The 576716-nt window shown below is 39.5% G+C and overlaps 3 protein-coding genes and 2 long non-coding RNA genes across 18 annotated transcripts; 4 read left to right on the top strand and 1 right to left on the bottom strand.

Annotated features, from left to right (window-relative positions):
• Nucleotides 1-104895: 104895 nt before the first annotated feature.
• Nucleotides 104896-218498, bottom strand: PXYLP1 (2-phosphoxylose phosphatase 1). Of its 6 annotated transcripts, XM_075760982.1 has the most exons (8): nt 218336-218498; nt 218106-218183; nt 216694-216783; nt 144797-144928; nt 120980-121141; nt 119898-120024; nt 109787-109926; nt 104896-107229 (listed from the first exon to the last, which is right to left on the bottom strand). In XM_075760982.1, the coding sequence occupies exons 4-8, from the start codon at nt 144873-144875 to the stop codon at nt 106298-106300; spliced, it is 1440 nt and encodes a 479-aa protein (XP_075617097.1). In that variant the 5' UTR covers nt 144876-144928; nt 216694-216783; nt 218106-218183; nt 218336-218498; the 3' UTR covers nt 104896-106297. The 6 variants fall into 6 exon arrangements, with proteins under 6 accessions (XP_075617097.1, XP_075617096.1, XP_075617099.1 ...); XM_075760981.1 differs by lacking the exons at nt 216694-216783; nt 218106-218183; nt 218336-218498 and adding exons at nt 151396-151443; nt 162049-162157; XM_075760984.1 differs by lacking the exons at nt 216694-216783; nt 218106-218183; nt 218336-218498 and adding an exon at nt 162049-162167.
• Nucleotides 218499-218671: 173 nt separating this feature from the next.
• On the top strand, nt 218672-250761 carry SLC25A36 (solute carrier family 25 member 36). The gene is made up of 7 exons (XM_075760967.1): nt 218672-218847; nt 228626-228796; nt 232449-232526; nt 235240-235340; nt 242864-242930; nt 245506-245795; nt 246537-250761. Exons 1-7 carry the CDS (start codon nt 218807-218809, stop codon nt 246728-246730), a joined length of 942 nt encoding a protein of 313 aa, XP_075617082.1. The 5' UTR covers nt 218672-218806; the 3' UTR covers nt 246731-250761.
• A 4519-nt stretch (nt 250762-255280) lies between these two features.
• LOC142602906 (uncharacterized) lies at nt 255281-283417 on the top strand. The gene is made up of 5 exons (XR_012836733.1): nt 255281-255757; nt 259725-259937; nt 261414-261543; nt 278972-279192; nt 279791-283417. It is a non-coding gene; the product is annotated as an uncharacterized LOC142602906 (long non-coding RNA).
• A 1101-nt stretch (nt 283418-284518) lies between these two features.
• On the top strand, nt 284519-291020 carry LOC142602907 (uncharacterized). The gene is made up of 3 exons (XR_012836734.1): nt 284519-285527; nt 286195-286264; nt 289159-291020. It is a non-coding gene; the product is annotated as an uncharacterized LOC142602907 (long non-coding RNA).
• Nucleotides 291021-293581: 2561 nt separating this feature from the next.
• On the top strand, nt 293582-464831 carry SPSB4 (splA/ryanodine receptor domain and SOCS box containing 4). Of its 9 annotated transcripts, none has more exons than XM_075760972.1 (5): nt 293582-293704; nt 320675-320710; nt 331595-331674; nt 402269-403124; nt 463512-464831. In XM_075760972.1, exons 4-5 carry the CDS (start codon nt 402431-402433, stop codon nt 463637-463639), a joined length of 822 nt encoding a protein of 273 aa, XP_075617087.1. In that variant the 5' UTR covers nt 293582-293704; nt 320675-320710; nt 331595-331674; nt 402269-402430; the 3' UTR covers nt 463640-464831. The 9 variants fall into 9 exon arrangements, with proteins under 9 accessions (XP_075617087.1, XP_075617086.1, XP_075617091.1 ...); XM_075760971.1 differs by lacking the exon at nt 320675-320710 and adding an exon at nt 312555-312688 and having other exon boundaries at nt 293583-293704; XM_075760976.1 differs by lacking the exons at nt 293582-293704; nt 320675-320710 and adding an exon at nt 312555-312688 and having other exon boundaries at nt 402269-402341; nt 402424-403124.
• The last annotated feature ends 111885 nt before the right edge of the window (nt 464832-576716 follow it).

Raw genomic sequence — 576716 nt, 5'->3', positions numbered from 1 at the left:
CTTGAAATCTGATTGAAGTGATAATATTGCAGTGACAGTTGGAATGCTTTTATCTCCTTTTCTAATTGTGTTTCTACATAACTTTACTACATTACCTAAGTGAAAAATGACTGACCATCCTATAGTGCTGTAATAAAAAAGTAATTTTTACACAATTGTTTTACTTCCATTGTAAATCTCTTTAATGTATCTTTTCAAACTCCTCAAGTGGACCTCTTTTTTCAAATTGATGTTTAAAGGTCTTTTATTACTTAGCACTCTGAGACACTGAAAGAAGGCCTTATTTTTAGATTGTGGACTTGACTGACAGTAAATACATGAAAATACAGATAAACCCAAAAAACTAGCAAGATCTGTTCCATCTTTAGGTAATGTTGCCCTTTAAAGAATGCTGTACTATCCTTAATTTAGTCTCTTAAGACCAAAACTTTGAAGACATGTGCTTGTATGTGTATATATATTTATTGCCCCAAACAGCAAAGAAACTACGCATCCAGTATAAAAACATTCAACATTAACAGAGCATTGAATGATAAAGAAAAATGTAGGTTGATCTACTATGCTTATGTTAACTTTAGATGCTTCTGATTAGAGTTATCTGTTTATGTTTTCATAGAAAAGCTTATCTGGAATATGAGTCTCAAGTCTCAAATGCCACTTAATAATTGTAATTATGATGAATAATCAATCAAAAAACACAGTAGTTTGACTTTCATGAAGAACCATGCATTTTGGTTGAAAAAGTGCTATTTCTTCTAATCTCCTAATTTCTAGAAATCTTTTTCAGTTTGTGCATGTTTTGTGTTCTCCTTTATTATGCTTTTTAAGATCACATAATTAGCTTTTCTCTCTCTTCAAAAGTTGATTTTTTTAACATAAAAGTTCTATTCTGCCTACCCAGTAACAACAGTGCTTTGAATCTATGACCTTCAAAAAAAACCTGGCACAAATTAAACCACAAAGCTCTCCCTGATAAAGGTAATAAAAGATAGGGACCTATATGCTCAAAGGAATTCAGTCCCTAAACTACCACCAAAACTAAAGGGATTTAAAAAAAAAAACAAAAAAAACAGGTAGGAGTTAGCAATTTGGGACCTACTTAACCTTTTAATCACTGATGAATGAAGACAAGAGAAATGAAGTCATTTACGTGCGCATTTAAGTCAGCCAGTGCTAGAATTACAAGCCAGGTCTCCTGACGTTCCTTCCAAACACATTTCAATACTACTTTTTTCCTCTCCATTTCTAAAAAATACATACAGATTAAAATAGTTGAAACTTGCAGCCACGTTCTGCTCAATAAATGAAGATCTCCAAAAAGATAAATTATGAGAAGGTCTACATATTATATGAAATTGTACAAGGCTGCAAAAGTTTTTTAAAGCACGTGTTAGCAGGGAGGTACAGCTTGGCTAGGTCCTGTAAGAGCTACTACAATCTATTAGACCAATAAAAATCTAAGTCTCAACCATAATTCCTTGTTGCCTCAGCAGCCCCCAGGTTCATTTACAATCAGGTCTGGCCACAGGTTCCACTTACTCAGATTTTACTGAGCAATCTGCTTGGGTTTGGTACTGAGAAATGGCAGACAGGAGATCATGGGGGGCAGAGGTTAGTAATTGTTATTTTTTTAAAAGAAAAACCATAACTACTCCTAACAACTTTAAAGGGCGCATGCTCTAAAAGAAAAAAGCAACCAAGCAGCTTCAAACATTCTTTACATTGCTTGTAAAACTATCATCAATATTCTAATGACGTGGAAAACAAAACTTTTACTAATATGGATATTTCTAACATCAGCAAAACCAAGACTAGGATCTAGGTTTGCGAAAAGCAAGCTAGTACCACACCAGGCTCTGTTTCCCACAACACACAAGATTATGAGTTCCACATGTTATGCCATTTCACATACATTTGGAACGCACCATATGGTAGAAGCAGCTTATTTGTGGAGTTGGACTGCCCTTTTCTTCTTCTCTCACACACAGACGCATTTTTCTCCTTTTTCAACTGTTATTTGTGGAAAGACATTACAATCTTCACACTACTGCATTCTTCACAGCAAGAACCCTGTCTGCTTACAAATGTCAACTGGTCTGTTAGCACAAAGAGGAAAAATGCAATACCATCTGACTGGTTAAATAAATAAATGCCTTTTCCACAATTCTAAGTCATCCATCCCCTATGAAACTACAGAGCCATCCTTCTGCTTGATTTATGATACCCTGTTAGCCACAGAATTACTTAGGAAAATCAGTTTGGCTTGATGTAAAATTCTCTCTCTTCACCAGGAGAGGAAAAAAAAAAAAAAGTAAGCCCCACAAAAAGAAGACATTAATTTAGGAATAGTTGAGCTATCATTGACTTATCAAAATAAAGCTGGAGACATAAATCAATTCTACTGCCTGGACAAAGATAAATCAATAAAGCTCAGAAAGACATTATTGATTCTGTAGCCATCACTCAAAGGCTCTTCCTTTGATTCCTCAGCCATCTGTTTAATTGAAATGATAATTCTGATAACTTCTGGTAGGCCCCGTGCATGTTGACTTTGATACAACGTTATTCAATCAAATACAGATGGCGTATGACCTCCTGTCAGTGAGAATCCTAAATGTGTTATCCACATGGATTAGTTTGGATAGATACATTTTGTATTAAACAAGATGCTTCTGTCTAAACTTCTTCTTACATGACCTTCAGCAGGTGAGTCTTTTGTTCAAATCATCCTTTAGTTCCAGCTAATTTCCTCTCTTCAACTCACCAGTAGCTGAAGAGTAAACTAAATAGTTAAAAAGAGTATTTGACATTCATCCTTCAAACACCCTTCCTGTCTTAATTTCTGTACAGGGATTGAATCATTTCCTTGTATTTGCTCCTTATGCTGTATCTATTAAGCATAAAGACAAAAGCAGAGAAGCTGTGAAATGTGTCTTTGGTACAGACATTTTAGTGTGTTTATGGATTTGTTAATCAAAATCTAATGGAATGAAAAACAGTATTCATCTGTAAGCTAAGACGGTAGTGCGTGAGGATATGTACACTAATTCTATCAACTTGCAGCTAGGAAAAACGCTATGCAAGATTATGCAGCAACTCTATAGTGAGAAGCTATAACCACAATTTGTTTCCTGTCAAGTATTAAAATAAAGACTCAGATTCTTTTCTATGACAACATACAATGGAAATATTTTCTGTTTTACTCAAAAAGCAAGACAGAGCTCTTAGTGCTCTATAGTATCCTCCTCCTCCATCATCAAGCTACTGTGGCAAAACACACTACTGTACTGCAGGAAGATAGCATACAACATATTGTACACTCTTCTTCCAGTGCTATAATTAGACAGCAGAACAAAAATGCACATCAGAATGTGAGGACATCAACTGAAAATTATTAAGCTGTCAAGCACATTTGGCACAAACATTCCCCACCACAGTTAACTTCCTCCCTAACTAGAAGAGCTCACAGACATGAAACAATATACATCATAATTAGGGCATAAAGGTAAAAATCTGCAATCCTGCTACTTTGTTTTTATCATACTTCAGGTACACAAGAAAAATCACAGCTACGCTAGCCTGAATACCATAGAAAATAAATATATAATAATTGTAAAGGAGTTCATAAAATAATAGTTATGTTGCTTTCCCTGCTGGAACCATAATGAATCCATGTATGGCATAAGCACTGGGAAATACAGAATGACATGAAGCAACATTAAGTTCTAGATAAATGGAATAGGATATAAAAACAGAGTCTTTGATAGTATGAATGATGTTCTAATTCCAAGTAACGAATCTTACGTAGGTAAAAAAAAAAAAAAAAGATATTGAATATTCATCTATAAACTACTCTGTAACCTTACAACTGTACCACTAAATCGTACCCTGGCAGTGTTCTCCTAATATGATTGGAAATTGTGCTTTCCATATTATGGTGCAGCAGAACAAAGTAGGGAAAAGTTTCCAAAAATAATAGTTTGCTTCAAGAACTCACCGCTGTGCATCAGGAGAGACACAGTGGTGAGTTCTGGAAGCAGTTACCTTTCCTTCACCAAGACGACTCATCTCAGGAAGCGCCTAGCCCTGCCTGCAGTGGGCAAATGCCTGCCTGAGCAGGCCATTATTTCCTTGTAGAGAACATCCTGGAATTCTCCTATGCTTCAGATTCTCTGTGAAGCATGCAAACAGCCGCTGTCTGTCAAACAGTAACTTCCTTGGATCTGGACTGAGCAACCCAGAAAACTGTGAAGCATACAGCCGTATGGAGCTAGAGGAATTGTGGATATAGCAGGATCACCCTTCAGAGTGTAAGACAACCTTTCTGACCAAAAGTCAACTTCACACTTTTATTCGGTCGCAGGCTTGTCATCCCTGCTCAGGAGGAAGTTATAGTGAAATTACAGTTCTGCCCTCTCCAAAATCATTGCAATGGACAATATATTCCTTCTGGGAAATATGGAGGTAAGAATTCATGTACACCTTAGGATTTTCACTTCTGTCAGAACAGTAAATTAGCTACAAGATGATGAGATCTTTACATACTTTCTCCCCTTCTATAGCCATGAAAAAGCCAGAAGGAACCAAACTTTCATGATATTCTTTAGAATGGGTTTCTTCTGTAGCAAAAGGGCTCTAGCACACTGGCAGGATTTTTAGCCTGCACTGGAGCCAGCTGTTAGATACTGTTGAACTAATCTTACTTTCTTATGACACTGTCCACTGTAGAGCACAATGTCAGCATAAATGGCAAATTATACTTTCTGCAAGGATCCTACATTTTAAGAGCTGGTAGTGTTAAATATAGTCAGAGAAAAATTTTGCTTAGAGAAGCAGGGAAAGGAAAAAACTGCACACTTTTTCATCCTCATTTTCAGTGTCTGTAGTTGAACTAACAACTAATATTTGAGTGTATAACACTGGCCCAGCACACCAATACAGTTTGTAGCTGGAGGGTAACTTAGTACCATAAGGCAAACTGTTTGCAATACAGTTACTTCCCATTAACATCAATTAATATGCTATTTACGACAAACAATACACTTTAGTTATAGTGCTAAAAAAACTAAGCCAAGTCATATAAGGAGGCATTTTTAAAAAAGAAAATATCCCTGAGGGTTTTTAATTTCAATCCTAATTTCTGTGTCTATCATGTTGAAAGAACTTGAAAGAAGGTATTTTTCCATATATGAAGCCTATCAGCTGTCTATTACTGACACAGTTTATGATTGTTATTACTGGTATAGTTTGTAAGGGAACTAAGTGTCTCAAAAAGGGGAGGGGGCAGAGAATGCTATATAATCAGTATTCTGAATAAATATCATTGTGTTACTAGCCTCCTCACTCTCTTTGGTATAGAAAATTGAATTTGAAAAGCAAATACAGAGGCAGATAGTAGCAAAAAAAAACATTCTGCCTAGCATGCAGTACGCAATCATATCCAATTAAAGCCAATAAATATCATTTGGTGATGTAAGCCTAGGAAAGAACAGTTTGTACAACAAACGTTTTGATAAATAATTTTTCATATAAATTTATCTTTAGCTATCGATTACCATTACAGAGCAGAGAATATTGACATGTGCATGAAACCATAACAAGTCAAAATCAAGTTTCTGATAGAGTATCTCTGGCTCGTCTCTGTGTTTAGAATTAAAAAGAAATGCTCAAGTTCTGCAATAGATTCTGTAACCAGCTCTCCCACAGACCTGTCAAGGTTGACTAACCATCCAAAACGTTATTCTCCTGTAATCTCACTGAGAAGCAGTGACAGTGCAGACGCCAGTCCTTGAAGGGGATTTACCTCCCAGCCAGGTTCTGCTGCTTCTGCGCCACCCTTGCTTCGCATACAAGAAAAAAATCAGAGTAGAAACTTTAATCACACCACCTGATTGGCAGAGGTTGAGGAGTGGAGTAGAAAGATTTCTGAAGTAAATGACATTATCAAGTTTAAAACAAACACACGCCCATCAGGGATCAAGTTTTCTTATTGCCAAAGTCTTGAGCTTTACTTCAGTTTCCCCATCTGCAGCAGCGCACAGGAGCTGTTCATCCTTCACAGGATAAAGTGCCTTACAATTCAAAATTAAGTCAATAATGTCCCATTTAAGATTATATCCCTTGTACACAGAATCCAGACTCTCTGCCAATTCATCTGGGGAAAAGTAGGCATGTTTTCATTTGTTAATAATAGTAAGTTTACTCAAAAGGACTTTGACATCCCTAAACATTGAGTAAATTGGTGCAAATTCTAAGAATTTAAAAAAAATTTTTTTTTTAGATCTGACAATTCAACAAGAATGATTTCACAACAAACCTTGGAGCTTTTGTTTCAAAATGGTGTTTCATTTACAGATTAATCTAAATTAAAAATGATGATAAAAGAAAGAAATATTATGTTTTAAATCAAGGGAATTATTCTAGTTTAATCAGGGGATTGTAATTACAATATTTTACATGGTAAATAAAAACCATAAAGGGTGAATCCACTCAGTAACTAAATATGTTTTTTGTAGCTCTTCTATAAAAGATATCATATGGTATTTCTCATATGAACAAGCAAATTATTTAATCCCCACAAAAGGGGTTTGTTTTCCTTCCACAATTCCTAAAACAAATTCATAGACAGGCAAACTTTGGTCTGAAATACAATGTCTTAAATTAGATGGGCTAACCAAGCCCACCAAAAATTTATCCTCAGGTCAAGATTAAAAATTACAATCAAATTAGTGCCTAAATTGTACATCATCTCCATCTTTGGCTAGACAAATGATACCACATGGAAAACAAATTAAGGAAAAGATAAGCCCTTATCCAATTGTAAATATGCGCATTTGAAATATACATCCCTAAAAAGCAACATTCCCTCTGCCTCTGAGATGTCTCCCAGTAATGATGCAAAAGTGTATTATCACCATCAAAAAATAGATATTGTTCATTTTCTTCTAAATATTTTTCAATGAAAACTGATGCGTTGAGAAGAAATCTTTATGAAGATCTCAACCATCAAAAAACTATCCTTAAATGTCTGTTTGTATAAACATTTTAAGAAGCATTATCAAAATCCCTCCAAGAATGTTTCAAAACAAAGTAATATTCTAACTGAAGAAAAAAAAACAACTTTAAAATTCATGTGACCAGATGAACAAGTAAAAAGTATAACATCACACTAGTCTTTACAGATTTTTGTGTCATTTTAACAACAATACAAAAAAAAAAAAGGGGGAAAACAAAAGGCACTACACAACTAGCAACTGTTAGAGGGGCATAGCAGTATGCTGTTTAAGGAAAATGTGGTCAAAACTTGGCTTACAGAAGACATTCTGATGAGTTAGCTAGATGCAGCTTAGATAATAATTTTTTTCACGAGCAAATTCCTCCAGTAATTCCAAAATGAGTTCTCCACCCCATAGTCTGTACTTACTAACTGCTCTTGCCTGAGTGTTTAGAAGAAACAAGAGGAGGCTGCATTTCAACTGCAAAGTGCCTGTGGTGTGAAGATGACACCCGCCGCAGAGGCAGCCTGCTGTGGTACCTTCCCAGAAGCAAGCTGAAACCTATCCAAGATTTTGTCAGCCTGGCCCCTTCTATGAAGAAAAATATTCTCCAGCCCTATGTATGGGTGCGTCTCCTCTTTCCAGCTCTACTGTTCAGCAGGTCTGACGAACGAATTGGTGAAGGATCTTTGGAACCCTTTGGAAAGGGTGCTAGCAAAACAGAGGCTTGCAATTACTTTCATGAAGGAACTGAACTGCAACATACTCTCATCCTACATCTCTCCAAAGAAACCTCTCACCCCAACAATCATTTTGACTGAGACAGATAATATTCCTCCTTGATTATACATCCTGCTTTTACAGTAACAGAGGAAGCTGAGGTATTACGCTGCTAACAGTAATCACATCAGAGAAGTGTACCTAGAAGGAGAATTGGAAATGATCTGCATATGACCCATTTCTGTTTGAAAACACAAATTCTGAGGTCCCACATCTATCACACCAGTAAAGAATCTCTATGCAGATTTGCACTGTGTTTCTAAGCAGAAGCTAAAGACATCTAAATCTATCCCTCCAGCTGCCTGATGAGTCTATCTGGCAGGCCATAACATTTAAATAAATACTTGCTAGTTTAATCTGTGCTTCACAGTGAAATTTCAGAGATGTAGTAAGCAACGGATAACCCCAGGCATACACAAAACTCCTGGATAGTTTACCATTCTACTTAAATTAAATATTCATTTATTCAAGTCTTAGGATATAGGAAGGTTTCTTATTCAAAAGAGCAAACAACGAAAGTACAAATTGTACGGAGAAGTATTGATAAGATGGGGGCATTTTAAGCCCTGTCTCCCATTTAAATATGACTGTTTCGTGACTGAAGTCTGGAGTCTAGTTTTGTTCTGGAGAATAGGTTCAGTACTATACACAGGTAATGTAAATGTCTACCAATACAAAAATGTATTATGAGTTTTCAGGAACACATTAATTTCACTGATGTGCATGGAATTATCAGTTCTACAAAAACGTTTGGATTTTATGCTGATATACTTACAGGGGGGGAAAAATCTTGTAACAACTGTAAAAACAATCATTCTTAATTTAGAAGTTTTACTTACTAATTCATAAAATATGGACAACACTCTACAACTTACACGATCAGACACACCACATGGTACGGTGAAAAACAAACGGGAACAAAGGAGGAATTGCTGTGGGCTTAATACTCTGCTCTGTCACACAGAACCTGGCTCGGTTCCTGCCTGTACAACAGACCTTTGACAAGTTACTGAATCTCTCAGCAGGAGAGTAATTGGGAATTGGCTGGCTAGGAAACAACAATTCCATTGGCAGGGGAGGCAGGGGGAATAATGACAATTTAGCACTTCCTTTGCTCTATCAAGATAGATCTGAGATCATTGCAAAATCTTATAAAGGCCAGAAAGACACACTCCTATGTCCCATAACAGCCTAGTGGTTATGGCACTCAGGCAGCATATGGAAGATGGAAGTTCAAGTAACATCTGATTTGAGCCTTGAAACTTTAGCTTAGTTTATGCCACATCTCCAGTGAGTATCTTAATAATTGGATTCTGGGTTATTCTGACTCTCCCTTTCCCAGCACAAGCATCCCATTTTGATATTGAGAAATAGTTTTGTTTCAGCAAAGCAGCACTACTCAACATGAAAACACTAAAATGAACCTTTTTTAATTGACTCATTTATTATGTGTTTGCCTAGTGTCTTTCCAAGGGCCCTCAGATGCTACCAGAGTACAAATACAAAAAGATGCCCAACTTCTTGGTAGCATTTTTAAAAATTCATTCTAAGGAACACTGAAAATGTGGACATGGTAGCTGTAATTACGATGAGCCTAAGTAGGATTTTCAAACTGAGCAAGTCAAAATCCTTAGGATATTGCACAAATTATATGCAATTTATGCTGGACCACACTAATTATCAGAGGGTACAAAACATGATACATGACTACTACGTGATTTTTAAGCCTCAGTATCTAAGACTTCCTAAAAACAAAAGGCCTCGCATCAGGTTCTTTCACAACTCTTTATATAACAGCAACAGGTTTTGGATTCAAAAACGGGTTTTAAATTTTTGGGTCCTTTTCCCATACTTTACAAGACTATTTCCCACTATTATATTTCATATCTCAGAATGACAGTTCTCAATAAGGAATTCAAAATTAAACTCAGAGTTTATGTTGTCTAATTCTTTGAAAAATACTGATTGAAGTCTTCTTAGTCCTCATAACTCTCAGAATACTTAGAGTTATGCTTTCCTTATCCATAAATAAGACAGAAGTTGACCAAATCATGCTTTCTGCATAGTCCTGTTCAAAAAGAAAGATGTGTCACCATCTTGTCACAAGACAGGTCAGCCACAGGTGGCAGGGACTTTTGCTTTAGAAGCACAGGACTTCCTGAGGGAATACACAGGTTCCTAAGTGCCGAGGTTTTCAATTACTAGCTGCTCAACATCAAGCACATTTTTTGTAAACAGTGAATAAGCAGCATAAAATAATACTAATCAAATATACCTTATGCTACAATATGCCTTCAAAGCCAAGCCTAGCAAAGGACATAAATAGAAACTCTTGTCCTGTTTCAGAAAAATGTGATATCTGACAATACCTCCAGAAAGAAACATCCTGGAAGCAGAAAACTGCACAACAAGCTGTCGTGGGGTTCATTTTTGGTTTGGGGTTGGTGGGTTGTTTCTTGTTTTGAAAACTTGTAAGCTATGCAGTACTGAACATGCTGGAAAGCCCGCCTTATAGGGGAGGTTTGCCTATTTTTCTCTTCTTTAAAAAAAACCCCCAAAACCCAGAAAATTGGATCATCCTTTTGAAGAAGCCTCACAATTTCCTAAGTAAAGAATTTATGCTCTGAGAATCCCAAATAATTTCTCAGAAAACAAGGGCTAAGCACGTACATGTGACACTGTCTCATCTGTTCTAACGTTTTCTTTATTTCCATAATTACACACCATTTTTCAAATAAAACAACATGGCCTGTGCCTTTAGATAAAAGCATAGTGTCTACTGCTGGGTACTATGCTACTTATTCCAGACAAACAGAATTCATTAGAGTTGTTTAAACAAAAAGAACAGAGAGATCTGTTTTTACCTAGAGCTTAAACAAAACAAAAAGGGTGAAAATGTGCAGCCTTTGGTCATCCTTGGTCAGCCACCTAATTTTGAAGCTAACGTAACTCCAAATTTTAAATGAAGGTGGCTCTGCTGCTAGTTGAAAATAATTTTACCACATGACTGCTGATTAAATTATTAAAATAAATACCTTGGAGGAAAGAGGTCTTATCATATAAAATGTTTAACTTAATAAAAACATTCTGGACTATTATGATAATGTAAGTGATATAAAAATACAGGATTTGGAGAAAAATTACAAGATGTGGTATCTTAATTTCTATAAAATGCATATTATCTTTTGTTTAATTTTGCCATGTCATAATGTTTGACAATGTAATATACTAACTTAATATTTTTACAGCAAGAGAAATTTGTGGAATTTTCCATTTCTTGATTTGAGGTGAGGCCTGATACCTGTGCACTAGAAGGCTTACAGGGAGCAGGCAACAGCACAGAACGGCACTGCTGAGAACAGCCTAGGGATAACACAGACAGAACGAACAGGCTGTACAAGTCAGGGACGTCTGGCAGGGCTGCCCATAATTCCTTTGTCATTATGTTCTGCAACCAGACCCACAGCATGCACCTTTCGCCTGCAGCCCTGTTTATTAAACAAAGTTTCTGAAGGGATACTTAGAACAGATGGTAACTATGATTCTCTAAATTTCTCATTCCAGGAACACTCTCAGCTGCAGAGTTAAAGAGCCTTACTTAATACCTGCCCAAGCCCTTTCACTTCAGCATCCTTGCATCTGTGCAAGGCCTGGTTTTTCTATCCCTCTCTCCATCGCCATACCTGCTTCTAATGCTGCAAAACTCCCCAGCAGCCCAGGGCGGATATTGCTACTCCCACATTCCACACCAGAAGAGCTAATGGTCCCCTTTCCCCGTGCAGCTCCTGGAAGGTTTCATCTTCAGACTCAGCCCCACCTCTTGTTTTATCCACATGAGCCTCACAAAGAGCAGAGCCTTCAAGGGCATCTGCCCACCTCTATGGAAGGACAGGGTATAAGGAAAAATGTCATGTTTAATATAACATTCAAACCTACTTTTTGTAACTGCTTCTATGTTATTCTCGTTTCAACACATTTCCAGTTGATATATTTGAAATACTTAAATCAAGACATTTATGGAAACAAATACCAAAACAAGCTCTTTCCAAAATACAGAAATGAGTGCGAGAGGAATTTCTGCAAATAAACTTACCATGTGGCCTCCTCACATTACAACATCTGGAAAAAAACTCTTTTCCAAGCTCTTCTGAATTTCCTGATCTTTATTAAATATCCCCCTTCCTCCCTCCCCTGCTCCCCAGTCCTTAAAAATTCTATTTGCTAAATTTTCCTTTTCTTTGCTCTGACAAACATTAGTCAAGGTGGATTATAGACTACTTTTTTCCCCTTCTTTTTTAAGAGACTTTCCTGCTGGCTGACTGTTGTAATAATATTGTTGGTCTTAAAGCTTTAAGTCTTAGAAAATACTGTAGAAAAGAAACATCAACTTTCAAAAAGTTGTATTTAATAATTAAAAAAAAAGGAAAGAAAGAACCCATCTGAAGGGCTAAATTGAGTGCTTAGATACAATCTATATTCTGAGAAGCTACAAAGCTGGTGTCAATCAAACAAGAGTAGGTAGAATGGAAAAAAATAATCTAGAATGTTAATGAAAACATACCTACTGCAATGAGAAAATATGGTAACCACCATTACAGCTTAACTATAGACTGAACAAGTTTTCTCATGCTCACACTCTATGGAGGATTAAGGTGATAATGGGCATATCCCTTAAGTGAAGTCATTGCTGTAATGTACCATGCTAAAGTGTGCAATGCCTTTCACTTTGATTTGCAGTTATTATCATTTAGTAGTAAATGGACCTTAGTAACCAGGTGGTTAATCTTTCCCTTTCATTACAATCTGTGTGATGTGACAAGAAGGAATGTTATCATAACTTAAAGACAACAAGGATTATGTGAATGACAGTTGTTTGAAGGGCCTTGAGAAACTTCTTTATTCCCCCCCTCCAAAAAATGCCCAAAGGTTCCTAAAAGCTGCTACATCTATATATCCATCACTCAACATAGTAAAATATGCCATACAGTACTTATAAGGAGCCTTACATGAGTTATAAGTAACAGAAAACAATTAAGTTGATTATACTTTGCTTCAGTTTATATGTTATCAAGGATGATTTTGTGAGTCAGTCCAAGAACTTCAGCTAGCTGTTAGACACAGTGAAATCTGAAACTTTAGTTCTCACAGTTTATAGTTTTAAACTCTGTTAAAAATACACATAAGGTGATCAGGAACTCACTTAAATTTAGAATTTTTCAAGCCATTCATTGTCATGTGACATTCATTTGAATTGGGCTCAATTTTGAGTTCATTTTGCTGTTTTATGCTGGAACAATGTTATTGTCAGTGGTGTTAGCTCTGGTCTTCAAGTTTGGAAATCAACAGTCACTTATGTGATCACACACTGGAATGACTTGCAAAAGTTACCCTGGTTTTCTGTATTAGTGCTCTTCCTCATTATCACTGATAGCCCTCAAAAGTGCTGATCTGATATTGGTACAGGAAAACCAAACTGATCAAGAAAAGGCAAATCTTTCTGGCAGTATAAGGGCAAATCCAAGGCAATATACTCCCACTTTATGGCTAAGCATTGTTTTCTGTTTTGCTGGTGAAGATGCTTAGAAGTAACTCAGTGTTCTTAACTCTACAGAATCAGACAATTTCCCCTCAGGAAAAAAAAAAAAAAAAGAATAACCTGTGGAAGTCTAAAGCAGTATTGTTAAGGTTGGTAATTTTTGGAACATGAGAAATTCCAGAGAACAGGGAAGAAAAGGTAAGGAGAGGAAGAAAGCAACCCAAAATGTTTTGGAATGGGGAACAAATGGAGAAGGAACAAATAATAATTTGATGCAGGTTGACACGATTGCGGTTGAAGCTGTATTTAACTGTTCTGTACAGCTTTAATGAGACTTCTGAATGCTCGGTTCTTCCATTCGGGGTTTTATTTTCTAAATTTGCTTTACTCTTTTCAGCACATCATTCAGAGATTATTCAAATAAGGTTGATAGAAGGCAGCAGCTTTTCGCTACTGCTTAGTATGAACTTCCGTATGACACATTTACAACTTGCACATCCTAAACTCACTACAAAATACAGGTCCACAAGACCTGTGCAGACTCTGCAGGACGAGACCTTTCAAGAAAATATTATGTCCATTCTAGTATTCATTTAATAAACACGATAGTATAAAAATAAGAAGGTCTTATCTCACAGTGAGAAATTTGACAAATTCCATGAATCTCATTGATCAGGAGACAGTTAAGAGCATGTAATAACAGGAAAAAAGCCTGATACCAGGTGGTTCCTTAACCACAAAAACTAGAAAAAATGAAAGCTGAGAGCTGAAGTGAGACAGGTTTCCATAAAAGTAAAACATTTTTCTTTTTAAATTAGCAGTTGGGAAAACTAGGCATTGGAACCATTTTCCTAGTAATGAGGGGGAATCTTTACCATTTCAAGTCCATACAAAGGAGGAGAAGAAGCCCAGCAGGCTCTCACTCTGTTACCCTCAGTCATCACAACTCTACCACATGCTTATCCATTAAATGTAAGGGATGTCTAGCGATGACTTTATGGAATGCTATTCTCTATCAGTTTCAAGGTGGAATCTTGAGACCCAAGATTTACAGATAACTCTAAAATATCAAGACACATACAGTTTGATAGGCAGACTAAGGTTGCAGACAGGTACTGTTACAAGCTCCTTAACCAAAATTCTGTCTATATGGGGAAGGAAAAATAAGAAAAAACACCAAATATTTTTTCTTTTCTTTTCTAAATGACTACAAATTGATTTGGGGCCCAGATCAGGATTATTATTGCTCTAATGCTGTTGAATATGTGCAGAATTGATTTTAAACGTTCCAAATGAACACCGGGATGGTAGGAGAAAATAGGGCAGAAGAAAAGAAACCGATTTTGCAGGCAAGTTCCTCTTGCTTTCAGGGTGATGAAACAATCCTCTGGATGACAGATATGTGCACATGTGCCATTATTGCCCTACAATAGGTCGGGCTCTTCAGTTGCTCCTATTATTGTCATCCTTGTGCCTGATCCACATAAAATTACTTTGGAATACAAAAGAATCCAGATGAAAATGATGCTCCTGGTTTTTTACATCAGCGGTAGGAGTGATCCTTTCGTAAAGCTTTTTTTGTAATGAAAATTTGATTATTCTTTATCATACAATAAAATCAGCTACAGTGGCTTTCTTCTAGTGCCACTATGTCAGACCTAAAGTTCTGTCATGATTTCCACTGTAAAAGCAATCACTAGGGGTTTATAACTCAGCTCTTTTTCGGTCACACAGGGTTACAGTTGAAGTAAAACTTGTCAGCCCGTATGCATGTTCCATACTAAAAAAAAAGAAAGAAAAAAAGGGGTGTGGGGGGGGGTGGTGGTGTAGAATTAAACAGTCAAAATATTTTCTTACTGTAGACTCCTGAAAAGCATTTTCAGGTAGTTGCAATTATCTGAGTCATGGCAAAACTAATGTTTAGCAGTTCTCTAAGTTCAGCAGAGATGCATCTTCTGCACTTAATAAACTAGCAAACATTAAACAGCAACAGATTTGAAACAGAACTCTGGGCCTAACATTCCTGATGTGCAGATGCGTGTGGCTCAAATCTTGCAGCCAAAATCTGCAACACCACCATAACTTTAACAGGGCAAATCTGGAAGTAAGAATCCAAATGACTGAAAATGTGGGGAAAACACAGATCTAAGCTCATTGCTAGGATAAATGTTTGTCTTTATATAGATATGCAGCAGAACACCCTTATCATTAAATCTGTTATTCTATCACACAACAAATTTATCCTAATTCAGAATTCCTTTGATACTAGGAATTGTTCTATATGGAAACAATTAAGCTACTAGCTGGAACAATTTAAGGCAGTTTTGAGACTATGCTCAGCAGCATCAAGGGCTACAAGACTGTTCTTGCTCAAAAGTATATTAAGTCTACCTGACATATTTAAAAATCGTCCCACAGTCCACTTTTATACACACAAAGAATCTCAAGGAAGGTAGAGAGTTAATTATTTGTGCACAAGCTGCTATACTGATAACTGCGTCTTATTAGTAGTAATAGAGCATGATCATTTGTGGCCTGTATAAATAGTTTAACTGAAAGAAGGAACGTTAGACGGAACACAAAGCTGCCCTATAGGCTTCTGAATCTTCAGTTTCCCCATACAACTTCCAGAAATGGATAGAAGCAGCATGGAATGAGCCAGTTAAAAAGACCATTGTAAAGAGCACCACATTTAATTATTCTCCCCCCCGAATTCTAAGTGCCTTACCCGTATGAGAGTCAATGTTTCTTATATTTTATTCAGACAAAAGAGAGTTCAGTATGAGTCAAAATATAGTTTGGAATTAGTTAAGCCTTTTACTGACTTTAAAAATTGCCTAAATAATTAGATACCATCTACTGAGTAAATAATGGATTAAAAGGACTGCTTATCTCCATATTTTACAAAAGCAATTACGATAGATTCACCTCTATCCTTAATACTCAAATATTTATTATGCCAGACCAAATTTTCAAAAGCATAGTTCCCTCCAGAATGTCTCAGATGCTTAAAAGTAAACTCTCTCTTTAGGAGAAGGTAGCAATAAGCAGCTCCAGCTGAGAATAGCAGTGCGGTTAATTCTCACAATGCTGCGTAAAACTACCCTCTCTGCCTTGATGCCTAAATGGTTGGATGAACTCTTTGGCCTGCAAATGTCTTGGCATCTCAAGATACAAGTGGACCTTACTCCAAAAATAACATCCTTCTCTGAGCATTTGGACAATAATGTCTGTGAAGTCAGGTTACTATCTCCTAAATAAATATATTGGCAATCGAAAGTTACCAAGAGAAAAAAAAAAAAAAGAAAAACATTTCAATCTTGAAGAGGGTGCTAGGCTCTAATGGCCACACAGCTATTAAGTGATCTTGCTGCCAGATCTTATGGTGTCCATATGTTTTCCCACTATCAAGACAGTACAGTAATGCCAAACTGCTTTATAAAAAGTACTTAGAGAACTATTGATGAAAAAGGCAATATAAAACAAAAATTATTATTATTATTATTAGAAAGTAAATACAGTCCCTTAAGATATACTTGTTCTCTGTTCAGGAATTTTAAATTCTTGCCAAATCTATGGGACCTGCTGGTTTTTTGCTTGTTTATTAAGGAGGAACAGGTATAAGAGGATTTAAAATGAGACCTTTTCCACAGTAACTGACAGACAGAGTATAGTGCCTGATTTATACATACCTAAACTTCTGATACTTCTAGATGCAGGAAACACAGGAGATTTGGCACAAGAAGGAACTACTTTTAAAAAAACAGAAACTGCTGGTCAGAAATCAGACTGCTTTAGTTGCTGGAAGTCAGACTCACAGCAGTCTTTCAGCTGAAGGCCTATTGCAGCAGAACATGCTTTCCCAAAACATCAACGCTCCACTGGAGTGCGGACATGTCTTTGCAATGGGCACCCAATAAGGCAGCCAGCAATATACTTCTACGAGTTAAGCAGTGAGTGGGTTTTAGAGGGTGAAGTAACCCTCTTGTGTAAGATGGTGCTGATAATTGGTGCAAGAACTCCATTATACAACCTTCTGCCTCTCTTAGAGGGCTGCCAAAACCAAGCACTGAATCTAGGTCCCTAAATCAGGATGGGAGGGGCCTAGTTTTCAAATGTGTTCAAAGTGTCCAAAACAAAGTTTGCTTATTTGATGGTAATTCTTTATAGATCTTGACCATGGGTGAAGGTTTTGGCAAAAAAAGAGAACTGTTTCAAATACATGCAACCAGCCAGGTTCTTTACCTTAACTGATACACCACAGCTGTAGTTTAACAGAATTTGGTTTGGGAGCCTAGTTCCAATCACCTTTGTTAAATTAGAAACAATTACACCGAAGTCAAAAGTGCTATACAGATTTAAAAAGGCTATAAGATGAGAATCCAGACATTTTGTCCATTTCTGTAAGATCAAAGAGGAAGAGATGGACACAACTTCAGCATGAAAATGTAGAGAAAGTCTGGAAGGAAATAAGCATCAAAGAAACAGATGATTCTGATTCCTGACTTCAGGAAATAAAATATAAGGACTGAACAGAATCTAAAAGCTGGAGTGAAGAAAAACAACAGCTCTGTCCTATAACACTATGTGAAATGCCCATTTCACTATGTGAAATGCACAGCTGGATTGTTTATACAGCAAATCTATTGTTCAACCTTAAGTTCAGTGTAATTTGACCCCCAAACCAGAACCTGATTCTATAATAGCAACATATGCATTTCAATTAACTCATTAATTTCCCCTGCTGAATCATTGTTCATAGGAAAATGAAGATGCTGGTATCAGCCCTGCCCATCCCCCCTGTTTCACAAAGTGAAGAAAGTGATTCTTTATAGACGACACTCAGAGTGCTCATGTCTTATAGGCAATGCTCATGTCTGCAAAACCTCCTAATTCCTTAAATTATGATTACTTAAAATATAGCAAAAAGCATAGCCACTAATTTGAGATATTCTTAAATCACATAAGCATATACAGCTGTAAAGCTGAAAGTTTTAATTTAAACTTCTCAGCAGGAAAATTATCACAATTCCAAATGAGATTCCAAAAGATATTTCATTCATTGTCACAAGTATCTTTTTGCTAAGGGAAGAGAGTGTTCCTGGAGAATTTTCATTTAAATGGTTCCCTCCTTAGCTTTATTTTCCTGCAGAGTACCTTCTCCTCATAGTTCAATAGTTATTAAAAAGGAACAAAAAATTGGGGCATTTAACAAAACAGCAATTAATGCTGCCCTCACAAAGCAAGGCCACATATATCATAACAAGTGACAGAACTATGAGGTGACATAAGAGACATGGAGATACTGCCTGGAGACAATAGGATGACTATTCCATTTTGAGTCAAATCTTAAGGTTTCCATTATGCATTGAAACTTTTGTCAAAACAAGAATGTGTGTGGCCTTGTGAATATGTAAGGCTACAAGTCTGCTCTGCGCAATTCTTGGCAAAGTCTCTATGCGTATGACGTGCAGTGATATCACTCCGACTGTCCCACATCCCTAACTAACAAACTGTAAAGTATGAGTCAGTCTCTCCTTATAAAATACATTTCAAAGGGAACTTAACCGAAATGGAAACATCTCCACAAGATTTTCTCTGCTGCAAATGCCTGGACCAGATCTTAGTACTTCACGCAGAAGACAAAGAAACATCTATATTATTTTACATACAAAACCCCCCATGTTAAATGGCACCAGACTCAAAATGTTCCAGAGGTTTATGTATTCACTTGGGATTGGTAAAACATTAACAGTTTGAAAGGGAAGAACACACAAGGTGTGATGTCCTCAGGGATCAGTGATTATACCATGTAACATGAACATAACATCTTGCTCATGCACAAAGGCTGCAGTGAATTAAGCAGCAGTTTATTTTTCACATATTTTTAAGTGAAGTCTTCAGCTCTGCCTCAGCCATGCCTTACGTGTATGTTTCTGTCTTGGAAGGAGGAGGGACGACAAGAGAAGGAATAAGCAAGCATAGAGATGAGAGTCAGGCAACAAAATATTTCTACCTGCATTTCTGTACTCATGCCATTTTTCAAGGGTTAATCTTAGCAGCTAGCAGGCTACTGCCTTATTTGTATGGTCTAAATAACTCTCTTGATACCTCATTTATTGTAGTCTATTGATTATGACAGCAAAAACGAGGGACCAGATACTGCATCTGTAAAATGGGTAATTATATAGGCAATTTTAGGGGAACTGTCAAATAAATGCTCTTATAATCACTGCAGGCAAATATTTGTAATTATTTGTAACATTATCTCTATGTGGATCCCTCATCTCTATAAAGACAGTACTACCTGTGGCTGTTGCATCTTCAGCTTCCTCCAAAGTACATCCCAAAACTTTCAAAGTCAGAGCACAATTAAATGTGATTCCGGCTAAGACCTAGTGATCCATGTCAGGGTGGACAGGAAGGAGCCTCGATATCAACTTCCTCACTCCACACAATGGGATTTCTCGGTGGGTGATTCTTTCATGTGCTGCTAAGACTGCACAGCCCCCAGAATAACTTGGGCTGGAGAGGCGGCCACGGCTTCACCTTCCAGCCACACTGACCTGTGAAGTAGGTCCAGTACATCAAGATAATTTCCCTGCATCATTCTCCTGCACAAAATGCATAAAAGACATCTCATCTTAAGAGCAAGAGTTGCCATAAGCAAGAGTTTTGCACAGGTACACACTCTCTCCACTCACAAAATTATGACTGAAGGAATAATACCTAGGCTCCTACTACTTCCTCTCACCTTTTCTAACAGTAGACCTCAGCTGACATTTTCTAGGCAAAGCTATAGCAAGTATGGCCTTTGGACCACAGGCACCACCCCTCAACGACAGTAAAACTGGCCATTTTAGTCCCACTTCCAGTAAAGAAGTATGTGTTCATTTCATAGGTGGTACTTTGCACTCCACAGTCATCCTTCGTCATTCCTTTGATGACTACAGACAGAACTATAGCTCTCCCTACCAGCTGCCTGTTTATATGTCCCATCTCTTAGGAATACTTTTGATTTCATTAAACTTCAAAGAATTCAGCAAGTCTTTGAACTCTTCCCACTGCTTTTCCACCCCTTGAGCAGAATAGAAACAACACTCCACTCCCCAAGTTATAAATGGATTTATAAGAAATAAAACTGTTGACTTGATGTGGTAAAAGTGCTCAGAGTTAGTAGCAGTCTTTTCCTTGCAGGGGAAACACACTCTTTCCTAAGCTGTCACACTGACAGTCTGCCCAACATACAAGTATTCTTTAGAAAGAAAATGGTGTGTTTTCATTTAAAATGTTACCTTACGGGCTTTGCCTGATTTCTTAGCTTCCGAGTTGCAAACACGTCACTTCTTTCACAGCAGAAGCTTCTCAGAGCTGGTTTTTGACGATTTCTTTGTGAGAAATCAACAGCACACCACGTTGCTGTAAATCTGGGACGAGAGCTTTGAGTCCATCTAAAATTACAAATAAAACAGAATTAGAGGATACAGCAATAACAAAATCCTCAGACATGATTACCACATGTTTCCAGTTTGTAGGACAGACAGAGGAAGATATAGAACACAGCATGAATACAGAGTACAGCTGTGGCTGTGTCTATCCCATAGCTGTGTTCTCTTCCCATGCTAAAGCCTTGCTTATGCTCACAGAAATGAAAGGCCAAGTCTGTGTTCCATATGGCTAAAGTCTCCATATCTAAGGATTAAGACTAGTTATGGCACAATCTACTATTGCATTTCAGCTGAGGAGAAACAATACCATTGTTGTAGCAGAAACCACACCTCAGTCCTGTAACCTGAAAATATGCATTCCAAAGCTTGTATGACACTTGAAGAAATGGTGAGGAGTATAGATGGAACAGTGTAAATGGAAATATGCTGCTGCTGCTGCTGCTTTCTGTATGAAAAGCTGGATACCAGCCACAGTACTTAATGAATGTTTGTCCTACTGAAAGGACTTTTTTTTTTATTGTTGTTAGTTTTGGGTTGGGGCTCTTGTTGTTGTTTGTGTTTCTTTAGAAAAGTTGTTTCATATTTTCTCATGGTTGTTTCATATTCTGTTTTCTGGGTAATAATCTAATAAAAACATGCTGAATATCTGGTTAAAACACTGCACTCAGCCATTTGCAAACACAGATCATTGCTGAAAAAGTCCTGGTGCACATTCGAGTATTATTAATGGCACCAACATGCATCAGAGTTCCCATTTCTCCAATGATTAGAGGTAGATCTGAATTGTAGATGTGGAGGCTTTTGTTCTCTGAATAGAAATACAGGTTTTTCCTAACCAATGTAGAATTAAATGAAACCTAAAGAGATGAAGTGCTGAATTCTACAGAGTAGTAACTCTAGCTTTAGTCACTGACTTGTGAATAGGAATCACAGCAGTTATTGGGAGTAAAGCTATATTTTTTTGATTCAAATGTTTTCCAATCATGTTGTAGCTATGTTGTCCCCTGTAGAAAGGGACGTGTGAGCGCATGGGAAAGAAGAGTCACAATTCTTTGCTTCTTAAGGCAGCTGCCTTGTAAATCAGAATGGCTTTTGAAGTGCTATATGAAAGCATATAAAAATTACATTTGTGTGAAAACAATGACACATTCTTATTAGTGGGGAAACACTAGCACAGAAAGAAAGAAGCAAAATCACAGAAAAAAATAACCTTTTTTTTTTTGCATTTGTCTAAGGCTTTAATTGAGAAACTGGAGTAGATTTTATTAAGTGTTTTGCCATAATCTTTTGCTTCTAGCACTTCTTCCCTTTCTAAGCTCTAAATGGAAACAAAGGACCTAAAATAGAAGAATATTCTCACCCCATTTAAAAGCATCCCCATTCTGAAAAACAAAGTGATTTGTAAAACTAACAGAAAGGGTGGCTAATGCTAAACATGGAAAGTTGGTGCCTAAGGGAACCGTCCATCTCTAATTGCTACCAAAACACATCTACCACGGGGTAAGGGTATGAGAAACAGCAGCAATTCACTTCCAGTGAAGCAGTGTAGGAACAGAGCACAGCTATATTCATGACACATTTGGAACAAACAAAAACAACAACAACAAAGCACACTACTCTGTATTATGTGTTTTAGACTGTAAAAAGGTTACTCGGAAATAAATCTTGTGGCTTGTATTTGCAACAAGTAACAATTCTAGAGCAGACATTAGTTGATGGTTTTAAAAGTAGCTAAAAGTCAAGTTTCAAAGACTATGGATAGATGCTAATGCCTAATGATACCAATAGATGTCCTGAAGGAGTTCAAAAAGACTCAAGTTAGATACCTATGGTCAGGAGTGTGAAACATAGAACTTCTGAGAAGCCTGTTTGTATTTTTTTTCAGGTGACCACATATTTTGAAAATCCAGACCCAAATTACTGAGAAACTCCAGGTCCATTTAGAAACAAATGGAGCATAATTTGTAAGGAAGCTAAGTAGGCTTCTCATTCATTTTTTTAAACCAAGACTGTAACTGCAGAGTTATTCATGCTCTTCCAAACCTGTATGCATTTATGCACTATTTCTTCATGGACATGCTTCTACAGTACAAGCATTTTGAAGTATGAGCAGTCTTTCATATGTAAACATTTAAAATCTCATACAGTATTAAATAACTTAAAATCTGCATTTAAACAATATAGTAATTGCAGTATTTATTTTTCAAGTCATTATTTTTAAAAAACCCACATCTTTAAGTAAGTGTTATTTAGCCCCTTTTACTAGAAGTTCAAGTATAAATCTAGAACAATTCACTAGTATAGACTAATTTTGCATCTATAGCTGCATAACAGCATATTTTGACGATGAACTTGAATTACTAATCAAGTGCAGTAAACCGTTTCTTTCAATACTGACAATCCGAAGTATTATTTAGTTGTAATCTTAGTACACGCTTACATTCACCTTCCATAGCTTATTTTTTTAAAAGTGGATGATAAACAGAAAAATATAACTTATATTTCACACCATTCAAAATGGAGGAGGGAGGGAAGGAGAGGTGGGCAATAGCACAGAAATTGTTCTACCTCTGGATAACTACTTTGAAAACACTGAAATCCTGAATGTGTAAGTCTTCCTCCTGTCACTCAGCAATTTGGTTTACAAGAGGACACCAAATGATTCTCTCCTCCATCCCATCGCGGGGGAGCAAGCAAGCGGCTGTGTGGTGCTTAGTTGTCGGCCAGGGTTAAATCGCGACAGCAACATACCTCCCTCAGTAAATCCACCATATGACTAGGACTCCAAGCTTGCTGATCTCTGGTAAAGGTCATTCTTGGCTATGTGGCTACCACAAGGCTACACATCATAGCATTAAGCTTTTTAATACAATTTCTGGCAACAGGACTCCAGGAGATCAATAGTGCTGTTTCCTATCCTCTAAACTGCTTTTAGTGATATACTGTATCATCAATGCCCAATAAAACAATATGCTGAAGTGTCATCTCTTCCACATAAGATTTGTCACTATGTTTTTCTTCTACCATGTTAAGAAAAAACTTTATGAATGGAAAACATGCATTGTAAGTAATTCAACCTGACAATCTCAAAGCAGATGACAAACACAAAGGAGACTAAGTCTGGGCAGAGAACAGGTTGAGAGCAGCCCTGAGAAGGAGGATTTGGGGGTGTTGGTGGATGACAAGCTCAACATGACACAGCAATGTGCACTTGCAGCCCAGAAAGCCAACCATGTCCTGGGCTGCATCAAAAGCAGGTCGAGGGAGGTGATCCTGTCCTTCTACTCGGCTCTTGTGAGACCCCTCCTGGAGTACTGCGTCCAGCTCTGGGGGCCCCAGTACAGGAGAGACATGGAGCTGTTGGAGCGAGTCCAGAGGAGGCCACGAAGCTGACTGGAGGGCTGGAGCACCTCTGCTATGAGGACAGGCTGAGAGAGTTGGGGCTGTTCAGCCTGGAGAAAAGGCGGCTCCGGGGAGATCTAATTGCAGCTGACCAGTACCTGAAGGGGCCTCCAGGAAAGCTGGTGAGGGACTGTTTATCAGGGAGTGTAGTGACAGGACAAGGGGGAATGGGTTTAAGCTGAAGGAGGGTCGATTTAGATTAGATGTTAGAAAGAAATTCTTCACTGTGAGAGTGGTGAGGCACTGGAACAGGTTGCCCAGAGAGGTTGTGGATGCCCCATCCCTGGAAATGTTTAAGGTCAGGTTGGATGGGGCTTTGGGTAACCTGGTCTAGTGGAGGGTGTCCCTGCCCGCAGCAGGGGGTTGGAACTAAATGATCGTTAAGGTTCCTTCCAACCTAAACCATTCTATGATCCTATGTTTCTACATTAAGAACTTAAACACTTACAGGCAAGCATGTAACACAAATGAGATATCCCACTGTTCATCAAATTAGTCCCACCATCAATTCAGGCCAGTTGTGACTGGGTGGAGATCATGGTCCATACTGGCAAGTCTATACAAGGATGAAAAATAAAATAAAAATCCCAAATAATACAAAAAAGACATAAGCTCATTGGCTTAGAATTCAGTCTCATTTTTGCATTTGCACCATAGCATAAAAAGAGAAAGATAATATTTTTTAAATACTAATTTATGGAAGCTCAAAAGATCACAAGATACATTTCTTTTGTTAAAAAAAAAGAAAATATTCTTTCTATGTAGTCATACACTACAAAACAATTTTAGAAGAACTGAACTGACAGAATGTAAAACTTGTATGATGTGAAAATACTTTTGGAAAATAAAGCTCCCTGCAGAATTCAACCTAATCTGCTAACCAGACAGCCCAAGAGTCTGACAAACAGGTTTGCTTTTGAAAAGCAATGATGAGAAGTGAGGAAAAATGTCAATTTCTACCATCCCTGTTCTATCTGCAGTGCTCTTCTGCAGAATGGTGGGAGTGACAGCAAGTATGATAACACTTTACATGACAGCACTCAAATTCAGTCAAGTCCATCATTCAGAACCTCTGTACAACCTACTTTGTCTTTACAATCCAATAGTAGATGCCTAGTTTTTAACAACCATGTGGTAAGAACATACTCACTTTTCCTAATGAGGATGCACTTTGTTAATACAGGACAGCTGCTACAGGCAACTTAAAAAAGCTTTAAAGTTGATACCTGTCTGAGCAATCTTTCAGTGTGGCTTATTTTGACTATCTCAGAATCACTTTGGGAAAGGTTCATGTGTAACTAAAAAAATCCCAACATGAAAACGAGCATTCCTGCAGAAACATGAATGGGTATAATTGAATCACTTCAGGTTCACAAGGTAGATGAGGTCCATTTTTCTTTTATTGTTTTCATAAGGCCCCAGTTTTGTTTGGATAAATTACACAGGGAAGGAGGGAGGGAAAACAGAATATCACACTGAAGGACAATAAAAGGAACTCCAATGTCCTGACCATAGCCCATGGCTTCTAGAGGACCTTATTTGCCCACAGAAGCTGACACGCACATTGTCTTGCCAAGCCTGCACCAGTTTGCTTTGTTTCTGCTGAAAATGATTTTTCATTCCTACAGAACATTCCTGCCTTTCTCTTCCCTAGAAAAAGATTCTTCTGCAGAGACTGCAAAAATAAGGAATGTTCCCCCAAGTTTTTTTTTTAAAGGGGAAGTTACTTCCTCCCTGCTTATACACTAAGTTAAGCACTTTTCCTTAATCTTTTACAAAAACTAAGGATTGCATTTTTCCACAGTGGTAAACTCTGGCTTAATTCTGCTCCCACTGGAGAATTTTATTTCATTGTATTTACACAAGGCTCAGTATAAATAAATACCTTTAAAATCCACCTCCCTGATTAGTAGAGACATGAAAAGAAATGTGGAAAATGGAAGTAATCTACGGAAGCAATACATGTGAATCAATAATGCCAACCAGTATTTATGGATCTCATTATCTCAACATGTGCTTTTTAGGATCATTTTAAATTACTATTAAAAATAGCCATAGGTACATTTGAAATTAATATTTTAGAGTTCAAATGGTCTGCATTTGCCAGTGCAGATATGCATTTGTTATATAGCTCTATTAACTAAAGGAACAAAAGGTATTGCAGAATATAATAGTGTTCTGCGGAAGAAGAGATTTCTACAGGAAAATGATTCAATTATTCTAAATCAATTATAACAGGAATAGCTACATAGCTCTACATCAATCTCCTTATGTGTTCCTAATTCTTTTGTCTATTGCCTGTGGATAGTTTAATAGGAATTAACATATAAAAGTATATCCCACTGGGAACAAGATTCAAATAGTTTAGACCATTTTTATTATTCTAAGTTCTCTGTGAGAGATCATAGAATCATAGAATGGTTTGGGTTGGAAGGGACCTTAAAGATCATCTAGTTCCAACCCCCCTGCCGCGGAGGAAGAAGTCAACCCCACCACTTTCTGCAAGCAACAACAGTCAGTAATAAGCTCGAAACGCAGTTTCAGGCATCTCTGTATGGGACAGTTAGGCCATGTACATCGTTGCTATGTGGGAGAAACCTGCATCAAGTGCAGCATCAGAGCTTTGTGGCCAACCCTACATTTGATAGTCACTATTTGACCAAGAGACTTCGCAAAGGACAGCAAAATCCTTTCCAAAAGGAACACAGACTGTTCAACCCTGTCAGCAAAAGCAATAAAGGCATTTTTCTTAAGCAGAATAGATGCAGACCATATGATAAAGAGGCGTAAGAGACACCTCAGCCATTAGAGTACTCCTGCCTCTGAAGCCAGCTTTGCAAGCTTCTACCAGACTTACCAGCCACAGGGAAATAACATGTTAATACAAAGTCCTGTGCTCAGAGAAATTAAGAAAGCAGAGTGTATCTGATAAGCATCTGCTAACAGACCAGCCCCTTGGCCCAGCCCTTGAAGAGCACAACAACGAGCACTTCCTCTTTCTTTTATCAAAAGGGAATGTCTCCATGCCTCTCACAGACTCTCCACTCCTTCTGTGGAAGCATCAAAGGAGTTATGAAATGAATTACAGAGCCAGCTGCTTCTTGGCTGAGGAAATACGGAGGTCCTGCTCTACCTACCAGCCACGTATGACTTGTAGAGGAAACAAAAAGAAATAAAGAGAAAAAAGTTTCATACAGCAACAGTTCATCCACTTCCATTTCTCTAAAGAGATCAAATTTTATTCCTGTTGGTCCTTCTGTCTGTCTCAAGGGGTGAAAAAGAGGCCTTGATACATCTCTGGTAGACCTCATGATGTAAAGGCTCTGTCAAATCACACTCAAACTCAGGGGCATTCCCAGAAGGTTGTACAGTACCAATTACAAGTGGTTAAGAAAAGAAACAGCAAAAAGAAAGAGGAAAAGGAAGATGAGGGAAAGGAAGTGCTGAGGAGACAAAGGAACAAATAGGAACCAAGAAATACTATTTATTTCCATGCTCCGCTGGAAAGTCTCAATCTTACTGTCCCAAGGTAAGAACAAAATAGGTCTTATACGTGTGTTGCATCATTAACACAACTGATAGCACTGAGAAAAAAAGCTTGTGAGGAAGAGGAGGACTGGAGACCAATATGTCTGAGTCAAGCTGCTAATGCAAAGAGATAATAGAAGCAACTAGTTGCCTCTAACAGAGCATTTCAAGTGGCCTCATTTGCCTTCTAAATGGACAGTTAACACTTAAAACCTAGCATCACCAATGGCATCGACGGGGTTGTAATGGAAAGACAGGCTTTGGATGATAAAAGGAGAGACTGGCATTTCTAATAATCAGTAGAACCTGGATATTCTACAGCTTTCAGACCCAGGTGCCCTGGTGAGCTGAACACTGAGCCATAGCCAGATGTACTGCTGGTTACTGGCACAGTTATGGCTACATCTAGAAAATACACTTTCAGTCTATTTCTTTTAATTTATGCTACAACACTCATTCTCAGTAAAACAAACTTAACTTCATTTGCAACCACACTGGAGGAGTGCAAACTTTCATGAATCAAAAAGATACCATGCTGGTGTTCCTGTTAATGAAGTTATGAAATATTTGATCAGAACATCTCGGAGTATGAATAATTTCTCACAGAATTTCACTCAGCAGCTTCCTCCCCGATGTGGCCCATCAAGATAGTACATTATCTTTCAACTTCTAGAAAACATGACCTCCAAGGGATGATTGAAAGACCAGAGTTGTTTATCCTAGAGGAGAGAGTGAAGGAGCTTTGTGACGATAACCTCAGAGTACGCAAAAGGGCTCTTGAACAGAAGGGAATACGCTACTTTCAATGTGTTTTGTGTATAAAACAGTTAAGTAAAAGGATTAGACATAAGGCAAAGATTTCTAAGCACAGGGACAGAACAGCACATTGTTTCAAAAGTTTACAAAGGTAATCTTTAAAGATAGGTTAGACAAACAACTGAAGCAGTACACAGTTCAATGGACACCTCCTTGGACTGTGTTATTTCCTAAGGTCCCATCTTTTCATCAATATTCCTGTAAAATTCATACAACTTTGTCAGATGCAGCAAAAAGTAGCCCTAATCGACTTACATTTAATGGATTACATAGCACAAAGAACTTGAAAATGCAGCTATGTAAAACAAAAGATACAGAACCTCTCTTTCTGCAAACAAAAAGTTCAGGGGCTGCATTTCTGTGTACACAAACACACTCTTCAATGTGAAAGACTGTAACCCTGTTCTGCCCTTCTGAGCCATTACTAACACAGCAGTTCCAGTCACTTCTTTTCCAGGCCAGGTCTATACATGTGTATCACACATTTATCACCAACATCTACACCAGCTTATCATGGCCTGATTCGGGCAGTAGACACAATGCAGTCGAAGGACCTTTAGTGTTATTCTACTGATACTCAACACGTGACACTGCACAGGATGGTGATAGTAAGGCTCATTTTTCTTTAAAATGAGAACAAAACTATTAGTTACATGTGCATAACCATAGTCTCTACTTCCCTTTTAAAACAATCTAGGTTTACATTCATTATCCTAAAAAACTTCATTTGAGAAGGAAGGGGGGAAAAAAAAAAGAGAAAAAAGATAGAAAAAAGAAGAGCAAATTCAAAGGTTTCTAAGAAGACTTTCTTCTCTTCAGCACAAGGAGGAGTGGAAAATCCAGTCAGTTCCAGCCCACATCTTTATTTGACCTTACTCTCTTGTGTAACCTGAATGAAAAGGAATCCAAATCAGAGCATAAAGGCTAACCATGGATGTTTTCATAATCTCACAACTGAACTAATCAACAAAACAACATAAATAATTTAAAATGGTACCACATATCCTGCCCATTAGAAGTAGAAAGATGATCTTCAAACTCTTTGGAGTCCATAATAAAGCCAAATACCGGAAGCTTGCAGCATCCAGCGGGACAGATAGGCATCCTGCTCTGTCCTTCCTTCTCTCCTCTGGCTATGAAGTTATAACGTGTAACCTCCATTTAATCATCACCTTTGCCTCCTCTGCATAAGGGAATGTCAAGAACAGCTTTTATTACTGCAAATTTATTTCCCTCTTGATAAGGTCTCAGCCAAGAGGCAAATCAACAATCCGAGTTTGATTTCCCTTCTCCACCCCAGACTAATAGTACTATAACTACAGCCAGGTCCAAACCTCTATTAAAATTAAATCTACCCCTGTGCCCAATAAGTGCCTCCAGCAGGACAAAATAAATCTGGGTAACTATGAGTAATGAAATCATGCTGCAAAAAATTGGAAATACCTGTCAGTCCACAAGAACAAGTGATCTCTCTTTTGAACTCAATTCATATACAGTCTATAGCCACAGGGATTTTTTTTGGCTCCCCTCCAAACATACTTCAGCAGCAAAACAGACTATAATATTTCTGCACCCAGGAAGGCATTTTAAAGTCTTTTCTAACCTTCAAACCACAGTTCAGAGATGTTGGCTGACCTAATTCATTTCCTACAGCTTGGCAAGAGTGAAATGCCCCATGTGCTGCGACCAACAAACACTCAGAGCTGCTGTGTCTATGGCATACATACATCCACCTTCCTTGCCAGCAGAAGCAGCACCTCCTTGTATAGGCAGAGAAAGAAACATCTCAGTTGCACGGGAAAATGACTATCAGTGAGAGGAAAAAAAAATATTGAGCCTGATAGCCCCATCCAACGGCTCCTGAATCAAATGAGATCTTTTCTGCTGCTACAAAGGAGTCAACATAAAACAGTGCAAATATCTCCTGTAATTATGAATTTCATGCTAACTAGAAAACTCACTATACACCTATTTGTGACTTATAGATATTATATGTCATACCATTGTAATAATTTTACTACAGTACTCATATGAATATACACAGATAGAAAACTTAGCTCATTTTTTACATTTAAAATGTGCCTTACTATTAAGTTTTTCACCCCAAGATGTGGGGTGCTTATTTCACTGGAAAATACGAGGCCAATCCAGCTCCAGATCAGAACTCAAAAGAAGAGGAGAAAACAGAACAGGAAAACAGCCCTCTGCGACATGCAACTATGTTGTGTGAATAAGTGAGATCTGGGTTACTTAAAACAGCATAGTACTGCCAGCTTGACACATTCACAAATCATGAGCCAGATCCCTAGGAATTCTAAACATGGCTTAAGAACCATGAATTTTACAAAATTAAAATAGTATGGATTTCCTGTTATTTCCCTATGTGTCCTTAAGCCTCTCGGATCACATTTCAAGCTATGTTTCCCCTCTGGCAGTATCAGCTAAAAAGATTTTTCCTTTATTTCACTTTTTCATTGAAAGTTGAGATTCTCCTGCAGTCACATGCTCTAAGGGCTGGGACCATGGCACAGATGCTAATTGCCAGTGTCCAAAAAGCAGAGGCCTGGGAGAGGCGAGCTCTGCTTAGGCTTTGACCTGGTGCTCATCTCTGCTGTTTGAAAAAACAAAATGAACGGACCAAGATATGAGTGTTGAGGGAGTATATCCTTACAGAAATAATCAAGCTTCTTGTTCCTCTGCCTGTCAGTGTATTTCAGCACAAGTTTTAATTGTGTAAAATTACTGCATCACTATGGATGGAAATGATGAACTTATCACCTAACTCTGCCAGAGATGGAAGCAGAGATTTTGTAGAGTCCTCAGATGATTGGTGTTACCAGTTGAGTCCTATAAAATTGACTCTACCTTGGATCACAATATATTTCCTGGGAAAGATGTTAAAAAGACCCCAAGATGAAACAGCGTGTGTGTCTGATCTGCTGATATTTTTTTTGTTCCAAGCAGGCACGCACAAGTAGTTAAATGGCAAAGAAGAGGTTAAGAAACAGCATAACTAAAACCCCAAAATTACTTCCATGAAACTCAATTTTTCTTAGTTAGTAAGAAAATAAACTCTTTTCAGCTCCCTTAATCAAAAACAGCGTGCTTGTGCTTTTAATTATATCCCCTAACTGTGAGAAGAGTAATTTGGCATCATGCAATACAATATTAGACTGACCTCCAGAATAAGGCAATCAAAATTACATTAAAATGTTATCAATTTTCAAAGACTAATTAAGGACCACAGAGAAACTAACCTGTTGCTAAATCACTGACAACCAATTTATTGTCTAAGGTTTTATATCTCACTCATGATTTCTTTACCTTCAGAGCTGTTTTTTTCTCTGAAGATTTTTGTTAACTTTTTCAAAAGGCTTAACTCAAAAACCCCCAAACAACCCCCCCAAAAAAAACCCAACAAAAAACAAAAAATCCCACCCAAAGAAACAGTGGGTTCACAATTTTCAATGTAACATAAGAATGCATGGGCCAAATAAATTTAAGTTCTTGCAATTTAAATTTTATCACTTCTTTAAAGTATTCCATAGTTTTTTAAATATTTCACATACTTAATACTGAGAAAACCACTAAAACTGTTAGCACCACAAAACATTTGTGTGGGGGAGAAAAGCAACTAATGCCTAAACTAAAGTACCAGGATGATTAAAGGGGACAAAAGGTAGAGTGTGCCTCTGACTCTGTGAAGTTACCAGAAGTATAAGAGGAGTTTGCAGATTTGCTTGCACTTTTCCATTAAAGCAGCTACATCAGAAATGCCCTACAGTTTTTCCAGTATCAAAAGTTCTGTTTTACTCAGATGCAAATTAAGGTAAAGACATTTTCAAAATAGAAAATACTGTTCTGCTGTCAGATAAAAGGTTTGCAAATAAATTCCAGTGTTACCTCTCATAGGCTGGCAATTCTCAAGGCACACAAACTCTACACTATCCCCTCCCTCTGCTTCACTCACCTCTGAGTCTCTGCATCTGTCCCCTGCTCTACTCTTGACCATGCCTGTTCCACGCCCATCAATGGGTCCCTGCTCCCCAGTTTGTGCTCCAGCAGGTTCCTTTGCCTACAAGGACAACACAGTCTTTCCTCCTCTCTCCCCAAACAGGTCCACATAAACCCAAAGCGCATCACCAGACAGGCAGAGGAACAGACATACATCCACAGAAAATAAGCTGCAAGCAACCAAAACACATGTATCCCTTGTCACTTTTATCAATATATGTCACAGATGGAATATGCAAAGTTGTTGTGGGAATTTGGACACCTATTTCATAGCAGCTCTGCTTGTTTCTTGGGTATAGGGAACTGTGTAACCCTGCCTACTTAGAACATCAGGCACACTCTGAGATACTTAGTGGTCACAAGCACAGGACAGTACATCTAACTGCCATAAAGGAAGAAAGCGGTATTGGCCCTTTATTATAGAGGACAACACAATGCAAAAGAGCTAAATTAGGGACTCTACATGTTTCATGTGCCTAAAGCTCACCAGTGACATTTGAAGTCATACAAGAAACATCTTAAAAAAGAATCAGTGCTGATACTTGCACCAGGAGTTCCAGCCCAGTTCTGAATTTGTTTCTAACATCTCCTAAATACTGTCACCAGCTGTGTGGGACATTACTTATGCTTTTTCCAACATCTTGAAATTATCAAGAAAGGACATACCTACTGAAATAGTGGCAGCTCCATCAGCAAAGTGCTGATTAGAATTTTGAGTTGAGTATTTACATGCAGTTGACTGTTGTTCCTCAATCCAGCCTTCAGAGATGATACTTTGTCAAATCAAACATATTATATATACTTTCAAAAATATAGACAGGCATAATGTATGCCCTGGTGCTGACAACTCAAAAGAAAAATTCAGTGTCGTGGTTTTACCCCAGTCAGCAGCTGAGCACCACGCAGCTGCTTGCTCACTCCCCCGCCATCGGGATGGGGGAGAGAATCAAAAGGGTAAAAGTGAGAAAACTTGTGAGTTGAGATAAAGACAGTTTAATAGGTAAAGCAAAAGCTGCACACACAAGCAAAGCAAAGCAAGGAATTCATTCACCACTTCCCATGGACAGGCAGGTGTTCAGCCATCTCCAGGAAAGCAGGGCTCTGTCACGCGTAATAGTTACTTGGGAAGGTAAACGCCATCACTCCGAACGCTGATGCCGCCCCCCCCAAGCTCCTTATAAACTGAGCATGACGTCATATGGTATGGAATATCCCTTTGGTCAGTTGGGGTCACCTGTCCTGTCTGTGTCTCCTCCCAACTCCTTGTGCACTCCCAGCCATCCCGCTGGCAGGGCAGTGCAAGAAGCAGAAAAGGCCTTGGCCCCGTGTAAGCACTGCTCAACAACAGGTCCATATAACAAAAACATCTCTATATGATCAATGCTGTCTCCAGCACAAATCCAAAACATAGCCCCATACTAGCTATGAAGAAAATCAACTCTCTCAGCTGAAACCAGGACATTCAGTCACTAAGTAATGGCTGTAACAGACAAGTAGCTAACATATTTTGTGATGGAGAAGACTGCTAGATTTCTCCAGGGCAATTCTGTCCCCTGAGGTCATTATCACATATGGACATTCTTGCTACATTGAGTACCCAGCATTTTCATATTCTGTGAGGACTTTATTTAACTGATACCTACAAAAATAAACTATATTACCATTAACCTAAATAAATGGCTTTGAATTCTGTGTTTCCTTTTCCCAGTCATCTTACAAGAAAGTCTGAGTTGAGGAATCAACAAGTATAATAACTTCTAAGGTGGCTTCAATGACCTGATGATATGGTATAGCTCACAGGAAGTACCTCTTGAAGAGGTGATGGTATTTACACTGTCACAGACCATGCCAAATTAAACCCATCATCACTTAGAACCTGTGCCCTGAGGAGCAGGCACTATGCCATTCAGGCAGATGGGCCAGGAGTACACACAGCCAAGAGACACTGTTATGTGTATTAAATATGTCTGTTGAGGGCAAGGTTCCCAATCTGGAATAATGAATTAGCTATCAAGGATCCTCTGTCCATATGCAAAAGGTGTCATCTAGGCCTGTAACAGCTTAGATTTTTTAAAAAATAAAACTTCACAGCATCTATAAGAAGCAAAGGAGAAGCTAAATGCAACATGGCAACAAAGCCCTGTGAAGACACATTTCTAATAATATCTTCACCCCCCTTAAACTTGGCTTCTGGCAGAAATGCTTATTTGAGGAGCACAGGGCAAGTCCCAAAGCCAAATTCACTGAGAGCAGAGGACAGCACCATACAAACACTATGTTAGTAAATTCAGAATCACCTGAGAAATAAATATAAGCAAAGTATAATTACTTTCTTTTTTGCTCAAGCAGCTTATTTTCACTTCATGTAAATACTTAGCGTTGAACAAAAAAACCTTCCTTTAATTAGTGATTTCAGTCCATTTGCCAGAAGACATTCTAAAACAGGCAGATAAAATTACACAGCTAAAGTGTGAGGAGTAAGTTTCAGGGAAAATGCAATTCTCCCATCTGCTGCTTGGAAGTTAAGGTAAAACAGCACAACAAAGCTTGCCTGCATTTGCACCCAGCCAAAACCAATAGCTCTAACCCATGTAAACTCCTTCATTTATGCCACATGAACCAGGGAAATCTGACACTTCCCCATTTCCCATCTCAATAAGAAATCAAGGGGTTTTTTGTTTAGGGAGGCCTGAAGGTATTTTATTTTCCTCTTCTTTGAATTTCCACTTTTTTAATTCCTCTAATTTCTCCAGTTGGATTATAGTAAATATACTGTGTTTAGAGAATCCAAGTGCAAGACTCGTAAGACCATTCTTTTTGTATGGCCTTGCTGTCTGAAGACACAAACTTTTCCTGTTGGCAAAGTTGGACAAAAGCCTATCTGAAGGCTCTCCAGCTACTGAATTGTTCAAAGGGTTTGCAACAGTAGGTGGCATACATGCATACAACCATTAGGAAAGAAAATCAATAGGTTATTTAGGAATAAAGTATCCATGTTTCTCCTCAGAATTATGAGAATTCTTCTAATGAAAGTGCTTAGGATGACTAAATTAGTGCAATTTATCAACTGGCAACGCTACAAACATGAAGGCTCTCCAAGCACCATATTTAGGTTTAACAAGCATCAGATTGCTATTAGCAAAAACTTGCACAGTGGAAACATTGATTGTACTCTACTCCAGATGTTATTAATGTTATCTGGAAGCCTGCTGCTGCCAGTCAAGCCAAAGCTATTCTGCTCTTCAGTGACTCAATCAGCTGACATGGTATGGCTGCAGGTGTTCCAAAACAGCTGTTATTTTAAAAAGAACTAACTTGGTGAAAACTATAGATGTGTTTTCTGCCTTACTTTTAAAAAAAACTCTTGAATAGAGAGTCATACATAGCAACTTCCTCTGTGTGTGTGTGCATGTTTGTGGTTAGTGATCAGTTATGCTGCATAAGAAATTCACAAAAAAAAAAAAAAATATAGGCTTTGCAGCAAGCAAAACAAATTTTAGGTAGTCACAAATCTACTCATCCAGCCTGTTCCACCCACAGATATCACAGCAAAAGGGATGGCCAATGACTCAGAAAATATATTTGCTGAAACTTTGGTATCCTTGAATAGCAGTGAAGCAGACCTCAAGGCAGCCCTCTTTACTGTATGATTACTTACTGAAATCTGTGCTCAGACTTTACTGTTTCTCTCCACAAAATATCCCATGGCTTTCAAGTGGCAGGGTTGGAAATGCTTGTTTTGACTCACAGAACATGCAATGATGACCCGGTCGCTCTAAACCTCTGACTCCTTTTTGGCTTGCTCTGAACACTTCTGCTCAGAAACAGACCATGGCTCAGACTTTCCAGAGAGGTCTCCAGTCTCACAGGGTTTATGCTCAGCAACTGTGATCAGATCATCCTGCCTTCCCCATATTGTGGAGGAAATCATGGAACAATCCAGATGTGGAAAAGATGACTTACAAAAAAATGAGAACATGCAACAGAGTCACATCCTTAGCTGGTACGAACTAATGTAAAGCAATTTAACTTTACCCTCTATGAGATCTAGAACTCCAAAGAATTTCACCAAGCAGTACGTCACCACAGACAGTTATGCTGTTCATAGATAACTGTCAGGACTATCAATAAGAAGGTAGTAAAAAAGCAGAAGAGCTGGCATTTTATGGGGATGAACATGACGGAGATTGGTTGTTTTTTTTGGTTGGTGGGTTGTTTTTTTTTAATCAATGAAAAAGATTGAACTCTCACTTCAAAAAAATCTTTTTATTGCTAAAAGTTGGGAGATGGGATATAGGCTGATCTTTATCGCAACCCTATCACTATGTGGGATAGTGGTACTCGCCTAGGTGGTTTCAGGCATATGATTTAGGAATCCAAGTTAGGCAGCCTGCTTCACTGTGCACTCAAGGGGAAAAGGCACATTTTTCTGGAGGCCAAGTCAGAACATCTAAATTATCTTCTTAGCTCTGAAGTGCATTCTGGAAGCTCTTCCTTTGCTTTGTTCAGTATACTGAGAGCCTATTCTTACAACTTACATGTGTAAGGAGTAAATAGCACCTGTCCTCTAGTCCTTATTATAAGACTCCTGAAGAAAGGAAAATAACTGACTGGCCAGCACCAATCCCCGCACCACTTTCAAGTACTTTAACTAGTCTCACATGGGCTGCAGATGCTGGGATATTGAAAAGTACTCACTGAAATTAGAACAGGCTTGAAAAATAGCCATATTTATCTATCTCTACTGCAATTTTTGCTAAGTCTCATCTGATGTAATATTTGCCTATCTTTTGCAGATGTGCTTTGAAATCAATAACAGAGATAAACCACAAAATGTTATCACTAATTATTACCAATTATTGCTTACTTATTATAGGCAGTAATTTGAGAAGAGTTGCTAACATGCAAGTATTACATGTATTTTTTTTACACTTTAGTACAGAATCGTAGCTCAACCTCAGAGTTTAATTCATAAAAGATAACAGGATCCAGGGAGGGAGAACTTATATCAGAAGTCACAGTCTACAAAAGATGAAAGAAACAAGGTGTCAACATACCCTTTTCACCTCAGACACAATAGACAGACATATTCCCTCACCACTTTGGCAGTGCACAATGGAAGAATAGAAACATAAAATGAAACTGAGCTTATTGGTAAGGCTAAAGGTACAAAAATTTATGAATGCAGTATTTTAACTTTGATGGTGAAAGAGAGGTTGGCTGAAAGGGAATCACATGCTTCAAAAAACGCTCCCAATAATTAAGATTGCTGGCCATCCATCTATAGCCCACTTTAGACTAATCACACTGCTCTCAATCCTTTTGGTCATGTTGGTCAGGCAGAACAGGTTTGAATACTGACAATTTTTTCCTCTCCTCTTTTACTCTCCATTGCTTACAGGTCTGTTCTTTCAGGGTACTCGTGAGGCAATGTTCTGGGGTTTAACACTGGAAGACAAGGAATCAGTCATATTTGGAACTAAGGTCTGCAGCCAGGATCGTCTCCTGACTGCCAGGTCTCTGACAGGATTCTGCCTAAAAAGCACCCAGAAAGATCAGTTGGCCACAAAGAATCAGTTTCTGTCAGTCTGGCTATCATTTAAGTCTTGACAGCGATCATGCTTTAACTGCGCAAGCCAAAGCAAAGGGCCTGGGATGCACCAAATTCTTGGAAATGCCAAGTACAGAGAGCACAGATCAGAATAGAAATACTACCTAGAGCAATGAAGACACAGCAGAATTCACATTGGATGGCAGCCAGAGAAATTACCAGGGTGAGATATTAGTCTTTTAGGAAAAGAAGACAAGAGGTGTCTTTTATTTCCCTCCAAGACTATTCCATATTAGTCTGAAAACAGTGCAGGAAAAAATTAGGGCTTTGCAGTAAAGCAATCCAAATGAAACACATGATGCAGCTGTTTTTGTGATTACACTTCTTGGCCAGAAGGTATTTTGCAAAATCAGCCATTTCTTGATAATTAAAAATCTTCAACCAGTCATAGAAACAGATTAGATAATCCAGGTGCTTGACCTTCCTGAAGGACTACTTCTAAAAACTTAGCAAAATACCATACACTCACACTTTTTTTCTACCAGAATCCATGATAGATCTGTCTTCCAAAAGCAACTTACTATTACTACAGCTTAGTTTTGCCACCAGTTGCATATTAAAAAATGCCTCTGGTAGAGATAAACTGTTTTCCATTTCCTATTCCCATCTGCAATGAAACTGGAGGCTCTGCCAATGAAGTATAAGTCAGTGACTGGATGTGGCCTCCCCAGTCTTCGTGACTAGACCAGTGGAATGCACAAGCTTTTCCTAGAATTTACATGCTGGAAGAAGGATTTAGCTTCTATATATTTATATTTTATTTGCAGAGGGAGGTGACAGCTAATGGGCTGTCCTATCTTTCCAATATCTTTCTGATTTAAGCTTTTCACATGAAGGAACCAAAGTATGTGTTATACATGTTCACTGTCTTTGTTCATATCAAGTAGAAAGATTAGCTGTGAACCAAAATTAATTTTCTTGAAAAATAAATAAAAGCATCATTTTGTTTTCTAGGAACCTGCAGGTTCCATGGTCCTGTCTATATCTGTCTTTTTTTCACTCCTCTTTTTCTCTTCCCTTTTTCCTTTTGCTAGCATGAAAAGGCATGAGAAGAAAGAGTGAGTTCACATCCTTAGAGCAAACCAGCTGTAACTGGATACTGTCATAATAGCGACATAAATCCTCAAAAGCCAAAATGAGTACAGTGCAGCCACTGACAGCACACTCACCAAAACCACAGGCGAATAAAGATCTACAGCATTTGCAGCACTTGACCAGCCAGCAGATCTGAGGTACAAGGGATGCAACAGCACTCCCACAAGAAGAAAGGGTTACCATGCTCATCCTGGTAACGCTAGCCCTTGCCAGTCCTTCACCTTTTCCACTCCCACACCCTCAGTTTGCTCCCAGGAGCACTTCTGCCAAAACACTCCCAAGTACTTACACTCTGCACCTCTTTCTGTCACAAATTTGCTCTTAAAACGAAATGGCTTGAATTCCAAAAATTAGATTAGACACCTAAGCCCTACTTCAAGAATTAAAACCCTTCTAGTGGGGTTCCTCAAGGGTTTTTTGCCTTTATACCACCATGCTCACTTCTAGGTTGTCTGCAATGTAATAAGGAATAATTAATGCTAAATAGGCTGTCAAGATCTCACATCTTTAACAGAAAATGTGTATTGTTCAAAGCAAAAGAGAGCTGGGGGGCAGGATGGGGGGAAAAAACTGACATACTTGGTCTGAATAATCCTTTGCCTCCTTTACTTACCTGCCAGAGCTGAACTATAAAGACTCTGTGCTCCCTATTGTACTTGATGACTTCCCTAAAACCTAAAGCACTCAGAGGAATGCAGCTCAGGGCTGTTTCAGGTGTTATTTATGTCACCAGCTATTCTAGGGAAATCAGAGGAGTGTGAGGCCCTGAACTCAGGTCTTGCAAGGTAAGAAATTTTCAGTTCTCTCTTAAATAACAGTAATTTCAAAGGACTTAGAACTGTATTGTTCAAGTCAGTGGGAGTTTTGACATTGAATTTTTTAAGAACAAGCCAGGGTCCTAGGAAGTAGTTAATCAATATCTCTTCAAGAACTCTGAACATTTCCTTTCTCATCAAAATTACAGAAGTATATTGAGTGATTCTCAGATTTGCATGTCTGCATAGGGGGTATTCTCCAGGCTTTGGCAAGCTCAGATCTCTATTGCCATTACTTTTTTTTTTTTTTTTTGGTCAGACATTTGTCTTTGTAAGCCTAGGAGAACTACATTTGGGAGAAAATATTGTGACACTAGCAAATCCTCTGAGTAGAAAGGTTCTTTGAATAAATAGAAACATCATTTTCTATTGTTCCTTTGTTTGGTTTTGATGAATTAAGAATTAGAGTTTGGGAAACAGAATAGGAAGTGTTCAAACTCCAATTTTCCCGCGCCTCTCTTTCAGCGCTGGGCAATACTCTTGCTTATTTTATGCTTTCTTTGGGTAAAACATTGGCCCCACTGAACTCTGTGGGAGCACTATTTATTTGAGCAAGGCCAGCACTTCCATTCCAGTCTCTTGGAAGCTTTTGTGGGGTACGTGCAGGTTAGCTTGCAAACAGTAATTAACTGTACTTCTCTCTGTAAATCATTGTGTCTTCCCAGGAGTATAGAAACTAGAAACGTTTCTGCTTTGTTTCCTTCTCTTTAAGCTGTGTGAAGACCTTTAATAGATAACCAACTGATACAGCCCTAACTCTTATGAACTTCCACTGAAAAGGAAGATATGCCTTAAACTAGCACTACCCAAACCATCGGGTTCTTCCAAGAGTCACACCAACTTGGAAACAGTGTTTTTTCAAAACTTCCTGAAAAATAAAGGCAATCCCTTTCCACCTATGACCAGCTACTCTCTGTCTTTCACAGGGCAAAGCTTTTAAAGAGAGCACCTGGGTCAGAGGCTCTGAGACCGCTAAGCACATGCAGCCACACTGGACACTTATAGCCCAGTGCAGCCTGTGGAATCTCTTTTCCACAATCCCTCATATACCATGAAACATTCCCCAGTACCCTCCATCAAGCTGAGAAAAAGTTTTAACCTCAAGGCATCCCAAACCATGAAGTGAACTTGTTCTCTTCCTGTGATGTCTTCTGTGCGCTACAACCTTTGCAGGGGGGCTCAACATACACAGCCTTAGTTTAACCAACCTCCACTTCAAGTTATCTTAACTAAAAGCCTATTTTACTGGTAGAACCCAGAAAACAGAAAAGCATGAAATTGAAATGGATTAAGTTATAAACATGGCTTGTTCAGCACAGCTAACCAGGCACAAAGTTTAGTTGTTACAATCTACCACAAAGGTAACTCATAACAGATAATCCTTGCTCTATCCAAGTATCCAAAGCATCAGGATAGTTGTGTCACATCTCACAGCAAATACCTGTCAGAGTGTGATACCTGAGAGATTCCTTGTCTCACAGGTCTGAGGGGGAACTAAGCTCTGTTTTCTTTCAGATAAAAGGGTATTTATTTAGGTAGTGAAAAAATATCTACAGTGACTGTTGTTGAGTTCTGGTATCTCACTGTGTCATCATCCAAAAACATCTTTATCAGAAGTCATCCTTCAACGCAGTCGCCCCAAAAACGGCGTAAAAACTGATCCTCTGATTTCATTTGCCTAGTGCTCAGTGACAGTGAACATCTATTCACGCTTTCAAATTGTAGTATTTTTGTAACAAGTGATCTCTCCCCAGAGAAAAGAGGAATACACAAGCCCTTACCTATACAAGCAATTAGCTTATTCAATGGCATTTTCACAGAGCTCAGTGCATCCAATGAGCAAAAATACAGCATTTTTAAAAAGGCACAGAAATAAAACAGTATGATTCTGAAAACTCCTCTCTCTCTCCACATTGTTCACCAGGCCTGATGCTTAAGTCATAAAATTTACAATTTGGGGTGATCTCAGAACCCATATGGACTGTATATGTTCACGGTCAGGCTCAGTTTAATTCCTGCTTCTTGAAAGGAGAGTAGATACATGAGATCTAAGAGGATGCTGCTGTCACTTTTGAGAGCTTCTCCTCTCCAAACTGGAGCTTACTGAATCCAAGGAAACTATCAGGTCTACAAAATACAACTCGTGTTTTACTTCTAACTCCATGCAAAGGATTTGAGTCTTGGGTAAAATGACCCTATAGTATGGAGAGACTGGCGGGAATTTTGCCTCAGTGATTTACTTTATGAACATCCCATAGTGTGAGCAAGCTGGCACGTAATTAAGGGTGGAGACAACAAATTTCTTTCACATGATGAAGCTCAATACGAGCTTATTCCTTCCCTACTCAAAAAGAGTATATTTGGATGCCTTCGCAGGAATAAATGCTGCCCCAGGACATATCATGCCCAGCGATAATCCTGCATGCTCCCAGGCCACGACAGACACCCGAGAGACTGCAAAGCAAATTCCACCTCTCCTAAAAATTATTGCAAGCCCTTTTCATGACATCTTTTCTCTCTTCTATGTCTTGGGATTTCTAGAGGTCAGTGAAACTGCTGAAGTAGGTTTCTCCTTTTAGGTCAGGAACTTAGTGTGCTTATCGAGGCTTTCACGTTTTCTTTCTGCTCCTGGCCTCTTCAGTTCAGGACTTCCCTAAACTATAAAAACTCCTACCAATTCTCCTCTCCAGGGTCACGGTTCTCAAGTGTTCACTTGCCTTGGGAGTTCAAGTTTGCTTGTCCTCCTTGAATTTTCCCAAAGGGCTAGGTACTAACCTCTTCCTAGGAATAACATGCAAGAACCTAATCACTACATTAATCCCTCTTAAGTCAGCCTAAATCAGAAAAGAGACTGAGTGAATCAAGAGTACAGTAACTATTTAGCAACATTTCCTGTCTCAAAGTCCTCAAAAAATGACTTTTCTTACCTAGTCACTAACTGTTCCCTAGAGCCATCCTTTCCTCTTCTAAATAATTTTTGAAATATTTGAGACATGGAACAATATAACCAATCTTGTGAATCTTAAAGGAACAGGCTCCGCATAGTTATTTTTGGGTCTGCTTTTGAATGTGTGGCAGTCAATAGCAAGAGTCAAAAGCAGCATGAGCAAATCATGCTGTCACTGCAAGAAATACCCGAAATAGCCTGTCAAGTCTCATTGTCTTTGATTTACTTTTATGCAGTCCTATATAGCATGAGGTTGTACATGTATTATTCCAGATATTTAATACATGACACTTTTTCTACCAAATTCATTCACTGAGACATTCACAAACTGAAGCTTCCTTAGAAATGCCAGACTTCCATTGAAATACCTACTGATTCAATAAAAATATGTCTGGCATATATTGTAAGTCTAGTTGAAACCACAGAAGTCAGTAATTCACGTATTCCACAGTCCAATGCAGAAATATGATGCTTATTTTGTGGGAATGTGACCTTACTAATAATACCTGATTAAATATTTGGGTTAAGCTATGTGTATTCGTCTAGCCATTAGCCAACTAAAATCTAGTGGAAGACAATGGAATTTAAGGAGTTAAGACTGAATTTCATATTTATTTAATCATTCCATGTACAGCACCTGCATCTTCTAGCATTTTCTATAATAACTGAACAGCTAGAGAGGCAAGACAACCCATGTGAAACAGGAGCTCATAACAATCTGGCATATGAAAAAGATTTGAGCACTGACATTTGATTTTAGAAGAGGAGAGAATTAAAAAGTGTTTTCTACTACTTTGCAAAATGTTTTACCTGCTAAGATGAGTTCTACTGTAACAAGACAAGTTGAAGTCTGAAACTCACTCATAAAGTTTAAAATCAGAATTTTAACACTTTTGTGAATAACTCAACAGACAAGAAAAGGAATACATATATTCCAGAAAAAAAGTTGCAGCTCCTCTTTTGATGGTAGAAGAACAATATTCTCTAGGCGAAGGAAGTTCTTAGTCTTTGTACCAAAAGCAAGACTAGCGAATTTGACACTATCAACTTCAGAACCATCAATGACAAAGAATATTAAATCCAAGTTACTTTTAGGCATACAAAACTTGCAGAGATAGATGGGGTTCAAACAGAACTACAGTTGCAAGAGTATTCCCCTGAAATTTTATTCCTACTTCCAAACAGTATCCTTCATAAAACATCCACTTCTACAATACTACATCCACGTCTACCGCCCAGGCAAAGGCTATGGAACAAGAGGTAGCCCAGATCTCTCTCTCTGTCTCCCCCCCCCTCCCCCGCCATGAATTTTCTGTGAGCTCCTGGTTCTTAAGTTTGCAGTAAATTGTGAAAGAGAAAAGGTTAGCTGCTCACAATCTCAGATTCTGAAATACAGACTTTAAACTACTCTATGAAAATGATCATTTGAGTATTAATAGATTCCAAGGCTCTCAGTTTCAAATATCATTTAACTTCCACAGCCTACAACTGGTGCCTGGGAGAAGCTCATTAGTATCAAAAAGTGCTTATTTTTTCTGAAGAGCCATGAAAAATGGCTCATCTATATGATAAATATATGTGTTATGTGAATATATGCTTTTTCACAAGTTTCAAGAAGCATACACTTAAGTGTCAAGGAATACAATACGTCCCTAGCACTGACTGTGAACATCATATAACAGCTTTTCAAAATATGTCTGGACGAAACACTGGAGAATTAACTACACAAAACAATCCTGCTTTGGCATGTATATTCGAATGATACTTCATAGTCCCTTTCCATCCGTAATTTCTAGGATTCTGTAACTGTTCAGGGATTCCGTAACTGTTCAGGGATTCCAGATTCATAAATTCCTTGGCCAAATTGGCAACAGGCTGCAACAATTTCCCACCCTTAAATCAACTACAGACCACTGACCTCCCTGGGAAAAGTACAGGGGAATTAGTGTACCTGAGAACTAAAATTACAAGAGGACAATTTGCTGAGTCCAAGTCCTCAGATACATCCCATATACCTCCAGTGACGTGAACACATGTATGCAGGGTGTAACAGCACAGTTTGGGTTATGTCGGTCAATGCTTCAACATGAAAGTTCCAACTTTCAAAGAAGGAAGCATTTTACCAAGAAGGGAAGTGGTGTTTCTTTGACGTAAAATCAGATAACAGTTATTGTGCTCCACTGATACATTAACTGTCCATTATTAATTAAATACTTATCTAACTTCACTCAAGGATTCAACTTGTATTATGACAACTTTTATGCTGATAAAAGCTGTGTTTTCAGAGGTGCAAAGGAAAGCAAGACATTTAACAGGATTCATTATGGAACTGTGATCACCCTTAAGGAGAACTCTTTGCTGTGTAGACTTTTGCACATCTGAGGAAAGGGGCATTAGAAAGTCAAGTTCTGCCCCTTTATGCAGAAGGCTACCCACAGCCCTAATGCATAAGAGGAGGTAGTTTAACATAGCTTACAGGCTTTTAAGATGCTGTTGGTTACAGGGTTTTGTTAGGTTCCTTATTTGCGCTATTCTCCCTCCAAAATAACCCCTCCACAACAAACTCCACGTTAATACACACTGTATGTTGGGGGAAGAAGAGAGCATCCATAGGGTCCAGAGTTGAAGCAAACCTTCCCAGAATCCCTTGCTTGGGAGTTTGTACATAATATTCCCTTAATACTACTTCACAAGCAGAAACTCCACCCCCAGGTACTTTGCTTAATCATCTCCTCAGGGCTTCATTATTAAGGTCTACAGCTTATGTCATCAATTACATTAGTGCAAGTGAGCACAGACCACAACAATCTTTATACTTGCCTACATAGTCGTGTACATGTAAGCAAAGCCTGTACCAGGTTTTAGAGGGCCTTTGAACTGGGAAGGGGAGGAACTATCAGTTTCATTAGTCTGCAGCAGTAAGTTCGGTTCATTTTGGCTTAAATACATTTCACACATTCTCCCTCTTCAGTCTAGCTACATTATAAAAACTGTAAGACCATACAAGCTGACAGAGCGGATCAGTCCAAAACACAATAGATGCCTGCAAAACAGTACAGAAAAAGGGAAAACATGTTTTCAAACATCCTCTATTACTCACATGATTTGTGCAGCAAGGACTCTCCAGTCTGAGGCACTTCCTTTGCATTTGGCTGTTATTCAGAGATTTTTCTTCCATGAATGTAGTCAGTCCCCCTTTTAAACCATGTAAGTTTTTCATAGCCACTGAATCTTTCAGTAGGGAGTGCCACAGTTTAACATCATATTATGGGAATAACTCACACGGTTTGTTTTGAACTTATCACTTCAGTTATGTAAGTTCCTGTCAGTATCAGCTACTAGATTCAAGTCACAGCACAGGAAGTGATCTATTTGGGCATACTAATGTTAAGTAATAAAAGCAACTTCTGCTCCTTAATTTAAAAACAAACAAACAAACAAAAAACCCACCAAAACACCACACACTCAAATTAGTGTTCCTACACAAAACCAAACAGAAGGGCACGCCCACTCATGATATGGAAAAATCACTGTATGGAAATAAAATTAAATGACATGACACATTCAGTACGTGTCCTTGCCACATCGGTGCGGGCAGTAAAACACTACAATGTAAAGGGTGCAGACATGTTATTTCCTTTGCCTACTACATTTTAATGCCATAAAATAAAATGAAAGGTATTTTGTCATTACTATAAATATCAAGGAGAGAAACAAGCAATAGGATTAGCATAAGAATTATCTTTGGAACCAATGTATCACTTAAACACATCTGTAGCATGCTGTATGTCAAACAGTAACAGCAAACAGAATTTGAATCAAACCTAAACTGAGCAAGATGATAAAAGAAACTGTCTCAAGAGAACCCACAGCTTATTGCTTAAAACTGTGACATTAAAGTATCTCACACATTTACCCATCATATTTTAGGGAGTTTTTCCTGGAACTTAAATAAAAGAGTCTGAGACAGTGAGCAAAATTAAAGATCATAACTAAAACAACATGCAAATGCAGGATCTCTTAGCTAGCCCACCGTACAATGCAGCCCACCTCATAAATTATAGTTTAATAATACTTTTGTATATGATGATATGGGTTATTGGTCATGGGGTATTAACACAACGATGGCTGGAAATGAGAACTTTACGATCTCTTAAAATGCACTTGTCACTTCACTTGGTCCAATTCATTGTTCCTTGCTGTTATGGGTAATTATTGGTGCTGTCCTAAATTATGCAAAATTACAATTGATGTGAGCAGGTATTTTGGTCAAAGGGAGCCTGTGGTTTCATGTCCTGTTTTACATCATATAAATTGATGCCAGAATTATTTAACAGGAAAAAACAAACAAACAAAAAAAACCCAACACTTGCTCCCATTCCTGATCCCAAGGAATTCACATCAGCAGCAAGGTTTTCAATCCGTTTCAGTGAGTTTTGGGCTGAGCCCTTATACATGCACCTTCTATTAAGCAATGCCAATGGATACAAGTAAAGAAGCTAATTTTACTTCAAAGTTGTTCTCCTGAAATCTGAGGTCATTACTTCAAGTTTGAAAGAGATTTACAGTGTTATCTACATGGACAAAATGGGAGGGGGGGAACAGTGAAAATAAAGATTATGGACCCATTTTATGTGGGAAGCTGCTTTGACTGTCCAGCATTTTGGTTTAAGATGGTCAAATTATTGAATCAGTTGGAAAAAAAGGAATGAGAGAATCGCAAAACAAGTTGGGGGCAGGAGGGGGAAGGGGAGGAGATCCAACTGTGGCCTTCAATTCTCAATTCAGATGGGGTGTGCTTAAAGAAGCTCTTGGCCCTAACTATTGCCCAACCCATCTGCTTTCAATTACCACCATTGCTGAAAAAGTGACAGACAGCAAAATGTGTCAGCATCCTCATTTACTGAAATTCACTGTTTAGCATATCAACTGAAATCAGCATCATTTCAGCTCATCTTAATACAGGCAGTGAAGTGTACTTGCTGAACAAAGACCATATCCTTACTACCGCCTTTCTTGTAGGGAGAGCAAAGTTCATGAAAGGGGAAGGATGTACAGCCATGAACAGTAACCTCTTATATTCCTGCAAGGTGACCCTCTAGAAATGACGCATCAGAGCCTTACACACTCCATACAGTCCACTGATGAGGCTTTAATCCTTCCTGCATTTAATCATTTTTGGACTTCGAATACCTATAGGTATGCAGTCACCACACAAACATTGTGAGATTGCAACAGTTTATACCAGCATGAGCTTGAGACTAGGTGTTCTAATATTTAACAATGTTCAGTTTGTACAGCTTTGATTTGTCCTAATCTGCTGTTATATTTGACTCTGGAGTCAAGAGTACTTCCCCACTCAGCTTTTTTAAACAAAGCAACATTTGCTGGAGTTAACACATGCACTGCATGTGGCTCAAGCTGCTAGCAAGCAGAAGGATGAATGTATTTACTTACACTCCCTCAAAAGTTGATCTTCTAGAATGGATTTTTATGTGGCTTGGTAGCCTTCCAAGTGCAAAGGATTAAATCACCAGGAAGTGCTATCTTTCCGTTTTCAATTCCCTTTTAAAATGTGTTATTTTGTGATGCCATCGGATATCAGTAGTGATGCTTGGCAACATTACATACTGCTGTTTAATTGCCTTAAAAACTATTTCCCTAGTAGTATCATTAATAATACCAAGCCTAAATTGGATTAAGCACTACACCACTATAAAGTTAATTCACTGTGATACTAATGAAATGTCATGTGAAGCTTCCTGTAAATCCAGCTAAACAGTCACTGCCAAGGATCATTAAATCAATGGCATGTTCAGCTATTCTGCTTAGAAAGTATTGTTTTAATTGCTACCAGGTGATTTTCAGTAATGTAAGCATCTTCCATTTTACTGACTTTTTAAGTCTGATGGCATATAGAGCCTTTTACAGTTCAATAATGACAATACTTTGCCATTGCTGGGAAAGGAATGAAGCTCACTTGAGAAGGTGGTTGAACTGGAATGGCAAAACGTCAATCAAATTATTCCACTGCGCATTTATAAAGTATCCAAGTAAAGACCTGCTCTAATGCTCAAGCAAGTTAGCAGTTCTTGGCTTGAACATCATCTGAGCAACCTGAGATGTTAAGTATCTACAGCTCCCACGGGAGATTTCCCATTGGACACCCAAGTTTGAAAAGCCTCAGCCTTCACCTGTCTGTATCAGCTTACTCAGGCAGAAAATAGGAATAACACTTCCCTGCTTTTGTGAAATATTTTTAAATTCACTGAGGGAAAGACTGCAACTGACATTATAAGTGCTAGGCTCAAACACTGGCTAAAAATGTTTGTTAAGTGGCTAAAAGTTTGCCATGATCTTGACCTGCACATCTCAACTGCTTTAAGTGTATTATTCATATTCTCATAGGGAGTGTCTTTGGTTTTGGTTTTGTCCTGAATCCCATTGGTTTTGTTCTGCTTTTCTCTTACTTTTCAAAAAATACAAGCACGTAAAAAACAGCCCTTCCAAGCACAGAGTATCCTTTGTCCCTGAGGTTTGTGCATAGCAACAATTCAGAATCTGAAGATCTTGGCTACGATCTTAAACAAAGTTCTCAGATTGCAAACAATTGGAATGAAAAAGAAAAAAAACAAAACCAAACCACAAAGAAGGAAAACTACTTACTACTTAAACAGAGAGGAAAGGTCAACAGGAATGCCCAGAGGAGCTCAGGACATGTACACCAGCTGATACACTTTTCAGATACATAAGGTAAGAGATACAGGTCAATTTACTGCCCAGAAGATAAGTGGGAAAAGGTAGCTTTAGAAGACAAAGGTGAAGTCGTTTCACCCATTTCTAAGCATACCAGAAGTTACGCAGTGCTATTGCACTAAATCTCTCACTAATAAAGCTACCTCTCAGCAGTCTCTCTTATTAGCTTAATATCAGGCCCAGGTTGATGCAGTTAAATGGCTTCCTGGCAGAGTAAGCTTGCATCTGCCTGGAGAAGATTGCGCAGACATATACTCTAGCATTGGCTGTTGGTTGATCCAGAAGCTGGAGAGACTCTGGCAACCCTGAGTTACAGCAGCCACTTTTGGATGTCCAGGAAAGGAGGATTTCCCAGAATCTCAGCATTACTTACTACTGTGAAAGCCACATCTTCTGAAGCACAGTCTTTCTCTCCCCACACATGCACACTGAGCAAGGCAAGGCAGCTCTTAGAACGCAGCTACACTATCTTATGCAGTGTCTCCAGGAGTGCTTAAGCAGGTCTGAGGTTTAGAGAGCCCTTCTTTCCCACCAGCTGTGACAAAAAGACCCAAAATTTGGGTGATGATTCTCCTTGTTCCACACAATTTACTACTTACAAAAATCTTTGACTTGTGATCTGTGTTCAAACATGTATACCTTCAGATCTAGAGTAACATTCCATAAATATTCCAGCGTAGAATTTAAGAATGCATTTATCACCACTTATTTTGGTCTATGTATTCTGTATTTTTAGTCCTCAGACTTCAATGGTAGTTCTACTCTAGATAAAAGGATATAGTTAATTCTGAATGTCTTAGTATTTTTGGAAGAAAGCAGGATTTCACCCTACTGATATTGCACAAACAATGCAATTAAATCCATGACTTGCTAAAGGGGAGGCTAACAGGGCAGAAATAAACAGCTTCAGTTGCAAATGCTCCTTTCTCCTTAACAGCTCTTCTATATAATAATTATCATCCAACTCAAGGCAATGATAAAACCTCATTTCAAAGAAACCACATCCAGGGTCACTTTTGGTAATGACACTGCTTTAAATCTAGCTAATCTGACACATAAATAATTGCTAAAAATCTACCTTTTCTCTCAAGAGATATTCTTCAGCAATACTTACACTGAATGGCAGCCTTCTTTCTCTTCTCTTATGACCCTGCCTGCCCAAAGCATTGTTAATGTGGACACACTGTAAATCAGAAAGCACGACCAGACAGATCTCATTCCATGTCTCTGCTTTATAGACAGATTTCCCAGTGAGGGGTCACAGCCATTTGGTACTGCCTAGTAGTGGGGAAAGGCATCTCTGAACCACCTGTGGAGGGTTTACAATTAAGAACTAATATCTTTATCAGTGAAAATCTAACTCTTCCCTTAAACAACAGAAGGACACAGACCTGGCTTTCTATCCTCACATCAATTTGTCAGCTTTCAGGGATATTTTAATTTTACAGGTGATATTTGATCTTTAAGTAATATTTTTAGGAATCCCCCTACAAAACTGAAGAATGGCCTAGAACACCATATAGTCTGAAATCTTCTCATAGTACTTCTTTGATAGTAAAAGTCCTTCTGGTTAAACAGCTGCCCTCTGAACATATCAAGCAACTGATGAAAGTCTCAGGTTTCATACAGATGAAGTCCAGTTTGTGTCAAGTATAGCAAAAGGGTCTCAGGGACTGCTGTGGCTGTAGTTACAATTACCACAAGACCTTTGCTGGCTTGTGGATGTTTAGTTGTCTCCTGAGCAGTCAGCATAGCCTCTTGCTATAAAGGGGACAAACTGAATAACAAGAAAGTCAAGGACACTATAAAGGAGGCTGAAAACAAGTTGTTTTTGACATCAGTACTCCTGGGACAGGAACATGGCCTTAGTGTAAATGAGGAGCAGACATTTAACATCTTTACTTTAGTATTCCCTTTATGAAGCTATTAGATTAAGTTCATGTTTGTAATATACTACACAAATGCTGATTATTGATTTATATAAACACATATATGCCAGCTCACCCTAGGAAAGCTAATTCATAGGATAATACTCTAAGTATTCAATTTCAGGATATTGCTTTTCCCTAAAAGTCCAGAAAAGCTGTTTCCTTTTGATAGACCCCTATACAGTGGCAGTGACATTTCTATTTTTCTCATTCTTTTCACCATGTACCTAAAAAACAGAGCACTCAGAATAAACACAACATCTATTTGTGTCCTGTGTTGCTACCTCTTCAGCGCCATTTCTTTGTAGCAGCTATTCTTTTATCATCAATGGCTTAATCAAACATCAGCTCCATGTCTCTCCAGACAATTAAAGGCTGTAGATCATATAATAAGCTACTCTACTGTCAGTTGGCATCATAAACCACAAGGAGACAGTTGCTCAGGATGTGATCCAGCCTCTGACCAGAGGTGAGGATGAAAGCTGAACTGTGACCTGAGTGACTGAGAATATACTGGTTGTCTCTGTCTATAGGAAATGTGAACTGCCTGTACTGGCATCCAGACTTTCTAAACTGAGATCTATGCTAAAATCTTGCAAGTAGTGAAACCTTTCAAAGAGGAGATGATAATGCTTTGTGTTTTATCCCAGGACAAAGTTTAATCATATTCCTTCCCAGGGGACCTTACAGCACATTTCTGAAATAATACAATTCTGGATGTGTAAATTTGGACAGGAGACAATCATTCAGATTTTATACTCATGTAAATGGGATCAGTAACCTAGGCTTGTCAGTTCAGGAATTCAGTCTACTTAAAACACTCCATCACAATATCTGGCAGTTTATCTTCAGATAATTATGGTGCTCTCTGTATATGTTTTCAAATGCTAGCCTTCCATGCATAGATTTTACACATTTCTTATAACTGGGGAAGAGCTGCAGTTATGAAAACATTTGAGTCAGAACTGAAAGCTTGGTGGTGGTGCTGTTGCAAGTTACTGTCAATACCTGTCAATCTTTGCTGGGCTTTGACATAATTTCTGAATGCCCTACCGAAAGGATGAAAAGGCAGTATCTCCTCTAAAACAGCAATTCTCAGCAGTCTCTCTTCTCTCACGTTCTTCATTTTACCTCCCCAGCACATGCATCGGGAATCAGGTGGCGTGGTGCTCTCAGCCCTACAATTTGCTACCTTTTCAGAGGGTAGCCTGCAGTCATTCCGCATCAGAATTTGTCCTCTGAGCACCTATCTCTGGCCGATTTCTCATACCTCCCTTCTCTGAAATAACTGGTGTAGCTTTTAGCTTGGGATCCACTGCTGTAAAATCTGAAGCTCATCAAGTCAGAGATGTCAGTTTAGTGTTGTACCATTTCCTCCGCACAGACAGGTCTACAAGATGTAAGTTAAAGGTGAAACAGCAAGACTAGGATCCAGGAGCTTGACATTGTTTCATCTGCACCAGGAGCTATCCCAGCTTGCATATAGGGCTTCAGCCCTCCTCACAAAGTAATAGGAAGACTGAACTGTTTTCAAAAATCCCAGATCAGACACACGGATATAAAAGGTATCTTCTCTGTGAAGCAGTCTCTGTGAAGTCTTCCAAAGCTGATAAAAGGAATTTTGATGAATTTTTGTCTTGCAAATTGAGTCCAATGTTTTTGAGTTCAACCCAGAAACTATAAAACACACATGATGCATGCATGTATGTGTATATATAATAGATTTTTAATTATGCAAATTTTAGGACATTGAACCTATAACTCAGTATTAATGCTTTTTCCCCCTTCTCTGTGATGCTGTTTGCTTATTTGACTGCCCACTGCTAAAACTGTAATATAGACATGGGTAGCACTGACTCATAGCAGTTTGTCACACCGTAAGAAACACTACTTTCTGCACATTTATAACATGAGGACTGACGCCTGTGGGGCCCTGTGTGACTGCAGGAGTCAGTCAATATGTATAAACTTGAAGGAGTAGTCTCCAAGTGCCTAATTTCATGCACCCAAGGAAGTGGCCCAAGGTCAGAGAGAAAGTCACTGTCTGTCACTCTGAAACAGAGACTAAAGAGTCCTGACTCAGTCCTTTGAGCTAACCACGCAACCGTGCTTCATTTCACATCCTTCTCAAGAGCCATTAAATGTATCTCCAAGTGCAGCATAAAATTTGCTGCATTCAGTGCCTAGTTTTTATCCTCATACCAGAATTATCAAGTCTGATGTTTTATTAGCATCCTCCCCCCCCAACAAAACAAAACATAAAAAAAATTACCAAAAGGAGAGTCACTTATTTCCCCTTTTTAGTGGAGAAAAGGATACCATCTCCCCCCATAACATATTCGCTAATTATATGTACTACTAATTGAAAACATAGAAAGAAACATTCTTTGTAATCACAGCAATAAAAGATGACCTTGCCAGATTTAAGTTTGTATTTGGAACTCCAAAATTGGTTTGGTGAACTCTCAAAAGATATCTCTGGTTTAAAAAAAAACCCAAAAAACTATTAAAGAGATGTAACACTATGTATGAAACTACTATGTTGCCTAGCAATTCCCAGCTGCTCCACCATTAAGGTTTTAAATGCCATTTCTTTCTGTTTGACAAGCTCAGCAAAATTCACGAGCAACAAATACTGAGTCAGTTTAAAGTAACTTAAATTGTGAAATGTTATAGCTTTTCTAGTTTTCCACATATTTGCAAAAAATACAATATTTTGCTTTCTATCTGTGCAGTTTTAATTACAGCACCAAGCTGTTCTACCAAAAAACCAACCAAACAAAAAATAAATTACGTGCTTCACAACTTGTAATGCAGCTGCACCTAGGTGACAGAGACTGAGATTCCCTCTGCTACTTACTATTTAACCATAACATGTAAAGAATATGTGTATATTTACTAATTTAGAGTCTACTGACTAGATCAGACCCACACTGCTGATCAGGCACCAGTTTGCTAATTCCTGGCTTCAGCACTGAGACCCCCTACTTTGCATACCACAGCTAAAACATCAACTGTCTGCTCTGTAAGGCAATAGCGTCTAAAAAACTGAGGTACTAAACCTTACTGATTACAGCACATGCCTTCTGTGCAAGATCAAAAGACCACCAATCCCTTCCGATCTTCCTATTTTCACTCTGATGTCCTATTCATCATACCACCACCATTCTATTATTTTGTGACCCAGCATGTATCCAGTGTGAATTCCATATCCACCATTCATCATTTCCCCTGTGGAGCTTAAAGGAGCAGTAGATGTTGCATACAGCTACCAGGGAAAAGAAAAAGAAAAAAAAAGAAAAAAGGAAGAAAAAATTAAAAAAGATAGCAGGGGTTTGGAATCCAAGTTGCTGCTTCCCTGTCAATAAAATAACACCATTTGCAGTTAACTTTTTTTTACCTTGTTTCCCATTGTTGAATGAGTGGCAGTATTGTACTAGAATGTAATGTGCAGATTATTGAATAAAGGAATAAGAATAATTTTATCTTGTAATGAGAAGTAAGCAGAGCTAACTGGCCAGAAATGACATGCCTTAAACCGCATCCTGCTGAAGGCTACAGCCCCCAGGTTCAAACAGTATGTTCAGTTACAAATGTGTATAAAGTTTGCAAAAAATTCACTAATGGGAGTTACATGCTCAGTGAAAGAAGGCTAGAGTAGGGCAAACATTCTCAGTGAACAATTTAGCTGACATTTTTAGCCACTTCTGTGCAAGCAGTCTCTCTTCTTAGAGACAGATTGACCCACTTCATTTTAAAACGGCATTTTAGTTTTTTGAACTCTCATGCATGGGTTGCTGTATTGCCACATATATTGCTTATTTGTACATGTCGCATGCAGTTGGTTAGATAAGTTATTCTCCAGGTTTTCATGACACCTGTACGAACATTTCCAACATGAATAGGCCAGACCTATTTTCCTTCTTTTATGCTAGTTACTTCACCTCTCAACAAACATTGTGCATGTCTGTTCCCACAGACAAGAAATAAAATGGGACAAAATTATCATCCAAGGAAAGAAATGATCCTCATGCAAATACATATTTGCAAATACGTCTCTGAAGAAAGCACACACTTGTGCATCAAACAGGTGGCTGCACCTGATAAGGTAATTGTCTTCCTCTTACCTACCTATTGCAGAAGAAACCATTGTTCTGGGGCCACAGATGAACATCACAAATGCTCTACAGCTGCAATGACAGTAACTGAAAGACTGTCTGGGCAGCGCCTAAACCCAAATCTGTAATTTCTGCAAGCAGCAACCAAAACCTACACAGTAATCAAGTAGGTAGTATTCCTCTGAAACAGGTCTTTTTCATGCCATTGAGGCATCAAGTGGGAGGTGCGTTGAAATGCAAACCAGCTCAATCTACTTCTGAAATCCCTTAAAATGGATTCTTCTTTCTCTGCCCAGTTAAAATCCTTCCCTCACCTTTGAATTCCCATTCCCTTCTAAAAAGTTAACTAACCCAAATGGTGGAAATCAAAGTTATATTGGCATCAAGGATTCATTCAGAAAAGACGTATTTTGAATTCAGAGGAAGTCACTTCCAGACAAAATGAAGGCTTGAAAGAACTCAGCAGGGGAAGTGACAAGAGGAGAGGAGGAAAAGAAGGGGCAGAATGAGGAAAATGCCCTCATATCTTTCCTGTATTAAGAACCTATATCCTCATGAAATGATTTCCTGCCCTTTAAGGAAGAGCTCTTTGATTCATCTAATCAGTAACAAAATATCAACAAGACCACAATATTTTCACTCCTATGCCTCTCTGCCATAATTACAAACCGACTAGCTTTACTGACCTTAGCATGAAGGATGTTGAAAGGATGGAAAGAAGCCTTCATATTTTATTACTGTCACTCCGGTACATTATACTTAATTACAGCTAGTTACTATTCATAAAAACTTAACAGCAGAAACCAGGAGTATCAGTTGACACCTGAATTAATTTATCTTTCTACCAATTAAACAATTTCTATTTAGGATGATGCTGTGCATTCCAATGGTCACAGTTTTTGTCTTAGGCATCATATCACATACAGGTCTGCTATTAAGTTCCTGACATTTTTGTGTCAGTGTCCAACAATGCTACTAAACCTACAAATCTCTAATGCTTAGCTGTACTATGTGCAACTTTTAAAGAAAGGAAGGATTGACTTTGTGGAATCAGGACAGCAAACAAAAGTCTGTTTTTAACTGCAGAGAAAATAAGAAAGCCAATAAAAAGCATTCAGGCTCCACATCTGCTGTTCAATGTGCAAGGCAATGAACTGTCTTCACCTATCTTGTAACTTACTGGTTTGTGGGCTACTGCCCTCTTTAGAGGCCAGTGGCTGGTCTACAAGGCATATTTGAGCCCTGAGAGTGTGAGCTGTTCTTGACCTTTCCATAGCTGACATAGGAGAGCAGAACTCACTCTCTTCCATTAGTCACACACAAACTATCCAGAATTCATGAAATGAGAAGACCATTCCTCCAGAAGCATACACATATATCATAACTCTCTCCTCAGCAAGAAAACATTTGTAAGAACTAATTATCTTACCCTAGCATAGTAAGCATTCCACAATTTGCTAACAAAACCTTGACTACCACAAATTTCACAGAGATAGGCTTCTGTGACAGTAATGAGACCTGCCATACCTCTGTGTCCTTCACTACAATTGTTTATGCTGTAAACCAGATTTATGCCACTGCTGTATCTTATGCCAACAGCAACACTCTGTGGTCTACAATATCCACAAACATTCTGGCTTAGTCTTTAGCCTATTGAGAATAGCTGTTATGGAACTAGAAAAATACTGCAAGTCACCTAAAACACACTTCAAGAAGGCTTCACTGCTGAGTCACTTTAAGAAAACAGAGAAATACCACTGAATAATATGAAAAAGAAACAGTCGAGATTTCTCTTGCTTCTGGCATATTACAAATTCTTTTGTCACACCAAACTGTGCTTAAGAGCAGCAGGTCACAGTGAGAGGTTCATTCATTGCTACTCACAGTAGCAGGCACAAGCTCCAGCCACAACGCAAGACCCTTTTTTCTGGCCTCTGGGAGAGGGCAAGGAGGTACTCAGTATTGGGAACCTGCTCTACCAGCATGCAACTGCATCATAGAGAAACAAACTCATCATAATATTTTCTGTACATTTATTCCAGATAAACATTGGACTTGAACTTCCCACTCACTGTGGTGGCTTTGCATTCCCACAACATCCTGCGGGCAGCAGGAAGGAGGTAGCATAAAAGTGTGGAGAGGGCAAGAATCAGCCTCATGAGATGTAAAACCCACAGTAGAAATAATAAAGCACAAAATAGCTGTAGTTAGTGATTATATTAAGCACCATGTTTCTACCATTGCTGTTTCTTTAGCCACAACCACCTCCTGTGGGGAGAATTAAGAACAAATAGCTCTGGGGCTAGGATTGGGGATTTAACCCTAAGGCCAGTAAGGCAAATGATATAAGAGTCTTAGAGTCCTCTTCCCTCATATTTGTAGAAAACAATAACCAAATGATCTATTTACTGATAAAATCAGACACAGATGTGGGCAGGCCCCTGGCGGCCAGAAACCCGCTGCTTGGCTTTGCAGAGATTCCAGGGACACCTCACAGCCTCCTTAAGAACTAACTTTTGTTCCAGCTGCTTCCTTAAGGCAGGTCCTCAGCAGGCATAAATCATTCCAAGCTCCAGTGAATCCCTCATAAACCACCCTGATTTACATCAATAGAAAAACCAGCCCTTTTTGCCTCTCCTTGCAATTCCAAGTGTTTGTTTCCTTTTTATCCAGCAGTTGTGCTGCTGAATGCTAATGAGATGAGAGGTGATTCATTCCCAATCAACCATTTCCAGAGTAATTAGCCTGAGCATCTAACCTTCACTCCCCCTGCTTTTTCAGGTACTACACAGCATCTACTATCCACAGATACTGGGATACTGCATGGAGTATTTTAGCTGTAGCCCAGCTGTAATTATTTCCTCAAGTATTGAAGACATTTTGAAGAATCACAACCACCCCTTAGTGTTCTGATGGAAATGAAGTTGTTATTTTTCTATGTAATTATTTCATCATATTTATTACTTAAACCATCTCTGAGAACAAAAGCTACACAGCTAAAGCAAGGCTTCATTTCACCAGGTGCTCTCCTGACAGTTTGAGGAAAGCTATTTAGGGAAAAAACCACAACCCACAACAAAAAAAAAAAACCAAAAAAAACCCCCAAAAAAACCCCTTTTCTTTTAACATCACTGCTCTGACAACCACAAAGGCTGCCTGACAATCTTGATAGCTCTATTTATGATGTTACATTATCCTGCAACTGTGAGGAATGCTATTTCTATTAACCAGGCTTAGGTCTAAATAGAGCTGTGAGGCAAACTCTCTTTCTCTCTTTCCAACTGTGTGACCTCCTGGAGAGTGAACAGAAAGGGAATCGGAAACTACTGAAGGGTTGCAAAGATGGAAATAGTCAGTGTCCCACTTCCTTCCCCACCTGGAGGCCAGTGTGTCTAAGTGAGTCTTAGACTGTGAAGTTTCCCTGGTGGGGAAACAGCAAATCTATCACCAAAGCTGTGAACAACTGCAATGTATAAGATGATGAAGAAAGCCATTTCAGCAGCTTGTATTCTTTCTTTTATATGACTTCAAGTAGAAGAGGTCTTGGACATCAGTGATGGATTGTGGCCTTTTGGAACTTTAAGACAGAGAAAGTAAGGCAGTCGATTCCTGACCCAGCCAAAACAAGAGATTTGGAGCCGGTAAACACCAGGTGGCCAGCTGTCTCCATTTACCAGATTCGCTCTCTCTTAGGCTTTTTTATTTTTTCCTTTTTTTTTTTTTTTTCCATCAAATTACAAAATCACACACAAAGTTTAGAAGGAGCTTCAGGATTTTCTCAGTGCCCACATTCATACAATATGTATCTTAACCTTTCAAAAACTATAGATACTGCTGGATGGGAGCTCCATAGCCTTGTCTATGAGCAACACAATAATATTTTATGCTTATAAAGGACTTTTCATAAATAAAATATTTACAAAGGACATCCCAACCATTATCACCATTTTACAAATGGAGAAAATGAGGTAAAGTGACTTCTAAATAGCAGAGGGGAACTGGAGCCAGATATTCTGTGTTCCTGCTAGATCATGTTGTCAAATACATCCTAGCAAAGATAACATTTTGTTAATCTCTAGGGCAAGATACAAGGAAGTTCTGTTAGGAAAAAAGCTGGATAAATAGAACAAGTGAAAAGAATTAAGATTTTAACTCCTTTAACTTTAAAGCCTATAAACTCTTTTTTTGGTTACATCCTTAAACTGGTCTAAGTTAATTTGCTAGCTTTTTGAGCCTGATTTCTTAATAAAATAGGACTTGTGATTGTGCTGTCTATTCCTGCTAATAGTCTTTGAATCTGCTAGCTAATTTAAACTAAATACAGAAAAGGTGTGGAAGTTTCAAAGGTAATTACATTGCCATAGATCTTAAGACTGGTCTCAGATAGGGCAGAGCTGGAAACAGATTAGTCCTGTCACTCAAATAAAGACCCTGCCAGATACAGCAGCAGACAGAACTTACAGAAGAAAGATGACAAAAATATATATTAAAAAAAAAATCCATCTCTTAGTGTTCATTAATCTTCAATTTCCAGTTGTTCACTGTATGTGTGAATTTGTATTTCAGTGTACTGAGCATTTAGAATAGTGACAGCCTATCTAAAAGTGCAGCAGATTCTCAGTTTGGAACTGGTATTTCATAGCATGCTGAAATCCATGTAGGTGCATAGCAGTGAAAATAATGGCTATTAGTTGGATTTTGGGTTGATTATTTTATTATCATAAAACAACTAATTCATCAAATTAAAATAATTAATTGATCATATTAGAAATTTATAAAGAAATAAAGTTCTAAAGCTTTTACTTTTTGGTAGCTACAACTTACTACCAACATTTCACATTTCACAAATTTTATTCCATTTACCTTCAGAACTGCTATGCTCTATCAGGGATTAGGCCTTCAGTATGTTATACAAATCTGGTCTTAATTTGACCAAGAGTTTCCCAAATTATTTCTTCTTTTAAAAATTACAGATATTAATATGTCAGATCTCTATTGTCATTTCCATAAACCAGATTCAACAAAAAATGTCCATTGCTAAATTTATGGAACAATATCTGAACTCCCCTGTGTGTTAAAAAGTAGCCCCTGTTGAAGCTGAGGGAGCAGAAACATTCATAGGCCTATGGACAAAAATAAACTACTTCTAAATGGCCATTTAACCTAATACAGTCTCACATAATGGCACATTTTGTAATAAATACTCTATATAGTTTCTCCTATAGCTCCTGTCAATTACTGTACAGCAAAATTGTTCCCACCACAGCACTGGAGCTATTTTTAGTACTTCTGACTGTTTTCTAATAACTCTGTTAAAAATTGCTCATTCCCATTGAAGCTACATATCTAAATAAATGGAGTCACTTGCTGAAACATGCCTAGTCCTAAACATCAAATATGTCATTCTGACATATTTATCAATAAACAGTAATATTACAAACATCCATGAAAATACTGCAAAAAGAAGATGACAGTACAGTTATATAATTATTCACAAATTAAAGCAAGGGTGTGTTAAGCATTATTTTCTATTAGAAATGGTACAGAACAGTCTCCTGTCAAAGATGAAGTTATTGGAACACTTTTCAGAGCCACAGACACAAAGGAAATAGAAGCAACTGGTGATTTTGCATAGAAATAATAGCTACTCATACAGAGTCAATATTCTGAACTCAAATTCTGACTTCGACTTAGCCATTTGACTACAAATAAATATGAAGTCCATGTTGAAATGAGAATTTCTCATTTCAATCTGTGACACACTTTTCTTAGGCCATTAAGCCTGTGGCTTAAGTACAATCTTGGTATTTAAAATACAAATGGGACATGCAAAGTTTTCACTTCAGAAGTGTTCTAGTTTTCTTTTTCTGCTTCAAGTCCTCTACATGTCTATTGCTTGCATTGGCAACAAATTTTACACTCATTTGCTTTGCAGGAGAGCAGGCATGCTAAAATCCCACCACCCCATTTGTACGCCCAACACAACAGACTACTAGGAAGATTACAAATCTCTCCCCAGCTCAACAGCAAGCTACCTGTCTAAACTCAGGGCTGGATTGCCATTGCCTCATCAAAATCTCTCACACGACTAACAAAACATTTTTTCCACTCACAGAGCCAGATTATTCTGGGGCATTTATGACTTTTGCAGTGTTTTCTACATGCATTTGATATCCAAATAAAAATTGTAGCTATGGCTAGCCATAAGTGTTGAGGACTTTCCTGCCATGACAATTATCGTGACCACCCCTGGGTGGGTGTGTGGTGTGTCACAGGTGCTTTGTCTTTACTTCAGGGTGTCATTCAGCTCCACTCATTCACTTTTTTCTAAAGTGATAAAAAACCTGAGTTTCCAACTTTTAAACAGAAGTATCTTTTCAGAGGTTACAACCTATAAAATAGATCTGCACCAATGGCTAGACTTCCTCTAGTAGACTAGCAGGTTTTCAAGGAGGACATCCATGAATTAGTAAAATGGAAAAGGCTATTTTAGCCAGTGGAAGAAAGAAGCTACATTTGTCAGCCCTCAGTACAATGCTGCTGGTAGCTTGGTCCTTCAGGAATTCCAATCAGACAGGTTGAACTAGAAGAACAGTTACAAGCCAGTTTGGAGGAAAATGTCTCTGACAATATTTACTTCAATTGTTATTTTAAAATCACCTTGTTCTTTCAGAATATAGAATCTTTTTCTTTGAGCTGCTTGCTTTCCTACCTATGGTCTAAATCTTAGTCTACATGTGGCCCAGAAGAATTGAGTGTATTATGAAAAAATAGCAATTTATATGCAAATCTCCTGCTTTTTCTATGTAAATTATGTGGCAGTATTAGTGTATGAAGACAAAGGAGATTTTCACAAAAAGAACGGTGTTCTATAGCTATATGTAGATAAAGCCTACTTGGAAATTGTGATTTTTTTCCCCTTTCTTTCCATATTGTTTACTTGTGAAAAAATAAATAAATCCAAACCATAAATATCACACTTCCAGCTCAAATAGGGTGAAACTCAACATTATAAGCAACTTGTAAAAGAATAGTGATACCTGACTTCCTTTTCATTTTTGCAGGAATCAAGAATTCAAATCTCCTATGCAGCTTCACAAATTCTACCTTATACACAGATGTTCCAGGAACACAAAAGCTACTGAATGTAGGTTATTGGCCCAAGGCTTCACAGTACATAAAAGCTATACATAGGTATAGCTTCATATCTTGCTGTTTTTTAAACTGGTGTCTTTTCTATCTCAGTCATACTACTTTTAAGACTTTTTACAAGAGAAAATCCTCTCTAATTTTCTACCCATTTTTCTTATCTGGAATCAGACTGGACTGCAGCAGATCACAGACTGCAGAATAAAACATATTCAAGATTTCTGTGGAAATTTAATTTTTCAATTTCAAAAAGCGAAATACACTCCAAGTCTCATATAATCATCTGAGCCTGGGGTTGTGTGCTCTGGTATGTTTGACCAGGACTGCACTTGGGAGGATATCATCATGGAAATCTCAGGAGGGGAAAAAGAAGAAGAGAAGGAAACCCTTCATTCCAGACTGTTAACTGATACAGTTAAGCTATTTGCTGTTTAGACAGTTGCACTCCTCTCAGCAGTTCTGATAACAAGGTGAAGAGCAGGATACAGATGCAACGGTATGTTCATGGACTGAGAGGAAAAAATACGTTTTGTAGAAAGTACATTTTACTGGTGCTTTATCCTGAAGTCACATATGTCACAGGCATTTTCTTTGTCTGTAGACTAGTCTTCCAGAGGAAGTGCCAGAAAGCAAGTTGTTTAGTGACACTTAAAGCTATGCTGGACAAATGGCTAGAAAATTCACCATGGGAAATGATCCTCTATTGACAAGGGAACAAACTGTATTACATAATGGGGTAGATTCTCCTCACACTTACTTTGGATTAACACTAGTGTTGCCGAGATAAAAATATAATCCCAAGGGCCATTTCCATCTCTCTCTCTCTCATGAGCCTTTTTCTTGCAACAGAGCTTTAAGGTTATGAATACAGTGAGTTATCTGAAAGAGAAGCTGCTAGAGACAATGAAAAAAGTTCTTATTCAAACACATGGGTCTTCACTAAAAACAGACAAGGAGAAATTACTGTCAAGCTATTTGCTTTATAATGTGCTCCATTGTCTCTCAGAAATAAAGACTCCACTTTTCCACACTCTGGCATCTGCAATTTAGCCATTACTGTATTGTACTTGTTGGAATGGCAGTTTAAGAATTTAAATTTGGGGGTTTGGGTGGTTTGTTTTTTTTTTACCAAGGGGAAACAAACTTTGTCTCTTTTTCAGTTTCTTATTTGCTTTATCCCAAATTGTTCAATTTCACTCCATTTTTGTTTAAATCCCTATAAATTACCCTATTCCCTTACTGCCTAGCTGAGCAAGGTTATCTTGTTCTGCCATCTAGTGAATCATGCGCAGAATAACATGCTTCTTACCAAACAGCTAGAGACATCTGCAGAGCTAGTAACCAGTGTGATCTCTTTAAAATCTTTCTCCTATACATTTGTTCTTTCATAAAACCTACAAATAAAAGGTTCCATAATGTTGTAGATTAATGTATCTTTTCCCTAAACAGCTAAACCTATTATTGTAATTTACCATTTGATTTACAAGAGGTTTAACAGGTTTCATCTTGTGACAGGTAATAATTTAAGCGTTACCCATCAATGTATTATAGCAAATGGTTTGACGCAGGCACAAGTGTCTCCTTTCAATAGGTATATTCCTGTGATGAGTACTTGTGGATAAAGGTTCTGTTGTGCCAGGGTAATTAAACTGCCAATGTGATGTTTCGATATTTACCAGGCTACGTTGATGTTAACAAGAAAAGCTTTCTCTGTTTGAGGGTATACCACAAAAGCAAAAACATTTCCTGCAGCCAACTAAGCTTCCCTTTGGTTAGTAATGCAGATTTTGGTCTCATTTGGACTAGGTGTCCACTGCTTTTATTATGTTAGATGACTGTGCTATACATACAACTTACTAATAAATATTTCTTAATACACTTACAGTCTGATCCAAAGCCCACTGCAGTCAATGAAATGACTTTCAATGGCTTTCAACTGGCTTTAGTCCAGGTCCTTATTCTCTAAAGAATTCTTAAGTGAAAATTAAAAGATGCAAGTAAAAAAACAATCAGGTGGAAGAAGGGGGATCAGATTTTACCCAAAGAAGTTCTACTCTCCATATGTTAGGATTAGATTGGAATTAAAACCCTATGAATAAGATTATCACTCACTGAAAACACAGTCAGCATGCAGATTAAAGCAAATACTAACACAGTGAAACACGGTTTCTGTTACTATTGCAGAAACCTTCTTTAAACAATCCTTGAAAACAACACAAAGGATCTAAGACATCACCACAGAAAAAAGAAAACCATACCAAAAGGACGTCACGTTTTCTCCCTCCTAGAACTGTGTTAACTTGCGTAGAATGTACATCTTCTTGGCCAATATTAGCAATTTCATTTTGCTGCTTGCGTGGGAATTTCAGTAACATACCAGGCAATGTTTGAATGCACACACACCCCAAAAAAAAAAAAAAAAAAAAAAAAAAAAAAAGGAAACTGATCACTTCAGTCTTTCATTATTACTATTTGTTTGGACAATGGGGGGAAAATAAACAATGTGCTCAAATCAAAAGTCGTGGTCATTTTAGAGCTGCATTGCCATATTAGCATAATTCCTTTGGGATCTGCCATGAGCTTTTGTTCACAGATAAAATTAGTTCATGTGAAGGTGTTTTCTGCCATGAAATAGGTTTTATAAGCAAAATTAGCTTTTCATTTGCTGTGAATGGCATAAAAAAGGGGTTTATCTACGTGTATATACATAAGTATATATTTCCCCAAGTCTAAAGAGACAGCACAAACACAGGGGTAAAAAAGTATGCTTGAAAATGTACTTCTAAGTTACTTCCAGAAATTTAATACCCTTAAACTGATTGCCACAGTTCGGTCCCCTGCAAAAACATAAACCAAACCCAGAAGCAAGCATCCATATATCCTGCAGAAAAGTGCCCTCCATTATGCCTTACTTGCAGGCAATTCAGAAAAGCAAGTTTAGTCTCAAATCACCTTCCATGTAATTGTGGTCTTTGTAATAATGTAATATACAACCATGAGTAAAAATTACCGACTTTGTGAAACTGATGGCTGTAGCTGGCAATGTATGGGACTCTCCTCCATTTTAAGTTTATGTACTTCTACCTCCTCCTGACACATTCATTCATAATGATATCCAAGGCAGATCCCATTGCAAATTTTCATCAAACAGTTCTGGTTCATTCAAAGCACAAATGATTCTTAGCCCAATTTCCTAAAAAATTAAGGTTTCTATGATCATATTCTAGATATACTTGTCTACCTGTCTCTCCATTAATAAGTACTGAATTTATTGGCCAGTTTACAATTTGACAAAAAGGTAAGAATCCAAATAATGTTAATTTCTTAAAATTATATCAAAAAACCAGCAAGCATGAGGAGAGATAGATCTAGCGTTCTGGGGAGAAAAAGACTACAAAAAGGACTGTAAGCCCACTATTAGATATCAGGTACCCTACCCCAGTGATTCCGTGCAAGACATAAATCTTGAGAAAATCATGTTTCATCAGCTCTGCAGTTCACAGTAGCTGTTTTGCCTGCACTCTTGCTTGTGTTAACAACTCTCTCACGCTTTGGGCATGCCAGTTTATTCCATAGCAACACTTGGGATCCAGCTGTCTGGGCCAGGCGCAGGCAGGCACAACAGCACTCTGAGATGTGCCTGCAGGCTCGGACATGTGAACCAGAATGCTGCATGCAAATACCAGCCTGAATTAAGCAGTAAGTACTGAATTAAGCAGTAAGTACTACTTCAGTACCAGTTACTTTTAGTAATTCTCAGGAGAAAATCTCTGAGCACAGATAGCCAGTAACCCAAGACACTCCACTTGACTCTAGGAGCCTGGTAAACGGAGCATAATGGTATCAGATGCACACAGGCTCTTTCCAGAAATGAATGCCGGCTTGCTTCAAAGACAAAATGTTAAACACAGAACTTTGCAACAAAACTAAAGTAAGACTCTCCTGAACTTTCAGATCACAAGGGTTTTTCCTCAAAGTTTTATTAACTGTTAGAGATGTTGGACATCAGTATCAAAGAGAGCACCTCAAACACAGATGCAGACAGCTTCTACTGTCCTCTGGTTTGCAGAGGCAGTGTGGACAGGAGCAGAAGAGACATCGTGATTCTGCAGGGAGGAAGCGACAGAAACCACGTGCCTTGTCTCACACATACCACAAAGTTAACAGCCAGTCTGTCAAAATAGGCTGCATAATGCATTGTCTATCATTGGTTATTTAAAATGTGGAATTGCATAACCTTAATAAATAGGTTTATTATTCAGGTATTTATTAATGCACTGGGGATTTGCTTTGTTTCCATACAATTTCCTGAAGAGTCTCAGATCTGGTCAGAGATACATATATTTTCAAGGTGTTTAATTTCTAGAATTTAGCTGTTTATTTCTTCTATTTTATAGAACTCAAGGGAAATCCTGGGTTTACAGAATTCACTGAGAAAACTCCCTCATACTTCAAACAATCAAATAAACAAAGAAGAAAAGCATCTTGATGGGACAAATAAATATAGCTGAAAAAGATTTTGCATATATGGAAATTTTCAAACACATTTTATATACAGGAAATCAATAAATGTAGATAAGTCTATCCTCTTCTAGAATTCTTTCATCAAGTAGAAATAAAGACATACTCATTTTACCACTCTCCCTTCACTTTCAGCAGATGTGGTACTGCCAAAAAACATGTTCTCACCTTTCAAGAATATAAATTGTCTGATAATACTAGAGCAGAAACTGGAATTTAAGCTTAAGTATTACAATTCATTCCCAAATTCTGGCCAGAATCCAATCTACCAAACTCTCAATCTGGAACTGGAAAAAGAAGAAGAAAAAAAAATGAGGGACAGAAGGAAACACGGATAGTGGGTAAGAGAGAAACATTTGTCTTCTGGGTTCAAAGTTTAATATCATGTAATGTCAGCACATGCCAAGCTGAAATTTGGCATAAATAGCGCAACATATCAACCACTTCCTAAAAATCACAATACATTTTCTCTATTTCAGTATTCATAAAGTCAAAATACCGGGCGGCTTAAGGGCCCTGTCACATAAGTTCTGTTACACACGTTATATTTTTATTGCTTTTTACTTCCTTATATTGTAATTCTTTCAAATAAGTTAGAAAATATTCAGTAAATTTGTAGTTTGGACCAGAATACTGTGATTACATAGGCTTACAAATTCAACTGCAACTTCTGAGTTTGTTTTCTGCCACTGTCATCATTATCAGCAACAACAAAATAACTTCTGAAAATGTCTGGTCCACACTCATTTCCTCACACCTGTCTACTGACAAGTAGCACAGAGCATACAAAACTTAGTCAGGTATTCTTGGCAGATAATGTCCTACAAGAAGCATCCCAGGTTGATTTCAGGACAACATGACACAAATCAAGGCATGTACAGAGATATCAGAAATTAGTATGTCTGGTATACCTGGTGAAAGGTAAATCAGTGTTAATCGTACTATATTTATGATAGGGGGAACAGGGAGAAGAAAATCATCTAAATTTTAATTGAGCACAAACGCTGGGATCTATTTCTTCCCAGACACATGCAGAACACAAACCTCATCAGAGCTGATACCAGTGAGCAAAGAAGAAATCTTATTCCTTACATCCCCTGTAGCAAGAGGGCATAACTGCAGTCCTGGTATACTTCTGAAAGAGGTGCTAGAAACCCCACACTGACTCAGCCAAAGGCTGTGTATCCCAATCACTGAATGTGATTGTAGCCTTCAGATAAAAGCCAGACTTATATTGAATAAAATGTTATCCTGGGGATTCCATTGTGGTTTCTCAACATGCCCCAAAGATGAGGAGACACTTCTAAAAGATATTTGGATGTTTTGCTACCAGACTGTTCAGATAAAAGTACTCTTTTGTGCAGTGCTGGAGCTGCTGTAGGTATTACAGGTTTCTGGAAACACTGTTGTAATTATTCCGACTTGCTGGGACCAAGACCCTCTGCCTTGTAGAGACCAAGGCACTGCTGATTAGCTGACTGGTGATACTACGTCACTACAGACAACCCACTTCAGGGATTTCAGAATCAACTAGGCAGTTCCAGTTCTACACTTTAGATATGGAGTACTGTACACCTTGCCTCTGGCAATTTTTTGAAACTTTTTAGTGCCAAAAGCTTAAAACCACCCCACAAAACCACCAACAAAAAAAAGCACACAACACACAAAAACCCCTGTACATTTAAATCCAATAAGTGACTGAAATATTCTGCATCACCTGACAAATGTACAAGACGCAGAGTCTGGAATGCATTGAAGCAGCAAGAGCTGCTGACACATCACATGAAGTCATTGCCACCTGAGGACACCCTGGTGCAGACTCCCACTCAGAAGCAGAGAGGGCTCCAGTTTCATTCTGATTGCTTGTAGTGGGAATCAAGATGGTCCCAGAAAGGTGAATGAAGTCACCTGCATATCAGACCAGCGTAGGAGATCACACTCAACACTTGCTTTCTTGTCCTCACCCAATGCTGTGAAACACTTCCCAATACTGTGTTCTCAGCGTACCTAGTGGCTACACTTCCTCCCAGGCAGCCAATTCTACAATACAGTGTGAACTTTAGGTATTTAAATAAGGAGCAACTCTACTGTAAATCTAGTAAAAACGCAGAATGGAACTGAGTCTGTAGTTCCACTAGCATTGCATTAGTTCAGTGCATTTGCAGGTGTTTCAATATACTATCATAGCAATGCAAAAGAGAAGAGAATTAGGTGGGAAAGGAGTGGCATGAATTGCAAAATAATTTTTTGCAGATCAAAATATCCATACTTCAAATCAAGGGCTTCCATGAAGTGGCACATTTCACTTCAGAGCAACAAAACCCAACTAGCTGCACATTTCAGGAAAGCTGAACATTGAGCACTCATCCCTTCTACACCACCAATGCATTATAGCTTCTGGGTGCCCTTACTGTCCATTCCTGAAAATACAGTCTAAATCATGAGCTATCCCAGCAGCATTGCTTCCTAAGGCATCTTGTAATAGATTCACTGCATACAAGAGTGACCAGCAGGAAGAGGGAGGTGATTCTTTCCCTCTACTCCACTCTCCTGTGACCCCACCTGGAGTACTGTGTCCAGCTCTGAGGTCCCCAGTACAAAAACAGACATAGAGCTGTCGGAGCAAGTCCCTCTCCTACGAGGGCAGGCTGAGTGAGTTGGGGCTATTTAGCCTGGGGAAGAGAGGGCTCCAGGGAGACTTTATTGTGGCCTTTCCGTACTTAAAGGGGGCTTATAAGAAAGATGGGGACAGACTTCTATAGTAGGGCTTGTTGCAATAGGACAAGATGTAATGGTTTAAAACTAAAAGACGGTAGATTCAGACTAGATATAAGGAAGACATTTTTAAGATGAGGGTAGTGAAACACTGGGACAGGTTGTTCAGAGAGGCTGTGGATGCCCCATCCCTGTAGACATTCAAGGTCAGCTTGGACGGGGCTCTGAGCAACCTGGTCTAGTTGAAGATGTCCCTGCTCATTGCAGGGGCATTGGACTAGATGACTTGTAAAGGTCCCTTCCAACCCAAACCATTCTATGATTCTATTCCATGATTCTATGATTTAAGAGGCTTTTAGTGCTCCACATGTGCTTGATTATTCTCTCATGTCTAAACCACAAAAAAATAAAAATAAAATAATGGAATGCTAGCAAGGAGACACGAAAAATGTCCCTCTGGTTGAGATACAGCGGGTCTAAGAGTGGGCAGAAGCAAACAGCATGAGTCTTCATAAAATATCTACTTACTAAGAAGATGGCATAAAACAGATGACTGTGGTGAAGTCATTTATTTCTTAAACAAAAAACCCCACCTCTTTCAGAGTGGTCTCACATGTGAGAAAAAAAAAAAATCATATAAGGTGCAGATGTCCATACTTCTTTCCTTTTTCTTTTCCCTTTTCTTGTGGTCAAAAGTAAAACTTAACAGAGCAAAACCCCTTTGACTTCACAATAAAACGTAGAAAAGTGCAGCAGAACTCAAAATGTGGGAAGCAGACTGGTATATGCTGCTGTTAAAACAAGTAGCAGAAGCTTCTCCTAAAATGCAATCTACAAAGTCTCCACTGGCCCATAAAGCGATTAGATAGGTGACTTCCTGAACCATGTCCACATTCAAATGCTTTTTTAAAATGTTGTGAGCTTGCACCTACTACTTCAGGACAATGCCTCCTGAAGCAACAGTCACATGTTCAAAATTCAGGTAGCAGTTTGATCAGCAACTTGCAAGAACAATAGAGGGAGAACCCTGCACAGCCATGCCTCTCCACGCAGGGAAATTGATGGGGTTTAGGCTAAACCAAACAGCTGGAAACTTCTCCACTAAACATTTTGGCTTCAGGGAAAACAATCAAAACCAGAGCCTCAAAAGAAAACAGAATGGTGCAAGTTCTACTTTAGTGTATTATTTCAGAAGCCAACAGAAATAATTTTAGTGCTTTTGAAGAAAGAGAGAAGGAGTAAGCTTAAAGTTGTAAAATCTATGACATTTCTCATGTTTGTTGCATAGCAACACCTGCTTGAAGGACATGTTATTTGCTAAAAAGTTTTTTAAAAGACAGGGACATCAGGCCCTTCTGATCTCAGCAGTTGCAAGCCACTATCCACACTGTACATTCTCCACTGATTGTATCTTTAGCTTTGTTTTGTTTTAAATCCTTATGTAACCACATTAACTATAGCTTTAGACAGCTTCTTGGCCCAGGCTCTGAGACTTTTGTAGGGTAAGGGAAAGGCAGTAGAGCTCTTCATGATTTCATGACAGACCACAAAAAACACTGTATAGCTACCCACTGGTTCTGTTTACACATTCTTTTAAAAATGCATAACAGCTCCAGTCTGCTCTGCTGGCTGTGCTGCTGAAGGTGTGGCTGCTATCCTGCAGAGGCCATGAAACCCAACAGAGATCTCTGAAGTGCTCTTTCTCATACTAGCAGAGAGGACTGTCAGGACTAGAACATCAGCAGTACAATGCAGGAGTGCAAAATACGTGTTTTGTGAACTCTTATTCTAATATTATATAATTCTAAATAAAAAAAAACAAGGTGATAGCCTGGATCCACTGATATCAGCACAGGGTTTTGCACTGACTTCAAAAAAGCCACACTTTTATGGACAGCATTACTGTAGTTCATCAATGTAAAAAGATATAATATAGGAAATCATACCATGGAAGATTTAAAAAAGCAGTAGATTTAGAAAACATAGTATAACAATATATCATGTCCTTCCTGGTCTGAAAACATATTGCTAGGTTTGCTTATTGGAGTAACTATACTTTTTAGGTTAGGACTGGTCTCCTCAGAGCATGTCACACAACTCAGAATGGCTAATGGCAGCAGAAACAGCCCCTTCACCCCTAATGAAAAGAAAACAACAAAATGCCACAGAAACACTGTAACAGAAAAATATCCCTGCAGCACGGAGGGGAAACAGTAAATGTCATTCAGAAGACCAACAGGAATGAGAAATAAATTCGTATCTGAGAATGCTCATCAGGTATGCTGGTATAGTAACTCTGCTATGAGTAACCTGAATGGACCAAGTTTGCTCCATGCTGTGCTGATGGGTGGGCATTTCTCAAAGCATGGTGGGTTTCCAGTGTCCCCCATCCTACGCAGCCAGCAAGGCTTTCTACTAGGCCAGTTCTAGCAGTGGGTTGTTTTAATCTAGCCACTTGTCCAACAGGGACCAGAGCAAGGAGGATGAATCACATCCTCAATATTTCAGAAGGAAGAACTGGGGAAAACATGATTAGAAATTAGCTGCTGGAAGAGAGTGCTGCAGTGAGACAAAACTAGATGAAAGGCATGCATTGGTTAAAAAGCATCTGAAGGTTTGCCTCTACCAGAAAGGACTCTCAGACAGCCTGTAACAGAACACTACCAGTAACTAGGAAACCAACAAGAAACAAGCTACTTCTATTGTAACACTAAGCAATCTTCTACTTACTATGAAAAGTTTATTTGAAAATTCATAGATACACATTGCAGCTCAGTTATTATCACACAGGTTTGCATTTCTAGCACCACCACAGTTAAAGACAGAGCTAACCAAAAGATTAAATAAATCATTATTGTGACATGTTTTGATGCTTTAAACTTTTGTGAAATTCAATTGTAACAAAATGCCCATTTAAACATTTAAACTTGGCTGTTTGATTTGGCAAAAAAACAGGGGTATAGCATGCATGTCTTATTGCAAGGGTGAAATCTGAAAGAGAACAAAATTCAACCATTTCTACGCTGACAGTAATCTTTTATGGAAGATCAGGCCTTGAAAAGCTCCTAATATTGACTTGAGGGGGCGGGGGGAAATCAATGCAACTGGGATGTTATTACTGGAATGAAAGTGCATCTAGAGATCCCCAAAGTAAGAGGGAGCCCATTCTGTCGGGTCAACATACTAACAAATACAAACACCAGGTGAAAGAGTCCCTGCACAACTTATGGTGAGGGAGAAAAGAAAAATTAAAGCCTGGAGCAGAGACAAGGAAATAGGATTTGCTTGAAGTTGTGGAAGTAAGCAAACGGAAAATAACGTTGCCTTTCTATTCCCATTCCCTATTCTCTGTTTCATGGACATGCTTTTGGGAAGATGGCTGACAGTACATGGAATTAACTTTTAATAACAACAAAAAAGGTAATTGCTATTTTTTCACCTTTGAGCCTTCATAGAGACACAAAAAAAAGGCAACATGTTAAATATTCTCAGATACTGTTACACCACCTCTCCACTCTTTGAAACAACATACTAAAACATTTCACAATTTTTAATGGCACTTCGGTTGTTTAAATTCTAACAGCTTTCTGTAAGAGGCCACATTAAATTAAAGACTGAAGAGCATGGAAGATTTACTTCTTACTGCCGTTCTTTATGTTCTGAGAATGAATTGGGTGGGGGAGTCTTGCCAATTTTCAAATGTTCCTTTTTGGTTTATGCTGTTTGCTTCCCTCATTTCAGGGGATCATTTGAATTTGGAATCTCATCAACTTTGTGTGTGCAAAGCTGTAATTCTAATTAAACTTTTGCAAAGGTGGATGTTAACTTTTACAATAGCTATGAACTAGAATATGAAAAAAAACCCATCAAAAAATAAAAGAAAGCAAGTAGATGACACAAAAAGAAGAAAGAGCCCCTCAAGCCTTTCTGGAGGACATGCCCATTTGCACACTTTGCTTCTCTTCACTTGACACCCTTTTTTTATGCAGTAAGCACAACTGGTTATTGCAGTCAGTTTGCCCCTTGTGTGGTTTCCTCAAAGTGGTTACAAGGTGATAGCTACCCAGCACTGGATGGCTCCTCCATTTGACCGTTTGTTTTCCCTACGCACTTGGAGCTGATTTCTGTTTTTTCCTTTTGACTTTTTTGTGGCTGACAGCTCAGAATTCAAAAGCTGAGCCATTTCTGGGAGATAGAGAAAAGTGACTAGGAACTCAAACATGCAAAGGAAGAATCACCAGAAGATTACAACATGCTCAAGCAGTGGAGCTATCAGAAATCCTCTGCACAATGCCAAAAGATACTTACAGACCACACATAGCTCATTATAAAAAACCAACCAACCAACCAACCAGCTGCTTCTTCAAAATAGAGTAAAAGGTGAAAACACAGAGAAAGGTATTCTTAGTCGTTTTGTGTTCTGAAGTAATATTGTCATCTGCAAATCTGGTAATTTCATTTATGAAAAGTAATCAGGTTTTGGCTTTGAATTTTCTTTTTTTGGTCTTTGTTACCAGAAATGGTATCGATAACTACTGTTAGGTCCTCCTCCTACTTCCTATATTTCTATTTCATTTGCACATCAATTTCTGAATCTGATCTCAGGCTAAAAAAATTTCTGCCCTTGTTCTGACACATTTCCTTTGTTTGTTTTAAATACCCAGAATTAATTTAGTGCTTGCTGTATCATTTTAAGGCTCATCCCTGTAGGCCAACAGAGGACATTGACTTGCTTTTGCACTCCTCTCATCCAGGGAGTGATATCCTAGTTTATATCTAAGGCCTGTGATTCTTGCCCTTCAGAAGCTTTTTCCCCAAGCTTGAAAAAGATGGAAAGAAAAGAAACACACTTATGGAAGAGTCTCACTTCTTTTTTAGAGCTTATTTAAAGCACAAGAATTACATGCATCACCCTCAAGTCTCACTCTAGAATCAAAGTACATTTTTCAGCTCCTTTCTTTCCAACAAGATATGCATATTAGTATATGATGAAGTTACTTTTATATGTGAGATCCAACAGGCAAACAGAAATTGCCTTCACATTCTTCAAGAACATTCATTTTCTGCCAAATGTCTACTGTTTCACACAAGTCTCACAAAAGAACTCCATTAAATATTGTCTACAGATGTGTCAGAAACTCCCCAAAACAGTAATTAATCCACTGCATTAATCAGAGATGGAATTCTTCCAAAAGGTCCAATTTTAACTCGTACAATTCAGCCTCCCAACACTGCAGAAACCCATGCATACTCTTACCTGTTTGTGAATGCTTCCTTAAAGGTAGTTATTTATAGCATTTCCCATGACGAGACATAGCTGAAAGAAAACCTTTGATAGGCATGTAAATAGTCACACAAAATATTACTTTGTTTTGTTGTTTGGTTATTACTATTTTATCTCAGCAAGACCAAGACATCACCCTTTACTATACAGCTCAGACACAGAGTACATTTGATCTTGCAAACTATTACAGTATGTTTAGGATCAAGATATAAAAGCCTATTAGTAGCAGGAATGAGAAACAATGAGATAACACTGTTAACAAAAGAATATTTGAGACACTAAGCTAGAATAAAGATAACAATTATACAACAAAAGAACTTACAAGTGAATTTGCCAGTTTTGGAATGTCATCCAAAAAAACTATTAGAACCAAGGAAGTTTGGAGGACCCAGATTTACACAAAAATTTGTTCTATTGTATACTGCAACACCTTACATTGCTCAGACTTACTGTTATTTAGACTGTTAAAGGTAACAAAAATACGAAGACTGTAGTCACTGCCTTCTTTGGCCTGTAAGGACAGAGTGCCAGAAGATGAGTATTTGACTTAAGCACTCCGCCGCCATGAGGAGATGGCAAACAACATTCTAGCATGAAAGCCAAACTGAAGCCATTACAGTGATGTAGAGTGCAGGGCACTTAAAATGCACTTTGATTCTACAGAGGTTACTGTTGCAAGCAACAGTCTCCAATACAGATTGTAATACTTATTTTGAATATCTGAGAAAATAGTATTAATTACTTCCATGTACCCCCCATCACAGCAATTTGTGATTTTTCAACAAGTGTAATCAGGGAATATAATGGACAGCTGTGATGGGAACGAAATCATTCAACACAGACAAGAGGTGGATGTGCTTTGTGTTGGTAGCTGCAATTTTAAATGGAAGAGAAACTAGAGAGCAAGTCAGTCTATTTCTGTGTTTTGATGAAAGGTAGGTGGTAATCAAAGACTCTCATTTAATTTGTGTTTTTAAATGCCATGCCTGTGAGAATGATTAGCTTCTAACATTATCTCTTTTAACAAAAAAAGGCAAATAAAACTTTTCTCTACTTATTGATTCCCTCATTTTAGATATTAGTAGTTAATGAGAAGATTTGTTCTCCCTTGATGGAATTCTGCATGGGAAACACTGTCATCAGTGCACTAGTATGTGTGAGAGGAAAAGTTACAGGTTCTTGCTTTGTCTCATAGATAATACTGTTTCACTATAAGTCTTCCATTGAAAATCATTAGAAATTAATAAGCTATTCTTTTGGTTGCCAAGTTCAGTGTGACTGCTTAGGCTGCTGTAAAATACAGTGAATAAATGACTAGATGAGCCAAGCCGGCCATGAATAATTTTGTTTTTCAGCCCACTTGATGGCACTGAACCTACTATGTTTGTGTCAGGTCTTGTCTATAGTAATGTATGGGCTTTACACAGAACAAACTGAAACACTGGGAGAAGACTTCACTAATCAATTACATGTGTTCTTCTATCTGACCAACAGCTGAAAGACACCAGAATTTGGTCATAAAGAAAAAAAAAAAAAACCCACAATCAAAAAAGTTAGAAAAGCCTTGAAAGGAAATAATGAAACATCAACATCCGTAATTTCTTTTTTTTTTCATTTGAAAGCAAGTCTGTATGAAGTCTATCTCCCCAATACGCAAGAATCAGTAGGCCTAAAGATAAGAAAGGGGAAAAATTAATTCTATTGTATACTGAGGCATTGAGGCAGTGCTTCCACTTATGATGACAAGTCATCTGCTCTCTAGGTGACTATGCATATCCCATTGTGCTGATAATTTTAATCAGAAAGTTTTGTGTTTTAATAATATTTGCATTATTTTTTAGCAATTATTCATCATCTTTTCTGTAATTCTCTATTGAAAGTGTTACCAGGCATGATGTACCTGTGTTTAGATATGACCAGCCACCCTCTTTTTTATGGCCAAGGGGAGCTGATTACATCTGTGGGAGAATCCTGTTTTCCCTTACAATCTGCAGGTGCCTCTGCAGAAAGTCCACTGGCAACTGAGATGCATCAGACAGACTTGCAACATCTGTAGTCACCAACTTCCAGTTTAGTCTCCAGAAACAGTGTCAAGTCAGTAGGGAGCAGAGCTAGAACGACTAGCCCATGCTCCTCACATAAATCTCCAGGCGCCTCTAACGCCTGTGGTACTACACCCAGCTTTTCAAGTTCTTTTCCCCAAGAGAAGAGCAGGAAAGAAGTAAAATATTTTTGTCCAGCTATCCATTTGCAGAGGCAAGAGAAGTGAATACAGCTCAACTTTCCTGGCTTATATTCAGGTGTAGTTGAGCACTCAGTAGGAACTGGCTACAGAATCCTGCAAACACTCTACCAAATGGGAGCAACACAGAGAGAAACAAGGGGAGGGGGCGGGGAAGCTTTATACATACTACCTTTTCCCGAACCACAGAGGTTTGTAATAAGGCAGATCTACCAGCCCACTTCAACCATGCTACCCCACAGGCAGGCTACAACTGAAGAGCAGTATCAAGTCTGGCAGCTTGACTAATAACCAGTTGTGTTTAGTGTCTAATTTAGCAAGGAAAAAAATGGTAACTTAGTCTTCTAAACCATGAAAGAAAGATTTCAGATGTAAAAGACATTTTTTTCCTGAGGGAGACCTAGTAAAAAAATTGCTCTTATAGTAGAAAAACTTTATATTTCAGCTTCAAAATGGTTCTTGGGTCCATAATTATTCTAAATCCCTTCTAGGGATGCACATTTACAGAGTAGAAAGGATTGGATATAATTAGGGCTGATATAACACCTCAGTTATTAAAGGATCCAGCAGTTGACCTGTGCTGTGTAGTCACTGTTATTTCCTGACAGGTATGGATTAACTGGAGCACACAGCATTTTGCCCCCAATCTCATACATGCATTTTAGATCCCCACAAGGTATGTCTGAAGTTCTGGAATAATCCATCATGTAATACATCCATCAGATATATATTATTGCTCATCTCCAATAAAAAAAAATTGCTTTCAAACAAGCACTTTCTTTTTTGCACACATCAGTCTTTGTGCAGTTATACACACAAAAGAAAATATGAGAGTAATAGCAAGCCTTGAAAGATCAAACAGTAAGGTATTTTACAGTAACCTCCAGAACAGATAAGCTTTTTATGGAACAAAGAATCAGCCTAGGGCCTGTATAAAAGATACAAGCCAAGTCATGATTGTCCCCCCACTATACTCATGAAGTCAAATTTATTAGCTGAAGGTTAGAACTTTAAAGGCTGTAAAAGAAGTACCTTACCATGACCCTCAAGGTAACCAGAAATCAGATGCACTGAAGCTTTTGAAAAATCTTACTGGCAGTCTAACATCAAGCGATTTTCAAGCTTCCTCTTTTGACAGACAGTACAAGTGGGTCAGGATAAGACACCATTGTCCACTAGAGAAAAAACAGCTTGAATGAATTAATTTCAGTAGGATTAGGATCACTGGAGGGGTTTTTTTGTTTTTATTTTTCTTTCTTTTTAAATATCCCCACAGACAACTATCAGTTGTTTCAATCTTTATGGGAATGTGCATATAAAGAGTAGTTGACCCAACCCTTTCACTAGTCCTTAAGAAAATCAGCTCAGTAATCTTAAGGAGCAGTTTTCATTTCATCAGGGGAACAGGGGAGACAAAAAAAAAAAAAAACAAACCAACCACCACCCAACCAAAAAACACACACAAACCAACAAACTACCTATAAACTTTCCGCACATTAGAAAATACTCTAAGAAATCATTTTTTATTTCCTTCCGCAATCTTCCCAGCAGACATCCAAATCTTTTTTAGAAATTACTTTGCTCTGGTGTATCAGCAGGCACACCTTTCAGATGGGTTCCATTCCTCCTCTTTTTTAATGACTCATTAGCAAAATGCATTCCTACACAACAGCTTGTCCCTATAGCCAATAAGCCAAAATGTAAATGTTAAGGTCGGTCATATTTACATGTCACCACCTATGCTAATAGCAATTCCAGTACCGTACTCTTTAAGGAATGTTATCAATCATCTTGAATATGATTAAGCAATAAAGGGAGCAAACAGCTCACAAGGTGATCTCCCCTACTTCTCTGTCAATTAATGGTATATTGTAGTCCATCTGTTTGGAGAAATGCTTCATGTTGAGTATTCCTTACCTCCCCCCAACATACAAAGAAGTAAACACGAATACCATCATTTTATCATTATTCTTGATAGCACAGACATGCACCTCCAGCGAGCTGCAGTTCCCTGAGCGTGTGCTTTCCCAGATGTAGTCCAGATGCCTCCTAAATGCATATGGCAGGAAATTCTTTGCAATCTTTTCTGTTTCCCGTATATTATTGGTTTATAATTGCTGCTATCCATCATAATTTTTTTAGCTACTGACTACTGCCCTGCTTTGCAGGTGTGTAGAAGAAACACAGACCTATCAAATGAGCTAGTTTTACATCTGTCTTTGTGGGGAGCAGTATAGCTGGTCTTTAGTGTTAGCTTAAAGGAAGTCTTATTGGCAAAAGCTAACATAAGCAAGATTAACATAGTATTGCACAGAGTCCATTAGATAAATACATAGTTCCGAACAGACAATCAGGCTGTTTGCACAATAACTGACTTTGACTGTTGCCCTGGCTGGAATTATGCTGATCCAAAGGTTAAGCACAGTGCCTGGTAGGGTATAATGGCACGGCATAATGCTACTCCACAGATACACGCTCTAGCTCTCTGAGAGCTCATGTGCCTGTAGTGCAATGCACAGATTTCATTTTTGGTCCCAGCGGCAGTCTGTCTGTGTCTGACTAATTAACCTGCCTCCAGAGCTGACTCAAGGATTCTCAGCACATAGAGGAAAATTATATCTGCCCCCAGAGTACAAGGCTGGGCTGTTCTGATGGCTGCAGAAGGCAGGAGGGAAGAAAGGACAGAGGTACTAAACAGGTACAGAACTGTACTACAGTACAGTCCTGCACGTGGAGTCCTGGTGAGCAAGGCTAGATACCGCTGGAGGTGGAAGACATAGAGGTAAAGTTTATTGATGAGCCTAACGCAGCTTCTGAAAGGAGGGATGTCTGCTGAGTTTGCTGTTCCCAGCAGTACCATACTCTAAGTGATGTCCTAATTTACCTGGAGCCCATCTGCTTCTCAGTGACTTTGCCCTGAAATAGTAGCATCAGTGCATTTCTTGCGCTCAGAACCTGGAAAGAGCTTCTCAACAACAATTATATTGTGGTCTTCTCTGGAACACTTCACTAAATACTCCACTAACCATTAAAACTTGTATCTATGGATTAAGGGGCAGCTTACTCAGTTTTAAGTGATCAGAAAAGGGGTGAAAGTCTCACCAGGTCATTCTAAAGTTCTCAGTAAGCAACACTGCTAAACAAAAAAGGCCAGCCCCAGTAAAAGCATGACAGAGAAATATTCAGAAAAGAATTAACAGGAATGAACAATAAGATATCCATCTCTCTCTGCCACTTTATTTTGTATAAAATCCTAAACTAGGTTCAACAGATAGTGCTAGCTTCCTCTCTTTGAGAAAAGAAATAGGTAATAAGGGTTTGGAGTGCTTGAGTTCATGCTGCTTTTTCCCCATCACTTAACTCTAAAGTTCAGCACTGTATTGACTTGCAATTGTGTCAGTGTACCACTTACAAATCCTTCTCAGTCAACAGATTGGATAAAATCTGAGTGAGGACCTGGGACTATTATTAACCTTGCCAGGACCTTTAATCTTTCATGACCATAGAGGTTTGCATGACTAGTGAAGATGTACAGATTATTAATCTGAGTGCCTCTAACACGTTTTCTGTCCCGTCCCTCCCCCCATCAGATCAGCAAGGACAACTACTCAGCATTGATTTTATGTAATCTATTTCAGATATTTTACAGACACTTTTCAGAAGTCACAGAAAGTGTGACAATACCAGTCCTTTTATAAGTCGGAAAGAAGCATTAGAGTTTATTAAAATAAAATTTCTATAATTCCTACTTAGAAGTGAACTTAGTATTAAGAACTGTATCAAAACAAATCACTTGTACTAACATATCTCACATGTGACCTCTACACCACTTCCATAATTCAAGTCATGCATCTCCCTGGAGCACAGTTTGTTCACCATGCTTACTCTGAATCAAGATCATACACATGTTGATGGCCAACTTCAGGTCCCAGGTGAAATGATCAAAGTCTATTCAACATCCTGACAGTGAGCCAAGTTTAATGAACTAGCATGGAGCTTCATTTGTGACTCTTTTTTACATGGATTCTTTGGAAGACTATTAAGCCAGGAAAATTAAAATAGACTAAAATATCATCTCACCTCATAGAAAAATCAAGCTCAGAAAGCTTCACAGAGTCCTCAATAGAGCCATTCAACAGCTTAGTCTGTCTCCTAGTAGTGCATATGCGGATGTGTGTACTCATGCACAAGTGAAGAGGAAGTAGTTCTTTTTCACAAAGCTCTTAGCAGACCATGTAGATAATAAGTACGTATAATAGGGATGAACAGAATTTTTAGAAGTACATTTCAAAAAACATTTTCTTAGAAGGTAACTCTTGTAGTAGGGTTTGAATTTATTACTGCTTTAATATTCACTCTCTAAAGTTTGCTTTAAAAAATGCAACAACCTTTACAGGTCTGCTGCCTACCAGAACAATACCTGCAGGAAACAGGCCTTTATGAATGATCACTGTCATATCTTCATATTTTTAGTGATATTGATTAGTTTCAGCAATCAACAGGATGGCTTCAAAACTCAAAAAAGTTTTACTCTGGCAAAACAATGGTCATGAATTATAAAGAGAAATAAACGTGCATTGATTGCAATTCTTAATGCATTGTGGATGCATAGTGTTACAATGAATTTGGTCCATGTTGAGTTAATACAGTAACATTCTCCCTTTGGGGATCAAATAGTAAGAATGAGTTACATCCTGTACCTACCATGCAGTAAAAGATAAAGAAGCCAGCCAGTAGTCACTCACCAGTATATATACCTTGTCCTTGCTGTTTTATACTGTCACATAGGACATGCTGCATGACATCAGTCCAAGAAGAGTCCACCCTCCTCCTTCCTTCAGTGGTGAACTCTGTTACATCAGTTAAAAAAAAAAATTTAAAAATCACTATAAGTAAGGAGAGTCTTTAGATTCACACACACTTTAAAAGTAGCACTGCCTTCACAAAAAGCAGTCTTACTCGACAGCTGCTTCTTCCTGTCCTTCACCACCCCATTTCTCATCCCAGCAAGAGCATTTGTACAGCACCATGGCAAAACAGACTGGCTAACAGATGGAGAATAAAAACTGACCCGTCAAAAATAGCACTTAATTTTAACCCAGACTAGTTTCCACTAGTAAATTGCAGCTAAGAGTACATATGAAATGACAGCCTTAGTCTTCTCCTAGCCAAAACATAGAAAGAAGACATAGACAGTTCTTACAAGCATTTTTCATGAGCTAAGGCTTTTTAAGGGAAGGAAGTAGACAAGGAATAGAGAAAAAACTATGCTGATTCTCACTGTTTATTAGAGTGGTCCCAGTCCCCTGTACTGAATCTAAGCAATCTCCCTGAAGTTGTACAGAAGAGATCACTTCCAGCTCCATGCTCTGAGGATGCTGCATCTCATGACCTGGGGAGTTTACACTGTCTAATCTAAGGTAACTGATTTCAGTGCCAGAATTAAGAGCTTAAACCCCCCCAAGCTGTTCATTAAGCCTCTAAAGTTGTTTCAGGGAACATGAATACATGAGTATACAACAAGCTCTGGAGATTCTGCACCTATATAGAATAAGCAGGCTCCCAACTCAGGCCCCAAAGAGAGAGTTAAAAGGAATATGCATGTACATGCATAGAACAGAGATGATATATGGCCTGAAAAAACACCCTGGACAATCCTAGAAGAAAAGCTAGCTTCTCTAGAGGATGATTCAAAGCTCTATTAGGAGATTTGCCCTTCCACAATGGTGTCCCTTAGAAGGTTCCTTCAAGCTTTTTTGTATAAGCCATTGCTGTCTGTCTCCTTTCCCTTAATTGCTCTGTAACATTCTCCTGGAAAGGGTCATCTCACTGTAATGTTTACCAGTCTAGCTGTGAACGCCTTTGTCTTTTGAGCCCTTTAATCTTTATATCCCCTCACTCTCTTTCCTTCTTTATAGCATTTTGGAACATTTATTAATACCCTAAATGCACTTGGTTCTGCTGTTTGTTTGCCCAATCTCCCTTCTATCAGCTCACACATTCTTTAATTCAGCTGCACATTCTCTCATCATTCATCAGTCCATTTACACATTCTTCTATCCGTCCTCACGTTCTCTCTCTTCTTCTCGCCGTTCTGTCACCTCTCTCATTTTTACAGAGCTCTACTGCCTGTCTCCTGTGGGCTCTGCAACTCTCCCAGAGTATCAAACAGTGTGTCATTGTATACAATCTTGCACTCAAAATTACCATGAAACATTTCACAGCTAATCATACCTGCAAATCTAAGTATGTTTTATACATTCAGTGGTCCTGATTCTGATTTCATTCACTTCACAGTAAATTAAAGCAATGCTAGTGGGAATATACAGGTGTAAAATTAGTTTAAGTAAGATGAAAAAGACTCGTATTTTCTACTAGTAACATCAGTATTAAAGGGCTAAAAAGGAAGTTGCATAAGCCAAAATCCAGCAACTGATCTTTTGAAGAGAATGAAAGACCGTGGAAAATTGGCGGATTGTCTTTTTTTTTTTTTTTTTAGCAGAAGTGTCATAAAGAAACAGCCCCTGAGCTCATGTGACTTCGTCCTAGAGACTGTAATACAATGGAATATGTCTCACTGAGTACAAAAGACATGAGAAAAACACATTAAAAATTTGTACAAAATCCAGTACAAATACAATTGACTCCACAGAGATTCCTCTCAAGGTTTACTCACGAGCACCCTAACTAATGAAATTAACAGGCAGAAACAGTGCTCATAACAAACATGAGAATCCATGGAAACAATGAAAAAACAGAAGCAACTTCAGTTGTCTGCACAGGCCTTGCTCTGTTATCAGTCAGGCAAGACATGAAATGGTGAGGCAGATTCTCCCCACATACCACAGCTCTTGAAACTGAGTTGATGAACTAGCCATCCACAAGATCTAAGAAACCAGATGATTTAATTTGGACCCAAGGAGTCAGATCTGAAATGGGCCGATCTAATGGTCTTCAGCATATAGTCACTGAATGCCATTTGTACCAAAAAAAAATTAACCAGGGACAAGATTATCCACTGAAAAGGAGCAAAGACAAGATAGGGTTCTGTGTACCACCCTCAGACAGAAAGGAGGAAGAAAGATCTTTTGAAGAGGCAGCTAGAGATGTAGCTGGAGAGCAAGAAATAGACAGTCATCAGACAATATGGCACAAAATGGGACCAATGGCAAATGAAAATCCAAGGAGGAACAGAATGCAATATCCACACCCAGAGAGTAACAACACACAGGAGGAAGACTGAGATGAAAAACACAACACAGTCTTACTCTAAGAACGACTAAGGAACAATGTGACAGAAAGAGATTGAGAACTCATTTGCTTCCAATTCCCAAACACAGAACAAAAGAAAAACCCTCAAACTACCAGGAAACAAACATTTCTCATTAAAAAAACATGGAAAATATCACATCATCATGGAAAAAAGGAGATAGATCTACAGGTACATCAAAACTACATAATCACATATCATCAGGTTAAGAAAAGAGTACGATGAATGGGCATTGCACATCAAACTCCAAACACTGACCATAACATCATGCAGAAGTTCTGTCTTTCCTCTTCTGTTTCACTCATGTCAATAGTTTCCCTGAATTGAACAGAATTTGGTGAGACAGAAGAATGAGATTAACGTTGTGCTTTCATGTAAAGAATAGAAAAAAGAAACCCATCAATATCAGGAAAACTGAATGAGGAAAATCAAGATCACAGACAGACTAAAAACCCTGTCAGAAAACACTCAAAAAGCCAGCCATTGCCACAAAAGAAAAAATAGCATGATTTTGCTTCCACACACAGCTACCACATCTTGGAAAGCTTGAAATGCATTCAGGTGGAACCCAATGGACGCCACAGAGATGAAGAGAGGGCAGTGGAGGTTATTTGAATTCAAGAATATGCGTCTTAACCGAGATACAGTCATGTTGAACAAATGTTTTGGAGGTAATGGAATGCAGATTTAAAGACCATGGAAGAAGTAATAAGGGGCAAATGAGTTCAAAGAGACCTCATTGACTCTGCCATTCATTCTTGACCTCTGAAATACTTGCAGCATATGATGAAAGCAGTGACACAGGCTTTGCTGTAGCCTTGTTAATTAACTAATCATCTAAGGCCATAATCATAATGAGAGCTACACAAACAGCATTCTGAACATATTGTCATTCACCAGATCAAGTTACAGCCAAGGAAAATTATTTTTGTGGTTTATTTTCTCCCTTTCAGACTACTACAGAATGATGATGATGTGTTAATGGCTTAAAAGTACCTTTAGCAAGTTGGTACAAGGCTCAGCTTTCACTAATAATGTGCAGTTCGAATGAGCCCATACTGATGCTTTACACTCAGTTCTGAGTGGCTGAGTGCCCTTCCCCTCTCCAGAGCATTCATATGGTTTTGATCTTGTTGCCTTCTCCAGAGAAGACTACCAATAGTTTGCAGGGATGGGGGAGAAGGGGTTTAAGAGTGTCATTTACATTTCAAGGGGGTAGTGTTCCGGACTGAATATTTCAGAAGCCTGCACTTGACAAATGCAGTTCAACATGTGAACAACAGAACTGTCTGGGTTTTAAAGTAACTGTAACAACTTGTCGTGGTTTAACCCCAGCCAGCAGCTGAACACCACACAGCACTCACTCATTCCTACCCCAGGTGGGATGAGGGACAGAATCAGAAGAGTGAAAGTGAGAAAATTCATGGATTGAGATAAAGACAGTTTAATAACTAAAGCAAGAGCTGTGCACGCAAGCAAGCAAAACAAGGAATTCATTCACCACTTCCCATTGGAAAGCAGGGCTCCATCACACATAACCGTTACTTGGGAAGACAAATGCCATCACTCTGAATGTCCCCCCTCTTCCTTCTTCTTCCCCCAGCTTTATCAGCTGAGCATGACATCATATGGTATGGAATATCCCTTTGGTCAGCTGGGGTCATCTGTCTCCGCTGTGCCTCCTCCCAGCTTCTTGTGCACCCCCCAACCTACCCCTTGGTGGGGTGAGAAGTACAAGTCCTTGTCTCTGTGTAAGCACTGCTCAGCAGTAACAAAAACACTTCTATATTATCAACACTGTTTTCAGCACAAATTCAAAACATAACTCCATACTAGTTACAATGAAAAAAACCTAACTCTATCCCAGCCAAAACCAGCACATCACTCAGGAAGGAGGAAGAAAAAAAAAAACACCACGCAGCACAACAGCCACTTAGCCATGTCCTTGTAGACTTCTGAGTGACAGAGTCACAGAATAGAGCTGCAAAGTTTAAACTCAAACTGGAAGCAAACAAATGCATGCTGAAAGAAATGGAGAAATAATTACTAAACCTTCTGAGAGACCAAGAGGAACTCGTAGAGGTTTTTTGCAGACCACAAAATGCTGAAATGAGTTAAACAAAGCATAGAAGCAAGGATCTACCTCCCACTACCATGGCAAAAGTGGGAAGGGTAGAGGAGTAAGGAACACGACTGTTTATTTAAACTCCTTTATTTACATCCTGGCTGACTTGGACATTATGAATTTTGTTTATTTAAAAAGTTAAGTATCCTAGCTTATGTTGTAATAGAACTTGTTTGTTGTTAGCTTAAAGCCTTTGTTTTTCTTTGGGAAGAGGAGATTACGAGAGAAAGCCCTAGCATGTTTCTCTCACAGCTTTTGCCAACTTGAGGTCTTGCCACTTCCATTTACAATAGTAACAGATGTCTGCAAGCCCATGCCATAAGGTCTATGACATTTCAATTTTTTGCACATATTCTATAATTGATGTCTCATTTAAAGTGTTCTTTTGTGCTGTATTTCATGGCAGAGGCTAAAGGGGGGGACGCTTTCCTAGAATTATGTTTGAAAACCAGTCTCAGATTTCTATTGCTGCACATGACAGATAGAATAATGGAGATGAAAGGAGGCCATGGAAATTTTTACTAACGAGGAGAATATAAAATGTAGTTAGCCTTTGGAAATACCTTAAAGCAGCAAGTCTATATATTACCCTGTGTTCTTTCCTAGTTACACATACAGTTTTTATATAGGGTTTACCACTGCATTACCGAAACATTTCAAATACATCATTTCCACAGCATTTTCCTGGGGCACACCTCACTTTATTTGTCCACGCACACTGTGGACATGGAAGTGTTCTAGAAACAGAGTTTGGCCAGTGTTTCTGTAAAGAAGCCCACAACTGTTCCATTGGTTCCCACTGCAACAGCATCAGGGAGTTGGCATGGCTCACAATATCTCTCTCGAAGAGACCCAGGTACTCACTCTGGGACACACAGCAACTACAAAGCAATGCTAGAAATAAAACTCCAACAGATTTAATTAGACGTTGATGTTTTAACACTCCTTTTTCCTATCATCTTTCCTGACCAAAGGCTGAAATCAAGCATTGACAAAAAAAGCTTGAAATTGGTTCCAGGAGACAATTAACAAACTATCACACTGCTATCTCTCTACATGGCTAAGCAGGCATATCAGCAACACAAAATCTACCCAGATCTCAGGCTCTGTTTTTCAAGCAACTTGTTCAAAGCTACTCAAATCACCTTGGGAAGAAGGCATGTTTTTTTAAGAAAAAAGAAAAAGAAAGCACAGGTATTTTCTGAGAGCTGCATCTTCTGTGGATGATCAAAAGAACTTGGTCTCTTACAAGTTGTCAATACAGCATTTTAAAATAAATATTTATCTTATTTAATTCACATATTGGGCTAAAACTGCTGGAATGGGATCCTAATTTTAAACTTGAAGTGGTACATATACTGTTCACTGTACTTCTGATGTCTTATTTTCAGTGGTTGTTAACAAACTCATTTTTTGTTCTCCCTGAAAGTCAGGCCTCTCAGAAGTGCCAGAACATCTTGGCCAGTCAAAATCCTATGTTGCTTTCTACAGTCTACATGCAAGGGCATTAATACTAAATTTCACATTTCTTCTCACACAGGCCACTGCTTAAATGACTATCAGCATGACAAATAAAACAAAGAGTAATTTAACGGACCCCGCACGCTTCTGAAAAAAAGCAAAACTGTCATCAGTTTTTCCTCACACTGCTGGTAGAGACTTAATGGAATAGCTAGAATTTTCTCTCCAAGATGGAAACTCCTTCAGGATAATCGCCAAAAAAAATGGGCTGTTTGAGAGGAACAAGTAGTTTCTCACTCTATTGCTTTACTCTTCTAAATGATTTCCAGAATCTATCTCTTGGTGATCACTCTTCTAGGTTACCAAAAGGTGCCTTTCACCTCTGTCACATGCTTCTTTCACTTTTGAAAGAGAACAATGTACGTTCACTCTGTTCTGCCATGATTACACACGAATCTTTCACATCTGGACACCTGTCCTATAATATTGAATCCTTGCCACACCAGCTGAGAATACAGAGCCACAATTATACAAAAATACCAAGCATGCAGACAATGACAGAGAACAGTCACGATGTGGGTATAATACAATACCAGCTGGTCTTTATGAACTCTTTTTTTTCCCCCTCCATTTGTTCTGTTGTGAAATTGGCGTTTCTGTCACTCAATTTCTTTTACAGACTTGGGGACTGCATGTCAGTTGTACTGAATTTAGAGCTGCCACAGCTTAACCCAGGGCTGCCGTATGTCAGAGTTTAGAATTAAACATGCAGAATGCAGAGAACAGTTATAATACACCCCTTATGATGAGAATGAAAACATAAATAAGGAAATTAAAAAGCCTATGTCTAAAGTAAAAATAGCAGTCACCACCATAGAGACTGTATGAGGCAAAATGAGAATTACATTTCAGCAAAACTGCACACACTCCTGTAGCCAGACAAGAAAAACGTTCTCCTTTGCTCAGTGGGATATTAAAGTTTATAGCTGTACTTTTTTTTTAGATAGTTCTTTGAACGCATAGCTTCTGGCTTCCTTAATTTATTTTTTTAATGTAATATGTTTTGATTTTTTTCTTTTTTTCTTTCTCTTTTTATTTAAAGAGCTGAACAGCCATAAATCAGTCCAGGCTGTGGAGGTCTTAAAAAAAAAAAAAAAGTAACAGTTGAAAATGTAACATTCATAAATACTTTTATTATCCTTTCTAGGCTTGTGGAATGGCTTGTCATTCATGTCTCTAATTTGGCACGATAACCAGCATAATTTTGGACATGAGCAAGCACAGTAACACCATCTCATTTCAGACCATTTAAGCAAGTAGAAGAGCCCATGCACACTCCTTATGTGCAGCAAGTGTTGTTAGTGCTATAAAGTGTGCATGACATAAAGCAGTAAAGGAATCTTACACTCATTTTTCACAAAGAAGAATCACAATTGTTAAAGACCGGTTCATGCACATGACAGAAACATACTACACACCTACATGCAATCTGGTGGCTACTTCCAAAGAGTACAGGCATGCTGGGGAACCTTGCTGAGTGAGTGCTAATGAACCCCTGGAAGAGACATCATCACAGTTCTCATAATGAGTGGGCCGATGTTCTTTCAGTTCCACCAATCAAATCAATTACAACGAGTCCACGTACAGGAGCTGTGATCCGTATCCAAAGAGTCAAGCAGGGGCAGAGGGAATAACCAGTTTTCTTAGGATGTAGCATTATAATTGATGGGTCTCTTAAGCTGTGAACGAAGATCTGAATCACTGTAATATATAGGATTTGCAAGTCATTCTCAGAAAACTGGTACAAAGCCCCATTAGGAAATTTCAGTGAACACAGCCAAGCATTGGTTCTCCTCAAATGTCATCTTTTCCACTGGACACATGTAAGCATAGGAATGTGTTTGATACCACAGCAAGGTGAGTTTTTCACCCATGCATTCTATTACATGTTAAGCTTCAGATGTAAAACAGGTTCATGCCCAACAACTACATTTAGTTCTAATCCTTATTTTAGGTTAGACAACTACCCTTTTATTGTTTCTAAACTAAACATCTCCCTAGTTATCAATCATGTTAACTTGGTTCAAATGAATGCAGTTATGGGAAACATCTGAAAGAATTAGTGGCTCTTTTGTAGGAAACCTCAGAAGAAACATTCCGCATGTGGTCCTTTGAGACTGTCACAGAGCAAAGGCTGGCAGGGGGGAGAGGGGGAACCCCACAAAAAACCCAACCAAGCAAACACAAAAGTCCATGAGGAGCTACGTTCATGTTCACACGTGATTCAAGGTGTGTTGGCTATTTCAAGACACAGGGAGGGCAAGGACCAGGTCTAGCACACAGAGCTAGAATTAGCTGGGAAAAACCCCAAACACTACATAGAACATTTGGAGAAAACAACTGAAACACCACTGCCAAGTACACAATGTAGAAATTGAACACAACATATACACTGCCATCAGCTATCCCTTTAAATCAAAAGAGTTGAAGATCTGAGTCTGGATTTGATTGCAGCTACAATTCATAAGCTAAGTCAGGGCTAGTGCTTTGATTCAGTTCTAATTATACCAACTTAAGTTACTTCCACGAATTCTGAGCACTAAAGAAGTCTTGAGATTATCTATTCTTATGAGGTGACTCAATCAAGTACAGAAGACTTCCTTGATTTAGAACTTATGCAGATTCCCCCCAAATTAACATTTACTACTGCAAAAAATAATTGCAAATGCCAGTGAGGAGGCATGAGACTATCTTGAGAATGGTTTTGCAACATAATATCGATTATATTAAGGCCCCTATGACACAAATGGTGTTAGTACATATAAGACATTCTTATAAAAGAATGATATAGAATCAGGAAAAAAAAAAAATCAGATTACGGTTCCCAGTCTTTGCTGCATTTGCAATTCATGCCAAATATGTTCACTGTCAAGCTGTCATTTTATATTAGAAGTTAATTTTCCTGTTATCGATCCTCTCTCTGCTTATTCTTTTTCTCATTCTTCAGCTGCCAGGATTTTGGAAGAGCAATAACAACCGAAACTGTAACAAAGAGTTCAAAGTCCCAAATAATTTTGCACGCATTCATTCCATAACCATCAGCCAGACTGACTTCTAGAACCTCATGCAAATTTTCATTAAAGCTGCCATCCATTTGAAAATGAGTCACTATTTAAAGAGAAAAGAGTAAAAAGGCATCTTGCTTTCATGGTGAAGAGAAAGCTAAAATCAAATAAAGGTACTTCACAGCATAGGCGTATTTAATATAGTAGGTGCTATACAGAACACACCTTGTTTCTGAAAACAAAATCAGACAAGGACAGAAACATGGCCCACCAATCAGGTGTTAGATTTCAGTAAGGAATTAATGAAATACACCATATAGGATAGATTGTTACATAAACAGAAAAGGAAAAAGAATTGTGATAAGTACAATTGCCCCCAGTGCATTCAAGCTACATTCTATGCTCATTAACAGGTCACATCAGTATGGACATTCCTAAAAATTAAGTGCCATATATACAGTCTTTCCATTGACCTTTGCAAACACATTGTTCTTTCGCTAAGATTTACTGGTTTTGCACTTCTCCAATCTGTTTTTTGACTGCGAGATGGCATGGGGAAAAGTAGACCAAAGTATGTGTAAGCCTTGAGCATGTACAATCTTTCTGGCTGGCAGTGATGGGACACCCTCTCCTGGAGAAACAGAAACACTTTCCCTGCTCCTTCAATTTAAGAATAGGAAACTAGTGAGATTCCTGGGATCTGGAGCCAAACAGCCACAACAAAACTTGATACAAGGACAATAACTAGGAATGTTTCCCCTTGATATACGCAAGATTCTTGCCAGCACTGGCAAAGAGACTGTTAGATACAGTGGTCTCCAGAAAAATCACTCACATTTAAACAATTAACAATGTTAGGCTATATTAGAATCACACTAGAAGAAAAGAATCTGTAGATGAAATCACTCATGAAATGAATTGACTCAGATTCAGATCTTTCACAAGAGGGATCCCATTGGTTGACCAACTCCCTACATTTCAAACTATGTCACTTTGAACCCGACAGTAGCCAGGTTCAGCTGGCTAGCTCCTAACGCTAAAAATTAAAATAGCTTAGACTGAAACACAGGATCATTTTGTTTGGCTAGAAGTCCGAGTCCTAGACATTTTTTCTTGCCACTTCTTTAATATGACATGGTTTCATATCCTTACAGTTTATGGTAATTCTCACTGATCCTTTCATATTTGCTTAGAATGTCATCTGCAAAATTTATAAAAGTTAAGGCTGTGGAACTTCTTAAAGGGATGCCTGCAAGAGGAGACCTGAAAATAATAATCAATATGCTACTGCCTGGAGATGGATTGCCTTTTAATAGAAGGCAAATAGGGCAGGGATTTGTGGTGCCAGTAACCAGAACTAAGTGTGACAGAACACAAGTTCCTGACTGACTGTAGCCTTTGAAAATGAAAAAACTCTGTAAGTACAGGGGTCCCAGATGAGCAGCCTGGCCTCCAACATGGCATATTTCCATTGGCAACAATATCTTATATGATACTGTGGAACAAACACCTAGGGTTTTCATTTTTACACCCTGAGGTGTAAAACACAGCTGCCATGCTGTATGCAAAAAGTGGAACAGCTCTCTTAGTGAAGTTTCTGACCTGGACACTGCTGATTTATATATTAATTAGATGCAAAAAAAGAATGGGAGGAGGAAGACAAGAAGTCACAGCTCAGTGTGGTCACTGATGTGAATTTTGAATTTTATTTGACATTGGTAACATATTTCTCTCATTTGGAGAGCTTCTAAACACAGCCTGCTGTGCTATGACAAGTTTTTAACGAAATAATACAAATGATTAAGCTCCAGGTACAGCCCAATTTAGAAACAGTCAGCAGAGGAACAGAGGTGCTCAGGCTATACCTGATCAAAGGGGAATTATTCCTCATGGCTTAAGGTACATTCAGTCACTGTTTACTTCATGGCAGGAATGAATAGCAAAGGGAATGCGCTGCAGCCCCTAGGAAGTCCTTGCAGCCCTTAGAAAGTCTGCAGAGAAAAATTTTAAGATGCATTAAGCACAAAGGTTGTCAGTGCCCAAGGCAAACTGGAAAATATTCCCTCCCTCAAGTTACTTGAACACTAAATCGTCACCTGCAGGCTGGAATTGTCATTTTACGCTGTCATCTTACAGTGTCAAGAATTCTACTCAAATCATTTACTCTCCCCCTCCCCACCTCAACACACACAGTGGTTTCTTACACAAACATTAACAGAATACTGAATTACTTTGAGGAAGGAGTGAAATTTACATTAATATATAACATACATTAAAGTCCTGATTAAATTCAGCAGTTGCCTTCCAATCACTTCAAACAGTTCTACATTCAATTACAGTTTGAGGGTTATTTAAAAAAAAAAAAGTTCTCAGCATTTCCTTGTGTAAGTGCTAGCCTAAGAATGAGTGGTTTGCTCTATAAACAGTAAGAATGGACCTTAATGACATGATAACTGCTGGTGCAAGAATCAGAGAGGCAAGATGCAAATTAAATACCACCACTTCAAAGATGCTCCTGTACTGTAGTCTTTATAGCATCAAACCGGCATTAGGGGAAATAGCTGAGGTTCTGGTGAGGATCAGAGAACAAGACTTTTTTCTTTCAATGCCTAGTCAAAGCACTTTGTCCAGTTCACTTTGGTGAAAAGGTCATTCATCTCCCTGAGTATACACATGGCATTATGGCAGTGGGATCTAATCTCACCTGGCAGTCTCATGACTAAAAATACAAATACTTATTAAAAAAGGCAATCATAAGTAGGGAACTCAAATTATCATTCTTATCATCATGCAAGTTGGATTAATGGAGAAGAACCAACAGAGTAAATCACTGTCAGTCTAGGGCAACGGGGGAAATTTTTTTGAGTTACACAGAAGAATTTAATGCAGTCTGTAATGTTTCACATCCATTATAAAGCCAAAACTCAGGCTATAGATGTTGGAAGTCCTGTGCATTGTTGTGTTAGTGTTGAATTTGTAAATCCCTATCCACAGAACAGTGAACACTTACTTTAAAAGAAAGTAGTGCAAATCTCAACTCTGTTGCACCATAAATTACAAACTGCCTCCTTGAAAAAAAATCCTCCAAAAACCTGTAAAATTCTGGTAAAACCAAACAGCCTGACAGCAATCCACGCTAAAGACCAGCCCGCTTACACCATGACCTACAGAATGACAGATACTGGGTAATGTCTGCGTTTACTAAAATACCGAGAGATGGCACACGCTTGACATTATCCAACTGCAGATTACCTCTTTTTTCACTGCATTTTCTCAAAATAGAGGATTAAAGCCTTTCTACTCCAGATAATTGTGCAATGGGAGTGCATTCTTTCAGAGCTCATACACACCTGGCCAAACAGAACTCAGCAGTCACTCCTAAATAAGTAGCAGGGATTCTCTATTCAATCAATAATGCTTTTTTGCCGATCTGCTTCTACAAGGAGAGTTGACCTAAGTTCCAGGACACTGGATTGATGTGTCTATATACCAATCATATGTATAGTGTATTTATGTTTTAAGTTTTAGCAAAACACATAATTCAGTATAAAAATTAGCATCCTCAAAAGGTTAACTCAACCAGGTTGATAAAAAGTCTCTCTTCAAATAGTATCTAATTTCTGCTGTGTATTGTATTCCAAGGAATCCAGAAGGGGCTTTGAAAAATGCAACAAAGCACCGTATAAGTTATATACATTATATTGCCATTTACCTCTCAGATGAACTCTAGCACCTGTTTGACACAGAGCAGCATATCTGCACAGCAGGCTACAGCTTGAAGCAGAGCACCTTTTTATATTAAAACTGCAGGTGGAGTTCAGAGCCAATATAATTACAGAGTCTGGAATTTCATCAGAATGCTAGGGTTAAAATTCCTTTCACTACGTCTTGTAAAATCTGTAGAACTTGAATTAATAAAAAGGTTTCCCTCTAGCCACTCTTATTTTGAATTGATATGTCTTCACTCAACCGGCAACTTCAGCGGTCAGTAAAATCACAGAGGAATCTTATTCTCAGTTAGAGCTTCCCAACAGACACTGCATATTAGAGCGAGTTCAGGATTTTCAGTCGGGGTGCAGGTGAGCCTTTTCAAAGTTTGGTTCACAGCTGCGAAGGGGCCATGCTCATTTGCCTACACTGTTAGCATCCATCAGGTGGATGGCATGTGTTTTCATTACAAAACCTACTTTCCCTATGGGGAACATTGCTGGAAAATCGCATAAAGAAATTTTGAAAATTCACATTTAGGAGAGCCTGAGGAAAGAGAAGAGTACACACAAAGTGCCCCATTCTGACTTGACAGATTTGAGAGCTGGAGATAAAGCTTTTTTCCCCACGAATATTTATGTATGAGAATGCCCTATAAAAATTTATATTCATATGCAGATACACAAACAAGCGTACATGAACTTACAGGCACCATCTGGATTCTGGAAAAGCCAAACTTTGCAGCAAATTTAAATAAGAAGTTTAAAGTAAGAAATTTTAAAAATTCTAAAAATAGTCGATCAGATGTAATAAGCCCTTCTAAACTCTGGGTCTGGAAAAGAAGCCCCCATACACATGCCAATATTTTGAAGTCACCTGAGCTGTCACTGATTTAACAGAAAAATATGTCTACTTCTTTAGAAAGAGAGAAAAATGGGAGGAAAAAGTAAGTAATGAAAGGTAACAGGTTAAGACAGTACAGATTTTTCCCTGAGGAGGTTTTTGGCAGGAACCCAGGAATGAAATCCACATTTGCGCACTCCAGTGGGAACCAAGAGAAACCCCAGCCCTGCCAAATTCTGTGGCTTCATTCCGATGGATGAGAAGTCATCATATAGGTAGCTGTACATGACTTGAAGACTTTGAAGAAGTGTACAACTTCCAAATTTGCGAGTAGTTTGCCAGACTACCATGAATACATACCAGCAGTATTCTATGTGATGGACATTGGGAACATATTTCCATAGAATCAAAGAAAAATAAAGGATGAAAGAGACTTGGAATTCACTTGCCTATTAAAAAAAAATAAAAATAATCAACCAATGTACCCAGGGAGATGTTTGTATCTCCTGTTCCTAAATACACTGAAGGCCTATGACTTCAGTTCCCCTCCCACCAGTTCATTCCACCATTCTACTAGGCTTACTCCTGCAAATTTTTTCTTAAATGCCCAATTTCAGTCATCTTTACTACAATTACTTCTTGTCCTAACCATAAGGAAGAAGAAATTATTTCCTTCTTTTTCACAGTAGTCATATTTGCATTTGATTAAATCCTTCTCCCCTTTCAATTTTCTCTTCGGGAGTCTATCTCATTCCAGGTTGTTCAACTGTATTTTTGAGTTTTCTCTCATTGTTCTTGAGGTTCTGTTCCAAAAGTGAACGTGTCACTTGAGGTAAGTGTTTTACCAGTAATAAGAAAAGTGAAAGGATTACTCCATACATTTTGTAGGCCATACTACTTCTTCAGAATACCATCCTTTTCTCCCTCTGACTCTCTCTCATGCAGTCGACAGACAATAACATCATTTGGCTCTAGTTCTCTCTCTCTCACGGTCCTCAAGAGCACAGCGTCATCCCTGCTCCACTGAAGACCCTCTGTATTCCCAAACTCGCCTTCCTGGTCAATTTTATTGCTAAATATTTATATTTTATTTATTTATATTTTGTCTTACTTGGTATCATCTGCCTAACCTTTAAGTTATCCTTAGAATTATTTTTAATAAACATAGATGACAGAAATCTTCAAAGATTGCACAATTATTTTGATTTCCTCTTTTAACACCATTTCATGCTGATAAAATATTACACTTAAATGTGCTCAAGAGCTTGAAGAGGAAGAGAAATTGTGACTATTTCCATGATAAATTGAAAGCTTAACAAAACAAGGATAAAACTACAGCCATATTTCATCCTATCTATATTCATTACTTAAAAGCACATAGGGCTGAGAAAACACAACCTGGATTCTGTACTGATGAAACAGAATGTCATTTTAAAAAGAAAATAAAGCAAGACTGCAGCTCCCATTCCACAGCAGTAAGTAAATTGCTGGTAGTATATTTAGAACTGGAAGTATTCACAATGAACCATTTATTAATTCATCATCTTTCCATCCCCAAATTAACCACAAACCAATTTCACATTTTAATTTGATGTGCAACATCCAGAAGTATTCAAACGGATTCCATGACAGGTTTCAGTTTTGAGCTCTCACACAAATTGTTCCCCATACCTGCTGCTTCCAGTTATCAATATTTCACATTTGGTAGCTGTTTCATCTCATGCACATGCTGTTCCTATTTCTGTTCCCTGATCATACAGTTTCCAAGTCCTTCATAGAACTATCAAAATACCTTCATGATGGCCAAAGCTGGATAAAATCTATACTCCTATTTACAGGGAAATACACATTCATACAAAAGCTGATGACTTTCTGTCAAAGTGTGCCAGTGCTGGTTTACTCCCTCAATAGATACAGCATAAATACTCTCAAGTAGTAAAAAAAAAAAAAATAAAAAAATTTTGAAGTTGGGGTACAACATCAACACAGGACATGAACTCAACCTGCATCCAGATTTTCTGATGAAGCAAAAGGTTGATTGGGGTGGCATTCAAGTTACTTGAAAGAAATACGTCCTGGGGATTCGCTGTCAGGGAGAAGAGATCGTCTCTCTCCAGACAAATCCCTGGTTTGTGCATTTCATCAGAAATTATTGCTACTGAGATTTTGCTCACACAGGAAGTGAGCAAACACAAATACACAGGACTGCAAATAGACTGAAAAGAACATGCACCTTAGTCCGTCATTCACTCACAGAATTCACATTCCATGCGGCATCACATTCCATGATTTCCTTACTGTCACAGCTTAAATGCCAGCAACTCTCTAATGTGCTTACACCACCATTTTACTACCATTTTCATACCTAAGAACTAAACTCTGGTTGACTTTAGCTTTTTTGCTGATGATGTTTTTTGACAAAGCAGCGGGACTCAAAGCCCCGTGCCCATCTCGGAGCGACGCTCCGAGCCGGGGCGGAGAGCTGTGAGCAGACAGGGCTCTCACAGCCCGCGCTCGCCCACGGCGGCTGGCAGCAGCGCTGCGGGCCCAGCTCCCACTTCGCGTTCTCACATTTTGGCAACTCCTTCGCCGTGGCTTCGCCTGTTGGGTGGCCGTGACGCTATTACGGCGCGCCCTTACCGAAGCCGCAGCCGGAGGAGGGCCCCCTTTGGCGCACACCGCTACGTTCTCCACACCCACGCACCGCCGTCGCCCCGCGGGCTGCGCCGCTCCCTCAGCGCGGGGCAGGGCACGCGCCGGCGGCCGTTGGCGAGCGGGAGCGGCGCGTGCCCGCCCCGCGCGGCTGAGGAGGGGTCGCCGCCTGCCCCTCTCCCCCTCAGGACGTTCCGGCCGGCAGCCGCGGGGACCGGCCCGGAGAGGCGGTGAGAGTCAGCGGCCGGACCGGGCAGCGCTTGTCAGGGCCCCGCATCCAAACGGCCTCGCTTCCCTGCCCTGCCCCGGAGGCGCCCACCATCCTCCCCTCACAGCACTGTCGGTAACCTGTCCCGTGAGGCAAAAATCCGTCTCCCTTGCCAGCGGAAGGGGCACAGGGCAAAGCCTGGCAACCAAACAGCTCTGGGGCTGCCTTTGCTTGAAAGGAAAACCGCAGTTTTAAAGGACAGGAGGAGTCAGAGTGTGCTGCAATTACAAGGTCCATAGGTAGCATTTTTCAAGCGCCCACACAAACATCAGAGAGTGACAGAAATGGAGAACAGCTACAAAAATACACAGGAGCAAATAAGCTGGATTTTAACTGCGTCACCAGCAGGAGGATGGCAACAGGAACACAGTGATGCAGCTGGTGAAGATGCAGGGCTAGATCCCCAGCAGCTGCTGCAAATTACCGTAACTGCAATGGCTACAGCAGAAGGTCGGACCTGCGGCATGGAAAACCACCCTGCCAAGGAGTTATTAAAGACAGAGAAATGCTGCTTTTCTTCCTGCCACGTACTTCCAGGATTTGCAATAATTTTTCCCCCTAATGGGCTGCTGGCCCAACAGACAGAAATTAAGGTCTGCATCCCGACGGAATGCTTTACAGAAATTAAGGATGGCAAGCAGTTAGTCCTTCATGAGAAGGCAAGATGCAATCAAATCCTGCAGTTTCACTCAGACATCAGGACACATGGACACTGCTGTGACAATTAACTCCCATTCTGTGCCAGTCAGAATAAGCACTGTCAGAAGTAGCACAGATGCACATCAGGCCCTTACAGTTAATGAGACCCTGTCTATGTGTTTAAGCTGGCTCCCTTCCTTCTTATAACCACCACTTCAAAGCATGACTGGCTGGTTCCAGTCCCCTGTTAAAAGCAAAAATACTTTTAGCACTCTTCTGCAAGGTGATGCATTTCAGTGTTCTTTCCTACCAAAAACCCAATTACTTCATCACAAACTGAAGGAGAAGTTAATGATTAACAGGTAAAACTTTCCACAAACCTACTTAACTGCAGGTTCACATCTAAAGGGTTGGGAACACAGGTGAGAGCACAGTAATTGCTGACAAATGTCATCTTACCCCAGCTCTATTACATAGTAATGGACTTAATTTAAAGCCCTATGGAAGAGGTTTAAGCAAAAAGATAACCTCTGGCACTTGCAATACAAATAAGAACACACTCATGACATTATTGTTGCCCACTTGACAGCCAGTAATGTCAGTAGCCATTAATTTTCCTTCTGATATCTCAACTGTGCATGTATGATGGTAGCAAAAAAGCTCTGTAGCCTGTTACTTACAAAGGTGTCAGGGGTTTTTTAAATGAAAGAGGCACTGAATTGGTCAAAACCCTTTCTAACTAGCATTGTCAAAGGAGAACATTAAGCATGTGACCGGTTCAAAAAGGAGAATGAAATTAGCAACCAGTGGGCCAATATCAGTTCATCAGAAACTAGGCTTGATTCCCTCTCTGTTGCTCACTGCTTTTGGGGCAGACAGACTGTTTTAATGAAGAAACGGTTTTATCATTACAGTCATCCCTCCCATCATCCAAATCTGCAGAATCCTTTTTTAGATCATTCTGATAACAAAACTGTTCACAGTTGCTAAGTCCAGTAACCCTACAGAAGCAAGACTGCTGCAGCGCTGCGTACCCAGGTCCAGCCAGTAGCAAGACAGCACTGAATCTATCCAGGAGCCAGCCCTGGATGCTTTCATCTTCCAGTTACCTCACAGCCCCACGCATACATGCCAGCACTCACACATATGCACTACGGATACCCCCGTAACTGGCCTTAGACATTCATTCTATTCCGCAGCTAGTCTGGATCCTCAGTCTGCTGGCTGGTACATTTAAAACAGCTGCCTGTTTGTACCTGCTCCAGGGAAGATGCATGCAAGAATTTGCAACAGAGGTGACATTTTCTATTTCTGTTATCTATTTTTCTTCTTTTATCTTGTGTATCCTGTTTTGCAAGGGCCTTCAACATCAACAACTTCAGCTGAAAATTTTCCTTCCCACATTCTCCAATGACCATTTTTCAATGGCATCTTAAAGACTGAAAAACATATATCTTTTTTTTCCTCTATCATAAAGACTATTCTTAGAATGAGATCCGGACTGCTTTACGTTTCAAATGCCATCACACTTTTTTCACCCTTCTTTTTTACTTTCAACAGGAAAAAAAAAAAAACTTTTAGTGATGATTTTTGTCAATGGATCCTAAAGGAATAGCTTAAGAGTAGTTCTAAATCACTTTTGAAAACGGCTGTCCAGGACTTTTGGAAACAAAAGGCTTAATGGTATTTGTTTTCAGTTTGAGGGAACTTTGCAAAGTTCAGAGCCTGTCATATCTCAACTACTTGAATAACAATATCGTACACATGTGGCAAAGCTCCTTTCATGTGGAAAAGGGGAAGAAACCAAACCACAAGGCAAGCAAACTACCTGAGACCAAACCACCAAACTGACAGGGAAATAAACAACAATTCCATGTACTATAGGCTTTACCAACTTCAAAATTTGCTCTGCTGAAAAGAGTAGGACTGAATTTGGTACAGAAGATAACAAAGGTGTGGTGACCTGGAGAATAAACCTGTGTTCAGCAATATGAATGACTTGCTTCAAAATAACCATCACAGTTGTCATCGTTACTTCTACTGCACCCCACAAGGTTTTGAGCATTGTCTATAAATAACCATTCACTTAAACCATGGAGAAGGCGGCCTCTTTTTCAGACTGCAGGATGAAATCCATGTACAACTTACCTGGTTTTAACTGTAGTTTTCCACAGTGTTACAATTTCAGAGCAAAGGCAATTTTTTTCCAGTTTAATTCACACAAACCCATTTTTGCACAAATGAAAAAAAAAAGAAAACCGCCACGAGAGGGCATCCTATTTCCTTCTTTCTTCAAATCTCTTACTCGGCCAGCATTTTCAGAGAGAACCTTCTTTCTGTACTATTTTACACCCCAATATTTTGCATTTAGATGCCTTCTCAACCACTCCCAAATACAAAAATAGAATATGGTAGCTCAAACTAAGCCATTTGGCATTCATAATGTTCAAGGAGCATTTGAAACTAAAGCTATTATTTATATCTATCGGAACCGACACAAATCGGGGGACGGGGGGAGGAGACTGCACATCAGCACTGCACTGAATTTTGTGAGGAAACACTACACACATTTCACTTACAGTATTTAGAAATTAATATTTAAACATATTGAGTACTTGTAACGTATTTAGCACACAAACAAAACATACCACTCCGACATCAAGGCAACAAGATCTCAAACAGCATTCCTTAAAACAGCAGCTTTTATTTCTGCTCTATCATTTGATTAAACTGTGCAACTGCACATGTCAGTGTTTCCCAGTTGGTAGGTCTAATTCATCAATGAATCCCTATAGAAAAAGTAATCAATCAATTCCAGGATAAATAAATTCCCACTAATTCCTCTTCCCATTGTTCAGGCAGTTAAATTTATGGCCTTAGTCCAAATATAAATCTACTTGTAATTGCAAATTGAATCATAATTTAAGTCAAACTTTAAAACCTAATAATTAATCAAGTTTGATAATGCAGTTTGCTTATCATTTTGTCTCCATAGCCAAGTCAGAGGTTTGAGAGAAGGATCTCAGCCCTGCAGCTCTTTCTTTTAACTCTTCCAGTGGCACTGGAGATTTATCAAATCTATCATTGCTGCAGATCCTGAGTATGTGGCTTCAAAGAGATGAGCATATCTTAATGAACTATGCAGGTGCAGAATAATAATTAGCTTTTTTTTTTTTTTTTTACCTTAGAGATTTGGTAATTCCAATCCACTGACTGACAGACATACAGGTAAGCAGGTGCTAGCAACACGGTAAGTTAGTTCTTGTTCACACTGACTGCTATAGAAAAAAAGGAAAATTATTCATGACATCACAAAAATATGAAAAGACAGGAAAAGATACCTTTTGCTGTAACGGATCCACATTTTCAGCCATCTAAATGTTATGAAGAATCTGACCCTTCTGTACCTTTGAAAATTTTGCTCCAGATTTTGCTTAAATTCCTCAGCACAGGTCTCTTAGCACAGCCCTGACTATAGTGGAAGGCCATTTTGCCTGAAACTGCTATCATGCTCTTTATCATGCCCAGAACAAGAGAGACGGAGCTACAAGAGAGGAGAGTCCCCACTGAAGGGCCATGATGATTAAGGGACTGGAGTGTCTCTCATAGGAGGGAAGGCTGAGAGAACTGGGACTGTTTAGTCTGGAGAACAGAAAGCCCAGGGGGAATCTCATAAATGCATTTGAATATCTGAAGGGAGGGTGTAAAGAAGAGGGATCTTCTCAGTGGTGCCCAGCAACAGGACAAGAGGTAGTAGACACAAACTGAAACACAGGAGGTTCCACGTGAACATAAGGGAACTCTTTTTTCCTTTGTTTTATTTTTCTTTTTTTTTTCCTTTTTTCTTTTTCCTTTTTTCTTTTTATTTTTTTTTTCCATTTTTTTTTCTTTTTTTCTTTTCCCATGAGGGTGACTGAGTACTGGCACAGGTTGCCCAGGGAGTTTCTAGGGCCTCTACCCTTAGAGATACTCAAAAGCTGTCTAAACAACAGAGATACTGCAATATTATAAATGAAACAATTCTTGTTGGAGTTCTGGAGAAGTTTCACTAACAGCAAAGTATACATACATTTAAAGTAAGCAAACCATAAGAATACAATGCAATGACCTGCATTTTCCCTAGAAACAGGAAAAGTTACTTACCTTGTTTCTTCTTCAAAGAAAGGAAAAAGGCATGCAGGAAAAGCAACAACTGGAAAAAGTCAAAATAACATTAAGCGCCTTTTCACTGTACTGCATGCACATGGCCCTGATCATACAAACTGTTACAGACTAGATGCCAGAAGAAAAACTGACAAAGACATCAACAACTATTAAGTGCACTGCTTCTTTCACCTTGCTACATTCCATTATGGCCACACACCCCTTTTCTTACACATTTCTCTATGCAAAAGGGTTACAGTCAGCCTGTGCTCCTCCATTTATATAGTATATACTTGTTCTTTATAAGTCACGCAGCACCACACTGACTTTCTTAAAAACATTATATTAAGGACCATTGTATTATTCAGGGACCGTACAGTAAGGAGTGACAACAGGGAGGGCTGCTTAGGATGAACAATACTGGAAAGAGCATGAATTATTCCCACACCCACTTTTCCACCTTCCTTAAACACAACAGAAGTTTACAGGTAACAGTGAAGCAAAGGCTGAGGAAGAGAGAAGGGAAATGAGGAATGAAATCCCAGTTCCCATACCTCTAAGCATAAAGAGAACTCTGGCTAGAGGTTAACAATACTTCATATTCAGCCTTATCACCATTATTAGGGATGCCCTTCAACACAGCAGCATTGACTGAGATTAGACATCCAGAAAGGACAAACATTTGACATCTGGGGCAATCTGAGGAACTGCAGCTAATACAATCTGATCTTTCTGCATCTGTCTCACTTTCTTCTTGATGTATGACTATGCAGATGAACACATTTCCTGGCACCCAACTTAACTGATTTAACTAGGGGAATTAACCCAAGGTGTGCTTCACGCTTCAAGTTGAATGCTTATTCTATTTCAGAATTCATGAAACGTTTATCTGCCCCTTCTCAAACTGGGAACCAGAACATATTAAGTGCAGAAGTTACTAATGCAACAAGCAGCTTAACAATATACTTACCTTGTTACTGCAAACAGCTCAGGAAGTCAGAATAAATATAACACACAAGTATACAAAGAGTCCTAAAAATTTTATTTAAAGAAACATGTTCAAATGCAGCATTGAAAACAGAGAGAGTGGAATGCCAAGAGTCAGAGAACTTATGCTTATTTTCTTTGATAAACTAGCACCATTGAATCACAAGTTACAGACTAAATTATTTCTAGAGGTGTAAAAAACTCCACCATTATAAAATTTCTATGAGTTCTCTTAAAAATTGGTTCTCAATTTACTACTCCTAAAGAGATGAAAGCAGTTGGAAGTACAAGATTTCATATCTACTCATTGTTCAAGTAACCCATAAAAGACAGTTTATTCTTAAGTCTAAACATCCTGATCAAGGGGAAAAAACGTCTAGAAGTCAGCTCCACAAGTCTTTACGAACTAACAAGTAAGAAAGATCTACTGTGTTATAAATATACACAGTACAATATGTACAAGTCTTACAAAATAATAGCTTCCTAGTCCATAAAAATACTAACGCAACTACAAAATTTTCTTAGTGTTTAGTCAAGCTGTCTCAGGCAGTCACTACATCAAATTCCTAAAACACCTATTTGTTCCATAGCACAGCAGCTTGAACATGTTCACAATAAGAAAGAGCCCAACACTTCACCATAAGACTCATTTCTAATCCTAATTTTCCACTCAGGTTTAGCAGTAATGTTAGTGTTTGCTATTTCTTTTAATGTCACAAGACCTTTACGTATTTCTAGACTGTGTTTGAACTATTCAAAGTGCTGAAAGTGCGATCAAAGAATAGAGTTTTGAATCCATTTTCCAGTACACTCTTCTCTGGCACTGGCAACAATAGCCAAGTATTTATAGGTTTGTGAGGTCAAAAAGGCACATGCTCATTCGTACGTGCTCACGTAAGTATGCACAGATACACACATGCACTTTAGTTTAAAGACCTGCCCCTAAACATTAGAATGCTTCCTTTTGAGTAGGAAGCTTCAAGAATTCCTTCGAAAGGGTTTAATGCAGATGCCTGGAATTCATAAAGACCTTGATACAAATTGCCTAAAATTAGTCTAAGATGGTGGTGAAAAAAAGAATGGTTTTGGTTTTAAATTTATGGTATCCAAGTATTGCTCTGGAATACAGAGAAACAAAGTCTATGCTCTCTCTTTATCAAGCAACATCCAGGTTACAGTAGCCCATTTGATCTATCATTTCATTACAGTTAACACAGCATACGTGAGCATACACATATACATAAACACACTCTCAGTATTTGTTCTTCTACTGGAGAACATCTGCAGTCTGAATTAAAACTATTCAAAGAATGTTTCAACCAATATCTTTTTGTACTTACACATACAAGAAATAACAAAACTGAACTGCACCTCAACCGGAATACAGACTTTCGCTGATACACAAGTTAACGTTGCTTCCTTTTCACTTTCCTTCCCTACAGTGGTCTTCTACGACACGCATCATAATAACTAGTGCTGTTAAAAACTAAGAACATATCCCTCTTGACAAAGTTGACAAATTTTTCTAGTGGGCACATTGGCTTGCTGGAACGTTTATAATAATCCTTGCAAAATGAGGTCTGGAATGTCACATCAGCGCCATTATACAGGATGCGGATAAAGTGTTCTTTGGGTCTCTTCCCATCCTGCCACAGCTCAAAAACTAACCTGGCAGCAAATCTAGGAAATCTGGCCTCTGTAATGCCCAAGGCACTAAGAACAGGTGACAATGTGACATCATGTGCAGAGTAAAGAACAAATACTTCTTCTTTCTTGCCTTCTGCAATACGCTGCAGCCGATTAACAGTCTGATTGAGGAGAGGATGAGTAGCCAATAGTGCATACAAGAAATAAAGTTTCTTTTCCTGTCTTTCTCTCTCATCCTCCAACTGATGTCTTTTAATGACTTTGAAGTGTTCCATACCAATGCAGCCAGTTTTGGTACATGGAAAACTGACATTGTGGCAAAAATAGCACAAGAGAGAATCTATTGGGTTAGAAGCTCTCAACTGCCTGGTGGGAATGCCTACAATCTTTGCCATATCCACATATATTTTCTCCAAATCATTGTTTTTCACCCGTAAACTGTACTGTCTGCGCTGTTCCTCTTCCAGATAGTGGTTTCGCATGGGACAGTCGCAGCTTCCAGAGCAAAAAATGGTGCTCCACTGATGCCTCATGTTAATTTTCTTCCAGTCAAAATCTGGCAAAAACGTGTAGAGCAGCGCCAACGCACTCTGCAGGGTTCGACTTTTTCCTGTTGTCTCCAAGTAGAGCTGTTTTGCTGTCCAGTCACTCAGAAGCAGTTTATGTTTGTTTATATAAATTTCTCGTAATAGTTGTCCATTTCGCAAGTGTTGTACAACCCCTGAAAAATAATGTTTTAGGAAATTACAACACATGATTAGAATCTTCTTAGTTTTGGAGAAAGAAACAAAAATACAGCTTGCAGTCTTACTGATAAAAGACCAATTATTCAAAAGGTTATGAACTTCAAAACTGAACTTCACCTATGCTTGACTATTAGGAAAATCATGTGAAATACAAGATACCTGCTATTCTTCAGAATCTCTCAGATTCTAGGAGTTAAACTGAGATATAAATAGGAAAAGCCAGTTCCATAACATTTGTTTAAAACCTTAGTGCTTTAATATTTGTTCTTTGAACTAGAGACACAGACGGAGTGAGTCTAACATGACTTTAAAAGATGGTTATGAAGATGGATCCAGACTGCACCTTAGTCAGGTTTTCAGATAGGCAGTGAATGCTGTGCTCCCTGCAAATTTATGGCAGCCAGTAAAAGTACCAGCAGTCAGGAAACGAATACACAGAACGTAAACTAGTGTGTAGACTCACAAAACAGAGTGATGAGGTGTGGCAATCGCATCAAACTTTCTTCTCCATCCTCTTTCAGGAAGTACTCAAACTGCTTGATAATTCTTATGCTAATGCTCTGCCTTTATCCAGCTGGAAAAGAAGAGGGTGCGTATCCTTCTCACACACCAAAACCTCCACTCCAGAATCCACCTTGCTTGTGTTATCCTCTCACAGCAGCAAAGCGAGAGGCATGAACCCTTTATGCACTAGAACTTCTATATAACTTGCTACAGGCAATAGGAGTCCCAAATGCTAGCTCAGTTACAAGCTGCGTGCAATGACAAAGCGAGTTTCACGCAAACCATGCTGCATTAGGAAGAGTTCCTTGGTAACCTGACTAGATTTCTCCTGATGTCATTTTGCAAGACTTGACGCTGGCATAACACAAATATTTCTTCTGATGGGATCCCAAAACATATGAGGATTTCACAGGCAAGTTTTGGACTAAAAAAATACAGATTCTTTGGAAGACAGTTGGCAAGAGGAAAGTGTGCTAACTCCCCAAAACTTCAACACTCTTTTCCTTCTCTCTGGTCAGTCTCCAAATCCTTCGACTACCTAGATCCACTGATAGGCTCATTCAGTCATTGGTATTTAAGATAAAAATGGCACCACAGTTAAAAGCAAGGTGTGGGAATAAAATGAAATGGATCAATGTTAAAATTTGAAAAGACATAGGAGAACAGCAAAGTATTATTACTGTGAATTTTCAAATTAAATTAGTGAACATTGAAAAAAAATCCACGTGACTAACCCTTTTCACAATTACATTTCTACCCAGTTGTGGAACAGTGTTTCCACATGTTTGTGGTAAAGGACTTCTGTATTTTCGGGTTTGATTTTCGGCACTGATATGAATACATGCAGAAAAGTAAGTGCAAACAAACACATGGACTTCAGTTATACCAGTCCAGCTGGTTATTCTGGGTATAGAACACAATTCCAAGAGCTGTGGAACCTGTAAAAATCCGGTTCTTACAAGTTGGCAACTTGTTTCTATACTTTTTACCTTTTGTTCCCCTCACATTTCCTATCACCTAGTGACAGCAGTCTCATATCTTTTCCAAATGGCCCTTTTATCTCTGCTCTGATCCAGCACTACCTCCAGTTTTCTGCTCCAATCCCAAACCCTTGGTCTTTTCCTAACATTCCCAATGCCCCCAGCACCATAATACTCCCAGCTCTCCACATACTTTCTTCTACATAGCGAAATCCCTGCCTGCAGCACTCCAGTTACCCCCATCTCCCCCGCTCTTTTGGTACTAGTAAACTAAACAACATGTTCACTAGCTGAATTCAACAGCCTTTCTCTCAGTGATAGTATTGATGAAGTCTCAAAACTTTGCTTTTTAAAAAAGTTGTTTGGGATTTAATTGCTGATATTTCCACCTTCTCTCTCAATAACTATCTCAGCTGAACTGATAGATGGAATAAGAAAATAAGCTTCATTTTCCTGCGGTGAAAATACACATAAATATGCCAGAAAGCACACTCTTGCAACTTCACTACAAAGCTTGGGGGTGGAGGGGGAAAGGGAACAGCCACTAGACGTATACAGTTTTTCTATGTCCATAATATCAAACGTGCCCGTTAGATCAGTAGTTACACAACAGTGAAAACTTGCAACTAGGTGTCTTGGAGTTCTAGGGCCATTCTGAATTACAAACCAATCGGTAATAGACTACCGATTTTCCTCAGGAGGGGTTCAGCAATGCCACTTTTTACAAGGGTACCAAAGCAATTTTGTGGTGTGGAGCAACATCAAGGAAAACGTGCTCTGACTTGTTACAAACCAAGTTAAAAGAGATGCCAAGCATGATCAATCTGTAACAGAATTGACAAGCATGGTTTCTAGAACTGTTGCCACTTTTATGCTAGAGAGTCTAATACTTCATTCATATTGCAGCATAACCTAGGCTATGACCAACATTATAAGCTTCCTATAAAAAAAGCATTTATTTCAGTATAAAGAAAAATAGAAGATCCCTTTTCATGCAGGCTGTATTTAAGAGAATAGAACAAAAGATAAAGCTGCTATGGAAACTTACCTGTCTGTGTTAACTCTCCCATTTCACACAAAGAATGACTGGGGTAACGAGGCAGGCTGCTTAGGGAACCATCCATTTGGGCTGCAGACCCCTTGGACATATGTTTAATGAAAGCTTCAAGCTGAGGATGAGAAGGTTTCCTAGAGAAGTAAACCAAAATGTGAAAACTTCCAAAAGCAGATGGGAAAACAGCTCAAGAGAGTCAAGTATTCTAAGGCTGTTAGCTCAGAAATTTCACAGTGTGAGGTTATTTCCCACTGAGACAACATCTGCTCTTACTCAGGACTTTTGCAAGTATGCAAAAGAAATCAAACTACTTACTAATTACCAAAGAGCTATAAGGAAACCAATGTCTTCTCATGTTAAAATTATGATACCTTTCGGTAAGTAATTAATTTTTTTTTTTTTTTTTTTTTGCTTTGTGAACACAGTCACTAATACTGTGTACCAAAAAAAAAATACTCTCTCCAGTTTCTGAAGTACCATTGCACTTTAACACCACAGCTAAAGGCACTAGCACTCTAAAGGGATTCAAATAACCAATATTTTAAGTAGATGATCTTGAAGGAATTCTCAAGTTTTGTAATGTACAGTCTCAGCCTTTATTTCTAATTGCTTCAGGCTTCAAATCAAACAGCACATGGAGCCTCAATTAAGTGGTACCCAGAAAGGAGTATCCAGTGGCCCCATTAAATGTGGAAGTCATTGTTTTGGGTATTGTACTATTACCTAATAAGAAAGAGTTCAGCACTACTGGACACTTAAACAGAATATACACAAAAAAGTCTAGGTTAACTCACTGAAACAGAGTACAAGTCAGTGACAGAATGCTTAGATCTCCTAAACTGTACTGCAAATTTCAAACACACTATAGACTCAGCTCACTGTTACACTGCTGTGCTGAAAACTACATATGCAAAAAAGTTCACAAACAATGTAATTGAAAGGGATTAAAACCTTTTAAAAAAAATATGATCACACTTCTACAACAGAAATACATTACATAAGTAGGGATTTCTTTGTTAAATGTCAAAGTTCAACAAATGTCACACAATCACCTCTCTACTTTTGTGCAGACTTAAATCAGAAACTGGCAACCCAACTCTGCCCCAGATGGTTCTCATTTTAAAAGGACTTTCCGTCTGAATACGGTAAGTATTTTTCTATGTCTCACAAATATATATAGCCTCAGACTTCTGTAAAACTTCTCTGACTAAATTTATTGTTCATATTTACACTTTGCTAGAATGATAAACTGTTTTGATACAAAAACCTCGCGTCTAAAAAAAACCTTCCATAACTGCAGGAACCACAAGAGGGAGCAATAACACTACTAAGTATGAATAAGTGTCTGGAATCAAAGTTTACTAGGACAAAGCCCTTCATGCTGACATAGAAGAGCCAACTGCGAAACTCTCTTCAATGAGAGCGCACCTCTTGCAGAGCTATGCTCACTGCACACATATACAGGAGTTCTCATACGAATCAGTGCCTCTGTCAACAGAAAAGGAGCTCATTACCATATTTTATAAAATTTGAATTTTCTGGTATTTAATTTAAAAAAATATCAGGAAAACATTACAATAAATTATGGTACAACTGCCAGTAAAACATGCAAAATGAGACAAAAAGAAAAATGAGAGAAAAAAATATTTTTTTCATTTTTAAATTTTTCATTTTTTTTCATTTTCAAATTGAAAGGAAAACCGGCCAATTTATAACATTCTAAATCTACTGCTTCTATATATTACAATTTCAACAATGCAACTGAAGATCAATATTTGAGAAGCAGAAGTACATAAAATAGGCTTTGTTCCTTTCTAAAGCAGTGGAGGCTTCCTGTTGTACTAAGCATACATTAGAAAGCTTAATCCAGCTCCAGATGTGAATTTCAAACAGAGCTTTTTGTACACTATTTTCACAGCCCAGCAGTGCAATCCAAAAGTGGAAGAATTATTTGAGAAAATTAAATTAAATCCATTAGCAAATAGCTTTTTAAGCTTATTACAGATGTAGCATGCTGAACTACCAATTTTCTAAACTTTGCACTTCAAAAAACTCTAAATACGAATAAACTGGCAATCATTATTTTCCTTAAACCCTATTTACTTAACTAGCAATTTCTGCAAATACATGTGCAAGAAAACTTAAAGAACTGCATTATCTGTTCTGCTTCTTTTGCTGCTTTGCTTACAAAAACCTGAACTCTAATAGAATCAAACCTGCACTGATAAAACTGTCAGCAATCACTTGTGGGAAGGAAGAAAGGAAAAAAGAAAGTAAAGCATTTATCAATGCTTTGCAAAAAGATTTATCAGCCAAGATAAACTAACATCCAAGGTAAAATAATAAAATGTATGATAATTTATAAAATTATGTTCCAGTATCTTAATATAGCTTTTCATATACATATGTAGATGCAAGTTACTTAACTTTGGATTACGTTACTTTTAAAGTGAGCACAAATTAAGCACATGCTTGCAGAAGTGAATTATCAAATGTGACTGTAAGACATATTTCTGAATATAAATTCAAAGCTTACTACTTGTTAAATATATTCCAGGGGAAGAAAAAAAATAAATAATCAAACAATAGAAATGAAAGCCATTCTGCCGGAAGGGGACAGCCATCTCAGGCTACAATGTACTTCTATTCTGCATGTAATCCTCACATATGTAATGAAATTCTGAACATACTGGCAACTCTCCTGGTTAACCCCATATAACTGAGGAAATGAAACCTTATTTTTCTCAACAGCAAAATTTACAGCATCACTTAGGCTACTAGCTAACAAATGATTCCCCCTCTCTGCCCCAAGATTTCTCTTTTACTTAGAATATGAACCCTCCTGTTGAATTGGCTGATTTACAGATGCCGCAGGAGATGGAGTATCTAGGCAACACAGCTAAGACTGCTGGGACTGTGTGAGCAGGAAGCAAAGAAAATTACTCAGTTGTATAGTTGAAAAGACTGAAATAGCCTTAAAATTTTATTTCCATAAAAGTAATCAGAAAATAAAAAATGGGCTAAAGAGATATCCTTCTGTAATTTGCTGGACATTACAATGGTATGCTACCACTTTTGGGAAATGTATTAATACAATAAATATTTCAAATTTTGTCAGAACATGGAATGGCTTTTCACCTAACACCACTAGTAACAATCACACTTTTTCCTAATTTTGAACATTTATTTCCCATTTTTAATGTCTGTTAATTTGCCTTTTAAAGATTTTAGTTTTGTAAAATAAAACAAATTTTATCTAACAAAACTGAGGATGCTTCTTTTCCCTCAAATAATGAATTCAGCTTGTCTTTTTGTTATTTACAAACTAAACACTGGAATAATAGATCCCAGATTTAATAGTGTAATTTTCATGCACTAGCATTAAAATGGAGCAACATTTAAATCCTTATTCAACATTTAAATATCTTATTTGTAAGGGTCTTAAAAACTTTAATACTGAAATGTCATCTCTTTATTGCTACACTGTAACCAGTGTACATGGAAATAAATCATACTGTGCAACTATCTGAACTACACGTGTATTTCTGCCAGCAACTGAGCCGATATCCTTCAGTATAAATTTCCCTTTTCCTTGAGGAGTTTAGATACAAAAATGTAGAGGTGTGGTGATTTTTTTTTTTTTTTATGAGAAGCAAACACTAACTTGCTAGTTGTTCTGAAATACCGCAGCAGTGTGAGAAACCAGTACCAGAGTGAGCATATGCACATGACATGTCAGAAAACCTGCTGATAGATTTTTGGATGGCTTAGTTATAACGGCACAAAATACAGTGTCAGAAACATGCATGACAATACATTTATTGCATCTATTATATATGTGCAGAGGCATGAAATAGAACTCACATAGCTCAATGTTAAGTTCAAGCATATTATACAGCAAAGCCTCAATTCTTGCATAGCAGCACAGAAACTATTCTAGGACATTTTTGCACTGCACCCCCATGAGACTAACTGAATTCAAGACTTGGAAGGTCAGTACTTAGGAACTGCTATGGTAGACAGTGGGGCTTTCTGCCCCTGCATAAAGCGATGCTCAAACTGAGTGCAAGAAAGCCTCTTTGAGCTAACTGCCTTTGTTTTAAAAAAAATAAAGTATAATAATTAATAATGATATAGAATCACAGCATTAAGACCATTGCTAGACTTGATAGTTAATTAACAGTGCAAGAAGAAAGTCGTCCTTGCTTCTAAGGACTACTTGTCTCAGGACAACTCAGGAAAATATTGCTATTGATTTATGTTGCCTACTTGTGGAATATTTTCTTCCCTAGTGATCCTTGTGAGCAGAAACTGGTTTTATTAAAGAATTAAGACATAAATAGAAATCAGATCTAAAGCAGAATTTGTTTCTCCTTTAGACCTAAGCTGCAAATCAAACCAAAGTCAATTTTGGTAAAAATTCTCCACTCTTCAATCCTTACATTTATTAATTTTAGGGCTAATTTTGATCAAAATTAATTCCTCAATAGGAACAGGTTGAGATTCCTTTAACATTCTTTCCTATCAAAGCTATTGGACCACTGAACTATTGCCTTATTTCTACTACGTATACTGTAACATGAAGTACAGTGTAAGCCGTGTTTCTTCAACAAATCTGATGGTCAAACCACAGCATACGATCTGTCCTCCAACACATTAAAGTGAATACTCTTTTGAGCCACCTACAAATTCGAGACTACATATCTATAAAAATTGCAAAGTTCATCTCATTAAGGTGAAGTACAATACTTAAGAAACAGAAGTGAAAAAACATTATCTTGAACAAGACTACATGCAACTACAGTTTATTTAATAATTTACATGTTCATAAAAACTGAAAAGTGGCATAAATAATGTACCTTCATCACCATATAAGATGCTACAGACAAAAAAATATGCTGGTCAAGGTTAGGATTAAAAGAGAAACTGCAATAAAAGAAATACACTCATTACTGAGATCAATTACTAAGAGTCATTTATTTAAAAGCTAAAACTGAATAGTTTATCAAGCAAAAAACTACCACTACATTACAGATGCTTCACAGAATTGAGGAGGGGTGAACTTTTTATTCACCTTACCTCTGATACAGCACAGTGCTGTCCTCTCACAGCACTATACTTAAGTTCTGCAGGAGATTTATATGCCTCAGGAAAGGACTCGTGGAGGTGGACGGTAATACAAATGAGGTATTGATTTTTTTTTTTTGTCCTCCCAAACAGCACTTATCTATGCAAATGTCACTTTCCTTAGTAAATCCAGAATTTGCAAAAGCCAAAACTGCAGAGACCTCAGTGCAGAAACCTCTGCAGAAGCTGCAGAAACCTCAGCGCGTCACTTGGTGAGTAAACGTGAGCACACCAGGTGCACACCAAGCTTCTGACAAATGAACATTACCTTTTTGTAATTGTATCATACCAGATTCTGTCTGCTAACTGTACCAAAAGCATGTCCCTTTTCTCTTAAAATGCAAAAAATAATTTTATAACTCCAAGCAAAAATAACGTGTTTTCAGTGAAGTTCAAGTAGACAAAAAAGTGCTCGATCAAAAGACTACACTGTTTCCTTTTCAGAAGGCAAATGAATGGAAAGAGTCACTAAGAACGACAACAGATTACTGTAGTCTACAAAAGAGATCCTTAAAACAGCATTAGTACTGTTGGGATCTATTTATTCATAAAGCTCTTACAGCTTTTACATTTTTATAACAAACTCTACAGGGATCCAGTCTATTTCACTGCTCTTCTGAGTCTTTAAGAGAAGTCAGAAGAGGCCTCAGGAGACCTTTCTTCACCTAATTCTGGTCTGGATCATGCTTTGACCTCGCTCCAAGTCTAATCCACACCTCCGTTAGCTCACAGTATGATACTTGCCTCTCCCACACTTTTCTCTCTCATTTTTCTGGCAGTTTCAAGATACGTGCATATTGAACTTAAAATTCAAATATTTGTTACTAAGCTTCTTACGATTAACATCAACACCTCTCAAAACACCTTAAAGCATATGCCAATTAACCCAGCATACTATCAAATTATAGCAGTCTTCTGAAATCATTGTAGCATCTTCTAAAAAGCATTTCTTCTTTCTCTTGCATACAAACTCAATGAAGAGACATTGCATATTTGTTTACTTTTGGCACTATAAGTCTAAGACACAAAGGGAAAAAGCAGGGAGAGATTAATTTATCCACCCCCCTCCCATAAGCAAACACTACAATGAAACGATTTTCATAACATCATTCAATTACATTTCTTGAGGAAGAAAGTGTATATTATTCAGTTCCTGTTGGAAATTTGCATCCAGAACAACGATGATGATGATAATAATTGAAGTTTTAGATGGAAGAAATCTCCTAAGCATTTAATCCATTTGCTTATATTCATTCCACACTTATATGTCACAATCCATAATTCACAAAACCGAAGCGTGACCTCAAGGCTACTCTGCATACCCATTAGAAGTCCATGGGGCTGGAGCATAATCTGCTTAATTAATGAATTCCATCAGCTGAATGCCAAGTCAAATAAAGAACAGACTGCATATGAGCAGCCCGCTTATCTGAAACCAAAGTCCAGAAAGCTTAAACAAGCCAGACTTTCAATCAGACATCTCAACTTAATTATATAGCATCAAGAAACCTTCAGTTCAAAGGTAGCAATTATATACCTTGTAATACTCTCAATATAAATACATTTACAATTGAGCACCAAATTTACATCACAAAAGGATATAAGCTTGACAGCCAAATGTGGCAAATAGCTTCCTGATGTTAAAGTAATGAATGTTCCATTCAAAACAATGGTGGAAGCAGTAACAATTCTAGCTTTATTCAGAACAGTCAGCTTTAACACATCTGGACAGAATGGTACAGAGCCAACTCCTTTAATCTTTCTGCTGCCCTTTCAAAGTTGGCCAGGAGATTCTATTTTACATAAACTGTGTTCTCAAGGAGACAAGGTCTTTTTGGTTCTCCACTCATTTTTAGTGGCTGTGAATGGTAGTGGATCGATCTACCATCTATATATTGATATTCTAATGCTTCGTAAATCAGTAACAGCCAAGGGTATCTACACTGCCAGCCTCCTCACATCCCAACACTACACCCTCTTAACTGCTTGACGTGGTCATTCTGTTGGCAGTGTCAAAAGCTGCACTACTTGCTTGCCTTTTATGGATAGTTTTCCTGACTCCAGGGCTTTCACATTGTATTCTGTGCCTGAAACTGAAGTGGAAATAGCTGTAAAAGCTTCTCTGACAAATAAAAAACTGAGGTCTTGCGTGGCACTGTAATTTTGAGAAATACAGCTACTCATCAAACTTCGTCACTTGCAGTTAACATCTCTGCAATAAAGTTCTCTCACATACATTCTAACATGACAGATACTGAGCAAGATCAGAGCCTTTAAGAACTCCAAAAGGAATCTAGATCATATTTCTTTACTTAGTATTTCATGCTGAAAATAATCTCACCCCTTAAAGGCAGGTCATTAAAAATGTTATCATAGCTATTAGCAAATGACTCATTTTTCGTCTTGTTAGAGAAATTAATTGCCCACTCAATTCTATGGTAGAGATAATGAGTTTGGTCTCCTGTCTGCAATCTCAGGCTGCATGTCTAATTTCACAAAGCCAGTCAGCTTGCAGTGGGCACAGGACACTGTTGGGGTTGGGCACATCTCAGAGAAATCAAATTTCTCCTGAAGGATGTTAGATAAGATCACTGACTGCCACTTCTTGACAAAACAAGCATTTTGGAGGAAGTTGAAGTATGATTACAGAAAAGAAGCAGCCAACATGATAGGAAACTTTTTTTAAAAAGAACTGCACTATTTGAAAGGTCCAAAACCATGACCACTTATAAAACTTGTTCAGTCAGAAAATCGGATCTTTTGGTTTGTATTCATAGACAGGCATGCCAAAGGAATAGTCTCCTTCCAGAAAAGGAGGATATGGTTTTGCTTGATTTCTGATTTTGATACTTGTACCAAGCAGCTAAGAAAGATGTAAGTACATATATATACTCTAAAACCAGTGAAACTGGAAGCCATTTGAATCTTCTGAATTCCAATGATGTGTTTTCTATAAAAAGCAGATTCCTCATGTCTATTTTTCTTTCCATTTTTCTCTTAAAAATGTATGTGGACATTTTTGTATCTATACTTGCATATATTGTAGACAAAAGTGTATATATATTGAATATTGTATTTTTCCTCTGTTTAGAGGAAAAAGTTACAAGTTTTCCTGTTTAGATCTTCATACAAAACATAGGCAGATAGATAGGGCAGCCTGAATATAACTTCAGAGCTCCTAAGTCTGTTTCCTACAAACAGGTAGACAGACAGATGGGCTAAAACTGATGATGGTTTCAGTCACAGGGTTACCCTGACCACCATAACAGTAGCTTGATTCAGCAGTGGCAATTACTTTTCAATTACTCAGGCCAAATAACATTACAACACTGACTACCACTGAAGACAGCATTGCAAGCCTTGCAAATTTCAGGACATCTACTAATAACAAGGGCGATTTCTTTTATACAGCCAGACATCTGAAAAGCAATGTATGTCAGGTTTCCTCAGAGAAAGATCTAATTTGCTGATCATTTTCTGCCAGCCTTTGTGTCCACTACTGTGTCTATCTAGTTGGTAAGCCTCTAATCGAGCTTCCCATCACCTTTACAAATATATTGGGTTTGCGTGGCAAGGCTTTGGTAGCGGGGGAGCTACAGGGGTGGCTGCTGTGAGAAGCTACCAGAAGCTTCCCCCATGTCCAGCAGAGCCACTGCCAGCCGGCTCCAAGACAGACCCCGCCACTGGCCAAGGCCAAGCCCATCAGCGACAGTGGTAGCACCTCTGGGATAATGGATTTAAGAAAAGGAGAAAAAAAAAAAAAAAACAAACCAAAAAACAACCACAACTGTGGGGCAGCAGCAGCCAGAGAAAGGAGTGAGAATACGTAAGAGGAACAACTCTGCAGACACCAAGGTCAGTGGCCATACTGTGCAATATTACTACTGCATTTGGTTTTTAATATACTTGAACCTGAAACTGAAGCAGGACCAGATAAGAAAATCAGTTCATTTTTTCAAATGGAACTGCCACAGACTAGCTAATCACAAACCTAAAAGTGTACCATAATCCATCTTCTCCTTCAGAGATTCTTTTGTTAAAAGCCCACTGAGGAAAAGCTGAAAGGACATGCTATTTCAGGTATAAAAGATAAAATCCTAAATGCTTCTGATGACTGGAAGCTACTAAAATTTTAAGGAACAGGGCCCATGAATCTGTCAAAACAAGAAACAATTATTTGGTATATCTAAGTCAGAAACGCACTTTCAGTGTGCTGTTAACATTTTCAGCATGACAGAGTAAAGCTACTTCTGAATAATTCCACACCAGAAAAGCAAGAACATCATTTCTTTAAAGACAGAGGAGATTCCATGCTATTCTGGAAAAATGTATTTATGGTATATCTACACTTCTTTATGTACCAGTAGATCAGGAGACATACCATGCCTCTTTTCCCAAGTAATGTATGCAAGTACACAAAGGAGATGCAGCCCCAGCCACTGAGATCTCCACATCTGACACTGCTAAGTGGGCAGCACCATAAAAGTGCAGATTTGCCTAGAGGTTTTGCTAACACATCTGATAGTTTTTCTTGATATTTTTCTTTTAACTGTAAGAATTCAGTTGGTTCACTAGAAAGTCCTCTGTTGGAAAAAAAAAAAAAAATCACACAAAATGAAGCATGCTTAGCTGAAATGGAAGAGACATTCTCAAACACTGCACTTATATTTTCAAAACATGTAGAAGCTTATCTAAGAGGAACAGTAACTTAAATATTCAATTAAATAGGTTTTGCTTTTTACATAAATACCAAGCATTTCTTCTGGTTTGAACTGGTAGCAACTAATAGTTCCTGGTTCAAAGGAAATACTGTAAACCACTGATACAGGGCTTTTTTTTTTTTGTTTGAATCCATGACAATACACAAACCTCAGATGTCACAGCGTACTTCAAGCTGCAGAAATTGTTTCCTGAAGAGGAACAAAATAATTATCAAGCAAAACACAAGCTTAGTCATGATAAAAGCCAAGAATTTTACCTGCCAGGCAGCAACATACAGTCAATGTCAGGTCTCTTTGTCTTGGGAATGGCATATAGCGGATACCTATCGCCATGTCGAATCAAAACTTGAACTGACACTAGTTTAAAATAATGAGGTGCATGACCTAAAGCAGAGGAGGGGGAAGAAGGGAAGAAAAAAAAAACAAACAAAAAACCACACACAAGAGAAAAAAAAAAGTAAAAATTAAGTGAATGTTACCTAAATCATTCCCTTGCACACTTTAAGAAAAAAAACAAGTATAATTGGCTTGATAGCTTTGGTGTTACAATGAAAGAAAGCCCCCATAAGAAATGATAACTTACTGTCCCAAGAAAGATTTCACTTTAAATTGCAAAACAATTTATACAAGATTCAGGTTCTCAGCACATTTTCCACAGTACACCTAGAGTCCAAAAAGCATACAAGACATGATTCAAACACTGAGTTCTGCCAACATGATATGGCTACCCTACTCTTAAGAAGCCTCTCTTCCAGACCACTATCAAAATGACTGATTTTGCAGCATGCATTAGTTGGAGCTTTTTGATATACTAGTTTGTGATTTATTTTATATGCATTACTGGGATATGCTAACGAGACAATTCATTCAGACTAACTTGCTGCTGCAGCCACTACAGAGTGAAGAATGCAAACGTGCCTCCTAGCTCACTAAGTCAAATGGTTTGGAGCTCCAAAATTAATTAATTCTGAGTGTTTTTTTTTCCAGAATTCCATCTCAACTGTTTTTCAGATATTAATAATATAATTTGCAATGCAGCCCACTTGTAATAAGCATTATAATTCAAATATTAAGTATCTATATCACTCCCACTCCCCAATTTTAGGCGTCCAGTTGACCATTGACTAGAAGCAAAACCACTTCCAAAAAAATCAAGACAGAGAGGATACATAGAGAAGGAAAGAAGAACAGAATATTTGGAATGATTTAACATAATTCAGCGGGCATTTGCTGTACCTTCTCCAAGCACCAAAGAACTGACAATGCACAAAGTTATCGTTTCCAATGACAGCACGTAGAAACAAGCAACTAAACTGTCATTTCCATTCACAAAGCTTACCTTCCATGCTGCGTTCCGCAATGGTGGGAATATTGCAGTAAACGTGAGCTTCATAAACAGGATCTATTGCAGGAGGCTCAGTCAGCAAATCAGGCATTATTCTCTTCCGGCTTTTAGGATTCAAACCATCCTCCCTGATGGGGTTTACTGGGATTAAATGCACTGAAAGATACAAAACATACAGCATATACCTTTAGGAAAGTTTAAGGTCATATAGGACTGACCTTTTTTTTTTTTTTTTTTTTTAAGTAATTATGCACGAAGACTGTGATTTCCATGAAAGGATCCCACTTGACAGTTCAGATCTTTGTTGTGAATTTTTTATGAATTTTTTATGATTTACATAGTCAAGAAGACAAGCCCAGAGAGCTGTTTAGCAAAGTCAGTCCTTGGCTAAAACTGCAGAAATACATCTGGATGTAGAATAACTCTAACTTTTGCACTCTTCTTGAAGGTGCTTTTTCTCTCAGCCTCTTATGAAGCTCTACTAGCATGAACAGGAAGAAAAGGGCCATTAACAGGCCCAGCTGTTTCTCATCATTTTAACTTAGTAACTGACATTGCAAGACATCAGCAAAAGATACAGCACAGTCACAATGACAGTGCTACAAATCACTGGAAAAACACAGTAGTCAAGATTGAAGGGGCTGGATTTGGATTGTCCATTATTTTCCTAACTAATCCCCGCCCTTACATGGCTACCTTGCCAGCCTTAAATAGTCTGACTTACCTAAAGACAATGCACATGAAATATATTTGTTGAAATGTAACTGAGACTACCACAAAAAATGTTAAATACAAAGAAATGTAGTTTATGCTTTCACACAGCAGGGAAATTAACAGAAATAACACCACCAGTCTTCCGACATGTAGAAGCATGCTGAAGCATATCTGAGTTGCACTGACAATGTCTTTTTACCTTGTCTTGAGCTTTGAAAGCACTAGTTAATTTATGAACCTTACAAGACTACACCTGTAATAACAAATGCCCACTTTTTTTTCTGTTAGTAACTGCTGGTATTTGACAGGGGTAGATTTAGAGGTGAAAATGAGGAGGAAAAGTGTTCATATTTTTACCCCTATTAGTCTTCTGTGGTTAGAGGAAAAAAAGACGAGAGAATAAATTTCAAAGCAGAATTTTACTTATTCTTCTGGTTCAGTTCCTCAGTTGCATCTTGACTCCCAATCCTAATTTTAGGGGTGAATTTGTTTGGCAATAGAGAGTTGTGCGGACAAAGAAAACGAATGAAGACAGCAAACTGAAGTGAAACACACAAAGATTTAGGAGCACGTAGCCATTCATATAAGACAGACTCTTCATTCTTACACTACAATGCACTAGTCTAAATATTTTTATGTGGTTTCTCTTTGCCTGCCAAAACCAGAATTCAAGCATGTTCCATACCCTGGCTAACACCCACAAAGTGCAGCCACTTTAAAATTTTCCTGAAGCTGTTTCAGATTTTGCATATGACTGCCCACAGGACTGTGCTTGGCGAGAATATTAAACTGTAATTTTTACTTTGGCCACTTAAACTGCAGAGCTCAGCTGCCATTCCAGCATTCATCTATCAGATTCATTTTTCAGCTCCTTCCATGTGCAGACTCAGATTACTGTGAGACACTGCAAACCACTGACCAGAAAACACTAGCAGTAACACAGAGTCTTGGCCGTATCTCTCAGAAGTTGATAACTCTGGGTTGAAGGGGGCTTGCAGCAAATTTGCATTTGGGCTATAAATCCCAAACCTAAGAATGGGTTACAACAGTTGCTGGATTCTGCAAATAATCAGCATTGCCAGACAGTAGTTGCCTAAAAAGTATAAATAGGAAATTACAGCAGTTGTTATATTGGTCAAGTTTCCTGGCCAGAAAAGGTTAGGAGCAACAATTTTCAGCTTTCTGTTAACAAATTTTCTCTAGAGCAACCCACAACATTACTACTGCTCACTTAATGTCATAAAAACATACAGAGTTTGCTTAAGTACTCATAGAGGTCTTGTAACTCAATTTGGCTTTGACCCAGGAGCATTTCAGAAGACAGGGAAAGCCGTACCCCAATAGCAACAGCTACGAACTACAGTGCTAAAATTTAGTTGTGAGATTTAAAAGCAAAATAAGGAACCTAATTTTTTATTCAAGGCAGTTTTAACTACAAAAGACTGAACAGATCACATTTTTGCACTGAGACTGTTAACTACAGCAGTCGATGTGTACATTACCTTATTAACATCAAGTACCTACAATTCATGGGACTAAATATTTCATTTGCAGATAGCAAGTCTCATTTCTAATCAAACCAGTTGAATAAATATTTTAACACTGTCAGACAAATTTAAGAATAAGGAAAAGCACTAAATCTTAAAGAGAAGAATCTACTCTATTTAAAATATTAAAAATAAAATTCAATGTTAAAAATAGGACCTACAGGATTATCAGATTATATGTTTGAAGTTTAAAAAGCCACTGACAGAACACCCTTAAAGGAGACTCTTAACACAGCAGTTATGGGTGTAACATAAGACTATTCTGTGAACTGGAAATGGACTCAGAGACTGGGAATAACAATAGTTCATGTCATTATTTTTTTAAAAAATTAAAAGTTTCTTAAATCTATCCTATTCTAAGTGCTGCTGCTAAATACATTTATTAATTACTTAGTAATAGCTGGTAAATATTGCCCTTACTGTATAGTACATGAGCTTGGCTTATGGCAGAGAAGAAGGGGGACAGCACTTCCCCAGTAAACTCCTACCACCCTGTCCACGTCCAAGCATCTCAGATGGGGACTGGGCTAAAGGAGCTCCTAACTTTGAACCCACCTGGGGCAAAGCCATGCTGTCTGGATTTCTGAACATGTCTGAGCAACCTAATCAAGTGAAAAATGTCTCTGCCCATGGCAGGGGAGTTGGACTAGATTATCTTTAAAAGGTCCTTTCCAACAGAAACCATTCTGTAATTCAACTTATATGATTCAAATTGTTTGTAGGTTTGACACAGAAAATTATCAAGAAAATAATCAAGAAAATTATTGCCTAAATAAGCACTGTCATAACAAGTAGTGCTTACTTTTAGAACGCTTGAAATAGTACACATTGGAGGAAAAAATAATTAAAAAAAATTCAAACAAACTACCTATGCAAATACCTGGGTCTTCTATTTAACTATGTTAAACAGAAAAAGGAAAAAAATCGTATGATCTGGGCACCAGTCTAGGCAATCTACTGGAAATTTCCACCCAACATACACACATAAAAATAGCAAGTATTTCAGAAGAGGAGGGAAACAAGACCAAGGAGAGACAAATTCCAGTTGGAAAGCTGCCCTCTGTTTGCTCAGCCTTATCAGCACGGTGATGCTGAAGAGCCACCCAGCAAGGCTGCTCCCCTCTCCCCTCGCTGAAGTTCCTCACAAGCTGTGACAATCCTGCAGTTTCCATGTGTTGGGATGAGGACCCCAAGTAATGCAGCCCCTCATCGTATCTCTGCACAGTCCAAATGACGACAGAGGTATTTTCCATACTACAGCTGAAGTCTCAGTTGTCTCTCCATTGTTTTTTCATCTTCCGCCATTCCCTGGACATCATTAGTGCCTCACATATTTAAGACCTTTTCTCCTTTCTCCCTCCCTTTTCATTTTAAGTCCTTGGGCTTCATGGTCCCTTGCTGTCTCCTTCATTTATCCTGCTCCCTAGCTGCCGAGTCCTTCTCTGCATGCATCCTTATCCTCTCCAGCTCCATACTGCATGGAAGGCTCAATTTGTTCCCCCATGTTGGCACCCCTTATACCACACAGAGCAGTTATTTAAAGCTCTTTGAAGAGCTGACTGTTTCTCTGTATCCAAGTATTTCACTACTGAAAGTCCTCTGCTGCAGTGTCAATCCTGCCTCTGTCTCCCAAGTAGGGTTTCTGCTCCATATGTAACCAGCAGCTCAGAGAAATAAAGGGGGGGGGGGGGGGGGAAGAGAAAGAAAAAAAAGGAAAAATGTAAAAGAAATCCCTCATATGAAGTTGACATTCCTCTCTTTTTTTTTCCAAACTCTGTTCTGCTCTTTCAGCTGTAAATCATTATAAGATCAGAATTCTATTATGTAGTTTTCACACAACTTTTTAAGGCTTAGCACTATTTTATATGACTTGTTCTATTAGATCACAGTAACATGCACTTGCCCAAAACAGAAGTCTGCCAGCGCATATACAGTCATACTTAATCTTTAAGGGTGTTTCTGAACAGGACTTTTACACTGCAGTGCCTTTCAAAGCTCCTGTTTTACTATGACAGGAGTACAACAACGTAAACCAGAAATGAAACAGATGATTTTGATGTGCATTTCCCACAGCCAAGACAGTTAATCAAATATATCTGAAACATATTCGGGGATCTAACTGGAAACTTTGCCAACACTAAAACTAACAAGAATAGATACATATTATTATAGAAGTAGTTTGACAACAAAAAGGGAAAGAAAATATAATTTCCCAATATTCATAAACTTACTTTTAAAATTAAAGAAGCTACATAGAAACTACTTTGTCCCATTCATTTTGAAAAAGTTATATCTAGGGAAAAAAGTAGAAAGCTTATAGAAACAATAAAAGGAAAGAGACATCAAGGCAACTCTGCTCAGTGTCCCACCAAGTTAAAATTGTTTGAAACACAAAGTAAAACTAAACACATGGGCTGGTATCAGACAAAGGGAAGACAAACAGCAAACACAGTCCTGTGAGAGACAGAGGGGCACTGGTCACACTGTGGAATACTGAAATACTGCTGTGGGATGACTCCAGGAATTTTTGCAGCTCCAAGTGAGACACAATTAAGTCGATGAAATTCAGATGAAATAAAATCCAAACTCTGACACTAAGTTTAATTAAACAAAAGCCCTCCAGTAATTTTTAATTTAAAATCAAACCACGGAACCCGAAGACGAAATTTTAAAACAAAGTTAACAGTTTGACTAAGAAATGTCTTTATGAACAAAACCAATGGTGTCTGAAACATTATGACTTACCGTTTTATTCTCAGTGTACATTAAGTATGACCTATTTAAAGAGCAAGAAACTAATTTGTCTGACTTCCATACACTTCAAATGCCACAAAATGTACCAAAAAGACAAATATTAGACAAGTTGTTTCTAAGTGAGAGAGACGATCATTCAGAAGTGCTTTCAGTATAATGACTGCAACAATTACTACATAGCAACTAATGCCCTCTGGAAGAACGTCAAGTTTATCAAATCAACTATTGTACTCAGAAGCCCAAGCAGAGAACCAGTCTGATATGAATTACAGCTACAAAACTGACATGAATGTGACAGAATTCAGTTAAGCAGAAAAACAAACACAAAGCAAAGTGCAGTTCATGTAGAAGAAACACCAAATTAAATGTGAAATCACTCCATTACCAGTTCCTCTCCCTCCTGCAGTCCTAGTTTCAGCTTGGAAAACAAAAGTTATCACCATTCTTTACCAAGAAGAAAAAGATTTATCCATTAATAAAATCACTAATGTTTACCTGAAACCAGAAAGACAGGCAACAAAACCATTTTCCATTTCTGTCTTCCCTGGTAGTTCCAACCAGTCTGAGCAGCAGCAGCACAAGTAGCCATGTTAGTCTAATTTTCTGATTAAACAGGGACCTGAAGTTTTCATCTTTTATAAAACAGAAGGTTCTTTCAGCCCCATGCAAACATGCTATTTAAAATGGTCACATGGAAATGAAGCCACACAGCAAAAATGCAGAAAAAAAAAAACCCCAAACCACTGTAGGTAACCTTATGCTAGCGGGTAAAGAAAAGCAAATGCGCATGTCAGAGAGCACAAAAAGTTATTTATTCCTCTTCCACCTTTTTTTTTACCCCCCTTCCCTTTCTGCTCCTAGCAGTGCATTAACAAGGCTGCCTAGCACAGAGGAGAACACTCAGGCTTCTGAAATTCTGATGACGAATGTAGACTTCTACTTGCTCTCTCTCTGAAAAAAATGGAAGCTGGAAAAGGAGAAGCATAGGGAAGAACCAGAAGGAGGCGGGAATGCTTCAAAACAAATGAGATGGGGGAAAAAGGTGAAGATGTGTGCAGAAAGAAAAACAGTCTGGAAAAAGTAGATAAGGTGCATGTGGGCTGAAGAGCACACAGTGCAACACCGAAGGTGGACGCTGTCCATTTGGAAGAGAGGCAGCCTGGGCACAGCGCTGAGGAGCTCTGACATCCTGCTGCCCCGGGGTTCCAGCCCTGCCACCCCGGGCTCCCGTTGGAGCAGCACATCCCTAGGGTCACTTTAGGAGCTCTGCCTGGGATTACAAACGCGTATTTGGACATCAATGAAGTTCAAAGAAAGACGCCTGTGTGACACACAATCCACCTTTCTCATTTTATTCTTTTGTACAGCTAAATAAAGGCTTTGCAAGTCTCAAAGGTAAGAGCTCTATGAAGCGAGGGCCTTCATCCATAATGCACAATTGCCACAATCGCTAACATGCTGTATTTGAATGCTGAGTAATCACACAAACAAAAAGGCTTATTAGTCTCACACTGGTCAAACTAATAAGTGCTATTAAGAAAAACAACCATACATATCTTTTAAAAGGCTTTCTAAGCCTGTGAACATAAGCTTCTAAGCTTCAGATTTTATATTTATATAAAATATCAATGGAGATAAACTTTAACATAAGTTTGTCTTAAACTTTCAGTCTTTTACTTTACTAAGAATGTGCAGTTTAATTAAACAAAAAGTCCCCAGTAATTTTTATTTTAAATCAAACCACTTGCCCTACAGAACCTGATGACAAATTTTATATTTATATAAAATCTGTCCACACTGAACTGATGAAGAAGGACAGTCCTCAGTATCTCTACAGCCTCCACCCCTTAACCATCCACATCTGAACCTACTTCTCTCACCACATCCTTGCTTCGCCAGGCATCTGCCCTTCCATTTTCCCCACTCCTGCTGTGTCTTCTGCCTGTCCAGGAGCAAGAGGAGCAGAGCCCCTGAAGCAGGGATGTGTTCCCTACAGAATGCTCCCCATGCCACTGCCGCCCTTTCTACTGCAGGGCAGGCTCCAAGGTTTTCTTCCCATATTGCTGCTAACTTCTCTGCACACCTCTCCAAAGCACAAAGAGTGAAGGGAGCTATGGGGGAGGTGGGTAACAGAAAGAACAACGAGGTCTGAGGGGACACACACCTAAATTTAACCTAGGATAGCAACAACAGAAAGTTCTGCCTTGACAAATCCCCGAGAAGCTAAAGAAGGTTCCTTGGAGTGTAATTTCTCCACAACACTTCAACCTAGCGAGAGTATGTTTCCAGGTCATGTAGGTACAGCTTTCAGATTGGAACTGTAGCTGGAGCAGAAGCAAACACTTCCCTCCTTGTACACTTAAAACCTCTATCAAACCAAAGGGCTGAAAATGGATGACCCAAAGTACAGATTCATCGACCTCATTACAGAAGCCGTCAGGAATTTCCAACCTCGTGGTGTCCACTGAGCAGGCAAATGGAGCAAACAGTGACCAGAGGCTACAGATCCCTTCCTCAGAGTTTCCAAGAATCTGCAAATGTTCAGCACTAGTGGTGATGTACGGACTGTGATGTGCCCAGACACATACACCTATTTGACATACATTCAGTTTCTGGATTGCTGCTGCTGTTCTTACTTCTCTAAGAGAGATCATAGTAACTTAGAGAATTTTCAATGAGTCTGCTGACTTAAAGTACAATCCTTTTGCCAGAACTCTATGTTTCAAGTTTTGAAACAGATTTTAAAAACTATTCAGGAAAAGTATTTTTAAGTGTAGTAACCAAGCAACAGATATCATTGAATAAACATTCTTTTCAAGCTTTTCAAGTGCTTCTAATCAAAAATGCTGAAAAATTATTGCTATGGCAGCCTTGAATACATGCACTTCATACTGCAGAACCAAGATTTCTGTAATAGCCTTTGTTACAATATATTTTGACACCATAAGTTAAATCCAACTAGAATAGTTCTATTGATCCGATTGGGTAAAACTAGACATCTCCCTTCCTACAGCAAAAATATCAATTACTTTTGAAGACAACAAGGAATGCTGCAGCAGAGTTGTAGAACAGAACATGATATTTTGAATTCTTACATGTAAACATTAACCTTCCAAGAGAAACAGATTAAATTCACAAAGTTGCGGTTCTTTTTTTTCCATCTTGATGCACCGATCCTTGTAGGGTACATTTCTGCATTACTCGGGTCAATATTAGAAAAGGGCTGCTTTTAGAAGTCTGTTCTTTAGTGCTATGTTTGTATTTCCTCATGTTCCTTAAACTACATCTTCTGTTTCAAAGTGACACCACAGAAGTTATAGTCCCATTTCCTTCCCAAATTATTTCTTGTGATTTAATAAAGAGGCGGATTTCCCTTTTCTTTTGTTCTTGCAGGTCCAATCATTACAGAGCCCAAAACACCAGTTCCCTCGTGCCCTCCCTCCACCTGGAGCCACAGTCAGTCTTCAACCCCAAACACGGTGGGGATGGGAGCAGGAAGGGCACCATGGGAACCACTCACCTCCAGCTGGAAAAATACTCATGGGAAATTGGAATTAAGATTTAGGATATAGAGATATTGTTTTGTCATGGCCGAAGAGAGAACTACAGCATTGCCTCAACTGCTCTTCAGCCAAAAAGCTTTCTGCAGCCCCTGGCATGGAAGCTCAGCCCACTGTCACTCATGCTGCATGAAACCATTTTTACAACCATCATATACCAGTATAACATTTTATCTGTGAGAGGAGCACTGTCATTCAAATTAGGGTACATAGGTAATGACTGTTCACCAAAACCACATCTGAAGCCTGGCTTCTTGTTTTAATTACCCACGCCTCAAGCAGCAGTCAATGACAGTCCTCGTTTGGGCAGAGCCTCGCTAACCAAGCACAGCACGCACCCCAGAACAGCAAAACCTAGACGGCAGCTTGCACGATTCTGCATTGCCCACCAGAGTGAGCACGTTATTACTGCGCTGACGTTACTCAATTTCAGCATTAAGTTATCATCGTCAAGTTGACCACTACAAAACATCACCCCAAGCCACATTTGCTGTCAATAAATACTTAAAGGCATTTCAGCTATCTTTCAGAGATTGTAAATGACATCATTAGAGGAAAAATTGCAGCAGACAATAAAACTAACAAGACCAGCAGCTATAGCAACTCACTATTATTCAGGTCACAGTGAAAATAAAACAAACATTCTTTTTGGTTTGCTTGCTACATTTTCTCTGATACTCTTTGTAAACTGAGGAAAATCACCTGTCCAAGGCTGAGATGGACATATCTACTGGAAATAAGAAATTTAAAGAAATGCTACCTAAAGTTTTTTCTTTTCCATTATTTTTTCCAGTTCCTTATGCTTTGATTAATTTTTTTTTTTTTTTGCAGTGACTTCTCTGTACTACAGGGCAATTTTCCCCCTAGAAGTCCGAGCCACTTTTGATTATGTAACTAAGAAAAATGCTGTTTCTCTGTTTAAAGTGTAGGAAAAATAAGTTTTCAGGAGCACCCTGTATGTCACAGGTTTACTGACAGAAAATGGAAACTCAGGAGGGCTAGGAGGTTGCAGATGTACCTCAGCTAAGCTGGCAGAAGCCAGATCTGATTGAGGGAGAACGTATGTGAGCTCTAAAGTGTGTTGTTTTTTTAATGTGACTGGTTTTAAGAAAACCTTGTTTATAGTACTCTATAGAGAGAAAAAAAACCTAAAGACTTCACAGTGGTCTCCTGCCATGTGCAAGCTCAAATACAAGATAAGCCAAATTTCATTTGAACAAAACAGAGGTTTATAGATATGTCCCAGTATGAGCTTTCCCAACAGAATCCCTTCTTTCTCCCCAGAACAACCATAATGTGATTGCAGCTGCAAATTGTACGTGCATCTTTACTAATCAATATAGGTGTCATTTTATTGCATAAATGCAACCAAAGGCTTATTCTTCAGTCTAACACTAGCTGAGTTTTCAGCCGCCTTGGTTTTCAGATGCCTAAAGTTCTCCACTGGAGATGCAAATCTCCGTATAGACAATTGAGAACTACTGTAAACTGGCTGCTTTTTTTAGCTGTTTTTCACAGACTTGGTCAGAAATAGCCAAATCCCCTACTGCTTTCCTGGAGTGGATCAAACCCTATTTTCTGGATCACAAGTTGGGAACTTCTTTAAAGCTTTTCCTCATCTCGGGACAAGCCTTTTGCCCACGGAGCCATGACTAGCAGGTATTGACCCAGGGCCTTATTCCTTATCAGACACAGGGGAAAGGCCAGATTGCCTCGTCTGTGTGTTCATGTTCAAAAATAAGTAGAAGAACTACACATGACCACCATGCATGGTAGCTGTACCAGCATTAAACAACTCACACAGGGATTTCTGAAAACAAGTTTCTTATTTCCAGTTGCATTAGCTGCATGCTTTGCTGATTTTTTACGGGGTCCCAAGCTGACTTACACAAGGAAAATAAATATATTAAGAAAATCTTTTTTGCACCAAAGCACAACATGGCAGGCCTCATAGTGTTATGTTTTTGAGACCAAATTTAACCAGACACATTAAATTACACAATGGGTGTTTGCATTTATTGAGTCCAGATGTGGCTCTAAAGAGAGCTTTATAGTTTTAGGAGTCCCCCCCCGCAATTGTTTTTCAGTTGACAATTCAGAAGGGCATATGGCACTGATTAAATAGCTTCCAGGACTTTCAGCCTGACAGCAGTAACACAGCAATGCTAACTGCAAGTCTGAGCCTTTTCAAGTTCCAGAGGAGACAGTCATTTTCCACTTCTGCTCCTGAAGTGGAAAATTACTCTCTATACATTATTCTACACTACATTGTTTAACATGGAAAAGATTTCTATTTCCATCAATTAAATGCATTCCTGTGCTGGTTTTGGCTGTGGACAACTCCAAGACAGAGCAGGGGCCAGGGGAGGAGACCTGGTGGTTTGGTTCAAAGGGACCAGGGATGGAGATTGTACTGGAAATACCTTTAAATTGTTGAAACCCAGGGTTTGATTTGCATGTTATAGGAATTACTATAGCAGGAACCACCTGAGCCAAGGGAGGACAAGCCTTACAAGAAGCAGTGCAAGTGCAGCAGTGACCCAACCTGAGCTGGCTTTGGTGCCCAGTAGCTCCACACAACACGCCACCACCCTGTCCCGAATTTAAGATAAGATAAAAAAAAAGCCCCATCACTGCTTAAGATGACGCAATTATGCTGGTCCCTTGCCTACCACAGGCTCGTTAGGATTCAAAATGAGGAGTGTTACACGAACTGCACCATGATGCTATAAATGAAGTCATTCCTACCGATGTATCTGCATAGCTGCCACGTCTCATCAGGCTGTGAGATGACTTTGACGATACCAAATCAGTGCCCTGAAGGCTACCTAACAAGGCTTAACTATACAAAGACTACGTGTGGGGGGGGTTTATGGCCTGATGGCATAACTTTTATAAATACAGTAGATCCAGCCATTGTTACTTATCTAACAAGATCTGTGAGCACTACAGTAAGATTTTAAAGCTCTGTCCTGCTTCGATCTACAGAACTCAGCAACTGGTAGATGAACTAATCCAGCTGAATTGTCCTGGAACAGATTTTCAAAACAGCTTTTATCGGCTGTGTTCAGAAACTGTTGGCAACTCTTCCCATTTCCATAGTATTGTCTCAAAATAAAGGTCAGCATGAAAAAGGTAGCTGCAGGACAAAATATACCGAATGCTACTGCCATAATTTGCCTGTGGGTGATGACCTTTGTTTTTTCTTTTTGTCCTGCATATTTTTTGGATCTCACAAATACTGGAGTGGAAAGCTGTGCAGCAGTGATTACATCATGACTGAAAAAAAAAGACACTTGGCAGATTTCACATGTGAACTGAACACAAACGTAGAGGCCAACTACACTAAGTGTTCAACATAGTTCAAACAGTATTTTCTTAGGAACATGGACTGCAAATCCCCTGGCTTCAGTGAACTTTTCATCTACAGCAGCTGAGAATGATACAGACATATGCCCCATACAGTACAGTTCAAGGCAGTTCAACAGTTGCCCCTGTGTTGTTATCTAGCAATCTGGCAGTAACACTTCACATCTTTGACAAGGGCTCCCTGCTGCTGAAATGTGCATGCTCCCCTGCGCTTGTTCTTTAAGGAATTCACTAACTCTTGCTACTAAGCTCTGGCTCCTCAAATGGATATGAAGAGGAAGTGTGCACAACTGTTTTCGATCATCCTAGATAAAATGTTTTCCCCCCCCTTTCAAAGACCAAATGAAAGGAGCACATAGTCATCTAGAGCTTCAAGTGCATGTCCTTGCCTCTTTCCCTTAGGGCTCTCCTCAGACAGCAGCCCAAAATACTCAGGATGGCTTCTGAAATTCAAGTCAACTTTTATTAGGGCATGTACTAGAACATCCAGCTGTTGAAACAAAAATCACAAAATACATAGATAAACCCAAAGAAATAGAAGGAACTTAAAAGCACACCTTTGCCCTGCCCATTACACCTCTGCAAGCGTTTCCCCCCTGGTTTCAGAACACCAAGTCAGCAGCTGTCTGGGCTGCAACAACTCCTGTACATCTGCTCCGTGGTAAAAACACCTTTCTGTCACCTCTCAACAGCGCTGCTCTCTGCACTTCTCAGCAGTACCTGTGTCTGCACACCTGGTCGCACACAGTAATCTCCCCTTCTCTCAAAGGACTACAGCCCTAAAGGCAGGAAAACCCACAGATCAGCCAGAGGCTCTACAAAGGCACAGGACGGACACAAACTGTTTAATATGTTAATGTCGGCAGTCGAACGCAATCCACAGACAGCTGGCACTTCTCTACACCAGTGTCCTTCCAAGATAAAGCGCCTTACAAATTCAAATCAATATTTTAACTACTGCATTAAATTAGCACCTTTCTGTTTCACATCTAATCCCGACTGTTTCCCATCCACGAACTGACCTGCTCAGGGAAGTGATCTCAACACCATATGCCACTGCTTACCCAAGCCAAGCCAGCTCACTTGTTTGTCCTTGTCACCAGGGCACAGAAAGCTGCCATGGATTTGCTTGCAGCAAACCCCAAAACAACATATTTAACACAGCAGAGCCTGACAGATTCTTGTGCTGGGGAAGCCTGCAATGACAGACGTAGTCATTAATCTCAGAAATTCAGAACAGTGTTCTCTGGATCAAAAAATTATTGATATCTTTAGGACACTTGCCATAAACCAGCTTAGAGGAAGATGGTGAATCTTGTTTCTTGTCTTCATCCAGTATTAATGTGCACAGTTGGTAAACCCAAAATTACACCACGTACCTAGGGTTTCCAGCTCTTTTAATCCAACCATCGCACACAAAAAAAATCATAAAGGGAGATCACTTCCACTTTCCAAGACTTCTTATTTCACTGCAGCAAGTCCACAAAAGCCTCAGTCTTTTAAATACACACTGCTTAGACTCATTAACAAATAAACCACAATGCCATTTAGCATGTGCAAGCACTGCCTATCTCTCAGTGAGTTTTGAAAATTTACAAGGGAAGTAACTTCAGGAAGGGGGATTACTCTTATTTAAAAAAAAAAAAAGGCAAGCAATAAAAAACTGCCTGCAGGCGTTAAAATCTTCAAAATCAGTACAGCTTAAGAAACCTTAATAATCACACAAGCCCAAGAACGCACAATAAATGTTTCAAAAACCTTCACAGTCAAATGAGGAGACACTCTATTGTTTCAGCAATGAAAGCCCAGCAAAAGCACAGATAAAAGAACAAAACTGCCTGGAAGATAAATTGCAAGAGGAAAATTAAGAGGACTAAGAAAAAACAGGAACACCAGCTATCTGAAGAATATTAGGTATATCTGAAACAGATACATACAGGAGAACTAGCACATCCATAAAACCGAGGGTTTTCAACTCATTTTGCAGCAGGACAGTGGGGATTAAGGCAGGCACACAACACAGCTCAGAAAAACAAACCTATCATCAAATCGAAAGTTTAAGTAGTCGTCCACACTTTCCTGAAGACTGTACATGGCCTGTTTACGGGGGGGGAGTGGAACACAACTGCATCACACCCACTGATATTAAGATAGCTTTCCTGGTGCTTTCCAGCTGAGACTCCGTGTTTGCTCTCTGAACAAGGAGGGAAGGGAGATTTGGGTCAGAAAATTTCTCTGATAAAGATGCAGAACACAAATCTCAACCAAAGGACAGCAAACAACTAATGTACGAGGAACCCATTTGCAATTAACAGATAGCATTGTCCTAGAAGCTCTGATAAAAGTAAAGTAAGAGGGATAAAGCTAGTACAGTGTGAATTGATTGTGAATTCTCAGGAAACTGGCCTAATGACAGAGTGGTCAGCAAAAGATTAACAAAGGGCTCGTACTAAAACAAAGCAGGCTGACAAGGCTGTCTTTACCTTCTTAGCTTAAGACACACAGGTTTTGGTTTGATGCTATCATCTCTGCAGTGAAACATGAAAAAAGCAAAAAGTCCAAAGGAAGGCAGCCTATAGCAAGGGGACAAGCAGCTGAGAAATTGCACATGGAAAAGAAAGAAAACCTTTCAGGGATGAGAATGACTTCCCACGGCCCAGTCAGCCAGGAGAGGAAAGCTCAGCAGCAGGGCAGCAGAGCACGACAGAATCAGACACGGGCAATCTCTGCCTCCCCCGGCTCGCCCACCGCTCAGCAAAGCCCAAAGCTGCCCAGCGCTGCCCAAAGCACATCTCCCAGGCAGCCCTGACAGCCGGGGGCTGGGGGGACGGGATCCACACAGCTGCCACTACAACACTGAAATCTGTTATCCTGAAACTCCCAAGCAGAGCCACTATGCAAACCCCACGCAGAGCAGCCGTATTCTTGTGAGAATTGAGGGCTTATACTGTGTCAACTTCACCTGCTTGAACTAACCCTGAATCACCAAACCAAATTTAACATTTACAAAGAATGTAACAGCTGTACATTAGGAATAAAACTCTCTCTCTTGACTATTTCTACAAACAAATTAAGGTGAATTTCAGAATTTAAAAACAATGTTAGAGGTATTAAAACACAGTTCAGGTCAGTATACAACTAACTTAGGGAAAAACCCTAGGAACAATTTTTTAGGCTTTAAAAGATGAACATGCCAATACAAACACGTCTGCAGTTACCTGTAAAGCAGCCTGACTCAGTGTTAGAGAGCTATGAAAAAAGGAATGGCAGAGAACTGGATCAGTGAGCTTTTGTGGAGTTGGTAAAGGTAGCACTCCTGAAACATCAAACAATAAAAAAAGAATTTGCTAATAATTCACCTGATCTACTGCTACAGAATAAACTATTTAGGTTGGAAGGGACCTCTGCAGGTCATCTCCTTCAACCCAGCACAAACTCAAATCAAGGCATTGTCCAGTCAACTATAAACAGTTTAAAAAGTTACACACGTTGGCTACAACCACCTACAACTTAGAATGACAGTAGTCAGACTAAAGCTTGGTTATGACTAAGCAGCTCTTAAAAGAAGAAAACAAAGTCCAAACTTCTTCACTGTCCCATGTCTTAACTGAAATCGGCCATCATCAAGTTGACACACATTAAAGTACAAACTACCCTTTTCTGAGAAGGGATTCTATTGACATGTAAAGGCAAGCAACTACTGGCTCGTCGAAGGAAAAAAAAGAAGGAAGAAAAAGTGGCATAGGAATATATTAAGAAAAAAAAAGCATTTCTTAAAGCTCTACAGAAAAGCTGAGCTACTTATTCTATGTACTGTCTCTTAAATTGTTTGCAACTGCAATGCCAGACAGTCCCAAGCAATGGTTCCAAAAAATCCCACTGTTGAATGCATAATAGACTAATACAACATAAACAAGCCCACAGGACTGTAAAATAACTGCAATATCTGAAGAGGTAGGAAAAAAACTACAAAAAATTGTGAGTCACCAGAAGAAAACACTGCGCAATCACCTTCTATTAGCTCCCCCAAAAGTCTACTACACTTCCACAGACTTTCATGCCAGGAAACGAGCTATGCATGTGGTTATAAGAGTTTACCAGCAATAGACCTTCCAGCAGTTACACTGGCAAATCACTGATTTGCAAAAACCCGAGCAGTCCAGGTCACTAAGGAACACACCCCCTCCTCGGGGAGCCTCTTGGTGAAGAGATAATTCCACCTTTTGGGCCTCCAGAAGAACAAGACGCAAGAGGAGGGCCATTGTCTGAAGAGGGCTTTAGGAGAAGCAGAGGCCCAACTCACTTCTTCACAGAACAAACCTATAGGTCTCTCACAGTCACAATGAACAAAATTTATCTCCTTTCTCATTTCATATTTACCCTCATTTACTTCTACAGCCCCGTTCTGGTGATAAACCCAAGTATCTCAAGACAGCAGGACTCCATGGTACGTACCCACGTCCTTGAAAGAAACGTAGATCAAATTTGGTTAAATAACATACAACTGCATAAAACATACAAGTCATCTTCTGGTGCAACCTATCTGTGGCATTATTTGCAATTAGTGCAAGAGCCCAGTTTGGCAGGAAGCAGGGACAGGAAAGATTTAACTACAGCACAGGTATTCCAACAAAGACAGCTTCACTGCTAGCAGCAAACCAGAGTTCACTCCCAGTATAAATATACAGAGAGGGAATTAAGATCAATGCATTAGTCTATTTAAAGACTGACAGAAATATTACTGACAGAAGCATAACATTTTTTCTCCAACTGAGAATATTCATTTTCCTTTGCGGTTTACTACCCATTCAAAACTCAAACAATCAAGGACAGATACATACCTATGAAACTGTCCCCACAAAAAGTTGCTGACCCTTTCACATGTTAAAGATAATTGCAATATGTATCACTACAATTATTAAAAGACTGAAGCACAAATGTCAATACTTTCAAACTTTCTTGCAGGACTAAGATTTAAGTTGGATTTTGAGAGAATTCATGTTAAAATGCTTATTATTTTCCAGTCTTGTTTCCTTCCATCTAGAATTTAACCCAACACTGAAGTAAGGATTTGCAGAAGCCTAACTAGCAACTTGCTGTTAGTTTTTGTGAAGTATTAGCCTTTATTTACAGTAGCCTTCAACCATATGTTTTAACAGCTCATATTAATCTCTGCTTAAATACAGTTCAACTAACCATCATGGATGAAGCCCAAATATATATTTAAAGAAGATTTATGGAGTTCTGTAGTCTGCCAAGTAACATCTACTGGTCAAATCCTGTAACTTAACCTGACCTATATTTAAAGCAGATATTTTAAAATGATTGCTCTATTTTTGTGGGAGAAAATAAGACTGTCTTGCAGTATAGTTTTCAAGTATTCATCGTGTCTCCTCCTCCTTCAACGGTTAATTTCTTGACTGGGACATTATGCCACCACTTTTGAAAAGCACAAAAGTTATTCAAATCTCCAGTTACAATATAAAAAGCATCTTTAACAAAAATCTGTATATTTACAGTTAGTTTTCTTCATTCACTACTAAAACGTGCACAGCCTTGGATATATTATTTGTGGGTTGTTTTTCCCTTTCATCTTAAATTCAGATTAAATTAGTACTTTCAAAAAACCCAGAGAGACTTCTCATTAGTGGAAAATCTGCCATGCTTATGAGCTTGAAGGCAAAACTCAGGGAGGGAGATATCTGGTCTCCTTTTAATTTCCTATGCTGGTAACACATGACAAAAACAAGTTCTCCACACCAAAAATTCTAAGGTTGCAGCTTTTTTAATACAGTTAGTTGTACAAAGCAGCAAAATGCAATACTTTTTTTTTTTTTAATTCCACTAAAGAAATCATATTCAAATACGAAACATGAGTAGTTATCGTTTGTAGGTAAGAAGTAAGAGATGGTAAGGAATTCACCTTAGAGACATGGTAAGGATACATATTCTGTCCAGAAACGGCCAGAAGCTTATACTATCTTTTTACTGAATATCTTGGGGGGGTTTTCCCCCTGCCTTCTCCTACTGAAATTAAGTTCTGGAAAAAAACAGCTCACCCATTTTTCCCCACAGACTTCGCATATCCCAGCTCCTCTTGGCATCCCACTGGCAGTCTCTGGGCAAGGGGCTGTGGGGGCAGCTCACAACCCTCTTCTGGTTCGGGGTGGGGAGAGGGGGACCTGCAGTGAGGGAGCACATCCTGCTTTGCAAACAGAAAGGCAACATCCTGGCAGGATTGCATATGGTGCTTTCGCTGTCCTTGTAAAGTAAGAGCCGCCCACAGCACTCAAGCCAATAAAACAAAACTCTACTACTTTTCCTTGTGGAGAACCCTGATTTCTGTTTCCTATGACTCATCTGTAAAACGAAAACCTCTAGAGCAAAACAAGATGACAGAAAGTAGAGGGAAATTATTACTGGAAAAGCAAAATGTCATCTCCAGACAAGATGAAACACCAGCATCCAAGCCTGGACCATCAAGGCAGACAAAGTACTTAAAAGAAAAAACACTCCCCACACTGTACGCAGGAACCAGCACCCTGCCAGAGCAACTGCCGATATCCTAAAAAGTAGTGGCAGATACCAAAATTCTTTTTATTGAAAGACGGGCCTGAGGCACTGAATAATATATGAAAGTATTTAGGGAAACAAACTTCAAACAAGAAGAGAAGGTCCACATGCAGGATCTGTTTTTGCGATTCTGCAAGTGTCTGAAGTGGGCAGGCTCACAAGCAGAATCCGTAATTTATGTTTGCCACAGGGTTAAACAGCTCGTAGAAAGAGATGCTTTCCCACTATAGTTTTAGTCCTTTTCCTGTTGACTGTTTCTTTCCTTCAGCTTTCAGTAAATGGAAACAAAAATAAAAGACAATGTAAACAAAGATATTTACTTTGTTGGAAAAAAAATTTATTTACGTGCATTCAATTGAAAAATAAAAATCCATAGACACTGTCAAGTAAACTTTACAGACATTACATATGGCATCTTAACAGCTAGCTTTTAAATTTCCTTTCAGTTTGGTTTATTCAAGGTAATTTCAAAGATAAATAGTTGAGACACCCTGAGGAGACCCACCTTCAGGCTTCTGCAGTCAGCCACAGATGTTCTAATATACTGGAAGGTCTGCACTTGCCCAGTAATCGAGTTCTCATGTGCTACACCAATCTTAAAGGGGAAAAAAGAAAGCAGCTCTTCAAGCATACTTGCAACCTCCTGTTCCTGAGCTGACCTAAGGGCTAACCAACATAATTAACATTGACAGGGTCCTAAATTATGCCTTTTCCCCTCAGTGTGAGGCAGCAGGACCACAGCCAGATTCCGACACATCCCTTACAACACACACGAATCCAGCTGCGCCGCAGTGCTCCATCTCTGCACTGCAGGAACTCCCCCAACCCCTGCATTTACAATTACAAATTACAATTTACTGCTCTGGGTGTTTTACACAGCACAGAGTAGGAAGGAAGACCTCAACAACTGCAACCTTTTCCTCTGGCAAAAAGGAATAAAGTATCCCAACCTGCATTCGCTCTCTACCCAAGTAAACTGCCCAGTTTAGTCAACAGCATTACAGATAATATTTACAGAGACAAAACTACAGCCCACAATCTAGCACAGGTCATTTTTCCATTCTGCAGTTTTTCTGACAATGCAAAGCACTGAAGTCTTTTAAGAGGAAAAACCATGTAATTCCACTTTAGAACAGTCTAACTGAAAAGTCTATCAAAACCAGTTCTCCTTTTTTCTCTAGTACTGAAGTTTTAAATCATTTTAGAACCATGACCGTTTGTATAAACAAAGAAGGGAAAAATAAAAACACGTGTGGAGTGATAAATACTACAAGGAAAATACTTCTCAACTCTTTTTCATAGATTCAGTCCCAAACATAAAACAAGAGGGAAACAATGACAATTCCCAATAAAACTTTAAGCTGCCAGTCATTTTTGGTTTGGACGTCAACCAGTCACCCCATGCAATGGGTTTCCCAAACAAAAACTCTCATCACCATAATTATCCACCAGAGACATCATGGCAAGCTTTCAGTCAGCAGTGGAACATTTTTTGAGTTTTAACTTTTAAACACTGTCATTTTTCTATACTATTTAAAAATTAAATCACGTACAAAATTTAGAGTCATTTGTCACTGAAGAGTTTCCCTCTGTTGCTGATCCGGTCCAGGTTTCACACTGTACAACTTATTAATAGCCAAACCCAATTTGAGAACACATCTGGCTCCCAGTCTTTTGCTTCAAAGTCCAGGCCACACAATAATATAAACTATGCCTAGAATCATTAAGACTTGTACTTTTTCATCAAGTATAAACTTATTTTTAAAAGTCTGCTACATGCCTACTAGAAATGGTAAACAACCCTGGCAAAACTATGAATAGATTCTGGAATATTCTAATAAGTTTTCATATTCTAACATGTCTCAAGTCTCATTCTCCTGTCACTCACCACCAGATATGTTCAGAATCAAAAACTGCAGCTGTTGGTGGGACAGAACACTTTCGGCACTCAGAGCTGTTGGTTGCCGTCAAGTGAGATTTTCGGGAAAACTCTCAATGATGTGCCCTGCAAGTTAAGCAGTATTAGTGTCTATGTAGAGCACTAGTCTTGGGGAAAAAAAAACAACCCAGGAGAGCAGACTAGTTTAGATCAGAACTCAGAAACCACAGTAGAAGAGAGAGAGGCCAGGAAGAAACATCAAAACAGGGCACAAAGTTTTCCATTGATCCTGGGTCCATCCCCACCTGCCAACACTGACGACTCAGGACCGACACCAGCTGTTCTCCCCAGCATTTCCCTCCTTGTGTCTAAACTCGAGCTGTGACACCATTAGCTTGGAAACAATTGCCTTGGGACTTTGTCTTACAGGGAAGGACAGACTTGCATTAGGACTGCTGACACGACATCCATCACCTCCGCTTCATCGTGGCTGCAGAAATCACCGCTCATAAAGCGGTTCCAGGCCCCTCACGGCACAGTCTGTTAAGGTAAACCAGCATCAATTTCTGCCTGGCTGGGCTGCAAACTGCTGCAAGCAATTCCTGAGCCCTCACAGCCCAAAAGAACAGGACAGACTGTAATCTTGTCAGCCATCCCACTGTGGGCCATATGTAATAGTGAGTCAGAACCTGCAGAAACCCCACTGAACTTGGCCTTCACCACGCCCTTCGCTTCAGAGCCAGGTACGACTCACAAACCTGGCTTCAAATCGCTGCAGTTCCAGGTGTGGACAAGAGGGGATACAATACCAAGCACTTACAGGCGTGATGCTCTGCCCTAAAGCACAAGTTTAATAAAAGGAAGATATGTACCATTTCTATAATTATGCATTTAATGCTACTGTTTCACTTTTCTAAACAAATTTAGCCTGGAAAGGAAGAGACATTTTCAACAGTCACTGCTTAGAGAAGCAGTAGTACGTTTTAAGATGACCAGCCCTCCTCCACAAAGCTGCGTCATGCTTGCTAACAGGGAATCGATCTCACAACAGCGTAAAACATCCATTTCCACTCCAAATGCTCAAATGTTTCAGGAGATAACTCCATTAAAAAAAAATTAATCAATGGCTTGGGCATTTTCCTGGGTCTAAATGTATAAACTCTCTTTTTCATTCCATGATTGAGCACAAATTATAAAGCTGTATAACCAAATTTTTTCTCCAGGCAGCTCGGAAGGGATCGAAATTTGGCAATCAAGTTTTACAGTCTGATGAAAAAGAAAAGCAGCACACTGCTTTCAGAAAAAAAGTTTTATACATGAAACAAAACTACATTACTACCACTTTGTGCAACAGCGAGAATCAAACCATGAGAGATGCACGCCTCTGAACCGTGGCATGTCTTAGGAGTAACAGACTCAGTGCAAGGAAGGACCTTCACATAGCCATAGGAAACAAATAGTAAATACAGGTCTAAGTACACAGTGCTACAACAGAGCCTGTATTTAAATCCACAGTTAAAGAAAGCTCATCCCTAAAAATACATATAGTAATTGGAATTTTGCTGTTTTTCTAAAAACCAAAAAACTCTAACATACTGGCAGACCCTTCTCTACGTCCCATGGAGCTGGACACTTCAGTTTTCTGCCCTTCAATGCTTCTATCACAGTAACGTGCTCCATATCATGCAGTATCAGAGGGGCTGACAGATGTTTGCTAAAGGATGTTCTGGAATTTCTCAGGTGGGGGGTACTGCCTTGGTGAGTCAGTGTGCAGGTCACCATGTCCTAGTACTTGGTCCACTTTTATCAAAACAGAAATTTCATGTACTTCTATTAGTCGTGGAGACTGACCAAAAATTCTGCTCTAAGACAGTACTGAAGCTATACTTCCATTAACAACGTATTACAAGTATTTCCTGAACTATTTGCATGCCCCTTTCATTAAAAGCTCAAGTTCAGAATCAAGTAATGTTAAGCTAGTCAGGAAGTATAATTTGGAGACGACTAAAAATTTGCAACTATGTTTAATGTGAAAGCAGCTCACCAAGCACTTGTAGACTCTAATATAATTTTGCAGGTAGTGGGATGTTTTGGGATTGAAGAAGAAAAATTGGTTTGAGCTTTAAGACTTCGGTTTGGTTTCCTAAACTCTCCAAACTCTATCCGGTTTCCAAACCAGTGTTACATGGTGATAGAAGCAGCGAGTTTTTGGATATGGTCCTTGTTCCAAGTTTGAACTAACTACCAATCTGAAGCTGGAAGAAGTTAGAATATCAGGCTACCTGTATGTCATAAACTACCGTGGTTCCCGCTAGCCCGTATTGCAGTTCTCATTATTTAAAAGTTTCTACGTGTATTTTGGTTTTGGCACTAACCTTCACAGTGGCTGCCTGCTGTAGCTTAAGGGCTTTTCAAAGCACCCCTCAAACAACTCTACCTCCTAAAATTCCTCTTGCATAAATGTTATCTTCTAGTTAAGTGGAAAATAACTTCCTCTTCTGATGAAATGCTATTCACTCACCTACATGCCTACCTCCTCATCTCTAAATAAAGCACATTTTTGTTAACAATTCAGTTTCGTATTTCAGCCGAAGTTCCTCTAGGACCTTCACTCTCTACACAATTCTTAACCAACCATACAACATCAAGGGCAGAGCCACGACGAACCTAACAGGCAAAAGAAGCTGCAATCAGACCCACCGGCAACCTTGCCTTCTAACAGCAACTAATTACAGTGGCATGTCTTAGTACGTATTACATTTACACCCACCATCACTTTACCTAGCAAACATTACCAGTCACGACCCGGGTGACAAGCAGTGATATGGCACACTGCTCAGCTGCCGACACACGCTAACCCGCATCCAGCACCACCTCCCTGCTCTGTCATCAGTACACGACGGCCCTCCAGAATGACCCACGATTAGATGATCTGAAGCACAACAGAATTTATCTGTTCTTAAACAAACTGGCCACTTGTGATGAGCCAATTCAACTGTTTAAAATTTCCTAATGCGAGGGCACAAATAAGAAGTTCCTACACTCAACCCTCTCACAGCAGGTTTCTCAATCCCGTCTGGTCTGATGCAATGTAAAATAGGAATTGCAGCAGCGTTTTGTCTACTTTTGTGGAAGGATTCAATCACATTCAATTACTTAATTGCACTAAAAAATTAAGAATTTTTGCTGAGATAGACCCATTTGAAAAGTCTCTAGATTGTAGAGATTCCTACATGGCACCCAAACCTATTTTTATTCTCACATTTATTTTCCTATTGGCGAGGGGGGAGGCACGGGAACAAAAGCCAACAAATATTTAAATACAGAAAGAATGCTTAAACAACATTAAGCAGGGTCATTTTTAAACACGCCTATAGACCACTATATATATAAAACAAAAGGGGAGGACACTTACAGAATTGTAGACTGAGGCTCAAAAAGGCTAATAAGGCTGCCAAAGCCAGCAAGAACAGAAAACGGTTTCGGAAAAGCATTATTATTCGTTCTGCTTTCTCTTCATGGTTTCATCTTCATATATCAATGGTTCCTGCAAACAACAAAACATCAGCAATTATATTTTAGATGTGGAAGCACCAGCTATGGCAAAGAATATTCAAATATCCTTTTGACAGTGTCAGGTTGTTTCTTAAAGGCAAGCATGTGAGGCAATTCAACTTGGCAACAACGGTATCAAAGAATCATCTTCACCCTAGTTATGAGACTACCTCTATCTCCACAAGACAGAACTTACAAGTAAATAAAAAAAAATTGCCATTTCCCATAAAATTAAGTTTTCTCCTGCTAACACAGGGTCAATGCTCATGTCATAACATTGTCAAAAGTTATTTAACAAAGTCTTTTGCCCCTGTGCAAAGCAAATCACAACAAGAATATTATTACTTAAGGGCTCAAGAGCAATTTCGTAAATCATCGCCAGAAATAAAATAATATGTTAAAAAAGTACACACACTTTTAAACACAGGTCTAAAAATAGTTTCTAACTGGTAGCCCTTTTACTGATACAACGTTCACAATCCTTATTCAAGAGAATAAAGAGTAAGAAAAATTACCAATACCACTACACAGAGAATAGAAAAGTATATTGACTTAAGATTAACACCTGGAATAATTCTCTGTGTAACAAGATTTTTAAACTGTTTTGACAAGGATTAGAACAATATATTGCAAATCAATAGTATTTAATAAAACTTCAAAACTCAAACAACTCATCGCAAAAGTTTAAAAAAAAAAAAGATAAAAAAACCCCAGCCCTCTCCTGAAAATACCGTAACAAGAAGTATGCACTGTTAGTAAAAACCACAGTTTTCCTTGCAAAATGACATCCCGAAAGTGCACAGAATTTGCTGAAGTGCTCTGTTGTCACAGATGTCCATTTTCCATCGGAAAATGGCTCTATAGAAGGGATGGGGGTGGGGGGGTGTTCTCATATACTTTTTTTTTTTTTTAAACAACCAGCTGTTCGTGTGCAAGAGGTGCCTTTTCCTAGCACTGACAGTGTGTCGCAGGAAATTGGTTAGTCTTGAAAGAAACCTTCTGAGATTCCCAGATCCTTTGAACTGAGCTCTGTTATGACAGCACATCCAAACATGTTGACAGAAAATAACTTTTTCCCCCAACAGTGGGGGTTTTTTTGCCCCAGCACTTATTTGCTCACAGAACGAGATCTCTCTCGCTTCTTTCCTGCTTTTGAGAATGAGGTTTAGAGTTACATGTAATTAATACATACCTGTTTATCAAAACTCTTCTGTGCTCCAAAACTAACCATCTTCGCAAGATTTTAATCTCTGAGCACTGATAAACCAAGTAAAACCACAGTTTCAAAATTCAGATTTTTATTTTCTCATTAGTATTTTAAAATCTCTCATGAATCACCGAATTTCTTATTTTCTCTATTGCGGTTAGTCTTAAGAGGAGTTTTGGGATCTACAAATTGGCCTGAGGTGACTTCCAGCTTCCATGGGACCCAGAGCATAAGTGTGATCTTCCAGAAACAAAGGCAGTGGGGCTTGCAGTAAGTGAAATATATTCTGCATGTACATTTTGCAGGATTGAGGTCTTTCCATCTCATTTTACTTGGAGAGCTACCTTTACAGCATTTGGAAACTGTGGAAAAATGAAAGAACTAGGGATTCTGAGAAGCAAGAAACTGGAGCTATTACAGTATTTTTCCAAAATGCCAACAGCACCATACATGGCATGTGCAAGCAGTAATAAAAATAAAGTTTTTTATTAAAAAAGAGACAGGAGGAACGATTTTAACAGTCTCGGTTTCACAAAACCATAGCTCATCTTGGAACATCTTAGTGAAAGGTATGCTGAAACAAAACTGAACTAAACCACTGAAACTAAACAAAGCTGCGGAGGGTAGAAGGCATAAGGATTAGTGTATACAAAACACCAGGAGAGAATAAAGCAGTTAAACCAAACAGATGGAAGAACAGAAGGGGAACCACAGGAAAAAGCAAAATTAGACTTAGCAAGGAGGAGAAGGTAAAAATCTATTAAAAAGCTCTCAGGAACAAGAGGTCTTGCACACACTCTACACTCATTAATACCGTTGCTGCACAAAAAAAAGTTGCCACAAAAAAGTTAAAATGACAAGACTGGAAAAAGGGATATCATACACACTTCAGATTATAAAAATGTTGTAGAGGAAAAGCTTAACTAACCTTAAATTAAAAAAAAAAAAACCCCACAACCAAAAACTTAATTGCAAGATCAGAAGTATTAAAACATTTAGTTTTAAGTGCAACATTCAAGATATTATAAACAAGATGGAAAGATTTTTCTTTTAAATATACTTTGGCCTGCTAACAAATCAGAAGTCGCCGTGTTCCAGCTTACGAGGAATAAGAACAGCTCGTGTTGAGTAGCTGTTAAATAAGAGCTTGTCAATACAAGTTGTCATCAGCTCCTACTTGGTCTCAAGCTGCCGGGAACCAGGTGCACGTACGTACGTACGACTGAGTACTGAAGCCTCTGCTCCTCCGCGCTGGCGCAGGAGGTACTCCCAGGGAAAAGCAGCGCTTAGCCAGCAGGCATTAAGTGAAGACGGTACAATCAGCATTGTGAGCACTCACTGAAGCGAGCATTTGTAAGCTAAAAACAATAAAACTGAGCTGGGGGGGGGTATAAAAAGCTAACCAACCTTATCTCCCCACAAAACTATTTTTATATGCAGACGGATCAAAAACCAAACCGCATGGCAACACACATTTTGAGTCTTTAGAACATACTACCACATAGCAAGAGGGTGCAGCGCTGCAGAGCATCTGCTGTTAATGTGACATTTAGAGAATATTGATCTTTATCTATTTACTCTGCGTACAGGCCAGAGAGCAGGTCATGCCCCAGCCTCGCCATCTCCGCACTGTAAGCTCTCAGTACTCAAAGGTCAGTTCTATCAACAACTGACAACACCGCCTTGCTAGTCTCCAGGTTTGGGCCTGGCTTCTCTGCTTCACAGATAAGTAAGTAGTTACTGTTTTTAAAGGTGAAGAAACACCACCCTGCTGCAGAAGAGGTGGAACTCAGCACAGGGAGCAGCAGTGTTCCGGCTGCAGCTTCTGACGCGTGCCAGAAAAGCGGTGATTTATGCTCAGCCCTGAGAACAGGTCTTTTGCTTAAGACCGTAACGGCCTCAAGTTGCATCGGGGAGGTTTAGATTGGATATTAGGAAAAAATTCTTCACTGAAGGGCTGTCAATCATTGGAACAGGCTGCCCAGGGAAGGGGTTGAGTCACCATCCCTGGAGGTATTTGAAAGATATGTAGATGTGGCGCTTAGGGACATGGTTTAGTGGTGGACTTGGCTGTGCTAGGTTAATGGTTGGACTTGATGATCTTACAGGTCTTTTCCAACCTAAATGATTCTATGAATGCAAGACTTGAAGATGATGACCTACGGAACCCCAAACTTATTTTGGCAGCACTAAGTATAAGTGTGACACGCATAAGTGGTCTAGATATTCTGAAGGATAGTTGTTAATAAAGCATCCTATATCAAAATGCAGATAATTAAAAGGCTACTTCACTGGAAAAGTTACTAACTACGTAGAGAGGCTGGGAGAGCAGCATGTCTGCTAGGAGCCTAAACTAAGCAGGCAGCTCCCAGCAGACCAGCTGGCATGACTAACCTACTTTTTGTTCAGCACTAGCCGAGTATTGCTAGCGAGTGCTCCACATGCAACCTCCCCCTCGGCATCCCCTCCTCCTGTGCAAAACAGAAAGCAAGCATTTTTTGCAGGGATGACTAGCTAAACTATTTCTTTGGATTATTTGATGTCAGTCCCTGCAAATAACGTGACATCAATGCTTTCAAAGCACTTGTGAGGTTAGATGTGACACTAAATCACCACTGCCAAACTTCTGTGCCAATTGACTGATACCGTTACATCCTCTAAATCACCCGTATCCATCTACAATACAAACCTCCTATCTAGCATGAAGCGTAAGCACATTACTACACTGACTCACCATGACAGTTTAAATGAATTTACTTGATTAAAATAGCATGTCTCCATAAATAATCAATAGTACTCTTCAAAGTCTGCCTCAATAAAATTACTGTATTTACCTGATGTGGTACATCAAAATGACATTGTCTACTGAACTACAAGCGACCAAAAGAGGTCACAAGGAAACAGCAGAGAGAAATGGTGACTTTGCCCAAAAAGGCAGGCAGCACTGAGTCTACCTAACTATAATCCAAAGACAGATAGAGATGTATTTTGTAGCAAGCTTCTAGAGCCTAGGAGGGAGAGCAAAAGGCTTACAGACAACATAAGGCTGATTTGTAGTAAGAGTCAGATGGCTTTAGAAAAAGCCACAGAAGAACACAGGGACCCACTTAGTAGTCTGATGTCTCCACACTGCAGGAGAGAGTTTTTAATTGTAATTGCTTTTTGATGCATCTTTTATCTTTCATCTTCATCTGCAGGCTTATTTTCTGACAAAACCTGTTTTGAAGACATCTGAAATGAAGGTAACAGTTTCTGATATAATTATAATGAAGACTTCTGCCTTTACTTTCACTTTAACTCATGACGCTCCATCAATTATTCCCCAGCCATTTGGTAGCAGACTACCAGGCAGTACATTTTTCATCTAGTAAAACCCACACCTCCAGCATCCAGACACATTCCCAGCCAGCTGAAGAACTTCATATACTTAAATTGGAAAGTGCAGAAAATAGCTGTGTCAGCAAGTGGCACAAGTCAAACCTTTTCTTTGGTGCTTCAAAGGATTTCCTTTTGTTTCCTGCAGGAATGAGAAATAGGGGCTGGGATCTTGTGGTTATGACCAAATCGACCGGTGTTACAAATATCTATGGCACCAGAACAAAGAGGAAACTGGAACACTCAGGAGAACCAATTCTCCGGTCAGTACGACCTGCTTAGTTACTCATGCTTGTAATCGTCACGTTGAGGAAACCCTCACAAAACCCCTGCAGCTGACTGTAACGTCAGCAATTTAAATTGGACATATAATTCCTGCAGCACTGAAGTTGCGTTTCACATAGCAACATGAGGTAACCAAGTTAGCATCGGTGACATTGTTAATCATAATTCTTCATTTTCCCCATCAGAAGGAAACAAGCGTTCCATTTTCTTTAAAAAACATTTATGAGAAATAGGTCACATAACTTGGCGTAAAAAACTGCATTTCTAAAAAAGTAAAACCAGCTCATCATTGAACAAATTAAATAAAAACTGCTCAGTAATGTTACTCATGCCCACTCCATGACTTAAGCTGGAAGTTAGTAACTACAGGAAACACAGAACTGGACTGAAAGTACAAACAGGTCAGCAGCCTCATAAAAAAAAGAAAAAGTAAGTGAAGATAAGGAAAACCATGGTAAAAAAACCTAACATGTACCACTCCATGGGAATCCTGCACGGAAACAGCAGGAAGCAGCACCTAGCTAATAAAGCATAGCTACATGTTGATACATAGAGACTAATAGCTACTTATAAAATAATTTTATTTTCAGATTAATTAACATTTTAGCAGCAAGCATCTGATTAAAAAAAAGACAGCTAAGTTGCTAAAGTTTAATGTATTTTAGTGTTTAGAATATTAAAACATCTACACCTAAATTTCTCTTTTCTCCTCTTCCAAGTTTTGTTCCAAAATCTTCATACTGGCACAGCTGGTCTTGAGATGTGCAACAGCAATTGAAAAGAGCACAGCAGTGTTGCACAGTCTGTCAAAGCAACCAACACAAACTCTCTCTTTATTAAAGCTAAGGCATCAAACAGAGCTCTGAAACAATTTTGTCCCTCTCTACAGCACTCATTGTTTTCACCACGCAGCAAATTTACCGCTGGATTTAATAAGTAAAGGCGAAGAGTTGCTTAGCATTCAGAAGCGATGAAGGGACCATTAGCCGTACTGAAATTTGACCACACCTTGAAGGTAATCCGTTGTTCTCAAAATAAAAGGTTCACTTGACTTCGAGATCTTAGCTTTTAAATCTCAAGGTGCGCAAGCAGATAACACGGTGAACACTTTCAATATCTTCCTCTTAACCAGCTTTTGGGTTTGAGCAGAACTGTCACAGTTTTATGCTGGAAATTGTGGGAAAGCAGTCTTCAGCTTACATCCTTCAAAGGACAGGTTCCAGCTTTGCAATTCTGTCCTACTCAAATCACTATTATGAGTTGCCTTCTTTCAGAGATCAGCAGCTAAGAGACACAAGCAGAACAAGTTTTTACATAGTTTAGGTTTGCATTTGATTTTTATCAGTCCAAGTTCTTTAGAATATATTTCTTTTATTTAAATTAGAATCTACAAGTCTATGAAACCCTTAAAAAAGGGCAATAAACACATGAGATGCAGAGACATCTATATTCACGTTTAGTGCATTAATGTTGTAGTTAATGTAATGTCACGTGGTAACATTACAACCACCCTTGATGGGTTTCCCAGCATTGGAAGTTGACTTATTTTGCAGCCAGAGATGATCTGGTTTCTAGAATTTCCTTAGACTTACATCAGTTTTCTGATGAAGTTATGCCCATGTTTTCTTGAACAAATATAACTGTGGGGAAAAGAAAAGCACGGAAACTGTTAAAAAGCATGAAAAGATCATTAAGTGTTTGATTCTTTTATCTTTTTCACACTTCCACACAATACCACTTAAGCGTATCAGCTTACCTCCCCTGTACTCTGACCACAAATCACCTTGCAAGGAACCACTCCTAAAATCAAATGCTTCTGACAATTCAAACAAGAATTTTTGGAAGAAATACCTTATTTGTGACCTGTAAATATCTTTTTTATTCAGTAACATTCCAAATTCACACCTAAACAACCTGGTTTGGTGTTCAAGTGTTTTGGTTTGATTTTTTTAAGACGAAGCACAATAATTTTTGACATGTAGTCACTAAAGCGTGTCAGTACTGCAGTTATTTCTACATAGTCAATAGTTCCCAGGACTATTAATAAGAATTAAAAAAAAAAGTAAATGCATGAACTAACTTAGAGATGAAGGAAACTATAGAACCAACATGTAAGGTACTGTAAATATCTAATTCCTTTTGGATGATGCCATTGCCCTAGACCACTCTTTTCTTTCTCCAGTCTCTCTGGTGCTCCTAAAATTATCAGTATATGTGAGAAATTCTAAACAGCTGCAATTCAGATATAATTTCCATGCCCTGCACATCCTTCCCTTAAAAATAAATAAATAAAAACATTTTAAACTTAGTCTCCTTTTGCCCTCTTCCCAGAGCTTACCCCTTTGGAGATTGAACTTGGGGGCAGTTTGCTGCCTTCATGCCCAGGCTCTGGCAGCATCCTAATGACAGAGACATATTTTTTCTTTCCTACCAGCTTCACCAGTCTATTTATAAAGAACATCAAGCGTTCCCATCAGCTGGGACTCAGAGATGACATACCCCTGCCTGGAGGAACTTGCAAGAGTCTAAATTAGCTCTGACTGTAAACAAAGAGGAAAAGCAGGATTGCACATAGACACAATTGTGGAATGTTTATTGCAACTTGTCTGTAGTCTCCTTTATGTTCTACTTTCTGCCAGATTTAGACATCTGTTTAGATCAGAGGACAAAGTGATGGTCAGCATCAAAATTCATGCTTGCCAGCTCATGCATTCCCTCTCTTTTGATTAGGATGTTTAGTCATACTTGTTGAGTCACTGATGCTCTGTCATATCACTTCTCTCCGGGGCGCTCCGAGCTGAGACAAGAACCTCTTCTCTGAATTCTGCTCCACATAAAGGGAAACACACAGGCAGAGCTCCACGCTGCACCCACAGGACCCCGTGAACTCCAGTCCTTCCATAGAGATGTACGTTGGCAACAACGGAGTACTGACATCTCCAGTTACACATGTTTGCCCTTCTGCAAGGGTTCTGGGTTCCAGCTTACAGGTGTGATGCTGATCCTGCTTTCCATCAGCTGTACAGAAGTATTCCTTTACTTTCAGTAGGTGCCATACATTCTCCCCTTCATTGCTGTTTTCCAGAGGAAAACAGGATACTTACTCTGTCACTCATCACTGCAAACCATCTCTTCACTCTTTAATCTGGTCCTTTGCACAGAGTCTGTATCTCTACATATTTTCAAGCCCCACCTACCCAACTGATTACTTTCTCACCCTTCCTAGTAGGTTTTGGATGATCTTAATTCTGTCAGTACCCGTACATTTAAAAGACAAACAAACAAAACAAACACCACAACAATAACAACAAACCCCTACATATTTCATATATACAACACATCTCTATACCAAAGGTATACATAACACACACAGTGTGTTCTCTTTCCTTAGTTATTCACCAAAAAAGCTGCAGGTGCACAAGTTGGAAACACGTCTTAATCTCTTTTGATCAGCAAAATGTTTTTATTTAAGTCTGCATTTATGCTGCTGCTTGCAAGCACTAAATATGACCCAAGTTTTAATTTGGCTATTGCTGGTTGCATCCAGCGTAGGATCCATAGATGGCATTCACAGGACGCATCCAGGGAAGGAATGGCGACGAGTGCTGTGGTGCCACGTGATGTACCTTAGTTATCTTGCCGGGCTTGTTTCTAAACCAGTACGCTACCAAGCAAGCCACCACCACACAGGAATGAAAAGGCACTACAGCAGATTTGATTGGGTTTTCCTGCTTCAGAGTTTACAGAAATCAGGGGCTAAGCCCAAATACGCCCTCACTCCAGCTCTTGTTACAGTCAATTTACAGCTCTGCTGTTATTTTTTCATTTGTAATGGATGTGCAATCAATTTCTACAAACATGAGAGCAAAACATGGGTCTTCATATAACCTTGGGTTTCACACCTGTGCACTTTAACAGAAACAAACATCTAAACTCAATAGGCAGCAACTTTCAGGTTTTCTAATTATGAACACATAATAAAGATTTGTTATGCACCTATTAGGTAAAAGAAAGAACATAAAGCCTACCAAATAACAGGAAAAAGCATCATTGAAGGCTGATTAACAGCATCCCCTTTTGTAGCACAAAACAAAAAAAGGAAACAAATTGGAGTATTTTGAACAAATATTTTTGGTTTCTGTCTGACAATACAGAGAAACTGCATGTAAATATAAAACTTTACATTTTCTAGGTCACACACTAGTCTGCCTTTGACCACTGCTTTGAGTACAGAGTCTACACAGAAACATATTTGCAGCAAATTAATTCTCTGCTACAGATAAAAGATTTCAGAACGTGACCTTGCACCTCACTAAGAAAAAAGCTCCATGAAAGTTCTACTACCAGTAGCATTAAAAACAAGCATGTGCTGCTGCCGTGTGCATTTTTGTAACATTTCAAAGAACCAAAGCTTCTCTTGCTGATCCCCTCCCAAATCTCCTTTCCCTCGTATCTCAGCCTACCAATGGGGACTATTCATTTCATACTATACCTGCTACAAACCTGCTCAAATGAATCAAAAAGGTAAAAAAATAGTCCCCAGCTCTAAGGAACCCACACATTTTAGATTATCAAAATGAAGACAAAGACCACTTCATTCAAGAGGAAGAAACCCGCAGACCTGCCGCTGCCGTGAGGTCTCTCAGCGTGCAGCAGATACTCTGCAGACAGATGCAGTTTTGAATTTGATGCTGCATTTTGAACAGAACATGATATAGCATGGACTACGTCCTTTCAAACCACAGAGAAGCTTCACTGTTGTGTTAAGTCTATGAATAAAATCCAGTCTATAATAAAATCTGACAAATTACAAAGCCTTAAACAGTCTTCAAATAACTTTGGATTACAAACCATTCCCCTTTTTAAAAAAAGTCCTTCATGGCATACCCAAATCCTAAGTACTGAAAAGACTACTGCAATTCCTTTGCTAGTTTAATACTACTTCTCTCATTTTCATATTCCTTTTAGGAACTGTTGAAAGTTTCCATGCTATGGGCTTTGGTTTTCCAGCTACAATGATTTTATAGGTCTCATTTGGTTTACTTGTTTGAACAGCAAATGTATGAGAAGATGAAACATTTCAAGGAGTAAGTATCCTTAACTTCGGTTTCTTTTGGTCTATTTAAACCCTTCGTTCGAGAGATCCCTCCATTCGGATAAACTTTTCAGTAAGTGTTTTGATCTGGCCTTGGTACCTCTCTTTGGTTGGAAACCAGGTCAGTGTCCTACAGCCGTATAGGTTACTCTGTAGAAATCTGAAGAAAGCCGAAGTCAGCAACAACCCACCAGTCCGGCACCTCACTTTGGGGGCCCTGTGGAAACAAAATTTTACTTCTCGGAAAATCTAATTCCAACTCTTCATCATCCACTTCAGGAATGTCACCATATTCCTACTCCTTTTCCTATGCAATGATAGGTCATACGCCTCTCTGAACTGCAGGGAAAGTGAAAACAAAACAAAAGGAAGCGCCTTCACTTCCTTAAAGGAAGCTGAACAACTATTTTCACATGATTATGAAACTTGAAAGAAACCTTATGATTTTGATGGCTCTGGGCCAGCACTGAATCTTAATTGGCACCAAAACCATTCCAGAACATACAGACAATTAAATAATTCTTAAAGAACAGCACTAGAATGTAATTATTTTAAACTTACAATTCTAAAACTGTATACCATATGCTCTTAATTGTATGAGCACAGATCCTAATCACACACAGATCACAGCCGTTGGCTGATCAGATAACATCGTAGCTCCAAAAAGCACGCAAAGGCAAAGTAGTTAACATGCTTGACCTGTTATACTTTTTTTTTTTTTTAGTTAAGCTTTTACTTTTTACAATTTCAATTGTTTGAACAACTCCCTCTCCTACTATAACAGTCCCCTCTGCATTCATTTCCAATCTAGATCTCTGAACAGGAACCCGCCTCCCTCTGCTCCAGTGTCAGGGGTTGTATTCTGCTGCAAGTATCTTCTTCTGGCACTAACTTTGAAAGCAAACATTGCAGGGATGCACTCAAAGCTAGTTGCAATTAACCAGTGAAGTCAAGTTGAATAAACACATCCGTGAAGAAAGCTCATAAATGTAGGAAAATGTTTATTTTCCCACACCAGGTCAAAGTTATCCTATCCAATGTTTGAGATGATGTTAGTATGAAGGACAGTATTTCCCTCTGCACATCTGCCCTTCTACTCAGGTTAGATGGATTTGCAAGTAGGACCTGAGCTCCCAAATCTGTCCTTATTCTTTTAATTCCAGATGATCTTACCCTGAGTCTGTTTATAACTTGTCTGCACAGGTACATGTTCTAATGCTGAAAGGTCACACAACCACAGTTCTCAGGAGTTCTCACAACTGGGTTGATTGGCTGGCAGTAATCAAATTGAATGGATTTGGGGAGATTCTAGTTAAGTCTCAAGAGCTTGCTGCCTTAATCACTCCAAGCTCTTCAGCCTGCTCGCCATCCCCCTTTGTATCCCCTCTGCAGCTGGTCCTTTATCCCTCACCCTCTGGAAAACTGCCAGAATCTGACCCTGCTGAGTTCCCCTGGGAACTCACCCACAACTCCACCTGTACCCGTTAGCTAGCCATGCCTTCAGCTTATCCTAAAATGTAGCAATTTACATCTGGTGATTTGGCCATTACTGAGAGTTTTCCATGAAGTAACACAATTTTACTAAATTATCTAAATTACACATGTGAAAAATGGCAGTGCAATAAACTGATGTTAGAAGTGTTTGTGCAAGAAGGACGGAAGGGCTGACATTTATTTCATTACCGATTACATTTCTATTCTATCTTTGTGCTCAAGCTATATTTTGATGCAAAATATTGATCCCAAAATATTTTTTCTCCTGACTATGGCCCTGCTATGAGATCTGTTCCACTTATCACATTACATCAGGTCACCCAACCCTCCCATATTCAATCACCTCTATGAAGTCACAAGGATTTGAAATTACAGGGTAGATACACACTTCTGTTTCCCCTCTTCCAAATGGAAAACTTTTCTCTCCGCAGGTTATACTATTACCCACTGCAGCACCAACAGCTGGCAGCTCATACTGGAGAGGGGAAAAAAAAGAAGAAAAAAAAAGAATAAACAGACTTTGTTCAGCAATTTTGTCATCTTCCTGCAATCTAACCCCAGAATGGTGATTACACAGATGCAGTAGCAGATAGTCAGCATTTTCTGCTGCCCTTTCTTCCCCACAACACTTCGCACAACTGCCAACTTGCCTGGCTGCTGGATAGCCGAATAGGGAATAACACAGGCAACATACTGGAAAAACTGCCGTGCTGCTGGCAAAAGGGCATGCCTGGTTTTTCCCTTGAGCCTCACGGCAGCAGCAGGAGCTAACCTCTAGAAACATGCCATCGTACAGTTAGAGACAACCTGAACACAAAGGTGCAAGCAGATGAGTTTTTTCTTCAAAAGGAAAAATAAAAATGGGTTTAGGGAGACAGCGCTGGCACTAAACATGATGTCCTAGCACTTCATTTGAAAGGCCCATTGCCCACACTTCTGTTGCTTCATTCCACAAAGTTGTTTTCACAATGTATTGGCCCAACAAAAGCTCCTCATGAAGGTACCCAAAAGTCTTCCCAGACAGAAATGCAAGCCTGTGTTCAGACTTGTACTTCAGGAGCAATCAATAAACCAACATCCTAACCATAGAGGAGAGGAAGAGGAACAAAGCATGAAAAAGATGGCAAAGCAAAAGATCCGGTGTCAGCGCTGCTTTGTCCTTTTAAAATCATCATGAACAACAGAGTGTACCAGGTATTCACAGGGCCTCCCTTTTTATCGCCAGAGACCATCAACATTAGGAAAACACAGTACAGTATCTTCCACTACACAAGGAATTGTGGAATTTATCACAGTGGACATTGAGATGAAGTTATGGTGTTTATTTTTTTTATTTTCACAAGGGAAGTCATGAATCATGCAACAGCTTTCAGGGGGGAAACTGACTTCATTCTTGGTACACGAAAAAAATTTAAGGTGGCTGTAGAAACTATGGATGAAACAGCTGGAAAACAGTCACCAACTAGTATTTCCAAACAGCATTTCTGAAAAATGTCTTTATCATGTGGCACAAACAAATAACCCTAATTATTTCAGCTTCCAAAAATCAGTTATTCTTAAGAAATATGTCAGCTATCTAGCTTTTCAATGCCCAGTTTACCTCTCTAATCAATATGAAATAGCCTGTCAATCTTGCTCTGAATCCTTTGCCTGTCATCAGAACCACTTAGTGCAGAATCACACATTTACCATCCACTTTTGTAGCAAATCCTGGCAAATGTTCCCATTATCATCTTGCACAATGGAAAAAAAGCTCTTTTTTTTGCTGTTTAGGATGAACCATTACATTTATGATTCAGGTATTATCAGAGCACAGTAAAATGACATTATCTGATTTATTTTTTTTTTTAATAAAAAAGAATCCTAAACAGGATTCTCACAGTACACCTTCCCACTCTTTATTTCTTCACTGAGCAAGAAAATGTCTCACCCAGCTGTAATCAGAGACCAGCTAATACTTTCAAGACAAACAAGAACATTAATTTTGAATTCTAACCTAAACCCAGGCAAAGCTCACGTGCTCCTGTGTAGACACAAGTCAAGACTCATGTATCCTCCACTACAATTTTTAGACAATAAAATTTCCAAAATTTTCTGCCCTAAATGGTTTGCAAAACAAAACGCTTGCTCAAGGGGACGGCACTTGGGTTTCACCAAAGTGCAGCTTGATTTTAACAGGACGTGAAGTGTGTCATGGTTTGTACAACATTTCCAGTATCTTTCTGGAAAGCTGCTACATAAGTCATCATCATCCTATATGTAGCTTTATGATCAACTGTTTCCATTACTATTTCTACTTCTATGTAATTTATACTATACATTCGTTACAGAAAACATTTCAAAGAAGAATAAAAAGATCTATTTTAAAGCACAATCTTTTTATCAGTACTGCAATATTTTCGTACAATTCCAGTAAAATTACCACGACAGTAAAACTCATGCAAGCAGAAATCTTGCATGAAATCTACATTTAAAGTCTCCTCCCAGGCATTTGGCATTTCTTCCCTTTTTGCTACACAATTTAAGTCTTCATTTTTAAATAAAATTTACCATCCAAGCTAGAGTATTTTTAAATACAACCTTCTGAACACAAATCAATGCATAGCTCACTTACTGACCCTACTCCTTTCTCCCAGTGAGTCAAGATTAGAGGCTACATTCAAACCCTTCCCAAACGCGACGCGCTGCTGGAACAGTTTTGACCCAAACCGTGCCATCTGTCCAACATTTGGACCACTGAGGGGTTTTTTAAGCAAATCCTTCCTCACTCTTGAGGCTGCTGTCTAGCAGCATTTGTGTGTGCTAGCCAAGTGCTCGCCAGCACAGTTGAGCTGCCACGCTGTCTTTTTGTACATCTTATCAGTAACTACCTGCGCATCTACCAGTACCTCCCAAAACCTTCCTGTGTTACCTGTAACCATCTCCGTCTTCTTTAATCCTCTCGTATGTCCTTCACCAAATGATTCTTTTAACGCCTAAAGCAACAGCTGCAGGTTTTGTGTGCACTTCCCAACGCTCCTTGAGAGAGCACCTTCATCGTTTGGTAGAAGCAGATTAAGACCCCACCCTCTTGAACAATGAAGGTACCACCACCTCCTTTGTAGCACCCATCATAAACCACAAACCTAACCATATCTAAATCACAAAGCATATGTTAGTAGGTGGCTTAACATTTAATTCCTACGCTCATTTGATGTACGTTTGTGAGAAACATGCATCTCACAGTGGCTTTTTGCATATCAATTGTCTTTTTTTTTATTAGTTAAAAAGAGAATAAAAAACTTGGGGAGAGGAAGAGCATATGCAATTAGAACTGACCATAAATCCAGATAAAAGCCACTCTTAGGACTACACGAATTCATCCTTCATTTTTGGGGCAATAACATGCAGAAACACTTAAGATACAAGCCTTTTATAATTAAAAAAATTCAAAAATCTGCAACTTCAGCAGAAAAAAACATCTAGAAAAACTCAACCAAAGTCTAGTTTCAAAGGCCTCCTATGAGATTGTGAAAAGTAACAAAGACCTAGGTAAGAAACCTCACAAGACACTTCAGGTTTCTTCCATCTAAGGAGGTTGTGAGGGAAGATAAGCATGTAAAAATATACACCCCGTTGTAAAACCACTGGTAAAAGCATACTTCATGAAGGACAGTAGCTTTGCATACCCAGAAGCATTGCTTTTTGTGTGCATTCATGCCAAGATAGCCTCTTTTTCAGAACTAAAAAAAAAACCAACCACAAAACAAAACCCAAACCAAAAGACAAATGCAGGCTGTTAGAGAAAAGCAAGTTCACAATTACGAAACTGGAACAATATAACTAAATGCCTGAAGTCTTAACACCAGAGGTACACCTCTGTTTAGGTACACAGAGGTTTAGTTACACCAACACAGTTTTATAGCTCTGTTCTTGTCAGGCCTCCACACGAGACCCTGCTATTCCTCAATATTTCCTCTTTTGCAGAACAGGGAGCTTGTTTAGTATGTATTGAATCTTATACAAATTAATGTTTCAGCACGGCTGAGTTTACATAAAATATTGAAGAGACTACAATTAAAAGCCATTAGAGAGAGAAGCATATGTGTTTTAACCATGTGCGCTACTTTTAGTTACCTTTTTGAGAAGATTAAAATTAAGAAGCTTTTGCTTTTCATCCCACTCACCCTCCCACTACAAATTCTGTCTGAGCTAATCCTCCTTCTACAGACGTCAAAACAGGGCATAAGCATTACAGCTACTTACTGCCAAAATGTGTTGGTTTAATATCCCATTACTATTGTAATACTGGCACAATAACTTATTATACGTGACAGCTTTTGCAGTTAGTCAAGGATAGAGCCACTTACTCTGTAGTTTTTTCATCCACATGGAACCATATTGGTAAAATTCATAAAAGAGAAGATTTAAGGTCTGAACTAGATGCTTATCTCAGACTCTAAAGCCAAACAAAATAAAAGGCTTATAAGGTCATTACACATGCCATTCCCACCACCATTTCTATTGTCCCAGCCTTTACGTAGTGATCTGTCCAGAAATTCAGGTCACAGTATTTACAAATACATTATTTAACCCCTTACTTACTAGCATTTTAAAAAATACTTTCACAGATTTTTTTGGTTTTAATGTTTTTTTTTATTTTCAAGTGCAACATTCTGCATGAAGGCCAAGACGATCTCCATGCCAGAACACACTTCTGATGAAAAGTCCATGCTTGTCAAAAGGTTTAGGATTATTTTTCAGGAACCTGCAGCACAGAAATGCACCAAGAGGTCTGTTCAAGGCTCTAAAAATATTTAGGTTAAAATACATACAATGAAAGGGGCTGCTGTCAGACACATTAAAGACAAAAGGCATTAAAAAAAAAAAAAAAAAAGATAAATTCAAGTAAGTTCCATCACTCCAGCCACAGTATATCAACCAACAATAGATGAGAAAGTATCAGCCCACCGGAGAAGCACTGCAGCTCTGCAACAGCACTGTTCCACTTCCCAGCCACGGCTGGGAAACACCACGTCTGTCACCACAGAGATTCGGAGGGACGGACGAGCCCACCCCAGGCTCTCGCCTCGCACGACGCGCGTACGCACCGCCGGTCCGAAGCCGCTGAACCGCACGGACCGCTCGCACACACCGAACTGCGCCCCTGCGTACCGAGACCTGGGTGTCCGCCCGCAGGACCAGCCGAGTGGCAAAGTTTATCCCGCCCAGGCCCCGCCGAGTCGGCCAGGCTGGGCGCTCCCGGGGGCAGCTCCCCGCCGGCCGAGCCCCCCGGGCCGCTTCACCCGGGCCGGCCGAGCCCGCCGCTGCCCGCGGCACTTCTGCTCCCGGGCCCGGGGGCGTGAGGGCTCCTCGGTGCGCGGGGCAGGCGGGACCGCAGAGGACCCTTCCCGACCCTCGGAGCCGGGCGCGGGGCGGCCGCTCCCGCCGCGCCGTAAACGTTCGGGCCGCCACTCCCTCTCTTCCCGGGCGTCGGCAGCGACCGCCCGCCAGAGCCGCCGAGTATTTAACGGGGGGGGGGGAGGCACCGCAGATACAGCCGGGTCGTACCGGGGCACCAGCCCGAGCGCTTCCTCGGCAGCGCACCCAAGGCGCCGTCCCACCTGCCCGGCCGCGGGGGGGGAAGGGACACCCCCCGTCCGCAGCGCCCCCTTACCTGCCCTGCCGCGCTCAACGCCTCCGCCGGGGCCGGAGCCGCTGCCCGCCGCCACGCCACGGCTCCGGCTCGGCAGCCCGCCGAGCGCCCGACCCGTGCGAGCGCCGCCCCCGAGCGGCCGCGCCGCCCGACGGCGCCCCCTGTCGCCCGCCGCCCGCCCCCGAGCGGGGGGACCCGCCCCGCCCCGGCTGCCCGCGGGGCCACGCTGACCGGCCCGGCCCGGCCCGCTCCGCCTCCGCTCCCCGCCCGCGGCTTCCCCGGGCGGGGCGGGGCGGTTGCCCAGCTCGGCGGGACGGCCGGCCGGCGGTTCCCAGAGCCGGGCGTGGGGCGGGTAGGGGGCGCCCGCTGCTGCCCGCGGCGGGACGGTCTCGGCCCGCTGAGCCCGACTGCTCTCACGACCGCAGTTGGGGGAGACTAGCGAGAGGCTCCGGGACCGAGAGCGGGCGTCTCGTCCGAGTTCCCCCACATCAGAGCCCTGTTTTCCAACTTCCTCTGCTTCCAGCGTTTGAGCAGCTGGGCCATCAGTCGCCCGGAGATGCAGCACAAACGGCTAACCAAAATGGTTACTGCTGGTGACTCCGCCCGCGAACGCTTCCCATGCTTCCCGGGAAGCGCGGCTGGAAGCTGTCATGGCCCTTTGTAAGGAATGCCAATTTCAAGTCCTTGTCAAAGGAGAATTCCACGAATTTCAATAAAAGACAAAACAAACATACCCCCTTGTTCAGCTGATGCAAGTGAAGCCATTTCATAACTTGCAAAGTATTCGCCAGGATTTGTTGCCAACAAAGAAGCTCCCAGCTAATCAGCCTTTCCCCTTGTCGGGGCCGATTCTGCTCTACCAGCAGGAGCACTTAGTACTACAAGCTGATCATCTTTCAAATCCACCAATTTTTCATGTATTGCTAAAATAGATTCTAAAATTAATTCTGCAGATTTAGGGAATGTCGAAATTCCCTTTACACACCTACTTTGACATGTCTATGCAGAACCTAGGCAAATACTGGATGATCAAAGTAGTCGCGCAGACACTAAACATTTGGCACCGGTGTTTATGGCAAATGGCTGCAGGGATTTTTCGTTGCAGTCTGCAGTCACCTCGAAGAGCATGTGTGCTTCACATACTCCTGCGGTTCCACTTGCAACCCTGGATACTTCTGCCAGCTTTGTCACGCTGCCCTGCCAGCCAAGCTACTTATCTGCGTGGCCCCTACTCTTGGGTCACGGCAAGCAGTGGCCAGTGCCCCATAAACAGCAGGATGGAGCCAATCAAGTACGCTTCGATTCTGCACATCCACAGAGTCAACACACCTAGCAAAAAGATGGGGCATGTTTTTCTAGCTGACCAGTACTTCTGCCTGACTGGTATGATTTCACCTGGAAATGTGCTGAGTTTCTCCATCTTCTTTCCTTTTGGGATAAGAAGAAGGAATTTATCTAGTTTTAACCAACAGACTGCACAGTGGTGCGGAAAGCGGTCACCCAGCAGCGGATCAGAAGACTGGAGCCTTTACCAACTGCAGCTCTTTAAAAAACCTTACCCAGAGCTGCTCAGCAGCGCGGTGGTTGGCCTGCCAACTGACAGCTACACATCAAATACACAGACACTGCTACCAGCATCACATCAGATTAGAGCTAATTCATCATAATGAGTTTGTTATTTTTTAGCAAACCAGTGCCGACCACCTAGAAAAGAATGGTTTGCAGAAAAGCAGAAGACAAATTAGGGAACCCTACATGTGGAACCGTGAGGCTTCTGGCTGCTGCCATTCACTAGATCACTTCAGGGCATGTTAGGATTGCATAGTGCCCGACATCAACACAAAGAATTCTGGCCTTTACCTACCCAGAAAGCAGAAAACATACTGTACAGAAAAATCATCTCCATAGGGAAACAATGATTTACCATGATAGCAAATGCTTGCCAGGGCAGTTACATTTCCACCTCCATCCAGAAAAAAAATGCAATTCACAAAGGAGTTGGGCTTCAGGAACTGTCCAACTGTTCTCCATGTAATAAAAGGATTTCATTTTCCTCACAGAATGTTTTTGCTTTGGAGAATAGAATACAGTTGTCTATACACACAAAAGACATCAACTTTGTTAGAGATAAAGTCATTATGATATTTATAATACAAAAGACTATATACTCAAAAGTTGTTAATAGCCTGAAAAATTCTCTGCAGAAACCCCATACTGTTGTGTTTTAAAGACGAAATTAGAGGAGACAAACTGAATACTTGCAGGGCAGAGCAACTGCAACTACTGTCTTTGGAGGAGCCTTGGAGTTACGCACAGTCCCACCGTATCACCTGACTTGATGGTCTTGTCAATTGGATCTACTTTCTCCTACACATACCATTGTGCATCCAATTAATTTCTCATAGTTCAAATACTACTTCATATCATCAGAATTTGCTCTTCCAGCAAGTATTGTAAGGATGTTCTTACAGTGGAGTGAATTAGCTATGAACTAACAAAAATTCTGTTGCATTAGCCAAACAGTAGCCATGAGCGTGTACGGATGCTAAAACAGTGAGCTTGCTCACTAACATCCACCAGCTGCTGTGAGACAATCCATGATTATACACGGTCCAAACCCTGTAGCGTTCCTCTGCCTGACCTCAATCCCAAGAGGTAAACTGACAACCTGAATTAGAGGACAGGTCCTGGTGAAACGCAGCCCCACCACCCAGGGAGGACAGTTCTAATTTTATAGTTTACTTAGGTTTCCAAGCTCCTGGTCTGAATCCTGGCTTCTCCTCCACCCCCCCACCCCCCACCCCCCCTTTTTTTTTAAGGAAAAAAACAGTTTCCAGCTGGGGAGTGGTGGTGGTGTTCCTCCCTCTCCTTCATTTCTAGTCACAGAGTCAGACCAACTACACATCTTTCTGTTTGCGAGAGTTTTTGAACTGGAGATTCTCAGGAGAAGGTAAGGGTTGGATCAGGGCTCTCCAACAGACAAATTCTAACACACATAGTACACAATCATTTATGTTTTGCAGTATAAATTAATTCAATTTTCTGTTGAATCCAACAGCTAACATTTTTGCAAGAAGTGAGAAGCAGGGAGTAAGCCCAAAGACTTTATCCAAAATACCAGCTAGATCCCACCTACTGCCCCTAAAAGCCATGACAGCAATGGAGTGTAGTATGTAAGCATGAGTGCATGGGAAGAGACAGAAGCCAGTCACTGTGCTACAGACAAGTTTGCAGTCAGTTTTGTTCATAAAGGAGGGTTTTGGGCACTTCTAAGCTATTGTACATTTGAACTATGTGAGTATTTTATACGAGGTAATATTTGAATAAGGTACTTCGGTTGTAAGGTTACTTCTTCAGTCTTAACAGTTTCAGGCCCTATACGTTTGTAGGTTTTTTCTTTTCTTCTACTTTTAAGAATACAAGAGTTTCAGTGGTCTGAACCATTCTTTCAGTTCCATTGTTCGACTTTGGCTGGATTTCTCAGCTACATGCCTGAATGCTTTAGAGAGTCCTTACTCTTTATCTAGCAAAAGGTCATTTCTGACAATACCCCATTCTTAGCAAGCACTGTTTTCAGTTTGCTAATTACTGATCGAGATGCTTTGTGTCTCAGTCCTCCTGCTTTTAAGTATTTCAACAAACTGCTGACAGTTCTGGAAGGAAACCCTTTAGAAAACTGTTATTTATGCCTGCTTTTTGCCACCACATTCCTGATGTCACCTCTTTCAGTTGCTTTGTGTATGTTCCTGTGTCATTCCAAATGTCATGTGGCATATCTATCGAAGCCCTGGTTTTATAAGCTTTGAGTGTCTTGAAGACTTGTGTATATTTCAACATTATATTCCAAAAACCGCCTGGGATGCCAATATTGTTACCCATTAAATCACCTCCCTCTGAGTCTCACTGGATCTTCTGGAATCTTTTAATAATGTCATAACCATTGGTCTGGATACGGTGCCACTGCCACTCACCCAGATTTCTGTAACTCTTCTATTGCATTACAGCAGCTTCTGTTTTCTCCAGAGGCTGCCTATTATCTTATTGGTCAGCATTTCTACACATATGGCTTCACAGCATTTACATTATCTCTGCAGGGAGTCACTCAATTCAATCCTCAAACACGCTGATTGGCAGTGATCATGTTCACGTTAAATGCTATATTTTCATCTCTTGCTCTCAGGCTTAACTTCCTGACAATATCATCACACTCAGCCTCATCAGTTTCAGCAGTGATCAAGCAATCAGCAATTAAAGTACATACTACAATATTACTACGTATTTCATTATTTTTTCCTCTACTCTTTTACTGGTTGATTAAAACCCAAATAATAATTACAAATTCTACATTGTTTCTAGGTAGTATTAAACAGCACAGTAGAAGATGCCTTATCTGGCTGTACTTGCCAATATTCCCCTTTCTCCTGGACAGCATCATAAAAAGCCCTGTTTATTTTTCAGGGTGAGCAGAAGACTTCTGTTTGCACATGATTCTGTCCTGGAGTATAAACAGGTACATAATACTCCTTTATTTGGAAAATGCATCTGATTTAGTTGCAGGATTTTCAAAAATAAATTAGAATGTCTGAACAAATATAACTTGAGTAGTTAGTTTGGCCCATTATTTCCTCCTCCTTCTGTCCAAGCCCCACTGTCATGCAGCTGGATGCGTACCAACTATGGGATTAAAACACAGGCATCTCATCCCAGCAAGACCCCACATGGTCACAAGAGGATTGCCAGTGCATGTCAGAATAACAAAGACCAGTTAATCAAGTCATTCAAGGACAATGCAGTCAGCTACCTACAAAGCAGTTTGAGTATTCATTGGGCACGTATCACCAAATGGCAATATTGCACATCACATTCAATTGTGCTTTTTCTAAATGTGTGAACAGGGTGTCACATTTTGAAGAAAAGAGCTTGTTGTCACTTCTGTATGGAGAAATTACTGCAAGCAGCAGAAACCACAAACTAAATTTGGGGCTGAAGTTTTTGAAAGAGGAAGTCTGTGTGGGACCACAATCATGGAGGAATGTGTGCAATAAAAATAGACTTTATAAGTATGCTAAGAAAATACCCGTATCGTGCATTGCTGATTTCTCCCCAACAGAAAACCAACCACCTGCTTCCACTTTGCAGAGGTACAGCAGCAGTCTTCATAGCCAAATTTCTTTCATATGGACATGCTACCGTAAGACACAGTATGAGAACCATAGCTCTCATTTCACTCAGTGGCACTGGAAAGGAAGTTTAAGTGATGTGGTTTTTTGCATAACACCTTATGACACATCATACATCAGTTCTGATCAAAGAGCTCCAGTTCATAATTCACACTTCGAAGCAGTTCTAAATAAGATCCTACACTCATTTGAGAGCATAAACAAAGTGACTCAAACTCTAACTTCTGTTACCATCTAAGATCTCTTTTAATGAATATTGGTTACATTGATAATCAGTTATGCTATTCATAGATTTTTATCCAGGTGTTATCCTGAACACCTATGTAAGTTTGAATAGCACATATAACGAGACACAACAGAGAACTTCTTGAACATCAGCCTTAAACCAAAATTAAGTGTTAAGGAACTTGGCTCTTAAATCACCCCGCGTTGCTTCTCCAAATAGTAGTCAGCGGGGTAGGGCTACAAAATGGAAACAGACTTGGAGAGAGCACCCACCTTTGCCACTCTAGTAGGTGCACTATTTGGCTAGCTTATTATTTCACCTATTTAAAGCTCCATTTGGTAATTTTCCACTAGGATTAGCTTCTGAAAAGAAACTCCACAAAGGGTTTAGCATAGTCCTCCAAAACACAGGTCTCAGATTGTCTGAATATGTATCACTGCTTTTATTTGCATTTCAAACAACTCAGATGAAAGTACGAATGCCCAAAAAGGCAGCAGGTGCTTAGAAAAAGCCTCAAAAACAACCCTTAAAATAACTGCATACATACACAACTACTCTCCAGTGTCATTTATGATCCCAAACAGCTCCTTCTGTCTTCCTGGAATAAGGCAAGCCATTCTTACAGAGCTTAATTGGTTCTAGGGGTAACCAAGTCCAGCTGCTCTGTCTAGCAAAGCAGCACAGCTGCCTTCTCTCAGTCCAGAGGAGCTGAGGAGAGGGGAAAAAAATGGAAAGTACACACCACTTCAAGAGCTCCATTCCCAGGGTCTCACAAACCTGACTAGAATCTGGATTGGAATTTTAAACAGATCCCTTAGGAGCAGCAATCGGCTTCCTAGGCAACCAGGGCGGCTGCATTGCTGCCTGCTTACATGGAGATAGGAGGAAAGGGAGGAGGGTGTGGAGAGATATATATGTGTGTGTGTGTGTATATATATATATATATAAAATTGCCCTTATACACTCGCAGGAGGGTTTCCTAGTTCGTAAATATTCTTACTGCAAGCTGTGATTTTAGTTAAATTCAGACTTGACTTGCCAAAGTGGTAGGCAGTGAAGTTATTCAGAGTGACAGCTTTTAGCCCTTCTGTTGCTGGGTGAGTTGGGACCAAATGGTTAGATGCCAGCAAAACTGGCTTTAGAGTATCCAAATGCTTCCTTGCACCTGAGGAATACCGAGGTACCTCGCTGGGGAAGACTTCTGACCCTGCTGGTAGGCAGAACTAAAGAGTTGCCCGTGAAGGTGAATTTTAAGCACATTATATTATTTCCCTGTTGTATTTAGTTCTCAGGGAAACTGCCAGCTTTACAAGTCTAATTAGGGAAACCTACCTACAAAAAAAGCCCTCGGCGGTGACATTGTCACTGCCAACTTCCTTATTACCCCATTCTCTGTTATGCTTCAAACCTGCTCATGAGAGGCCCCAGGCAGACATGAAAAGTAATCACTGTTCCTCCTCAGTCATTGTCCTTCGATTAAAACCAACACCAAGGGCACCCATATAGCAAATGCACATCCCACACTGCTGTCCAAAATGTGAAGATGAGAAATGCCTTGGAATACTTAATGGAGACACACACAGAAGCTCATGTTGACACACAAATATTGTTCATACTGTACCCTTTGTCACCAGGGGGTAAAAAATTCATAAGGAACAGGACATGTCAGTCTCCTTAACCTACAGTCAGTAACACTGGTTTGTGTTAAAGCCAGCAGGTACAGCTGCGTTTGGCATACTGACCTGATGGTCCATCAGGAAAGAATGTATGCATGAACACAGATAACATGAGTGGGTGTAGCATAAACAACATGCAAATAAAATAAGGCATTGCTACTTGAAATATTAATAACACCAAATAATTTTGGTATCTGAGTATCTCAGCTTCCTATTTCTGTGAAGAAATTCATTGGCTAGGAATGCAAGATATGAATAGTCTGGAGCCATGTCCTAGTTTAAGTAAAGATAAATACTACTGCAAGACCTACCTTCCCAAATTTTTAATCCTTACTGCTTAAAATTAACACTGACTGATATATTGTGAATCAGCAGAAGGCTTCTTCTACACACATACATGCACCCGCTGCTGATCAGATGAGCTTCCAGTATAAACACATTCCTAGGCAGGAATAGTAACGTACCAAGCAGATACAACGCCAGACACTTCAAAATATTTTATTTCTGACTGTATTTAATATTCATGTCAGGAATACGCCTCATTTTTAGGGCTCAATTCTTCCCCATTAATATACAGAAGGCACTTTCCCAGTGTTGTAGGAGTAAATAAGAAAGTGGGTAGAATGTAGAGAGTGAATGAGTTGTGTAGTGTTTTCTCAGCGTGACAGAGGAAAAGCAGTCAGTGTGGCTAAGCCAGGCTTCTCTGTTTCTACACCCACATAGGGTGAGAATTTCACGTATTCATTTCCTCCTCGCTACTTTAAGGTCTGTCAACTGAACAAATTGAGTAACCTTAAGAGTAGCTCTAACCCTAGAAGAATTTGCTTTCAAACAAGGGAGAGAAAAAGCTATATTTTAATATTTGATTCAGCCTGGATGAGTCTACTGTGAACATCAGTGACAAGCAGGCAAGAGACAGTATTCTGATAAGATCTAGATAAGGAAAATGCAATTGTAGCATCGCCTGATTCCTTTCAGGTCATTTAAGCTTCTCCTATTCTTACAGATATTCATTTAGTACATTCTGGGGAGACAAAAAAAAAAGCCCCATTCTACTCTATACCTATGGACTCTTTAGCCAGTTAATTCCTAATCCTGCCCTTGCCTTTTTTAAGGGACTAGAATACTTTGCCTTTCCACTTACAGTTTTCAGCTACTGCACAGCTGAAGCTTCAGGGATCAAAGCCAGAGCTTCATCAGAATTAGGTTTTGATAGTGTAACTGAAATAGAACAGAAACTGGGAAATAAACAGCAGCTGAAAATAAACATGCACACAGTCAGATGCATGGACTTTTAGGAAAGAGTTTATAGATCACAATAAGCTTATTTAAACACTGAGGTGATGGGCCAGAGTGTTCTGTACTGCTTAGGCAGCTCAGAACAGCTGAGAAATTATCAAAACTATCACTCTCCCACATGTGAATTCCTAAGCCCATTTCTAGCATCATTTTTCCTCGCAGAAAAAGAAAAAGCATATTAGGTCCAATCCTGGCTAGTAAAGCCCTAGAGAGATCTTTATTTTTGCTAGAACATGAAGAAGAATTGGCAGATCCAAGAATCACGATTTGGAAAAGCATTTACAGCTTCTTGCCATTCAAGTCTTGTTAATGAATTAGTAATACATTACTACAGCCTCATTGGTCATAAGTGTCCTTTAATTTCCTGAACTCTAAGGCTATTTCTTAAAGCTGTCTCCTTGCTCCATTTTTAAAGCTCTCCCATGCTTCATCTGAAAATGCAGTTTTAGTAGTACACGGGGGATAGTTCCACTGCCTTCAGTAGAGTTACTGCTGATTTAAATCTGTATAAATGATATCAGAAAAAGACCTACTTACCTCAGGCTTTTGAAATCCTACAGTCAAGTACCTTTGATACTGATGACTTCGTTTGGTGCACACTCCATTCACACTGCTTCTGCAGCTGCATACTGGGGGGAGCGAGAGGGCCAGCTGCTCCCTCTGGGGCAGGGAGCAGTAACACAGCCAGGGCAGACCAGGGGGGCAGGTTCAAGCAAGAGCCCAGATCCTCAGGTGAGGTCATGGTGGGGAAGCAGGAAACCACAAAGTAAATCCACAGGTCGGAATCAGACCAAGGGATTGACAGGCAGGTCCACAGTGACAAGACATGCTCAAAGCCAAGCCAGGCGCCAGATCGCTGTGGTCCCTGGCAAGGCAGAGCTGTAGCTGAACTGGAGACCAGCACCCTAACAGCATAGTTCACACCAAGATGACTGAGCTTACATTGGATGGGGGCACCAGGGGAGACTGGTCAGGACCAGTAATGCCTGTTAGCGTCCTTAGGGCTGTAACACACATTTCCTTCCCACCTGAGTCTCCAGCAACCTTTCTTGTTTACAGTCATGACCAGCGACACCTTCCTCAGTGAACTGTTTTGTGTATTAATCAGTTCTTGTAATATTCTACAGACAACATTGCTGGCTCTCAACAATCTGCTCTTACCAGATTTCCACTATCAGTTCAGATAGGTGTGAAGTGTGGCAAACACAAACACAAGAGGCAAAGGGCCAGGATAATAAGCTGAAATGTGCTGGCAGGTCAGGAGCATGAGCCTTCCCACAGCTGCAGTACATGCAATGGGATGGCAACAAAATCTACTTCAGCAGGTCTGACGATTGCTTGAAAAAAACTGGAACTTTCAAAGTGCTCTGTAAAATGACAGATGCTAAAAAGGCTGCTTGGAGATTACCCTTTATTGCACATGTATGTTAAAGACAGAGCAGTTTTTTTAGGTTAAACAAACTAATAACAGGCCAAATGATGGCCCTAGAGGTCACTCCTATCTAGCATGAATACAGACTGTCAGCATTCAGTGCTCATGAAGAGTGCCTGCCAGTATAAATCATTTGTCACTGTCACTCTGAGAACCCATGTTTTAGGCTGTGGGGGGTTTTTTTGTTTGTTTGACTTGTTTTTTTTCTTCACAGAAAAACTGTGATTTCTTTGTCTTGTTAGTTTTTGCATACAGCTAACTAGCATGTTTCAAGGGCAGGACAAGATCAAGAAAAGATGGAAGGGTATTGAGTCAGGAATGTGAGAGAGACAAATGAGTTGTGCACTGTCTGATGATAAAAAGAGACCATTTGATAATAGGCACTGCAGAGAATAGCTAAATAACACAAATTGTATGCATGAGCATCATAATGCCAATAATGAAAAGAATCAACCAAGACACGGACCAAATGCTTATTAGCTCAAGTACGTGTCTGAAAACAAATATATTCCTATGAATGGAGCTGTCAGTAAGAAACTGATTAATCCCACCATCCCAAATGAAGATTGACCCAGCTGCAGCTGTCTTAAGAGTTCCATTTTCAGACATAGGAGAAACAAGAAGAATTTTACTACTGCTACCCAGAAAAAGCTGCAGGCCCCCTTAAATATGAATTAGGGATCATACCTGAGGGATCACAAGTCCTACCTACCTAGGGATCAAGGCCTGAGGGATTCATCAAACTACTTATTTATGTATAGCATGGTAAGTAATACGTGCCATGGACCTTACCAGACAGACAGGCAGAGCATGAATACTTTCGGTCTGTCACTTGTTCAAAGGTCTAAAAACCAATTTGGAACCTCCTCTCCACCTCTGTGCTATGAGAGGAGGACTGGTGTTTGGATCTGCACCCCAGCACCAAACGTTTTTACACGTTGTAAGCTGTAGCCCAAGTGTGGAGAAAATAGTGCCACTTCCCTCTCTCACTGACGGTCATTGGAGTGAGCTCTCACTGCTTTCACTGCTGCAGGAAACCAGGGGGCTATTTTCCTGACAGCCTTCAAGTGAAAAGAGTTTTCTGTTTTGAGACTTTCATTACCCTTCCCCACTTTCAATAGTTTGATATTCCTCTCCAGAAACTTGAAAATAATAATATTAGCCACTAAAATTTATCCTTCTTTTTTTTTTTCTCAAAAACTGATGTTCTAAAATTGAATTTGAAACTGAAACAGCATTTAAGTGATTTTTTTTTTTTTTTCCTGTATGCAATAGCAGGCTAGGTAAATTCTTAGAGCTTTTAAAGTAGCCTATATTGGTTGTGCTTTTTTTGTAGGCTGATTTCAGATACACAGAGGACTCTGCTATCTCCCCAGTGACCTCAGTGGGGTTATTTCAGGTTTACAACAGCATGACCAAGAGGGGAATTAGCCCCTTTAAAAAGTCAGATAGTAATGAACACCTCTTGCCTGCAGCCAAGTGCAAGTTCTGAATGAGGAAAGCATTTTTACATTTAATACATATTTGAGTTGCACTGAACTACTGCTAATGTTAGGTATGTGTTTAAAGACTATTTAAAAAAAACAAATTTCCTTTAAATTGGCACAGATACAAAGCAAGCTGCCTCTTACATTCTGCTCTCCGCTGCGCTGGTGTCAGATTTACTTCACCTCCCTGCATAAGTAAAAAAAAAAAAAAAAAAAAAAAGAAGCCAGATGGGAATTATGAAGGTGAGCTGAGGTGTCTCAAAGGAACAATCAAAACCAGACAGGCCAACTATGCCAGGTAACTCAGGTAAATCCTGTTAAGGCTTTATGGCCCTTTGGGGGGACCGTATGCAATTGGGAAAAAGGACAACTAAAACCAGACCTACACAGGGTGTGCTAGGAAACTTAAATGTCTCTTTTTCTGGCTGCCTGTACTTAAAAAAGTAAAACCACTGTATAAGTCTCAGTCAGGATTATGGGTTAAACCTTCTGTGAGTAAAGTGAGATTGTACTGTTTGTATACGTTTCTTTATTTGACATCTTGCACATGAGGAGCAAACACTTGCTTCTTAACAGACTATTCAACAACCTATGTTTCCCTAAGGGTACTGTCTAACTTTTAGAGGCCTCTATTTATAATGCATTGAAAGTAATGTTTTCTTTTGGATTTTTCTACTCTGACAAATTAGAAATCCCCTGCAGAGGGGAAAATATTTAACTGTAGCCTTTTAGTAAGCCTTCAGACTCTTACACTGAATAATTTGTTGATTAAATGTAGTAGCCTTCAGCCCCTTAACAGCTTTCTGATTGAAAATGGTGAGTAGGCAGAAGAATTGATAAAAAGTTATCTTTCCCAAAACAATCTAGCACCAGCAGTCTTGGGCATATTTTTCCCCTCTCTCATATCATAATTACTTACTCTTGTAACAAATGTGCAGTTCATAGTCCAGTCAGTATAAGGTTCGGTAGACTTTAGGCCCTTGTGATGCTGGCTCTCACAATACAATCTTTTAAGATCTAATTCATCACAGCAGGCAATACTGCGTTAAGGCCCGTTTTGTTCTCTGCCGATAGATGGGTGGGGTATTAAACCACATACAGATGAGAAAGCTAATGTAACACCCTGGATGCTTAAACAAATAAGCTTATTAAAAGAGACAGTGATTTTGTGTGGCTTTCCTACTGCTGATAAATAAAAAATGAGTTTTCCTCTTCGGTTTTAAAGCTAAACATTTCAGTTCTGAACAAAGGAGGTGGGTAAACAAGTGGCTTTGAGGACAGGAGGAAAACATTGCTATTCTTTGCACTGAATGCCCTAAAGCGTGAAAGCAGAACACTGTGCATTGTATCTGTGATACTGCTGTCGCCCTAATGCACAAAGGGATGGCACATGGGCTCACACAACCTTGACTGCAGCAAAGTAGCAGGGATCCCAGTGGTGTTCCCATGGAGCTTTCATTAGAAAAGGAGACTCATGGTGTGTTTAATCTCATCCCCTGAAAGACTTTGCAGTGTGTCAGTTGGCAGCAGCACATAAAGATTAGAATAGCAGTCTGGCAAAGCGGGTTTAAAGTTGCACAATTTAGTGTGAAGCAGCACACCCTCCAAAAAAATCCTAAGAGAAATAGAAGGAGGATCAGACTTCAATCAATGAAATATAAAGATTCTGAATTATGATGCCTCTGCCTTTCCTCAGCATATCATTGCTATTACAGGACAAACTCCTGTAGGAGTTGCAGCCCGTATGTCAGGTGATTATGTACGGTTCTCACTGAACATAGGCACAAAGGCATTCGTTAGTGAGTGCCCTGATACAACACACATAAAGCTTCAGACTTGAATGAGCTGAAACAGTAGTTGTGTATTGAGGAATTTCTTGCCTGAAGAGGAAGAGAGAACTTCATTATCAGTGTGCTCTAAAAATCTGAAAAAGATCAGGTCAGACAGATCTGCCCACAAGGTTAGTGTTTTATCTGATACGATCCCAGGTAGTGCCCCTGAAACAGCTCTTCTACAAATTTTCTCTCCAAAACCACAGTGTAACAAACGACTGCACTTAGTATTTCAGCCTTGCCTCTAATTATTTCGGTTTCTCTTTGTAGGATTCTCTCTTCTGATGCAGGTTACACGTATAGCTGAGCAATTATTTTGTTAACCCAGAATCCTACAGAGTTAGCAAACTCCCCATACCTATATCATCTTGCAGAATTTTATCTTCAGGTAATTTGTGAACAGATGAAGAGCAGAAATATTACTTAACATCAAATATGGATTAGTTTGACTACTTCTTGAAGTCAGGGAGTATTATAAGAAAAGAATTGAACTCAGTCTTTATTCCTGTACATTTTAAACATCTTTTAACACATTACCCAGTCTGGTGCTATACAGACTTTTAACTTGAAGGCTTTTCGAATACAAACGGGGCAAACATATTTCAGCTCTATAATTGCTTTTTCTTCTTTGTCAAAACTAGTGACAGAATACAAGACCCATATCCAATAATGCTGATATTAAAATGTGCTGTTAAAATTTTTTTTAGGTTTGTGATTCTTATTACTCTGGCAAGCAAATATTTCAGCATCAGCCAGTTACTCTAGCTGTAAGAACAACTCTCAAAAATTCCCTAAGTGTCCACAACATTATAATATTCTCTGCTTTCAGTTTTGTTTCTTACTTTTTATCTTTTGGTTTTCCTTCATGAGACACTGGTGAAAGGGATCACTTAGTATCACCAATTACATATTTTCTTTTTTCAGTCTACTGCTGTACTTTATTTTGATGGCCTTTTCCATTATCTCCAGATGGATTATGTTAAAACGTTTTAATTGTATATATTTTCTTTGGCAAAAAAACCAAACACATTAATATGTGGAATATGAGAAATCATTATTGGAAAGAATTCTTCAGTCTTGAGGTAAGTTCTTCAGTTTTAGTCACTGTTCTATATTTGCAACATACTTAAATTTCATAACCTAAATGGTGTTCCCAGAACTTTGTACTCAAACTAAGCTGCACTAGTTACTTACCAAAGTGCTAGTGAGGTAATCAGTACTTTTTGTAGACTTTATCTGTCTTGTCCATTGGTGATCTCGTAAGTCTGAATAAGATACACAAATCTCTCTCAGATCTGCTGGGTGCTGGCATGTTGACAGAGAAATCGTAAGAGCTGAGTAATACCTGAGGTAATGAAATGGACTCTTCTGTGATGTAAATAAGTAAGGTATACGACAGAAGTTCTGCTCACAACTTGAAGCAAGCAGATCAAAAACACAGCCACACCAAAGATCTTTTCCACTGCTTCCATCAGTTGATATTGTTTGTTTTCTGCTTTTTGATTTAGACATCTTGTACTATCAGTATCCATTATGGATAAAATAGGTATTAACAGAAATTGGTAACTTGATCAGCAGCTGTCATGTTTCAGCAGCCACTGCGTTTACTGTTTTACTTCTGGGAAAAATAGAGGAACTGCTGTGTCGTACTTCCCAAAAGTGGCAAAAGACAGCATAAAACTCCTATCAGGCATGTGTAGGCTGGCTGCAGTTGAACAGTTTAATAGCCACAGACAGAAGCAGCCAAGATATGTCTATACAGCAATATAGGGATATCATTACATCGGCACTTACCTTGCTGGCTCTGCTAATGCTTGTCATGAAGACATGGCATCCAGATGACAATAGCAAGCGTTAATATGGCTGCTGTTCTGTGCTGGAGAACATGACGCCGAATCTCTGCTGCACTCGTACTACTGGACAGTTTTGCAATGCTTCAGTCACTGATCCATCCTGCACTCGTTGTCGACCACTGACTCAAGAAGGCAAGCAGAGACCACAGGGCAAAGACTTCATGACATTTTTGCCAATGTTCCTGTCAGACAACCCTAAATCCGAAATGTGGCAAAGGAGGACATGCTGCATATAACTCTGCTGTCAACTTTATAAACAACAAATCTGATGTTGGAGCTACTTATTTTATGACTTACCATACTGTACTGAAAAAATCATCTGACTTTATTGATGCTATGAAGAAAGCTCGGGCTATAGCAGATAACATTACTGAAACTATGGGCATCAAAGAGAAGAACTACCGGGTGTTTCCTTACAGTGTGTTTTATGTCTTCTATGAACATAAATGAACATAAATAAAACTTCTATGCTAGCTAAATTAAAGTTATTGCGGATATAGCAATCATGCTAGGACCACTGTAATATGTTTTATTACACTCTGAGAGTATGTGCAGAGAGAAATAACCCGGTACAAACAGCCCCTAAGCACAGAATACTGCCCTGGACTTGATTTGCCAAAACACAAACGGAGTGCTTTGAATGTTATCTGAAAAAACACATGAATATTGCCTCAGATTTCTGTAATACCTATAATAAAGGACACAGAGGAAAAAGTAGGATCAATTAGAAGTCCTCTCTGGTAACTGCCAGTTTACACATTTGTGGCGGAATCAAAACTTAAATTGCTCAAAGCACATACAGGGCTTCAATAATACCTATTTATGCAAAGTCTACCTGGCAGCCAGCAACTACCGGTGTCCCTCAGGGATCAGCGCTGAGATCAGAGTGCACTCTCAGCAAGTTTGCATACAACACAAAATTGGGAGGAGCTGTCAACATGCTGGATGGCAGGGCTGCTCATCAGAGGGACCTGAACTGGCTAGAGAAAGGGATTGACAGGAACTTTGAGGAAGACAACAAAAGCAAACACAAATTCTTGTATCTGGGATGGAATGACCCCTTGCAACCCAGACAGGCTGGGGCCAACTGTCTGGGAAGCAGCTCTGCAGAAAAAGATCTGAAGGTCCAGGAAGACAAGTTCACATGAATCAGCAGCGTGCCCTTGGATCAAAGGCGGCTCGCTTCAACCTGGGCCACATGAGCGTAGCCAGCAGGTCAAGGGAAGTGATCATTCCCTCTCTTTGGCACTTGTAAGACTTCTCTGGGATATAATGTCCAGTATTGGGCTCTCCAGTACAAGAAAAACATTGACATACTGGAGTGGGTCTAGTGGGTGGCCACCAAGATGGTTAGGGGGCTGGAGAACATGATGTGAGAAGAGGGAAGTGGACCTGTTCAGCCTAGAAAAGAAAACACTTGCAGTCAGTCCTTACTGCTGTCTACAGCTACCTGATCAGAGGGTACAGAGAAGATGGAGCCAGATTCTTCTTGGAGGTGCACAATGCTAGGATGATAGGCAAAAGACACAAGTTGAAACATGGAAAAGTGATTAGATATAAAGAAAATATTTTTACCATGGAAGTGGTCAAATGCTGGTGCAGACTGCCCAGGAGGCTGTGGAATCTCCCTCCCTCCCTGGAGGTGTTTAAGACTCCACTGGACATGTGCCGGCACAAGCTGATCCCATTAGGCCTGCTTTGAGCAGGGACTTGGACTGTTGGACTAGATGACCTCTGGAGGTCCCGTCCAACCCAAATTATTCTGTGATGCTATGATTCCTAGATGTAGAAAGAAATGCTACAGGGAGCTGTTGACAGCTAACCTGCATGTGGCCAGAAAATAATAGAAAGAAAAGCAATCTGAGCAATTATGAGCCTGTCGGTCTATCTTCAACAGGTTTTAAGACTTTCAGATACATTTTAAAGGCAAGAAATGCTAAAGACCAAGAGATGAATGGACATTGAGATAATATCCCATATCAGATTACCAGCAGCACATCCTTCAGATCATCCTAGTATCTTCTTTGATAAGAAATTCCAGGTAGTTTCGACCTGCTGTGTTTAAATAGCTCTTTAAGTTTTTCAGTCTGAGGAAAACATTTAGTGCAATAAGTATAAACCAGTGAAGGATCTGATTAAACTAATTCATGCCAAAGAGAGAAGGCTGAAAACTGTTTCCTAGCTTGTCTTTTCAAGGTCTGAAATTGGGGCTACCTCTCTCTTTAATACTTAATTTTGCCATTCCCATTAAAAAGCTGTGGGAGGTAATATATGTCAATGTCAAAGATGGGCCATGTTATCAATACCAGAGAGGACTGAAATAACCTACAGAATGAAATGAAAGATCTTGGGGATGACAGCATAGGAACTGGATGATATTTAATTGCACAGCATGCAAAGCCATGTATTTAAGGGATTTCAGCCAGCTGGAAATGACTAAGGAAAAAGATCTGGATATGCTAGGAAATCACCCACACTCTGTGTGGTGAGTCAAAGGGGCATGATGCAGCTGCACAAGAAATACAACTCAACAAAAGGCTGTAATTTTTACTGACTCTTTTGATGCTTCCAGATTTCCTACCAGAGAGTGACCCTGAATATTGTACAGTTTTTCAGAACCAGCTTTTGAATTTTTAGAAACCTTTGGATTTCCCATACAGAGAACAGTAAATGAAAAGTATGTGTGTGTGCACAGAGGGAGAGAGATGGAAAAAGAGGTAACAGGGGAAACACTGAAGCAAAAATATACTTTTTAGAGATTGTGATTTTCCATTTGAATAAACAGCCATTAATTCCAGAAATATGTCCAAAAACTACTTTTGAAAGCTTTCGGCAACATCAGTTCCACTAAGTACTACTACAGTAAGTGACTTTAGAGGGTATGAATGCAGGGATAGCAGGTGATGTCTTACCAGCTTTTCTTTCAGCGATGTTGTTATTTCTATGCTAGACCTATAGCAAAGATTTTGCATGCTTGAAGTATTCAGACAATGTTGTTCATAGGCTGTGAAAGCCAGAAGTAACAATTTTCTTAAATTGAATCATATTAATAAGTTCTCTTATTCTGCTCTGATAGTTTCTTATTTTATTATTATATACATTATTAACTATGCTAGCAGCAGGACATAACAAATGCAAAATACTTGTTCAAGAACACTACTGTTTTCAGCAGGGAATAATTAAGAATACATTTCAATAACATTTAGGATTCTAATGAATAAAAGATAACTCATGCAGGCAACTCAGACGCCTGCATAATTTTCTCCAAGGAGGTTAAAATGCATGATGAGTGCTTAATTCATAAGGAAGCACTTTTGGGTCATATATTTCAATACCAGACAAGATGTGATCAAGGTTCAGGTAACATATAGGTTTGAAATGTCATCTTTCCTGTAGGAAGCCTTCAAAAGGGTGTCGGAACTCTTCAGTGTAATTCACCTGAAAAGCAGAAAATACCTCTGAGAGGTGGAATTTTAGAGCTTCAGAGCTTTGCAAACAGGACATGTATCAAAACCATAAACTTTACCTCTCATTGATGGAGTGCACTGATTGCATTTTCCCAGCTGGATCTGAGTTGGTAAACAAGTGCTAAGCACAACTGTGGTCCCATGTCAGTAACAGCAACATCATGAAAGCAGTAAAGAATATGACCATCAAACCGGCTTTCTTTCAAACCCTCCACCACTCCTCTAATTCTCCTAATTGCCAGATGCAGATATTTAGTTTTGTATCCCAAAATTGCCTTGATTTTACTTCTTCTAGAAAAATAACAGTGGACAAAATGTGTTTATGTGGCTCAGTCCATTCAGACTGCCTGCCTAATTTGGTTCAAACTGCTGCCTACAGCAAGTGGAGGCTGTAGCAGCATCATCTTGATCCTCTTTGATTCCACACCACAATACTGTAACAGCCTGACTAGAAATGACTCCTACCTCTTTATTACTCTTCACGTCAACTGGCATTGTGCATGCATTTTGGGGGCAAGGGGTGACATGGGGATTGTGGGGAGAGAAAATAACAAAGCAAGTGCAAGGGTTGTGATTGTACAGAACAGAGGCTTTAGATAACCAGGGTTGAAGAGACAGGCATATGGATCCACACACAGTGCTGTCCTTAAAACAGCAGATCTGAAAATTGTCAGAAATTTCTAACAAACAAAGCACAAACAAGATTAATTTGTTGGTTTGGGAATTTTAGATGCCTACCTGTCAGCCACTTTGATCAAAGCAAATGCTGAAGTTCAGTTGCTGTCTTTGTATTTCCTCAGCATAGCCTCCCTTATGCAACTCCAGCTGAAGGGTTTTTCCAGGTTTTCAAAAATTCCTCTTTAAGCTTGAACCAAACCTAGAGGGGTTTTTTTTGTTTTGTTTTGGGTTTTTTTGGACAAGTTACAACTGCCCATCCATACCAAGTGAGCAGACAGTAGCTAGGAGTCCTTGCAAGGCACTGCGGGATTTTCAGACTGACATTAGCATCTGGGAGGTAACCAGGCACAGCCAGGCCTCTGGTGCAGACTGACGCTGTTCAGGGCTGCTGCAAGGCACGCAGAGGAAATAACAGGCTTTGTGTGGCCCATTTTATTGCCTATAGAATGGGAACAAGGATTTTTCTGCCCCTTTTTGTCACTGTTGCTCAAAATGCTTTTCAACTCATAAATCTGCACGCCTGGCAGCCTGCTTTGTCTGTATAAACACAGAGATTGCAACTAACTAGTTTCATTCCTATTCCAAGTTGGGATAAGCTACAGCAGAGCTAGATTTAAGGCAGCTTTGTCCTTCTACCTCTGTGCTGTTGCCAGGATACAGAAGACAGATTGGGTTTTGGCTAGGTTGGTTCTTATGATGGATGGGCACAATGAAAGGTCTTCTTTCCCCTTCAGCATAGCTCCCTTCCTAAAGCAAGCCCTTTCCCTTCACCCACTACCATGTCACATGGAAATAGCTTGTTTTCCTTTGTTTTATTCTTGCCACCCCACTTCTTTCTCTTTCAAACCAACTTCTTCTTGCCATTATGAGGGAGACTAAATTTCTGTGTCCAATTTTGCAAGCTGTATTTTTCTGAAAGATTATGACTATTTCATCCATGGGCAGTGATGTGAATTTAAGCTGCTGATCTCCTAGTTCCAAAGGCCTCCAGATTTCTAGAGCTAGGTGACGCACTCCTAAACTTTTCAAGCGTTTAAGGATTTAGAGCAAAACTTGGTAACATAATCAGAGTGAATCCTATGCTTAAAAGCCAGAAAGTGAGCCAAAATGGACCTACAAGCATTAGTTTTAAACTCTGAATTGACATGTTTGTTTAAAGTCAGTATTCTAGGTGCTGCTTGGCCACAGGAGATGTAATTAAAATGGTGTTTGTGACAAGGAAATCAAAACCCTAGATGTTGGCCTCCCTTACCCACGCTCACTAACTGCAATGATTTAGCCCAAGGAATATGTGGTGATGTATTTTTTAAGAGCAAGCATGTGGTGGAGGCATATCAGGCAATTTGATGGTGTAATATTGTCTGATCTCCACCAGCCAGACTCTGCAACCAGCAGCGGGAAACAGGGCATCAGCTGGCAGCTCTAAGTTCATATTCAAAAGGCGGAGGTACATCTTGCAAGCCATCTGTGGCCTGGTCTCGGGGGGACAGAAAACACACAGGAGTGCTTTGAATTCTAATGCATGCATTGACTTCTCAGTGCCCTCTGCACTGGCACCCTATTTCCCTTCATGCTCAATGTCATTTACCTCATACTTGCAAATACAGCTAAGGATCTATGCTAAGGTATCACAGTTCAGCTGAGGCACAGTGCTTTGTAATATCCTGACCAGATATCTGCAAGTCTCCCTTTTCCTCCCATTCTCTGAGCAGAGTTTCTTGATTGGAAATAAGAATCTAATGAGGATGAGGAAAGAGCCTCTTTGCTAAAAATGGAGTTAAGATAGGTGCCAGGTAATAGTTCTCTAGTTTCTGAGAAATGCTGTGCAGCACAGATCTTGAGACATCAGATACCAGAAGCCAAGCAATAACTTACTTGATGTATCTGTCTTTTCATTGACCAATCTAGGGAAATCATGTGAGATTTGCCACTCACTCACCATTTTCTGGAGATGTTTTCATGGGAAATTGTTGTTACTCCTGATAAACATTGTGCAAATCCCAAACAGGGAGAGGATGACAAGAAAGAAGGGTTCCACTATGAGCAGAGTAATTGCGTGAGACTTACTGTGGTGCAAATGAAGTCAGTATTTGGCCCTAAGCCTCTATTTTAAGGATGCAAGTCTAAATGTCTTTCTGAAAACAGCAGTTACAGTACTTTCCAGCAAATTAGGCAATATTCCAGGGGTACAGTTGGGTTTATGGGAAATGATCCTTTAATTCATGGTAAATGAAGGACTAAAAATTATGATCAGGTCAAGAGACAGAAGGTCTGAGGTACACTTCAGAATGTAGATCAATAGTCAGAAAAATTCAAAATAGACTGCCAGCTAAGTGTCAGTGCAGATTTTCCTCATGAAATGAATAAAGTGCTGCTCTATTGGCAACCTCATTATTCACTACTTAGCAGAGGCAGTAATGACTTTAGGCAAATGTGAATATTGAACCTGAAAGGTCCTAGTACCATAAGCAGGAAATGAGTATAAATGACAGTTGTGTTATGTCGTGGCCCCTCAGAGGGGCAACAGAGCAGAAAACAGGAACTCAGAATTTGAGCAAATTGTTCCTCTGAAGCAGAGCTGCTCTGAGAGTAGGGGGATGGAAAATGAGCAGAAAAAACCCCTGTGAAGTTCCTTTCCTCGTTTACTGTGTCTTTCTTTCTTTGAGAGAGTAGAGGCCCTGTGAACGTGACACATTTCTAGTAACGTGCAGGGGTGGGTGGACGAATCACATAGACTCCTACTTCCCTACTACACCACTGATGGGGAAAAACATGAACCATAGCTTCCTCCATAGCAATGCCAAGCTAAGCAAGGAGTAGAGTATGGGAAACACACATAGGAAGTCTGCATGAAACATGCTACTGTATATAACTCAAATTGTATTTCATCAGATGATGACCCCTATTTTGTTTAACAGCCTGACTAGCTACGTAGGCAGAGCTGGATTATTCCAAGAGACAATGTAGTGCCCACTCTGGTTCTGACAGGTCAGAGTGGATTCAAAGCTCCCCAGAAGAACAGATTAGACTAAATTTTGCTGGCCCAAAACCCCTTTGATCAGCAAAACTTCAGTGCTGTGATAAAGCAGGTTTGGGGTGGCAGTGAGACAAGGCCAATAGTATCTTGTGGAACAGAAGTGGTCAGTAGGGTTTAAGAGGAAAGGGAAAATGACAAGGAGTCATTTGGGATCTCAGGATAAGCCTGAGGACAGCTGTGAACTGCAGTCAGTCAGTAAGGTTTCAGACAAGAGCTGTCACATCAGCAAGCTTTGGGGGCTTTGCAGAAGGCTTTGAAAGACTTGGATAAAATAACTGCTTCTCCTAGAGATACAGCTCCTTGCTCTTCATTGGCAATTCTATGAGGAACAACAACTGCTCCTCCACCAGCAATGCCCTAAGAGGACCTGAGGCTTGCTCTGTAGGCTGAGAAAGAAATGGGGCTAGGAGGAGGAGATCTGCCCATTTCCCAAAGCACCCTCTCCCTCAGCAGGGGCAAGGATTGTCTGTCTGGTTTATGTTAATCCCAATCTCCTTGAGTACGTGTACAGGAGACAATCTCCCACCACTCCATGCTGCCAGCTTCTTTGCTAGCACTTTAAACTGTTGAAGTGGTAAACTACTCAGGCTGATAACCTCTCCCTAAAAGTGGAAGCTACTCTACCATGTTTCCACCAAGAAAAACATCTCTCCAGAAGATGAGAATGTAAGTCGCAGTTATTCTTTTTCAAGACTAGACAGAGGAGGGAGCAGGGTCTTTGTGAGGGAGCTGGCTCTGGAAGACAGATATAGAAATGTACTATTGCACTATGGATATTTTAATGAGCTGTATCACGTGTATAAAAGAGATGTCAGAATAAATTAGATGGGGCATACTGGTACTTTTTTAAAGAAAACAAAGGCACAATTGTCCTTTTCCTCCGAGGAAAAAGAATAGATGAAGTGATAACTTGCACTTGTTTGGGGCAGGTAATGAATATCTCACCATAACAAGGTGCACTCTGTTTAAAAGATTGTATGCGTGGTGCTTTTTCCTGCTCCCGAAAGCTTAGAAAAAGCTGATAAAATTACAGGATGTTATGAAGTTTAAGAATAGCTATGGCTGTGGTTAAGGATACTGCTGCTATTTAAAGTGCATGTGTATGATTAAAAACATTTTAGAGTTCCCAGATTCTCAGATCTCTCTGCAGGGTAAACACCACCTTTATAATGACGAAGCAGTAGTTTGCCATCTCAACCAATTGTCTTAAGCAGTTACTCCAGAAGCCATTTCAATCAATTGGGTTGAACAATTCAATCACCACCTAAAGTTTGAATAAAATTATCCTTAAAACATTCCCCTAAAAGTGGTAGTTTACAAGAATTCATAGCTTTTGGGATATGGCACCTCGTGCAGGCTGCACTCTAACAAGTTAACAGGCTTCAATTTATTGGTGGGTTTTGTGGTTCCATGGACCCTAACAAGACTCGATATGATTCTTATAGAAATTCATCTGGGGATCCTTACAGTTCAAATAGTATCTACATTTTTTAAATCCCTCTGGCACCTTTGAAATAAATGTGATTGGAATAAACTGAAATCTATCTCAGTATTTGTTATACTTAATTTTCATCTGTCCTCTGAATACTCTGCAAAAGGTTGGATGAAAAGAGAACTTAATAGGCCAATCTCTTCCTTAGCAAGACCAGTTTGCATTGAAAGGAACCCAGAAAAGGAAGTGAGAACTGGAATTCTGTCAATTTTCCTTGCTATTTCTCTTCTCTGAAGTAGAAAAAAAAAAACAACTTTTTTTTTTTTAGGAGTTGGCAAATCTATGGACACCTAATGGAATTCGTAATCATCACACAAGAAAAGGTGAGGAAAACTGTTTTCTGAGGCCCTCTGTAAGACACTCCGATTTCATCGTAAAATAAATTTTATTCACAACTTTATTTTATGTTCAATGCCATAAGCAAAAGTAGCTGTGAAGAAGCATTTCTAGAATTAAATGATGCAGCATGGAAAGGCTTAAAATTACTATTTACTATAAACATATATTGAAAAATCTACCAGTCAGTGTTTGTAAGATGTTTCTTTAGCTTCTAACAGGTGATTTTTTTTTTTCCCACAGGGATAAATAGTTATCTTCAAAGACAGTAGGTTTGAAGCAGTAGAGATTTTATTAGTTCTTGGTTAGTTTGGGTTTTGGGAGGTTTTGTTTGTTGGTTTTGGAGTGATTTTTTTGGGGGTGTTTTTTTTGTGTGTGTGTTGGTTTTGTTTTGTTTTGTTTTTTTTTCCTAATGTGGTTAGGAGTATTCACACTTCTTCCAAGGTAGCTAAAGTTTGTGAATGAAAGTCAGTTGCCAACTTGGAGGAAAGGGTCTAGAAAAAGTGAAATTACTTTGATTTAAAACCAGTACTAGCACCTCAGTCATTCAACTTGGGCTTCTACCATGAAACTTCTATCCAGATAGAAAAGAACTGATGCTGTAGATCCAAACACTAAGTTTAAAGAATTGTTCTCTAATTAGGATCCACATGTTGTGGAGAGCTCCCATATGAATCTCAATGGCATTAACATAGGCAGAGGGGCCTGTCACAACCACTAGCACCGATTCTCAAAATCAGCTGTCCTCTGCCAAACGCTTAGGTATTGTCAAACCAACAGACAAATTAAAGGGGAAACTGAAGCAGCTGAAGACCACTCCAAATTTTGTCCAATTCTTATTTGGTTGCAAGTGAAAAACTCTTGTGCCAATATGTCACAGAACTGTCCTCAGAAATGTTAGATGAGGGTGCCATTTCACAATAGATTGAGGGAGGCTGCTCTGGAAGCTGTCAGTTTTATGGCATCTGACTTGGTGTCATGAGAGGAATGTGTTGCAGATCTTGGCCTGTGTTCAATTTAAAATTGGAAACACGAGGACTATAATGAATTTAGCTAAGGGGAAGTTATTGTAAACTGCAACATCTAAAAGTAGTTGTTTGTATGATGTGTGAGGGGGAACCTTGTTATTTGCTTCAACCCTGAGCAGAGTTTCAAAAATGAAAAGAGTGCACAGGGAGGAACTCCCCCCCAGTCTCCAGCTCCCTTTGTAAGTACCTATCCTTGCATGTAAATTTTAAATGCCTTTTGAAGATCATGGCATGGAAATTACTAAATTGAGTCTCCTAAAACCCACAGTGTACATCACCATTGTTTCATCTGTGTCATTTCCTTTTCGGCTACTGTTCAGCTATCCTTAAAAACATCAAGCAACCCCACCCTACGTCTCAAGATTTCACTGGACATCTGATCACTCGTTTATATCCTTTTTCTGTGTTTTTGTTAAAGGCACAAGCCAAATATGCTGTTAATAGGAACAGGGGCAACCTTTTGCGTTTTTAGGATATGTTAAGTCCAGAAACACTTGGCATTTTGAAAAATGTCCCAGGTAACTAAAGATTGCCTGCCCTGCCTCCCTGTGGTTAGGGCCCTCCATAGCACATCATAGGGCCGAAGAGCACAGCGTGTTCTGCCAACCCCTGCCAGGTTCACAGCAAACCCCTCCTGCAAGGGCTGCCCGACCAGCTTTCATAAAGGGCTGCGGTTTTATCTGCTCTGCTGCGTGCAGATGGCCCGTGATTTCTTTGTGGGTTCTCTTCAGAGAGGGCTGGCTTAGCAGGATCCGGTGCTGGATGGAGAGAACTTGCACTGAACTGATAGCCTGCACACCTCTTGAAAAGGCAGACACCTAGCACAGCTAACGAGCTGCCAGGCCTGTAAATGGAAATTACCACATATGGGGTCCCCTGCAACCGCTTCATGCATCATCAATGCTCCATCTGCCCCCCCTCCTTTACACACTAGCTAACGCTCAGCTGTACAGAAAAGAAACCACACCGCCCAATTTGTAAAGAGCTCTCTGGAAATGGCTCCTGTCTCTGTGCTGGCATGGCCCTGCCGAGGGGTTGGGGAGCAGACAGCTCACCAGCAGCGCTGCAGCTCGTTTCTCTGACTTATTTGAGCCTGAAAGTATTTTGGAATAAGCACAGGGGAATTCTATGTGCTGTGGAAGCCAAAAGCGTCATCAGTGGCAAATCAGCATGCCAGTAACCCTGGAACTTCTCTAATACCTCTTTGATTATGAAGAGATATTAAAATGACCAAGTAAATACACATTCTAGTGTAAATTAGCTGAACTCTGAGCTCGACTAAGTAAATTAAAATTATTCTAAATTAACATATTAATCTCAGAGTGAGGTTTTTCAAAGGAAGATTTTCTAAATCTCTTGGCTAGAATTTGGGTAAATTTCTCTTTTTCCAATCTAAAGCCAGATTATAATCCTGGTGTAGTAGGCTTGTTTGCTTTCTGCAATAGGCTAAAGGGCATTTGTTATTATTAGCCTTTCCCTTTGTTTTACAACCAAGAACACTTTAATGACATTTCTATGAATACTGAAACACTGCTTCAACACTTTAGAACAATTATCATTATTTGCATAAAATAATCACTTGCATTTAGAACATTTTTGAAATTCATTAATTCTGCTGGCTCACTGACCCTTGAAGCAAAGCTCACAAAGGATGATGATCTATGCATCTGATTTTTCAGTCTTTAAATACTGCAGATTGCTTTTAATATTTTTAACCGCTCTTGCAAAGTTTAAACCTAGCCTTTCTTCTCTCCACCACTAGAGGGCAAGATGTTCTCATATAAGTGCTTAACAAAAGGCTAACAAAAATGCGTTCGAGACGTTAATTTTAAAAGTACATAAACTTCTCTGAAAACCAGAAGATTACACAAATAAGAAAAGGAAAGAATAAATGTAGTCCCCCAAACTTAGACAATACTTAGTAGTGGTACAGAAAAAAAAAAGGTAATATACCTTGGGAAGCCATATAATCTCCTCTTTAGCCTGAGATCCCATGTCTGCGTTTTTCAATTGTTCTAGAGTTACCAAACTAAAACAAAATTCTTCTAACTACAAATAAATAACAATGCCCTGTGGGATGTATGTGTGTGTCTCAACTTCAGGAAAATAGTTTTAGTACATTTTTTGTTCTTTGCTGATGAATTAATGACCAAAATATCAATAAATCACAAATAAGCACAATCTCCTATCTGTTAATGCAGTGTTGAGTCTAAATCAGAATTGCACAGGTGTGAGGAGATACACACACACACACACACACACCCCCCCCCATGTTTTTATTAAGTATTTGCTTAAAGGCCATGATAAATGAAGAAAGAGCTTTTCCTCCCTCCAGATTCCTTCTCCCCCACCAGTAATTGGACAACCTGACTTTCACCAAGCATCACTTTCAAGAGTTCTCTCACCACTGCAATCTGAAAAGAACCATCCTCTGAACAAGCACTTTAAGGTTCTAACACTTTGTGAATGTCATATTGGTTTTGAAGTTTGGGCACATTTTGTTGGACCTGTGCTGGCACCAACTTGCTTATTTTACAGCACACATAGGAGGATCAGCCAGCTACTTGCTGTGAGATACAGATGTCATTGGGATCGCCATTTTCAGGTCTTTCCCAGAGACCATTTTCCAGGGGATTGCCATTTTAAACTGCAGCTAAAGCACAACTCTTCCAGCAGATCCCCAGAGGAAAGGCAAATGGGAGGACTGTGCCACACACAGGTCTAAAGCACCCTGAGGCCCAAAGTGCGACATGAGCCAAGAGGTACGCTTAGCGCTGGGGGATGCAGTCTGTTATTGGTCATGTCTTTCTCTTGCATTGATGATCCATCCCAGATATAAATTTTTAAAGGACTATTATCTCACTTCCAGAGAGATAATTTAATATTAATTACCAGAATTAATAATACATACAGTTCCTGGGGAAAACTGTTATCCTTGCTTTCATAACATTCTAGAGAAATACTAGATGGCACTCAAAATTGCCGCAAAAAGTAACAAGTTGCAGCAACTTTTTAAACTAAAGAAACAGTAGCTCACACAGTAATATTCTTGCTGAACAGCTCTTCTACAATTTAATAGGAAACGAAAGAAACATGACTTTTTTACACTACACCGCCTCCCAGCACTGACTAGTTTTAAGTTTGTTTTTGATTAAAAAAAGAACATAATATGACAATATTTCTTTTTCTACAACTTTATAATCATTTCCTAGAAACTGACTGGTTGCTACAGAATGACAGAGCTTAGACATTGTAGCAAGGCACACAGCCTGAGAGCTGCAATGGAACAGGGAAATCTGAAACACTTACCAATACTGACAAGTCTCAGTGGCGAATCTACTTTCTAGCTAGAGTAAGAGTCTTCTGTAACTAAAAGCAAAGCAGGGGGTTCCTACCATTTGTTTACATATTTCACCTAAATTTTCATGTGTTAACCTGAACTCTGAAGCAGAAAATGTGAATGAAGACTGAGCAGTGAAGTATGAGGATTTATGTTCACATAACACAATTCAAAATAAATGGGAATGATTAGAAATGCCACCCTCAGACAGTTGATAATGTGAGTCTATCTAGTAACCGAGTAAGATCAAGGGATTGCTTCAGTGTTTTGTATAAGTGTTTGAGAACCCAGTCAAGACATTAAAATATCTATATATGCTCCTTATCCCATTTATGTAGCTAGTAGAAAAATAAAACAGACTTTCTCTGTAGGACCAGCTATACCATTAGTATAGATGGTGCAACTGGGAGCAGACACTGGCTTAGAGGAATGCCAGGGAAACACATAAACAGAAACAAGGAGTGGGAAAATGTTCTTTCCTGCCTTGACATTCAGTGACCTGTGACAGTATTTTGTTAAAATCAGCAATGGGGCTGAGAGCTTGGCAATGTGGTCTGAAGCTTAAGAGATAACTGGATGAGGAAGAAGGCATAACAATACCTCAGCCAAAACACTTGTCAGCTTGGTTATGTCTCTCTCCCATCAAGGTGATAAAGCCGTTCATGATTTCTAACTCATCCACAAGTCATCCAGGATCCTGAATATTTTTAACAGAGGTACCTACCATGTTGTAGAGAAATAAAGATTATTTTATTTGTTCAGTAATAACCATTGAATGCAGAATATTAAATTCTTTAAACATATCATCTATTTGTCAAACAGGTTTGCTTTTTGAATCCATGTAACAGAAATTTTAACTACATGCCCATATTTATAGACACAGATATGGCAAAATCTTGTGAACCTTTTATAACTAAAACATCTGAGTATCTTAATTAAAATAAATTGATACAGTAAAGGAATCAAACAATTGGTTGCTGGGATTCCACATGGAACTAGGAACACAGAGTAATGATTTCAAATGTTTCCTCTGCAAATGTATCTCTACAAAATCAAATTGCCCTTTTTTAGAGCTCTCGTCTTCCCATGCACACACCGCTGGCAACGAGGAAACACTGAAAGATCAGTGCCTATGGAAAAAGGAAGTATGCAACATCTTGTTGCTACAACCTATATCCACCCACCATCTATGCACATATAATAAGATATATTGTATACTTCATAAGAGATAGATGCAAAAAAACAGTATATCTAAAAGCAAGCTTATAAAAGGCACATGCAGTGGACAATGTTCATACAACATCTCATGCTGAAGGCCGGAAAGTTCTCAATCCTTTTATGGATAACTCAAAAGAGAAAGAGAATAGCAGGAGCTCTTCTCAGAGTATATCCCCAAAGACCACAGACCTTTCTAGGCCAGTCCTAGGTTTCCTAAAGGCACACAAACCATGTGAGAAGTGGGCTGAATTTGCCTAGCTCACCACGAGGCACTGGACCTCTGAGGAGCTCACTTCTTGCCCTTAATTCTGTTGGACTGAAGTGAATTCGCACCACTCCAAACCACTGCTTCAAATATTGTCATTGACAGAGCCTAATGGAGTAAAAGGAAGTGTGTTACAAAAATTATCACACAGGCAGATTAAGAGTCCAGATTTCTAAAATTTGTTTATGCAATCTAAACATAACTTGCTTTCAAATCTTGGCCTATTTCTGGCTGTGGTTTACTCTGGCCTTGGTTTAACTTGTCATGCTTCAGTTCACCAGTCTGTAAAGCAGGTTTTTTTAAATGCCTCACAGTGAGGTAGTGGGCCTTTTCAAGGTTTGGTAAACACCCAGCTACTTTGAGAAAAGGTTGCTGTCTTAAATAATGGGTTCTTGAGCACATCTTGGGATATTTAAAGAGTCCATCTTTTCATGGAGTTTCTACCACTGTGAGAGGAAGGAGGGCACTGAAACCACTAAAATAACAGTTTCAAATAATATTTAAAATCAAAGTTACAAAATTTGGTGCTGATGTTGAAACCTGGATAAACTTCTTCACATTCCAAATCCAATTTTCAGGAGAAAAATTACCTCCACTGCAATTAGCATTAATGTGTTGCATTTTGCAGTATCAAAAGGTGGGCAAATACTTGAGTGAAGATGTTAATTCAGCTACATTTTCACCTCAAAAAAAGTTCTTCCCCAGATGAAGATAGGCCAATAAATACTTATGGATAGAAGTAGTGAGAAATCAGTGACACAATTGATAACTCAATACATCTCACCTATCCTGGAAATTTTTGCTCCCATGCTACCTAAACATATTTTTCATGATCTTAAGGCTTGAGTTTCTTCATTACTTTTCTATAATCACTTTAAAAAACAATACAGGGTTTTTATCGCATAGTCTGACTTTCCTTTCTTAAACTTTTAGTTTCTCTGTGTCCACACAGGAAGTTCTACATAGACTTTGAACATGTAAAAGTAAATCAGAGCTGCAGATTAAGTGCAATTTTTCTTTCTCCATCCTAAAAACTGGAAAAAAGACAGCATAAAGAACTCTAACATAAATGTATAACATCTGGGGAAAAAAAAAAGACAGAAAAATTGTAAATACATAACAGTAAAAACCTGTGTATAGTAGTCATTGGAAGGACTATCTTAGGGCCAAAGATAAGGAAACATCTACCAGTTTTTACTCAAACTGTACCATCAGTTTTTCAGGTAAAACTTCCAATATATTTTCAGAGGAAACATTGTTGCAGAAAACTCTCTCAGTAAATCTGGTCTACAATTGTGGAATCCTTACTGGAATCTGTGTAGGCAGAGTGGAAATGTAGCTCAAACCTTGAAAGATTAAGTTAGCCATGATTAATGTCATCATATGGAACAAATATCTTTGGAAAGTAGGAAGGGAAGCAATGATTGATCTTCCAGATTTGTATCAAGAATTCGGACATGAAGCAAGACTTTCTTTAATGGAGATATGCATTGATCTCTGTTTAATGGGAGGTGGCCTGGAACGAATACTGATGCTCCCTCCTGTCTTCACTGGACAGTCAACTTGTGTAGAAGAGTGAGCTAGAATGAAGTTTTAGCTATGGACAATATATGTAGGAGGAGGACTGGATTAAGTCCTATTTAGTCCGACCTAGTAAAGTTTTCCATTTAAATTGTTTTCCTGTAGTAATGGTAAAGGAAAAATAAAACACATCTGTGACAATAAGATGTATGTTACTCCCATGAAAGAGTCAAACAGTTTTCAGAAATTGCTAAACAACGGCCCTGCATTGATAAGAACAAATGGGATTTCTTTCTCTTTACAAAGCAATGTTTCTAGAATAATTCCCCTACCAATGCTTTTGTGAGTGGTGCTCTGAACAAACTAGTTTTAACAGGTTCTCACTCGTTCAGATGGCCTACACTGAGCTTCTCTGGCCATGAGATTGAATGAATCTTTTAATTAAACACTTGTCAGTATAATTCACTGACAGATTTCCCAGGAACTGCTGATACTAAGCTCCTTTCTAGTTTATGACTTATACCTAGATCAGAGAGATAATTGATCTGCAGCTCCATCAAGACAGACTGTGCAAGCAGAGATGACTTGCGGCTTTATTTGTCCAGGGTTTGGTTCTTTAAGAGTGCTCGATTCTACTTCAACACCACAAAACATCCATAAACTTAGACATCTTGTTTACGTGGGATATACTTCCACCAAAAGGCATGTACTACCTTCCAGATAGCTCATCAGATGGACTGTCCTGCAGAGAAATAGTGAGATAGAAAAATGTGTCTCACCAGTGGCACTCATGAGGTACCAGTCATTTCAAGTACAGTAACAATGCAGCTGCTGTTTCATCTCCTCCTGCCAATTACTGATATAAGGGCCTACAAGACACAAGGCATAACTGTTGCCTAATTCCATCTGAGTAAATCTTTAGATGCATTTTTGCTTCCTATATCTGAACCAGAGGAAAAAAACCTGTGTGAACAACTGCTTTTCTAGGTCTCTGATTTCTGAATGGAAGACAAGAAGGAATAAGGTGGAAATTTTATTTTTTTTTAAACCAAACCAACATTTTAAAAGTGTAATTTTGCAGCTATATAAGTCCTTGCCTTGCCCACATCTTAAGTACAGCGTGCAGTTCTGGTCTCTGCATCCCAAAACCAGCTGAATTAAGAGAAGGTAAATAAAAGGGAAACTAAACAGATCAGAAGGATGTGCAGTACTGTTTCCTAGATGTGCATAATTTCCTAGAGCTACATTGTTCATGTAGTTTTTACAACCAATATCACAGCCCTCTGTTCTTTAACAAGGCAAGGAGGATTGTTTACTACTTGATGAAACTATTCCCATGAGCATAAGATTGACTTAAAATATAAAGTTTGCTAGTTCTTTCCTTTTCTCTGTCCTATTGTATGTGGTTTTCCTAACGTAACATATCTCCAAATCACTGACAAATGTCTGCCTGGGAATGATTCAAACTAGCATGGCTGCTTTCTGAAAATTACATCATCTTATTAGCTTAAATCAATTAAAAAGAACAGAGGGTTCTAAAACTCTTCCCATTCAGTCTCCCTGAGAGTATTTTCTGTTCTGGGGAAGTTGAGGAGTACATGCCTCAAACTACTTCATCCATGTTTCTTTGTGGAGAAATCCAAGCAAAATGAGTGGAAGTTGTCTATACACAATTCTTCCAAACATGTAAAATAAACAGAAGTCCTAGACTGTTCTAATCCACGTAGTCTACCTTCATAGAGAGGTAATGAAAATGTTGGAGTAATGCGGTTTTCCCCCTGAACCAACACTGTTCCTTTTGTTTCTATTTCCAAATAAATTACAGTACTTAATATTAATGACTCAGATCAAAAAATACAAGTGTTGGACTGAGAGCCACTCCTGTGGAAGTGATACTGAATGTCACTGATCTGATTTTGAATAGACTTGCTCTCACTTTCTCTAGAACATGTTTTGTACGTTTCCGCACATTTGAGGAAATCTGACTGCTTTCAAGAAGCTAGATATAAGAAATCAAAAATTCACCTGCACAGAAGCGGATACTGCCCAGGTAAGTGTGAGTTCCAGTTCCAACACTTTCTCAAAGCCTTGCACTTGCAACACTACCAGCTGCTGTTTCCATTCTTCCATACTGTACCCTAGTGTATGGCTTTCCTCAGAGATGGCATGAACCCTTCACTGATAAATGTTTGTCACAGAAAGGAAGTGTTCTGCCAAAGTTATAACTTTTTTTAAAGACACATCTATTTTACTTTAAGAAAAATAATTACAGGAAAGTTTCTGGGATCCAAGACAGGCCTGATTACTTCTGACAGTCATATAACTTATTTTCTTGAGCCAAAAGTGGTGGCTACAATAAATTAAAATACCTGCAAGATTTTAGAGTCTTGATCAATGAAGCAGGAAAACAAAATGCTGGAAAGTTGTCGAGTGAATTGTCCAGAGATTCTCCAGCCAGGACTGGATATATGAACAGCAGAAGAAATTCTGCTGTCCCTTAGGCAAGCAACAGCTCAGGTGCAAGAAGCGAAGCATGAAATCTAATTACCCTGAGCATGCAGGGCCCATAGCATCAGTCATAAAATTATCCTGCCTTTGTGAATATTCATCCTCCTGGATTCATTAATTCCAATGACTTCATTTTTAAGTTCCCCTTCAACAGTACCCAAATTCATATGCTCAACTGTGTTATATGAGTAGGCCAAATTCACCATTGTGAACTGGGCATAACTTCCAAAGTTAGTAGGGATCTGCAGTAGCTGAGTTAGCTTGCTAACTGTCCTCCATTAATTTAAAGTAGTGTTATAAAACAGATATGACAATATTGAAAAAGGAACTTCAACATTTTGGAGGTTTGTTGGTTTGGTTTTTTTTCTCCTAATATGTTAGCTTTCTCTACCTCATGGGGAGAGGATCAACACTGGTCCTACTCTGAGATGAAAGAACTGGGCATCACACCCAAATTAAGCGAGTCACTTAAATGAGCATCACTGCAGAGTGCTAAATGCACTCTGGCTACTCTGGTGTGGTACCGCAACTGTGAGGCTAACTTCAGTAACACAGCAGCTGAACTTCATGACATCTGCACCTGGGGATGCTGGAAACTATTGTAAAGGAAGTTAAGAAGGTTCAGGGTTTGCAAACACATCTTGTTTATTTCAAAGTCCAAAGTCTGGTAGTTTTCATTCATACCATTTATGCCACTGTATATAATCTGTAATGAGACTTGTTGATCAGAGCAAGTGAAAAGAGAACCTGTCCCAAAACTAAACAGACTTTCTGATTTCTAACAGAACACAGTAGGGATTTAGAGTGAAAAAAGATTTCTTAAAAAGGTAACTGAAACAATACCATTCTTCGCATACCTACTTTCTATCAAGGGTTGCTTTCTTTTCTAATCTGCTGGCCAGGTAATGCCATCACAGCAGCACATTTTGTGTACAAAGTGGCTTTGTGATATAAGTAAAACCAAGTATCAGTGAGAGTAGATTATACCAGAAAGCAGAACTGCTATTGTCAGAACAACTTCAGTGTGCGCTTGGAATCAGTGAAGCACAGGTCTTGTTCTGTTAACACTTTGAGAACCAGCTACACTATTACATTTCCTTCCCTTTTCGGTCAGCAAACAGTGCCATCGTATACACTGCCTGCATACATCAACATTACCAACCTATTCCTCTCTGCCTATTCCCCACAGAACTGAAGGGAAATAGCACAAGTTCCTAATCTTTGAATCACCAAAATGAAGCTTTTTCCTTGCCTTGCTATTAACTCATTCCAAGAACTAAGTCAGGCAGATCTCAGGCTGAGTCAAGGGAAGGTTTCAGTAAGCAGTTGCACCTCCCTTAGTTCATATGCCTCTAGTTAAACACCTGCAATAACACCTGTCTTATAAATGCTGCTGTTAATTTACGTAGTTTTGCTTTATGTTTCTAGACATTTGGAGACTCATGCTGTGAGGTGTGTTTTGAGTCAGAAATTGGTCAGTGTAAGTTCTGTGAATACAGATGCCTGATTTCAAACATCTCTTCTAGACTACCCTGTTTTACAGAAAGGGGAGGGTTGAAGCTAAGTTGTGAGCAGCTGAAAGTAATTCCATTTATACACTTGCAAATATTTATTCATTCTCTATGGCAGATAAGTAGGTTGAGCCTACTTAGTCATACCAATTACATTTGTCCTAAAGTATTCTTGGTCCATTTAACTGTGACCATGGCTGATCTACTTATAGTATCACATAGAGTAGCATAAAGCCACACAAATATTTCTCTACTTCACCTACTCCTACCCAGTGTATGCAGCCCCCTCTGGTGATGGAGCCTCATAAGTTTCAATCCTATCTCCTCCTGAGGTGCAAACATCTACATTAATGCTAGCATTCTCCTAAACACTGGCAGTCATTTTTGCTCAGTTCACACTTTCCAGAGGCTAGGGACTCCTCTGCCTCCCAAATTCTATTGTAAAATGATTCTGTTCTCCATGACCAGTGCAATCCTGTTTTAAAACAGATTATGAACTTCCATCTTTCATGCAAATGCTTTGCATTTGATATTGATAACCCTTGGACAGCACTTTTAGATGCACTTTGAACTATTGCAGCTAACTGGAAAGCACTCATGACCAACTGAGCACTATTGCATTGGGACCCAAATGCAAGATGTAGCCTATTTCAGATATGTTTCACATTCAGACAGGTTTGTTCATTTATCCTGTCTCTCTGAGGAGGTAGAATCCCTCTCTGCCCACAGAACTATCCTTCAGACTGTTCAAATGGGATGAGGTGATAAAGGAGGAGATTAGAATAGCCATTGACATTTCCCCCAACATTACCGATCAACTGCTGCCTGCATGCCCATGTCATGAGGGGATGTTTGAGACAACATTTCACCTGGAGAGGCAACAGAACCAGCCAAACAGGAAGCCTTGCACACACCTAGCATAAAATCTGTATTTGTCTGAAGTACTGCTAGCTTATGAACTGCCTTTTTGAGTTTGGGTTTTTTCCTTTCTAATGACTCAAATAAGCTTGGTCAGCAGAACTGATATGGTCCTTTTTTTCCTGTGCTGCCATGCACATTTTTAACTCTTCCATTAGAGAAGCACTTGAGAAACTGAGCTCTGTGATTTAATTAAACAGAATGTGAATGCCTACAACTGCTTGGGTGCATGGGGGTTTGGCACCCTGGCAGACAGTATTGCAGACAGCTACCCCAGACACCTGTGCCAACACACCTCATTATCAGAGTGCAGTAATCCTGCTGGTGTTGTCCTGCTCACTGCTGTGCTGGGGCAAAGACAAGCCAAACAGTGCGATAGTTGGTTGGGACTAGAGCAGGTGAAGCACTTCAACCCCTGGGAATGCAAACCAGCCCTAGGCTTCAGAAAAGCATCCATAAAGCTGCATATCATTCCTCTGTCCTTTTTTTTTTTTTTTTTTTTTTTGCTAAAAGATAAGTTTCATCTCATCCCAGCCAATACTAAATCTATTTGGTGTTTGAACCTCTATGTGATATCTGATTATTCTGATGTTAAGTTTACATCGTTTGAGCTAAAATCTGTAGAAAAACATGGGGAGCATATGAATGGAAGCTTTCTAAGCAGCCATTATTTGGAAAATGACGTCTCTGATCCAGATTTCTTTATGACTCATACAACAGAGGTTATATAAGTTGTTACTAATATTAGAAAAGAATTGTGGGATTATTTTTAAAAATGCCTGTTTCCATCTTTACATAAAAAATAATGTTATACTAACAGAGTGTGTATTTTTTCAAATTCCTTGTAGAGCTAATTGTGTCTAATGCTTACAAAATATACATATTCCATTTCATATATGCTGTTATATCAAAGCTACATGAAGTCAGCAGAAGCAATCCTGTTAACTACATGGGCTCCAGATAGACTTTGGAGAACACAGGTTTCAAGCCCTTTCAAAGGGACCTGTGCTGGAACAAAGAAGAAATATAGATGAAACTACTGTTTTTCCAGATAGTAATGTGCATTATGTCTCAGATTTCATAACATATGCTGTCAAATAGCTTGTGCCTATCCACATACTTGGTCATCAGCAGAAATAAGCCCCAAAAGGGCTTGTTAGGCCCTCAAGGTAGATCTGCTTAGTGGTGGTAGTAGTAGCAATAGTACAGTAGTAATCAATTTTTACTTACCCAATGCATATTTAGTAGCTAGAAGGTACTGTTACAATGCTTTTGTAGCTATCTGCCCAATACGTGCCCTACACACCAGTCTTGGAGGTGGTGGTGTTTCTGGTTGTTTCACTCACCCCAGTGCTGAGGACCCCTGAAATACACCATCTCGTGCTCTTACGCTGCCTTCCCCAGCATTGCTGCTAACAACAGAACTGGCTGCTTTTCACTAAATGATTTTTAAAGCATTTATAAAACACATAATTGCATTACTGCTTTTAAAGGGGCTACAGTTTTCAGCTCTGCCTTGCTGGAAGGCAGCGTGAAAGCCTAACACTTAATAAAGCACATCCTTGTCTGCTTCTAGTCAAATACATCTCTGCTACAACAAATTAGTTTTAGGCCCTTTTGACCACAGGCTGGGCCTGCTTCCAGCTGAAGCTAGGTTCAAAGGGAGTTGGTAAGGACAGTTCAAAGCTGGGCAGATAGTAACTTCAAAGCAAGATGGAAGACAAGAAAGTGAAATAGGTGAAGGATGGGAAATGTACATTACAATTAAATAACACTAGCATCAGCCAAAGCAATTAAGTGGGTGTCTTCATGCTGGTTGGGTTTTAAGCATTCAGGTTCAACTACCACATTCAATACATTGTTGTGGATTCACTTGTTTTGATGGGAAGCTGCAAGGACTTTGATAACTGGCTGAAAAAGAGAACATTTCCAGTACAAGGTCTGCTTTGCGTTATCATGAGTTGTCAATATAACAATTTTCTTCAGAGCTGTTGAAGGTCAGATAGGAGACAGAACATAAAGGCCAAATCCAAATCCTGCTACATGCTAAAAGGAGGGGGAGCCTACATTATGGCTTTAGTATTATTTCTGGCCTAAACTAGGACTTCTGGATTCCCATTTTGCAATTTTTTGAAAAACTGATTATTCCCCATAACCTCTAAGTGCTTTTCCTAGATAAGCTCAAAGATATATCTCCTGCTGAGAAACGTACAATCTAACTTCAGAACGAAATAAGCTTTACATAAAGATGCAATCAAACTCTTGAGGGAGCTCACCACACCATCAAAACCAAATGTTCCATCTTATTCTTAACTTCATTCATATCAGACTCAGACCACTGCTTCCTTCATCTCTGTTACTTTTCTAGGCAGACCATACAACAACTCTTTCTCTCTCCTTTTATTCACACTAGCCTAATTTTCAGCAAAGCTTTTGACAATACAAATGAAAGCGCTGAGCTTGTTTTGCACTGCTACCAAGGATTTTCCTCTCAAGGATATCAGGAGGCTGTTGGTATCAGCAAATCCAAAGTTCAAACAACTGTCCTCATAGGATTATAATTCTCCATAAATTCCTTTGTGTTCTTGAAGTCAAACAAGCTAACCAAAACAAGGCATCTAGCCACTCATTGCATTGAAGAGTTCTCCATTTTGAGTTTCACTTGTTCTCAGGATTTTCAGCTAAGGGAAACACTTTAATATACAATCTCTCATATTGGCCATGGCTCTATAAACCAAATTCTCTTTGTTTTAAAATTTTTAAGTACTCCCACTGCTTTCCAAAACAAAATATTTTGTCACATAAAAAGCAAGCAATGCAAGAATCATTTGCCAACAAAAGATAAACCACTGAAAGAAAGTGAAAGTACTCAATGCTCATGAACAAAAACCCCAAGGAATAACACAGCATTTTGGGATTCAAGTTGTCCGACTTTTTCTCCATCCACTACTTGACATTTTCTCTCTCCTTGCTTATGTTGTAGAGGTTTAACCAGAGGCTACCGAACTTTAGCCACACTAGCCTCTTCATTGTCACATGTTCTGGCAATTCTGTTACTTAGAAATGACTAGAGACTACAAAGGTTCAGCATTCTCAGCAGAGGTAGTACTTGCAGAGAAAAACTGCCTTTTCTAAAAGCGATGCAGCACAGATAGTACATAACAAATGTGTTGTGACATTATGGCAATGACTGTGTGTGGCTAGGAGAGGGAAAAGCAGCAAGGGTGGGGAAAAAAAATCCAGAAGAGCAACTCAATCTTTTATCAATGTCTTTCTGAAAAGCCTACCAAGTTTGGTACCTTCTTTCTCTGAATTAATACAGGGCTGAACTAAGTACTCCACCTGTCCAGCAGAACAGTGCAACGACTGTTCCCATGTTCCCAAAGAGAAGAAATAACTGACTGATAAGTGTGGGGGCAGAGTCTCCAACCACCCACCCATCCTCCACTCACTTCCAGCTCAAATGCTCCCCATGCAGAATGGCTGGTGAGTCATAGCATGGCCACAGCCAGCAGCCAAGTAGGAGAACAAAAAGGGAGGGAAGGAAAAAGTCTTAGCTCATCTGTCTTATCTTCTTGGAAGTGCAAGTTGGGTCCCTGTGTTTAATAGGGTTTTTAAAACTTCTTGGGAAAGCAGAACCTTTTAGCTGAACCTAAGCCTTATGGATTTTGCTGATAATAAAAACAGTTTTTCACATTCTTAATTCTTCAAAGTACATCTCAACATAACTAATGGTACAGCACTAATCCTCCTCTCCCTTGGCATTCATACCCAGAGATTTATTGACAGTGTATTTACATTCAGTACTGCACTGTAACTTAGCCAAACTCAGACTTAGCTCTTTACTTTTCCTTACCATTCTGTAAGAATTATAAGAGTATCTGCTTTTAGATTTAAATTTCCAAATTTCAGATTGGCAGTTTTAATAGCACCATTATAGATCTCTACGGCTTTGTTCTGCTAGGTTTATATACATCATAAATTCAGGCATACTGGATGCAAATGCATGCCTGCAAAAATAGAAGTTTATTGCAACCTAGTTGAAAAGCTAGTCTTGGATATTTTGACGAAATTTTTGACACGTACCTTTAATGCTGATCAATGTGCATGTCTGACTACCTAAGTGCCCATAGAATGTCTCATTCAAAATGCATATTTTATAGGACTTCATAAAAAAGGCATCAAGCAATAGAAGGAAAGGTAGAAACCAGCTGGTTTTGCACTGAGCCTTCAGGAATAACTCACCAAGCCTTCCCCAAAAGCATCTACATAGTTATGGCTTTGGAGTCAACAAGTGTTTGAACTAATTTCTTAAAGCTTACTGGTAGGGATGCTTTAAAAAGGAGAATGGGGAAAATATTCCATGCACTGAGCTATTCTCTTACAATATAGCCATACATTGATACTGCTTTTGCAATATGCAGGTATCTACCTCCACTACAGGCAATAACTTAAGTAAATTAATATTACAATAAAAACAAAAGTTCATGCAGTTATTGAACTGTAACAGTAGAGAGCAGCCACTTCACAGTTTCACTGCAGTTTTATCCACAGTCTGGATTGTGGCTAGCACAGAGTTAAAACAAGGAGCACGGACAGGTCTCCAAGCACTAGAAAGCCAGTTTGCACCGCTAATTCATTTGGGGACTCCACAGGAACAGTTCCACCTTCTGCTATAATATGTTAATATAAATGGATGTGTCAGACATTAAACAATCTGTGCACTTGCTGTAGGCAGTTCCACTTGCAGGGCTTCAACAGCAATGTTATTACAATGGGACTCCATTTGCTCCAAACCTTGCCTCCATCACTGACTAGACACAGGAACAAAAAGCCTTCTTGCTTTACATACTTGTCCTGAGTTGGGAGGAAGGGACAGACAGGAAGAGAAGAAACATCAGTGCAGAGATAGGAAGGCTTTTATTGGTTTAGCACTACACAAATGCAGACTGTTTCTTTGCTCCTGTCAGGAGGTTGGAAGAAGAGTTTCTGCCAACCTCTGTACAATCAGTAAGTTTCCACTCCCTAGCAGCGTGAACATGCATTTTTTGCCTCCAAGAGGAATGTGAGACCATCATGTGAATAGGAGTGGTGCAGAGTCCAAAGGTCTCCAGCAGATGAACAATCACTGATATTGATGAGAGCAACATACCTGGATAAGCTGAAAACATCACTGAAAGGAAAAGGATTTTGCTTATCAAGGCAAATATAAGAAAGGGAACTGTTGTCAGTTATAGCTGCTCCAGTTCCAGGTCATGGAAGCACTCAGCACTGAAACACTCTTTTGAATCCAGCTGGTTTTATCTGAGAGTAGATATCAAGGAATGAGGACAGGCAGTGACACAGGTCTGAACTTAGCTGTCCCTGTAAGAGAATTACTTTTATTGAATAACATCTCTTCGAGGAAGTGCGTGTGATACATAACAGAGAAATAAAAAAGAAAATATAGATCATATGCATGTGATTTGTTCTAGGATGAATTAGAAAATATATAAAACATCTGTCCTCAAACATTTTATTATTTTTAAAAGTCACTTTGGAAACTACGCAATAGCCTAGGAATGGAAGCTTTACAATTATGATTACTGACAACATTTGGTTTTGTAAACTTTACTGTCTTCTCCCTCATCTGAAATTCTCTGTGCTTGCATTAATCCTAGCAGTGATTTTTCTTACTTACAAAAGGAAGAAACATTAGTCCAGTACCTTTGACTGTAACAGGGGAGGGGTGTTTGTTAGGAAGATTCAGATATCTATCTGCAAATTACCTCTGGTACATTCACTCAGCCCTCAAGAGCTCCTAGCTGCACCATTCTAATTTTATGTTGGCATAAGAGACTGTTAATAAGGCTGAAACGTGGACAAATCTTTTTAGTCCCATTGTCTCCAAAAAGGCAAAAGATTAAAGGAGGAAATTATAACAGAGAATGACAATCTGAACACTTACTTTAAAAAAAATCTACTGTAACTCACATTGAAGACAGCACTCCTTTTAAACATGTACTCTAGCTGTCCTGGGTAATACTGGCACTCCTTGATCTGCCTGTTTATAGCCCTGACCAGTGTCCAAGGGTACTGCTAACTGGAATCAGAGCACTGTTGAATAAGCTTTCTTCCTTCTACTTGAGGCTACAGCAAGCAAGGAGTGGCTGTTCTCTGCTTTCCTGACTCTGCAACTCTTCTGTGCTCTGACTGATCTAGGGGAAAAAAGAAGGCCCCACAAATAAACAATGAATTCATCCTCACATAGTTTGATCCTGAAGGCTCACAGCACAGCAGCAGCTCTAACCTCATTTTGCAGAGCTTTTCAGTGCTGTAGCAAGTGAGAAAGAAAAAGAACATGGCACCTCTTTTCTCGGTGGTGGTGGTAGCAAAGTTCCATTGGTTTTGGGGAGGAGGAAGGTGGCACAGCCACCCCCAGCTTGGGAAAGAGATCACATGCCCAAGTTATACAATATTCTTGAATTCACATCGCTGGCCCGAGTAATATCCAAGTACTTCCTCATTATTTACTGCTTTATAGACTTCAATGCAAGAAAAACTCTATTATAGTCAGAAAGTTAACAGAAAAACAACTACTCACCCATACAATCCAAGTGAGTTTATCTACCAATCCAGACATCTCTATATGAATAGCCTTTGGTATCATTCACTCAGTCTTATTTCTAACTGTAGCTCTGTACACAAACCTCCCTCTCGGGTGTGGAAACACATGTGACTCCATCTGTCTCACAGCTGGCTGTGCCTTCTTGCATAATAATCATGCAATATCAAAAACAATAGAAGAAATCACCATCAACTATCACAGTGTGTTGCATTTTGGCTCATTTTTCTAATAATATGCCTGTAAATTTTCTGAGCAACAGCTAAATAACAGCATCTGTTGTGGAGCAGAACACAACTCCATAAAGTCCCTCCATGTGCTTCTCTCTGTAAGCCCAAGACTACAAGCCCTTAGAATCAGAAAAGCCAAAACACTTTTTAGTTTGAGGACAAACTCACTGCCAAACCACTTCTCACAGACATTCTGATTCATCATATACTTTACTTGTTAAACAGCAGCCTCAGTGATGGCACCTCTGACTACTAGAGGCATCGTTTGGGGCCTACAAAACAAGGCTGCGAACCAAAATATCCCCTTTGCCCTGAAAAAAGATACATACAACAAAATCACATCCGCGAAAGATAAAACCATGGTATTTACCAAGACTATTGGATTACAGGGCAGTGGAGGAAAAAAATGTTATTTACATGAAACAGCCTGGATAATAAAGGTCAACGGATAAATATCATAGTTTCATTCCACAGAAGAAATTATCATTGTTGACAAAGACACTTAGGAGATAGCACACTCAGGTTCCATTTAGAGCCTGAGGAACTACAAGTGGCACATTGTTTGAGGTTTGCTCAGTTTTATTCAGACTGAAGTATTTCCATCACACATATATGCATCACAACCAACTTTCATTCTGAATGTTGAAGTCATACTGATATAATTGGAACAAACACTGGAAAGTGAATGAGGTTGAAAAAAACACTGCTTTCTGTAAAGTAGGTTTGAACACTGATGTTTTCACTCAAAATCTACACTCCGCTTTCTATAAAAGAAGTTTGAACACTAAAGTTTTCACTAGCCATGTCTGTGATATATTGGATATAAACATAACCAATGATTTGGCAGCTTGCTCTGAAGCTAAATTGACACTCCCATTTAAGAAAGGAAAAGGTTATTGCACTGGAAGAAGCCTGATGTTTATCCTGCTTTTAATTGATGTCTCCATTATCTGACCTCTCAAAAAGACTACAAAAGCAAACATTTTAGTACATGTTTCTGACTTGCCTAATCCCTCCCTGTCTGGGCTGATTTATTGATTTCGGTTGAAGATTAGCCAACACTGAACTGTAACTGACTACATTCAGTGTGAATTAGGTTCCATGTAGGGCCTGAGGAACTGGAAGTGTCACATTGTTTGAGGATTGCTCAGTTTTATTCAAATTGAAGTATTTCCTTCACACACACGTGTGGCACCTCCAATTCAGTGTGAAAAGTCACTTGGTACAGTGAAAATCTGTGGTGTTTAGTGCCTGGCCAAAGATCATTAAAGTCAATTAAGTCAAGCCTCTATTGAGATTGCAACCCAAATTCCAAATACTGAAGTTCTCAGAAACTGTAGTCAACATTGTGGATAAGCTTATCTGACTCTGTGAAACATAAGCCTGTATCCTGATCATCTAATAGGTGGGTTGGTTTTTGTTGTTTTGGGGTTTTTGTTGTTGATTTGTTGGGGTTTTTTAAACAGACTATTGCCCAATTGCATATTGGTACATGCTCCTTTGTGCCATTATACACCAGTGTTGTTTAAATATATATGAGCAACATACTACTAAAGCAGTAATTTTGTTTCTTCTAGGCCTTGACAGAAATAAGGGGGAAAAAATGGACCTACAATGTTAAGTTATTCTTCTATTTCTTTCCAGAACTAGGCTGAGATTGAAAATTAACTTCCATAGCAACCCATTCTGATATCGCAAGGAAAACTAAGTATGTTTCTGAAATGACATCAGCAGCTGGCACTGCTGGAAAATTCTTCATATATAAAGGTTTCAGGATATATTTGTCATCTGATTTTGAAAACACAGTTCCTCCTTTTAGAAAATCTCACTAATAACTACAAGCAGGAGAATGCAAAAGGTGTAGGAGAACAGTTTTCAATGAGTATATATTCGTACTTGCCGTGATGTATCAACAACTCTTTATTAGTTCCTCTATATGCTGTCTTTTAAAAGAAACAGAAAAAGTCAAGTCTATCACCTTCACTCACTGGCAATCCAGCAGTTTTCATGATTTATTTTCTATAGTTTTTCATTATGTTTATAGAAGTTGCATGTGCATAGCACAATTTATTTGCTGTTCTATGAAATTCTTAAAGGAAAAGTATCAGCATATCCTCAGATATCCAGTCCTTTCTAATATGTGACTGTCACAGAAAAAAAAAAAGTGTCTTGAACTCACTCTAGGATGGAATTCTTAAAGGTAACTCACAGAATTAGGAAACAAAAATTCCCATCTGTTCACACTAAAAGTTAAGTGAAATTGAAAGTCTCACTTCTAACATTTAACATATGCTTAAATCTCAGGATTCCCAACCTCCACCTCCCCAAGCAATTTAAATATATCACTGCAAGTGGTTTCAGTAACTCTTGCACAAAATGGAATAACTGTTTCCTGTAAATGCCACATATCTTTTTTCTTGTAATGCTCACCAGTTTATTTGGAACTGCTTTTCACACATGTATTTCAAAGGCGGCTTGGACAGACTCTTTTAGGGTTACATCAATGCTCTTTTATAGGGTCTCAGCCTGATAATCGTAGGGGAGTTGGATTATAACCTAGAGGGTTTGTTTCATTGTTTTTTTTAAATGACTGACAATCAGTTACTGTGATAAATCCTTGTTATTTGCCAAGCTCTGAGAATAATACATTCCTAAATTAAGTTTACCTTAAGGAAGCAGCAGATACAATAATCTTAGATCCAACTCACCATTAGCTTACTGTTCTGGAAATAATTGTTGCAGAGTGGGCAGTAACCTTTCCTCTAAACACTATGAATTCAGTTTTGTAAGAAAGTCAACTACCCGAGTACTGTCGTTCAGTGCCTTTTCCTTAACAAAAATCACTGGAAGATAAAGCCATTCAAAAGAGATCTTTACATACTGCTAAAACATAAACTGCCAGTTTATTATTAAGATTTATCTCAAAACAAAGTCCAAATGAGAATCCACTGTTAATATCTCTACCATCATCCAAGAGATGCAGAGTCTACGTATAAATTTGACAGTTACTTGAACGAAGTTGTATGCTTCCCCCCTCCATCCTCTTTCTCATATCAGAATGGACCGTATCCATTTCTGAAGATGATTCCAACATTCAGAATGGTGACTTTCATCATTTGAGTAGTCTCACTATTGACACCATAAAAATCAGAAAAAGACTGTGAAGGACAGTGGGATGGAGCAGCAAGAGCTGTGCTACTCCCTAAGGGAAGGCTAGGGGGGATCCAAGGACAGCCTCAGCACTGTCTGGGCAGTGAGCTCTCCCACAGGGCACAGTACCACAGCACCCATTGTGGGTGACGACAACAGGTCCTGACAATGGTCCAGTGATCATCAGGTAAATGCCAGGTAACAAGTCAGATCCAAGGTCAAACTGGGAAATACAAACAATTATTCAGGAACAGGACTGGGAACAGGTACAACATTTGTGATATAGCTCAGGCCAGCATTGAAAGCCCAGGTGTAAGCTTAAATAAGGCTTTTGGACCCATAGGGTAGATGGTGGGTATGCCCTATAACTAGATCCATGCCATGTCTTCTAGAACCTACTGCTGAAAACTCAAAGTCATACTGGGTTCTCCAGACTTCAGCCTTTTCTGACATTCTTTCCCACTTCTAAAGCAAATAAAGTTGCAATACAGAGGCTCCTCTTACCCACTCTCTAAGTCTGTACTATTATTACAGTGTCCCTTTCTTTGCAATAACAGGTAGTGGTTAGTAACTAGACCTTGATTTATAGTAACTGTTAGTAACTTACAAAAAAATAATTCTAAACTTCTACTCTAAAGGAAGAAAGATATAAGCCTCAAGTTGCACAGCAAACCTCCCATCAGACTCCACTTGCTGTGAAAATGTGGCCAAATATCTCAGAACTTCAGCCTTGTACTCTAGTCTGGATAAAACACAGTAACAGACAAGGAGTCAAACTTCTACTGATCTATCCTCAGAACTTGAAGGATAACAGGAAACAAAGTCAGTAGTGTACTACACAGCTGGATTTAGAAACATTTGAATTCTGTTTGGAGATACTTGAAGCACATGTGTATTACATAATCACATACAGACTTGGCTTTGTGAACACATAATAGACAGCTGCTTTGCTCACATGGCGAACTAAAGTTAAGATTCAAATATAACTGGAAGAACATTGTGGAAAAGAATAAAGAGTATATTCTTAGCTAGAAATTCTTGTCTTCTGAGACATGGAAACTGAAAAGATTCTTTTTAAAGAGAGATATGGAAAAATTCACAGTATGATTAAAAATAGGGGTTTTGAAATGTAGGTCACCAATCATGCTGGGTTATACAGAATTTGTTTCATTTATGGGGAGAAACACATCCTGTTAGACATGTGCTTTATCATGAAATCAAGACTACCAATGAATTTTCCTCATTACTTTATGTCATAGATAAAAATTAAATATAGTTCTTCCCACAACAGTTACTAACAACTTAACTCCAAATCCAGTCAAGACTTGAAAGATGAGTTTGTCAAAACCATCTCCATCAAAGCTCACTGGTATCACATCACAACACCCACTGCTGTTTCCACAATGCTGATAAGACCAAATTCATCCAAGCTGCAATTTCGCTAAGGGACTTACAGCATGATATGAATGCAACTGCTTGAGGTGTGTTGTGCCTAAAGTTACAAAAAAATGTGCAAAAGATTGTCCAGAATATTTTCCAAGATCTGGGGGAAGATAACTCATTTGATTAGACTGTGCTCGATTAGAGACTAGGTTAAAAAAAAAAGTGAGTTTTTGCTCCACTGGCAAGGAAATAACAGTGCTGAGAAAGGAAGAGTTATTGGGGCTTTGTGTCTGAGGCCGTGATGTATCCCCAGAACTTACATGAGTGTGTGCTATATAAGCTCCAGAACAAGTGAGGATTTCATCTGACTCGATGCCCTGTCCCAGTGCTACCATTAATTGCTCATCATAATCTTGTTAAGATGTTCTCAAAGGTCAAGTAAATCAGTATTCCACAGAATCTTGAATAAAAAAGATCAACTTGTAAGTTTCCTTTTTGCACTGTTAAACACCTTTTAAACTGGCATTGCTTACACTGTAAGTAGGTTCTCTCCATTGCTTATGACTTTTCTAGGCAAAGAAAATCACTCCCACAGGTTGTTTGGGGGCAAAAAAAAAAATCAATTACAACCTGTTAACCTATCACCCTTTCGAAAAAACCAAACTTTGTTCCCCTCTCTCATTTCTGGAAGTAAATGAAGAGACTGTCAGAAGAATCTGGATCATGACAAATTGTTTCTATAGCCTACAGAAAATAATGAAGATATCATAAACTGAAAATAAAATCTGAAACAACATTTACCTCATTAGGATAAACAACCTATTAACAATGCTCAACATCCTCCATTTGTAGCACCAGCTAATCTAACAGTTTTCATTTTAGTTATGCTTGCTACAATTGGAAATTGAGGCTCTAACTGAGCTTTGTCATATGTATAATATCCAGGGTACAACCCAGGAAACAAAAACCATACTGCACAGCTATGTACCAAAACTTCAAATGCATTATCTCTTGAAAAAAGCAAAGACTCCTTACAATACTTCCTTAATTGGTTCATTAGCAATAATGAAGCTTAGCTCCCTAATGTGCACCTGAGTCAGCAAATTCCTTGTCCAGGCTTAGACAAGCTAGAGAAGTAACATCTCCAGATGGAAATTAATTATTAAGCCACATTTATCAAGTGAGAGCAGCAAGGCAGCTGACTCCCTAGGCAACTACTAGCAGCCTGAAAACACTTCTGCAGCCTTCACACACATCTAAGATGGCTGGATTCGTGCAGTTGTCCAAATCAGGCTGTTTACATTCAACCCTAAAGGCCAACCCACCACAGAGACTAACATGTGCTGCTGGGAACCCTCCTCTCCACTTATACCCAGCCTCTTCCAATAAACCCAACAGTGAGGTGCTGTTACTAACCACATTACTACTAAGCTCCCTGGTTTTCTTACTCCAGCTGTGCAAAAAAAACTACGCAGTCACACCTTCACCTTCTGCCTTTTGATGAAAAACTGCAGAGATGCTGCTTCATCCTATGTAGGACTGAGTAAATTTTACAAATCTTTGAAAGTTTTCACATTAGGAAACTCATTTCCAATCCCTGGGACATTGTTTACACACTGCTCTCAAAGTAAGCTAAGGACAGAAGCCCATGCTTTAGATCTGGGCTGAAACAGAATTGCATGATGGATTCACATGTTTCAAAAGAAGGTTGCCTTGACAGCCTAACCTACCCACCTTCACACAGTTTCAGACTCATTTGAGCATAGGGTGCACACAGTACTTTAATTCTTCCTTTCTAGACTCCAGGTGCTGTAGAAAACCACATAATGGACTCACTTTTTTTCAACCTGAATTTATTCATGACCTCTGGTAATTCTGCTAATATTGACCTTTAGCTTATGTAGTATTTTACTTTTCTAGTCCCTGTTGTTTATTCCCTTGACATATTTACAGGCAGCAATCATGTCTTGTCTTCGCCTTTATTTACCCAGTCTAAACAAACCAAATCTTTTAAGTGTTCTCTGATATGATAAGCCATCCATTTTCCAGATAACCTGAATGGCTCTTCTGTACACCTATCTTAAACTGACAGCTTAAGTCACGCAAAGTGTTCTCTCAGCTCTTGCAAGGGCCAAGTACAATAGAATTAACTACTTCCTTGTCTCTCTGGTAATTACCTGGATGTTCCCAATTCTAAAATCCAATTTTCAACACATTGGGTTTATACCCTCTCCAACGAGCACCTCCAGGTATCCATATGACCTGTCCTGTCATCACTCTGTCTTCAGTTCTTTCTCAGTCATACATTCTCTGTCCTCATTTGCATGCTATTAGTACTCCCACCCCTTCTTTAAAAAAGATCAGCTGCTCCTCCCTTCTTCTTTCCTTACTTATTATCCTTTTTCCCTGTCCTCTTCTGCTTGATCTTCTGGATATTTCCAAAGAGATTCTGTAAGCCACAAACTTCAGATAAACAAGCCATGAGCGATAGGTATACAAATATATGTGTTCTCAATGAACAAAGGCTGCTCAATTCTCAAGAAAAAGGTGTCCTACACAAAGTTGAGGAAGTTGTTTACCACAGTCTCCCTGCTGGCTTTCTCAGCAAAAGGTTATTTCTAAATCCATCAGTGATCTGTCCAATGGTTTCAGTTAAACATCTGACTTGTCTCATTCTGCTTCATTATTTGTGAAACCGAGTTAAAAATATTCATATACAGGTCCATAGAAGAGTATTAATAAAATTACAGCACATTTAATTTCTTAGAGTTAAGTGGATAGCTTTTGCTAGGATGGAATAGAGGTCCTCCAACTATTATACTTTACACCATTATACAATTTCACTTCTACCATTTCAAAAGAGCAGTACAAACATGCATTTTATTCATTTTTAGAATCGCTACGCTTCATGAGCTAAAAACATTCCCAGTAACGTCTTGCTATGATTCCAGATCCACAACTTAAAACATGCCCAACTCCTGGCAACAAAAACCCTAATCTCATCATTCATGCTGATGGTATTTATCACTCAAGTCTGAGTTGCACAGGTCAGTAAATAAGTTATTTATAGGACAATCTTAACATTTTGGGTTTTATATGTCTCAAGTTCTTTTCCGCTCATTGAAAAGTTCCCTGAACATATTAGCACATAGAAAAAGAACACTGTATGAAAGCACAACCATCATCTCCCCCCATTTTGAAGAGTTTATGGAAACAAGCTAGATAAAACATCAGGAAAATGGTATTTAAACGAAAAAAGACCCCAAACTGTCTTGAACTCATATACCACATACTAAAGAAACCCATCCAGTTTCTTCCCAGAGGCTCAATTTACATCTAAATTTAAACCTTCTGCCAGGTCTTCATTAGCAGTAATGAAGCAGTTCAATTTCTCAGTGTCATTAATAAACACTAGGTCAAGCCTCATTTGTCAGCCAGACATATAGAGAAATTAATAATGGCTGTTTAACGAACTTTACTTCATCCATTCACAAATGTTGAATCAAATGAGTTTTTAAAATGCATTTCATAGAACACAGAAAAGAATATGAAAACAGGAAGCCTTAAGTTGCCCACTACTCCTTTTCCGAAGCACAAAAGTTGTAATTTAAAATCTCATTTCTGAATTCCTAGTGAGAGCAGCTATTCCCCCCCCCCTCTTGGAGTAACACCCACTCACACTTTGTTGCTGCCAGGTCCTCAGGCTTTGTCTCACTTAGTGTACTTGTAACAATGCCTGATCTGCACTAAGGCTGACCCCACAGTACCAGCTACCTTCAGCCATTCCCACTTTTGTTTCACCTACCAGTTTCCTCATTAGGCTCTTAAGTAACTTCTGCTGTTCAGTATTTTACCACACAGAACCATCTACAGCCTCTGCCACCTTACTTACTGAACTATCTTCTGCATCTCCCTGTTCTCTTTCATCTAGGACTCTGGCACTCTAAGGCTCTAAGTTTACACTTTTAGCTTAGGGCAGACCCTTCCTCCACAAAGGAGCTACTCAATATTTAAGTTCCAATACAAAACTGATAAATTCTTTGTAGAAGTTGATGAAAACACACCTAACTGCTCAAAAAACCAAACAAACCTCAATGGAAAACTCTTGTACACAATTCTTGTCTTTCATTTTCTTACAATTAATCTAGCTTGTAATCCTTACCTTGTGCTTTGCAATTTTTCACTTCACAGCTGACTACTATTCACTGTAAATGAATTGACACTAAAGCAGGAAGGTAGCTGTTAAACACACAGGTGATAAACATCAAGGGACCCCATCAGCTCAAGACACCACTGGAAACTGACCTGAGAGGAAAATACATTCCTGGCATGCACAAAGACTGCGCAAGGTGACAGGTTCTCTGTTATTTTCACCAACAAGGTAGTGAAAATAGACTTGAATGTATACAAAACTTCAAGCCCAGCTTAGTTCAGTGATACATACTCTCATTCTGTAAGATGCAGGCATTTTACTTTGCCTAGGTGATTTAAAGAGTCATTAGAGGAGGTAAGTACCTAAGAAAGGTGCTAGGGAATACCTTTTAGACATGCCTGCTATGTATGTTGTAGTGAAAGCAAGGAGAATAACTCTGGGCCCAGAAATGCTATACATGACTGACTCATATTAAAATCTCTTTTATTCAGATGAAGAATGAATACATCAGAAATAACATTCCTAATAATATTACTGCTGAAAGTAGTGGAAATTTCAGGTGTAGCCTCCTTCTGTAATGACACACACAGGAGGGGAACATTATAAAAGTTCAAATGCAAGGATTCCCTAATGGGATATCTTCCCAATACTTAATCCATGGAAACTCCAAACCCAACATCTGTCATTGCTCTTCAGGCATAGACACATTGTAACTCCGTACAAAATCTGGCCATGCAACAGAGTAGCTATGGGTTAAAGCCCTGTAAAACTGTGCCTTTCCGCAGTGATATGTGAACCTCACATATCCTCAGGATAGCCCACAGCAAGCGAGATTACGCTGAGTATTAGTTTGTGAAATTTAAAGAAAATATGCTGTATTCTACCAAATGAAAAGTGGCCTGACAATTTCTCAAATCAAATGGGTTGAATTCCTAGAAATAAAAAATACTTTAAAAGGAGAACATTAAGTTAGAGGCCACAATTTTCCGAATAGTCTACAGTCATTCATTCTTCTTTATGCTCCTGAAGTATTAGGAAGACTAGAGGAAGTGACGAAAAACTTAACTTCATAGGCTTGAATTCTGAGTATTCATAATTTTTAATTCTACACAACTTACCATTCCTGAATACATGCATTAAATTGGAATACCTTAAGGCACCTCCTGTAGCTTTTCATGACGATTGGAGAGAAACAGAGCACAGTGGATGGGATGGTCATTTGAAGAAGGCATAAAAGATTAGGAAATGGTAGTTCCTAGAAGGAAAAGCAGCATGCCACAACTCTGCCTCTTACTGTGTTTTGAGCAACTTCTGTAGATTGCCTTGGTCAAGGGAAGTTGGTTTCTTCCATCTCACTACTCAGCGTCTCAGGGCCGCAAGTTGATAACACATGTTGTGCTTGGAAGTGCAGCTGGCCTCTATCTCCAGCTCTCAGGAACACCACAGGCCTTACACAGCATGCTTTATTCACGGGAGAGTCCCTAAGCCAGGGCTTAGGTGAGCTCTGTGTCACTGTTTTCTGTTCCTCAACCTCAGTTCCCCATTCATCAACACAAAGGGCTTTTGCCTTTTTTTTTTGTTTCATTCACACCAACTTGAGGAATTTGTCAGACTGAATGATCCTACATACTTTTGCAGTCCCCCAGGGATATAAATTTCCCTCTCTCCACATAAGCATGTAATACCTCCATCCATTACAGCATGATATCAATACATAATTTTACCCCACAGCAGAAGAGTTTCATAGAAGGAGAAAGAAGTGGATTGAAATGGTTCAGAATCAAAATTCCCAAATGAATAAACCTTGTTTTCACATTTCTTAAACAGAAAAAATATATTTCTGTGAGCTTGGTCAGGAAAGGCAATAATGTATCACTTAGATCCACACAGAGCATCGAAGAATGTTAAATATTTTTAAATAGATTGCTTAGTACAAATACTATTTCGCAGGGGAATTGTTTTCTACTGTTTTATGAGGGTTAACCTTGGCACTGGCAAAAGACAGCAAGTGCTTGTTTGAAGAACACTAAAGGGTAAACAAGGCCATGATCACACTAAATCTGTGCTTCAAATGTGGAGTTATGATTTCATTTCCCATATATTTTAAACTTGTGTAATGTGGTCATATAAATATTAGAAAAATAGAGGGTCATTATAACCATAATAATAAGAGTAAGAATCCAATACATTAGCTCTGAATGGAAATACAAATGCGATTTTTAGAAACCTTATTGAAAAATAGCAACAGAAATTCTGCCGCGTGGGAAAAATAAATTATCCCAACTTAAGCTGCTGTAGAAAAGCAGGAAAAAATAGCTGTATCACGAAAGGTAGAAAAGTTTTTCTATCGCTCTTTTTTTTAACACAGAAAACCGGTGATGAAATTTAAGAAAGGATGTTTTCTGTTCAAAGACAGGAAGAAAAGTGCAGCATATGCTACTACCTGGATGGTATCCTGAGAAAAATTCAGAGCTAGAAAACATAGAAACAAGGGCTTAATTTTTTGTAACACATTTTTCTCCTTATTGCAACTTTGTTGAGTCCTATTACACACCTTAGTTACACTGAACAGATAGGAAAACTTAAGTCCAAAATCCAACAGAACTTTTTTTTTAATTATTTATAATTAAATTAATTATAATCAAGAGGTAAAAATGACAGAGGGCTCAGTAGGAGAGTTAGCCAGGTTTTGCAATAAAATTACGGGGAAAAAGGAAGAATTTTACAAAGACTCAGATGAATATAATCTTTTGAAAATAGGACTTCATGCAATTTCGATGCCTTTATTTATGTTCTGGGGTCTCAAGTGTGAATCCCTGTGGCATTTCCTCTCTGCACTTACCTCTCCCTGATGCATGAAAGGGGAAATGCACTGTAAGTATCCATATCCATCAAACATTATGGAGTACAGAGTCCAGCCAGAAAATCCAGCCTAGTAAGGAGAATAGAAGGAAAAGTAGTGTTAAAGACAGCTCTCAAGAAATGCTGCAAAATCCTTTTGAATCAGAGTGGTTCAGACTCCTAATAAAAATTGAAAATATTCCAGTTTAGGTCTTTTAAATATTTCAATGGAAAGTCTAAAGTTTATATAAAAAGACACATTTTTTTAAAAAAAATTACAAAACATCTAATAATGTTTCAGTAGCTCTACTTATTCTTACTATTCAATAAGCATTCATAAAAATCACATTACATTTTTTTTCATATGTCACAGTGCAAGCCATAAGTGCCAGATGAAGTTAATAGCTCCCAGATTAGGAGTTAACCTATACAGAGACAGAATAAAGCAGAGTCTTTATCTGGTATTTAATCTTCTTTTGAGTTTACTGGGACATGTGCTCACTGGATGGCATCACATGACCCACAGAAAACCCGTGTTCTGTTCCCTTTTAAGCTGCTGAGAGAATTGGAAAAAATTTGGACTCATGTCCTCAGATTAAGTATTTGGCATTTGACTCTTCATCTTTCATGCAGCATTTAATAAAATCACTGGTAGAGATTTCCAGTACTCTCAAAATAATGTATCTGGTTTAATTAACCTGAATATATTTACTCTTTCCTGTGTGACAGCTGGTGCCAAGCCGCACATGATCCTTTCACACTTTTTGAATCTTACGTTTAACATGTCTCACATATATATACTACAGGCTTCTGAAAGTCTTGCCTATCTTTCTACTTTGGAACAATTCTCACTCATTTGCTCACTAGTTTCAACCAAATGCTGTGCAGAATAGCAATGCAGAATACCCACTACAAAATCATCATCCTACTTTTACTTGTCTCAGTTCAATGTAACTACTTTTTCCCCCAGCATCTCCACATCTCACATTTCTCCAAGCCTGATCCCATTCAACCTCCTCCTCAACTCCCACCACTCTGACAAAATTTCAAGTTACATTTCTAGCTTATTTGTGCCTTCTGCATCAGCTCACCTTCTCAGAGGAAGTTTTCTTGCTTTAAGAAATGACTGCTTCAAAATGCATGTTTGTTTTATTAACAGAGAGATTAAAAATTGTTATGCTGTTATGAAATAGCAATTCCAGTTTTGGAAAAATTTATTATGTGGACATTCATGAAGATGTAACTAGTTATTTATTTGCTTTTAGGTGCTTGGATTTTCAAAAATGTTGGCTTAGACAATCATTTTATACAGGATGTTAAGAATTTTCCCATGCAGCACTATTTATTTTCCCTTATCCATATATTTTTGAAGAAAAAGAAGGCAAAAGTCATCTAATGAGTCACAATACTCACTTCAGAAATGCTCCCAAGGAGCCAGTGTTTGGGTGCCTCTTTGGGGAGATGCATTGCTTCAGTAGCTGAGGATGTGACCTATAACACACAAACAAGAGAAAACAAAAACTAAGGCCTTGCTAATACCACTGCTTTTGGACACTGAGGGCTCACAGGTCATTTTCCGCACCCCTCTTCCCCACGTTTTCTGTGGCTGCTGTGTGTGACCTTCCCCCAGGGCCAGCACACACCTCAGGAGGAGAGCCAGCAGCTGCGGCAGGCTATGGGCCTCAGGGCCGCGCACACAGCTCGCTGGAAGGCAGGGAAAGGAAAGGGACCTCCCGAGAGAGGCAGCTTCTGCAGAGACCCCGGAGAAACACCTCACACACCCGCGGGTCAGGCCCCTTAGAGGAGCGGCACCACACCGACAGCTCCTGCCTGCAGGGAGCCAGTAATGCTCGCCTCACCCAGCTTATGAGGTGGAGCGCGGCGGTGACGTCACACCCCTCAGCCAATGGCGCTCTCTGTTTAGGGGGACTCGTTGCATATTCATGAGGAAGGCCCCGCGCCCGGCCGTTGCCGCAGCGGCTCGAGCGGGAGGCGGAGCGAGGCCGCCCCACCCCCCGCCGCAGGAAGCCGCGCGGCCGCGGTGCAGTATTTATGCTGAGCCCTGCCAGGAGCGCCCGGCACCCCTCCGTCCCGCCCGGGCGCAGGCGGCGAGGATGAGCCAGAGAGACACCCTGGTGCATCTCTTTGCCGGCGGGTAGGTGCAGCCGCCACCCGGTGGGGGCGCGGGCACGGTACGGGCTCTGGTCCCGGCCCCGGCCCCGGTCCCGGCCCCGTCGTGCCGGGCTGTCAGGCAGGGCCGCCCGCTCACTCTTCTTCCTTCCCCGGTAGCGCGGGACGCGCGGTGGGTGCCGCCCTGCAGCGCTCTCCCGCCCTTGTGGCTGTAACCCTGGAAATGGCTTCTGTGGCGTTCTCCCGTCGCCCCTTTCTGAGGCTCCGGGGATCCTGCCCCGCTGCTGAGCCCGCCCGCCGCGGCCCGGCCTAGGAGGACTCGGCCCGGGGACTCGGCCGCGGCCTGCAGCGGCCGCCCAGTGGCGTCGCGGGGGCCCCGTTGGGGCGGGAGGGCCGCACGGAAGTCCCCGGAGCGCTGCGAGGGGCTGCCGCCCCTCCTCTGTGCCCGAGGGAGGAGAGAGGGGGTTCCCGCGGGGGGCCACTGAGGCGGGGAGGGGGCGGCAGGCCGCGCTGAGGCGCTCCCGGCGCGTCGCTTCCCGCCCGGTGCCCTGAGGCCCTTCCGGGCCTGCCGCGGGCCGCTTGCCCAGGCCGCTTTGGGCCCAGGCCTGCGGGGAGCCCTGGCTGTCCGGGCCGGTGCCCCGGGGCCTCGCTGGGAGCCTGGGCGCGCCGCGTGCGGTGCCTGCCAGGCCCGGCCCCGGGCGTTGCCTTTTGCCACGGGCCGTACGTGGGCCCTTGGGGGAAGCGGGGTGAAGGTTTAACTCAAAAATAGCTGGTTCCCTCTGATCGCCCTTCCAGGAGTTTGTCCCTCGTCTGGTGTTTCCGTGGAGAAACACGCTGAGCCCTCTGTGCATGGGTTCCCCTACCGCATCGCAGAGGCTGCTCAAACGTGCCTGGCTGCTCAGCATCTACAGATGGCTAGGGGGTAACGGTAGCGTTGAAGGGCTGCTGTGTTACTTGAATGTATTTCAACACTGGTGTGTGTACTACTTTCAGGTGTGGGGCTTGACACGGTTGTGCAGCTTTCTCCCATGAAGACAGAAGAAATTGGAGGGAAGAATATAGCTAGAAGTAAAGATGTGGGCCTTGTAGCCTTGGTTAGGTTTGAGGTAACTCTTGTATCTTCACAGATATTAGTCTGTCTTCATCTTTCCAAACTTAGTAATGCTTGGGATGTCTGTGGTTACACAGCCTGCTGTCCCTCTGTGAATGAAGTGGGAAAAGCACCTAGCTTTAAAGAGAAAGCTGAAGATCCTGTTTGGCGTAATGATAAAAGTGTATTTGGGTAGTGAGCATGGCTGTGTGGAAGTGGGAGAAGCATACTTTGCATCCCAAGAGAGATGTTGAAGCTTTGGATTTCCATTTGTACTCATTGACTCTGGACTGGGGTGTTTGAGGCGGAAGAAGAGTGTAGGTCTGGGTGAGTTAGATACGTATGAGCGCATTCTCTGCTCCTGACACAATTTGCAGATTTTCACTGTTACCTGATGTAGTGCTTATGTGGGTGCTTTTTAACCCCCCCTGATTTCTGACACTCTGTTTAAGAGGAGAGCGGTTATGCAGCAGAGGCCCAAGGTGTTGTAGTGTGTACTGTCTTCTTCAGAATTTGCATCCTTGTAAACATTCAGAAAAGCAGTAGGAGTGCTGCCTTATTGTAGCATTTTAACTTGATAGCCCTGCACAGAGGACGTTACTAGGCAGAATTGTGCATAATGCTGGAGATGTATTTATGAACCTGGAACTTAAGACAGGATGAAGATTGCTCAGCTCAACTCATTCATTCCTATTTTTTGCAAAGAGTCTGGTCTATGGTTAGCTGCTGGCTGGGTCAAGGGTTATACTGTGAGGAGGGCTGAATGCCGTTCCCTCATGTGCCAGCCACACACTTCCTGTAACACTGTTCAGCAAAGCTGACGGTGTATATTTGGTCACATTTAGAAGTAGAAAAGTTATTCAGGGTCATCTCATGACTTCTTCGTGAGCATGGTGGACTACAGATCACCTGACTGATCTTTAGTTGAGTGAAACTTTGTTTTCCTTTAGGTTTCACTGGAAACTGTATGGAAACAACATGATTATTTCAATGTGCTGGCTTTTTTTTTGTAATATCAAAGTTCAGTCTTCAATTCTGGCTTTCTATGATGACACTGTAATTGATGATATTGCTGCTTTAGTAATGTAGGTGGGGCTATCCTGGGATTTTTTCTGTAGCTGCCTAGCTTGTTTCGTGACCAATTCAACAACAATTGTCAAACTGCAGTTCTTCTGGACCGTTACAAGCTTATGTTGGGAGCTAGTTTCATATTTCTAGTAATTTTTTTCCCTCGTTCCTTTTTTCCTATCTCTGCATCCTTATCCCTTTCCAACAGGTTTGTTTAGACTCTTTTAGCAGTGCTAGCCACTTGAGCAGTGATGGTGAGGGAATTACTCAGCAATTACTACTTGCTTTGTTTTTCTAAAGTAATTTTTACTCAGGTAGTTTAATTTTTAAGAATCCTATCTCTGTTTCATAACTGCATGTTAATTGTAAATACAACCAATATCTTGTGATAGAAATACTAATTCTAAGTCTAAAAAGAAACAGTTTAGTGCCACTGTGCACTCTATACTGAAGAATAATTGCAGGGAGCATACCTGAATGGATTGATAGTATGCCTGGAGTTCAGTTTCGTGGTGTGACATGTTTGAAATCACTTAGCTCCTATTTTGTCATGATGCCCCTATTTACCAAGATCTGTTTCTGCAAACCATATAGTTACTGCAGCTCCATTTGCTAATAGTATCTTGTCCTTGCGGGAGCAGGAACTAGCTGGGTGCCTGTAGTGTTGGATCACAATAGAAAATTGTGTGTCAGGTGAAACTTTACTGTTTTTTGAGGGGGCTGAGTGGGGGGAGAGGGGTTGTTGAGGGTTTTTTCCCCTTTTGAGCTACTTGGTTGCATTGCTCTGAACTCCCCTGTTTCAGGAAACAAACTGTAGATATTTTTTTTGCATATCTTCTGTTTTTCCATCTCCTGGTCAAATAGCAACTGTTGTCAAGGTAGACAGCATGTTAGCAGTATAAACTCAGGTGCTTTTATTCCAAACCAAGAAGAATCATCTGAACACTCTGCATCTTTAAATTGCAAAGTCTTGTGATTGAAATGTGGCTTTAGATGAACATTATAGTTCAAGTATGTAAGTTACACAGTTACATGCTTTTCTAGTTATTAGACTACTTAACAAAAAGGTAGTAGAAAGACCTTAATGTTTGCTTTATGGGGAGATTAATATGCTCTGGAAATACCTGCTTGCAATCATAATTGGTACATCAAATGAAAATTCAGATGTTGGCTACAAATATAATTTCCAGATTTTCATGGTTTATTCTTCATTTCTAGAAAGCTTATGATAATAATTCTGTCATACAAACTTCCATCAGGGTGTGGGATCCTGCCTGGGCTTTGTTTCCTCAGCAAAAGGAAGAACTGTTGTTCTGAGTTAGGAGGTGGACAGCTGCTTTTCTGAGTTCAGGGTTAGACAGTCTCAGGTTTACTTCTTAATTCTTTATTTACTCTTGGTATTTCGTGCAGAAATTATTATGTGATGGAGTATTGGAAGGAGTCTCTTTAGTTGTTGTGATCATAGATCTGTCTCAAAGTGATCTATAATTTAAATCACTCTGACAGATGTTCTTGGCAAATCCCTGCAGTGGCTGAAATAGTTAACACTCTGAAAATATATTTAAGATAAATGTTTGAATTGTTCAGAAAGATCATACGCTCTTAAAATGCATGAAGTAAAGGTGAAAGACCCTTGGTGGTTTTTAAAGATATTAGTTAATAAGGTAGCAGGTAGTGTGGTGATAGGGGTTTTTATACTCCCTTTCAGAAAATAGCCACTTGAGCCATAACCGAGTTGCCTAACACTTGGACTTCCCTCCACCCTAAAATACATTCCTGGCATAACCCTGGATGTCTTTAAGAATGAGTTCTTCCTCTTGTAAAGCATAGGAGAAGTTTTAGTACCTTCCTGTCCAAACTTGAGGTTATTTTTGTGTTCAGATACTCTTCTGTGGGGAATAAGGCAGTGTTTAAAGCACTGAGTAGCTTGGGTTTTGCTCTGAGGTTACCAAGCTGCATGAATAATTGCTGTCAATACTTGAGAAACTGAAGCTGGTGTGTTTCTCATATTTCCTTCTAGATGACAAATGTTTTCAGCTGGTTTTACTTAATACAAATGTTGTTGTAAATATTTATTTACCCTGGTTCTTAATAGAAGCTACACTGTACTGTTGATGTTTGTTTTGGATAATGGAACCCAGTGATGCTTGTTCCCCTTGTGGTGTTTTTCCTGTTTTTCACTTGTAGGTTTCTATATGTCAGCACATCAGGGGAATTTTATTTTTAAGCTCTTAATTAGAAATAGCAAGTTTGATTAGTATTTTTAGTTTAAGGATGTTAGAAAGTGTAAGTTAAGCTAAGTTTCAGCAAAGAAACATAATTGATGAATAAGGGGGTTAAGAGTTTCTGGTTACCAGTATTCCTAGTCATCATATTAATCATAAAGGTGTGTAATATACAAGTTTAGCAGTATAATAACAGGAAACCGTGAACATTGAGGATTGAGATATTCATGCTGTTTCTGAAAGTTGTACTTGCTAAAGCCCTTAAATACCCTTGAAAGAAGGATACTGTGAACTTAATATCCAAACCTGCAACTATCTGTTGATGTGAAAGTTACTCATGTGGTGTAAGACAGCTCTATAAAATTGCCAATAGATTAGGGACTTGAACTTGAAGTGGTGAAGAGATTAGAAGGAGTTCTGTTTACAAGTGGCTTGGATTTTGTTTCTTATGACAGTTTTGAGCTCAATTTTCCTGCTGTTTATCTCATCAGCCAGTATTTGCATGGAACTTTCATTTTCATACGGGAAAGAGAAAGACCTGATAAAATACATGAATGAATGTAGACCCAAGATAACAGGGTCAAGGGTTATCTTTGAGTCTTTGAGGCTATGGTTACAAATACTGTGAAAGGTGAATCTGAGACTAGCAGTATGCAGCCTCATCTTTATTTGTGTAAAATACATAATTATCTGAAGGAATTAAATTCTTGCACTGACAGTTTCAATTCTAGGTCAGCTGATACTGGTATTGAGAACATCAATCTGCTTTGGAGCATTTATAGACAGTCCAGTGGCTGCAGTTGAGACCGTCATCCATGCTGGAGCCATCTCTGGTTTTTCTTGCAGGGGTCTAAGGTAGCAGTAGGAGATACTCAACTACTCTGGACAAAGGCAGTGATTCCTTAGTGAATACCCTGAACTTGCAGTAATAAAAGAAGCTTTTCTTGTGCAGCCATCTCTGGAAATAGAACCTGGGATTTGAATGCCAAAGAGGAATAGGTTTTTGAAGCATGTGCATACTTCTTTCCTTGCAGTGTCTCACTCATAATACTGGTTTATTGGGGGAAAATGGTTGTCAATTCTGTATCTGTGTTGAATTGCTAGCAGATTTTAAAGCCCAAACAGTTCCAGGTTTGATTCTGTTAGTCTGGTGGGGTGGTGGACTTCTAAATGCACATCAGGGATCAAATTAAATGTGGGATTTTTTGCATGGATGTTCTCTGGAATAAGCTGCAGTTTAGGAGAGCATTGCCATCTTCCTAGATTCTTCTGTCTGAGGGATGTCAAGTAGACATGACTGTTCTTAGTTTTACTGTTTTGTCACAATCCTGCAAGTTAGATCACTACATGACTCTGTTTCACTGAGTCCAATGTCTTCTGTGCTGCCTTGTACAGTTTAAGCTGCAGATTTAATTCTCTAACTTGACTGTGTTACTAGTGGGATTTTAATCTTCCTCTTTTTTTACATGTGTGTTTATTTTTGTGGATTTACCTACTCATTTTTGTGCTTCCCTTCAAATTATTTGGAACCTACAGGTGGATTCTCATGCCCTTGTATGATCAGGTGTTTCTGATAAGTCACCTTTGCAAGTTTTTCTTACACTTGGCAAAGCTGAAGAAGGCTTGTAGTAAACATTGATTAGAGCCAAATGTCAGATTTGGGATAGGTAACATGAGCAAGTGGTCTTCTGAACAGCATTCACTAGAAACTGCTGTAAACATTCAGACACAGGGTTGTCTCAGGTTTTGCCCTTCTCTTCCGCTTTATGCATTTCTGCTGATGGAGTATTTGCTTACCCACTCAGTCTACCAGGTGAAATCTAATCCTAGAGAAAAAATTACATGCTAGTAAGTGTTCTCCCAAGTCACAGTCATTGGGGCCTAGTATATGACTGGAGATGCTGAAGCCCAGAGTGGTTTTAGGTAGTAGAAATTTCTTAGGTAGTTTACAAAGTCCCACCTGTGTTATTGAGGAGAAGAAATCTAATACTTTCTAACTCTTAAAAAACATTTTTTAAAACTGCTACTTCCTAACTTGTTTTAAGCCACAAACTAAAAACCCCTCTTAATTTGAGCCAGTGAGGAGGGTAGCAGGAACGGTGGCAGCTGTTCTATAAACTGCCAGCAGACACTTTTGGGAAGCTGGAGCTTGTGGCTCGCTGTTACTGGCCTGCCAGGACTTGGAGCACAAAGAAGTAGCTGTCTCTTTCACAGTATTTCTAGTAGTGTGTTAAATAAGCAAGGCTGGAAATATATTTCTAAGTAAAATACACTGTCACTGATGCTGGTGACAGAACAGCTTGCATGCTTCTTTATAGTTGCTTATTTGTACAGGGTGCATAGTCATTGAAGTGTCTGTCTTGTTTGTTTATCGACAAGTTATGTTTATTGACAGTTTCTCTTAAACAGTTTTGTCAAGCCTTGCAGTGTTTATCTTAAAGTTCAAGTGAACTAGATAAATCAGTGTAGTTCCTGAGTTATGCTTTCATTTAGTGATTGAGCTGAAACTCAGTGGATCTTGTGACTACTGAGCAAGGTCTGGTTCCTCAGCATCTGGGGACTTTTTCTTTCACTCCTTCAATTCCAGATGCTTTCTCTATTACATGGGGCTTTTTGAGGGCTGGGAGAGTGAGGTATGACATTGTTACAGAAGTAGGAATTGGGGATTTTGCAAAAACTTGTTTGAGCAATACAGAACCACATAATGCTATAAAACTTCTCTGCTTTCTTCATTTGTAAGTAGCAATTCGAGATCTTGAAGATAAGGGACAGAGGAAAATCCAAGCTATCAATAGTGGAAAACATTCAAAGTATTCTCAGGTTCAGTCGAGACATCTTAAACTGTTTAAAGGAAAAAAAAAGGGGGGGGCAAAAAAACCACAGACAAACCACCCAACAACACAACAGTAAGAAACTGCCAAGAGTGCTGATAGTTTGAAGATAGTTGAATGGCAGAATGTGCAGGTAAAGGGTGCCCAGTTCTTAAAGGGAGGCAGTTGGTTTGCTTCCTTATGATGTGTGTAAAAATAGCACTGGCTGCTGTTACATCAGCTGGTTATCACTGAACACTGCTTGCTCTAGGCCAACTTAAAAAGAACAAGCATTGAGTAGCTGTATGTCTGCCCTCTTCCCTAGTAATCTAGTAATCCATTGCTGAATGAAGAATTTCTAACCCATCCACAGCAAATGTCTGACAGAAGTGCTGTTGCAGTCAGGCATCCCTTGTGGTGATTTGGCTGTGGTGCAGGGGACCGTGCAGGGGACGTGCTCCAGCTTGGTGTTAATCTTCAACTTTGGAAAGTTTTTCCAGTGTGAGGTAGCTGTGGAGCCAGTAGTGTTAAAGCTCCAAATTCCAAGCCATGTTGAAGAATGCAAGCCAAGTTTTTTTCCTCCTCCTTTCTTCCCCCTACCATAATATTTATTTCATTAATATAAACCATAGCATGTGCTTTCTCTTGCTATTACTGTTGCTTGAAAACAAGTCCTTGTGTAACCTGTCCAAATTAATGCAGAAAGATCTTAAAGGGAGTAGGCTTGAGGAACCAGAAACAGAGGGGTTACAAGAAAGGAAATAAACTCTAAAGCCAGCTTCCTACATTACTGTACAGCAGTGTCTGCTGTTGCACTGCAGGAAACACAGTAACTTGCTGTCTGTCTTGAAGATGCTCAAGCTCTAAAGTGCCATGTCAAGTTGTTTTCATGTCTGGCCTTCCTGTGATTCTCATGTGGTATTCATGTCATGAACCATAACAAGTTACAGGCTCCTCCTGCTTCTAACACTAGCTGAAATAAATATTAGCACATCTAGTCTGTCTCTTTGTGCAACTCTTACTTTGAAAAGTCTGTAGCTTACCATCAGAAGAGCAAGCAAATTGCTCATTCAGAAATGTTTTAAACATGCTACTCTAAAAGCTGTATCAGTCTGTAGGTGCATGTGTACAGCTCGCACTGGAAAACTGTCTTCCATCTTCCTGTAAGAACACTTTTTCCCCAGACAGACAAAGAAACTCGATTTCTTTGCTCAATTAAAGCTTATAAGAGTAGACTTCAGTCTTGTGTTGGAGTTGGGGGTGGGACAAGATGCCTTTAGGTTTAGTAATAGGATACCTCTAGGTCACTAGGTTTAAATGGAGCATTAAGTGAATATCATCAAACATTATCCTACTCTGCAGCTGTTTGATATTGTCAGTTCAATTCATACAAACAGATTAGTTTTTTAGGATGCAGTGCTGTGCTGACAACTACCATTATTTTTGGTATTCTCTGCAGTGGGAGAGAGTCAACAGACTAAAAGCTACTTTACTGTGAAAGTGGAGGGTGTTTTGTTGTGGTTTTCTGGTGGGTTTTTTACTGGATTTTTGTGGTTATGTTTGTGTGCTTTTTAAAAGGTACATACAGTATCCTGGTCATAGTTTTAAGAAGGGTATTTGGCAAAGTTAAGAATACTGAACTTGGAAAAAGTTCAAGGGAAGCACTTTTTTGTAATGGTAGTGGCAAGGAATTTGGGCTTGTCTTTGGAATCAGAATGTGTGGATTTGGTATTTCTTCCCTTGGAGGCTGTATGTGATCATAGTTAAACAGATAGGAGTGTAGATATTAATAAACCAGTTACGAACAAGCACCAGAAGAATCCTCTGAGCAGAGCTGCTAAAAGGCAGTATATTCTCGACTGTGTTCTGCTCTAGCAGAATGGGAGTAACTCCGCTGTCAGTACAAGTCACGCATGGCTTGCCTTAGCTTGTTCACAGAAGTGAGTGGCAGACTGAACCAAAATCTGCAAGTCTTCGCCTAGTTAGCCGCTTAAAGCTCTTTTGTCTTCCCAGGTTCTACTCTACAGTATTCTGTACTCAGAATTTAGTCTGTCTTGCTGCAATGGGCAGAACTCAGGAAACACTCAGAATCATTGCTTTCATGGTACAATGGCTGAAATACAAATGGAGTTTTGAAGATGTCTTCATAAGTATTTTAATTTTATTAAATTGCCACACCACGGTTCGTACATGTAGACCTGTGCGCGTAGTGCAGAAATCTTTTCTACCCTTAAGGATTTTTGGCACCTTGTTTGTGGTCAGGAGTGCACTAAACATTCAAAAAAAAAGTTAAAATTTACCATAAGTTAAACATTTCAGATACTGACCTCCTTTCCAGAACTGATTTGAACAGCATGTACTGAAGACTGTACACCTTCACTACTTTGGGAAACTTTATATTTGTCTGTTTAAATTTTCACTCGATGTTGTGGGGTTAAACTGACTTAACAGTTTGCTTGCCTTCAAGGGCAAATAACTGCAGCATTGTCACACGTGTTCCTGTTGTTTCTTCACCTTTTGCAATTTGAGTGGGAGTACAATGTTAACTATATGTGAATGTATCCTTCAGTTTCTTTGCAGTTAATGTCATGATCCTATTTCTTCTTGCAGATGTGGAGGCACTGTTGGTGCAATTCTGACATGTCCACTGGAAGTTGTGAAAACACGATTGCAGTCCTCCTCTGTGACTCTTTACATCTCTGAAGTCCATCTCAACACTGTGAATGGTGCTAGTGTCAATCGAGTAACTAGAGTTTCTCCTGGACCTCTCCATTGTTTGAAGTGAGTGTACATGTTACTAGGCTTTTGGCTCATTTTGAGGAGGGAGGAGGAGAGGGGTGTTGGACAAACCATATGGAAGATTTACACTTATGTCTGTCATGATGCTACCATGAGATGGCTTTCCATTTTTTGCCTTATAACTGTAAGTTTCACATTCCACTGTTCTGAAAGTCCTTTGTGCTTGAGTTTGTACCTTGAATTAGCCAGTGCTTGTATACCCTGTACAATTCACAGCTCCAAATGTCCCCAGAACTCACTGGGAGTATTGTAATGCTTAAGTGCCAGACTCTGTTTTCATCCTAAAAAAAAGTGTTAGTATAAGGCTTTTTAAACTTTTGTGTCCAAATCATAGATGTTGCTGAATATGGAGGTAAGATGACCTACAAAAATTAACTCAGCTTCTCAGTCTATCTCAATTTTCCCCATCCCATCCCCCATTCCTTGCCTTTTGGTATATATTGGTGGATATGTGACTAGTCAAGAGATAGGTGAGGCCAGATTTTGCAAAGGTTTGGGATTGTTTGCATAGCACCTCACTGAACAAGGACTGACTTTCCTCTCCTTGCCACCAGTGACGCTTGCCTTGTTGGCTTTTATTGATGGAAGTCAAGCCCTTCAGCTTCTTCCCTGAATGTTTGGTTATGAATTTACATTTCTAAACAGAAGATAATTGAATAGCAGGATGAACAGATGTTTGTTTCATATGCCCCTCTACTAGAAGCCTGCTATGCTTTAAACCCATCCCTAAAACCTAAAATAGCTTGGTCTTCCTAGGAAGCAAATTCTGATTGAGGTAGAGGTAGTCTGTGATGAACTTCATTGGTAGTTCTTGGTGTTTTTTTTAAATCTGTTTCTTAGACATGTTTGTTTATCTGTGATAAAAGAATGTGTATCTTCTGCTGCTTTTGTTCTTTGCTTAGCTGCGTTTTCTTCTGTGTAAGTATCAAACAACTGACATGCCAAGTAACTTTTGTGGGTTTCAAGTTCTTTAAATACAATAAATATAAAAAGAAGTCCTAAATGACCTGGCAATGGACTGTGACAAAAATATGTAGGTGCAGGAGACAATTATTCTGCGTGTCTGGTCAAGGGACTGGGGCTGTTTAGTGGGGAAATCAAACTGGATCCTTCTGTTATTCTTGTACCTTTCCTGTCACTTGCTGTTTTCTGACTTGTAGCTGTCAGTGTTTGGTTGTCTTTTCTCATACCAAATTCAGTGCAGTGCTCCAAGGCTCACAATGCTCGGTCTAAAAGCAGGGTGAATCAGGCAAATGTCAGAGTTTCAGTTGACTGCTGCGGAATCACTTCTGCATTTTAAGTGTCAGCAGAGGTGACTTCAAAGGCATCTGTCAGGGAATAAACCTAGAAAACTGGTACAGGTGACTGCATTCTCTGGCAACAAAAGCAAATTCCCTTATTCTTAAATATATCTGTGGTGTATATCGTATTGTGGATGCCTCTCATAACTAACCTTGCTGAGTTTAAACCTGAGGTCTTGATAATGGAAATCTGACCTGCCTCCCAGTGCGGACTTCCCCATGTGACATAAGCAGGTCAGCTGAGGCCATACAGAGCACTTGTGCTGCTCTTCCAACCGTGGATTTGCCATTTACTGCTTTCAATAAATGGTGCAGGCTCTGGGATCTGTTCTTTAATGCAAAAAGTTTGTGTCTTACTTTCAGTGTTCTGAAAAGTTTTTTGAGTTCAATACTCCAATTATTGCTGTGGAGCAACTCTACCCACCTAGTGAAATCATACCTAATTGTTATGGACATGAAACTAAGATGTTGCTGGACAGATTATATGCCAGCATTCTTAAATAGCGATGGTAACTGCAGAACCACCATTTTATTTTTGCTTACTGAAAGCAAATGCTAAATCAAACTGAAAGTTTACAGCAGAACTGTGGTGAATCAACTGCTGGAAGTCAGAATAGGTTTGGAATCTCCTTCAGTGCTATAGATGGTCTTCACCTGTTTGTTCTGATAGTAAATTCCAAACAAAATAGCTGTTTATACAAGGGTAGTTTGCTTTGTTGAGTAATTGACTTGCCATTAACCTCCATGTCTCTTTGAAGAAGAAATATGCAGGAGAACTATTTGTTTGTATTGGCCAGTGTTTCTAAATCAATAGGCAAAGTGTTCTGTTTTGCAACATCTAGTGAAGTAGTTAATTCTTAACTTTAAATCTGGTTCTAAAGCAATTGCTAGAACAATTTACAGTGATGGGATGCAGATAGTCCTTGTTTCTCCCCCATGTCCTACCATACTTTTTAACATGTGATATCTGATTAACATCTAGATTGGACAGATAGATTTCACTAAACCTGAATATTAATGGATATTATCTTACTGTGCTTGTGTACCTTGTTGCAGAATAGTTTTCAACTCTTTCTAAAAACCAGAGTTACATGTGATAGGTATTCCAAAAACTTAAGTACTAGTAATGCCTCATTTGAGGTCTCAATTCACTGCTTATATCCTTGTTTTTCTGTAAATACCACAAAGATGGAAGGTGACACATCCTGCCACCCAAGCCCTCTTTCCAGAGCTGTGTTTATAGTGGATGTGCTCCCATGAGATGTTATGGCTGTACTGTGGCTGTCCCTCTTTGCATGGGTTACACTCCTTTTTAACTTGAGTTGCATGAGGAGGTAAGGATTGTCTTTTCTGGAATGAGTTGAAAAGGAAAAACCGCTGGCTCCACAGCCCAGCAGCAGTGCTTGGGTAGGAGCGCACAGGCAGTGGTTTGGAACTGATAGAAGGGAACGCCTGCTAGCCTCAAGGAAGGGTCACTTCTCACATCGGAGGTTTCCATTGCCTTTTCTTGTAGACAACAATCACAGTATCTTACAGAAAGAATAAAGCTAAGAATGGGTTCCTAGTGTAATGCTTAGTGGATTTAAATCATTTATGGGGATGAGGAAAGCAGGACTCTGAGAGGCTGCCTTACTCTGACGTGTAACTTTGTGTATCGCTAGGAGTCTTGTAGAACCAAACCAGGATAGCATATGCAAAGCCATGTTGAGATGTCTGTCTTTTTGAGAAGAGTAGATAATAGATTTCAGAAAATGTGCATGGCTGAGCATGATAAAGCAGTAGAGCTAATGTCTTCCTGAGCTGCTCTCAGAGGACCTGTGACTTGCTGTGACTGAACCTTCTTAAGTCTCTCTTCTCTCCTTTCACCTCCTGTCTCTCCTACCCAAAATAGCTCCCAAACGTTGGGAGCTACAGGGTGATGAAAGAAATATAGACTAGAATCAAATATTTTTCTCTTGAACAATCTAGAACCTACAGCAGTGTGAACAATTCCATGCTTAGTATTTTCTCCCTGATAAAAGGACACTTTCTTTAACTTCCTAATGATAGGTAGCTCTGTGTATGTGTGTGTTCCTATCTTTGAGGTAAGTCTGTATTGACATAATAAGGCTTTACTTCTGCATTAGTTCCTGGATTTCTACAGCATGTCAAGCAATAATGGAATTTGGTTTTATGCTGATTCTAGTAAATGGCTAATTTTGTGGTCAGCACTGCATTGTGCATTATTGTGAAAGCTTTACATGGAGTAAGCCTAAAATGATGTAGTCATGCTGTCCGTGTATTCCTTAATTTTGATGTGACTGTTACAGTATTGTCACTTTTTTGTTTTCTAGGATGATCTTGCAAAAGGAAGGCCCTCGTTCTCTGTTCAGAGGGCTGGGTCCTAATTTAGTAGGCGTTGCTCCTTCCAGGTAATTACAAATATGTGTAATAAATGAAATAATTTTCTTGAAATTTAGGGTGCTGTACATTAATTAAAGGGATTTAGAGTTTATTTGAAGTTAATTTTGCATATGCAGTTGTAAATACTTAATAGCAAATAACCTGTGGTTCCTGGGGTAACTTTGAGAAGTTGAGCCACTCTTGTACTCCACAGCTCCAGTCCCACATCCCTGCACCAACTGTCTCAGCATATTATCCTATATGCTGTTATAATAGTATGTATTTTTATGGACTATCTCTTATGCAGAATTTTGTCCAGTTAAGAAGAAAAATGTTTAGAGTTGCACATGTAAACAAGAAGTTTGTACTTCCAAAAATACAAAGGTAGATTTAGCTTTCAGTTATTCAGTCATCTTCAGGAAGCAATTGTGTGACTGTAGCCTCAAAACACTGGATCTGTCTTCCTGAATTCTGGTGACACACAGACCGCTGTCCCTCCACAGTAGGAAGCCTGTTCTGAAACTTTAAAAAGGGCAGTGTTGGGTAGGGTGACACACTCAACAGCTGTCCCAGAGAAAGCAGATCCAGCAGCAGGCTGGACTTCAAAAGGGTACTGGGGCAGTGTCAGTGTGCAGTGGACAAGGATGTCAGTCTGATCTAATTGTCAGTGGCATTGCTTCTGTCAGTTGCTCTGTATCAGCACAAATGCTCTAGCTACTTGGCTTGTGCTGGCAGTCAAAGTGAGGTGCAGATTATACATGCAAGTGTTAGCCTAAGTTCATTCCAAAAATAGGAGAATACCTAAGGAAAAGTATGGAAACAAAGCTGTGTAAAACTAATCCAGTACTAATCTTGAATGAGGCTATAGTAGTCTTCTGGCCCATTTATATTCCTTTCCATTCTGTTTAAGAGAAGAGTCTTTATGCAGAGGGAACATATTTCACAAAGGTTTCATTCTTCCCTTGACTTAGTGCTCTGCTTTCATTTATTTTTTTTGGTCTGAAGAGAAGACATTCCTGTCTCCTGCACACCTAGTTGGAGAGTATCTTAACTTTTCTGGTTTAAGGTCTTTGGATGCTTCTTTATTAAACTGGACTTTCTATTCAACATTGATCTGTCTTCTACTTAGATCTGACAGATGAGGTGTTGGTCTCTAGGTCCTCTGCATGATTAAGAGAAAATACATCATTTGGGAGTACTTTTATTTTAGCAGGTTTTTTTAAGGAATTAGGAATACTTGAGGTATTTTCTGATCACTACTTTAGCACTGCTGTTTGGAGAAGCTGAAGTAATTCCATAGCTTTCTTTATTCTTGACACCTGTGGGGTAACAGCACTTCCTAATCTGAAGAGCCTGTACTTTTGATAGTCCAGTCTGGTCTGAATGTTCAACACTGATATTATTTTTTAACAGCAGTTTTTATATAGAAAAGAATTACATTTTATAAGTAACTATCTTCAATTGCAAAAACCCCTCTATTTTCAGTAAATGTTTGGTTAAATCTTCTTCCCTTCTTTCCCCAGGTGAAATACTTAGCTTGTTCCCCCCCACCTCATACTAAAAATGTCAGCTTGGTATAATGTGCGAAGTCTAATAAATAAGCACATCCTCATTCCCCTCCAGCTGACTCAGTCTTCATCCAATACTTCATTTCAATTAAGCATTAGCTAAGTGGATTTAACAGCAGCTCTTTGTTTAAATAAGCTGTAGAGAAGCATGTTTCATAACACATCCAGTATACTTAACTGAGTTCAGATTCCATTTTAGAAATTAAACCTGTGAAGCAAGCACTTTATCTTTTTTATAATAAAGAAAAACATGTTTGCACAGCTAATAAGGTTAATGTAACGTTCATGAAAACTTGGTGTTCATTTTTCCTCCTGTAGAGTGGTGTCTGTAAATCTAAAAAAACCTGAGTTACAACCTTAAATGTGAGTTTTAGGTGTGCTTAAAATAGTTTTTTTACCTTTTAATGAGTGAAAACAAGTATTTTTCATAATATACTGCATTGGCATGCTGCCTTTTAGGTCTAGCTTTGTTCTGATACTGGCTCACAGACTTAAATGTAGTACAAGTTTTTAAAAATTTTTTGTAGTGTATTCAGAGAAAAAAAATCTGTGTCGATTCTAAATACAGAACTAAAGAAATAAAATGTGGATCCCATCCTCACAGCTGTTCTAGCATTTAAAATCTAACTATTTATAACTAAAGTTATAAAGTATAACCACAAGTTATCAATATTTGCATCTTGAATGCTAGAATGGTATTATAAATATTAAGTGTGCTGTTTGGTTTTTAAAAAAGCTACATACTTGCTAGTTCTCTTGAAATTGTAATGCTGTTGAAATGAGTTTATACCCATTAGAACAAGTTTGATCTGTTATTAAAGAAATACAGAATACTGTAATTTCAGTTCTCAGTTCAGCAGTACTTTTCCCTGGGTAAACTTCCTGGTGTCACAAAAATCACTGCCATATTTCTCATTACCTATTGTTCCCCTCACTAACTGTTAATTGGAGCTGTTGTGGAAGAAAAAGTTGTAAATTATGATTATTTTTTTCTTCATTCCTAGAATAGTCCCACTACTTTGCAAGAGTTGTTCCTTGAATAGTTTTTTACTGAGGAAGTAAGACTTGGACCAAGATTGTGTTGAGTTAATGAAGTTAATGGCACTGCTCCTAAGGGTATTGACACATACATGTACATAAATGTAACATAACTTGGATTTTGTTCTAATTTTAGAGCGATATATTTTGCTGCTTACTCAAACTGCAAGGAAAAGTTGAACAATATTTTCAATCCAGATTCTACCCAGGTACACATGATTTCAGCTGGTGTGGCAGGTAAGCATCTGTAACTTTTTAGCTTCATTCTAGAGTCCTGTCTACAAATGAGAGGTGGCAATAAACATGGGAAAAACAAACCAGAAAATGTTCAGTGACTGAATGATCTCTTTTTGTAGTGGTTACTTTCTTTGGCCTCTCATTAAACAAGCTAAACGGAGAATACGTGCATGAAACTTTGCACTTGGTGTTAATGAAGATCTTTAACTGTGTGTGTGTGAATAGTCTTTTCTAGGAAAACTTGCATGCCTGCTTTCTCGGTTGTAAATTTGTGAAATGTAAAATGAAAACTTTAAAAGTAGTAACTTTTCACTCTGCAAGCTATGAACACCATTGTTTGCACTGAACTCTGGCTTAATGCTTTTTAATCTAGTTGTTTACCATCACTTTCTGTTGCAGCTTTGTATATCTGACTTATTTTTGTCTTTCTGAAATATGCCTGCAGGTTGTTGTGTAATGTATGTGTAACATTCCTTCCTCCTTTGTTCAAATACCAGTCTGTGAAGTTTGCTCTAACAATAAAGTGACATGGGGCAGATTTCCATAGTTTTCATATATTTTCATCTCTGGAAATAAATTCCTATTTTCTATCTGCAGTGTAACTTTGGTATATTTTAGCAGCTACCAATATTTGTTGCTTGATGTGTATGTTCTGTGCTTTGGAATCATTAACAAGGGGAGTTAAAGGCAGTTAAGGAGCTGAGTTATGGTCATGGGCTTGTGCTGGGGAAGTCAAAACTTGGTCTGGCAACACTTTGTGTATTGTTGCCAGTGTCTTTTCTACACTAAAACAAATTTTCAAAAGTTGTTTTTCTATATAGGCCATAGACACTTCACAGATGATTTCTTGACAATTTTATGGTACCCTGTTGAAGTTTCTAATTCCTGTCAAATTTTACAACCTGTGTATATAATAGCAGTTCTAGCAATCTGGAGTGGACTGCCAAAGGTGATGTCAGAATAATGAATAGGATTAGTTTTCTATTTAATACTTGCTAATAATCTGATACAAAGAAGTTGTTATATAGCATAGAAAATGTAGGTGACATTAGCTTTATACTCAAATAACCCACTAAGGCTCATCTCTGTCACATGAGAAATGCAACAACAGTTTTTAATCTTCTGACTTACAGATGTCAGGAGAGCCATTTTGTCTTAAACAGGCAAAATGGGGTGCTCAGATGATGCAGTATTTTTTTATCACCTGGAAATGTGTGTTTTGTAGGTGAACAGCATGGGGAATAGAATGAAAGGGAATTTTGTGAACAGTTCATCCTAATCAGTTAATTGCTCCAAGAAAAATGAATTGTCTTCAGCTCTTTGTCAAGGGGATAAAATATGTCTTTAAATTCAGGGCCAGGGGTGGGGGAAAGCATGGGTAGTAGAAACAAGTCTGTCCTCAGTTGAAGACAATTTCTCTAACTCATGCAGTGCTGCAGACAAACAAAGGTTCAGATTGTTCCTTATCTTTGGAAGTTACTGTCCTCGTTCTGTAATGAAAAGATCACTTAGAGATGTGCTGTAGTGACTTTCCCAAGTGCTTGCAGATGCAGATTGTAGTTTGTCAAGGAGTTCTGTATCTGCTTATTAACTTGCTTCCCTTCCACAAGGTTGGTATGATGCATTTGTACTTAGGACTGAAGGAGGCTGAGGTAAATGTATTTAATTGCTGTTTGCCTTTTTTCCATTTGTATACAAGTTTTAATATTGAACAACTTTTGTGGCTGTTATCTTTCTCACACTTACCTCGTTCTGCAGTTGTATTTCTGAGTGATGTAGCTGGTGAAACTGAATGCCCCGTGCAGGTTCACACTGCAGGTCACAACTTTTTCTCTTGAAGTGTCTCAGCACTGTATACTACAGACATTCTGTGGAAGACCTTTAAAAGAAGGTTCTTTGACAAGCAAAGTCTTGATACTCAGTACTGGTGGTATTCTGATTTATATGAAAAGGACTGTAGTTAAAACTACTAGTGCTTTCTTGGGAATGTGCTAACCTTGTTTTTGTAATTCTAATATATTTCAGAAAATGCATTTAAACCAGCTATTAACAGTTTTACCTGCGAGGTTTGTATTGCGTATGATGCAAATCAACTTAAGGAAATGGCAAAATGACAGGGACAAGATGGAATGTGAGCTCTTAATTGGTTGACTTAAACAGGTTAACATAGAAGATCACTGTAATATTTGCTTTGGAACTTAAGATATCAAAATTGGCAACACTAATGATTAGCAAAAAATAATCAGTATTGGTTTTTTCTTTTGCAGCTGCCATTGGTTTCAGTAAGGAATTGAGTAAATTCAGCCTTAAATGAGGGAATTTTTTTATATGACCTTTCTGTTACATAAAGGCTTCTAATACCTAATGAGCATGAGGTGGTGTTTGCACTTACAAAGCTTTTCCTGTAGGTTGCAAAATACAATAATGATGCAAAAATGTAACTTAAAAAAAAATCTGTAACTTACTGTTTTATTAAAGTGCTGTAAGTAGTGAACTTTAGTCAACTTTAAATACTGTTTACTTGTATCATATGTTAATACGTAAGTATCTCAGGCTAGACTGATGTCATTGTTAAATAAGGATTATCTTATGCACGTGGCATTTTTGGGAGTGAGAAGCTGAGGAATGGTATTTTAAGCATTTTTGGGTTTTTGTTTAGGCCTGATTCTTCCTTCTCAAGATAAAACATATATTTTTTGTTTTATTAAGATTCTTTTAATAAGTTTGTTTTTATCCCAAGGAGGATGAATTATGCTAATATTAGTAACTGATGCCTTATGCAATTAGAAATTGTTTTTTTCTCTTGCTCTGTGCTAGCTTCCAGCATATAATTCATGTCACCTTCATACCTAAAATATCTGTGTATTGACATTAAGAAATTCTTGGCAAACTTTTTTGCTTCCTACTTGGCATATCACATGATTTCCTTTATACAAACTTAGACAGTGAATATATCTGAAGCATACTACAAGAATGAGAGCATTTGCTTGCATGAAGATAGTTTATCTCTGTACACTTCAAAGTTAGGCTAAATTCTCAGATTCACTATAAACTCTGCCTTCTCATTGCACTTACTCAGCCTCTTTTGCCACAGAGAATAAAAACTGTAGAGAACTAAATGAGATACTTGATTCCTGTATGGCTTTCTGATTTGCCTTTTTAATAATTCATAGCCTTATTCAGACAACATGGTTGCAAATCTGCTGCAAACCCACTTTGTCTTGTATACTATTGCTGCTCTTTCTAGAACTCTACTGGCAAACCCACCCAAATGTAATTTATTTTTTTATTATTTACCAAAAAAAAGGACCACTTTATAACTTAGAGATACCATACTTTTGTAACTTTTTAGTAGTATGTACGCAGTTACTTAATACCAAATAAAATGCATATTTAGTTCATTGATTACTGATACTAGAAAGCTTGATTTCATAAGGCATCTATCTTGCTTTTTCAGTCCTAAGACAAGGCTAGCTTTTTTGAATGATATTCAGGAGGGAGTGGGGAAGGAGGAGGGTTCACTTCTAAATTTGATATATAGGTAAGTATTTGGAGATATAAAATTGAACTGCTGCAAATGAGCAGAAATTTCAGTACTCAGTGCATTTTACACAACTATTTTAATATCTGTGGCCTGTTCTGATTATTTTTCTTTCTTTTTCCTAAACTTTTACCTGAAAACAGTTAGATCTCACAATAACTATTCACAAATCCTTCCAATGGGATTCAATTTGTACACATATGTCTGATGAGGTCACTGCTTGATGTTATGATACAGAAAAGCCTGTGTCTATTTTAGGCATTTACTGTACATTTCTCCCGTGAAAAGAGTGAGATCGTGTCATCTCATGCTCCCCATCCGCAGGTCACTTCCTGCAGAAATATGGACTAACTTAAACCTCGTGAGTACTGAACTGAGCGTCTCTTGCAGCCTCTAGTGTAAGAACCACACATTGGGTTTGTAATATCTATTAAATAAACCAAATAAGGGGAATTCACTTTCATTATCTTGAACTCAAATGATGTGCGTTGTGCAAAGACATCACTTCTCTTTAACTCTGTTAAGAGTTATTTTTTCTATGTAGTTCAAGGAAAGGTGGAAAATACCTTTCACTGATAGCTGCTACTTTACTTAGCTCTGGCTAATTGAAAGTCCCTACTGGGTTAAACAAGGCCTTTTGTTTTTTTTCAGTGTCCCAGAGCTGCCTTTAAAATACTGCAGCTGATATTCTGTGTCACATTATTTCAAAGACTTCTCTTCTTTTTCTTTTTTAATATGTATATAATCTCCTTTCTGTCTCTTTCTGTTTCCTCTTTTGGTTTGTTTTTATTTTACGACTTTGGATTTTTAATTCAGCATTCCATATTCGCATGCATCCGTATCAATTACATTGGCTTATAGATTAAAAAAAAATCCCTAACCTTTGAAATATGATGCGTAATAGGAATACCTGGGATCTTACCTGTCAGTAGCTGGTATAACTGAAAAAGTAGATGGAGATAATTCTTTCCATCTGAAACTGGGATAGAATTTCATAGAAGAAAACAAAACAGAAAAGCACAGGAGTTTCTGGTATTGCCAAATTGATCTACACTTCAAATGAATCTGGAATCTTGATACAACACACTGATAAGCATTGTTAAAGCATAATAAAGTTTGAGACTGAGACTTCTAAAAAGAAAAAGGAAACAATTGGAGCTTCATAATAGTTGTTGAAAGCCCTCTACCTTTATTTTTTTAGCAAGTACTTTTGCTACAAATTTTCTGTATTTAAAAAGAAATCTTACCTTATCGAAGATCCCAAATGGGATGTTTCATGTTTTGGAGTGCTTTCCTTGGTGTCAGCATCACTCAACTCTGAATTTATTTTTCTTCTTCCAATAACTGTATTTACTACATTACCTGTAAGAATTGAGCTGTAGTTGTTTCATCTTGAAACCTGAATTATTGAAGGCTCTTTGACTTGAAAGTTTTGTTTTGAACTGTCATACAGTTTAGCCTCATGACAGCCCTAGGGGAAAAAAAATGGGCTATGTTGCTAAGCATCTGATCCAACTGTTAGGGGTGCTATGCTTAATTAGTGTTTAGAGCAACCCAGGGAGTGCAAGTTTGGACAGAATAGGCTGTGTCCTCTGCCAACCACCCTTCACTGTCAGTTTCCAATATACTCCTTGCAGCTTGCCTAGAAGTATCAGGCTCCTCTGTGGGTGAATACAGTCACTACTGCCACTCAGACACTGCTTCTGATCTCACCTATGTTTCCTGTTCCAGATTTAGGATCTGTGAAGACTGTTTTTTTGGGATTGAATAGGAAGAAGAAAGGGCTGAGCAGATAATGCTGTAACGAAATTCCAAAGTATGTGAACTTAGGAATCCAAAAGACTTTTTGGTCTTGTTCACTTAAAATTAAGAACTAGGAGAGACTTAACTAATTAATTTTTAGGGAGAAGGCTTTCATGGAAATTGTGTGGGTAGAAGAAGTTAGTAGTTTTTCCCCACCTTATTGAAAAGCCTTTGTTGCAGTCCTGTGTGTTCCTAGTGCCCTTCACTGCACTATAGGTATGGAAAGGTTCTGATTTGATGTAAAAGAAAACTAAAGCTTTCTTTGTGCTAGTATAAAGAAATTTAAAAAAGCAAGAATAATATTTCCTTTCCGTTCAACCCAGGGTCAAGTGCTCTTGGAATGAGTGGAGTTTCTATATGGCATTAAGTGACAGGTCAGAAGGACTCTGGCTAGTTGAGCTACAGAACCTTTTTTGCAGATGTGGTATGTTTTAAAAACATCCTGTGCCTTGTTATGGCAGAGTAGTTCCCTGATGCTTTGAGTATTTACATAATTATTTACCTACATGAAATGCAGATACAAACCACTTCTGGCTTGTTAGGGATTCACTCCATCATACAAAAGGCTATATATGTTACCTAGACATAGAAAAAATAGAAGTACATAAAAGTAAAAAAAGTATATATAAAAAAAGCCAAGCGCAAACCTTTAGTGTCTACCACAGGAAGTTAGTTAAGAGGTTTGAGCCCGATCAAAAATGTATCTAATCAAAAGATTAAACTGGAATATCTAATGTGGTTTTACTGTTTTGGCACAGAAATATAGCTAAATCTTAGTAGCTGCTACACATCATAGTTTTTCAGTTACAGTTCTAAAGACAATCATAATGACCTATTTAAGATTTGGGGATGGGGGTAGAACAAACCTTACAACAGTTAAGATCCCCTGGCATTTCTCAGAGTATTGCAGTCATTTGTGTGCAACGTAAACCTAGATTGTGATTGAGCAGAAGTAACATGTATGCAAGCGGTTCTGCTAAATATATATTTATGTAAGCTGTTAATGATCTCCATAAACAAGCTTATCAATAGCCTGTTCGTTGTATAAGTGTTGTGCACCAGATATGCACTGAACAAGGTAACTCTTTGTTGCTTTCCCACAACCCCAGTCCAATTCTTTGCAGGACGGCAGCATGTCTTTGTAGTGATATACAAATGACGTGTGTCACTTAGAAAGCGAGTGTCTAAATTTATCATCTCTTGCCTGGCCATGTTCCAGCTCTTCCCTTCTCTTCTCTCCTGCAGACATGACACCTCATTAATGGTGCATGTGTGGTATTACAACTCTAGATGTTTTTTTATTTTGCCCTTTTTTTTTCAGAGCTGCCTTTCACTCTGCTCTTTTTTCTCTCCACAGCTGTGCAGAAGTAAGAGTGATTCTTACTTCTTTTCTTTTCTTTTTTCTTTTTTTAATTTGTTTCCTTTTCTCTTTTTCTTCCTTTTCGTTTTCTTTAGTGGACTGAAAATCAAAACTTTAACCCTTAGCCCTTATGCAAGCCCAAATAGTTGTCTGTCTGGATAGCTAGAAGCCATACTATTTACTTTAACAATTTAAACACTGATATGCTTGTAAAAGTATTCTTGGGCCAATCAACAATCTCTGCTTTCAATAATAAATAAAACAGCACTCAAATTTAACTACTCTTTATAGTTCAGTATTAAAAGGTCTCTTAACTTACAGTAATACATGCCTTTTAACTGCACCAAAACTAGTATTTATTCAGTCTGCATGCTTTTAAACTCGGATTGTATTTCAGGTAGCAAATTAAATTGACACGGTGTTTTATACCATCTCAAATTGCTATAGCTGTATCTGCAGTGCATTCTTACTGACATTTGTCAAATTGGCTAATATTAGTGTAGCTAGCTTTGCTGTTCTGTAGTGTCAAAACAGGGTTGGTATGATTAGATAGGCAGAGAAATGTACACAATTGGGCTTATTTTATGTGGGGTGTCTCTTGCTAAGAATCGAACTTAATAAAATTAAAAAATAAGCTAAATGTTTATTGGCTGTATGGATTGATAAAATATTAGTAAAGGGCTACAATGGGTACTTTCTAAAAAAATCAGTATAGTCCGAGTTTTTGCATCCACTGTACCTTACTGTGTGCGTTTCAAACTTAGATGCAGTTGCTCTTATGATACTATCACATCTAACTTTTCTTTTTAAATATTTTAGGTTTTACTGCGATCACAACAACTAATCCCATTTGGCTAGTAAAGACACGATTACAGCTTGATGCAAGGTATAGTGACAATAGGAAATCTCACTGCTATGATAAGATTTCGCTTTAATGTTGTGAATCTCTTCTGCATCCCAAAATGGAATGATTCTTTAAATATTCAACATTTTAAATTAGAAAGTTGATGCTGATCTAAGTACAAGTTACATTATCATTTTTTTCTATTTTAATCTCTTGTCTTCTGAGGCATGCTTGAGGCACTATAGTAGACTGGCCAGCAAATTTGGAATGAATTACCAGGTTAACAGTCTTATTAAAATAATGTTCTACCACCCATATGCTTACATTTTCCTTCAGTAATACATTCTCTTTGTTTTTAGCTGTTGAGCTAAACATTCCTGAAATAAGGATTTAAGTATTCTAGCAAAAGTTTAGAAAAATGCCTGAAACATCCTGGTTTTCATTTTTTATGTACAGTGAGCTCTAGCCTATAATAAAGGGAGACTGCTTTCATGGATCGAAACTCAGAAATTATCCTAATGCAGGATAGTAAATAGAAGTTGTTTGGACTTAGTGATGAATCAATTACAGACGCTGTTTATTATTACAAAGCTTGTAATGAAGCAGAATTTTATGCAAATAGGGAAGAACAAAGACCTTTATATTCCCACCTGTTTGAAACTGTAGGGAGAGACTGATACGATGCAAATGTCTCAATGGAATAGCCTTGTTCATTTTATAGACTTTCTTAGTGAAAACTTGGCATGCAATATAAAATTCTTTCTTCAGCCATCCTAAATACATTAATGAGCCACATATTCCTGTTTTAGAGATCTGTTGGACTTTCTGTATTAAGTGCATGTTAACATTTTTCCTCTTAGCAGGCATTTTGTCAGCTGCAAGGTGACCATAGCAAATATATCTCAGAACTAGTTTTACTGTGAAATTTTTTGTGATGCTGTCATATGATTGAGGTGATAATTCCATGACTAATTCCAGGGGTCTTTTGGTGCTATGTGCAACCTAATGGCATCTTGTGCCTCTGTTTTTTACTGATTAATCAGTTAAATTGTTTAAACTATAGGGCTTTAAGGAAATTAGAGAATTGTGGATTTCTTATGCACATTGTTCACATGGGAGACCAGAAGGATCTTCTAACTTTGTGTAGAATGCTGCAGTTACGTGGGCTAGTTTAGCACATACTGCATTGTCAGCTCTTCTAATTCAGTTGTTATTAAAGGCATAAAAACACTTGGCCTTTGGGATTATCCTGGCCTGATCTCGTTTCTGTTGAAGTTCTTATCAAAAATCCCTCTGATCCCAGTAAGAGCTGGAGAAAGCACATGTTTTATTTCCAAAGTGAAATTGCTTTGGCCTTCAGGACAATTTTGTGCATTTTGCACATCAGAATAACAAACTCTTACAGCAGTCTGTGTCAGTGTATCTGTCCAGGTGTACCAGGGACATATAGGGACTGAGGTGCCCCGGCAGCTGTAGGTCCAGCTACTCTTCTCACCACGTGTTCTTTGACTCCTTTTCTCTTGCCTGTTAGCAAATCAGCACCAGCCCCCCAGTTCTCTGGAGCATCTGCCACCTAGCTTTCTCAAGATCTGATTTGCAGCTCTGTGTGCCCACTCTTAATTGTGCTTGGTATCTTGATTCATTGCTGTCTGATATTGCAGGTTCAAACCATCAGGACTTAAATTCTGCCATCGAGTGATGCCTTGTAGTACTTACACAATAGCTGCTGCCAGTCTGTCTTGCTTTGACAGTATCCATATGAGTTATCATAACTTCTTACAAGGTTATTTGCTGTTTTATTCTCCGACTTGCTCACTCGGGAGACCTCTGCTGGCAGAATCCATATGCCTCAAGTGCCTGCACTTGCAGCTGCAATGAAGCATATTTTATGCAGTGTTGTAATGGTTTTGTATAGCTGCGTACAGTATGCTAAGTATTTCAATATGCACAACTCAATTCAGTAAGCAAACTAAAAAGGGGGATAAGATTTTTATTTACCAAATATGGCTTGATACAGTCATGTCTAATGAGCATTTTCCTTGACATCACCGGTGGCTTAGCTGAATCAAATAATAGCTACCTGTGTTGTATTGGTTGGTACGCTCCCTTTGGATATCCTAGTTGTTTGCTGATAGCTGGGATGCTGTGAGTCCTGCTGTTTGAACTCTTAGCCACTGTAATTACCATGCTATGGAGCAGTTTATTTGAGGCAAAATTTAAGGGAAATCCACTCTTATTATGCAGAAGAAAATGGTCCTTTTTTTCATGAGTCACTGACATTGACAGTTCATTTGGGAGTCTGTTTTCAAGCAATTTAGTCCTTCATTCTGTAAGACTTGGGCAGGTCTAGAGCTGTTCAACTTCTCTACATGATACTTGTTCTTTAGTCACCATACGAAGTTTGGCTTGGATTCAGTGTAATGCTTTACCTGTGTTTAATGCTGAAGGCCTTTGAGACTTTCACTTCAGCTTCTGCATGTTCTTAAATGTATCTGAATTGGAGCCCCTCCACATCAGTGTGAGATTTCCTAAATCCTCTTGTTGCTTAAGCAAAACTGTCTATTTTCCAGTCTTAAGTTGCACCAGCTTGATGTCTGTCTTGTTCTCTCCTTTTTAGGAATCGTGGAGAAAAGCGAATGAGTGCTTTTGAATGTGTCCGAAAAGTTTATCGATCAGACGGTTTTAAAGGTTTTTACAGAGGAATGTCAGCATCCTACGCAGGCATATCTGAGACTGTTATTCATTTTGTTATTTATGAGAGTATTAAGAGAAAACTACTGGAGTATAAGACTGCTTCTGCCATGGGCAATGAGGATGAATCAGCAAAAGAAGCTTCGGACTTTGTTGGAATGATGATGGCTGCTGCCACTTCCAAAACTTGCGCAACGTCAATAGCATATCCCCATGGTGAGTGGGGCATGTACGGCTGAGCACCTGAATCAAAGTGATCAAAGGGAGTCTTTTCAGTGATATTTGTAGCAGGCTTTGGCTTGCTTGCTCAAGAACTATTTCTTTGTCTAAAGCTTTTCACCTTAGATTCAACGAGTCAACATGAGTATAGTATTCAGAAATGGAAGTATTTTTAAGTGGATATCTAGCACAGCCCCTTTTTAGGCAATGTTTACTTTTTTCAAAGGATTTGCCAGGCTATGGCCCAAAGTACTTAAGAAGCGGGTCCTTTTTTCACTTGGAATCTCTTTATATACTCAGCAAGTTCTTTTCCCCCTTTTAGGAAAACAGACTGTCTAGTCTGTTTTTCAGTTGCACTGAATTTTCCTGCAAAGTAGTTGTGTTTTACATTAAGTGTGTTAATGGATTGGGTTCTTCATTAATGTCAACTTCCAAGCTAAAATGTAAGCCCAAACAAGAGTCCTTTTCTGGATTTTTAACTGAGCAAATAAACTTTCCTTCCTTAGTTAGATATATTAGATATATATATCTAATACTGCCAAAAATCTAACTTGTTTTCCTCTTACACATACTTGGTTTGCTTCTGTTTGTTGTCTTTCTCTCTTTTTAAAGAGGAGTTCTGAGACTGAGAACTTGGGGAGGGGGAAAGGTTGCCTTTTAATATAAAATCACTAATTGGTTTCTGGGAAAGATAATGAAAAGTGCTGAACATAACCATTTGTGGTTTTCTTTGTACAGAGGTTGTACGAACAAGACTAAGAGAAGAGGGAACAAAATACAGATCTTTCTTCCAGACATTATCTTTGCTTGTGCGGGAAGAAGGGTATGGATCCCTCTACCGAGGTTTAACTACACATCTGATCAGACAGATTCCAAACACGGCTATCATGATGTCAACGTATGAAGTGGTAGTCTACTTGCTCGATGGATAGCAGCGTAACAAGGCTTCCTACAAGAAAGTGAAAGAATGAAAGACTGGAGTGGACCACTGAATGTCAATGCCAATCTGGTGGGCAAAAGGAAAGTTATATCAGGAACATGCAGCTATGGACAAAACAGAAGGTTGATTGTGGGCAACTATGAATAATTTTGCTGCCTTATTGTATGGTCTCTTGGCAACGTGACAAGTGGGAACTACCCCATAGGGAATACCTTTATACATCTCTTAATTCAAAATTGCTACTTTCTTTTCATCTGTTAATCTAGACAAGACCATTCAGTCATCTTCAGAGACCTAATGGGTGAGGGAGGGTGGCATAAAATATATTCTTGGGCAGCCTTATTCATTTCCCTTAGTAATTGCTCTCAACTACATCCTTTTCATTCTGTTTAATGCACAGTAACCTGTTGGAAGAATGTGGAAGAAATACTTTCATACCTGAAACTTCCATTCAGTTACTCTGAAGATTCACAAAGAGACTGAGGTAGTAATCAGTGCATAAAGCTTTCCATGTTGCTACCTCAAGACAAAATACGGCGCAGGGACCCAGAACAGAGTTATTTCTTCACTACAAAAGGTGATACTTGTGTTTGAGCAGTGTTGTAGGTTAGTGAGAGAGGATCTGATTGTTGAACTCATCAGGTTATCAGTCTATTAATATTGGTGTATGTGGATTTCTAGTTCTGCTGCATCATCCTTTTTTCTTTCCTGGAGCTTTCCTTCCTTAGGCAGCAGAGACTTATGAAACATTCTGCTATATCATCAGTTTTTCTTGTCAACCTGTCAGGTCACTCACACAGCTAAAGAAGAATTTGCTGAATGTTACTTTGTGGCCTTTTTAAGGTTTCTTAATGTGATGAGAAATCTCGACTAGGTCCAGCCTACCATTTGTGAAGACAGGATTCACTCACATAGTTTCATGCTACCTAAGAGCAAACTGTATTACTCTAAAATGTCTAGCAAAGCCTGACTTGCATTACCAGTATCTGTATGGGAGTACAGGGGTAGAACACATCACCATGGCTAAGGCAACCAGAAAGCAGTTGAAGTTGTGATAAACCTTTTCAGTGCAGACAGTATCTGTGCAGAACAATGAAGAAAATTAACTGAGATTATTTTCTTGTAAGCATTCCCCTTGATAATTGCTGTATCACTTCTTCCAACTTGAGCCCGGTGTACAGAACTGCAGCTGACAGTAACCTTGTCCTTCAAACTGTCTGAATATTCAGGCATTGTTTTTTGCTGTTCTATAAGCCAGTTGCAAAACAGCGTTGTGTTCAGCAGTGAGGCTTAGCCAGTTTATTCTGTCATAATTTACAGGGTTTTCCAAACCATACAATTGGAGTGTCAAAATCAGAAATTTAATGTTACAAGAACTTGTACAGCTTTCCAAACATAAATCTTTTATCTGCACCTTGAGTACTTCTCAGTCTGCATCTATGATCCTTATGAGGAAGATGGTTGTTATAAATTTGGGGCAATAGCTTTCTACATATAAATGCTGCTACACTGGTGTGGACAGAACTGTGCTATCAACTCTTCCAGTGTGGTACTTAAGTACACTTAAACTGTGCATTGTGTGCAATGGCTTTATTTTATGAATGACTCCTTATGCACTTTGTGGCCTTCTTATGGCTTGTGACTTTTCTTCCTCTTACTGGTTATCTGTAGTCAAACTGTGTTCAGAACATGCAGCTTGGTTTTAAACAAAGCATGTGGTTTGATTTCCGTGTAAGCTGTGCAGTATAAAACATTTTATGCTGTAGATCCATAGCATCTCTGTTGCAGTAGTTCTGTAAGCTGTATGTAAAAGCTTGAAGCTTACAGAACAATCAGTCTGGGTTTTTCTCATTTGCTGTCCTTTATTTTGACCCTTGTCATGTTTTCCACAATGTCAAAGTATTTGAGTACTTCATGTAATTCTCCATATGAATTGCTCATCCTTCTAGAAGCCACCTATAGTATGTACAGCAACCCTGCAGTGGAGGCTTAGCTGTATTGGCTTCCTTCTCCTTGGAAAAATGTTATCTTACCTTTTTAAAGACAGATAGCCTGGTCTGATGTGACCAAAGGTGAACTTGATTGTTTTAAAGAAGTGAGGGGAGTGCTTAAATGTGTGTTCTGAAGTGAGCTTTTTTTAGTAATCTCTCTAAGAAAAGTCTGAAGTATTCATGACTCTGACCCAAGTCTAGCTGTGATGCCATTGTTTGGATACCTAAGTGCAAGAATAGCTACTTACTGTAATTTTTGTTCTGTAGAAAGTGGATTACTTTTCAGACTATCCGGATTATTCAGTCATAGCCAAAATTTTAAATTGGCAAAGACAATATTTAGCTTTGGAGTTCATGAATACAATTAATACTTGGATTTGCCTAGGCTTCATGATTTACTCTTCTCTGTTTATTGTGTAAGTTCTCCCTTGGTTACATATTCGTCTCCTGTTAATTCACTAGGTACCATGTGTGTGCCTTCTCTGGGTGAGAACAGTCCCCCTGGGGTTGATAAATAGAAAATGTTAATAAGAACGGTTGAATATGGGAGACAACATTAAAAATAGACAATCAGCTTATTATTCCACCTTTTTAATGGGTGTTTAAGCAATGTTTTAAACTTCAGGGGTGAACATCTTCTTGGCTTGCTTTCCATAAAACATAAACCCAAAGTTTCTTGGGATTTTTTTGTTATTGTTAAACCACCAGTGCATATAAAGTTACCTCTGAAATGTTTCCCAAAGATCTTTAAATTATTTATATAGTTTTCTTGATATTTATTATAAAACCTCAAAGGGAATAAGAAGATGGATTCAATAGTATCCATAACTACAGAACTGAAAAGAGTGCATTGAAACTTTCTTGTAACTTAGATGGTCGTCTTGATTTATATTTGAATGTAGTGTATTTGTCACGCTTTTCTGTGCTAGATGCAAAGGTCTTGGATATCAGAGAAACTGTCATTAATGAATTAGTTTTTCCCATATTTCCCCTGCCTAGATGAGACGTAAACGTTAGGCAACGCGTTAGATTTGGAAACAGTGAGACTGCAGTTTCCTGGACCAGTCAAAAGATGGCACTGGAGCATGCAGCCCTCGGAGGGAAAGGGGCTCCTCTGCCAGGGCCGGGCTAGCTCGGCTGTTACACCGCGCTGGTTGTCACCGAGTGGCTGTGGCATGTTGGGGGGACGCGGCAGGGTGGCCCGAGTTTGGAAGACCATAAAAAAGTTTCAGTGACTGCAGTCACGTTTGTCAGGGCCTCTGTTATCCTTTCGGTCCCTGTAGAGCTGTGTGAAAACAGGCAAGTTGTGTTGCAGAGGGCTGAGCCCAGCCTTTAAACTGACTGATGGATCTGCTGTTTCTGTCTAAATTTCAGATCTGCTAGGCTATGCTGTTTTAAGTAGGCTTACACTAGAGATTTACAGAGTTTTGTTATTTTAATTGTAACTGAAACATAAACCTGTCCACTTGTATATTGACATTGTGCCATCTTGTTTCCTGTTTACATAATGCACTCCATATATTTCCTTTCTGATTGAGAAGTTTGTTAATGACAGTTTCTGCTATTCTGTTTTTATTCTTATAATGAAATTTGTAACATTCCTCAGACTGTAGTATTTTAAAAGAATGCTTTCAGAGACAAAAGATTGGAGAGCCTTTATAAATGTTGCTTTCTGTTTAAACTGTTTAAATTCGGAAAACAAGCTGAACACTGAAGTGTGCCTAGTAAATGTACTACTTTTTCCCACTTTCTGTCTGTTAAGACTCAGTTATGTAAGTTTTCAGTTCTTCTATTTAAGAGAGTCTGCCTACCCTGCATATGTGAACATTTAATTATGCTCTTGGAGTCATAGCTAAACACTCACATATGACAGTTTGAGAATACTCCAATGCTTATGTGAGGTTTGCTATTATTCTTGCATACATGTAGTTGGCTGTAAACTGTGCATTTACTCTGTGTTTATATAGTTAACAATTTTGTTTGGATTGCTTTAAACTTCAAAGCAAATTAAAATGATGTGCTTCTATTCAAATGTTGCCTTCTCTGTAAACTGTATACTATTTTAACCTTTTTAATTTTTTTATTACTGATATATACCAGTGCCTGGACAGTTGTGATAAAAAATGAGCAATTCATTAGGAGATCCCAGTGAGTCATTTTGTCTTGTGCTGGTTTTATAGTAGCTGAAAATAATGCATCTGTATTGTACCTATAATATGGGTTTTTTGGAGGGGTTCATGGATGACTACTTGAATATGTTGTTGGGTTTGAGTACCCTTACCTCTGCACAACTAAGTGTTACTGTCTCTCAACTGAGATTCAGTAACTAGTGATCAGAAAACTTGTATCCATTTAAAGTGCCAGCTAGCACAAACCACTGCTGATAAATGAAAATGAAGGCAGTAATTCCTTAAGATGTTCAGATGTAATTGCATGTGCAGTTATAACCAAGTCCTTGAATCTGAAATATCATTAGATGCAGTTTCTCTTAACAGTAGGCATTTGTTCTGAAGTCTGTCTTCAGAACTTCCTCAGAAATCATTCTGCAAATGTTTGGTGGTGATTGTGTGCTGTGTGTTTTCTGCTCAGTGTGTGTTCTGGAACTGAATCCTTTGCAGCCTTTAAGAGGGAGCCAGGCTTGATGTGTCTGATTTGATTCTTTCAGCTATTCAGAGTTATTTCAAAACTTGCATTAAAACAGCACATCTGTGATAACTTCTCTTTCTCTTCTTTCAGTAGATGTTAATGTGAATTGACCTACATTGTTCTGCTTCTGAAAGTTTCTAGCTTCCAGACCAGCCAGGCTTAGAGGTGATCAGTCTTCTGGAATCAGTACAGGCAACCAGTGTGGGTATCCCTGACACATCTGAAAGAATGCTTCTAACTGGCGTAATTGTCTGTAACTGATCTCTCACTTTAACTCTCAAAAAGAGTCAAATTGGCAGGGCAGAGCTAAGGTTAAGTGTTTGGGGATGTTTTGACATTTGTGCTGCTTTACAGCCCCTTCTGCTGGAGGGGTTGTGCTAAGCTTGCCCTGGACAAGAAGCATGTATCTAAAATGAAGATATATTTAAAGTCCTAATTGAGTTATGGCTTGGCAGTAATGCAATAGTGCAGTCTGACATAGATGCAACCTAAAAGCATGTGAGGTTTAACAATGATCTCTTTCACAAAAGAAAGCCCTTGAATTTGATAATGCACTTAACGCTAAAATAAAAAGGTACTTCTGAAGACAAATACTTCTTTCCTCTTCTAGGTACTGTTGCCAGCCAGTGTGCTTTGTGCTAACTCAGAACATCTTTAGCTTCTTCACAGCTTCTGCCTTTCCTTGGCAGGAAGTGCCAGGACAGGAATCTAGTATTCATAAGCAAATTCATGCAAACAAAATGATGTATTGACCTGTGGAAGATACAATGGAGAAGAGGAGGTCCTGTTTTTGTGGCTGGAATATTTCAAGGGATGTTATTAAGACTGGTTTCACTAACACAGAGATACTTGTTAATGATAGAATTGTGTGAAGTTAACTAGAAGCTTTCAGAGATAAGTTCCAGATGATGAAACTTACTGCTAATTCTGGGCACATTTCTACTCAAGGGAATGTTTCCTCCCTTAACTGTGGCCATTTAGAAGTCAGTAGTTTTTCCTAATCCTGCTCCTGCAGCAGACAATTGGGATGAGACTGAGGATGTAAATATTGAAATTGTCTGGAGTGTAAACAAAATTGAAAGCAGTCTGTTCTGAGACTTGATCATCTATCCAAAATTCTGAAAACAGATATGCAAGTTTGGCAGAAAATATTTTAGGGATTCTGTTAATTCAGGATTGTCACTACATAATTAGAGACTAGTTAATGTAGTACTAGTATTTAAAAGGGAAAACAATTAAAAGGAAACTACAGACTCATGTGTCTGTAGCAAGCAGAGCTCTAAGTACATCCCTCTTCTGCAAAGTATGTTACAGACATAAAGGTAGCCGGACAGTAAGTGAGAATTGATGATGTTAAAATAAGCTGATGATTAATTTGCCATTATCTGCATTTTAGATGAAGTAAATGTAGGAGATCAATCCATACATTTTTTTGTGGAACTATCTGATGTGGAGCCACAAAGGAAATCTCTAGATTATTCCAACAGGGGTAAGATCTTTAGCTAAAGAGAAAGTGTTTGCAAATGGGAACTGTTGGATTGGTGGTGAACACTACAAGTGCTTGACTTCTTCAGAAGACTTGCAAAAACTGGTCTTGGTATTTAGTACGTCTGCCCATGGTTTTGGCAGAAAGACTTGGGCTATGTTAGTATGATTTCTGGATGATTAATTTGAAACAATTTGCAGTCCACTAAGTTTTGAATATGATTTTTTAAAAAAAGGATTGCTTTAACTATCAGAGTTAGATTAAATAACACTGCAAAATGCATATTTGATCAGTTGCAAAATATTAATGAGAATTTTTGCTATAGGCCAGAGTGTCACTTTCTCACTTGGAAAGGAGAGAAGAAAAAGACTCCAGGTATAGTCTGTTTAACAATGATCACTGTTACTCACCTATTTAAACAAAGATGTAAAAAATTACAGTTCCAGGATGCTAAAGGGAAGTAGGAACCCCACTGTATGTACAAATCTTGGATTGACATAATTTGGGGTACATGCACAGCTCTGGGTCATCACAGCTATAAAGAAGAGAAGGTTATAGAAGATGATCAGGAGAAGTGTGTGTATCCTGTCAGAGCATAAAACTGTAGTTTAACCTGAAAGAATCTGAAAAGGGGTATGATAGTGTTACATATGAAAAAACTCAGAAGGGTAAGTACTATGGGTGAAAGCGTTAAGTTACAAGATCTGCTGCTACAAAATGAAGAACTATTTGCTGGCTGTTACTATATCTAGCCTGAATGAAAGAAAGCTTTTAATGATCAATGCAAAACAGTCTTAAATAGTAGTGAGAGCAGGAAGGAGGGCAGCACTTCAGAGTGCCTGAACAGCATGTGAAAGGGATATGTCATCTGGTGACCTGTGATAGCACAGACCTAAATGATCTTTTGTGTGTTTAATGGGCTTAGGTGCTCTCTTTATGATGGAGTTAATCACCCTGTGCTCGTGGGATTCATGTGACTTTCAGGAGGATTTATAGAAAATATGAACTAGGGGATCATCTTTTTTCTCTTCTTTCCCTCTTCCTTAGAAGCAACCAATCCCAAGAACTTGTCTTTCCAACATTGCCCTTCGTATTATCTATCTTCAACAGTTTATCACTAACTGAACAGCATCATATGTTTTGTTGCTGATCTGAATTTTTCCAGGTTTTAAACTGTCTGTTGCTTTTCTGCAAGTGCTATATTTTTGTCAGTGTCTAAGGAATGACACTGTGGTATGCTAAGATGTTAGGAAGAATGCATTGCTTGCTCACAGAGCATGCAAGGAGCCAAATCATGACTCCAGTGGGTATCAGTGAGAGCCTTGTGGATACAGATACTGATGGGAGAGCACACCTCGTGAGAGAAAATTCTCCCCAATTTCTCTAGTTTATCCTTTGGGTAGAAAAAGGAAGTGAATGCTGACAAAACCAACTCTGTTCTTAGTAAGAAACACCAGTAAGTGCGAATCTCTTCCCAGAGGTGGGACATTCTGCAAGAAATTATGTGGGAAGTCACAATGGTTTTCCCTAGGCCTTCCCTATTTTCAGCCATATCCAGGAACAGGGTCTTCTGGGGAAGAGATTGGGGTTTACTTCCTCATCCTGTGGAAGTAGCTAAAAACATGTATTGTGTTACTTCTTTCACTGTCTAGAGATATTGTTTCCCACAGGAAATTATTCTTAATGATGTGCAAACAACTTTTTTCCTCTGGCTGCTGAAGGCAGGTAAGCAGAAGTTGTTTATAAGCTGGTAAATTGTCCTGATAGTTCTCAGGTGCTTTCACTCTGTCATTCGTTGAGGTATTTATTTCACTTTTGTCTCTTCTGAAATGTAGCTATCAGTAAAAGTTTACAGAGTTTATATTATCTTGCTCTGCCACTACAAGTGTTTCCTGGCCTTTGCAGTGATTGAATGACTTGCAAGTTGCTTTGGGGAGCTCCAGCTGGATTTGGTCTGGATATGTTTAAAGACTTGGGAATATGGTTTGAATTACTTGAAACAAGAATAATCTATTATCATTCACACATTTTCCTAAGAGGCTAGTTGAGAGAAAATACTGAAAAAGGACAACCATCCAGCCATGCTTGTAGGGTGGTCCAATATTATTCCCTAATTCATTCAGGCAATAGACAAAGATTTAAAGTGCTTTCTTTGCAAAAAGTGGCATAAAAAATATTGCCCTTTCCCATTAGAGAAGAATCTCTGCCCTAGTTCCCTTATTGTTATAAACAGAGGGGACTATTGCCAAAACTTTATAGCTTGGATGTAAATGGAATATTACCTCTTGTGCAACAGCAGCATAGAGCTGTTAAAACCACACACACTGAAATGCCTGAACTACACAGGGGTGAGCCACTTTGAGCTTGCAGTTTCCCACAGCTCACTGAGAAAGACCAAAAGACCCTCCTTCCCAAAGACAAATCTTTGAGAAACTTAGAGCTGTATTCCTCACTAGCTATCAAAGACACATCTCATTATTCAAATGTAAAGTTGGCAACGTGGTGGCAGTATCTGCCAAGCTTCCTGTTCCTTCCTGAAGTTGAACTAACATTGGGATTCAGTACTGTAAATCCCTTCCTAAAGAAGGATACAGGCAAAGAGACAGTATCTGGAGAAAACAGGGAGCTGTTACGGTTTTGAACTGCTTATATGAGTTCCTGGGATGAGGCTCTGAACTGAAATCTGTATTTTGTGTTACATACTATGTGCATCTTAATTAAATGCAGTCGTTCTAGTTTGCATATTCTGGAGAATGAGTAGAGGAACTTTCCTAATACCTGGTTTCTCCTCAGCCTTGTGTCCAAATGCAACTTGGGAGATGGAATAAAGCTGCAGCAATTCCTAGGCCTGTTTGGCACTCGGTGTTGCCCCTCTTTACTGAAGCCAGATATAAAAGTAAGTTGGAGAAGGAGGTGGGTTTAAACTGTTAACAAGGAACAAAGCACCTGCCTAGCTCTCCTCCTGATTTGACTTTGCAAACCTTATGGGTGGTTGTACAGTGTCTCTTTGAGTTGCAGACTTTTGGTGTTAAAAGGGATAATGGATGGAGAAAGCAAGATTATCTAAGTACGTCAGTCTTTCTACAAGAAAACTAAAGTCAGTATTGCAAAAAAAGCTTCTGTAACAGTGACATCTACAAACATTCTGAACTGGCAGACTAAACAGCATTCTTGTGACTGAGCAAGAAGCCTGGAAGCCTCTCCTAAAGGCAGGATAAGAGCAGAATGTCAGCAGAGTCACCCTGAAAAAAAAATGAGGTGGGCTCTATGTAAGAGATGGCTGAATGATTTTCATACTGAATCTGGCTAATTCACTGTTACATGAAACTAAGGTCAAGACAGAAGTGGGGGGGGGGGGGAAATTGAGGTATTATTCAGTGAAGTTTTACATAAGGAAAAATGAACTATCTCCTAGCTCACTTCAGAGCAGTCAGTAGTGTTCTCAAAATGGCTTATGACTCAGTAAGCTTAGGGATGAAGTTGTGTGTTGTTTGTTTGGAAGTCAAAGAGCAAATCTGCACTGAAATGAGAATATTGCTGTAATGCAGTAGACCCTAGCATGTTGCCCAGAGCTCTTTCATGTGTAATACGTCAATATTAGCTGTCTACTGGATTGTTTGGATGAAGGCATCACTGGATAGTCTGATTAATGTTGTAGTTCTTCTTGAGCTGTGATGAATGATTGCATTCAGGCTTCAGCATGCACCAAACTTTTGCAGCTTTTTGTTACAGATTTGGTGATGCTGCGGCATAACACGATGATACAGCGTTAAGTCCTCATGATATAGCATCTCTTTTCTGGAAGACTGCAAATGAAAAACTTTACTTGTGCTCTTCTCCCCAAGTCTGAAGTTGGCTATACTACATCAAAATGACCAAGTGCAGCTTCTAATGGTTGAATTAAGAAGAATCTGTTATTTTTTCATTTTCTATCAAAATGAAGAATTTGGTTAACTTAGCTTTATGTAATTTGCATGCCCAGGTTCCCTTGTACTTGATGGAACAAGGTACAGAAGACAGAGGAGCCTCACCTTGCTATTCTGATACCTTTAGAAAGAGCTTGTTTCTCAAAGGAGCATGTCAACCCAAAGTAACTTAGAAGCTGAAGAGCTTCCTTTGTAGCATAAGTGTTGAAGCTGAGATATTCCCAGGTGTTACAGACCAGAGAGAAGAGAGGTATGTGAAAGCATAAGCCTTTGTAGTTGATGGATTTCAGATGGGTAAATGTCCAGTGCTGTAACTGAAGCTGGAACTTCACTGACAGACACCTTTGAAAAGTCTTATGTGCTTGACAAGTTGTTGCTATCAGCATATCATTCAACACAAGTAGAAAGCACCACGACAGTGTAGTTGTGCAAAACCAGAGATACCACCTTGTGATGTAGTACAGGTAAAATCTACGCTTAACCCCTCTTCTACTTAATCTTAAAATTTAGGGATTGAAGAGGACCTATCTGGACACTTGATGCTATAGACTAAAAAGGACTTGGGTACACAAAGTGAGACTTAAGCACTTAAGTTTTGCCAAAGACCCCTTGCTGCTTTGTCTTGAAGGTAGACGAACTGCAGAAATCCCCCAGCATTTTAGTTTGCCAAACATCTGGAAATTATTCTCTGCTCATATCCACAAATGCCTCGGTGGGACAGGAACATGCAGCTCAGTCCTAAACTAAATTGAGATCCTGAAACTTAGCATTCCTTTTTTCAGGTTCCTTAAGGAGCTTGGCCTGGAAATAGGTATGAAATGAGGAATGACTGCTGCTTTCTTTACTGATATGGCTGAGGGTATTCTACTTGAGTGCATTTTTTTTGCTTTACAAAAATGAAATAAAGGTAAGAGTGCTCAGGAAAGGCAGAGGAGACTCAGATTCAAATTCCTTCTCTTGTCTAGAAGATTGTTGTCTTTCAAAAACATGCGACAGGCTCTTCCTGCTTTGGAGGAAACTTTGCTGCTTCTCTTTCCAGTTGTAAAGAATTCAGGGAACTTGGAGAAAAGAAAGCAAGGCGAGACAGGTATTGTGCTGACTGGTTCTGGCCTCTTCAGTCACTGGCAAAAATGGAGCGCAAAGAACAAAGTCATGGCTTTGCTCCTAGAGTGATTTGTCTTTTGCCATGAAGTTTATTTTCCTTCTTACGCACAATTTTTGACTTCCCTTCTCCAAAGATTTTTTGTTTTCTGCACAGCAACTCCACTTTAGCACTGGAAGTTGAGACTGTCTCTCCAAGATAGATGAGAGTATATGCATTTGAATTTCCATTAGTGAAGGCAAGACTCTGATTTGCTGTGCCACTTCCCATGGCAGAAAGCAGTCTGCCTTGCTTGCGGTTCTCTGAAAGAAAGTGTATCTAGTCTCCCAGACTGTTGTCTTGACTGGATGGATAGTTGTGGTGGGTTGACCCTGGCTGAGGGCCAGGTGCCCACCAGAGCTGCTCTATCACTCCCCTCTTTCATTAGACAGGGGAGAAAAGGTACAATGAAAAAAAACTTACGGGTCGAGATAAGGACAGGGAGAGATCATTCTCTAATTATCATCACGAGCAAAACAGACTGAACTTAGAGAGGGAATTCATCTTATTTATTACTAAGCAAAACAGAGTAGAGGAATGAGAAATAAAACCAAATCTTAAAACACCTCCCCCCACCCCTCCCATCTTCCCGGGCTCAACTTCACTCCCGGCTTCAACCTCCGCCCCCCCCACAGCGGCACAGGGGGACGGGGAGTGGGGGTTACGGTCAGTTCATCACGCGGTGTTTCTGCTGCTTCTTCATCCTCAGGGGGAGGACTCCTCTCATTGTTCCCCTGCTCCAGCGTGGGGTCCCTCTCATGGGAGACAGTCCTTCACGACCTTCTCCAATGTGAGTCTCCTCCACGGGGTGCAGACCTTCAGGAGCAAACTGCTCCAGCGTGGGTCCCCCACAGGGTCACAAGTCCTGCCAGCAAACCTGCTCTGGCGTGGGCTCCTCTCTCCACGGATCCACAGGTCCTGCCAGGAGCTTGCTCCAGCGTGGGCTTCCCACGGGGCCACAGCCTCCTTCAGGTGTCTCCACCTGCTCTGGTGTGGGGTCCTCCACGGGCTGCAGGTGGAATCTCTACACCCCCTCATCCTCCCTCCATGGGCTGCAGGGGGACAGCCTGCTTCACCATGGTCTTCACCACGGGCTGCAGGGGGATCTTGCTCCGGCGCCTGGAGCACCTCCTGCCCCTCCTTCTGCACTGACCTTGGTGTCTGCAGAGTTTCTTACATCTTCTCACTCCTCTCTCTGGCTGCAAAAGCTCTCCCTAACTGTTTTTCTCTTTCTTAAATATGTTATCACAGAGGCCTTGGCCAGCGGCGGGTCCGTCTTGGAGCCGGCTGGCATTGGCTCTATCAGACACAGGGGAAGCTTCTAGCAGCTTCTCACAGAAGCCACCCCTGTAGCCCTCCCACTGCCAAAACCTTACCATGCAAAACCAACACAATAGTGTTCTTTGTATCAATGATCTCCTAAGGCTTGGGGCTTAAGGTCTTGCCTCAGTATTTGCTCTTCCTTTGCTCTATACAGATGTATGTGAATATTCAGAATTTTCATGGGTTTAGTCTACGTTAGGACTGTGAGATCTTGTACTGTCCATACCTGTATGCTGACTACACGGGACCCTCTGGAACTTCACTCTGAATTCACAGTCCTTTCTCAGGACAGGAAACCAGCAAAGCAGCAAACTAACTTCCTGGCACTTAAGTCCTTTACAGTACATGATACAAACAGTTTGTTCTTCTGTTAGCTTTGGTCAATGGTAATGTTTTGTCAAGCAGAGTTTAAGATCTTGATACTGCTATGCTTTGTCTGGTTCCTTATACTGTGGTCTTAACTACTTTTTCAGGTATAGGATATGATAAACTTCAACTAGTTGTATGTGAAAACACCAACTAAAGGGGACTCCACATAGAGAAAGTACTGTATTGCAGTGGGAAAACACCGGCGCCTTGCTCAACTCTGTTCTGCCAGAGCTCTCTGCCAGCACGTGTTAAGGTTGTGCTGAGTGCTTAAAGCTGGCACACAACAGAAGGAAACAAGTAGGGCCAGGGAGGATATGGTAAGAATGCTACATGTGCTTTTACCTTATGCAAACCTTCATTTGCTCTCTTCCTGGCATTATGGATTGATTTTATAGGTAGAAATTGCTGCAGCATGCAGGGGTGCAGCTGCATCTCTATCAGCCTCTATAAAGAAATAATTAGTTGCTATCCTCAAATCAAAAAGCCTGAAAGTGCTACTGGTCAAAAAGCATTAAGACATTTGCTGTTGTTCAAGAGCACACCTTTCAAAATCTAATAGCTCATGCTTTCAGATAAGCACAAATCAAATTAAAAAAAAATACCTTACCCACTGAGGTATTTTGCAACCCATGAGAGCCTTGCTGAGGAGGCCTGCTGGAGTGAATGCTGGTGATTCAGCTCCATATTATTACTTTTTCTCTTCAGTTCTACAAAAAGGACCAAGGTGACCATAACATGAGATGATTTTAAAAACTCAGTAAGTCAGAGTCTTATTGAATTGTGTTGAGGAAATTGGATTATGATGAATATTATTATCCTAACACTGAGGAATATTAGTCACGAATTGGGACCTTTTTGTGTAAGCCACGGATGCACACCTTTTGAGGAATGTCTGTTGCCTTATAAGCTGGCCTCAGTTAAAGCAGAATATTTTAGGTTATTACTAATAGATGCAAATTAATTTTCTGCAAACAAAATCAATTAAGTGCTATAGTAAAACTGATTCTTAATTTAGCTTCCTCTTGGTTTAGTTTTTGAAGATTTGGGAGTCTTAGTGGGAAGAAAAGCATTTCCACCTGTAATATCTGATTTTATTTAACAGAGCTGTTATTTAGCCTGTTAATTTGAAGTGTTGAAGTGGTTCATTGTGAAAAAGCAACGTAAGTTCAGGAGACCTAGAGGGACTAGGGAAAAGATGCCTATTTTTGTAAAAGGTCATTCTGAACTTTTGACTCTGAAAGTGGGGGCTTGTTCTTGACCCTTGAGATTTCTGCTCCCTGGACTGATGGTGATTGAGAATATTGAAAACAGAGCTATAGAAAACTACCAATTTTCACTTAATATGAAAACTGATAGTTTTGCAAGCATGTGAAAATTCGATCCAGTGTACAGTTTGCTCTCTCTGCCAGCCAACACTCCTATTCGTGGTGTAAATGACTGAACTTCTCCCTCTGGGCAAAATGGTGAATTTGTTCAGGCGCAAATATGTCTTTTCATGACGAAATTTTATCCCCCTTCTATCAAAAGCAGCTTTTTATACAGAAACATGGTTTTCCCACTGTTTTTCTAGTCACAAGAATTTCTGTGCAGAAACAGTGGTATGGTCTTTTGGGAATTGCATACCAGCTAAAGCAATTCCAGTCATTGTTCTCTAAGCAGTATTTCCACCCCTCCAGGCACCCCCACTTAAACTTTTCCAGGTTAGTAGGAAGTCAGTAAGACAGAATTAATGAAGGCAAAATTACATGAATGCCTAGAAGAATAATTTGCTCTGATTGTTCCCTTGTTTACAGGCAATCAAAAATCTGCTAATATGAATATAAGGTATATAACAGGATGAAAAGCTCAAGACTGTCTAAGAACACTTTGAAGGTGAAAGACAATGACAGTATCATCTTACAGGCAAAATTATATGCAGCACAGGTAGGGTCACCAAGCAGTAAATCATAAATGTGTCAAAACACTCACAGAAGTACCACATAAATTCACATTCATAAATAACATCTTTGCTGTCCCACAGAACTGAAAGACGTATGTTCGAGCTTTCTCATCTTTTCCCTCAGTATGTGAAACATGGTGGGAATTATTTTTTATTTAGGGTGACTGAGTGGAAAGATGTGTATACATAAATCAGTAAGTTCAAGTTCTTAAGGTTGGATTTTAACTTTTTATTGAACTTTTTTATGATGGAGGGTTCATTCTGTTTTCATTCATAGTTTCTGAGTGTTAATTATGTTGACATAATCAAAAAAGCTTCATCCACATTACTTAAGTCGTTGTAGGTACTTGGCACTAAACAGCAAGTTTTAGAATTAACAAATCAAGTGAACTATCTATTCTTGCTACTGAATCAATTCGCAGACCTGTTTGTCTAAAATATCCCTGCTCTCCAGAGATGAGGGCATAAGACTCTTTCTAGAGATCAAGTTGTTTAATGTAACTATTTAATATGCAAGCATGATTCAGACTGGGCATTTTAACAAAAGGCAGCAAAGCCAAGACTGAGGTCTCAGGGGAGCTGAAGTATCAAAATAGTATGGTATTATACACTAGCATGAATAGCCTGGATGGAGCTAGAATACATTAATGTATAAAGATGTTAGCATTTTTATGTGACTAATAATCATTTGCAAGTGGATGAATGAGTTGAAAGAGAAAATCCTGTGTAGGAACCTTGATATAGGTGCAGAAGGTAACACTTTTAGTAAAGTTTCATTGTTGATGTTTTGCTACAGGTTGATATTAAGGAGAATTTCTGCAGTTGGTAAACCTAGTAGATTCTAGTAAGTCGGTAAGTTGCTTATGAGATGAAATCATCTAACACCTTGTCATAGTGTCCTCTGGCACTGCTGTTTATGTAGATCATTATACATCTCCCAAAGATTTATAAAATTTTCAGAAACGGGTTGTTGATGTGTAGGGTATAGTATTATCACCAAGAAACAGTGTGATTTGCAGGCCTTTTATGGTTGAGAAGTGGCCTGGGAATGGTGACTACAGACTACTTAACATTAAAAAGGTAAATAATTTGTGCAGTCCAGAAATATCCTTGCCCGGCTCTTGAAGAGGCTTGCTGCTCTGTTAGCCTGGTGTAAGCCTGCATTATTACTGTTTTCTGTGACATTTATGGAAGGGCTCAGTAGCAGCCATGGCACTCTACAGGCACATAAGAAGAAATTAGTCCCTGCTAGCTGAGCAATGCGGGAGCAAAAGGGGGTTCTTGTGTGATTAAATCCAAGTCCCTGTTATGGGAACTTGTGGCCTGTAATACCATTCATAAATCTATCAGGTTTCATCTTTAAACTAATTAGGTTAGTTCTGCTGGGAGCCTGCCTCAAAACTTGACTTTCTGGTGTCGAAACTGTGCTCTAATTAACTGTCCTAGCAACAGTCCATATAAATTGATATAACAGTAAGTGCAGACAGCCCTCTAAAGAGTCACTTTTGTCATATGCTGTTTGTATTTGAGACCAGCAGTTTCCTTGATTTCCCTTTTTTTACTATGTTTCTGCTTTTGAGTAGGCTGGGCAAGTATCTTACATGCGGGAAAAGTGACTTAGGTGGTCTTGTTCTTTGATTTGCGTAGTAATAATGCTGTCTTTAATCATTATTTTAAAATATCTCATGATATTTCTACAAACAATCTGAATCAGTCAGCTATTGTGTCTTGTAGTTAACAAATACTACAGCTGGCTCAGCTTTTAGACATCCGCAGCAATTAGCTCAGACTGATGCTCTGGGATCGTTTTTTCTGTATCTTCTGTCTAAATGGCTGGTGTGCAGCAGTGACGCATACACTTTGTAGAAGTTTTTCTATTGCTGTGTAGGCACTAAATTTCCTTTTGATTATACATGAAATTATAATACCATTGAAATACAACCCTGTAATAATTTTACTTGCATCCTTCTGTAGGCTTGATTCTGCTATCCTAACTTACCTAAGTAAATATTATTCATTTGATCACATTTGATTCAGGAACACTGCCGAGGTGCTCATGGTAGCTTACCATGGCATAGTATCATCTTTGCCTTTTTTGGTAATACAGTATAAGGCTATCCTGAAATGAGTGCCAAACACTCCAGTGTTTCTCTTTCCTCATTGCTGTATGCTTACAACTGTTTCTGTAATGTTGGGGAAAACTGTCCTCATGTTATTGCATAGCGTCTGTCTGACCTTCAAGACTACAAAATACTCGGCAGTTCGGTTGTTTAAAAGTCACGAGAGAGTCAGCACTTCCATTCCTGACTGTGCAGCTGTGCCATGAACATCAGTGTGCCTAGTAAATCATGTTGCCATCTCTGGAGAAATTAGCCATATACTGACAGGCAGCCGATATAAATAGCAATATATGTGTACCATAAAGTGGATTCAGCTGATCTGTCTGATAATAAAAGAATTCAGTGGCAGCCGGTCTTTATTACAAATTTCATCACTGTTACTGAAAAGCTAGCTTTTATCCTCGATTTATTCTGAGAAAGTTTTCCCTTTCCCATTACCTGCTGCTGGGAACTATGTAATTCATAAAATGGGTGACTGCACTGTATTGATTGAGGTTAATGCCAATAGAAACACACTTTTTACTGGGGGAGTGGGGAGAAAGCACTTCCTGTAGAGTTAAATTACCAATTCTTTATTTTTTTTTAATAGATGCAGTCTGCCTTGATTTGCACTACTTCTTTGATGCTGAAGAGAAGTAGACTTACAGGTATTTTAGTGAACTACTTGACAGGAATAGCTTTCTACTCATTTCAGAAGAGCATTCTGTAGACACTATACTTCTGTTTCTAAACTTAGATGGTTTTCCTGGACTCACCTAGCTGAGAATTTGTTACATTCAAAAGGAATTATACATCTTGGGCTCAAAAAGACTTTAAATTAGGGCCACCTTAAGTATAACTTAATTTATGCCAGCTTTCTCTGGCTACTATCTGCTGAGCTGACGTAGGATACTTTTGCCTGACCATTAGTCCCAACACTGGAAAGAGAAGGAAAGTAGATGTGAAGGCAATGCGGTTAACTGTTCTTGAGTTCTTTATTGAGGCTGTGTCCCCCCCACTGACACTCCTAATGGCTACATGTTTGTCTTGCTGAGGTTTCTCTTCACTGCACCACAGAAAATGGTTGAGACCTCTGTCTCATACCTGCTCGTATGATACGAATGAGAAGGAGAGCTGAGCCATGTGTATCCTTTAGTGTGGCCAGGAGGAAGGCTGAGATGTTCCACCTTTTAGGGAAATAGGAAATGCGGTGGCTGCTCCTGCCACTCTCCGTGTTGGGTGGGACTGTACAGAAGATGTGTTGAAGGGGTTTGTGCTCAGAGGGAGCAGCTCTACTGCGAACACTTGGAGCAAGTGGCTTGAGTTGGGAGGTTTGAGCTTGGCTGGAACCTATCTCTTCCTCTCCTTTCATTACACAGTTGACTTTCTAGCTTTCTAGAACTGTTGTAGACACTCTTCCACCTTCTCAGTATAAGTTGCTTATTCCCTTATATTGCTAGTTTTTAACATTTTATTTGGGAGGACATGCTGCTTCTGACAAAATAGTAGTAGAATAGGGATGAAGGATGTGGAAATCCGGATATGATCTCCAAAATATCTAAGTAAGGTGCTCAAAATAACTTATCTGTTATCTTGCATAAGTGAAACCATTACACTAACATGACCCAATGGGAAAAATATTAGAGATGCATGGCAGTCAAATTATAGACTTAAATGAGCCAATTTGTAGATAATTTTCCTTTTTACTATTAGAATTTTGTTTGGATTATCTTTGGGATTTAGGGAATCCTATGAAGCTGAGGTGAATCATTTGATGTTTACCAGTTTATGAACATTTTCACTGTGAAATCTAATTACCATAATCATGCTTTGAGTTTATTGTTGTGTTCATGATACAAAGTTAGTTTATCATTGAAAGAGTACAAAAAACAAATAAATGACAGGTTCTGTGATTCTAGTGCTGGACTGCTTTCAGTATGGATTTTCCTTTTTTATAATTCAGTTGAGATTTTGCAGATGAAAACCTCTTGCATTTTTGCCCCCATTCCAAGACAAATGTAACCAAAATTGCTTCGGGGTCTGCGATAAGTGAGTACAATGGAAATGTATCATAATCTTCACTTTCTCAAAGTAGTACACTTCAGAACAGGGCTGGCTTTTGTCTCTAGCAATACATGTCATCAGCTCTCAGCACACTTCCCCATTATGTTTCATAGGTCAGACGCTATTTTAATGGTATGTGCTGTGCTGGAAGATTAATTTGTGTGTGGCTGAGGTATTTGAGAGTAAGAAGCAATCAGAAATATTTTAAAGACATCATGCTTGGTCTTGAGATAGGACAACTTGGCAACTTCAGGGGATGGACTTACAGGCATAGGGGGAACAGCTGAATTTATTAGTTAGACCATTTATAGGCTTGCTTCCAAAACTTCGTTGGAAGACTGGCTTTCTTCCTAAGTCTTAGTGAAGCTATCTGATCAGCTGTATTACTTGTAAGGACTTTTGTTAATAGAACTTTTGGAAACATTTTTGGTTTCTTGTGTCAAAATGTAAAGAGCTGTCACCACAATGTAAATTATTTAAAATCACCACACAGAAATCAAATGGCTATGAAATGAAAATATAAGTAGATCCAGATAACAAGTATGAAACCATGTAAATTTTGTTGCATCAAGCATGTTGTTCTGAAGGGGAGTTGTGAATTCAGCTTTGACATTGTCCTCTCATAGGAGTGGCTGTGGCCTTCACAGTAATGAAGGGGCATTAACTAGATTGAAGGGAACTGGGATTTCTTTTCTTGTACAAGTGTCTCAAGTTCTCCAGCTTTCTAGTTTTCAGGCTTGGAGGCTGTGTTTGACCACTCTGCACACAGGTCTGACTGCTCTGGAAGAGATGTTCCTGGAGCTGACTATTCCACTGGCCTGGAAGCAGCTGTGCAGGAATAAAGCTGTATTTGGGTGTGCTGCCTCCCAGGCCAGCTTGCAGAGACTGTTTTTCAGCATGGTCCATCTGCTTGTTTTCATTCCCTACTGAAGGCAACTTTCTTCTTTGGTGTGCTGGCACGTGCATCTAGATGAAGGTGCTTTCTGACACAAACCATTTGAAATAATCTGTACTATGTTTTTTGTATAGTGGCTTTTTTAAATGGATCATTTTGTCAGGAAAACATTAGAGTATGATTTTGTGGTGTCATGCTGCAGCAAAAGCAAGGGATGGTGCAAGCAGCTGAGAAGGGATTTGTAGTAATAATAATGTTTCAATGGTCCAGACAGAACTGACCACCTCCTGAGGTGTACGGCATGAGCTACCACGCCTGCAGGAGGGTATCTTTTAGCCATGCTTTACTGTACATGTTATGTTTTCTTTCTCCTACATAAATAGTACTTAAATACTTGGTTCCCATTGAAAGTCATCCTGAAAGTCAGGAGATGGGTGTTTAACTTCCATTTGTGTCTTTGAAAATTTCCCCTTTTATTTTGCCAGTGTGCAACAGCATTAAAGTCCAGTGGGCCCAGCTAATTTTGAGATACTGAACATAAGAGAAAAATTTATGGTGTGAAAACACTCTTAAATTTTACAAACCTGCTTTGCAATACAAAACTCATTCATAGCAAAGAAGTTGAATCAAAGGCTTACCACTGCCAACTAATTATTTAATGTTCTCTAGCTAATGTTGTTACGCTGCCAAAAATGTGCGCTTCCATCTCTTTTCTCGTTAGGAGGATAAGCTGATAAATCATTTTTCTGCTTGAGTTGTCTTTGACTTGCACTAAATTTTCTTTTGTGAAACTAAATCGCTTTTCCCTCTCTTCATCAGCAAATTTGGAGAAATGCAAACCATCTCTTTGCTGAATCTAGAAGTAAATACATTTTTAATGAAGTTTTATCACACTTTTCAAACAAAAGACATTAAAAAATTTTTATTAATATGTGAGAATCCAGAAACCTAAATGAATGTGTGACTCCTTGTCCCTGCAATTTTTTGAATATAGTGATACAAAATAAGATGGCTGTGAGGTTGCTTGCCAAAGATTTGAGATATTTGCCTTCAGTTCATTGCTGTCGTAAACCATTACAGGTCCTATGAGACTCCTGGCAAGCAGTTTGATCTTTGACCATCATCTGTAAGAAGGCTTTTCTTAAACAAGTGTCAAAAGGACAAGCGCACTGAAAATCAGGTGCAGTTCAGAGGTGTTCAGATATTCAGGGTAAAGCAGGTAGTTTAAAAACCTTACACAGAGCACCCCACAATACCACACCCCACCAGCTCAGTGTGATTTTTCTGTATACCATTTTAAGTCAGTGGGAAACCTGCTGTTGATGTCTGTGCAGGTAGGATTCCCCTGGAGAATTCTTCAGTTTGATCATAACGTAAATAATTCACACAAAATATTTATGTCTCCTTGTTACAATATCCAAAAATAAGCATTTTTAGTATAAGTTTATTTTTTGGATGCAGCAGCTCATAGCTATTCCATCTGGAGCTATGATTTTGTCAGCTCTTGCTAACAAAGCATATTTCAGCCTCGTTCAGGGGCTGAGAAGGGAAACCCAGGATTTAGTAAATAACGCTCTTCTGTTTCAGTGCTAAATTGTGCTTTCCTCAAAATGGACAGAATATGTGTTGGATTAAATACAGTTAGAGGCTTGGTTTCCTGATGGTATGTATTCCTACGCAGTCACTTATTGTGTTGAGATCTTGATGGGATCCATGACTGACAGGTACCCCACGAGGCACTGTGGTGAAGCTTGCCAGTCAGGCTGTTCTGTGCAAGAATTCGAGAAACCCTGGCTGACCAGATTCCCAGCTTTAATTATCACTGCACACTGGATTTCTCCAGATACAGACTAGCCCTTGTGCTAAGCTCACAGGCTCTCTGGAGATCACAGATGTAAGGCGTACGTGTTACAGGCTTCTCGCACACTACTTAAGCGGCAGCAAGGCACAACAATGCAATGGTTGTAAACAAGGGCAAATCACCTGGGGGAAGATAAGAGAAATTTCAGTTTTTATCAAAACAGGTAGTGATCTCTTACATACACTTAGTGCAGAGACAACTTGCAATTACCATTTGAAAGTAATACCACAGTTCAGCTAAAGCAAACCTGAATTTATTGAAATAGAGCTGTTTCCACAAAAATGAAGCATTTGTATTTGTTTTGTGGAGAAGTAGAGCCAGCAGGAGGTCCCTTTGGGCTTAGAGTCAAGGTCTGAAATCTTCGAAATGAAGCCTCATGACAACACATTTCTAAAAATGTGTAAATAATCAATCTGTCAGATTTTTGGCAGAGCTTTTGCTTGTGTCTCCATAGTGATCCTGACAGTCTTAGTGCATGGAACTGGTCAGTCAGGAGTAATTGAGGCATTAAACTATTGTACCCCAAGATACCTCAAATCACTCATAGCTGCATTCTTATTGGGTAAATTGAGCAGAAAACAGGCTATGGAAATAAATGTCTACAGCCATCCTGGAAAATGGAACTAAGAGAGGGAGAGTTGGGGGTTTTGGTAGTGGTTAAAGAATTTGAAAGCAAAAGCTGGCAAAGCTGTATTAGTAGCTTGGATTTAGCAGATATATTTCAGCAAATGGATGTGTCAGTCTTCTAAATGCTAGAATTTCATTAGGAATGGGGAGAAAAGACTCTTAAATGCTGAATTTCTGTAGACAGGGAGATGCCTTCAGGTCTCAATTGACTTCACACATTGTAGTGATCCAGTGGCAGTCTAAAGCTTGGCAGGGAATACCAGATTGAGCTAAATCCCAGTCCTAATGAAGGCAAGAGTAGGGTTTTTTGGTTGGTTTCACTGCGTTTTTGACTTATGCCTGTCTTATGGCTTCTGAACAATTTATTTACACAATATGTTTGATCTCATGCTATGTAGAATTTGTAAATTATGTTCCTAAGAGTCCTTGGCCTCTAGTGTGGATGCTCTGTTGGGGTTTGTTGTAGAATGAAAGGGGGAAAAAAAACCCAAACAAAACCAACCCCAGTTACAGACATTTAGGTAGTAAGTTAACTTTTATATGAAACTTTCACTGTACATCATGGGCAACTTTAAAAGCTGTATACACACCACCTACTTTTTGTGCCTTACTCGGGCCTCAAAACTATGGTGTCATGATGGTGATTCAGATGGCCTTTGCCCAAGCCTGTTGAATTCTGGCTTTTTAGGGACATTACAAAAGCAATCACAGCACCCAGGAGAGGAATTTTGTGTTGAGTAGCCTGAGTACAATCCTAAATCATAAAAGCCTGCTGGCAGCGTGGCACAGACTTGGGGTCTTGATCTCTTGTTCTCAAGTCTCCATATCCATCACACTGAGCCATCTTCTCAGCTGGAACTACACACACTTTTTAATAGAGAAAAACAATAGAAAATACTCAAAGTAGTAAAAATGTTTAGCTGCTTTCAGAGGTAGCTGAGCTTCCATGTGTGTAGTTGCCATCTTTAACCATGGTCTTGCAGGCATCTAAGTATGGGATTGATCAGTGCCTGCATATAGACTTGCTTCCACTCGAGTTCCTGGCATTATGAGGTTCTGTGTAAGTTCTGATCTTACTGAGGCTTGTGGAAGTTGAAGTGACTTGTAGGGCTAAGCAATTGGGAAATTTGGCTCAGTAAAACAACTGCATCCTCGCCTACACTTATATCAGCGTGGATGTGTAGATGTACTCACTAAAAACACTGAAAGTGTAACCTGAGAAGAGAGGAGAGCAATCTAGTGTATGCAAAGAGACAAATTCCCTTTGGGTCCTTTCAGGTCACTTGTCAGAGTTTAACTGCCATCTTCTGCATCTCCATGACAACCTTTCCATTGCAGTGGTTGTGTCAATATCCTACAAGCTGGTGAATGAATCAAAAGGTCTCTGTACAGTGGATATTATGCAGTCTATGCACCAGGCAGTAAGTGCCCATTTAACCACTCTTCAGAAGGCTTAAGTAAGTCTAAAAATAATTTTTGGAGGAGCTGCTGTAAAATCATTCTCGAGCCAGAGCTGTTGTATTTGCTGTCCCAAGGTTTTCCTGCTACAGCTCAGATATTCTATTTGCTCTAAGAAGAAATAAGAGTAAGGACAGTCAAGAAGCCAAGATAAAGATGGCAGAACTGTGCTTATGAGATGGTGTCACATCTGCTGACCTACGTAGTGCCTGGCATTGTTCTCTCACCGCTATTCCAGCTTATAGCATCTGTTTTCCTGAGCTGGCGTTCCCTCCTGGATGGTGACTAATGAAGTAACGTTCTGAGCAGTAGTACCATATGGCTCAGCGATGTGCTAGAACCCATCATCTGGGTGAGTAACTGTTCAAAGTACCTATGAATATAACAAGGCATTTCCTATCAGTGAGTACTACTCACGTAGCTGTATCTCTGATAATCTGCTGTGAACATACTCCCCATTCTGAGTTGTGATTTAAACTGGCAGAAGCATCTAAATTTGTAATGAAGAATGACAATCTATCTTCCATTCATTTTACTACCTAACTGTGTCCCATCTGTCTGCCTGCCTCCTAACTGCAAGGCCAGCACAATCCCCAGATTGTTTCTGTGCATGCTAATTCTTAAGGGCAAAATTTCACACCATTAAAGACAGCTAACATAAAATTCAGACATGCACAGCACAAAGTGGTTTCCCAGGTCAGGCTCAGACACTTGTGGCACTTGGAAATTTTTTTATTCCCTCCCAATTGAGAACTGAGTAAGTAAGGGAGAATATTGAGTTGTTACGTGAGTTCAATTTTTGCATTTGTTTGTTGTAGCTCAGAAATAGGCTTATGGAGTTTATTGCTAGTCTTACTTTTCACTTGCAAATGCCATCTCGTCTGTACAGAAGAAGCTGGTTTGAAAATGCAGAAAATAAAACATGCTTTAAAAAGAAGTTCAGAAATCATTGCAGAGGTAACTACAAGAATTTTATTTTGTAAAGTGCATGTTTTATTGTAAAATGCAGCCAAGTATTGATTATGGTTTTAAAAAATCCAAAGGACAGAGAACCTAAGTCAGGGACAGGATATTAATAGCTATATTACCAGGTAAATACAACTACTGATGTTTGGTGAGGGAGGGCATTTTCCTGCTAATTGACAATACATTAGACTCATTTCTTCCGTTCTCTTGGCTTTCTGTTTTGCCAAGCGTCTCCCTGGTGCAGCCTTCGAAGACAATGTAAGGCAGAAATAGCTGTAGCCTTTGCACCAGACCCCTTTGTACCCTTAACGCCTTCTGTTTAAAACTTGTGCTGTAGTATTATAACAGAATAATGCGTGCTGTACTTAAAGGTAAATTTATCTGCTGTCCATGTCATTTACAACAAGTTAGTACGAGAGCCTTAGATTGTGCTAGTGCAGGCAGTTTCAAATTGCTTAATAGCATGGCTTGCATTGTAAGAAATTGTCCTGCTGGGACCTCCCAGTGAATCTGCTCCAGTGCAGTTGCTTACAGGGAGGAGTGTTTACCCTGGTTTTCAGCTCTCCCTTATACTAACAGGTAGGTACTACAAAGAGATTGTATCACGGACTGTCCATTTTCTGTGGCACCAACTGGCTTCTGATCACAAAATGGGAACCTCTGTTAAAATTGTTATGGTAACGTAACAAGTTAGTGCGGGTACACATCTTTCCATTGTAGCCTTTTTAATGTGTGTATAGGTGTTCGGACTTGTCATGGTATACAGTATAGCTTAGTTCTCCTATGCAAAGATTTGTAAGGAAGCGGTGTTCCTTTGAAAGAGAGCTATGTGGATGGTTTGTTCTCTGGTCTCTTAATGAGCCCTTTCTTCAGACAGTCTTGCTTCCTGGGAGGTGTTTGCTTGTGCCAAGCAGAGATTTTTACAGAAGATCTGATATATCTTAATGTTCTGAAGCACAATCACTTAAAATTGAAAGATACCACACGTGAGGTTTTAGTTAACTGAATGCAATTTGAAGCATAATCCAAAACTGACATGAGATGAATTTAGGATGGTGGTATAGACTGAAGTGTCAAGGTCATGAGCAGAGTAGATCCATGCAGGGACTGTGAAAACTTGCAAACGGCCTTTTCCCTGCTGATAACACAGATGGTGCTACTTTAAAACTATTCCGTTTGACAATGCTGCGGTGGATGGTATGAAAGAGGATTATGCTAAAACTAAGGGCATGTGTTATCTTATTAACATAATATATATATTATTCTCTGGATTTCCAGTGATTGAGAAGTTTGGCACCATTTTAAAATTCTTTTTATGTTAAATTAACTGTAGCTATTTTACTCTTTAGAATTATCCACATTCATTTTCACTTACAAAGCTTGTGCGTTGTCTTAGCCAAGAAAAATACATTTGTACAGATTGAAAACTCCTTCTGAACTGAATGGAGTTATATCTTTGGAATGACAGTGTATCACGCAGAGAGCATTTTTTGCAGGGAAGATGTCAGAATTTTTCATTTCTGTGTGCATTCTTTCATGAAAATATATCCTGGATAATGTCTTTGCTTAGGTTTAAAGCTGGAGCTTAGAATGGGCTTTCAGAAAAGGACTGAAAATCTGCAGCCTGTGTTGCACTCTGTGTCTCAAAGACTTTGAACTTGTCCGTACCAGCATGCACCCATAACTTAATGCTTAACTTTTACTTCTGGTATTAGCTGGTTTTTTTATTGTTGTCGTTGTAGTTTCACAGCGTAGAGATACACGGCTCAGGATTCTGGCTAGCTTGTGTACAGAGTTCTGTGCTAGGATGAGTAGGTGTCATTCATGATAGGTCCTACCTTACATTTAGGTTAAGGTGTGGAGTTTGGTCAGGGCTGGCTTTTGTTTCTGCAAAAGCATTTTTAAGAACTTCACTTTTACTGGATTATGCTCTTCCCTAAATTTAGTGGAGGGTGCCAGGTATCCAGATTCTCTCAGAAGAGTAGAATCTTCTAGGCTGAAGTTGAATCTCGTGTGTTCCTCTCATGTAGAATAAGCTAGGAAATTAAACCTATGTCTTATGTCATAGTTTCACTGTAGATATTTATCACCTGGGAATGGGGATGGGTAGGGTTTGGGTTAGGATTTGACTCCTAACAGTGAAGGAACGATTAGTCCAGTCTTAGATGGGCTTGGAGACCTAGGATGAGGGCTGGCATCAACACCATTTCTCCTTGATAAAAGGAGTGGCTACGAGCTTTTATTGCCGATGAAGGTTGATTGAAAGTTAGTTTCAGAAAAGAATGGAAAACTTTTACTACTTTTTACTCAATTCTATTTGGTTCAGAGGTTACGAGTAACAGCTGGAGGCAGTGGGATCCCTTTCTGTGTGACATGGCTTTATCAGTGGCTGGCATGAGGTTTGAGTAAGGGTTAGGAATTTAAGGCAGAAGTGTCTGTAAGGATTAAGATTTTGCTTTATTTCATGTGATCTTTGCAGACTAGGATGGGATCTCTGGTCTCCCTTGGTTGATGACTAGCGTTGAGTTTAAGCATTAAACAGCATATTAACGAACTCTGATAACTGGCCACTTTGTAACTAGACCCAGCTTACAAGGTAAGCGGGGAGTGATACAGCAATACCGCTTAGTAGCCCATGAACTGTATGCTCCCTCCACAGGATGTTTTCATTTCTCCCTTCTTTTTGTTGCAGCTGACAAACAGCAAGCATGTTGTGACCTCAGAAGAAATATCAAACCCTTAAGGGGTTTCATTTTCTTGCCTTCAGAACTTGCCAGCTGATATGTTAGATAGCCAGAGACATCCTTCCTGGGACACTCTTGTTCCAGGTACCCCTCTGTAAGTCTTCCTCATTCACTGGTAGAGGGGGAAGTGTCAGTGCAATCAAAGCATAAGACTCACTTGAGCAGCTGGATGGAAAAAAAAAAAAATTCTCTTCAAGCAGTATCCTTATATTTAGGTACATACAGAGGCACTGGTTTATGCAACACAAATAGTAAACTGCATAAATGTACGTTTCATGGGCCTAAATAACAGTTATGTCAGGGAAGCGATGATAAAGCCACTGCTATTCTTGTCTAAACAGAGGCAGACAATCTTTTAATCTGACAAATAATTGGAAAAGGGTGTGCATTAATAGTAATTAACAAGTGGTATCTTGGGAAGCACAGGACTTTGTATAGAGCCACTGATGTGGATGTTGGTGCTCATTTTGTTGTGGAACTGGCTGATGCAATCAAGCTGACAGTATTTTGCTGAGAGCAAATCAAGAGAAAATGAAACAGTGTATGTTGGCTATTGTTGTCTGTTATGCTAGAGGAATTGTCCTGCTTTCTGCTGTTTTTAGCCTGACTTCTGAAGGGAAAGACTAATGAATTTCCATCATCCTTGACAGTGTTTGTCCTGTACCTCTCAGATTACCTCTTCCAATCTGTTTCTCTCCCCGTTGGCTAATTTCAGTCAAATTTGTCTGAGGCAACAGTAAAAATTATGGTCAAAGAAGTTTCTTCAAAATAGATGGTGTTTGGGCAAAGAATCTCAGTGAAGTGCCCTTATAGAGGGGACCACCACAGCTTGAGTTTGCACATTGCTGGGCATCAGGGAAGCCACCAGGGAGTGAGAACTCAGCCAAAGCTTCAGTTAAAGCTCTCAGTCAGTCCTGGGAGATGAACGTATAGGAAAGCAAACTTCATTAGCTCTGCTGCTCTCAAAGAAAACTTGCATCACTGTGAATTGCGACTGGATAACGCTGGATGTTTAGATGTCTCTAGAGGTTACTTAGGGCCATAAGACTTACTACTCTAGTAGCTGTCCCATGGAGCTGAATGTTATAGTAATTAAATGCATAAGTAAGATGATGCAGTTGGCATGATAACAACAAATGTCTTTCACCAGAAGAAACTTTGTTTTCCAAGTTTGCAGTTTATTGGCTTTAATGGTAACATGATTCCGTAACTGCTTTTTGAGCACTTAGAAAAAGCAGTCCCTTGAGACTATCATGGAGTTGCTTCTTTATTTTGTGTCTGCCTTCCCCCAGATTTCTGCCCATCTTCATTGCATTAGACTCAGAAATTTCCCTAAATGTTCATCTGGTTTAACAATGATTAATCTTGAGTAACAGCTGAAATAATGCAGAAAGCACTTGTTATGCAAATATCTGCAAACAAATGACAAGTACAGCTCTTTGCATCGGTTCCCACAGTTCAAAATGAGAAAGCTTTTGCAGAGTCATGGAAACAAAATAGCTGTGCTAATCTGAAAACAGCCCTGCATATCTTTTCAAGGAGAAAAGAGGAAAAAAGAAGAAACCTGATGCCTGTGAATGGCTGAGTCTGTCATGTATCAGTCTTGGACTAGAAATTTAGCACTCTTGCACCTCTTTCCCTAAGACTCACAGATGAGCTGATGTTCCATCAAAAATAGTCTGCCTTGCTGTCTGAAAGGCAGCTATGCTATCATTTGAGAGGAGTTCAGACACATTTGTTTGCATGTTTTTATGCATTTGAAGAATATTCCAGAATCAGGCTTGCTGTTAAGAAAATCACTGTATAGAAACAGTACCACAGCAATCCTTCTTACAGAAATACATACTTGGAGTTCTTTTGGGTCTGGTTTACTAGTTTAACTAGTTTACCTCCAAGAATCCTCCTCTTGATTGCATGAGGGAGAGAAATTTGCCCTCTGATTTCCTCAATGATAGCACATTATGGATGGCTTAATAGCTATCAAGGTTTCCAGCTGGATTCATCAAAGCATTAGGCAAACTTTCAATATACATCTCCTGTTAGTCCCTTCACACCATAGAAAGGTACATATGAATAGACATCAGTAGCACATAATGAACGTGCAAATAGTGTCGTAAGAACAAGTTCATCGCGGCTATTGTTGTCATAAGAGGGATCCTGATTTCTCTTTTGATTGTTCATGCAACTTAAGCTTAAGTTCTCATAACCTCACTGAATTTGTGCAGAAATGAAGGTGAGAAAGTATTCCATCCATCTACAAATCCTGGTCAGTAAGTTGATATATACCAATTGTACCAGATGTGGGCTCAGCTCTCAACTTTTATACACAGAGAATGGGCGAGAAGAGTAAATAGTAAAACTTCCCTGGCGAAAGATGCATTTCTGACAATCTAGAGTAAGATAGGACTCAAACCAGGGAATAAGTACTATTTTATCTTTCTGCAATTGGTATTTCAATTTGTACTGTGGCAATGATTGAGGTCCTATTTAGTTAGTCACTGAAGGAATAAAGAGAAATCCTGTCTTCTGAGGAGCTCAGTTCTGTAATTTTTGTAACTGTTTTTCTACTTCCTCCTTAAATGGCTTTTAAAAATTGTCGAATGATAATGAGAGAATTTATCTCATAGATGAAATGTGTTTTTAATGGGGGAATTATTAATACTGACTAACGTTATTCCTTTTTATTATATAAAGGGAAATTTAAAATAGTGTAACATATAGTATTTTTCCAATCTGAGACATCTTAATACCTTTACAGCCCTGTAAGTATCCCTATTGTACATGAGAATCCTAATTAGAGAAAAACTGAAAGTGTACAACAAGAGAAGCGCTTGCTCCTTTGAAAGTTCCAGTATCAGTGACAGAATAGGTTAGGGGACAAAATCTGGGCGCTATTACAGATATCTGAGAGATGCTTTGTCACCCGGTGTAACCTCCTGGCTAGTCTGCACCTCAGAATTTCTGCGTTTCATTTTCTGGAGTTCTGCTCTGCTCAAATGCTGTCAGATGGCATCATAGAAAAGCAGAACAAACATAGAAAATAATGTTGGTACATAATGTCCCTGTTGCTTTTTCCCTTGTCTTTGATGAAGATACAAAGTCACTTTCTAACTGCAGTGTTTGCATCTACTGTTCCCCTTCAAGAAATAAATAGGTCAGTTGCCTGCAACAGGCAGGAAGAGCCAGCTATGCTCATGGGTATTGCCACCCACATGTGATCACTTAGAAAATGTGCTTATTTAACAGATAATTGTGTCTTCTCTACCATCATTTTCCGGTGGTCTTGTTCAGTAGCCTGTTGAAAAAGTGCCTGGTACAGCATAGAGAAATGCCCCGATAACGAGGTTCCCTGTGTAGTGATTCTGTCTTTTCCAGTTTTCCCTGAGGTCACCTTCAGCTGCCTCCCTGTTCCATTTCAGTGCTCTGTGCAATAACAGGTTGCAGAATTCAGTTTCTTAAATTGGCATCTTTAAAAAGCCCCATTTCGAAAAACTAAACACTTTAATGATCATGTGTATCCACTCTGCAGGCTTTTATATAATCATTTTGGTTTTCCTCTTGTTGACATTCAAGAACTGAAGCAGTGTACTGTGCTCTGAGAATCCAAACACCAGAAGCAGCAAATTCTTGTTTTGAAAGCTGCTCAGCCACAGCTACTTCATTCTAGGAGCCTTCTCCTATGATACCCTCAGAGCACTGCACAATTTTTTTAAAAGGTACTTAAAACTTGATGATCAAATGCAGTTAATGTGTCCCTCATCTCTAGAGAAGTGTGGTCTATGAATGGAGCCAAACTATGCGATATAAGTAGCTGAGCAACCCCTACAAGGTGCCTGGGAGGAAGCGTGCATAAATCTAGCTGAAGTCAGCTGTTTTCATCATTACATTTTCTTTTTAAATTATGCTTATTTAGTAAATATATAATCTATAATACTTAATACCTTAATTTTGTTTCTAAATGTTTTGGAGGTAAATAGCGAAGGGAGGAAAGGAATAGGGAAATAAATAACTTGGCAAGACTTGTAGTATTCATGAAAACTGTAGGTTGCAGACGCACTCCAATTTGGACAGCTGGGCAGCTGCTTGATATACTGCTCACAACTGCACAGCCTGTCGATGATAAGCCTGCGGAGAGCATGCCTATTCCCCAACTTGCCTCATATCCATGTGGTTTAGACAGATGCTGATGCATAGATATATGTCGTGGCTTAGGTCTGGCACTTGTGAACTAGATATTAAGTGTGTGTTATCCTTTCCACTTATCCCCTGTGTGAGTGGATTGGGAAAATCACAGCTGTGCCTGCTAGTGGAAGTCCACCGCATAACTTGCGATGTCTTCTAGTGGGACAGGCTTGTTTATAGATAACACCAGGATACGTGGTTAGCCAAACCAGAGGTTTCTAGTGAAGTGATTGCTCAAAACTTGTCACCGGGAAATACTTAAGACTATTGCTTCATCTCTGGTCTGGTTGTCAGATGGATACTACAGAGATCTAGCCTCAGTTTCTCTTTCACTGATTTCTTCCAAAAAATGTGTATATCTCTGGCTTCTGTGAAGAATTTTGTTTAATGGCTTACAGAAAATTTGTAACTACTATAACAACAATACACTTAACATGCTTCCTGATCTCTAAGAATTTGTATTATGATTCCTTGCCTAAATCACGTGCTAATATATTTTCTCTATTTATGTTCTAGTTCTGTCCTGTCTTTGGGCAGACACTGTAGCAAGATGCCAACGAGGTATGAAATGAGAACAGCCCACCAGGAGCGTACGAAGAAGGCTGTGTGGCAGTGGCTGTGCTGGGCTGCTGCCTGCGACTGTCTGCTCAAAGGCTGCAGGATGAGCTCCTAAGTCTGACCTCCATCAAAGCAGAAACCTAGCAGAGCTGGACAAACACCTCAGCTGACACTTACATGTAAGCTGTTCAGTGATTATTTTTATTTTTTCTGTTGCTGTTTTTGTGTTTGCCTCTTATAAAGGTTTGAGACACAGACTGAACTCTACCTGGGTATGCTGTGTTTAAGATAAATGTTCAGTCAGGTAAACACACAAGAGTGATGTTACAGAAATATTTGCAAAATAGTAAATATTAGGGAATACTCTGGTAACCTGACATCTTAATGTGTACATGTTTGAATCCTAAAAGCTGTTTAGTCATTTACAGGAGAAAGGTGTGCAGAATGAATTGCTCATTAAAGACTTGGAGACTTTGAAGCTCCAGACTCCTCCTGTACTGCAAAACCAGAGTGTTTCTCTGACACAAGGCAGGTAAAGTGAACAGAAGGCTTCATAGTAGTTCTGGAAGAGAAACAGCAGGAGAAGTGCCAGAAATATAAAAAATAATTTGCCACCAGACAGCTCTTAAAGCAAGCATCCATTGGGGTGAGATACTGACCTTATTAAAGTTATCAGGAGTGTTTCCGCTGGCATTATTAGCACAGTTTTGCCTGGTAAAATGAGGATGAGTGCATGAGGGCGGCTTGCATTCAACTGATATTCCCTTTATTTCTCAGGTTGCTCTAAGGGCTGGAAGGCCTCGTTGGGAGAACTGAGGAAGGAACAGTGGTGAACTCAGAAGTGTGCGAATTCTTAAAGTGCATCAATCTGCCAAGATGCTGGAGCTCGGGCTGTTTGTATCACTGCAGCGCAAGTACCTCCTTATGTAGAGTCACACTTCAATTTTCCCGTGAGGTTCTGTGATTCCTGAAGTGTACTAGGGCTTAGGTCAGTGCATCTCCACAGAGGACTGGAAACTTGACTTTACTTTGACTCTCTGAGTACTTTGTGACATTACTTATATGAACCCAATGCAAAGCGAAACACTAAATCTACTTCTTGGAATAATTTTCACATATCTACAACCAGCGCTTAAATGATTTTTTAGATTATTGATTTAATAGGTATTGCTTAATATATTTTATTGTAGTAATAAAAAAAGGTCTTCAATTACCAAATTAATATTTCCAAAGTAAAATCTGGTGAGTCCTAAGAAGTGAATTGCTGCCTACAGTCAATAGTTTAATAGTGGAAAAGCTATTTAATTTTATTATTATTCAAATTTTTGTTCAGTTTTTTCAATTAGCATATAAATACTATAAATCACTTATATGAAAAAAGCCTTATCCTGGAATACCTCTAATGATTATAGAAACCTGGGTAAGGCAAAATCTTGGCTAACACAGAGCGGTGAACACAAATCGGGCAGAACAGGCCTATGGTACAATGAAAATTGTTTTCTCCAACTTAGTTTCTGTACAAGAATTTGTGGAGCCTTATGTAGGGATCAGAATCTTTCCTTCTTTAGTATGCTCATGTAAATGAGTAACCACTTTCTTCTACGTGTACGTATTTCTTTGGAGCTGGTTTGCTCACTCATTCTTTGACAGAAGTCTCTTTTTTAAGGATCAGTTCAAGCTCCTCTTTGGCATCTTTGAAAATTGCTGCTAAAAGTATGCTATTCCTGTAGCCACCTTTTGCCCAGCGCATGTATAAATTAGTAATTCACCTGAAGAAAATACGCTAAATCGTTCTGCTCTCTCACTAGAGGGCCAGAGTAAAGAAGCAGATTCAGCAGCATGGAAGTTTATAAATGAGCACTATTTTAGATCAATGGAAGAGAAAGTGACAAAGCTAATGATTGAGTAAGAAAAATCTGTTTTCATCCTGATTTTGTGTGTGCAGACTTAAGTGCTGACATCTTCAATTTTAACAGTAGAAGTAGGTAGCTTTCAAGTCATTTAGTGGTTTTGGGTTAAAATTAACACCCTAATCTTTCTTCATTCTTAACAGATAGCCAGAGTAGACAAATGTATGCCAATTACATTTCCTCCCAGAAAAATACTCAACCTAAGCAATGACCGATTGACACCATGTGTAACTCTTGACAAGAAGGTATCAACACCTTTTGTAAAGTATGTTGCAGTAATCTAATCTGAAAGCAAATTCAGCCTAGAGCATGTCAGGTGTTTTACTTCAGAGGGGTGAATTCAAGCCTCAGAGTAGACTTGAAAGCCAACCTCAAACCCCTGCTGGAGAGGCATGTGCCCATTTTGATTGCCAGAGGAGATGCAAGCCACCTCATTCCTCTGGATATTCTCGCCCCTGCGGGTGAAGGATGTTTTTCCAAGGGTCTGCCCTTCTCGGCTCAGGTGGGCTCTTGTCCTTCGTGTCTGTGGGTGACACACACATGAATGATGCTTCGCATCCAAAAGGAACAATTGGAACTTGTAGCGTTCTCTGTGCTAGTTGTATTGGCCAGTGCTTTCCTAACAGATCCAAGGAACCAACCAATTTCCAGAAGGTGCACCAGTCCTACAGGCAAGCCCTCCCAGTTACAAATCAAATACTCTCTCTGCCATCTCTTCTGGCTGTTTCATCAGCTACCAGCCTTGCTCTTGTTTTTTAAACTGACTCTCAGGCAATAAGGGTGAGAATCTACACCCTCACTTTCCTCCAAACACAGTTAACTGGTTTGTTCCAAGACTCTCTTCCGCTGTTGGAACTGAGAAGGGGGATATTAGTACTGATTTCATTGGGGTCATATGAAAGTTTGTGAGTTATTTTTCAAGTAGTATGTATGGCAGCTGCCACTTAAACAGCTCTGAATCTGACAGTATCTGCTTCACAACTGCTGTTGCTATGTCTGGTTTTAAAGGAAGAATAAATATTTCATAAACAGCTGAGAATTAGATGTTCATTCATGCACACACAAAAAAATTTACTGGTTAACCATTCAGTGTACAGTGCTGCTGGGTCCTCACCAGGCAACAGTTTGAAGGTGTTTGAATATTTTGAACTGAGATTTATTCTTCAGATGTATTCTTAATCAGCCAAATGGTTCAGAACGTCCACTCTACCTGTTAAACCTACTTAAGCACCGGTTGTTTCATCTTCTTGAATCTTATTATTCAGGGGTTTATAATTAGTAACTCTTACATTCCTGCATAAATTTTTAACACAGGATTGGACAAGGACAATTACCTCAGCAATCTAGTAGAGCAAATACATCTTTTTAACCTCTTTCTCAAACAAAACCAGGAAGAAAAGTCTTTGATTCCAATTTTCCAGCCCAGCACAATCATGTTTTGTCCTTGTCTCTCAACTGAATTAACAGCATCATATCCCTGCATCTCAGATACTTTTGCCAGGAATTGTAGTTGGATATGCTTTAAATTGCTTTGTTTGGTTTATTGGGAGTACAAGCAAACTCAGCATGCAGTCATGTTAATGTAGAAATTTAATGTGCTTATGTCACTTCCCTGGTTGGTGCATGTCTGGCATGCACCATGAGGTTAGCAGTGAATGTTTGTATTGGAAAAGAGTAAAACAAATGCTGTGTTTGATCTGGCTGCTGGCAGAGTATCAATGGGAATCACTATGGATGTGTGAAGCATGTACACGAGCTCAGCTGAGCTGCCGCTCTGAAGGGTGAAACTTCTGTCGCTCTGAAAGCTCTGATACTGTTCAGCCAAAGTCAGACCAGGACACGTTCAGATTTTCCTCATGCTTTTTAACCAACTGAATTTGGAAGGAGAGCTAATTCAAGATGTACAAAGCTTCAGCCCTATTTTTCTTATAAATGCACCTGTGACACAATTTTTCAGGTGAAACCTACAATGGAAAGGAAGGAAACAAGCATTTCAAATTAAGTAGCTCTGCACTCAAGATGAAAAGCAGATGAGATCTCACCTAGGCAAATTAACCTACCTACCCATCTATTGTGTGCGAAGAAATTATTTTTAGCATGCCTGTGACACTTCTGATAATTACTTTTCTATGTAATCAAAGGCTGAATTTAACAAAACAGAGATGAAACGGGGAGTTCAGCATGAAAGGAGAGATATCTATGTAATCATCTTTATCTTGCTCATATTAATAACCTGGGAAAGCACTGCTATAGAACCTATAGTTCTGTTCCGAAAGCAGAGCAGAAAATTACCTGTATTGAGTGCTTGTTAATATCCAGTGTAATACACTTTAAAGTTGCTCATGAAGGATCTGGTCCCAACAGGGGCTTAGTAGGCTGCAGAATCATAAAAATAGTATGTAAATGTGGCTACCTGCTTTCACAAGTAGCTTCTCCTCCTTTTTCCAGACAGACATCACCTAATATTAAGATACCGTGGAATTTCATGAGTTGAGTCAGTGTGTTGGTTTTGCATGGCAAGGTTTTGGTAGCAGGCGGGGGCTACAGGGGTGGCTTCTGTGAGAAGCTGCTAGAAGCTTCCCCTGTGTCTGACAGAGCCAATGCCAGCCGGCTCCAAGACGGACCCGCCACTGGCCAAGGCCAAGCCAATCAGCGCCTCTGTGATAACATATTTAAGAAAGAGAAAAACAGTTAGAGAGAGCTTTTTTGCAGCCAGAGAGAGGAGTGAGAAGATGTAAGAAACTCTGCAGACACCAAGGTCAGTGCAGAAGGAGGGGCAGGAGGTGCTCCAGGCGCCGGAGCAAGATTCCCCTGCAGCCCGTGGTGAAGACCATGGTGAAGCAGGCTGTCCCCCAGCAGCCCATGGAGGGAGGATAAGGGGGTGTAGAGATTCCACCTGCAGCCCGTGGAGGACCCCACGCCGGAGCAGGTGGAGGCACCTGAAGGAGGCTGTGGCCCCGTGGGAAGCCCACGCTGGAGCAAGCTCCTGGCAGGACCTGTGGATCCGTGGAGAGAGGAGCCCACGCCAGAGCAGGTTTGCTGACAGGACTTGTGACCCCGTGGGGGACCCACGCTGGAGCAGTTTGCTCCCGAAGGTCTGCACCCCGTGGAGGAGACTCACGTTGGAGAAGGTCGTGAAGGACTGTCTCCCGTGAGAGGGACCCCACGCTGGAGCGGGGGAACAATGAGTCCTCCCCCTGAGGATAAAGAAGCGGCAGAAACACTGTGTGATGAACTGACCGTAACCCCCACTCCCCGTCCCCCTGTGCCGCTGAGGGGGGTGGAGGTTGAAGCCGGGAGTGAAGTTGAGCCTGGGAAGATGGGAGGGGTGGGGGGAGGTGTTTTTAAGATTTGGTTTTATTTCTCATTCCTCCACTCTGTTTTGCTTAGTAATAAATAAGATGAATTCCCTCTCTAAGTTCGGTCTGTTTTGCTCGTGATGATAATTTAGAGAATGATCCCTCCCTGTCCTTATCTCGACCCGTAAGTTTTTTTTCATTGTACCTTTTCTCCCCTGTCTGATGAAAAAGGGGAGTGATAGAGCGGCTCTGGTGGGCACCTGGCCCTCAGCCAGGGTCAACCCACCACAGTCAGTTGCTTTGTGGCCTGTGCCTGTTGGGCAGGTCAGCCTGGACTGCCCCCAGAACCCGAAGGGTAAGATTTGCAAGCAGAGAATTGTTAGAATATCTAGCAATGTGGGAGCCAGTTTGTGCGTTAAGCTAGCACTGTGCCGAAAGCTATCGTAGCAACCAAGTGCCAGTCGGAGCATCTTCTCACATTCGGTTGCTTGCAAAAGAAATGATCAGCTTGGGGGGGTGGGGGGGTGGAATAAAGCAAACAATCAAAACCCAAAACAGGATAACACCCAGTAATTTGCAGAAAACTATCAAATTAATGGAACCTCATTTAAAAACCAGTATGAATTTTATATCATTCCGTATGCCTTGTCCATTTAACCTTTTTTTTTAATTAACAGCTTTCAAATAAAATCCTGAAAAATACTTTATGACTGGAAGGGTTTGGAATTAAATGACAAATTTAATGTGTAGTTTGTCAGCAGTTGGGAATAGGATTTCTCCAGCCCCATTTTGCTGAGGGCATTTTCTCTATTGTTGGCCTCTTTCTGATCATCTGTACTGCCTGAGAAAAGAAAAATCTCTATTTTATTAGTGTCACTGAAGAAACGGAATGACAGGATTTCTTCCATGACTGACTGCTGAGTAAAAAAAGTTATGGCTAGGTTATGATTATTTTCTCCTGCTGTGATGAGATTAGAAAAAGTTGAAGTCAGCACCTGGTTTTGGATAGCCATCAATAAAGATGATATACAATAAAAATGAAATCTAGTATTTCATTCACAGTTCGAGCAGCAGCTCAGTTTCTGTGCTCACTTCCTCATTAAAAAACTTCTCTTCAAAGAACCATCATTAAATTATGTTTCTCTGCTTCTCAGAATGATGTGTACTTCCTAACTTAGCACTTACACAGTAGGAAAGAAATAATGAAGTTTGAGTTTTTCAATTCTTTCCATTGACTTGCAAGAGGAGGAGAAAAAAAAAAAAAGAATGGAACAGTTCATCCCATCCTCTTTCCAGACCTGAAAGGTATTGACTTATTAGTCAATACGCTTGGCCTGCCTGTCCCTCCACCGTGAACATCTATTGTGTTTTTCAAGTTTGCCACAAACTGGTAAAGTTATAACATAAGTTTAGTAAAGAGTTAAAATATTCCTCACATCATCTTTTTTGTGGGCTTAGCTTGCTATATTGGGAATGATCCAGGAGTGGATTTCACTTGAAAAGTAAACATAGATATTTAAACTGTATTTTGAAATATCTGAAGGGAAAAGTTTTGGAAGGATAGGAGTCCAGTAAATTCCCTCCATTGTGTTTAAATGTTGGCACTTTTCACAGGAGGTATTTTTTAGAACTATTAAATGTTGCACCTATGTTACAATGCTTTACAAGCCGTGTTTCAGCTTCAGGTGAAATTTTATAGTTGGAATCTGATTTTCTAAAAAACGCATGGCACCTCACCCTGGGGCAGTGAACAGGGATGCCCTGTGTTGCACAAAACTGCCTGTGCTCGGCCAAGCTGGTGAAACCATAATGGCTAAAATATTGTAGGGTGGTAAAGAAAGTGCAATTACTAGTTAAGCATTCTATTTTTAATGTTAAACATTGAGTCATTCAGAACCTATTAAAAATATATACTGTTATTTTATCTTAATTTTAAGTTAATGTTTATTATCTGAATGATCCTCCTTCCCAGAGGAAAATGGAAGCTAGCTGATGCTGTTACTCTGAAGAATCTACTGGGGATATTTCACTAGATGCATCAGGTATTTTATTAACTATGCATTTGAGCAAATTAGTTTTCTTAATCTCATTTCTTGAGAATAGGTAATTGTGCTGCAGAGATCCTCTTGCTGTTACTGCTCCATAATCCAAACATTTCTCTGGTGTGTGCTTCCCAGCCCCCAGGTTTGTCAGTAGACTATTCTGTTCTGCTCCACTGTTTTTTCTAATTATACTCTTCCCATAACTTCCATCCCGTACAAACAATATATTTTCATCATCTGAAGGAACGTTATTTCAATATCTTATTTGTAAATTCTGATTGCCAGTATTATTTCATGACACAAAGTTGGTTCAAAGTTACATCTTTCAACTCTGATTAGTAGTTCTGCTTTTCTTAGTTGTACAGAAGAGAGCTAATATATTTCAGCTGGGCTTGCTTTTACTTTGAAAGTTGGGCTTACTGCTGTGGTATATGGAAACAGAGAGTATAACAAATCTGAATGTGACAAACTAAACTTCTGCTTATTCCATTAACACTGGGATGTTGTGTTGGAGTTTGGTTTATTCATGGCAATAATCCATCTCTTGCTCAGCAGTTGAAGCATATCTAATGCCAATTACAGCTATTACCCTGATTCAGACTGCTCTGAAATTCATGTTGTCATATTTACTCTTGATTATTTATATGGCAATCACTGGGATTGGGGCGGGGGAACGACACACCAGCCTAGGCCAAGAAGGGAGAGAGAGAAGAAAATAGACCTGCTGAATTAGAGGGCTCAGATGTTTCTGATGTGAATTGAAAATTTGAAAAGTGTTATATATCCTCCTAATTGCCATCCATCAGTATTAATACCCAGTTTACTCCAACTGCATGTGAACCACCTTGTGGGAAAAGCAATTAACAAGTGAAATCACATACCCCAAACTCTCAGGGTTTGGACCATTTTATTGTAACCCAGTGATGGCTACCACACAGACTTGACTTTCCATTCAGATCACCTAGTTTACAAGCTGTTTAGAAACTCATCTTCAGTTTGTACCTGATTGTTCCATATCTGAACAATGTTAGTTGCTATTTTCAGATTTGGCTTTGTTTTATGATTGTGCTACATAATTACATCAAGATAATTAAATCACTCTTCATGACAGGATCTGTTTTAAATTTCCTAGCAAAGTATCTCCAACATGAGCCCCTCTGCCTGTTGTGTTACTCAGTGCAGGCAGAGTCCAACTCTGTCTTCTGTGTTTCCTCACCAAAAAAATGGTAATTTTGGCTGCTATGCCACTTCATTTCATTATATTTTTAACCTGGAAACTAACGGAGACCATGTAATATCAGAAGGAGCAAATTACATATCTTGCATTCTCTTAATTTGTCAGAGGGTTGGAGTGGATGAACTCATTGCTTCTGCCTCTGTCAGCAGCCCCAAAGTTGTCTCAAGCCTCAGAGATAAAAGGAAAATCCATGCAGCAAAAAAACAAATGAGAGTTTAATTAAGTTAGTACATTGAAGCCTGGGCAGCTGTTGGCTGGCACCTGTAGATGGCATTCATGGGTGTGTGTAGGTTTGTAGGCTGTGCTAATTAGTGTGATTAAATCCAGCATGGGTTTACTGGTATTCACTGTTAGGTCCCACTTCTCTGTGGTGAAGGACATTCAAACTGTCCCTTAAAACCCCCTCTGATACAAACGCAGCCAAGCTGAAATTGTCCTACAGGATCAGCGTGCTTAAGGCACGTCTCTGTTGAGCCCTCAGCCTACGTGTCCTGCAGCTTTACTCCTGGGAGATCTCTGAAAGCACAAACTGTTCTCTGTGGAAGTACACAGAAGGAGCTGAACCGTGCTCCTTACACGGCCAGGACATAGGGGTTGTCTTATCTCACAGATAAAGGAATAGATTTGACTGCAGGTAAGGTGGCCTGGGCATTAGGTCCTATAACGAGGTAGCGAACAGAACATTTTCATCTCCTACTCTCTCCTTTAAGTGAATTTACGGGTGGCTGACTCCTGCCTCTATTTTCAGTAATTTATTCTTTTACTTAAACCAGCAAATGAAAATATGAGTTATCTTCCTGGCTGGCATTTGCATATGCATTAAACATTTCATTAAATTATTTCACAATGCTTTTAATGATTGCTCCCTGACAACTTGAGATGTACCTATCTCATGGCAATCTAAATTGTCAGACCTGTACCGTGGCTGCCTTGAAAGGGCGCGATCATTCTTACTCATTGGTGAAACACAGCAGTGTCAGAGAGAAGCTGAACTTTTAATTGGCAATTTACCATTGCAAGCTGTCTCCCCTTCATTTCCAAATTCCTTTAGAATATTTGTATGTTCAGCAGCACCAAAATTATCTCCACTAGCACACAGGCATAATAGGAATGCTTATAGGTCCTGACATTTCATATTCTGATTTGTATTCATGGTTTTGACATTAAGGTTTATTTTGTATTTGTATTCAAAGAGAGCATGAATAGGAAATTAGCACAAAATAAAGTCAAATAATAGGAAGAATATAAACTGGTGGATTAACTGTCTTTTTAAAATCTGACTTGAACCTCTCTGCTGAAGTCAACATTATTTTAGAAAATATCCCTATTGAATATATTGGATTATTTTATATGGTCCTGGATTTTTTAAGGACATCTGTGATAGCTGGAAGATTAATCCATTCAAAGAACAAAGCATGAATTCTCTCCACTATGGAACTAACACTAGTAATTTATTGGTTTTGGCAAACTAAGTGAAAGACTGCCTTTTATTGGATGTTGTGTAGAAATATGCACCGATTGTGTGCAAGTCAAGAACTGCAAGGTGAGACTTGTATAATCACAAGGTAGTTGCTAAATCAAAAAAAGACAGCATAGTGATAAAACTTCATTTATTGACTCAGATGCACATTAACTAATGTTTATTTTCTCATTTCAGCTCGATATGCGTTTTGTGAAAAAGCTAACTGCTTGTGACAAGATCGTGTATATGTTTTGGCAGTAAATTAAAATGTTTGGCACCAAACAGGAAAATTGGCAGAACTCATCTCTTCAAGTTTAGATACGACACAGAATGAGGTTGGAATTATACAGTTAAAAATTAAAAAGCTATTCCTTTAATTTCACTGGGAGTTCATTTTTTTTATCTAGGTTCCTAAGTCCCCTAAGGACTTACAATTCTGGCCATCTCTCTTAGAAATTTAGTGAGTTACGCTCAAGTGAAAAAATAGTATGCTATAATAGAAGTATTTGAAAACCTTAACAAAAGGCAGCTCTACCTGCTCCACTCTTAAGAGCAGTAACAAAATAGATGGCAATAGAAGAAATGTGTTAATGTACGTTTAAGCCATATGCATATAAGACAAGGTTATTGTGATAAGTTGCACATAGCTTTTTTTCCAGTGGGATTTACTGACTGTGAATATATATGGCTATACTGGAAAGCACAGTTGAAAACTGTAGGAATGTGAATTAGTTCCTTTCTCAGTTAAAATGTGCAAAAACTTAAGCTGTCAGAGATTTGTAAAAAAACAATAGTTTATAGGAAGCTTTGTTCCTACTTTTTTTACCACGTCTCTAATTTTGTTAAAATGTTTTACAGAAACATTGCAGGAAATAGTTTCTAGTGTTGGAAAACAAATGTTTAGCTTTTCTAAGAATTGTACATTAAAATATTGCAAAGTCATCCACAATGCTGTTACTTTGATTGGAAACTGATTTCAGGTTTTTATCTCTTGCATTAGTCATATGCATAAACTTGATTTTTAGTGATGATCAAGTAAATATAAATCAAGACCAATGGATCAGTGACACCCTCAAAGTTGATTTCAGAAGGCTCTCTACAGCTTTTAATAACATGGACAAAAAGTATGTGCTACTGGGTATGATCTGGTCGTCTGATACTTTTGCTATTTACCGAGTGATTAGTGGAGAAGTTGTAATACATTTATTGTGCAAAATCAGTAACAGTGGTATGATTTGCGAGGCTAATCAGTACTTTTTAAAGTTTGTTACTAACAAAACTTTGCTCAAGTGCAAGAAAAAGTCTTTATTGTATCTTTAATGTGGGAATGGAATATAGACTTAGTGGTATTTATTTTTATTATGTGCAGAAACTATAGTGACATAAGTATTTTGTAGAACTGGGAAATTAAACTGGTTATTATTCTCTTCTTGAAGAAAATTATTATTGTGATTGGAAGGCTCTTATTTCTATCCATTTTCAGTGCACCAAATTGGTTTTGCAAGATTTTGTTATCCTTCCTTCCCACTCCCAAATCTATCTTGTTTCCTGCTAAGCTTAAGTTAATGAAGGGCTAAATGCATTTTGCCTGTGTAGGAAATAAATCTTTTTTTTGTAATTCTCAAAAATAAATATTCTTACAAAGCATATCAATTATGCTTTGTAATAATCACACAGAGCCTTTATAACTTTTCTGATGTGCTAACTATATTATTTTTAATCATTACTCTTATGCTAGTCTGACTAATTATTCTTTGAATAACAGGCAAAATTATGCATTTAATCATTTGTGATATTTGAAGGCTTCTGTTTGCTAATGCAGGAATACATGGTTGCTTTTTATAATCTTTTTATAAACTTATATTTAAATTTGTCAATGAAAGATGTCATAATTATTATTAAAAAAACAGGCAGTAACAAGACTTTCCTGCAGCTGAGCCTTCTCTGTGTATTGCTAATCTGCAAATCAGTGTTGAAGACTGTTAATTTGCTCTGAAACACATGGAGTTACTGTACAAGAGCACATATGAAAATAAACTGGCATCCATCTTTGATAACAGTGCTGGTTTCTCTTCTGTTCTCTGTTGTCCTTTCCAGGATCACCTGGGTATTTTCCTTTGACCGGTGAGATGCTCTTGATTCTTCCCACTCTTGGTTGTGGCGTATGGAGGCTTTTCATCATTTTGGACAACCTTTTAAACAGTATTTCTCCTAAAGCTTTAGCTGCGGTGTGGCGCGCGGCCTGCTGGGGTCCATCGCGCTCACCCACGGAGACACTTCGGACTCAGCCTCTGCTCAGCGGCTGCCTCTGAATGCAGAGGTTGGAACTGGCTGCGCTGGGTAGACTCTTCCCCTTGCTCTCCCCTGTTACTGAAGCTAGCGGGGACGCAGCCCTGCCTGCAGGGCTCTCCGCTAATGCGCTGGGTGTCTCTATCCCCTTCTGGTCACATCACCACCCACGGCGATCTGCAGCCGCGCTTCCCAGCGGTGCCACAGGCCTCGCACTGCGTGCACGTAATGTGCACGTACGCATGCGTACATGCCCGTGGATACTTTGGGATTTGCTCTCTGTGTGTAACTTGTACCATTTTACTTGCTGCAGCTTGAGATTCCCCAGTCCTAGGTCTTGGGACGAGCGGTCACAGGAGTTCTGCTGGTTTCTGCCAATCTGAACCATGTAATAAATCAGCTTGGAGGAATGGTTATTTGGTGTGGATCTCATAACCTCATGAAACTGTAATTTTCCAGAGGATGCTTCTATACAGCTGCTATACAGCTATTAGCTATGAGTTAGTTCTTTAAATGAATCTCTAGGCTAGACAAGGCTCCGCTAACAGTGTTGAGTTCTGCTTAAAATACGTTACGTCATCAGTGGCGACTGAAATACATCTTAAAGTTGATTTGCTTTAATACAGAACTGTGAACTTTTAAATTCTGTAATCATACATGTATTATGTACTAATCTGAATTGGACAGGCAATGCTTGGCTTTTACACTTATGGCTTCCCCATGATATTTCTTAACATAAAATTATGAGCAAATTTTCTCTGCCTGAGAAAGTGGCTTGTTAAGAAACGTATTCTGCTTCCTCACTTGGACTATGCAAAATTCATCAGGAATCAGAATATTTAATTCTTTTAAATGTTTAGAAGATATTAAAAAAAAAAAGGCAAAAGATCAATATTATCTGCCTTTTTTGTGAACACTTTGCCACTTACACTACTTACTGCCCTCTGGGCCATTTCTAGTATGGTATCATTAGCATTCCAAACTAGGGAAAGTTTCAAGCCATCATTACATCTTAAATAAAAATCAAATTTTTTTTTTCCATATACAGAGTTTCCCCTTGAGAAGGGGTGAGGTTCAGGACAGGAATATTCAGCCTTTGATCAGTGAAATTCCTAGGTTCTGGTATGTCATGATTCATCAGAATTAGAATAATCTATTACCGTTTGAAAAACCAGATATAGTCACACTTTGCAAAGATCAGATCCCCCTTCCACCCACTGTAGTCCTGGTATGAAACATCGCAGTGTTTTCAAAGTTAAAAGCACAACATTATTTATATATATACAAGCTATTTTGAGTGATTTTTATAATGTTCTAATAAAACCAATTGGATGTAACTCATTCCTACTTTCCAGGGTAGCATTGTTGGATTTATACTACCCACTGGGCCAGGACTTATTGTGGTAGGATAGACAAACGCTAAAAATCTCAAAAATTGTAACTCAAAATCAACAAAGCAGTTTATGTGCAAAATATATAACTTCCATGGTAATATACACTGGTTTTATTGTGCCTAATTTGGAATGCGCACAACCCACTTCCCTCCTTACGCAATTCATCATCCAGGAGAACGGAAATCAAACCCCGGCCTTCCAGCAGCAGCTGTCCCCACAGAGCTGGGTGATGTGGGAAACTTGTTCTTTCACGTGCATAGTACTTGATTATTTTTTTTTTTCTTACATGGGAGAGAAGTTATGAGGGGGACAGACGTTCTTAACTGAGATTTATAAGCTTAAAAACTTCCTATGAAACGCAACTCCTAGATCTCTAGTGCAATACCTGTGCACCTTCCACTTCCCTGTACGAGGAATGCCTTTCCGTGGTCATCTATGACAAATAATTCAGCAAAGCTCTCTCTGGCCCGTAATTTAATACTTTACAAAAAGTTCACCACAAAAAAGTTTGTAAATTTTTAAGTGCCGCCGTATGCGCTTTTATAAGAAGGGAAACGTGAGCAAGGAGGGGAAACACGGAGAAGTTGAAAAATTTGTGTACGCCCTGAGAGGAAAAGGCTTATTTGGGGTTAAACGGTGCCTGTCCGTGTGGAGCCGCCACAGCTCCGCAGGAAGAGCGTTACCCCCGCGGCGCCCACCGCCGCTTCCCGCCCTGGTCTCCGAGGGCAGTTTAATGAAGCCGGTACCGCGTGGGGCGGAAGGTCCGCGTGCCCCCGGGGCGGCTCCGCCCGGCGCTGTGCTGCGGGTAACGCCACGGGCGCGCGGGCTGGAACTGCCGCCCCCTGCAGCCGCCCCCTCGCGCGCGGGCACCGCCCGTGCCGGGCCGCGCTCCCTGGGCGGGAACCCCTCGCCCCGCGGCGGCGCTAGGACCTGGGGGAGCGTGTTCCGCCGCGGCCGTAAGCCCGCCGAGGTGTGAGGGGAGCCCGGCCCGGCGGTTCTCGGCCGTGCCCGGCGGGCGTCGGCGTCTAGGCGGCCGCGGACGGCGCTGCCCGCGGCGGGTGAGTAGCCCTTGTCTGACTGGAAGGGGCGGGAAGCCGCGGTGGCCGTCGGGGGGTCCTTCCCGCGGCCCGGGTAGGCGGCGGTGGGATGGGGGCTGCCGGGGCCCCGCGTCTCCTTTGCTTCAGGCGGCTTCGCAGCGGCCGCCGGGGCAGCCCGGCGCTGCCTCGGGGGTGAGGAGGGGGCAGCCCGTCCCGCCTGCCCGCTGAAGGCGAAGGGGTCCCCGCCGGCCCTAGGGCGTTCTCCGCCGCCCCCGACCCTCAGGCACCGCCGCCCCTCCCTGGCTCTGCCGCGCCCCCTCACAGCGCCCCGAGGGAAGGGGCGGATGGCGCGGGCTTCCCCCGGCGGGGGCTGGCGGCGGGCCCTCCGCACACCGAGCCGGGCCGTGCCGCCCGGCTCAGCGCTGCCCCTAGGCGGGCTCTGCCTGCGAAAGGGTGGCGGGGCGGAACGGGCTCCTGCGGTGCCGCCGGCCGTGCCGGGTGGCGGCCCCAGCATCGCTGGTGCTTCGGTGCCGACGACGGAGCAGTTACCCGGCCGCCGCTGGTAGTGCCCCGGCGTTACTCAGCCCTCGGGCTGGGGTTGCAGTTGTTCCCTTTCTGTCGCTAGGGGAAAAAAATGGAAATTTTTCTGTTCCAAAGTCTCGACAGCTGTGTGCTAAGTACCTTCAGCATCAGGGATGAAGACATTTAATGCTGCCTATTTAATTTCCTTTTTTAAACTTGCACTCTGTGAACATTGTCTGATTTATATTCTTGCTGTTTTATTGCTGACATTTGTTATCTTTCACGTATTAAATGTCTACACTATGCAAAGCAGCTGAGGAGGGTCACTAGTTGTGTGTCGCGATGGTAATCAAGTCTGGAAACAGTAAGGCCACAGCTGGAGCAATGTGGAAGCATCCTTCAGCAAGCACGGGATTGCCCAAGGAAGTAGTGAGTGCTGCAGTGAATTATTTAAATAACGCTAACGAGGAGGTTGTGTAGCGTTTCCTCCTAGTATCGCAGGTGACCTCCTTTCAAACACGCCTCTCTGGGATGGTGTTTTAATGTTCATTCACGCTTGTGGCAAAATAGTATTTTTGCCACCCCGTTTTTCACATAGTATTATCCGTACCACTGTGGTCACATAGCATGGTTCAGCACTTCCTTTAGTGTACTGAAGAGATGTACAGTTCCATGCATAACTTGCTTAAATCTGTCATCTCCTTAACTTTTTTTGAGTGCTGGACAAGGAAGTTAAAATATCGTAAATTTCTACTTTTATGTTGTTTTTTGAGACACAGAACACAAAGGGCTTTAAAGAGAATACACAGGATAAAAGCAAACATTTGTTTCCAATGTGTTGCAGATGCATCTTAATGAATAATCCTGGTTTGCGTTTTCCAGTTGTCCCAAATACAATACTTGTGAGATCTCGGAGGATCTGGAAGAAGCAGAGACCTCCACGTGGAGTTGCCTGATCTTGTGTCAACTGCCCTTAGAGCCCAGATGACTCTTGAACCCCTTCCCCTCTCTGGAGGGGGTTTTGTGGTGCAAAGAAATAAATGCTTTGGATTTTTGCCTTTTGGCTTCCCTGTGGGTAAGGGTCTGGGTGCCCACTGCAATGAATGGTTAACAGTGATGCCAGATGTCTCAAAATATGATTCTATGTGGAGAGATTCTAATGTATGTTTTAACATGAATGTAGTAAAACCTGCATATGACTCACTGTTCTGTGGAACTAAATGTGAAAATCGTGTATTTCAGTAAGCACCTCTTTTAATAAAACTAGGGAGTCTACCTTAAATGATGCCTTATAATAATTTAGATGCATTTGGACCATTAGGACAAAAAGAGGCTGGTGTCACTGATGACTTATTCAGACTTACGCTTACATCGGCATTTGACGTTAGCAGCATTTAATCCTTATTTAATTCTGGAAGGCTTTAGAAAAATGCTGCCACAGAAGAATTTGTAGAGAAGCTCAATTTTTGGGTCACGCTTCTGTTCTGTTTCTGAGCTTTTTCAAATGGGAAGTGGGTTTCCTCAATCTTCATTGTGGCAGCAGGATCAAACCACAAGAGGAGAGTGCTGGACTTACTGTGTGCTTCACAAGGATGTTCTTACTGATTATGACCTGTGTTCATTATGACATGATGATCATTTACTGAAAGGGAAAAAAGCAGTAGAGAAGCAGGCAAGAATTCTGTTGCCGTGCTGTTATTTTACAGCATTTTGACGTGAGCAATTTTGTAGTTGTGCAATATATAACCAAACCCCAAACAGTACTGTTCTGCACTGCTGGTTCTAGCTCTTTTTAGCATGTGAGGCTGCAAATTCTACTTTCTTGCTGCCTTAATTTCATAAGGATAGGTAGTGAATTTCCTAAACCAAGAATAATTTTTCCAGATGCAAGCCTGGGACTGATGTTTTCTAAATGTTAACTGGTCCTACAAGAATTTGAGCTAAGTCATCAAAGTGGCTGGTTAGGTGGCAATCAGGCCATAAAACTCTCCTTATTTCAATTACCATTGTGCTTTTCCTTATGGTTGTGCTCTTTGCTTTGGTTTATTATGTAGGCTTGGTTTATTGTACAAGTTTACCAACTGTTGATAAAATAAACTCACACATTAAGCCAGTGTGAAGCAAAGTATTTCAGCTTTGCATTGGAATAAAGCATTTGATTCTAACCTTGAACATTCATGAGTTACCAACTTTTAAATTACCAGCACTACATCCATTTATCTTTGGGACTTTTTCATTTTTAGAAATACACAATCCCTGATCTTAGACTGATAAGATTTCTTAATCTCCACAGACAAACTTTACGTGCAGTTGTGAATGGCTGCTCCAGATCTTGAAGTAGGTGAGAGAGATCTCTCCAGTAGTTCAGAGTTTGCTTCTGGGAGGATCAGTTCTGAATGGGATGCATCCATCTGGGGATCTTAGATGATTTAACTGAATTGGTTTAAATTTGCTCTTAATTAGTCTAAATTAAAGCGATGTCCCTTTGGTTTGTATTAATTTTAAAAGTGCAAGCTGCTTTAATTTTAAATGAGAGCATCCACACTGGGATTTACCAAGTTCTCCGTGAAGTGGGTTTTGCCTACTCAAAGATGTTATAAGTTTGTCAATCTAGACAAATCTGCAAATTCTGATGGTGAAAAGGCTGACCCCTGTTTAAACCACTGATAAAGCTTTTAGCAGCTTCCCCAAAGTCTTCATCTCCAAGCCTATTCATTGGCCATGTGTTAAGCAGCTGTAAGACAGAATTACATAGGCAGTAGTAGGTGTAAAGGACAGCTGATTTTACTTGGAACAGGGGCAATGTAACTCCTCTCTCAGTGCAAGTATTCCAATTATATATGGTGGGTTTGCTTCCTACTGCGTTCCAGTAGTCTTGTAGTGTTAGTTGAATGTCTTCTGACTTTTTTGGCATGCTCTATTATATTCCTCTTAAACCCAAAAGTGCAATTTCTTGGTAAGAATCTTCTATTGTCTATTTATAAAACTTCCCTTTAAAACTCTGCTGAGAAATGGTCTGGTCACAAAGTACTAGTGAATAATCAACTTTATAGTCTGCAAATGCATTTTAAACATCTGTTGAACAAAGTTAGTGTGGAACTTATCAGTTGTGGCCAAATATGCCTTAGATGCTTCCCTTTTGGCCTTGAAGGAAGCTAGCTTATTTTAGTCTTTCAGCTTTGAGACAAAGGAACAAAATCACTTTATTGGACTACAGTTGTATTTTATTTTAGCAAACATTATGAGTTCCTGAAAGCCCAATTAACCTTAATATGAACTGGCCGTGCTGTGTTGCATACTGCCCTTTGGAAGCTGTGTTGAAGTTTGCTGATGTTTACAGTGGCTGCTTGCTATGATAATTAGATGTTGAAGTGATGATCCTTGGCTAGCCAAGAGGCTGTAAAGCATTCTCAAGGGATCAAAGCCTTGCAGAAGGAAAGATGATAACCTGCAATCTGAAGATGAGGTAGAGCAGTGCTTAACCAATACCTTTCATTTTTATTTTGTTGGCTGAGAATAATACCCGCTTTAGAAATAGCTGAATGCCTCCCTGATAAGTAGAGAGTGCATTTTTAAAAGATAGTTAATTCAGATTTAGATTAGATATGAGGAAGAAATTCTTTAGTGTGAGGGTGGTGAGGCACTGGCACACGTTGCCCAGAGCAGCTGTGGATGCCCCCTCCCTGGAAGTGTTCAAGGCCAGGCTGGATGGGGCTTTGGGCAACCTGGTCTAGTGGAGGGTGTCCCTGCCCATGGCAGGGGGCTGGAACTAGATGGGCTTTAAGGTCCCTTCCAAACCAAATCATTCTGTGATTTTATGATCATAAGTTGTTTCTTAATACATAATTGCTTCTCCTGGAAGAATGAAGGCTGGGAAAAGATGGGAGATTTCCAGAGAGACTTCTTAAATGCTGATCAAAACAAAGATTATCTAAAATCTGTATAAATTGCTCTTACAAAGCAAACACCCTGCTGATTAAAAAGCACTACTCAGATGAAATTAATGTGAATTTTGTAGGTTTGCAACTTGCCATGACTGTTTTACCAGCCTTTGTTGACAGCTCTGAGTTGCAAACATGGTAGAAGTTACTATTTTTCTTTTTTCTTTTTTTTTTTTTTTTTAAGAAAACCATATTGGTAATTCTGTTGCATTAACAATTAGCAAATTTCATGGTTGATGATATTAAGTCTACCTGAATTCAATTATTCGGGAAAGGGCTAATTGATAGTAGTTCTGTGAAACTGGTATCATACAATGGTTCATATATGAGAGCAGAGTGAAACTTAGTGTGGGATGAAGTTGGAATGAAGTGCTGTTTATTCTCCTTCTTCAAGGTAGGATTCTGCCTGGCATGCTGGCAGTCTGTCCTTTACTGTGCAAATCCTCTGTTCTGGAGTTAGCCTCCTCTTGCACAGCTCCAGGTTGCAGTGAGCCTACTTTGGAGGAGTCTTGAGAAGGGTGAGCTGATGTGGGGGCCGTTAATGCGTTTGAGGTGTCAGCTCATCTTCCCTGTCAGCTCTGGTAGAGCAGCAGACGGAAGGAAGCAGTGGGTATGTCTTCACGAGGACTGTTTCTCAGGACTGTCACAGGGCATTTAGTAGACAAATATACCTCAAGTGAAAAGCTGTCCATTTTGTCTAGTCACATTTTTATATAAGTAATGACTAGTGTCAGAAGTCAGATGCTACAGGTACAAAGTAGCTATAATTTAAAATATATTTTAATCTGCTTCCTATTCATTTCCCCGTTCATTACATGTACTTGAGAGTGTTAGCGTTCTTTGTCCCTCAGACCTTTCTTACTGTTACTTTTTTATTTTTTATTAACAAGTCAGACAATGGTATGTCAATCCTGTTAACAAGTTTTTCTGCTACTTAACTAGCCCAGTTTAGCCAGTGCTTATTTCTTCTCCCTTTTGCATAAATAGTGTGGATAAGTTTGCCCTTTCTTTAAGAACTGTTATAAATTTTTGGCCTATGCATACCTGTATGGTTGCTTAGTGTCCAAAGAATGTGAGTGAAAGTCGATGGGGTGAGGAATGGGACTGTTGTCTGTTCATGCAGGGAGCCTGATCAGCAGTTCAAAAATACAGTCAAGGGAGACTGGGTTTAACATTGTGGGACAGAGGTTCCTGTGACCGCAAATCCTATGCAAATTTGGTTTATCTGAAATGCTGCATTAATTCAATTACAGCTTGAATGATGTTTGCTTCTGCCTGTAAAGTTAAATAATATGTTATTGACTCTTCCTGGATAATTTCATAGTTTCTTCTTCCTTCCCCATATCTCATCTGGACAGCTGAAACAGGTTTGGCACTTTATCTGGTTATTTGTTCTGTTGAAAGCAGAGGTGATACTTGCAGTAGAAAATTAGCTGTGTGCACTGTCATCACAGAGAAATACCATAGTCCTTTTTTTCCTTCCTCTGGCTTCTTCTGCACGTGGATGTTTTGGGGTTTTTTAAATAAGAAATTGAAACAAACTGAGGATAAGTTAAGTCAAAGTCTAAGTATCTGTATCTGGCTTTAATGTTTTGCTTAAGATATCTTCCCTTAGTGCTGATATCTCTGTTTGGATAATGACTGGAAGAAAACAGACTGGGAATTGTCAAGTTTCAGATGCTTTTCTTCAACACAGGACTGGCTATTTATGACTATGTGAACAAGTGTAATTTCCCCCCACAGGTAATTGTGCAGTCAGTGGACTGCATGTGCAACTTTCAACCTGTAATTTTTTTTTTTTTTTATGCTGTATTTTGCTACCGAAGTGTTCTTTGAACAGCCATTTTAATTAGACGTGCATATACCCATCTATGTATCCTTTATTTAGGTACAAATGTGTTTGGTGTGCGCACACGCAGAGCATGTATGTCATGTTTATTATAGAAGCTTTCAAAATTTGTCTTTTGTTCTTCCAGAATATGTCTGCAAAGCATATGCTTTTGTGAAATAGTGCCATTTCTTGAGCCATTACAATACCCTCATTCTTATTAAAAGTTAGATTCTTCAAAAACTTAAATGTGTGTGCAATTATGCGCCCTGAGATGGCCTTACTGCCTCCGGTGTCTTTATCCACAAGGGATTGCTCAGAGCATGTGGACGCGAAGTTAAGCACGTATAAATTTTGTTGTAATCAAGATAGTAGAGATATCATGTAACCATTTATATCGGGGGACTACCTACACAATAAGTTATTTGTGCACCAAGTTATTAGTGTGTGTGAACAAAGCTACTAAAATCTTGTCTATTAAGTGCAAGAGATGTAAGAATTATGAGTTAATATTCACAGATCAAAATATGTGAAGGTTTGGGGTTCAAATAAATCACCTCCTGGTGCATTTAGATTATTACAATGCATTTATTTACTCTAGAAGTATCTGAGTGTTCAGATTTAACAGACCTTTGGAAAGCAGAATATAGAAAAGGTTAATGAAAATAAAACATTAATTTCTGAAAACTGTAGGTCATGAAATATTCATAGTTCTTCTACAGATAGGATATATTTTGTGGAGAGGAATAAAACATTTTGTTGCAGACTTTGCAGCTTGATGTCTGCTGATTAACATTGGAATGTAATTATTTGACATAATCAGGTGGCATAATACTTTGGGATGGCAGATATGTATGGTTTTGACTGGAAAGGTTATTTCATGAAGATGAAGCTGTCCTGCCAGCATCCTGTGGGGTCTCTGCTGGTGGCCTAGGATGGGAATTGGAAAAGTACATTACTGTTTCATTTCTTTTACAGATATTTTCATAATGAGAAACATTTGCTACTTTAAATACTCTGAATATACTCAGTATCTTGCCCTGGTTTTGACTCTGTTTCTTACTAACACCCATCAAAATGATTTTTAGTAAGATTAATTCTCATGTTTAAAAAATAAATGTCTTTTTTTTTTTTTTTTTTTTTTTTCTGGAAAGAGTGCTCAACTTCAGATGCAAATGCTGCTTTAGACTGCTGTTAAATAAAGCCATTAGTCTTACCTGACTTCTTTTATCTGCTTGTCAGCTCAATTACAGGTTGTCAGTGCCAAAGAATACACTCTTGTCAGTGGTGTGGAACAGAGGGACATTTTAGCATCTGCTCTTAACACAGTTCCTGACCTCTTCTTACTGCTGCACAACACCACTTGGTTTTCGAGAAGAAGTTGATCTATATCAAAGATGTCTTATCCCCAGTTCTTTAGAGTTTAGTTCAGTGTATTCTAGAATAGAATATTGTGTCACTTCAGGTAGGGAAATAAGATGTTTAATCACATTTTCATATATCTTGCGTGGTTGTTTTGTGATATCATTTTTTCCCTTCTCATATCATCTAGACTGGCAACAAAATATACTGAAACAGAAGTGTTCTAAGAATGCATTTATTTTGTTACTCCAAAGGAAATCGCAGTACAGCTAATTTGGAAATGAATATAATAAAAAATTCTTCAGTCCAAGTCTTGTAGTATTGATCTTGCAAGCCAGTCTAAGAGCCAAGTCCTTGTTGAAGGTATACTTTTGAATGAGGAGGAAAAATGAAAAGGCAGTAATTGCAACAGTGATTATCTATGGTTAATGTGACACACTTACAAAAAACAATTTAAAAGGTTTGTGAAAATCAGGGGGACTTAGGGATAAAGTACCAAAGTTACTTGTGAAAATGGCACTTAGGAACCTGGAGCATCTGGAATGCAGACAGCTGAATGTGCTGGTATTACCTTCAAAAAGATTTTGGCGCAGAGTTGTATGACTGGAATTAATTTCCTGAACTGTGGACTCATTTGTAACATCATTTGTAGAAAAATGTATAAAATGGACAATGTAAACTCTGTCATCTTTATGCCTTTCTTCATTTTAGAGCTATCTAGGGTCTGATCATGGATGCATTCAGAGTTACCAGAGTTCAGTGGACTGCGGCGGTTTTGCAGCAGAAGGGAAAGAGAAGGGAGTCTGTATTTTTCGGTCATGTTCTTCTGTTCCTCGCTAAGCTTCCTTTTCTTCATGTCTTCTGATAAGCATCTTAAACTGAACATTCCTAATGAACTGACGGAGCCTCAGGTGCTAGACGTTCTGATGGTTGCTGGTGAGCCTGGTTCCTTTGAGTAGTCTGAAAGAGATAAGTAATCCAGTCTGCTGACTCTGCTAAGACTGCTGTGTAAGTTCATGTTAAGTTCATGCAGTTCATTCAGTTAAGTTCATTCAACAGAAGTTAGGGAATCGAATACGTAATAATTTTCAGCTGTCTGTGGCCCAGCGCTGGAAAAAAGACTCCATTATTCGCTTTAAAAATACTTATCAAACTTGTATTGTTTCCTCAGATAAACAATAATGTCCTTAGCAAAATGAGTGTGTGTTTATTGGAAATTAGTACATATGTGAAGCTAAAGTTGGCTCTGCTTAGGATTGTTAATCTAGCAAATTTTTAGTTACTGTATATGCTCCCTACAGTAAAAGGAAAGCAGTGCATATGGTGAGTTCCTGTTGCCTTGAGGTGCATTTTAAAACTAACAATTATTTTCATGGAAGTATAAAGTTTTATAATCCCTGTATTTGATCATTTATTTTTAATGAAACAGATGTGCTGCTAATGCTTTGCCATGAATGTGCTGATAGAAAGACAGCAATAATCATAGTTATGTGTCTGTTAGGGCAGAAAATATGTTCGGAGTATGTTGTATTAGTTCCTTCTCCTTGGTTACCTGCCTCAGATTGGTTTTTAAATGTTCCCTTGTTCAACCACTTTTTCCCCAAATTGTATTCGGTATGCTCCTTGCTTCTTTGTATTGTATCGTTCCTCTTAATCTGTTGACTATTGACTTTGAAAAATAGGAGGTGAGGGGACCTTGTGCAGAGTTTTAGAAAGTAACTGATGATCGTGGTCTTTCCTATTTTAGGGCACAAATGATACCTTCTGTGGAGCCTGGCTTGTTTCCTTCTTCTGGGCCTCTTTTTGTCACTTTTAACCTCAAATGCCCAATGAAGTTTTTATCCCAAGCGCTTGGGGAGGTCTTGAAGATGTGTATGCTCAGTCAGGTGTGGAAAGACTACTAATCCAATGGGACAATCCGGCCTCAAATATTACAGGCTATATAAAATTACTTACTTCTGTAACGTTTGTGAACAAATACCTGGTTTTGATTTGCAGACTTGTCCATCACATCTCCTGTTTTTCTTTCTAGGTCCTGTGAAAACTTACCAGAATTTTTCAATTACTACATCAGTATCTTTTTCTGCTTTGCTTAGTGCATATACATTTATTATACCAAAGCAAGAAAAATACCCTGTTGTAAATATGCAGTGGCATGAAATAGATATGGTAAAATCAGTCATCAAGTTACATACGTCCTTTGCCATAGTATTCAAGTGCCTGTCTGATAAACTTCAAGAATTTCCATGATGAAAAGTACTGTTATTTCACTTTAAAATTAAGTATTTTAATGCCCACATTCAGCATAAATATAGGCTATTGATTGACTTAGTCTCCTCCTTTGTGGATTTATTTGCTTTACTTAATACTAAGTTGTTATCCAGAAAAATCATTAAGCTAATCTAGTTCCTTCAAAATTGAAGTAAGCCAGACTGAAACATGAATATTTACTGCTTCTAAACTGTCACTTCCATTTACGAAGGAAATCAAGATATCTTTGTTTCACAGCAAGCAGGTAGTGTATTGAGGGCAGCTGCTAGCTGAAGTTCTCGATTGTATTTGCGTGAAACTAGTTGGGAGTGTGCCATAAAAATTTACTTTATGTCCAGTAAAATAAATGCATCCAAGGCGCCCACTACACACATCATTAAGGCATGAAATATCCATCTTCTCTTCTCTTTTCTCCTTTTGTTGAAGTTACTTATATGTAGTCATAAAGACACAGGGTAGGTTGGAAAATGATTATAATTAATTATGTAAGTAATTCAAAATCAGTTTCTTCCACAACAGTAATAAAGTGCTGTCAGCCCAGTGGCTTGACAGCTATTGATCCTGACTTTTACATGTAACCCGATTTTACCTCTTATGTTGAGGAGTTGGAATTGTATCTGCAATTATTTGCAGGTCCAAACAGCACTTATCCAGGAAATATTTTTTTTATTTTTTTTTTTTGCAGCTACATTTTTGATATGTAGGCTTTATTTAAACCCTGCGGAAATCAATAAGACCTTTTTCTGTTGACTTCAGTAAGTGTTGGATTGGGCCCATAAGTTATACTTGCAAATAATTGTGGGCACAAAATTACATCTGCAGAAATGGAGGTTATTCCTCAAAACCAGGCAAAATTCTGCTTATGAGGTTTTTTGGAAGGGTATTTGGTAATTGGCTGTGTTTTTTCCCTTATCCTCTGGGGCTGTCAGAAACGCAGTGATTTTTAGACATTGTCAGATCACAATGACATGATGTATAGTTGTCTCCTTGAAAGGAAAGCTTTCTCTAGACTTAAGAGGAGTTCTGCTTCATTGTTGCTGCTGTGATGAGTCACAAGGACGTTCATCAGAGAGAAACTGCTGTCCAGGTATTGCTTGGGTTTTCTGTTTGCACACCTATCGGTCCACAAAGCATTTGATTCTCTGTAGTAAATAGCAGTGTAATTAGCTCAGGTGTGATCTAAGGTGCGAGGCAAAAACAGCTCCTGCTTGTAAGAGAAACAAGGCAGGTTTTGTTGTTTCAACCCTCTCCCCACTAATTCAGTCATGGAACTGTAAGGGTATTGGTGGTAGGTTTAGCTGGCAAACACCAAATATTTGCCATAACAAAAGCAAAGTCTCAATGTGCTGATTTAAATGTTTGCAAGACAAAAATCCAGTGTATTTCCAAGAGATTGTTTACCTCTGCTGAACTGGAAACTGATTGTCAACTTGAAGTCGTACTCTAGAAAATATTTTAAGTACTTCTTTATTCTCAAGTAGAACTTTATTTAGAAATACTTTATTTAGAAACACCTACTGGTTTAGAAACTTCAACATTTATAGATGACCTTTAAACAAAGAATACAGTATCAGTGCAAGAAACAAATGGTTTGATTTCTCTGATGTGCTGGAGTAGAAAGAATTACAGTTAGACAAGATAGACCTTCTCTGTGCAATGCCAGTGGGCCCGAAGCTGGAAGGCAGCATTGTGGCTGTAGCATTAGGACTGATGCTTTTCAGTGTACTGAATCCTCCTTTATGACCACTATAGTTCAAGAGGAATTCATTGTGAAATGTTTATTCTCTAGGGTGGGCTATGAATGGCTTATTTTAAAAAGTATTAAAAAAAAATCATATTGCAAGTTAGGGGAAGGAGCCTAAAATGTTCTGAAAAGCATTGACATCTGAAGTTTTCTTTGTGCCGTTGCTTGCCTGCATTAGTTCCAGCCACGTCAGAAAAGCAGCACTGCCTTCAATACAGAGGATAAAAAACTCTGTGTTATGACTTTCTGAAGATTTCTTTTCTTTGCAAATACTCAGTGTTTAACTGGAAATTACTTTCGTCATACTTGGTGTCTATAAGCTGATTTGTAGCTATTACTGGCAACCCTCAAGAAGTGGTCCTTTTGTACCTTGGCTGATGCAAATCAAATTCTGCTTTGCCATGTGGGGTTTCTTGTCTGCGTTTCCATATTGCTCGTTGCCTGTTCACAGCTGTGAAGGATATAACCTTGGAAGTAGTCCAGTGATTGTTTACATAATGACATGATGTGGTTTTCACCCGGAACATGTAGGTGAAGAAGTTAACGCCTATAGCATTTGGTCTATGGCTTCTCCTGTCTCAGTTTTCAAAGGATCAATTAAAATTTGAGCTACCTTTAGTTGTGGTAATTAGGGTGATGAATATTTGCAGTTTCCAGATTTTCTGTTCCAGGCTCTGACTCCCAAATCCCATGAGCCCAATGGAGGGAAGTGAAGGGAACCTGCAGTGCTGTGCAGATGTAGAGGCAAGGTCTGTCACAGCACATAACTTGGTGGTGTCTGGGCTCTGCTTGTCTGGGGCAGCGGGACTGGGACTGCATAGCCTCCTTTTTGGTTTGTTTGGTTGGTGGTTTGGTGTTTTTTTTTCATCACAGCTTTGCATATGTTCAGACTGGGCAGGGTAGGAAAGGGCACAGTGAGGAGCTGTGTGACCAAGTTCTGGTATAAGGTTTTCCAGAAACAAGAGACCAGAGACGTAAGTTCAGGTGATTCCTCCAGGCTGTTTTGAGACTGGTTCCCAAGAGTATTTTTTCAAATTTGGCTGCAAAAATGTAAAAGGCCTGGTTAAACAGTCCTAGTTACAGCACAATTCAGAGCAAGAATTCAGTGACTGGGGTGTTTGGTGGTTGGGTTATTTTTTGGTTGGTTGGGTGGGGTTTTTTTCCCACAGACTGGCTTAAGGAAATTTTTGACAAATGATTAGTAGTATATCGGCCAGTTTGGTTAAAACAAACACGAAATGGGTGAACCATTTGAACTGTCAAATTGAACTGTCTCTGCAAGCTCTCCTTGCACCTTGTCCTTTTAATTGTTTCAGAGAAATGTGCTGTCAAATGCAAGCTATGCTGTAGTTTGCAGAAGGAACCCGCACTCAGCTTTTAAGCATGTGTTTCTTTCTTTTTTTTTTTCCCTCCTCGTTTCTAATGGGAAATTAATTCAGCACAACTTTTTCTATTTCTTACTGTGCACTGTTAAACTGGTCTGTAGAGGGTATGTATACCAGGCTGGCTTCCTGGGGCAGAACTAATCCATTAATTTATGAGTTCAGCAGATGTTTCTGCTTTTCAGGCCAGGTGTAATCTTAGGCACCATTGGTTTTTTTTTCTTCTTCCCTGGAGTAAATGCTAACTGGGCTGATGGCCAAAAATTTAATTACCTTTTTTACTTCTAGATATGTGTAGTGTCACCTTACATCAGACTTCCCCTCTTTTAGGAAGAATGTCATGATGCAGAAAATGATCACTGGTTGCTTTATCTTTACAATAGCATTTACCGAGTTGTATGAATGTGTTTGGCATAACTGGAACAGCTGAACTAGTGTGTTTCGGTCATAGAGGAAGATTTGTGTTGTATATCCTAAAGAAAATGCTTTTTTGTTGTATTCATATTATTCTCTGCTTACTCCACCAAGGGCTTAATTCATCATTTCTTTACCCTGGTTTTACTTTGAAGTCAGTGTAAAGCTCGGGTCAGAACTGGGCTGGGAAAGCGAGACAGCAGGACTACAGACATTGAAGAAATACTCTGAGATGTGCATGACTACCTTTTTTAGAAGTCTGCATTCCTCTAAGAGCCATTCACTCACACCCTTTGGGGTAATGTGGCTGTGTTGCTGCTGATTGACTGTACCAGTAGTTTGACCAGGAAAAAACAGAGTAATGATAGCAAGAAAAGTATCGAGCTGTAGGGAGGCAGGAATGATACCTCGGGGATCACCGTTAGGTCTGGATTGATAAACTGTCTTGTGACTTACCTGGAAGGAGAAGCTGGCATGCTAGTAAAACTTAGAGAAGACATTAAACTGGGAAAACTATGCACCAGTGTCAAGCCATACAGAGGTTAGAATACGGACAAATCGTAGCAAAGGCCTACAAAACACATAAACCATGAAAATGTGGCCTGGGGGGGCTAGAAATCCTCAGTTCTTCTCTTCCCCCAGCCATACCTAAGGTAATTGTAAAAATTAAACATAATAGACCAAGATCTGTCAAGTTTGCTAACAGAAACAAACTGCCAGTAACAGAAAGAAGAATTTAAATTTTTAGATACTGAATGTGAATTCTTTGCTACAGGACTTTTTCTTGCAGAGCTGTGGTGTGGTTAAGGGAAGGAGAGTTTTCAGCCCTGACACTCTTGTCTGTGCATGCAGAAGCATTGGATATAGAGGTGATTACGTTAGCCAGACTCTGCCTTTTGCCAATACAGCTTATTTTACTGGAGAGAGGAAGCATATGCACTCTGCTGGCTGTGGTCTTGCAGGCAAAAATATTTCATGGCTGTGATAACATAGGCAGAATTAAACAATCAAAAAAAAAAAAAACTAGCATTGTCATACTGGCAAAATTATTCTGCACAGAGCTGGCCTTGGTTTAGGAAATGAATTTTAGGTGATTTGAATCACTACTATTTGTAACTAATTTTATATAATGAACTATGATCCCTAAATGAAAATCTTAGTTGTGTTAGGCTTTAGAGAGATGCTTTCAGAAGCTCTTTCAGCATTTTGGTGGTGCTGCATTGCTCTGTAGGCATCTCTGTTTCTAATTGATGTTCAACCACTTTAGTTAGGAGCTTAAAGTTAGGTAGTGTGAAAGTACCTAACTATATTTTAAGCCAAAGATGTGAATATGGTTCATTTTAGTTAGCAGATGTGCCCTCTTAGTAGCTAACGTGCTACTGCAGTGTCAGTGTGTGTGTGCCTGCCAGCTAGGGGAGGGTGGCAGCTGCTTGCTTGGAAAAGGAAAGGAGGGCTGGGCGGAACTGTAAATATGTGGGATAATAAACTAACACCCTGTTGAGTTTATTCTTATCAACAAACCTAGTGCCTATATTTCTAACACTTTTCACAGTCTGGAATCTTAGCAAATATGTTTTCTAAATGAGAAAGTACAATTTTGTGAGGGTTGCTGTTGTTACTACGGGTACTTGGTTGTGAGAGCAGCATAGCATTTTATGTGCAAGAAAATTTGTGGCCTGCATCAATGTAAATATGCAGGATGTGACATTTTAAAACGTCAGTTAGTTGAGTGGGGTCTGTAAACATTTCTAGGCAGATTTTGATTCCTTGGCTAAGTATATACTTACTGTTTGAACATTCTGAATGGAAACATCCATGTGTTTTTATTACATCATGACTTGTTTAATTACAGCCGGTTGAACACTAAATTACAGTACCAAGGTACCAAAACATTGAAGAGCTTTTAGAAGATAAAATTCTGAATACTGACAGAATTAAGTGTTGCATTTTCTGATTATGATTGCTGTGGTGCAGATGTTAACGCTGCCACTGCTGATTAAAACAAATTGTAAACAGCACTTGTAGAAAATTCTCTGAAAGCCACAGTTGCCTTAGTGGCTATTTTCATGGCCAGATGTATCCATTTTAAAGGACACTTAAGATCTCTATAGCTGAGTCCAAAAAAAGGAAATAGAATAAACAGCTGCTTAGTCAGTACCTTAATTTCCTCAAAAGTAAAAGCCTTTAAGGTATTTAAGATGGAAAGGCTGATTCTTCCAAAGCATTTCTTTGTTTAAACTTAAATTTTATGTAAAGATGAAAACTACTAAAGATCTCAAGGCACAGTTATGTTGTGAAGAGTCCAAGATCTTTTCACTTGCCTCGCTGGGACACAAGCTAAACTATAAAGAGTCTGATTTCTTGGTGATATCTGATGTGTCATGCTCACAATATGCATAGGGCCCTCTTTGCATGAGGCCTGACACGTTATTTTTAAAACTGAAAGCATGCCAGCTATGGTGAGCATTAGCAGCACCTTCGAGCAACTCAACCCATAGTAGCAGCCACACAAGGGATCCTGCCTGGTGCTCTGTAAATTTTTGCTGCTCTCTTTGTTAGTAGATTCTAGGCTGTATCTCAGCTGCTGCTTTCATGAAAAGTAAATATGCAAATGTGGGTTTTGTCTCATTGATAGGTGCCAAATGTTGTGTAAAAAGCATTTCAGAAAAGTAGTAACTTAAGTTGACATTTGTTTGAAAGAGAATGAAGATTATATGGGTGTGTAGTCAAGAAAATGCTGCATTTATTGCTGGGCAAGACACAAAGGAGGAGGCTAAAGCATTTCAGTTGTAGTCGTTTCCATTAAAATCTTTATGTTCTGCATTATCAGATAATTAATGGTGCTGTGTGACTCCGCATACCAAGTATAATTTGGTAATAATAATTAGGTAAAGAGTTAAATTGTTCGGTTTCAATGGCAGCGCTATCAAATGAGTCAATGATAAGTTTAATGTGTAAAACTACTAAACTGTCAGGTGTTAAATTAAACAGCATAACTCTCTGACTGATGGGAATCTTAACTTTTTAGTGATGTATATAAAACAGTGTACAACTTGGTGTAATTTTTCCATATATACCAATTTCGGTATAATTTCAGCAGCTATGGCCTTGGGAAACACAGGCGTTAGAGATCGGTGGTGTTATCCTCTGTGGTATCTCCAATGCAGAGTTCAAGGCAAGACACATTAATGTCGAAATTCAATGATTTGATCATGCCAGTATTGAAAGACTGGACTGTTAAGAAGCTTGCTTGCAAATGTGTTACTGTTATCATGTACCGGGACAAGGTTCACAATCAGTGACAAACTTGCTCGTTTTCTGGAGTAGTAGTAACTTATTGAAAAGCTGTGCTTTAATAGCACGACATTTTAAATCATGCATGTATATGGTTTTGCTTTTTTTATGTGCTTTGATTCAGCTGTTCCTAATTGTCCTGGCTTTGGCTGAGATAGAGTTAATTTTCTTTCTAGTAGCAGGTATAGTGCTGTGTTTTGGATTTAGTATGAAAGCAATGTTAATAACACACTGATGATTTTGGTCATCTCTGGGTAGTTGTAGTGTCTACACTAAGTCAAGGACTTTTCAGCTTCTCACACCCTGCCAGGGGCACAAGAAGTTGGGAGAGCAGGGCCAGGACAGCTGACCCAGACTGGCCAAAGGGATATTCCATACCATAGAACATCATGCCCCGTATAGAAATGGGGAGGCGAGCCAGGAGGTGGGATTGCTGCTTGGAAATAGTCTGGGCACTGGGTTGGTTTTTTTTCCTTCCGCATGTGGTGACCAATTTCATGCCATTCCGCATGTGATACACAAATGTTCTATTATTATTATGGTGGTGGTTGTTGTTGTTACTACTTCTACTGTTATTACTATCATTATCATCATCATCTTCCTTTGCTATCCTATTAAACAGTCTTTATCTCAACCCACAAGTTTTTTTTCCCTTCTGCTCCCCATCCCCTTGGTGGGGAGGCATGAGTACGCACTGCCTGGTGCTCAGTTACTGGCTGGGGTTAAACCACAGCGCTAATAGAACAATCAGTTTTACGTTTGAGTTTATTAGTGATAATGGCTAATGCCTTAAATGCTTTCCTTCCACAAATAACAACATTGCAACTATATAAATAACTACATTTCTTTGATGCCTAGATATGGTTGTGTCTTATAATGAATCCATTTTCCAATAAGAAAACCAATTTTAGAAAACAATAGTTTTATTTATCTGTGTTTCTTCAAAGGAACTTAATTTCACAGTAATTCAATTATGTAACCACACTTATTCATTGTTAATGTTATTAGAGTAAATCTTTCTAAAATAATTGGATAACTTTAAATGTTGCTAATGATTTTGACTACATTATCTTCAAAATTTCTCATTTAGTCAGTACTTCAAATGAGCACATTAATAATATTTTCAGGTTTTCTGTTTCTTTTTTTTTTTTTTCTATTTAATTTTTGTTCTCTGTTGTTAGGCATTAGATCTAAAAATTGTCTGTTATGACCAGGTGGCTTTTGCCTACCTACTATGTACTCTTTTTAGTTATTTTTGTAGAGTACTGAAACGTTCGTGCTGTAATGTTGCAAAAGATAGACATGAATGCTTATTGTTTCTGCTATGAATTGTATTAATCATTTTTAGTGGAGCAAATTACAGTACGTAAATTGAAGCATATGCCTTTTAATTTAGGATCAAAGCTTAACTTTTAGCTTCTACTTTAGGAAGACCTGTTTATGGTGATTTTTGTTTGTACAGGGTAGGTATAATAACAATGTGTGAGCTGGGAAATGGCCTCAGTTTGTCATTAAACCCAGTTCTTGAGGTGAAGTAGTTCCGTAAATCTTTTAGTATGGAGCTGAAATTCCTGACAGAAGTGATTGCCTGCATCTTATAAGAGTCTAGTAAACATGCAATGGGATAGATATATAAGGTAGACTTAAAACATGTCCGGACTCTGTCACTGACTGCTTCTCAAACAGAAAACCAACAGGCAAGAGCAGACTCTCAGTATTGCTTGGCAGGGGAGTGATGGCAGCGTCAAACTAGGTACCGCCGTCAGGAAAAAGGGCAATACTGCGGGTACCAAGCACTCTTCTTATGCATTGTAGCAACAGCAGGACTGAAAGCTGACTTGTTTGGTGCTAATGCTGGTGGGATTTCTAACCCTGAGGCTTAGAAACCATAGAGTAAACCACACCTAATTTTTCAGTCTCCAGATACATTCTCCTGTGTATCTCAGGGTGAGTTAAAAGCTATTAGATGAAGCTTTTGTGTTAGGTGAGGCAGCTTAGTGATTTTGTGTAAAGCCAAAGAGGTATCAAAGCATTTTTTTGTGGAAAACACACTGAAATATTTTAGTAACTAGTGTTTACAAATGGTAATTTATATGCCTCATTTGTATTGCAGCGTGTTGCTGTAGAATATGGCAGACCTTTGCCAGGAGGAAGAAATTTGCATTCTGAGGATGGGGACAAGTCCACTTTCGTCTGTGATGGGGAGCTACTTGCCACCAGCAGATGGGAGAGCAAATTAAAGCAAAGGTAATGAATAAATCTTAGGCCCTGTTTTGCCCCAAATTATTTTGGTTTGTTTGTTTTTGATACAGTGATACCCCCCACGCCCCCCCCCAAAAAAAAAAAAAAAGTACCTGACTGGGAACAGTTAATACAGTTCTTTGATGGAGAAAAAGTTGTGGTTGCTGTACTGGTTGATGAAGTTTTTCTTCATTCTCTTCACCCTTTACAGCTGCATTACTAAGTACTTTTTATCTTGACTGAAAGTTTTGCTTAGTTATTCCAAGTGAACTTTTTTTTACCAAGTCAGAGACAAGAAAAAAAAAATATTTTCATTCTTAGAAGAATGCTGCTTAAAAAGAAATCACTATCAGCGTCTGTGAATGAGCTGTTGGCCAACTGGCATGTAATAACCTAGTTTTGGAGAAAACAGAAAAAAAATACAAAATAGAAATAAGTGATATTAAAGAAGAGTTAGGTTTAGGGTAAAGAGAATTGATCTGAAAGCTGAGCTACTAGCCTCATGTTTTTTCTTGTCATAAAAATCTCAATCTTGATTATAACCAGTGGCTTGACATTTAGATTTTTGATCTCATAGGATTTTGATGAATTCTCAAAATCCTATTTGTAATTAACATCTCTTTTCCATGCGCTTCACCTGTTTGGAATACCATCAAGTTAGTCCAAACTTGTTAGTATTAGTTTTTAGTATTAGTCTTAGGAAAAAATATTATACTTATTGTGCTATGTCAAATTCTCTAGCGCTTTTTCAGGCAAAATATCAGTTTAAAAATGAACATACAAGAATCTAACATGGAATGATGAAAAGATTTAAATCAAGGAAAGATAATTTCTTAGGTAGCACCTTTCCCTTTTCTTTACTATTGGCTCTAGGAAGTTGAAGCTGATTTTGACTTTCCTGTGTGTATATGATTGACATAATGTTTTAATTCTCCCTGCACACCTGGCCCCACTCTGAATTCTGTGCCTGCATCAGTTGGCTTGAGCAAAACCAAGGGTGATTCAGAGCATTGGGGTCTGCTTTAACTCAAATGAGTAGCATTTAAAAAAATATACGTGGCTAGCATATCTTGTATCAGTTATAGTTTTTCTGAAATAAATGTCTGCTACTGTATTTTATCTGTTTAGTTATTATATTCCAACGTAGTGGAGTTTTATGGAGTAAAATCTATCAAATACTGTATTCCAAAGGTTCAGTGGTAAAATCTTTGCCCTGTTAGAGTTCATGTGGATCCTGTAACTTCAGGAGACTTAGAGTTCAAAGACTCCAAGTTGAACGAACATGTTTTCTTCAAGAAACGAATGGAAGATCCGACAGCATAATTTCTGTGGGATGGATTCAACTGGGCAGACGTTTGCAAATCTTCTTTGTTTGGCTTATTACCAGAAGACAGACCACTGCTATACTGCCATCTGGCAGTTTAGGTTTTTTGCCTCTGCATGTCTCCGTTTTCAATCAAGTATAAGTCATAAATGTACATCATATAGCACAGCTTTGTGCTGGTAATGTCAAGAGAGGGTTTCAGTAAAAACGTTAGGCTTGCAGAGAGATCAGCAATGGTGGAGTCTTTGCAGGGTTCCACAACTACAGACCTGTAGTTGTATGTTGTCATGCAGGATAAAACTATAATCTTGCTTTCTTGTTTCTCCTGTAAATTTGCAGGAGAAAGTGGGTTTGGGTTTGGTTTTTTTCTGCTCTCTTTCTGTTAATCTGGAAGGTGCATTTTAGAAAAACAAAGTTTAAAATGAACCTCAGGTAGTCAGTGGATTAATTCTAGAAGTTTTGTTGCATATTTTATGGAATTCAGAATTTGAGAATGATTATTCAGCAGTCCTCTTTAGTGAAGAGGACAGTTTAACATGGAAGAGAAACTCAACCTAAAAGGTTGGGGTCTCGAGGGGGTGTGTGTTTGGTTTTTTTTAGATTAAGCTTCATGCATTGGCAATTGGTTTACCATTGGATAGTGAAAAAAGAGTTTCCGTGGAGTATCAAAAGAGATACTTAGTGCTCATTTTACCTGGTTAGAATAAGCTCTGGACTCCAGTCTCTTTCTTGCTGAGTTTCAGCATAGGGCCAAGCTGAAACAGTATTCAGGTTTTAGTTGAGGCCCACAGTATGTGTTTCTTATGGTTTCGTTCTCTGAAAAGTTAATGTTTGTTTGGAGAGAAGCAACTAGCACGCAGTGAACAAAAGTGAAGATGCCTCATAACTGCAGGATTCAGCACTGGAGAAATGAGACTTTGTGCAGAAAGCTTAATTTTTGTGAATAACTTTTTGTAGCATTGGCTCTCTTCTTTATCTGCAGTCAATTAGATCCATGTCCACATTTCAATAATTAAATCTCTCCGTTTAGTCTTTTAAATCCAATTTGGGCTGTTTTTCAAAGAACATGGCTCCTTTGTCTGACATCTGGATATTTAGTTTATCTGAGCTCTGACTTGGTCATGTAAATTGAGTGTCTCTGGTTTGGATCTGCTTTTTGATGGATAAATACATCCCTGCAAATGGACTACAGATTCGTGGCTTGAGTGTTCCAAGTTCATTTGCTTGGTGGTGTTGGTTGTTTTTGTTGTGGGGGTATGGGGGGAAGATGGGGAAATCAGTGGAGGGCAAACAGCTAAGGAAGTGGTACCGGGATGGGAAATGTGTATCCTAAGGTGTTAATAGCTGTAATGTGGATCTGCGGGATACAAAGCAGTAAGTGCATTTCTGCTACCTACACAGAGTAATTATGCTACTGTTCATGATAGTTCAGTTTCTGCCAGTGTTTCCATTATTAATTTCTGTTTTCAGGGATTTATTATACAAGCTGAGTCTGTATTTGGGTAATTTTATTAAAGCAGTTTTCAACAAGCTCTTTGGCTGTGCAAGCATGGGGACAATATTAAATAAAATGAAAACTCTGAACCCGGGGAACCCAATGTTCTGATATGTGATGTTAAGCTATCTTGTCACTAGTACATTGTAAAATTTCTGTTTTGCCACTTACTGCATGCAAAGTCAGTGATTTTTTCAGCATCAGTAGCTTCAAAACCAAGTGTTTTAACCATTGCAAGATTAGCCTGAAAGTCACAAGATCTTAAATAATGAGTTTTGACCTTTTTTTTTTTTTTTGAACTTACATCATTCACTAAGCTCATGCTTTCCTTTTTTTTTTTTTTTTTTAGCAGTACTTGCTGGTTGGTAGGTGAACATACCATGAAGCATAGGAAGCATTACCTGCTTATTACTGGCACTTCAGTTCACAAAGTGGTTGCATCTAGATACTGAAAAGGAATGGAAAGGGAAATGCTTTTGCTGGACTCCACAGGAGTGACCTATAGTGCGTTACTGTAAACTCTGGTATCCCAACAGCATGTTGTCATCAAGTGTCCTGCTGAGTTTATCCATGTACCTGCCCCTCCTCTCCCCTCTGCACGCCACCAGTAGCTCACTGGTACAGAGCATCCTTCAGCTCCGCTGCTGTGCACAGTTTCTAGGATTTGTCAGAAAGCTGTGTTGGATTTTGGAGTTGAGCTGGCTGTTGGCTCTCCAACTCCCTTCCTTCCAGCTGGAAGGGATGTTTGATGATAGAAAGTAGCTGAAAAGACTCAGTATAGCAGAATGAGTTTTGTCTCTTTTAGCTGGAGCACTGGGTGGCTTAGCCATGACTGTGAGCACCACACTGCTCAGAAAATGTTCAAAACCAGCTCCTGTGTGACTGTCAAAATTTTGGTACTGGTGTCACAAAATTTACAAAGGTCATTTAGGTATAGAGGTAAACTAACCAGACAGTCCATTTAATGAATGAATAGTTTTTCCAAGGTGGTAGGTGGATAACGATGTGTCTGGGCTTAGGCACAAGCCCAGGGTATGCCAGGTTGTGGGGGGAGGCAGAGGGACCTGAGAAAATCCTAGCAAAATGAGCGGAGAGGTTTTGGCCTTTTACATCTTCATGTTTGTATGTGATATAATCTACGATGACGAATCTGAATTATTTCATAATCCTCATCAGCACAATATCTGTGAACTGCTTATAATGCCTCCTAAAGTCTTTTTTTATTCTCTAAATGAGCGTAAAATCTGGGAATTTGGCTTTGATTTCAGTATAATGAATTTGAATGAAGTTGCTTAATGCAAAGCAAGAAGATTGTTATGAATATGTATGCAACGCTGGTAGCCCTTTTTATTGTGTGGATGCCTGAGGAGATGAAATGGGTGAGCTCCAGACTTCTGGTCTTATGCATCAACTCTTGATGAGGGATGTTTGATAACTTATTTTTGAGGTTTCTAATTGTTTGATGTTTTACCTTCTTTCTAAAAGAATTGTTAAAGAAAGAGAGCTCCCTAGTGATCTCTGATTTTACTACTATACAGCTTAGTACTATTTTTCTTTTTCCAGATTAGGGGTTTAGTGAATTAAGCCTTCCTGCTTTCTAAACAAAGGAAACTTTAACTTTCTAATTGCTTTTTTTTAATCTCAAGACTTCCTAGTTAAAAAAAAAAAAGTCAGTAAAGGCTCTGATATGTTTGACGTTCACTGCCTTCCCCCTATCCTCAGCCTCCCACCCCAATATATGAATTATTTTTTGAGTTGTTAGTTAACTAGTGAGAAAGATACAGAATTATGTTGTGTGTTTTACGGTCTTCTATTGTCAGGCTATACTTGACAGACACTTTTTGACCTACTTTCAAATATAAATGTAATATTTATATTGTATTGTATATTCCTCCATAAAGGTCAACTACATTCTGTAGCTATAAATGTAGATCCTGACAACCAAATGCTGCATTTTGATGGGTTTTGTAATTTATTTTAGTTTTTCCCAGCAGCTTCAGGTAATGAAATTAAAAAAAAAAATAAAATTTCTTTCTCAAGAGGGAAATGAAATAAATATAATAAATAATAATCAAAAGAATTTTTATTTTGAATTGAAAAGTAAACAATTGTGTGCCATACTAAATTAACTTTTTTTTTATTTAAAGTATACTGAAAGTCTACAGGCTTCTTCCAGAAATTGTCAGAGGAAAGAAAAGATGTTTTGGCAGTTGAATAGAATTCAGTAGATCTGTTGTCACATGCAAGATAGCTGGAACTCTGGAATAGTCTAGTTAATGGAATGACTTTGTTTATACTCTGTAATTATGAAATTATTTATGTTACATTCAAACAGTTGTCATCTGAGCTTCAAAATCAACACTTGAATTTAAAGAAATGGTTTATTTATGAATACTTTAGTTTCAGATTGCCTACACGTTCAGTGGGAAGCTTGCGTTTTCAGCCGTTCCTCGGACTCAGAAGGGCTGTGAGAGCAGGCTTGGATTCTGTGGTTTGCAACTGGTAGGCTGCTCAATGCACCTGTAGAGAGACTTAGGAAAGTCAGTGGGAGAAAACTGGGACTGCACAGAAAATAGCAATCGCAAAACATTCTGTAAGTAGAGGTACTGGAGCCTCCGTTTTGTAGAAGGAAGACGGAGAAGAGGTGGTATTCCAACACGTGAAGTTTCCTTAAGAGTTTCGTGAACACAAGATAAAACTACAAAAAGACTGTGCTTATTAACTCTGGGAGAAGTTTATTGCTTAAAGAACTCCAGTCAGTGTCACAGCTGTTAGTAATTACAACTAGGGGTAATTACACCATCGAAGGTTAACGTAATTGTACATTTCAGTGTACAGGATAATGGAAATATAGTGGATACATACAGGATGATGAAAGCTTAATGTAATGCACACATTCTTAGCTGGTTAATAATAATTTTATGCCATTATGTAATACTTTACATGTCTATACCATCGTACATGCCTCTAACTTATAAGTCTCAAAACATCCTAGGAAAAGAAAGTGGCTTAACATCCCAGGTTTGCTGCTATCTTTGGATGTTGTCAATGTGTGTTAGTAAGGATTCTTTTATTGGTAGCTCCTTTTCCTTTTTTTCTTCATTATGTATCTCACCTTGGTCTAGTTTTGTAGTTTTCAATGAAGTTTTCCAATGCAGTAGATCAAAAGAGTTATTACCTGTTACTAGATGATGCTGTGTTTCTATTTTTCTTTTTTTTACAATATTGCCCTTAGGTTTTAGCTAGAAGGGATTTAATGTTTTGATGCTGTTTTTTTCACCATGTAACTTTTTGAAATTACTTTAGCTAATTTCATTAGCGATTCTGTGATGCTTCTAGACCCAGAGTTATGAAACTCTGGTCTGCAGACTGCCGGTACCTGCAAGGCCATGGTAAATGGTCTGCAAAGGCAAACAGTCCGTAGGTCCTTTTGATTTAAGAGTTTGATGATGAAAGGGCATGGTCGTCTGGGAAGAGCCAGAGCTGACAGAGGAAAACATGAAGCAACACTTTTCTCGTTATATTGAGGCCAGTGTATTTTTATTTTATGTTTCCCATGAGCTAAGGATGTTTGTGCAGTTGATTTCTCAGATCTGGTGGTCTTTGATAACTTGTTATGGAAAAGTAAATGGGTCACTTTTCACCATTTCAGCTGATTTTAATATGTTTTCTTATATCTGTCTTTGCTGTGGACGTAGCAAATCACTTTCTGAGACTTTTCCAGTACTCTTGGTATGGAAGTAACAGCACACTTTCTTTGATGGCCAGATCTGGCAGTTTCTTGAAGGTATTTCACTCTCCCATCTTCTTTTCAGAAGATGGTCTTAATTATGCACAACAGACTTAATGTTTTTCTCTCTTCAGTGCCAGACTCTGTCTTGCAGTTAAATAACCACGAGACAACTGTTTCAGTGGGAACTTTTATGCAGCTGAATTTTGTTACTAGCCAAGCATTCAGCTGGGAAAATGCCACTTTACTTTACACGTAAGTTTTCTCTGGCAAAGGTAGCTTTAATTTCCAGCTCTTACTGTCTCATTTAGATGGCCTTGCAAAGCGTGCTCATCCCCAGTGGGTCGGGAGTAGCAGACCAAACAGCGTTTCTGCAGCATGTAGCTCCATGTGCAGTGGCTGCAGCAGAGGGAAGGGGAGAACAACGTCATGAATGCCTGCTGTGCTGTCATGCTGCTGCTGCTGGAGAATGGGAAAGCTCCGCTAGCCCACATCAGCAGAGCTGGAGGTGCTTCTGTCCTCTCTTGCCTGGCAGGGCCAGGTGCATCCTTTCTTCTGTTTTTACTATTACAATTTAAACTCCCTATTTTACTGATGTGCTACCTAGATGAAATAAGATCTTTATAAGTTCCCACAAAAGCTATAATATCACTATTTCAAATGAATTGTTTTTGTCTATTGCTGGTGGCAGTTTAGCAGGTATATGAGGCCTTTATTTTTCCCTTCCTATCAATTGACAGGAATGAATATAAAGTCTTCTCTCTTTTTGTATTCTGTTAGCCATTTTTGTTTCTTTTCTTATTCTCTTTAAAAAAAAAAAAAAAAAAAAAAGCTCTGTGATGTGCCGTGAACGTCTCACACCTTATAGGAAAAGGATTTGGAGAACTTTTCCCTCCATGAGGAAAACGGTATACCCCAGCTGTGCTTCCCAGGCTTGTTAATAGATCTGTTTTATTGTCTTCTGTTCCAGCGCCAGAGAATTTTGTCAGGCAATCCATAGTGATTGATTCTAGGGAAACAAAACACCATTTCCTCCTGTTTTCAGTCTTGAGTCACGTTGTAGCTCTCTCACTAGGGACACAAAGCAGCCAGTCAGGTTTTTTCCCAGCAATTCCAGAATTCCTGCACTTGTCTACTAACAGCTGTACAAAATTAACTGAAAATAACTTTCAGTTCTGGTCTTCACGCCTAAAAAAGATGTTTCAGAAACTGATAGAAGTGGCCTGTCATGCTTCTGGATTTGATATGGGACAAAAAAGCCATGTCCCAGTCAATGGAGTTTCTGTAACTTCTTGGGTTTCATATTATTTTTCTTGATGTAGGGTGCTCCAATGCTTTGGAATTATTTCTTGTGATTCTAACTGCTGGTCACCAGTAACAGAACTTGTGGTTGAGTATTTGGTGCATCATTTACAGTCTATTTTGTCTTATTTTTCCTTGCAGATGAACCTTTATACTTTCAGCTATCAGAAAATCCCAGTGAACACGAATGTTCTTCTTTCCATTTACAAACTGCGTAGAAAGCCACAGTGTTTTGTCACTTAATAGGAGCTGATACAGAAACATTTGCAATGGCAATACTTTGCTCTTATTTATACATGCCAAGTGTGTTCTGCTAGGTAACAAAATGAAAAATTAAAGAGATGGCTGCAAGGAGTAGCATGCTGTCTGTTATGTAACTCCTCCCTTAGTAAGCTTTGCTGTTGAATTTGTTATAACTAATGGTGAAGTACCACTCTGGGAGTGTTAGAATGCAGAAAATGGCTCAGTTGGTAGAATGTAGTCTTAAAAATAAAGTAAAATATCATTCCATAGATACTATAAAATATGGCATTCCAGATTCTTATACTGTTGCTGTGTAAATAGGATTTTTGTTTAGCAGTTGGGCAGGGATATGATAAGGGGCTATAATGAAAGAAAAGAGAATTTGAAAACTGCTTTCTAGTCAGGTTGACACCATCATTACCCTGTCTAAGTCTCTGTGTAGGGATTTCTGCTTTACTTTTTCGGTGGAAAGTGTCTGATGCAGAGGAAGGGCTGATGTACGTAGTTGCAAAGCACTACATGGTATTTGCTAATCAAGAGAATGGCTATGATGATTGTCTGTTATGGGAAATGATGTTAAACACAGATGGGATCCTTCTCCTTCCTCTAGGACGGGGATTTTGGTGTATTGGGAAGTTACTCGGACAGCATGGACGCACTGGTCTTCCTGGAAATACTGCTCCTCTTAAGCATCGCTGACATTCCTTCAGTGCTCTTCCCATCTGCGTTCTCTGTTAGTTGCCTGCAGGTCTGCTCTGGCTTCATGTTGAACTTTTTCTTCTGTGGGACTACGTGAAATATTTAAGAATGGCATGAGAAAAGGGGAGATGAGTAAGGGTTGGAAAAGTCTGCTAAGACAAGTAAGTTGAAGAGAGAAGAAGAGGTGATGGGGAGGCATGCCTGAAGTAAGAAACATTGAGGTTGAAGTGACTTGCTGGGGAGAAGTGAGATGTTATATTAGAGTTATTTTGCAATAAAGCACATCTACAGTCCACGATACGGTCATCCACAAGGCATATGAGTCCTCGTAGTCCTAGCAAGGTAAATTCCTGCTAAACTCTCTTCTGTCAGCGTTAGATCGCTGCCTGTCAGAACCTACAACCCAGCCAAAGTGTATTTACCCTTTCACTGCAACCAAGTTCCAGCAGCTAATCTGTTCTCAGAGAAACCACCACAACTCCATCTGCTGGTCCTTAAAAATACGATTGACATCCATCAAGTTATTCAGGTATGTCTGTATAAGACTATTAATTCTATATTAGGAGACACATACTACATAATATGAATGATACCAATTTTATTGAAAGTGATCGCTGTTTATTTTCAAATCTTAGGTGAAGACATGCATCTTAAGTCAACTAGTTTTCACATTTCTTCATGTTATCTCATAATCTCATGCTGTTACAGCTGAGTGAACGTGGATGACATACTGTGAAACAATAACTGAATTTCTTACTCCCTGTTCACTGTGTATGTGCTTCAGATAATATTGTTTTGGAATAAAAAACTTTGGATACCTTTATTTTGAATTAATTGTGTTAGGTCATTAGGAATCACTTAGCATGCAAAATCCAAAGTGTATTTGCTATACTGTAATGAAATCTACATAGCTGTAGCAAGGCTTATCGGATGAATATCATGTCTTTGTGGAACAAGAGGAGTAATGTGGGCTAGTGTGGGTCATTTTATCCTAAGTAGTTGGAAATACACTGCTGACTTAGAATATTTGTGAAGTTCACTCCTCCTTAACAACAACAATCATCTACAAAGAAACAGTAATAGTAGCTGTATACTGTGTTCCTCAAGCAGTTTTAATTCTATGGGAAGATCAGCTGTATTATTTGCAGTGCAACACATGTTCTGATGTATTTTGTGAAGGGTTTAAGCCTTCAGTATTTCTCTCCTTTTGGGTTAAGAACCCTGCTGATTCATTTTCAAATACTCCATGAATGAAGAGACAAAAATGTCCTTGATCAAAATGTTTTTCTTTTGATAATCATGCTGTCATAATGTAATACAAAATTAATACTGCATTGCTTAAAATGAAGCATTGCCACATTTCCTTTGTGGAATGCTGAAATATTTTGATGTTCTCAGAAGTTTTGTCCTTTGGTTTCTGTACCTGACAATTTTTTTTTGGCAAAATCGGTGCGTTTTTCCCAAAGCTCTCTGACTGTGGTAAGCCAGCCTCCTTTCACACAATATGGTCCCGCTGAAGACTTTCTTACTGGCTCTGCATCTTTGCTGGGTGCAGACAGCTGACCTTTGGGTGAACTTCTAGTAATTTGCTTTTCCTATTTGTTAATGATTTGAGATTTCGTAGAGGATTTGTATGGCAGCAGAACAGGAGATGAACAATAATGTATGTCCTCATTAAATCTTCAGTATTTCTTTTTCACTGGACTTTTCTTTGAGTGGAAAGAACTAAGCCCTTATTCAACACTAACTGGAATCAGAATTGTCCTTAAGTAACCAAGTGCCTACTGTACTTCTTAATTTGCTTTTACAGAAAGGGTTACACAGTGGCATTATTTGGAGTGTAGCGTAGTAGCTAGCAAGCATACGTTTGGGGGGGTTTTTTCCTGTTTTCCCTGACATGGCTTTTTCCCCCTTCCGGATTGATGGAAAGTTGCTTTATTATATGCTGTCCAAACAGCCTAGGAATAGCCAGAGATCTCTTGTATCAGTTTTCAGTCCCGTACGCTCCCACACCTCTGTTTCCCATCGATAAGCCACTATTTTGTCACTACCTTTGAAGTTCCTTATGTAAATTAGTATCAAAGGGCTTTAGAATATTATATGAAGCTTCTGGCACTTCTGCTTTTTCCCCCTTTCTGAAGACTTCTTGTGTTTTGCTGACTTCTGCAGAGGTTTTTAATTGTTATTTTTATTTCTCTTTCTTTGTTCTCCTCACTTTCCTGCCCTCCTTTTTTAACCTATAGCAGAATGTGTTGGTTTTATTTTTGAGCTTATATTGATGAGCTTCTATTGATCTTGCTTTTTTATATAAGCATAAATAAATTTATGTACGTCATCTATGAGTGGAGTCATTTGTTGACTGTAATATCATTGTTCAGATATTACAAAATTACTTAAACTGATATTAAAATGTCTTTTCATATTGTCCCACACTTTTTAAAGTGAAATTGCAGACACTGGGGAAGTTTGAATTCAGTTCTGAAGGGACCGTTACCTATGCATTAAACATATGGCAGCAGCTTTGCTTTTTCTGGCTGTGATCCAAACACTTGAGTCTCCATTCCTGTTTCTTTGCTTATTGAAACTTCCAGTCACTTTGGGTGGATTTAAGGAAAGGCTATTAGGAAATAAATGGCAAAATAATGGTTAATGTAATGAAAAGTATACGAAATGTACTCTAAACTGGTTAACTGCTTTCTGGTGCTCTCTGTTTCTGGATCATCAACATCGTTCCAACAGGGATTTTATTTTCTTTTTCTTTTTCTTTGGCTCCTTTGCTTTGGGTTTGGATTGTCCTTTTTCCATTGCAAATGAAACATACTCATTTTTAAAGTCTTTGCTATTGGTATCTTAAGAAATGAATGAAATGTTCCTATTAATACCTTGTGTGCAATCACTATGTGATGTCTCCTTATAATTAGTAAACAAATGTAATGGTTTATCACATTTATATCACGTCTAGGATTATGCTAATGAGTAGTCCTGTTTGCATGTAACTTGACGTGATCGGAACAGCATGACAGTTCATGAAGTTTTTTATTTTTGTGAAGATTATTGTTTTTTCTCTGTAGAAAAATAAGCACTGTACAAAACAGACCCTTTTTTTTTTTGCAGTTCAGATATTGCATTCCTCTTTACAGCAAAGTGCTGATCTTAAGATATGCCCCATGCTTTTTTCCCGAATTTCTTCTCTAGGTCTTTCTTTAGTTGTTTTGCATTTGTCTTTCTCTTCCTTAGGAACTTGTTCAAACTGCCTGATGCACACGCTCACCTTTATCCCAATGTCAAATGGGATCATTCTAAAAAGATCCACTGACAGAGTGAAAAGGAACAAACAAATCCATCAGCTTGCTAAAATGAGGGTTAAAAAGCCTGGAAATGTTAGCATTTAAATTAGAAAGTGTTGATCTCCTGCCAACCCTCTACTTTCTCTGCTCAATTCTTGTGAATTGGTAGGATATCAAATTAGGCAACTTAACCTCTTGAAGCTATTCAGGGGAAGCTGTCTTGTCTCCTTCAGTTCCCTGCTGACTCAGGAGAAAGAAGCTGGCAGGTTGAGCTGTGAAGGGCACATTTTGAGTGGACAGCATGCTCAGATTTATTTTTCTTCCAGCTCTGCTGCAAAGTGAAGAATAAGTTTTAAGCACTGATTTTGAAGTGGAAGTGAAGTAATTAATGCTATGTGTATTCTATTGTTAAAAGGATTAGGAGTATCTTACTTAAAGCATTTATAGACGGGGTATGCAGAGGAGGGCGATTTGCACACTTGGAACCTATTCAACTTGATACTATCACTACTGAAATCACCAAGTACCCAAAGAACATGAGGCTTACTTAAAAATCATCAGATGAGAAACTGTTATTTTTAGTTACCCTCTATTTTGTGAGTCATTATGACTTTTAAAGCATATCTTGGCCATCATGAGAGCTAGAGGCCCTACTTTAAAAGCTGGGATTGTCATGTAAGTGCTTCACTCTGCAGCACACCCTTCAAGAAGGGAGACCCCTGCAGTTATTGGGAGCTGGCAACGCTTTAGTTTCTAACTAGGTGGGGAGGAAAAGAGTACTTATGCTGGGCTAAACTTGCTGTCTGTGAGAACGGAGTTTGGTGCCTGCTGCTTTGGTACCTGCTTGGAAACAGGTGAAGAAAGTAATGGCTAGTTTGAGCTCCTAGTTCTAAAGACTGTACCCCATGAGCTAAAGAATAATTTCCTTAACTGCACAGCGCTGGGATCAACTCTTTCATGGTCAGGCAAGAAGCGCTTGTGTCTTGTGTACAACCCAAGCCAGGCATGGTGAGCAGGCAGATTGGTGGCGTGGTCAAGGCTCTGTGCTGTGACAGGAGATGTGCTGCACATCTGTGATGGTGCAATGTGAAGCAGTCTTAGAAAAAATTCTTACTGCTCTGGAAGTAAGATACTTGTTTCTTCCCCCAGCAGAAGGAGTAGTTCAAGGTGATGAGCTTGGTAGTTTTATTCCCCAAATCACTGTACTTGTGTAATATCAAGAAACAATGGGCCAAATTTCAATGGTTATTTTCCTTTTTATTCCTCAATGAACCCTTCCAGGGTTCTTTAAACTTTAGACACCACTGCAGGGATGGCAAAGTCAAACAAAAGTGTTTATTTTAGTTATAATTACTTCTGTCTGGTAACAATTTGGAAACCAGAGAGGCTAAGCCAGTTTGTAAGTAGTAGTAAGGCTACATTTCTTGAGAGTTTTGGATTGTAATACACTTTAAAATCAATTCTTCAAAAGAAAATTATCAGGGAGAAGTCTTTAAGGAGAAAGATAAACTAATGATGAGAACTTAACTCTGAATGGAATCTATTTACACCACCAAGGTGACCTTTTGGCTTTTTAGAAAAAAAAAAAATCTACTGTCTTTTGTTTAATAGTAAAACTCTATATTAGCTTACAGTAGTATTTCAGTAGTCTTCATAAAAATCTTTAAGAAGAAAATGTAAGGAGAATTGCATGATGTAGTTGATTTTAGTTTGGTATAAGAGAGTAAATGAGATGGCTGGCTCTATTTTATGATTCCTTAGTTAAGCTACAGCCAATTGCTGCTCAGGATGCTGAAAGGGCAAAGCTGCTGTTTCTTGGTGCTGTGTCATCGCTCGTTTTGTTCTGTTCTCTTTCTTTGGCCACCTAACTGCTGTTTGCCTGCAGAAGGGAACTGGATGATCTGTGATGAGTGCTGTGCCTTTGGCAGATGGGCATTGCCGTCATACTCTTGGGCTTTCTTACATCTCTGTATTTGCAGAGGAAGATTCTTAGAATACATGAAAGTTTCAATTAATTGTCGCTTAGGAAATAATTATAAAGTTAGACTTAAGCTTTTTACGACTTCGTCAACACTTAGCTGTTTTTCAAATGGGGTTAGCCACCCTCTCTTAACAGGCACTATGTTCCAGTAACACTTGCTTCTCAGTTGTGTATGCCTTAATCTGGTTATTGGAAAGAGGATGGAGCATTCCCATCTGTGTGCAAAATTTCCTGGTGCGTACTCACGCCGGATGGTGTGAATTTCTCTGAGTAGTGTCAAGACCAACATCTACTTCTTCAGAGTGTGTGTAACTCCAGTGCTGCCAATGTACTTGTCCTGAGACTCTCAGTACCGTGCTGCCGATGGTATGTACTCTCAGGGACTGCGCTGAGGAATTCTGATGTCAGCTTGATGCTCTCCTGCACACTATCCAAACTTGCACTTAAAACTCTTTACCTTTTTTTTTTTTTTTTAACATGAAAAGCTTATTGTTTGCAGCCAACGTTACTATAGAAATCCACTGTATGTTGAACAGACAAGGATGAATCTGCCATGAAAGTGTGTTGTACCTAAATGTTAGATGTTATAAAAAGTGCTGATGTGGCTGTAGGAGAATGTTAGTTGAGGAAAGACAGGGATTACTGCCTGGTCAGTTTATGATACATACATACACGTCTTAGACTTGTTAAGTTACTTATGAAAAATAACCCAGGTATGTATTCATGGGTATCAGTAATTTCCTTAATGTGACGTTAAGAAAAGGATTTCATCAAAGGAGATACAAGACTGTTAATTAGTGCTGCTTCCCCAGTCAGCAAAAGACAGACCACATTTAAGTGACTTGCTGAATGAGAGTATACTTAATCACATCCATAAATGGCTTAAACAACTAGATGAACAAGTGTAAATGTAAGAGGTGTAATCATGTTTGAAATAAGAAGCAAAAATCTCCCAGATTGGAATGAAATAAAGTAGAACCTACACTTGAATGCTTTTGACTACCCACTCTTCATATGAATAATCGAAACATGAAGATGATCAGCCTGCAAACCTTGATCGAGTGTGGAATATTTCTGAGACAGGTTAGCAGAGAAAGGGAATAGAGCAAGGAGTGAAGACACCCACAGGTGGTCCAAAATGAAGTTCTACCTGGCAAGTTTCTACCTGGGGACTGCCAAAATTCCCAGTGCAATGAGCGTTTTGTCCTCTCCAACCCACAGCTGTTACAGTAAAGCTGAGCCTTTCACAACAAAAGCTCTCTGAACTGAAACATCGTATACTGCTTGTTTTTAAGAATGGAAATGGCATGCAACAGGAGGGGAGGAAAGGATTAAATGAACCTTGACTTTAGTGATTGGTGTTAGAATTCAGTATAAAGAAAACATCTTAAAGTTTTGGTCTAATTATGGACTTAGGACCAGTCTACTTTAGGAATGGTTTTATTTTTAGCTTGGATTCAGTGGTGAGAAGTTTAAGGTCTCTTATTTGTACCCATTTCCTTTTGTTTCCCTTTGCACCCTTTGTGTCTGTTAAGCCTCGTAAGTTCATAATGTGTTGTGCCTTTACATCTGTCTAAACACAAATGATGTTTCTGATGTTTTTAACACTCTGAAAGAATTTATAAACTCTGATCCCATAGTTGATACTAATGGTTCTGACTGACCTGGTTTGTTTTGGGCTGTCTGTCCTTGGACTGACTGGTTACAGTTGTGCTGATGTAGGGGACTGAGACACCAGTTTCAGCTGCAGGATTTAAGAAATAATTGGTTTAAAGATAAATTTTCTTTGAAGTGATCAATAAAATGGGCTGGCAAGCACAGTGCTTCTATACTTGTGCCTGTAAATAGCACAAATTTTCTTTTTAAACATTTGATAAAGGCTTGAACCAGTTGAAATGCCTACATTCCAGCGACTAGCAATGAAGTGGCTTTAATATTTAAGTAACTGTTTTTATTAGACTCTGGTAGGCTTTAATAGGTGTTCCTGGAGTGCTGTTGGCTGGCTTTTTATTGGTTAGCTGAGAGAAAAAGCTTTTATTCTTTTCCAGCAGGACCCTGAGGGTGTCATTCAACACCCTGGGGCAAGATGCTGAGCTGAACTCAGCAATAGCAGGCAATGATAAATCTGGATTTGAGGGAAATACAGCAGGTTAGATCTTGGCTGCACTCTCAATTTGTTAAGTTCCATTTTTTAACACATCCAAAACATAATCATCAGATGCTATTTCCTACTGATTACCTTCAAAATATGCTTATTCATGCAAAGTCATTTCTGTCGGTGCTTTGAGCTGGCTAACTTTTGTATGAAAGATGATTCTGATAAGTCATCTTCTTGCCCTACACCAGACAGCTTTGTGACTTTCAAAGAAATATTTTTAAGAAATAATGAACAATAGAAAAATTTGTTCCATAAGACATTAGGTCTTATGTGAAAGTAGGACTTCAAGTGAGACTTAGTGTCCTACGATCCCAATGCTGCTAAGCATCATCTTAGCAGGAGTGGATAAAAAGGATTGTCATGTTAGGCTGGAAAAAGAGAACAGAAATGTCACTTCCACTGATGTAATGTTGAGGCCTTTACAATTTATAGTGGCATCCTTTTGTATTTGTTAGTAGGTTTGGGAAAGAATAAGAAACTTCTGGCTTGCTTAAAAACAACAACAAAAAAGCAGCAATAATATTTGCTAATTGGGGTGTTGAACTTTGTTGGAAATTTTATGTTTGGGCTGATCACTTGAATTCAGGAAAGAACATATATTTAGACTCTCTCCTAAGCTGTAGGATCCCTATTTGCTAGATAAATACTGCATTCCAGTAAGGATGTTGAAGCATCATTTGTTCCCACAGGTGTTACAACTCCGGTCCAAAGAAGGGCCGTGCAAGTGGGCTCAGGCTGAAGCCTCGCTGAAGGGAAAAGTCCTTCCGAGGCTCACGAAGTAAAGCTAGAGCAACCACCAAGGCTGGAGCCTTCTGACTATATGATGTCCAGTCCTGGTACAATTACAAGTATATAAATTATTAGTATTAAACTTTTTAGGCAATACTGTTTAGAAGAAGTAGGTGTATCCATTGAAAGGGGTTTTTTACATAGAAAATAAGTTAGGTTAATGAATGCTTGCAGAAACTACATTTTGCAGAAGTATAGGTATCAAATGAATTGTTTGTACCATAGAGATACATTCATATGTAAGCTGCCTGCACAAAATACATAAGCTTGACACATTATTCCATGATACAAGGAAAATTAATGCAATTTTAGAATTTAAGCTTTAGAATTTAAGTTTTGCCCTCCAAATTGCAAAGTAACTTTTGGAGTTTTAACTCTAAAAGTCTAAAGCAGCAAAAAGATTATCGTTCAGTGAGGATCATTTACATGTCTTTAAAACTTTTTCTTAACAGTAAAAATATCTGTAAAATACATTTACAGTTAAAAGACTGCTTCCAACTGATTTTGCTGAAAATACTGAAGGAAAAATATCATCTTTACCTAAGGTCTTGCAGAAGGAATACCATCGGAAAAGAGTTGTTTTTATAGAAATCTTTGTGCATATGAATCTAGGTTATAATAAAGTAACTAACTACAGTGTTTGCTGTCAAACTTGTATTCTAGGCTATTAAACAGTTTAGAACTGAGATCTGTATGTGTGTTTTTCTGAGTTTTCACTTTTTTTTTTTCTGTTATTGCTTTCAGCGACTGCTGTTGTCAGCTGGGCACTCATGATAGTTTTCCTTTTGCGCAGAAGTGTTGACAGGTTGTGAACACCGCTTTAGGGTTAATTTTCAGAAGTGATGTTTTGAAGTGTAGTTATTTTTGTAAAAGTCACTAGTCAGGGTAAAGCAGACAAACTAACAAAATGTGAAATATTAGGGCTGCTGGGGATGGATTGAAGGCTAAATATAAATTGAAACAACAGGATAAATTATGTCAAGCTCAAAATAGAACTCACATAATTTATGGTCCAATTTGATGCACTTAGTCTAGCAGGTCTAGGACAATGAGCAATGGCTACTTAGTGGTTAGTATTTTAAATATTACTAGAAAGAGGAGTTTGGTAACAGAATTCATTGTTTAATGTAAAGGACAGAGTTTGATATAGAGGGTAAATAATGTGAAGCTCTACTTGCTAGACATAAAAAATAACTTTTTTTTTTTGTGGAAATAGATTGTCCCTTTCAGTAAAAATGTCTTTAGGATGAGATCAGGGAAGCAGAATCCTGTTTTCCGATTATAATTTTCCTCGAAATACTTTCTAATCCCCAAATCGTAAATCTCAGTGACATGGTGGGACATGTTCTTCTAAAGCAAAGCATCTGTGTGTGACTCCTCCAGGCCTTCATCAGTTTCTTGCTGCTCCGCTCCATTCTTAGCTGCTTCCTCAGCAGTGGCTGCCTGCCTGTGCTTGAGGGATCTCTTTGTAGAGGAGACAGTAGAGAACATAGTGCCTGGATCCAGTTACGTTCTATCAATCAAACATGTGAGAAGAGGTGGAGAATACGCGTGGTTTTGCTCATTGATGCATGAGGACAGCTCTTCTCATTCAGTCCCTTTTCTGTCCTCCTCACAGAGATGCATTCTCGTGTCCTGGATGGGGCATTTTACTGCTGGGCAGCCACAAAACCTGAGCCTCATGTGAGCTGCACACCCTCCGTGACTGAATTGGAGAGAAGAGTCTTCAATAGTGCCTGAGTTGGTACACCTCAGAGACTTTAATATCTTTTCTCTCAGAAGTCACCTCACTTTCATTTCACTAATGTGTATGTACTAGAATGCATCATGTACTTGGGTAAGCACAATTTCTAATCCACGTGGAATACTTTATAATGGCTCCTTTTTTTTCAGTTTCCTTCCAGGTACCTGCTGACTCTTTTCTAATATTGAAATTTGGCAAATTTTGAAGGCAAAAAGGAGTTTCTTCTGCCTGGAGTGTGAGGTAGGATACTGACTGTTTTTAAGATGTATCAGTGTTGCAGTGTAAATCAGGGATGATCACAGCAGCCCTGAACTGGCTACGTAGGTCCTGAATGGAGCCTAATTGCATTTGCACGCATATTTGCTCTTCCTGCTCTAACGGGGTGTTTGTGTGCTGTACTGTGGCTGCATAACCTGCTGTGAAAGGATGGCATACCCAGCATTTGTTCACTGTGCCGGCTTCAGCTTTCTGAAAACCCATTTCTCTCTGGCCTCTTCCCCTTCTAGTCTGATCCTTTTCTAGCTGTGACAGCAGCACAGAGGGCTGCTGATGCCCAGAAACTAAGTTCGTTGGTATTTATCACAGTGGATTGACTTTTGCGCAGCTGTTTGAGGAATTCAGGATTATCTCTAATTATCCAAAGTACATTTATCTATGACTATTAAAGGTGACCAGTATAAATTATAGATAAATATGAAACCTTTTGCCAACTCAGGCCACCATTGCAAATAGCAAGAAATCTGATCTTTTTTTTTTTTATATATATATATATACACACACACACACACACACACACACATATATATAAAGTAATATGTAACCATTGTATTTTATGGACATCTGTGTATAGATATTTGCACGTATACATTTGTAATTTTGCTTCTTTCTTATTGTAGAAGTACTAGAGTTGATTAGCTTTTTTTAAAAAAGAAAATGGATGAAGAAACCTCTAGAAAGTTGGAAAGATTTGTTTGGCTTTGCGTTAGAATAAACATGTCAAGTTAAACATCCTAATCTAAGCAATTTAGTTCAGCTGTGACACTTTTGCCTTAGGCAGTGATTGGAAAATTGTGGCTTATGTCACAACAAACCAGCTAAACTGCCTAATTTTGATCTTGAAATTTCCATGATCAACATACTTTGCTTTGTTTTGTCCTTGAAATTGAAACTTCTTTACTCTGCCTGTTTTTTAGCTAATTAATATTTTCCACTCTTCCAAAATGTTTATACTTACCATGAAGTAATGAGGAATTGGCCCTTTTGTAAGGCAAATGTAGTTTACAGTGAACTCTTTGAGATAATTTTACAGATGCTGCAGGTTTTATTCATGGATCCTCTTCTCAATTGAAAAACTTTCCTGGAAATCTCTCACGTATTTTACAAAGCAGTCATAAACGTCTCAGAAAAACAGTATGCCATTCCTTCTGAGGCACCAGGCTTTTCACTGTGAAAGAATGAGAGACAACTGACATAAATTGAAACAAAACAGGTTCAGATTGGATAATATTTTTTTTAAAACATATGAGGACAGTGAGGCAGTGGAACAGGTTGCTTAGAGAGATTATGCAGTCTCCATCCTTTGAGAGTTTCAAGACCTGACTGTATAAGCCTTGAGCAACCTGACCTGACCTTGTAGCTGACCCTGCTTTGTGTAGGAGTTTGGACTAGAGGCTTCCTGAGGTTCCTCAGGTTTCTTCTGAAGTGATTATTGTGCCAAGTCACCCAATTACTCTGAAAAACATGCAGAACCAGCCTTTTTTTATATGCGAGGAATATGTATGTATTTTAGGTATGAAACACTTGGTCTGAAAATCAAAATCTATGAAAACAAAGCTGTGCCTGAGACACTTCAGTAGAATGAGCAGTTAAAATTGTGCCTGTTTTAAAACTACGTCTAGCAGGCACTTTTCTCCATCTACTGCTGTCCATTCTTGGGAGCTTTTCTGCTTTTTCCTGCCTTAAAGACCAATTGTCTTCATCCTTTCTTGCTTACTTAATCAGATGTGGAAGCACCTGTCTTGGAATTGATGGCTATTTGACAGCACATTACAACTTGAAGCTCCTTTTTCATTGTGTGAGTGTGTTAAATATATATTCTGGGATATGCCTGAGAAATTACATTTATGCATTGAAGCCGTTTCTATTTTTTCCTGTAAATGTCTGTAAAGGCCTGTTCAAGGTAAAAGAATGCAGAATTTCAATAGAAGGGAGATTTGGCCGTTGTTTTTAGAGTGTGCTGCAACATTTATTGATGTAGGACCTACTGAGGCGTGCCTTTATACGCACTCTTAAAGAACATCCTTTAGTCTCATTTAGGGTTAAACATGCTGAATGGGGATGGATTGCAGCGTGTGCAGGCCACTAATCCTGCGATACAATGGCTATATCCTACGTATAACCGCTAAACGGTTTGGGGCTTCTGTTAGTGCGAACTGGTGCAAGGCAGTAGCAAAAGTGTAACCAAGAATGATCTCATGTGTTGAGTGGTGGTCTGCAGGGCAGCACTGCTGCTGTCTTCGAGCAGCATTTTTCTCCCCTTGCTTTCTTATTTCTTCTCTCCTTCACCTGGTGCAGATCTGCTAACCTGCTGCTTCTGGCACGAGGGGATCTAGAACAAGAGAGAGGCAGCAGTGTCATGCTGCAGTTACAAATGGTGTGGGCACCAACACGAGGGAGTATGAAGTGGGGACCAAAAAAAATGAGTCTCAATGTATGAAAGCTAACAAATTGCATACATTAATTGGGCTCTGGGCAGCCACCAAAATGTTAGAAGGAAAGGGGAACTGTTCCTGATAAAATGTCATACTACTCACATAGCTGCATGTAATCCCTTAGCATTATAAATGCAGATGGAGACAGTATTTCAAGTTTTTATATTTTGGACACATTTTAGTTTCTGCACAGGCCAGCTGATAGCAAACCATTACCCTGTTTGCCTCCGTTAGTCAGCTGTGCAACCAGTAAGGAAAGAATTCCCAAACTCTAAGAGAAAGATGAAAGATACAATTGCCTGATAGGATGATTACAGAACAGGAAAGGAAGCGAAGTGAAACAGAAGAAAGAGCATCTCTTTACCAGGAAGGATGTGGCCTTACTAGTGTAGAAAGGTTTATTTCTAACTCTCAAAGCTTAGCAGCTCATGGCTTGATTAGAAAAGAATCCTGTTCTATTCATACAGACTTCCCTCCCCCCCTTAACTAGAGCTCTGTTCAATCCTTTGTCTGTTGGTCTGATGACCTTCTCTTCCCCAAATTATTTTGCTTTTTAATGTAATTGCTGTATTACTTCTTTTTGAAGTCTGGCTTGTGATTTAAGTTGCACAAAGAAAGTTCAGAGAGATTTCACTGAGCTTTAAACTTCAACAAACAAGAAAAAAAGCATAGATGTACCATTTCTTCCCTCATGATGTAATCAAGCGGCATAGAGTTTTAAATGGATTGATTCTTACCTTCTTTTTCAAATTTCATTTAAAAAAAAAAATCCAAACCCACGTATTTCCCATTTTGCTGTAGGACCTTTTGGAAAAGTGCAATAATGATGGTAAAACAGACTAAACTTTGTTTTGGCCCATTCCCATGTTGACCCTTTATTCTGGGCTAATTGATCAGCTCTCACAGCAGAGTAATTATTCCCAAATGAAAATTTACTTCTGTTTTCCCAGAATAAAGTGCCTTTTCCCAGAACAAAGTGCTCACGTGAATGGCTGGGGGAGGGAGGCTGGCTGTCCCCTGATTGCTGAACTGTATTGGAACAGCATATATAGGTCCTTCCTATATGCTGGTTCTGTAGCAGCCCCGAGTCTGTGCAGCTACAGCAGGTTACTAATGCTGCATGTAAAGAGCTCCAACCTGTGAGTTTAAAGAACCAGCTTTGAAGAAAGCAAGTATTCAAAGGTCTTGGAGCTCTATTGAAAACATTAACTGTAACATACCATAAATGAATTTAAAAGAATGCAATATCGAAAGTATGGAAAGGGAATGTATACATGGGACGAAACAGAGTTCAGATCCCTGTATTTTTAAAAAAAACACAAGCTATTACTCATATATGGCCATACTTGACATCTTTGCATCTTTGAGCTTGGATGGGATTGATTCTTACATTGCAAAGACATGAAGGCCTCACTGGTGTGGAATTGTACTAATAGAAATACAGAAAGCAGCTGAATCTAAACTGTCTTCTTGTGTCAGGAAGAATAGTCCACTTCTTCCAAGTTATGTGTTGCCTGTGTTTACCTGAGTGCGTCAGATCCTGTGCCTTCTGTTTAGTTGCAGCTTTCAGGCGTGAGAATCGCTCTGTGCCTTCTGTTTCTCAGTTCCGAGCACTTCTCTTGATTCTTTTCTTTCATGACCCTTCTTTTTTGCCTTTCTTATGCTAAAAGATTTAAATTTTTAAAGCTTTTAAATTAAAAGAACATAATTCATACAGAATTTTAAGGCCAGCTGAAAAGGTCTACAAAAGTCATATGACTACTACGTGCCTCTGCCTTTCTTTATACATGATTACTATTTGGCCTTTAGGGAAAGATCAGCCCTTCGAATCTGCATTTGCAAAGCACCTGTGGGGTCTTAGTGTGTGGCTGGGACTCTTAAATAATACTAGCTCTAGGCTGCTTATACCAAGCATCTGCGCCTAGCGGGGGGATTGATGTACAGACAGTGTTTGTGCTTTGACTGCCTGCGGGAGACCGTTTCTTGGGCTCATGTTTAACTTGTCAGTGGTGATCAGACGTCTTATGGGATCTGAGCCGCACCTTCCGTATTTCTGTCACTGCTGTGAACGTAACTACACAGAAGCGTGAAGAAAAAAAAAATCTTGTGGTGTTTGGTTTGTGGATGACTTGATGAAAGCTGATTAAAACACAACTGATGCGGAGTTTTTGTTGTAAACTTCTGTGAAGTGCCCACGATGTTATCTGGGAAACAGAATGCAACACTGAGTGTGCCTGGAAAAAAAAAAAAAAAAAAAAAAGGAAATAAGCTATTAATCCTAGAAAACAGAGAGAAAAGGACACACTTTTCTGTGCCGCTTCTTCAAAGTGGTTCTTTATGCCATCTGATGTAATTTTGGCGCTGGCAGAGGTGATGTTTCTAGCAAACCACTTCACTCTGTGTTTTGTTTTCCTCCTTTTCATCTCTGATTGACAGTCCCACCAAGAAATAACAATGAAAAATTCATGAGGTCTATCCCCAAGTGATTCAGAAAGGACTTTCATGGGATTAGATAGAGGCAGTTAAATTTCCTGGGGCACAAGTGTGTTTTGAGGAAAGGGATAAAAGTGTATTATTCTCTGGATAATCCCAGCTGAAATATAAAGGACCACTTTTGGTGAATAATTAGAGAAAATGTCCCAAAACTATCTTTAATTGGTAGAGCATAAAAACCCGGTATTAACAGAGATGAGAGAAATATTTTTGCTTTGGCTCCAGATAAGTGAACGATGTGTTATCTTTTACTTGCATTGATTGTAACTTATCTCACTGTAGTGAGTATGGTGACCCTGTAACTACAACTGAATGAGTCGGAAGATCACAGAACTATTAATGGAGTGTTAAGGTGCATTCTTATTTTATGGCATAACTGTTCTTGTATTTTCCTTCATTTTCTTCCTTTATAGGGAAGGGGTTTTGTTTTATTTAGTTTTTAACTGCTGACAAGGAAGTATCAAACTGATGTGTATGACTGACATGAATTTGTTTTTGTGATGTGAATTGCTAGAAGATAAAAAGCTCTTTGTTCCTATCTGTTGGAAAGCATGCAGAAGTATAGCTACAGAAACACTAAGCAGCATTTACTTCCTTCATATAGCTCACTGTTGTGTGCGGGGAATCAACCATAGGGCTTGAACCAGGAGAAGGTACGCACACCTCAGGAAACCAAATACTCTTTTGTGGTGATCTGTCGGTACTTTTAGAGGGGCTTTCTGAGGAGGGCAGAGGCAAGGGAAGTTCAACTCTTGTGATGACGCATACCCAGAGAAAAGCTAGTTCATGAGCTCTGGAAATAACCACCCAATATTTCTTACGATGTGTGGGAAAACTGGTCTGCTTTCAGCCTCGTAGGATATTGAGAGAATACCAGCACCAAACCACGTGGGCCCAAGGGGCCTGGCCAGGATCCTTGTGTGCAGCCCATGGGACCGGGGTGCTGGGTGTTGAATCCTCACTGTATCTTCTGGGTTTCACTTGGATTGTGGTGGTGAGCTGAGTTTTGGATGGGTCTTTCATGTCCTTTATGTGTCAGCAGTATGGCATGGGACTTGCCTCAATCTTGCTTACTTTATCCTGCATGCATCCTAAGCTGCCCATTTTCTTTGTTTCTCTCGGTGGTGGTAACTTTATGGCTGCAGTATCACCTTCTGTTGGGGTAAGAGGAAGAGAAATTACGTAGTCTGCCTCATCTTGATGGAAACAACATGCTTGGTGCTTACCAGTTTGATTGCTGTCAGTCAGGTCATCAGCACATGCCACTGTTCCGACTCCTCTTCTGGTGCTGGAAACACACAGATGTTTCCACTCGTGCTTCATTCAGACCAATCAACATCTCTGTTGCAGATATTTACGTTAATGTTTGTTGCTCATTCATGCTATGTCCTGCTTTCTGTGATAAAATTACCATTTACCTCTCAGATGCAGTCACTGGAAGCAGGTAAATTATTGCTTAAGAGTGATTTAGTTGGAGTGTTAGCTTAAGAACACATTTACCTCTTTGGGCATGATCTGCAAAATAAACAAATAAAATTTTATTTGTTATTAGTATGGGTAGCTTTGGAGAAACTTTTTTCAAACTCTGGTGTGCAATGATTTTAGCAACTGCTGCCTTGTAGTCTCTTTGCCCTGTGAGCCATAAGCTGCCAATGGGAGAAATGCTAGGAGAGTGAAGGAGCATTAGTAACTGTGAAGAATCGCTTCACTGCTGACTAGTTCTTTTTCATCTTCCTGCCTTCATTTATCTCAGCGTCATATTTCATTTTTTACAGTGTGGATGAGAGCTTTTTAAACAGGAGATTGAATTTGGTTCTTCAGAATCATTGTGCTTGGATAGTTCGTTACCATGATAGCCGTAAACCCTTCACAAACTGCTTTGCCCAAAGGAAAAACGTAACATTTATACGGAGAATTCATATGGAAAATTGGTATTTTCAAAAAAAATAAAAATCTGTAGTTTTTATGACAGTTGTTTAAAGTAATTTTGGGCAGTCTAGACATGTTGTGGCAAAGTAATTACCTGAAGGTTAGTGCTTTCTTTGTGTCTTACTTCTGTGTATGTATACATTTAGGTATGTGCTTGTTATGGCTGAAGTAGGTTTTGTGTTTTGGTTTTATTAAAGAAACAATGTGTCCCTCTAAAATAAATAAATTATGCTCCCTTCTTCTGATATCTTGGCAGTGCACGTTCTCTATCCATCCACTTCTCACTGAGAATTGTCCCTGCTCTTCAGTGTGGCTATTTTGGTTCTGCTGAGATTTGCCTTATTCCAGTGAATGACTATAAATAACACAGAACAAGTTTGCAGCGTTTAACTTGTTTTGGGGAAATTTTTGGGTTATAGTGAAAGAAAAAGTTACAAAGTAACTTCCCTGTTACCACTCATGTGACACTTAGTTTCCACTATTGCTTAGTTTAATTAGATCTACAGATAACATATACAAAAAAGATTTTTTTTTTCTGATTAGCTCATGATTCCTTAGTGCTCTCAGAATCTTTGAGTCGCCTGTTACTGTTTTACCCAAACTCATTTTCTGCCTTTCAGCTTGTGCTTCAGCTCATTCATTACAGGGAATTGCTGAATACATTTACCTTTAAACAGAGAGGAGGCTGAGGGTCCGAGCGCTTTGATACTTCAAGCATTAACTCAGGTATTTCACAGAAAGCCTCTGGAGAGGTGTTGGAAGGGCTCTGAGTCTGCGAGGTTCCTCAGTTGGGTGGTCTGCGAAACAGCCCACCTAGAGCCTGGGTGAGGTAGGAAAGGAAAGAATGCAATTACAGCCTAATTAGAAATCCAGATTCTCTTCTGCAAAATGTGACGTTTCCTTTTCTACTGCAGAAGTGAAACAGACCTTTCAAGCACTTGAAAACAAACTCACCAGCAAAGAAATTACATAGTCCAAAATAGCCAGTAACCACTGGTTAGATTTTCTGCTCAATTCACATCTGCAATCTCCAACCACTCGCCTATTGGCTACTCTGATGGGAAAATAGAGCCCAGTCATGAAAAATCTCTCCCACAAAACCTCTTTGAGATGGGTATGTTCCAAGGAAAAGGTTCTTTTTCCCCTTTCTCCTCTCCCCACCCCTCAAATGAGCATATTCTGACTAAAAGACAGGTTTTTGGAATACCCCTAACACCTATAGCTAAAGCCTGCCGAGTACTTCTTTTGCTGGTTTTGCTACACTGCCGAGGAGTGAAATAGCAACATGGGAACTGGCCTTTCTAGAGGAAAGAAAGTCACTTATGAATGTGATTAATGATGAATCCATGCTGTGATACTGACTTGGTACTTGCTTTGGGTGCTGGCTAAGGAATTTATTAGTGGGTAAAAACAGTTGCAGAAAGATCAGTTTACTAAATGGGTCTAGCAGACGTTTTTCTTCAAATTTATTACACGTTTTAGAATTGTAGGAAGACATCTCTCTTCAAATGTGTCATTAAATTCCTAGTGGAAATATTTGTCAGATGTTCACAGTCAGATTTCGTACTCAATTTAATGCCTACATAAATGTTAACTAAATTTTATTGATTATCTATGTTAATTATACAATCAATAACCTTTTAAAATGTCAGTTCCCCAACTGCACAGTTCTTGGATCATTTAGAAGCTATATTGTTGTCCCATTAACTTGAAAATTTTTCCCTTGACTTAGTTATTTCTCTTGAATCTAACCAAGGAAAGCAGAAAACAGCACTGTCTCATGGAGCTGGGTGAATCACAAGCACCAAACAATATTTGACCTTGGGGTACCTTTCCTTCCCTTGCAATGTCTACTTCACTGTCAAGAGATGAATTCTCTATGAGTCCTGTTAGAACCAAGTTGCGGATAATGAATTTCCAGAGCAGAGAATGACTCAATACTTTGCAATGGCTGATATAGGAAAGAGCAAAACAAATGAGAAAGATCTGCTGTAAGGCCCAGTCTCTCACATCTGAGTCAGCTACGTCTGGCTTGGGCTTCTATTTCAGTATCCTTTCAAAGCATCTGTTCCTCTGCTGAGCACCATCCAGCTGGGGTTGTTTACAGTAATGCAAGCAGATTTTGTGAGCTGGGCCCTCTTAACTAAGCGGAGATGAGGAAAGGTTGCAGACTAAACTGGAACAGAGGTGCAACTTAGGTGTGTTTCCTTCCCAGAAGGTTTTGCAAGAGAAGTGTGGATGAAATTAAGTTAAAACATTTTTTACATAAACACGGGTATTTTGTCACTATGTCCGTGATTGGTATACTTCATATTGGTAACTGACTGTTTTGCAAAAAAAAAAAAAGAACAATTGAACAGCTTAAAATATTTTAAGGTGGTTAATGCATAAAGATGAGGATGTCATCTGAATGGCGCTGGGGCAGGTTGGGAACAGAGTAGGCAGCAGCCCTGAGCATGGGAAACAGGCTGTACAGGATTTGCGAGGTCATCTCATCTACGTCCCTGCCCCTGGGCAGGATTGATTTAATATAAAATGTTCGTTTACATGGCCAGGCAGCATTTCAGTTTGCCCAGTGTACTGAACTAGCTGGTGAATAGAGCCTGCAGGAATGGAGGAACTCTGCTCAGAGTACTAGTCTGGGATTTGGTACCTGCAAACCTCATTCTGTGATCTGTCAAATACTTTTGGTCGTTCTTTTTCTACTGTGCTGCACACAGCACTATAAAAGGACTGAGCACCTCTTAGGTTCACACAGATCAATGGGCCTGCACAAAGGTACTAGTTTTTGTTCTTTGAAACGTAGCCTCAGTGGCACAGTGTGTGACTTACTAAGCTCTGCTGATGTGACTGTGCTGCTTTGTTTTCCGTGTTACTTGTGTAACGAGTAAGTGTCTTTTTACTGTTCTTTACTACATGATACAGGTATGTATGTATGTATGCTCTGTGCAACTTAGGTCAGCTCATACATACAGGCACCTACTGGTTCATCTTGTAGGTACTTACAGCCCACAGATACCTACATGTGATATGTATCACAGAATCATAGAATAGTTTGGCTTGGAAGGGACCTCAAATATCATCTAATTCTGCATGTCTCTGCCTACTTGAACGTATATATTTACCAGAGCATTTGTCCCTGTTCTGCTGGATTTTTGTGGTATATCCCAATAGGTGTCCATCTGTGAAATAAAAACAGCTTTCTCCTGTCTCACTGTGGTGATGGCGAGGTACGTCATGACGGGGAGTGCAAAATGCCAACAGCAGACATAAGTTCAGGAAATCTATACCAGTGTAAGAAGTCTCTTGGATCACTTGTCCCTTTGCATCTGTGAAGTGATTCCCAATTTATATCAACATGATAGAATAATCAAGTCTCGATTGAAAAAAGAAAAAACCAAACCCAACAAACAAGCGAATCTAGCATGGCTGAAAGGAGAGTCTTGAAAATTAAAGTTGCGTACGTACACAAACTCACACACAGTTAAATCCCAGGCATAGTAATACAAATTATGCACAATGGCAGTGTCCTGTTTCACGGATGGTGGTGTTACTTCTCAATCCCATCGCTGGCTTTACGTTTTGAAATCTCTCCGTCAGCTTCGAGGAGCGTTTGATCTTTGGTTTTTTCAATGTGTGACACTGTTCCTAAGGCTATCGCCAGAAATGCATCAAGGCATCTGCTCATCCTAACGCATCTGAGGCGGCGTGGTGCCTTGCTAGGTAGCACCTCTTAGCGAGGACAATGCTCATTTGCATTTCTAAGGATAAATGTGAAGAGCTGTGTTTGAGTTTTGGGTGGTTTGGTTTCTTTTGAATTCTTTGCACATACTAGCCTGGTTTAGCTGCTTTATGTTGCTTTTTCAGCAAAGAAACTAAAACAATATTGAACTATCGATCGGGGTACTTAAACTACTAAGTACCTTTGACTCCTTTTATTGAAGTCTGCTCAGTTTGACCCGAATGTGAGGCTCTTCTCCACTAATTCAAGTTACTTTTAATGAAGACATTTTACTTCTCCTGTATTCACTTCTTTTAGCTTCTTGCTGTTAAAGTCTGTTTATGTATGCGCTATGTCAGGCCCTATAAAAAGCTCCTTTTAGAGAGTTTCAGAGATGGCAGTACAGTATGAAACTGTTACCTATAGCACGGCTTAATCGCATTTTCCCCTTTTCTTAATCAGCTGTTATGGGTTCTGCCACACGGTCAGCTTAGTGTCACCATTCGTCTAGAAATCTGCCTGTGGTGTTCTTTATCCTTTCTTCCTAAATCAGGGTAAGCTAATGGCAGAGCTTCTCTTCTATTGCATATTTATGTCATGGTCGTCTTTTAGAGGTCTTTTGTTTTCCGGCATTGTTGTCTGTCTTAAAAACAAACAGAAAAACCCCACCGGTGTTGGTGATGGCCCATTAAGCAATATGGACACCAGTAAATTCAGCATATGCCAGCAGTTTGCTGCAGTTATTCCTCATTCTAATTATATCAGAGCTGGCCAGCCCAGTCAATACATTGCAGAAACCCTTCCTGTTACTCACTAGTGCTGAATCTTCTCTCAAGCTGAATTTCGCTAGGTTCTTGTGTCTTCTCTCCTTTCATCCTTTTTAAGCAGGCAGCACAAGGTACATTAGTAAATGGCTTGCTTTACCACTTCCACTGCTAATGAGCACAGGGCAGATCGGTGGGTGCCCTAAAAGCTTAGTGGTGAGTTGATTGATTTCCATCCCTTGGAAAGAGACTATATTTTGTGCTAAGGGAGGCATCTCATTCTGACAAAGTCGTGTCAGAACAGTGCGGCTCATGCAAGAGACACGTTCTCAGCTTGGTATAGACTGGTATTGGCAGTAATATTAGTAGGTTCATTTGCAGTAGCTTTGATGCTGTTCCTGTGTACAACTCCCTGTGAGAGAACAGATTTTGCAGTGGACAGGCAAGGATTGTGTGTTGCAGCAGTAATTAATGTGGTCCCCTGGGTTTTAAGAAAATATCCATGGATGACAGGTATTGTTTTATAGGTGTTTGGTTTGGTTTTTTTTTACAGAAGTCATAACTTATGAGCAACGCCTTTAGATATTCTTTAATATGCCTCCACTCCCAAAACCAAACCCAAAAACCAACCCACAACAACAACAAAACACCACCAAAAAGCAACAATCAAACAAATATAGAGTTTCAAGATATTTTGAAAGCCTACAAAAGGTGAGAAAGGTGGATGGTGGTGGGGTTTTTTTGTTTGGTTTTGTTTATTTATTTTTTTCAATCTGTCTAAATACTGGGATGATAGTAGCACTTTAATTTTTTTAACTATACTATCCTGAAACTTGAAATCAAAGACAGAATTCCCACTGGTTTTGCTAGTTCCATTACACTGTAGAAGTTAAGCTTACCAGAGTAAGGTAGGGAAATCTATAGAAAGCACTGTGCAAATCCTAGCTCCCAGTGTGTCTAAGCAAGGTGTAAAATACTAAACCTGATTTTTTTTTTTGATTGATGAATGAGTCTTCAAGACTAGCTTATAATAGACAAAAGTTTCCTTTTTTCTATGCTCGTAATACCTGTATTTCTTATATTGGCACAATCTTGACAGTTTCTTCACTTCAGTTATTTCCTTAACTCAGTATTTGGAATTCATATCTCATTTGTTTGCTTGCAAGCCTCAATAATTTACATACTTTTCTGGAAAACAAACAAACAAAAAAGCTCCAGGCTAGTAAGAGTTTGTGGACCTTAACTTTAAATAAAAAACAGATGATAGAAAATAAAGGTAAAATAAAAAGGCCAACTTTTCTGGCCATTTCTCTATAAGATCTCATGCAATTTGTGGCCTGACTCATCATCTTTGAACACTTGGATTTGGTGGTACTGCATCATCCAGAACTTGTCAGCAAATCAAAAGATGACAGATAAGGAAAAAACCCAAAAACCTCAGAAACTGTTCATTTAATTTCCACTCCATGTTTAAATTCCGTAATTCACTTTTATAGTGGTGAACAAAGTGGTCAGGAAACTTTTGAGACCATAGTGGGTCTTGGTGAAAACAGTACTGGTCTCTCTTTCTGATAGACATTGATCCCAAAAAAGGCTAAAACCAATGTAAGCAGTTTTAGGTTATGAGCAGTGTTCTTGCTCCCTTTACAACGTTTATTATCAGAGTGCGTATTGCCACTCCATGGAAATCCTCCAGCAATACTGAGATTAGTAAAGAGTTTAAGAAAGGATGAGCTCTGTTTTAGCAGTAGAAATTTTACTGATAGCAAATATTTTGAAAATTTAAATGGAGCAGATAAAAAAGTTATTAAATGTTTTTTTCATGTGCTACTTTTTCATGTATAGTTTTTCCTGTACAACTTCTGACATTCTTTCACTTTTTTTTTTTTTTAAAAGGAGAGCAAATAGAGACTTTTCCCCCTGCCCCTGGATTTCTACCCTAAACATCTTGATGTGCAGTTTACTATACATTAAACCACACTCGCTACCCTTTGTGTGAACTTTCGCTGGACTCAATCAGGAGGAACAATTAAATTCTGTAAACTACAGATTAATTCTTATTGATTGCTCTAGTTTGAGAGCCCCTAGGGATTTAAAGTCTTATCATACAGACAGTTACGTCTATGTATATCTTCACGTTCTCTGATAAGTCATTTTGTCCTGTGGCTGGAAACAACGGTGATGCTCCTCACCAGCTGCGGCAGTGGCCCCTGTGACTTCATTTTATCTATCTATATATTTTATCTATATATTTAGCAGAGTGTAGGTTCTGCTGTCTGAACTGGCAAAGGGGGCAGGGGAGGAAGGAGTTAAGAAAAGAGCTTTAGCCAGGCCACACACAAGCTGTAGGCATTCACACCTCCCTGCTAGTCTGATCCAGATAGTGGAGAGACAGGGAGAGGTGTCAGCCTCCTGCCAGGGTTAGACCACAAAATCCTCCCACGCTCTTGTTGACAGGCTTCAAAGGTGGCTGAGATGCCCAAGCCAAGAAAACACAGAGGAGAGACAACCTGCAGACCTAGACTGGGCAAGTTGGAGGAAATTTAAGAAGCTAAGACTACGTTTATTTAGATTAAGACTTGTGGAGCAGTATAAGGTGTTTTGGGTGTACTGAGGCAGAGCTTGTTTATTGCTTTATTACAGTGCTTTCAATGGCTCTACTATTGCAAGGTGATAAAGTCGCAAAAATGTAGCCATCTGCATTAAAGCAAATCATCTTAATTGCTCATCCCTTTTTCAGCATGATACACCTGCAGATTGCCGCTAGTGGTGGCTGCAGTATGAGTAGTTAGCAAATTGCCTGTCCATATGCTGTTATCTTTGGCGGTGTGCTGGTCACTGAAGGAATGCTACCATGCACTGCTCATGTGTCATAGGAAAATATATGTGTTTAATGGAAGGTTTTCAGAGTTACAGATTTTTATCTTAATAATATGTAAGGAGATTTTGAATCCCTCACAGGGTTTGCAACTGTTACTTCCCAGAAAGTTTTATTTGCAGTTCTAGTCATGACATATATAAACCAAGGAAAGAAAATAAAGAAATAGGTGAAGGGAAGGTAGGAATTCTTAAAGTAAGGGAAAAATTGTCTTTTTTGGTGTACAAACTCTTTATTTTGTTTTATTGCTAGTCATTTTTATAGTGAGCAGTTTTATAAGCAGCTCATCAGTGACATGTTGTGCTGCAGGAATTGAGATGCTGAAGATGTTAGTAAGTAATGAAACACAGTGCAGCCCTGCAGCTGAAATCTTACTGGCTGGGTAAAAACCTGAGCTGTAAGTAGCTGTGTATGTTCAGGTGCTTTTTCTGGACTGGCCAGGTGGATGGTTTGGTTATTAACACCAGCCTAGAGATCAGATAGGATATGTCACATAGCTCGTTCCTTGTTTATAATGCTTTTCTCCATCAAACAAAGTAGTGTCTGTAGTGGTGAATAATGACTTCCAAATTAATCTCACTTGTTTGTCCAGAGGTTTATCTGAAAAAAAGGGCCAACACTTCAGTAATTTTTCTGTTGCTAAAGCAGAGCATGGACTGGTTCCAGCTGCACCCCCTGGTTTACTCAGCATTGGGCTGCAGAATTTTCTGTGCAGAAGGAACTCAAACAATGCTTTTTTTTCTTTTTCTAACACCTGTCTTAAAAGCTTTTTATGCTTAGGAACCACATTAATTGGAAATAAACACTAGGGACAAACCTAAGATTGTTTTCAATAATACTTTTGCAGGCATTGAGAATAAATACAAATTCTCCCTGAAAGAGTTTTAAATCTTCATTTTAAATTACTTGGGAAATCTAATTGCTGTAAATGCGTAATTGCAGTTGGCTGTGCAATCTGCAGCTGATTGACAGTGCATTTAAAGGGACTCTAAAACCGGTAATGGCCACATGCACTTCTTTACACATGTAAAAGAGGTATATAATTATGAACAGTTAGTGCTATCACTGGGTTTCTTGCTTTCTGAGAGGACTTGAGAATAAATTTTATAGTAAACGTATAATGTTACTATGAATTTTTCCAGTAATTGTTAACAGGAAATATTACAAAATTAAATAATGTTTGAAATATTGAAACTACTAATGTGTACGCCCTTCAGTACAAATTTTTATACTCCTAGTGTTTGTACTTAGGTGGTACGCATGTTCTCAGTTTCCTTCTTAATTCCTTTATCTTCATGGGTTGATTGATTGTATGTCAGATGATGAGTTATGCCATCAGAAACTAATGCTTATGCAGGTTTCTTTCAGAGGAATCCTACAGAAATTGGGGTCTTTTTGAATGAAATCAAATTATAATTATAACAGGGTTGACATTTAGTAGGCATGTCTTATGAATTTAGAATAAGCGTTGTTCTCTCCTAGAAATTTTAAACTTTTCTGATGAAAATGCATTAGTGTAACAGAATCGTATTACATTCTATGGGATAGTTTTGAAGTGAAGCATAAAAACTACTCTATTTTTATTATACTAACTTTTATTAAGTTTATAGCATATAACCCTCCAGGGTTTTCTACTGAAAAATTAAGGAAAATTCAAAATTAACCATGCGTGTGATTGATGGTCTGCTTGTCTTTTGAATTCCATTTAGTATCCAATGTCTGTCTTGCCTTTTAGTGCAATCTTGCCTTTTAGTGCAAGTAGCAGTACAAGACCATGTTGCTTCAGCCTTAATTTTAACTAATGTTAACAAAAAGGAAGGATTCGGTAAATATTTATGCACTTGAGTCCCACTGGAAATTAATTTGTGTAGAATTACTCAGGTAAAGTTAGTGTATGAAAAAATCAATGGAAGAAGAAAACAAAGTAACTCCAGTCAGTGGTTTGAGGGGTTTTTTTTGGGGGGGGGGGGGTTGTTTGGTTTTGTTGTTTTTTTCCCACAGCATATAATGAACTTAAAAATTGTGGGTATATAGTTACATGACATCATTTATTTATTTAAATGTATTTAAATCATGTAAATCTTTGGGTTTATGCTATGGAGTTTTTAATTTGTTTAATCAAATGTTGAAAGTTTAAGCTCAGTTCAACTCAGTTCAGCTGAAGGTGATGAAAATTGTGGGTCTTATAAAGCTCTTCCTTAATGGCGTCTGTTTTTTATATGAAGTAGATATCTTTAAATTATTTAAGAATTCAATTTAAAATATTTCTTTAAAAAATTGGGAATGATATACTGTGGCACTGGTTGTCTAATCTGGGATGCTATTGATTGTACCCTGATGCTGACAGAACTGTTTTTCTTCCCTTTGTGGCTTTTTCACCTTCAGAACTTACACAAGGTGACTCTGATATCCACAGCCATGTTCAGTGATATGTAAAATGGATGAATTAAAAATTTCCAAGCAGAGTCTTAAGTTGTAATTAAAAAGAAATGTTTTCTTTTCATCCAAAATTTGTAGATATTTATAGGTAGTGAAACACATACAAATTAAGTTCTCTGAGGTTTGCAATTCAAGAGTCTGCCTGTGCCATGGTTCAGAGTCCACAAAGTAGGGTCTCATATTATTAAGATAGAAAATTAATATAAAAAAATTAAATCACGTTTTGCTAGGTCTCAGTTGAACCCAATTTTCCCCTGGCTCCCTCTTCTTCTTTTGTTCAAAATAGCAACCTTAAACTGGTCCCTAATTTTACAGCAGGACTTTGCGATTCATATTACTCACCACCATCCTAATGTGAATAATCCCATGAATTTTCTTGTGTTTAAAGAATAAGCAAGGAAGTAAGCAAATGTTCAAACTTTTTCTTAGCCTGGGAGCAGTTAGAGATACTGTTCCCTGAAATTCCTCATTTGGATTTCTTGATATGTCAAAAGTGAGAAGTTTTCGCATTCCCGTGTAGCTGCACGTTCTTTATTTCCATGATTCCTGCGCTGTTAAAGGTGCCGTTTGAGCAGGTGTTTCACCCAGCACAATGGCTTGTGTCTGTCAGGCCATTTCTCTGCCGTTGACACACTGTCAGCAGCATCTCCTGACTAGCTTAGAGCGGCCCCCCAAAGAGATGGGGAAGCAGGACACGCTCCTGGACTTGCTGAATATCGTGTCCAGCCCTGGATGTCTGTGGTGCAGAGCTGGACCTGGCCGGGCTGGCGTTGGCCCTGGTGAGCTGGCCGGAGGTGCGGCTCCTGTGACGCATCCTTGCGGCCCAGCATGGAAACGGGAGCTGCTGCCATCGCTGTCGCTGCAGGTAACCAGCCCTGCTGCCCTGTTTGAGAACTTTGTTATGCCACCAGTTTAGCCGTGTGCTCAGACTGTCTTATTAACTGCCAACTGCCTTTCAAGGTACTAGCTCATTCTAAAGATTTTTTTTAAATTTTTTTTTTTCCATTTTTTTAATCTGTCTTATATTTTACAGGAACTTTCAACTCACAGAAATGTGAGGTATGGCATAATACGGAGTATACATAACTAACCCCGCCCCGACTTCTAATGTTTATTTTGAGGCTTATGCCAATTACTGTATGACATAAATATATGCACTGTTATTAGTACAAACTGAAAATCCCTTATCTAGTAGTACTTTTGTGCTAGGAATTGGTCCAAATGTAAAAACTACAAGCAAGTGGAAGTAGTAAACAAAAAAATCCAAACCCCTACAGCCATCTGCTTAGGATACTATATTTGAAATCTATGTAATAGGAACCACCAGTATTTGCTTTTCAGATTAAAATGCCATTGTAACTCAGGGAATAAATTAGTGAATTGGTGAATTGTGGCTTTTTTATCTTTCTTTTTACCCGTTATTCTCAAGCAGATTGTGGAGAACTTTTTATTTATTTTGGGTTGTTTGTTATTCACAGGTTATTTCAGCAAATCATTGGAGTCCTTTGCTGTGAAAATTTGCTGTTCATTTGGGATTCTGTTCCACAACATGTTTCATATGTATAGGGTTGTCTTTAGTTTGATGCTCCGTCCTAGTTTCAGTTGAGATAGAGTTAATTTTCTTCCTAGTAGCTGGTATAGTGCTGCGATTTGGATTTGGTATGAAAATAATGTTGATAAAATGCTAATGTTTTAGTTGTTGCTAAGCAATGTTACAATTCAGTCAAGGACTTTTCAGCTTCCCAGGCCCTGCCAGCGGGGAGGCACAAGCCGCCCACAGGGGGTCCACAAGAAGCTGGGAGGGGACACGGCCAGGACAGCTGACCCCAACTGGCCAAAGGGATATTCCAGACCATATGACGTCACGCTCCATCAGGGAGCGCTGTGGCTTGGGAACTAGTTTGGCATCAGTCAGCGGGTGGTGAGCAATTGTGCTGTGCATCACTTGTAATCACTTTTATTATTATTATTCCTTTTCTGTCCTATTAAACTGTTTTTATCTCAACCCATGAGTTTTACCTTTTCCTGATTCTCTCCCACATCCCGCTGATGGGGGGAGGTAGCGAGCAGCTGTGTGGCTGTTTTAGCTGCCTGCTGGGTTAAACCACAACATGCTCTTAGGTGGAAACTTAGGAAGAGTCATATAGTGAAGTGAGAGTAGCAACAGAAATTAACATCTCAAAACTGTCAGAACTGAGGTATATTTTAATGTATGTTATGGTACCTTATAAACCTATATATACACCTATACATAGTTCTTGAAAGAACTGTAGTTCACGTAGCCTGTACAAAATCAGAGACAGAAGTTAGAACAAAGGAAATGATACAATAAATTTTCCTATGTATTATTTTCATTCACTTATAGTCTGAACTACTTTGGAATCATAGGTTATTTTTAAGCTGCAGAAATAAATTATGCAAGTGAAAATGCAGAAATCTTGTCACACAACTTTTTTTTCTGATAATTTTCTATTTAGAAATAGCAAGGGAAACTTTGGCATCACTGCGGCACCAATTTCACCCAGCATGTTAGCGGAGAGTGGGGCAGTTGGTACTACAGGTATGTGGTGGGTTGACCCTGGCTGAGGGCCAGGTGCCCACCAGAGCCGCTCTATCACTCCCCTCCTTCACTAGACAGGGGAGAAAAGGTACAATGAAAAAAAAAACTTAAGGGTCAAGATAAGGACAGGGAGAGATCATTCTCTAATTATCATCACGAGCAAAACAGACTGAACTTAGAGAGGGAATTCATCTTATTTATTACTAAGCAAAACAGAGTAGAGGAATGAGAAATAAAACCAAATCTTAAAACACCTCCCCCCACCCCTCCCATCTTCCCAGGCTCAACTTCACTCCCGGCTTCAACCTCCGCCCCCCTCAGCGGCACAGGGGGACGGGGAGTGGGGGTTATGGTCAGTTCCTCACGTGGTGTTTCTGCCGCTTCTTCATCCTCAGGGGGAGGACTCGTTCCCCCGCTCCAGCGTGGGGTCCCTCTCACGGGAGACAGTCCTTCACGACCTTCTCCAACGTGAGTCTCCTCCACGGGGTGCAGACCTTCAGGAGCAAACTGCTCCAGCGTGGGGTCCCCCACAGGGTCACAAGTCCTGTCAGCAAACCTGCTCTGGCGTGGGCTCCTCTCTCCACAGGGCCACAGGTCCTGCCAGGAGCTTGCTCCAGCGCGGGCTTCCCACGGGGTCACAGCCTCCTTCAGGTGCCTCCACCTGCTCCGGCGTGGGGTCCTCCACGGGCTGCAGGTGGAATCTCTACACCCCCTCATCCTCCCTCCATGGGCTGCAGGGGGACAGCCTGCTTCACCATGGTCTTCACCACAGGCTGCAGGGGAATCTTGCTCCGGCGCCTGGAGCACCTCCTCCTTCTTCACTGACCTTGGTGTCTGCAGAGTTTCTTACATCTTCTCACTCCTCTCTCTGGCTGCAAAAGCGCTCTCTAACTGTTTTTTCTCTTTCTTAAATATGTTATCACAGAGGCGCTGATTGGCTTGGCCTTGGCCAGCGGCGGGTCCGTCTTGGAGCCGGCTGGCATTGGCTCTGTCAGACACAGGGGAAGCTTCTAGCAGCTTCTCACAGAAGCCACCCCTGTAGCCGCCTGCTACCAAAACCTTGCCATGCAAAACCAACACAAGGTGTTATAACATAATGCTCCTTATTTCATAGTTACTGCTGCATATTTGGGAATTTGGAGGGGGAATGAGAGAGTTTGTACAGCCTGATGGAGCCTTAATAAGCATTACAATCTATGTTTTGTACCACACTTCTAATCAATAGATTTCTTTTTTTCTATAGCAAATGGGGCAGATGATCAATGGTCTTTAAGTCCTTCAGGAATATGTATTTTATGTTTTGATTTGCCTTCTGCTTGCATGAAGCAAAGGAGTTTCTTTCATTCACTTTTTAGATAGAAAAATATGATTTAAATACTGTGTTGGTTTTTTTCCTTCTTTGCAGGAGGTGGATTAAGACGTAGCTTGCTTTTTTTGTTTAAGGTTTTCGCCAACTTATTGCCACCATTTTCAAAAGCCATCAGAATTCCTGGGGAATAAAAAAGTGACCTGTCTTTAGTGCTTAGATGAAGTCTCTTAAATTAGTGGAGGCATTATAATCCACGCACTAGTGATGGTAGGAAAACACCAGTGTTACACTGCATTAGGACTTGGCATAGGGTTTATTGGTTATACGTGAAACATCAAATGAAAAAAAAGGATTACGTGAGTCTTGCACTGACTTTGATGTCTCACTGCTTTGAAACTATTTTTAGACTTTTGCATCCTATACTCGGAGATTGGCTGATATAGAGCATTTTACTGACAGCATGTTTTCGATGTGTAGGTGGCTGTGTAACTTGCTCTTAATTGTACTCTGATTATGCTCTGCAGGGCTGGCATGCTATTTGTTTTACTGCCTGAGCTGTCATAGAGCTAAACCCCATGTTTGCCTTTCTGAACTAACCAGTGGTAAGATATCCTTTGCTTGGTATCTTCTCTTGCGTAGCTACTCTAGGTTTCACGCTCTTATCTGGGGTGTAAACTGGTGGTAGAGTTTGCATGCGAACTATGAAAATGTTTACATTTCTGAGGACTGAAAAAGAAACTGGTTAATGCCTTTGCAAAGAGTCCTACGCTTTCTAAACATTTGAGAAATCAGGATTGTCAGCACCCGTGCAGATGTTAAATAACGTGTATGATTCACCGGAAGATCACTACCGGAGGCAAAGCAGAAATTCAGTTGTTCGGCTGGTCTTTTGCTCTGCCTTTCCGACTTACCTGTTCAGATGAAGCAGCCACTGAATCCTTCATCTCTGATACTCGCACTTGCTTACAGATATGAAATTTATTTCCTTAAGATGAAACTTCATGGTAATGTTTTAGAATATTATCTTGTTATATAGTGGCCAGTACTTAACAGCTAGTACTACTACTTATTAGTATTTAGTCTTACAGTCTTAGTGTATGTGTGCTGGTTTTTATAGCGTGGATATTTAATACATGATCACAAATAACATTTATGAAACATGTTTACTGTGGCGAGTAGCTTCTCTGGAGAGTAACAAACAGTCGCTAATTTTCCATTCCACATAGACCTGCAGTAGCATCAGGTTATCAGAAATACCTTCGGAGTAAAAGTGATCCTCTTTCTATATCTGTCTTGACATTATGGAAATGACCTTACTCGGGGCTTGCTTTGCATTAAAAAACCCCAAACCTTTGGTCTGCTAGAAATGCCCATTGTTTGCATAAACTATTGATTTAAACTCTCTCAGCAGAATAACATGGAAAGATTCTTGAGGTAACACAAATACCTGCTTGTGACAAGTTCACAAAGTCATGATGGTGAAACATTTGCGAATAGTATCTGCAGATGCTTCCCTCCCCTGCAGGTTGTTGCCATCACCAGGTGTGGCCAAATACCGTGAAACTTCTTTGTTTTCTCCTCTTTCAGTGTTGATAGGGTATCAGTCCCACCTGCGAGAGGTATCTGTCAGCAGCAAGTGGCATACAGAGGCCTTGCTTACTTCTCGAGGAAACTAGGTTGCCACGTCTAACCAACTTGTGACTTTTATTTGATATGTCAGTCGTACATGTTATATTCTCAAAAACTCTTGTGTGATTATGTGTTCTTGAGGGGAGGGTTAAATGAAGATTAGGGAGAACATCAAAGCGGCAGTTAAAATGAAGAAAGATGAGTTAAAGCCAAATCATTAGAGATCCCTTTGAAGTGTTTACAGATTAAGGCCTGTCTCTTTTAAGTGGGATACTTATCTGCCTTTCAATATTTAAATAATAAGACATGACAGGCAGTGCTTTTCTGAAGGATTATTGTATGCCTATGCTGTGTTGTAAGGCATCAGGCCAAAGGCAAGTGACTTCAGTTACGGAAAAACTGTGGTAATCCTTTAAATTCACTGCTGGAATATCTTTCTGCCAATGTTAAGCAGACATTTCAAAGGTGAGAAGACCACACAGTAATGCACTTTCAGATGAGCGTTGTAGATGATAATGTGACACTGGCATTGGCTAGAGTTGGGTTTGAATGTGATGTTTATGTTTTCAGATAGATAATAGATCTTCCTGTAAAATGTCATTAAAACATCTTACAGGAAGATCTATGATCAAGAAACAAATTTATTATCCCTTGATCAAATTGAAATGCCGCTTATTCCTGCTACCTGCGCTAACTCATTTTGGCCTGCCAATCTTAACACAATTGTTAGAACAAGCACTGCAGAGGAGACCTGGTGTGCTGTAACCATGTATATGTTAGTGCAAACAAAGGCAAACTGAGTCTGAGAGTACTTTTCTGCAGAGAAAGTCACAGCTGGCTTGTGCATGCATCTAGTCAGAAAATAGTCAGATATAGTCAGAAAACTGTTAGCATTTCCACTAATAATTCTACATATCCATAGCCGTACCCAGAACTATTATATTTATGGTGTGAAATAAAAAATAGTTTTTTGGTTCTCTGCACAAAGTGCTTTTTCCTCAGAGAACCTGCAGTACAAAAGTTCATGGAATCATAGAATAATTTATGTTGGAAGGAACTTCTGCAGGTCATCTGGTCTAGCCTCCGAAGCTGAAATATAACAAGAGAGACAAACAGGAGGCAGGGATGGAATAATCGCTATCAATACAGAAAGTATGCAATTCTCATCCAGGTCCAAACAGGCCTGTGAGCGGGTGGATGCACTCCTCTCTGTATTAACAAGCAGCGGTGAGTTGTGACAAGTCCTTTGAGGGACAGCTGGGTCGGTAGGTGCACTGATAGCTGAGTGGCACTGATGGAGAACGGGAGGGAAAGGTAAGCCTGTTTCTGCTTTCAGCTGTAAAAAGAACTATTCACCATTTTATAGAACTAAATTTACATTTTATTGAAAGGTTTCTGTGCTTGGCTTTAAAAGCAAGATATGTAGGTACTGGATTGAGATATACAATTCTGTCAAGTAATGACATTTATTGGGAAAAAATAATCATAATAATGCCTTTGCATAATTGCAACTACATTTCATGTAAACATGGTACCCTAGACAAATATCTTGTGTGCAGCCTTATTACAGCGTGTATATTCATCCTTTCCCTTGAGAGCTGTTGCCTGTAATTTCTACTGAGTCACCTCAGAGACTGTTGTAGATGGGAGTGTATTAATGGCTGGTAGTAGCTGGTCTGTCAGTAGGAGACTGGCATTAGACAGGATGTTACCGTAATCTGAGGTGAGGGGAACACGTTTCAAAATAGTGACTGTAAAGTAAAGCTTCCTCTGTTTGAAAGACATATGCCTATGGTCGGTACGAATCCATCTTGGCTGCTTGTCAACAGAAACTTGATTTCACAAGAATCTCCTTTCCTAAGGATTAAAAACTTTTTTCCGGATGATGTGAAGACTGAGACCTGACAACTGAGATGTTGCTAAGCAGCTGGCATGCTCACTTGGTTCCAGAAGTCTTTTTCAAGAGGATGAATACTACAAAATGATTACCTGTAGGTCTTCAGGACTCATTGTTTAGTTCCAGGGCTTCTTTTTTTTATGGAAGGAAAGTATTTCTTTTTATCATCATGCCATTAGAGCTACAGATCATTCATTTGCATTGATAATGATAGGAGTATCAAACAACATTTATTAAGGTTGTCATTGCTGGAATTGAAGGTGTCTAACTGTAGCGCTTTTAGTATGATGAAGGCTGGCTACCCCCTTCCATGCTGCATGGCTGCCGTTGTCTACAAAGGTACCTCTTATTGGCAGGGCTTGTTGAAGTAGCCTACTAAGTTCTGAGAAGCTGAATATTTTCCTTGCTTGACATTTTATTCTTAGATGAAGAAAAAGAAAAACTAAAAAAGTGTTTACATAGCAACGTGACTAGCAAATTTCTATTAAATCCAATATGTATCTCTGATAATGGCAGAGCTCTCTAGGAAACAGCGGTTCCCAGCCCAGTCAGAGCAACAGCCCCTGCCATCTAAAGCAGAAGCTGCAGTGCGTGGGCACAGGGTGAGCCGGTGGTGCCGAAGCAGGACCAATGGTCCCAATCCTGCCCCGGGAATCTCTCCTTAGGGATGTGTTGCTTTGCCTGCACGTGTGGAAGCCATTACACAGCGTGCGTGTGCGCTTCCGCTTGTGCCGGAGCTCTGAGCCTGGGCAGCTGTAGCCGTGGCAGCCTGAGTGTTTTTCCTTTTCTGGGGATATTTCAGTTTTGCTTAGAAATAATATTTTTCATTTTAGCAAATACTCTTTTCTGAAAGGTTCAAGTTAAATTCCAAACAAAATTGCTGTATCATAATGAAATCCCCTGTGGTTTATGCTGGCATAACAGCTGCACAACTGGCAAATACATTGCTCTGTGCAGAAGGTCATTTTTCGGTAATGTGCACGTGACACACAATTTTCAAGTTAATGCAGTTTTCTACTTGCAGAAATTAAAGGTGCAATATTTAGCAGCATTCCTGCTAAGAAATACAACCTTAGAAGATTGCTTTTTAATGATTTTTTTTTTTTAATTCAAAGATGTATTTGGAGCACAAGTTAAACAAAATGCTAACTTTATAACATACCTTTGGAAACTATCCCCAGGCACAAACTTCTAGGTTCTCCCTGTCAAACACAAAGGTGCCATGGAAGAGGCTCTGTTACGTGAGGGAAATAGATACAAAAAATTACAGAATTCTCAGAGATGTTTAAAGGGAAATTGAAGTCTCTGCTGTTTCAGAGCCGTATGGGTATCAGATGTCATATTGTATCTTGTGTAAAATGTTTTCCCCTGACGTGGAGATAACTATCAGTATCACATAATATGAAAGCTTATTAATAATTCATGACTCTTGTATTGACTATTTCTAAATGTACCTTAACTTATTATCAAGAAGACACAGGCAAAATAATTCTGAAGAAGGCCGTAATTTATGGCGAGAATTCCTATTTTTGTCTGCTGCAGGTTTTAAGATTGCTGTAAGCTCCCCTTGCTTAGGGCACAGCTCAATGTCTCTCAGGCAGTTTCCTGATGAGTAGCATTTTCAGTTTCCATTCTTTTTGGCCACTTCTCTCCAAAATTGTCAGTATGTTTTTACTTTTTTCTTTTTCCAGTGGAAAGCAGGAGAGTGCTTGTGTTTCATTGCTAGGTTAGGTGGATTGGTAGATGAGTTGCTTATTATGTGTGAGGTGAGAAAATTCCACACACCATCTTCCTGGGCAACAAACATGGAGAAAGGAGCCTCCTGCTCTTGGGGCAGGGGTGGCAATAATAGCTCAGGCCAAGGAGAGAAGGAAATAATTGCTTGATGAGAGTAGCTGTACTGTAGGTTGCGACAAGAGGGGCTTCCAAGTTAGTCTGCCAAGGTGTTTGGGTGGGAGACCACTTCCTTGGAACGGTTATTAAAAGTTGGGACTGTTGAGTTGGATTTAACACAGTTTCTATTTTAACTTGCTCTGTTTTACTGTTCGGCTCTATAACAGGATGTAAGTGAGGAATGCTGTCTGTCTATATTCCAGTTCCCAATCTGTTCAGGATTTAGCTGTTTGGGGAACGTACAGTAGGTGATGTTATTTAAATAGAAAGTTTTCCTCTTTTGGTGCCTTTGTGTTACTCTCGTTGTTTTGGAACTAAAGGAGGATGCCGCTTACCCGTCTGGAGCTTTCTCTTCCAATTATATGTCTAAAAATGAGTTTCACAAACATGTCAGACTTATTATATACACAGTAAAACTGTTCCCTCAAATTATAACTCATGCTGCTAAAATATGTGGCTCCCTCAGATATATTTTGTCTGCCTGCCCTTTTTTGTTTCACTTGGCAGATAGAAGGTGGTAAGAAAAGTCTTTAGGATAAATCTTTAGACTGGAATTGTCGGAGCAGCCTAAGGGAATTCAGGTGTCCAAATCCCTGCCCCAGCCAGAGGCTTTAAACCAGTATTTTATTCCTGCCTATCAGCTCATCAGCAATGATGGGGCCAGATTAAGTCTTTCCATTCAATCAGGTTCTGTGGGCTAATGTTTACTAAGTGTTTGACACTGAGCCACTGGCTTTTTTCTACAGCACCTGCTGTTACACCCCAGGGGTTTCCCTTTCAACCCAAGGGCTTGTCAGGCTCACCTTGGCTTCCCTGTAAGGTCAGGCTGGGTATGTCCAGCCCAGTATGTGATTGGGTGTCTGTAAAATATCATTTGCCAAAAATACTCTTTTTTTTTTTTTTTTTTTTTTGTAAGATTGAATTTTCCACTATTGATTTTTATTGTAATGAGGGATTATAGTACCTAAACAAAAAACTGGTAGTGGTTAAAATAAACTAATTTTCTTCTTGTTTATTTCACTGAGGATTGTGCCTATAAAGATTTTTATTGACTACAGTATTGTGGATGTCTCATTAAAAGCATTCATCACTGCATGCTGGCATCTTTTATTATGTCATAAAACTGCAATGCTACATAATGTCTGATTTTTCACCCTACCGTGGTATAAGGCCAAATCCTGCTTCCCTTTCAAAACGTAGATAGGTAGTTTTATACTAGCAAGATTAGTGCTACATGTTACCAGCCTCTGCTATATCCCTCAGGGAAAGATAAAACAAAATTCAGCGGGATGGTTTTTAGGTGGAATACTTTTTTTTTAATCATAGTCTCTACCATCCAATAGGTAGTGTAAGGCAGGAAGTCTGTTAACTGACTTAAAGAAAAAGAGCTGCCTGATTTAAATTTAAATTGTATTGTTCAACAGTGTTGTGTAATTAGATGGGAAAGCAGGAAAGTCCTTTTATTAGAGATGTCTTTGTAGACAGTAGCCATGAAAGCCACAGTGGTTGATGCTAATTACCATATTTTGTTGAAACTTCCATCTAAATGAAAGGATCATTCAATTCAGAAGCTGCAGCCATACAAAAACCACAAGTGCAGTTGAATTGCTGCTGCCAAGCAGATGGGGCTTTGATCAGAATAAGTTATTTGCAGCTTTATTGTCTGGCTGCCAGGGTGGAGCTTGTATTGAACCACCTCGCTCAGAGGAAGGGGAAGGGGAGAAATGGGTCTTGCTGCTTTGGGATAAGTTCATGGGAGAATTTTCCCATTCTTAAATTATTTTTGCAGATGCAAATCCAAGCTTGGAAAGAAGAGCCGTAAGGTACTCGATACCGGGCTACTCTAACACGCAAGATGCTTTTGGTAGGAATACGTTGCTATGTTCATTTTAATTTTTGTATGGGAAGAGGGGCAACAGACGGTGTTGAGCACAGCTGACTGCATATTTTTCCAGGGCCAGTTCTGTCTAGAGCATATGAGTTAAAACTTGCACCACTATACTTTTTTGCTTATGTATTTCATACTGTATGGGTCGGACAAAAACTTAGCAGCTTCACATATCTGAGATGCTTTCTGCAAAGACAGTGTTGGAAACTGGTCGATTTACAAAGCCATCAAGAGAGTAGGACTGGGGAAGTGAGAAAGAATGCAAGATGTGGGACACCACCGTGCTAAAAGTTTAGTGTTTGGGGGGGGAGGGGGCTGTTTTTCCCCAGTTATTTAGCATTTTGGGGATTTATTTGATTGCAGCAATTTACTGATACAAAAACTGATTTCCATCAATGAATGGAGAAGGTAGGAAACATTTCCTGGCACTGTGTGGATATGAAGTGGGAAATCTGTATAGAGGGAATATACTGAAGTATAAAAGTAGAAACGATCGCTGTAGAACAGGACTAGCCTGAGCAATCCATAGAAAACATTTTTTCTGTTTTTAAATTATATTGATTGTCCTCAGTCTTGTCTTCCAGTGAAAGTGAAAGCCTAAAAGTGAAAATTAATAATTGCTTCTGTGATCTTGTTAGTCAAAAAGGAAAGCTATGAACATGGTCTTATTTTGTCCTCTATCTATCTACTTCAGGCATTGAACCTTTCTCAAGCATAGAAAGTCTTTCACACGCAAAGGCAGAACGGAGTGGGGGAAAAGCCAAACCCAAACCTGGTAACTCTGAATTTGTTCAGTGTTGCACTATAAATACTGTGGCATAGTAGTATCATTTCCAGGCAATTTTTGGAGAATTTGGGAATATTTGGAGGCCACTTCAGAATTACAGGGTTTTTTTACTTTTTCCTGAGATGATTCTCCTGTTTGTGTGCATCTTAGTACCTGTTGGTACTCAGAGTGTTTTGGATTTGGCCTTCACCACACCTACGAAGCTTGATAATGATTTACCCCTAAATAACAGTGCATGGGCTTAACTTGGTCTAGATGTTGAGATCTGTGTGATCAGTACAGTTGAAGTGGATTTGAAAGAAATCTGTAGACTTGCTGAGACTGACTTCCATTTTCACTTAGTCAACACAAAACCAAAACAAAACCCACAAAAAAAACCCCAAACCTCCAAACCAAATAATTTTGATATATTTTGCTTTTTTTTTTTCCCTTAAAGACCTTTCTCTTTCTTTTACAATTTCACTTCTTGTTATCTCTCTGAAAAAAGATTTCCATGGTGCTTTACACACAAGAGGGTTTCAAAAGCAAATGTTAAAACAATCTAGTCTTTGTGTCAGGCTATCTTAAAAAAAAGCATGAGAAAGTTTAAAGTCAAAGGGTAGTTCTTAGCACTTAGACATTTTAATCACATTTTATAAGTCAAGCTTTGTTTTAGAAGCACAGCAACACAGATGTCTTTGTTCTAAGTAACTGAGCGCTCCTCCTAAAATAAATAAATATGAAAACTATTTTTATAGTAAAAAAGAAACCCGGATTTGAGTTGCTGTGTTAAATCAAGCAGATTTTGAGTGCAAATTCCTAAGCTTGTTTCAGAATTCTGCCCCCCGCCCCCATCTCCCAAATGAAACCATCATAGAGAATATGTCTCAGTAGCTTATGCGGTAGAATTCCATCATTAACATTAGCAATCTGCTCGTCTAAATGTAGTGAACATAGAGTTAAAGGAACTTAAAAGGATGTCCCACTGTCATAAGTGGTACAGTAACGCATGAATGAGATGCCCAACAAATCTCTAGGTCTTCTGCAGAGGTGACATGCTGTAACTATGCACTTACGAGTAAGGCATTCAAATATGTATTCCAATATTGTATTAATCTGAATTTCTGAAAGATCTGAGAGGAATTTGAAACCTCCCAGGGCATAATTTTTTGGAAAGTCTGTTAAACTGTAGGACAGGATTTTTTTTTTCTTTTCTCCTCCATGAGTGGTAGTGGATAAGCAAAACCTTTTTGTCATATTTTTGGCAGTAATATAATTTTAAAAAAGGCGGGGGGGAATCCTTTAAAACTTACTTTCTATAAGTTTTGGCTTTTCTCCAGGTACAGAAGGCATCAGTGGTAGTAGAGAGAGAAGGCATTGGTGGCAGGCAGGGAGCAGAGACTTTGGGGTTTTGGTTGGGTTTTTTCATTGTGATGGGAGAGTTTTGATTTCACCCAGCTGTAGAATTTGGTCTGACAAGAAGGTATGGGTAAAAGGCTCATGGTTTGATCATATTTCAAATTCAGTGTGCTGCCAGCATAACGAAAGAGTTTTGTCGTCTTGCTCTTGAGAAATGTATGGCGGAGTAGGTGGATAAGCAGAGTCTGGGGCCTGCTGAACGCTCACGCTCAGGGCTGGATAGTAGGACACATCTGAATTGCTCCAAGAGATGAGCCTGCTGCTTCTCGCTCTGATACTGCCTCGTACCAGGGAGATAACTGGTGTCGGCTGGGCTATGTGCAGAGAATCACGGCTGTTGGCTCTTGGGGCTCTTTCCACAATGTCAGAGAGCATTTCTTTGATCAGTAAAACCTTTTTATCAGTAAAGTGTTCCGATCAGTCCTCAAATTGAATTTGCAGGTTACATGATACTGCAATAATTGAAATACTTTTTGCTATTGAAATAATCCTTGACATATAGTAAGATGCAGTTCTGAACTTTTCAAAAATGAGATTGAAAATTTTTTAATGTTGAACTTCTTGAGGTAAAGAATAATATATCTCCATATACTTTGTTGTTTAAAGACCTGTGCAGATGGCCAGTCTTTCCACTGATCCTGTGCGTGAAGCTAAGGGCTAACGTTGCAATTTGTTACCTTGACAGTAAAATGAGTGTTGCAGTCTAATTTGCAGCTTTAAGAATTAATGGTGAAGTGATAAGTGATAAGAGGTGATAAAGATCATTATCTGCTGATAAGTGATAAGAGGTGATAAAGATCATTATCAGCGTGAAGTAACAAGGACCAGGACAGAGTTGTGTCATTGACTTTGATGCAAATAAGGTATTTGTTCGGCGTTGCTCTGTTGGTTCAAATGAGGTGAAACAAATGAAGAAAATCTGGGAAAGCATGTTTATAAACAAGAGTATTTACCACAGATGTCCATTTATCACCAAGTTATGCTAGAGACCAATATATATTTCTTGGCTAGTTTGTATATTTACAGTTGGAAATTTTTACAAGAATAAAATAAAAAATGTTTAGCTAAAGAGAACTATACTTCTGTGAGTTGCTTTCTTTTTGCTTTCTTTTTTGAAACTTCAAAGTATTTCATGAACCATTATCATAATGACCTTTTGATTCACAAGTTTCTGTTCTTATCAGTGGTTAATTAAAAAATATAAGGTGACAGCTTTGTGGCTGTTGTAGTGATGGTTTGAAAACAAGAAATGCAGCCTTTCTTTAACCAGGAAGGAGCAAACCAAATTTCTGATCATGTGTAAATAATCTAAAACTGGCAGCAATTCGGACGAGAACTTCCCAAAGTGCGAAGCGTGGATTTAGAGCCATTTGGCATGTTTTTCTCAGTTGTGCAATGTCATGTAATACAGTAGCTGGATAATTTTACCATATTTTGGGAGACTATGTAAGTACTTGAAAGCTTTCATGTAGTGACTTCAGTCTTTTCAGCCTCTCAGGAAATAGTTCTATTTTTGAGTATTCAAGTTTAATCGGTGTCTGTGAAAAGCATTAAGGATTACTGAAGCAAAAAGCTCTCTGGGTTATGGATTTCTGTTCCTTAGTATCTGCAAAGCTGGTGGTACATTTTGGAACGTTTTCTGATTTATTTGGGGAAATGAGAGTTCCACAGGTTGAGGGTGAAATTACAGTGTATTCATGCTGTTGTACAGAGCGTCTATCTTTAGACTCCTAATTGAGGCTCAGAGGATTCCTATATACCTAAAAGTAAGACATAGGTACCCCCAGCAGGTGATTTATAACATAACTATAACATAACTCTAATTGCTCTCTAGAGGAGCATGCCCGTATCCATATAGGAGACACCCTACACGTGTCTTGGTATGGATTATGAGGAGAAGAGACTCCTACCTGAGGTATCTGAAGTCAGCACTGTGGCTGTCCTCCTGCGTGTCTCGCGGGGGTGACTACAGAGGGGCACACAAATCAGGTTGCACACAGTAAATTCACATCGGTGCCTATTATGTGCTGTTTTCCATGGGCAAGCGCTGCCTGTCCTGGTTTTGAACACACTGAAACGTTGTGGGCTCCGGACTTGTAACCACACCTCGGCACTTGCGCTTCTTCAGACTTTCAGAGCTTCCGATGATCTCATTTTATCAACGTACTTGTTAACACCTCTGAATCACAACCATCTGAGAACCTGTTGATGTGGAAAGGTTGCTCCATACAAGATTTTAATCTGAACGACATGCTTTAATGTAGGTTTTGTTTATTCACTGGCTGTTGGTTGCCCTGTGTGTAGTGAGTTATGATTAACCTCTGTTTTCTGCATAGTAGAATTTTCATTACATAATGTTTAAAGGACAACACTTGTGCAAACCACTGTTCTTCCTGTTCATGGCAAATCTGCCACTCATTTCAAAGACAGCCTACTTATAAAACAAGTCCAGGTGTAATTAAGGAAATAATTGTTTTAAAAATACCGTTCCTGACAGTTTGTAATAGTTTTGTAAACTTTCACCAAAACTTGAAAATTTTACAGGGAATGTTTGAGAAGGGCATCAGTAGAGCATTTAATCTGGATGTATGGTTGTGTGATAGATGTGCGAAAATGCACGTTAATCTAATTTTTTAAAAAAATAAGAAATAAAACTTAAAATAACAGATCCTAGTCTAAGAAGAAGGGTTTCCTGCATATTACTAAAATTAATCTATTTCAGAGTAGGTTCACTAGAATGCTGAATAGTTTTAGTAAATTGATCCTTTTTTGCTCTTCTGTAAGAAAATCTGCGTGGTGAGTTGCTTAAAGAATTGTAGTTAACTCATACATTGAGAATTACTTTCTTCTAGAGAGAACCTAATAGTGCATTTAACCAATTTCAGGACAATTTCCTTATTTAGAGCAGAACTTCACTTTTGCAGAAGAAGCCTGGAGGGACAGACTGCAAAGGAAACGGGGAGAGCTTCCTCTGGGTTGTTTTGTTAAGATGGTTTTTCCCTTACAAGACTTTCTCCTCTCCATTGGCGCAAGGTCAGCAGTGACTTTCCTGGCTCGCCTGAAGCACAGCAGTAACGAGAACACACTTCTGGAAATGTCTTTGTTGTCTGTTGCCCTTGGAACTAGTCCTTAAAAAGGGTTTTGTCCTCAAAAGTGTGGAGGAGCAACGCTCAGCCTTAGCTAAATTACTTTCCATTAGACTGATAGTTGGTAGGATGGGAGACCGCATATGTTAGTTACTCTCCCTGAGGATTTGTCCCCCTCTGTCCCCTCCCTTGCTGACCTTGCAGAGGTCCTTGGCTGGAGCCAGAGCTGCAGTGGTGCTGGCTGGCACGCAGCGATGGAAGACGGGGGGATCCGAGCCTGACCTGCACGGCTATTAAAGCTGCTCTTCGGTATTTGCCAAACGTAATTCCACTGGAGTTTTACATTAATTAGGACTTTGGTACATTGTCTTGAGGATTAGTTAATCCTGTCATTGTTTTAGTGCTGCCTACTGATACAATTAACAGGTATTAATCCCTATTCTTTTTAAGAAATGAACAATAATAGAATTTCCATATCAGGTTGTTTTTCGCAAACGTCTTTACTGAGCTATAACTCTATGGCAAGATACTGCTAAATGTAGCTGTCTGCAGTTCTCCTAAGTTTAATTTGAAATGGCTTAAGGGGCCCTAAAAATACATTTGAGTTATAGTCAGCTTTGTAACATATTTCAGGTACCTGTACCAGATCTCTATTTTTTTTAATTTATATTTTTTTGAAAAATGTCCATATTCTCAAAGCAACACATTACAAGTTAAGTTGTCAGCAGCATGAATTAATGTTATCAATCAATCTTCCTTCCTCCAGACAGTAATTTTCTTGAACTTGCATTTTCTACATTGTAATGAAAATAAAGTTGATGCTTTATTTGGCTAAATGATGGTTGAGATTTTGTTATGTATATGGTTTGGCTCTTTTTCTATTTCTTGTGGCTCAAATTGGTGTTACACTTAATGTTTTTTAATTACAACCCACCAACATTTTAAGCTACATGTCTCACGGTCTCAATGTTATATAATTAAATCAGATCTTAATAATAAATGGGATCTTAAAATTATTTAATTCTATTTTTAATAGCCATGTTTAGCATCTTCATTGTAGTAATCTCATAATGAGATTATCTTTTGCTAAAGAACGAAAAATGTTCCTGTTATCTTGTTGGTAATAGCCTGTAGATTTGCATTGGGCTTTTTCTTAGCTAGAATTTTTTGAGTGTGTCTCTTTGTTCTTAGGATAATTATTTTAATGAGGAAAAATATTGACACTTCTTTTGTGTAGTGAACAAACTTTTTTGTTGTAGTGAAAATCTGTAAATATCTACAGTTGAACTAACATTTTTAAATGTCGCTTGAATTGTATTTAATTTTTTCAATTATCTGGATCCACTTTCAGAAAAAACCTGAGAACCTTCTCAAAAGTTCCTTATTCAAAGTTGAGTGTAACTACCAGTCCAGAGAGCGAAATGCATTCATGTAGAACCATGTCTCAATAGCAAGATTTCAAATGTTTCAAAAGCAAACAAGCAGTTATTTAAATAATAAACCAAACACCTGCCCCTTAAAAGCCAAAAGCAAAGAAAATCCATCCCACCCCCCCCCCCCCCCCCCGCAAAAAACCCAAATCCAGAAGCATCTTCTTTGGAAGAAAATGAGTTAGTGCTGTAGGAGTCTGCTGAAGTGAAAGATGATTCGAAGCTCACCAGTTGAACAATACAGTTATGTTTATGGTGTTTGCTTTAAACAAATGTTCTTTGGCGAGTGCCTCCTTTACTGAACATGCTTTTTGTTGGTTTTAGTTTTTCTGTAGCATCCTTCTCCTTTCGCCTTCTAGATTTTGAATCCATTTTTGACAAAGTGTGATTTATGTTTGTAAAAAAAAAAAAAAAGAAAAAAACATTATGCATCTTGTATGTGGGACTAAGAAAATTGTGAAGGATCTTGTCAAAGGTGATTTCTTTGTGTTGATCTAAAGAACTCAAGTGAAAAACTTCTTGAAGTGTGCAGCAACTGCAGCAGCAATTTATACAGATGGGAGATCAGAACTATATAATAAATAGTTAGCTGCACATATATAACTTCTAAAAGCCTGCTATCTTGTCCATTAAATAACTTTTTTTTAAACAGAAAAAAGCCTCTAATTAACCATGTGGTAATATTGTGGTATGATCAAGGGAAGTTTAATTTGAACGAGAATTCATTTATTTGCCAACGTGAATACATTTTGGCAGCATACTATTAAACTCCATCTCTGAATTGAGCTTTCTGCATCGCGGTAATATTAGTACAGTTTAATGATAGAGCTGCTGACTTACAATTTAACTAGCATGCAATTACGAGGCTCCTTGAGCAGCCTGTTCCATCCCCAGCTCTGCTTCCACAGATGACTGCCCCAGAGAGGGCTGACACGCTGTGGTCACGGTTCACTGCAGCATCCCACTGCAAAATATTTGGGGGAGAGAGACCCATGTTCCTGAATTATTTCTGGAGGGAAGGATTGAATATCCCACCCCTACTCTGTTTTATCAGGTTTTAACAGGGAATGCTGAAGTTCTACAGCAAACACCACAGCGAAATCTTCCTCCACGCCCTCCACCATTGCCTGCTGTGACTGCGTGCTCAAGCTTTGCTTTGCTTTCCTCCTGCTTGGCTTAGGGAAAGGGTACCCACGTAAGATCATTCCCTGTCTAGGAATAGGTGGGTGGTGAATTTGGTTTCATGCCCCTCTCACCTCCCTCACCGGGCACTCTCAACTACCAGCTGCCCGACGAGGTACGTGTAGGGAGGATTACAGGGTTGGTTTTCCTTCTTGCTTCGCTTTCTCTGGGCTGATGGAATGGAGGAGCTGCATTGACTTGCCAAAGCCTGCTGGGGATTAGTGTCTCATCAGAAGCAAGTGTCCCATTGTGCCTGCTCCTGCTTGGAGGCACCTGGATATTCCAGGGAGCTCACACCCAGCCAGGACCAAAAATACTGACATTGTGCTGCTAGGACATTCCTTCAAACTGTTTCTGATGTCTGATGTTATGCTGCTGAACATGATTATTTCAAGTCACATTGAAACACGAGCTGATTTTGTGATAAAGTACCTATGTAGTAGACCTCTGAGCATCATCTGAAATTTAGAAGTCACAGAAATTCTGTAATCATGTTTTTTAGGATTGGACTGATTGCTGCAGGAGGTGAGAGGGAACAAAATTCATTTGAACCCTCCTTCCAGAGAGTTTAATGCTAAACTTTAATTTCCTAACCCATGATTGTAATAGTTGTCTTTAGTGCTTTCTTCATGTGAAAAACCTATGGCAAAAGTAGTTAAGCATATGATCTCCAGTAACATACAGGATCTATAATTTTGATTTGGCTCATAGTGATGGTGTTCTATCTACTGTATGAAAACAAGGAGAGGTGACAAGATGACAATCTTTCCTTCCTTTTTTCTGAGCAAAGAGGGTTGTTTTTCCATATGTGTTTCATACTAAACATTTTAGGTCCCACGTCTTTTCTTATCAAATATTCATTCCTGCTTTTTTTGTACGCTTGAAATAGACTGCGTCTTTTGTTTGTAAGGAATGCAACTGACTGTACAGAAGGGGTAAGAAAATGTCTTTCTGGCAAAAATGGCCTAGAAATTAGGCTTAAACCAGTAAAGTGCAGGTTTTTATGTCTTCGTATATATATATATATTTAGGTATCAACAGTGATGTATATGTGTGCTTTGAAAGATCTGCTGTTTTGTTTTTCAGGTATAGGATATGGTGGGTAGCTAATGTAAGAGATGAGGGTTATGTCGGACAATGGCAGGACAGGGCAGAGCCAGGTAAGTCAGCACCCTCTGAGTCACTGAACTGTAACTTGCTCTGCTTAGATCAAAACTCGGCAAACCAGTGTTGGGGAGCATATTAACATTTCTTGTGCTGAGGTTTTTTCTAAATGGTACTTCATAGCCTTCTAATAAAGCAGAAAGGGAGCCTGTAAGTAGCATCAGTTATCCCCAAATAGTTGCAGAGTTGAGTGAGTTTGCTTTTTTGGAAGGCGGTTCTGATGAGTTTTAGTATTCTCCCTCTCTTCAAGACAGGTTTTATTGTCCTGGCAAACTACCGGTATGTCTGATTGCCTGAGTATGCTATTATTACCACTTAACTTTCTGAACTCGGACAGTGAACAGCATAAGATTGCTGTTACATTTTCTTTTTCTTTCTTGGCTAAATTGTTCTGTCATATGACAGAATTGGGAAGAAGTTACTGTTCAAACATAAACATTTTTCTCAACAGAACAATCTGCAAATGTAGATACTAAATGTTCTACCTCATAACGTGTATATAGAATGCATAAGATATTTTATAATATATTTTGGAATATACCCTGAGGATATAATTTATTAATAGAGTTAAACACTGACTAATTTGTTGCCATTAAAGATGTCTTTTGATACGTTTCTGATTAAAAGAAAGAAAAAAACCAAGTAGCTTTCTCTAAAAAAGTGACAACAGCTGAAATGCATTCAGTTCAGCATTATGAAATGCGTAATACCATGCTATTACTATTTTAGATACAAACCAGTTAATCTTTCAAAGGAAAGGAGTTCTTGGCATATCCAGTGTCACGTACTGGCTGGGCTTCTTGGTGTCACCAAGCGAGGTGCGTGACAGCACTTCTTCCAAACAAGCAGTTCTCCTGTTAAAATGTTTGGACGGTGGCATCCAGGAAGAAATCGATTAGACGTGAATAGCTTGTAGGTAGGAGTGCTGTGTTTCAGAAATATGTTGATCCAATTAACTGGGGGGAAAAAAAAATAAATTAGATTTTATGAAGTCCTTGTTTAACTTCCAGCACAGAAATGTGTTAACTTTTCCTCTCTCACTCTCCACAGTTTCCGTTAAATGTCCCTTCCTCCCAGTGAATTCAGGGAAACTCAGGCTGTGAACTTGCTTGTAGGATGGTGTTTGTAGCATGTTGGAGTTTGTCTCTAGCTAAATGCAAGCTAAAATTTGGGAAGCAGACTCACCGTAGAGATGAAATATACAGTATAATTAACTCCTAAGAAAAATAGTTTAATATAATGGAAATTCTGCCTAGCTCTTAGCTACATCGATGTGAACAGGACCATTTGATTTATGACTTCATGTGTAACTCCAAAGGTGGAAAAACAAAGCACATCTCCAACTGCACACACACTTCATTTTCATTTTTGAGGGCTGGATCTCTCTATCTGTGATAGATGTACAAAAGAAAGCCTGGGTCTCAAGGTTTAGGGGCTTCTACACCAAAATTGCTGAAAACGAAGGGGACTCTATATTAGTCCTGAACAGCTTTTCCTTCCTTCCCTAAATAATTTAGCATAGTCTTGTTTGATTTCTTTTCTTACACCTTTAAACTTGCATTGTGTCTTCTCTGTGCTGATACGGCAGTGACACATTTCTACATTTGCTCATCTCAATCTCATTCAAAATTCACACAGTGAATTCTTGAATATTGGCTCTCCTTGCTTTACCCCTCATCCTTACTCATCTGTGCCCTGCTGTACTTGTCGGAGCAGCTGTTACTATGATACTACCTTTTCCCCCATCTGGAAGGCAGATGGGCCAATCCACAAAGAGCCACTATTTGTTCATGGATCAATTTTCAGAGAGTCTAAAGTGAACAACTGACAACCTTCCCAAAGATGCTGAACATGTCCACGCCTGGGCAGTATTCCATAAACCAAGAAAAGTCTTTCAAGACTTCTATATATTCCTTTCTCTATATATAGGAATAGGAAGAAAGACAGACCATAGTAATTTTATTTTCAAATTGGGAGATTGTTTTGCACACCCCCTTATGCAAGTGCCTCAGCAATTTTTTATTATTCCATTCTATTTTTTAAGAGAGAAAATATTACAAAAGGAAAAAGGAAGGACTTACTCTCCTCTCCTAGACAACGGCAACTGCAGTAGTTTAAGTATTTTACAAGTTCAGCAAGGATTGTGTCATACCAGAAGATTAATGCTCATTTCTATTGACCTATGTTCTCTTAGATTTTTCGGTTTTCCGGCTGACATCCTGCTCTTTATTTAAATATTTAGGCTTTGTTGCCTGGAAAGTTACTGCATCCTTGCTGTTTAAATATGATGTAAAACTATTTATCCTCTGGTTTTGGAAATTTTGGAGAAGTACAGGACGGGCTAGAAGTACGCTTGGTCTGTCCGAGTTTAGTTAGCCGTGGGATGTGTGCCATAGTATATCTGACATCACATAAACTGCATATACGTTACCATAAGAAAAAGCTCTATTGGAGGGCAACTTGTTACCTCATGAATCCTATTTTTAAATCAATCATAACGGATTGAAAAATAAGTGAATAATAGTTTTCAAGTGTATTTTTTGGTGAGTTAAATGATGAGATTGTTTTCTTTGTCTCCTCAGACTTTGAGTTTCTAGTCTAAAAGACAGTCAGAGAGATGCATTCCCTTTCACAAACAATTATGCCAGACCAGTATGTCTACTGCAGTCCACGTTGTTTTCCCTCACAGAGATTGTATCTCTCTTGTGAGCCCCGTGCATTGTCCCAGGTAGAGTATGGAATACTTCAGAGAAAATATTGACAGAGTCTGCATATAGTGGGAAGTTGCTGGGAAGTGGCCCTATAGGTGTGACAGTCCCATAAAGAAAGTGATACATTTTCCCGTCACAACAATAGGCTGTCACAAGAGTTGTAACACAGTTTAATTGAGGAGTGGAACTGCTTTCTTGTATAAGCTGGCTCGCGCGTATTGTGTGCTTTTCACCTTTGTTCACCATCTGTCCGTGCTGGAGCTGACGTCTGCCATCTGAGGGCTGCCTCCCTGATGCTTAATTCTCTGATTAGATGCTTATGGCACCCTCAAAAAAACCCCAGAAAACCAAAGACAATCGGGTGTCTTTGTATGGTACACACTTCCATATCCCCACGGCGCCTTTGTGCGTACACCCTGATGAACAGCCTTTTGTGTGTCCAGACCCCAGATGGTTGCCTGCAGTCACAGCCTTTAGTGGAAGAATCATATTCAAATTGTCTAATGGATAATAAACTGTACTGACTTTGCTTTGGATGTGAATGGATGTTTTCAAGTTGAAGAACCAAAAGATCTCCTGGGGAAAATTGCCGAAGATACGTATCATTGTAAATCTTGAAGGGGGGGGCAAGCTGAATAAATTGCCGCTACTTACCAGGTTTGCTTGCACTGCAGAAGTTGAAGATGAAAGCCCAGAAAATACAGTAGAATTAGTAGAATATCTCTTAAATCTTGTTGTCCAGATTATTGCAGCTAAGCAAGTAACACAGCCTTTTTTTGTATGTTCTGAATTCACACAGCCCGTATTTGATACCTGGAATACTCAGCAGTTTAATTTTACTGAAACAAAATTCTTTCAAGACGACGACTTTACAGTTGCTAGAACATTCCCAGAAATTTGCAATTGCAATAACTGGAAACCTTTGAGGCTCTCTCCTCTCCCCTCTGCCCTTCAAATCAGGGAACAGAAAATTGTGACATATCCTGAGAGTTTCAGATGGAGTTTCTTGGAGTTTCAGGTGTTGGTTATCAGTCTGAGCAAAAAAGAGTTCACACAGATATTAATCAGGCTTAAGTGGTATCTTTGAATAAGTTTGGGGGTTTTTTTTTGTTTGTTTGGTTTTTTAGCTCTCTGAAGCATGCTGCTAAAACATGTTTTTCTAACAACTAAGTAGGGGGGTTTTATCTTTTTAGAAGTAGTAATTAGCACCGGACTTTTTTTTAACATGGAAGGTAAGATTATGAAACAGTAAACCTCTTGGATAAATCTAATATTCCTGGAATATTTATATATATATACACATATATATTAAAAAACTATTAAGCAAAGATAAATGTCTGGAATATGGTGGGTAACAACAGTAGTGGTTTTTTTATAGAGAGGATGTGAATAAATCCATCTTTGATACAGTTTCCACAAGTTTTGGAAAATGCAGGATTTTTCATCCAGAAGCAAGGCAGAATACAGGGTAAATTCTGCCTTTTCAAAGATGATGATCTTTTTTGGACCTACCTCTTAATGTGTCTGGTATTTTGTTATATTTTGAAATCTTGTGGAAATTATCCACTAAGTAGTTGAGGAAGGAAGTTTTGAAACAAAACCCAGTCTGTTTCAGTTAAAAAAAAATCTGAGAGATATATTATTACTTATATTTCCAGAAATACATCGTGGGGAAATCTGGGTGACAGATCTACCCACATTAGCTCCTCATGACAGGATTTGAAAGAACATCTAACGTGCTATGGTTTTCCACACTCAAGTTGCTTGTGATCCAAAGTATGCATCTTGTGGCTTTCCGCGAGTAATTATTTTGGGATGTCGCAGTCACATTAAAAGAAAAAGATAGGAGAGAAAGATCATTGCAGTCACTCCTTGCTAACTATGAAGTCAAAATTTTTCCCATGGGAGGCCATAAAGACCTGTTAATCTCCCTTGACTGGCTCAATGGACAAGTACCGATATTATCAAAAGCATCAATAATCCCTAAGCTGAGTTTCCTTCACATGTGTAGTAGCTGATGTGACAGAATGAATACACAGAATGATCCAGGGAGTTGGATCAGTCATGATTCAGTCTAAATCAAGCTAAGATGATATTGATGCATTGAGGACTCTTAAGTGAGGTAATGAACATCCATTTGCACCCTGAACTCAGTGCCTTTTGCAAACAAGCACATTATGTACTGCCGCGTCAGCAGCCTTGTATACTGACTTGCTTTGAGGTGTTCCTGCGACAGCCATCGTCCCAGGCTCTATATCCTTCTGTTCCGACTGGAAATTTTGCAGTTGATTGCTCTCCTGAAATGGACCTTCCTATAGTTGCATTTGATTGCTGTAATGTACTCCGGGAAGCGCTATGTAGTAATACCACTTGAAAAGTAAAGCTAGAGCAAAATATGATTACCTGCATTATTAGATTTCAAAGCGGAGACCCCGATGCCAGCGTCTTGTGATGTGAACTAGCTGCCAGTCAGGTTCTGATGGGGTTTGTGGCATTGTAATGACTTGAAAGGGTCTAATGTAGTTTGAAAGCAAGTTCTAAGAAAATGCTTCTTTGTACTGGACTGCAGCAGCCAGTGGAGGTACAGGCTCTCTGGGCTTCCCAAACAGGAACCACCTCTTCAGAGATCACTCTGACAGAGGTTTCTGTGTTGGAATTTAACCCCTGGAATTTGCCCTTTAGGCTGTGCAGAACCCAAAATAAGTACCTAGAATGGGTTTTGGATTGTTTTCAGTACCATAATAACTTGCCATGTTTATCAGTTGATACTGTTGCGTCCTCTGAGATGTCCCTATCTTGTTTACTGCTAGCACAGGCCAAGTAGTCATTACAGTGTTTAAGAAAAAACCCTTCCCTAAAAACCTTGGACTCTCTTTATGGCTGTCTGTGTCCAACTAAATCTTGCATGAAGGAAAGACTTGAATACCAACTCCACAGAGCAGTCAGGGAGTCCTTGAGACCCTGAGCTCTGAGGATAATACCTGAGCAGAACAAAAGGGGGCGTGAGCTGCTTGCTTCTTACCTGAGAGTATTGTGCGTGTATATCTGCGTATTTTTTTTCCTTATCTGATGTGTTTGGGGAAGAAACTATACTATGTAATAGGATATGAAGTATATGTTAAGCTTTGGAAATACATCTGAGAGTGTGGGTAGCTCTGCTTTTCAATAGGCAGACTTTTGACATTTTAAAACAAGCTACTTTTGCAATGTTCAGTATTTCTGAATGTCATCCTTATTTCTCAAATGGGGCATGCAGAACCTTTATCCTCTGTTTAAAATCTTTGAACTAATGAAACTTTTATGCAAGTGCTGATTTGCTAACCTCTGTGGGTTTTCCTCATTGTGGTTGAAGAGGGATGTGCTCTAAGAAGGTGAATTCTAACTTCTGCCCAGTGGTCTATAAGAGCAGGTCTCAGCAGCAGTTTGGCAATTCATTAAGAGATATGTGTATCCTGGCTTCCTGGTTAATTGTTTTGGTAGACTCCAAGGAGCAGTGGTAAGGTCTGAATTCACCGTTACAGGTATGAGGCTGGGTCAGAATGAAACCCCCCAAGCAGAGAAGCTCTGTCACCAGGTAGCGCTTTGAGCAGTTAGAGGAAGGTGTGTGCCTCTGTTTCTCTGGATCCTTTGGTATGAAGGTCCGGCGTTCATGGAAGCAGAGCTTTGGGACAGAAGTACTGTTAAGATTTAAACATCTTGTGTGGGAATTTTGTGAACTTTAGACAACTATAGCTAAGGTCATGTCTTTTCATGTGGATATCTAAAATGTGTGAAAACAAAGATTTTCATAATTCTCAACTTTGGTTCCCCTATAAGAATGATGACTCCAGTATTACTGTACCTAAGAGGGCTGTTAGAAATAATATGGGTTGCTTAAGCACCTTAAATGGAAAATGTGAGGCAATGAAACATAATTCTTTACAATCCATAAATCTCAGTTGTGTATTTGTGCTGTCTTGTGGACTTCAAGAGTGGGCTTTGTCCATACTGTCCATTCTGCTGAGAACCTTTTGTTTGTGGCCTCACTCAACTCCCCTCTCTGCCCTGGAGCTTGCCCAAAACGCAGCAGACCAGCATTCAGGCCTGCACGCAAACAGGAAGAATTCTAGGGATGTAGATACACAGGATACACAAGCAGCGCCTAAATGGTCCTTTGCTGCGCGCTCCTTCTGCCTGTGCTGTGAGGCAGCTCTGCCTGGAAAGCCGGGCGGCTGCCGGGCTGGCAAGCCTGGACTGTCAGCGGGGAACCTCAGCCTGGGGCAAAAACCGGAGTCGACGTTGACACCCTGAGGATAGCAATACCCAGAATCCAAGTGGGTAAAATAATATCAATTGATTTGTTATTTAGATGGATTGTAGGGTCAGGGCTCAGTGCTTACTGCATGCATGTAGGAAATGTTTCCTAATTACTTTTGAGCAGAGCTGATGGCAGATGAGGGTTCACCATGCGGTAAGTGTGGATCTTGCCTTGAAAGGTCACTGCGTATGGGAAGAACAAATTTGGGCAGTTAATTCTTTTCGGTCTGTTTGCCAAGCTCAGGTGCCAAGATACCACTTCAAACGATGATTCTCATGTGTGATAGAAGCAGAAAGCAGATTATTGCCTTCTCTCTCTTGATCTAAATCAACTTTCTTTTTCATCTTTTTTTTCTTAACTGTCCTTACTCTTTCACGGGCAGTAGTGTGCAGCTTTTACTCTCCACTGGCTGCCCAGCACTTCCAAGCAGATAGGAGAGGCAGAAGATTTCTGACCTTCCCCACACCACCTAAGAGTGATGTTTCCCAGTCACGGAGAGAAATGCATATTATTCTTAAGATTTCCTTTCTGACTGTGATTTTTATTTCGTGAGGTAAATCAAACCAGTGGAAGACTTGGGGAACCTGAGTAAAGCACCTTATGCTACAGCCTGGGTTCTGCCCTTTGGGGTGCACGGCTCCAGGAACTATACCAAATGGCTCATTTGGTTGATTTTTGTGTCACAGAGTTTATCCTGAAAGGTTTGTAATGTTATACAAACGTGCACCTCTTCCTCACCTCCCCAGGTACTGTATGAGTTCAGCTCAAAAGAACCAGCTGTATCTATACCGTGCTCTAAGTCTGGTTTAAAATTGTGTTAATATTTTAAAATGTGATTGTTTACTATTCTGTTAATAAGCCCTGTGGAGGGGTATATATACATTCTCATCTATATACAAATAGCATTTCTAGCCCTCATTAATCAAAATGACACTTTCTACACCCTCAAGTGTTTTCACATTTGCACATGAAGTGTGTTCCCAAAACTCTGTGCTGCCTGATTGATCTCTGCATTGTTCAATTTTCAGACCTTTCCATCTAAAGCTGGCTGAAAAGATACAAAAGTTGACTTCTAATGTAATTTCTTTAATCTTCTTTTGTAGATTGAGTATTACAAACCATGTAGAAAGTCTTTCAAAGTTTGCTTTTTGCATCAAGCTTGGCACAGGTGCGAAGGACCACATCCCATCTTACGCTGGAAAATGTACTGCTTACTGCCAAAAAAAGTGTTAGGAGACAGTGCTGCTTTGGGAAGGTGTGTAAGAGAAGTAAGTCTGTTAAAAACTGAGGAAAAGAAAGCAAAACATCCTTCTCAGCACAGGCTCGCCCCACTTACTCTGTGCAAACATTGCCCATTCTAGGTCTGCTCTCCCAAATGAGTGCCGTGGAACAGTTACTAGCCGGTGCTCGTATCCAGGAGGAGGATTTAAATTCAGTAACTTGTCCGCTAGTAAAGAGCACAGCGACTACTCATTTCAAGACTTCCACGTGTGTATATATAAACCAGACAAAGACCGCCTGAGGGAATGGGAAGCAGTAGAAAGCCTTTTCTAGGCTTAAAGAACTGTGGAGCACGCAGTAAACTCCCATTCATCCTTTGTTTTCTATTTACTGTACTGCTACCAGTTATCCCAAAGGCAGCAAGACAGGTGTGTGCGCAGGGCCTGGAGAGGAACTTGAGTTTAGTGCTCTTGCCTGAAATATTTCAGTAGGGTTCGGAGCGTCTGACCCCTGGAGGCACCTCTAGGTCCCCACAGAAGGGGCACTGCCATTATCTGACACTTTTTCTGCCCGCATGGCGTGTGTGAAACACATGGCAGGTTTTACTGCAGCTTCTACTGAGGATTTCTTGACTGAAGACACGCAAAGAATTTGCAGAATTTCCTCTCCATTTTTTTATGGTCTAAGTGTGGGTATTTCTCTTATCTGGCTGAGTTCTTTGCTAAAAGCCTGTCTGAAGATTTTGGTAAAAGAAATACAAATAATGTAGAAATAAATATCACCATGAAAGAGCAGGGGAAAAAAAATCTTGCCCTCCCTATCCCTAGAAGTATAAAGCATGGGTAGAACAGCAGAATTTAAGGAAAAATACTTCCTAATTAAAGTTCTTCACCTTTGTAAGTTTATTGTCTTGTCCTGCGAGAGACGGTTATTTTATGTCACCTTTACAGACTGCTCTAAAGTCTCTGAGAAAGGTTAATCTAGTTTTGGGGTGGGAAGTGCACAGACAGCGTGAGGAGAAGCAGCATCTGACATTTGTTGTCTCGAGCTCTGACCCAGGCACTGTGTGTGAGAGGGAAAACACAACATCTGTGTAAGCGATGCTGGTGTTCCAGGTGGGGGGGATTTAGACACAGAGAGGATTAGGATTAGAAAACACTGTTTTTCAGGTTGGTATTTTCTGATATGAATGAGTAGTGATGAAGCGCTCGCCTTTTGACTGTCTTATAACCAGCACTGGTTTGACAGGCCTGTACAGGCCTTGCCCATAGCCGTGTAGAAGCGTGCCGTGGTTTAACCCTGGCCAGTAACTGAGCACCAGGCAACGCTCGCTCACCCCTACCCCCCCAAGGAGATGGGAAAGAGACAAAGGCAGTTTAATAGGATAACAAAGGAAGAGAGTAATAATGATAGTATGCTTACCACATGTGGAAGAAAAACCAACCTGGTGCCCAGTCTGTCTCCAAGCGGCGGTCCCACCTCCCAGCTCCCCTCCCCAATTCTATATGGAGCATGATGTTCTATGGTATGGAATATCCCTTTGGCCGGTCTGCATCAGCTGTCCTGGCCCTGCTCTCCCAACTTCTTTGCACCTGGCAGGGTGTGAGAAGCTGAAAAGTCCTTGACTTAGTGTAGACACTACAACTACCCAGAGACAACTAAAACCATCAGCGTGTTATTAACATTGCTCTCATACTAAATCCAAAACACAGCACTATACCTGCCACTACAAAGTAGCAGACTTGAAGTTTACCTAGAAGTGTGTGTTTGGTTTTGGCATCCAAAAGCGTAATTAGAGCTTCACCTACATGTATATGGCCTAGAGAGATCAAATAATGCAAAACACCCCCCCAAGAATATACATGTTTTGTTTATACTAAGCCCATGTGCAGTCATCTCTGCCCGCTCCCCAGCTCCGGCTCTCCCTGGCAGGAACCCGCCAGCAGGATTTGGGGCATTTTCCTGTTGCTTCCAGCCCAGCGAGGCAGGCTGGGCGCTGACGGCTGTTGTCTTTTCCCGGCGGTGCTAAGCAGCCTCCCGGGCCGCGCAGCGCCTCGCACCTCGCCCGCTCCCTCTCGGGTCCTGGCTTTTCGGAAAAGTTTGTAGGTGCCCGAGGGCGAGTTTCACGCGTGGGCGGCGGGGGCTGGCGGGCGCTGCCCGGCTCGGGGGGCGGCGGGCGGCGGCTCCTTCGCGGCTCGGCGTCCGCGGGGGCCGGGCCGGGGCGGGGGGAAGGGGCGTCGCCATCTGTTGTTAATTCCCCGGTCATTGGATTAGTAACCCGCGGTGATGAGATCAGCGGGATCGGCTTTCGCGAGGGGGCACGGCGCTCGCCGCGCTCCCCAGCTGCGCCGGCTCTCGCATGAGGCGGCGGCGGGCGGCCCAGGGGGAGGCAGCGCGCACAAAGCCCGGTAGCCGCCACAGGCCGCCTCCCGCCTCACCGCCGGCACCGGGCGGGGCTCCCGGGCGGCCCGGCCCAGCCGAGCGGGGCTGTACCGCCCCGAGCCCCAGAGCCGCCCGCAGACCCCCGGGCGCCGCGCCCGCTTCGGTGCCGGGCCGCGGCGCCTCCCGGCTTTCCCCCCCCCCCCCCCGCCGCCTTCCCCGGGCAGCGGCTCGCCCTGGCGCGGCGGCAGTTGCTGGAAGTCGGCGGCCGGGATCAGTCTCCCTCCCGGGGAGAGTACCGTGTGGAGGGGCTACTCCTGCGAGTCACGGCGGCTGGGGGTCTGAGTTTGTTTACTTGTGGTTCGCCTCTCTCCCTCTGGATTCTCTTTCTGCTCGCGTAGCGGATCGACAGAGGTGCTTTGGTGGGGTTTTATGGTAAGTTTGCGATGGGTGGGTTCTCCTGTTCGCGGGAATTCCCTGTTCTGTCGTACAGTGTGTAGAGACGAGTTTCGTTTTTCTTACATAGTGCTGTTTTTTAAGCTAGTGTTTAAAAAATACACTTCTGAAACGTTTTCTGGTTAGTAATGAAATGTTTTACAATAGAAATTAGTTTTCTCAGCTATAAAAATGATTTCTAGATGTTAGATAGCTAAAGATTTACGCTTCTTATCAACTGAGTTTATTTGACTTTGCGCTGGTGAAAGCAGAACCTCTTGCCTAATGATTGCCACCAGCTAATATTTTATAGTGGTTACTTGATGCTTTTTCCGGCAGTAAAAGCCAGACCTCAGTTCAACTGTTCAGGCAGGTCTGAAATACCGAACTATCTTCTCGGCAAGGGTAAGAGGCAAGCTGAACCTTTGCCAAGTCAAGCCCAAATTTGTATGCGAGACCTGGGTTTCGACAAAGAAAGGTACTGACTGAATTTGTCCTCGCGTTACATCTAAAAACTCCCAGCTGGGCGTTTGGGTTTGGTGCCGGTGGTCCATAGCTGTTCCTGCAGAAGGCCCAAGGGCTGGGGACCTGAACGCCGCCCTCCCGGTCCCAGCCGTTCCTCAGGAGAGGGCTTCGCTGTAAGGGAGTTGATGTGGTAACGTCCATGCTGCCAGCAAATCGCTTTTTCTTCTTTTGTGTAGACTGCTACAGGGGGGAAAGCCTCCTATATAGAGAGACGGCAGCTACCACTTCATTTGCTGGTTTGATGTTGGCTACAGCCCTTCGGTGCTGAAGTCATAACTGGTATTTTTGCAGCACTCTGTTTGCCTTTGGTGTCAGAAGCAGTCTCTGGTAAGATACCTCCACGTTGCAAAAGAGCTTACCCTCTGGGGCAAAACCAGCTCCGAAGAGTTACTCTCAATGCTTGTGGCTGAAACTGGCCTGGCTTGCTTAGTGTATCTCAAAGGATGCTACATTTTTAATGTTGTTTCTGTAACTAAAACAGCCTGTCAGGGACATAAATATCAAATTGCCGTTAGGTTATTTGGTGCTGCTGACAGAGTAACGCCAGACTCTGTATGTTCTCTTAAAAACAAGTGGAAGTTTTATAACTGGCCTCGGTAATGGAAATCTGGTTTTCTTGGTAGCTAATATGCCTCAGTGTCTTGCTGCTGACTCTGGATGTCCTTGGATGACCATCCTGTGCCTCAGTGTCCCTGCCAGGGCTGAAGGGAAGCCCGGTACTTCCCTGTGTCACCAGGATGATAAAACTTCACAGCTTGTGCTTGCTGAGGCCCTCATGTGGGTGTTGCTCTGGAAGCACACCCTGGCGCTGTTTGGCTTGGAGAGCCCTGTGCTCGTACCGGCACCATCCTTTGCAAATGTCACTTCAGCCAGCTTTGAAACGCCAGGTTCCTGTTCGACAGGCTTTGGGGCTTGGCAGTAATAAAACAGAGCCTCCCTTCTGCAAGGAGCTTTTCAGAGTTATGAGATTTTTGTTTCTTTGCATAGAAGCACAACCCTCCCCTAGTGAAGTACTAATCGAGTATTTTGCTTTTTGAAAGAACCAGAACTTGTGATTTTTGGTTTGACCAAATTACAGTTATCTGTGACCTAGGTTTGCGCAGCACAGGAATTTCTGAATGATGGGCCATCTCTCCTGCGACTCCACAAGCAGCAGCTCATTAACTTGTCAGGCTCCATTGTTGCTGTGTAAACTTCTGTAATGGATTTTCCGTGTACCAAGAAAAATCGAGCAAGCTATTTTTGTCTCATTTTCCTTTACAATCACTGTTTGCCCCTCTTCTGTGTATAGGTCACTGTCCTCTTGTGGGGAAGGAGAATAATTTTCACAGTGGAACTTGATGCCGTGTTGCAGAACTGCGTGTGATGGTTACTGTGAATTGGCTTTTCTTAATTTAGACAGCTGGAGACTTTTCCTTTGAGGAGCCTGTATGTTTGAGGCATAGTGACAGCAATTGAAGAAGAAAGCGGAGGATGGTTTTCTGAGATGTTAATTGTTAAAAATACTTGGCTAAAGTGATTAGCAACATCATGTTAGATACCCAGTTGTCTCATCCCCATAATTACTCTTGGCCAAGAAGAGGAGGGTAGAAAGAGGGATGCCCTTTCTAGATTGAAGCTGTAAGCCATGCTGCATCTTGGCTGTCTTCTCTTTAGCCTGCTTGGCTGCTCACTACTGCTGCACTGACATCCTTCACTTTTTGTGCTGGGGCAGCATCACTTCAGTGCAAATTTGAGGTTTTCAGAGCGCTTCCTGGCATGGTAAATCCTAGCTTGAATAATGGTAACGCAGAGCGGCCTTGATGCTCACTTCCATTTCCTCCCTCGGTTAGTGAGAATAAATGCACTCTTCTTAATAGAATATCAGCGTAAAGGAAATCTAGACATATTTTCATTTTAGCAGGTTTCCCAGGATAGAGGTTTGACATCAGTGTTGCTGGACTTCATAAATCCTGGCTTAAGGCCAAGGCAAGAGCAATGCCAGTGAGGAGCAGAGGCTGGTATCGGGGCGCTGCCTTCCTTCCTCATGCCATCCGAGAAGCAAACCTGGGCTCGTGACTCGAGCAGTGAAGGGCTCCATGCTGGCAAAACTCTGCTTAGATGGTCGCAGCTAATGTAGCGTAGGCTTGCTGAGCTGTGTAATACAGTACACAGCTTGGGGCTAATGGAGATGTAGGTCATGCATGTTGTCCTGGGGTCTTAAAGTATTTATTAAGCCATTTTCTGTGATGAAGGCAATGCTTAAGATATTGAACAGCTAACTAATTTTTCGAAGTCAACACTCAATGTAAGATTGCTATGTGTAGCTAAATATTTGGTAATAATTCCAGAAGTTAGTGTTGTTGGATTTAACTGTTAGAAAATGAACACGTACTGTGGGCTGAAACTTGCCAGACAGCTACCTCACCCACATGTATCTTCTGTGGGATTGTGTACATGCTAGTGAATCTGTGTCGCTCCATGCAGCACATGGATCCTTCGAGGATGCCTTAAAGCTGTCTTTTTAACATGCAGTTTAGGGATTGAGAACTCTGTTAGCTGATGTACAGTTGTGCTGTAGGATAAGACGTAATGCATCACGTGCTTTCTGGGAGAGGAGTTTGTCTTCAGGCCTCTTTACTCAACTTATGCTCGGGTTGGTTGTGGGGGTTGGTTGCGGCATTTTGATTTTTTTGCTTTGTAAAGGCGTGTGTATCGCTAACACTGTTGGTAGACCATATCCTACAAATATACTAGCAGTGCCACTCCTAAAGGCTGAATCTCATGTTTGCTAATAATGAACAATCACCTGTTCTCCTTTACTTGGAGAAAGTGATTTTGTTACACCATTCAACCTACTGTTGCTTGAAGACAGCTGTGTACTTGACCTGTGCTCTCTCCAGGGTAACAGTATTTGAAATGGTGGGTGCTACCTGAATCCTGCTTTAAGATGATGTCAGGAAATGCCTTTGCCTTACCTCAGCTGCATTACAGCCCACAGTCCTTTAGATTGTATAGCGATAAAATTGGGGTTTGGGTTTTATTTGTGTGTGGAAAGCTGACAGTATAATGAGTAGCATCCACAACCTAGCAAGGAAAAATCCTTGCTCTGAAGAGATTTAATTTTGAAGCAAAGCGTAAAGAAAACAGTGTGCTCCTGTAACCTTGGTGGCAGCATGGGAAAATGCATCAAAGAGGAGAGCAAGAAAAACGTGGCTTATGTTTCAGGAGCGGTGCTGCGTAACAGAGCAGTGCTTGGGGGGTGCCATGACTTTGAGCTAAGAACTGCAGTTGCAATTTGGTGATAATTGATTAAATTTTGGCTACCTCTGCTCTATTAAAGACTGGGCCTATCCATCAGGAGTGTTGGGTAGAACTCACTTGTTTCCTTCCTTTGGTTCATTTTGGACCGCAAATGGAGGACTGACAGGTACTAGCCTATTTAGATATGCGTATATATATTTAGATTTGGGGTGTGTGGTTGTCTTTTTTTAAAGGAATGTTGTCTTTGCCTCAGAAGTCAATGCAGTGCAGCTCCTAATGTGTGTAGTGATTGAAATGCAGAAATGTAACACAATTTGTGTTTTGTCCATAGCAAAAAACCCCAAACAAACAAAAACCAAACCCAAAACAACCATCCACCAAAAAACCATGAGGGAGTTTGTATCTGCTTCTCTTCGTTAGTAAGAAATGAAGTACCTAGGCTGAACATGGGTGCTCAGCTTTGACCTAAATCTGCTCATACTGAAGTCACTTAAACTTAGACCAATGCTGAGCTGTATTTTCTTTAATTTTTCACTTCTCTCTGCTTGTTCTGCGTATCTTTGGGTTGAACATCACTGATTAATCCTGCTCGTGACTGGTGTCAGATGAGAGGTTTTATTGTGTTGCACTGCAGAGCATGGGTGACTTGGCAACTTTATCTTTGAGGATTTGTCAGAGGCTGAAATGACAAGCACGCTCTGGTGCAGCACTAAGCGCAGCAACGTATGAAATCCATCTTTGAGGTGATTGTCAGCTAATTCTTTCAGAGCCATACAGCAGACTCTGGTTGAGTTTGCTTTCTTGATTTAAATACGTGCATTTCCAAAAGCTCATACTAATACTGCCTTTCTCGTTCTACCTTATGGCCAAAGCCGGGCGAGCTCTTGTCTTCTGTTAGACTGGGTTGTCCCTTCCTGTGGTAACAATTCCCGAAGAAGGTCTCGCAGTGGGCTTTTGAGAGAGAGGAAAGATTGCCTGTGTTTACGCCCTCTTGTCAGAAAAATGAGGATTTCCTTCCTGCAGAAACTGGTCCATGCCCTGGACCCTGACCAGGATCTGAACTGCAATAGTTCTGTCTCCCCCGACCTCCCCTTGGTGGGGTTGCTGCTGAGATTCCTGCAGGTGGGCTGGCCACCCTGGGACCTCTCTGTCTTGAGGCCGCAATAAAGGGCTGCAGTAGGGACTGCTGACTTGCACTTGGCTATTGTATTTCTTGAGTGGTTTTTCTGCTTGGTACCTGGACACAGCAAAGCTCTCTGTGTGGGGGGGAGAAGTGAGGCCAGTACCTAGAGACCGTTCAAGCTCCTTTGACACCTAGCAGTGGCAGCTACCTCCCCGACTTCCAGTTTTTCTCCTGATCAGACTGCAATATTCAGTAGTCTGAGCAATGCTGTTTCCATTTCTTTTTAAACTCAGTAGCCTTTGTTAAAAGTAGTGTTTCTTGACTATTTAAAAATTGGCCTGTTGAGAATTGCTCTTTTAAGGGGGCGTTAATCATGTGAGACTGCTTGCATGGCTTTAGGCGTGGAAAGAGGTGGGGTTTTTTGAAACTGCTAAAAGATTTAGGTACACAGTTGTCACTTAATTTTTACTGTTTCTCCTCCATCTGTTCTTCAATTCATGCAGAAATAAATTCCCTCCAGTGGACGGCTACATTTTTCATTCAATATCGGGGGTCATACTTTGTGCAACAAGGCTTTCTTTTAATATTACTTACATCAGTGGTACATTTCATACTGAGAATGTACTGTCCACAGAAATCCCTAAGTCGTGATCATAGGCATGGTCATGATCGATGAGTTCGTTTTTTCATTTTTCTTTGTAAGTATTCTGAGAAACAGTTTTACTAGGGAGGGCCAGAAATGGCTTGGAAGAAAGTTGGCTGGTGTTATCTTTGAACACTGACCTATTCCCCAAAATCTTGAACTTATTTCATAATTGAACTATTTTTGATAGAAGCCACACAATGCACAATTTTGTCAATGACTACTGTATTCTCAGGTGAGAAAATGCTGTGACAGTCAAACCTATGTATAGCCAAGGAAATGGTTGGACTAGATCTTGGGTAGAGGCAATTTTTAATTCAGAGCTTTAACTATTTTGTAAGTTACTAGCTAAATTATAAAAGATTTCTTGTTTTGAGAATTACTTTAAGGGTAGCTTGGACATACAGAACAATCTGGGGGCCAGTACTGATACTTTTGAAAATTTGTTTTCCAAGCTAAATATTTTAGGCTCCGTTTCCAGAATAAGCTCTTGTTGTGTTCCTCGCCAAAGGCTGTCATGTGCTTTTGGCAGCAGATCCTTGTAGTGTTTTGAAGTGAATAGTTGCTTTAAAATAAAGTTCAAATACTAATTTGTTCATACTAGTATTCCTTGCTCAGTGATGTCATTACATATAATTTTTTAGTATATCCTGTATTCAACTTCATTTATGTGAGTTGTTGGCTCAAGTTAAAAACCATCCCAAAATTCAGTGTAGCTAATCTGGGGATTTAAGAGTTAAAATTGAAATCTTGCCTTTATGGCATTGTTTGTATTGTATTATTGGCTTTTCTGGCTAAAAGAGACATTTAGTTGAGGTTAAAAAAAAAAACCCATTAAAATTAAATTTTAACTACTCCATTTGTTTGGTTATCTCCAGAGCTTATCCTTATTTAACCTGTAAAAAGATTGACTTGTAGATATCTCTTCAGATTTACGTGACACATTTGCATGGGGGGTTGAGTATCTGTTCCTCATGGTTCATCACTGGTCTACTTGGACGTAATTTAAATTGAGGACTTCAGCGTGTGATACTAGCATGCGCTGAGCTTTTTCAAGGCCCTGGAAATATTTTGGGGCTCCAGCTGGTTCACTTGAGCAGGGCCATTATTTTATCCTTTGCATAGGAAAGAAGCAGCAGCATGCCTTTGGGCATGTGTTAAACCTGAGATTGTTGATAAATTAAAATCTGAGCTTTGATGGTTTCATCCTGTGCTTTAGGGAAGTGCCTGTCTGTGGAGCACAGCAGCTAGGTGGTTATTTTGGGGAGCGACCCCACAAGGAGGTTTAGGTGCATTATGTCATCTTGATTTCACAAATTCTGATGCAGCATAAAGAAGCCAAAAGACCGTTTTCCCTGTTGTTGTTGAAAACTGTTGTCAAGCATGTCAGAGATGACAGAAGTTGTTTGAACTAAAGATAATGACACATCAAAGTGTATAAAAGATGGCAAACATTGCCATCCCGACCTCATTTTGGCTGTGTTGCTGCATATTAGTATTACACCTGCTTTGTGCCAGCTATTGAGCGTGTCCCTGCATGTCAGGATTGCCGGTCTCTGATGCTGTTAACGTCTGGGTAATACTTACTGTGATACTCTCACTTCTAATTCAGAGTGTACTGATCATTCGCTAATTATTTATATAGTCCTTGGTTTTGATGTTGCAAGATAAAAAGGCTCTGTTTTTCTATCATCTTTGGTATTCAAAGGCAAATAATGCATTGAGGCTGCTGATTATTTGAAATGATTAAAAGCTAAAATAAAGAAGTTCCTTTGTACTTTGGTCAGTGCTGACGTAACTGTTTCCAGTAGTCTAGAAAATCTTACATGTAGTTCATTGATGGCTTGTTTAGGCTAAGGTGCGGTGGTGTAAGTGCAACGATCATCTACCAAAGATGTGAGAACGTGCTCAGGAAGGATTTGTTACGACATGTATCATGTCTTATCCTTTGAGGTTTAAATATAACAGGATATATTAAACAAGCATGAGCTTGAGACCTGGAATATGTACTGGTTGTTCTTAAGTTTCTTAACGTTTATATTAATGGTATGCGAAGCAAAAAGTGTGTGGTGGAGAGAAGGAAGGGAAGAGAGGCTCACCTCTGCAGTAACTCTCCCAGTAGCTGTGTACTGAAGCGCAGAGGTAGCGGAAGGAGGGAAGGAAGAAGGCCAATATTCAACAGTACAAGTTCTTGGAGGTGCACCTGGACAAAAGGTGATTCATTTGTCAAAGGGACTAAGCTTAAGTATTCATCATTATTTTCACTCCCCATTTCGTTTTTAAATAGACTTCATAGGCAGGGTGCACAAATGAAACTCAGAGCTGCTGCAGGATACTTCTGTGATGCTCAAACTCCTGTGAGAAGTCAGCACTGATGTTGTAACATACCTTCCCTTGCCTCAGTAAGCTGCAGTGGGATGGGAGAAAGTGTGTGAGGCTGCTGCCTTGAATTCATGTCTAGGGATCCAGTGGTCCTTCAGTTTACCTTTTGGTTTTTGGGGGGGAGGGGGGTTGTTGGTTGGTTGTTTTTGTGGGCTGTTTTGTTTTAGCGAGCCACCTACAGCATTGATAATTGGTTTGCGTTTCCTACCCTTGAACCCTATAACAAGAATCAACAGATTATTTTTACTCCTGTGTGCCTCTTTCTAGCAATGTTGAATGATAGCGCAAGAGAAGAAAACAATCCATATGTGCCAGGCCATTTCCATTTTACTGCTGGAAGAAGACACCAAAGGGAAATTCAAGCTGAAGTGTATCAACACTCCAGGGACATGAGACTGACTGATGAGCTGGCTTTCACTGCTGTACTCTGTCCACATCCTCTAATAGAGTATGTTGGAGCAGGAAGTCTTCACGAATACAGAAGCCAACTCTTTACTCCCTTTATTTTTAGACTTTGTTTTCCCTATGGTAAAATAGTTTGGATCTTGGGGAAGCTATGCCTAAGGCTGGGCAGAAATGTGACTTAATAGTGAATGCTACCAGGTGTGCAATTATTTAGGACATGAGGGGGGGAGACTTATTTCTCTTTCCCTGTAGCTAGAGGTTGCTGAGATTGATTGTTGGTGTAGCGTAATTCCAGTGCGTGGAGGCCTGACATCCTGTTTGTTTCTGCAAATGGATGAAGATAGTGAATTAATGCAGCAATATTTTTCTTTTCATTTTGGGTGTTGGAAAGAGTGGGGAAAAACAGTCTAAATCTGACATTTAAATTTAGATGTTTGAATTAGCAATGCAGGAAACATAGTAGTGAGTGTAGCAAGCAGCTCAGTTCCTCCGGAGCAATGCTGGCAGCATAGACAACTTGTGGGCACTTAACTCATTCCGGCACCTAAGCTGTGCAGAGCGGGCATCTCTTCACACCTGTTGTGGAAAATGGGGATATGCTTCCTCTGGGTATCCTTACACCAACGCAAAACTGCCATTTTAATACAACTTTTATCACAGAGTTCCCACTGAAGCAGGCTTTGCAATGGATTTTCTGCTTGTGCTCCTTTTTTTTGTTGGAATATTTGCATATAGTGCTTTCTCCTTCCACAGCTGTTCTGTGTTTGGTTTCCCAAGTGGTAAGAAATGTGGTATGTTGTGAAATCAAAGCTGAGCCTGATAGTCTATTGTATAAATATAATTGTAAGGGAAAATTCAAGCAGTTACTGTATTACAGCAAAGACACGTGGGTGGATGGTCTTGGTAGAATTCAGTTCTTGCATTTAGGTCTCTTATGGTGCAAGAAGAAATGTTTATTACATGTAATAATGAGCTTTTGAAATAAAGGGGATTATCTTCCATTTTAATTACTCTGCCTTAGTAGCAGGGAAGAAAAATCATTGTTTTATAAGAGTCCCAACTCGGTTCTCAGTGTTTTCTAGAATGACACTTTAATTGAATTTTATATTTATGGGATTGATACTTAAAATTTGTCATTCTCATGGGTTCTTACCTGTTCCCCCACTGTGTATTAATCAGTTGTATTTTTAAAGAGCGTAAGCTTCTGTTCTCCTTGTCTTACCAAACAAAAATTCAGTAAACAATTTTTTGTTAGGAGGATTATTACTTCTGTTGGTCATTTTTAATGTGCAACTCTAATATTCAGCTACACTTCTCTTGTTAACACGAACCATTATATAGTTGCTTCATATCTAGGACGTGAATAGCTTGTAAATAAATAACAAAAGTAGGTTTAAATTTCAGGCCTATTCTTAGCAAAACTAATGGATGGTAATCAGCGTAATGGCTGATGATAGATTGTACCGTGCCAGCAGGGGAACTTGCGCCCAGAAAAAGTAACACGGGATCAGGAATGGCTAGAGACTGGTTGGTGAATGTGTTTTTCTCCAGATGCTTTCTTAATTCCTTCAATTAACTTGATTAAAGCAGCTTAGCTTAAAAAAAAAAAGAGAATTTGTGACTTGGAAGTTCTCCCATGTAGTATTTTCCCATTGCCTTAGGAATTAATTCCTTTAATACTGTCTGTGTAAAGCAGGCAGCCTTGGTTGCTCCTGTGTCTTGCACAGGCATGAGATGGTGTATGCTTAGTATGAGGGGCACACACAGGGGTGGTTTTTTTTTCTCTCCACAGTTGGATCTAGGCAGAAGTAATAAATCTCAGTGATTTCTGCACAGTACAATTGAATGGAGATGGACTACCTTATTTTTTATTAGTATTGAAAGTTCCCCTCTGCTTCGATAACTATGAATCCTTCCCCAGCAGAGAGGAGCATGTCCTTTTTCCCCTTTGCCTTCTGCTCTACCTCAGAGCTGTGTTTCATAGTGCAAGGTTAGCTCCACATGCCATCCTCTGATACCTGAGCTGGGTAGCTGGTATATCTGTGGTAGAGCCTGGCTGAGGCAGTCGCTGAGATTTTATAGAACACTGTGTGCCGTGTTCCAGGTACAGCATTTGAAGGTACGTTTTCTCATTGCTCTTGGGTGTCTGTGTTGGCTGCAGCTGTGGCACAGTTCACCAAATATTTTTCCTCCTATGCTCACTGGATAAGTGGCTGCTCTTGTATTCTTCTGACCACCATTTTAAGGCAGTGGTTCCCAAGCAGGGTCCACAGTTTTCTAAATAAATACAAGTATTTTTTCAGTATTAGGAGTAGCAGTGTCTCACATAAGTTGTCTTTAAATCCATGCAATAGCTTTGGAAATGGGGGTTTGTGTTTATAAGAGTTTGGTTTTGGGTGTTTTTTTTCTCAGAAGAATTTCCAAGAAGACCCTGATACTATTACTACCTCTTCTCCTCCCCTTGATTATACTGTGCTAATCAAAATCATGATATAAATGTTTTGGTAATTACTGATGAGTCTGTAGGTTGGAGTAGAACCAGGCATCCGCTGCCTCATGAGAGGTGATGGTTGAGTGTGCCTGTGTCATCTTTCTTTCAGGCAGTGCCAGGGGGCTGAACCAGCCCTAAGAACCTTTGCTGTGGAGTTGGAGGTAAATGTCTTAATAAAATACTAAAATATGAGAAGAATGTCCGTGTATTTTTTGGTGGTCTTATACATGCATTGGTTTCTCACCCTTTCTCAATGTTGACTGATGGGAACACTAAATGAGTTGTGTTGGTTCTGGAGGTGTATGAGATGAATTCCTTCCTCTTCTTTTTCCTCTAATTTTGGAGAAGATTACAAAATGGATATTTTCAGGCCTTAATTTTATCTCAGTGATGAGCTCATCTGCATTATAGAATCTAAATTTAGTTAGGTGAATCCCACCTGTGGGATCTGGTTAATATTTGCAGCTGATGTTTACAAATTGTAAAAAAAAGTGGTCTTTCAGGAATTTGAATGGGCCAGTGCCTGTGGAGAAAATAGGATCAGCATCCCCTAGCGATTAGTTGTGATGATGAAGCCTGTGGAGTGAGGTCCGAAAGACTTGCATGGAAAAGAGCTCTGAAGGTTGAGGGAGAGTCAAAGCCTTAATTCTTAAGAAGAGAAAACCCAACAGGGACACACAAATAAAGTCTGTCCCTCTATTATGCAATGAGGTGAGTTTGGTGTATTATCTTGAATCTCAGTGACTAGTGAAAGCCAGTTAGCTTTTATAAACCAGTCTTGCCTAATTGTAATTATTTTGGGGATGTTTCAGTGTTTTGTGAATAGTTGAGTCCTAATACGAGAGCAGATGTAAGTCTGTCAGGACGGCTGCATGATTAAGCAAGCCACATGAGGCTTCCCACTATTAAAGAAGCTGACAATGGGATGTGTGGGGCAAGGAGTGGAAAGGAGAGGGAGACTGGAAAGACTGGGTTTGTAACAGAAGGCCCTTTGCCATAAATCTGCGATGAAGATGATATGCAGGGGAATTGAAAATACCTGGTTTTCATCCCTTCCCTCACTGGAGGGGGCAAGGAATTGCTGTTCATGAGAGAGATTCTTCAGGTAGGTAGAAGGATTTGTGAACTTCTGGATTTTAACACTCCATTTAATGCATGAATTACTTCACACTTGGCTCTGTTTTTTATCTGTCTTTACTGTAAACTGTTACAGACTTAATGATAAATATAAAAATGAACAACTGCTCTTGATGCCATGATTCTAGCAGCAATTTCTGTGTCTGTACAACACTTCTGGGAAAAGTATAGGTCTGTTTGTCTTTTGAAAGACTGGTTGAAACTTAAAACCCCTCAATACTCTTTTTTTTTTTTCTTAACCTGGTGGCCTAAAGGGCTTGTTTTCCTCTACTGAAGCAATTTGTAGTGTTTGTGCAGCATTCAAGAGTGGTGTGGTTTGTGTGTGACTTCCAAGTCTTTTGCAATAGTAAGCCATAGCTCGCCTGATAAATGCAAAATCACATTTATACGCATGTGAATATCTTGGTTAGATGTCATGTTATTCTGGAAGGATGTTTGTATTAACTCAGTTCTATCCCGCCTGTGCTGTTCTTGAGGATGTGGTAAACAAAACCCAAGTCTAGCTCTGTTAAAGTTGAAAAAAAGAATCATTTTCTCAGTATTTGTTCAGCAATGTGGGCCATATTGAGTGTGTTATAGTTTTATAACTCAATGGGAAAAATATTTTTTTTTTCCCTAGAGGTAGTCCTGTACTTTTAAAGACATTTCTAAATGTTACTTTTATTCTTTACTATACTGGAAATCAAGGTGGTCTGTGTATCCCAGTGCAGTCTAGGGTTTCACTTGTTTTTCCAGAATTAAAAACTCTGAACAAGTTTGGGTTTTTTATGTTGTACCTGTTGATGGAGCTCAGCTTGTATTTACTGATGTGCCTTCTCTTTGAGTATAGTCCTGCTGATCCAAATTTAGACTGAGCATATTTTTCTTCAGGACAAAGCAGGGGCCTGCCTGAGTTATTGGAGAATCAGTGTCTAGCAAATTTAGAGAGTGTCTTGAAGATTCTTTGCAATAATATAAAATATGTTCTTTTTGTGTGAAGATTAACTTTAACTGGAATGTGCTCATTTTTATGTAGCTTTCGCAAGACTTCCAGAATGTGATGCTGGTTATTTTATTTCAGTGATGGTACACCTAGAGATTGAGTACTAATATATTTTTATTCCCAGCAAAACTTGCATTCTTGTACAATTTTCTTCCAAATAATTTTCAACTTTTTCCCCCTCTTTTCTCACAATGCATTAAAGAATGAAATGTGATTAGTAATTAATTGTTACAAATAAAATGCTGCTTGAAAGAAAATTCTCTGTGGAAGACTGCTTAGCAGTGGGAGCTTCAGTGTGAAATTATTTGGAGAAATACAGACCTTGTGGTTGAGCTTACAGATCATAGTCTGTGTTGAGACTCCTGTAGGTAGGCACAAAGCTGATTTATTTTTATCCATACCTCTATTAGGAAGTCTAGGGTGGGCTTTTAAAGTACTTTCCTGTGGTCAAAAATACCTGGAATTGTTGGCATTTGTAACATGAAATTCTTCTAGGATGTACACGGTTAGGTCAGTAGTAAAGAGATGTAAATGCTACTCAGTAGCAACTTCTTTCAGTGTGTCTTTTCCTAGTTGGAGGCCTTCTCTGATTTTTAGCACTGGAAACAGTCTGGGATACTTCTTCTGTGTAGAACAGTTTGTAAAGGCAGCCTTTCCACTTAATCTGACTATAGGACAATGAAAGATCAAGAAAGAAAATAACATTCCACGCGGCCTTCACCACTGAGAGACCCATGTTGGGTTCTCACCAAGGTGTCTCTTGTGTCTTCAGAGGAGTCACAGACTCTTGATGTGGGGATGTAACCTGCTGTAAATCCTTAACTCCTTCTTAAATCCCCATGGCCTTTCCCAGCCTCTCCTGCATGACCAAGTGCCCTCTTTCCTAAATTAATAGCAAACACAAAGGAAAATACCACTCTGTAAAATGGGAAAGATTTTACGTGCATAAGGAAAAACAATTTTGTTGCTTGAACCTCAGGCGGTTTGTTTCTGTCATATTATTTTCTCCGTCATCCTCATTTGTCTGTGCAATTGTTCTCTACTGACAGATGGGCTTTAGCAGAGGCGTGTGTTTAAGACAGATGAAATTCATTGCTTAAATGTGTTGACTTTTTTTTGAGAAAACACTTAACAGGAAGTTGGTTTGTCTTTTTGTTAGTGCTCAAAAGCTATATGTAACTTCATTTGTCACCTTATTTGGGAAATACACAATTATCCTCATAGTCTGAATTTGTGATGATGCTTCCTTAAGTTGTATAAAGTTAATTTCTGTTCTTTAAAAGAAGTCACTTTAGAAACTGCAGGACTAATGAAGCATTGCTTCCTGGATTTGTCTTGTGGCTGACTTAACTCGAAATCTTTAGGACACTTTGCATGCAGTTACAGCTTAGAAGTGAGCTCATTCTCTTCTGGGTTCCTTCGCAAGATGTGAACTGTTGCAGCCCAGCCTGGTCTTCCATGGAGTCACTTCCAAGATGTCTGTCCTCTTCCCAAGCTGCCCCTCTTGTAGGAACAGAGTTATGTTTGAGCCTGCTGCTGTGGTGTCAGGTTTGGCTGATGGTGGCTATTGACTGAAATAGTTAAGGGGGAAGGGTTAGGAGGGATGCAGATGGTGTGATTGTGTAAGCCTATTTTCCTATTAAACAAAAGAATACACTTTTGTTCAGGATCAAACTTGTTCTTGTGTATTCATCTTCTACATGTTTGTGCAAATACAATGGCTGGGTTCCCTCCAGCCCTGCCCTCTCCCAGCGCAATCCTGAGCAGAGGGAACGGTCCTGAGCCCTGGGTGCGTCTGTGGCTCCAGTACGACAGATCACGCATGGTTTGTCTGAGACAGCCTTTTTGGGCATCATCTTCTGAATCTGTTCAGTTGCTGCAGAGGGGACAATATCTTCAACTCTTGCCTGTTGTGTTTGGCCAGAGGCACAATACGTTGTTGTCACTGGAGCTTGGCAGCACTGTTGGAAGTATTAAAGTCATCTAGGTCAGATCAGGAACTGCCCGTAATGGGCTGCTTCAGCTGGAGCATCTGATGGGTTTGCTTCTGGCCCACAAATGGTGAGAGCATCTGACAGGGATTATTTGTATGCTGCCACTTCAGTTCAACTGAGAATTAAAAAAAGGCTTAAAAGCAAAAGAAGACAAAAGTATCTCAGCCATTCCAAGACCATTGCGAATTTTAAGCTGTCAGTGACTGTCCTTTTGTAGACAAAATGTAGAGAGGCTAAGCGCTCAACTCATCCACTGACTGCAAAACATATAGACAGGTGCTGTGAGAGTGGAGCCATCTCTTGTAGAGTCTGGTAAGTCTGCAGCAGCCTTGTGATTAAAAAAGAAGAGCCGCTATTAGCGGGTGTTCCTCCTTGCCCCCATCCTCATCATAATACTGCCCCTAGAAAAGCAGTTGTCAGCCTAGGTTCCATCATGATTTGCAAAGACTCACCAGGCTTAGAATACATTGATATGCGTAATACTATGACTGAACTTTGAGCTAAGGGGTCAAATTTTCACCAGAGCATGTCATGACAGTTTCTGCGGTTGAAATAAAGTTCTGGTGAACAATTGTGTTAAGATAGAGGAGCTCTGGTCTGTATGATTGTCACTTTCTACCATCTTTGGACCTCTACTCAGGGATCATGTCTGGCACATCCCCTGGGATTTGCTGCTGGCTAGAATACAGAATGATGCTTTCCAGAAGGCTTTTTCTCATCTATGACTTTATAACTTTTCTTTCATTTTGAAGGCCAACTGGCTCCACTGTACATTACAGCAAAAGAAAGGTAGTGGGAAGATATTCAGTCATCGTTTAATGAACTGGTTTTGAAATTGAAGCTGTAGGGGTATTGATCCTCTACAAAGCTGTAGAGGTAAGAGTAAAATAAATTGTGTAAAAAGTGTTAGGGTGGTGAAAAGTAGTAGTGACTGGAGAGAAACTGCAATATTAAAACTTAGTTATTCTCTGGGCGTTAAATCTCATGTGGTGTGACACCTATTGGTATTACTTACTTGAAGCACACCTGAGTAGAAATGTAAAATGGCAAATGATCCAGTAAAACGCAAAGTAGACCTGACAACATAGTTCTCAATTTAGCATTAAACCTTTTTCGTGTCTTCATTTGCTCTTTTAATGTAACCCTGACACTTGAATATTCAAAACGGCTATGCCAGGCATTCAGGAAAGACAGGAAGATATTTACTGTAACAGAGGGGTGGCTGAAGGAGGAAAGATGCATCATTTCATGCCAGAAGGGTGAGGAAGATGTAAGCAGAAGCTCATGACTGTACTGAACTTAGACCTGGCGTTCAGCTGTGCCCTTCAGGCACAGATCCACAATTTGCTCCACAGTTTGGGCTGCTGCTTAAATGGATGATTCTGCCTTTCAACTGTTAATTTTTTTCTCTCCAGTTCCTTACGCCAGAGCAAGTGTTTACGTGACTGTCTGATGTGCCAGATCAGAGGGCTTATCCACCTGGAAATAACCTGGCAAAATAACGTGCTAGATTTTACTTGCTTTAGTTTTCCACAGCAGACCCATCTCGAGGCCATTTGAATGCAGGTGGCTGCAAGACAAAAGGGAAGAATGAATAGGAAGGGGTGGTGGAAGGGATGTAGCAGCTTGAACATATGTAAGCTTATGGTAATTGTGGAATCACATGGGTATTCCTGTTAAAAACCCTGAAAAGAAAGTAAATGTTTCCTTTCAGTAACTTTAGAACTGGAACGTTGCTGTTTTAAAAAGTACTTGCATAGTAGAAAAAGCCATTTTTATTGTATTATGTTACTGTATTGGTTTTTCAAATTACATTGCTGTATTCTGAGAAGTCATTATGCAAAAAACCTGTTTATGAAATAGAAGTGGGTTTTTGTCATCTTTCATGTTTCTTCAGAATATATGTTTGTATTTAAAATCAGCTTTCAGTACCAGAGAGGCAAATTCCAGAAACACATGCAGAGAGATGGAAGGCATAAAACCAACTCAAAACCTCAAATCAGCTCAGTTCCAAAGTAGAGTAGATGGAAGTATTTAAAAATATACATTCCGCTGTATTCTTAGCTACTCCAGATTCCTTCTGAATACTTCATCATATGACTAAACTGCTTCTAACTCTGGTGGTACAGATGGCGTGGTATTTCAGATTATTCTAATTCCAAGCAGCTAAATGCACAGCCTATTTTAATAACAACCTTATCTTGAATTTTGAAACAATTACATTTTTGTAACATTAGAAAACAAATTACCCTTTATGGAGGAATGTCCTTGGGATTTTCAGGATTTGCATTCCTTTCGGGAATTGAAGAAGTCATGACTTACTGCTGCATTGTTCATCCCACATGTTAAATGTCACTTGCGAACTGTGCATGCAGCATAAAATTTTATCTGTAGCACAGGATAATTTAGAGTATCCAAGCGTTTTTGGCTGGTTTGTTGTTACTGTATATTCCCAGTTTGACAAGGAAAGCCAACATTGTTCAAAATGGGCAATAAATCAACAATGTTGGATACCAGGATCTACAGCTGAATCCAAGCTGGCCAATCTTTTTAGGATGCCAAAAATGTGCTTAGTTCATTGTCACCCTCAAAACAGTGTTGTCATGGTTATGTAGCTGTTTGCACACTGGGAACATAGTTGATAGATGCTGGGCCTCATGCCTCTTCGTTGTCTGGGTGGAGGTTAAAGTCCTTGCTCTTGAACTTATAAACCCTTCTTCATCAACTTGCCCAGCACAGCAGAGCTGATATTTTTCTTCTTCCTCTTCCTCCTGTAGAGATGTTAGGACCAGGGTATGATTCTGAGTACCTGCAGAAAGGAAAAAACCCAACAAGGGTCAATAGTAGAAAGAGTGGGAACTACTGTGTAGAAGTTTGAAATGCTGGTAGATGGAGGGAACACCTGCCCCGCTTTTTCTGATAGACAGTTTCACCAGTCAGGATTGTTAGTTGGTGCTCACCAGCTTCTCTCTTTTTTTTTTTTTTTGTTAAGTGTCAATTTAGCAGAATTAACTTAAGTATTAGCACATTCTTACTGTAGTTTTGAATTGCGTTTACATGGTGTCATTTCTCACGCATATTTCCAAGATTTCTGCACATCTAGTTCGTGATAATCCAGAGGGAAACATAACTATGAATGCTGAAAGCTGACTTTGCAGAAAGCATGTTTCTTTTATCAGCAGTTGTGTTCTACTGATGCCAGCATACTGAGTTGTTAAAAAAATGCGCCCTATTTAATTACAGCAAAGTGGTGTCCCAGCAGGCCTTTCTCTGGTAAGTATAACTTGTGTTTTTATTGTGAATAATTTCCCTAAATATTTTGGCAGTCTGCATGAGGACACTGCTAAGTGACATTGACACACTTTTCCTGTTTGGAGTTGGCTTGGTCTTGTACAGTACATTTAATTTAATCATCATATCCTGACAAAGCGTGGCATGAGTGTGAAACTGAGAGACAGAAATAATTTAGGTTCCAAAAACTAACAGTGTTCTCATCCAGAGATTTCCAGTTGCTACAGGAGTGTACTTGTATATGGTTCTTCTCTTCCCACAAAAACACTACTTTCTTTTCCATGAAGTACCTTTTGTCGCAGGGAAAACTGATGAAACTTAGCGTTTCAGCTGTAGTCACTAAACAGGTAAAATGGAGAGGTCATACATAGTAAGCCAGATGGAAATATTTTCTTATTTCCAAACTCCTGAGGTGGTTTGAAATTACTGGAAGAGCAGAGTTTGGGAAGAAGTTCAAAGGAAAACTGTACAGTGAAAATGCGTGTTCTTTTAATTTCAGAATACTTCTCTAGTGGGAAGATACTACTTAGAGAAACTTAGATTTCCTTGCATGTATAAGATTACAAAAGTCACAAGAGTTGAATGATGATGCTGTGTTTTTGCAAGTTTTTATTATGTAAGGAGATGGTGAGGAGGTTTTACAACCAAATATTTCTGTAAATGGCTTGAATAGTACATAATCTGAAAGGAACAATCTTCCATCCTTTCAGGTCAACCCACAACTTTTACTAATCCCGTTTGGTGTAGCCATCCAGTCCTGCAGACAGGAAGCCAGTTTGGAGTACCTTTGCCAGATGAATTGGTCATCATTCCGCTTCCCCTTGTGAGCGTTCTGCTCGGCTTTGCCTGCGACCCCCGACATGCAATAGTTATGTAGCTCCGTGGGGAGAAACTGCCAGGAGATCCTGAGAATAATGGTGTGAGCATGACGTGTCCGGGGCTTTGCCTTTGGCAGTAGGATATCACCTGTGGAAGTAGGGAGGGGATGTTTGTCAGTGGAGACGGGCTGTCCCTGGTAAGCCGTGCTGCTCCAGCAGCAGCTTCTGGCAGGGTGAAGGAGGCAGGGATGCCTCTGCTGCTCTTCCCCACCTCACTGTGAGTCTCTGCAGTCTGCCTGGTGTAAGTGGACAGGATGCAGGCAAGAAAAGGGAAGAGATGGCCTTGGCTCTGAGACAGGTTGCTCCTGCAAGCAACCAGCAGGACCGTTGTGAGCTGCCAGGATGACTTTCTGCATGAGTCGCTCCTTGTAGAGCTGATGTTAATGTTGCATGGATTGTGAGCCCTCACTGCCTCCTCATATAAAGTTTTTATGTCAGCTACTATTAATGACAGGTAATCAGAGCTGTTAGATTACAGCCAGCACGAGGTTACACCTTTATTGCTGTACTGCTACAAATGATTGTGTTGACTTTTTTTTAATGTTTACTTGTTCAAGTCCACCGATACTTGAAGGAGATCGGTGTGGCTGTAGTTGGCCTCCTAACAGGAGTTGGGACCAATTACCAGCTACACAGAACTAGGATGCAAGAGAGTGTAATATGTTACAGTGGGTGGCAGAAAGTGTTTATGAAAGATGGCTTTGGAGCTGTACCGCTGCTTAGGAACTGCAGCATCTTGAATGCATCAGTAAACTGTAAGATTTTCATGCTATTGTTCAGTCCTGTGTCCATATAAAGCTATTTGGCAAACTGTTCCGTTATTTAATTAAATAATCTGGTAATGTCTGTTTATGAAGAAGGGCCTAATATTGTAAGATACGGTTTCAAACCGAAGTGCGTACTAAGCACATCCCAGAGTAAATGCACAGTAGTTGTACACGTATCAAGGTACTTACACTGATGTGGTTTACTCCTTTGAATTACTGATCTATCAATTAGCAGCTTGTTTGTGTTACAGTTTGGGGCACATTAGGAAGAATGTTTGTCTGTGGCTTGCCAAGTGAGTCACTTTGGTGTTTATAACCTCTTGGTGATTTGCCAGGTAAACCTGTGTGCCAAGTTCAGTTTTGCGTGTGCTCAGGAAGTGATACAGGAGGATGCACTGAGGACTTCCCCGGCCGACTCCCCTGTGCAACCTGACAGGAACGTGGCAATTGTCTTGTGCTCTAAAGAGGAAGTTTTCAAAGGCATGTAGGGCTAAATCTCATGCAGAAATTGCTAGGTTTCCCTTTTGAACATCTGATATTTTTTTGCCTTTTCATATCCTTCTTTCCAGCTCAAATAATCAAGTACTTTTTTTTTTTTTTTAAAAAGGAATTACCCAATCCCTGAGCATGTGTCCTCCTAGGAAAGCTTGCTTACTTACCTGATGACATTTACTCCCTGTTGCTTCCCTGTGCGTATATTAGCATCAGTATTTCATTTCCCCTGGAATTAGTAGCGTAGAACCAAGTATTGAACGTGCTTTGGTGGGCAAAATTTGCCATCACACCTTTGAAACAACCTGTAAGTGCTTCTGCGATAGTGGAAATGGCAAGTGTCAAGTTAAATGTAATTACTGTTTAAACTTTCAGATTCTTTTTATGTGGTTTGGAAAGAGTAAAGGGTTTGTTCAAGCTGATTTCACGTGGGGTAATTTTCAAGTTGTGGTACTCTTTCAGTGAGAAGAAGGTCCTGTGAATCGTTCTGGATCCTCCTGTAAGTGTGATGTGAGGGGCATAGAGGCTTATGTTTAATTTTGATTAAGGATTAAAATTGGGTGCAAAAGAGGTGGTTGTTTTATGCTCAGATGTGCACATATACCCTTGTGGGACCAGCCACCAGAAAATAATATTTTTATACAGTAACTTAACTGTCACATGGATTTGAAAATCATCTTTTTACTTTTTTTTTTGAAAGAAAGCTTTCACATAGCACAGGTATCATTTCATTTCTGTACGTAATACATACAGAAAACACTCTACAGGGTATTGGCTGTTGTAAATAATATAAGGACTCAATTCACTTCTAAAACATGGTTGAACAGTAAATTTTACAGGCGGTGTTTTTTCCTAGATGACTTTTTTTATTTCCTTTAGTTGTGAGTGCATGTTTCTGACTCGTCTGCTTTCAGAAATGATCTTTGCAACGGGACAGTATTTCTGGGGCAGAAGTTCTTTAAGAACAACATCGTGGACTTGTGACTTACCAAGTAAAGCCTTGCAAGACATTTTTGTGAGACATCTCTGCCCCTGCCTGCTGTTTGGTGCTTTATGAAAACCAGCTGTCACCTTGGCTCCTCAGGCTTTGGAGTCTGATTTTTTTGCTTCTGCTCGAAACACTTCATGACTCTGTCAGTAAATAAACAGGGTGGGTCTTCTCAGCTGTATTTGAGCATTCCCAGACTTGGCACTTACTTTGCTAGATGACAGATGTGTGTCTGCTGGTGCAGATGCTTTATTTGATCCCATGTCAATCATCTACTTGAGTCTATAGGACTCTGTCTTCGTTTTTATCCCTTCAGTACTTTTAGAGGTTCTTGGCTTCCCTTTGCACTCTACCTGAGCTCTAAAAGGTGAATGAATCTAACTTAGCCAGAATGCAAAGTATCTTTGCTGGGTGTTTTTGACCACTTTGAGCTACATTACCATGTTTGTCTGTGGAAGCACAGAAAGAATACATTTCAAAATTGTGTATTCCCCTTCATGTGTCTTACTGAATTCTGCTTCTTTGCATCAGCCTAATACTGCAGTATAGAAAAGGTGGATTAGCCTGCTGTCCCGTGGCATGAAAAAATACCTGGTTGGAGTAGCTTCCAATATAGAAAAGTCTGCTGAAGAGCTGAAATTGCCATTCTCCATTTGTCCTTCCTCTTCCCTCATTACGTCTCTTGTTTTAGTGCCTTTAAAAAAACCCTAAAGCTTCATGAATATTTTTGGTTTTTTTCTTTCATCTAAGGACAAGGTATGTTAAAAGTAAGCGTTTAAAATTTGCAGATATTTGCTGTTGGCTGCGCTTGTTTTAATAACAGCACAGAAGCTGAAGCTCTGTGTCACCAGGGCCCAGAGAAGAGAACAGCTAGAAATGAAAGGAGATTCTGACATAGTGCGTATTTCTAAGACTATGAAACAAAAGCGCAAGTGAAAGTGAAGCTGCCGCTGCACGTAAAGTTTATCGCTGTTGCTGGGGAATAACGTGCGCCTTCTTCAGGTCTGCTGTGAACTTGGCCAGACAAAATGGGTGGAAGGGCAGAAGGTGGGGAATGTCTGCATCCTATTATGAATTGGAGGAAATGACTGTCTGCACTCTGTGCGCTGGTGGGCTCGGAGTATGCTGCTGGCAGGCTGGTTAGTACTGTAGGGGACTGAGCAAAAAGGGGTGAATTGTCAGCTTTGGTGTTTGAAATAACTACTAGGGATGAGAAGTTGTTCTTTAAAAATATGCTGTGGGTTTTTTGTTGGCTTTCTTAAACTAACTGGAAACTTTCTGCTTTCTTTCAGGAGCGTTTTTCCTCTGAAAACATTGCTGCTAAAAAGCTCCAAACGGGAGAAGTAAATCCAGTCAGCTTGTCAGGTCACTGGCTCAGCGTAAAAGTGCTTTCATGAGGTAACGGTGGGCCAAAGTCAACTTTTCTTTCTCCTTTGTAAATCTGCAGCCAAGCAATGGGCCAGAAAATCTCAGGGAGCATAAAGTCTGTGGATGTGAGGGAGCCCCCTTATAGACCCGTTAAACGAGAGCTGAGAGGCCCGGATTTTTGCAAGCCGGCACGACTGGACATGCTGTTGGATATGCCCCCTGCCAAGCTGGAGGTCCAGTATAAACACGCTTGGAACAATGAAGATCGCTCCTTAAATATATTTGTAAAGGAAGACGATAAACTGACTTTTCATAGACATCCAGTTGCCCAAAGCACAGATTGCATCCGGGGCAAAGTCGGCTACACGAGGGGCCTGCATGTCTGGCAAATCCACTGGCCCACGAGGCAACGGGGAACTCACGCTGTGGTGGGCGTCTCCACGGCCGAAGCCCCGCTGCACTCGGTGGGATACACGTCGTTGGTTGGTAGCAACAGTGAATCGTGGGGCTGGGATCTGGGACGCAACAAACTCTACCACAATTGTAAAAACCAGCCTGGGGTCACGTATCCTGTCTTTTTGGAACCGGATGAGTCTTTTGTACTCCCAGACTCCTTACTGGTGGTTTTGGATATGGATGAAGGGACGCTTAGCTTCATGGTAGATGGACAGTACCTTGGAGTGGCCTTCAGGGGACTAAAAGGGAAAAAACTTTACCCCATAGTCAGTGCAGTTTGGGGGCACTGTGAAATTACAATGAGATACATCAATGGACTTGACCGTAAGTGTTACCGTATTTCTTCATTACGCTTCCAACTTTTCTCATGTAGAATGTTCTTTTCTTTATCCTTTTGTTGTGAACAGCGTGCTGGGGGAAAGCGATCTGTCCACTGTGAAGAGATTGCATCCCATAGTTACTGCCCACAACTAGTATCTATCAGTCGTCTAGTAATGACGGTATGGATTGTATCAAAATACTTACCCTTTTGGGAAGCAGAGCAGCAAGAAATCTGTGTCCAAAGAAAGTGAACAGACTGAGAAAAAATATCTTGAAACTAACTGGGTATATTTAACAGTAAAACTCTTGTTTACTGGAGGATATGTTTTAAATCTGTGGTTTTCAAATAGGATTTGTGGATCCCGTAAAAAATTTCCTGTAGTAGTGGGAACTCTTACATGGTGTGCATAAACATACTTGAATTCAGGCCAGTAGGCTTTCTTTCCATAGTTGCCTTTCCAGGACCCTCAGAAGCAGCTGTGGATCCCCAAGAATCTGGGAGCTCAAGTCAAATACAGCTTTCAGCAGTTTTTCTAAAAGAGAGCTCTGTTCCTTAGTTCATGTCAGAAGGTGCACTCTGAAGGTGTTTTTTTTCCAAAACGCCATATTTCTGGAGAGAAACATTAACTCTTTTTGATCTAAAGGGGTAATATCAAGTGAAATCGTTACGTAGTAAGGAGCAGCGTGTTGCCGCTGTGACCTTCAGGTAGTAGCCCACCAGAAGATGAGTTGCAGAACTAAGTCTTGTCCAGTTCTTCTCGCTGCTCAGGAAGACACGTGCTCCGCCAGGTCTGTACACAGCTCAGTGTATGGTCAGTCATGCCCAGTTATCTACAGTCAGCTCGTTGGCTGCTGTGAATTGGGGAATGGACGGCTGAACGAGGTAGCGAGGGGAACTTTATTCTTGTTTAAGGCTGTGTTATCTGAGCCGTAGGAGCCATGAATGTAAATATGTAGATTTAACAAAAATAGATGACTGAATAAAATTTCTGTGGGTTTTGGGCTTCATGAATGGTACTTGGTCTTGTAAAAAGAGAATAATAGCAAGTGTACAACACCTGCCTTTCAATTAGTAATTTCTAAAGGAATTTACTATTCTTTTCAATTAGGATGGGGGTGGCCTAATTTTTTTCTGTCAAAAATGAATTCTCTGCTCATTAGCCTTACACTTGACATGCAACGTAGAAACATAATTAAATAATTTGACCCCATTTAAGATTACGTTTTCATAAACATCTGTAATAAGCACTGGGGGAAAGAGTCTTTATCCACAGAAGCCCTGCAGATTATTACAGCCAGATGCTAAATGGCGACTTCCTGAGCGCTTTCATACAGGGGAATATTGGAGGATCATAAGTATTTTGCAATTACATTGCAAGAGTGGTGTGCTGACAGCTTTTTGGTGGGGGTTTTTTTTTTTTTGGAGGGTGGTGGGGGAGAGATACTTTTGCAAACTGAATATTTGTGCACAAAAGTAGTTTTTATAATACTGAGAATATCTGCCAAACTAAGCAAAGTACAGCTCTGCTTGGTCCACCACGTCCATGCAAGGAATTGTTCTGCATTCCTTTTGTAGTCTTCACAGGGCTGCTCAAGGGAGCGCTAGAAAGATGAAAACACAGGAGGAGGATGTGAATGAGTTTGGTAGAAATTATAAAATAAAAAGGGCTAAGTAGAGAAGGAAAGCTGTGGTCTGTGAGATGGCAGAGAGAAAAATTCTCATCCGGTTTCTCGTGGGATAATTTTGCTGGAAGAGGCAGGACAGCTTCCTAAACTATCCCAGAGAAAGTCAAAGTAGTAAATTTTTTTTTTTAAAGTGTGAACCCATGGCTAAAAGTAAACTTCTAAACTAAACTTTTATGTAGGCCTGAGCGTTAATCTGATCATGTGAAGAGGAAGTTTAAAGCCACTGCGCTGCGGGGCAGTTTGACATCCTGGAATCACATCATTTTTTATCACATGTTCACTGATCCAGTACTGTCCTGCAACAAGGAACAGTGTTCAGGAAACCAAAGTAGCTTGTTTAGCTGGTGCTCTAAAGCAAACGCCTTCTCTGCTAACAGTGTTTCTATCCAGTCAGCCCTTGTGTAGCAGTGCGAGTTTGGTCATAGCACTCCTCGTGTGTGCTCTCATAGCACTTAATGTTACAGAGTTTTATAATTGCTTGTTCTTGTGAAAATTGGAGTAGATCTTGAAAAACAGCAAGATGCTTGTATTGCATTCACAAATTGAAACACATTTGAACGTAAATATCTGCGTGGGGTTTTTTTTGTTGTTGTTTACTGGCTTTAACCTTGCAAATTCTCTTTTTTTCTTTCTTTTTTTTTTTGCCTTCCCTCTTCCCTGGCAGTATCTCATACTGCTGATTGCAGCTTTTAGTAGATCTGGCAATAGTAATTTAGCTGTTCTTGAAGTTGTGCTGTCAAACAGTGACTTGTAACTTGCTATTTAGTGATTGATTGTTACTGCTCGGAATGCATACCACAGCTTGCGATGGTTGTTTATGTGGTGTCTTACAGAGCAAATGGACACCTCGACTGGAGGGATTTCTAGTGTTTTCAGTACTTGCTGTTTAAATAGAAGACCTCTGAATACTTTAAAGGCCCCTGTATTTCAGTTGCCTGGCAAAGAGTGAAGGGCTTGCAGGAATGGAAGAGTGAAAGGACCAAATGATGGGCTTGTGCAGCTGCAATGAACTTAAACCTATGTCGTAGTGGTATAGAGATGATGCAGACTTTGGAGTATGTTACTTACTGCATAGAGGTCAAAGATCAAGAACCTGTGTGCCCTCTGGGCTTTGGATATTGCTCCTAGAATAATGCTGTAATTAAAATCAATCGTAGTTCTTCCAGCTGCATCTGATACCTGGAGTACTCTGCTTTCAGAAGCTACTTTGAGCATCATGTGCTGATGTGCTGTGACTTTCATAAGGCAGTTTTTCACTCAGATTCGAGAGACTTGGGAGTTGCAAATATTTGTCAGGGTTTGGGAGGGAAGGTGGGGGACAGGATGGAGAGTGCTCATCATAAGCACATTGAGTTCTTCCCAGGAAAAACTTCTTTGATCAAATGTTATCAGTATTTACCACGCTGATGTTTACCCAGTGCCCAAGTTTTACGGAATTTTGCATCAGGCTTCTGACTCGTTGCCTGTTGCAATAATTAAACTCAACGTAAATGCAATATATGTTATTTTTCAGATGGTCTTCTCATCAGAGTACGTGCATGTTTTAAAAAATGCTAGGCTATTTATAGTTGTTGCCTGATGAGGAGTTCTGAAGACTGCTCCAGTCTATAAATAGAGTGAAACACTTTTGTATAAATGTACGTTGCAGATCATGAGTGATACATTGGTACAGCACGTGTTTAAACAAAGCGGTGGGAGGACAATATAACAGTGTCGTGGTGGAAAACTTGGTCATTGAGTAGGTGAGTTGAACACAGTGATTTATTTTGATCCTTAAAAATACCTGACAGAATAGTCAGTGTTTTGATTTGCAGAAGTCAAAATACTTTTTATAAGTATGCATTACAGGTCTGGCTCTGCCCTGTTCTGAATTGGTGTGGAAGAGCAAAGCAGCTGGTCTGTATTTTGTATATGATAATAATAGGTGATCCATAGACATAGAATTTGATAATGCAACTCATAGGTACAAAATCTCGAATTTAATATCCTCTTAGGCATGTAGAAGGCAGAAGGAGGCTGAGAAAGGTTTGTGGTCGTGGTTTTTTTTTTTTTTTTGTTTCCAACCATCCTTGTGTGATAGTGTAGAGTTGCTTGAAATGAAATAGTGCTGGCAGGAGGGTTTGTGGGGCTGTGCTGGTGTTGGGAACCGTCCCACGTGCATATGTCAGCGTGATACGCTCTCCCTAGTGTCATGAAGAAACATCTGCAGGTGTGCATCAGCACTGCCCTTCTGGCCATCTCTAAAAATGCCTGTTGGTAGCGCTTTCAAATTTCTTCATCCTGTAACATGCACTCTTGCTGAAAGTGCAGTGCTGGCTGCTACAGCTGTTGCCTCGGAGTGAAGCATCTGGTTGGGATACGTTGTGGGATGTGTCCTAATTGGAGACGCTGTCTATGCGATCGTGACAATTTTAAAGAAAGTTACAACTTGCCAAACTCTTGCCTAAACTCTTGGCTGTTGTGCATTTGCATGAAGGAAGGTTAGAGTTCATTTAAATATTGACTTATAAGTCGTCTTGAAATTGCACGTGAAAAGAAAGAACTCTGAATTCTGTATTATGACATGCTGAGTAGACTACAATAACTGCAGATTAAACTATTGCACCTCACTACTACCAATTTATATGTTTCTGGTTATAAATCTCAAAGCTTCTTCTTAGAGGTGAGTAAATTTGGCAAGATTTTGGGATAATGCTGCCCAAGCAACTTTTCAGTAATAATGGCTGATGTCCATCACAGACGTGGTTTATTCTTACAATTTTTTTTGCCCTTTTAAGTTGCAAAAGAATAACTCCTGTTTTGATTGAAAATTGACTGTAAGACTTTTTAAGATAAACAATAGTATCCCAATTAGCTTCCTTATTCTCTTCCTTCAGAATTTAGCCATCTTGTCTTAAACTGACATTTTATTAGATCAAAGAATTACATTTTTGAGACATTTGGGACGTTGGCTGATCTTTATGCCTGAATCTCTTCCTTCTAAGATCAGGAATGTTGATTTCAAAACCATAACTTTCTATTTCCCTTATATAATAGTACAAATACTTTGAAATATTCTATATCAGACTGTTTATTTCCTTTTGCGTGGTATTTACGGTTCTTTTTGCTGTTTAGGTGCAACAGAATGCTTCTTGTGCTAAACCTTCCATGGCCCTTGCACACTTTTGAAAATAAGTCTAATTGTTGGGTTCAGGGAGCTGGAAGCACTTGTCTCAAAAGAGAAGATGACTTGACTTAGAAATGTAATTTACAGAAAAGTACCGGTTCATATTTTAACCTACAGATCTTTCTTCTAGTATTAGGTACTTATGGGCAAGGGTCCCTAGGCGCAGTTGGCTGTTGCTGACCACTGCCCTGCAGCACGTAGCCTGTCTTTAACATCTGTAACTATTTACATCCCCAAATGAAACAGAAGCATTATTCAAAGTACATCTTCGAACTTACCTACAAGGAATGAATAGGTGGATTAAAGCAATTGTCCAAACAGAAATTCGGGGGTCCTGTTTTTACGTGCCAGCAGCCTGTTCGTGTGAAGCATAAAACTGGGCATGTTTGGAGAACATTGGCTGAGTTCAGGGAGCCGCAGCCGCTCCGGCGTAGAGGCCCAGGAGCAGTAGTTCGTGTTTCTGGATCCTGTGCTCCCTCTCCACCCCCAGGTTCCCTGGGGGAAGGGCGATCCCTTTGGCTCCTGCCTCTCCGAGGTTTGGCTGCCGATGCTGCCCATGCACCTGGAGCCCACCAGGAAGAAGCCTTGGGGTGGTTCTGCTTCGCAGGTGTGGGGAAGGAGGGGGCTCGGGGCGCATCCCCTCTGTCTGCTGATACAGCTACAGAAGTTCTGGGATGTGGGGTCTGTTTGACCCTTTTGTACTTAGCCTTGCAGAAGACCACAATTAACCCTTGAATCACTTTTTGACCTTAGGTTGCGCGTGTCTAACACTGTGAAATAAGGATAATGTTTCTAAGCTAAAATAACAACTGTGGAGCTACGCAGCTAAGCACAATTTCTTTCCTACTGTTCTCAGTTTATTTTAATTTGCATTGGTGTGTCTCCAACATACCACAAATGTGAATTGTAAATATGGACTCCTACCCTTGGTGGCCTTTTTACCATAAAGAAATTCAAGTCAAAATTGCAGAATTGTTATCTGCCAGGAGAAATATATAATCTCTCATCAGACCCTCAGCTTTTTTCCCCCAAATGGTTTTCAATTAAAATTTTTAAATGGATATGTTTTTTGTTTATGTAAACCTGTTTGCTTTATCATATTTATATAATACCTTACTCTGGACGTAGCAATGGAAATAATGTACTCTGAAAATCCAGTATTGCAAAAATTTAGGAAGAATTCTCCCTACAGACATACAATCAGAGGATGAAGCGGTAGTAATTAAGCAGCTAATGCTGTGGAGAACCAATCTTTAGCTTTTGTGATAATTTAAGAGGAAACAGCATTTTCAGTTCCTACTTCAGGAATCGGATAGCTCGTTGTTGGGTTTTTTGTCTTCCTCCACATGCACCCACCTTCCCTGGGTTAAGCGCATTTCTTGTCCTTTATTGACACTTTATAATTAATTTTTGGCCTTATCTCAGCAGGCTGAAAACACTGTATTGTCACTAGAATATGCCACTTGGCTTTTTGCCCCAGCCACCTCCTGCCCCTTCCAGGTGGTCTCTGTATTACATCTCTCTCCAAGATAACTCTTACACTCTTTTTTTTTTTTTTTTTATTTCTTCAATCTTCCCACTTTGTTCTTCTCTTCCCCAGATGAGTTTCTCTTATGTTACCACACAGTTACTAATAATAAATTCTTACCTAACTTTTTTCTGTCGTCCCTAACTTCAGATAGGGCAGTTTTTGTTACTGGTGACAGTAGAACATTAGGTGCAGTGTCACTCTTCCAGAGGAAGGACACTTCAGATTTAAGGGTGTGACTTTAGCTGTGAATGGTCTTTGTAATGGTCTTTTTGCGTGCGCGTTAAATATTTATATTTTTAATTTGTATACATTAATTGTAATCATGCCAAGGATCATCCGATTACCTCAGGTTGGTAGCAAATAGTTGCTTATTACAGTATGTAGTTAGGAAGAGCTTCTCCAGCTCCTATGCTTACAAGATTAATCTTGTCTTGTTTTATACCACTATGGCCTGTTAAGACCTCCAGCAATGGAGACTCCTCAGTCAATCTAAGGCAGTCATTAGCTTTTCAGATAACAGCTTTATTTCCCCCTTACAATCCAGTCCATTTTGTTTGTTTATTTAATCCCGTTATCATTGAACTAAAACATAAGAAGGTGCTGGCATACTTGGTATTTTCAGTTCAGTAGCTCCTAAGGCTAAGGACCAGTGTCAGTAGTCCATAGCTGTGTTAGGATTTAGTTGTGTCCTGACATACCTGTGCTTTTTCTTCCTGCTCTGGTTCATAAAGGTGCTGTGGCAACTGCCAAATCTGACAGTTTTAAGGAAAAAACCACATGTTAGTGTGTTCTGATCATGTTTTCACTGATTTCCTGTGTATCCTGTTTTTAAGAAATAAGAACCTTGAAAAGCACCGACTATACCTGTTCTCAGAATTGAAGTGAATGTTGTAACCTAGTTACGCTTTGAATGTCATATTTATTACTCTAAAATAGAAAGTAGAAATTTGATAGCCTTGCTTCATCCTTTTCTGAATTTGCTTGAGCTGTGATGCTGGAATTGCTCAGCAATATGAACTAATTTTCACAGGTTTGTATTAGAAGTGGAAATTCGTAAAGGGTTGTTATTTTTGGATTTGCTCTATCTGTATCGCTGGGCAGTGTAAATCTAAGCTTCGGTGCAAATAATGATACTTCTGTAATATGTTATCCAGTGATATATTTATTTTATTGCCAAAAAATGTGCACGCTTTGTCCATTTTGACTGATTTCATACAAGTTTCCTCATAAGTTATATTTCTCTAAGATACTACTTTTATTTGTCTATCTAGCCATGGAAGTTTCTTCCCCTCTCTATTCACAAGCTCTTTCTGCAGATGGTCTCTCTTTCTTCCCTTAGACAGTGTAGCTCCTCATTTAGGAGAGGCAGATAGCAACCTAATTTCTAGATGGGGCTGAGAGCAAACTCCACTTTAAAAAGATAAACATGAGAAGACCCTGAGCTTCCTGGAGTACATTGTGGTGAGTGGTAATTTATATAGCAGTCTTCAGATTATATCAAAAAACATATTCTTATGGTAAATCTACAGGCAATGTGCCTGAAAACGAGCACATGCGGAAATGCTGCTGTGTTCTGCAGATGGTTCCACTGAAAGCGGTGACGGTGCTGCCTGCCTCCCCGTGTAAACCGCGAGGAAAGCTGCCCCAGCAGTAACGCTGTGTTAAAGCAATGCTGGGGCTGGCGAGTTGGCAAGTGGCGGAACGGGATTTGTGTTTTGCAGCTGCAGTTCTGAGCTCGGCAGCCTTCAATTGTGCTGTGTCCCACTTTCTCCCAGTGTTTCGCTCTGGTAAAAGGTGGTAAGTTCTGCTGCAAGTTGTCCTGTTCTGTTCCTTTCCTGCCAGTGTTTTTCCTTTGAGTCTTTTTGAGTCCTCTGTGTCTGGGAGCTGGTGTGTTTTGTAGATTTTCCAAGACAGCTGGCAGGGAAACCTGATGGAGCACGACAGTCCCTGTGTTCTCAGGTTCGGTTTGTGTTCCCCTTTGAAGATAACAAATGAAAAGTTTGGCTAGCAAGGACAGGACTGGATCGGAGCTCGCCCTTGTCTTGTTTGAGTTGTGCATATACAGAGAATTTAAATTAACTTAGTCTTTCACTTTAAACTGTTTTGGGGTGGGACTGATGATCAGATCTGTCTTCAGGCCTGTTATCAAACCTGATTTTTGGTGAAAATCCTCCAACACTAGAAGTGTGGGATGGGGCATTTCAGTCTTCAGCGCTGAAGCTCGGGGTTGAGGCAGAGGACATGTTACATTAGAAGTTACTGGCACAACCGAACTTCATGTACAAGAACTATAAGGATTTTTTCAGTTGTTTAAATGTTATTTTTAAATGTTAGCTGGTGATGAAATACAGAAGATAAACCGATGACACTCCTAAGAGGATTTCTGTTGGTAATTTGAAACAAACGGAGCATTTCGTATAGCCTTCTGCACGTTGGCCAGGATTCTGTGTGACTGGTTGGAGTTGCACGTCTTCAGCTAAGAGTGTCTGTTGCAATGGGAAGGGTATTCACTAGGAGCATTGGATAAAATATTTTTGGTAACGCTTGCTCAGAGCGGACTTACCAGGCAGTAATTGAACGAGGCAGATGGCCAGGGTTACCTCAGATCAGTTAGTCAAAGCTATACCTGTATTTTCTGGGGATGTGCCTACGAAAACACAAATTTAACGGAAGTGTCAAACTCCTATGATGAATTACAGTCTAAGAGTAATTGCCTTATGTGAACATTTCTTTCTGAAAATAATGCACGTCCAGACCTGGCCTATCTTTGGGCTGTGGTTTTTGTTAAAAGAGAAGATTACTTATTAGTTGCCAATTTCTTATCACTGGTTGGACAAACAAATTATCTTATTCCAGAAAAGTGATTTGTATGAAACCAAAATGTATTTTGAGCAAGGAAATAGGTTACATTAAAAAAGGATAACTTTTGTTTGAAATTCACAGTTGCATTTTTCTCATAACAGACATTTTTATTTCCACAGTATGCCGCATCTCCATTGCAACTGGGAATTCATGTCTGGGTATATTGTTTGGACATGAAATTTAAAGATGTGCTTCTGCTTTTCAATAAAAGTAACTAAATGTTTAACAACATTCTTCTTGTGTATGCCAGGTATCTGTATGCCTATTCAGTATGCCACTGAGTAGGCCACAAAGCCTCGATACAGCATCGGGAACCTAAAAAAAAAAATTTGCTTCCTTCTCTCTGTAGTTTCAGCAAGCTTGACAACTACAGTGTATTTAACCAAAACAAAGTGACTAGTTTCTTGTAGGTCCTGGTGCTTTTCCTCATTTCTTGTAGTGTTTACCTTTTACTTCTTGGCATTCTTTTAAGCAGAGAGACTGTAATTGCTCTCAAAAATATGTTCCACTGTCCATCAAAACAAAACAGAATGTAGGGTTATATTAGTACCTGGTTCACACTTTCAAAATGGAAACGCTTTATGTTTCTGAAAATGCCTCGTTTCCAAGTAATTTGTATTATGTAAAATATGCTGTTTGGAGAAGCTTTTTTTAAAAGATCTTTCTCTGTAAAGGTTAAAGTAATTTTTAAAGGCTGGGGCATTAGTTTTTTAAGCGCTTAATGATTTTGTAAATAGCAAAACTTAGTTGTAAAGCTAGCGTAAGTATTGTGAAAAGAATGTATTTTCACTGAGCAAAGAACTTCTCCCCAGTAAGCTGCCCCTGGTGAAAGGCATCACCCGGCCACGGGCGGCGAGCCCAGCAGCGCGCTTGGAGCTCGGTCCCTTCAGTGACAGCTGCTCTGCCAGCCTCGCGCTCTCAGCTTTTGTGTTCTTTGCAGCATTAACGGCCACGCTGCTGAACTAGCACTTGCACTTAAAAATTGGTAAAAGTTTGACACCGATGATGTCAAAGGCTGCCACTTCTCATGAAACAAGCGCTGTTACAGTGAGTGACTTGGGTTAGACTGGCCCGGAACGTGTGCATTGGCTTCTGAAGAAATGCCAGTTAATGTCTCGGCTCACGCTGAGTTTCATTGCACTAGAAGGTCTCTTCCTCACGTATATGGACTCACTGTATCTTTGTTATTTCAACTAAAGCAGTTGCTTTAATGTGCTGTGTATGGTTGTAGCCATGGCTACATTACCGCTCCATGCATGCTTGCCATATGTGTAAACAATTTGCTGATTTTAGTGGTATGACCTATTGGCCTCTGCCTGTATAAACAAATGAAGGCCAAAGTTCAGAGAGATCAGAGGGGAAACTTTAAACATCCTGCAAAATCTGCACTCCATTAAGTGGACGTTAGTGTTTGGTTACAGCCAATCCTTTTGTACTTCGAAATAATTTGTTCATGACACATTTGGGAAGGAAGGATAGCTTCACCTGGTGTGTGGAGACTTTGGGGAATGTAATTGCATTGGGTTTATGTTAAGAAACTAGCTTCAGTGGTATTTTCTTGTCTTGGGTGGGGAAGTAATGCTAACACATGCTTTACTTGGCATTTAGACTGAGATACAAATGTTAAAGTTGTGGGGACAGGCTGTTGGAAAAAGGGCTCTAGCGTACAACCAGTGAACAGTGTCATGAGAGGCAGAGGACCCACAGGCAACAGAGTGAAATGTGTGTCGAGGGAGGAGGAAAAATAAGAGCTAAAGTGAAAAATGCCGGCAAGATCTAGGAAGATATATTTGAAAGAGCAAATGTGAAGAAGGCACTAGTGCTTAAAAGGAAGAGGGAAAGCAGAGAAGGATGGTAAGAGGGTTAAAAAAGGAAAGATTCTGAGATTTTGACAGCAGATAAGCCTTGATATAGTAAGCCAAGTAGCACAAAAAAAAAAAAAAGGTCAGGGCTGTCCAAGCTCCTGAATGACCAAACATTCCTACTTTACTTTCTTTACCTTCATCATCAGTTGTTCTGGCAGGAGCACAGGAGCTTGGGTTCCACCCCCCAGCTGGATGGTAGGGAGTGAAAATTCACCTGGCTCCTCTGGTGTTCAGCACAGCTGTGCTGGGCTTTCCTCACCACTGGTACCTGCTTGGTTCTCTAAGTCAAACTCAGAGCCGAAGTCAAAGAACTTGACAAATGTTTGCTGTGTTTCAGCATAAACTTTACAGGAATTGCTGTGATGCTGTTGGCATCTCACAGGGTCTTTTGTGTGTTCACAACTGAACTTTTCAGTTTGAGTAGAAATGAGTAAACTCTTAGTATTTCTGGATCCAAGAGGCTGAATTAACCCTGCAGACTTTTCTGACTGAAATTTTTATTTCTGATGGACTTTTATGTTTCTGAAATTCTTTTCCTCTTAATTTTCTGAAGGCTTACTAAAAATTTAAACCTGTTACTTCTACATAACAGATCTTGTATCCTCTAGAAGAATTTTATTAACTTCCATGTATAACTGATCACCAGTAATGAGCTTAAGGCATGTTATAATTTCCTTGACCAAGAATAAAGCAGAAGCACAATCCTCTATGATGCAAACACTTTCAAAATCCAGCATGTAACTCGATGTACTTGAAATTCTGGAGTTAGTGTCTTTTATCATCATCCTGGGCAACATTTCCAAAATGAAACTCTGATAAATGGGCAGCATGAACAATGCGAGCATCTGTATGCAAATAGCAGCTTCCTAAGAATGCAATTTTTTTTGTAAATCACTTATGCAGAGGAATTTCCAGACTTTCTCTGGCCCATTTTTTCCAACACCTTTCATAAATAATGCATATATAAGCTATAATCTTAAAATATTAATCACAATAAGTTTGTCTTGAAAACAGAATGGAGATGGAACAAAACAGAATGCCGGTTTGGTCTTTGCACGAAGGGCGGTTCTGCCTTCGGCAGCTTCTCCGGCTGTGGAGCAGCAGCAGTTCTGTACTTCTGCTTCTGCCCACAGGCTGCTTCTCTGGTTCTCTAGGCGTCCAGGGTCTGGTGGAGCGGAGATACTGGGTGTGAGAACCTTCCTGCTCAGGGGTGTATGTGAGGTGCTACGCACATGAGTAGTTAGTGGGTGAAAGCTCCCTGCTGAGGAGTTGTTCCTAAAAAAGCCTGCCTTTTGGGGCAGGGATGGGTGTCTGTCTGCTTAGAGGGGCCTCCCCCACAGTGTTTTGCTGTTGTGTTGGAGATTTCTTGTTGGGTAATAAAGTAGTGTGGAAGTGGCCCATCATTTTGTGTACAGTGCTACTTTTGGAGCAAGAAAAACCATTATGCTGTTGTGGCGGATGGGTTCCTCAGCAACCCGCTGGGACGTGCCAGTCAACAAATCCCAGGGCTCCAAGTGACTTCTCATCAGACTAGTCAGCTGGAACCACCATCTGCTTTCTGTTCCCCAGATTTGGGTGTTGATAGAAACTTCCTTAAAATGCAAGCATCAAGAAACACTTTGTATATGAAACATGAGTGAGCATAAAATCTAGATGTCACTTTTACCATAGTGTACTAAATCACTTATTCCCCATTATTTTGAATTATTGTCATTTTGGTTTAACAGAAATTCACTTTAAATGTACTCGTTTAGTTTATAAGACATCTTAATAAACTGTTACAGTAAGCATGTTACATAGGGAAAAAGTTTGCTTTCCTAGGGAGAAAATAACAAAATACTGTATCTGGTAACAGTGTCGGTTTTCCTTCGTAACATCTGAAGAGAACAACTGACTTGGAAATGTAAATATTCAGAACTTGGTACAAGCTCTACCATTAAGTGGTATTTCTGTATGTACATTCTATATTCACAGAAAGGGACTGACCCACAGGTAGCACTCTGATGTTAAGGATTTTTTGATAGTGTCATCAAGTTCAAGTCCTTTGCAGGTGGAAGAACGCTTCTATATGAAAATAGAAAAAAGCATGCTAATAATCATCAATCAGGAGGAAACTGAATTAACATTTTGTACAATTGTTTGTTTTTTCCATCATAGACAATTACTTGCAATAACAAATGTCCATTATTTGCTGTTTTTCCCCTGTTGTATGGTTAGTCACCTTTATTAACAGGATAAGCTGTAGTTCCAAATCCCATTAATTTTAACATCTTCTAGGTATGTTCTCTCCTGAGTGCACAACTGCCTTTGCAGTGTTCATTTTTAAAAAAAGATGTTTAGGCTTTTAAACTACGGCTTTTGACTAACTCTATATGGCTAGTATTTGAAGTAATACATGAAAGTAGGTGTTTGATAGGAACTGACCTGCTCTTCGAACAGGTGAAACTGGTAATCAAATGTTCTCTCTACTTGGGAAGTTGCTCAGTACTAAGAAAAGAAGAAAACCACGTTTTTAAAACCAATATGAGAACACACATTAAGTGTAAAGCAAAACAAAAAAACCCCAAATAAAACAAAAAAAACCCCTCCAAACTTGTTTTTTAAGCTTTTAGGATTAAGATTTTGAGCCAAAAAGGCAGATGGTAAATCCATTTCCCAATGCTCATCTGACAGTAATGTTCTGATCCTCTGTGGAGCTCAGTAACGCTGCGTTGCCTGTCTGAAATCCAGAGGCTGCTGGTAAACGGTATCTCCTTGTGCAAAAAGTCGTCTCTGTTGATTTAGCTGGTGACGGAGGAGTGCCTCCTGCTAGCAGTAATGCTGTTTCTCTGCAGTGAGTATTATAAAATACTGTTTTTTCAGGAGGCAGGGAAGAGGAGTGCGATGTTGTCCTTTTCTGAGTTGATGGCTGTAAGCTGTCTTTTTTTTCTTTAATCTGCAAATGATACTGTCTCTATGCCTACAGATTTGAAAAATGGGCTCTGTTCAGCTGATTCTGCCAGTTGTTTTGCAGAAACAGTATTTATAAGTAGTCTTTTGAGGTAAAAGGTGAGAAATGACCTTTGAAGAAATTGGGTTAAGCAAAGTAAGTCATAAAAATGCAGTTGTGCAAAGCTGTCTAGATGTGTCTTGAACATTCAGTTCATTCCTGAATAGATTCTAAAATTTTTGGTTTTTTTTTAAAGAACAATTTTCTCTGACTGTCAAGAAGTCATTAGTTTTGTTGAATGTTGAAAATCATGATGAACCTGGCTCAGTTGTGGAGCACTCTTTTAACCTTGCAGAATAAGAAGCTGCCAAAGAGAAGGGTTTTCAGCTGGTAGGTGAGGAGGCACCAACTGAAAGTCCTTCTGGACCTTCTTACAGCTGGTGCCGGGAAGGGCCCGTTTCGCTTCTGTTTCTATGTCAAAGTTGGTCTCAGTCACAGGGTTTCCTAAAGGCTCTTTGTCTTGGTGTGGCAGCTTTCTTCTCTGTTTTACCCAGAGTACAATAAATTAGTAAGCAAGCAGAGCCTTTTTCACATAAGGGCTGATGTTCAGTATTACACGACGCTTTCAAAGAATGCAATGTTCTGGATTCAGCAGGATGAGACCTGTATTTTTTCCAGATCTTATCTGTTTTTTAGGTAATGACTTCCACATTTGACCGTCTTATAATTTTACAAATAAGCTTTTGCAGACAGAGCCAAAGTATTCATGCCCCATATAGGCCATCCAAGATGAATACATAGACTCCACAATGTATAAGAATGAAATATATCTTGAAATTCTCATAAAACACATTCAACTTTTTTTGAAAAAGTGAAACCTACTTCATTAAACACATAATTACGTGGTGCAGACAGCAGTCTCTGAAGATGTTAGTATCTTTTTTGCTAGGTAATTGTAGTAGGGAGTTCAGTGCCCTGTGAGGCACTTTCTCCTGCTGCCCATCTCCAGTTGTATCCTGCCTCACAGGAAAACCAGCGAACAGTAAATGATTTCTGGTTTTAATTAGGCGGACAAAGATGCATGCCCGAAAGTCCTCTGGAAGGTGTTGTCATGAAGTGTAGCATCCCTAGAGGCAGCTCCTGCATGTCCCTTACAGTTACGTGTGCCCAGGGTTTGCTGTTCAGCAGGCTGTGAGGGTACACGTGCATCTCTCTTGCCTCGTTTCTCAAACCTGCGCTAAACTGCCGTCTCTGGCGGTCTGTATCGCTTGGCACACCACCGGCTGGGTCGCGCTCGGCCTCCGCTCCGCCTTGGTGTTCAGATGCAGCCGGCCCAAGTCTCTGAAGTCAGTGCAGCTACAGAAACGCAGCGAGTGTGTAACACACGGCTCTAGCAAGCTCCGCGGTGTGAGACTTCATTAGCAGTGATGTGCTCTTGGTCCTGACAGCAGTGTTAAGTTGACCTCTTTTTGGCTATTGAAAGACTGGGGATTCATTTTTATTGCCTGTGTCCTGCTAAACTTTGTACTCAAATAATAATTTTGAACAAAATAACCGGCAGCAGGGGTGGTCTTGGTGAATGCTTATTTAGACCCTTCATATAGAGGGATTTTAGGTGTCTTTTCAGCCACTGGAATATGAGTTCAGTCCCTTTTTAGTAAGAAGTGTATGAAACTAGAACTTCCACCATTGGAATGGTGACTCAGCAGCACTTCAACTGGCTTTTTTTGTGCTCAGACTACAGAAATCTTCATGTTGCTTCCATTAAGGCCTCAGACCTACTTCTGCAGTCCTTTTCAACTTACCTAGATGTTCCAGTCAAGAAAACAAGTGTATTTTCAGTTATCTGGTCAACATTATGTCCAATAGATTCCATCACAGAGGGAAACTCATAGTTTTTGCTTCTTGTTGATCCACAGTGGAAATCTAGTGGTCAGATAAAGATTAAATTAAAAATTTAAGAAGAATTTAGGCTTTTGCCTTTAGGAACTGTAATAAAGAACAGAATTATTAGGCAGGTGAATATATATGATGATAATTGTGATTGCTTCATGGAAGGGAGTTAGTATAATGCTCTTCAGAGTTCTCTGAAGGTGGTAATGCATGTGGCAGTAAGGGTGATCCACTAGGTTTTGAAATTCCATATACTTCAGAGAACCTGACAAAAGCATCCCTTCTAAGAAACTCGCACGTTGTTAAAGTTGGACAGTTCCTTAGGGAACTTTTAACAAAGGCAACAAAAGCCAGAAGCAAATGGTCAGATTTTAAGTTGGAAGGAGATATTAGCAGGATCTCTGCTGGGATCTAATCCACTCAGTACATTAATGATGAATGGGAAAATAAGGTGAAGTAATAATATACACAAAATTTTTCAAGGTGCATAAATCTAAATTGGACTCCCTAGAAGAGCTGTAGAAGAATTCTGCAGTACTTAACTGGATAATAAAGGGGTAGGTGAATTGAGTGATGTTACGTGCCCAGTAATGCGTAGTGGAGGACAGGGGTGAGGGGAGCAAATCTGCCCATACGTGGTGTGTGAAGAGTTCTTGTGTGCAATGAACTGTTGCCACCTGGAAAGAGATCCTGGAGGTATTGTGCATAATACTATGAAAATATCAATAATGAGTGTTCCAGAGGGTGAATGTGATGTCCTGAATTGGAACAGAACAGGAAACCTGGTTATGTTATTGCAACCATCTTCTATTTTGAGTATTGTGCACTCTTGTCGTCCATACCTGTCCTCCTCTACCCCTTCTCCCCACCTGTAGAAATAAGTAAATAAATACTAAACTAAATAAATATTAAAACTGAATAGGCTGGATAAGAAGGAAAGTACGGCTTCTGTACAAGAAAAGAATAAATAAATCTGGACCTGACCGATGGTCCCACCTAGCTTGGTGTCTAGTCTTCAATAATGACAATTAATCACTGGTTAAGGGAGAGTATGGGAACTGGGTAAGCTATAGGGTGATCCCTATTCGTTCCCTGGTTCTGATGAAGCTTATTTTGTCTGGGTGATCCCTTAGCCTCTAATCATCTGGATTTCAGTGACTTAGCCAGACGTATATGTGTTTACTAACCCTTAATAGCTAGTTTCCTAAACTCTCTAGTCTCCTTTTGTGGAGCTGTGTAAGCTTTTCGCATCCAGAGCACCTTGTGGCAGCTTACATACGTGTTACATGACAAACCACCTCCTTTGGTTTGTTTCGGCTTTAACTCTTCAGCCTGAAAAACAGAAATAACTGCAGAGAATATTAAAAAAAAAAAAGTCTATGCATTCATAAGTGGCACAGAAAAAAAGACTATGGAAGGTCTTGTGTTAAAATATGACTGTGGTGTTCCAGTAAAATATCAGGTGCCTTATTTAAAAAAAAATAAAAAATTCATCCATTGAAAAAAAAATCACTCCTGTAAATCATTGCAGTGAGATTATGTGGAAATCAAAACTATAAATGGGTTTGAAAAGGGATTAAATATATTCATAAAAGATTTACTGATATTGATTGAACGTGGCAGTCCAGTTACATCCTTCAGCACAGGAAATGTCAGAAAATGAGAAACAAAATAGCGTTAGGTAAACTGTAATAAAATTATCTGCTCATAAAAGAAAGTTGAGATTTCATATGGTGCTTCCTTGCGTATTAAAATAAATTTAGCTATATGTTTATCGAAACTAAAATGCCAGAAGGTAACAGAAGTAAATTTGTTGCTCTACATATAATGATCTGTGATGGGGGGGAGAGTGTAACTTGGTTTTTAGTAAAATGTCAAGTAATTTTGAAGAGCGCTGAAGCTGTTATGAGTTGCAGTGGGGATTACAGGACTAGTTTGTCTGGTCTTATAAGGTGAATTTCATTTCCACTTTGCCTCTATGAATAAGATTAAAGTATGGAAATACCACTGTTAGAATTATTTGATACTCTCTTTCTCACATGTGTTTTTGATTACCAACTGAATGCTTAAAATAGTTCCCAAGAACTGAAAACAAGCTTTTGTCAGGCACAGTTTATAAAATAGTTTCAACAACTTAAAATGGAAACAGCTTAAAAGGGATTATTATAGGTAAGCCTAAAAACTGCTCTCAATAAAGATTAGGCCGTGGCAGAATTCCTGCTGTTGCTCGATAGTGGAGTTAATTCCACCTTTTTTCTTGAGCTGAATATGGGCATCTGTTCATATTTAGGTAACCTTTAAACCTAACAGCAGCTGTACGTGGTTGTTTGCAGGTGTCCGGATAGCCACGCACCAATCCTTCATTCAGAACTGGTCATCGCAAACGCGTTGTAAATGTAAAACCTTCCCTGCTGAGGAAAAGCAGCAATTATTCTGCCTTCAGGATAGCAAGGGAAGCAAGTGCTGCCTCCTGACTAATTTCATATCTGTTGGATTAGACCCAACTTTGAGAGTTACTTTAGCACTCATCAGGTAACTAGTATGGCATCCGAAAGAAGAGTTGGATTCAGAAAATGGGTAAAAACTGTTAGTGCTAACATTGCTGATACATGCCCTTGAAATGGCTCGCTGTCAGTGAGTTTTGTCTGGGTTTTTTAATGGCAAATCTGCCCTTTCTGGTTTGCTTCCACTCTGTGGGTGTGTGTATATATATGGATGTGGATCGATTATTTTTAAAGATTGTGTGTTTACATCCTAAATGTTTGGTGACTGGCACTAGCCTGCTCTATCTCGTGTCTGCTTACATTTGGAGATTGAAGCAGTATAGTATATCCTTAGAGCATTATGCAGCATGTGACAAAAGCTGCCTCTTTGCACGCTGTTACGATAAGCGTGGGTGCAAGTTTGGTCTCAGTGGGCTGGCTGTGGAACATCATTGCTACTGAATCTGAAGGCAGGGAGTAAAGCACCAGGATACCTTTTTGGCAGTCGGTGAAGTTGGTAGGACTCTCTGTTGCAAATCTTCACCTCCCTCCAAACATCGCTAACAAATATATCACCAAAATAGTGTCTCAGTCAAGCTGTCTACTAGCAATGCTTTGCTATCTAAAAAAGATGGATTATAAGAAGAAAAAAGCGTTCATTTATAACTTCTCTCTTTTTTAATAAACTTTTCACGGTTAAAGAAAAGACACCGAGTTTTTAAAAAAATTAGTTACTGAAACCTGGGATCCTTGAACAACTTTGGAGTAGTTCATTTGCAGATTGACTTATCTGCCAGCAAGCTTAACCTATTTGTCATGCATTGATCCAGTCCATTAAAAAAGGTCACTTGCTCATTATTCCCTGAATTGGATCTTAAGATTCCAAACTGCCCAATTTAGGCAAGGACTTATATTAAGTAACCAAGTCTTCTCCCAGCCCAGAGTGACACCACCACCCCACCCCCCCCCCCGCCTTATTTTTTCCATGTTTTATCCTTCAGTAGCACCAGATGCCCAACAAGCTTAGGTTTTCAGCAAACCTCTTGGGCCTGTTTGTTGTTGGATAGTCAGCAGTTGACCTATTAAAAAAAAAAAAAGTAATTGATTTCAGAGGAAAATTAAATGCCTTAAGTGACACATGGAAGTGGTGTGCATTTTTCATGTTTAATTTTGTGTGAGAGAGTGAGTGAACCAGAGCTGGTTTGTTTTTGGTGCCTAGTGGTAAGTTCTCTTTTTTTTTTTTTTTTTTTAAATCGTGCCTCTTAATTCATTGAGGAGAAAGACTTGTAGAAGCGCCTGTACAATGGCTTAAAATTGTACAAGAAGCTTCCTATTTTTATTTTTTTTTAATTTTTTTAAATTCAGTGCTCTATTCACTTTTGCTGAGGAGGTTTTCTGTTTCTGAGATACTGATGCAGTGGGCGACCTCCCCAGCTGCTGTGAATCAGCGTGGTGTCAATGCAGCCAGCGCACTGGGCCAGCCTGGGTGTTAGGTGAGAATTTGGGCAGCTGTCTGTCCGCTCTGACTAATTTCTCTATTTGCTGAGGTTTGCAGAGTGTTAGACAGGCCAGTATGTCAAGAAAAATTCTGTTTGGTATCTGGTTGACCCTTCTGGCTTCTACGCCACTCAGTCTTACTGAGAGACGTTGACCTCCTCAAAAATTGTCACTGAACAGTGCTGTGATGATGTTAGGGTTTTGAAACGCTTCGTGCTCTTACCTGATAATAAGGTTCCATCCGAGTGCCAAAGATACCAAGGCAGGGAATTGATAACGCATTGTGCACATCACAGAAAGGACTTGGCCATGGAAAACGTTGCTTTCATTTTAATGTTGATGTTTTGGGTTTATTGTCAGTTGTCTTAGTGACTGTCTTTAGTAGGCTTGGTTGATAAGCCCAAGAGGGGTGCATTTGAAGAAAATTATGATCTTCCTCTTTTTTCTGTCTTCCCCTCTCGCCCCATCTGTGCTACATGTGCTTTGGGGTCAGTTTTGGCATTTTAGCCATAGTTTGTTTTTTTCATCCTTCACAAGCACAGAATTTGCTTTCCCTTAGGAAAATGAAGATACTGAAAGTAAGCAAACTGTGACTGCAGTCACAAGACAAGAGGAGACTTACTGGGTCAGTATTGTCCAATGACATTTAATCCTTGACTAGATTGCTTACGGGGCGTAGGAGCTAAGTTTAGTTACTGATGCTGTGTTGAGCGTACTCAGGGTTCAAGGGGAGAGGAGAGCATGTAAAAATCGCACAGCATCATTCTTTGCCTTACTTACAAAGCTCGTGTTCTGAAGCGTCTGGATAGTGTAATGTATAATGTTTTACTGAAACTATAATGAGTCCTGGACTGAAAAGAGAGGACGGTAACTTGATAATATGGTCGCTTTTGGGATTAGGATGATTTGAGGATAGGCTTATTGAATGTGATTTCATTAGGAAGATTATTGGAGCTTCATATTGGGATTGACTCCCATTCAAATGCACATTAGCATATATTGAAAGTCCTGTAAGAAACACAGAAAATGGACATAAGAGGCCTTTGTATGAGAATCATTTTTATCCGATGCTTATTTTTGTCGGTGTGCATTCATATACTTTTTAAAATATTTTTGACGCATTTGTTGCATAAGCTCTTAGTGCAAATTTTTATTCGCTATTAAATTTTATTACAAAAATCTTTTGAGTATAGTAGTACTGTATTAGGAACACAGACTCTATTATTTCACTTCCTGCTTGACGCTGCTTTATTACAAAGAAACTTTTTGAGGAGAAAATGGTTCTGTCTGTCTTGCTTCAGGTAGCTACGATTACTGGAGAGTTAACGTGGCCACGTGCTCCTAGAAAGTTCGTAAGGCAAGGAAAAAAGCTTGGCACTTCTGTAGGTAAAATGCTTGTGTTGGGATGAGGCCAAACTCAACACCGGTGCCTCTCCGGGTTTCTGATTTGCATCTCTCTCTTCAGCTGCTGGGGTTCCTCGGGATCCGTGTCATGCTCCGGCTCTGCCTGCAGGCACTGTGGATCCCATTATCGTATAGAACAAATACATGGAGTGCATCTGGGGAGAAATAAAACTTCTGTTCTTTGACTTTTTTTTTTAAGAGAAATTTTACTGCATCTCCCTTGACAAACAGTTCCTGTAGGTGAGTGATTACCGTTTTCCACAAGGGGAAATGGTGAAAAATGTGTGGGTGAATCCACAAGTTTTTCCATTACAGTTTGTGTGCCTTCAATGTTAGATTTTAAAAGTATGTGTAAACCAACCAGCAAACCATAAATCCTCATTAAATCTTACTGGAATTATTGAGATCCATGTTTTTCTTGAAATCTCACTCAGGCCTTGTTTGTTTGCTTGGTTGGTATGTTTACAAAAGTTTGGAAACATTTGTTGCTGAGAACTCCCCATCAACTCGCGTACCAGATTTTTCTCTCTTTGTACATCTACATATCTATATAGATATAATTAAGTGGAGAGAAAAAAAAAAAAAGCAATGTTCTTAAGCTTGAAAGACCTATCTTCTGTCTTTGTCCATGAGAGAGGAGGTTGCCCCCGTCCTGCAGCTGCCTCCCTCCCTTCCCTGCATGGTTCGCTTCTCCTCCCCGAACGCTCCTGCAGCCAGAAGCTGCACCACGGGCTGGGGGCTCAGGTTCAAGGAGAAAAAGGATGAGAAAGGGTCTTTCAGTTAACCTGCACAGGGCCCAGAAGGATCTGCTGGTTAGAAGGAAAATACGAACTGAAAGCAAGGCACGTGTTTTAATAGTGAGGGTTGTTTATTGTCCTTTGGAACACACTATCAGGGGATATGCAGTAAATCCCCCTAGTTGGGGGTGGCTTGTTTGTTTGGTTTTTTTTAATTCAAATTCAGCTACCTTGATAAAACTCTATTCCTGGATCTGATGGGGGGTGGTGCAGGGTGAGACGGTGGCTGTCGCTGTGGGGGGTTAAGGTTGGGTGATTCTGGCTCTTGTGGCTGAACAGGAGCTGCTGTGATTCATTCAGTCTCGGCAGAAGCAAGCGCTGATTTAGCTTTGTTCTGCCACAGCCAGGGCAGCACCCTGCTCCTGATTTTTCAGCGGGAGTACGATTGAGTACCTCTGAATACGCCTCCCGTAGTCACTTGCGTAGTTCGTAGCTATGGCAGCCAAGGTCACTTTCCTGTTGCGACTCAGCGCGGGCTTCTAACTCCGACAAGTACCATAACGTGGCCATAGAAACGAAAATGGGTGCAGGCTCTTGGGCACGGCAAGGGAGCCACGCATCTTTCCCTCCGTGTGAGATCTGGAAGTTAAAGCTTTTGAGGAACATATGTTGGAAAGTAACCTTTAATACCAGGTGCTTTACGTGATTGGCTGGATAAGGCACAAGAGATGTGACAGTTTTTTGGTCTGCAAAGCCTCCGAGGCCCTGGAGGGGCCATGGCTGGCCGGTGGCTGGTTCGATAGACTCCTTGTCAGGAACGGGGCTGGCTCCTGTGAGCGGACTCGTCCCCCACGAGCGGCACCATGGGAGTCTTGTCTTTTTGTCATGAAACGTCGTGTACTTACATTTCTTTTAGACAGCAGCTAATGGAATTACGGATATTTTGTGTCATCTCTACATCAATAATGAAATACAGGCCACATAAAGAATTGATTTTCTTTTTTGTTTGGGGAGGGAAGCAGAAAGATAATTTAACTCCCGGCAGTAAGAGATTTCTTTTAGTAATTCCAGTTTGATGTAGATTCTAGTTGTGACCTTGAAGTCACATCTAGAAGCAAGGAGGCTAATTAGTAAAATTTTATAATTACTTTGGATGGCTCCCTAAATTATAGCCGTGCAATAAAATCAATATTCCCCGGAGCAAAGCAAGTTGTACTGCAAAGACAGGTTAGTGCTTAGGACTATACTGGTTGTATTGCTATACTAAATAGGGTGTAATATCAGTATTTTGTTGTGTCTGGAAACTAGGTTGTCCGTTGCTTTAATTTATCTCTCGATGGGGAGGACATCTTCTGTGGGAAGAATTGTTAATTCTTTTATGCGCTATTTCCACACCTGTTCTCCTTTGGTCAGAGAAAATCAGCACTTTTGTTTGTTGGGGACAACTTTGCTGTGTCCTTTGAGAGGATCAGTGGAGTCTTCTAAGCTGCCTTCAGACAGGAGGAATAATTTTAGCTTGCCTGCGCCTTTGCAGATGGCAAGGAAATGCCGTGACTTAGCAGAAATGATCCAAGTCAGGAGCATATTCAAAAGGAGATGGCGATTCCATGGAACTGTAGCAAGCGTTGGGAACGTTGGCCACTTGTAGGTAAGCAAGGAATGGACTTTAAGCTGCAGTTTTGGTTGACAAAACTTCCCCTGAAGGCTGACAGTAAGCGTTTAATTCAGTATTCAAAATTTCAGAAGTCTGGATTTTGTATGCAAAAGTTAACACACACCTGCTGGATTTTGTTTACCCTTGGTGTTAAGTATTGAAAAAACAGTGTTGATGTGTTTAGATACAAACTTTTATTATTTTTTTTCTTTTGCACACTGTAAATGTATATTCAAACATTTGTAGCAAACATGCATTTGGGGAGATGATGTGCAAGAACTGGGGTTTTTTAACATATAATTGCATTTTTTTTTAAAAAGAGAAAAATGTTTCAGATGAAGCTTTTGCTCATCTCTAGTACTGAAGCTTTCTGTTTGAGATGCAGCATTCCTATGTAGCAAATACCTCAAAAATGTTATTGCCATTACTGTTTATCCATCGTTCCAATACAGATTAATGTGGATGTTGATATTCCTAACAAGTTGGATAGCAATTTGTACATAAGATAAGGATTTATAGATGTGGTCTTCACCTAAAGCTGCCCAAGATAAGCCCTTTGGGCACTTTTTCTCTTCAATTTAGTAATTTTGATAAAAATTTTACACTATGAAGGAAAGTAACACATTTATGAAATCTTTTATTTTAGGCTTTAGGCTGACTGAGGCAATGATCATTTATCAAATCTGTACCTATTGCATAGTAGGATTCCTGCAATTGATGAAATATGAGTGTAGCTTTGTCTAGCAAGTCACTGTGGAGTGTGTGAAAGAACACGAGATGGCTAAGTAAGTGTTTAAACTCCCATTTTGTTGGTGGAAAGTGTGCTTTGGGTAGCATATCCAGATTAAATACCTTGCTTCTTTCTTTGTTTTATACAGCAAGGTGATAAAGGTAAGTGAGGTTTCTCTTCCGTGTTGTTTTCTGTTGCCTTGAACTGGCCAATGGGGTACTAAGAAATGAGGAAAGCCATTTTGGTGCTGAAAATCCCCCCCATGTATCATTCATTTCCAGAGAAGTTTTTTTGGTAGGCTAAATCTTGTGTCTTGATGAAGTAGCTTAGCAGCTCCATATTGACTTCAGACAAGGGCTTAAACCATAAGCAAACAAACTTTATAACTGAAGAACCATGCGATCAATATGAATGTGTTGTTTGCCTTTTACATAGCACACAATACTGTGTTTTATTCGGTATTAGAGATTCTAGTTCCATGTTATGCTACAAACTGCTCCAGGGCTTCCTTGTATTGCTCAAGAGGTTCATACAGAAACTATTTGTATGTTTACACGGAAGCTGTCCACCCAATGCTCGTGGGCACCAGGATAGTCGGGAAGTCAAACTTCAGTGTCCGCGTGCTTCGTTCAGCGAAGGCGTGTTTGGGCGATGAGGAACGCTGGAAGTGCTAATGCCGTGGCTGTGTACTGAGCACCAGTCCCAGTTTGGGGCATCGTCTCTGTGTAGCAGATTCTTCAAATGTGTGCCCAAATTCATTTAAGCCAAAGGCATGTAGACACACGCTTAACTGGACTCGAAGACTTCCTGGTGCCTGGCCCAAATTTGTAGCAGAGACCAACCTGCCAGGGGCAGGGTTGGTTACAGACACGTCTTACTGAGCCAGCTGATCCAGCAGTACTGACAGGGCTTACGAAAGACTGGCTTTGCTGTTGGTACACCATACATTAAGATAATCAGCGGTGATTATAAACTGAATTATCCAGTTTTAAAAAAAACAAACCCACGAACTCTTTTCAATCTCTCATCGAATATTATTTTGCTGATGCTGACAGAAATGAGAGGCAGGCATGCTACGAATACACTTACCCTCTTTTAAATTTGGCTGTGATAATGAAAACTCCCATCCTTCCCCATTGACACAAAGAGCAGACATGCTTTTTGCCTGCGGACTTGCTGAGTTGACAGTCTCTGTCGCTCAGTCTGTGCTATCAGCCCGTCATCTGGTCATATTTTTATTCCGTTGGCAAATCTGCACCATCTAGGTAGTTGATGGGAAAAGTCCAGTTTTTGTTTCTACTGGCACTTCATCTTCCTGTGATATGTTTGTGTTTGTGATCATTAAACAGAATACAAGAAATTAAAAATCAGCGTGCGTGACATGGGGACGTGCACTCGTGGCATTGGAGTATTAACCTTTGCCAGCACACAGGTACTGGAACTTCGAAATAAATGCCTGTTTATTGGTGGGTTTACGTATACTGAAATCTTAAAAATGATAAATTTTCTAGGGTGATTTTTTGCCATCGCATACACGGGTAAAGACTTCCACGGAGCAAGATCTTTGCAGCTCACGTCTCCTCGTGCAGGAGTCTCCCGTGGCGGGAGAAGGGAGCAGGGGCAGGCGGGAAGGGATCCTTGCTGTCGCTGCCTCCATCTCTTAGTGAAGTCAGCTGGAGGGGGAAAAGGATGAGTCATCCATCAGCTTATTGTAAGACAGTGTAGACAGCTGTAAATATATCCTGTCTGGAGATTTGATTCCAGTAATCAGCACAAAATAACCGTTGACATCACACGGAGTAACTCTGAGCCTGTCTCGCTGGAAAAAAGCTGGGGGGGAGGGAAGGGATTAATGGTGCCGAAATAGCAAGAGGTAATATTCCTTCTGGTGTAGCCTGTGCATGTGTTCCTGTGGTGTGTGTTGCCTTCAAACTGCATGGAAACTATTAACTTGTAGACTGTTCCTCTGGGCTAGTATCTTAATATGGCTTTCTTTTAAAAAATGATAGTAAAAATCTAAACATGAGGGTACGGCAGTTTCTGTGCCTCGGGCTAAACTTGTGGCCTGGGGAATGGGTTTCTCATAGTGCATTTCTTAATTGTAGACAATTTGGGCTGAAATCTTGAATTTAGCTTGCAGAAATATTTGAGAAGGATGTGGCCGAAATAGGAGGTGTATTTAATTTTTATGAGCATGGCTTTTGTATTTCTGTGGTTAAAGGCTTACGAATTACATGTCTTCATTTGAACTTTGAAATAAGTGGAAGTGTGTGAAATGAAGCAGTTTCCCCTGCATACCTTGTGTTTGTTTATTGGGAGTGCTTAAATCTACCCAGGTGTTAAAGCAACATACCCGCTTCCAAAGGCGGATTAGAAACCTGGCCAAAAGCAAGCAACAGCACGAAGGTTTGACGTTATTTTCTGTCTGGCTGCACAACAGCCATACAAACAACAACTATCCAGGGTAGGCTGAATGAAGAAGAGATTGCACTCTCTCAGTGTACCTATGGCCAGCTGTAGCTTTCCTTCAGGAATTGTATTTTAGCAGTATGAGTTTATTAAAGCCCCTTTTTCTTTCTGAAGCTACTAGTGTGGTTAGAATCACTCCATGATAACCCTTCCCAAAACAGCAGTTACAATTGATATTTTTTTTTTAATCCAATATTATGAATTTTATAATCTGTTAAATATGTGCACAGAGCAAATTAGGGATTTTGCATTCATTTGAGAAAGACTAATTTGTAATGCCTCATGCAAATCAACTCTTTAGCAAAAAGCCCCAGGGAGCATATGTATACTTTGTTTTCTGCCTTTATCAAATGGATCTGTAGGTTGGAAGCAGCAGGTTACTCCTCTGCTTGGCATATGGAAATGAGATTCAAGAAATCATGTCTAGATTTGCTGCTTTGAAATGGAAACAAAGATGTTGCTTTTATATGGGTCTCTGATAGTCTTGCTGGCGCTGCCACAAGAGACAGGAATGACGTGCAAGATATTAAAATAACAAAACCACCAAATCCTCTTTTTTCCTTTCAACCTAGCTGTACGTAGTCCATGTTCAAAGAGTTGTTGCTTCTGTCAAAAACTTCTCAAATTAACATAAAAGTCTATAATTCTGCTAAACAAATGTTTAAAACGCTCACATCAAATGTATGCGCAGCAAGAACCGCACACGTGGGTCTGGAAGCGGGTAGCCTGAAAATCCTGCCTGGCTCGTGGCTCCCAAGGTTCCTGTGCCTTCACGAGCCGCGGAGCTCGGTGTACAAGTCCCGACAGTCCTGGGCTCCACGTACTGCGTGTGGTTCCAGACAAGCAGGAAGCTGAGGTCCTAGACTGGAGTTTTAAGATGCTTCATGTCCTGGAAACCATTAGTGTCTCTATGGGAGCATATATGAGTTAAACAGTGCTACTATGAGGTTTTTCTCCTTGTTTTCCTCCAAGTTTTTGGAACTTTAATATTATGCAACGCAATTTCAGGTGTTACGGTGTGTGCCTTGCTGCTTGAAGCAGGAGCAGGTCTGAAGCGGCCCTGCCGTACGTGCTATTGCTGGGGTCAAAGTCCGGGTCACTGCAGCCAGCGCAGTGCTCTCAATAAAGAACAGGGCTCCAACCGGCCAGAGCATCAATCCTCTCTCGTACGTAAAGTACAAATAATGAAAAGTTTCCTCTTCTGACTCATGACTGAGTATTTTTCATGCATCAAAAATTTAAAAATTAGAGGAGGGTGGTGACTGTGTGTGGTCTGAGGAAAGAGATTCACCAGTTAATATTGAAAGATGTGTGTTAACTGCTGAGTCATCATCTTGGGGATCTTTTGAACTTTAATGCAGCTGACAAGAAGTGAACGTAAATATGGTATCTTTCTCTAAGGGCTTACTATTTAACGTGAATTTTGTTATTTGCTTTTAAAAAATTATTAAGTTGTTTATGAATAAGCAGTGCCTACCAGTTAATTGTTGGAATTAGCTTGTGAAAAGTGCATGCTCTTTCCCAGAGGGAATTCTGAACAAGCACTTTGAAGTTTATTCTTTTTGGAGCTACCTAATTTTTTTTCGGATGACTTGAAAGTCTGCCAGCTTCTCTGCTGATTCGGAACAAGCTGATAGTGTTCTCAGTCTCTGCTGCAGAGATATCTGTGTCTTTGGTGACTGGCTTGAATGAATTAATGCAATGTTTATGGGATAGAGCCTGTGAAGCCAGTGCGGAATAATTTTGAGCGAGCAGCAGTCTCTCTTTTCCTGTAGAATCAAACAAACAGAACAGAAGTATGTTTCATATACTTGTAATTATGAAATTTCGGTGGGGTGTGTGGCAAGTGTTATTGCTTAGAAAGGTCATAACCGGGTGGAGATCAAGAGTTGAGTATTACTTTGTGTTTTCCAGTAATTCATACATCAGCTTGAGCTGTCAGCACAACAAGTGGCGTCGTGGTGTGTGCTTCTTGTGGCTGTTGATAGAATCTGTATTCTTCTATCAACGTCTCTTTTTTTTTTTTTTTTTTTTTTTTTTGAAAAAGCTTTGACTTGAATGCTATTAAGTTTATTGAAGATTATGGGGAATATGCAAAAAGTTACTGTAAACAATTTTATGCAATTTGAAACATTCAATTATTTTTTTATTCTTATTTCTTTTTCTGGGCTAACTGTTGTACTGTATTGTGGTCTACTTATTGTTCTACTTATATGAGTTGCAGTCAAAAGCAAAAATTTGTGTGGTTTTGATTCCTAGTGGTGTAATGTGGGAGGTAATCCTGCTCTCATCGGTGTCAGTAGGATTTGCAGTAAGTGCTGTGGGCTTTGTTGAAAGCTGCTTCCACTAGTTACTTCACCAGCTCTGGGCCTGGTAGCTCCTCTTCCTTGAGGGCAGGTTGCCCTTTTTCTTAATGTTTCCAACCCCTCGAGCTTTTAGTTTCACCTGATGTGTTGTAGCTGTAGTGTTGTATTTGGAGTATTAGTTATATTCAAGCTCTCCAGGTGTCTTGCCGTAACTGTGGATAACTTTCATCCTTCTGGTAACCAAGGAAACAAGTTCAGAAACTTGAAATTCTGTCATCCTGCAATTTAAAGAGAAATTATCAGATTAGGATTTACAGGATGTTTTTTGAAACATGTTTGTTTCTGCTTTATTTCTCCTTTATTAAAAACCCATTTGTCGCCATAAGATTTTAATTGATGCCGCATTTAATTGTTGTAGATTTTGAAACTTATGATTAGATAGCTTGCCTTAAAATGTCTAGTGTTTAATTTGATGTCAGTGTGCAATTGTGTGCGTGTAATATAGGTGGTATATATTTAGTATTGGATTTGGATTTTTAGTATTGCAGAATAACGTTTGCCTCAACAGTAGAGCCATGCCCGACAAAGTACTTTTGTATAGATACATGATACAGAGTGATAGAGGTTTTGTCAAATTTGTTATCCTTTTTTCTATCAACATGCAACCCATAACATTGTATCAACATAGTCTGGTAATGATTTGGGATTCTTTTGCAGCGAGTTTGAGGAGAGAAATAAAGTCAGTCAGACGAAGAAGCCGGTGCAGTCTGTGCAGAGATGTGCTGGTTTCCAGGGCGAGTGGTGCCCTTGGAGGCTGGGTCCATCCCTGGCTAGTCGTGATCCAAGGTGGTGCAAGCCCGTTGGCATATGTTTGCAGACTATCAGAATATCAGGAGTATCAGGAGAAGGAATCCAGTCCAGGCCATGTGTATCTGTGGATAGTGGTCCTCAGGAAGACAGTCTCAGAGAATAAATCTGGGGTTTTTTATGAGCGAGCACCTGTTGCTTTTCACGGAAGCGATAATCTTGGAGCAGCTGCTGGTTAGGACCAGTAGTATCAGCTCGTGGGCCCCGCTGTTAGCACAACGTGTTTAAGACCTGGTGTGTGAACTCGCTGATCTGCTTTACCATAAACATAGGCAGTACTTGGACTGCGAGGAAAGTTGCACATGGAAAGTTACAGAAGGCTCCTTGTTGCAGCTCGGCATAAGTTTCTTTGCCCGCTTCAAGAGACAACGGTAGTCATCTGCAAGTGTTAGATGCCATGGGTCCGTGCTTGCTTTTCTTTGACGCTGCAGGGTACAGCAGCTCGCCCACGCTGCCCTAGACACTGCCTACTTCTGTCTTCCTCTTCCAGCCTCTCTAGAGGACAAAAAGCCCCACAGTGTTTTAAAGTGAATAAATGTGTGCGTTTCCCTTTCTTGACTCTGATCTTTAAAACGTCACAGCATAGAAAATTGCCAAAGTGTGAAAGGCTTCCTGTTGGAAGTTGTGCGGCTTCTCTCGTGGGCTGAACTGGCACTGGTAGCAAGACAGGACTGCAGGAGGTCCTGATTTAACAGGCCCTTGGAAGCCTGGTGGCACTAAGCCCTTTAAAACCTATTTTTAGACCAGAAATACTGAGGAACGACTGACACTGCAGTCTTTTGGGGTCAGTCTTTTCCCATCTTTTCTCTTTATGCCAGCCCAATGGCTGTTTTGTTTGCAGAATGATTGCATAAAATGAGGAAAAAACCAAACCAACAACATTTTAAGCTTTTATAAAATCTAATAAAAGCACAGAGTTATTTCTGTGTAATCATAGGGAGCATGCTTCTGAAATGAGTCACGTTCTTCCTGTATCTGTTTTTCCTCCCCTTAAAGTGCCTGAAGATGATGTTCTGAAGATGTAGTTATCCTTACAAGGGTTGTGCAACTTCTTGTTAATGTCCTTTGCATAAACTCACGCGGCTGCTATCTTTCGGTTATTTTATTTGAAAGAATTGGACCGACAAGTCCCAGGTTGGATCCACCAGCCAGGATAAACCCTGGTCAGCTTCTCGTGGTCACTGCTCCCTAGTAGAATGCGACTGGGAAAGAGGCAGTGGGTCAGAAGGTCTCTGCTGCCACAGTTTGCCTGGGTTTCCCAGGAGCTGATCCTTGGCCACCCGTGGGGAGCTGTGCTTAGGGGATGCTGTTCCTATAACCACAGCAACATGGTCTGTCTCTCGTCCGTTCCTATACTCGCGCAGAGGTCTGAAATTGTGTGGCTTATGTAAGCAGCAGACACGCGTATTTATAAGCAGAAAATCAAAAGATACTACTTCATATTTGACCGCTGCTTTGATGTGCCTTTTGAAGAAAATTCCATATACATATGTATAATGCAACTACACGGAGTGTTTATGTGTATGTATACATGTGCACACCCTCTCAGTATCGATACCACAAAACTTTAGTTGAGGCACAGGATGAGCAGAGATCCTGCAGTGCCCCCAGAAGAGACACCTAATTCTTGGAACAAGTTTTCCCAGCCCTGGTGTAGCTCACAGGGAAGCAGCTCTTAGTAATGAGAGAGCTGTGGTTGTCTCAGTTATCTAAAGGTCACAAAGGATGTCGTTGTCATGTGAAAGAAGAGATTAAAAAAATCCCTCCCCCCCCCCCCTTCTCTCCCCACTGTCTCTACTTCTCTTTTTTGTCTGTGTTGGTGTGTGTCTCTGTAACCAAGATCTACTGAAAATTTTTGGGGGGCAGGGAAGTTTGGGGTTGTTCTAATCAGTCATGATATTCCTTTAATGTATCAGAAATAACCTTTTCTTATCTACATTTATCGCAGTGTTTCTTGGAAGGTAGGAGGTGGAAAAGACAAGAGGAACAGGAGTTGCCTGTTAGATGTTACAGTCTATAGCACACAACTAGCTCTTGAAATGACCAAACGCTTATTCATGCTTCAACTTCTTTCTCTTTAAGAGACAATGGTTTTAATTCTCTTTGTTCTGACTGTTGTTGTTAAGGTATCATTTGTCAAGGTCAAGCAAGCGTGGTAAATGCACTGGCAGAGGGTTGTGCTGGACTGCCGCGCGGTGCCTGCAGTACACTGAGCCCTGGGCCCGGCAAAGCGCTTGGCCAACCCGGAGAAGTTGATAAATCTTGATAACATAATGGACAGCGGGTCAACTTTCTGTATGTGTCAAGCTATTAGATATGTTTATGGCAGAAAATGTAATCACAGTATTTTTAGGCATGCAATACTTGTCAGAAGAAATTGTGCTAGGTTGCGCAGCAGTGTAAATTAGGCTTTCAGGGTGCAATTTAAAAATGACGCGTGTCTAAATTCCCTATATTGCTTTGCAAATGGGGTGATCAACAATCTGTTCATTGATTTGGTTAGCGAGCATCAGGCACCATAAATAAAACTGTAAATGCTATTTAGATAGCTAAGGTATACGTAGCAGCTCCAGAAATAAATACACTTCATTCATATTTCCAAATGTCAGACTTCTTTGGGTTATGTTTCAGGTGATGAGTTCTAACGTGCAGACTTTGTGTGGCTCAGAGGAGGATCATTTGTTGATCTTCCACATTTAATGAAGGTGGTGACTGTTCTGCTGCTGCGTTCAGAAAGAGCAGCGTGTGGCTTTCCTGCAGAGTTCACAGCGGTGTTTCCTTCCACACTGGAACACGTCAGTGACATAGACTCGGAAGGTTCCTCTTTTTCTAAAACATGAGCTGAAAGCTGTTGCCTGCCCAGGTACGTTCCAAAGGATGGCTTGTGTCCTAGCAGAGCCAAGCGCGGTAGACTCTGGAAGACACTGATGTGTCTTGAGGTGAAGAGCATTTTCCGTGGGAGTTTTCTTTTGTCCAAGGTCAGTTACTACTCTGAAGAATAAGCAGAAGGTACCTAAGTACTGTTAGAAATAAATACACTGTTTTTCTTCAGTCTAAGCTAGATGGTAATTCTCATGTGAAGGATTTCCATTATTTTTCCTTTCCGAAGTTCTGGTGAACCACAGTGTTTCTGTAAATTGGGTTATAACATATTTGTTAGTTTTTTCAAGATAAAACATTTATTACAGTACCATTAGCCCCAGTGATTGAAACAATACACTTTGGAATGTGCATGGATGGATAATTGTAAGTGATACTCAGATTGTATCAGCAGAAAATGAAGTAAGAGTCATAGTTCAGAAAAGGGAGTACCCGTTACACAGTATGCGGTTTTTCAGGTGTGATCTATGTGTGTCGTACTGCCCAGTACGAGAACGCCTGGCCTTGACAGAGAGGATATCTCTTGTTACAGAACAAGGTAAGCTGCTGGATGTATCTCCTGAGCCTGAGAAGTGACAGAACGACGAGGCTACTTTTCAGAGAGCCTTTTTTTTTTTTTTTTTCTTTTTTTTTTTTTTTTAGGGCATTCTAGATGCTCGCCTGTAGGGGTTAAGCCTTTGTCAGTAAGCGTCTACTGTTGTGAAATGCAGTGGCGTTCTGCTGGCTTCAGTACCAGCAGATCAAGCCCCGTTGTGTTCCTAACAGCTGAAGCTCCAGTTTCTACTTCGCTTCCCGGTCTGGCAGCATCCAGTATCTGGTGAGCATCTGTGTGCTTTGTGTTGGAGCCACAGCAATGAGGCTTTTATTGCATCAAGTATTTGGGGAGAGGAAGATGTGCGAAAGTTAAGTTTTGGGCAGTAGCTCATCGCTGTCAGTGTGTTTCCCATCACCCTTTGGTTGATGCTGCTGATGCAGTGAGATGTTGCCTGGTAAGGAAAATGTGAGCAACTCTTTCACAATGGAAATTAAACTATGTAGAGGATGTAGTTTTCTGGAGCTGTTTGTGGTCTCCTTAATGAGTGGGAGTTGGGACTTGGGCGAACTACAGAAACAGGGCTGGATGAAGTGGGACTCTTCCTGCCTCTCATCTCTGGTAGCTTACGCGTTTGGTTTTTGCAATCAGTTACCTCATTTGGTCTGCCACTGCAGCCAGGTTTGGAGACAAATGCTGGTTAAATTATTTAGTAGTAATAGGTCTGAAGCACTTGCATATAAATTTACAAGAATAAGAAAGAAGTCAAATGCTATTCTAGGTGGGAAGTAATACGTTGGGTAGATGATTCATAATAACATGGAGCTCTTAAAACTGTCTCGGAGTTTGAGGAGGAGGTAGTTTGGAAACATAAACTCTAAAGGTCAAGTTTATTGCTTGTTAATATTTATGTTATTGATGGTAATGTATCCCATAACTGTGCTATGCAGCTAAGTTGTTTTGTTTTTTTTTTTCCAGTTAGGCAATAGGGTTTAGTATCTGTAGGTATCAAAAAGCAAACCATTAAAAGTGTTACAGGACTGGGGAGAGTCTGTGCCCACCTGATTTCCTCCTAGTCCAGTGCTTAGTTACAGATCTCTTTTTTTGATGCATGTTGAAACCTGCTGTACTTGAATTCAGCTTTTAAGCAGTCAATAAGATAGCTATGTTTAAATGCTTTTAACAAAGTCAAAACAGGCAAATATTGGTTTTATGGTAAAGGCTGAGCAAATTCTACCAAAAGCTGACAAGGTACAATGGGTGATAAAACTGCTGGGTTCATTAGCAAAAGGCAAGCCAGAAAGAAAAGACCTCCACTACCAGACCACGGCAGGAGGTTTCTTTACAAACCTGTTAATTTGAATTGTTTTACCTATGGCAGCCAAATTTCTTTATTTAACTTTATCTGGTTCTAGTTTGTCCTGATGAAACGAGGCTTTAAGGAGGAGTGTTTCTGGGGTGCTTACTTTAGGGTAAAGAGTTTGGGAAGATTTTTTCCAAAATTATTTGCAGACTTGCACATCCTTTTCTGTGGGTGACTGTACCTATTCTAGTGTACCTGTCCAGGGGTTTTGTCCATTTAGTTTTGAAGTTAATGTTCCCAGTGGAGGGGGAACTTCTGGATTCTCTCTGAAAAGTGCCTGGATGAAGTCCTCATACTGCTAAGTGCTGTGGGAGTTATCTTGGGACTATCACTTGTCCCCTTGTTTTGTTTTATAGAAGACTTTTCTTTCACAGGCTGCATATTGTACTGCATTCTCACACAACCCAGTACTTTGGTACTGCAAGTGCCTTTTCCTGAGATAAACAGAAGAATTTTTTTGTTACAATTTTTTTTTTTCTTTTAAATCGTAGTGGAGGATAAACTCTCCATGTGAGCCAACTGTGGGTATTACCATTCAGGTTAGAATATGCTATGCTGCCCTTCCGCTCCTTTTAATGTTATCAGTTGAGACTAGGACAGGCATACAAGAGAAAAACTTGAGATCTAAGCAGGAAGAGATGATGGGTGGTTATATTTCTGTAGCTCTTACGGAAAGGATGAGGATATACTGCCTCCTAAGCTATACAGTGTTTGGCCATTAAGCTTTATCCAGGTGTAAAGATGACAACAAGGTACCTATAGTTCATTTTACTCCATTTTCAGTTTGCCTTCTTTACTACTTCTGTGGGACCATGCTAGCACATAGTATTTATGTGATAAAAGCGGGGGGGGGGGGGTGTGGTGTGTGGAAAAAAAAGAAAAAAAGGGTTTAAAAATATTTCACAATAAGTAACAGACAAAACTTAGGAATGACTGGTGTTTACACTTGCATTCTTATGACAGTAGTTATTTTTGAGAGAAAAGCTTCTAGTGAGGAATCAGTTAGTATTTTCATTCCTCCAAAAATAGGGGTTTTTTTCAAGCTTGATTGCCAATACTTGGGCATTAGGTTTACCAGTTTGTAGGGAATGTATTCTTTTCTTAATGATCTAAGTCTCTAAGTATTAAGGAGTGTCAGTTAAGTCAGAAGTGTCAGTTACCTTAGTAACTTCTTGTTTCATACTTCAACTCTGTTATTTCCATAAATAGAATAACAAGCCAAATATAAAGGATTTACTCCAAATATTTGAGGTTCACAGAACTGGTGCATGCATGTGATGAAGCAGCTGGCTGCAGTTGGTTTATGGTGAATATTGCAGAAGATACTGCAAGTTACGTGTTTGAGGTCACACTCGCTAATGAGTTCAAAGCAGAGCTTTGTCATGGGATTTAATATCTTTATCCTCTAGAGGGGAGGGTAGGGAGTTGTGAAAGGAAAGTAGGCTGCACGGAGCGATGAAGAGGTCTGTGGTGGTGCTGTAATGAAGTAGTAATTCATCAGCCTGGTGGCCAGCAAAGAGAGGCTGTGGGGGGGAAGTCGTGGCTGAAATGATGTCTGGCAGATGGTAAGTGCAGCTTTTCCATGCATTTAGTAATAGAAAAAAATTTACTTGAAAACTAACTCTTTACTTTTATAGCCTTAGTTAAACTTTCATTATGGCAGATCTGTCTGGAACAGCCAAGTACGTTGCTCTTCTCTGTGCCCAACTCTGCGCTGTGCGGGGCTGGGGGACTCTCCCCACGTGCCCTGCCTGCAGAGAAGCTATCGGCAGTACAGGAGAGGTGTCGGCAGGGGAGAATACAGCTAAATCTCTTGTAAACAGCGAAACTACAAATGTCTCTGTCATGAGGTTCTGGAGGTTAAAGCCGTACCCTGGCCTGGGAAGCGGTAGCCAGGGCTGGCAGCTGGCTGGGTTATGTCTTGGTATGGCTGCGCCGAGCAGGACGGCGTGTGGAACTCGGAGCACCCTGGCAGCCTTTGTAGCGGAAGGAGAAGGGAGCTGTTATGGACAGAAAGATGAACAAGCAAACAGGTTTGGACAGTGTCAGTGAGCATTAAATATTTTCCTCGTGGGAAGGGATTGGCCTCCATAGATTTTACTTTTTAAGGAACTGGAGAAATCAATTGAGTTTATTTGCAGAGCACAGTAAATACCACCACTGACTTACAAAAAAAAAAAAAAACCCAAGAGCTGGGATGAAATTTTCCATGGCAGCTGGGCTTTCTCTGGGGCACCTGGGTTGTGCCAGCCCCCTCAGAAAGCAGGGAGGGTCTTCTTGCGTTGAACTGTGTGGAAGGGCTGAGGAGGATGGAGGGAGCAGAGGTAGCTCTTCCACCTCGCTTCCCCTGGCAGCATGGCCCCCACGGTGGTACGGTGGTTTTCATGGCTGCAGGATCCGGCTCGTGGAGGGCAGGAGGCGACAGGTACGTACCGCGCAGCCCCAGCGTGCGGTAGGACAACGGGCGCTGGGGTGGAGAACCAGCGCCTTTGCAGTGCTCCTCCAGCAGCTAGTCAGGTACAGAAGGGCATGGCTGAAATGGAGAAGGATGAGCCCGTGCCCTGCCTAAGGCTGTACAGAAAAGGAGATTGAGACCGTGGAGGGAGGGGTGTGCATAGCTGAAGCAGAAAATGGGGGAAGGAGGGAAAGAATCAATAGTTCATTAGATTTGTAGAGTAGGAGGAGAAAAAGGATCGATAGTTCATCAGGTCTGGAGACTCGGCTTGTGAGAGGTGGTTGGTTAACACAAGAATATTTTAGTGGAGTCGTTGCTCATGTTCCATGTAACAGCTCATGTCAGTAAATGTAAAAGAATAAAGGAGAAGTAGAAATTAAGGTAGTCAGCTTGCAAAGCCTAGTTTATGGGAAGGCACCTCCTTAAAGAAAGCTTGTTGACAAATATGAAATAATTCTTTGAGGTGCTTTGGCCCTCCTTCACCAGCACTGTTTCCACCATGAACAGCATTGCTCAAAATTTCTGCAGTTTTCAATTAGGATTTTGGTGAATGTGAGTTTTGTCTGCATGATTTGGCCTTGTGGTTTTAATAGTTTACAGCCCAGGTGAAAAGTAAATACTGTATTAGACAGATTTCAGACACGGGTGTGAAATTTTCTACAAAATGAGCTCACTTATTTAACACATGTGGGCTAGAAGTAATGCAGTCATGCAGTTTCCATGATTATACTGTAGAGAAGTAATAGCTACAGTACTATAAAGGTGTATTTTTAGAAAGAAGGTTGCAAACATGCAATATGTGTGTGGACTGGCACTTCATAGTGAATGTGAATCGTTTAAGTGAAAAGGGCTACTTTTAGTACAAAGTAGCTATTTTCTGTGGTTTTATTAATTTAAAAGATTATGTATTGGCTGGCATTAAATGCTCATGCACTCATTAGGGCACATGAAAGCATGCTGTATAACAGCCACATGCTCTGACATCTCTTAGTAATGCAAGAATTCTTTCTTGCATTGGAGAGTATCAGTTGGCTTAAATATTCCTCTGTGTTCCCTTGCTGCGTCCGGGGGAGAGCAGGCAAGTTCTGGTGTTAGCTCTGCACCAGGAGCTCCAGCAGCGTCTGTGAGAACTGGAAGCAATCCCTTTGCCTATGTGTGGCTCCGTAAGAAATGCGGCTTTGCATTTAACTCTCATTTGCTTTCAGATAAAATAATGCAGCTAGCCTTTTTAATGGCTACAGATTATGAGAGATTCAGAGTTCCCTATAGCCCTCTAAGCTGATGAGTGCACTCCTGTCCTCCATGCATGAATAATGCATGACCTTGCTAGCTTTAGTAAGATACAGTTAATTCTCTTGGCCTTTAAGGGTTTTTTCCTCCCCGTATTACTTAGCTGCCATGCTGTTGAAAGGGAACGAATTAACCACAAGTCTACAAACGCTGGTGAATTTAGGAGACAATTACATTATACGGATAAAGCAGCTCCGGTGTTCAATTCTTAAGCAGAGATCTGTCTCTCTGGACTTACTAAATGTCTCTTTTGTGCCATGGACATTGTTGATATACCAATATTTAGGTAATTTTGTCTGTAGAACTTTATTAGATCTCAGTGAAGCCCTCCGGGCGCAGTGGGCAGAGCCTGGAAGATGCACGCTTTGGGGCAGGTGACGTGTTGGGAAACACCTGCAGCTGGTTCCACGCGTGCTCCCGCGCAGGCCTGACCCCGCCAGTTTGCGGGGCACAGAGGTGCGGGCAGGGCTGCCGCTTGCAGTCCTCCTTGTGTTTGCATTTTGTATCTTTGATACCATTTCTGAAGGTCAGAAAACTGTTAAAACGCTGATGCACCCTTCCTAGGATGGCTAGGGAATAGAGACTTGCCTTTCTGTCTCTGTTTATCCGGATGGAATATTCTTTTGAATGTCTTAAAGCTTAAATCTGTTCCTCTCTGCTTTACCCAGCACAGCTGTGGAGAGTTGTTTTGGTGTGCTCTGTCAATTTTAGCAACATATTCTCTTGATGTTGAGTAGTGTCCTAGTTTCAGCTGGGATAGAGTTAATTTTCTTCCTAGCAGTGGGTATAGTGCTGTGCTTTGGATTTAGGATGAGAATAATGCGGGCAACATGCTGATGATGTGGTTGTAGCCAGGCAATGTCTACCCCAAGTGAAGGACTTTTCAGCTTCTCACACTGCCCCGCCAGTGAGGGGCTGGGGGTGCACTAGAAGCTGGGAGGGGACACAGCCAGGACAGCTGACCAAAACTGGCCAAAGGGATATTCCAGACCATATGACGTCATGCTCAGTATATAACTGGGGGGAAGCTGGTCAGGGACTGGGACCGTGGCTCAGGAACTAGCTGAGCATCAGTGGTCTGCGGGTGGTGAGCAATTGTGCTGTGCATCACTTCTATATCCTTTTATCATTATTAATCATTATTATTCTCTTCCTTTTCTATCCTATTAAACTGTCTTTATCTCAACCTACAAGTTTTACCTCCCCCCCCCAATTCTCTCCCCCATCCCACTGGGGGGGGGGGGGGAAGTGAGCGAACGGCTGTGTGGTTGTTTTAGCTGCCTGCCGGGTTAAACCACAACAAGTAGGTAAGGCAAAACTTTAGAATGGCAGGGATTGATAGTGCATCTGCTAAAACAGACTGCTCTTTATAATCTGTAATTCAAATGTTTATTTTAAAAGGAAATACTTTGGTTGGCAGGCTGAAGTGTGTGATGATAGCTGAGTAAGCCTAAGCAGGAGGTAGAGCCAGGTCGTGACACGATGTGCTTTTTCTAAAGGTGCTATATTCAACAATTTTTCAGCTGGTTAACTTGATTTGCTGACCCCTGTAAATAACTGAACCCTAACAAAATGATTTTTGATTCATGAGAAGCTGTAGCTGAACTGGAACATTAAAATTCTTTTGTAGTATCTAGTGACATTTACATACAGTCCAAAAATAGTTGAGAATAGGTGAGCTTTATTGGTGTAACATGCTAATAGCTCAGTGCTGGATCTTGGGTTTTATTCATTATATACTGTGTTGCATCAATTTATTATTATTACTGTTATTGGCAGGCCAGGGGCAGAGGGCTGAATTCTCTGCTGGTGTGCAACAGCCCAGCTTTGGCTTGGTCACAGTGCTACAGCAAATGCTTAGGCAGTAAAACCAAGGAGTTTGTGCCATGTAGGCAGACCCTCTCTGTTGTATCCAGTCACTCTGAATAGTTTTCTTGCCAAGAAATTGTTCTACCTGCATTGTTGCCGCCTTCCCTTCCACTGCCACGTGTCATTACCTCCAAAATCGAATCGCTCATTTCCACTGTTTGCTCTCAAGAAGCATTTATAGACATTGCTCCATGCAGAAAGGTCACGTAACGTCAGGAGCGCACACAGGTTTTTATTAAGAGCGCTGGATGGGGTGATTTGGCATGGAGGGGTGCTGCACTGCCTAAACTGCCCTGTCCTGTGCAGTGCCAGGGGTCTGTGCAGGCAGAAAGCCCTGCAGAAAGCAGGTACCCTGACCAGCGGACGTGGGACTGCTCTGCTAGGTGCCTTAGGGCGTTGTTTTCCAGGTTGGAAACAGTCATGCTTCTTCCAGACTCATTTCATGTTGAGCTTCAAAAATATTTATTATCTGTTTATCAGAAGCTGAGAATCATCCAGGCTTTTGTATGTTTTTCTGTATATACATATACATGCATGTGCATATATATATATTTCAACTATAGTTATTGAATTAGGTTTCTAAATGTGGTATATAATTCAGTCACTTTGTAATATTCGTCACTATCACAGGAAAAGCATGTAAATGGCAAGAAATTATGGCACCAGCTAATTTAGTGGCTCATAGCTGCTTTATTCCTTGGCTATCTGGCTCAGTTTATGAAGCGTTGCCATAGATAACAGGAGAAAGGGAGGCCACTTACTTTATTTCATAGCACAGGAGAAACATTGAAGACATTCGATGGTGATAGCGGTGATTTAGGCTGACAAAATTGTGTGTTATTTGCTATGTTTAACTTAATTGATATTTTCTTACAGAAGAAGAGTGGTATTGTTAGATAAGATTATTAATCCACAGGTGCTGTACGTCATATGCCATATTTGGTTTAAATTTTTGCAAGTTCTAACAATTGTTTAATTGTGAAGCATAAATTATGTTTCTTGTTCTTATCCCTGATGATGTTCCACTGAATTTTGTAAAGACTAATTACTGTCATCCCCAATAGAGTTGCTCTTTTACATCAATAATCATTCAGAACTTGCTAGATGCCTGTGGCTACAAATCAGCCATTTAAGCAACCCTGGGAAGCGTTTTGTAATTTATTTTTCACATTATAGAGCCCATCTGGTAATGGAAGAAGCTGATAGTTACAAGCGTGTTATCAACTTGAAATCAAGCCATTTCTGAAATGTTGTAATTACCAGTTACTTCAGCCACTGAGATGACTCCGAGCGCGCACACGTGTGCTGCTGCGTGTGTATAGAGGACAGGGGCTTTTTCCTCTTTCTTTTTTTCTGCATAAAGGAGGACAAAGTCTCCTGATAGCGGCCCTCCCACGCTTGGGCAGCGCAGTGCCGTTTGCTGGCCGTGCCCGCTGCAGTTTGTAGCCGCAGGCTCTCCTGCGCCAGGTCGGGGCATCGGTCTGTGCTGTGCCGTCATCCAGCGCAGCCTTCCTGCAGCCTCACGCTTCGGACGAAAAGGAGTAGTAGCTGGAGAACTGGTCTGAAGACGGGTAACGCGGACAAAATCTAAACCAAAGGCTACAGCTTTGTTTAACTGACCAGGCAATTTCTGAAGGGATTTAAAGGTTCCCAAGAAAAAACTGTTTATACCTTGATACCTGCAGCCTTTGAATGACCTCTCTCTCTGGAACAGGGTAGTGGCAAGCTTTAATTTGGGAGATAGTCGCTCATCCATAAGCATAAGAACCAGGGGAAGAGGTGGTGGACCTAGGGCTGGCCCTTTTCTACTTTCCAATACTTGTTACAGGGGAAAGAAACTTGGGCCGCTCTAAGATAAGACTCATTAATGAAATAATTGGTATTGCATTATTTACAGTAGCAAGATAGTAAACTCAATGACCCAGTCTTTTTGTTTGGTTGTTTTCAAAAGGCTTCTGTTCATCTCCCAGAAGACTTAGTTGTTCTGGGCAGAATGGGTTTAACGTTTTTCCCGCGCACACCCTTCCTATTCTACAAGTATCAAATGATGACACTCCCATAGTCCGGCTTGGGAGGTTATTCCACAGCTCATTTCTGATATTCATCTTGGATCCCTTTTGTTTCCAAAGTCGTATGATTTCCGAAGCAGTTGTTCTTCATGCTGAGAGCTGTGACATTTGGTTTTTGTCTGTCCCATCATCTCCTTGTTACTGCTTTCATTTTAACAAGTTCTGTGGTGTGAGTTCTTCTAATCTCTCCTTCCAAGCTAAATTTAGTCAATCTTAAATCAGGTTTAAATGTTGAATTACTGCATACAAATATTAGAACACTAGAAAGGTACTAATGTAATCCATTCCTGTACTACAATTTAATGGTTCTGCACTAGGAAACTTGATTAGGGATTTCATTTTATGCCAAATCTGAAAAATGGAAGGCTGGTTTTTTTCTTGTTGCAACCTGGAAGGAGCTAGGGGTATGGCTGAGCTTTGCCTTTGACTCACGCTCCGTAATTCACTGCTGAAAGACACTTTCTGTGTCCATCCCATTGACATGTTTTGCTGCTGGTTTTCAGAACAAGCCATCTGTTAGCCTCTCAGTATATTTCACAGTCAGTTTTATTCAAATATGCTGAAAGCTGCTGAAGGAAGAGATATTTTTTTCTTCAGGCACTTAAGTATGACTAAATGGAATGAGTGACGTCTAGCTTTGCTCCTCAAGACTGAATGGTTTAATAATGGAATTAGGCTGGGCACATCCGAACCGGAGCACTCCAGCATTGTTCCTGCCTGCATGAACAGCCACTGTGATTCTTTCCAGCTTGTCATGATAAACCAAATGAACAAGAGAATATTCACCGTATGAATAATTACTTTGACAGACATTTTTACTACTAACTTAGCACTAAAAATTTTGCCAGCAGTACTCGGGCTAGCTCTTGGTGTTGGCAAGTGAGTAACCTCATCTCTGGGCTTATTTGCAGGAACTGTTGGCATTTATGTGAGCCCTTGATATCTACTTCAGAAGAATGCTCCAAAGGCACTCTTCTTTATGTCCGTGTCCCGTCCCCCCCCCACACACACACACATTTGGTGGTTGCACTTCAAAGGCAAGGATGCTGACCGAGTGATGGAGCGCTGTTGGTAAGTAATTTACATTGCGGTTGCCACGGGTTTGTTAAGAGGTAAAATATGAAGAGAGTATTCGTAAGCAGTGATTGAGTGTAAGTGAAGGTGAAGCTTTTTTTTTGATTTAGAGAAACGTGCAGTGACTCAAGCTGTGGTGGCACTCCTCTAAATCCCAAAGCAGAAGGCTTCCCAGGCACATGTCAGGTCTGAGTGCAACACACATACGTCAGTTCAAAAATGGCTCGATGTGGCTGTGCAGTGTGATGGATGCAGCTCCTCTCCGTCTGCATGTGCAGTAGGGCTGACTGTTCCCCTAACCAAAGTGGCTTGGCCAATGTCGGGTAGGAAACGTGTCAAAACTAGGAATACGTCCTCTGCGACTCCCGTGTTTTCACACGTGCTGTGGTTTGATAATCACAAAGCTCTGAGATTCTCAGTGCTACTTCATTATGCATCTAATATCCAAAATCAGATAGCTAAACCTTTGCTGAAGTGTAAATAAAACGGTCACTGGACCTGAGCGAACGTGGTGCTCTGGCCTTTACGTACCTTAATGTTTTCCTAATTTCTGTCACCACTCAGGAAACTGAAATACTCCTTGGATGTGTAAATCATCTCTTGGTGGTAAAGCAAACCGGTCCATCAGTTGATGCCAGGTGAAAGCATGTACTGCTGGCTGGTACTTCTGTTTGTGTCTCTGCTCGTTCCCAGGCTGACGTCCTGTCAGAATGCTCAGCTTCTGCAGAAACTGTCATTCGTGATGCACGGTCCCTACTCCTTCCTTTCTACATCTTTCTAAAAATACTGTGAAAGCATTTTACTGTGTTATTCTTAACCTACTGTGGCCTTCCTGGAACAAAAAATTTGATTAGGAGATTGTTAACAAAGGAGTGAATCACAGGTCAAAGTTGGAGGCTGTATGTGTAGGAGAAGCTCTTGTGGGGGAGAAAGCGTACCTGCTGTCTGACCACAAGTCAGCTCTTCTTATAGTTCGATTTAAAAAAATATAAAAATTGCTGTTATTTGACAAGCTGTTTTGGAGCCAAGTGAGCTAATCTTTGCATAGCATTTTGATGCATTCCCCAAAGTTTTGTTTAACCCTTGTGCTCTTTGTTCTGTTTCAGATATAAGTTTTCCATAGTAAGGGCTAGTTTAACTACTGTTACTATGGCCCTTAATTCGTGTAACGTAATTAATATAGAAAAAGCAATATATAATTTTGCTTCTGCAGATAGACCACGTTATTTCAGAGGCTAGTAAAACTTGATGGTTTACCACTTAAGAACGTAACTTAAATATTCAGAGTCCATGGTACTTTCCCAGCATGATTTATAATACAACAAGAAATGGAAAGCTTAAGAAAAGGGAGGAGGGCTTGGACGGGAACACTTAAAATTTCTTGGCAGATGCTTACTGCTAGGGAAGCTTAGTTCTTTCTCTTTCCTTCTGGGAATGAGAGATTTCAAGGAGGAAATGGCTGATCTGGGTTCCTGAGGATGCTTTCTGAAGGCAAGCTTAGAGAGCATCCTCTCTTACATCGCAGGCCACGTCCCGGTGAAAAACATAGCACACGCGCTTAACCTGCTGAGGTTGGCTGGCGCTTTTGGGAACAGAGCCACAGCCGCCTGGCACCACTGCCCGATCGATGAAGGCTCCCTGCACTGCAGAAAGCTCGTAGTTAAGCAGTAATAAATAGTCTTTTTCCACTGGAGAGAATGGAGTCACGTAGGTGCAACTACAAACTCAAGTTCTTGTTTCTGAAAGCCACGGTTAAAGACCTTGCGTAAGATTTAAAGTATTCTGTCATTGCTTAAACAGTGCAATTTTGATCCTATCAGATGAACTTCAGGTTTTGGAAGTGATACCTTAAATTCTTGCAAATGATAGATGTGGAGGGCATCATAGTTGTTGTATTTTCACCAAATACTGAATTTTCACCATTGTGAATTGTTTATGGCACTTGAGAATCACTATAATTTGAATTTTTGATAACAACTCTTTTTTTTTTTACCTTCTTTTGAGCAGAGTTTCCCAAAGACCTGGTTTAATGCTGTGGTAGGTAGAGCTTTACTGAGGCTCTGCGGGATTAAGATCCTACGCTGCCTTAGGTCTGCAGAGCGCAGCTCATACAGAGCAAGAGGCAGTTTTCAGGGATCCTGAAAAGAGTCGGAGGCTTCAGAAAGCTGCTGGTTTGCTTACTTTTTGTATTCCGTGTCATTCCTTCAACTTCCCGGCTTCACGGGCTCTAGATTACTTTGTGCATAGAAATATCATTAGTTGGGACATCAGTACTAAGGTTTTAGTGATGGATTGTAAATTTATTATGAATGCGTTTGATCTGTATGGCAATGAGTTTAGCTGTATAGTGGCAGTGTATTTGCGGCCCTCGTTGTTGTAATTATTACATACTCCTTCCCTGCCTGCAGTCCTGGAGTGTCTGCAAAGGAAACCAGGGGGTGCAGGTGATGGAGGGCTCCAGGTCTTTCCACTCCATCGCCAGCAGCATGGATGTACCAAAGGAGCAGCACGCAGAAGAGCTGTGCTTTTGAGTTCCTGGGGAGGTACTCCTCTCTCCTCATTTTCTCTTGAGCTGGGAGATGCTTGGAAGGATAAAGTCAGTCTGTTTCGTGTTGCTGTGATGCCTCAGGTCTTCGTTCTCTGCTTTGGTATTGTTTGACAGCTGCTGTCTCACAACTCTGAAGGAAAGCATCTTCCCTGGTGTATTAACCATGCTTTTTGAAGAAGTTTTTCTGATTTTTTTTTTTTGAAAGGACAAGACAATGCAAGACAAGTATGAAGGAGGGGAGATATAGATTAGGTATTAGGAAGAAATTCTTTACTGTGAGGATGGTGAGGCACTGGCACAGGTTGCCCAGAGAGGTTGTGGATGCCCCCTCCCTGGCAGTGTTCAAGGCCAGGCTGGATGGGGCTTTGGGCAACCTGGTCTAGTGGAGGGTGTCCCTGCCCATGGCAGGGGGCTGGAACTAGATGGGCTTTGAGGTCCCTTCCAACCCAAACCAGTCTGTGATTCTGTGAAGCATAAGCACTTTGGGCAGTAGGATACGCGAGTAGATGAGCTACCATAAACTCTTAAGTTTTCTTGCCCCTAGTGCTTGACTGCAGGCTTCTCTGGGGTTGTGGTTTTGATTCTGTGTATGGTTGAATAAGACTTAAAACAAGCACAAGGTCTTGATCTTTCCTCCTGGATAGGGGAGTAAAAGCATAACCAAAGTAAACAGCTAAATAACGTGATGGGTTTAGAGGATAGATTAAATTGAATGCTCCCTAAGAAGTCTGGTTCTGGCTGTTCCCACCCCTACGAAGGATGATTTTGGAAAGCTATATGTAGCTTTTTACTCAGTCATTGTTTACATTATTAACTTAATTAAGAAATATCCAAGACATCAAAATGATATAGGCATATTCTTATGCCCAAGGAGTCAGTGTTTATCTCAAAACTGTGAGTACTTGGGGGAAAAAAAAAATCCATTTCATCTTACAGGCAGATTAACATTGCAAATAACTTGGCAACAGGGGAAAAGTGAAATATCTATGGATGGGGGACCCCATTTAGCAGTGTTTACCCTGGCAAAATTCCCTTTGGCTTTGCTGACCATGCTGGTGGAGTGAAAAAGGCTGAGTCAACAGGGAGCAAAAGGAATTTGGTGGGAAGCGTTCTCTTGTGCTGTGTGTAATTCTGAATGTGCTTTTAATATTTTGGGGGTTTGTACTTTGGATTAAGTACTCAGTTAAAGAATTTGTTTTGATAATCTGGCATTTCATCTGTTGCACCACTGTCACTTAGATTTTAGATTAAGAAAAGCGAAATATGCTGTGCCTGATGTTTACAAACCCGCAGGTAGAAGGGCTTTTCATTTTTAAACCCCAGTTTGCTGAGGGACACTGTTTGCTTTGAGAGTAGGAGCACAGAAGAAGGAGGAGGAGACAGCTGATAAGAGGAGAAAATAAGACAGACTTAAATGGCTTAATAGTTCACAAGACTTGGTTGAAAAAAACCCAGTCATTATGGAGTTATATATATATAAAAATAATAATATACGTGTTTATACATGCCACACAACCATAAAATGGGATTGATATTTGTCTCTCACCTTCTTTCTTTTTCTTTTTTTAATCACATCAAGAAAAAGATAAAAATTAGTGTTCAAAATATGAGGCGGATAGTAAAGGAGTCTGTCCAGAATCTATTAAAACATAATGGGAATTTAGCATCAAATTGATATTCCGCTAATAAGAAAAAAACAAAACAACCCCCCCCCCCCACAATTCTTCCCATTAAAGAACTTAATATGTTAATTTTGAAATTGTCATATCCTAAACTGTAAGTAAAATATCAAAGAAAAAGTTGACTAAAAATGCCATCTTTTGGGGGCGGGGCTCGAAAAGGCTTTATTGTCTTCACTGAGCTCTGCTGCCGCTTGACACTGTAATGGATCAAGTCGTTTATTGTGGTATCTAAGTATGGGCTTGCATAAACTCAATTATTCTTGAAAACATTAACCTGCATATTTACCAATGCCCAGATAAGAAAATGTATCCTCTTGTAGCTAAAACCACATTGAAATTAGTTTATATTTTAAACTAAGAAATTATTGTACATCTGCCCAAATTGTAGATTCTAGAAATATTTTTGTGCTATTAACCACAGCATTGTTAATATATATAATTATATATAAAATTATAATTAATATAAGCAGAATAATATTAATTCCAGCTCATAGCTTCATCTCTTTTGTCTCTTTCCCTTTTTAAAAAAATCTAAAATCTAATAGTAATAGCTATTTTGTGTCACTAAGCTCCATGGTGTGTTACTGCCAACTAAAATAAGTAAAGTATGTGTGTAGGAAGGAGGAGAGGGTGATTCAGATGTTTGCATCGTATTCGTACTATTTTATGTTCTTGTGTGTGTAGTGTTGTATTTTTTAATATATATATACACATACATATAGTAGTGAGTTGAGTGCTTCAAGCTGCTACCTGAAGCTCTTCAGGAATCTGAAAACACAAACACATAAAAAATGTTGTAAGGCTTTTAGTACATATTCAATTTCTTTCATTCTGTTTCTTTATTTGAAATCAGTTGTATTAGTGGGTTGATGGGATTCCCTTTCCGACAGGAATAAGGTGTGCAAGTACATTAATGAGGTGAGTGCATTGCTCAGCTTTCCTTTGTTGTTCCCAGATGCAATTTTTTAATTGCCAGCCTTACAGATTGACTTTAGGATCTGAAAATCTAGATAAATCTTTGTTGGTAATAGCTTTTCTGCAGGCCAGATGATGCTTTCATGTACACCTGTGCAACTGCCTTAGCCAGCTGGCAGCTGGGGGCGGAGGGACCTGGAAGAGGCTGTTTATGGCCAAAGCGTATTTGATAATGAATCGGTAAGAAGCAATAAACCCAAACCCTTTGTGGTGTTTTATAGTTCCTTCCAGAGCGCAGCCACGCTGCTCGGTGGTTCAGCTGTGCTTGGATTTCTCCTCGTCTTGTTTGACATCAATGATGTCCTGTGCAGATGGCGGTCATAAAACCACGAGTGGATTACACAAAGCACGAGGACAGAAGGACCAAGCGTGAAGCTGGGAGGTGTGTGAGGAGCAGAGGGCTGGGGTAAAACCCCTCCGGTAGCTTCTTGCTGTCCTCCCCTTTGTGTCTGAATCCATTGGAACAGCAAGCGAGCGCCGTTGGGGGAAGAGTCGTTGCGTGTAGTTTGAGAGGCCCAGAGAAAACGCGTTAGCTGGAGCTGGGGAGCTGGAGGAGGACAGGGAAGAAGCCGGGAGTAGTATGCTGCTGCAGGCCTAGTTCTGCAAATAGAGTAAGCAGTGTTGTGAGGAGTAGGACGATGCCGTCTCGCCTTTCAGCCATCCAGGTCAAAGACAACAGCTCAGAGAGGTCTCCTGCTGTCTGTGTATCCAGTAGGACCAAGTACAGGAAAGTTTTTTGCTCAGTGATGCTGCTCTGGAGGTGAAGAAATTCAGTGTGAGCAGAACTTGAGTTAGCTACGAGATTCTAGTCATGTGAAATTCCAGCTTTTTTTTTGGTGAGTTTTAATGCCCACCTACCCCCTCACCTCTCCCTTCCCATCAGTGGGGTTTATGCTGGTGCTTCAGAGGCTCAGGGTATCACAGCACGTTCCATGCAGTGGCTGTAGGAATGCATAATACGGGAATCATCTTTCCACACTCTACTGCTCGCAAAATGATGCAACCGTTTGTAAGACAAGGTGCCAGGAGTGCTGGTTGTAGGCGGTGGCGCAGCAGTGTGAAATTTCAGGCAGAGCTTTGCCGAGGTTGGAAGGTGGTAACAGGAGCTTGCCATGAGAAGGGCTGAGCAATGGCGAGTCGAGGCAGCACTGTGTGCTCTACCTGTGATATGAGAGTGCATTTGTGTTCAAAATGAATGCTTTAGAAATGTCTTTGGGGAGCATCAGCTGTGTTTGCATACCAGGAATGATGATGAATCCTAAATTCAGTATGAAAATAATTCAGATTGTCTCCAGTACTCATTTTCTGCTGATAAAGATTACGATACTTAAGAAAAAAAATTGCTTTCAAGAAATCAACCATACAAATGGTGCTAAACTAACAGGATCAAATTCATTGTATTAAGCCAAATTGCAACTTCATTGCTCTAGATTAATTCCAATGTAATTCTGTTAATATCAAAACTAGAGTAAGAAAGTGATGAGTCAGGTCTGTTGTTTGCAGATCTCCCCTAGAGATCATTAGCTTGTATACAGTTGCTTTAAAATTTAAACGACACGCTGCTACCATTTTTTCTCTCGGTTTGAGGAAATCTGTATATTTTGGAGCCTCTGGGTAATTGAAATAGAAGCAGTTGAGGAAATGTGGTGTAACAATGATGTGAGGAATGTCGTCAGATATTTATTGTCTTACATAGCTCGTACAATGTGTTTAATTTAAGTAGGAGAGTCATCAGTTCCATTGCCCTGTCAATACCGTGAAATTTGAAGAAAGCTGCAATGTTCTGCAATGTAAAGCAGAAGATGCTTTGAATCAATTTAATTGCTAACTAGCATAAATAACTTTATTATTCAATATAATAGTAAACACCCATACAGAAAACTACTGTGATTGGTTCCAGCTGAGAATGAGTTGTAAGCAATGAAAATCTTGAATGAGCATGTGTTATTTTAATGTGGTAGTATTTAGAATTTCTTCTGAGGCTCCAGCATGCTGGGGCACAGTACAAGAAAAGGTAACAGGGTGTACTTCATGGTCTCACACAATGAATATGTCATACCAAATGCAACAGGTAGATAAAACAGGCCAGTGGGAGAAGGGCAGGTGGGGCAGCCAGGCAACCGGCTACCCACCTGGTTCAGCACGTAGGGCCAACATTTTGTCTTTTTGCATGCATCCCTTCTCTCTCTCTCAAAAAAAAAAAAAAGTACTTGATTAGCTTAACACAAAATAAAAATGTGCTTAAGAGCAGCTGTGAAAAATTACAGTTTTGAATTTTAGAATATTTTAATCAGTACGATTAGATTCAACACCAGGAAATCTCATCATCTGTTGTAATACAGTTAAGGTAGAAATGTGCCAACAAATTGAGGGATAAGAAAAGACTCACCTCAAATCACTCTCTGATACTACCCTCCCAACAATAAAGGCTTGTTCACAGCCATGAAAGTTTTTCTAGGTGTGCACTTGTGCATGGGTGGTTTATTTACCTATTTCTGAAGCACATTTCATGAAGAGATAAAATGCAAGAAACTGTGTCGTCATATTTCAGTCCTGTTGCATATTGTTTGTAGTGTGTGAATTCCTGTTGCAATAGTCGCTGCAGTGGTTCATCCTTGGAACCTGAACTTTCCTTCAACTTTCTCAGTTATTACTTTGCCTATAAACCTGTCCATAACCCCTGAACAACGTTGTCTTTGAACTCCAGTGCATCTACTCAGTGAAATTCTCATCCAAGCTTTAATCTTCTCTCACCTTGATATATTTTAACTTCCCTATTTATAGCCTGGCACACAAGCTGAATTTAATGGTGATAAACATGTTTCTAAGAGTAAAAGCTATAAAGTACGTATTAGAGATTAATCTAAGCCAAATCCTCATTCCCAGCATATTAAACTTGGGGAGGTTTGAGCTGGGAGGAGCTAAGGACCCAACGGTTGTAACTTGGGCTCATCTCTAACATCAAGCACTTCATTTTTACGTTTTTTTTTTGTTGGTTTTAAAAGAGTGTGTATTTATGTTAGGTGTCTTTTCTACTACAGAACGTTTAGATCATCACTGAAATGTCTCAATTTACCTTCACACTGTGTTCAAGAACAAAGAGAAGAGTTGTTCTGTGGAAGTATTTGAGGGGAGGAGAACAAACAACAAATCAAGACCAGAAAGCAAATCTTTCCAGCTCATCCTTCCTCTTTGCATTTTCCTGATGCGCGCAGGGAATGAAATCATACGTATGCTTCCTCTTTCAGAAGGGAAGTAGGCACCAGTCTCGCTTGTGTTCCCTGGCAGCATGCAAATCTATCTAGCTGTAACAAAACCTGCTTATTACAGGGCTTTACTCTTTTTTAAAAAAGCCACTCATTTGCTCGTACAATTTATTAGTATCTGGCTCTGATTTGCAGCTTCTGAATAATGTAGAGCAGTACAATTTAGTAATCTGTAAATTGAAGAGATAGTGTGTTAAAATGTTTTCTAATGTGTCATACTTGTGATTTTTTTTTTTGTTACTGGAAATTGAATTATTGTAATATATATGTGCATTTAAATTAGCTGTTGTAATTCAGAAAATGAAGGTTTTCAGGAAAGTTTCCACAGTGTGAAGTTTGCTTGTAGATTTGGCCTGGGCCAGACTTTGTATGACTCCTGTTCTACATATTAAATGTGCTTGATCTAGAGCCCTTTTTAGGTGGATCATAAACCCACCCTCAGGTTAAGCACTGTAGAGCACATTGAGCTGCTCAGAAGAGGGTTTCTACAGCTATCTGTGTATATGACTATATAGACAGCTTTCCTCCAAATGTACACAGACAAATCGCTTTTCTAGGCGAAACACTCCTATAAGCAATATGATTCGAAAAAAGTGTTTAGGCATATGTAAAGTCTGCTAAATTGAAATCTTAAAGAATAAATGCCCAGCCTGCATTGAATTCATTGGGTTTAGGCGTGTGCGCTGGTGCTGTGAGTCAGGACCAGTTGGCCAAGTCTTGTGTCTTCGGAGGAGACCGCAAACACTGAAATGCAAAAAAATTGCAAGGAGATACGTACTTGTGTGCAAAGGACAGATTCTTTATGAAACTCCTAACAAGAGGCCACTGGCTTTTGGGAATGGTTTTGGTTTGTTTTCATTCTGTTCTGCTTTTCAACTCTTTTTCTCTCAAGAAGGCACAGCTGGAGAGCATTAAGTCAAAACACATGATGCTGCAGAATATCTGCTTGTTCATTGCTGCTTTTTCAGCTTAATTCTGCTAAATGATGCCTAATTGAAGTTTCAAACTGTGCTTAACTGCCTTTTACAGATACCTTTGGCTTTTAAGTGTTAAACACACCCTGCCCAGTACAGGACATGCAGAGGAGGAGGGAGGTTTACCCCTGAGCCCTTCTTCTATTCCAGCTTTCTTGCCTTCCTTTCTCCCTTAAACATGTTTAATTTCAAGCACCAAATTGTTGTGAGATGTGGGCTAGCTCAGATACAAGGAGGTGTTTGTGTTAGTTTCTATTTTTACTTCCCCACCCTGTCGCTAAAAGCAAGGTGCTGATGTGGTGCAACAGAAAGCTTTATTTGTCCTAGTAGACAATCGCTGGAGACCGGGGCTGTTTATCAGCCTCCACTGATAACAGAAAATCTCACCATCTGCCACCCGTTACGCTTTTGAAGAAGCGAGCGCGATGGCTTCCAGCTGTACACGACCAAGCTGCACGGGTGGGAGGGCGATGTTGGAGGGGCCGAAGGAGGGTGTGCGTGTGCTCTGCCTGCGGTAACAGCATCGGCACCTACGGGGGAGCTCGGGGCTTCGTTGCCTGCGACTCGTGCAAAGCCAGCATGAGTTTGCTAGTAGTCTGCCAGAGCCCGGCGCTCTTGGACAGATAAATGGGGGAGTTCAAGAAAAATGGTAATGCTTCTCTGAAAAAAACACAGGGTTCCCTTTTCAGTTGCGGAGTTCTTGGGAGTGACGATTCCTCTGGATCGCCTGAGCTGCCATTGAAATGGGATGTTGTAAGATGCTTCGTTTGTACGGTGTGCTGGGTTAGGCTGCAGAGCTTAAAGGCATCTGTGGGAAAAATAGATAAGCGATTTCTTTTATCCTGTTATCCTTTGACTGAATTTTCATTGCTGTTAGGAGATTTATTAGCATTTTTTATGACTGGTCATAGCCTGTGTTCTTTAATATATTATTTGCAATTTCCTTTCTCTAGGTTGTGCCATTTAAGGAACACAACTCAATTTTTCCATCAGTTGCATCAGGGAAGCCATAAATACATCACAGGGAGCGTATTTATGTACCGTATTATGTGAGGGAAAGAATTTAGCCTGTACTGTGTAAAATTAAAACAATAATTAAGCTTTGGCAGAAAGGTTGGAAGGAAAACTGCTGGCTTTTTTTTTTAATGTTTATTGTATGTGATAATGAATTGGTAGTTACAAATTTCTGTGTGCCCTAAATCACCATAATGGAAACACTTAGGCCACATTACCCCTTAGCGGGTGCTTTAATACCTGGCGGAAGGGGGAAAACTCAAGAAAAAGGATTAAAACAAAGCGTGCCGCAGTCTGGAGTTGGGTGGGTACTCAGGTGCGCTGGTGGGGGACAGAGGATTGTCCGTTGGAACAGTGGGCGTCAGGGCGTCAGAGTGGTGACAAGCCATGGAGAGAGCGTTCCCTTCCCACCTGCTTAGTGGGAGGCCCACCAGGGCAGGGACAGTCTGGGAACGTCATCTCGTGTCCGTATGGGATCCCCTTTCCATGACAAAGGGTTAATCTTGTGGGCATGTCATCCCTCTGAAGGCGGTGATGACCATTGACCTTGGCAAAGCAGGAGATGAAAATAGAGTGGTGAAGAGCAGTGGAGGGCAGGAACCTCAGTGGTGGTGACTCACCGGTGGCAAAGAGGAGAGGGCAGAAAGGGGAACCGGGCGAAGAGGAGAGGGCAGAAAGGGGAACTGGGCAATAGCCACCGAGGTGGTAGGACATCTAGAAAGCCTTATGCCCAATTAGGATACGCACAGAGGCACCACGCGTTTTCCTGGTTTGCAGGACTCCTCTCTGCGCCGCAGCTATGGATGCCTTTGGCAAGGGGTTACGTTCTTCCCCGTTGTTGACGGTGCCGCTTCACCTCGCTCCTCTGCCGGGTGATGGGCACGCTGGGGCGGGAAGGGCTTGTGCCACCATTGCCCGGTCATCAGCCGGCTCTTCCCTCCTGGCACGGCTGTTAGCACAGCAAAGTTAGGATTGGGGAAATGTCATCTACTTATTTTATGATGTGCAATTGCAGCTCTGTCTCTCCACACTGTATTTTTTTTCTTTTTTTTTTTTTTTTAAATCTGACTTTAAAGCTGCCTTACTGCAGTTGGAAACAGTAACATGAATCACTGAATAAAGTGCTTTTTAAGAAGTTTAAGGCCAAAAATATCAAAATACAAGATAATTTGGTATCTTAAGTAGATCTATAATTTTTAAAATGCTTAAATTTTGGTGATAATTCTTACAAAAACTTCCTTTGTTTTTCAACCACCTTTAATTTTGCTTTGTGGTTTGGTTTTTTTTTTCCCCCCAGACAACTCTGATTTTACGAAATGAGATAAAAATATGTTCTTCATAGAGTAATGAAAGCCATGAACATTATGTGCTGTTAGAGCTTTAAAAATGTCTTTAAAAAATGAGTATTGTCATTTGGCAAATAACTGTTGTGTGGTAAAAGCTGCTCTTCTGTATGAGCCTTATGTAACATTGCAGTTAATAACATTTAGTGTTATTGGATGCTAAATGGCTTCAGTATCTCAACTCTGAAAGCCTGTTTACAAAGATGAGGCAGTCTTGTTGGAGTGCCAGATTGTTAAATAACTACAGGTTGCCAAAACTAAATGAACTTTTCCACTGGTAATGATGTGCAAATTGCTATCGCAGATGCATATATCAGGGAGATGCTCACAAGCACATAGTTGTTTCTCCTTACAAACGTTTCTTTGCCTTTGTCCTTAAACTGTCAGTGATACTATTAGAACGAATATGTCTAGATATATTAGCACAGCTATTTTGTGTTATTAATAGCTAAATAGCTACTAAATAGCTATTTTTTAAGTTAATTTAATTTATTGAATAGCTGTTTAAGCTATTTTTAAGCTATTAGCTGTTATGTTAAATAGCTATTTAAGCTATTTTGTACACCACTTGGTGAAATGCAGCTCTGGGGGAGAAGAGCGGCTGTTGCTGGCCCTTACCCCAGGTGTCCGGGGTCGGCAGGCGTGGAACTGCAGTGCGGGGATGGGGAGCCTGTGGCGGAGCACCCTGCACTGTGCCCTGTGGTGGGCTGGTTGTGGATACCCTGCTGAGGAGTGGAAGCAAGAGTCTGGTTTTTAGTTCTGTTTCGCTTTGTTGGGTTGGGGGTTTTGTTGTTTTTAATGGGCCGCCTTCTAAACTGCTGGTGCAAATTTGGGAGACGCAGGAATTAAAGTCTGGCACATAAATAAGCGGTATTATTTTTTTCACTGTTGGTTTGGGTTTTTTTTTAAAAACAGTTTTCTGTAATGTGACGGTTACGAGGAGGTACCTTTGGGTGAAGAGGTTTCATAGTAAACTTGAAATGAGAGGATGATTCCTTAAAGCCTGTTCAGGAAGGTGACGGGAGCTGGCCCGAGTTCCGTGCGTGCGTTACCCAGCGGGCTGCGGCCGCGCTGTTCTCCCTGGGCTCTGCTGGAGCCCGAGAGGAAGCGCTGGGTTTCCTGTGCAAAGCTTGCTCCCTTGCCCCGGAGTGTCTCACTTTTGAATTTCTGAGCCTGGTTGGGAATTTAATACAAAGAGCCATTCTTGTGAATCATGTTTTCTTTACAATTTTGCATTCCAGCTCAGCGATTTATTCCTCCTTTTCCTAATGGCAACATTACTGGAGTTCACATAGCTTCAGCAAAATGGCCGGTTTGTGTTCTTCTGGGGGGCTTGAGTGCTCCAGTTCCATTCCGTTGTGGTTATTCTAAAAATACAACACTTATAATGTATGTTAGGTTTACTGAGTAGTGAGATGTTCTGACAATCGGTTAATATCCCTGAATTTAAAAGTTTTTTAAAGGTAAATATTTAATGCTGTGAAAGAAAGACTTTTTCAGCAGCCAAACTTACAGTTAACCACGTGGCTTCAGAATATTTGTCTTCCCATCTCTTGCTTTATTAGAATATTCTCTTCTCAGCATTATTTGTGTGATTTCAAATGGAACGAGCATTTTGGAAATACCATTTTGAATGTTTGAACGTGCTGTTGAGTGTTTTGGATACACCGAGTGTGCGTGTGTGTTAGGCGCCGTTCATAGCAATATATTCTCAGGATGGTTGAACTTTCCCTTTCATTTCTGAAAGGACCAAGTTACTTATTTCTGACTGAATTTCCCTGAAAATCTGAGGCACTTTTGGTGTTTGCATGTGTTACAGCCGATGATGAGCAACCTCTCTTCGCAGCGGTCCGTTTCCTCGCCGCCATGCTGTGCCGTGCTAACCTCACCCCGGTTCCCTCTCCCCGGGCTCCAGCGCAGGAAATGCCCCGGAGCTGCCATGGGGGCTCAGCACCCAGCCTGAGCGCCGGCTGTGGGCAGCCAGGCCGTACGGCAGCTGTGGGCACCTGATGAACGTTAAAGCACCTCTGACGTTGCCGCTTGCCTATGTCTGGACTGCAGCCCAGTGGCGCTCTGGCTTTGCTCTCTCTCCACCAGTTCCCCAGGCGGGGGACTTGCTGGGGCGCCCGGTGGCACCCGCCTAGCCCGGGGCTGGTGTGCTGGAGAAGGCAGCATGGCTGAGCCTGTCTTCTCGGCCTCGGGGCGGGGTGCCGCTGAGGGGTGCGCCCAGGTGCCCCGGGGCGGAGAAGCACTCCCAAATCCGCAGAGCACAGGATCAAAGGTCTGCGCGGTCTTTATACGAGCTTTCTTCTGCCTCTCCCCCACGTTCATACAAATGCCTTCCCCTGGAACTCGCACAGTTTTCAGGACCTGACTTGTGCTTCTTGAAACCCAAACTTTTTTTCCAAATGATCCTCCTTTGTAAAATATGTAGTAAAAATGTGAGATGTGATGGATGGGAGAGTGCTTCCCTTAAGGTACTTGCCAAATGTTTAATAATGGTTCTGTTGCGTTAGGCTGCCCAAAAGTTGTCAGTCTTTAATTTTAAACAGTTTTACATTTATCCCATAAACTATTTTGAAAACTAAGATTATTTCTTTTCCTGAATTTAACTTTGTATCACTTAGGACTATTCACAGCTGCAAAAAAGTTTTTACTTAAAATGCTATTATTACAATTTTTCCTCAAGTTCTTACAGTCAGCACCCCAGAAACATAACTTTTATTTAGTATTGTAGGACAGATGTGTTCTAATTTTGTTGTAGGTTTCAACTGCTGGATAGAAGGGAGAATAAAAAGAGTATAGTTAATTCTTCAAGATGCAAATACACATTCAGTATGTGTAATTTAGCAGCTGTTGCAAACACTTGGGGGCATTTTATTTAGCATTTTGAAAATTCCCTGTACAAGTGAGACAGGAGACACTCATTTAGCATTTTAAGCTTGAAAAATATTTTAACCTTTCCTTAAATGGGGTTTTGAAGTTTAGGATTAACTCTGTGCCTGACTGCACAGATGGCTACGTTTTCCATATTCCTTTGTCTAGGAAAAAAAAGAGACCACACGGTCAGTTAATGGCTTTAAACACTCTTAGTCTTTATTTTACATCTTCTTAATAGGACCTCAGAGATTCTGCGAAGATACTCAGAAAATTGTTGTTTATGGCGTAAGCCTTGTAAGATGTGTTGTATTCTGTGTGCTGGAACTCATGAGCTATTTTTGCTCCTACTTATTAATCCTGGTTAATGAATTTTACAGCTCATCCCTTAAGATTTAACATTCATAATTCTAGTATGTAAAAATAAAAACTAAGATCACTATGTATAGAAAATATATTTTATTACTGGAATGTGAGGGCTGTTATTTTTTAATAGCTAAAATTATAGATGAAGCGGATTTTTAAGGAGAAGTAGACTCCATGTGCAAGTGACTGAAGTGGTTATGAAGTTAAATAAGCTTTTTAGTCTTTCAGTGTACAACAGAATGCTGTCTAAGCTTTTTCCCTAGACACTTTTGGAAAACTCCGTAGTGAACTGTGAACTATACAAATCAAATATGATGCTGAGATAATTGATGGAAAATCCATTAAGTCAGTGATGTGTCAGGAGAGCAGACAATTACAGCATATAAATACAATCCTTAAATTGGATATTTTGTGCTGTATGATGTTGTTTTTTCAAGTAAGTTTTACAATAATATCAGTTAAAAGATTGGTAGATTAACATGGGTGGTGTAAATCTACATGTGGCACAGAAAAGAACACATGCTAAAACCACTGATGTACAATGTTGAGCATGTGTAAGTAATCTGTCAAGTTTTTAAAAGGTTATCACTATAGTATAGGCACATGACTTTTTTTTTCTCCATTTGAAAGTACTAGTAAGGTTTTAAAGGCTGCTACTGTTTTATCACGTAAAGAAGACTTTTCTGTAGTCTTTTAAGCTCTTACCCTTTTAAACTAACATGTGCAACCAAATCCATTTGGTTAAAGTTGTTCTTGAAGATAGCTGTAACTGGTTAAAGACTTTACAGCTTTATTCCAGTTCCTGCTGGAAAAAAATTTCCACTGCGAACTCTGCAATCACAGAGGTCGTTCATGCTGCTATTGGATAGAAATTCTATGAAGTTCCCTCAATTCTGTGCGAGTCTTGCAGGCCAGCGTGGGATATAGGGCTGAGATGATTCGAAGTGCCGCAGATCACTGTGTTTGGGTCTCCAATCTTAAGTGCTGTCAGCCAGGCATTTCTGACAGGTAAATTCACTTCTATTAAATTAAACTAAGAGCATCTACAGATGTGGTTTGTGTATTTTGAGGAGGTTTGTGTATATATGTATATACACACCCCCTGCCTTCTAGTCAGCTGAATCCTCCTCCCCAAACTTATTCATGGAGGAAAAGGTTAAATTTCCACTAGATTTTTAAGGGTGTTTTGTTTAGGTTTTTTGCTTCCAATGAACTTCCTAGAAAGAAAGGCTAAGTGTTGTAGGAAAAGCAGTGTTTGCTGAGAAGTTTTGTTACCCTCAAGGACCATTTCCAGTTCCTGAGACGCAGAAGGAACTGGTATGTAAAGGTCAGAAGTTGCCGGTGTAGTTCACATTAACAGAACGTGACCAATGTTGTGTTAAAAACAGAGTAGAAGCTCCTTGTCTTGTTAGAAATCTGGAAGTGTGGTAACTTCTTATGCTGCAACTTGGAAAGCCTGAAAAGTGGTTGTGGATTGTTGTTTTAAGCCTTACAGATAAGGAAGCTCAGTCTGAAACTTTGCAGTCACTTACTATGGGTGAAATGCATAGAATTCTGTCTTTGCTTCTATTGATTATCTTAATTGCCTCATGGTTGTCAGGTTTTTCACAATACCATTACTATCTTTATGACTGTTTAATACCGTACAGAATCTATGTTAATAAATAAAACATTGCCTGTAAATGGAGATGCTGAAAAAATAACTCTTTATTTTCTTTCTTCTATTTTTTTCAGCGGAACCCCTGCCTTTAATGGACTTGTGCCGAAGATCAATTCGTTTTGCTCTTGGCAGAGACCGCCTGCATGACATAGAAATTCTACCTTTGCCTCTGTCTCTGAAAAATTATTTACAGTACCAATAAGATGTCTAGAACCCTCTGGCCTCACATTGGACTACATCAATGCAAATGGCAGAAAAATGTTTACAGCGAAATATAAATCTTCGTAATGGACACTTAAGTGTTATTTAATTTTTAATATATTTTTGAACCAGTGAAAGCAGATCACTGTGGGGGACTACTAAAGAATGTGAAAACATTGATTTGATCGAGATTCGTGTGTTATCTGTTGCCTGTTGTGTTTACAGTCCTGAAGGCCATTATTTTCATCTCTCAATATATTGGTTTATCTTTGTTGCCTCTGGTAAATGCCAATAGAAAATCTGACCTGCAAGGTCCACTGTTATGCAAGACAGAGCATTCTTCAATGATGTGATTTATTAATTTGTTTTTCCTTTCTCTCTCCTGCACCTCACCCCAACAGATAAATTAGTAAAGGAAGAATCTTGACAGTAACTTTTGAAAAATATTTAGACCTTGAATTTTGGTATCCAGAGTTGTTGAGAGTTTTGAGTGTTCAGCACTCAACATAACCAGGCCTATAATATCTAAAAGTTCTAGCATTTAAGAAAGCAGATTATTGTCTAGAAGAAGAGTATGTGATTTAAAAAACACAAGAGGAAAGAAACTGGTGTATGAGTCAGATCAATTTTTGGACGTGGTAACAGAAGGATGCAGTCCATTATTTTCAAGACCAAATCTAGTCCCTCCGAAGTTCTGCAGTTTATAACAAAGTGTTCACAATCCCAAGAATTTAGGATATTCATATTTTAGAAAGCTTGTCACTTTTTTATTTGAACAAATTTATAATTTTTATGTGGTATGAACTCTTAAGTACTTGGTTCTCTTTTTAATGTATGTGTGGTTATATTGTTTATTTATCTGTTTAGAGTCTGTGGAGTTCTCATTTAACTGTTTCCCATCTTGGGGGGTGACTGGTTTTTGTTGTTTGTTTGGTGTTTTTTTTTTCCCCCCAACTCCATCTGAAATGTATTAATTTTTCAGGCTCATCCCATTTTTTAAGATGCTGCTTTCTGTTTGCATTTCTTAATGTTTCAAGTTATCTGCCTGATCAGTTATCTAGTTTTTAAACTGGAAGTTGTTGTTATGGCAGGATGTCAAATGTTTAGACTGAGCTGCCTCCAGCATATTTTAATGTGAATTTACTGATGAATGAGGAGAAAATTTCTAATAAAGTCTACTGTCCAAAATAAAACTCATGTCTCCTTTGATGAAGTGTTAAATAAGATAGCACTGCATACAGAGTTGAAGTTCAGTTCCTCCTGCAGCTTTGCAAATGTTTCTGTTCAGCACTTCTTTGGAATTGCTGCTTTGGGCTCATGTGCAAGATACATCGCAGGCAATGTCATGTCCTGTTCCTGATTTATCCCACTCGCTCTTAATATAGCTGCACTCCTGCTTTTAATGCAATTCTGGCCAGATTCCTCTAAACAAAACCTCGGTTTTGTGCAAAGTTGCACTCGATGCTTTTGAAGTAATTTGAAGTTTGACCGCTGTGGACTGATGATACAGGCAAAACCACTGAACCGCAGATGGTTGCCCTTCTGTCCCTCACCCTGAGGAACAGAATTACAGTTGTAGTTGGGAAAGAGCAACATGAGATAATCAAGATACAAAAACACAAGCAAGAGTGGAAGCAACAAGAGCAAGGTAACACAGGGATGTCAAAAGTTAAATAGCAAGTATTTGGGCTTAGCTGTGTGAGTTGATGCTTGCTTCAGCATCAGTTTACTTTCAGACTTGCTTTCACTTAAGGCGTACATGCTGTGTTCCTTAGTCTTGCAAAGGAGGAGAAATTACAGCTGTGATCTCTATTTCTTACTTTTTCCACTTGCTTTGTTTAAATTAAACCTTTTGTCTTAATAGGTGCATAGGAAGATGGAGATATAAAGGTATAATAACTCAAAAGGAAAAATGTGTCTGTGTCAAGTGATCTTTCTTAAGCAAGGTAAGCACCTGTTGAGGAATGGCATAGTAATGCTGGTAGACCTCCTTTTTTTGCCATTGAAGTCCATTTTAGGTAAGCATTTCCTAAAATTAATATTTTACTGTGTGTAACTAGACTTCACGTTCCTTTGAATAACTGCAGTGATACAACTGTTAAGTGTTGTCTTCTCTGTTCTTTCACCTGACCCAGGCTGACAGCTTTTTAATGTGACAGTAAAATGGCAACTGATACCATGAGACAAATTAACAGTGCATCTGTGTGTTAATTAACCTAATTATTTTACAGTTGAATTGGAATTTCAGTTGGTACCCTTTCTGTGATGATTTCTCTCAACCAAACGTCCTTATTTTAACTTTCAAACATTGTTTTTTCTAACGCTTAGCTGTCTTCCAGGAGTGCTAGTTTTACAGAGTGATAGTTTTATTCTTTTACTGTTCCCTAATTGTCTGTTGTGATGCTGTGGATGGTAGATACACCCCTACATGTGGGATTAGGGCCCTGTTTTCAGGGGTCAAAGTCTTTTTGATATAGTTTTCTTGGTCCATAGAAGCCTTGTAAGGAGGATGTACCATGGAGAATAATAACAAGACTTCAGTGTTCCTGCTAACTGTCCCTTTGCAAATAGATTCTCTTCCAAGAGGTTAACTAACCTAATTATTGAGGCTAAGCAAGTAGTCAAGAGTTGCCTCCTCACAAAACATACAAAAAAACCAACCAAACAAAAAAGTCACCTCTCTGTTGCTGAACTCTGGCCTGGGTGGTATGTTCCTCAGATTGATTCTCACTTTACTGGAATGCAAACATTGTTTACGGTCTGCTTCAGGAGAGAATTGAACAATAATTTATAAGGTGGCGATGCATTGGCTTTTGCCCAAAGCAGAGGTCAAACACTGTTACGGACATTCTTCAACCAGCGTAGCTGAAACCTCTCAGTCTCTATCCTGGAAGCCCAAATGCAGCAAGATACCTACCCAGAAGTCCACTCTCGGGCATATCTAACAGAGGGGATGATTGCTTACTACAAAGCGGTACAACTTCGAGATTTGCAGCAAAATCTGTCTTGCAACTGTATTTTTAATTTCCAGCCACTTTGGGCTTTTATCACATGAAGAAACATAGACAATAGATATTGATGGTTTTCAGCTTTTCTGTCCCTGTGAGCAAAAGGAATATAGCTTTTCTAGACATGATCTGGAATTGTTTCTGTGGCTGGTAAACCAAGGCTAATAGAAACTCTTTTAAAGCAAAATGTGTGAGTCTTTATTGTATTTAAAGGTGTAGGGTATGTGCCTGGGAGCTGCAACCAGTTTGCAACCTTTGTGATGGGTGTGTGCTAATTAGTGGGTTGCAATAGGAAGTATTTCACCTCCTGTTTGGGATTTGGATGTCTAATATGGCCCCGTCTTGGGAGGTATTGAAGATGCAGAATCCCTTCTGTTAAAACTGTGGTTGAGACTTGTGGATGCATGCGTCATAGCTTCTCTTCATTGTTGTCTCAGTATTGCCATTCTCCATCCTTCTGCAATTCTTGTGAGGGAGAGGGCTTGATTTATCCACCTAGAGATGCTGCTTTTGCAATTCACAAGTGCTATAACCTCAGTAGCACGCTTAGCTTTGACTTACTAAAGCTGTAATTTTATAACACCTAAATCTGGGGTCAAATTTGAGAAACCATTGTCCTTTGGCATAGCAGCTCTCACACACATGTCCCTTTTACCAGGCTGCAAAAGTCAGCGCTATGAAGGCTTTATTTCTGCTTCAGACCAGACCAAGGGAAAAGTACTGGAATGTCTGCATTCTCATCCAGAGGTAATGTAGTACAACCCGTAGAGAAATTGTGAAGTCTTATTTTAGACTTCACATGTAGTCTTTCTGGTGTTCAAGTTTTTATCTCAACAGATTGACTGAACCTGTTCCTCTTGAGATAGGATATAACTTTGCAAGTTTCTCGGTGTTAACTTGAAACTGGGAAAAACTTACAGAAACAGATACGTATGAATCATTCAAGTGTTTCTGATAGCTACAAAAGAGCAGCAAGCCAGAAATGCTATAAAATTTCCTTCTCATCTCCATTACAGTTGTTATTGTTAAACTACAACCATATGTTCTCACGTCAGTCAGCAGCAGTCACTACGCAGCAAGCTTTGTATCAGATCCAGCAGTGCTCATTCAGGTACAATTCCCACTGACATCAGTGGGAGATCTGCCTGAGTCAGCACTGCTGCTTTTGGTTCCCATGTAAAGATCTCCAAACATTTCCAATACACTGTATCGAGCGATACTTTATTATATGTAAGCAATGTCAAGCAGATGGTTTCTGCAGCAGTTTTTCTAATTTGGCAAAACATGCTGGCAAGTGTAGTTAGGTAAATGTTGTGAGAAAGTTGAATGAAAAAATGTGTCTAGTTGAGGCTGGGAGCGATATTCAAAGGGGAAGCTAGACGTTTTGGCTCCTTGCTGGTGATTTTCAAAAGCTTTTTAGTTTATAAACCTTTAAAATCTTGCAGTAGTTTTTATTCTGTATACTTAAAGGAATGTAGGATCTTATATCCATTCCTGTTTATCTCACAAAAGAATGTCTGATGATCGTGAAGTGGAAATCCTTTGTTTGCTTGATTCAAAGACACCAAAAAACCTCATTCCTCCTTGGGCAACGTTCCCTGTAGACATAGAGCCATGAGAAATATACAACACACATCAGCCTGAATGTGTCATGTCCCCCTCACTTTTTTTTTCTTGAGATTGCAACTGTTCCTTCAGAGAACAACTCTGTGTATTCTGCAGACAGTTTCTAAAATAAAAATGTTTTGAAGCATCTGCTACAGAGCAGAACACCCCACCGAAGGTATATTGAAGCAAATTTGAATGTACTATGGTGGGGGCACAGAACAAAGGACCAGAGCTCTAGAGAATAGCATTTCCCTTAGGGTTTACCTTCTTTTCTTTTTTTTATCCCTACTGTAGAGTACAGGTGAATTCAGGGGGGAAGGGAGAAGCAGAGATTGTTCATGCTTCCACTGCCAGCAGGCGTGTTTAGTGTTGATGTTTAAAGTTTAAGCAATAGCATCTTTTGCCCCGCTAAACTCTTGTTGTGCAGGCTTAGCATCCCAAAGCTCTATCACTGACTGCACATGCTTCAAAAGCCTCTGAAGAACTCTGGGCTCTGCAGTGGTATGAAGTAGAGCTCTATTCCACATACTGTCCCCTTGGAACTTAAATGAATTAACTTCTAGGCAAAGAGCACAGCTGCTCTGTCATTATTCCTATAACTGCAGTAACGTATGGGGGTACCCAAACTAGCTGAAATACTAGCCAAATAGAAGCCCAGCGACTGGCAGAACAGAGCTCATATGGAGTAGTTTACTGTGCCAAGCAGCAGTGAGACAGCAGTGTTAGCGTATCTGAAGCGATTAATAAATAGCTGAGCTTAAAAGGGTCTACATTTCAATTTGGAGTTGTCTTTGCAAATCCTGTTTAAAATAGGTGTCAGATGCTTCTAGTTTCATTTGTGTAGCTGTGAAAATTTGTAAGTCATGTAGCCTCTAGTCTTGCCAGGTGACAGTAGATGTAAAATGTAGAGCTCCCATTTTTAATAACTTTAACATATTAGGGGGTACTTACAGTTGAGACAGCTATGTTCTTGAATTTTAATATACTGTTTCTCTGGCTTTTGAAAGCTACAGCACAAAAGGCAGGTGTCTTCAGACTTCTAAGGAAAAGCAAACAAAACACAAAAATGAGCTCATGTTTCTGACAGTCCTATTGTACAACGAAGTCTACAGACAGTTTCAAATACCATAAACCCTCATTATAGAGACACTTAGTTGAGGTCAGCGTCTCTTCAGTGGTGCCTAGATCAGTTTCCTCCATATATTTATTTATTTTTTTAAAAAAGAAAAGGGTATTAAGGTTATTCAAATTGCAGGCTCCACTTAAAAATGCAGTCTTTTAATGAATAAAATGTTAATATTACACTTAAGACTCTGTTAATAAACAGACACACAAGTAACTGCTACACACATATCTGGGAAACTAATGCATGTTTTTAATGGCAAAATGCTTCTGCTTTTTTCTCTTCACAGAGAAAATCAGTTTGACAAGTGCATTGCTTCTTGTGTAGCAAAACGTCAACAGCTCTAAGGCATGGGGCCAGAATTTCAATATACGCATTTGGAAGTGACTTCTTGAGCACAGTAAAGGTGTCAGTGGAATTAGTTTGGGGACTGGAGTTTTACCTTATTTATAGATAAATTTTAACTGCCTATCATTCTTGGGCATTAATAGGATATGGATCCTGGTGAGCTAAGTGTCCAGAGACCAGAACCAAACTCCCCAACAAATGAAGCTACCTGGGTAAACATAACCTGGCATCAGGTGCTGCTGCTATTAAAATGTTTCCCAAGTCCTACCATCTAATTGCATAAATAAACCTCCATTGGAAAAAGCCCTCTAAAAAAGGAAAGGATGTTTTGAATATTAAATTGGCCTCCAGAAGATCTGAGCTGAAATCCAGGTTCTGACAGAAACTCTTAGCACCTTGACGATTTGCCCTTTTTTTTATAATTTCCTTGTGTACATCTATCTTTAATAGCTAGTACCTGTGTAGGTTCTAATTCCTTTGTAGGACTGTTGTTTAATATCTAATACTCTAATTACTTCTGCAGTGCTGCTGTAATGCAGATAACATCTCCAGTTGCATAGTCACTGGTACCAAATAGCTACAAATTTGTTGGTTTATTTGTGGCTGGCATAGCAGAACAAGGACTTCTCTTTCCATGACAGTTGTTGTGTAGGAACAGGCTCATTCCTAGTCTTGGCTAACTCATGGGTAACAGTGCTAAACTATGGACAATATCATACTTGGCTCTTCCAGAAAACTTGCACCATAGTGTACGTGGCTTTGTCTGCAACAAACAAATGTTGCCCATACCCCAGTTTAGTTTCCATGTGCATAATGCAGGAACTCTGATGCTAGCCGGTGCATTAGCCTTCAGGTAGAAGAGTTGGATCTCTTTTGTAGGTAGATGCAATTTCATCTACCAGCTGCCTCCTAGTCTGTAATATACAAAGACTAGTGTAAGCCCTGAAACATGGCTTCATAATTTTTCTTTGTTCCTAAGTTTTCATGATACAAATAAAAATATCCAATTCATTTATTCATTGTTTTAAATCTTACTGTGTTTTTTGCCTTGCTGGTATTTGGGAATCAGAGTGTTTCTCTAGCTAAGCTTCACAAAAATACAATTTCCTGTAAAATGTTTGATATTTTCCAGTGGCAGTGTGTGTGCCATGCCATGTCTGAAGGAAAGGGTTTCTTTTTGTTTATTTTGATTTTTCTGCCTTGTAATCCCATTCCTTTCCTCACCCTCCACATTGGGGAGAGCACCTTTACTGGTGAACTTAGCTGTCTGTGACCCCAAGAGCCTACTCAAAAACATGTTAAGACAGATGTCATGTGTCTCTTGTTGGAACTGACCTAATTTGTTTTTAATTTAATAATGGTCCAGTTAAGTCCAGTGCCCCCAAATGGCCTCATTGTGCACATACACACAAATACACAAGAGACCACTGCTAGTTTGCATGCAGCTAACATGCTTTTTGTCTTGCGCATCTTGTTTGCCTGTTAATGCAACTTCTCTTGGGTCTTTTACTGGGAGCTCACTCCGGGAAAACCACTGTGGGTGCTTTAACCTTCAGTGAGCTTAGTTTAATTTGTCTTCTCAGAAGGATCAGCAGTATTTCAGGTAAGAATTTGTTTTAAATCAAAGTTCTTTGAGCTGTCACAAGAGCATTGCAGGAGATAAATGCAGGAATAAATATGAATTTTAATAATAGAGCTGCTTATTGTTGAGGTTCAAAACTCTGCTTTAGTTCCTCTCATGTCTTTAACTCTCCCCCACTAAGGAATGTTATAGAGGACTTTACTATCAATGATCACTCTGACATAAAAAGAAAATAAATAAATCTGTAGTTGTAATTCAGAAACTTCTTCTTCTCTGAGATCCATGACCTCCAGCTTCTTGCTGAATCTGAGCTGGAAAATCAAGATCTGGAGAGCCTGGTTTCTTGCATTATTTGGTATTCCCATCCTCCACAGAAGTGGGGAAAAAACTTTTTTAGTTGTCAAATAATGGGTGATAAATGGGCAGCAGTGATAGAAAGCTCTCCTAGGATGTTCTGTCTTCTGCATTGGAAGTGGAAATAAGTGTTTGTTTTTTGTTTTTTGTTTTTCCAAAAACTTCATCTTTCCAGAAAGATCCCCTAAACATGTGCATCTCATTGAGCATAAGGAGATGCTCCCAATCATTTTGAAAAACTAGCCTTTTGAATCAGGGAACTTTTTGACTTGGAAAAAGAAAGGACACATTAGATCATGCCCTCTTTATTTCTTTGATTTTTAATTAAGGCTTTAAAGTTTTGTTTGCTTGCTGGTTTTGGAATTTACTTGTAGAAATATAAAACCACTCTTCTTTCTCTTATGAGTTTCCTTACTGAACCTATATGTTTTTGTGGTCTTGCTATAATTAAGGAATCCAGAGGGAAAATGATGTCTTTTGTAAGACCAACTGATTGAAATTCAAAAGAAGAGACACTTTCAGGCACAGAAATTCTTCTTCCCCACTGAAATACAAATGCCAGTTTTCAAAGTTAAATTCAGATTAAGGATTAAACTTGATTCTGCTACACGTAAATTTTAGAGTCAATAAATATATTGGTTCTGTGCCCTATTATAATTTTCACATTGCTGAACCACCAGGAATTCCTGTTTTTTATGAACCTGACTTTCCCTTCTCTGAGGAACTAATGATTTACTGATTTTCTTCTTTCTAGTATTCCACCCCCTCCATAGTTGCAGGTACAAACTTCTTTGATGATGTAATTGATTAACTTGTGTAAGTGAAACTTGTATCACTAGTTTCAAGTTGTGTTTTGTTTTGAGGATCAAAGCTTCAGCCTGCATATCCTGAAAGCTGGCCTGTTTTTTAGTGTATAGCATTAGTCTCATTAAAGATACTATCGTTGTAATTTGTATCCTGCAGAAATCGTGCCTACGTTCACACCGTCACTTCTACATAGAAGATAACTGAAAAGAGCAGATGTCATATATTTAATCAAGATCTTTCCCTTTCATGATTTTCCTGTTTAAAGAACACAAAGATAAATGAGTTCTGAGAATTTAAATTCTCTGTTGTTTGCTCCTTGAGCTCCCTTTTGAATATTTTCATAGGCCTACGCATTCTCTGCTCTCATGGAAAAACATGGTAGGAGCTTGCTATGAATTTCTATAATGGAGTAAAAAGAGGAAAGACTTCCAAAGCTCTCTTAAATAGAGTAGAGAGGAGGAGAAAGCAGACAAAGCAAAATTGTTCTTGTTTTTAGCAGTAAGAAGGGTAATAGTGAACTTAGAATTTGAGTGCAATAGTTTTATTTTCTATTCTGCCAGCCATTCCATCCAAACACTTTCAGTTTGCCTGTCACACAGCTCCCTGGTTTGCCCACAAATTTAAAGAGAGTCAGTCAAAGGCACTTTTCTACATAGCAGTCAGTCTTGTTGTAGCTAAAGCACAGTCTGAAGTCATGGCCCTGCATAGGCCGACACCATCAACCGTGACTATGTTCTTTGGTGAAAGCTCTCTGTTGGTCTGTAATGGAAATGGGAGCCCTCTGCCTACAGGTCCTTGTGACTAGAGGTAATTTCTAACTCCGTGAAGTCTCCAGAACCTGTTCCAGAAGTTCATCTGGGAGGTACTTCTAGATTTATGGTTGTTCGTTAGAACACGCGATACTGAAAGCAGCCTTTCCATGAGTTTAGCAAGGGTTTCTAAAAAGTTAATCCTCACTTTGGGTAGCACAATAGTAGTATAGAGGCAGACAAAACAAATGAAAACTTAGGTGTATTTCCAGGCCTTACTTTTCTTTCCGTTATCAAATATGAATAGGGATATTTTTTTTGTTATTATTAGTTTAGGCTGGAGTGTTTAGGATGCCCTGACATTTGCATATCAAAGCTTTTATTTCAAATTGCAGGGGTGTTTTTTTTTTTCCTTTATCTGACATCTTAGCTTTTAGTCAGAAACTGTGTTTCCTGGCATAGAATTATACCTTCTGTGTTCCTCTCTTATGCTGTCAGTTCCTGGAACTTAGAACTTATTTTACTATGATTTATTTTCTTTTGTTCTGGAGAAACTCCTTTGCTCTAATGCTTTTTTGCAAGAAAGCAGTGCAAGGCTGTTGCCTCCAGGCTTATCTGGAAGTGCTACTCCCTCTATTAGCAGGAGGAGTGTGGAATGGTAAGGAGAATGTAAATAAACCAGAATTTATAAATTACAGAGATGAGTTTTTCAAATCACAAAACCTACATGTCTTGGCAGGCTAAGTTGGATCAAAAGTCCAATTTTACTCTTAACAGGAATTGCTAAGCAATGCATGGGAAACACAGCTCCAGCACACGTCTCCGAGTTCCTCTGTCAAACTCAAAGCAGATTTTCAGCTGTCAGTAGTTCCTAACTCAAGAAATTCTAGGCAAGCAAAGCTGCTCTTGGCCACCTGTAGCTCTCCCAAGGTCCCTATGCCAGATGTTTGCTCTGTCTCTGCACCACAGACAGAGCAAGGAGGTCCCAGAACATCGTTATCTGTAATACACATTAAGCAATGCACAGAAAATTTGTGTTTCTTTGGCAAGCTGTGCTGCTTGCCCTTGCTGGCGAAGACAGGGAAAATGATGAAGGAAGATTTTCTTGAGAACAGTTTTTTTCCACAGCACCCACATGAGAATAGAAGGGGGAAAGAAATCAGATGTTTTCACAGATTTTTAAGTCTAGAAGAAACTGTTAGCTCATTTAATCTAATAGTTCTTTATAAAGAAAGTCGTAACATCTCACTTTAGCTAAAGTCAAACCCTTCTGTTGGACTATGATGCTTAGCTAGAAGACAGTAAATGTGTTCTCATTCACTATTTCTTATTATAGCTTGTTCCACTTGTGCATAACAACAACAATTAATGCAGAGAATTAAGTTCCATTCACCACAACTCTTTGGGCCCGCCCATTCACCCAGTATTTTACCCAGTGAAGAGTATGCCTGTCCAATTATGACGATCTCTGAAAAATACTGAGCAGGTTCTTCAAGGCTAAATGGCAAATTTAAGATTTTGGTTTCCTAACAGTTTGTTTGTTACAAATTTTATTTCAATCACCATCTTACTTTACTGTGTAGTCCAAATTTTATTTCAATCACCATCTTACTTTACTGTGTAGTCTCCAATTGTCAGTTGCATTGATTTATTTCTACTCGTGTGTGTGTTTTCCAAAACATTAAGACATTGTCAATTCACTTTCATTTCACTATGTTTTGTGGATATATTTACAAGCACTACACCAGAAAGCTAATGTTAGTACTCTAATTTTGTGCCATCTTTCTCATGTCTTGTATTATCTGTAGAGGGTGTTGCAGGTTGGAAGGATGATTGTAAAGAGTTAATGCCTTACAAAAGCATGTCATATGGAAAACATAATTGCTTGTTAAAAACACAATGAGGCAAGTTCCCTTTCTAGTTTTGCCACAGGCTTTTTGTACCTGGCTCAAGCCTGTACCTTGGCCACTCCTGCATTTAGAGGTGTTTATACACAGTCACTATTTCCAAGGAATTAATAGGTGAAAATAGCTTATCTACAGGTGTACCAACCTTTGGTGCAACCAAAAGTACATCGAAAGATAAAAGGATGGCTGGTGAATGTGATAATGGGGTATGTGAGGTTACAAAGCACTTCTGGGGTAGCTTCCATTAAGCATCAGTTTCTTGTTCCTATAGAGGCTGATCCTACTGTGCCAATGGATTTATAATAATAGCACTGTATCATATGAGTTTACTGGTAGGATGCTATGACAGACTTCTGTGTACACAGGTTCTCAGGAGATGCCCATTTCTTACAGCTTAGCAGCCTCACATGTATCTGTTCAGGAATGAAGGTGCTATGTTTTAGCAGCTTGGCAGGGTTACCCGACGCTTTGTTAGCAGCACAAATTGAAAATACACTTGGCTAGGTAAAGTTTGGCTCAGCACAGGTGATGAGGGAGGGCTCGGGGAGCTGCGTTCTGTGAATCACTGCATACTAGCTGGCCCAAGTTCGCCGGTGAGCACTCGTTCCTGCCTGCCATGGTGGGAGGCAGAAGGAGACCAAGGAGGGCTTGTGATTGTACGCCCCTCAACAGCAACTACATGTGAAGCTTGCCTCTGAAGGACCCTGCTTGCTCCCTGACCTTCTGTAATAGCACTCTCATGATTTATTTCCAGTCAGATACAACCACTATCTAAAATAGTTCAGGAAATGCAAAACCAAACAAAAGGCATTATTATCCTTGCTATCTCTTAAAGAGACCATTTTTCATCTCTCTGGGGAAAAGCTTAAAAAGTATGTCTGTCTTTTCTGTCTTAAAGTTTCTGCTTAGTTCTGTTTTGGATTTTGTTTCTTTCACTTGATGATACCAAAAACTCACTGAAGTGTGGCAGGTCACCAGGTAAAGCCTTCAGCTATCTCAGCACCAGCCCATAAGTTTATGAAGCTCCATCTCTGGTGAATTTTTGGCTCCTACCTCCATGTCATATAGCAAAATGTTGTTTCATAAAAACTAAAACGTGCTTGTTTTATAGGTACAAAATGCATTCGTATTCAGTCTATGCTCCCTTTGTTTCTAGGCCACAGAGTGACTGTTCTATGTCATTTTCCCGTGGTACGATTACAGACAGCGGCGGCATCCCCTCGCCCGTCCGCTGTTGTGCTCACAGGCGATGTTGTTCAGCCGCCCTCCCTGAGCGAGGGGGCCTGCTCCCCTCACGGCCCTTCCTGGGCGTGAGCAGCCACAGCTCTCCGGCTCTGGGTGAAGTCCCGTGAGGGCTCGATACAGCCCCGTTTCTAGGTCTGTTTTTTGGTTGTACTTGCCTTATTTCACAGGTCTGGCGACTCATGATTACAAATGTGAGCTGTCCCTTGGGTGTATTTGTAGACTACAAAATACAGAGTCAAGGACTATTCTCTCTCCCTAAGGCAGAGTGACACAGACTGGCCAAGGTCAAACTGTTCAGCAGCTGTGTCTTTGTTGGTCTTTCAGTTGAAAATGTCTGAAACAATGAGGAGAAATCATACCTTGAAGCCTGGGCCTGTGAAGGTGCTGGAGGCACCGAGCCCTCAGGGCAGTGTGGCCTGCAGGAGCCGAGCCCACAGCAGCGCTGTCCCTGCCTGCTGGAGCTGCCTCTGGTGCGGCTGCCTCCCAGACCCTGCCTGGGCCCTGTCTGAGGAAAGCCAGGCCCAGAAACTTCCTGACAACTCCTCATCTTTGGAGGGATTAGTGGGAGGTAGGCTCTGTGGTAGTGACCAAATCACAATGGAGTTTAATGCTGTGGCAAGGGGAAAGCAGGCTCTATAGGTTCGGTGTGCAGATACTAAAATTTAGGAAAGGGAGTTAAATGGATTCCCCCTTCACCTCAGCAGCTTCCCCCTGCTGGCACAGCCTGCCTGGCCGCTGTGGCAGGGGCACTCAGTGCTTTCCCACACGGTCTGCTGGGTCTGTAATGGTGGGAGATGTCATCCGCTGGCTCCTGGGGGATAAATGTGTTTGTGGGCCGCCAACCTGAGGGCGTGATGAGCCATGGGGCTGCGGGCCAGGGCTCAAAAGTGTTCTGCTCTAGCTTGAGGGGTGGTTGTTTTTTCTCCAGAGGAGGGAAGGCTGGTGGAGGTGAAAGACAGGGAGGGAGGGAGGGATTGATTCAGTTCTGTCTGTGTGGGGTCAGGGGAGGCAGTCCAGATGGCGGTGGGAAAGAAGTTGGGCTTGAATCTTGCAAAATGCAGACCCCCAGTTGGGGTGAGCCCTCCTGAAGTGCCAAATAGCACCAGAGGCACAGTGCAAGTGGAACGCATGTGCCAGGGAGGGAAACATAGCTTTTAAGGTGAAGAAGAGAAATGCATGTTTTCTCAGCGAAGAGTAACACAGCAGATATTCCTGAGGTGGGAATGGGGTGGCCTTCTCCTCAGGGCAGTGGTGGTGGGGCCAGTGAGGCGAGAGGCCGCCCCTCACACCCAAAAGGCCGAGCTGGTGGGATGTAGATGCCCCCACAATGTGCTTGGTGATGTTTGGCCTGCCTGGATAACTGCATGGTGGGTTTGATGGTCTGTCCTGAACCACAGGAAGGGTTTGGTTGAGCAGTGGCTTAAGTAAGTTTTGGGTATAATTCATCCCTTCAGTCTGGTCACCCTTATCGGATGCAAGTCAAAATCAAAGGGGAAGTTCAAAAGTCATTCTCTACCCCTTAGACCAGGCACAGTTTTCATCTGTCCTTCAGCTGTATTTAATTTACCTGCTCAGCTCCTTCTGGCCTTAACTATATTGTAGATGAGTGGGAAATGGGGCAGTTGTTATTGCTATATTTTTCTGGCATGTCTGTAAGTACACATGTAAAGTCAGGAATCCAACTTGGATTGTGGCCGGTGGCATTAAGACTTTTTTCCTTTAATGAAATAATGACTTGCTATGAAATAATTCAAATCTTAATCAAATTGATCCATTTTAGTGTATAAGACCTGAAGCGATTGTACAATATGGCAAGAGACCATGAGCTCATTGGTTACTACAGAGGGGAGATACCCAGTGTTGGTGCACAGCATCACCTATCAGCAATTCTAATAACCCAGCAGAACCCACTCAGACAGACTGACAAATATTTGGGATTTTGTTCTTTTTTTTTTTTCTTATGGTGTTCTTTTCTAATTTCACTTAAAAGGCTACGCTATGATAATTGTGTGTTATTAACTTTTGCCTAATTGCATCGATATTCTGTATTTGGCTTCATGTTTTACAACACCCTATTCATAAATGACTACATCATAATTCATGTCCTGTTATGTCCGTTGCTTAATTAACTACAAAGAGTGAAATACAGCGTATATTCAGCACTTTCTGCACAGAAGGTTTGTGAATGCACTGAGCTGCCTGTCTTGGATGACTGCCTCCTGGTGCTAGGTGGCTTGTGGTGTACTTCATTGCGGCTCTTCTAGCTGGGTGTTTCAGGTTTCTCATAATTCGGAGTAATAGGAAAGATTAGAAAAAAGTGATTTGTCTATGATCTTACTTTCCTAGGTTTACTGTCATGAATCACCCTAAGAGCCTGTAGCTGCTGCTGAAAAGGGCAATCCAATCTTTTCTTCTCATCCACAGAAATGATTGTGCACTGCTTTCCCTACATTGGTGCTAGCAGTTGTGTGGCCATGCAGGCAGCAGAAGAGGAAGAAAACAAATTAACTTTCAGCTGTATCAGCAAGTTGGTCTGACTTGCCACGTACCAATGATTGCTGGTGGAGACACTAAAAAGGGCAGGAGCATACAGACACAAGTGTGGGTTCAAGTTGAAGATGAAACCACATCTTAAGAAGCAGCATAAAGGGAGGAAACATTCATCTTATGTGCAGTTATACTGTATCTTAAAAGAGACTTCTGTGTTGCTTTTATCTTTCTAGCCTATGGACTATTGCACCCAGCCATCTGTCATCACCTTTCTGCATGCAGTGCAATGCAATGCAACATCTCTTCCTCACTTTCCCATTTTACTTTTTTTTCTAAATTAGCTATTTGCAAATCAAAAACATTTTCTCAGTTTTCATGTCCAATTTTTAAAGCTTCCTCTTGTGCTGCTTATCCCATATTCCTCAAAACAGCAGAGAGAAGTGCACTAGCTTGAGGAATCGAGATTGTATGGGAAATCCTTTTGGTAACACTAGTATTTCATCCCAGCATGTTTTTGTTTTCTTTCTGACTTCTGTTGATCTTAAGAGGTAGGTAGACAGCTGTTACTACATCATGAATGGTAGCCCATTATGTCTTTTTCAGGCTCTCATAAATCAATCTTAGTGCAAGTACTTACCTATTAGCTTGGTTGAAGTTTTCTTTTGACTTTTTTTTTTTTTAACTTGAAGTTTGCTCTGTGGTTCAGGTATTGTAGAGTTCTCTGTTTCAGAAAGCTTGTTGGATTTTTTTTTTTCTTCAGTGTTATTGGAAAGCAACTCAAGATTACTGTTTTAGGCAATTATTCTTAATAGAGCTGTGTAGGTCACAATACATTTTGTAGGTTTTCCTCAGGAAGGTTTTATTTTCATTATTTTCAAATATTCACTTGATATTGAATGCAGTGGGGTTTTTTTTTTGTTTTTTTTTAACAATATCTGTCTTACTGACAAATTGATTTATAGTCTTTCTGGTTTTAGGGCAAAGTCCTATATAATCTAATAGAAAACCACAACCTTTCTCTGAATTTTCTTAAAGAAACCTAAGGATTTTCTAATCTTCTCTTAAACACAGCACATATTTGAGATACAGATGCAGAATCCTTACTAAATGCTTCACATATGAAATAGAGTAAACAGCTAACAGGGCCAGGATGCAGTATTGTACACCAGTGAGTGTTCTCTGATAAAATGTCTCCCTCCTAATGGGGATATTTTGTTTGAATGTTCAGGTAGTTTCTGTGATGGTATGGATTCAGTGAAAGACCACCTGGATTTTCACTTTATTTTTGGCTTTGTTTTCCTTGCACTGCCACTTAGCGGTCAGTAATGTGTCATCAGGAGATTCTAGCTTCTGATAGCTAAAAAATTGCTATCCCAAATCTTCAGCTTTTTGTTGCAGAAGTTCTTATTTCACAGTGGGATCACACTAGATCTAAGTCTCAGCATTCAGAGTAAGCCTTGCTACATCACCAGATGAAATCTTATTTAACCACAAACTTTTCAAGCAATGCGATTGAATCGCGTGCCAAGAACTTGCTGTTCTGCCATAGAGAAACAAGATTGCACTTCCATTTAGAGAAATGAGAATCAAGTAAGAGAAAAACGTTTTGCTTTGGTTTTTTAAAATTCTTTTCCTATTGATGTTGTATATGCATCTTGAGAGCGTGTCTAACTTCGATGATTCATCTCTCCAAAGGCCAGTGAAGAAATGGGAACATCTAGAGGGCAACTCATCCTAGTCTGAAGTCGTTCCAGTGAAATAAGAAGGGTGTTTGGGAGGGGAAATGAAACATTTTTCATATCCAAAAATATAGTCATTTAATTTAGAATTCTGATATTTTAAAATTTAAAAGTATTCTAATTACATTTAGAGAATTGAATGCATTTAAATGCAAAGTGTTGTTTTACAGATAATTTAATTATTACAATTGTAATGCTTTTGTAATTATTTCATTTTTTTTATTAAATGCATTGCAAAATGGTGAATGGTTTTGATCAAATAACCATCTGGAAAATACTACTCCTCTCTATTTTCCAGAGCCATTTGATCTTCCATGTACATTTGATACGTAGTGGACTCTTTCACAGGATGCTGCAAAACAGACATAGCACTTCAGTTCGAAGGGAAAAATCACAAATGAGGCACTGTTCATCCTTTTCTGGGAATAAATGAAGAGATTAGCGGGACCTATCTGTGATCATTTTTTGCGTTGAACATACCTGTGTGTTCTCTAGTACTTTCCTATGATTATTTTTCAAACTCTTAAGTTTGAGACAGCTGCATTTTGTCATTTCAATTCCTGTTCTTTGGTTATCTGTGTCTCATGAAATAATTTTCCAATCTCTGATTGCATAATAGTGGCATCTTCCAGCATATAAATTATTAGGTAGATAAATTTGATATCAAACGTATGTTGTTATAAAATGTTCCTGCAATTAAGGATGCTTGTGAAAATAAGCACTTGTAAGAGTAGGGCATACAGCATACATAGTCACCAGTGAATTGTGCCAGGACCTAAATTTTGCTGGTATTTTTAAATTAGGAAAGCTTATAGATGATTGGAGATGAGAAAGCTTAATTTCTTTATGATAAAGGTGCAGGAATATCAAAACTGTTCTCTCCAGAACTAACAGAGCAGTTTGAAGGAGAGAAATGTTTGGGAAAGCGTAGTAAAAGTGATGGACATGAAGAACGACGACTGCTGACTCTGACCTGGAGGGGAACACAGTTTGTTATAGAAAAATTAGATGTTATTAGCCTTATTTACAGGGTCATGAGTAGAAAGGAGGATAAAAGGAAGAAAGGATGGTACATTGAACTGCTTTGGGCTGCTGCCATGCAGTGCTGGCTGTTTCACAACAGGAAGGATAGTACCAGTGAGAGGCTGTGATATTCAGCAGTTAGGATGAAACCCAGTCCCAAGACATCAAGTTAAAGGCATGTTTAAAAGAAATGCTTCTTTTTTTAAATCCCCTGCTAGACAGTATTCTTCAGGGATAAACTGAAGGTTTATGTTTCGGAAAGAGAGGACAAAGCAGGTGGAAGCAGATGGCTTATGGTGGTTAGCCAATAGAAATGTGAGAGCTGGAATTAAATAAAAAGCTTGGACTACGTATTTTTATGCTGAAATAAATGAACTGAATAAGGCTGCAATTCAGCAAAAGCTTTTCTAAACCCATCTCCAAATCCAGCCTTATTCAGCAACAGCATAATTTTTCAAAAATGCCAACCTGCAAGTGAACAACACTTAGGCTGCTAAATTGTTTGAGTGCTCTTGAAAATGTCACACCATAACATGGAAGTACTGATTCAGGAAGATGTCCCTAGTGAGGAGACAGTTTAAACAAGGATTTATGTCCATTTCTGAATTAGGACTGTTAATATTACTTTCATGAAAAATTGATTTTCACAAAGCTTAAGAACATGTTTAAAGATAATTAAATGGTCTCTTGAATTAGGGCCTATCTTAGCAGAAGGAAACAGCTGAAGCAAGTATGATAAATTATTTGAAAACATCTAGAATTTATTTTGGGAGGAACATGAAAGCCTATGGGTCAGGATTAAACGGAGGGCTGGGGCAAGGGACATCACAGCAGGGGTCTGCTACAGGCCACCTGACCAGGGGACTGAGCAGATGAAGTCCTCTATAGGCAGATAGGAGCAGCCTCACGCTCACAAGCCCTGGTCCTTATGGGGGACTTCAACCAACCCGGCATCTGTTAGAGGGACAATGCAGCTGAGTGCAAGCAATCCAGGAAGTTCTTGGAATGTGTTGATGACAACTTTCTCCTCCAAGTGATAGAGGAGCCCACGAGGACAGGTGTTGTGCTGGACTTTATTCTTACCAATAAGGAGGGTCTGGTAGGGGATGTCAAGCTCAAGGGTAGCCTGGGCTGCAATGACCACGAAATGGTAGAATTCAGGATCCTCAGGGCAATGAGGAGGGCATGCAGCAAGCTCACTGCCCTGGACTTCAGGGGAGCAGACTTTGGCCTCTTCAGGGATCTGCTTAGTAGAATACAGGACAAAGCCCTGGAAGGAAGGGGGGCCCAAGTCAGCTGGCTAATATTCAAGGGTCAACTCCTCCATGCTCAGGAGCGATGCATTCCAACAAAGAGGAAGTCAAGCAAAAACACCAAGAGGCCCCCATGGATGAACAAGGAGCTCCTGGGCAAAGTCAAGCAAAAAAAGGACGCCTACAGAGGGTGGAAGCAAGGGCAGGTAGCCTGAGAGGAATACAGAGAAACTGCCCGAGCAGCCAGGGATCAGGTTAGGAAAGCCAAAGCCTTCATAGAAATTAGTCTGGCCAGGGATGTCAAGGACAACAAGAAAAGCTTCTATAGGCATGTTAGTGAGAAAAGGAGGACGACGGAAAACGTGGGTCTCCTCCGGAATGAAGCGGGCGAGCTGGTTACCCAGGATATGGAGAAGACTGAGGTACTCAACGACTTCTTCGCCTCAGTCTTCACTGGCAAATGCTTGAGCCACACTGCCCAGGTCGCAGAAGGCAGGGACTGGGAGAATGCAGAACCACCCACTGTAGGAGAGGATCAGGTTTGAGAATATCTAAGGAACCTGAAGGTGCACAAGTCCATGGGACCTGATGAGTTGCATCCGCGGCTCTTGAGGGAACTGGCGGATGAAGTGGCGAGGCCACTCTCCATCATATTTGAGAAGTCCTGGCAGTCTGGCGAAGTTCCCGCCGACTGGACACAGGGGGAACATAACCCCCATTTTTAAGAAGCCTAAAAAGGAAGACCCAGGGAACTACAGGCTTGTCAGGCTCACCTCCGTGCCTGGCAGGATCATGGAGCAGACCTTCCTGGAGACTATGCTCAGGCACATGGAAAACAAGGAGGTGATTGGTGACAGCCAACACGGCTTCACTAGGGGCAAATCGTGCCTGACAAATTTGGTGGCCTTCTATGATGGGGTTACAGTGTCAGTGGATAAGGGAAGGGCAGCTGACGTCATCTACCTGGACTTGTGCAAGGCATTTGACACTGTCCCGCATGACATCCTTGTCTCTAAATTGGAGAGACATGGATTCGATGGATGGACCATGTGGTGGATAAGGAATTGGCTGGATGGTCGCACTCAAAGAGTTGTGGTCAACAGCTCAATGTCCAGTAGAGAACGGTGACGAGTGGCATCCCTCAGGGGTCAGTACTGGGACGGGCACTGTTTAATATCTTTGTCGGCGGCATGGACAGCAGGATCGAGTTCACCCTCAGCAAGTTTGCCAACAATACCAAGCCGTGTGGTGTGGTCAACATGCTGGAGGGAAGGGATGCCATCCAGAGGGACCTTGACAGGCTGGAGAGGTGGGCCTGTGCGAACCTCATGAAGTTCAACAAGGCCAAGTGTGAGGTCCTGCACATGGGTCAGCACAATCCCAAGCATGACTATCGGCTGGGCAAGGAATGGGTTGAAAGCAGCCCTGAGGAGAAGGACTTGGGGGTATTGATTGATCAGAAGCTCAACATGAGCCGGCAGTGTGCGCTTGCAGCCCGGAAAGCCAACCGTGTCCTGGGCCGCATCAAAAGAGGTGTGACCAGCAGGTCGAGGGAGGTGATCCTGCCCCTCTACTCCGCTCTTGTGAGACCCCTCCTGGAGTACTGCGTCCAGCTCTGGGGGCCCCAGTACAGGAGAGACATCGAGCTATTGGAGCAAGTCCAGAGGAGGCCACGAAGCTGACTGGAGGGCTGGAGCACCTCTCCTGTGAGGACAGGCTGAGAGAGTTGGGGCTGTTCAGCCTGGAGAAAAGGCGGCTCCGGGGAGATCTAATTGCAGCTGACCAGTACCCGAAGGGGCCTCCAGGAAAGATGGTGAGGGGCTGTTTATCAGGGAGTGTAGTGACAGGACAAGGAGTAATGGGTTTAAGCTGAAGGAGGGTCGATTTAGATTAGATGTTAGAAAGAAATTCTTTACTGTGAGGGTGGTGAGGCACTGGCACAGGTTGCCCAGAGAGGTTGTGGATGCCCCATCCCTGGAAGTGTTCAAGGCCAGGTTGGATGGGGCTTTGGGCAACCTGGTCTAGTGGAGGGTGTCCCTGCCTGCAGCAGGGGGGTTTAGAGCTAGATGATCTTTAAGGTACCTTCCAACCCAAACCATTCTATGATTCTATGACTGAAAATCAGGAAGATGTGTTTAAACTAAGCTGAAAAGGATTGTTGTATCAAAAAAATGTGTTAATTCAAGCTTTTTTCTTTACCTTCTCTCATGTGTCATGAACAGCTGTAAAAAAAAAGCCCAATTTTGCACCATTGAGATAGGAAATGCACAGGTTTTGAGGACAGTGAGAAGTATGCGGCAGTCCTTGGAAAGTAAGCTTCCTGAGGCAGGAGTAACTAACAGAGATGAGTAACAGAGTGGTGGTGTTTAGTGTCTTATAATGCTGGTGGTGTTCTCAATTTAAAACTTTCTTGCCATTAATCATCCCAATCAGTACAAGCTATCTTCTCTCAAATTTTAGGCTTTCACAGTTCATGGAAATGTGAAGTTACTCAGGCAAAATAATTCTGTCACCACTTTGTAACAAATCTTTAAGGTTTATTGAACACATTTGAAAATAGTCCAGGAGAACAGCTGCATAGGATTAATCATTCTCAGGGCAAGAGCTGATTTTTCCAGACTTTTGCATATGCTTCACAGTCTCTCTCAAATAAAAAGCCTGTTGCTATTAAAAAGCTGAAGCAAATTAACAATTAATTTTAACAAAATTGTCTTCTTGACAAAGCAATCAACAAAAATCACTGGTAACAAGCAGCTAAACTCTTTTGAGTGGGGGCTTTCATTAAATTCCAGCCCCATCACTGTGCCTTGTGATGGCTGTTCAGTCCTAATGTGAAATTAGGTCTTTGTATGGCAGTTGACATCTCCAAGCTGACATGGCTGGTTTTTTGTGTTGTACTTGGTGGTAACCCCAGGCCTGAAGTGTGTGTGGACTGAAAAGGTCCCTGAAGAGGTCTGGAGCATAGCTTCATGGGGTTGCGTTAGAAGCATATATTGTCCGTACTTACCTTATATCAACTGCATTAATTTAACAGATGTCTGCTGTCTGTCTCCTGGGTTACCAATTGAGTATTTCCTCCCCATCCCCAAAGTTGATCAGAGGGCTGGAGCACCTCTCCTGTGAGGACAGGCTGAGACAGTTGGGGTTGTTCAGCCTGGAGAAGAGAAGGCTCCGGGGAGACCTTATGGCAGCCTTCCAGTACCTGAAGGGGCCTACAGGAAAGCTGGTGAGGGGCTGTTTACAAGGGCATGGAGTGACAGGACAAGGGGCAATGGCCTTAAGCTGAGAGAGGGGAGATTTAGATTAGATATTGGGAAGAAATTCTTCCCTGTGAGGGTGGTGAGGCACTGGCACAGGTTGCCCAGAGCAGCTGTGGATGCCCCCTCCCTGGCAGTGTTCAAGGCCAGGTTGGATGGGGCTTTGGGCAACCTGGTCTAGCGGAGGGTGTCCCTGGCCATGGCAGGGGGTTGGAACTAGATGGGCTTTGAGGTCCCTTCCAACCCAAACCAGTCTGTGATTCTATGATAAGTTCAAAAACATATCAAAAATAACAGAAGTTGAGATTTTTATTTCATCTGGTTTTGTTTTCTTTAAGTAAAGGGGAGCAAATAAAGAATTTATTTATGACAGAAGGAAATAATCTGTTTGTAAATATTGCATGGTCCTAATTACCCCCTGGTTTTACCACATCCACTCCAGGATGAGAGTTTTCTGTCAGCTTTTCCCCTAGCTGTAGCTGTGTCAATATTAGTCAATAGGAATGCTGAAGTCTGTGGGGCAAGAGCTGCCATGTAAAGAAAAGTCTGTCTAATGAAACAGCAGCCTTTGCTCTGTGGAAGCATTTTTGCAGCAAGTCAGTGATTTCTCCCTATGTAGTAACATCAATTACAGTTTCCCTATAAAATCTGGAAAATTCATTACTTTTTCTCCTTGTCAGAATGGAGCTCCTAATTCTGATCTTGCACATGCCACTGATTTTGTGGGAATGACTCCAGAACTAAGCAGTATAAGATCAGGCTGAGATCAGGCTGAGAAGCCAGCATGCTCTTGTACCAAAGTTAACTTAATCTGGGACACTTTATACTTTTGCAGATAGCTGATCTCTGAAGATGCACAGGAGGTCACCACTTGGCAAGCTACTCTACTGAATTTTACATCAGTAAAGATGAGCAGCTATTTTTTGCCTGAGGAACTGCTCATGGGTGTGGTACATCCATAAGTAGAGATGGCAGAGGTACATCAAACTTTTCTGACAGCTGAGCTTTCTACCTACATGAATTCTGATGTTTATTTCATGGAAGTATAGTATTTTTGGAATATATTCATAAAGGCTATCTATTGAGGTACACTGAATTTTCAAAAGATATGAGCTAGCAGTTTGGTGATGAGCAGAATGAACAAACACTCATATTTTACTTGCACTTTCTCTTTAGAAAGCTGAATTGAATCACAGTGGCTTCAGTTAAGAACTGGGTGGCTCTTGCTAGACAAACACTTTTTGGTGCTTGCTGTAAATAAATAGTGAAGGTGCCAGAGAGATGAAAAGAACAAAACACTACGATCATCTGACAGTGATGTGGTCTATTATTCTGTAATGTAATAAAAGATATTCAAACTAGAAACTTTTTTTTTAATACAAGCCATAAGCCTGCAGTTCCTGGCTATATTCTTAATTGTTAGGAATTGGATGTGATAGATTTTCCCAACTTATTTCAAGGACCAGGAAAAAGAAAGATGTTTAAGGAAGAAAGCAGTGTGTGAGCATTGCTCAAACAAGCCTGCTAGACTTTTCCAACCAGAATCCAAGAACAGCAAGAGATCACATTATAGTAATTGAACGTCCTGCATGCCACCCCAGTGATTCTGGGATTCAGTAACCGCAGTGCACCTGGCGCCAGACAGTGTCTGCATTTTCAGAGTGTTTCTCTGGATAAGAATGATCCAGCTGTCAAACACGGAGTCTGGAGAACTAAAAGATGAGTATGATACAGATGTACAAAACTGTCTTGTCAGATTATGTTTCTGAAAGAGCAAAGTTTAAAAGAATTCATCAAAAAAATAAAAACCACTCTAATTTTTCAGGACAAAAATAAACATAATCTTTTTGAGGATAAGTCAAATACTAAACAGGAGATAACTGCATATTTTTTGGAATAAGGAACTGAGCTACATTAGGGTTGCATGGAGCCACATGCAAACACATAAATTATTAAAATGTGTTGTTGCTATTACTCAGATGCTCAGTAGGATGAATTAAAACTTGCCTGCAAAGAACTAGGCAGGAATTCTTTAACCCTGTTTGGAAGCTGTGCTCAGTGCTTATGGCTTTTATGTCTGGAACAGCGATAGAGTGCTTTGTGGGAGCTGTTACATGAAATTTGTGAAGTTGATTAAATCAATGAAAACAAATTATACCACTGTAATTTTTGTTCTTTTTAAATCATTTACTCCAAGGTTTTATGAAGAGCAATGTTCTTTGCAGCATCAAGCCCTTTGTATTCAAGCCAGAATCTTGAGTAGTGTTACCCCATTATTATATCCTCTGCAGCCCACCATCAAAATGGTGGCAGTAAAGAGTAAGGATTGATTCATATGAAGGAGTGACAAATACTAATGTTCATTCTGGTGTAGTAATGTTTGTGGAAATGAAAATACTTTTTGAGGTAGTTACATTTATATTATGTGGTTTGGGATATTGAGGCTAGGTTGGCTTCACGAAGATCACAGCAGCAGGGTCAACACAAGAAGAAAAATCTCTTGATAGATAGCTGTTTCCATGCTGTACTTTTAGCTTCACAGGGCACAGATCTCTGTGCGTGATGAAAGGGGTGTTTCATGAGCAACTGGGCACATTCATGTTCTTTTTAAAAACCATTTTATAACCACAACAGTAAGACAAGAAGAGACCAAGAACTCTAACATAATGTAGTTGATAGCCAGGTTTAAGTTAATTTCCATTCCTCACTTATCATTTATTCAAATATAATCTCTGGCATTTAAAATAAATGAGCACAGGAAGCACTGCACTCAGAAGCAAATTGAAGTGAATTTCATGTAAAAGAGCACAGAACAAAACATTTTTAAAAGGCTATGCAGATAGGTAAACTTTGCATTAATTTAAAGTTCTAATACATACTAATAAGTTTTAAATGTTCATGACTAAGAAATTGCCTTAAGTAATTTAGACTAGTGTTTGCTAATGGCTGTGCCAAACAGAATATAAACATACACAAAATCCAATGCAGATATAGTAGCCTTCTTGTCTTACTATAAATCTATTTACATTCAAGTCATTCATGAGTTGCGGTGTTTGTACTATGCCCATAGAATAAATATTCAATACAAGGAGAGAAATAGTGGCAGTATGAAACAGCAGATTTTTGTGTTGACCTTTCATAGGTGGAATGGAGCCCTTATTCATCTATTTATATGTTGTTCCATTCCTTCACAAACCAACTCTGGGGTTTTTATGAAAATGTGTTGAAGCTTTTTGCCTTGTTAGTTTGAAAGTGCTGCCTATTAGTGAAAAACTGAAAATATGAGCGTCCCCACCAGTGTGATCAACAGCCTCACTTTGGCTCTCCAGAATATAGTCATCTACTCAGTTTGAGTCCTCTAGATTCCTCCTTGATCAATGGAAAAAGAAAAATAAACCAAATTATGACCTCTTTAACATACCCTAGATATGTATATTAAGATGTGAATTTTAGATTATTTTGCATCATCTGACCCATATTAATGGACTACAGAGCAAAATAGTCATCATAGTTAAGTAGTTTGTAGTTAAGTGAGTAATAAGATTAAAATATGTTGCAGCATAGTTCCAATGAGCAGTATGTAGGTCTAGATCCTGTGCTTAGTTGTACTGTCCACCCTCAGTCCTGAATTATGCATTTAAATATTTGACTGCATGCTAAGATTGACCCTTTGCAATATTAAGGATTCCTATTGTGTCATTCAAGTTAATAGGAGTTTCTTGCCATCTGGCGTGACACCTGGACCGGATCCTTAATGGCCTAAGTCTGAAGGTATGGTGCTTTTGCAAATAGCCTGCCACACATTTCTGATGTGTGGGCTATATTCAGATCTGAGTCATTCTATATGATGGGTTTAAAGGTAGGGTTTTTGACATTTTTTGTGTTTAGAGCTAAATGTATTTACTTTGCTTGTCATAGTAAAGTCTCTTATATGACCAAGCAAGTTACTAATACAGATTTTAGCAGGTGTATAGTATATTCTATTTGTGTAAGTTGTCCCATGTAGATTCTTTGTGAACACAATTTGGTGGAAGAAGTTGAGGTAGAAAGCATATGTGATCCTGTGTTTCTGTATAAATCCATTGTTGCCACTTTTCTCTTTTTATCTTTTTGCACCTGGACTATTATTTGAATTCTTGGTTTATGGTAGTTTTTATTTTCAGAGAGATGAGTGGCTGCTAGAAGGCAAAGCTGGACTCATGATACCCAGCTTCAATTTCCCGTTTTGCCAAAGGTCTTCAGTGCAACCTTGAGTGAAGTACATCTCACATGTCCAAAGGTACTTCTGAGCAAATTAAGATCAGTTATGTTCTACTTCACTTCCCCGCCTTTGCCATTTATTCCAAGAAGGTTCTGAAGATAAATAAACAAAATAAAGGCTTTGTGGTGCTTAGATATTACTGTGAGAGGAATTACAAGAGTACTCGAGACAGTGAAATTATAGTTCCTTTCTAGACAGTCCTTTACAGAGTCCTCAACAATCCCCCTCAGAATGTCATTGTGTGTAGCTAATGAGGCTCCTGTAATGCAGAGCAGTCTGCTTCATTATTTAAAATTCAGGGACATTCTTCAGCTGTAGCAGTATCACAAGCCATGTGAGCTTTTATCACCATTAGCAAAATGCCACTTTCCTCACATCCAAAAAAAAAGCACATTGGCTATTAGCAGCAATCTGCCCACCTGCCAATGGATTTAGTGCATAATCTACAGAAGTCGGTCACTCACTATGTTTCAACACGATGATGCATCACTGCAGAGATGACATCCAAGAAAATGGTATCTTTTCCCCAAGCTGTCAAGTGGAGGCTGGGTATTTGTTATTGAATAAAAGGGGAGGTGCTTATTTTTGTACCATGCTCCTGAGTAAATTCTGTGAATGAATTTGAATGATGGCTCAAATGTTACCTCAAGCAAGTGCTCTCTTCTGTGTCAAAGAATGTTGTAAATCAAACTAGGTATAAAAATTCAAGAGCTCTTGAGAGCGCTGTACAACTGGTACAAAATAGAGTAGCGATAAGTAGGCACTCTTTACTACAAATGTTTTCTGGTACTAGAAAAATGTATGTTCACTTTTAAGTGGATACTGAAGTGAATTAAGCAAAACTCTATTAAAGTTACAGTTAACAGCGTGGTTGTTGGGTTCTATTTTATCCATTTACAACCAAAGTGAAACAATTACCAGCCTCATCCTTTACAAGGCTGAGCATGGAAACACTTACTAAACACAAGTAAATAACGATCTCCTGCAGATCTGATGATTATAATGTAAAGGAACAGAGCATTGTAAGAAAAAAGAGGCAAATCAACTAGTGTTGAAGGAAGTAGAAATTATTGATAATTTTTTAAAAATTCTCTTTCCTTCATTACTTCCATTTCCTTATCATTACTATTTTCATCTAATGTGGTAACAATTATCTGAGAGTCATGCTCATGAGGTTTTGGTAATATGTTGATTTTCATAGTAATGTGCTTCATTTTTCTTTCTATATTACAGAATTAGGTTTGGCAGTCTCTGGAGGAACTTCAGAAATGGAAGTTGGAAATGAATCAACACTGCATCACTCACGTTTTACACTCTTACCATGAGAGTACAGCAGTTGTGGACTGGGCTCCAGGTTCCAATGCTATAGGTACTTGTCTTAACACACGTAGATAAATCATGTCAGTGTAATATGGTTGCATGAGAACATAAAGTCAAGCACCTTATTTGAAGTGCCTGAGATCTCTGATGTATTTGCAGGAAACGTCAAAAATGTTAACTGCACTAAAGTTTTGTTTATAAAAGTGACAGGTTAGCTAAAACATGATTTTCTGTACCTTGCCTTAGTGGCATTATGTTTTTTCTATCAAATAAGAACAAGTGAAAAGATTACTGTGTTGACTGCTAAGCAGTGCTGTTTGGTAGCATTAGACAATCAGCTCTATCACCAGTATTGCTTCTTGCCTCATGTCAGTCTGCTGCTGTCAGACCAATGTGCTGCACATTTAAATCTTTCTGGATCACACGGATGTTGTGTAGGCTCAACTCTTTATGAAAGAAAGTGAAAAGTTCTTGTTTGTAATGAGCTCCTGTGCAGCCAAACTTTCTCTCCTATCTGTGAAAGACTCCAGCTTATGCTTACAACTGTTGTCTGTGATGACTGAATCTGATTTGTTTTTTTACCCTTTTATGATACAGATGAATTCACAGCTATGTGACTTACCTGTGACTTTCCATACAGCAAGCATAGCACTTCATTTTGTAATAAATCATAATGGGCATGAAATTTGGTGAAAATGGGCATAATAGCAGCTGCTATTCAGTACTAACATTTAGTTGCAAAGTAATACACCGATTTTGAACCACTAGCGATGTGTTCAAATGTACAATGGAGACATCCTGGGAATACCTACAAAGAGCTCAGTACAAACCTCATCTCCCCACCTTCATCTGCAGTGGCACTGGGGAAAAGAAATGGAGTTTTTAACAAAAATTGTTGTATTTGTGCAGCATTACAAAAGGAAAGGAGGATAACAGTAAATATTATGATGCCGTTACACAAATGAGTGGTATGTGCTTTTCTGAAATATTGTGTTTATTCTTGGTTTGTACCATTTTTTTCTTTCAGTTACTTCAAGGTTGTGGTTAGGAATTTTCTTTATATGAGATTATATTCCATGACAGGCCTGGTGAATAGCTAAAAATGTGACAAAGACTCATAGTAGCAGTGAATTTTATGTGCCTTTCTATGCACTTGTAAGTTCCTGGCTTCTTTCTTCCCATAATACATTCATGCAACAAGTTGCTGTTGTCTTTACAAAACTGTTCTTTTCTGTACCTCATTAGTCTGTCATAACTTTTTAAAAACCCAAGAAACAGCTTTGACACATAGAGATGCAGGCACTTTGTCAGAAGCAAAATCAATACACTAGGAAAAGGTTTCATTGAGAAATTTAATGTACAAAATAATCAGTTTGTCCAATTGTGTAGTCTGATAGCGCAGTGTATGTCTGTGAAAAGGGGGAAGTGCTAATGAACAGGTATATTTTCTCATGTCAGTGAATGAACACAGCCTAACAGTTGCCTCAGCAAAGCAGTAAGAAAAAAAAAGAATTGCTAACTCAAACTCTCATTTTTATTTTTCCGGAATGGACACAGTAGACTATCTTAATGTATAGTATGGCTAATATTATATTAGTTTTCATTTTTAAGAAACTGGGAAAGTATGAATACTGGGAAGTATGGCTCAAAGCCATACAAAGCAAACTCCATGAATCTCCCCCACAAGAGATCCCAAATTCCCAGCCTGAAGTTGGTGGGTGTTTTCAGATGTGATACCTTCTATAGTTGCAAATTCTTAGCATAAAACCAAAACAATAGTGGGAATATCATTTCATAGGGATTAGTTTATATTCTTGCATTCCTTGTTCACCTTGAGACAGGGCAGTTAAGTTGTGGAGACCCCTGTCAACCTCAGCTGGGAGGCAAAGATGTAATTTACCCAGCATTGTTCCTTTAGCCATTCCCCATCACTTCTGTGTTTGGTGTTGTCTTGTAAGTATGATTTCTTGGAAGTGACAGCCTAGTTGTTGTTGGAATTTATTCTGCCAGGAAGGACTCATAGCCAACTGAGGCTGTGCTACACTGGCTAAAGCGTATTAACTGCCACATTTAAGAAAACGAGCATGGGAAAGGAGATTGAACAGCAGTAAGTTTGGTCAGGCTTTGCTTGCTATTTGTTCAAAAATCCAGTGTATGTGTCCTTTTCTGAATACTCATGCAGTCCATATCTGTTGTAACCAACGAGTTTAGGGTTTGGGGTTTTTTTTTAAATATATGTTTAAAGGCAGATAATAGAGACATTAAAAAAATAAGAATAGTGTTGTGTTGATGGCTCCTCTGGTTTTGGTCTTGTAGGGAGACTTGTTGCATGGTCTATGCAGGAAATTCAGTGTTCCCCTTCATTACCTGCAGTACAAACACAGGAAAAGCCAGTCTATGACTCTGCTGTTTTTCCACCCGCACTGGTAGGTAGCAGCAGAAAGTATTTGCTTGTGGAAAATCAGTAGTTAGTACAGCAAGAAAAGTGTAGAAAAGGAACTATGTGCCTGCAAAAAGATTGGTTAGGCTTCCTTGTCTGTCAAGAAGCAAGGACTTGGATTTGTACCCAATGGAATCAGAGTTTGATTCCTGTTCTGCTCATCTGGAGGCTCAGAAGAAGAGAAACTAATTTTTTGATGTATTAGTTCTAAACCCCTTGGTGACTGTATTGCTAATTTTTGACATAATCTTCCATATAAATTTAACCTTTGCTGTTTGCATGCTGTGTCTGCAGATGACAGCCCAACTCCTATACCTCTAGCTAGGAACTGCTTACTGACCTCGACTAATAAAAATATGCCACGAACAAGTTGGGATGCTCCTTTACAGAACCTGCAATGAATCTGGGGCATGGATTCTCTCCCACAAGTAATCAAGCCAAGTAGGTTAGTGAGATTGAGAAGTGCCTTGGAAGAAGAGGAAAGGTAAAAATAGAAACCTGCAGTTGTATGATGGGGGTGTTCAGATTTAAAATTTCAGGGAGCAATTTGAGTATGTGTGAAAGCTGGGAAGGCATTTATCCCTTCCTAAAAGTTTACCCAGTTTTTTTGATTGCTAAATTAAGATTGGAAGGAGGCATGAGGTTACACTAGAGGGAATTTTAATGGGTTCTAGAAAGCACATACACACACAACCCCCTCCAAAAAAGAAAGTTCAGTTCCTTAATTTGAGCAGTTTATATGATTGCATTTATAATCTGCTAATTATCCCTGCCAAAAAGAACTTGTTCTTTGTTTGTAAAAGTACCCACGTATGCCTCATTGCCTTCAGAACAAGCAAGTTGCTAGCTTAAAGCAACCCATCTGTGTGATCTAACACAGGTCCTGTACGCTGCAGAGAAACAATTTTAGTCATGTACCCCTGACAGGAGAGGAGTGAAAGTGTCAGCCACACATTGGCCATGGTGATCGAACAAATTTCATGCCTACAGTACCCAGTGCAGGCAGGTCATTAAGCCCTCTCCTCTCCCAGTCACACCAGGCTGTTGAGGAGACCAGGGGAACACTGTCTCCAGCCCCCAGACTTGTGTGTTGTTCAATAAAAGCAGTGTTTCTCACTACTGCCTGCAAGAGCCGCAGTCTGCTGGACCCAGTATGGCTTTCTCCATTTCAGGGACAAACTGATAGTTTCAAGGTAATGCTTTGGTCAAGCAATTGTGCGTGCCCTGGGGAGTGTGGGAGGGGTGTCGCTGTGCCAGCAGCGTTCTTGCTTAGGGTGAGCCTTTGCGGTGGCCTGCTTTGGGGAAAGTGGCAATCCTCTGATTGAATAGTCCTTGTACATTTATGCTGTCTGGGCTGGTCATTCAACTCTGAATTTGGAGTTCTTTCTATGTATGCCGGTGTTTTTTTTGTTGCTGTTTTGATAATTGCAGAATGTATATTTTGCAAAGGTTTCCAGCTGCTGCTGCCATCTGCTCTCTACCACACCACATAAACCATTTTTTTTTAATTAGCACTTGGTCTCTGCGGCCACAGGAGCTGGTGTGATGCAGATTCAGTATTGCTAGGGACAGACAGCCCAGCAATGGGTAGAATGAGGTTTTTTAATGATTCTTGTGGGGTTGGATTCAGAATGTAGACTATGTCTCTGTCAATCTTAAATCAAGTTCCTCTGTATCAGAGATTTAGAATGGGCTATTGGTAATACAGGAGCACATATGAGTGAGCCTGGGAGCTAGATATTCATTATTAGAAATAAATAGTTTGACATTCTCTGTAAAGATTTCCTACTTAAGCTGTGTTTGGTCTTGTTCTAAGGGGCCTCATCTGTACACATCATTGCCTTTTACAATGCTAAACTTAATTCACACCATGCTAAAAGTGCCCCTGAAAACTGTTGTCCCTGATGACTCCTTGCTCCGAGAGGCCTCTACATCTGTCATTAAGTTCAGTTTTCTCTTCAGTACTTTCATTCTTTAGTATTTAGAGTGAAACAGAAATGAATGCTTCAGAGCATGCAAGATGAACATCTGTTAGATCAAGTGGGCTAGTCCCTCATGTCGTTATACCTAATAGATAAGTATGGTGTGGATTTATCTAATGTCTCTGCACTGTATTTTGAGTCATAACTTTTTTTTTTTAACTTTGATGAGAATAGCATTGTCTTTTACTTACCTCAGGTATAGACCATGAGCTACCTGATAGAGCAGTTTCCAAACATGGCTGATTCCTTTCTGTGCTTAAATGCAATTTCTTTTCCTTTTTCATCAATATTGCAGCATAAGGGAGATCTCTACAGAAAGGTGATAAAATTCTCCTTGACGTCTATTGTTATATTAACCTAGGGGGTCACTTTACGATTTCCAGTGTTATTTCTTTGGGCTTTCTACTATCTTAGCCAAACTCTCCATCGTGAAGCTTTCTTGCAACTATACCCTTAACTGAAATACATTGGTCTGAATGAGCTTGTTTTAAAAATATTCAGTCATTACAATGGCCACTGTGGCTTATCACGCCCAGTTAAGTAATTATGTATATTGCCATTGATTCCAACTTGTTTCAGAATCAGAAACCCCTGATTCCAAGATAAATATCCTTTCAAGAGATAAAAACTAAATCAAGTTGTACAGAAGAGATTTGAAAAGTAGTGAGTAAAATGTGCATACTGTTGTTGAATGTTACTTTGACTTAACTAAATCTAAGAATAATAGGACTCTGGCTGGTTTAATTTCCCCATGATTAATAAAACAAAGACTATAAAGAATAAATCTTACATCAATCTTGAACTCAGCTGCTCTGTAGCAAAAGCTTGCAGTGAGTCATTGAGAAGGAAGAGATAGAAGTGTGAACTGCAGATATAGGCGAACATTATTAAAAACTAATCATGTTTGGAGATAGAAATAATTAAATAAGGAGGGACGGAGAAATTGTCTAACTCCTTTGACATTATAATATAAAGATTTCCTAAAGATTTCCACCACAATTCACATTGCCAGGCAGCTGGGCTAAGCACGTAGCTGTGAAGCAGAAGGGATGAAAGGAGTGTCCTGGAATCTCATGGGGAGTGCACGAAATCTATCAATCCCGTGGATTGTTGAAAAGGGACTTATCAAATCAATCTACGTTTTTGCCTCCCGCCCCCGCCAACCAACAGAGCCTCCATTTAGGATGTTTCCAAAGTAGCTTTTCAGGTTTATAGAGGGGTAGAAGCGATTGTGCTGTAAAGCCACTGATTTCCCTTTCTTTGCTCGGTGGTAATTCCACCTCTCCTAAAGGGGCACTCAGTCTTAGAAACTATTTCTTTAATGTTTCTGCTTCCACTCAGATTTTTAACAGATGTCTAAAGCTGCAGCTACTCTGAAGGGTGAATGAGACCATGACTGTGTTGGCTGGTTGGACTTTTTATGTATTCCATATGGAAGTAAGAAAAACATTTAAACAACAGTGTTTTAATGCTGACAACCATGTCAAGAAGAGCTTAGCTAGCAAGAAGAGCAGAAATGGTCTGTATGAACTTCTTGGAGGCTGCAATTTTGTCCTCCTGAAAAAAAAAAAAATCAAAAAGGAAACAAATGAAACCTTTTGAAGAGAAATAACTTTGCTGCATTCTTTGTCACGTTGTCAGTTCTATTGTGCACAAGCTGAAGAAACTGAGGAAGTGGGGAGATGATGGGTTAAGACAGACTTGTGAGATAAGTGGCAAAGAGTTGACTATACTCTTACTTTAATTCTGCCGTACGTGCCATTGTCACTGGGAAGGTCATGGCTCTGGCACCTTGTACCTCTCTTACCTCAGGTAGGCAGCCTGCCAGCCAAACTGGGAAAGAGTACTGGAATGGACAACATGGTTAGTTCAAGTGTTTTCCCCAGCCCTAAAGTTTTATTAGTCTTTACAGGTCAAGTATACACCTAAACTCAGTCACAGCTGAATTTTTATTTCAGAAGCTACTCTATTGTTTCACCTGAATCACTGAGAATCGCTGTTATATGGTACATATTCATGTAGATGTTTGGTAAAGCGAAGTGACCTTTCACATTCATTACTTAAAGCAGTTATTACTTATCAAGTTTTATATTTATTTAAAATTCTGTAACATAATGTCCATGATATTTCTCTAGCTTGTTTGATTTATGTGACCTAAGATGGAAGGAGAAAGCTGAATTATTACTATGCAATGTTATTTTCTTCTGTCTTCAAGTTGGCTAGGTATAGGGCTGCATCTTTTATTGAGAAGCTGCAATAAATTACATATTTCACAGATTTCTCTCAAATTCCTGTGTTATTTACTTGATGTGTTGCCACTTCTGATTTATACCAATATAAATGAAATCAGAATCAGGCATCTGTCCACACCTTTTCCTTTGCAGAAGGTGCTTCTGGGAAAGCTGCACTTTCTCAGAGGTTCTCAAGTATTCTGTGTCCAATTACTTTATGTTCATGGATAGATAAGTTCTCTTTAGTTTTTCCATGCTCAATTTTAATGCTGTGAGATAAAGTATTAAAGCGTCAATGAATGACAAAAAATTTTTTTCAATGGTTCTGTATCTGGGATACTGCCATCATTTTGTCTTTCTACTTCTGTCTCTGTAGGTGAAAGGAGGTCAAATCAGATTAAGTAGGGTTGCATGTTCTGTGTTACTTTACTACTTTTTGTTATATTACTTTTTTGGTGGTCTAACTGAAGAATTTTGATCTCAAATGGTATTTTAACATTTATCCTCAGTCAGTTTGTGATTAAAATAAGTAATCAGTAGTTTGCTAAAATCAACAACATATTTTTAAAATGTTGTATGCATAATGAGACCTTGGAGGGATTCTCAGCGTCACAAAATAATTTTATAACAGCTGTGTTTGACATCATACTGTGTTGATAAGGGCTACTGCAGTGTTATTTTGAAGCTTCACGTCCGTATGTACTTTTGTGGGCAGAGCACAGCAGGGATGCTGTCTGGAGCTCATGTGGAAAATGAAGTCTGTGATGAAACCTGGGACAGGTAGTCTAGTCAGGAAGCTCTGGCTCTGGGCAGAGTGGAAACTAGATATATTCTGGCACCTTTGGTGAAGATTTGCTATTGTTGAAATGATCCAAAGTGAACTTCAGATTGAATGTGACTAGTGAAAATTTTTCAGAACAGGTTCATGTGACCTGAAGACAATCACTGTCTTCTCATCAGGGAAAAAACAAAATTAAATAAAAGTTTTAACTAAATCAAAACTTTACTGTAAAAAAATGTCAGTTGTGCAGAAACTGCAGTGAAACTTGGTAGTATTGTACTCTAGAAACAGTCCTTTTCTGCAGCTTTTTCTTACAGAAGACTCCCCTAATTTACATTGCCCAGACTTTGAGTTTGGTGATTAAAAACTGATTCTCTTTTTCTGTTGTTCTTTAAAAAGTGGAAGGAGTTTTTCCCATATGGGTAATGGGAGGCAGAGTCCATGTGGTCTCTGGAGAGGTGTCCTACATGGATGTAATACTCCCATCTTCCAAAGCAGCAAGTGTTTCACCCCCAAAGCTCCCTTGGAGGTATTTTGCCTCATGAGTGTTACTCTATATGATTTCTAATCCGAGGTGTAACATAAGAATATAATTAACTAGTATGATATAATTAATCAGCAAAAAGTGCTTTTGAGTCTTGAGAATGAGATTTCCTTCCTGCTACTTCACAATTGAGTTCTGCTGTCTTTTTTTTTGTGCAGTGCCTTGCTATGCGGGCATTCCTGTGAAGGAGTGGGGCTGTGTACATCAAAGAGGACTCTGCCTTAGCAAGGGGGGGCAGAAGCAGACTTTCTGTGAGTTCACTCCAGTCACAACCAAAGTAACCCCTGTTAAATAAATTTGTAACTATGGAGGGAACGAGGCATTCTGTGGGAATCAAAACTTTCAGCACTGCCTCAGCTCCTGCAGAGAGCAGAGCTTAATGCTTTTAGTGGGAAGGTCAGCCATGGTATGGCCACAAGAGCATACATCAACTGGTTGTGAAGATAACACAACTCTGATTGTTAGTGATTGTCTTCCTTGTAGGATTAGCTATTCTATAGAGCTCAGCTTGTTCTTCAGCTTTGTGTAATTAGTTCATGTTCATTCTTTGTCCAACTCATCAGTCTGGTAACTTAGAGCACCGATTCATTAAAGTCATAATTGGTCATCATATTTATTTAACTACTGAGTTACTTTCCATACTGAGTGAATATATTTAGCCACTATTGAGAGCCAATTTGTTAATCTAATTAAAAATGACACACATATGTGGCTTAGAGACTTATTAGGAATGCATAAGATGTTAAGAAGTGAGCTCTTTTAAAGCATCATATCATTAACCTTGACCACAGTGTCTTTCCTACAGCATGATCTCCTTTTGACCAAATGAATATGTGAAAAAAGAACATATCCACAGATCAGGCGCCACTGGTCCGGGCACACTACAGCAAACTTCATTTTACCAGAGATGAGAAAAAAATTTTCATTATTTTATCTCAGCATTTCCAGTAGACTGTTTAGCCCTGCTTTTAATTTATAAGAAGTATTTTTCCCTCTTATTTCTCATGTAGTATCAGAATTTACTGTCAGTTGGCATGAAGAAAGATTACTAATATTGAGTACTTTATATATAAACAGATTTTCTATACTTAGGAATATGCTTAAATATTTATATCTGTAGAAATAAAATATGCGTGCCATGTATGACTACATTATTTTGATGTGTTTAATATGCACAAAATGCATTAACTTTGTAACACTGGAGTTTCATACAATGAAAAAAGAAGCATTAGGGAACTTAATTTTATTCTACAGTTTACACTTTAATGATTCTGTAACGAGTTTGCTTTTCTCAGAAATAAAGCAAATGTTAGGAATCTGATGGTATGGGTTTTCAAAGCCTGCCATAATTGTAATGCTCATTTTATTTTGTTCCAGTGCTGCAGCAGGAGAATGTTTTAATGAAAAAGGAGCCTAGGGTTTTCTCATCAGAAAGCACCATCTAGTGTGAGTTTTTAAAACTGTGGCTGAAAATATAAAGACCAATGAAATAAAATAAATCTCAGGACTTTAGTGTAAAATAAATGAAAATTATCCAAAGGAATCATAGAATGAATCATAGAATCATAGAATGGTTTGGGTTGGAAGGAACCTTAAAGCCCATCTAGTCCCAACCCCCTGCCATGGGCAGGGACACCCTCCACTAGACCAGGTAGCCCAAAGCCTCATCCAGCCTGGCCTTAAAGGAGAAATAACATTGCACAAGTCACAGTGTTGGTTCATGGGACTAGTATAGTAAAAAGATTTCCTCTGCACTCAGAGTAATAAGTTCACTCTAGGGTCCTTCTGAAATGTTTTGAATCATCTCTCACCATCATGTATTTTTGACCTCTTGCATTCCAAAGTGAGATACTGGGCAGAAACATTTCCTTGTGACCTAGATGCTTGTAAAATGGCATTTCATACAGAATGTAAGACAGAAATTACTTCAGCAGGCAGGATGCTGTAGTAAAATCTGATTTGGTTTGGTTTGGTTTTCCCCTAAGTATGCCTATTCTTGTCACAATCTTAAAGCCTTTTTTTTTTCTTGTAGTTTATGTATTTTATTGTTTAGGCTTGAGCCTAAATCCACTCACCTGTTGTGCAGCACTCAGCAGTGACTATGTTTAGACCAAGCCTCTAGGATAGTCTGGCTTCTTTGGCAGTAGCAAACCTCATACGATTACTCCTCCTAACTTGTATGATACGGGAGAAAGCTTAAGTTTTGATGGGATGAAAAGAAGCAGAACTAGCTGTAAAAAGAGGATGCTTCTTTCCTTAAAGCTCATGTGCTCATGGTTAGGACTGCGCAAAGGAATACCTGGGCTCTCTCCAGTGCCCCAGTGAGTATTTTATACATATTCCAACAAAGCATTTCATACGGAGTATGAGAGTTTCAGCAGAGACTGCTGAGAAAGACTTGCCATTGTATTCCCTCTAGCCCAGGGGTTAGAACAGCCTCACTGATGTGGGTGAAAGCTCGTTATCATGTTTTAGCTAGTAAGGAAAGCAGCCAACTTTCTGCTGATAGTACCATTAGATCGTGTGAATGATTCTTGAAGTTGCAGTGACTCAGAGTCCTCTTATCTCAATGGAATTTCTAGATGTAAAATCTCTCTGTGAATTGCTAATATATAAAGTGGTGATTGCTGTAAGGAAAATGTCTTAGACATCATATAGTGAATGTGACGTACAGTTATCTCCTTTGGGGAAATAACAGAATTAAATTTGAGGTTTAGCTGGAAGGAGGATGGAGCACCATTTAGTTTGCCTGATTTTTTTGAATATGTAGCAGAATTTTAAATTTCAGTCTCTGGAGACCAAACACGTAACAATAATCAACAAGAATTTGATCTAAACCTCACTGGAGTCTAGGAAACATTTTCAGTAACTCTGCTGAGAATTTTGGATCTGTCCAGATGTAATCTATTTGATTAATAAAGTATAGCATGTTCTGAAGAAATCAAAGGCTCATAAATAACAATCTGGCTAATAGCTAGGGCAGCCTTAGCAGAATTCCTCAGTGAATTAATATCTTTTAAAGTTGAAATAAGCTTTAAAGTTTTAGAGAACCATTTTTCATACATGGCAAGATTTTGGCTCAGGAGAAAAAGGATGAAACAAATGGACTGATATCCTATGGGTCCCTAAAACAATTCCAACAAAATAAACAAGGGAGAAATTAAATACAATGGTCTGAGAACTAGAGGCAGGAGAAATGCTGTAGAAACCATCTGAATCATGGGGAAAAGTGTATACAGTGACTTAAGTTTGGACTTTAATGGGAGCAGTGAAGTTAAAATTTATTAGAGACACTAGTCGTAGATCAATTGATATTGTTACCTTTACTGTGATAGCTATTGCTTTAGAATACATGTAGTTTTTACTCTACAGCAAAGCTAGGGAAAAACTTAAGATGCATTAAGTATATAAAAAAAGGTTGACAAAACACGTGAAAGCAACTTGTATCATTTTAGACCAAACCAAAACAGAACGATAACATTAAAACATAATATTTCGGAATATTTGGGGGTTTTAAGTTAAATGTTATCTTTTGGGAATGAGATGAAAATGTAGGAATGTTCTTTTTCAGGAAAGTCTTGTTATTTATCCAAATAAGGATACTGAAAGTAAGTGGAGAGGGTATTGGAACACTAAAAGGAACTGCTTACCAAAGACAGACAGGCAGCTTGGATGCCAGGAAGGGCAGAAATAGGTTAAGCATTTCAAGTCAGCCTGCGTTTGCAAACACACACATGCAAAGGGAGAGTTCACAGACAGAGCTGGGTTTCTGTGTGGGCAGAATCTTATCATGTGATAGTTGACAGAGATGTGATTCACGGACCTCTGTTGTGCCTTCCATTGCTGCTAATGTAGTGACAAGGAAAAAGGTCAAAGAAAATTATAATGCATTTAAATACTCTCTGATCCTTATTCTAGCATGCTTCGTAAGGACAGGTGAAGCATGGATTGAATGAATGCCAGATAAAAAAAGGGTTGAACTTTGGGATGCAAGTTAATTATAAAAGCATGCAATTTATTGAATATAATCTGCACTAATCTATAGGTTTTTTAAGTTGAAAGGTACATTAAATACCTCAGGTTTTGGAGCTGTCCCTAAAGCATTAAACTTGAGAAATACAACATGACTGTTTACAAAATTGGTGAGTTGATCTCAGCTCTCCCAATACAAACCGACTTTCTTAATGCTTCAGCTTCATAAATTAATAGTTTATATCAGAATCATAGATGTCTCTTTGAATTTTATGTTAAGTTTTCAAGGTAGTAGAAAGACTTTAAAAAAATATTGACTTCATATATTTAGAACTTAGAAGATATCTGAAATACATGCCAAAATATCTCATTGAATTTAAGACAATTTAATGATTTTTTTGTAGCTGGATTATAATGTTATTGGAATATGGAAGGGGAAGCTTGTGATGTGTGCAGAAGAAAATAGAAGAAATAGTCTGTGTTCACCTTGTTTTCCGCTTGCGTGGAAGCTGCATTCTTGGTTTTTATCTTGAGGCTGCAGGTGAATTTTAGATATATGGTGACTTCCTACATATGTACACACTGTGTGTATGTATATATGTTGCTATATATGCACATGTATGTAGTGATTATCGATGTTCTCTGATGTTTTAATCTGTAAAATTTTCCCAGAGGAATGGATCACTGAATGGAAAATTTAGGTCTGCTGACAGTGGATGCAGTTTATAGTTACATTTTGCAGTCCTCCTAGAAATAGTCAATGGACCTACAGACACTTGGAAGCCTGGCTTGAAACTACAGGTTTAAATATAAGTACATGCAGTTGTATGTTGTGAGCACTAGATGGCAATAGAAGGACATTAGAAACATTCAGTGCTATTTGCTTTTAATTCAGTGTAATGAGAAAATGAAGGACAATAAAACTGCTTTGACCCTGTTGTTTGAAAACGTTGATTAGTAGGAATAGATATTCTGCCCAATGAAGCATGATTTTCTATTGAGGAAGGCCAAGAATTTAATGTACAGTAGGTTTTGACAAGAGATCAATTAGAAATTGCCTCAGATGTCAGTTTGTTTAATTCTGAAGATGCAAAAATAAACTTTGTAATGTTTTAGTAGCTGTATTAATATTCATGGGAGTCTACAGCCCTTTCTTGTTAGCCACAGTCTCGGGAAAACAGGAAACAATAGCAAACACATCTGCTCTTTTTGTGGGAGTACAGTGAGGACCTGCCTCAACTGGCAGTGCCCAGGCTGTGCCAGATAAGCAGCACAGTGTGTAAAAGGGCACCTCATCAGTTGTGGAAGCAGCAGATATTAGTGTGGGAGCATCACTAATTTCACTAGTATGTTTCTGGTTGCTTAGTGTAGGTGTACCCAGTGGTGAGGAAAATTAGCGGTCTCATCAGCCCAAGATAGGACTGTTTTGTAGAGGTGCTCATGCAAACTGCTATGCAAAGGCTCTTGCAATACAAGCAGCACAGACGGACCTGTCTCTGGCATTAGTCAGGTTGTGATCCTAACCTAGGAGAGCTTGTTGTCTAGAAATAGCATTAAGTGTGAATTGCTAATGACCACAGAAATTTAAATAACTGTTGGTAGATATTATTTAAAGAAGCTATGCTTGTAACTGAGATTTGGGTTAAATCTGCAGTTCTGAGTCAATGTGACCTGCCATCTGGAGCCTTATTGAATTTTATATCTGAAGTGGCATAGAGTTCACGAAGGTAGAGGTGGTGGTTTCAGCAATGAGCATATAGTCCTGAAAGTGGGACTCCAAGTACAACTGTTTTTATCTCCTGTTGAAGCTTCACCTCAGGGTAGCCTCAGAGTTAATTTTCACAAGAATATCTATTTATAGACATTTTATCAGATAAAGTGCCAATTGTTGTTTTGTTCTGAACCAATAGAAAGGTGATTAACTCTACTACGTTGGCTTTTATATGAGATTTGTGTGTGTGTGTGTGCACGCACTTATGCTCAGAGAGTCTGGTCACTCCAGCAGCCATCTGAAAGAATTAGATTCATCCTCAGTCAGCAAGATGCTTTCTGTCTGTGAAAGTCTGAAAAAGCTAGTGTGACACTTGCTAAATTATTCTCACCATCCAGTTGAAAACCATTTTCTCATTCAATATTGTTCTTTTTTTTTTTCTTGCAAGGGATACTTCCTTGTGTTATTTAAAGAAGTGCAAAGGAGGTTGACAACCTCATTTAATTTTTGTCTCTGCTAAAATGATTTCTTCCCCCAGAGACCTGTGGGGGATCTTAAACTGAGAGTGAAGAAATGTGAAGTTTTTCTGTTTATCAAAATGTGTTGCAGCTGCAAGTTTTAATCACAGCCAAGGTAAAAACTAGCCTGTTACTGTGTTTAATATTTAAAAAAGTAACCAGATAGCTCTCAGGCCCATGAGCTAAAAGCATAATGGTCAAGCTGAGTTTTGACCATGAATCAGTACGATATTTTTTTAACAAACATAGAAATACCTTGATGTGTGTGGGTGTTTGCCTGGAAATAAACACACCCATACACATCTCGATGTGGACAATAATGATATAGTAGTAACTAATGTGGAAAACTCAGCAGTCTGCAATGTGTTAAAATAAAACTGGTAGCAACGTAATGGGTAACATCTTTTCAAAGGAGACATCTGGGTGCAGTAGAAAGTTACCTTGAATCTATAGCAGCATTTAAGATCTCTGGTTTAGTTAACAGATGGCAGATAGGAAGCTGTAAAAGAGTAAGACTGAATTAAAATGCCTATAACCCATTTTGTTTCCTCTAATAATCTGGAAGACCTTGGCAGAGGTCTGAAAGCTCATTTGATTGCAATAAGACTAGGTGGTACAGTCTCTAAGGTACAATAGGAAAGACATTTTTCAGTATGTCACAACAGTAATAATAAGCAGCAAATAACAAGGCAAATTCTGAATTTAGCTACTGGTGTATAGTTTATGTGTGACACTCTCCACTTTTCACAAAACTCTCATTGTGGCCTAACTTCAAATTGTAGGGAATTGAATCTCTCATTTACTGGCTGTACTACTACTAAACTGCACTGAGATAGTGAGAAAGTGAAATCCTTTTACTTCCATTCCATTATAATGAATATCCTGTTTACCCAGAGGATGGAAGCACCTGACTTCTGATCTCCAGTGAGCCATTCCTTTTTGTTGATTTAGTTTTCTTGTTAAACAGTCAGTTTTAGTGCATAAGGAATAAGAAAAACTAGAGGGGAAGAACCCCTTAGCTTCTTTTAAAATCAAGTGCTCCTTTTTAGTTTTGCATAGAAACTGATCTGTGTTCATTGTTCTTAATTTTCTTCCTGACATTAATTCTTCTAGATTGTTCTGGCAAGTGAACTGCATCAGCATGAAAACTGCACTTTCAGCTTACACACTAACAGATTTTCTTTCCTTAAAGCCATAAGAAAATTGTACCAAAAAGTGGAGTGGGGATCAGCAGTGTTTCTAACTGAAAAGTATATATGTGATCTGTTCTTGTCTATTTAAATATGTGCAGAAAATCTATTTGGCCATCATGGCTTTGGCATTGAGGCACATAAAGATTGAATGGGGAGAAGAAGGGCCAGATTTGCTGCTCAATTCTCTATTTCCATTTTGATTTTTCACAATATTTTCACTTTTTCTAGTACAGGCAAAGCTGATCCTATAGATGGATTATGGTCAAAGGCTTATTATTTTCTGACCCCACTGTTATTAGAAACATCTATCATCTTTGTGGCATTCTGAAAAATATATGCCATAGACTTCTGGTAATCTTTACTAAACACGATAAACTCACTTCAATTAGAAGAGCAGAAAGGGAATCCCATTATTATGGGATCATTTCATGGCTATTGCTATTGCCTGAACAGTTAGAGAAGCTGTGCTGCTGTTTAGGAAACACCATTTGAGTTTAAAAACAAGGAGGCAAATCTTCTTCACGGCTCTCATCACTGCCTCTTGTCGTCTTTATCTTCATTGTATATAGATAATCTGGAACGGTAAGGGTTATTTTGTTGCTTTATCTAGATTTTTACTGTCTGTTTCATATTCTGAGTTCTGCATTAACATGTCTACAGTTCTAGAGAATTTCATGGACCTGTTAGATGATAAGGACATTAACACAAAAGAGTGATAACAAATAAGACAATATAGTACAAAGCCTAGTGAGAGGAGAAGGAACAGATGGACAAATAAGCATTTCATATAACAGGGTTACATACAGTGTTGCTTCAGATTGACCTTCCCTCTGGTCTGCTTTTGAGTTTGTTTAACTCCAGGTTATATCTGTAGAGTATGATGAGGACAAGCTAACAAGCTTACAAAAGCAAACTAGCCAAAGCACTCTATACCACAGGAGACACTACTTTTTACATCGTTAAATGTTGTTGAATTCCCTTGCGATCTGAATTTGCGGGTTCCTTTTTTTCATTCAGAAGATTACCTTGGCATTAATCTGTCAATATGATGATCTGAAAAGCTTCTACAAACATTTGCTGGTCAGGTCATGGTCATCTTCAGTAATAGATACTGCATTTTACAGATGGAGGTTTGAAACATATAGTTAAACAACTTTCCTAAGGTTGCATTATTCATTGCAAAGCTGGGCTGAAATGTTACATACCTAAAGCAAGTAGCTTTTTGTGTATGTGATAGCTGTTCATTTCTCACAGTATGTATCTCTTATTTGAAGTACTTCCAATGATACCAGGAGCTTGACATTATAATTAAGTATATAATTTAAGCACCCAAAAAATCATGTTGATTTGGATTTACAGAAGCTTTTAGGATTCAAGGATAAAGATGGAATTATAGCACTTGACAGAAAGTTTGCTAGGTTTTCTTGTTTTTCTCTGCCATTCTAGCTTTAAACTTTGGTGCAAAAAGTCATTATTTTATAACAGCTGTACCCGGGATCATAATGAATCATGGTATTTATAAACCACAGCAGTATGGCTCTGCATGATCCACTCTCAGCCTTGTTAGTCTGCGTGTAATAGTTTTAAGTAAGAAGTTCTTTGCATAATTGGTTGGGGTTTTTTGTAAAGTTATCTAAAAGCAAAGGTGTAAAGGGATATAAAACACATAGAATATATTTGAATTAGTCATCAATGAAAAAGAAAGCTAGAAAGAAACCCTATTTATTTTCTTCAAGTCCTTGAAGGGAGCATTATTACTGCTTCACCAGTTAAAATGAATAACTATTTTGCAAAATTTAAGGGTCTTATATTAACAGAACATAAGTTCAGTGTTCAAGTAGATAATGACAGATTCATATAAGGTGTGAAACTTCTAATTACTTGCCTCTGAAGCAGAACAGTTTACCAGATAAATAGGTGAAGGGAGGTTAACCTTTTGCTATCTGGAAAAACTCTAGGTTTTCCTCAATATTTTTTTTGCTGATTCCTCTATTTGCATTCAGAATATGTTAGTTAAGAACAATTCAGGGTTGTAATACTCAAAATAAGTATGTGCTTATTTATACAACACCAAAGTAATATCTTTGTTGGGAAAAAATGTGATTAACATTTCCTTCAAACTGCCACCTTGTTAAGGCTCTTTAAGCCACTGAGCTAAGTTAAGGGAGGAGAATTGACCCATAAGGGCGTATTATAGGAACATAGAGAGTATACGGGACTGTAGGTCTCAGGGAACACAGAAAAAACAAGATGACTTTGTTGATGAGGAAGGTGAATTGTAGTGAAACTTATGAATTTAGGCTACGTTGCCTTCTTAGACATAGCAAATCAAAATAGAGCAAGGTGGACAGGTATCTTTCAGTGGGATCTGAGGTCTTTGTAGCCTCCTGCCAAGTTGGGTAAAACCTGGAGCAGACCTTTATAGGGGAATCCTCCCAGTAAGCCCAGGCTAATCTCTCTCGTACAAGGAGAGAATGACTGGGATGTACCCTTTGATCCTCAGCAATGCCTGAAGTGTCACTGTGAAATGCAGGCTGAGGTTAGCTCTGCACTTGAGAGATACACTTTGAATTTTTCGCTAGAGGTGCAAGTCATAGCAGATCTTCCTTGTGAAACTGTGTATTCCTCTTTTTAACCTGTTTTCATGCCTTAGCATGGCAAGGGGCTTGTGTTTGCACCACCAGGTGTCCACCAGAGCCGCTCTATCACTCCCCTCGTTCACTAGACGGGAGAAAAGGTATAACAAAAAGCTTGTGGGTCAAGATGAGGACAGGGAGAGATCACTCACTAATTATCGTCACGAGCAAAACAGACAGAACTTAGAGAGGGAATTCATCTAATTTATTACTAAGCAAAACAGAGTAGAGGAATGAGAAATAAAACCAAATCTTAAAACACCTCCCCCCACCCCTCCCATCTTCCCGGGCTGAACTTCACTCCCGGCTTCAACCTCCACCCCCCTCAGCGGCACAGGGGGATGGGGAATGGGGGTTACGGTCAGTTGACCACATGTTGTTTCTGCTGCTTCTTCATCCTCAGGGGGAGGACTCCTCTCAGCGTTCCCCTGCTCCAGCATGGAGTCCCTCTCACGGGAGACAGTCCTTCACAAACTTCTCCAACGTGAGTCTCCTCCACGGGGTGCAGACCTTCAGGAGCAAACTGCTCCAGCGTGGGTCTCTCCCATGGGGTGCAGACCTTCAGGAGCAAACTGCTCCAGCGTGGATCCCCTGCAGGGTCACAAGTCCTGTCAGCAAACCTGCTCTGGCGTGGGCTCCTCTCTCCACAGATCCACAGGTCCTGCCAGGAGCTTGCTCCAGCGTGGGCTTCCCACAGGCCACAGCCTCCTTCAGGGGCCTCCACCTGCTCCGGCGTGGGGTCCTCCACGGGCTGCAGGTGGAATCTCTACACCCCCTCATCCTCCCTCCATGGGCTGCAGGGGGACAGCCTGCTTCACCATGGTCTTCACCACAGGCTGCAGGGGAATCTTGCTCCGGCGCCTGGAGCACCTCCTGCCCCTCCTTCTGCACTGACCTTGGTGTCTGCAGATGTTCTTACATCTTCTCACTCCTCTCTCTGGCTGCAAAAGCTCTCCCTAATTGTTTTTCTCTTTCTTAAATATGTTATCCCAGAGGCGCTGATTGGCTTGGCCTTGGCCAGCGGCGGGTCCGTCTTGGAGCCGGCTGGCATTGGCTCTGTCAGACACAGGGGAAGCTTCTAGCAGCTTCTCACAGAAGCCACCCCTGTAGCCCCCGCCTGCTACCAAAACCTTGCCATGCAAACCCAACACAGGGCTCCAATTGTGTGATGCTTTACAAGTGACCTCTCCCCTTATGTGGGTTTTGGGGTTTTTTTCGGGGGGGGGGGGGGGGGGGGGGCATGTCAGTCATAAACATATTGGTTTCCTGATAGTAAGTCAGTCTTAGATACTCGACATATTTCTGCTAAGCTCAGTTAAAAATGGAGTGTATTTAGAGCCTTGGACAGGGAACCAGCTATCATTACCAACTGGAATGGATCAAAAATGGCTTGAAATGATCTTTTTGCATCTGTTTGCATTAAAGTCTGAAGACGTGAGAATTATGCATCACCTCCATCACAGAAATACATGGAGTGTGCATGTATAACTTTACTGTTTTAAGGAAAGTAATATAATCAAACACTTTTGAATGACTGAAGGTAAAAGGGCTAATCTAGCTATTGTGACTTGCATTTTTTGAAATTTCAGCCCTTACAGCTGGGGAAACCAATCCCAAGTTTTCTAAGTGTCCCTGTTAAGCATTTGTTGATACATGAAAGAAATGTGGACAGGCTGCTTTGAGTGTTTGACTTTTAGCTTTTTCAGGTGTTTTTCATTCCAGAGGCTTCCTGGTCTGTTATCTATCTACCTTCCCTTGGGAACTCTGAGGTGTTTAGAAAGGAAATAACAAATGATGCAAAACATTTTTGCAGAGAATGTTAAATATCTGGTAAACTTAGTAACATTTTCACTTTTCAGGTGTTAATATGGTGATCATCCTCATTGGATTACACAATCAATGACATCACAGCACACATAACAATGAAATTAATTTATAGTTTTCATTGATAAGATATTTGCTAATCTAGCTTTTTCTTTGACCAAGACTATTGTGGAAAGGAGGAAAAATATCCCATGATAAATTCTATATTTTGTAGCCATTGCCTTTTGTGTGTACCACAGGATTAATTGTACAGTTAGATGAAAAGCATATTGAAAAATGAGTGAGAATACTATATTAAGAAACAGATAGTCAGGATAATGTATCCTGGAGCTAAATTTACAGTGTAAAACCAATACTGTACATTGATAGCACCTGAGAGTAATGCATGTGCTAGAGAAAATTATATTGCAATATGCCTTGATTACCACCTGCTTGATTTTAATTAATTTCCTTAATTGAAGAACAATGCATTTTCTAATTACACATGAAAACACTACTAGCTATTGCAGAGTCTTTATCTACTGCACAAACTCTCCTGGTAGACCCACTGCTTGTCTAATTTATAAAGCCTCATCTCAGTGAACACAGGCTGTTTGGCAGACTCCTGACAATTACTCAAATTAATCACATGTGAAGCAACATTCCAAACTTGTAATTTAGGTGCAATAAAATTCTAACTGTGAATAACTCAGCTCATACAGATACAAGAGTGAAACCTCCACCAAATGTAATTAGAAAACAATACCGCTGAAGCTAGAATCAAATTTAAAGTGAAATGTACCATCTGAATAAGTGCTTTGGAGATAATGGCTTTGACCACAAGAATGGAAATTAGTCTCCTTCCTTTAGACCAAAAAGGTAGTGTAATATAAAATTAATTTATCAGGTAAATAATAAAATATTCAAGCCACAGAATCAAAACATCAATCCCAGAGGACAAATTCATTCTACTTGTAGCTCTATTGAGATCTAACTTAGTTTCAGCCAAAATAAAATTGGCTTACTGATTTAAACTGGAATTTCTTCACATTAATGTCCTTCTTTTCTGCAGACTAATGGAATAAATCCATCAAGGTATGCCTATCTTTTGACTTAATCTCCTTTTGGATATAGTCCATCGCAGTTCAGCAATGTACCGTTTCAAAGATTTCCATTTCTCTGGCTGAGGCTTGGGAGTGTCCTAAATAAGAGCAAGGAGGCTTGGTTCTTATCTGACTTACCACCTGCCTCATTTTTGCAAGATTAATTTTATGCCAGCTATTTGAGTTTTTATAAAATGGGACCACATTTAGCTTTATTACTTGATCCTGTCTTCAAGGGCAAACTGTGAGAACTGGACAGTGCCCAGTTTGAGAAGAGGAAGCAGTAGTTCAAAGACAACTGCAGGGGTTTCCTGGGCACCTTGGAGGAAAGTAGTTTGCAACGCTGCAGCAAAATACTACCCTTATGAACACATGCTATCTAGTTACTCATTCTGACACATCCTCTATATGCTCTTCGAGGTCGAATTTGGCAACACATTTCTGGAAGTTTGAAATGCGCAAAAAAGATATATAAAAGAACACAAGTCCATTTTCTTAGTTTGTGGAGTAGAATATTTGTTGATATGTGATTAAAAAGGTCAGTCTGGCACAGAACCCAACACAACCTCTTCAGTGCATTTTGACCAACACTTTACCAGACATGAGATCAAGTTTCCACACATGATTTTGATGAAACAATTTCTTTTTGTTCTTAATAAAATACAGGGTGTCATTTTTACATCAATGACAGGCATTGTCAGTCTCTGAATGAGGCTGAAGAACACCTGTATTTTTACATCGGGCTTTGTCCCAAGTCAATAGAATTATACTGCTAGGGATCATGGACCCTTCCTTTTTTAATACCATGATGAAAGTAACAAAATTTGCACAGAATAGGGTTAACTCAGGTAAGAAATAGAGGAAAATAGGTCAAGTTGCAGCATGTGCAACTACAGAAGTATCAGACAAGCAAAAAGGAAAATAGCCAGAGAGCAAGTAAAAAAGGACTTAATTTCTAAGGAGCATCTGAACAAGTAACTTGGGAGGTACAATGTGTTTGGAGGCTTTCCATATAACTCTTGTGCAGGTTTCAATTTCTCTGCAGATATTCTATTGTTTTCATTATATGAGGCCTATACATTTGTTTTAATGCGAGTTTAATCACAGAAAAGTATGCTTATTTTGATTCTTGATGTGCTTTTTATACTACTTTCAGACTAAAACATTTCATTAATCTGCTGTGCATCTGTTTGCCAGTGGTGCTAATCACTGAGTGTCATTCCTTTTAGAAACCTGAATGGAACTCTTTGACGGTGTCACAATGTCTTCAATAACTCAGTATCAGGAAAGCTACAAGGATACAGGAAGTTGATCTTCAGAAACAAATTATCTGAATCAGAGGAAAGAACCCATTTGTCTCAGAGCTAGCCAGCCAGGTTGGGGTTTTGTGGTGCTCTCTGGTAATCCACACAATTTGACCATCCTGTTTGTGATCTCATGAATTTATTTAACCTCTGTTATCATGCTTAAATGCCAAGGCTGAGCCTGGACCTTCAGCTTAGAGGACAATTGTCACCTGAGGCAAAAGAACAAGGTCTCCCAGGGAATAGATATTGTAAAATGACAGTGTTGGCACATACTATTTTTCTCTTTATCCAAGTAGATGAGATCGCCTTGCTGAAGTTACATCCATGTAATCATTTTGCTGTAATTAATGCATAAGAATTCTGTCACCTGTAGATTACATGTTCAGTTGCACCAGGAACAACACATAGACAGAGCATGGAAGAAGACTAAGTAAATTGTATGATCCTACGTGACCATGTAAAAAATAGATACTGATATGCTAATGAGTTTGCTGAGAAGACCTAACATGTAGACATAATTATGGAATGAAATTTTTCACATAGCTTTTAAAATGGAAAAAATGACATTTGTTTTAAAAAAAAAGTCTTCGTGAAAATAATGTCTCTTGTGCCTTCATTTTCCAGGATAATACTGACACTTGCTAAAGCAGTATCTTGTTTGATTCACAATCAAACAGGACATTTTAAAATGAGTAAACACATGCAATAAATAATTTAAGCATAGTTTCAGTAACAGGTACTAGAATAGGCTGTGGGACCCTGATTTGTAGCAAAGGACAGACCTGCAGCTGGGGAGATTTGCACAAGTATCTAGCAGACCAGGTCTCTGCTAATCTGAGCTTGGTAAGGAGGCTGGGGAAGGTAACAGGGGTGTCTCATACCCATGAGTGTGCTGGTATCCTGGATATCTGATGTAAAAAACATCTTGTGGACTGTAGATTCAAATTTCAGGTTGATAACACAGCCCAACCTTGTGTGTAATAGGATATCCATCCTTATGCTGGTATGGATACTATGCAATAGCTATGTCTTCTTTAAATAGCTATACCTTATTTTGGTTGTTTAAGGGAAATATAAACAGCTTAGACACATTAACAATTCCTAGCAGAGAACTGCAGTCAATGTAAACATCTTAGTTGAAGATAAATAAGGCTATTGGAAAACTACATAACGTTGTTAAACTCAACGCTTCTGAGAAGATGGTTGCTAGTTAATTAACATGCAATAACTTTCATTAAATATAATAGTATATCTAGCTGCCATGTTTATTTTACCTCATTAAAACCAAACAGATCAATGGCCATGTTTTTCAGTTTCTTAGCTGCACAGAAAGATATGAATCTGAAATGTGGCATCACTAAATGCATTTAATTAATCATTAATACTTATTAAAAAACCCTAATCACATCACAGACTTTAGCATAAACTCTTTTTAGAGACAACAGCCTGGGTTTACTCTGTATTTTTGCTGGTTTCTTTACTGAACCCCATGAAGTTGCCTAATATCAACTCGAGTAGCGTATTACAGCTGCAGTAACAGTATTTGTCAGAAAAATAATTGAATAATTGAATTTAAGAGAGTAGAAGTTTGTTTAAGGTAGTTTAGGTAAGCATGCTGGGTATAAGTTGAATTTATCTCTGCTTCCAGTCTACTAATTTTTTAATTTAGAAATGTAGCTAATAAGCATGCTGTATCTGACAAACTAGTCAAGTCCTTGCTATGTTATGAATAAGTACTCAGACTGAGACTGGACACCTTTCTGGAGCTAAAGAAGGAGGTGGACAAGAGAATCCAACAATGCAGTGTGTATCATGCAGGAAATTGCTTTAATTTCTTCTCAGGAAAGTTAGATAGAGGTACTCAGCATACCAATAAAAGGTAAACGTTAGGAAATTTATTTAACATCTGTACCTAAGATTAAATCTCTGGAAGACTATTTGAGGACTGCCCTTCCTCATAGGACATTGTTGACAGTGTTTTATGGAATATACAAATTTTTTACTTTCAGGTGACAATTGTCTTGATGCATTTTTGACAGAACCCTGCTACTCTCTTGCTAACAACTGGTGGGAAGCCAGATAAGTGTGCTACAGCAGGAGGTTAATGCCAAAGCAACAATCTGCAAGTCAGAGCACTGCTGTTTAGAGTGATGATAATTTCAATCATCTGTGAACTGTCATGAGTGAATTTGTCAGTTGGGTTTGCACAATTACCAAAACCATGCTAACTTTGACAACAAAATTATAAATAAATGTCTCTGCACTCTTTCTTTGATATGTGCCTGCCAGCAGTAAGGATGCAGTAATGCAGACTTACCAATGCTTCTTCAGGAGAGCTGACCTTGTGAGATTTAAACTGAAGAGGATGATTACAGAGTGGCTGTATTTTAAATGGCATAATTCTAAATTATCTTCCAGCAGCTTCAGAACTTTTCAATATTCTACAACAGTCAGAATATTGTCTATTCACTTTTTTCTCTGATAGTGCCTTGGGTTTTGTTTCTAAGGTCTGTGTCTTTCAAAGATTTGCTGCCAAACTATTAAACTTTCTGACTCAATTCTCTCTGAAGGAACAAAACGTAAAATTCAAGGGTAGGCTGTAGAAGGGCTAAATTTCCAGAGTGCAAAGAGTAATGATGAATTGTTTGCAAAATGGCACTGGTACTCCTGCACCCTTCCCTTGGCAATTTCACTCAACCATCTGGAGGTTACTTCAGTTGCCCGAAACTATCTCAATATCAAAAATGAGGAAACCTTTCCAGCCTGGAGGTATATGATATTTCATGTCAACAATAGAAGAAAATGGAGTGACATGATTAGCTACGTTTTGTATCCAGCAAGAGTTTGCCAGGAAGATAAAGAATGTTATTGATGACCAATTAATCTTTTCTTTTTGAAAGCCTAGGATGGGAAAAGTCTCTTTAGGGTTGATTTGCAGGAACATACAGGCACTAAATCTTTTAGATGCCAGTATTCAGATGTCACTAGCATTCACAAACATCTCTACTCAGATCTTGACTGACCATAGAGGCAGCTGTCTCTCAGCAGTGAAGTTTTTGCTGGTGAAGCCCCTATAAATTTTCCTCTGCTGGATAGATGTGTAATTACTTGATGACACTGCTATAATCCATACCTGAGACACGGCAGGATTCATGAGCAACCTTGTATCCATATCCAGCGGCTCTTTATAATGGTGGTGCAATTCCTGCCTCATATACAGTAGTGCATCTGGAAAACAGATGAGAACACTCCTGCCTTTGACTAATTTGGAGTGGGGATTTGAGTGTGGATCCTCCACTTCTCCTGACAATTCTTAATGTCTGATGCAGAGGATGTTCTGGAAATAATCCCAGTTCTCAGTCCTTCACCTTCCCCTTGTTCCAGTTTATGTATAAAAGTAAACATTTCCTAGAGCATGCTTCCAGCTGAAGTAATCATCAAACTAGAGTCACTCTCAGTTTGCCATTGGCCCAAAACTTGCTTAGAAAGGACTGATAAAAGGCACAACTTTTAACGGTACAGACTGGGTGGGATCAACCAGTAACATCACTGCCTTTGATAAAGAAATTCAGAGACACAAATAATGATTTGGTGTCCATCTTCTCTTGAGCCAATTTAGTTGAACTTGGTTTTAAGGATTTATTGGGTTTTGTAAGGAGGGAACAGATTTTACCTAAAAGCAAAGCTGAGTGAAAAACAGAAATTCAATGTAATTAAAAGTGGCAAAACACTGAAATTGTTTCCAATTTACTTATCCCAAACAAGCTCATTTTTAACAACATTTTCAATATTATTTTAATATACTTTTACAGTCTTACGAAAATAATTTATTAACGAAGGTTTAGATACTTAACACTTTCAAAATAATTTAAAGTTGTATAATATGGTGGAAAACATAGTAAACTCATGTAAAGTATGTTCAGATTTTTCCTTTTGAGAAAAATTTGTTTTTATATGTGAAAACATTTTGGTTAGTTCTGATACGAACAATATATGTCCATGGGTTATGATGGAGCATATTTGTGCTTCCAGATTATGGCTGGAATTCATAAACTATTCAAGATAAAATTGAGGCTAGGATATCAACCTCGTGTCTTGAGCTGTGATTCAAGGAAAGGGTCCTAGGACTTGGATCTAGTACTAGTGCTGGCATTGAGAAAGAAGTACTGTGGTAGTTCATACAAATACTGTTATTTTTCTGGCTAGGGTATTCTGGCCTATAATTGAAAATAGATTACCTGTAACTTTCTGCTTACATCATTTGAAAGTCAGATATTTGAATAGATGGTGCTTTGGGGGTTTTTGGTTGGTAATTCTTATGGCATATCAGAAAATATTCTGATTTTTTACAACTGTAAACTCATATTTTCACATCGACAATCTATAGCACGCTTGCGTTAACAAGTTGTGGTTGAGTTACAGATGCAGTGGAAATTGTAACTTTTTTAGAAACCTCATTTGTTCTACGTATTAGTGAACAAGAATTTTAAGAAAAAATAATTTCTGTAATAAAAAAGGATAGTAAAATGCACAAAAAGATTTGTATGTAAGGCTTACATAATTCAACCATAGCTCCTTTCAGTCTATCCAACTACTCTTAGAGGCTTCTCTAAGAGTGGTTTTATCTTCTGGGAGTGATTTTGAAACAAATAGTTTAATTGTTTAATATAGTCATTGCTTCTAATGGCAATCCTTCCAAAAAGACCGAAATGTGCAGAAGTTGCAGTACTGCAAAGGAGAAGGTAAGAATCTCCAATCTAAAGGTTAATGTTCTTGGAAAAATATTATGCTTTAGTACTCCCTGATGCAAATTTAAGCAAAAGGTTAGGCTTTGCTTACCTCTCACTAATGTTTCATATTTTATTGTGAAAAAATGCATTTCCTTTGTGAGAAGTACAGATGGCAGTATTGAATAAATTACTGGAGCTGTATCTTCACAGAAAAACTGTTAATTTAGCTTGCTTGAAGTATAATCTAAAGCTCAGTGGCTGGCTGTCTCATTATTCAACCAGTTCAGTGACCACCTCATTGTATTACCTTAAATAATTAAGAGGGTAAAGCTTCTGCTAATATTGGAGAACAGCAAGGATTTTGTACCCTGTATAAATTGAGCATGAGTGAAGTGCTTGCCAGGTAGTTAATCAAAGTAAAGGGCTGCATTTTGAATCCAGCTTTTTAGTTAATCTAAAATGGTGTAGTTCTGTTGAATGCATTGAAATTATGCAGATTACATCAACTGGGATCATATATCATATGATCATACATCATATTTTGAATTTCATCCTGGAATGAAAATCTCTTCTCTTTTAAATGAAATTATTTCATAATTAGATATCACTTGAGTTTAAAACCATTGAAGGCACTTGCTAGCTTCCCATATAGTTAAAATTAGGGGTTGACACTGCAGTCCTGGGTGCTGTGGGCGTGAGCACTGAGAATGGAGTAGACTGCATGTGAGAGAATCAATCCATCTGTATGATGGTCACAGCTCAAATTTCAGTAACTGTGGCCACCGACTGCCCTGCAAAATTATAGGATGGGTCCTATGAAGGTTCTGCTCCAGGTTCAGAAGCTGTTATCAATGCTGCAGAGGACTCAAATGCTGGTTTTGAACTGTGACTGAGGGAGCCTGGTTTCTTCTGGGTTTGCACATGTAGCTGACTGCCTGTCATGTTAAAGAAGCCCTGACTGAAGTCTATGCAGAGTAAAGATATACATGAAGAGCTTTATTTTGTGTGGGTTCTCTGGCGTCTAGCATGGAATATTTTTAAGTCTTCTATCATGTGGTTGAGTTTCAGGGAAACTGGCCAATGAATTTATAAGCCACAGGCTGGCAAGTTTTTTTACATACAGTAGGAAAGACCCAGTTTCCAAAGAAGGAAACTGAATGTATGTGTGTGAAGAGGAACGCTCAGAGTGTGAGAGGGATCAGAACTGTGACAGCTCTGGTGCGGTTGCATGCCTTCTGCTTCAGGGGTAACAGTCAGACGTATAAGGAGCCTAGAGGAGGGACAGACAAGCTTTAAAAACAACATCTGCACAGAAAGGGGGGCTTACCTTCAGGTGGTTGAGGATTACCATCTCTGTCGTGACTAGGTACATTTTCTACTTTGCAGCATTGCTCTGTGGAAACTCCTTCTTGCAAATTTGTCTCTCTTCATGTCACATACAGACACATAGACAAATAGACAAGTGGCCATGTAAACTACGTAATAGGGAATGCCGTTACCTCTCTTCTTATTTCTATGCACTTTGTTCAATACAACTGAGATGCCTGCACTTCATTTAATTTCTGCAGCTCCAGATACTCTCCCTTTTTCAAGAAACAAGGGAACTTCAAACCTTTCTCTTAAAAATATGTGGTGCTATGGTGGTGTTCTTTACTTAGTGGCCTAGTACTTAGTGCACGAAAAATTGCTGATTTCTGAGATAGGATATTGATTTCAGAAAGAAGGCAGTGAACAAGAGCAAGCATGACTTTCCTAGGAAGAGGTCCACAAAGGTTTCAGTGAGTTCCTATGCATTTTCTACATTAAACAAGGGTCAACTGATCGGAAATTTATAAGAACTACTTTTTTTCTGCTTATGTCCCAAATTGTGTCATAAATCTAGGGCTAAATCACTTTAAGCTTACGTAGATTTTTCAGTTGTGCAGGTATTGTACTTTCTATCTTTTCACAGTAGGAGTGAAATGGATATTAAAGCTCTTTTGGGATCAGATCCATGCAAAATATTAACCAATCATAATTTCTATGAAAGCTTGTTGTTCAATAAAAACCCATTACCTAGGTTATGTGTAAAATATTTTCCGCAATAAGGCTGCCAAAGGCTAATGGCATTTTCTAGTTCCCAACATGGTCTGTTAAGGTTTTGCTTCTAGACCTGTTTTGACTAAATGTACTTCACACTGTACTGAAGTCCATTAGAACCAGAGGTACAACACTACTGCATTAGCTGAAAGTATATGGTGTCTCTGTTTTTTCTACAGAATGCATCCTCTCAATGTATGATGTTAAAGTCCTAATCAGTTTTTGTGGCCCTCTTTACTCTGGAATCTGCATTTTATACAAACACTGTAGGATTTTCTTTCCCAAGAAAGGGGAGTTCATTATTACCCCAGCTGTGCAAATGGGAAATGAATGTCTGAAAACATTAAGATCAAAAGTGTCTATTATTTTAATGTCAATAAAAAGAACACAGAACTGTAAATACCTGCTCCTTAGCATTCCTGTTGTATTGAACAGCTGCCCTTGGCTTCAGTTGCAGTGCTGAATACCCCATTCTTCTCCTGTATCTGATGTCACATATTCAGAATACTAGGATTGCATCTTACAGCTACCAAGATGCTGTCTTTCCCTGGCTCCTTACCCTTTCCCTTCCATGTCATTGTGTGTCCCAGGGAGACATGGTGTCTAGGAGCAGGCTGCAGATCTTTTCTACCACTAGACAGTGATTCTAGATAAGAGAACAGAAAAAGTAATAAGTAATTTAGCTTTTTTCATTATCTAATTAAATTTGTCTGTGGGCACAGCCCATTCTTGCTGAATAAAAATGGAGTTGTCTAAGAATTTATATAGAATCATAGAATCATAGAATCATGGAATCATAGAATGGTTTGGGTTGGAAGGGACCTTAAAGACCATCTAGTTCCAACCCCCTGCCATGGCCAGGGACACCCTCCACTAGACCACATTCCCCAAAGCCTCATCCAGCCTGGCCTTGAACACTTCCAGGGATGGGGCATCCACAACCTCTCTGGGCAACCTGTTCCAGTGCCTCACCACCCTCACAGTGAAGAATTTCTTTCTAACATCTAATCTAAATCGACCCTCCTTCAGCTTAAACCCATTACCCCTTGTCCTGTCACTACACTCCCTGATAAACAGCCCCTCACCAGCTTTCCTGTAGGGCCCCTTCAGGTACTGGTAAGCCGCAATTAGATCTCCCTGGAGCCGCCTTTTCTCCAGGCTGAACAGCCCCAACTCTCTCAGCCTGTCCTCACAGGAGAGGTGCTCCATCCCTCCAGTCAGCTTCGTGGCCTCCTCTGGACTCGCCCCAACAGCTCGATGTCCATCATCTCTCATATACTAGCTTTTTTGGTTATGTTCAAATTCATAGGTTTGGGTGTTTGGTTTGGTTGTTTTTGTTGGGTTTGGGGTTTGGTTTTGGTTTTTTTTTTAAAGAAAATTTACGCTAGTCATATGGAAGTAGTTTTCTAGAATAAAAATGAGAAGCATTTTCCTTATACAAAGGTATACTTCTATACTGAATTTGAATCCCTCTTCCAAAGACTCAAATTCTTATGATAGAAAATTAAAATAATTTTTCAACATAAGCAGACCAATATATTTTTCTCTAATTTTATCTTCAAAGTTGGCTGAACCAGTTATGCTGAGGTATTGCCAAAATATAAATTTTGAAATGGAGCCAGAATTTGTCTGACAAGTTAATGCAGGAAAGTACTGGTTGACCTTTAGCTTAAACACCACCATTTGCATGTTTGAGAAATGAGTCTAGGCATTTAAAAAAGCAAAACTGTATCAGTTAAAGGAAAATAGATGCATACTTCAGAAGTGTCAAATCCTGAACTGCAGTAGATTGAGGGTTTTACCCTGCGAAATCCATGGTCAGACTGGCAGTATGTTAATGCTAGCAGAAAGGTAATACTCTAGCTTCAGTTCTTCATTTCATTTTCCTCCTCCTCTCACATCTCAACCTACTCTTATCTGAAGTGTCTGGTGAATTGTGCTAGAGTGTCTCATCCACAGATAAGTCAAGGAAAAGCACATAATCCCATCTCTTTGTCAGGATGTGCTGAGTTCAGTGTACTCATTCTGCACTTCCAAGGAAAAGAGCAGGAAAATAAGCAAAGACAGCAGAGTTATGAAAAAAGTGTTTGGCATTTAGTTCTCCTATTATAGAAAATGTGAGCAGACAGGAGAAAGAAAGGGTGAATATTTTCTGTTTACATGAGTCACTACTGGTAAGATGTAAGCCTTTAGATTACTTATCTGTGTCCTGTGGAGTACCCGGTGACTGGGGAGACACGCACAGAAGATCAAAGTGCTGTGATTTTTGCATGCAGTATTTTCCTAGGCAAAGTTCTTGTTTTCCTTTATAATTGCATTTGTTGGATAACAGAGTCATGCATGAGCTGGCTCACCTGCAAATGCAATCGTTGTCACGATCACAGTTGTATAAAAAGCAAAGGGCTTTATTCACATCTACATCAAAGCTTCCTTTGTCTTCTCTGGTGTTTTAAAGTTGCAATAAATATTCTTCAAGTCTCTTTACACTGCCAGAGTGGCATAAAAAGACCTTACTGCATATGAGAATCTGGTTGGTAGTGTGTCCTCAAATGCTCACACCTGAGGACAAGTCACATTATGCAGAGCAAAAAATATAATCTAATGAGGACAGTGTTTTTTTGTCGATATACTGATGATCTTTACATTCATTTTTATATTTAAATGCCACCTTTTTGTCTCAACTGCTCAGAGAGTAATTTTTTGGTGTATAATTTTTTTTTTTTTTTTCTCCTAAGCCATTGTAACAGAGAGAATTCTGCCATTGTAACAGAGAGAATTCTGTAGACTGGCTTGTGAAAAATCAGTCAGTTCAGAGGTCGTTCTCTCTGTAAGTGGCAGCTTGGCTGAAGGGAAGGCATGCATGCGTGAGAAGCTGACAAATGGGCAGATGAAGCTGGAAGCTATGCCCTTAAAAGTACGCTAGAAAAGATGCACATGTTCAAGGAGGTGTTCTGGGAACTGTGAGTGTGTACTGCTTCATTTATTCCTAGAAATTAAAATGGAGAAGAAGATGCTATGAGCAGCTCAATATGATTACGATTTGTGATGTGCTGTAGGACTTAAAATTACTTGTGACTGTGGCTTTAACTGCTAATGAGTAAATGCTTCCCTTGGTTACACCTGTGCTGCTCCACTGACTCCATGGATCTGTTACAGCAAACTGGGAGTGAAACTGCAATAAAGAGCTTAAAATTCACTGTCGTAACTGAAATGCTGATCACAACAGTAAGCACTTTTGGAGAAGAAATTATAAGAAACAGGCACCTATGTTTTGTTTATATTGCTGTTTTACAGTTTACTTTTCTTTCTCGTGTGAATGAACTGTAAAACTATCAAACATAGGCTGGATCTTAAAAAAATAATTTGTGAACTAATAATCAATTTTGTTCCTTTTTCAAAAGATTCAAACAAGAGGGTGCAAGAACTGGTCTGCTATAGGCAAGCATTTGTGTACACATGTTGTAAGCGTGTGTACTCTGGACCACACTGAGATCATGCTTTGGCTCAGAAGCTCACACTATGGGATTTGAAGTATTTGAAGCTGAGGCTCTGGCAGTTTCCTCCGTTAACATGGCTTTATGAGTTATAGCTGTACAATGTCCTGTTTAATCTTCTTGTCTTTCAAGAAGCCCTTGTTAAAATTCTTGCCCGCTCTGACAGTAAGACAAGTACTCTAGTGAATGGCATCTTTTAAATAAAACATTTCTGCTTACATCACTTAATAGCAAACTTTATGCCTAACATTCACTAGTTTTTCCATCTTCTATATATCTTCTGTGTATTTTGTTTTGCTTAAGAGTAATTTCCTTCACATGAGGTCAGAGACATTTGCAAGCCTGCCTTAAACCACTCCAATGAATTCTCAAAGAATAAGCATTGCAGTAACTTAGCTATGTGACTGATGAGCTATCATCAGCTCTTTAGAGGAATAATACTTAGCCACTGAGACTGCTAAATTAAGGCAGACACATAAGAAGAATCTGTTTTAATTGTGATGTTATAATAATTCACAAAATTACCTGCATACAATGGTTAGTACACACATGTGGAGACTGGGTATCTTGAGATACTGATAATAATATTCCACATAGATTATACAGCTGAATTTATCCTGGTTTAGAAATAGCTGAAGTTGTTAGATATCTGCTCCTTGGTCTCTGCAGTATGAATCAGACGGTTTCCAGTGCTAAATATCCAAAAATCTTGATCATTAGTTGTAACCACTGTGGTAGCAGTAAGGTTGTTGTAACAAGTTAATAAGAAATAAGGTGGTAATGAGACTGTCATATTTAATTAGATATGAATTAGTATGGCAGATATAAAGCTATTCCCAGCCCTGGAAGCAGCCACTCCAGAGCTGGACTGAAGCACAGCAGTACAGAGGAGTTGCTGTTGCTCTTTGCTGTTGTGCTGATAAATTAGGGATTTGGATTCCAGTATCTCCAGTCTGGCACTTTTCGCAAGAATGAACAAAACAAACTTGGCACAAAGGACGTGGCATATTTAAAGGAATTTGGTGTATAATGCATTTTACACAGTTGGTGTTGTGGTTGATAAGAGAGTTACTTGCTGAGTTAATGCACTGCGAACCTATCCTGGATTACTGCTAAATCCATTTGATCTGTTCTATCTCCTTATCAGATAATTCCCCACTGAATCAAGTGTATTTTCTGTCAAATCCTAGCTTTAAGGTAATGAATCAAAGTTGATTACAGTTAAATGTATCCTGATTAGATCAAATGGTTTGATGGGCAGTGTAATTTTTTGATAGCTGTATTATTTATAAAGTAAAACACTCCTGTTTGTGACACCCTGGCTGTTTCCATCCGGGATGAGTGCCAAGGGGACTCATTTTCCCTAGGCAGCACAAAGCTGAGCTGCCTGAGGTTATGGACTCTCATCTACTCTAATGTGGGCATTGCTACCACATTTACATTTCCTGTGCTACTCTTTGGTTAATGCTGCAGGAAAGGAACCCATTTCTGAGAAAAAGTGTGTGGAAACAGGATTTATTCTAGAACTGCATTGCTCAAACTTGTGTGCATAAATTTTTATAAGGAAGCAATGCTGTATTTCCTGACCCTAGATGCTTCATCACATTTGCAGCTCTAGCCCAAGCAGTCTTAGCACAGGAAAGTTTTAAACACAGGCATTTCTGTGACAGGTAGGTTGTTGCACCCCAAATGCCTGGAGGTTTGTTCAGTATAGAGTTCTGCAGCAGTAGAAGCCTCAAGTGGAGGTGCAAGATGCAGTAAACGTCTTGTGCAAGGCAGAGTACGAAGAGCTTCCCTGAGTTCTGAGAGCAGCAGCACTGTCTAATTCAGCTTCCTTTACAAGATCTTGTAAGTGAAGGGATTGTTTGGGCACAGAAACCTTCAAAGGACATAGTCAAAGGAAGGAATACAAAGAAAATCAGTTGAGGGCTATGACTGAGGCTGTCAAGTTCTCTTGAACACAGGGTAATAGTAACTTCTGATTCCAACATTTTTTTATCCTCTATGTTTTTAAAATGGTTGTTAAAAAAATACAGTTAGCAGGCAGGATTCTCAAAGCTGCTCTAACAAACTCAGTGCTCAGTTGTCATTAGCAAAGACCAGGCTTCCATCTGCAGTCTGCTCTTTGTAAAATTTTTTCGCACCTAGAAATTGAAAAAGAATTATACAGAAACTACACTAAAAAGCTAAGAATCTTTAACCCTCACAACATTTTACAACATTTGGATTATAGTGACTGATCGAAGATGTTAAATACTAAGGCATTAGCACACTATAAACAAGATTTTGTATATGACTTGAAGTTTTTATATTAATATTTGCCTACTGACATGGTTTGTGAAAAAACCCTCTCAGTGCTTGTGTTTGACTTCTCTTTCTGTCTCACGTCCCAGAGAAGTAATAGCCTGTTTGAAATTGATTGTCTGAATTTTAACTTCAGAGTTTCTCTTACTGTGTGTCCCCAGAGTAAGAATGCTATCTTACTGTTGATCATGAAATAAGTTTGCCAAAGATAAATTACTAGGTTGACATTGCTTTGAAATGCTTGGATATTTTCTTTACACAGTTCTTGTTGGGTAGAAGTTTATTACTTCTCAATTGAATTAATTTCATTTTATAGTTAGAACATCTTGAATGCATGTTAATTGGACTATATCAAATGAGCCATGGATTTCTGTGAATGTGTTAAAATAAAAATATATTCAAGAAACAAAATGCTGTATGTAGCTCTCCCTCTGTCATAATGCCTGCAATTTCCTAGTATTTTATCATTGTTTCAGCAAAATTTTCCAAAATTACTGTAGATAACGCTGGTGATAAAAGGCAGCTTCTTTCAGTACCTTCTTCCAAGTGCCTGGGATGGTAGTTCATTTGAGCTTAAATTACACAGTTTTAGCATGTGAAAGAGAACTAAGTTACTTTTCTGTATTCCCATAACTTATACACTTTCCTGATTAAAAATTAAATTCATCTGATGATTAGTGCCTGGTTTAATTCAATTGCTTCTGGTATTTGGACTAAAATATTAAATTGATTTCACCTGGAAACCACAGCAGACATTAAGTTGAAAATAGCACCAGCTCACAGAAGAGACAGGGACAGATGAGCTGCTTGTGAAGGAGAACTACTAGGACCAGTCTGCAAAGTACAGCGAAAGTCTTGCCATGTGCCTTGTCATCTCACCAGCATGAAATATTTCATTTTCCTTCTCTAGGATGTTTGTGGTAACTGGAATGAGGAGAAAGGCATGATCGGGTCTCTGGCTCCCAGCTGATAGCTTGAGGACACTTACGACAAGGATGGAACAGATAGTGGAATCAAGAAGAACTTGGTCAGTGGTATTTTTGGGATGCTTTTAAACATACATCTTTCTGGTTGCTTTAAGTCCCCCAAGGGTATCCTTTAAACAGGATGATTTCAGTAAAGGGAATGGTATAACTTTTTGATTGTGTCATTATGTGCCTTTTATAATGTATTGTGAGATGTAAGCAACATCAAAGAGGTTGTTGCCAGAAAAGCCACGTTATTGTACAGTTCTTTAATAGAAGTATTAATATACAAATGCACACACAAATTTTTTTTTTACTTTAATAATGCCAGAGTCCTCAACACAAAAGCAATCTTTTACAATTTCTTTCTGTATATACACATATACCTCTTCAAGTCTCCGATTTTCTTTTTAAGTTATTTTCTCTTTAAGTTATTTTCTTTTTTGCCTAGCTTTCTATTTTTCTTCAGCTAGCAGGTATGTTTCTGAACACCAGTGGTGGCTATGTTCTAGGTGCTTATCAACATTTCCAAAGGTAATTTGAAATAGATAATAGATAGTTAATAATTAATGAAGAATTTCACTTTAGACAAAAATCAGCAATCACTATTTGAATTATGTATCAAATGGTACTTTAATTTTTTTATAAAAATGCAAAAAAATAGATAATATGTGCTATCTATAGTACTTTTGGTATGTCATAGTTTTAGCATTAATTCCATTATTTTCATGACATTCACCCTTCATTTCAATGAAGGTCAATGAGGTGACTAGCAAGACAGCCTCTAATCATCCAGACTGCTTTTTCACTGTGTACTGAGAAGAGTCCTCTTTCCATTGGATAGGCACTGTTTGGTTGATTGACTGGCTATATGCATGGTTATTCATTCACAAAATAGCGTATGGGTGGATCTCAACAGCAGAGTAGTAGTTAACATTATTTGAACTCATAGATTAATCTATTATTATTACTTACTTGAAGTATTGAATTATTATCTGCTTAAATACATCAGTGAAAGTAGTGAAAGTATTATAAGTAGTGAAACTATTATACACAAGCAGGTCCATTCCTTAGGTAAAATCTTTCTCTTGCTGTGATGAAACCTTTGGATTTAATATAAAAATTAAGATTTTACCTGACAAATCCTATTTTTTATTCTTCCATTTTTATAGTAAAATAGTGTTTTCCATTAATACAAAACACCACCACACCACAGAGGTATTCATTAGTTTCTTAGTATCATTACCATTTCCCATGGCAGGTGGTTGGAACTAGTTGATCGTTAAGGTCCCTTCCAACCCAAACCGTTCTATAATTATTGCTATTGATCTATTGAAGAGAAAGAAAAAAAAATACAACACCTCAACAGGACAGGGGAAGAAAATGATGAAAAAGCTTGTTGGTCAATATGAAGAAGAGGAGATCACTTACCAATCACCATGATGGGCAAACCAAGTTGGACTAAATGACCTTTACAGGTCCCTTCCAACCCGAACTATTCTATGATTCTATGATCTCAGGGAAAGGTAATGCAATTTATTGCCAATTAAAACTGATTTGGATAGTGAGAAACAAAGACAAATTAAACACACCTTCCCCATGATCTTTCCCCAAGGCTCAACTTCACTCCAGATTCATCTACATTTCCACCCCTTTACCCCTGCCCCAAGCAGCACAGGGAGATGGGGGAACAGGGGACTGTGGTCAGTCCATAACTCTTCATCTCTCCTGCTTCTTCCTCCTCATGCCTTTCCCTTGCTCCAGTGTGGGGCCCTCCCACAGGCTGTGGCTCCTTCAGGATAAATCTGCTCCAACAGGGGCCTCCTCAGGCTGCAGTTCCTCCAGGGAATATCCCATGCTCTGGTGTGGGCTCTCCATGGGCTGTGGGGGAATCTCTGCTCTAGCACCTGGAGCACTTCCTCTTCCTCCTCTCACCTGGGTGTTCATACTGGTGTTTCTCACCATTTTTTCCTCTCTGGCATTTTTGCCCTTTCTTCAATAAATCTTCCCAGAGGCACCACCGGCTCCTCTGATTGGCTCAGCTGTGCCCTGTGGTGGTGCTGCTGCAGAACCGGCTGGAACCGGCTGTGTCTGGCTCGGGGCAGCCTCAGCCTCTCCTCACAGGCAGCCCCTGCTGCCAGCACCTGGGCACAGGCACCCAGAACAAAAGCATAGAAATGACTTCTCAGGGGCTCATTGAGTATAGGGGCAGAGGATATAGCATCTGATAAACCTGGATGTGTCTGTCATGGACTCCCAAGGGCTCCCCTGTGTTTCAAAACCAACCGCCAATGTAGCACACTGCAGTTCAGAGGTGCGATGCATTGCACAGCTTCATCGTACCTGGATTTCTGAAAATTAAATCATTTTACCACCTATTGAAGGTTAGTTTTGTGGGATGTCCTCCTGCACCCCTAGTTGTTTTCTGATCCCTTCCAGCCAGGATGGAAGCACACCTTGTTCCCTCAGAAGATAACTGTAAAGCCAGTCAGCTCCTTAAATCATGTTGTGCTGTAACAGAAATTGTAGCATTTCCCTGTGAGAGGAACTTCTCTTGTTTGGAGGAGAAGCCTCTGAAGTGTTGGAATGCAGGGGAAGCACCCAACACACTGCTCAGGTTCTTAACTACCAGCTGTGATGTTTTAAGATTAATTGGGACCCACTTTCTAGGAAGAATAACATAAATCATGGATGCATATCTTATCAATCTGAGAAGTGGGTGTAGTATACTTGAAAAACTTTTAACTTAGCATGTAAGATACTCTTTTATACTGAGTTTCTTGTTTCAATTTACATGCTCTCAGGAGAGTACAGGGTAAGGATAAGGATTTCTCTAAGCCTTTAGGAAAGCATAGCTGAGTGTATAACTAGTTAATTTTTCTTATCTTTTACAGCATACTAGAAACTAGCTTTTGAGACAGTATTGTTAGGAATGTCAGTGTTTGCTTAGATATTAAAAAGGAGATCAACAAGTTCCTTCAGACTAAATTTTAGCATTTTTTTTAAGGAACAATAAAATAATGTAAAGAGGATTTCTGTATATGCTTAAGTTTTATACCATTTTAGCATGTGATGGCCCCCCTTGGGTGTTAATCATCATCTTTAATGCAATTAGTCACAGTGTTGGTTTGTTAGAAGTAAGATGGGCCATTTTGGTCAAGTGCAGAATTCCACCTTTTTCTAAGGCAAATATAGACCAAACATTTCAATACGACCAAAAATCCAAACCTGATGAATTTCAGGAGAGGAAAGTGTGCGTTGATCAGATTTGTAATGCCTAGGAAGAAAGAGCAGAAAAATAGGTGTTATTTCATTTTATGATGGAAACTGAATGGAGCAATGCTGTGTTTAGAAACATAATTATTTTTTATGGCAACATGGCCAAAGGAATGTATGAGGGATTCTGTGGAATAAAAAGTGAAAGCACTGAGAAGAAGAACTACTGTACTCTGTTTTTCTTGTAGTCATTACATCTCGTATTTCACCTTCTGTGGCATTTTTGCTGATGGTGACAGGATGGAATGGATATTTATACCAGGTGCACTACTCATTAAGACTGTGGAAAAGAGTGGTATGTTTTGTCAGGGTATTAACGCAGCTCACAGTCTCTTGTCACAAATGTTTATGATGATGAGACAAATACAGAGCAATTACTATTTACTGGGTAATAATTTGGCAACATTTAGGAAGTGGTAAACAGAAGTGACTGGAGTAATATATGAGTTGAGCCATCATCCCAAAAACCTATCAACACTAATTACAGATTCAGTGCACCAGGTGATCATTCAGCAAACATTTACAACTCTTATGCTTTGTTTGTTTGTTTGTTTCCATGAGATGCAGTCCTCAGCATGGGACCATAGTTCTTCCCTGTCAGTCTCCCATACTGTGCTTTACTACTTCCTTTTGCATGTGGATTTGTCTTGGAAGGACAAAATATTTGAGAATTGTCTGGACTCATAGAAAACCAATTGCACCTCATCAGCTATCTTTCAAGGGTGAAAATGGTTCTGTTAATAATTGATATACATATTTGTGTTTCTAATAAGGACAATAAGGAATGGTTTTAATAGGGAATCGTACACAGGACACTTGAGATCTGTTCTCAGCTCTGCCAGACTTTCTGTGTTAATATTGGTTAGTCTGTTCATAGCTACATGTCCCACTTCTAAAGAGGAAGAATATTACTGAATCCAGTTACCTCTTTAATAAGGTATGTATAAATACCTAAAATAGATGTGATGTTTTTAGACCATACTAGTCAGGGTCATGCTTAAAGACTGGGGTTTTTCTGTACAGTCAATATACCACAGTACATAAATACACTAACATGCATTATTCTTAATGAATGACTGTGAGGGAGACTTCAACAAAACAAAACATAAAAAACACAACCAAAAAAACTCTACTAAGAATCCTAAAAAACCCTAAACTTTAAAAAAAACAACAAACCAACAAAAATGAAACACACACACCCCCACAAAAAAAACCAACCCCAAACACTAAGATATTGAGTCTGGCAGTTCTTACATTAAACCTCTAAACCAAAAAGTTTCCAGAGGACTGAACAGTCTCCCTTTCAGGTGGTTGCCTCCATCCTCTCCCATCCAGAACAACTCATGTGTACAGGTAAGTCTGAGTACACCAGCAGTCCCTCTGAAATCAGTGAGGATCTGCATCTGCTTATCTACACGGGCTGGAGCTGTGCTGAAGTTGGGACACAGCTAGTAAAACTTCTGTTTGTTTTTTACTCCTGGTTTCCTGTCATCTCAAAAAATTTTCACATGGCATTCACTCCTCTATGAAGTAGGGAGTATAGAGGCAATATTGTAACTACTTCAGATTTATATTCTTACATGCGATTTTAACACAGAGATATTGTGAGAGGAGCCTTCAAAGGCTGGAAGAGATGTACTGTGAGCTGAATCTTTCTTTGGTTGGGATTTATTTCAAAAATATTTCTTTTTAATGACTTGTGGTACTGTATTGTGTGTACTGATTTCTGAAGATGAACTTAATGTTCTTGTACGTTGGTACTTTTTTTCTTAAATTGCAGATGTAATGATGCTAGTGGAGGAGATTCATATTGCAAACTGCTAGTGTTGTCTCTCCACAGTTTTTGCAGGCAGTCTGTATTTACCCTTCTTTCTGGGAGTAGCTAACTAATCCTGCAATTTTGATATCAAGTTTATTTTGTGTTAATTTTAACATTATCAAACAAGTTCCAATCTAAACAGTTGAAAATAGGCTAGTTTAGAAAAACAAAGTACTAAGTATTGTGATTAGTGGTGCAGTCCTTTTTTGTGAATTCTGAATGAAGACTTTATCTATCTTGGACTTTTAGACCTATGGTAGCCCAGAAAGTCGTGGAAAGATTTACTGTGTTAAAAAAAAGGTTTTCTCAGCTCGTTTGGGTCCTTGCAATTAATCTGACACTTGTTTAAATCATTGGCTTTGTTACATATGTAAAAAGCATCAGTCCTGTAAGTGCCTGAATTCTCTGCTAATGAGTAGTACAAAGCATATTTCAGTCTGGGAAAACTAGAGGTAATCATGCATTACCAAAATGCCTTTTTTTTTTTTTTTTTTGGTGACTGCAGCAAAATTCAGTGTGTTTCCATAGGTAAGTGTTGGTTTGGACAAGTCCACCTCTTTTTCTTAATAATCCCTCCTGGGTTCTGTCTTTTCACTGAAATTCATCCTTTAGACTCAAGTTATTTGTCGGACCCTTCTGGCTGTTACTTCTGGGTGACCAGAATTGTTGGATATTATCAAAATATGGATAATAAGTGGAGATTGGCAGTATCTGTAGAGGAATTTCTACTCTGGGAGTTCTCTGCACTGGATTACAGCCATTGCCCTGAATGTGTTCCTGAGGGCAGAAGGACAACAGTGGTAGAGAGGTCCACAGCCAAGGTTGTGGTCAAAGACTACTTCAGAATGATCACCTTTTGTGGGTTTTTTAAGTGAATATCGGAGTTTTGAAGGCTGGGATGAGAGTTTAAGTATCCTCCAAGAATGAGTGGCCTGGAGGAAAGCAAAGAGGGTGAATGCTCTTTGGTTTTAAAGAAAGAAGTGAGAATATGAAGAGAAAGGAGAAAAATCAGCATTCAGAGGAACACAGGAGTCTCTTAAGGCCCCTTTAAGCAGAAGCTCAGAAGTTTCCTTTTGATACACGTTGCTGATTTTGTTATATTTGCATTGTCATTCACAGACATCCCACACATAGCTTGGTGTTGCTGAGTTAATTGAAATTTTAGCCATCCAGAAGATTAGCCCTGTGTAGTCCTTGAAAACTGCATGTCATGTCATCAAACTGGAGTAAATGCTGGACAGTTTGTTGCAAAAAATTAATCATTTTGGCCTTCTCCAGATCCTTGGTGAGCCATGAGGCAAATTATACTCCTTTATCTGTTTTTCAGACTGTAGTCTGAATTTTATTTTTCCAGTGCTGGTGAGTGTGCATTTAATTCTCATGGTGTTACTTTTTTGCTTTTGATGCTCTATGACCATCACAAAATATGCAGCAACAAAATCCTTCAAGAACCAAAGCTGTTAGATTCAGCAAGAACCCCATATTGTATTAGCAAAAATTTGCTATTAACATTTCATGAGCAGAGATTAATAAAACATTACACAATTAAATATTTCATATTATCAATTGCAGCTTATTAGGAAGCTCATGAATAGTGTGGAAAAATATGATAGGTTTAACAATCTTCAGAATTACACGTAATATTGGAAGGGCAAACCTATTACTTTAGTAAGTCATAGTTGATTTGGTGTGAATCACACATTCATTTAACAAGTTTGTTCTTTTAACAAAACCAATCATAAATAATTGTAATGCCACTACTTGTCACTAAGGTTTTAATTAATTTAGTTTAGACTTTAACCGATGTGCAGAAAGTTTAATTTTTCAATAGGTTTATTCCTGCATTATTTATTTGGATAATTTTCATTAAATAATTCTCAAATTGACCTAGAGGGAATTTGTCTGCAGGAAGACAGTATTTATTACATGTGGAAAGATTTTATTCATATATTCTGGTTTCAGAAGACCTGTTTCAGAAGAAGCCTATCCTGATAAAGTATTTATGTGGCAATTACATAGTATTTATTTATGCCTTTATGCACCAAAGTAGGCTAGTTTCTAAAAGTCTTGCTTGGGCTGCTGAGGACTACTTTGCAGGAGTGGATTTAGCAAAGACAATTTGACACCACTAATGCCATTTCTAAAACCTCTCCCCCTTCCCTCAGTGATGGAGATTTTTTTTCCCCTCAGTATGGTTTTCTCCTTCTCTCCACTTTTAAAGGGTGTATTCTGGCACTGGGAAAAGTCTAGCAATAAAGTGTTATACTAATTAAAGCACAAACTACTCTGAGCCACATTTTCCCTCCATCTTGAGCACTGAAATAATGAATAAATCTCCCTAGTTCAGTGTTCTCTCCTCCCTACTTGCTTTGAGTTTTTACTACTCAAAAAGTAGGTATTTTAGTGGGTCATGTATTAAAACTTATGAATTTAAAAGCTCTTGGTCTTCTCTGGAGTTTTCACTGTAAGGAAAGAATCTAGGTCCTCTTACACCTTGGCTGACTTGGGAATTCAGCCACTTTTCTGGGATTTTATATGGTCCCACGTGGTATTTGGTGATCATTCTTTAAATAGCAATATATTGTCTACCTCTTCTTTTCCCTGAAGCTAGTCTGTTTGTCCTAAAATGATATTGTGTCCTCTTTGTTGCAGAAGTTTTCAGCTTTTTGTGGGAAAGAGACTGGTAAAAACGGTCTTTCTAGAAGTTATTATTCTGTTGACAATCCTGCAACCATATAGGGCACAGCAGCAGTCTGGGAATCGATGTGAGGGCTTAGGTGGAGGACAGCATCTTCAATGCAATTCAAGGTAACTCAGATTCTGTCATTCCAGCTACCACACCGTGTTTCTGTAGTGGTGAGCAATACTGATACAGCTTGTGCCGAGTGCCCTCAAAAGCAATCATGTGAAATGGTTGAAATAAGGCTAAGAAGGGAAAGATGAAACTTAATGACGTTCTTTTCTTTCTTTTACTTTTTTTTTTTTTTTTTAAAATTACTTTAAACTTGGATAGGTGTAGACCCAGTTAGAATAAGTGGTAAGGCTTAAACAACATCCATGAAGTAATTTAATTTTCTTTAAAACATCTTTCAGCCAACTGATATAATGTTAAACTTTTATCACAATTATAATCACCATCCAAATGAGAAATTCAGTACAGATGTTAATTCCCCTTGTTTACTTAAAACCGTGAAAACTGCAGTTGATGGCAGTATAAGAAGGAAAATACCTGAAGGCAGTTTTTTCAAAAGCAATCATTTGGGAATATCTAAACTGAATGACTTGTTTGAAAGGGAGGATGAGCAAACATTTACATATGAAATGTAAATTTCATACACAGTAAGAGTGCCCACAGTAAGAGGGCTCATCTGCATTTAGGAGATTGCAAGAGAAGAGAAATAATTTTTACATAGATGAACTACAGTAAGTGCAAACAAAGAAGGACAGAATTTTCTGAACTCAGAAGATAGGAAAGAGGAAAAACTAATTGTTTTTGAGTCAAGTTACTACAGTCAAGACCTTCAGATTTCTTTAGGAAAGAAGACACTGACCAAGAAGTTAGAGCGAACTCTCATAAAAGCATGACATAAGGAATTTTGTCTGCTGTGAAAGCTGAGATCCCTTTCAGAGGTGAAAATAGAAAATCGTGGTTCTAAGAGGTCAGGGTGAGATCCTGGCTGCATGAAAATCAGTGGCAAAACTTGTTACCAGTTTGAAAAGAGCTAGGATTTTTCTCCCTGTGACCTGCTGGAGTAAGCATTGAACTAAGAACCAAAACATTCTGGATTCCAGACTGATAAGTGTATATGAAGATAAACACATTCTTAAGATCCTGTCTTCACTTTTAACCTGCATGGTGTTTCTCACCAGCTGCACAGAACAATTAAATAAAAGGTCATATTCATATAAAATTAAATTATGTAATCTAATTTATTAGGTTTGGGGGGTTTGTATGGGTTTTGGGGGTATTTTTTGTTGTTTGTTTATTTTTTAATTCTAGGTAGTATACGAACATTTTATAGTTGTCTGTGTCTAAAATCCATGATGCAAGTGCCTTACAGAGAGACTTCTTCCATTTTTTTATGTCACACTGAGTATGGACAGTAAGTCTGATTTTCCTTACAGTTCTGAAATTGCTGGGAATCTTGACTGAATGATTTGGCTTATCATGAGAATGGTATGCTTTTGCATGCGTATCTGTGTTCATACCTAGCTAGCTAAAACCCATACAAATATGAGAAAGGTTATTAAGAAATATTTCAGATCCTGAAAACATTTTGAAACTAATCTACTAAAAATATTTTTTTTCCCCTCAACATATTTTTTATCAGGATTTAATTAGTTTACAGTGATCTTGTGTAAAACATTTTTCTTTGATATCAAAAGGCAGTCATTAGAGCTGGTTAGAATTTTGCTGTACTCCTGTTCTCTGTCACATTTATATTATATTCAGGGTTGTGCTTAAACCTTTTCTGTTTCATTCTTATCAGAACTAGAGAAAGGCCTTCGTATGGTTATCAAACATTAATCATTTTCTGACACTGGCAGCCTGGTTCAGATTCATACTACCAACCTATAGCTGAATGACACCATATCCAGTACAGCTGGCTAAATATCTGCAAAAAAATTAATCATATAAATGATTGATGAATTTTTCTATACTTCATTGAATAATATATTTTCATGACTGGTATTCAATAAACTCTACAGCTAGCCCTAAACCTGCTCTAATAACTAAATACCATCTATCACCTACCAATTAGCCATACAACTCCCTAGCCATTTGGGTCCCATAGTTCTCCATTTTAAGAAGAAAAAAATTGTAAATATGGTCACCTTTTCTTTAATCTTTAAAACCTTTTCTGAAGTTAAAAAATTGGATGTTTATGTTAACCTTTCCGACAAGTTCTAACAGTCTTTGTGATGGATTGCATAATTCTGCTCAATGGAGATGTGCCTGACAGTATAGTTTATCACCATATGTCAGTAGCTGGTGCTACTTTGAGACAGAGCGTAGCGAGGATGATTTGGTTCAGTCCACTTGTAAGCTGATCCTCAGTTACAAGACTCTATGGGTCTGGTTACCTATTACCTTCCTCAGAAAGCTGTATCCTACTTTTGTATGTAGCTGTCCTCTCCCTCCCAGCCCTGGGACTGAAAAAAGTGGGTGATCTGCAGTCCTCCTGTCTGACTTCCAATATTTTTTTTTTCAGATGTCAGTGATAACCCTCATTTAGGCATTCTTTTTTCTGTCTGAGACAATATTTAATTCACACTTAGTTCTCCTGTAGAAATTTAGGAAGAAACAGTTTAGGGGTGATGACTTTTACCCAAATTTGTGACTGCTTCATTTTTTGCTAATTATAGATTGTTGACCTCCAGAAAGTTCCTGACAGATCTAATGTACAATGGGCTAAATTTTATTTTATTTCATTTATAAGAAAAAAAAAATTGAAATCAATTATACTCTTTAATTTTGGTTCCTTTACATAATCGTCTCAACCAGCTGATGATCCAGTATTTACAAATTTTCTCTTTTTTGAAGTGTTCCACCTATCAAAGATATGCAAGTAGTTTTTTCATGCTGTGTTACTATCAGTTACTCAAGAGCTGAGTCATCAGCTGGACATAACCTATGACGAATTTTCTTCTCCACTTCGGAATCTCTTTTCTCCTTCATGCCTTTACATTTTGGACTTTCAGACTTGGGCATTTTATGATCTTTATAAAATGGTGCGTGTCCTGAACTGAGAGCTAGAAGATGGGATAGAGTGCCCAAGGGAGTTACAGTCCATCTGTATGCTTTTAGCTCCTATTTGTGTACCCTATTTTAACTCTTCTTTTTTATGCCATTTTTAATGTGTTAGCATATGTTGTTCAAAGATAGGAAGAACTGGGACATTCAGGCTGAAATGATGCATTTGAATTAATGAGAAATCAGATTTAGTGTTTGAATAAATGTTTATTTTTTGTTTTTAGCTAGAATTTATTTAGTCAAAATTGTGTTCGTAGAAATATACTAAGAAATTTAACTTAGATGTGTATATATCAAGAATAGAAAAGTGGTTCTATAACAATAAGATAAGGTCTTGTCTTAAGATCTTAAGAGATGTCTTTTCTTGTTATGTGTGTTAAGTTACACAGGTAAGATAGGTACATAATGCTGTGAACAGTTTAAAAGCAACGAGTGAGTTACAATTGTTAGCACGAGAAATGTTTTGAATCATTTGTGAAAGGAATGGCCAGCTCCTAAGGTTTCTTTGAGCTGCCATTTTTCATGGGAAGAGAAGATCAATGAGCAAAGTCGTCATTGCATCCCTGCACAGGTGAAGATAGGAATACATTTGATAGCATAGTTTACCAGTGCTGGTAATAATGACTGTCAGAGAATTGTTCCTGGAATGCGAAGTGCTGTTGCAGGCCCACATCCATTTTTATGATTACCTTCTGACTGCATTGGATCAAGAATAGTGAGCAATATAAAAGACGAGACCTGAAGATCAGAGTCTCTCTCAGGAGCTGTGTACAGTTTGCAGATCTACATTCAATGAAATGGTTAACTGTGAGTTATCTCCTCTTCTATGATTTCTTTTTTTGTCTGTGTAATAATGAACATTAGTTTAGAGTTTATGCTTGTTGTCTAATGAGCAAAAGATTCAGATTCCAAACCCAATTCCACCACATGAAGTTTAAGAATTTAATCTTTTTTTTTTTCTTATATATAGTAGCCATTCCAATTTGTGGCCCTGTTCCCACCTCTTGCACGTTCTTTTGGAAATTGTTTTTGACAAATCTCTGCCATCTTCCTAATAAAATGTGCAATAACTTCCTTTATGTAGCTGAAAGCCCTTTAAACCTTGTTCTTAATTGCAGAGGGTTTACCTCTGTGCCTTTAAGATGTATTGAGATTTATAGTTTTATTACTTCTGCACTTAAATAATGCAGTTTTCTCCTATCTGATCTGCCAGAGACATCAGTGAAAATATTTCAATTAATGCAAAATGCCACTGCTGTAGTTATTACTTGCTTGAAAAGCTGAAGTATGTTAGTGCTGTTCTAAAACCTTTCATAATGACTTCTGGTTCAAGCTTTTTTGATTCTAAGACTTTTTACGTAACTTACAAAAGATATCTTATTGGACCTTGAAGTGCCATATTTGCATGATTTGTCCATACCTTTTCACCCTCGGTCATGTTTTGCTCTCTGCTTTGCTTCTGTGTTTTCCACTGCTGTGCAGTTCTGACTTGATGTGATCAGTTCAGCACAAGATCTGCATTTGGCTTATGCTTCCAGCTTTAGAACTATCTTTAACGCAAAGCAGGCTATACTGTCATCTCAATTATAGCAGGGCCAATCCAGTGTAATTTCACTAGTTTTTATGTTGCTTGGAACTGCTTTTCATTAGTTATATATCAAATTGTCTATCTGGAATGGGTTTATTGTTTTTATTTCTTTGCATTTGTATATTGATTTGTTCCTCCGAAGTGATGTGTTTGTCATGAAATGTGCAATATCCCCCATACCGTGGAAGGTCATAAACATTTGTAAACTGCTTAGACCAAATGTAGCTAATCTTGGGAGTACATCATAGCTCTTTATCTCAACACAAAACCAATTTGATTTCCTTTTGCACAACAGCTTTGTGAAGGCCATGAAATGTTGGTTGTACACAGGCTGTTCCTGTTTGATCTGTGGACAGCTGGCTTGCTAATATGGGGCTGGCTCTTTTCAGCAACAGCCTGCTGAATGGCCATGAAGTGGCTACAAGTTTATGGAACACTTTCCTCACATTTTTTTGCTATGGGAATATTTGCTTGACTTCCCAGGTGGAAAAGAAGAGGTAAACTCTTGAGACTGCAAAAGCTCCATGAAGGATGGTTCTTCCGTGATCCTTCAGTGCTCAAGATAATTAGCACTGAGCATTGCTTAGCTTGTTGGTGATGTACTTTAGCATTAACTGAAAGGCTCAAACCAGAAAATTTACTTAATACCTCAGGAAAAAAAACCTACAATAAAAATTTCAATACATTTTCATTCTCTAGCTTTCTGAAAAGTCAAATTATTTCTTTTTATCAAGTAAAAATCCAGTAACCTATTAAATATTCAAGTGTTTGTTCTCAGATATGGAAAACAGGAATTTTACAGGTTAATAGAGACACAATAAAATCCCCACCAGTCAGCCATAAGGAGTTTAGATGAGTGTCCTGACCTACCCAGTCCCTGTGTGAGGCATGGATTTAATGGGAGGAAAGGGCTAACAGGTCTGCTGCCCTTCCTCAAATACTTGTTTGTTCCTCCAGATCATGTAACACTGGAGTAATTGTGTGTCCAACACAGCCAGAGCAGAGCTGGATTTGACCTCTAGGAACTCAAAGTTGCCCTTAATGATAGCTGGCACTGACAGCTCACTTATAAGAAGAAACTTGATGCAGCATTGTCATGGATGTTAATATGAAATGAAATAGGACAGCACAGGACAAAACTTGGAAAAGATACAGCAGTCTCCTGAAAGCTGTTCATACCATCTTCACTCTCACAGTATTCAAATGTGACTTACAAAAAACTTCATCAAAAGTAATTCTGTGTTCATCTTAGTCTTTGCTTAATAAAGCAGTGGTATTGTACCATTTAATACATATGCATGTTTAAGGACTACCAAATTCTTTCTTCTCATTTGTCTCTCATTCACTAAATTAGGGCGAAATACTGTTTTCTATTAATAGAATAGATTTTCCATATTTCTTCATATTTAGGACAAAGCTGAAGAAAAACCTAAAGAGAATATTGACTGCTTTCATAACCTTTAAAGACTACTCAAATTTGCTTTCCAGAATAGTTTCAAACATAAAAAGGATACTTATCACAATGATTTAAGTTATCTAAACACTCAGAGAGACCAAATATGCAATACTGTATGATTCATATTACTCTCACAAACCTGATGCTTTGAATGTGTCTCCAGTCACAGTCAGAATACCTTCCTTGCTTTTAGTGCTGGGTAAAATATTACTTTTCTCATTCTATCTGTACAGGAATCATATGGTTCATCTCTGTCTCCTTCAAGAGGTTTTCAACCCAATGGCAAGTTTCGCTCAGAGGAGGGGTCAAAGCCTCGAAGATAATGAAGTTTTATAGATACCATAAATGCAGTTGGATAGACAGAAGTAATAGACAAACAGTTATGTAAGTGCAGAGGAAGCGATAGCGTGGATATATCTCCTATTCTACAGAAACAATACTATGTATTCATATCTCAACATGTATTCATACCTTAACTGTTGGATATACTTCAGTGAGAGCTCACACTTTGTTAGGAAAAGAGAGTCACAACTGGACATTGATAGTGATAGGATTTTCAAAAAGAAGTCTTTGATATTTCTATAGCTAATATATCTTACACTCAGAATCAGAGGCAAAAAGTTAATAGAATAATTTAAGATGGAAGGGACATAATTAAGGTCATTTGGTCCAACCCCTCTCAGACCAAGGTCAATTTTGAAGTTTAGTAAGTGATAAGAGACATAGAAAAGTGATTCTCATGTGATTATATATTAACAGGGCTTATGTAGTTTAGACAAGATGCTTTTCTTTGTAAAATGTTTAGTGTGGATGATCATGGCATTGCCTTATCTGTAAATTTCAAGAAAGGACTGAATGAAAAAGATTTTGATCTTTGAAAGTAACCCAATAAAAAATAGTTAAAAAATATCAGCATATACTTTGTTTATCTGTATTTGAAGACTTTAACTTCAGCTGGCATTGTACCCAAGTGTGCGTAGCTCTTTGCCAAATCATCTTAGTTTCTTGCAATAAGCTTATCTTGCTTTGGTCTCTGCTAGCTCCTCAAATTCATGTGAGTGCAACATAGCTGTTTGTAACATAATGGTCTATGTTATCAATCAGATGCTTTTTGTTTTAAATGCTGTTTACAGCTTGTATATGAGAAGGGCGTGTATCAGATGCTGGGAAGACCTTATCTTTAGGTATCAGATGGGTGAAGATCACAAAAGCTTGCACCATGGTCACATGCCCAGAGTTTGACTCCACAGGCTCTGATTGTCAAATGCAATATATATTTTTCCTTGATTTATGTGTTTTTAATTACTTCATCTTGTGGTTTCACACTGTCTAATCATATCACATTCCAAACACGATATAATGCAATTCACTTTTTTTTTTCCCCTGTCTCTGACTAAATTAACAATGAAGAGGTATGGGAAATGCTCTACAGAATAGCTTATCCACCTTCACCTTCTCCTTAGTTTTTTTTAAAACTTTTTCAAGATTACTTTTGGCTTTCCTTATAACTGAACAGCTTGCTCCCTTCAGCCATTTCCTCAGGGAGTTTTCTGTCTTGCCTTGCCATTTATCATTATTACTTTCTTCATTTGCATAGTTTCTTTTGCAATTTCTTTTTCTGTTCCATTTGTTCTGTATCTCTTTGGTATAGGGTGTTTCTTTTCATTTTCAATTTATTCTTATTTAGAGTTACACTTTGTAGCTTGCATTATCTTTGCCAAACACAGCAATACTTTATGATAATCACTCTTTTTTCTTCTTGAAGATTATTCACTTTAATCCCCATAGCTCCAATCTCAAGTGACTAATGTTTTGATCACTTATTCATTATGGGTTTTATTTCATATTTCACTGTCTGTATCATTCTGGTTTGATTAGTTTCTCTGTAGATCTTTGTTTTCTTTTCTGTTACCTCCTTCTGTGGCTGTATAGTCTACCCCTACTCTTGCATGCTCAATCATCTCTTAAAAATTCACAAGGTAAAACTACTGACCTGTAGCTCTTAAAAAAAACCAGTATAACCCAGATGGTAAGCAATTATAAACTCCGAAGCTGGCAGCTGTTAACAGGACCACAATGTTTTCTGCTGTTGTCTCCAGTTTGACACCTCTAAGTGCAGACTGATTTGTTAAACAGGTCAGTCAGTCACATATGCAGACAAATAAACACTTAGTGAAAATACTGCCTAAGGATGTTCCTGTCTCTGAAACACAAAAACTTTCTGGAGACTTGAGGGCCAAATTTTGAAACATTCAATAATAGAACAGTTTTAATAAAGAACTTTATTGATGTTATCATGTTATTAAATTCATATCAGGAAGAACCTCCAAATACATAAGTACTGAAGCACTTACTGAGACTTGATGAGTTTTGTAGCCTTCTCTCAAACTGGTCCTGCAGTAGCTGTGCCATTATTGGTAGCTGCACTAAGTTCTTAAATCTTTCGTTCAGGCAGTGTGGAACTCATCATACAGGAATTACCATTTGCTTCGTCCCTCATTTGTACATTTTTGGGCTTTTGGAGTGGGGGGACGCTACTGGATAAATCAAAAAGTGTTTGAATTAAGTCACCAAATAATCAGTTCTGAAAGAATCCAGAATTAATGTTCATTTGCGCCAGAATAACTTGGATTCCCTTGATTTTGCTGATACAGCTCACAGAATTTATTCCCTCTCTTTTGTCTGGGTTCCTCATTTCCTCTTAGTTTCTCCTCAAATTACACAAACAGTCATCTTTATAGTTTTTACTTCTAGCCAAACCAGATATTATTACAATTAGTTTTATGCTTTTTCTCCCTGCACTTTAGCAGAATTTCACTGTTGCATTAGATGCAGGAATCCAGCACATCTGGAAATATGTCTGTGCATTTTCTCCCTGACTGATTGAAGGTCCTGTTTTCAATTTGATTAGGCAAGATTAGTAAATGGGAGTTCAATTTGTTAGTGACAGAAGCAGGAGAGCTTGATGAAAAATTACCAGTGGTTTATTTTAATTTTCTTTAAATGAAGGCAAGGTGACAAATCACTTTTATTTTTACCAGAATGCCCAGTTATTTTATTCTATGCCAGTCAGTGATGAGTTTTTAGAACTGTATGTGACGAGTAGTGTTAGAAACCCTGAGAAGTCTTACATTGTGGTGAAAATTGTAGTGGTTGACATGTGGTTGACATATTCTGAAGGAGTTATTAAGTGAAAATAAATTACTTATGCAATGCCATGACTATTATATTAATGCTTCTTAATATGAAAGCCTATTGTCAAACTTTTGTGTCCGTGCTCAGATATCAAAATGAATAGTCTGATTTTTCAGAGGCATTCATAGTTTTTTCCACTTGTTTCATCAAGGTAATTAACCATATTTAACTTTAAGCATGTGAAAGCTGCAGCATCAATGCTGTTGACTTCAGTTCTCTTCCAACTCATTAAAGAACTATCCATGTGCTTCAATTTCTTGCTTAACAAGGATGATAAGTTTGGATTCTTAAAAAAGTGTGTATGGTTGGGTATCTAGACTTGACACCTGACCTATGTTTGCTTATCGTGGATGTATTTCAGTTGATTATGATCGCTAGACATATTTTTCAGATTGTCGTATACTTTTAAAAGGCTTGTTTCCTTCTTTCATTATATGTTATACAACACAATTGAAAATGGGATCATATATTCATGCAAAGTCTTCAATTCACATTGCTGGGCACATTTACAGGTGCTGAGTGGTACAAAGGCTCTAAAATTGGGCAGATGTTATATTAAAAGTGGATTGTTGATCAGGAATCAAATTTAATGTATGTTCTTTGTGATGATTCTTCAAAATTTAAAATTTCTCATTTTAGAGTTCAGTTACCTGAACCGGGGACAAATAATTAATCCATTTCCATTTTAGTGGTTTCAATTTCTTTTGTATCAATCTTTCTGCTTTGTCTAGTGTATTGGGTTTGTGTGGCAAGGTTTTGCTAATGGAGGGGCCACAGGGGTGGCTTCTGTGAGAAGCTGCTAGAAGCTTCCCCCATGTCCGACAGACCCAATGCCAGCCAGCTCCAAGATGGACCCGCTGCTGGCCAAGGCCGAGCCCATCAGCGATGGTGGCAGTGCCTCTGGGATAATGGATTTAAGAAGGGGAAAAAACCCAACCAATCAGGAGCAGAGCAGTAGCTGGAGAGAGGAGTGAGAATATGTGAGAGGAACAACTCTGTAGACATCTAGGTCAGTGAAGGAGGGGGAGGAGGCAGCCCGTGGAGAAGACCATGGTGAGGCAGGCTGCAGCCCATGGAGGGTGATGGTGGAGCCGATATCCACCTGCAGCCCATGGAGGACCCCATGCCGGAGCAGGTGGATGCCCAAAGGAGGCTGTGACTCTGAGAAGCCCACACTGGAGCAGGCTCCTGGCAGGACCTGTGAACCTGTGGAGAGAGGAGTCCATGCCAGAGTAGGTTTGCTGGCAGGACTTGTGACCCCATGGGGGACCCACGCTGGAGCAATCTGTTCCTGAAGGACTGCATCCCATGGAAGGGACCCAGGCTGGAGCACTTTGTGAAGAACTGCAGCCCATGGGAAGGACTCAACGTTGGAGCAGGGGAAGAGTATGAAGAGTCCTCCCCCTGAGGAGGAAGGAGTGGCAGAGACAACTTGTGATGAACTGATCACAATCCCCATTTCCCATTCTCCTGTGCCACTCGGGGAGAGGAGGGAGAGAATTCAGGAGTGAAGTTGAGCCCGGAAAGAAGGGAGGGGTGGGGGGAAGGTGTTTTCAGATTTGATTTTATTTGTGATTACTTAACTCCAATATGATTGGCAATAAAATGATTTCCCCCAGTCGAGTCTGTTTTGCCCGTGACGATAATTGGTGAGTGATCTCCCCCTGTCCTTATCTCAACCCACAAGCATTTCGTTATATTTGCTCTCCCCTGTCCAGCTGAGGAGGGGAGTGGTAGAGTGGCTTTGGTGCACCTAGTGTCCAGCCAAGGTCAAATCCACCACATCTAGATATTAAGAAGCAAATGGATGGTTTTCTTACAACCACTTACAATACATAAATACCCAATTGCTCTAAATAATTCTGGTTTGTTGTGAGGACTTTTTTGAAAAAGAGGTCCATAAATGTCACATACAAATTAACTAAGAAAGTGATTCCTTACCTGTCCCTCCCTCTGACTGATATACCCTGAACAATGAGGACAGGATTCTGGTTGCTTATCCAGCCATAATACCTGTAATGCAAAATTTCCAAAGCTTTAAGACTGCAATACTGATACCTCAGGTTAGGGACAACTTTCTCTTTCAGATTGCTTTTTAAAACTTAGATGTCTTCTTTGATCAGAAGAATGTTGTTAAAGTCACTTTGAAAAACTAATCTGTTGTTTATGACTGCTTATTTTCTCCTAGAAATAATGGATTACTGACTACTGTTAGATTACTTTTGAGTCATGCACTCCTTGAAATACAGCTGGCAGAAGTAGTGCCTGTAGTTTTGATTTAATGCAACCTCCAACCTTTAGAGAGAGATTGGTGGTCCTTCTTGAAATAGTCTGTGTTGCTCAGCCCCGACACAATTCCCAGTCTGCAAGCTGCGCTCTCACTGTATAGATAAGATTTTTCAAGAGATGTTGAAGGAATTAAATGCCCTCTTCCTCCTTCCATTGAATTACACTGGGTGTTAAGTGCCTTATGGGTCTTTAAAAATAAATTCGTTAATATTAATTTCTGTAACATCATTTTTCATCCTTGAGATAAGTGTGACTGTGAAGTTCACATCAGAACCTAGGGTTTAATTTTCACTGCAACTAGCATTTAATTCTCAAAATTCCAGTCTGATACAGTCTTTCCTGGCCTTAGATTATAAAAGCCAGTACTTCCTAGCTCAGGTTTATTATCCTTTTTCTTACAGAGTTAGCGCAGTTGAGCTGAGGACTGATCTACCTCAAGCACCCCTATTCTCTTATACTTGCTAAGCAAACCTTTTTGACCTTGCTTAGATTTAGTGTCTTGACAAAGAATTAGCAACTAACAGCACATAAAAGATCCCAGGCGGACATTATTTTGAACAAGTGAAATCATGACTCTGAAGAAAAGTGCTTCCTCTTTCATTAGTCTGCTCCTTTTGTAATGCACATTTGTTTTCATGGGTTGGCATTTAGTGTCTAACTAGGAACTGCCGTGACAATTACATAAGGTTTTTTCCCCAAAGTCCATACTCTACTCAGCTTATTCCATAACCAGAGACTAGTGTCTGGATCATATTTATGATCCATACAATAATTTAAAATTGTGCCTCATGTTTTAAAGTCCACATTTAAAAGAAGATTCTGTGTATTATAACCCCTTCATGTTGGCTTGCTTTCTTGTTTCAACTTTTCCTCTTTCTTTTAAGCATTACTTCTGTAGTTTTCTCATTAATATTTAAATGTCTTTGGAGACTTTGCTAATGTGTACGTAGAAGTCAAGTACCTTTGCAAAAGGTGCTTAAGCATATAAATCTCTTTTTTTTTTTTTAATGTGAGTGCAACTAGGCAACCTTCATATTGCTGACCTGTTTCACTTTGTTCTTGACACAAATCCTATTTGAGTCACAATGTCTAGCCCTGCAGATAATTGGTTTATATCTTTCTGGGCAAGTAATGAATTCTTCAAGATGACAAAAAGGTTTAGACCTTAAAAAAGAGGAGCTTCAGGAACATTTCCCAGAATGCCTTTATGTGTTTGATAGTACCAGTATAAAATTCAAATAACTTGAGGCATTCTTGTAGTTGGTTTGATATGGCTAGAAAACTATAACAATAAAACCGAGGGTGAAAAGAATCAGGACAGTAAAAGGATAAAATTATTGGGAAAGGTTAAAAGCCGTGTTTCTAACCATGTTGTCTTCCTAGAGGTAAAAACAGAAAGAAATTAACTATCATCAGCAGAAAAAATTAAGAACCATATCCCAATTTTCAAAGAATTATTTGCAATTATACATACTGCATTGTGCACCCTTGCATCTCAGTAACTTACAGAGGCTGCTTATAAAAAAAACTGTAGCAAAAGTGATTATCTGCTTGTAGCAATTTTGCAGAACCCTATCAGCTTTCATGCATCGGGGCCTGTTTACACAGGGGCTTTTCTCCTTTGTAACGTATTTGCAGTAAGACTGATGCACTATGTCCATCCAGGATAGGAGGACACAAACTTTACCTTCAGGATTTGGTATGAGCACACAACACAATTACTGATGACCAGCTTTCAAGAAATTTAAGCCATACCACTGCCTCCAGCAAGTACTATGACATACTGTGGCTTTTTTTCCCCTTATAAATATAGTGTTAATGAGCAGCCTTACCCTTCAGCGATCTTCTTCAGAAGCAGAGGCATAGTTGAAGTACTTTGATTTCCCCCCCTCCCTGGTTAGCAAAAATGTAGGACTTCACTGCAAACTCTGAATGAATATTCATCATCATTGTTTTACAGCTTTCACTTTTTTCTAGGTGTTAAAAGCCCCATATCAGTTCCAACAGCGTTAGAAACTTTTCTGTCTGCATGCTTTTAAAATTTATGGTTTTAATTTGCTCAATTGCTTGTAGGGTTTTTGTGTTGAGAGAAATAAAGTATTTTGTTTAACCATCCAAGTGTTTCGCTTCAAACTGCTGCAAGACTGCATTGCAAAATTTCCTTCTGTTCTCCTTGAGCTGAGGTGTCTGGGGAAAGCTTGTCCTTCCCCACGGGGGCAGGGCACAGCACCTAATGCTGCCCGATGAGGGGCACCTGTGGCACCAGGCACACCTGCGGTGCCAGCTGGGGGGAGCTCCACGCCCAGGAGAAGGTCAGGAGGAAGGCACTTGCGCAGGGAGCAGCTTAGAAACAAAGAAGGTAGGAAACAATTCAACAAAATATAACAAAGTACCTGTTTCTGGGAATATTGCGATACAGGTACTTTGTTTAGAATATAAAATTCTTCAGAAAAAATGGTGACTACAATGAATGCAAGAAAACTGATAGCAGCTTTGGTGGTCTTTGATGAACCAATTGAGAGAGGAAGATTTTTGTTTTCTACATGGTAAGGTAGCACTGATAGTTGTATGTATATATGTTAATTGCTTGCAGTGTTTGTGCTCATTTTGAGGTTTCACTGTTGCCATAATCTGTGAGAAATAACAGTAGTTTCTCACTTCATTAGCTCGTAAAATGTGAGGAATAAAAGCAAGGTGCCTGAATGGGGATTGTCCTCTTCTAACTTCTTTCTAGAATCTTCTGTTACAGACTCAATTTTATACTTTATAAATCATCTAACTTACTTATAAATCAGTTAGGAAACTGTTGGCTAATATATGTTTTATGCATGACTAATAAGTTTGTTATCTGGCCAATAAATTAATACCATAACTTAAATTCAGTTGTGTATTACAAAAATAAAAAAGCTTCTATATGTAGTAGGTGCTTAAAATTTATCACTTATACATCAGAGTATGATACTTTAGGGTAAGTGAAAAGAGGAAACCATTGCATGTAAGTCACCCTCTGTCCTCATTCAATACTATGCTGAACTGTTGAAATGAAAGACCATTAATTCAGTAAAAATGTATGCTGAATATAGAATAAAAAATGTTGGTGGCTTCTATAGGTTGACTAGTGGTATTTTAATGCTCAACCAGCTGGTTGGAGCAGACATAACCTATTGTAATTAATTTGCCATTTTTTTCTTACTCATCCACCCAAATTTTTCTTCTAAGCATATTACATCTGCATTAAGTTTTAGGATATGTCTCCTTTCTTTTTCTGATAATGTTTATTTCTTGCAGTGTCTTATTAACACCATCATACTTCCTTTTCTTCTCATTCCTTTGAATTGTTCTGTAATACTTTCCACTAAAATTCACTTTATCAGCCTCTCCCAGATCATAGATTTTTTTAAATTAAAATATGCAGTGCTCTTACTACCCAAGGCTCTGGTAGTAGCACATGGCTTCCTGAGTTAGTGACACACGGCACATGTTCAGCTCCATCATGCTTTATAGCTCCCAAGGGAACAGCTTCAAATGACACTGTGCAAAGTGTCTTAACTGTCGTAAGGAAATTCGAAAACATATCAGTTAGTGCCATAGTAACATGGCAGATACTTGTAAGCAAGAAGTGCACTTAGAGGAAGCATCAAGATATGAAATGTCTCACCAGCCAGGACATAAATAGCCTTTCTGGGTAGTTTGTAGAAGGCGCTTAAACTTTACCTAGTTTTGGATGTGCAATTTCAGGTGTGGGTGAGGTAGCTGAGGGCAATTGGGGTTACTGTTGTCTGAAGTACTGCCACCCATTCACTGAGCTATGATAACTGTGTTCATAGCCCATACAGATTACGAAAGAATAGATGTGAGTTTTAGCAGCTCTCAACAAGGTTTACATTAATCCTGTGCACATTTCATGATGATTTAAATGAATGCATTTCACTTGACAATTACATGCATAAAACGACAGAAGCATTTCCTGGCTGTTGTTACCCATAGTATCTACTTCACCTAGTTTAGATTAAAATGCTAAACTTCTGAGAATTTAGTTGTCTGTACTTAGTGGTGAGGGACACTTGGGTTATCTCAACATCTGTGGGTATGTGCCTTATAGATTTGTCATCCTCCAGAAGTGGATGCCTACTGAATGCAGAGGTAGCCAGGATGAATGTCTTTGAGTAGATCTTAACTGTTAGCTGAAACAGGAATCCCATTCTCGAGAGCCAGGCATTGTTTGTATGTCTGAAAATGCCAGTTGTAAATAATAATTTTCTTCTTGAATACCTTTTCTAGCTTATTCATCTGAAGGAACCCAAATGGGTGGAATAGCCTCTCAAAGATTAAGGCCCTAGAGGAAATCCACAATTTCTGTCTAAGCCAAGAAGGAAAAAACAGCTCCTGAATGACAGGTATGGAAAGAGTTTAAAATCAATGCTTTATAAAAATCGTGACTAGTTAAATTGTCGAATAACTCTGAAACAGTTGATGCAAATATAAGGCTTTACAGAAATTGACTTTAAGTGATATTATTTATTTTTATGTCGAAAGTGTGTGTATGTGTCTGATGCTACATACCATGCTCTGTACTGTTCTATTCCCAGCACATTTTCAGGCATAGGATGAACTGCAAAGTGTGTATTTCCAAGTAGTGTTCTGATGAAGAAAAAGGCATGGTGTATGGCCTGTTAGAAGAACTAGTTCATTTAGATATTAATCGAAGGGCAATTGATGTCTAAAGCTTCTAATTGCTCATTGAACACCAGAAGTTATAGTTTTATGCTATTTAATATTAGGAAATGTATGTACTGTTAGCTCTCAGAGGGGTCATCCCAAGGATTTTGACTGACACAAATGTTTGTTGGTAGGACAGTAGGCATCAGGTTATCAATACAGAGTTCACTTCAGATACGCTTGTACCAATAGTCCTTTAAATGATACAGGGTATCCACTGTGTCAGGCATATAAAATAGTCATGATTCAATACATTTCTCCCTCCTCTATTAACGAAATGAAAATGTATCACTACTCTTACAAGGTAAGTGAATTCTAAAGATACTGTTTGAAGTAGTTGCGTGTTGTGAACTGCATATTAAAGTGCATTTTAGACTTTCTGAGTGGCTGTTGAATATAGCTCAGTTTTTGCAGTCAACGCAGGCCTCTAAAAGTAAAGAACATCCCATGGAAAGAAAAAGTAACTTTTATTCCTCTAAAATAATGGTAAAAAATGGGTAGCAACAAGCAGACTTGTCAATATGTCATGTGCTGAAGTATGCTCCATTGTTTCTAAAATAAAGCTTGCAAGCTTTATGCAGTGAACTTTTGTGTAAGTTAAACTTTGCTTGTAGTAACAAACTATTACATGCTCTGCTGGTGTAGAAAATGACATTTTTCTTTGAGCTGTGTTACTTTTAAAATTATTTGAATAATGGTACACTTATACATCCAAATCAATTTCTTATTCTAATAACCCCATGTTTTTGAAACAAAGTTGACTTGTATAAACATGTTTAGTTGCGATTAAATTTTATTCTCCCATTAACAAACACTGTTCAGTCATAGTGTTCAATTACTAAATTAATTAACATGTCTGTAACTCTAATTGTGTACATGTCAATCAAAATAAAAGGAAAAAATATGACAAAGAATCTGCCTGGCAAACAAAATAGGCTTATTATAGGAAGTGAAGGTAAATTGAAAAATGAAACTAAATGTGTTTATCTACAGTAAACAGTTCTTTTTCTGTTTTTTCCTTTCTGTTTCAGTTTAGGGGTTTTTTTAAGAAATCATGTTTATATAGTTCCTTAAATATTACAAGAACTCTTTTATGCTTATATTGACTGCCTGTCAGTCTGCATCTGATACTACGTGCATCGTTCAACATCATCTAGCTACTGATCTCTGGTATAGTAGAGGCATACTGTTCTGTGTATTGGTGAAATAATTCTAGTTTTCAAGGGATGAGATATGTATATGAGATACATATACATATCAAATACTATTATATGATGTAATTGTATTAATGTATGTATGCTTTGGGGTTGGGGAGGGAAGAAGTATCCCAGAAAGCTTTCCTCATAAATCTTCATAAATTACTTAATGAGGGTTTTCATCAGACTCTTCTGAATGTTCTTTTAATCTTCCTGTGTTCTAATTTAATTTGCTGTTCCATGTAATGAAAAGAAAAAAAAAAAAAAGAGTTCTTTTTCCCTCTTTTCTAGCCCATACTGTAAGGGTATATTGACAATTTGAAGCCTATCTTAATAGCATATTTCAGATACAATTCCACAACTAATCAGGAAAGAAAACCTGATAAGGACTCAAATGAGTCCTACTACTGTGAGTTCAAAAAGTTAACAGTCCAATCATCGCATTATGTTTGCTTTGTTCAGGCTGAAAATTGTTCCTTCACAAATAATTTTAGAGAAGTAAGCAAGACAGTTTGGTATGAAGGATTTACAAAACAAAAGGATGAATACAAATACCTGACCTCAAAATTAATTTGTATTGTAAACTAGTTTAATGCCTCTGGAAATTGCCTTATTGCGTTATCATGTGGCCAATACTAGATTAAATGAAATATATCAGTATAACAGTACCAAAAATCCCCTGGAGGTTGGAACCTATACTTTTGGTCTTTTTATGGTCACTGAGACATTACAGATTTGGGAAGAAATAGGGCAAAAGCATGGGCAAGAAAGAAATAAATTCCAGAGAACTTCACGTTGTGGTGGGTTTTTTTGGGTTTTTTTCGTCATAAATACAGCACTATGCTTCAATTCTGGAATTTTGCAGAATGGCCGAACTTATTTATCTTTATCAGACTTGACTACTGCAAGCAAATAGTTTAGAGATGTTTAAAATGACTGTTTATTGCGACCAATGTGAACTGCAGAACTACCGTACAGGAGAACTGTGGCGATATCGGGTCCTCCACTTGGGTCACAACAACCCCAGGCAATGCTACAGGCTTGGGGAAGAGTGGCTGGAAAGGTGCCTGGCAGGAAAGGACCAGGGGGTTGAGTCACCATCCCTGGAGGTATTTAAGATGTGTAGATGTGGCGCTTAGGGACATGGTTTAGTGGTGGACTTGGCAGTGTTAGGTTAGCAGTTGGACTTGGTGATCTTAAAGGTCTTTTCCAATCTAAATGATTCTATGATTCTATATTGTAATACCACTAAATGTGGCTGAAGTAGTTGAATGACTGATGTTCTTAGTTGTGGTGCCCTATGTCCCTTCAATTAACACTATGGTGTTTGCAAAGCTGCAAGAGCCATTATGATGTTAGAGTATTTTCATGAAATGTTCCGCATACCTTTTATAATGTCAATGGCAGTAACCCGTACAACTTATATACCATATATGGTTTAATATCCCATATCATCTTAGGGAGACATTACACCAAAAAAAAAATAAAAATCTCTAAAATAAATTAGTATTACAAATTAGAAGACTGAAGTAAAAAACCAAAGAGTATGCAGATCACTTGCTGTTCAGAAGTCTTTAACTGAGAGTTTGCACATGCCTTATGCTCTCCAGAGGGGTGCAGCTTACCACACGCCTACAAAATCACAAAAGTTTGAACTGAACTGCCGTGTGTGGTGAAGCTTTGCTTATGAAATCTGCTTTATTTGGGGCTGACACTGTGACTTCCATAGCTAGACTACTGGCCCACCACTGCAGCTCTTTTGCAGTGTGACAGCTCTTGAGCTCTCCCTGCATCATGTGTAGATTGCATAGGCACCCCTGCAGTCTCACTGTGTACACAACCTCCCTGGGCAGTTCCATTCTGCACAGGCTTTACCTAGGTATTATATTTTCAGGATAAGTTAGGTTCAGCAGCAATCTTAACTATAGCTTCCCTTAGTCACCCTAAATCAAACATGTAATTCAGTTAGTATGGATTGTCCACTACAGTGACTGCTTCTGTTATGCTACTATAATGTTATTGTCCTTGATTGTCCTTTATATGTAAGAGGATCAGAAGAGGTCTGCAATGAAAAAATGATGATTGGTATTAGTTAAGAGTAACCTAACTACTATTTTGTTTTGCTTTGGTATTTGGAAAATATGACCCAGAGATCAGAATAATTCATGTTATGGGCAATTGGAGCCTGATGAATGATCAACAAAAGGAAAAAAGAAAAAGAGGAGTATTTCTGAATGTTAGAAACTGAATTCAAACAATATTTGGACATATGAAGTGTAACCTGGCTGTTGAAGGCAGCCAAACTTGAGCAAATGGAATGGATGCGGACTTCCTGTAGGAAATACTCATGGAATTTATATAGGTGATGAGCTAAGGTCAAGATCGGCTGGTAATGATGTTGGAGATGTTCCTTGTTCTATACAGATACCACAAAGCCACTTGGAGGTGAGGGGGTGTAAAAAATCAGTGAACTTAGTCCTTCCAATAGTTTCTATAGCAACCTCTAGTGCCTAACAGTTCTTTTTCTATACAGTGTTTGTTACCTGTTAAAATACACTAGCTCGTTTCAAAATGCCCTTTTCCTTGTAATCCTAGTGAGTGAATAATTTTCCTAGAGAACGTGACAACTGAGAAGTATGCAGAGAATTGTACTTGCAAGATAAAATTAGCCTTTGGATATGTGTGAGGGAAAAGAGAAGTCTGAAGTTAGAAGTCTGAAAATGCAGGCAGTTTAGGCTGAAGGTTCTTCAATCAAAAGCTAAAGTTTTAATAGACTGCTGTGAGGACAACTGGTCTTTTATTGATGTTCTATTTGACCTTGTGAACTTGAGTTGTGGTATGGAAAGTGAACAGGAATACTTGACTCAAGTGTCTTACTCTCAAATCTGATATTCTTGGATCTGTGTTGTACCAAGATGATACTTCTCATCAAAGGAATTTCGCTTGAGCACAAGTACAAGTTAACTGGAAATACCCCAAACTGAGGAGTTTTTCTTCCTAATTAGTAAAAAAATAGCCTGAGGAAAAAATAACTTATTGCCAGCTACCAACTCCTGGCTTTTCCAGGAACCAGACAGTAAAAATCATACCGATTCCTTTAAGTGAATGTGAGCCAAAATGTTTCATCACCATGGAACAGCATGCATATACAACCTAGTGAGAATTTTTCAGCCCTGCTGGTTTTAGAATAGCAGATATTATTAATGAAGTAATTTTGTATTCATGGAAATGTCTTCAACGTTTCTGTAGTTTTTAATTTTAATTCAGTTTCAGCAATTCTGCCACTCCAGTAACACCAAGTTTGGAACAGAAAACAAGCAAAAAATATTTGGTTTTCTGTGTTGCTAGATTTACTTCAAACCTTGCTGGATCACTACCTCGTAACTGCAAGAATGAGGATACTGGCAAGTAGAAATTTAGTTGCTCTACTTGCATTTTTATTCTGTGGTATGTTTCATAATGTTCAGAGATATAATATATTCCATTAGTGTCTATGCATTACTTTTCTCTGTTAAGAGCACATGGCTAATGCCATTGGGCATGGCTTTGATTCTAAATACACCTAAAAACTTTTTGTTTTGGTACAATGAACACTGTGAACTTTCAGAGTGTTTCAATGAGATAAATAGTTAACAGTGGATCACAGAGGCCACAATTAAAGGGAGCAAAACTAAGTAACAAGCTTACACGATTTCAATGAAACTGTATAAAATAAGATTAAGTACTTAGAAATCAATAAACAATTATCTATCAATTATTAGGGCATATGAAATTCCTATTCCCTTAAGAGGAATTGTATTTGTGCTTAACAAGGTTACTGCTATATTAAGTAGCTTACAGTTCAGCCTAGAATTAAAGTTCAGTTAGCGTCAAACTTTCATTTGGTGACATGAATACATTAGATCCTCAATTTGAGTATTTTTGGAGCATATTAATATCCAGTATAATGCTCGGTTTAAAACAATATGATGCTAACCTGTATAGCATGTACATGCGATGTATTTATGATACTTAGAAAAAAAATTCTAATGTCTCTTTTCAAAAAGGACAAACCAAAATAAAAACAAATCAGATCCAGAATTTGAATGTTAGGAAGTACTGGTCCAGTTCTAAATTTTGACCACTTTCTTTTGTGCAGTGCTAGTCAAATACTTTGGAAAAAAGACAACCTGGGTAATGAAAACAAAATTATTACATCAGCAAGGTATTCCGCTGGGGCTAGTATTCCCTGTTTTTCTGCACTGTGCTATGTACACCTACTTTCTGTGCCTGGGTTCATAGGCAGTGTTGAAACTGTATTTAAGAAATGATTGCTGAGATAACATTTGTTCTGTGTCTATTACTCTTATCAGAACAAATATAGATGTGATTGATTTGAATTTATGAAGTGTAATACTATTTATTTTTCCTAATGGCAAAACAGATATCTGCAATAAATAAAAGATGACATTCATTCCCTCTGTGCTTTTATGAGAGTAAAAGAAGTTTGCAAGGTGTTTGCAAGTCCATAAGATAAGGACATAAAAAGCTGTGCTATTGAACACAAAAGAATCCCCTAAGTCTCTATCACCTGTTCTCAGCCTTTGCAACCAAAACCTGAAAAAGTCTAGGCCATCCAACAAAATGTAATTGATCCCATTGTGCTTGCTTGGTGCTATATCAGACCACCACAGAGGAAGCATAGCTTTTCATAGTATTTTAACACCTTCTAAATGTCAATATGAAGAAGCTGCATTTTCTTGTCAAGTATATCAATCTGGAACATAACTCTTTATATATAAAATGTTATTCACAGTAGTTGCTTAGTAAGTTACGTGCATATCCAGCCAGGCCTGCCAATTTACGAAGTATCAAAACTTAATATGATGACCATATGTCCACAACGTGATATGAATGAGAAACTGAGTCTGTATGAAAGCTCTATATTATTTTCATTGATGTTTTATCACCAATTAACATTTATTTCAACATACTTTTGAAAAGAAATGGTATTTACACATCATAGTTCTGTAAATAATACGATCATCTTCCTTTGTCATCTAACAACTTCATTGTCACACCTGTAAAAATAGCACTGGCGTAGTTATATTCCTTGCTTGAAAGGCATGACATTTTCACTTGTGATAAATGATTCAAGTCTGGAAACTGTTTTATTTCTTTGTAATTTTAAAAATAATACAGTTACTGTTCATTCAAGGTTCCTGATATTCCAGAATATCAATGTAGTCTGTCATTATATATTTGAGGGATTTCTTCATTCCCCTCTGTCTTCCAAACCTCAATGCTTTCTCTGCATTACCACTATCAGTTCTTGCCCTCTGGCAATAAGATCAAAATGAAGGTGGAATAACAGGGAATAAGATAAGAATAAAGAATGCAAAAGAAAGATGGACTGGGAGAAGAGTAGATGAAATGATTAAAGAAAGGGAAAATAAAAGATATGACAGATGTAAAGCTGATATGTAACAAGGTTATGAATATTTTCATAGGACTTTTGTGGAGGTACCCAAATGAGTTTATTTCAACTTGCAATTCCGTGTGCGTGTATTCATTCAACATAATGAGAGTAGTGAAATACTCATATGTCAATAAATCTCACATTCACTGAGTTCTGTGCAGGAAAGGCTTACAAGTTTGGAAGAAACATGTTAACCCTGATGGATAGTAATCCTGTCTAGGAAAGGGGACCTTTTGAGACTCATTTTAAACTGGTCTTCCAAACAAGAACAAAGGAGTGCAGATTTTGAAAGTTCATTAACTGCATCTGTAAGCCCAGCATTTCATCATGCAGAAAACAATTCATTTCTGTTGACTTGCAAATGTGTGTTTATTAAAAGTATGTGCTTTTAGACATACCTGGCCTAGTGAGGCCACAGGGACTTCCTCTGGCAAATGCAAGAAATTGGGCAGTGGACACTATATATATATTTTTTTTAAAAGTCATGTATTATGAGTTCCCTAGGGCAGATGCTTTTTTGTTTTGTTTTCCTTTTATGTTGCTATCTGTTTAGTAGTGTGCTGAGGAGAAACTCGGATTTAAACATCCTTGCATAGTATATGCACTGCATCTGTTATGAATTGCCAGCTCTTAATTGTTTTCTCATTTACTTGGACTCTTAAATCCTGGATGGCCTTATTTTTCTTGAGTAGAAGGGGAAAAGTCTTTTGACAGTAAAAGTTAACTTGTACTATCAGAATCCATCAGCAACTTCACACATTTCAGTGACTGCAAGAACTTGTCATTCTCTTATCCCTCTCTCCAGCACCACCGCTTTCTCTCTGCTCTAAGGCTATGATTCCCTCTGCATCTGCAGCCATTCGTAGTGTTTTGTGCGAAGTGAATCCAGACACATAGGCAGGAGCAAATCCAACAGTTTCATTGGCAGAGCCCCAGTAAGCCTGAACTACATTATGCAACAGCTGTGTACCTATTACTGATTTCTACTCAAAATGCTGCGTCCTGAGCTGTATCTTCATGACCTTAAAAGAGTATTATAGGCACTGCCTGTCATTATCTTCTTATGGGGAAAAAAAAAAAAAAGGCACAATAACAACTACAGAGGGATATTATAATTCTTTAGACCTGAATTGCACCTCCTCAGAGATAATGCACTCTTTGAGGGGAAAGCTGAAGAAGGAACAGGTTTGTCGAACTCTTCCCTCTATCACCTTCAAAACAGGGAACTGGTAATTACAGTTAACCAAAGATGTTGCTCCTTCCTCTGTAATGATGACTTATTAGCTATTGTCTATGTCTGTATCTCACTGAGAAGGGATTTTTGTAATTTCTTCTGCTAGGGACAATGAATGATTAAGGGCACTCAGACTCTAATGTATGTTACCAATTTTTAGGAAGGTAGAAAAAAGGCTGTTTCTCATTTTTTAATTTTCTGTGTTTCTAATGTCACATTGTTGCACAGATTTTTGACAATTATATACCCATAGATAACATGGCTAAATTATTACAGAAATAGTGACATGAACACTGATATATAAATCCCCATGGTGTCTCAACACCTTATGAACTGCATAACTTCTGATACAGCAGGGAGAGTCTATCAGGACATTTTGAAGCATTATAGCCATCTCACAATCTGATTATTTTGTTCTGGTGGTTACTAGTCCTCTTCAGGAATGTGTCATGCTCACCAGTGTCACATTTTACCAATGGCAGAGCAAAATGTGGTATTGCTCCTCTGAGCTGATATAGTTAAAAAATATGTAGTTACTTTTCTGTTTGTTTGGTTTCCACATAGCTTGGCAGAAACACAGTTTATTGCTTCCTTTTCCACTCAAGATTACTTTGGATGAAAATTAGCAAAGCAGTTTTGAGATGTTGCTCTTTGCAACTTAAATTGTTGTTTCATTAGATAATGTGGGAACTGAAACTGGTGTGGCAAATGAAAGTTCATTCTTTTCTTTCTTAAACACATTTCCTTTGTCCATATGGCTTCAAAGAAAAACTGTCTAGGGTTTTATCAAGACAGTTGTAGTTCTTGGGAGAGAAGTCTAGCCCACAGTTTCCTGCACATCTTCTAAGAGAGATTTTTCAAGACTTTTCCTTGATAACTCAGAAAGCAGTTCTTTTTTTTGTGGGTGGTTTGTTGGTTGGGGTTTTTTTGTGGTGGTGTTTTTTTTTTTTTTTTAAAATCTGGTTTTCCAGTTCAGCAAATCAACATGCAGAACACCCTAACCTCTCACCAGGTTTATAGATCAGGTTTTAATATCTGTGTCCAGCTTCTGTGTCATAGTCACATCATTGAGTAGAGTTTGGATACTTGATGGCCAGCATGGCGCTATTAGCGATGTGTCCTAGGAAGGTAGTTTAATTTGTTATCTACTTCTGATTTTACTGAGAATAGCAAAACCTGGTTCTGTCACCTTAAGACATTAATCTGTTACTCGTCAGCTAATAAGAAGCTGAACCTGATGTCTAGAACTGCTGAACTCTTGCAACTGCAGTTGAGGTAATTTACATCTAAGGCACTTAGTGTCTGTGAAGAAATTAGTATTTAGTTTTTTAACATTGTTTGAGGAGGTCTTTAAAAGTTAGATTAGTTAGATTGGAGCTGAACAGTCAGACCAATGTCTCAGTGCAAGTGCTTGCAGAAGCTCTCCTAGGGATGAGGTAGTCATTATGGCTGACCCTTTCAAAGCAGTATCTGTTTACTAGAAGAGAAATGAGATAACCTGAAGTTACTTGGTGGGAATAGTGTAAGTGGGCAGCAGAGACACTTAAGCAGCACAGCGCAAAGCAGGTATAAAATATGAGGTAGCATTTATTGTAATTTAAATATATTTTACATAAGTCCTAGTACAGCATTTAGACTGCTCTTGAGAAGATATACTGGTCTCAGGAGAGCTGCAAAAAATATTTGGGTCACAGAAGAAACATGCTGAATTTCTAGGTAAGAGAAGATCATACCATTCTACTCTGTACTGCATCTAGAGGTAAAAACGCTTCATTATATCTTTACCTTACTGGTATTCTGTCCCCATTGCAGTTTGTGGTAAAAGTTTTGTTAGGTCCTGATAGAATCAGGATCCCAGCTCTGCATTAGGTGTTAAAAACAAGTTTGAATGCAGAGACGCTGACCTGTTAACAGCAGAAACCGGGAAGAGCTCACATTAGTGTTTTAGCCAATGAATACAATGGACTCAAGCTACAACTGGTTTTAGTTGTTTTGTGCCTCAGGTAACATGCTGACAGATGCCATGAAGAGAGTCGATACAATTGGATCTCTCACATAATCTCCCCACTAGCCAACGGAGCTGCCTACGGGCAAGTCCTAGCCCGAGTGGGCAGCTAGATGCCAGTTCTTTTAACTGTTCCCTCTCTAAGCTTATTTCTAATTTCATATCGCATGGCTCATTTCTTGTATGGTTTCCTTACTCATGCTGTCACTAAGCTTTTTTTGCTAAGTAATTGTATCTTTAAGGGACTCTGCCTTTGTTCTCTTATTCTTATACCTGCACATACTCTCAACCTTGTGGGGTTTTTTTCACTCTCCCCCTATGTTTTCCTCACAGATATCCTGTGAAGTTTCCCATTTTTTTCCCCATAATCAATGTTTTCCTCCCTCCCTCATCTTTCTCTTCTTCCCCCTGTAATATAAAAGAAATTTTAATTTGCAATCACACTTTTAATCTTTGTTCATCTCTCTTCTGTCAGACCATGCCTTTATTTGGCTTTTCTCTCTTCGTTCCTTGTGACCTCTTTCACTCTTCCCCTGCATTCACAGATGAATATTTATTAAAAGTTCACATATAAATACATTTACTTTTGTCACGTTCATCTGCAGCTGGCTCACTTGCCTTCTTCATATGAAAGCATGACATATGAAAGCATTAGCTGTGTTTGTTATCCTTGATAACACTGAAGCAGATTTTTCTCCAGTAAGGTAAATTTTTTCACTAGCAAGGGTGAGATCTTTTTCCTTTCCACAAAGTGAGGCATATACTGAGCCGAATTTCCAGCACGATGTCTATACTTCATCATAGCAGTAGTCATGAAGACAGTTCATCCATCACCACTTTTCTTTATGTTCAGGATCACTCTTGGGGCTGTTTGAGGAGATACGTGACTGAGGTGTAGTTTCTTGACTGGAAAAAAAAAAAAAAAAGATAATACGTTTCAACTAACACTTAGTATTGCCTTGAATTATTAACTAAATGAAGTTAATAGAATCTTTCAACAGTCTTACTGTGTGATGTCAGTATTATGTAAAATCCTTGGTTTCCAATTTTCTAAAATAAAATAAACCCGAACTGATTCTTCTTCAGTGGAATGAATATTCTTCCCATCTGTGCTCTAGGCAACCATATGATCTGCCTGTGGGATAGCCTGCATTAGCACAGAAAAATGAAAGTCATGCAGGGACCAAAATCTAAGCCATACTTTCAGAAAAATGCTGTAAGTGCTGGCATGTTCTGAAAAATTTCAGACAAATGTTAAAAAAAAACCCAACAAACCCAAACCCCAGGAAAGGACAAATCTGAAAACCAGTTTGCCAAATGCAAAAAATGGAGTTGCTTTCCTCTCACCTTATTTATTTACCACAGCCTCATTAAGCATATGAATTGGATGACTCCAAAAGCTCTTTTTCTGTAGGGCAAATTTACACAAATTTGCAACATGTTCCAATTCCCAAAGTACATCTATCAGATATAAATAATTTTATTGAATAAGCAAACAGAATGTTACCAAGAAATAACTATACATGTGGCAGATGTACTGTATCTCTAACGAACTGTGGTTATCTTACTGGAGAGTTACTATAAACTAGGTACTTGTCGGAAGATCAGACACTTGTTTCAGTGAAAATAAAACCACATTTTTCTTATTTTTATCGTTACCTCTTTGTGAAGTGATGACCCTGATATGACTGTGGCAAAATATGGTAGTTTGGCAAATGTAGAGAATGCTATGATACACTTAGGGATGAATAAAATGGTTTTCAACACATCACTTCCTTTTCAGATTCTCTTTCTTCTGCTTACAAATAGATATCCCAGCTTGGTCGACTTGGGGAGTGTCCCCTTCTCCTTTCTCTTACTCTGCTTATTGCTCCTTTCTGGCTTCCATGTGGAGGCCATTGACTTTCTAGCTCAAGGCAACTCTTTACCATCTTCTGCAGTGTCTTCAAAATACTTGTGTACTTCATCCTGTACAAAGATATGCTGATGGGACATTTAGTGTAAAGAGAAAGGCTGTAAAATCACACCAGATGTAAATGACGCAAGACAATGAAAACAAGGCGTAATGACTTGTTTGAAATATGTTCTATAGGAAGGGCGAACATTCTTTAATAAACATGTTTTCTAGTGATTCATAGCATATATCCTTCCATACTCCCTAGTGAAGTGATATATTGAGCCTTGCTTTAAAGGTAAGATAGGAACTGAAGGTATTGAACTGCTTTTGTTCATATTAATATTTCTAAATGCTGACGTACAGACTCAAGCAGCTGGTGTCTAGAGAGCCATGGTGTCTTACACTATGTTTTGGGCCTTTTATTTTACATAGAAAGAACAATTCTTTTAAAAAAATAATAAAATAATAACTGAGCAACTGCTGCAACTGCTGCAATTTGTAGAATGAATAAACCTTCGTGCATTTAACGATATTAAAATTGTATGCTTGTCTTATACAACTATGTTAATGGAAAATATCAATGGTATAGTTAATAATGTACTTAAAGGTGAAAAGGTGAAAGAATTTATTTATTCAATGGAAAGGAAGAGCAAAGCTGACACTCAAGGAATATCAAATACGGTTTTTTAGTAAGGGATTCTTGTGGTTTAACCTGGCAGGCAGCTAAAACAACCACATAGCTGTTTACTCACCCCACAGTGCCCCCCCCCCCCCCCCCCCCCCAGTAGGATGGGGGAGAGAATTGGGGAAAAAAAACCCCAAAACTTGTGGGTTGAGATAAAGAAAGTTTAATATGACAGAAAAGGAAGATAATAATAATAATGATATGCAAAACAAACCATGCACAGCACAATTGCTCACCCTGTCTCACCAATGCTCAGCTAGTTCCTAAGCCGCAGTTACACCCCTGACCAGCTTCCCCCCAGTTATATACTGAGCATGACGTCATATGGTCTGGAATATCCCTTTGGCCAGTTTTGGTCAGCTGTCCTGGCTGTGTCCCCTCCCAGTTTCTAGTGCACCCCCAGCCCCTCACTGGCGGGGCAGTGTGAGAAGCTGAAAAGTCCTTGACTTGGAGTAGACATTGCCTGGCTACAACCACATCATCAGCATGTTGCCCGCATTATTCTCATCCTAAATCCAAAGCACAGCACTATACCCACTGCTAGGAAGAAAATTAACTCTATCCCAGCTGAATCCAGGAGAGGGATCTGTTTAAAAACATAACAGCAGCCTAAAAATCAAGTCACAAAGCATGGATCCGTACTCGCGTATCTTCAATTTCTTCAATTTTTGTAAATAGATACATTTTGATAATAGTCATGCCTTTTTTCCCCCTCTTATGTCAAGACATGTCTCTTGTCTTTATTAATATAAACTTCATTACTCTGAAAAAGAAACTCAGTCAATACTATGGACAGATTCCGTTGCGAGTCATTTGAAATAGGGAAAGATCCTAAGCCCAAAAAGAGACAAAGTTGTGACTCTTCCTGATGCAATTTTAGTATTTCAAAGTGGATGATGACAGTGTTTTAGTGTTGTAGCTGAAACAAGTTGGATGTGTTCCACATACCATTGTCATTACAAGTTTTGCTGGATGAATAGATTCACCTGGTACCAGTCACTGTGTTCACCATCAACTTCAATGCCAGGATGAAGCATCAAAATTTCAACACAGGATTCCTGTTGTGAAGTATAGTGATTTTTTTTAAAATTTATTTATTATACTTTGAATTTTAATTTTAAACATTTTTGGTTTGACTGGTTGGCCATTCTTGTCTGTTACCTGTAGTTTAGAGAGCCTGAGACAGAAGAGAAGAATCTAAATAGCCATGGCAGTAAAGGAAATTACAGCATACTGAAAAGGTCAAAGCAGCGCAGCTCACAATGATAATCTACAAAATACATGAGGCATTCAATTTCAAATACATCATTCTTCTGACAGAAATTGCAAAGAGCACAGCAAATGACAAGAAATGAATCCATAACTGTTGGAACAAAATTGGGAAAAAGTTCAGACTTAACATGTTCCAGATAAAAAATAACCATTTGTGTATTATTCTTAACAGCTGCACTTGAATTACAGGGAGAGTTGGTTCCCCACAGTAGACCTGCACATTGGTCTTCTCTTCAGTGTTAACAGCCTTTCTCCTAATTTGTAGTGAAATACTCAGGTAATCACAGAATGTGTGTGCAGCGAGGGTATTTTAAAAAGTTGAAATTGTTCCAGAAATATAGATAGCATTCACAGCAGAACTTGATTAGTTGGGGGGGGGGGGGGGGGGGGGGGAATGGTAAACCATTTATTATTACAAAAAGAGAAGAAACTGAGCTTTAATGCCAGGGCTGATGGACAGAAGTAGATCTCATAGACCATGCTGTAATGCTGACTGATCCTGTCATTTCAGTGGGCTACCTGTCCCATGTAATATTTGGTATTCATGTTGTTTTCCATTGCAGCTCATATTTCCGTGGCTGGGGAAAACATATGAGGTGTAAAATGTCATTTCCTTTTGGGGATACTTAGCTGCTACAAACAGGAAGTCATCAGGTCAGGGAAATACCATGAGCCAAATTGTTATAGGGAGAGAGATGAGAAGGAATTCTGAGTGGTTGTGTCACGAGCCATTATGCTTTTATGGTACGTAACATCTCCTGAGACAGTGAACTGAAAGATGTTGGCCAGTAGGGATTACTAACTTTTAAAATATGTAGTGAGAACTATGTACAAGGATTGCTCTCCTTTCGGTGTTGTCTAATGCAGAAGGACAGAGTGCTTCAAGCAGTAATAATTGGTAATCCCTTGCGCTCCTGGTGCTTAAAATGAAATGGTGCCTTTGAAGCAAAGCATACCAAAGTGTACCTTTGCATTTAATTCACCTCATCAACCTTGACTGCAGTTTTCAAAGTTTTACTGTCAATGGGGATATGATTTTCAGATTACTCACTAATGATGAAAAGAAGGCAATGATAGGTGATGTTTTGTTATCCTTGTTTTCTTTTGCTAATTCCTTATTTAGTAAGCAATTCCTTCCTTGGGGCTACATAAGCAGGAAGGGCCTGTGTAATGGCAGTAAATGTGCTCTATTATTGCTTATCCTTGGTGCATGATGGTGCTATGCTGGACATGCTCAGCACCCAAAGAACTGACTTAGAAGCAGGTACCTGGAGATTGATAGGCCATGGCAGCTATTAGGCCAGACTGCCTTCCTCAGGGAAACATTTCCAGGTTGTTTCTTTTCCTGAAAAACTTCCTGGTTACCTGTTCTGTAATAAAACTTCAGGACTGCTAGGAAGCCAAACCATTTCTGCTAAGGGATTTCCAGATTAATTCCTGTCTTTACACCAGATGCGTGCATTTTTTAACTTTGTAAGATAGCTCTTATATCCGAATGATATACGCCTGAGTCTCTTCTGTGGCTTACTACTTGAGTTTGGCTTCCAAACAATATATCTTGGAGTTGCAGCTAAATGGCATAACTTCCAAAGGTGCGTTCTGTGTAGCAATTCACATTGGTTTTGCTTTGCTTTTCAGTGTTAAAAGTGGTTTACAGAGACATAATTTTAGATGCAGGTTACTTCATCAAATTTACATTGCTTTTGCTTCTGTGGAAAGTCTCCTTGTCCATTCTGCAATTACTCAACCACAGGGATGAACTAACACTGTATTTTTGTATTAAACTGAACACAAAAGGTTCACAACCCAGATAGATTGAATTGTTCAATACGTGTCTCCTATTGCACTTAGTCTAAGGGTTTGACTTATTATTATTAAACATAATGACAATATGTATATAACTCTCTATCATCCTCACTGTTCACTTTGAAAAATATATTATACATGACAGTCTTTACAGTTGGGGCATCACAATTTAAAAAGGTAATTCAGATGCTTATTTCGCTTAAAAATAACTTCAGTTTATCACTTGAAAGAATAAGAGTTCTCCAATCAATAGTTGGAGGTTAAGTGTGCTTATTAGCATTTAAAGTAATTTTTCCTGACTAAGATCAGGACAGTACGTAATGCTGTTGTAGGCTTTACTAAAGGAGAGGAAAATGATAAGGAGCTATGGTCTCAGGGTCCTTGAAAACGGGGAATTCCATGGCTGGATGTCCTAAAAAAGGAATATGCAGAAAAATCAATGGGGTTTTCCATTACTGCCCCTAAAGAAAAGAATCTTGCAAGACAGATATTCAGCACTGGTTCTGGAGAAAGAAGATATCGATCCCTGAAATATTTCCATTATCTCTTCATTGTCATGAAAAGTTAATAGGTATACATGGCCACTATCTGCTTCAACTTGCTATGTATATAAATACGATCTTGAAATAGTAGAATTTACCATAGAAAGTGTGGCAAGTGACCTCAAGAACTCATCTTTTTTACAAAAATCTGTAGCAATGGAGATGGAGCAATCCAGTTCAGTGCTTAAGCTGGAAAGTTTTTCTGGTGTCTGACCTAAAGGCTCTTTCCTCCATAAGCCCATTACACGTTGTCCCTTCCCCTGTAGATAGCGGAGAACAATTTCTTACCCGTGTTCCTGCCATAGCATTCAAATAGGTGAAAACTATTACCTCACCCATCAATGTTCTTTTGTCAAGCCTGAAAACCCTCAAGTTTTTAATATGGATAAAAGAAATTTTGCTAATTTTATTAGAAATTACTTTAAAAAGTGAAGTTGTAATATAAAGTAAATAGAGAGTAAAACTACTGCAAGCAGGCAGATTTGGAAAGAGGAAATAATTTATAGGACAAAATGAAACTTGTATTGGAAAATGCTACAATAATCATTTAAATAAACAGCCTTTTTGGTGAAAATGCATACATTATTTTTGCTTCATGCAGTTGTAACACTTTTAAGGAAAAGGTTCAAGGACTGAATTTGGATGGATAAAGATTGAGTGGGAAACAATTTTCTGATGCTATGAAACTGCTTGAAATGGGGAAAATATTTCTGAATTGACAAGACATTTCTTTTGTTTTATTTTTGCAACAAACACTGAGACACATTTATAAGACAGAGTTTTTAAGAAAGTAGAACAATCTGGTGATCACACCACTCCTGAGGACCATGGGGCACTGTCTGTAATAGCAGATCATACAGGGCCAGGGCATGGGCTTAACTGTTAGCGTGCACATTTTCCTTACTGTTACTCTCCAGACTCCCAGGGCCAACTAAAATTTTCCTTCACGTGCCCCAGTCATTGCAGGCAGTTAACATGGAGGGTGGACTGTTCCCGGCAGGCAGTTGAGATGTACTTTTTTAGAGTGTAAGGGACTTCAGCCGTGTGGATGCAAGCTTTGTCACGCTGGCTGGTCTCAGAGCCAGAGGGCCGTATCTAACAATACAGATGTATGAGAATGGGGATCGGGCTGCTGTTAGAAAATTGGACTGTTCTCACTAACCAGTGACTTCTGTCACTGCTGGACTACAGGTTATTGTGAATGACCTCTCTTTGAGTTGCCTTCTATTTACCCTCTTACATTTTTAGTTCCTGTTCATCAAAGACCTTTTCCAAGTTCAGTCAAATTTGATATGTTCCTGGGAAACAGTTTAGTTTGGATTCATCAGTACCTTTTGAAGAATATTTTGGCAGATTTGCAGACTAGCAACAAGGGCAAAATCTGGCTCCACTGGTATCCCTCTGGCTGTTGTAGTTTTCTGAAGGCAGATCATTAACTGTTTCTGTGATGGATTCAGAAAGCATGTCAGGCAGATAAAAGAAATGAGTTAACCTTGTCTGATATGTTCTTCCCTAACAAGGTGATGTTTCTTTTGGTTCAGTGGTGAACAGCAATATTCTGTGGTGAATGCCAGCTAATTTTAGAGCTCAGCAGGTTTTCAAAAACAATTACAGTTATTTTCTACATTGATTTATTTGCCCCATCTTTTTGGGTAAAATTTAATCTCCCCAAGCCCTTTTTAAAGCAAATTACACTGTTGCCTGCACTGTTATTTCTGACCTCTACTGCTTCCACTGTACTCTTGCCTTGTTTCTATGTGTCACCCTCTCAGGCTCATCTATATTTGTTTCTCTGGCCTACCTCCTGTGTTCAGAGGGGCAGAGGATTTCTTGTATTTCAAGCATCTTCACTTTCTTCCTCAAAACCCACTTTTCTTGACTTGCTGGTGCTGACATATTCACCTCTTCTCATGCACTGTCACATCCCTATTGTGAAATACTGGAACTCATTTTCTGTGTAGTTATTAATTTATAGAAGAATTTGCACAATAATTACTTCTTTTAACATGTAACTTTAAAAATTTCCTTTTATATATAAAAGTGTGTGTGTGTGATTAATGCCTCTCCACACCTGTTTTTCACAATAATTTTTGAGTCTTATTATTAAATAAAAATATTTGTTTGACTCCATGAAGATAGTTTAATTTTATAAAGGTGAGGTTTTCCCATTTAGTACACCATTGCATAATGGACAATAAGTGGCGTACTGTTTAGAAAAGAAACTTGTCAGAGCTAGATATATTTCTGCTTGAGGCTCCTTTGTTGAGATGGGAAAGAGAGGAATGTACAGTGCAATTCTCCAGTATGCCAGGCAGGGCATTAAAGATAGAATTCCAGTTTCTGTCTGTTTAATAACCTGGTTTCCATCCTTCATTCATTCTATCTAACAAGGGGAACTAAAAGTCTTTGCTTGTTTAAACTAGCAAATGGATGTGAAAGAGAAGGTTACTGCACTCTGTAAATATGTCAAGAAAATCAACACTAAGCAAGAAGAAGCTAAAGAATAAACTTTCCAAGAGTATATTGAGGCTGGAAATCAGAACATGCTTTACAATCATCAGACAAATGAGATTCTGGAACAGCATATTAGTCGGGAGGAAAAAGCCTAACATTTTTAGGAGGAGCTTGATCGGTTTATGAAAGAGAGTACATGATGTAATTATTTGTGATGGTAGATAGACCTTATAGTCAAGGCAAATCTTCAGTTCCAGTAAAAGTGTATTGTTAAAAAATCTCCTTAACCACTACGTTGCTTGGAAAGATTTGCTTTCTGTCATCTGTTTTATCCTGGTATCTAAAATCTAAACCTAAAGATTTAACAATGAATAATTTTGTTATTTCTCACTTGGTCAAAACTTTCACTTACATCAAGTTGTGCTGAGTGAGAATATCTGAATGTGTTTCCACATAATAAGTACATGCCCCACTGTGACTGAATTTTCACTGTACGTGAAAATAAATTAGAAACTGGTTTTGGGTAGGTGAAAACAACATTGGATGCAGGTAGTTTATTAATGCAAGTGGCAGTCACATTCTTAAAGTGTGTTGTGCTGGGAAATTTACTCCAATGAAATGGATTTGCTGTTTTATTGGGAAACCAAAATTTTCAATAGCCACTCAGAGTTAAAGTGAGAGAACATGTTCCTGTCTTTTGTGATAGGAATATAAAAAGCTTAGAAAAGCTGTTGGAGTTTAGCTTGTGGTGTTGCATTGGGAATGCAGAAAGCAGAGAAAGGAATAAAGACAGGCAAGATACTGGGTTTCCAAGAAAAGGATGAAGTGGAAGCAATTAAAGGTTTCTTCTCTTTTTGCTTAGTTTGTTTATGTCTGTGCATCTTAACAGACTCACTGACTTCACTGGAAGCGTTTAGGGATTGCTGTGTGTGTAGGTACATATCTGAACCAGATCTTCAAGCTATTCTTGTGTCCAAGAGAAGTCTTGGTTGCCAGTGGTGTTTAATCCCAACTTTGTAATAACTGTATCTGAGTAGTTGTCTTTCTCCCCTTTTTCAACTTCATTGTTTAAGGCTCGCTGAAAGGAATATAAAGTTATATGTAATCTTTCAGGTGTGATAATTCAAGTACTACAGCCAATTACTAGAGTGTAGAGCTCATTTGACTTAAAGGTGTTTTTTATTGGCAGAAAGAATAGAATAGACTATTTCAGTTGGAAGGGACGTACCACAATCATCTAGTCCAACTCCCTGACCAATTCAGAGCTGACAAAAAGTTAAAGTATGTTGTTAAGGGCATTGTCCAAATGCCTCTCAAACACTGACAGGCTTGGGGCATTGACCACCTCTCTATGAAGCCTGTTCCAATGCTTGACCACCCTTTCGGTAAAGAAATGCTTCCTAATGCCCAGTCTAAACCTCCCTGGCACAGCTTTGAACCATTCCCACACATTCTATAACTGGATACCAGGGAGATCAGCACCTACCTCTTCGCTTCCCCTCCTCAGGAAGCTCCAGAGAGCAATGAGATCATCCCTCAGCCTCCTTTTCTCCAAATCCCTGAGGTGTTTCATCTGTTTTACAGATAAATGGAGTTATCCCTTTTAAAAAGAACTCTACCAGATGCTCAATAATCCCTCTGTGTCTATGCCTGACGTATTATTTCTAATACAAAACAGAAAACACAAAAATGATGTCTTGCAAGGTTACATTCTACAGATGGTTCCTCAAATGATAACTTTCCATCTAGATCTTTAAAAGACAAGTACGTTTTTGTGATACAAATCAATGGATGCTCTTATTTCCACATGTGATATAAGCTAATGTTGTGTTACATGGTGTAGGTTATAAAGAGAGAGTTTATTTTGAGAATGATTTAAAATATATAAAGGAAGAAATTAGTTGACAAGTTAGAGCAGATTCGTTATTACATTGGAGGCAAACTGTGAAGCCGTTACTTTAATTTTCATTACCTTTTCATTTTTTCTCAGGCAAACTGACTGAACTCAGTGGGAAGAACCACTAAACTTAGTTTTTGTAAAAAAGAATGAATTTTCCTGATTGTGATCTTAGTTTTTAGTGCGGTAAATCTGAAATAGACGTTGTGGAAATCAGCAAGTTTTACAATGATGTATTTGGGAGCAGGGCCAGCTTGTGGACATTATCTCTTTCAAAGGTGTAGCATATTACACAAATGCAGAATGGTTACAAAGCAAGAAATTTATTCCGTACTCAAGTTCTCAACCAGAAATACACTGTATGTTTTAGTTTTAAATATTACATTTTTAAATTAACTTGCATGTATAGTTTCTGTTGCATTTTTTTGTATGGCAGTGTTGGTAGTGACCCACAATGTTAATGAGAAAAGTTTTAGCAATAAGCATTCTCCTAAATGTATGAACATAATTTGTATTTTAGAGGCTATTATTATCAAGGTGTTATTATCTTTATTCTAATATGATGTGGCTATTTTTGTTTTGTTAGGAAAAAGAAAATTTAAATAACTACTGTCCCATGCATTGTGCTTTAAATTTCTTATTTGAACCAAGCCTTGAAATCAAGGTGAATCTTTCTGGGTTTATATCCATATCAGAATGCTAGAGGGTCATTTGAAAGTAAGTCCACTCTGAAGGCTGGAAAATTTTCCACAGATAATTTGGATGGAAATGATATTAAAGCTCAAAACTGTCCTGAGAAAATGTTCAGATCCAAATCTTCTTCAAACTCCTTTCTCTGGGATTGTAAATGTCATGACATGAAGGGGGCAGACACAAACATTGCAATTTGAGCCTATCTGTAGGATAAAAGTAAAGTTGCTCTGCTTTTGCAAAGATTTAGGTTACATTGGCAGCTTCTTCTAAGCATTCATTTGTATGCACAACAGAATTTCTTCTAGAGTCACCTAGGGGATCTACATTTTAAAAATTTGTCCCAGTATGTCACTATGAGGTAGCATATGATGAACTTTTTAAATACTTCATATTGCAATAAATGTAATGGTAAGCAAAGATCATTTATACATTATGTATGGTAATGCCTCAGGAATATAATTCTCAAAGAAGTCAGGAGTGCAGTAGAATAGTAAAAAAATCTTTTCAGATTAAATTCAACTTTAGCACTTGTGGGAGAGACTTCCTACTTAAGTGAGCAATCTCATCGCATCATAAAATTTCTATTTCTGCCGTTCTTGAAGAAAAGTGCTCATGTGACTGGATTAAGCCAGCTCGTCGTGTTCCATATTTATGTGTATAACCTTTGCTCATATTTTTTGAGAGAAAACTACAGATGAGTGTGGGGGGGGGAAGTTGATTCTGTAAGATCTCAGACTATTTTCTCTTTCTGTCTTTGGTCCTACTAGCAGGACATCATAGGGAGCTGTCATACACTTCACCTGAATTTAAAAGTAACTTTCTGCAAACTTCTGAAAGTTTCACTCTTCTCCTTTAGTTCACTCCTACCTTCAGAACTTGTCAATTCAGATATTTCTGAAAGGAAAAAAAAGTAATAGAGATTAACTGTTTGAATATTAAGATTGCTACTTATCAATCTTACCATCTGGTAAGTTATCATATCTTCTACAGAAAGCAAGCACATAAAACAAGGAAAGGGAAGAACGTAATATATTGTTCCTTTCCTATATAAAACAATGTTATGGAAATCCCTGTCTCCTTGTCCTCAGATGCTGGCTCAGAAGTCAAGAACCTGTACAAATCCATGCCAGGAAAAGTGAATAAAACAGTTACTCTGCTAATCAAGTAGTATGCTTTTTATTTAAAGGTGATCAGTACAAGTTATTGATCCATATACTGCCACATCTATCTTTTTAGCAACTAGTTTTGGTCCACATTTGAAGACTACTTAAAGAATTAGCATTAGTGTCAATTATAAAGCAACAGTGAGATGGAATGCCCATTTATTGATATTTACTTACTGCTAAAAATCTGTTATTAACACATTTGATATTCTTAACTCTGCCTTACTTCAAGTTCAGATCTGTGGGTTCATTCTAGAAATAGCATAATGGATAGGAATGGCAATCAACCACTATTGATTTTCTCCTGTTTAATAAAAGGGAAAACAGACTTATTTAAATAATTTCATTAGAGAAAGACTCGATGTGAGTCATTCTGTTCTCTTCACTCAGCACTGCCAGCTCTCCATTACAGAGAGGCCTGTTACAGTTTCCCTCGTAACTCTGCCAAGCCAGCATCTCTTGTGCTTGGGGAAGAATATAGTCCAAGCAGTTACCAAGCTGAAGGAGCTTACATTGCAGCGTTCAAGGAGGAGGGGGAGCTGGGAGAGTTCAGCTTCATCAAGTAAAGGAAAGTGAAATTCCCTATATGTTTTGCAGTCAAGGGAGAAGTTGTGCTTTTACCACATTCCTCCTTACATTATTAACTCTGGATCAACTGTTATTTTTCTCAATATTTTTTCTATACAGGTTGGGCCCCTGTTTATGAAGTCGTGTCAATCCAGAACTGACACATAAAGAATAGTTAATTTGTATCTCTCGTTTGTGTACCCCCTCTTACTTATCTGAGTGTGAGAAGTCTGCTGTGGAGGAACATATTATTTTGTAATATTTTTAATTTCTAAGAGTTCTAAAAAGATATTTCAGCAGTGCTGGTTCAGATGAGACAAATCTGAATGGCAGACAAGCCTGCCATTACTTTAGGTGAATTTTATGCAATTAATGCATTGCTATATCCAGTGGATGTTCTAAGCTAAAGGTATTGCATTACCAAGGGAGTGTTACAACATATCCTTTTATAGCGGCAGTACGCACTATCCCAAGGTAATGTATGCTTTTCCCTCTGAGGCAACGTTAAGCATCTTTTAGCCACGGAAATATGGCAGTGGTGACCCTTTGCTTAACCCCCTTGATACGGGCAAGTAAGTCGAAGTAGTTCAAGGATGAAGAGTCAACAGCAACATCTCTTGGAGCAAATGCAGCAGCAATAGGTCCCTCCAGGGATATCATAATGGCAGAATGCTCCAAATTCTATGAGGGCCATTGCAGTTGTCATATCTATAATGCATATTTTAATAGCCCCTTAATTACACATTAACTCAATTCAGTGAGTATTTAATTATCTATTAAGCAATTAACTATTTGCTTGAGAGATCATAATGCTTCTGCAAATGGAGTAAATAGGTGATATGGGAGCTTTTGAAAGTGCATATTAGAGGTTTTATATATAAATATACGTTATATATACACACATATATGTCAGGAATTAAGCAGGAAGGAGACTTGGATGCAGAACGCTGTAGAAAATGTTTATGGTGCTGAACTCCAACTTGTGACCCAGTAAATTAATGTCAATGCAAAAGTTGCTAGCAGCTTGCGGGTGCTGTGGGGTTGGGTGCTCAGGCCCCTGGAGATGGCTGAGGGCCCCTGACCTGTGATCAGGGCTGAGAGAAGCTGCTGGTGCTTGTGGCTGATTCCCACTGCTCTTCTGCTCTTGGTCAGACAAATGCACCCATCTCCTGTGGGTCAGTTGCCCCCCTGTTCTTCATCAATACCACCTTGTAGCAGCAGTAGATAACAATCTTGTAAGTTGCTGGAAGGAATGGCTGAGACTAAGGAGTTCCTGAGTAATTTTCCTTTAAGTGATAAATAGGACACAGCCACCTGTTTCCTAATGTTTGGGTACAGACGCAAATGCTTACATTAAGAAACAGATACTGGCTTCTGAAGTGGAAAATTATTTCAGTATGCTTTGAATGAAATATTTCACTGTACCTTAGAAAAGTCTCTATTTTTCCAGCTTGCTTTGCAGAAATATTCTTCTTAATATTTAGTGAAAAGTCAATTATTTCAGCAGGGACTTCCATTTTCCTTGTTTTCGAAAAGTTGCATTGTGTTCTTAAAATTACTTGAATATGACTGTTGTGGCTAAATTACTGCATAGGAAGCTACATGGAAAAAACCCAAGCATTCATAAACCAGACCGTGACCAAATTTATGTGACTAATACAACAATTTTGTTTAGAACTTTCTTCTAATATCTTTAATCCTGTACGGTAAATGTTCTAATGTAGATGATATCATCTGGTGTAATGTTTTCACAAGGTTGAATTTCCACTCAGTTTAATAAAAATCAATATTTGTTAACAGAAGCTATTGTTTGTTTATCCTTCGGTCAGCTGAATGACCAGCATGGAAGATGAAGCAGTTGAAAAAGACTTTAGTCTACTTCAGTCTATTCAGGAGCAATGGTTTCTCTAAACTGGGACAGCATAAAGAGATAAAAGGAAAAAAACCATAATAGTATGAAGAAATAGACACAGAAAATTTAAAAAATAACTCTATTAGTACTGTGAGTCATACAGAATTGGGTTTTTCTTTAACTTGCTAATGAAGCTCTGAAGCAGTAGTAAAACAGGAGAGCGTACGTGGCATTGCAGTGCTGAAACTGTGTTTCGAGAGTAACGTTCCTTTCATCTTCCTTCTTGGGTGAGAGGTGTCAGGTATTACTAAAAGCACTTCTTGTTTCTAATACCTGTGACAAGTCACTGCCCAGTTTACTTTCTGCTTGTAATTCTCTACTGCTGCTTTATAG

This window comes from Balearica regulorum, chromosome 9 (genome assembly GCF_011004875.1).
Source record: "Balearica regulorum gibbericeps isolate bBalReg1 chromosome 9, bBalReg1.pri, whole genome shotgun sequence".
In the NCBI taxonomy this organism is placed as follows: domain Eukaryota; kingdom Metazoa; phylum Chordata; class Aves; order Gruiformes; family Gruidae; genus Balearica; species Balearica regulorum.
This window is presented reverse-complemented; position numbering and strand designations above follow the sequence as displayed.

Coding starts and splice junctions, on each gene's coding strand:
- SPSB4 (XM_075760972.1), top strand. CDS start 402,431: ATGGGCCAGAAAATCTCAGGGAGCATAAAGTCTGTGGATGTGAGGGAG. Junction 403,125..463,511: donor ATACATCAATGGACTTGACC/GTAAGTGTTACC, acceptor TATTTTTTTCAG/CGGAACCCCTGCCTTTAATG.
- SLC25A36 (XM_075760967.1), top strand. CDS start 218,807: ATGAGCCAGAGAGACACCCTGGTGCATCTCTTTGCCGGCGG. Junction 228,797..232,448: donor GGACCTCTCCATTGTTTGAA/GTGAGTGTACAT, acceptor TTTGTTTTCTAG/GATGATCTTGCAAAAGGAAG. Junction 232,527..235,239: donor GTAGGCGTTGCTCCTTCCAG/GTAATTACAAAT, acceptor TTCTAATTTTAG/AGCGATATATTTTGCTGCTT.
- PXYLP1 (XM_075760982.1), bottom strand. CDS start 144,875: ATGCTTTTCCGAAACCGTTTTCTGTTCTTGCTGGCTTTGGCAGCCTTA. Junction 120,025..120,979: donor TGCGGAACGCAGCATGGAAG/GTAAGCTTTGTG, acceptor CCTCTGCTTTAG/GTCATGCACCTCATTATTTT. Junction 109,927..119,897: donor TGTATGTTGCTGCCTGGCAG/GTAAAATTCTTG, acceptor TTACTTCTCTAG/GAAACCTTCTCATCCTCAGC.